The sequence below is a fragment of the Phalacrocorax carbo genome, chromosome 3 (genome assembly GCF_963921805.1).
Source record: "Phalacrocorax carbo chromosome 3, bPhaCar2.1, whole genome shotgun sequence".
Taxonomy (NCBI): domain Eukaryota; kingdom Metazoa; phylum Chordata; class Aves; order Suliformes; family Phalacrocoracidae; genus Phalacrocorax; species Phalacrocorax carbo.
The window spans coordinates 125,086,526-125,620,552 of record NC_087515.1 but is presented as its reverse complement, the minus strand read 5'-3'; the positions used below and the strand labels follow the sequence as shown (position 1 = coordinate 125,620,552).

The following is a 534,027-nucleotide window of genomic DNA, read 5'->3' as shown; positions in this document are numbered from 1 at the left end:
GCAGCGGTGATCCTCCACCTCCTCCACTGGTAACTCTGCTTGATTCTGGACAGGCACCCTCACCACATTGCCTTCATACACTTCTTTTCATTAATCTCAAGTCTAATGAGTATTCTGCTTTCATTAACTCCTTCCTTCTCATTACTCCAGTTAGTGTGTCCAGTCTGTACATCTCCTGCAGAACCAAGGGTTGCTTGCAGGGCTTGCAGGAGGGAACTTAGTTTGCTGACCTCCAAGAGGAGTGAACATTTGGTGAAATACAGTAGGTTGAAAGTGAATAATTCGTGGGTCTGTATTGGTACCAGAGTAACCTGCGTGGTGTTGTACAGGCCTGGAATACAATATTTCAATGCAGTAAAGCCAATATTAAAAAAAGATACAACACCAAAAATCTATAGATACCCAGAGTATTTCAGTTGAAAGGGAGTCCAGGAGTTTCTGGTCTGAATCCATGCTCAAAGGTCAGGTTGCTTAGAGGTATATGCATTGAAATTTTTAATACCTCTAAGGATGCAGTTTTCACTTTCTTTTTCATTCAAGTCCATCGAATTTTATAAGATTTTGCCTTTGGTCTCTCAGGGCATGTTTTAAGCAGCTCCTCGTCTCCCAGTCAGGAGGAGGCCCTCCGTCCAGTGTCTTTTGGTCTTGTGGTCTCTGCTCATTACAGGTAAGGAATTCGCACCCCAGCTGTGGCCATGAGGATCCTTTACCTGCTCCTGGTTGTCCTTTTCATGATGCTTCAAGGGGCTGCAGGTAAGGTGTGAAGGGGATAGAGAGAGGAATTAGAGGAGAGAGAGAGAGCTTTTGCTCACTTCCATGGTAAATGACTATTCTCTTTCCACTGTGCAGGTCAGGCCATCATTCCTAGGCAAATGCATATTTGCAGATTCCATAATGGGCGCTGCTTCCCTGGGCCGTGTCCTCCACAGTATTTCTTCATTGGATTATGTGGTACAGGATCTTCTTGCTGCAGAAGGTATGTAGAAGTGCAAGGATCACTGTGGCAATGACTGATATCCTCCTTATCTTTTCTCCAGAGCAACATCTTAGAGGCACAGCTCCTGACACCGTCCTGTCTCACTTCTCCAATGCCAAACCTGATGCCCTAGAGGGTCCTTAGGGGGTGTTTGTATCCCATGGCAGTGTCTGCTCTGGTGCCATGAAACAAAGAGAGCATCACTGCAGAAAACCTACTGGTGGGTAACCTGAGACTCTCTTTTCTTCTCCATGCAGGTGGTGAAAGGGCTGAAGCCTCCCTGGATTGTGCTTGGAAACCCTTTCTGCTTCTCCTGAATGGCTTCTGAATCACCCCAATCCCATTGCTGCTGGTGGAGCCAGTTCCTGCCGCAACAAAAAGCTCTCAAAATCTGCCTTTGCAGTGACGCGAACATCAGCATCTGCAAAAACAGAAATATGAGCCAGGCAACATCCTGGAAATCCTTTCTTTCCCCCCTTAATAAAATCAGTTATGATGGCATTCATAAGGTTGTGTGCTTTTATAGGGAAGAAGGGGATATTTCGTAGAACTGCTCACACCACAGGCAGTAATGCACAGGTGGGCTGGTGGCTTTTAGATCTAGACATCTCTCTACTTGCACCCTACTGCATGCCCCAGGGAAAAGGTAGGTCATTTCATCCCCCGCTTCCCAGCGGCTGTATTCCTGGAACACTCCTGCAGTGACCATGGTATCTTTGTCAGGGATAAAACCTAGCTACTCTCTGATGATTTCATGGGTGCTTGTGTCCAGCACGTACACATTCTGGTAGCTTCCAGGCTGCTTTTGAAGGTATTATGGTATTTTTTGACTGAGATGTCAAAGACAGAATCTGTGCTTTCTGTCTCAATTTTCCCTGCCATCACGGCCTCGCAGTGTAGAAAATGCCAGGATATTTCCAGATGCTTCCTTCAGAGGACCTGGAGGCATCTGAGAAATTTCACTTCTGGGGGACCTCGTGCAAGAGAAAACCAGGAACATTTTGGATAACATCAGACCCTTCCAGAAGCTTCTCAGCTCTCAGAGCTGCTCTCAGAACTGCTCTCAGAAGCAGTTGCTGAATGTGCACAGAACAATGGCCAATCAAATACACCACCAGACTGAGATGGTTTTGACTCCTAATGGCTTGCTGGGTGGGATTGGAGAGGTGCTTACACATGTAAAACAACCCTGTGAAGGGGAAATGCTGGCTTTGTTAGAGACACAGCTCCCATTTGCACTGTTCCGCAGAATGAGTGATTACGGCTCCTCAGCTAGCAGGAGGCATTGTAGCACAATATCTCATAATGCAACATATCTGGGTTTCTTGTATTTCCTGTTACTTCCGCGTTTATTCTAGCACTCTTGTTATGAATGTTAGCACTCCAGTTAAGAATCTTTAAAACAATTTATTTCCATTAACTATAAAGGAAGAGCAGTGAAAATAGCTTGGGCTTTGATCATAGAATCATAGAATCTCACAACGGTTTGCGTTGGAAGGGACCTTTAGAGGCCATCAAGTCCAACACCCCCTGCAGTGAGCAGGGACATCTTCAACCAGAGCAGGTTGCTCAGAGCCCCGTCCAGCCTGACCTTGGGTGTTCCCAGGGATGGGGCATCGACCACCTCTCGGGGCAGCCTGGGCCAGGGTCTCACCACCCTCAGTGTAAAAATCTTTTCCTTATATCTACCCTGAACCTACCGTCTTTTAGTTTAAAACCATCACCCCCTGTCCTGTCACAACAGGCCTTGCTAAAGAGGCTGCCCCCACCCTTCCTACAGCCCCCCTTCAAGCCCTGAGAGGCCGCAATAAGGTCTCCCCGCAGCCTCCCCTTCCCCGGCTGCACAACCCCAGCTCTCCCAGCCCGGCCTCGCAGCAGGGGGGCTCCAGCCCCCGGAGCATTTCTGTGCCCCCTCTGGCCCCGCTCCCACAGCCCCGTGTCTGTCCCATGCTGAGGAGCCCCGAGCTGGAGGCGGCGCTGCAGGGGGGTCTCACAGAGCGGGGCAGAGGGGCAGAGCCCCCTCCCTGGCCCGGCTGCCCGCGCTGCTGGGGATGCAGCCCCGGGCACGGCTGGGGGTCTGGGCTGCGAGCGCACATTGCCGGCTCCTGTCCAGCCTTTCACCCCCAGCACCCCCAAGCCCTTCTGGGCAGGGCTGCTCCCCATCCCTCCACCCCCCAGCCTGTGCTGATCCCGGGGGCTGCCCCAACCCCTGCACTTGGCCTTGTTGACCCTCCTGAGGTTCTCCCAGGCCCACCCCTCCAGCTTGTCCAGGTCTCTCCGGATGTCATCCCGTCCTTCTGGTGTGTCGACTGCACCACCCAGCTTGGTGTCACCTGCAGGCTTGCTGAGGGTGCCCTCGATCCCACTGACTGTGTCACTGATGAAGGTATTAAACAGTACCAGTCCCAGTATGGACCCCTGGGGGACACCACTCATCACTGGTCTACATCTGGACATTAAGCCACTGACCACTACCCTCTGGATGTTACCATCCAGCCAATTCGTTATCCACCGAACAGTCCACCCATCAAATCCATATCTCTCCAGTTTAGGGAGGATGCTGTGGGGGACCGTGTCAAAGGCCTTACAGAAGTCCAAAGAGGTGACATCCATAGCTCTTCCCTTGTCCACTGATGCAGTCACTCCATTGTAGAAGGCCACTAGGTTGGTGAGGAAGGACTTGCCCTTAGTGAAGCCATGCTGGCTGTCTTGGATCACCATCCTGTCCTCCATGTGCTTTAGCATAGCTTCTAGGAGGATCTGCTCCATGATCTGCCCGGGCACAGAGCTGAGGCTGACGGGGCAGTAGTTCCCTGGGCCCTCCTTTCTACCCTTTTTAAAGGTGGGCACAATGTTTCCCTTTTTCCAGTCCCCAGGGACTTCACCTGACTGCCATGACTTCTCAAATATCATGGAGAGTGGCTTAGCGACTACATCAGCCAGTTCCCTCAGGACGCTGGGATGATGTTTACCTTCAGAACATCTAAATTTTGATAAGATCACTCCTGCCATTTGTCTCTAGAAAATATGATTCTGTTTACAGAGATTCTTTGGTTTTTAGAAACTTTAGGCTATATGGCCTTTGCCAAAGAGGTTCAAACACACACCGCACACCTGCCAGTCACAGTGTGGTCCTTAAACCAACAGATTGGACTCTGCACTGGTACCCTGATACCTTCAATTAGCTGTCAAGTCAGAAATACGATGGAGGGCAGATTTGTTCATAGAAATGTTAATCTCATAATTTCTCCCTGGTTACTCAAGTCGTTAAAGACTTGAGCTTCATTAAATACTTTTTGTGTACTGTTTGACGTTTATGACTGTATCCTTCTGTTATTGATTCAGGTGATCTATACTTGGGTCAAAACTTTATCTGCTAACTATAATGTAGTACATGTCTTGTAAATTCACTTACAACCGCAGAACAATGTCTAAGTACCGGTTATCCTCCTTTTGGTGGGCCTACTTTGGCAGTGCAACTACTGCTAACAGCTTTTGCAGCTAATCTAGAGGAGTCTGAATTTCTATACTATACACTCCACAGTGGCATCAAAATACCTTGATCTTCTGTGGATCAATTATGCCTTTTGTTGGTCTTGACGTTCTAGCTATGCCTGCATACTATTACTTCCAGATGCCTGGACCCTTCAGGGCCATGAACAAATGGTCCTCTGGAAGTGAGGGATGGAACAGCAAACAGGTATTTTGTGTAGTAGCATTTTAAATATGGGTGAAAGTACTGAAAGACGTCCCTAATATTTGCTGCTTTTTTTCACCAGAAGACTATTAGGAACAGAGTTTGAGTTCTCCCTTTTGCTCCTAATGTCCTCATCTGCTGTGCTAGATATAGACTTCTAAGATGGAGGTGAGATCCTCCCTCCTCTGTGGCAAGTGATCTTAGCACAATTACCCACACATCTTGATTTGAAAAGGGTGAAAGCTATTTCTCTTCATGACACTCTGCAGCCTCATTGTGAAGACGTGTCCCTTAATAGCGTATCCCACCTGCATCAGGCAGAGCAGTGCTTCAGCCTCCATCTATCAGTTCTTGTGCCAGGGCTCTAAACAACTATTTTATTACATAAAATGTTGACGTCATCATAATATCTCTCTTTCTCCAAAGAGGAATGGGCGAGCTGGACCTGAAATAGGTGGGGGAGTGCGGCATCATTGGTGAACTCCAACCTGAAGAAGTTGAAGACTTGCCTTGAAGATAGAAAGAAACATAACTTGATCACCTTCTGAACTTTGATGAAGCAAGAAAACAACAGAAATGTTATTTAAGCAGAAGAAAACTCTACATGAAGACTCCCTTTCCCTCTGCACTGAAAATAGTGAGAAAGTAGTTGGTGTTTTGGATAGAGAGGATTACCTACCTAATGTCAAGAGCCAAATGATTGTGAGGTGCTGCCCAGCTCAGCTGGGCTGGATCCCATGCAGCTTCCTACCCAGGTACCCTGGGTGAAGGAACGTGTAGTTGGTGCTACTGTGATCCTAGTGTAAGTCAGGCCTACCAGCAAAAGGCACTGGAGAAAAACACTGAGGCTGTGAAGGACAAAACACCAATATATCCCTCCCAATGTACAAAAATGACAGGCTGCCTCCTGCTCATAAGGACAGGAGCTGCAGGCAGGGATGGAAAGGTTTTCCACCCTGAGAGCCGCAAACTGAAATCTCAATAAGGCCTGCTTCACTGCTATGAGCTTTGGACAACTAAAGGGGCTCCATCCCTCCTCCTCTTCTCTCTTACCCATCTCCAGAGAGAGATATTTTCCTGGTAATGATGGGAGCGACCACTTAGAATTTATAATTATCAGTGTCAAGAATACTCAGCGTTAAATCCAAGTCCTTGACGTTACTTGCACATAGAACCTCGGATATGGTAAAAATTAACGATGTATCTTTGTTTCCTTGAGGAATCAGGTTGAGTAACAATAACAGTTGGTAGGCAAGCTAACCTCAAACCCTTGGCAAGTTGTGAAGTAACTGCAACTTTTGTAACTTTATTCCCTCCATTTTCTGCTTTATGGCCAGATGTTCATAGGCAAACCAGAAATTCAACTATCTTTTTTTCCTACTGCAGAAGATTGTTCACTTATAAAAATATGTAGGAAATTAAAACCTATCTCAATTATCAGGGCATGCAGTTAAAGGAGAATCTGTAGGCATGTTTTTCACACGCATATATCTCTATGTGTGTCTGTGCATGTATTCACATTGTACACTTCTGTATACTTAAGAAATTAATATCAAAGGAAGGAAAAAATCACATCACTAGTAACTGAACTGAGGAGCCAATAAGCAATTAAAATATTTCAAATATTTCGGTTTAGTTCTGATGTTAAAGGGTCTGTAAGTCATGGTGTCATTTGCAGATATCATGGTCAGTTAGGAACACTAGTCATTCAAAATAGCAGATGTATGGTAATCTATTATAACGTACTTCAGGTGTCAATATTGCATGAAAAATGTCTGTTAACTGAAGCGAGGTGTAAGATGAAATATGATCTGAAAAAGTATTTAGTATTGGTGTCTTTGGATAGTTATTGGGTACGTCAGCAAGCGACTTGGTGCAATGCAAGATCAGTAGGTAGCAAAGGATCACTAGATCCTTAGAGATCATACTGAGGCTCTTCAGATCTTCATTATATGAATTCATGAACTCAGTTTGACTTGGATTTTGGATTTATTGAATCAACCACACCACAAATTGATTTATTGAATATATCACAAAGCAATGTAAGTCTGAATGGGTGTTTGGAGACCATCTGGTTTCAAAGATAGACCATGTTGCTTAGAGCTTTTTCTAGTTGAGTTTGAATATCTATATGGGGATCAAGATTCCATAAATTCTCTGGGCTCCCTTTCCAGTGCTTGATGGCCCTCATTGTGAGAGGGTTTGTTCCTTATACCTAATTAGAATTTCTCTTGTAGTTTGTGTCTCTTACCTCCCATCCTTCTCCTGTGCACCTCTGAGAAGAGTGTGGCTCCATCTTCTCTATAGCTACCATTAAGTAGTTGTGAACAGCAATTAGATGACCCTTAGCCATGTCTTCTCCAAGCTGAACAAAGATCAGTCCTTTAGCCTCCCCTCAAATGTCTGATCCCCTAGTCCAAACTCTCTGGGTTTCCAAAAGAAAGAAATATTATGTACACTTTACAGGACCTTGAGGTGGCGTAGCCCACCATTGTTTCAGGCCCCACTAGGCATGGGAGTACCTTCAGAGTCCCTTTGGGGTACCTTCAAAGCAAAACTTCTGGTTCACTTTCCTCCTAGAGAATCTAGTTTGCACACATGAAAATTCCTGTGGAAATCAGACCAGCATGAAGTCACAGGGGACCATCTAGCTGGTACTTCAAGACTGCACTAATGCAATTGTAGACTTCACTTGGATGCCACTCTAGAAATATCAGTGTTCACCTGTGGACAAAAAGGCAAGACAAATGTTAGGAATTGAGGGGGGAAAAGGAGCTGAAAACAAAAGAATAAGTATGACTAGGCACTATACAAATCCAAGATGCATTTTGGACATCGCATGCAATTTTAGCCAACCTATTCCCAAAAGGGTAATAGAACTGAAAAGTAAGACACATGTACAACAGGAATAATCCACTAAAATAGCTGGATCCATCTGAAGACTTACTTGACAGCTGTGGTTGACAGAATCCTTCTTTTCATTCTGGGAAAATAAACAGACAAGGGGGAGTGTAAGAAAAGACCACAGTATCAGTAGTGATGTACAGAGGTGAAAATGAAACATTTATTTGCTGCTTTCCATGACAGGAAAAGCAGAAGTGATCAGCTGGCAGACTGAGGAGCAGAAAAACAAAAAAATGAATGCTCATCTAAGGCATAATATGTTTTGGGGTTTTTTTTGTATTATCAACTGAAGGTCCTGTGAAGCCCAGGAGTACAAGATCAGCCAGTCATGGAAAAATGCTCAGTCATGAGGAGCTCTGCTGCCTGAGGGTCCAGAGACAGCCTCTGGCACTGAATTTCCCTAATCAGTTTATTTTCCATCAGCTTTATGTATTTTCCATCAGCTGGAAGGGTGTACAGGGACATAACCACGACGCACTCACCCTATTTCTGTACATTTTTTGCTCTTAGGCATCCTTGGTGGCCACTGGCCACTAAGCCAAAGGACATTTGTTTTAGCTTCGTATGTCCATTCTGTGTTCGTATAATCTGTATTTATAAAACAGAAAATAAACTAATCAGGGTGCGGAGAAGCATGTAGATGTTTTGTATTGCAATATTGCAATGGAATATTTTGCTCCTAAGCAGGAAGAGCTCAACGTATGTCCCAAGATGTTTGACACATACCACAGCGGCTTAACGTATCTTACACAAACTGGAGTGTCACAAGAGGTATTGCATGAATAACCAGGGATTTTCCAGAAGAAAAGCTTCAACAGGTTCAGAGAGAAACCCTGCTTTTTTTCACTGGGGAATGAAAAGCAACTTGATTCTCATTGGATTAGAAGTCACCAAAAAAATGGGTAATTTTTTGATTGGCTCAATGTGCACTTGCTGAGAAGAGAAAGCAGTTCTCCCTCCCCTTAGGAAACATGTTATAAAAAAGGCTCTCAGCCCCACAGCCGAAGCCTCTGGAAGGAAGGGACCAAGAGCAAGTCTTTGGCTTCTGGGCTCACCTGATACCTGGTAACTTCTCAGTTCTTTTCAGTCTTTCTTTCAATGTCTGCTGTTGTCTTTTCCTCAAAAAAAACAAACAAGCAATCAAAAACCCCAAACCTCTGTATATTAACCTAAATTTATATGTTACTCAAAAAGTTTAATCTAAGTTTTCCAGAAATTAAACAGGTTGAATAAGTAGTTCAAATATGTGCTAATACCTAGAACTTTGGTAAAAATACTCTGCTTACTAACTCCAAGGAATAAATCTGGCTGGGTCAGGTTCCTTTAGAGAGGTCTGTGGTCCAGAGAAATCGGTGATCTCTTAGATGGAAACCAGTGCATATTTTTTATCTATGTCTCTATGTTAAGAACTTTATTTCGTTTTCAGAACTGTTAACTTTGCCTACTTGTTTCTCCTGATATTTTCAAATATATAGAAATTTGTGTAAACTTCTCATACTAATTTCAAAGCTGTTTTGGGCCACCCTTTACCATTCCATTTGCAGAAATACATTTCAGCACAACCTCTTTTCCCTTCCTTGCTTAAAAGAACATAACTTGTGACAGATCAGAAGATTCTCTAATGCCAAGATATATGACACTAACTTCCTCTTATTTATTCATAAGACCCCCTTCTAGGCTATCTTACCCCATTTTGCTGATATTATTCAATTATTAACTCTTTCAGTGAAGAGAACACATGTTTGCTTTTCAAATTTCATTTGTCAAATGGGAACTGATTTGGTTGTGTATTTCCATTCTAGAGCTGCTGCCTGCAGACTAAGACTGGAGATTTTGAGCAAGTTGATTTTAGCTGTTATTTCTTGATAAGTTTTAGCATTCCAAAATGAACATTTTTTTCCTGAAGTTTGTAAGCTTGACTGTGTAATCACCTCACTTTGCATATTGTTGTTCATTCATTAGATAAAACATTTAACTAAAAATAAAGTCATGATTGCCTTTTGGCTAAGGACTATTTGCAAAATGTGAAAGAAATCCAGGCAATTGAACTATTAAAATAACTTAATGATCACATATCCTGAAAAGATGTTGCCCCATAATATTTACTTGTCCCAGAAATCCTTGCACAGCAGTCGTGATGTCATATGGATCTTACTGGTTATTTTTGAAAGTTTGAAGCAAAAGGCAATATAAATGCCATTTTAATTAATACAGTATTTGTTCAGTTCAGAAGACTGTCATACATCTTTCTTGGTCCTTTTCCCTACAGTGACACAACAAATCCGCAGTCATGAAGATCCTTTACCTGCTCTTTTCTCTCCTCTTCTTGGCACTCCAGGTTTCTCCAGGTAAGATGGAAAAGAGATTCTAGAAGGGGATCTTTGTGCACCTGATGTAAACTTCCCAGGGCATTTTAATCACTACTGGTTAAAATTGCTAGAAACTGAGCAGGACTTTGCCAAATATCTCAGTGCCTGCGGTCCCCTGTGAAAACTCTTTCAAAGGTGGAGAAATTATGACTTCTGAAGAAAAGTGATTTTCTACTTCTGGTGTCTTCCTAAAAAGATTGTGCTAAACACTCTGGTGTTAGGCACCTGAGATGGTGTCTGTGGTGGCCATGAACTTCGGATAACAGCACACTCAGCAGTGCATATGCAGGTGAAAATGAAGCCTGGCCAACTATTTTCGGATAGGAGCCAGTATTAAAGCCCCAGGACCCATGACCCTTTTCCATAAGGTAAAGGACAATGAGTCAGGAGATCTGTATCATTCTCCACTCGGACTTATGGCCATGCATTTAGATGCATTGTAAGCTAAGGATCCCACCTCTGCAAGGTGTAGACCTGCTTTGTAATCTCACCTCTTACATGGCCTTTCAACAACGGCCGAATCTGGGCAACAGTCCTCAAGGCAAGTTGGTGGTGAAGGCAGCTCAACAAATGGGAAACCCCGCTGGCATTGCGACTGCACTGCCCTGCCCTGCAGAACCAGAGGGAAGGAAATTTTTTGTTATTGTTGCAGGTTTGTCTTCACCCCGGCGGGACATGTTTCTCTGTAGAAGAGGGTCCTGTCACTTTGGAAGATGTCCGTTCCACCTGGTTAAAGTTGGAAGTTGCTTGGGGTTCCGGTCCTGCTGCAAATCGTGAGTTTGACATTGACCAAGGCTTATCTGCAGTAGGAGCAGGCAAACCTATTTTGCTTGTGTCCTTAAACCCAAGGTGCTATTGAATGTTTAGATCGGATATAAGCAAAAAATCTATTACGCCATGAGGACAGTCAGGTTGAAGTAGATTGAGCACCACGGTGCTCTTCTTCCTGAGATATGCCCCATGATCAGCCTCAGCAAGAAGGATGAAGTATGGCTGGAGATGTCAGCCTTGTGCTGTCCCAGCTCTGACATCTTTACAGCTCCTGTGCCAGAGCAAAATATCAGGGTTTGGTATTTGCAGAACTGGGCTGCCGTGCTGCATGGGGAACAGAGCGGAATTCAGTTGTGCCGCAGGGTGGACACAGATCTCCAAGTGCCATCAAATGTGTGCAAAAAGGGCAACGGTGTTGTAAAAAGGAATTATCATATGAAAGGCAGCCTTCTATATTCACTCAGGAATGAATGCATTCACCCCAATATCAAGGAATATCAATTTAATTCCATGCTTTTCCTGAAGCAATAGGAAACACTCTTCTTACTCACAGGTATGAGCGCACAGGTCTGTCCCAGCATGATTACACGTGACATTCGGTATTTTGGAAATTATTTATACCCAAGAGGAAAATATGTATGGACTGAGAGTAAGTAGGGAAGGGATACAATCAGAAAGAGGATCTGAATATATTCTTTTTTATTTTGTGCAGGCCATGGCAAATATAAAAACTTCATAGGCTGACCATTCAAGAGCGAAGAAAATTTCTTCTAAACCTCAGAATTTGATTGGAATCCCCTTACTGCTAAAACCACCAGATCCTGCTACAAAGCCTCATGCACCTTTCAGTTTTGATGCAAAAAGCTTTATGATGTAGAGTAAATCCAAACTTATTCTCTATTGCTTTCCCTCCTTTTGAATAAATTGTTGTTGCTTAGCATTCACATCACTGAAACAAGGGTGTCTGTTGCATGTGCTGAGGATGATAATCCTTGCTGCGTTTTGACACACAACCCCAGAGGCCAACAAGTTACAGTGCCAATTGCTCCTTAATTTGAGCTTTTCTGAGACACACAGCTGTCCAGGGCTAGACAGACATGGACTGAAGACCTCACCCTCCAGTACCAAGAGATAGGCTGGCTGGAAGACTTCAGCTTCCCTTTGCAGGAATGTGTTCAGATGCCAAAACCTTTTATTTCTTACTATGCAGAAATCTTTTCTTGGGAAAAAGAAAATAGCTCAAAACCTAGACACACACCTTCCATTGAAATGTCAGGATGTAAAACTCAATATTCTGGCTTCTGGAAGACGCCTGTGAGCATCCCTGGGAAGATGTAGGCCTATTTTCTTTCTTTTTTTTTTTTTTTTTTAATAGTGCAACAATTTATGCCAGTTCTTTTATCTCCAGAAGTTATTTGTCCTGTAATTTCACAGCAATGGATGTAAGTTTTGCTTTTCTTTTCCACCTGTTTGTCTAAAAGGATGCATAAAAGATAATAGATGGAGAACGGCTTATACTGGCCTCTCTCCATGTGCTTCTCTCCCCCTCCCTCCACCATATGGCAAACTCCGTCCTATTCTCTGCTGGGATACACACATTTCTGAAATGTTGTTCTGGAGGGGATTTTGCTTGCCTGCCAAAATTACAGCATTTATCTGTCCTGTGGCTATTTCTTCGCACCTCTTAGCAGGGAACAAACTTATCCTCAGGTGTCCCACCCAACTTTTAATCCTCTGTGGCATGATTTTCTATACTCAAGTCATGGTGATAGTTTGCGTAGCTCAAAGTCTTTGGAAAATGGGTGTTTGGAGGAATGCCTGCCTGGGCGAGTTGTAGACCCTCTGCCTGGTGCTAGCTGACAGTCTGGTCCTGTCGTGCAGTGAGGCCGTTGGCAGGGCTTGCTCACATGTCAAAGGGGGTGCTGAGGGGGTACTGCTGTCCCCCAGAGGGAGCGTATCTAGAGGAGGCATCCAACACGCAACATGGCCATGCATTCAGGCGAAATCTCATGCTTCAGGCCTCTTCTCAGTGCATTTACAGCAGCTAGATTATGTCCACCCCCAAAAAACAGTTCAAAACTGATTGGGCAGGTTTTAGAAAAATGCCTCTGAGGGTTTATTTAATTTTTTTTCCCCTTTGGTGTAGGCTGTAGACTTGCTCTGTATCCGAAACTGTTAAGAGAAAAGCAGGGAATGCATCGGAGCCTGTTGTGGTTTAGCCCCAGCCAGCAACTACACACCAGGCAGCCACTTGCTCACTCCCCCCGACCCCCGTGGGATCGGGGAGAGAACTGGAAGAGCAAAAGCAAGAAAACTGGTGGGTTGAGATAAGAACAGTTTAATAATTAAAATTAAACTGTAATGATAATAATAATGGTTATGATAATAATAATAACAACTATAATATAATGAAAAGGAAAATAATGAGAGTGAGAAATGAAGCCTGGGGAAAAAAAAAAATAAAAAGAAAAACCACAGGCACAGGTGACGCAACCGCTCACCACCTGCCGACCGACGCTGCCGGTCCCCGAGCCGCGATCGCTGCCTGCCCCACCCGGCCAGCTGCCCCCAGTTAATATACCGGGCATGATGCCGTATGATACGGAATATCCCTTTGCCCGGTTTGGATCAGCTCTCTTGGCTGTGCCCCCTCCCCTCCCGGCTCCTTGTGCACCCGGCAGAGCCTGGGAGGCTGGAAAAGTCCTTGAGTAGCACAAGCACTGCCCAGCAACAGCCAAAACGTCTCAGTGTTATCAACATTATTCTCATACTAAATCCAAAGCACAGCACTGCACCAGCTGCAGTGAAGAAAATTAACTCTGTCCCAGCCAAAACCATGACAAGCCTTATGGTTGAAAGCAAGTCCAGCACTCTGTATTAAGAAGGGGAAAAACAACACCAGAACAGAGACAAAGCAGTGAAAATCTCTGCCTAGAAAACATCAGGGTTCTTTTATTTGTCATCATGACAGAAATCATAAGTTTTGCTGAGAAATGTGAGTGTAGGAAGGAAATACCTTATGAAGAACACAGTCGTCGACTATTCTTTAACCAGCAGATAAGCAGGATAATTAAATTATATTCAATTTTAGCCCAAATATATTATGGAAATGTAACACCTAGCCTGCTGTTCCTTGTAGGATTCCCTATGCTAAAGACTGCTCAAGGGTGTTAATGAACTATACAGAGAAGGTCCTTAGAAGATCTGAGCTATGACATTTTAATTTTTATAGTCCTGTAATAGACAAGACTTGCAAGAGGTCTTCTCTGTCCCACAACAGCACATGGAGACCAGGCAGAATATCACACTGCACTAGAAGTGGCACTACTGCTAACGTTCAAGCAACTGAAGCCGTCCTTACCGGGCTGCAGGTTCTCCTGACATGGTTGACTGCAATGGGATTCTAGCCACCACTGCGTCTGTAGTCACCCAAATTAAGTCAGAGGAACTGAATCCCCCTAAATGTGTTTTATGTGGTCTATACTGTGGGAGATAGGTACTTCACAGGTCACATAATATTTGGTACTGAAATATTTCTTCTTGTGTCAGCCCCTCTCTTACCTCCTGCAGTTCTGCCTGAACTTGTCCAAATGCTTAATATTCCATCGAGTGGCACCGCTTTTACGGTTATGTCTGGGAATGAAGTGCACACCGTGGAAGTGAAGGACAGGAAACATCATTATTTCTCCACACAGCAGGAGTCAATGGGTAGCTGGCCACCAACTGTTGAGGTTTCTCTACAATTCAAGAGCTGAAATTTCTTGTTGATGCTTTACAAGACTTGACCGTTACCCTGACAAAAATTCTGGCCTCATTAGACAGGCTATTGATTGCTATGAATGGCCAGAAGTCAATCCTGTCCCAGTCCTTGTCCCTGGCAGGCACAGGCACCAGGCGCAGCAGGTAATTATGGAGGCCTGTGCTGGGGAATGTGCCCCTTGGGTAGGCACTACCAACCCTGGAGGCTCCAGGCTTCTCCTCAACTTGCTCTAGCATGCAGTAACCCTCCATTTTGGAGGCCCTGCTGGGAGCTGTGTTGCTCCATGCCCCATCCCACCACGCAGCAGAGAGGGATCTCCCTTGCCCTCATCAGCACTTGGGCTGATCCCATGGGCAACCCCCAAGGAGATCTTTGCAGACCTTAAAGGGAATGAGATCTCCCAGGCTGGCTGTCCAGCTCCCCTCAAGGTGAAGGGGTCCCATGAATCAGATGGGTAGTCCTGCAGAGAGTGATCAGGGTATCTTCTCCACTCCACCCATCTGGAGACAACCTGAGGCTAGACTGGCTCCTCTCTACAAAAACGGTTACCTCACTCTTTCTACAAAATACCTCCATGATTGGGGTCCACCTCTGGATAAATATGTATGTGTATCCATGAACATGTGTATTCATAAGAAGTGACTCTGGCTGTCCTGGTGCATAAGAAGTGACTCTGGCTGTCCTGGTGAAGATTTCTCTTTCCATGGAGGCCACCCTCAGCCATCATGAACTTTCCAGCTGTGTAGGCAGCACTTGGCAGGGATGCTAGGCTTCTGCTTGTTGGCATTTGCTTCCATCATGTTTCACTGGGCAACTTAATCCAGCTCTCACTTGCTATGAAGATGGCTTTATGCTGACTATTTAGTTTTCCAAAATGCACCATATTAAAAAAAAGTGTTTGCAATTTTGTCTTCAGGGAGATCACTTGGTAGGAAAACTCTACCCAGTGATGGATTTGTGGAGCAGAAGGCTCAGAAGAGGTTTTCATTTTCTGCCTTACTCAAAAAGCAGACTCATACATACCACCAAGAAGTACAGCACAGAGATGCAGTTACTTCCCACCTTGACAAAGCTGAACATGCCTCCTAGGGAAAGCCCCAGGCCATGGCACCCCCGAGTCCAGGGGCCATCTCTAAGGAGACATAGAGGAAATGTCCTGTGCTCACACCCCTGTCGGAGGTTTATTTGTCTGTTTTCAAAACCAGGATCCAGATGGAGCTGCTACGTGGCCTTGAGTCACAGTGCTGCAGAAGAAAGAGCTGTGGTAAACAGGACTCTCCCAAATAACACTTGAGAGCTGCTTTTAAGTTCAATTTCTTTTCCCTGGCCCTTGCTTTAGCAATTTGCCAGCTTCGGTCCTGGCTGTACATCTTGCTGACCCACCTTCTTAGAATCATAGAATCATTAAGGTTGGAAAAGACCTCTAGGATAATCCAGTCCAACCATCAACCCAACACTACCATGTCTCCTAAACCATGTCCCGAAGGGCCACGTCTACAAGTTTTTTGAACCCCCCCAGGGACGGTGACTCCCCCACCTCTCTGGGCAGCCTGTGCCAGGGCCCGACCGCTCTGGCAGGGAAGGCATTTTCCCTCACATCCAACCTAACCCTCCCCTGACGCAGCCTGGGGCCGGTTCCTCTCGTCCTGTCACTGGTGACTTGGGAGCAGAGTAACCTGGAGCTGCCTCATTGCTGTGAAGCCAGACTTCCCTGGCGGAACTGCCTGCCCTCGCTGCTCCCTGACAAGTATTTAGGTCACACGCAGGCCCAGGCACAGACAAACATACATGTTCACCTGCAGGTGCAGCACAGCTTTGTGTGCTGTTGTGTAGAAGGGCTGAGGTTAGTGCCTGATAGCAGAGAGCAGCAGGGCTGGTCTCCTATGGTCTCCAGATGGGAAAAGAGAAGGATGCATCCTGTTTCTTCCTTAGAAATTGGGAAACTTTAAGATGCAGGTTACCCTCAGCAAGCTTGCAGATGACATTAAACTGGGAGGAGTGGCTGACACACCTGGGGGTTTTGTTGCCACCCAGCAGGACCTCAACAGGCTTGGGAAATGGGCTGACAGGAACCTCATGAAGTTCAACATGGAGAAGTGCAATGTCCTGCACCTGTGGCGGAACAACCCCATGCACCAGTATATGCTGGGGGACAACCACCTGAAAAGTAGCTTTGCAGGAAAGGACCCAGGGGTCCTAGTGAACATCAGGTTGAATGTAAGCCAGCAATGGGCCCTTGCAGCAAAGGCGGCTATCCTGAAGGTACTCTGGGCTGCGTTAGACCAAGTATTGCCAGCAGGTCAAGGGAGGTGGTCCTTCCCCTCTACTCAGCACTTGTGAGGCTACACTGAGAGTACTGTGTCCAGTTCTGGGCTCCCAGTCTAAAACAGGCATGGACATACTGGAGAGAGTCCAAGGAAGGGCCCCAGGATGATGAAGGGACAGGATCATCTCTGCTATGAGGAAAGGCTGAGAGAGCTGTGGCTGTTCAGCCTGGAGAAAAGAAGGCTCAGGGGGGATCTTATTAATGTGTATAAATACCTGAAGGGATAGTGCAATGAGGATAGAGCCAGGCTCCTTTCAGTGGTGACCAGTGCCAGGACCAGAGGCTGTGGGCACACAGTGAAACCCAGGAGGCTCCCTCTGAACATCAGGAAACACTTTTTTACTGTGAGGGTGACCGAGCACTGCCACAGGTTGTCCAGGGAAATTGTGGAGTCTCCATCCTTGGAGAAATTTAAGAGCCATCTGGACATGGTCCTGGGCAATCAGCTCTAGGTGGCCCTGCTTGAGCAGGGGGGTTACACCAGATGACCTCCAGAGGTTCCTTCCAACCTCAACCATTCTGTGATTCTGTCATTCTGTGAAACTACATGTCTTTATTGAAGCCGGGAAAAGCAGCCTCTGCCTAAAAAACACCAGGCCAGTGACAGGATGTCTCCAGCCCATGAGGCCCCAGGAGGAGCAAGGCTTCCAATCCTGCTGTCACACCACCTGGGGACAGCAGAAGCAGGGAGGGGACAGGACATCAGGAGCTGGTTCCAGGAGCCAGAAGTGAGGGGGACATCCTGCTTGGAAAGTCCAGGGATTCACCACTATTTCCTGCATAAATAAAGCACAATATGTGGTCACTGATATTTATTTCTTATGTTCCTTCCCTGTCTTCCTCCAGCCTTTCTGCCACTTCTCCTATTATAAGGACCTTTAGGGAATTACTGGACAACCCCTCCTCAAATAAATCCCAGTCCTTATTGCAGATGACTTAGACCTGTGTTTTCCTTAGTGGTTTCAGCCTTGAACCCAAGGTTCTTCAGAAACCTCAAGGAGATGGTCCTGTGCCCCACAATACACAAAGATCAAGCTTCAGTTTCCAACAGCATGAAATCCTCCAGTATGGTCTCATGGGCTGAGGGGGACTGGGAAAATGCAATTTTGAATTTTGGCTTCTTTGGCCCCACACAGGGCAGGTTCAGGCACCTTTACCGAGGGACTTTAACCCTCCTTCCCTGGCCTCTGCCTCTCAACATGAATGCAGAAGGGTGTTATCCAGCACAGTGAATGTAAAGAGAACAGCAGATCTATTTTCGTCAAGAAAACAGGGGGCCAATTCCTGAATGTTTGACTTTAGAACTTACTTTTTGCAGCAAACCATAAATGTTGAACACCTTCCAAAGATCTGATAAGGGTGATAGCATGTCAAAAAACCACACAACCCTCCTTCTTTCTTACATTGACCTTCATTTCCTGGAACCAGAGATGCACCTGTACAGAGAAACAATTGAAAGGAAAAGATAATTTGGGAAAATACTCTGTAATTCTAGAAGGGCTGGCACTCCACTAGGATTTCAACCCGCTTTGTGGGCCAAGTATTAAAATTACCATAACTGCACATTCGATAGCCAGTTAACTACCTAGAAGGACTATCAGCTAAAGCCCTGAGGCACAGGTATCCCTGGCTGTTTTTGGTACAAAAGGGTATCTTCCATCCTCCCACTGTCTCCCCTAAAGCTTTGGCTAGCTCATCTAGCCTAGGGTAGAGGTCTTCGCTATCTCAGAATCACATGCATCTAGGGGTCCTCAAAGGTGCTAAGTATCTGTGATTGGACAACAGACTTCCCCATCCATTTTTTGGATGAACAGGGTAGGCTGCATAGGCTGAGATTTCAGAGGTTGCAATGGGAGCTCATCCAGAAACACCCCCATAGAGCAGCAGCTAAATGTCCCCTGGGGTGATGCCCAGAGCTTAATCCCTTCCTAACCCACAGAGGAGCCAAGCTCTTACTCTTGGATGGCTCTGTCCACAGCAGCCCCTCTAATCTCACAGGAAGGGGTGTTGTGAGAGCGTATCCCATTGCATGACTTTTCATGCTGGAGCAAAGCCACAAAAACATTCCCTCCTTTGAGCATCTTTAAAAAATATGGTCACTCCCTGGGACATGGAGGACCTCCACTGATGGGGGTTCACACCTCACCCATCTCCCCTCTCCCCTTCTCACCTGCAGCACCCTGGACCAACAGGAGGAAGAAGGGGAAGAGCAGGAACAGGATCTTCATTGCTGATGCCCAGCCCAGGTCTTCACAGGGCTGCAGAGGGGAGACACCAAGGCAACAAGGGCATGGGGGACACTAGGTGGTGTAGAAGCCTGGGCACAGTGGTATGCCAAACTGCAGATGTGTTGTCCTGAACAAAAGAAGATGGTGTTGTCTGTATCATATTCAGAAGAACGACTGCCTATGCAACTTCATCAGCCTGGGAGTAGTTCAGGAAGTTTCAGGCAAGGCACATTTTTCGGTTATCTTCCTTATGCTTTCTCTCAAGCACACACTGCTGATCTTGTGTCTGGTGATTCATGCCATTTGAAGTAAAAAAAAAAAAAGCAGCTGGTGCTATTCAAAGAACGCAGTCAGAAAACTTACCTTTGGAAGTACCTAGTGCGCCTTACGCATGGCACACTTGTCTCTAAAACGGACCTAAATATGTTTCTAGGGAGACAGAATCAAAGGGATATACTAGATATGCTTTCAAGTATGCTCATCGGGGAAGGGTTATGCCTAGTGCCTGTTCTCTCTTGCTTCTGCATCTCCTTACCAAAGGCCAGAGGTTACATGCTTCAGAGCTGCTTGTGCCAATACTGAATGCAGAGGCAATAGTAAAGCTATGGTCACTAAATGATTCTGTGCAGCAGCTCCCCAGTTAGGGGAAAGAGGGGAGAGAAGTGTCTCAGTGGCCAAAGAGATCAGGAAAACATGAGCTTTCAGGTTAACTGAAGCCTGAAAGAATGGAAATTCTCTACTGCTGCATGTAAACTGGCTCCTCCCTTTAAGTTACAGAGCCCTATTTCTGCAGAACACAATATCCCGCTGTCCCTCTTCAAACACCACAGAAACTTTCCAATTTCTCCTGTGCTGGGGAAACCCTGGATCCAGCTTCAACAGATTCCTAGCTCTAATGGAAAGAATCCATATTTTTAATTTACTTTTTTCCCTAGAAAGCTCAGGTGATGTAATTGTGTGAACTGATATATCCCACAGTTTGTCACTTAGACGTTTCCACTATGATGGCAATTGAACAGAGAGATTAAATGGGTGGACAACCTGAAAGCGACCCCATAGTTACTTGCCTGGCAAGGGAAGGTCTTGGTCTTCAGGCAGCAACAAATGCACCAGGAATCACTTGTGTCCAGATGCCCTTGGGGTCAGGGAATGCTGCTTTGCCCCAAACACCCTGGTTTTATACCACTGCTGATGGGTGAGACATGCTTATTCCCATGAACACATCTCCCTCGGCCAATCAGAAAATGACCCATCTTCATGGGGGTGGCAGGTTTGCACCTCGTCCCTCCCTGCTGCAGCGGGAGAGGCTGAGGTGCCTCCTGGGGGCTGTTGCAACCTTCACCGTTAGCCTCGTGCAACACGTCTTGTGACATTCTGCCCTAGGGAGACCGCATTTGGAGTATGGTGTCCAGTTCTGGGCCCCCCAGTGCAAGAAGGGCAGGGAACTGCTGGAGCAAGGCTAGGGGGGAGCTGCCAAGGGGATCAGGGGCTGGAGCATCTCCCTCGTGAGGAAAGGCTGAGAGACCTGGGCTCGTTCAGCCTGGAGAAGAGAAGGCTGAGGGGGGATCTCATCAGTGCCTATAAATATCTGAAGGGTGGGTGTCAGGGGGATGGGGCCGGGCTCTTTTCAGTGGTGCCCAACGCCAGGCCAAGGGGCCACGGGCACAAGCTGGAACACGGGAAGCTCCCCCTGAACATGAGGACAAACCCCTTCCCTGTGCGGGTGCCAGAGCAGGGGCACAGGCTGCCCAGAGAGGCTGTGGGGTCCCTTCCCTGGAGACATTCACCCCCCGCCTGGACGCGGCCCTGTGCCCCTGCTCTGGGGGTGCCTGCTCATGCAGGGGGTGGGACGGGATGAGCTCCAGAGGGCCCTTCCAGCCCCCACCAGTCTGGGATTGTGTGATTCTGTGATCTCCAGTACACTGCTCCCATGTAAGCCATGTCATATCATGGTGAACAGAAAGTATCATTTATCCATTGATCTTTCTCCTTTTCTTGTTATTTCTCTTCTATCTCTACCATATTGTACTCATGGGTCACTTTCTACAACACCATCAGTCTTGTACAAGATGTTCTGGGCAAAAGGGCTCATTGGACAGTGAAACAGCTTCATGCTGCTGAGATAAATGGTATACATGGTGACTGCTAAACGCTCAGTTAAATGACATGTGAATGAAAGTGAAGGAAACGATCCTAGAAATTCAGTGGGAACCTGCTGTGCTGGATACAGGACCTGGACAGCAGGGTGGGATCTGCTGGTGGATGTAAGGAAAGACCCTAGCTGACGTAGACACAGCTTTTGGGGTTGTACAGATCCCCACTCACTCCTATAACCCACCCACATGAATTTATGATGCAGGAGACTGGGCTACTCTGAATCCAGCAGGGACCTTCAGCTGCAGGATGAGGGCAAAGATGTCCTGGAAGCAAATGCAGGCAACAGCCCTGTGGCTTTAGGATGGGTTGCACACCCAGTGGGGAAGCAGGAGATGGGGAAGTCAGGGAAGTGGTGCTGAGGGTGATCTGCCTCCTCGGAATGGAAAGGATTCAGTAAAACAGCCAGGATCACTAGCTGATGACATACTCACATCTGCGTAGACACACACACGTATTTAACTATACAGGGCTGAGGTCTGCACTTGCAGGAAGGTTGAAGTCACTGGCTGTTGACGGAGAACAGTGTTGCAATTCCAGTGTGTCTCAGGCAAGCAGAGAGGACAAGATACCCTGCTTTCTCCCTGCTGGACTACATTTCTGGACTTTTCCAGGTTGCGGTCCATGGGACCCATTGGAGGACAAGTTGAACAGCCAGCCTGGGACATCTACTTCCCTCCAAGGCCTGTAAAGGTCTCCTTGTGGGGGTGGCTGTGGGATCAGGCCCCTGCAGGAGGGATGTGGCAGGGACAGAGGCTGTGGGGCTGGTAGAGGGGTTGGTGCTGTGAGGCTGGCGGCAGGGAGGGAGCTGAGCAGGGACTGCTCTGCAACACTCAGCCCCACCGCAGAAAAGGGAGATGGAGGTCCCATCCCACTGTGTGGTGGGACCTCTGGAGCCTAGCTGTGGCTGTCAGGGACAAGGGACTCCCATGAGCAACGGGACCAGTACAGGGGTCCCACCTCCCAGGAGGGAGCATCCACAGAGCAGCTCCATCGCACCCACAGCAAACACCTAGCCCAGCAGGGACTGCCAGGCTCGGTGTCCCCATGTGGCTGCCAGGCAAGACCATACCCAGGAGCAGCCACAGTGGTGACCCCCAGCATCCCCAGATGCTTCTCCTGCCACCAACCCACTGCCACCCCCACAGCAAGCAGGCGTGGCACACCCTCTGTCACAAAAACATGGCCACACATCCCACCCACTGCAATTCCAAAATGCTCATCTTTATTCAAGTCGGGAAAAGCAGCCTCTGCCCAAACAACACCAGGCCCGTGACGGGATGTCTCCAGCTCACAAGTGCCTGGGCACCCAGCAGGACAAGAGCTTCCACTCCTGCTGTCACACCGCCTGGGGATGGTAGAGGCAGGGAGGGGAAAGGACAACAGGAGATGGTTCCAGGAGCCAGAAATGAGGAGGACATCCTGCTTGCAGGGTTCAGGGTCTCAAGCCCAGAATCTGTATGAAGAAAGCAGACAAGCACATCACCTGTTGTAACTAGCTCTTCTTCCCACTCTCTCCCACCTCCTTTCCTATGACAAGCAAGTGCAAGGAGGTAAGACTCAACCTCACAGAGGCAAAATCCAGTCATTTCAGTTGTCTTGGACCTGTGCTCTCCTTAGTGGTGGCAGCCTTGGCTCCAAGGCTCTCTAGAGACATCAGAAGGAGGACCCTGTGCCTCACACTACCCAAGGAACAGCCTTTCATTTGGACAACACAGCTCAGCTTTCTTTTTTGACAGTGGAAAAGCTTTATGGGGCTGAAGAAGAGTGGAGAGGCACTGGCTGACCTTCAGCCCCACAGCAGGCAGGTCCAAACACACAAGGACTTTACCCCTCTTTCCCTGGTTTTTGCCTCTGAGCATGAATGCATGAAGCTGTGAACCAGCAGCTGGCATGAAAGTCAATAATAACTATATAAACAAGAGCAAACTCATTCTAGAACTTACATTTTGCAGCAGTGCGAGAATCTTGTACAACTTCCCACATATTTATAGGGGAAACGGCAGCCCCCAAAAACGCAGAATCCCTTTCGTTTTATGCATTGGTCTGTATTTTCTGGTGCTATGGAAGATCATGCGCAGAGAGACAGTTAAAACAATAATCTAGGAGAGCAGCTTGTGGTTGCTGAAAGGACAACGCTCCCCATGCATTTCAGGCCAACATATGGGCTCACCTTCAACCTCTACCATAGACATGTCTTCAGCAGCAATGTGTCTCACCTAGAAGGACTCTTTCACACCAGTGTGGGTGCACACAAGAGCAGACATGGATAAGGACCAGCATGATGCTGAGGAAGAGTAATGCTGTCTCCCCAGCCGCATGTCCACACCAGCTGCATGTCCACCACTGTCTGAACCAGCAGGGCTGGCAAGCAGGGCACTCCTTGCTTCCCATGTCCCTGTCCTGGCTGCACCTTGCCTTTGAGTGAGCTCTGATGGAAAGCCCTTGCCCAGCCCTTGCAGGGGCTGTGGCTAGGGATGACAGTGCTTTGGGACACTCAGGTTCAGTGCTACTGGACAGCATGGCCAGTGTAGCCTGCAGAGGTCTAAGCTAAAGACCTGGTGTCCACCTGTCTCTGGCCACTGAGGTGCAGAAGGCTGTGCTGGGCCTCCAGCTGCCCTCTAAATTGTCCACCTCCACCAGAACATCTCAGCTAGGTCAGACAGTACTGGGATGGCTTGGAGGTCTAAGAGCCAGACATGTTGAAAGGTCCCCAAACATGCCATGGCCAGACAACTCTGCCTCAAAGTGTCCATGTTTTGGGCAACCAGGATGGTTTGTGTAGGCAGAGACCTGCCCCAGAGCAGCAGCAAATCACAGGGTTTGGAGCCCAGAGCTAAATCCCCTCCCCACCCTGCAGAAGCAGTCAAGCCCTTTCTTTGGGCCAGATTCTTCCACACCCAGTGCAAATGGTAACAGCCTTAAGCACACCCAGATGTATGCCGTTGTGTGGCTTTTCACACGGGAGCTCTGAGACAACTGCAAAACCATTCCCCTCTTAGTCACTGATAAAGGTGGTCACTTCCCAGGACATGGAGGACCCCACTGATGGGGGTTCACACCTCACCCATCTCCCCTCTTCCCCTCTCACCTGCAGCACCCAGGACCAACAGAAGGAAGAGGGAGAAGAGCAGGAACAGGATTCGCATGGTTGATGCTTGTCCCGGGTCTTCACAGGGCTGCAGAGGGGAGGGGAGACATCAAAACTCCTGGAGATGACAGCACACAGTAATATGCCAAATTGCAGAAGGGCTATGTCAAGTGACAGAGGACGATGTCTTCTGTGGCCTGTTCCCAAGGATGTCTGTCAGATATGCACCTCTTGGATATCCTGGGAGCAGCTGGGGAAGTATTGGCCCATTGGGCAATCCAGCTGATGTTTTTCCATCATCTTATTTCTCACTTTTCTCTTTTTTTTTTCTTAAAGGACACATGGCAGAAGTAAGGCTGGATTATTGCACTTTTAAGTAAAATAACATTCAAAGACATGTGAAAAACGAAAATAGAATACTTTCCCTTGGAAGCTGTACTCCCTCAGGCCTTATGCATTCAACACTTATCTCTCGAGGAGAACTAAATATGTTTCTGGAGAGACAGAGCCAAGGGTGAGACAAGATAGACTTTCAAATGTAGTTACTAGACCAGACGCACTGCTAGTGTCTTTGATCTCACACTTCTGCCTCTCCTTACCCAAGGGCCAAAGCAGAGAAGGACTGCATGTCAGGAGGTGCTCATGCCAACACTCAGTGCAATGGCCATAGTCAAACCGGGGTCAAGAACTAAGCCAGGTTCTGGTGCCGAGGGAAATGCATGTACCTAGAGATGCCCAGCACTTGGTGAGGGAGGCCCCTGGTGACCAGTACGGTTGATACAAAGCAACCTTCCAAGTTAGTTTAAGCATGAAACAATGGAAAAACTCTGTATTGCTGATTGAATAACATCTCCCTACCTTGTTCAGGACAGTCCCAATGTGCCCCAGAACATGAGGTCTCAGGGACCTTCCTCAATCCTCAAGACACATTTCCAGTCCCTCTTGCAGTCAGGAAAGCCATTTTCACTTTCAGCATATTCTGGGCTCTGATAATCTCTGACTCATACAGAAAATTAGTGCTCTTTCTTGGAAACCTTAGATGGCCTCATACGCATGGATATTTCCAACAGTTTGTCATTTAGAAAGTTTCAGGAGCTGAAGAGAAGGATGTAATGGACAGCTGTCAAGAAAGAGACCCGGCAGTTACCTACCCGAGGAAGGTCTTGGTCTTCAGGCAGCAACACACCCAGAAGGAATGACTCGCATCCAGATGCCCTTGGGGTCAGGGAATGCTGCTTTGCCCCAAACACCCTGGTTTTATACCACTGCTGATGGGTGAGACATGCTTATTCCCATGAACACACCTCCCTCGGCCAATCAGAAAATGACCCATCTTCATGGGGGTGGCAGGTTTGCACCTCGTCCCTCCCTGCTGCAGCGGGAGAGGCTGAGGTGCCTCCTGGGGGCTGTTGCAACCTTCACCGTTAGCCTCGTGCAACACGTCTTGTGAGACCCCCTGCACGGTGGGCACAAGGGCTGCAGTGGCTCAGCATGAACTGCCTGGGATGGACAAAGCAGACTGGTTGATGTAGACACCAGTAGCAACCAGTCCCAGGAAAGGATAAAATACTTGTGTCTTCCTTTTGCCTCAGTTTACTTAGTAAGCAGGTAGTGTGTGACATGCAGGATCATGCAAAATGTTTTAATTGTCTCCTCTTTTAACATTACAAGTACAGCTTTGTCCTTGCCAAGGTGATTTGCATTTGACATGCCAGGAAGTGACAAGCCTAAGGCTACCTTTCTGGTGGCTACTCAGATAAACAGTGAACAGAGGAAAAGCTATCAGGTAAGACTACAGCTCACCTAATTCTGCCTGAATTCACCGCTCCTAAAACTGTCATTCCTGGTACAAAAACTCACAAACGTTGTGTGACAGAAAAAAGTCTCTGTGTAAAGTTATGCAAACTAAGAGACACTATTGAATGGCGGTGAATCAGACTCATTAGGCCCTGGAGGTGTGGACTTCAGCAAGAGGGTTTGTGGATTTATAGGAGTTTTGTGATGCTTCAGAAAGGTAAAGATCAAGGCGGGACACAGAGGAACAGGTCACAAACAGAGAGAGGCAAGGGATGAAAGGGACCAAGCTCATGTAAGCAGGCTGCTGGTCAGTATGCTTCTCTGGCCATGCCCTACATCTGATCGCCATAATCTCTCCTATATTCCTACTAGGCTTTATTTCTGACTATATTTTTTTGGTGAACAATCTGTCTCTGGTGTGACTGCATGGTTGTACAGTCCTCTAGCAAACTTCAAGCCAGAGTACTGGGTATGGGAAAGAGTACCAAGAGTGCTGGTGTATTGTCCAGAGAGACCAAAGCTCTGGGAGCTGGATGCTGGAGAGAACGAAGGTGTTGAGGTTGGATACATCAGAGACAAAGGGTCTGGTGCCATCTATCAGAGAGACTCATGATGGGGATTTTCCCCAAGCAGCAATCCATAGAAGTAGGTTTGGGTCTCCATGGTGGTGCCTTTGTGAGTGTAAAGGTCCTGGGAGCATCCTCACTCCTGGAGTTTTGGTACCAGGCTCTGGATCAGACCAGGGCTAGCACAGCCAAGGTCTGCTGATTACGGTGTGGAGAGGGCTTCCAGCCCACGCTGCAGGGAGGCCATGGCTGGGGCCAAGCCCTGTCCAGGGGAGCTGCTTTGAGGTGGGGATCTTGTGCTGGAACCTACCACAGCTGCAGCTTGACCTTGCTGACCCAGACCTGGTCCTTGACCCACCGCTCACATCCCCACCTGGCCTTGACCCCTACCCATGGAGGTGCCCAGTGCCCCAGGCTGAGGCTGCTCCAAGCCCCCCTGGCCTGCCCTGCTCCCTGGCTGGGGGCAGCAGCATGACTCCTGCCCTGCCAGCCCCCATGGTGACTGCCCCATAGTGGTGCAGAGGCCACCCCCATGGCCCCCGTGAGCTGACAATCTGACCCACAGCCTGGCTCTGGGCTCTTTACTAGCCCCCCCCCCCAACCCAGCCCCAGGTCTTGAAACCCCACCACCACCCCAGCACTGACCCCTAACTCAATCCCAAGCCCCTGAGGGGGGCCCTGGCACAGCCAGGAGTCCCTGTTTCCTCAGGGGCAGAATGACTTACCTATCCCCTCCCCTCCCGTGCCAGCTACTCCTTGACACCACAACATCCCGCCAGTGCCACGCACCCAGACCCCACAGCTGGGGATGGACCCAAGGCCACCAGAGTGGCATGTCCTGTGAAACAGTTCCACAGGGACCCTTGACCCAGCTTGGGACCCAGTGGACAACTGGCAGGCCCCCACTGAAGTTAGGGGGTTTCATAGCTATGCCCTCATCCCTGACCCTGGATGAGCGGTGCGGGAATGCCCTTGCTGAGAGACAAGGCTGGTGTTGGGGTCCTTGTGGGTCATTGTCCCCTATTAGGAGGGGATGCTGCTGTGGCTTGGGGCCAAAATGGAGAGAGGACAGGTGAGAGGGAGAGGGCAGTGTGTTTATGGATACCTTCCCTACCACGTCTTCTCTGCCCTTCCCAAGCAGAGAAAAGAGATGCAAACCCACGCGTCGCTCCCGGAGGGCATATATACACACACTCCTCAACAGCGGGAATGCAAACCACCAGCTTGTATTGGGGATGCTGGGGTAAGGGATTCCCGCGGGACCGCGGTCCAGCTGTCCGGGGTTGCTGCTGCTCCCAGCGGTGCTTGGTGCCTCCGTGCAGCATCACGCCGACCACGCCGCAAGGGCACGGGCTGGTCTCAGAGGGCTGCTTGGAGATTCACACCACGGTACCAGGAGTCCCTCAGGGATACCATCGGCTGCAGAAGAAAAGGTCTGGCAGTGTCTGTCCCAGCCAGAGCAGCAGTGAGGGCTCAGGGGTGTCCCCGAGCCCTTGGGCTGCACATTGTCCCCTCTTTCTCCAACAGCCCCACCTCTAACCCCAACAGTCAGCAACCTCAGCCCTTTGGGCAGCCCTGAACCTACCTCCGACAGCACAAGTCTTGCTCAGAGCAGATGCCAACGCGACTGATCCCCAGCGGGCATGACCCCTGAGAGCAGAAGCCCCCACGGCGCACACAGTCCTGGGGCAATCCTGGAGGAAGAGACAGCCCTGCAGAGCGCAGAAAGAGACCTTTAGCGTGGCCCTGCCGAGATGCTGAGTGCAGCCCTGGTCCCTGCGTGGCCAGAGTTAACCCACCCCGACCAGCCCCTGCCATGAATGCCCGGGCAGGCGCCTGCAGCAGAAATCTGGGTGATGTTTATGGCACTTGGATGGGAGACACTCACTACCAATCCTCAGCAGCCTACAGGAGAGACTCTCCAACACATCTGCTGGCTCCCTTTTGGCACAAGGGAGGACACTGAGGGTGGAAGCAGGATCTGCCTTCCTCCCCCCACCCTCCTCTCCAGCAGGGCTGCTTTGCCCAGTGCTGTTGACTCAGAAAGGTAAGGGCCAGGAGGTACAGAGAAGGTAGAAAATCCTCATCTGTGGAGAGCAAGAGCTTTGTTACAAGGTCCCAGCTCTTTTCCCAGCTGCAGAACCTGCAGTAGAAGTCTTTTCTTAAAGGTATGGAGTGTGAGGGGCCCCAGGGGGAATGCCACAGCATCCAGAAGAAGTGACTCATGACTCATCTCAGCTGGCAAATCCTCCCTCCAAAATATTGACAAAGGATAAACCTTCCACACTCCCCATTTCTTACCTGCTGCTTCCTGGAGCATCAGGAGTAGAGCACAGAGGAGAGGCAGGATCCGCATGGCTGGGAGTTACCGGCAGGGCCACAGCTCTTAGGACAAGAGAAAGGAGGAACAGATGAAGGTCCCTTCCTACGTGTCATGTAGCACCTGCACAGGGATGGGGACTGAGGAGAGGGGACAGCCCATCTGGGAGGAGATGTGACCAGTCACCAGTGGTAGGAAGCGCTCGACAGCCTGGGGGTAGGAGCCTTCCACAGCCTCTCAGCTCTTGGCAGCAGCAGCAGTTTGGTCCCTGCCAGCTTGTCTCTCCACGTGGCGAAATGTTCCTTGGGATGGCTGACATTTCAAAACATCCAGCTCAAAAGCTCCTTTTCCTGCTTCTCCCCCTGCCAGAGAAAAAAAGGCATTGCTTTCCTCTTCTGACACCTCTGAAAACGATTCCCAGGCTTCCAGCCCTGGGTCTTGTGTCACCCCGCCTTGCGTAAGGGGTGTTCGGCACTGTGGTTTGCTGGACACGTCTTGGGACACACTGCATCCCTGTTCGTTAGACCTTGGCAAGCAATCTGCTTTTGCAACACAAAGGAGCTCTGTATTTGTCCCCCCAAGTGAAGCGTGCTCTCTATGCTTCACTTGAAAATAACTGGGAAGATGCCACATGGATGACATCTCTCCCCAGCTGTCAATCCCATGAATGACAAGCTTTAATTGTGACTTTGTTGTGTTGAGAGTTTGCTGTGTGTAACCCTTTATTGCTTCTCAATGTATTGATGGTGCCATCTTTGTATACCTTTTCAGCCTTGTTGCAGATTCATTAAACATATGTATATATATATGTAGATATATAAAAAACATATTCATAACATATATTTGCTGAGTGGTGACATGAATATACCTTTTATCCCAATGCCTCATCATACTTCACTGCTTCTTCCCATCTCTATTTGTCTCCCCAGCGAGGGAAATTGCACAAAATATTTGCAGGTCTCACTTTGGGGGGATCTCTTGGCAGCCAGCACTACTCTGCCATGGTGGTCGGGAGCAGGGCACTCAGGACACCTCCTCATTTCCTCCACCACCCCAAAATTAAGCTAGTGCATGCGTTGAAAAGCAACAGCACAGAGATGTAGTTAATTGTCACCGTAACAAAACTCTGTCGGGAGGCTGACCACCAGAAGTAGCTGCTTTCAGCCCAACTTCTTCTGTGGTTCTGATGCCATGACAGCTCGACAGACATAAAAAATATTTGGACCAAGGTCTTTCCCTTTTTTCTGGCTGTAGCTGTAGGATCAGCATGCCACCAGGACAAGTGACAGTCCTTGCCTGGCGGGAGGGGGCTGTGCTTCCTGCGAGTTTTGGGTTGCCTGTTGAGATGTTTGGAAGAGTACTCATGATTCTCCCAGCTACCAGGGGCTGCCTGCCGGGGATTTCAGCAGTGGATGTTGGCAGCTGGGCCTTTCCTTATCCCACCTTGTCAAAATGCCAAGTGCCTGTGTGATCCAGCCACTGCAAAAATGGTGGAAGACAGCCGCTGCACGTTTCGACAAAGCGGAAGACCCGTGGACCCAGTAGGTTGGTCTGGGAATTTGCTGGGAGACAGATGTCCTCTGGCAGGGACTCACCTGTGACACAAGGTTAGGATCTGTGGAGGGACCAGGAGGATGCCACTGGCCATTGCTCTTCCAGGGTACCATCCTGCTTAGCACAACAGCTTGCCAATGCCTGCTGTCGTGCGTAAGGGGACTGAGGTGACGCAGCAGAAACAAGAGCACTTGTCAACACATACCAGGGGCAGGGCTCAGCTGGCCACATGCAGATTTTTGCAGTGATGAAGCAGCTGGACTGAGCTCTTCACCTTCTGCTCTTCCACAGCAGACGGCGCACAAGTCACCTCATCCTCACGGCGATGTGCAAAACGGGCCTGGTGAATCCCACTTAAAAAAATTCCTGTTTCTCTGCCATGGTCTATAAAGGGAACTTAGCTTGAACAGTTCTGACACAGGTGTCTGTATCGTTGTCATCTAATGTTAAGTGCAGATGAAACTACCCAAGATGACAGTGGCTCCTCTGTGTAGACTTCCCATCTATTTGCCAGTCCCTCCTGAAACAAGAAAACTGCTAATTCCGCAGCCCATTTCTAAGGAAACGTTACTTCTGTGTACTGTGATTACAAGAAGGGCACTGAAAGCTGGTCACCTTCCATGATATCCTGAACTCTGCAAACCAACACTAAACCAGTCTGCTCCCGAGGCCAGCCATCTCAGCCTTACCGCTGGGAGTTGCACCCAAGCTGTTTACGGGGACTGGTCCTGCTCAATACACACCCAAGCCCTCCCTGAACCTTTGTGTGTGCTCACCTGGAGGTAAGCCTGAGCTCACAGCTCCACATCCTGCTCCACATTCATCATCTCTGTGATGATGGATGCCAGTCCACACCGAGCAGCTGTGACTGAGCAAAAATGCGATGGAAAAGAGGGACCCAGACAGTGCTGCTCGCACTGCTGTGCCTCCAGTGAGGTGCTGGGAGTGTCTGTCTTCTCCAGCAAAGCCAAAGCTTCATGTGCAAAGAGGGCTGCTGGGGCTATTCCTCATGCCTTTGTGCCATGAAATAATGTCTTCTCACAGCTGAGCAGGGAGAGCGGCTGTGCTAAAAGAGTGACAGCATTACCATAGGGGATGCGGTAGAGTCCTAGTGGCACAAACTCTGATTTTTGCATGACCAGCCATGCCATCGAGGGCTTGCTGTGTATCTGAAATGAGTTTTAGGTGCTGCACACCCTTGCATTTGGCCACGGCATGGCCAGTCGCACTCCACCAGTTCTTGTGCTATCTGTCTGGTATTTTCTGTTCCATCCTCGGCAGAATCTCTACCTCCTGGAAGAGCTGTGAGATTAATTCAAACATGTGCAGAGTGCTGTGGAGATGGAATTGGGGTAAGAAGCAGAGAGGAGGTGTGAAGCATGGATCCTAGGGGTTGAGGTTTCAGCCTGTGTTCCACCTTAAGCTAGCTCTTGAAGCCGTTCCCCTGCGATAAATGCAAGGGCAGCTATTTGTGGCAGTGAGCTAAAAGCGTGATGATACAGTATTCTGCGTGATGCTGGCTACAGACACTGGATCACCTCCAGAGTTGAATCTAAAATAACAAGGGCTGAACCCTCTCTGCAAAGTCCTCGGTCCTTGAGCAAAACATCTTGTGCTGTTTCAGTTTGTGAAAGAAACACTCACCTACTGTGGATTGTGCAAAACTTCTTAAGACATAAACTGTAAATTGCTGGTTTGGATCCACTTGCCAACTTCCTCAGGTCTCCATCCAGGGGAATCCCTGCGAGGTGGCCGTTGGCCCAGTTTCCTGCCCTTCACAAGGCTGTGGTTTCAATGGTGGCAGAGTCATTTGCAGAAGCATCTGCTTTGAAGGGAAGCCAGATGCTTCGCCACAAATGGCAAGCTCAGGGCTTTGAGTCAGTCATTTGCATATAGGCACTTGGGTTGGTTGTTTCCCTTAAAAGCCAGGTGCAAGGTCCTGCACCTGGGTCGGGGCAGCCCCCGGGATCAGCACAGGCTGGGGGGTGGAGGGGTGGGGAGCAGCCCTGCCCAGAAGGACTTGGGGGTGCTGGGGGTGAAAGGCTGGACAGGAGCCGGCAACGTGCGCTCGCAGCCCAGACCCCCAGCCGTGCCCCGGGCTGCATCCCCAGCAGCGCGGGCAGCCGGGCCAGGGAGGGGGCTCTGCCCCTCTGCCCCGCTCTGTGAGACCCCCCTGCAGCGCCGCCTCCAGCTCGGGGCTCCTCAGCACGGGACAGACACGGGGCTGTGGGAGCGGGGCCAGAGGGGGCACAGAAATGCTCCGAGGGCTGGAGCCCCCCTGCTGCGAGGCCGGGCTGGGAGAGCTGGGGTTGTGCAGCCGGGGAAGGGGAGGCTGCGGGGAGACCTTATTGCGGCCTCTCAGGGCTTGAAGGGGGGCTGTAGGAAGGGTGGGGGCAGCCTCTTTAGCAAGGCCTGTTGTGACAGGACAGGGGGTGATGGTTTTAAACTAAAGGAGGGCAGATTTAGACTGGATATAAGGAAAAACATTTTTCATAGTGAGGGTGGTGAGACCCTGTCCCAGGTTGCCCCGAGAGGTGGTCGATGCCCCATCCCTGGGAACACCCAAGGCCAGGCTGGACGGGGCTCTGAGCAACCTGCTCTGGTTGAAGATGCCCCTGCTCATGGTAGTGGGGGGTTGGCCTCTAAACGTCCCTTTCAACCCAAACTATTCTATGAGTCTATGATTAGTGCTCCTACCTTTGCTGGGCACCCGTGAGTGCTGTGCTTTGCACAGGCCATGGGAGAGCTGAGGTCATCTCCCACTGTATTTCAGAGGCACATGTATTCACCTTACCACCAAAGATAGCCCAGCCTGGCCATGTTTGCTGTTAAATTCCCTCTCCTTGTCGGAAAAGGTGGCTAAGTCCAGACTGATCTTTCAAAAGGTGCTTGGCCTGTGCTAAGCCCCAGGGTTATTCTGGCACAGCGCTCGTCGGCCTGGGCTCAGTCCCTGGCAGTAGCTGGGCAGGACTCTGGAGACAGTGTGAGCACAGAACGGTGGTGAACAGGCTGAGGCTGCCCTGCTTTGGAGGCTGGGTTTGGCTGTACATGCGTAAGTTCTGCCCTGCCAGCTGGTCTCAGGGCAGAAAACTACTGCCTTCAGGTACCGAGTGCTAGTTCGAAGGCTGACTTCTCTGCAGAATGATGCTCCTGACCATGCAAGAGCAGCTGTAGAGACAGGAGCCCTCTGAGCAACTTGCATCTTCTGAGTTTTCCGTTTGGGTTCAGGGAAGGACAGGAGAAACCTCTTGAAGATGAGTGATTGAAGTAGAAGGGGTATTGGCCTTCCATACATTTTGTTGAATTTCCTCCAGCGATATCATAGGCCTAACTCCGATCTCCCGATTTGCTGCTGCAGCTGATATGAATTTTGCAGATTTACTCCAAATTTATATCAGCCAAAATAACCAAGGGTAAAAAGAAGCTTCAAATCTTAAAATAGGGTCACCTGCCTCCTTTTGTTCTCCTCAGTGTCTCCTCCTTAGCTCCCATAACAAAACAGGATGCTGCTTCCAGGTTTGAAAGCTCTGGATTAGGAGGTAGGAACCCAAAATTTTCAAACCAGAGGTGCTATGAAGCATCAATTCTGTGATTCTGTGAAGACTTACATGCTCCCTGCGGAAACTGTGACTGACCCCAGCTTTGGCCATGGCAGAGGATTCCTAGCAGGTGTGGGTGGAGAACATGCCAGCACTCATTCAATCAGCAACCCAAGAAGGGAAAATTCTTTGGTAAACTCACATTCCTGGTAGGTTTAACCTGGTTTCAGAATTCTTGCTCAAATTTCTAAAAGGAAATAACACTTCTAGAGAAATGAATGACATCACCACACACACCAGCCATACAACCTCCCCAGATCTTGCATTTATTGAAAGAAGAATGAGAAATCCTTGATGTCTGGTACAACGGCTCCCTGATTCCAACAATGCGAGAAGTGATCATCCCCAGATCCCTGAAGATCCTGTGCAATTAGCCCCACTACAACCTACACAAAGGAAAGAATATATCAGGGTTTTCAGGCCTATGTTGATGGGGAAAATCACCCTACACAGGACTTAACTGAAAATTTGGAAAGTCATCATTGCCTCTGTTAAATCCTAAACTTACCATTTACAGCAAGCATGCCCCAAACGACACACCCCGAGATAAGCATTGCCACGAGGGCACGGCCCAGGGAAGCAGAAAGTCCCACGATATCCGCATCGAATAAAATGTCTTGGAGGTGTTGCAAAGCCTGTACCATTAAAAAAAAAAAAACAAACAAGGCAGGAAACAGACATTTCTGTCAGGGTTTGGCATTTTGCTAAATCGCTGTGTGCTGACACCATGCCACACCCATGCCCAAAGCCATGACCGTCCTAATGCAACCCTCAGAGGAGGAGGTTTACGGGCAGAAAAATCAAGCAAATGCTCTAATCCTTTCTTCAGATGTAAGAAATGTATCTCCAAGGCCAGGACTCCCTTAGGAACTCAGATTTCAGGGACGACACCAGAGACCTGATAGAAAACAGTAAATGGACACTTACCAGCTCTTAAAATTTTGTAGGTCATAGCTGAGGACACGAGCACTAGCTCAGCTGGGAGGTTGAGACTTCCAGAGGCAGAAAGATGAGGATTTCTGTGCATCTGGATTTGGCCTATTTCGCTCCCTATAAATTTCACCCATGTCTCAAAACAGGTTCTGGTGTCCAGCAGTCCATACAGATGGCCCCCACACGCAGATAAACTCAACAATGCATGCAGAATGACCCCTTCCATGCTAGTAAACACAACACACCAGGCATTGCCCTTGGGTCTGAGGCCAAGCAGTGTGGCATTGCTTTTATCCTCATGGATAAACTTTCTTCCTCATTAAAATAACATATCCATGTTCAAACTGCCTTTTGGGAATGGCCACCAGCCTGTGCTATTCCAGAATGGTGTCTGGGTTTTATCTGTGAAAGTGCTAGTTGTCAGGGGTCAAAATTACCCCGGGGAGTGGATTACCAATTAGGCAGCATGCGCCTTGGCCGTGTTTGGTTGATTAACAGAGATGTAGCCTGACAGGCTGATGTGTTCTGGATGCACCTGACTGACTGCACACGAACCAATTAATTCCAGTTTGACAGCTCATCCATGTAACCGCACTAAATCCAGCATATCCAGAAATCAGGGGGCTTGTTTCAGCAAACAGACCGTGAATATTACACATGTGCAGCAGATCCAGTGCATCCCTGGTGCGTTATGTTCATATCATGTGAGTTTTGTGGTGCGTGCACACACATCAGAACCCAGAAAACCCCAGGCAGCAATAAGGAAGTGCTGGGAAAGATGAATAAAACACTTCTGGTCCAAACTATCTGTCCGTGGGACATCGCAGAGATGATTGTGAGCCATCTCAGCTCTCAAAAACACTTTCTTCTACATACATTTCTTGCTTTACCATATCCAGATGATAGGTTCTACTGAAAACAGCCCAAATGTCCACCATGTGTATCTGTATGTTAAAAAAGGACATGAAACAACCATTCTGGTTCAGACCAAAGGAACACTTTGCCCAATGTCCTGCCTATGAGGACTGCCATAAATAGAGGCCCAGGTAAGAATAAGACAAGGCAAGTACATATGACACTTCTGCCATGGTCCTGGTCTTCTGCAATTCATCAGTCTTTTCCCATCCTTACTCCCCAGAGGGCACGTCCCATCATATTCTGACGGAGATCAACCTCAAACCTCCACTGGTTTGTGCACACAGTGCCCTGCACTGCAGTTGTGCCTTTTTCAGAGATGGTTTTTACACACAGTCACTTTTTCTGGACAATAAGGAGGGGTTTGGATTCCAGACTCCTTTGCAGCCCCCAAACAGGCACAGCCTTACACCACCACTTATGGTTGCACAGGTTTTTTCCACTGAGCAGAAGCTACAGGTAGCATTTCAATCTTAATTCATGATCTTCTGCCTCCCCACCCCAAGTACAAAGGTCCTGAAGCAAAGGATATTTGGAGAGCATGGGATCAGATCCCTTTGCTTTCTGTGTGGCTTAAGAATATTTGATTATGACTGGTTTGTTGTAGGGTAACCCAGAGACAAAGTGATTTTTCCCTGCTCACTGCAGGGGGGTTGGACTAGATGACCTCTAAAGGTCCCTTCCAACCTAAACCATTCTATGATTCTATGGTTTAAGTATAAGCATCTGCAAGCTTTAGTGGGGAAAATGCTTGCATTGAATGGTAATTTTGGGGTTGCCCCTAGTGCTTTCAACTCAGGCTGAACTTTCAGAGGAGTAGCAAAGGCACCAAACAGATGGTTGGAGTGTTTGCCCACTAATTTAATGTATCATCTGTAATCTGCCAACAAGTTTTGCTGATATGTGTGAAGATTCTTTGCAGGAGGAAGCTCAGCCACTTCCCAAAGGGGACAGGGGACGTTTACAAGACACTAGCACCTCCTTCTATGTGGCCCCCCATCTTCATTTACACCTTACCTGCAGCTCCATGAAATACCACCAAGAGGAGAGCAAAGAGAAAGAAAAGGATTTTCATGGCAGAAGGTGGACTGGGAACTCCCGTCACTACAGAGAAAGGAGACCAAGACATTAGTCAGAGGGTTGTCCCTCCATAACCATGGTGGGCTGAGAAGTGACATGCAGGTTCTTCAAGACCAAGCATTATCTGGAAGAAGTATTGAACACTTTCTTTATAATAATGTCTGTTGTCCTAAGAGTTCCCTGGAGCATACATAGGATCGTGGCACAGGAGGAAACTTCCGTGCAGGAAAATACAGGTTTGACTCCCCTTTTAATTAATGTATTAATTAACCAGGTATTTATCCTAGATTGTTTGATACTTTGCAATACATACCAACAAATTTGATTTGCCTTATGGAAGTTAAAGCTGTTAATTCAGAAAGAAAAATAAGACAGTTTTTGCTATATTTATACAACAAACCCCAATGTGTGTTCTCAAGCTTTTCTAACAAAAAAAAAAAAGAGCAGAAAAATTTCCATCACAGAAAAGTCAAAACCCAGCTTCTCCCTATTCTTGCTTAGAGGCTGTTGCTTTTCCTTCACCTCAAGAATTACATGATTTCCAGGATAAATTTCTGAGTATTTGTGTTTCCTCTCAGCTCTCTTCCTGCAGCCAACAAAATCTCTGCTCCCTTATCAATACTTGAAATCTCAAGAACTGACTCTTGGTAGACTGGAGTCACTGCACAGTTAAGGCTACAACAGTGAAATGCAGCTACACATGAAAGTTATAAAGTCTCCAGCCTGTTTAAGAAGGACAGAACATTTTACGAGAGGCTGAATAATGAGAAGATTTTGGTCATTACCAGGTAAGAGGAGGCTCTAGGTTGGAACAGTCCTTGGATCGGTGTCAGCCACCCAGATGCATTAAGATGAAGGAGCAGAGCTTGGCTTTATGATGTTTCTAGAGGGTGGTGAAGGTTGCTTCCTCTTCATGGCCTTCTGGTGGCCAATCAGACAATCCCCGCAGCTTTGGGGAGCATCAGGGAGGTCCAATGAATCCTCTCTGTTACCATCCTCCTATAAGGAACCGAGGTGTAGCTTTCAACATATTGCAGCATTGCTTCGGGAAATGTGCTGAGCTGCATGCAAACCGCCTCGGGCCACCTCTGTTTGTGCAACGTCTTCGGCCTCAGTAGCTCACTTAAGGTTTCTGTGCCATATATCCTGTGCTCGCCTGGTGAGGCTTGGTGGTAGTTACTCTTCAGCATGATAAAACCAGCCATACAGTCTGTCGTGCTCCTGGATGGTCATTCCGCACAGCTCGTTTGGAAGCCGATACTGTGTGATGGGATCCCTCGGGGAGACAGTACATAGTGGTAACTGGTGGCATTTACCCAGCAGATGTCCACAGAGCAGGTATCTTGCAAAGGCATGCCTCATATTCACAACTATTGGTCCCTGTGGCATGGAGGAAAATCATAAACCTGAAGCTATCTTGAAGCTGCTTGGTTAGGGTAGGCTTCATGGCTAGCACGAGCAGCGCCAGTTGTTGTTACTCAATCTAACTGTTCTTTGAGCATGGAAATATTTGCTACTTGATGCTCATACCTGTGCTATGGAGCTAACCTGCACCAGGTTTATCTCCAGGACAAAAGGCAGAGTCTAGCCATGTCCGTACCATTAAACTCAGCCTCCAGCATGTATTGGCTCCACCTAAACTGCCTGCTGGGAACCATCCCCAGCCTCTGCCAGCTTTTAGACTGCATCTGGAAATTGCAGGGAGAGCACAAAAGCCAAGCTTGTGCCAGGGGCAGGTCTATGGCTAAATTAAGGAAAGGTGTTGGGCCTAAGCTTGCCTTTGCTCTTGTAACTTGAACAGCAAAGAGAAGAAAAAAATAGCTTTTCATGTAATGTCATCTAGTCATTTGAGGCATATACAATAACTTCTGGCTCTAGGTATTAATTTTGCCTTCTGCAGCAGTGCGCTTCAGGTTTTGATGAGGGTAGTCATGTGCGTCTGAGTGTTATTAATGAACTAGCCAGTTATTTCATTTACCAAATAAATCCCAGCAGGAATTTCTCCTTAAATGCCCGCAGGTCTCTACTGGGGAAGCACTGTCTCCCTCCATTTTCACACAATTCGTATGAATTCCTTATACATGTGAAAAATATGTCACCATTAAAAATAATCATCAGCTGGAATTAGGTTAAAAAGGACTGCATGGAATGGGAAGTTAGTGCTTCTTTGGAAATTCAGAGAGGATTAATGAGCTGTCACTAGTATTACATCTTTTCTGCTATTGGAAGGGAAAATCTCGATAGCCCTCTTTGTTTTGATTAAGAATATGAAAAAGATCTGCAATAGGGAATGGTAGGGGAAAAGGTGAGAAAGTAAAACTGAAATCTAACAGTAACGAGTAAAACAGAAAAAAAGGTGGGTTTTTTTTAAACTTTTGCACCTAAAAAATTTCAGTACTAATTACTTGCACCGTATGCAAGACATTTTAAGCTGCATCTGTTTATGGAAATCACTACCAGAACACCTCAATAATGTGACGTTTTAAATCTTCTTTTTCATTTTCCCTCATGCTGGTTTTCCGGGGACCTTCTTCTTCGGTATAAGCCTTGGTCAGCTTGAACAAGAAACCGATGCTGGGTGAAGTCATCGGACATGGGCAGGAGTTTGCGTTTATTCTTCTGTAGCTTCTGCTGCTGTTCAGGGATATACTGGAGCAACAGTTCCTATCGTCCATATTTCAAGGACTAGGCGTAAGGACTGTCATGTTCTTGGATGCTCCCAATACCACACAACTGGAGGGGACCTGCAAGTCTCTGCCAGCTTTCCTCAATTAATTTGAAGGGTCAGACAATGCTGCTTATTATCTGTGCTTGAGCAGAGTGGTGTCACCAGGCTGAGGCACAGAGGGACAAAAGACAGGAAAGGCAGTTTTTGGATGCCTCGTGGGACCCCAAAGTGTGTCTCTGAGTCGGTGCTGTAAATGCACCTTCCCTGTTCTGCAGTGCCTGTAGGCAGAGCTTGGCTACAAGCTTAGGGGCATATATACAGGTTGTGCAATCCTTCATCAGAAGAGATGATAAGTTCGTCCCTGCTGTCTTACAGCACAGCCTCCTGGACCGCTGTGATATTGCCAGAGTCGAGGAGAAAGCAATCTCTGCCTTGACAAATCTGTGGCAGATGTTCCAGCTTGCCTCTCAGGTAGAAAAGAGGGGAATCACAGAATCCCAGACTGGTGGGGGTTGGAAGGGCCCTCTGGAGCTCATCCCGTCCCACCCCTGCTGGAGCAGGCACCCCCAGAGCAGGGGCACAGGACCGCGTCCAGGCGGGGGGTGAATGTCTCCAGGGAAGGGACCCCACAGCCTCTCTGGGCAGCCTGTGCCCCTGCTCTGGCACCCGCACAGGGAAGGGGTTTGTCCTCATGTTCAGGTGGAGCTTCCCGTGTTCCAGCTTGTGCCCGTGGCCCCTTGGCCTGGCGTTGGGCACCACTGAAAAGAGCCCGGCCCCATCCCCCTGACACCCGCCCTTCAGATATTTATAGGCACTGATGAGATCCCCCCTCAGCCTTCTCTTCTCCAGGCTGAACAGACCCAGGTCTCTCAGCCTTTCCTCACGAGGGAGATGCTCCAGCCCCTGATCCCCTTGGCAGCTCTGCCCTGGCCTTGCTCCAGCAGTTCCCTGCCCTTCTGGCACTGGGGGGCCCAGAACTGGCCGCAGCCCCGCAGCTGTGGCCTCTCTGGGGCAGAGCAGAGGGGGAGGAGAACCTCCCTCGCCCTGCTGCCCACACGCCTTTCCATGCCCCCCAGGACACCGCTGGCCCCCTTGGCCCCAAGGGCCCGGTGCTGGCTCAGGGAATGCCTCCTTCTGCCTGAAGTTTCTGGTGCCAGTAGGATTAGATCCTAGGACCTTTCAGCAATGGGCGATCAGGAAGAGGAAGGCTGGAAGATCACCCCTATTTCCTTTTGGTGACTTTTTCCGTGTTCAGCCATGGACGGATTTTGATCTTCATGATGTCAGAAGTTGGTGCAATGATTTTAGCAGAGCTTCTTCTGATTTACACCTCTCACATAGTGAGGAGCAGAATACAGTCTTAAACTGTAGAAGACATTGCTCTGGTTACATCTGCCATTTTAGCTTGAATATATTTGCTCCTGATCTCTCTGCAAATGCAGAGGTTGTTATAGACCTCAAGGCTAACCTAGTTGTGGTTAAAACTTTCTTCACTGCCCAGCCTGGGCTCGCTGCAGTTTCTGCACCTCCAAGAGCATAAAGCAGTAGCTGAAGTCTTGTGAGTGATGAGGCTGTCAACACTCAGGGGTCACAGCTGGCAAAACAGGGACTGAATCTTCCTGAGTTATGTGAAGAGATTTTTCCATGCCTGCCCCATGATATCCACGGCATGGCTATTCAGATTTCTGGGGTGTGGTGGACAGAAATCATGCTCTACACCAAAGGATCAATTGTCCAAAGTCGTAGGTCACAATTAAGAACGACTTCTCATGCTATTTTGTTAATGATGACTGCATTTATTTTCAAAGGGGATAAAAAATTTAGGCCATCAGAGCACAATTCCCAAGATCTCTCTCCTCCTCCTGGCTGTGGGTGATCAGGAGGCAATGGCCTTGCTGACAATTCCCCGTTCTGAGCCCCAGTTTCTTCGTCAGTGCAGCGTGAGTAGCAATCCCTGCATACTGAGTAAAGCACTTGATTTCCTAATTGCAATGATTATAGAAGCACTGAGGAGTCTCACTTATTATTCCTGAAAGCCAGCTCTGTGACAGTCCCTGCAACTATTTGGCATACCACCAAATGTCTGCTTTTTGCTATTATGGTTTCTTATTCCTGAACTAAAGGGGATAAAATTAATCCTGGGTTGAAGAGTGCGGCTTAATTACAACAGCAGGTACCTTCTGTTTGCTTGGGTACCTCCTACGGGTGGTGCAAGCCTCAGTTCGTGAGTACAAAGGACTTTCAAATTGCTAGATGGAAGGAGTGATTAAGGTTCGAATAGCACCTTTGGGCTTGGAAAGCTTGATTATTATTAATGATTTTTTTCTTTGTCGGTGGCAATGGGCTATGCAATAATGTCAGCTGCAGTGCCTTTGCAGGACTAGCTGTGCCTGGGGAAGTTGCTACGCCAAAAGCAGCACAGACATCTGATGAGATTTTTTTAAGCCATCTTCCTGGGCTGAACACATCTAGGCTCCCTGACTGTAGAGTTAATCAAACCTCCTCTTGACTTGGGCTTGGGTGGGAGCTAACCTAGAAAACTGTTCCCAGTTTTTGGAGATGCCTGCCAATGAAATGTGGCTGGATATAAGATCTAGAGGACCTGTGCCCTACACCTCAGAACCTGGAGGGATCAAACCACTCCTCACCAATGAATCGTTTAAAGCGCTTTGTGTTACTCTCACAGAATGACAGAATCCCACATTGGAAGGGACCTCAGGGATCATCTAGTCCAACCTTTCTGGGAAGAGCCCAGTCTAAACAAGATGGCCCAGCACCCTGTCCAGCCGACTCTTGGAAGTGTCCAATGTGGCCGAGTCAACCCCTTCCCTGGGGAGATTATTCCAGTAATACTACTCACGTTTTATTAGATGCTGACACAACTCACATAGTTGGCAAACAACAATGTCTTTGGACACAGCAAATATGTGTTAGAGGGGAGAAAAAGAGCACAGATCGTTTCAATACCGGAAGGCTGAGATATTTTGCAGGGCCTGCAAGAGAGCAGCAGAACAGCCCTGAAACTTTCTGTTTCCAGTCCTTGCTGCATCACGATAGAGGTCAAGTGAGAGTTGGCCAGACCTTCCCTCCAGAACAGGGTCTGAATCAGCCAGATGTCCTCTGAGAAGACAGGCAGATGGCTGAGCGGGGACAGCATCTTCTGAGGATACAGGATGAGAAAAGTGGAAGACAAAATACCTTCTCTTGAGATTATTATAAGGGAATATGGGAAATAAATAGTCTTATGGAAGAGAAAAGGGGTCCTACAGGGAAGATGGAAAAATAATGGTTATATTCCACATTTACCCATCTGTTCAGGAAAGACAGCCATTCTGCATGGAGAAGGTGGGCAAGTTAACAGACATTAACCAAGGTATTCTTCATATTAACCAGTATCTTCATCAATGACATATACAGTGGGATAGAGGCCACCCTCAGCAAGCCTGCAGATGACACCAAGCTGGGTGGTGCAGTTGACACACCTGAGGGATGGGATGACATCCAGAGAGACCTGGACAAACCCCACCTCGAGAATTGGGCCTGTGTGAACCTCATGAGGTTCAACAAGTCCAAGTGCAGGGTCCTGCACCTGGGTCGGGGCAGCCCCCGGGATCAGCACAGGCTGGGGGGTGGGGGGGTGGGGAGCAGCCCTGAGGACAAGAACTTGGGGGTGCTGGGGGGTGAAAGGCTGGACAGGAGCCGGCAACGTGCGCTCGCAGCCCAGACCCCCAGCCGTGCCCCGGGCTGCATCCCCAGCAGCGCGGGCAGCCGGGCGAGGGAGGGGGTCCTGCCCCTCTGCCCCGCTCTGTGAGACCCCCCTGCAGCGCCGCCTCCAGCTCGGGGCTCCTCAGCACGGGACAGACACGGGGCTGTGGGAGCGGGGCCAGAGGGGGCACAGAAATGCTCCGGGGGCTGGAGCCCCCCTGCTGCGAGGCCGGGCTGGGAGAGCTGGGGTTGTGCAGCCGGGGAAGGGGAGGCTGCGGGGAGACCTTATTGCGGCCTTTCAGGGCTTGAAGGGGGGCTGTAGGAAGGGTGGGGGCAGCCTCTTTAGCAAGGCCTGTTGTGACAGGACAGGGGGTGACGGTTTTAAACTAAAGGAGGGCAGATTTAGACTGGATATAAGGAAAAATATTTTTCATAGTGAGGGTGGTGAAACCCTGTCCCAGGTTGCCCCGAGAGGCCATCGATGCCCCCATCCCTGGGAACACTCAAGGCCAGGCTGGACGGGGCTCTGAGCAACCTGCTCTGGTTGAAGATGTCCCTGCTCATGGTAGTGGGGGTCAGACTTGATGACTTTTAAAGGTCCCTTTCAACCCAAACTATTCTATGAGTCTATGATTCTATGGTATTTCTAAATATTACATTGGCAGGAGCAACTCGGTGTCCCAGGGGAGAGAGAACGTCTGGCCAGAGGAGATGGGATCTAAACATAAAAATGCACATTGGTTGTATTTACACTTACCTGCAGCGGCCTGGGACACCACAAGGAGAAGCAAGAGCAGGAAGTGCATCTTCATGGCTTTGGCTGACATGGTGGAGTGTCACCACAAAGGTGCTGAGAGCAAGAGATGCTGCAAGAGGAAGAAATGAACCTGTATTTATAAGGCTTTGAGGAACGCGTTCTGCAGGGATTTAGCAATTGTATTTGGGTCCAAATAATATATTTAAAGGATGCACTTTGCAGCTTCTAATTACACACTCTTGTGTGGATAGATACCATGAAACATCCCCACCCAAAAGGAATTATCCTCTTAACACCAGCACCTGCTGGCTCCCATGTCCTGATCCAAAGCTCCACAAGCAGCATAGTTGGGCACATATTTCAGCAACCATTTAGCCAAAGCAATGACCATGCGAACAAGGCCCAGTTCACATCAAGCTATTTGCATACTCAAATCCTGATAAGATGCATCTTTGCCTCCAGAAATTCAGATATTACACAGAAAGGAATATTTTTTTTCCCATTTTAGACCCCAAAAAAAGATTGCCCAAAGCCACGCTGAGGCTGAATCCACAATCAGTCCCACCAAGATGTTACACCTCTCTGTGTTCACCTCCAGCAGCTGAGAATTCTCTGCAACTCCTTGTGCTCGCACTTCAGGAGGGGGTTAAAATATGAGAAGGTGCAGCAGGGAGTCCCAAAAAAATCACCTGAACGTTGGAGAAACAGATTTTCATGGGGGAGCTGGAGGACCCTCGTTTGCTAAGATCGCTAAATAAAATACGGAGAGGTGACTTTACCATCTTCTGGATGTAGCTTCACTGGAGACCTGAGGAGTTTTTTAGCAAGAGAGGCTCCTGGGTGCTGAAATCCAACCGGGAGAAGCGCAGCCAAACCAGTGGCTGGAAGGCAGCCAGGGCACCTGGGAGTTGGCAAACTGGGGAGGGTGGCTAGCTCTGGGAATGGCTTCTGGAAGGTTTTCTGGCTTATTCCTTCTCTGGTTAGCATTGCTTCGGGGTAGTAATGGCATGTCTCGTGTGGTGTGGGAATTTATTCCTGGCCTGGGACAAAGCCTTTGGGCAGGATTTTGTCACCGGTCACTTTGAGACTGAGAAAAGACAGCTGAGGCACCTCGGGGTGGCTCCTTCCTGGGGATGACGGCGATGGAGCTCTGCTTCGCCAGAGCTGGGCCCAACAGCTCAACACTGTTACTTAATGAAAACACGTTGCTGAATACGGACACGGCTACCCCTTCCACCTGTGGCTTTTTTAACCCACTGGCCACCAAATCCATACACCGGAGTTGAGCTGAGGCTGCAAAGATCCCAGAATCCCAGAATCCCAGGTTGGAAGGGACCTCAGGGATCATCCAGCCCAACCTTTCTAGAAAAAGCACAGTTCTTACATCTAGGAAGGCGCAATGTTCTTACATGCTCGGTAAGAAACCCATGCTGGAGACCAAGGAAAGACCCTTGTGGTGCTCCCTCGAGGAAGGAGGATCAGGCGATGACATCTCTGAGCAGTTTGGCTCCCCGGCCAGCAGCACATCCACAGCCCTGAGCACGCACAGGATATTTAGTCCATCGCTCACATGCAAATATCGAAAAGGGGTGTTACAGAGCACGGCAGGGACAGGCATAACGTACGGGGGATCTATGGAGAACCCTGGAAACTGAGCTTTCGTATTTCAAAAAGCCCCCTCTCTGGGACTCAGCTGAATGGGTGAGACATTTTCCTCCAGTTAAGCAACAGGAGGAACTGGGCTTAGTTCCCAGGGTTGCAAAAAAACCTCACTAAAATTCCAAAAAACACCAGTGAATGGGTGAAAGCCCCCAACCACCCCGACAGCCCGGCTGATACACAAACCCTTGGGAGCCTCCTGCATGATTTTGCAAAAACAATGACAAAACCTTAGCTGATATTTGGACTTATTAAATTATAATAGCCCGTTGTGGTCTTTCCTGAGGATTTATTTTCTAGAGAGCATGTGCTCCTGAGGGGATGGAGTCCGCTGGGCTGGAGATCGGGGGAAAAAAGCAGGTAGGAGACGTCTCTGCACGCACAAGGGCCCCTGCAACCAACGGTTGGGATCACGGTTCACCAAGGTTTCATTTCTGAGGCGGGGGTGGGGAAAACCAACTGAATTAATGTGCGGTTCCCTGCACATCACGTCCCCGCTGCCACCACCGCTCGTCCCTGCGGTGGACGCGCATCACTTGGGGACAGCGGGACGGGCTTCTGCGAGCGCGCATCAGCTCGGGGGATACCGGCCTTGTGCGAGTGCACGGTAATCCCGGGGGTCTCGGGGCAACCACCGCCGGCCTGTGCTGCCGCCACAACCCCGGGGCGGCCGCGTGACGCCAGCAACGTGACGTAAGACTGCCCGGCGGGGGAGAAGCGCGGCGGCGGGGCGCGGGGGAGGCGCTTGGGGAAGTGCCGGGTGGGGCATTCCCCTTCCTCCTCCTCCTCCTCCTCCCCTTCATTCTCCTCCTCCCTCTCCTCCCTCCTCCTCCTCCTCCTCCTCCTGCGCCGCGGTGCAGCCGCCGCGCAAGGGGCGCGCAGGATGCGCGGGGCCTTCCCGGGGCTCTGCTTGGCGCTGCTGGCGGCGGAGCGCGCAGCGGGTGAGGGTGCGCGCAGGGTGCGCGCAGGGTGCGCGGGGCTGCGCGCACGCGGAGGGGGGGGGGGGGCGCGGGGTCTTGGGTCACCCCCAGCTCCGGGGAGGGGGGGAGGGCGGGGGGGGGCCGCCCTTGCGCACCCGCGGAGGGTGCGGTACCCACGGACAGCAGCGCTCCAGGCGCGGGCTATCTGCATCCGTGAAGAACCCAGCCATTTTCTTTATTTTTAATCTGAAAAATTAAAATTTTTGAAAATTATTTTGGTTTTTTTCATTATTTATTTGGAGCCCTTCTCCCAGCGGTTTTATCAGAGCCCTTCATGTGGCGACGGCTGTGCCACAGCTGACAAGACACTGGCAGCCGGCAGCTGGAGATAAGCCGGGGACAAGGGCTGCAAACCCCCTCGGCGGCTGGGAGTTGAGTTTAGGGCGGGTTGTGGGCAGCACCTTTCAGTTGCTGGGTGCGTGTCGCCGTGGCATCCCTCAGCGGGGCGTCTTTGCCGTTCTCCAGGGCTCTGCGCTGTCATCCACTACCTTGTCCGCGGGCAGCTGGGCTGGTTCGGGCTGACCGTCGCCTGCGTGGTGCCCGGCTACGCAGCTCAGCTCCTCAGCATCCTCTGGTTCAGGGCCGACGGCCACCCGCCCGGCTGCTGGCTCCTGGTGCTCCACGTCCTGCAGCTGGGCCTCTGGAAGCGGTGAGAGATGCTCCCCGTGGTCCGTCCAGCCCCCACCCCACCCCAGGCGCAGTCCCTAACCTGATAAAACCAGGGTGGACATCCCGTCATGGTGACTCTTGCAGGTACTGGGACGTTTTGAGGACGGTGGCGAAGGCGGGTGGCAGTGCCCGCGCCAGGGAGGTGCTGGCGCAGCACGGGGACGTCTGCGTGCTGCGGCTCCTGGAAGCCCTGCTGCAGACCCTGCCTCACCTCCTGCTGCAGGCCTACATCGTCGTGGCAGTTGACCCAGCGGGCTTCGTCCCCGGTGAGCTGGGAATTCCCTGGAGGATGCTGCAAGTCGCAGAGGGGTGATGTATTTGGGTGGGGGGATGCACGTGCCCACCTGGCAGGGCGCGGGGCAGGCTCTGGATAGAGGAGCATGCTGCAAAGGGGCTGGGAAGCCCCAGTGCAAAGCAGCGGGGACAAATGTGGTTTAAAGATCTGCTGTGGTTGAACGTGGAAGTCTCTGAGCTATCCACGGCTTTTCCTGGCCTATATGATCATTCCCTATGGCGTATAGGGGACCTCCATGGCAGACAGTGCCTTGGCCAGGTTTGAACCCAACACGTGTTCCTACTGCTGGTCCAGCCCTAATTGCAGCGCAGTGCGGAGGATTTAGGGTTTTGGGGCTGCTTCGTAGAAAAGGTGAACTTCCCGCTGCATTTCGCAAAGGGAGAGGCTGGAGGCTGGAGTCTCACGTCAGTGCCAGTCCCTGGTCCGGTCGCAGCGACTGGAGATGGACGCGCCCTGCCGCTGCAGCGCTCTGCCCGTGGCAGAGAGCGGTCAGAGGATTTAAGCAGGGAGATGCCAAGCATGCAATGGAGCCCAGATTCAGCACAAATTGGTTAAAACACTCCAGTTGGCAGGAGAGGGGGGTGTCTGGCTCGTATCGGGATGCCGTGCTACCAACAGCTCTTTAGCGTTAGATATGGTCCTGCAACGCAGCCGGGTGTCCTTCAGAGCGCCTGACTGCTCCTGTCCCCGTGCAGGTGTCAGCGCGGGGCTGTCCCTGCTCTCCCTCGCTTGGGCTTTGGTCTCCTACAGCCGCTTCGCCTGCCTGCTGAAACCCGGTCACCTCTGCCCGCCGGCCGCGGCCATCCTCTGCCTGCTGCTCTGGAGGACGGGGATGCTGGGGACCAGGGTCCTGGCCCTGGTGCTCTTTGCCAGGCTGTATTCCTTTTGGGTTTTTGCTGTGGCAGGTAAGACCTGTGATCACCTTCCCCCCGTCCCATCCTGCTGTCAGCCACAGCTCCTGGTACTGGAGCGCTTTGCAGCCTCCCCCAGGAATGGCTTTGCCCTTTCGGTCCCTTCCCCTTGCAGGTGTCCACTGGTTGCTCATGTCCTTCTGGCTGGTGGCCCAGCAGACGAACATCGTGGCCCAGCCCTGCCGCTGGAGGCTGTTCAATTGCCTGGTGGGAGCCGTGTACATCTTCTGCTACGTTAATGTCCGGGCCGGTCCCTCCAAGCACAGGGTGGCCGTGTTTTATGCTGTAAGTACCCAGGATATTCTGTATTCCACATGGATACAGCTGCTGGGGAGAAGCAATAGCTTCAGACTCTTCTTACTCATCTCACACATCACCACTTGGTAAAATCCAGCATTTCCCACGTCCTGACAAAGCCACGTGGCCACCCAAGCTTGATGCATCTTCTGCCCTGGGGCTTTGTTTTCTTAGTAGCGGCCATACAACGTCTTAATAACACCAGAGAGGCTGTGCTGCTCTGCAGTTATTTTTCATGGTAAAAAACGGTTGAGACCTTGCATAAAGTTCAGTTCAGCAACGCTTATGTTTTAAGTGACAAGGAAGGTGCAAAATAAATGAGTAAAATCTAGAAACCGGGTGTTTTCTGTCATCGCAAGCCCATTTAAAGCCATCGGAAGGATAAAAGTGGCAACGCTCTTTGCTCTGCTCTGCAGATAATGCTGATGGAAAACACCCTCCTGCTGCTGCTGGCCACCCGGTTCCTGCAGGCAGAGCTGAGGACCAGCCTGTGCGTGACCGGGGCTGTCATGTCAGGGTCTGTAATAGGTAAGATCTACTGGTTTTTAGAGCCTGGATTGCCTGTTTAGAGATTAGCTTGAGTAAATGAGCATCATCAGTTATTTCAGTTGCATCAGACTATTTGCTTTATTTCTTCCAGCTTAAGCATCTGAATGAATTTGATAATAAGTAAATCCGCCTTGAGTTTCATTTCTTCATCATTTCGTAATAGCCCGTCCCTGAAGAGGGAGGCTTGCAGAAATGATCGAAACGTCACCAAATGGCTCAGGTGCCGCTGCCAAATACAATATATGCAATTTTGATGCGCATCTGTTTGTGCTTTCTGGGATCTTGGTGCTGGGTGATCGGTGCAGGCAGTGGTATAACACAGGGGATCGCTGCAGGGAAACGTTTTCATCTGAGCGTATACTGATGATTTATGAAGGTGGCTTGTGATTGATGAGGCGTCACTGGGTATGTTTTGGAAATATGCTGGTGTGGGACCACGCAGAACTGCAGCAGCTTTCTCCCACCCGGTTTGCTTTCAAAGACCAGTGCTGCTTCTGTAAATGGAAAAGCTTTTTGTGTTCGTGGGGAGGGCTTTTTGGTGCGTGACGGAGGAGGTACTCCAAACCTCACCCGTACCCTGCCTTACTCCATACCCTGCCCATAAAGCAGGCAGCAGCTATGCCCAGGTGGTGCATTTAATTCCCTAAAGCTTTAATGCACAACTCACTGAAGGAGGGGAGAGGTCGTACGATGCTTGCAAACCACCCATTGGCACCTCTATTTGCAAAACCAGCTCTGGGCAGGGATGGGAGTTGCTGTTTGCTGGGTGAGGTCCCCGCCAGTCTCATGCGCTCCCCATGGGATGGAGGCAGAGGGAAGCTGTGCCGCCCGCACGCTGGGCTTTGTGCATCTCCCCAGACCAGCTGCACGCAGATCTGGAAAAGGAGCGATTCCCCTGGCCTTGAGCGAGCTTAGGATAGAACTAGGAAGGTGCCTTAAAAACCTGCTGGCGCCTCATTTAATGGCTAGCGGATGGGAATGCTGTGAGATGGGGAGGATTCCTGCATCACACACCTCCTCCCTGCCCCGTGCCATGTCTGCTGGCCTCAGCGGCTGCCTCGCTGTGCACTTTCAGTCTGCAAATCAACCCAGATTAAATTCGGTCTTGAGAGCGTGCTCAGCACTCCCTTTCCTGAAAGCTGCTCAAGTAGGATTCTTGCATCACTAAAAACGCTTGAAGGGCGTCTGCTCGGACACTTGATGCCCAACAGCATCTCTGCAAAAGGTCTGATGATCTGGAGGTGTCAGCGAGGTCTGGTTTCTCCTCCACACCTCACCAAAACACTGCTGGGACTCATCCCTTGACACCTTTCTGCTCTCTTTCAGGTGCTGCAGCTCTGGTGGTTTATTACAGCCTGCTCCATCCCAAGTCCGCAGAGATCTGGCAGGGCTTCCTGGAGACGACCTGCAGTGCTGCAGCCGCCGGTGAAGATGAGTTTGCGGGAGATGGCTCCCAAGCAGGGCAGAGCTTGGGAATTTCAGGAGTCAGGCAGTCCTTGACAGGGGAAGGAACCACAGCAGATCCCAAAACTGGGAACAGCTCATCGCTCCTGCAATTCAGAGGGTGTTCGGAGGACAGCTGGACGAACCACCACCACTGGCTGCTGGTAAAGCTGGCCTTGAAGACAGGAGATATGTCCACAATCAACGCAGCTTTTGGAGATGGTGGTGTGGGAGAGGTTTACCCTGGAGGATGGATGATGGGGAAACTCAGTGGTGTTGAGCCTGGGGCAAACCTTTCACTCCCCACGAGGGAAATCGGTCCTCAGGGTGTTGAATCTGGTCTGACTGATGAGAAATTGCTGGCAGCGGGGAATGGAGGAGGCGGCAAACCCAGCACCGGCGCTGTGAGAATGGCACGGGAGGACGGAGCAGGGCAGGAGCCTGGTTTTCACCCGACCATGTCCTTTCCCAGCAGCTTCTCCCCAGATCCAGCCGAGGGCTCCTCTATATATTTCAGCGCGAGCGCGGGAGGCATCTCCTTGCCCGGCACGGGGACAGCCACAGCTACGTGCATGGCCCTGGTGCAAAGGGATGGTGAAGCCCACGCTCCTCCAAGCTGCCTGAGAGGAGGAAGAGGAAGGGATTTATCCTTTGAGATGGTGAGCATCAGCCCAATCCTGGGCACTGGTGCCCACAAGCATCTGCAGAGCAGCTCTTCCCTCGGCAGCACAGGCGGCTCTGGGGTGGCGGGTCCCCCCAAAGAAGGCTTGGAGCCCATGGGGCCAGAGGGTGCCCTCATGGCATCACATTGCTTTTGGGACACCCATGCTTGTGACACACAGGAGACTGTCATGAGGAACAAACTGAGGCCACCATGCTTCACCTCCACCCCCAAGGCTGACCCTAGATGCCCACTGGGAAGACTGGGGGAGCTGGGAGAGGGGACAGACCCGTCTGGGTTGCTGGAGTGATTCTGTAAATTGCTGCACCGTCACCATGGGTCAGCATTGGGGTGACCACCTCATCGACAGGGTATGGCAGGAGGTGGTAGGATATTAATGCTGGCCATGAAGACTGTCCCCATGGTGCCCCTGCCACCGGGCAGATGTGGTCCTTCATCACTGGGACATCACCTTCCCTCGCAGTGCATCTTCTATTTGCAGTTTTGGAGACCTTCAAAGGTCTTAAAAAGCCTTAAAATTCCAGGTTTAGGTATTTATTAAACTTATTTATGTAACAGTCCTGCTAGGCAGCTGGAGCATGCTGCCTTTGATGTATTTGTCACGATGTCTTGAATCATGTCCTTTAACGAGTGCCTATACAAGCTGCTGCCCTGTCCCAGCACGGAGATCTGGCTGCTGTCTCCAGGCGCTGCAATGCTGGCCAAAGCAGGAGTCTTCTCAGGACAAATAAGTGCCTAAACCAGAAAAATAATGAATTTTACTCTGAGGTGCCCTTCCTTTTGGGCAGAATAAGCCCTAAAGTAAGGCTTGGTGGTGCTTGATTTATTTTTTCCACACCACGTTCATCGTGAGAGCTTTACCAACTCCATTTTCTGGGGCCACATAGGAGCCCAGAGCCTCTTCATACTGCAAACCAAAACCTCAGGACTGTGAATTACAGACAAAAGCATGCCCTGCTTGCTTGTGTACTGTCCTGCTTCCACAAGTGGCCTTTTCTGCCCAGCCTCTTCCTTGCCCCCTTCCACCCAGCTGCAGATAATCCACATCTGGCTGGATGCTCCCTCCTAAATTTAGCCTCAAGCCAAATCTCAAAATAGATCTACATACTCCTGCCACTGTAAATTCCCCATTGCAGGCAGGGTTTATTTATATGGGGAACTAAAATCCTCAATACCGTGGTCTCAGAAATAGCTAATGCTTCCAGCCGGGCTGGGTGGACACGGGCTTGTGCCCAGGACGTGGTTTGATGTGTTGATTGAGGTCTGGTCAGCTGGGTGCCAGCTGGTGCACATCTGGCTGTGCCCTCCAGCTGTTGCCCTCCTGTGGACAGAACTCCAGCGGTGGCACAGGGCAGGAAAGGCAGCAGGAAGGGCAGGCACGCGATGAATTATTTAAAAAAGCTTCCCTGTAGCGTTCACTCCTCAGGACTGACCCAGCCAGGTGTTTCTTCAAGCTGATCTGGGCACTGAAAACCCAGTTGGTGCCGGTTTCGGAGCGAAGCTGCTTTCCAGCGTGGTGAAAGCTCCGTGTCTCCGTTCGGGCGCCAGCACCGCCGTGCTGTGGCTGTGCTCTGCAGGGAGGAAGCAGCCGCAGCGGCTTTTGCGGAGTCCTCCTCACTATGTGCATCACACAGAAGGCAGCAGAGCTGCCGTGCCATTATGGAAATTTTTTAGTTTGTTTTTCTACCTTTGATAATATATAATGATGATTTTAAAAGCAAACCAGCCTTTGCTGTGTCTGTGTCTCGTGTCAGGGGTGCACAGAAGCATGGAGAGGTCCTCTGTGGACCTTGCTGTAGGGGATGTTGGGCCTTGTTCTGCTGCGTTGCAAGCGAACTGCTGAGCAGCTTCCTGGCTGGATGTGACTTCACCTCCTCCCATCTCCTTTGCAACTGTTCTCCCATCAGATTTTCTACCCATTCTGCTTCTACCCACCCCAAATCATGCTTTTTGTTTAACTGAGCATGATTTTTCCCTTTCTCCAGCTGGAGGGTGTGCAAAGATAGGACACAGATATGAACAGGCACAGGACTCCACAGCTCTTCCTTTCTCTCTTCCCCATACTTTTCTCCTGCAGCCCCAGGTCAAGTTGCCTGTCAGGGCTTTGAAGAAGGGTTTGCATCCCAGCATCTTTCTAGCTGGGGCCACCTCAGTCTGTGGGACCTGGGCACTCCGATGTGGCACGCACATAGCAGTGGCTGGGGGGGTTTGGTTGCTGTGGGCAAGCAGCAGCTCAGGAGAAGCGGAGAAGGCAAGCTGGGACATTGGCAGCTCTTCGGGGTGGGGATGCAGATGTTTACTGGCCAAATTTCTGTGCCAGGTAGCGGATGCTGGGAGGAGGGATTGGTGATGTCTTCCCTGCCCCATTCCCTCTTGCCAGAGTGGGAACCCACGTTCACTGCGGGGGTGGCTGGTGGCAGCCGCCCCTGTCCCCCATCCCCCGATCCAGAGCAGGGTGGGTGATGCTGAACGAGGCAGTGGTACCTGCTCACCCTATCCCCAGCCAAGGTCAAACCAGGTCTAGCACAAGGAAGTCCTTTCCCTCCCTGAGCAGGACCATTCTCTTCCTAACCCAGAGCCTTCGCTTTAGGTTGGAGAAGCCCCACGAAAGGGGCTGTCCCTTGTGTAACTTGGACTGAGAGATCTGATTTTAGTGACCTTGAGGAGAAACACTAACATGACAAGAATCATTGAAACTATATGCTAAATTAAGACTGGTAATATTTGGGGTAGATTTTGAGCATTTGCTGCAGGTAGTAAGAGCATCCAACCCTAACATCTGAGGTTGGAAAACAAGCCACCAACCCAAGGATGACGGTGCATGGCGTTGTGCTTGGTGCGAATCTCTCCTCGGATGCTCTACTCAAGCCACAGCAGTGCTGACCTTGGCTCTACACCCTATGGCTGCAGTCCTACGTGCCCTAATTGTTTGCATTGACTACAAAAATCACATGCTTAGGAGGTCAAGTGATGACTATCCAAATTATGGGCTGCCCACAAACCTGTGCTGGGTATCACAAGACAAGGTCAGGCAGGAAAAAGCAAATGCATTAAGGGTTTGCTGTTCTGTCCAGGGCCTTGAGACACAGAAGGACTTACACCTTCCTTGCAGCACTTGTGAGTAATTTAAATGTTTTTCACCCAATAAATACAGGGTTGCTGCTGTTACCAGCAGACCATAGGCTTTGTGCTAAGTAAACTTGGGCTTACCAGGGACTGCCTTGAACAGCCATGGCTCTGTTTTAGCTGTAACTGCAAAAATTAATGAGGGTCATGAAACGGTTGGGAGAGCTACATCCTGCAGCTAAATGCTAGCTCTGTGGTGGCATGGGTTAACTGTACATGGTAAAGGTCCAACAGCACTGAGCAGCCACCGTGAAACTGTCCCATGGACCGGTCAGGAAAGAAAATACAGCCAAACTGACAATTTTAAGAAAGTAGAGAAATACTTTTGGGCACAGGAGACAGGCATGCCTGAGGATTTTTCACTTCTCAGAGCACATCCATGATGCAGGGAGGGCCTGGAGGTGCGCCGTGAGCTGACACCTCTGACCCTGGAGGAATCACAGAACCCCACGTTGGCAGGGACCTCAGGGATCACCTAGTCCAACCTTTCTAGGAAGAGCCAGCCTAGACAAGATGGCCCAGCACCCTGTGCAGGCGACTCTTGAAGGTGTCCAACGTGGCCGAGTCAACCCCTTCCCTGGGTTCCCTTCCCTTGTCCTTTCCATGGGACTCCATGTAAAAAGGGAGTCTCCATCTTCTTTGTAGCTGCCCCTTAAGTACTGGTACATGGTGATGAGATCTCCTCTGAGCCTCCTTTTCTCAAGGCTGAACAAACCCAGCTCTCCCAGCCTGTCCTCGTATGGCAGCTTCCCAGTCCTTTGATCATCTTGGTGGCCCTTCTCTGAACCCCTTCCAGCCTGGCCACATCCTTTTTGTACAGCGGGGACCAGAACTGTACACAGCACTCCAGGTGAGGCCTGACAAGCGCTGAGTAGAGCGGGATGATGACTTCTTTCTCTCTGCTGGTGATGCCCTTTTTGATGCAACCCAGCATCCCGTTGGCTGCCTTGGCCACAGCAGCCACCGTTCACTCATGTTGAGCTTCCTGCCCACCAGGACCCCCAGGTCCCTTCCCACAGAGCTGCTCTCCAGCCAGGTGGAGCCCAGTCTGTGCTGCACTCCCGGATTATGTTTTCCCACGTGCAGGACCTTACACTTGTCCTTGTTGAACTTCCTAAGGTTCTTGCTGACCCACTCCTCCAGCCTATCCAGATCTCCCTGCAGAGCAGCTCTCCCTTCTGGAGTGTCTGCTTCCCCACTCAACTTGGTGTCATCTGCAAACTTCATCAGGCTACACTTGATCCCGTTATCCAGATCACTTATGGAGGTGTTGAAGGAGGTGGTTGTGGAAATCCCAGGTGGATCGAGGAGTGGCCAAGAGAGGGGGGACTCTGGGGACAGCTCCGGAGGGAGCATGGCTGGGGTACGGATGGGGGTGTAGGTGTGGGGCCGTGTTCCCATGGCTTTGCTCCCTGATGATGGGAGATGATCACTGGTGAGATCCTGTTGTGCTTCCCCTCACCTTCTCCTTGGGAGCAAAGCGAAATCAGGTGAAATAATGTGGATTATCTGTCCTTAAAGTCTTCCAGCCTGCATGAGAGCCCTGTTGCACCCAGGGTCCAAGTCCTGTGTGCCGGGTACAATCCCAGTGCTGAACTACAGGTCTCCACCTATAGAAATGTCCTATATTTAGTTAAATCTAAAGCCCACTTTGGAGTAGGACTGTTCAGCTGCAAATCACAGCTCCAGATACCCCTCCCCAGCCTTCCCATCTCTGCGGGAGTGGGAAACTCGAGATGCCCCAGTGAGCTGACGCACATCCAGATTTTTCCCCAACGCTGCCAGACAGAAGTCACGCTGGGGAGGTGTTTCTCCCCGTAGCTCCTTGTTCCTTAGCCACCAGAGGGAGATGCTGCTCAAGGCCACAAAAGCAGACGCCTTGTTCCAGACCTTGCGTTCCCACCCAGCGCCTGGGTTATGGGAGAAGAGGGATGCGCAGGACTGATGCTGCTGTGGCATTGCAGATGGGGGCTGGCGGGAGCGAAACTGGGGGCTCTGGGATACTGAAGATGGCTGATACACTGCACAGTGAGTGCCTGGAGGAACACGGCCATGGTTGCAGGATGCTTCTTCCACCTCCCCAGGCATCACCAGGCCACGGGGAAAGCTTGGAGCCCCTGCCAAGGTCTCACTGAGGTAATATTCAGGGCCGGGAAGGGTGATATCCATCTGCAAATATCCCACGGTGACTTCAGGTCCAAAGGTGGTTGTGCAAGGGGAGCTGCCACCGACCACATTGGACGCAGCATGGGAACCTGCTGGTTTGGTAGAACCAGCTCCAGCTGTCGCCACCGCGGTGCTGAGACCTGATCTTCGGCGGCGTACCCATGGAGCAGCGCACGTGGGCCTGGGTGGGCGACGTGGTCGCTCCCCGCTCTGGTCTGTCTTCACATCAACCTCAGAGCGCAGAGGTCCCACAAGGCCCAGCTCCTTGCTCTCCCTGGAGCAACGCGGTCCTGGGCGAATCCAAACCCGGGGCGTGAAGCTGCACGAGAAACTGCAGCTGGGGGAAAGTGTGGCGGAGGGGCGACGAAGCAACTGCTCAAGGGAACCGGCTGCCTTTTCCTCCCTGTGTCCCAAATGCTTGAGGACACCAAAGCAGACCCTCTGCTACTTCTTCAGCATTTCCTAGGAAAGCTCTTTTCAGATGAGATACGTTATCCTGAGCTAGACCCGAGGATCTGCCCTGCCTTGGGGGATGCCCGTCACTAACGTTTGGGCTTCAGCCACTGCAGAAGGCCTGGAGTGGGGGGTGTCTCCAACCCATCACACTTGGCCAGATCATCCTGCGCTGTCACCTACCCTGGAATGGAAGATTTCTGCTCATTTGCCTCCTGTGAGCCTTTACTGTTTGGTTTGGTTTTTACAGAAACCCCCTGCAGCGCTTTAGAGAGGCGGAGACCCGCGCCCCAGCCCAGGAGAGCTCAGTGCTACCGATGAGAGGAGCTCTCATGGGCTGCGGAAGCGCAGCAAGGGAGCGGAGAGCAGGAATCGACGGTGAACTTTGACAATGCAGGGAGTGACCCGCAGGCCCTCGAGGAGAACTGGCTGTGCCGCTCACCGGTGATCTGGAAAAAGCAGCGAACAGGCAGGAACAGAGGCTACGTCCCTAATAAATTAAACAATACCTGGGTGAGCACCTGGGCTCGGGGCCGTGGCCGTCCAGCCCGCTGGCACTGCCCCCTTGGCTTGTTGTTTTGAATCGGTCACTCTCATCCCTCTTTCAAGGTGAAATAAAATAAAGTGCGTTGGAAAGGTACCGATGGGGCACAAGGGTTGGCAGCAGCCCTGCCCCAGCCCTGCTGGGATCTCTCCTTCCAGCAGCACCATTTTCTGCCTCCCTCTGCAGCCTGGTTTCCGAGCTCTGCCCGCGGGCGCCAGGTTTCGGGGTCAGTTTTGCTCGACGTGCGGTGAAAAACATTCTCTCCAGCTCCGAGATGATGTAAGCCTCCTCCTGAACCCAGGAAAGATTTACCCGGAAAAACATCTTTTCATTTCCAAATATATTGGAAGACAATGCTTGGGCATTACAGAAAATGCAAGTATTTGCCCTGGGGTTGCTATTTGCTTGGTTTTTGCCAAGCTGAAACTCTGAATATTTTTTTCCCCCTTATTAAACAGTTTTGATTTGCCTCCAATCCCTTTTTGGTGTCTTTACTATTCCGGTAAGTGGCTTTGCCCAGGCTGCATCTCGGTGCCCATCGCTCTAAGGCTAAACAATAACACGGGGGGGGGCGTAAACACGGCTAATCGGGACTTGCTTAATACAAACGACTGCTTAATGAGAACCCAGGGACTGTGCTTCCTGTGCTGGATTTGGCTGGAGGAAAACGCTCTGTGCTCTCAACACCAGGTTTGAGACGGCTCAGTTCCCTTGAACGCACTTGGAGCGGCTTTTCCCCCCTCCCGTGAATCCTCCCCCACGGCCACGGGATGGGATCTGCCACCACGAGGGATCTGTGGGGATCCAGGGATGCTGGAGGGGCCGGGCCGGATCCCGCGAGCTAAAGGAGCTGGTGCTTGTTTTGCTTGAAGGGACATTTTTAAAACAGAAGTCCTCTTTGTGCCTTGCATTCTCTAGGCAAAGCCGCCGAAGGGCCCTGCCCGCTCCCCGTAATGGCCTTCACGCTCCCTGGGGGGCTTTGGGGGGGCTTTTTAAGGGACTGGTTTCAATAAGTAACAGTGAACGTGGCACTGCTCTGCCCCGGGGACTCGGCTGAATCATCCCACCATCAGTGCTGCGAAGCGTCCGGTGGCCGCTGCATCCCAGCCCCAGCTGGCATGTGGGTTCGGGAAGGGGGTGGGATGGGGAGGGTGCCCCACGCCTCTGGCCTCTCCCCGGTTAATGGGGAAGGGGGGGAGATTTGGGGTTCGGTGCTGGGGCTGTGGGCTCGGGGACAGTGCGGGGGCAGGTGGGTGTCAGGGTGTGCGCAGGGAGGTGGGTGCTGGGCCACGGGTGGGTGCCGGGCGCTGTTGTGGCTGGGCGTGCGTGGGGAGGTGGGTGCAGTGTGGGCAGGTGCCCAGATGTGCACGTTGGGTGGGTGCAGACGCTGGTGGGCATCCAGCTGTGCACGGCGGGTGGGCACAGGTGTGGGCAGGTGCCCAGATGTGCACGTTGGGTGGGTGCAGACGCTGGTGGGCATCCAGCTGTGCACGGTGGGTGGGCACAGGTGTGGGCAGGTGCCCAGATGTGCACGTTGGGTGGGTGCAGACGCTGGTGGGCATCCAGCTGTGCACGGCAGGTGGGCACAGGTGTGGGCAGGTGTCCAGATGTGCACGGTAGGTGGGTGCAGATGTGCCTGGGCACCCAGACGTGTACATTAGGTGGGCATCCAGCTGTGCACAGTGGGTGGGCACAGGGGTGGGTGGGTGTCGAGACACGCACAGTAGGTGGGCGCAGATGTGCGTGGGTGTCCAGATGGGCACGTTGAGTGGGTGCAGACGCTGGTGGCCATCCAGCCGTACATGATGGGTGGGCACAGGGATGGGTGGGCACAGGGGTGGGTGGGTGGGTGCCTCGATGTGCACGGTAAGCGGGTGCAGGGGCGGGTGGGCGTCGAGACACGCACAGTAGGTGGGCGCAGATGCGAGTGGGCGTCCCAGACGTGCTCCATAGGTGGGTGCAGATGCGGCGGTGTGCGGACGGCAGGTGGGCGCCGAGCCCGGTGGGCGCCCCCAGCCCCCCCGCGGAGCCCCGGGGCCGCGCGTGGGGCTGCGGGGGCGGCCGCGGGTGGGCGGCGGTGGCGGCTGGGGAGGCGGGGGCCGGGGCGGGCGGCGGGGAGGGGTCAGGCGGCGGCGCCTGCGCGGGGCCGTGGCGGAGCTCCGCGAAGTTGCGTGGGGGCCCGGGGAAGTTTGCAGCGCTGGGCGGCGGCGGGGCGGCGGGGCGGCGGCTCCCGCTCCCGCACCCGCTCCCGCAGCGCTCCGCGCCCCTCCCGGCGCGGCCATGGCTTTCCGCCGGCGGGCCAAGAGCCACCCGCTCTTCAGCCAGGAGTTCCTCATCCACAACCACGCCGACATCGGCTTCTGCCTGGTGCTCATCGTCCTCATCGCCCTCATGTTCGAGGTGAGACACCCCCCTCCCCCTCCGCCTCCCCTTCCCCCTCCCCCCTCCAGACACCCTCCACCCCCACCGGGGTCAACCCCACCCGGGACCGGCTGTGTGCGTGACCCCCCCCCCCCCCCGCCGTGTGCACCCGGGGCGTCCAGGGTGCCCCCCGCTCTGTGCTGCAGGGGGTGTCGACGTCCCCCTCCCCCCGGCTCTGCCTCAGGGGGTGCCCGGGGTGCTGCACCCCTGCGAGGTGACCCTGTCCCACTTGGGGAGGGGGCTGTGGGGTGCGGGACCCCTCCGTCCCTCAGGCACCAAGTGCCACCCCATTCATTTCTCATCTCTCTCCCACCAGCAGAGAGGTGTCGTCCCCCCTCCAAAATCCCCGTGGGGACGCGGCCCGGTGCTGGTTTTCGGGGTGGCGCATCCTTCTGTCACCGCCAGCCCTGCCCGGGGTCCCCGGCTGCAGGCGGGGGAGCACGGGGGTGCCGAGCCCCCTTCTCCCGCAAACCCACCACTGCTGCTGGGGACGGTCCCTGCCCCGCGCTGCTTCCCGAGCACAGAGGGGTGCATCAGCCGCCCCACCTCACACCAGAAGTGAAGCCCTCACTGATCTTTCCAGCTATTGGAAATGGGGGTAACATTTTTTTTTTTGCCTTTTTTTTTAACATTAGCCCTTTTCCAGGTGTTTTCTCCACAGCCTGCTGACCCTACGCCGTGGGACGAGCACGGGGGCTCCTGGGCCTCGTGCAGACGCCAGCGGCTCCCCGGCCTTTCCCCATCCCGGCCATCCCGCTCCACCACAGGCCGTGAGAAGGCATCCCTGGCTGCTCCATGGGAAACCTTCGCCCAGCCAGGGCAGCCGGAGCCCCCCGGGAAGGCCGCTGCCCCGCTGCCGCCCCAGCACCGTGCGGAGCCATGCTGGGAATGCCGCGCTCCCCCTGCTCCGTCTCCTTCCCTCCCAGTTTGCTTTTTCCTTTCCTCTTTCGGGGAGGAGACAGGGGAGGGCTGGAGGCCACCACTGCCATGCAGCTTCGCTCCGCTCCGAGCACCCTCCACGGAGGCACCTCGGGTGGCTGCGAGCCGTGGTCAGCTCGGCCGGATCGGACCCCCCCCTGCTTCCCCCGCGCAAACCCTCCCCTTCAGCGCAGTGCCACGTTTCAAAGCAAATCCGGATGGGAAAGGGGTGGCCGGGGGGCCTGGCGGAGGAGGAAAGGCTCCTTCTGTAGCAAATCGCAGGAGGAGGAAATCCATTTCCTTAATACCCTCCTGGTGGCAGCCCCCTTCTTTTTTCAAACCTCCCCCCCCCCCCCCTTTTTTCCTACAAATGCATTGAATGAGTGAGTCGCTTCCAGTGCACAAAACCCTTTCCATGTGTTTGTCCACATATATATATACTTATATTTATTTAAGGGCCGGGGGGGGGTTCAAAACTAACCCGGGAGGGCCAGCTGTATTGTAAAACCACATGCAAATGCTGCAAAGTTGGGCTGCAAGTTTCGTAGTTGTACTTTAAAAAAAAAAAAAAAGGCACTGAGATTGCATCTCTGTCAGGGTTTCTCCCTGCAGCTGGTTTTTTCAGGGCGCTGGCGCCGGCGGTTACACGCTGGGTACCCCGTCCTGGTGAGGTGGTACCCGGGCTCTCTGCCACGAGGGCTTTTGGTTGATGTGATGCTCCGAGGGCAAGTTTTTGAAATGTGATGTGATGAAACCCCCCCGTGGAGGTGGTGGCAGGGAGGGTTTTGTGGCATTTCTGATTTTTTTTTTATATCTTTTGGTTAAAAGTCCCTTGGTTGTTGAGAGGCAGCAGTTTCCTGCTGGTGCTGCCGCTCTCCTGGCGGACCTCGGGGAGACGGTGCTCGCTGTGCCGGGGTGGCTTTCAGCACTCTTGCCTCTGCGCTGCCTGGCTGTGTCCTTGCTCAGCAGCTTCTGCCCTTGTCTTCCCCTCACCGTGGGGTTTGGGACAACTTTTCTGGTCCTTGTGGCTATTTTATTTTATGTTATTTATTCCTCCGCTTTCCTCTCCCCATGGAGGAGAAGTCAGGCTTTGCTCTTCCCCAGCCCTCCAAACCTTCCGTGCCCATTTGCACCACCTCTGCGGTGAGTTTTGGTTGTAGCTCAGATATTTCTGCCTTTTGATGTCTTTTCAGCGCCTCCTCTGCGATGGTGGGGAGGACATGTTGCCATCCCTTCTCCTCCTCCTCGCTGCCCTGCTTCCCATCCCGCCGCTGGGCTCCCACCTTCCCTGGTGCTGGTGGCCACGGCTGAGCTCTGGGGCTCAGCGGAAACGGCCGAATCCTGCTCACAATAGGCCGTTTCCTGCAGGGGAGGTTTCTTTGGGGAGGCACAAATGGTATTTTTAACCTTTTCCCAGGCAGCCCCTGCCAGTTGAGCGCTCGCGTGCTCCGGCGCCACGCTCGCAGCGACGCTCGAGGGCTGCCGCGGGTCCCCCCCGTCCCAAAGCGCGGCACGAGGTACGCCTTGAGCATCCTTTTGCACCGCCTCTTCCCCATCCGCATGGATCAATGGGCTCCACCAGCCCGGCAGTTCCTCCGCAGCGGGGAGCGGGTGCCAGTCGCGATGGAGATGCCACTCACATCTTGCTTGACGCCCGGTTTCGCTGCCGGCTGCGCCCTTAGCACCGTCCTGGCTCCGGGGAGGGGATTTGGGGGCGCAGAGGGTGCCGTGAGGCTGCTCGCCGGCATTACGGGTGTGTTGGACTTGATTATTTGAGTATTGTGTGCATTTTAGATGATCGTAGCGTTGCTCAGGGAGGGAAGCCCAGGGTTTGGAGGGGCTCCCCCCAAAAAGAGCTGTCCTGAGCTAGGCGCTGCGGGGTTTTCTGCCTTCCTAAGCCAGGCCTAAGCCTTCAGGGTGTGAAAACACAGTGCTGGAGAGGGATTTTGCTCTCTGTGTGTGGCTGCTTCATCCACGAGCAAGCTGGATCCCAGAAAGAAAAATCTCCCCTTTAGTCTTTTTTTTTTTTTTTTGGGGGGGGGGGGCAAAAACCATTTTAAGTGGCTGCGTATAGAAACACAAAGCAGGTGTTCTCCATCCTCGCGCAAAAGTCGCTTTGCATATCTTTTTCTACCCTGCTTTGCAGAAAAAATGAAGCCAAGGCCAGGCTGGGTTTAACCTGCAGCTGCCTGGTGACCTGTGTCCCAGCAGGGACGGCTCCAGTGCGTGGCGTCGGATCAATCAGCTTCCATGCGGGTGGAGTTTGGGGGAGACCTTGCTGCTTTGGGGGAGTTTCTATATTAAACAGGGGCTGCTGTCAGAGTCTTTGTAAGATGGCGAGACTAAGGCTCAATCTTATTTCTCCTTTATGCCCAGAACTGGCTGCTACGAGCTCAGGGACAAAGCAGAGGACAGGTCCTGATGCTGATGTATGGGATGATGGTAATAAAGTTATAAAACATTATATTACATGAGACGCCGTGCCCTTGCCAGGCATTCCCCCATGTGCAGAGCCACGGCAGTGAGTCACGGTCTCCCAAACACCGGGTTGTGACACTGTCAAACGAAGGCGGCTGACGAATAAGGTGCTATTTCCAGGCTTCCTGCTAAATATACTTTCCACTCCCCGGTCTGCTCCGTAGTACTCGGCAAAAAATTAAGGCCTTCCCGTCGTTAACAAGGGAAAACAAACCGTGTTTCTGCCTCCCCCGGTCTTTGCAAGATGTAGGAACTGAGGCACACGAGTCGCTTAAAGGCTGAGTAGTTGGGGGAGAGTGTGTGTGTGGAAACTGGGCAAAAAAAGCAGAATTTAGGTCTGCTTTTAAAAAGGGAATAAACAGGAGGGAGCGTGAGGCGATGGTAATTGTGTGGTGCTGGGGGACGAGCGTGTAGGTGCAAGCAGAGGGGCTGTGCCGCCCTCGGGGAGGGCTTTTTGTTTAAGCCGACTGTTTACTTTTAAAGGCTTTGGTCCAAAGTTTGGTCTTTAGTTTACATATAGGGCCCTGTGTCAATCCATACTGTGGATCAACAAGTTTTTCTTTCAATAAACACTCTGGCTAGTAGGGGAGAAAAAAAACCCCTGAAGTTGTGAGAAAAGCCTTTGGACAGCATTTTATCTTTAATTAGTTTGAGTTGTTTTTCAAGTCCTGGAAGTATTTTCCCGGCTCAGACTGCAGAAACTCCCCCAGCCTCCCCTGCCAGAGGTTTGGAGCTGCTTCCTTCCTCCAAAGCTGTTTTAACCCAAGCAGGACCGTGGGGAGGGCTGCGTGCCTGGGGGCTCCCGGCCGGGGTGAAGACAGCATAGATCCCACAAATCCTGCTGGCCTGAGGCTTTTGGGAAGGCAGCTGGATTTCAGAGGGTCACCTGGTACCTCTTGGCAAAAGATGCTCAAAAATTATCCCTTGCTCCTGAAAAATCTTAGGGCTTGAGAGTCGTAGCGGGCAGGTTTTGGGAGAGGTGCTCAGCTGCCTGAATGCGTACGCATAGATGTCTTTATTAAAAGCTGCTTGCACACCTGAAAAAGTGGAATTGGGATTTTTGGTTTGGACTCTTACAGCGTTTCGTGGCAGGGAAAACACAGCATCCTCTAAAAAGAGTGAGGAGAACTTTGCTGCTTTGTATTAAGCAGCAAACTCCAGGCTAGCGGGGGTGTGAATTTTTCTGGTCACTCACTGCGTTATCAGGGAATAGATGCGTAGCGGCGGATAGTAGATGCACAGTAACTGCGTAGTAGTGCTGGGATTGTTTGGGTTTATCCATCGCCCTGCCACCGAGGGCTGTGACGTGGATGTGCTGATTTGATGTCTGGCCACGTTGCTCCATGAGAAACAGCCCGAGCCCTGTCCCAGCTGCTCTGAGCATCGCGGGAAACTGTGGTCTTGGATGTGTCAGGTTTTGCCTCTTCCCTGTCCGGCTGCCCTTTGGTCCTCAGGTTAGTGGTGGTAATCGCCAGGAACCCCCGCGCTGCTGAAGATGCTGTTTGCTCTGCGTGGCTGTAGAGAGCCCCCCAGGACAACCACTTCCCAGATTTAGCTGGTTCAGGCACATCTCTCACGCCAGGCAGGATGAGGAGCATCTCCCTCACCCCCTTGGGCAGTGGTGGGTTGCATAGAGGTGCCCTTAATGCAGGGCAGGGAGTGAATGAGGGATAAACAGCCTGTCCTATGCGGTCCCTGCTCAGCTAGTCCCATGCAGACAAATCCCTCTTACACCCTCTAAAAATCCCTAGTCATGGTGATGCTCTGTAGGATTTGGACTTCTGACTGCCTTGAAAGAAGGGTGGAGATAAGAGGGGAAAACCAAGGAAGCAAGTTGAGATGGCCTCACAGTATGACCAAAAAAAATATAATAATACCTGGAAAGGCCCATCTCTGCCCCTGCCTGCAGGAGTTTTGCAGTGGCTCCAGCTCTGCTCGCTGCGCTGCAAGGCAGGAGCGTGCCTGGCGCTTCCTTTCCCATACCAGCATGTTGTTTCAGAGCAAACAGACAGCGTCTTGTGCCGCTGAATAATCCTCATGTTGCGCTTCCCCTTACAAACTTCTCCTTTCTCTGGCCGCCCGTGAAACACTTGATGCGAACTCTAAAGCTTTGCCATCCTCTGTGCTCGTCGCTCCTTCCTGAGCCAAGGAATCCTGGTTTCTGCCTTGCAGGGGAGCTGGAGGTCATGATTCAAGTGTTACCCGGTTTCCAGGAGGCTTAAGCTGCTCGGTGGTGTTTCTGTGTCTATATGCTACACACGACTGTATGGGTGCGCCGCAGGTGCTCCCAGTTGATATGGAGGAGGAGATGCTGTGGTGGATACGGCTACGGCATGTGATTCTGAAGCCTGATGTTCACTTGATGGAGCTCAGCTACGACCTCAATCAAGTCACCCGTCCCTCCATACCTGCTGGTAAAGGGCATGTTGTCAGCAATGGCAAAAAAGATGCGGGTCTCTCTGTGGACATGCAGGGTGTCCTTCACCATCAGGGATGGAGGGACGTCTGTCCTGCTCAGGGTGGTTGGTCCCATGCGTTTTGTGCTCAGTCTGCCTCGGCTGCTGGAAATCACAACTCTTTGCCTATCTGAACTGAGACGGTGGCAGGGAGGCGGAGCTGACGTGGCCAAGGGTGTGCAGTGTGATCAGGACCCTGCTGGCTTTGTGCGTGGTGGATCTCGGAGGACAGAGCTAAGCCAGACGAGAAGTTGTTGTTCGGGGTTTCTTGGCCGATTGCAGTGAGGAAAGTGTGAAGGTGTAAGCGCTCACAAAATGAGATGCAACCAGTCTTTTGAGCCTTTGGAAAGCCCAGGGACCCTCTGATAATGCTGCTTTGGCCATTAAAGTCCTGCTGGTGCCCACAGGGGAGCGTGTGCAGGGACTGTGGCAGGGCGAAGGGTGAAATCCTGCACGCGTTCAGATGTTTCCGTGGTCAGTGTGATCGCTTCCTGACTGGTTGCAGGAGAAAGGAAGGCCTTTGATGCTCAAGAGACCTTCCTTCCAAGTACAGTCTGCGAGATGTCCGGAGGTGGATGGGGAGGTTGGACAGCCAGAGGTTCAAATTTGTCCCCTGGAGCTGCCACTGTGGCCCTTGGTGAGTGGCTGCAGGTATGTGCCTTGGCTTTCCCATCCATCAGGTGGAGGAGGGAGGCAGTTCTCTGGAAATCAGTCTGTCGGGATGCCTGCCTACGTCCAGGAGGTTACACTGATCTTTGGCTGTAAAACACTTTATGTAGGCTTTAGAAAACAACCCACTCCCTGTCTGTAATGAAAGGTGGAGAGGTGAAGGGGTGCAGAGGTGGCCCCAAAGCTGCCAGTGGTCCTCTGGCCTTTGGGAAGCAAAGGCAGGTGTGGAGATGGGACAAAGCATTGATTGATTCTCATGTGGATGGAGGAAACCTTCCTACCAGCCCCTCCAGAAAAGAAGATTAGGAGAGTCCTTGCAAACTGTGTTTGGGCTGAGCACCATGCAGGCGTTGCTCCCCACCCTGGAGGTGCTCCAGGGTCCTTTTCTCAGACCCACAAGTCTGGCTTATGGCTGCTCTGGCAGATTAGGAGGCTTCATCTGGAGAGGATGCCTTGTTTGCAGCTGTTTACACCTCTGGATACCAGCCAGGTACTTGGGTAGGATGTAAAACCTTCAGTGCCTGCTGCCGTTGGCACATCCATGACGCAGCCACCCGTCCCTGTAGCATCACGGGCACCGCCAGCTTTGTACGTTTTTTTCATGCCCCGTGCCAGCTTGTGACAAGGTTTGGATGGAAAGTCCAGGTCCTGGTTGTGCTGTACCACTCCAGGATGAAGCAGCTTTGCTTCCCTAGCCAGCAAGATCCAGAAGTGTCTCCTTAAGCCAGCTTGAGGCCAGGCAACGTGTTTTTTCCATTACTACCCCAAACTCTACCCATGGTCTCCATCTCCTTCAGCAGAGAGCTTCTTGCATCTACTCCACCAGCAGAGCACAACATGTGGGATTTTTTTTTTTTTAAGTGGAAAAAAAATAAATAATCCCCAAACATCATGAAAACACACCGTTGGAGTTGGCTGTTCCCCAGCCGAGGCTGCAAGAGGACGGGCAGCGCTGTCTGTGCCGGCAGAGCGGAGCCGCCGGCCAGTTGCTCAATGCTCTTGGGGGCGGGACGGGAACACTTGGCAAGGCCCCCGTGTCCCCCCCTGCAGCTACGTCCCGCAAGATGTGAAGCAATATTTCCAGCCGGGTTTTTAATAGCCTGCAGCTCTTAAACGGTTGCAGCGACGTCTGTGTGAAATGCATCTCCGTCGGCATTCGACAGGCACGGGATTTTTTGGGGCTGGTTGTGTATGAGCTTGAGCGCTTGCAAAGCGTTGGAGGGGTGGCTGAGGAGCTGTTGAACAGGTAAAAATATCCGGTGACCTGCTGCCAGTGTGGGGTTGGACGGGATGAAGGCATGGATGGAGTTTGGCGTTGGATGTCTGTGTGCTGGGTTTTGCTGTGGACCCAGCTCAGGGGTTCGTCAGTCTCAGAGGTGCTGTTTTGGGGTGTCCTGCAGATGCACGGGGATGGGATGCTCTGCCGTTCCCCCTGAAGCCTCCTGCTTTACTGCTGGGGGGGGGATCGTTCCCGTGAATTAAAAGCAGTAAATGAAGAGCAGACAGCACAGCCCTGGTTTGCAGGGGGCCTGATGTATCACCCTAGGCTTTTTTTTTCCCTTTATAGGCCAGCCTGTGATGCTGGACATGCAGCTGGGATCTTGTGCATGGCCAGTGCAAGGTTCAGCTCTTTTGCCAAAGCTGCTTTTCCCCTGCCCCGTGGGACCCTCACGAGCACCTGCGTGGTCTCTAAAGGGGTCTGGCTTCACCTGTCGCATGGCTGCCGTTACTAGAGGAGTCTCTGCAAAGGTGCAGAGGCTAAATACATGCGTAGCCTATGGGGCTTTGATGCCAGTGAGCTCGCTCAGGTGCTGGATGTTGTCATTTTTATCAAGGCCAGGCTCCTGGTACGATGTGGGAATGAGGGATGGTTTTAATTAACACCAATGGCCCACTGGGCCGGGCTCCCAGTGTCCCCAAGCAGTGGGTCACACATGACGATGGTCCGTGCTGCTGGAGGGATGGTTATCCTTGAGGGCTTTTACAGCTGCATTGCTTCTCCAGCTTTCTCCCTCTCTTATCCACCCCTTCCTCCTTCTCAAATCCCAAGTGCCTGTTGGCAAACCTCTTCCCAAGCAAACCCCTTGCTGAAAGGCACTTGTGAGTGAAGCTGGTGCCTGCATATCTCCGGGTCGATTTACCTTACCCAGCATGGTAGAAAAGGGGAGTAAATGGTGGCAGATGAATGGATTTAACAACTGATTTGCTTTTTTTTTTCCTCTTTCCTTCTGTGTGTCTTTGACAGGTTACAGCCAAGACTGCCTTCCTCTTTATCTTACCTCAGTATAACGTTAGTGTGCCTACAGCAGGTAAGAGATGCTGCCACTGCGGATACCCCAAGGGGAGGGTCAAGCCATGGTCTGCCCCAAACCCTCACTGCCAGCTAGCCTGGGCTTACCCTCTACTGATGCACACTGCTTGGGCCCTTGTCTGATAGCAAAGGAGATGTTAAAAATAAGGTATGTGAGGGAAAATCAAAGTTTAAGTGGCTCAGAGCATGCTGGTCATGTCTGCCAGCCCTCGTGCTGCCGGGGTTAGGAAGAAATGCTTTCCAGGGGGTTTTAGGGCTTCCTCCCTACCCTGTTTCTGCCATGGTCAGGCTGCTCTGTGCACTCTGCAGGGTGAGGATCCTCCTCCCAGCCTGGTCAGGCAAGATCAAATTGCCTGATTGCATGCCCAGAGTAGCTCTGTGCCCTGCCCAGGAGCAAGTGGATTTAGCTCTAAAAGGGCTGCGCAGATAATTCCTGTCTCACTTTATTTATTGGGGGTTGTACAAGGTGAGGGTGCAGAGATGCCCGTGGTGTGCAGCATCCCTGCTCCAGGCGGCTTATGGTCCTGATGCACATGGAGAGTAATGCAAGGAGGCTCAAAGCTGGCACAGGTCCAAGCCTGATGGACCACAGCTCCCAGTCAGGAGGCAGCTGGAGGCTCGGACCCTGTTTGTATTTTGGCTGCTAGTAGCTACCTTCCTAGCTGAGAGCCTGGCCGGGGCTGGCAGCAATCTGGGCACCAGCACAGGGGCAGCAGGAGGTGGTTTGGGTAAAGCCCTGGGCTCAGGGTGAGCCAAACGCCTGGGGCACAGGGCCTGGCTTGGTGGCAGAAAGCTGCAGTTAATTGGAAGTGTTTGAGTAATCATCCGAGGGAAGAGCGGCGTTGTTGGGATTAGTGAAACTACGATGAGGCAAACACGCAGAAGATAAAAGATCTGCCCTTAAAATCTTTGAACATTATGGTTGAAGAAATCATCCAGCTTCCAGATTAAACTGGTCCGTGCTCCCCTGTGGCACAGTCCAGACAACTTCCACTGTCGTTGTGTTAAGGAATTTATTCTTTCCTGACACCAGAAATCTTGGAGGTGGCACAAAAACATCTTGCCAGGACCATGTATTGGGGTATCAATATAGGGCAGGAGCTCGCTGAGGCCATGGGGAAAGAGGCCTTGGTGCAGCAAGCTTGCTCGGAGGAAGGGTTATTGCTCACCTGGATTTTTCCACGGCTGTTTCACACCCCTCGCAACAAGGCTGCTGTTGCCTGTCTGTCGGCGGATCTCGCTCTCATCTCCTGTGCTCAGCGCACGCACGGCTCTGGCTAGAGCAGCTTCTGAAACACCCTGGAGAGAGGAGAGGAGGCAGAGCAGTCGCACACGTGCATAATGTTATTTTTTTTCAGTCTTGCAATTCTTTTGTCTTACACTTGGGTTATGAGCTCTGTGATGCAGGCAACGTTTTTATCTCTGGGTTTGCACAACGCCAGCCAGGGGGCTCCTAAGGACCAAGTGTTTTCACATCCTTATGCCAGGTGTTTTCATAAATCCCAGTCAAACCTTATTCATGCACTTCAAGTCTTAGAAATCTGGACTGAAGCTTTATTTGAGGGTAAACAGGGCTGGTGACAGACAAGTCGCTTCCCAGCATTGATACTGGGAGAGGATGGTCAGGTTGAGGGTAAGGGAGAGCAGGGAGAGCAGCTGGGGGTGGGCTGAGCTTTGCATCGCAATGCTTTCTGCAGGGTGCCACGAGGACACAGCTTTCCCGACTCTGCTTCTTCCCCGTAAGCTGCAAAGGGCTGCACATAGTTGCCTAAATGAAGATGTCTGGGGTATTTTGGTTGCTATTGGGTCTCCTGTTGCTCTGAAAGAGCAGGACCTCCCATGGGTCCTACTTCTCATCCGCCAGCCCCATGTCGCTGTCTCGGATCTCTTAATAGCACAAGGCGCCTGCATTTAGGCAGCTGAATCCTGCTCCAGCAGCTTTTGGGGGTGAGTGGGAGAGACTGGGTGTTGGATGATAACTGAGGGGGTGGAAAGGCCATCCTGAGCCCTGATGGTCCCAGTGGGGTGTCCATGAACCCGTCACCTGCTTCAGCACTGCCTCCATGTCTTCATCCCTCTGGGCCGATAAATTCCTGTCTCCACAGCTGGGCTGTCCCCAGCCCCTCACCTCTGGCAGGAGAAGCTTGAAGTGTCCTCAGTGTCACCTCCCATGAGGTGTGTAACTGCTAGAGGAGAAACCATCCACCCTCTGCTGATGAACTGACTCAGGATAGAGCCCTTTTCTCCAGCCCTGCAGCCACTGGCACAGTGATGATCTCTCTCTGCCTCTACCTCGCTGCGTGTTGGGAATGGCTCCCCCCCAGCCCACTAACCCTTAAGCCCTTACCTGGAAATCGTTTGGGTCTTGGGGATTTGACCCACCCTTTGGTCTCTTTGCAGATGGGGAGCTGGTCCAGTATCACTATGGGCTGAAGGATCTGGTCACCATCCTCTTCTACATCTTCATCGCCATCATCCTGCATGCGGTTGTGCAGGAGTACGCCCTGGACGTGAGTGCTGTTGCGCGTCTCAAGTCAGCAAAATATCTCAAGTACCCTGGGAGAACGTGGTCCCGCCGCAATTTAATGTGGCTCTTGGGGTGGTCGGGGGGCTGGGGTGGTGATGAGCGAGCCTTCAACTCTGGGGGCTGCTTGGGATGGGGAGGAGGAGGAGGGATTGTTGTTGACCCAGTGGCTCATGTTTTCTTGTTCTTTTTCTCTCCCTGTGCTCCTTCCCAGAAAATCAACAGGCGTCTCCATCTCTCCAAGGTCAAACACAGCAAGTTCAATGAATCAGGACAGCTGGTTGCCTTCCATCTCACCTCCGTGATTTGGTGCTTGTACGTCGTGGTGACGGTAAGGCATGGGGCTGGCCGGGCTTTGGGTTCCCTGGGTGGGATTTGGGGTTTCTGGAGTGCAAAACCCCGATGGCAGCGGAGAGTTCCCAGCCAGCCCCTGGGCCAAGATGGGCACATTTCAGCAAGTTTAGTTTTGAAGTGTGGTGGGTGTTTCCAGCCACCGAGTGAGGGCAGTTTGGAGAAATCCTTCTCCTGCTTTGTGCACAAGCAAATGGGCTGGGAAATATTTTTGGAGCTGCACCCTAGAAATCCTGCCTAGCCCTGTCATCTCTGTCTGAAGCTCTGGGACCTGCCGTCTTAGCCTTATTTTCCTCCTTCTTTGTGTTCACTGCCTTGGGGTTTTCAGATGCCCTTTACAGAGATGTGGGGTGAATGAGCAGATTTTTGTGATCCCTCTCTTGGTGAGCTGGTGGTGAGGGGAATGCTGAGAGCAGGGAAACCACGCCGTGCCTTGGGTTGCGTTGGGGATGTTTCAATCCATAACCACTGGGAGGAAAATTGGGAGTGGAAATGGTTCGTTTTCTGGATGAAGGGTGAGGGAAGAGCAGGCAGCGATGGAGAGATACAACTATTTTGGCAGCATAAAGTGATGATGATGCTTCACTACTGGTGGCCGTTGGGGTTCAGCTGTGGTCCCTGGCGGTGCTGGGAATGGGTGCTCAGGGGCAGGTCCCCTCCGTGCTGCTCGGTGGGTCCTGCCAGCCCTCCATAGAGGACTGGTACCCCCTCCAGGCCAGCACTTCTGGGTATCTGCTGGCACTGCTCCTGCCCCACAGGGCTGTGGGGGGTTGTGGAAGCTTTGGCAAAACAGTCAAGGCCACTGATTCTGGGCTGCCCTGACCCAGTGCCAGACCCATCCCTCACCACCTTTGGGGCTGCAGCCTCCTGCGCAAACCTGTGGTGTGCTCCCCAAACGCCCAGCATGTGCACAGCAGGTCACCCTTTGCAGAGCTTGCACCTCCCTCAGGTTCGCCCACCTGAAAAAAGGGCTTAGGGCAGACAGGGCATGGACAGTGGTGACAGATAGATCCTGGGCAAGATGAAATTTCCATGCCAACATTTCTTTGCAAAGCTCAATGCAGCAGCTGTGTGGCAGGAGCTGTGCAAGCGTGGAATGAGAATCTGCCCTGCCAGTGTAAGGCAAGAGTCCATAGGGGAATACAGACAGGTGGAAAATTAAGCTATGCAGTGCATTTTAAATTATTTTTTTTGTAGGTGTTTTCTGTTCCCCTTTCTCTTCAGAAGTACTTCTTTTTGCTGAAATGATACTCGGGTTGGAAATGCCGGTGGGGAAGAAGCCCCTCCCAGACCATGCACACGGTATCTTGCCCCCACGCCTCCAGAGCATCCCTCTTGCATTGCCCAAACTCCATCCTATCCTGAACTCGGGACCCTCTGTGCGACCGAGCAAGCAGCTTTCAACCCCCAAACATGGGAGCCTCCTGAAACTTGAGGAGGGTGCTAGAGACCTTGGCTTGTGCAGGGCAGACAGTTTTTACTGCAGGCTGAAAGGACTCGGGTGTCATCCCCGGTTCCTAGTTTTGCTGTAGCATCAGCCTGTGCCGTCGTAACTACGCTCTGCCTGTTTCTTTTGCTGAAGGCTTGCATCTCTTCTCTTTTTCAGGAAGGATACATATCAAACCCTCGGAGTTTGTGGGAAAACTACCCGCATGTTTATCTTCCGTAAGCACTTGCAAGGGCATTTTGTTCTTGGGCTGACCACTTCCTTCCTCAGTATGGTTTTCCCTACGGCTGGGAGCGGGGTGCTGACAGTGCAGTACCCTTTGTACACACGCTGCTGCAAGGATGCTGCAGTGAGATCCCAGGGGATGAGGGATATCTCGTTTGTGGCCCTAGGGAGGGTGTTTCAGGAGGGTTTCCTCCATGAGGAAGGTCCTCCAGGCTTGGTTACTCATCCTGGCTGCTACTGCCTGCAACACCTTAGGCAAGTCGCTTTGCTGTTCTGTTTTCATAGTAGAAACAAAGAAGTGGGGGATAATCTTCCCTTCTTGGGTTTTTGCAAAAGTGTGGTTTGCCGAGAGCATGGAGACCATGGCACGAGCTGCCAGATAAATTCCGGGCATGGCTAGCTCAGCGGAACATATAGTTTCAGCCCAGAAATTATGCCTCCTAAATCCTGTGGCACCAAGCATTGGAGGGATTGCCTGGTGCCGTGTGGCTGGGTACTTCCCCTGGTGCCCGGGTCCTTGGGGTCCTGCCGTGCCCTGGGCTGCCTCACACGGCTCATCCTTGCGTTTCAGGTTCCAGGTGAAGTTTTTCTACCTGTGCCAGCTGGCATACTGGCTGCACGCCCTGCCGGAGCTCTACTTCCAAAAAGTTCGCAAGGTGAGAGCCGGGTGGGTGCTCCCCTGTGCCCTGGGGATGCTTGAGGTGGTTTGCCCACGGGCTCTGGGGAAAGCAAGCTTTGGGAGAGGGCGGGCAAAGACGGGCGAGGGGTTAATGTGGCTTTCTGCCCTTGCCAGGAGGAGATCCCCCGCCAGCTGCGGTGCATCGCGCTCTACCTGGTGCACATCGCCGGCGCGTACCTCCTCAAGTGAGTCGGATGCCTCAGCATCTCATCCCACGCCGGGGGTGGGGCTGAGCAGGGTCCTCCTGCAGTGAGAGTCACCCGGGAAGCCTCGGCAGGATGGGGGGCTTAAAGGGAATAAAGTCGTGTGTTTAAAAAGCAGATGGTATTGAAGCTGACTTCCCGACTGTGGGCTGCTAGTCAGTTTTCACAGACAGACAGAGCTGGTTTTGAAGGAGTTCAGCAGTGTTACACAAGTGCAGTCTCTGCTCACAGGGTGTTGCAAGGCAAATTTTAACAAGGGACCCAAAACAGGCTGATGGGTGCATCTCCCCTGGGTGTGGGAAGCACCCTGGGGTGCTCTCCCAGGTCAGCACGGGCAGGCAAACTCTTATTCCTCCTCTGGGTGTGTGCACAGAGCAGCAATGCCAGGGCTTTGCGTCGGACCCATCCCAGCTCTGCTACTGGTTTGGGCCGCTTGGATGTTTTTGGGGTCAGGGATTTCCCCCATTGCAGTCCTAATCCCGCTGCTGCAGATTGGTCCGGCTTTGGGCTGGCGCTCGCTGCAGCACAGGGATGGCAGGGGAGATGCTGTCACTGGATACGGAGGACCAAGGTTGACCATCCCAGTGATGCTTTTTTCTTTCTCTTCCCCCCTAGCTTAACCCGCCTGGGGCTGATCCTCTTGCTGTTGCAGTACTTAGCTGAATTCTTCTTCCACATGGCCCGGCTGGTCTACTTCACAGATGAGAACAACGAGAAGCTGTAAGCAGGCGAGCTGGCCATGGCTTCCCTCCTCTGGTGCCCAGGAGAGCCATCGGTGTGATGGGGGGCTCGTTCTCACCTTCTGCTCAGCACCGGAGGCTGCTCCTGCCAACACCCCTGCTTGCTCTCCTGCAGGTTTAACGTCTGGGCTGTCGTGTTCGTGATCACCAGGCTCTTCACCCTCACCCTGTACATCCTGGTCATTGGCTTTGGGCTGCCCCGGGTGGAGAACCAGGCCCTCGACCCTGAGAGAGGGAACTTGTTCAGCTTTCTCTTCAACAATATCCTCTTCAGGTAGGAATGTCCCCTGCGGTATCTTCCTTGGTGGTGTTATCCCAAGGTGGTTTTCACTGAGTTTGGAAATGCCAGTGGGGATCTGATCTGGGTTCCCTTTAGGGAAGGTCCAAATGAGCTGGGAGGGTGTGGAAGGAGCAAGGAGGGGTTAAAGGCTGTGGAACCATGATGGAAGGGAAAAGCCAGCAAATAAATTGTTCGCTGAGTGCAGCACAAGCCTATCTTAGAGAAAGGCTTGCAGGCTTTCCCTTCTGTACCCGCAACTGTGTTTGCAGGGATGTGGTCAATGAAAAGGCGTTCTCCCTTCTGCTTGGACATGTTTTGCTGCCTGTTGGTGTGGGAAGCAGAGGATAGGATGGGTTCCTCGTGCTTTGCCATCTGTCTGTTAAAACTGGGAGCCTTTCTCACCCGTACAGCAGCTATAGGTTCAGTTCAGAAGTTGCTGGGACAGGTGCCTGGTCATTCACAAGTTTTTTTGAGCCATGGACTGCTGGCATGCCTGAGGATTTGGGGGACTTTCTTAGCTCCCTTCCAACCACATCCACCTTTTAGTTGTAGAGAGCAGCTGAGGATGTCTTACCTTGACCATGCAGACTGTGGTTTGGATACTACTGGTTGAGATGATCCTGTTCATCCATTCCTGCCCCAATGTCTTAAGAGTCAGCAATGCCCTGAGCACCTGAGAGCTTTGTGGTGGGGGTGGAAAGCTGTCCTGAGCTCAGGGAATAGCAGAAGGCAGAGATGGTGGCTGGAGGGACAGCGCCTGTCTCCGGCACTTGGTGCAGCTGCCCAGGGGGACCTTGGCCACCAGCCCTGGTGTGGGTGGAAGGCTAGGCTGGTGGTGGCCTCGCTCCTCAGTTCTCAGCCTGCCTCTTCTCCACCCCTACCAGAATGAGTGTGCTGCTGTTGGTGTGCCTCTTCCAGGCCTCGGTGATGTGGCGCTTCATCCACTTCCAGCTGCGGCGCTGGCGGGAGTACTGGAACGAGCAGAGCAGTCGGAAGCGAGCAGCCGCCGGCGCCAAGCAGCAAGCCAAGCCACTCAAGAGGGACTCGGGTGAGTGCCGGGGCTGGCGTGCTGTGGGGTGGCACTATGGGAGGCATCATAGAACTATAGAATGATTTGGGCTGGAAGGGACCGTTAGAGGCCATCTAGTCCAGCCCCTTGCAGTGAGGAGGGACATCTTCAACCAGATCAGGTTGCTCAGAGCCCTGTCCTGCCTGACCTTGAATGCCCCTAAGGATGGGGCATCAGCCCTGTGGTTCCGCATCCCCTCAGCAGGTTGCTGCCCGTGGAGGCAATGCTGCGGCGGTGCCTCCTGCTGCTCCGCGCTGAGCCTGGGGGTCCCCAGCAGGATTGTCCCACGGAGGTGGTTTTCTCCATATCTGTGGGCCAGCCCCAAGAGGGTTAAGGTTTTTCCCTGTGCAAGGGACAAAGTTTTCTCTCTCCACCCCCAGGTTACCATGAAAATGGAGTGGTGAAAGCGGAGAACGGCACCTCGCCACGAACCAAGAAGCTGAAATCACCGTAGAAGCAAAGGCTTGTCTCCTGTGGAGGAGGGCGAGATACCGGGACTAAGAAGCAGCCCCTCCTCCCAGTCCTCACAAGCATCGTCTGAACGGCTTGGAAACTGGTCATCTTCCCAAGGTGTCTCTCACTCTCCTCCCTTCCTTTTTTACTCTCTTGAACCATTTGCAATAAAACCAAAAAGGTCCCTTTCCCCTGCTCCCTTTCCCTCGTAGGAGCCTTTTCCAGCCCTCCTCGTTTTGCCTCCCTCTGTTTCATCGTAAATCAGTGTGCAATTTTTTTCTTTTCTATTTTAGTGTTTGGTTATTTTGGATTATTGTTAAAAATGCATCGTAGATGGTTCCAAACAATCCTTTTTTTCTTCTACAGCATGTTTCTCCCCTCTCTCTGTGGTGCTTCCCTGAACCCCGAGGTCAGCCTGACACGTGCCTGTTATGGGAACAGGCTCCTGGGGGAATGCGCTGGGGCTCTGTGACCCTGAGGCTCAGGAGTGCTCTCGGGCCAGGGTTCCTCTCCAGGGGCAAGTGCCACAGGATGGTGGTGCTGCAAATAAGAGACCAGGGTCCAAGAGAGGAACCTCAACCGGGTCTTGCCTCATGGTGGACCTCTGGTTAAGTGGGTTTTTTCTGTCCTCTGGTTTTGAGCTAATTTTGGAGAGCTGGGCAACAGAGAAGGGAGAGAATTTCCCTCTTCATAGAAGATCAGTCTCCTAGCCTTTCCTTGCCCCAGCTCTTCTGGTACAGCTGGGTCCCTCTTACCCTCTTGGCTGCAGGTGTGCTGTCCTTTAGTTGTTCTGGACCTCCCAGCCCCAAGAGCTGGGCTCGGGGCTCACTGTGCCTTGTCATGGGGCAGCAGCAACCTCAGGTCCACATGAAACCTTGAGTCCTGCCCCGCTCTGAGCGCTGGCCTGGCTCCTGTCAGCCCAGGCCCTTTGCCAGCTTGTGTGTCCCTCGTGGACCTGGTATTCTCATGGCTCATGGCCACGTCCAGATGACAAACTGGCTGCTGCAAAGGGGTTTTGCATCAATGGGACTATGCCCCTCATTGCTGTCACCTTAGCCTTCCTCATCCCTACCATACCAGTCCAGCCATGCCATCGGCAGCCACCAGCTTCACTCTTTTTTTTTCCAAAGGATACAGAGCTTGTATCCACACAAGGTGCTATCAAATGCAGGTTTTCTTTCAAAAAACCTACTCCCTTCATCCCTTTCTGAGCTGTGAATGAGATGACAGGGAAGGGGAAGGAAGCTGGGGCTGCAAGGAGCAGCTTGCATATTAGGAAAAGCCTGACCTGTGACGCATAGCTGTTGGCAGATGGAGTTGTCTCAAATCTACCTCAGAGGCCATCTGTTGCTGCAGACCCCTTTCGCCTCTCGCTCCTGCCCGCTGCCACCTGTACGTGGTGGCAGGAGATTCGTGGGAACCCCAGATCCCACCAGCTCAGTACCCTGCTGCCTCTTTGCTGGGGAGCAGCGTCTCCTGCCCGGGGTTTCGTGGGTCAGTGCCAGCTCACTGAGCTTCTTTGGGGTGCCATGCACCAGCCTAGGTTTGGTAGGCGCGCAGTGGATGGGCACCTCTCACCCCACAGCTCTCCTCCGGGGCAGTTTCCATAGCTGGGCTTTGCTGTTGGTGCCTCTTGTGCAGCGAAGCCGGCTGTAGCTTTCGTTCTCCTTCACCACGGCAGGAGCAGGCGAGTGGCGTGCTCCCTTGGCTGGGTGAGAAGAGGGGGCACAGGGTTGCGGGGAGCTTGGGTGCTCTTTGATACACAAGCCAGGATTGAGGTTCACCTTCCTTGTGGGTGAGGGAGGCATGTGGTCCTTGGTGTGCCTCTTGCTCTTTGAGTGCAATTTTAGCTTGAGGCTGGTGCAGTCGTCCTTTGCATCACTCGTGTTTTGGGGAACGTGTGACAGTTGATTTTCTGCCCCTCTTTGAGTTGAGTCGTATTCTTATCCTCCTTCTGTAGGTGTCTTTTCTCCCTTCCTCCCCCTCTTGTCGAGCCCCAGCTAATGCTGGGCACCGGAGGGAGAAAATGTGCAGAAACACAAGGACAGTTGGTCAAATTCCACTTATTCCACCATCCCCATGGCCTCTGAGTCCCAAATGAGATGTCAGGAGGACTCTGGGAGAGGGAAGCCCCCTTTTTCAGGGGAACTGAGGAAGGAGACTTTGGAGCAGAGCCCTTGGTGGTACCTTGCAATTGCTCCTCGTAGCCCTTGCCGGGTGGGTAATACAGGTTTTGGCTCAGAGGCAGCGACAGTACCTGCAGTGCAGTGTGATAAGACAGGGGGAAAAGAGAGTTAGGTTAGGGAGGACATAGAAAAGGTCTAGTGTGAGAGGTTTTTCCTTTCTCCTGCCTCTTGCCATCCCCGGCCATCCACTGCCACACGTCCTCCGAGAGCGACTGCTGGCCAGCATCTCTCCAGAGCCTCGGCCGGTCCTTTCTGCAAAGCCAGTGCCTCGCAGCAGCTGAGGTATTGACTCCGTTAACAGGCGACACATACAGTCCGCCAAAAAACTGGCTGCTGAATGATTCCTCCTCCTGCCTGCTTCGCTTCAGGCAGCTTTTCCACTTGCACAACGCTGCGTCTTCATACAGTAGCTAATTATGCTTTGCATCCCAAGTGCCTTACGTTGCCACGTAGTCTCTCGTACGCTTGATCTATGTACTATATCAGTAGCTGAACGCCCTCCCTCTTGACAGCGTATGTACGATGTATGCTACGTTTATGTGTATTTTTTGTTTTCTTTTCGATAGAGCTACCAGTAAAAGGGACAGCTTGTTTTGGAAGCATTTCCATGTGTTCTTTATTTTTATTTTTTTAAGCCTATAGATGATGGGGCTTTTTCTGCCCTCCCCTATCTTTAGTCCTCAGAAATCCCCATCCTCCTCCCGTTATGCCCAAATGTGGCAGGATCCCTGGGGTCCTTTTTTTTTTTTTTGAGCTGAGCCTTTGTTGTAAGGCAATAAGCGCTGTCATCCCAGAGGTCTGCGATCCGCTCTCCGTTGGAGGGGCTGCCACGGGCTGCTTCTGTCTCTGTCCTGTAGTGTGACGTTGCACCATCCCTCGGCTGCAAGCCTGCAGTCACTGCTTCTATGTCCGTGTCATTTCTCAGCAGACCGAGCCTTCTCTTCAGCCCAAAGACTTTCTTTCCCGAACGGAGTATTTTCATTGCAGGCCCTTAGTGGTCAGACTTGCCTTGACCGCTCTGCGTACAAAGATGCCGAGAGCCCACTTCCCTTGGGTGGGTGCTCTTCTGGTGCCCCATCTTGTCAAGCCCTGTGTCTTCTCCAAAGAAGACCCAACCCCAAACAGGAGCTCTTGTCCACCACAGTGCAGCAACCGTTAAGAGACTGTGTAAAAGTGCAAGTCCTTACTTTCAGTGTAACGCTAGTGCTTGCACCCTTCCTGTGGGCTTGAGGGTGCTTTTGTGGTCTGTGTCCATTATCCAGCCTAAGAAGGTCGGGGATTGAGTAGTCTATGATTTTTGGTGCGAAGCATAGTGTTTTCCCGCCCTAGCCTAGAAGAGCTGTGAAATACCAGCTGTAGCTCTCTGTTTTTGTCTTAGATAGTTGGGGAATGGGCTTGGGAAGAGAAAGGGGCAGAGGAAGAACAAATGTAGCATTCCACATATAATTTTTGAGTGACTCCTTTGTTATGGGGCATTACAGTTGTGGTTTTGGGATTTTTTTCCCCATTGTTTAGGATTCTTCCTCATCATGTTTGGGTTAGTAATAAAGACAACAAGTTCCAGTTCCCCTGTAGGTCCCCTTACCCTTAACTCACCATTTTGAAATGGATTTTTGGTAGGCTTCCCAGTTGGAGGGAAGAAGGACTACTCTAGGATGCCTCCCCCTTGCCTCCTCCAAGTGACCCTTGATGCCTGTAGCTACCCTGCCTTTACTGCAGCGCACGGGGCTTTACAGCAGCCTCAGTCTCTTGCCTTAGATGAAGTCTTGGTAGATGGATCCCAACTTGCATCAGCAGTAGATGGAGATTATGGGGTTTGATTTACAGCCTTATAGTAAACTTCACAAGAGTGTAATAGGTGGTTGAGCAGGCTTTATACTCAAACTGTGAAGTATGTTACATCGCCTTGGGGCTGCACGTGGGGTTTTGCTGGCAGCGGGGAAGAACGGCTGTTGTAAAAGCCAAGCAGAGGCATGTAGTTTTCTCTTTAAATATGTAGAACTCGACGGACCAAACTTCAGCAAAGGAACGCGAGAAAAATTTCTGTTCTTCCATATTTATGCTTTAGTGCAAATTTCCTAAATTTGGAGGGCGTGTGGGGAAGTAAGTGTCTCTGATATTTTATCCCGTTTGTTCCATTCTTCCTGTCACTTCAATTTTTATACAGGTTTGTTGTTGTTGTTGTTTGTTGTTAAATGACTTTTGTGATAAGCTCAACAAAAGTATTTTTCTGAAATAAATAAATAAAAGGCATAGATTCTTCCATTGCTACTGGCTGCTGATGCTTTATCACTCTGCCAAGATGTGTTTCCAAAGCAAGCTGCGATGGGTTGTACTTGTCTCTCTCCTGCCTTACCAGACTCGTCCGTTCCCTCTGGTGCAGCGTCTTGTGTCCTTATATTCCCCACAGCTGGCGTTCAGCTCACATTTCCCATGTCTACAGCATGGGCAGCTGCTTCTGAGTTAGTTATCTATGGCTGCCTTCATCGCTGGGAGTGGAGGATAAGGGCATTTGCAGGATATGATTTATCTGATGTGGTTTAGGTGCATACTTCACAGTGAGCTAAATTGTATACTTTCTGCAGCTGGTCCCGGGCGCTCTACATGATTAGCTGAGTATTAGGTTACAGTTTTCATAACGTGCAGAAAACAGTTTCTGACTTTCTTTTCCACAGCCTATGGCTCCAGTAATCTCACCTCTAAGTTGTTGGTCTCTGGAAAAGGTGATTAAGGTGGTCTTTACAAGTTAGCCTTTGTCAGCTGCTGCTTGGGAGGCACCTCATGCAATGCCAAGCCGTTCTTTGAAATCCAAGGTGGATCTGAGAGCGTGATTCTCGGTCGGAGTAAGCAGCAGCACAAAACGGGCCCAGAAGGGAAGAGCGGTGACCTTTCTGATGAGGCAGGAGGGGAGCTGTCATGCGGAGAGTCTCGGCTGTCTGAGGGGAAGTGGGAATTCACAGCACAAAAGCTCATTTAAATAAGGATTTTGTTCCAAAGAGCTTTGTTCCCTCCTGTGTGCACGAAAGCTGCCTTTCATATGTGCTCAATGGCGATACCTGGCAGGTGTCACTTGGGTTGAGAAGGTCCCTGCCATGTTTACCGTCATGGAGAGGAATGTGACTCGTAGGTGGAGCACAAGAGTCATAACTCTATTGCTATGCAAACTGCCAGTATTCCCTTTTCATTGGACCTGTCTGGTAAGGTGACAGGTTGCATAAGGTGGGTTTAGATAGTATCTCGGTCCTAAAACCATTCTCCCAACCTTTTGTTAAAAAATGCAAAGCTGCTGTCAGCAGATTTGTGTACAGACCCCTGCTATCTCCATAGCTATGTGAGAGCTAAAATCACCACTTCAAGTAAACCCAGAATCACAGCTTTGTGGGGTTTTTTTCCCCACGTTAATCCTTAGCTATTCCAGTCATGAGGTACTTTTATTTAAAGCAGATTTATTAACACTTTCATAGCAGCCTTGCATGACTTGGTTACATTCAGACTAGCAAGCGTGAGTTTATTGTGGTCCATAGCAGGGCCCTTAGATCTTCTTGCAATACAAATAACAATATAAACTGGCAATCTTACCTGCTTGAAGGTGAAGGGCCCCTTTTGACTCCATAAGAGAAATCTAGAGTAGTTATCATTCCAGGTTTTAGAGAGCTTTAGCTCTAGCAAGCCTTGCTGTACTGTATTAAAAAGTTGAGAAATCAACAGGAGAACCTGGCTTTGGTTCTCTGAAGTTCTTCCTTATGAGAGTTTCATTTCAATATCCAGCAGCTGTGAGACTGAATTTGGTGGTAGCTTAAAGGGCAGGGAGAGGTTTGGAAGGAAATAAAGTTAGCAAAGTGAGGGTGAAATTAATTGGCTCTGGTGTGAAGGGAAGGGGGACAGTGAGTGAAGCGAGGATGAAGACTAGAGCATGCTTTTTGAATTACAATGTCTTAAAGTTCACTCAGCTAAGAATTTTATTGCTGGTCTTGTTCTTCGGCTTCTGGGGGAAGATCAGGAGGGGAAGGCTCTAAGGAAGTCATGGTAGTTTATCTTGTCTTCTCCGCAAGAACACAGGTCAATCAGCTGGGGGGGAAAAACAAAACCAACAAACAACATAAAGAGTTGGAGGCTGCAAGTTTGGGGAATTTTTTTTAGGGGGAAGTGCTCAGAGGTACACCTTGTGTGACAGAGCAGATCTTATGCCCCTGTGCCGAAGAGCCTCCCACCTTAGTAGTCCTGAATCACAGGTAACCTTGAATGCTTATAGATGGCAGTAATCTATGCAAGGAGAAGAGTTAGCGTGTCTGAGTTTGATCCTGATTGCCTTCTAAGCATCACCACAGTAGCAACAGATCCAGAAAAATTAAAGTGTGGCCACAGACTGACATAGGCCACAGCAAATCTTTCAGAAACCCCATAGAAATCGTTGCCAAAGTGGGATGAGGGCAGCATATCTGAACAGTTCCTGTTCACCGGTGTCGCTTTGGTGTGCGCTGATGGCATAAAGTGGAGACACAGATAATTGAGCTCAGTGACAGTCCTACTAATGAGCCAGTTCTGGTACCTGGGCCTGACCCTGCATTTTGGTGCAGAGCTATAGCCTCTGTGTGCTTAAGGGGAAGAAAGGGGGCTTTTGTTTCTTTAATTGCATAACTAATCTTCTGACACCCAGGGAGATGGAAAAGGTCTAATATTACAGTTCCTTGAAAGGATTCTTCTTCCCCTTGTCGCCTGGAGACAGATTTACTAGGGTTGCTCTTGTGTGACTGACAGCTGTGCTCCCTTCCAATCCAGAGCGTAGTTAACTATCTGCCGTATGTTTAATTTATAGCACCGCCTCACTTCTGAGACCTTTGGGCATATTCTTATTAAGATTTCAAGAGACAAGAGGGCTACTTTCAGTGCATAGGTCCTAGATGGAGATTCAAACATGGGGGTTAAGCCTCGGTTGTCACAGGTTCCCCTCACACTCTTGGGCATGTCACTTCATCTCCCATTCTCAGAGTGGAAGCAGGAAGGACTGTCACCACATTGTAAATTCCTCAGGGCAGAGTGGTCTCTGATGAACTCTTTCTTTAAACTCTGAGTCTGCCTTTATTGGCCACTAATCTACTGCTTATCACATTATGCTAGGAAAGTATCCTTGCCAGTCATATTCCTGAAAGGATCCTCCATCCCCACTGGATGACTTTTTCTCTTCAGTATCCTCACATTTTCTGCTCTGCAGACGGTGACCTCTGTGTGCGGTTGCTCATAGTGCCCAGTGAGCCTATGTTTTAGTTGTATTAAGCAAGTGGTTATGATTCTAATTTCTTTTCTGGGGTGTTGGGGGTTTTTTTTTGGTACAATACTTAGTTCTCAACTCTTCAATACACTTAAATCCAAAACTCAGCTAAGCTTTCCTAAGGCTCATTCTCTAAGCACCTCAGTGTCATCTCTACTCAAGCCCAGGTGTGCTTAAGTCATGACACAGACTCAGTAGCTCTGCAGTAGCCTAGGCCTGACCTCTATCATGCTATACCTCTCCTGCTCATCTCTGAGACCTAAGTCACCAGGCATTTTCAGGCTTCACATAACAGTGCAGCCAAACATTAGGCTGCTCCTCTGGGGGCAACCTGGGTAACATTTCTCCTCCTTACTTAGAGGACAACAATTATTATCTCCTCCATGAAGAGACAGGCTCAGTATAACAGCTCAGAGGCCCTTCTGAACTGGGACTCTCTTTCCCTCTTCTTGAAGCTGTTCCCCTTTGTAGGGTAGAGCAGCTGTTGGTCTCGCCTGGCTAGGGTTGGTTTGGAGAAGAGCTCTTTTGAAGAGCTGTAGGAGAGGAATTCAATATGCACAGCACCCCTTCCTTCTGACCTTGTTAACCAGAAAGGCGTTGGTCGGCACACTCAAGCTGTCGCAAAGGGCTAAAAATTTTGCTTTGTCCAGGACGCCAGAGCCATCCTTGTCGCACTGAAGAAACGCTTCCTGAATGTTCTTCTTGTTCAAGTACTTATGGAGCTTCAGCTCTTCCTGAACCTGCACAATTAATTCATCCAGTTCCTGCTTGCTGGTCCCAAGTGTGGGGATGTCACTGTAGAAGAAAGGAAGAACAGGACTTCATGTAAAAGCTACTTCTGGCAGCCTCACTGTGACACTTGTGTGCTGGCTGCCCACCATGGCTGGCCACACTGTATTTCTGAATACACAGAAGGCTCCTGGAGTTCTTGGGTTTTATGGCAAGTTCATCTCAGCTTGGACTTGGAGACAAAGCTCAGTCTTGCTCTCAGAGCATTAGGTAAGCTATTTTCCCTTTGCAGGACATTTCCCCCATGCACCTTTTGTCTGCAAGTGCTCTGGGACAAGGAGTGTTTCCGTGTGCGCTCCCCACGGTCCCAGGAACGGCATGCAACTCTAGTTTCAACCAGAGCCCCTGAACTACCACACACTCCAAAGTGTGTTGTGAAGTAATAGGGTTATTATGGGGTCACCCGAAATGGGTCCAGACAGCTGAAAAAGAGGATGTGGGCTAAGTTCTGATAGGCTGATAAGCACACTCAGAGCAAATGAAAAAAAAAAACCCACCAACTCTCTGCTGAGCCTGCAACCATCTAGTAGCTCATGCAGATACTGTTTGCAGCATCTGTTACAGTTAACTGCCGTCTTTTGGGAAAAGGTGACTGTGTCCATTTAGCTGAAAGTATCTCTGCTGCTAAGCCAGAGCTGGCCCACAAGCTTTTTGGGTCAGCAGCAGCTGCAACATCATATTGTACACACTTGAACCCCTCTTGAACCAGACACAGACTATTGGAGCTGAATAATCAGCTGAGAAGCCATTAGACAGCAGGCTGGAAATGCCCTCAGCTGTCAACCCTGAGTCTTATTTAGCTCCACAACACCATCCTTTGAAGCCTACCTGTTGGCAGGCTCCTTTACCACCTGCCGTGGACGAAAGTGATCCCTCAGAGACTGCAGTGTTGCCGCAGGGAAACTCTCTGCGTTGCTCTCCATATAATTAAGCACGTATTCATCAGCATCAGTGATTACAAACCTGTGGCCAAACACTGGGGAGGAGGCATTAAAGAAAGCAGCGTTACTTGCCTTTCAGCATGGGTAAGTCACTTTATCATCCAGGAGAGAGCACGGTTTCTCTCTTGTGGCTGGGCTCAGGTTTGAGCGAGCTCTGCTGTTTGTTTCAGTCCTTGAAGGGAGAATAGTTTCTCTGACTCAAAGGGAGTTTCACTACAGGAAAAGCAGCTGCTGAGAGCAAAGGCCCCATGCCTGTGCTTACAACGACTCCCCCCATTAGCAGAAGGTGTGCTTCTGATATTCCAGTATTTCACTTATTTTCCTTACAGGATAGATATTCCTTACAGGATAGGCCTTCACTACTTGAAGTCATCTGTCATAGCTTTAACCCTGTGAATCCTGGCAGGTCCCAAAATGTAAACTGAACACATACTATGAAGAATGTAGCTCTTTTCCTAATTATGTCAAAGGTCCAAACATTGACAATAACAGAGTAATATCAACGTACACCAGCTGGTGATCTGGAAACTCAAATGTGATGAAAGCCAGGAGGAACGGATCTTTCAAGAGAAGAAAGGTGTATGCACTGTCTGTGCAATAAATGACATACCAGAGCAGGCACTGAAAACCAATGCTCAGACAGTGTTATCGATCCAGGCTGAATTTTACCTTCAATTGTAGAACCGATGGTGAGGTCAGAGGGCTCATAATACATGGCATTCTCTGTAGTAGAGCCTGGTTTGGCGACTCGGGTCTTTCCTAAGTATTTGCCTCCAATGATGCCAGAGTTACGGACTGGGGGTTCATAGATGCTGATCATGTCATTGGAGAGGAAATAAGAGAGGATGAAACGACGCTTTCTGTCCTCAGGGTTTGGTGATTCCTACAGGAAAGGTAGTGGCTTTGGAAAAGAACATTTGAACCAGGTTTTTCTTTCCTGGCATGCTTAGGAGTACCTAGTAGCCCACTCATAAGAACACAGATCTCATAGCTGGTTTTTTTTTATAGCTGACTAAACAAGGCACTTAATGTAGGCCAAAAGCTACAGATATGCTGACATAGTGTAACGAAGCCCTAGACAGCATCAGGTGTCTGAATTTCAGAGGTTACTTGCTGTAGTCAGGCCAACAGAAGCAGAATCTGGGCTGCAGTGACCAAGTATATTCAGTGTTTCCACAGACGAGTAATCCAAGACAAGGAATACCCTTTATGGAATTATTCGTCACAGAGAGACTGGCTGTAAAAGTCAGTATGAAAGTTATATTTTTCATTATAGTAAGTGCCTGAGAGAGGCTGGTGCTGCTTCCAGCTCTTAGTCACAGGAAGACATTTCCTGACACACCAGTAGGTTTACTTGCTTAGTTTAAAATTAAGTGGATCTGAACCCGTCAGCTGTGACCTTTAGCAACTGCTGCACAATAGGAAAAAGAAATCAGCCCTTATTGACCCTGAGTGTTTGGAGAGGGCAGGCACCAGGCAGCACAGGAAATGCCATTGCTGCTGCTGGATGTGCCAGAGGCTCCTTGCATAAACCAACCGTAAAGCTGGCACAAAGGCCAGGGCCTGAATGTTGTCGTGGGTGGACAGCACTGTCCCCGTGGACTCCCCGGCTTCTGCACTGGCACTTGGCTACTCTGCTAGCACAGCCCCTCGCTGGCTGCTGCGGGCAGGACTAGCCTGGAGAAGGCCAGGTGCTGGGAGCCAGCAGCCGAGAGACAGCAAGCTCACACTTGTGGCAGCGGTTGAAGGCAGGCAGAGGCACAGTGCCCAGTTGCAATGCTGTTTCAGTTAGGGCCATCTGTCACGTGCTGATGTCAGTGGGAGTTTTTCCATAAATGGCTGTGGTTTTGTAGCGTGTCTGTTTTGTACTTTCTGGCCTTGTTTTTTTTTCTACCTTTGCGTGCTACTAGTTGTCACAGCGAGTACACAATAACCCAACGGCATCCCCTGAGGGCCACTCGTGTTGGCTTGGGGAACTTTTTTTTCCCACCAGCACAGAGGAGAAATTGCTAACAGCCTTCTCTGAGCAGGCTGTGGCTCCCATCCTTCTGACTCTACAACATAAGCTGGCACTATACCATCAGGGAAAGCACTTACCAGGGCCAACTGGTATCGCAGCACCTTGTGGTCATTCTCTAGCATCTTAATTACATCTTTCCGGGGAGGCTTTGGAAGCAGAGAAGAGCAGTTCTGAAGAGAGTCTTCAAGGATGCCAAAACCATTATAGGGAGGAATTACCTGCATCCAGAGGAGACATCAAACATAACCGGCTGAAACTGCCAACAAGACAGTGTTTGCAAGAGAGTTTATCAGAAACTATCTGTTTGGAAAGAAATCTTCTGTCACCAGGTAGCAATAGCTGTGACATCCTGTCCAGTAGAGACACTTTAGCCTGGCCATATGTTGCAGCCCTACTTACAGAAAATATTTAAGAGAATTAAGAAAATCTGAAATTCAGAAAGCCAGGTAATTTCTCTGAATAAACAGACTATGACTATAGTAATAATTAAACCTTCCCGTGCACAGGAACTCAATCATCTGCATGTTTACACTGTTAACCTAATCCCCATCAAGTTTGTGGTCTAGGCCAGCTAGCACTCCAGACCGTTCCTAGGCTCAGTTTAGGAGGTAACAAGGGCTGTGACCACCCCCGGTAAGCAGTTTGGACTTAGCAACCCTGTTTTGGAGGGTGAGGGAGAGTTTAGTAATATGAGTACAGCCATACTGTGCCAGTTGGCTTCCCAGCCAAAACCAAACCTTGACACTGTTTGATTTTCTAGTATAGACATAACCAGAGTTCTTTCTATCACTATTAGCAAGTGCTTTGTCCTTTACAGTATTAGAATACAACAGTTTCAGAGGACTTTCATTTTTATATTATGACCATTCTTGCCTTGTCTTTTCCAAGTTACTTGCTCTTTTCTTTAAGCTGAACTTGTTTACTATAGGTTCTCACTAAGCTGAACCTATATTTTACTATAAGAGCTTATACCGACTGCTTCCTTCCCTCCCTTCCTTTAAGAAATTGTTTGCAGTACCTGTGGAACTTCCTCAAGTGGTTTCTTCTTTATTTCCACGGGCTGGAAGTCTGTGATACCAAATTTGTCACGATAGAAATTTCGTGTGAACTCATCGCAATCATAGATGAAGAAGGTGCGCCCAAGGAGGGTGGTAGATTTGCCGACAGCAAAATCTTTCGCTGTGTACCACTCAAGTACCTCCTGATCAGAGATCTCCAGCACACAGCTTGGGAAGGTCTCTAAGCACAAGGCAGACAAAAGGAAAAATCAATCAGGTAGATGTTAACATTTCCTTGTGAAAAAGGATGCAAAAGCGAGCTGTATAAATAGCTTCGGGGAGCTGTTGGTGCTGCGGTCCTGCCACGGTTTCCCAAAAGATAAAGAATTTAGTGATCATTTAAAGACCTTTTCTTTGGCCAAAAATTGATGACGCTTGGAGTTCTCAGCAAAAATTCTCCAGACTCGGTGTACCTCTGACACAGCCACCACATATGTATCTACCCACCAAGGCACTTCAGCACAGACGGATGTGCTGGCCAATCTAGACTTACTTTTCTTGTCCACAAAGGTTTTGGGCAAGCGTTGGCGTTTTATCAGTACTGGGAATGGGTCTCTACCATCATTTTGCTTGTAGACTTCCCGAACCTCCACTGTGTCATCTGCCAAGTAGTAGTGGATGATGTAAGGCCGAGTCTCACCAAACATGCTGTCAGTGTCATCCCACATGGCGTAGAAGCGAAGGACCTGGGGGTGGAGAAAAAAGAGGCAGAGAAGACAAATATGGCTTAGGATCACTGATGCTTTGTCCAAATGAAGTGGGTTGAAATGGGTTGGGTGATTGGAGGCATCTCACCAGTCTTTTCTGCCAGGTATAGAAGAATCAAGCCCTTGTACTGTGGGTACTGGGATGAATGGGCTGCTGAGGCAGCAGTGAGAAGGGCAGCAGGGGCTTGGAGAGCTCGACAGGCCTGGCTTACCTTGACAGAAGCAAGTGAGAGAGAGCAGTCTATGCTAAGACAATAAATTTAGTTCAGGAAGCATGAGGAAAAATGGGGGGGGAGTGATTAAAAAGCCGCGGAAAATAATTGCCCAGGAATGAGTACGGAAGTAGTCTTAAGGGAAGTGATTTTTATAATGAAATTTAATACAGCAAGACAGAATCTTGTTTTGACTCTTAAACCTCTTAGAGGTTGCATGGCAATCCTTTATTACTCTAATGCTGAAGAAGGCAGAGGGGAAGGCACTCAGCAGTCCTGAGGAGGCTGCATTCACTGCAGATCCCATCTTATTTCTGCCTAGTGGAAATATCTTCTTTTAATGCTACAGAAATCAAACTCTTCACTCTTCACACTGTGATGCTCAAGGGTTCCCCAAGGTACAGCTCCCAAACAGGCAGCCCAATAGCTGTTGCAGGCAGTTGGCCCAGCGTAGACCGGAGTCACTAAGGCTATAAACTGGCAGTAAAAGGGCAGGTATGGCCCAGCTTGCATCCACACAGCAAAACTGCCTGCTCCCCTCAAAACAGTGTGACCATATCCAAAATGGCAACTGGAAATGATCCTGGCCTGTGCTAACTAACACCTAGCTGATGGCCAGGAAATGTTTGATTGATAGCTGTCCAGGGACAATATGCAGAACTCAGGTCGTGTCCTGACCCTGGTTTATTTTCCAGTATAGATGTAGTCTATAGTGTTTCTTACATTGTTGTTAGATGAAAAGCAGATTCAGAGGAGCAGGGAGGAGAGTGTTAGTCAACTGTGTGCACAGGGATAACTCAGTGAAAGCAAGTGGCATTTGTGTTTGCCTGAAATTGTCCACTCTGGCACCTGGCATCAATGTTTTGGAGGAAGAGAGGAGTGGATGCAACATGCCCGTTCATATTGGAACTGCATCTGGCCCTATCTGCTAACTTCCCGAAGCAGGTGGCTTATCTCACCCCAACAGAAAGTGAGATGGAGGATCTACAGCACAGGCTCTGCAATCCAAAGAGAAGCTGTTCACAAGGCACAAAGCCCAGTAAAAAGAAAAAAGATTTCTTTCTTACTAAAGCCAAGACGGGAGCAAAACTGGAGTCTGTTCAGTGGACTGAGATTTTTTAGAATGAGTAAGGTTGTAGACACTCACAAAACTCATGTTTCAATAACAGATACCGTCTGTAACATGCGTAATCGCTATCAGCTCTCTCACCTGCTTGTCGTAAGTCAGAAACTGCTTGAGTTGGTCGAAATCTGATGGTGTGATGTACGTGGGCATAGGCATCCGGCGCAGTTCTGTGTAAGGATCAAAAGCCATATCCTCTGGAGGGTTCAGTTCAATTCCTTGGCTCTCCAGGAACACCTAGGAAGGTCATCTAAGGTATTAATGCTGCCGTGAGTTCTGAAGGTAAAGGAGGTTACTAGAGATTACAGATGGGCGGAAAAGAGTGTTGTCAGAACACTGCAAGTTCATTCCTCACAGACCACCAGGCTGCAGCAGTATTAGTTCTACTGCAATAACAAGCACAATAGAGGATGACCAGGATGTTTCTGTTTAAGCTGCTTCTAAGCTTTGCTTCCCCTTTAATTACTCAGGGCAGTCCTGTCCTAAACAACTTAACTCAGATTTTACTTGACCAGTTTTCCCTGCCCTTAGGGCTTTAAATGGAGAATAACTGTCAGTTGATCCCTTTTACATAAATGAAAAAAATTAAATTAGTGCATAATCACAGATGTAGTCAGTCAGAATTTGCAACAGACCTAGGGCTCCCCAGTGTGTCAGACAGTGGAAGTTAGTGTTACCCACACTAGGCCCACGAGGATATGTGCCACAGTGGCAGCTTCAGACCATGTTTCAGGAGTACTTTTGCCACAGAAAGAGGACAATCTGTTTGTTTATAAACAGATTTTTTCCTTAGCTTGGATGTGTCAACAAACTCCAGGGTATTACTTGTGTAGGGTATTACTTGTGTACTCACATCAGTCACCCAAAACAGCCTCTAAACTCAATGGACTTCCCTTTTTGGCCTGGGGAAGTGGCCCATGAAAACATTCAGCTCAGGAAGCACCTATGCAAACATCTCCAACCGGCATGTGAGATCACCCTGAAGACTCACAAAGCAGGTTCACACTTTCAGACTCACTGTTTTCTGGTCTGGAGGATGTCAGTTAATGATAAATAGACTAGTGACCTTGAGATGTAGACCCCCGTAGCTCATTTCATGTTTTCCATCAACCAACCAACATTCACATGAGAACCAGCTCTTTATCTGATGCAAACTGACTTTAACAGTCATCCAGTTCCAGCAGAGCTGGCCCCACATGTTCTCAACAGCCATGTATATACCAACATATTATACGTGCTTGGGAACATTCCTGGGCACTGAGGCCAACAGGCAAGGAACAGCCTGCATCTGAACTCTCTCAGCCTCCAGGACAGGTTGGCTGCACGTAACTCACCTATTGGGAATGGTTCCTGGAGCATTCTGACTCCTGGACTGCTCCTGGGAATTGCTTGGAAGAAGAGTGGTTGACTAGGGCTGAGATTATACTGGGGACAATCTAACAGGATACCATTTTACTGGTATTTGTTATTATTTTTCGTTGGACTGTTATTATTTCATTTACTGGTACAGAAAAAGCCAGAAATAGAAAAGCAATGAGTAAGCTCTCTTAGAAAGGTCAGTTCCTACCATGATTCTCAACCCACGGATCACAACCACTCTTCTGCCTTGGCTGTAGATGGGCGCAGCGTACTGAATGCATTCCCTTCCCCTATTCTTAACAGAAGAGTATTAAGTCAGAAAAGAGTTAGGATCAGGAGTTTTCATCTTCATCTGGACTCTAAGCAGTTAAACTGTTGTACACACAGAAATGAACTTAGAATTTGTATTGTAAGGAGAAGCCCTGAGGACAAAGGATGGACTCCCTGCAGGCCTGGGGCAAATACACTGAGCAAGTAGTATGCCCTCAGCAAATATCATACCTTGAACTCAGCACTGATCTGCAGAAAGAAGTCTTCACAAAAAGCAAAATGGAAGATTGCAAGCAACCTTACTCTGAAAGCTACAGATGCAGACTCCTGGACTCTAACAGGTCTGGCCACCTGTAATTTCTGGGATGCTCTGTGTCAGTGTTCTCGGTACAAGCGACCCACCTGCGTGAATGGGTCGCAGTCAACTATGCGGTACGTCCTGCCATACATGGTGATGCTCATGCCCCGATTCAGATCTTTCCAGTGGTAATGATCCCCACGGTCATTCTTGGGCACCTGGTGGCGTCTGATAAGTTTGCCTTGAGGAAGACCAGAGTTCTGCACAACGGGCTCTATGACGGACATGGTGTCATCTTCCAAATAGTAATAGATACCCACTTGGCGGATCCGGTAACACTCTTGTGCTGAGAGAGGAACATCTTCCTGGAAATAGGCATCAAACTTCAAAATCTGCCAAAGGAGCCAAATCCCAAAGGGAGAATGAGAGAAACAATTTGAACACCATGATTAATCTATTAAGACAAATAATTTATTTGTAGTGTGCTTTAGCAGCCTACATCAGCCTACAGGCCTAGGTAATTAAGCGATGATAAAGCCAGCAAGTCCCTACTAGACAGCAAAAGTGCTTCAAAAGGGACCGCGACTTCCCCAAGCAGCACTGGGAGCCCCACTGCTACTCTGGCTTGAATGAAGGGGCAGAGAAGTATCTGACAGATTAAACGGTAACATCTATATTACTCTGAAGGAACAGCCTCAGTAATTAACACAGCACATCTGTTCCCCAGACTGTCTCACAGATGGGCTGAGGGTTGGCTGCGGACTGCCTTTCCAGGCCTGCCTGGCAGCGTGCAAACCCGGGCACGCGCTCAGGTCTGCTGAGCCTTCACGCTCTGCAGCAACTGCTCTGTCCGTAGCTGCGGCTGCACTCGCCAGCTTGCAGTCTGTGCCACCGGCACATTTAAAATCAAGAGTCAGCTCAGGAGTGCCAAGCAGACACATAGCCACCTCCTAGTCTGCTAGGAACACCAAGATATAACGCAGGAAGTACTACTGGGGCAGTACAGGCTGTAACACTCTCTGGTGACAAACCCAAGCATAATTAGATGGACCACAGTTAAACAGTCTAACAGGTCCCCACTGCAGACTGCCCTTTACAGTTTAAGCTCATTTACAATCTCAGCATAGTTTTGGAAACACAGAAGGCCAGGCTGTGGTTTACAGGGTAGTCGTTATAAACTGAAGCTTTTCAGTGTTAATCAAACTTCTTTTCCAATGCCTGCTAGAAATGCTGTAGCGTAACTTGTGGGGAATGTCTTACATCGTTTACGTATTATAATCCTCCTCCCGAGCAAAGAAAGCCTCTTTCAGTCTGAGGTTCAGCTGTCTCTGACTAAGGGCTATGGCATCTGAAAACTGCTGTACACTGTCCCATGAACCCTGGAGCTGACTGTTTATGTCTCCGGACTTGGCCAGCGATATTCCTGGAATAAGCTTCTTTATACCTTTTTGTCAAAAGCCACGTGTGCTGGAACAAAGCCTGAAGGTGGAGCCTGCTTGGCTTGCCCATAGATCAGTGTGGGTCTCTGGCTGGATAATTCCTCTAGTTCAGCTTGAGAAAGCTGATTCACATATAGTCGCTCCCCACCGATCCCCACTGTTGGCAGCCGGGAAAAGGCAAATCCATTTTTGTAGCCCAGTGTCTGGGACCGATGAAAAGATGTTTTCTGTGGAAGGAAATCCAGCTGTAAAAAGACTACATTTACTAAGTAGATATGGCTACTGAAAGCAGAGAAAAAAAGTAGGAGTGTGTAATATCCAGAATGCCCCCCCCCCCCGCATTTTATTAAAACCTGCTGCAGCAGTTATTTATAATCAGATTTTACACTTAGATCAAGAAGGCTGAAAAAACAGTAAGTGGTTGGAGGAACAAAGCGTTGGAGTGAACTCAAATCCTAGCACTGGCACAGATTCCCGTAGAGCTTAATTTCCCTATTGCCACTATTCTCAGTGCCTAGAATGAGGTGACAGCATTTTCTCTGCCCTAGTATTTCTCTCGCAGACTCTTCGTTCCCTGATCTGTTATGGCAGTAGAGAGCACCATGGGACCTCACTCTGTTAGTGCTTTACGGTGCTCCCTTGACTATTACACCTTGTGCACCCTCTGTGCTTTCCATCACTATTTATTTTATCACCCCCTTCCTGGGGATGATATTCACTGAATTTTTCTTCGCTGGGCTAAATCAAGGTGTGTTATGCTCACAGAACTGCAATTATGAAACCTACCAAAGCACATTAGCTGTTTCACCACTTCTCTCCACAGTCCATGCAAGGGTCACACATTAAATAACCACAACCCTGGTGTAAGACCCTATAGCAGATTAATGAGAAGCCTGATAAGACAAGAATTCTATCTTTGTGAGCATTGTATAATGTTGGCTCTGGGATTTGCCTGTTATTTTTGCTTTGTTGGTTTAATCTTGGTTTTGAGCTTCTTGGAGCCTTTCACCTGTCTTTGCTATCTGCCTCACGCCAGCTTTCCATTCTTCAAACTAAATAATTATCCAGATGGCACAGGAACATCCCTGCTTTGATTAAGGACACGCAACAAGAAAATGTCAGAGCTGTGAATAGGACCTGATCTCTGTCAGCCCAGTCCTGTTCTTCACTACTGAAGGCTGGGATCGGACTTGAGTGACACCAAGCTACTTGACTTGCTGTACCGCCCACCACACCTGGTACCTCACCTGCAATCCTGAAAGCATTTGAAATAACACGTGCCTGCATGGTCCCACCGAGCTTTCAATGCTTAATGCTCCAGAGAAAACAGGAGAAATTGTGAGTCCCTGATAATAAAATCCCTGACTTTACCTTGACTTCTGCCAAATAAAACAGAGTTGTACGCATTTCTAGCGCTGAAGGAACAAACTTCAGCTCCTTTTCCAGACTTGCAATCTGCCCAACCTCAGGCATGTGAACCGCTGCTTCTCCACCCCCCTCCCACACCCCTCATGGTTAAGCCTCTAATCTTATTTATACCTTCAAGGCCCCACTTGAATTTCACATAATTGCCTGTTTTCTCTTTACACTGGTACTACGGACTTTGCAATACTGTGGACAGAGCAGTTAGGAAAACAGGTTCAGGTGAAAACAAAAGAGCTTACTGAACGACATGTTAGCAGAATGTGTTATAAACATTAGCCCTGCCACAGAACTGCCATTTCCTTCTTTTAAATAAATACCAAGGGAAAGCTGTGGAAAAAATATTCAAGTGTATTGGGTTTGCGTGGCAAGGTTTTGATAGCGGGGGGAGCTACAGGGGTGGCTTCTGTGAGAAGCTGCCAGAAGCCTCCCCCATGTCTGATAGAGCCAGTGCCAGCCGGCTCTGAGACAGACCCACTGCTGGCCAAGGCCAAGCTCATCAGTGATGGTGGTAGCGCCTCTGGGATAACATACTTAAGGGGGAAAAAATAAAGCCAAACTGCGCAATTGCAGCTGGAGAGAGGAGCAAGAATATGTGAAACAACTCTGCAGACACGAAGGTCAGTTAAGAAGGAGGGGGAGGAGGTGCTGCAGGCACTGGAGCAGAGATTCCCCTGCAGCCCGTGCTGAAGACCATGGTGAGGCAGGCTGTGCCCCTGCAGCCCGTGTAGGTTAATTGTGGAGCAGATATCCACCTGCAGCCCGGGGAGGTGCATGGTGGAGCAGATATCCACCTGCAGCCCGGGGAGGTGCATGGTGGAGCGGATATCCACCTGCAGCCCGGGGAGGTGCATGGTGGAGCGGATATCCACCTGCAGCCCGGGGAGGTGCATGGTGGAGCGGATATCCACCTGCAGCCCGGGGAGGTGCATGGTGGAGCGGATATCCACCTGCAGCCCGGGGAGGTGCATGGTGGAGCGGATAGCCACCTGCAGCCCGGGGAGGTGCATGGTGGAGCGGATAGCCACCTGCAGCCCGGGGAGGTGCATGGTGGAGCAGATAGCCACCTGCAGCCCAGGGAGGGCCCCATGCCGGAGCAGGTGGATGCCTGAAGGAGGCTGTGATGCCATGGGAAGCCCATGCTGGAGCAGGCTCCTGGCAGGACCTGTGGACCCGTGGAGACAGGACCCCATGCTGGAGCAGGTTTGCTGGCAGGACTTGTGACCCCGTGGGGGACCCACATGGGAGCAGTCTGTTCCTGAAGGGCTGCACCCCGTTGAATGGACTCACACTGGAGTGGTTCATTAAGAACTGCAGCCCGTGGGAAGGACCCACGCTGGAGAAGTTCATGGAGGACTGTCTCCCATGGGAGGGACCCCTCACTGGAGCAGGGGAAGAGTGTGAGGAGTCCTCCCCCTGAGGAGGAAGGAGCGGCAGAGATAACATGTGATGGACTGACCCCAAGACCCATTCCCCGTCCCCCTGCACCGCTGGAGGGGAGAAGGTGGGGAAACCAGGAGTGAAGCTGATCTCAGGAAGAAGGGAGGAGTGGGGGGGAAGGGATTTTAAGAGTTGGTTTTATTTCTCATTACCCTACTCCGATCTGATTGGTAATAAATTAAACTAGTTTCCCCAAGTTGAGTCTGTTTTGCCCATGACGGTAATTGGTGAGTGATCTCTCCCTGTCCTTATCTCGACCCATGAGTCTTTCATGATAATTCCTCTCCCCTGTCCAGCTGAGGAGGGGAACGATAGAGCAGCTTTGGCGGGCACCTGGCATCCAGCCAGGGTCAACCTACCATATCAAGGAAAAACATGAAGTTTGTCTATAAATTGGGCAATATCAGTGTTTGTCAGAAGTGCACAGGCTTTTAAGGGCCCACAGTTGCCTAAAGAAAACACCTCATAAATTCATAAGACTCCCAAAGCCGACAGGCTCTCCCAAGTGAGCATGGATGCCAGATAACATCTCACAGTATCAGGTGACTAATGTAAATTTAAAAGGGAAAGCCCAGAAGGTAAACTCCTAATCTCAGTTGCTGCCACTCCATATCTGAAGAAATTCTATTGAATTAAGTCCTTCTTTTTGCCAAGTGTATAACGCTTCATACAAACGCCATTTCCCCTCCCAGCGTCTCTGTTCCTCTGTCACATGAGCACTAAGCAATAACAATACTATCTTATTTGAACACAGAGGTTTTTTTCAGCACTTCTCAGCATTCGCTTGGAAAACAAGTATCGCAATGCCCATTTTATAGACTGGAAAATTGAGGCAAAGTGAGTTGATAGCACTCGCTAGGGCTCATCCTGAGGAACAAAAGCCATTTCTGCAAAGCCATTTCTGGAGTCCAGATCTCCTTAAAACGTTACCAATACTTCAAGTTACTCTAAAATAACAATCTGCTCTGCTAAGTCCCGTGGGTGTTTCTTACATACACACAGCACTGCTAAAGTCAAGTAGAAGCATTCACATGACTAAAGCAGGCAGGATTTTACTGATAGAGGAAATAACATTTTGCTAGGGGCAGCAATTTGCATTGCAGATTTCCAAGACGTTATAAATGATATTGAGGAAATAATATTATTAAGCTGAGAATAATTCTGAGATAACCTTTATTACTGCATGATTAAGAGTATTTGTTATGAGTAAATTACTCCACTTACTGTTGAAGAACTGAATCGTCACTGACTTAGAAAATAGTTTGACTGTTCATGCCAGAAGGCACCACTAAGACTGGTACAGTGACAATTTATCCTTGGGTAATCCTAATCCACACACAAGCAGAATAAAGAAAAGAGAGGGTCCTACTTAGGAAAACAGAGAAAAATGGGTTCTCACAAAAGCATCCAGAATGATCTGGAGTGGGTTTACCAAAGCCCGTCGTGACACAGTCCTTGTCACGAGCACATTATTTCAAGAGCACATCTGTCAAACAAGTGACAATACCACCACTGGTCTAAGAAACATAGGACAGTATCTTCCTAAGGGAGCACTAAATCAGTGTGGTTAAGATCCTTTAGAGGTTCCTTCCCACCCCATCTGAGGAGCAATCCAGAGTTACAGAGATTTCTGTCACAAGGATACTTAGGAAATAGCATCAGCTACATTAGAAATATCAGGAGCACTGTGGTGGCAGGAGATGGAAGGGAAGCTTTTCTCTTTTGGAAGAATTAGCATTTCCATTGGAAGATAAAATAAGCATGAGGTCTGCGTCCAGGGAAGTAAAGAGGCTCTGTGAGTGATAGGGAAGGGCAGAGTGGGCTGACATGGGCTCACCATCACTTGAGAAGATTTGTCAAAGGGTAGACTGGATTGGTAAGAGGTTCTCTTCCACAGAGAAGAGTCTAGCGGATATACCAGGAAGGCATGGAAGTGCTTGTTCTGGAGGTGTCAGTTTTCAATGGGAATATCAAGGACAAGGAGCACTGTCCCAAGGTGTGGCTCTTTTTTTTTTTTGAGTACAGCATGTCCCATGTCAAATGTTCACACGCAAGTACATGAGGTGCCTTATCTTGGAATACCTGAGCACATCAGATCCCTCTTCTCCTGCTGACCTGGCAACCTGGATGTATTGGGAAGGAGCAGGAGGAAGAAGGGGTCTCACTCAGAATACTGAGGTTTATGGGAACGGAGGAGCCTGATCTTAAGGCCATTAAGCTCCAGGGAAATGTAAGGCATGCCCTCATCCATCTGTTCCCTACAAAAGTCTGGGAGCATTGATTCTGAGGGAATCAGTCAGGATACTGGTTTCTCAGACTGACACTAGCAGCACTGAGTTGAAGCTGAACAATGGTCTCAAGACTCAAGGTGTTAGTTCCCCAGGGAGAAGGAAGAGCAGAGCTGTCAGCTGCCCTGAAACAGTACTGGAAGGAACTCAGGAAGTATCTGTGGTACTGCTTCTTCAAGAGGATATTGGGAGGATTTCTTATCAGATCTTCAGTGCGTGGGAATGGGGAAAAGGAGAGGCTGCTTCCTCATTTAGGTATAAAGTGTGGAGGATGAGGATGACACTACATCTTCCAAGGAACCTGGGAGCAGCTGTCAGGGCCTCACTTCCTTGGCAGGATCCTGGAGGCTGTGGTGGAATCAGTTCTGTGGAGGGACACCAGTTCCCTGAAGACTATCAGGTTCTCAGGTTCCAGACCATTAGCTCCCTAAGGACTATCAAGGATTCAGTTCTCCAGGTGATAACGGGAGAGCATTTGTGGAAGTACCAGAGCTTTGGAGGAGGGGGTATCAGGAAAGTATCAGTTGCCCAGGAGATTGGTGACTTCGGGGTGTATCTGTCCCTCTAAGGGTGGTGGGTGGGTCCAGGACATACCGGTTTCCCTAGGTGTACAGGGATTGTTTTGAGGATTAATTCTTAGTGGAGAACTGCTTGGGTGTAGGCAGTGTTGGTTCTCCTGGGTATAGCAAGTCAGTGGAGGGGGTATCAGGTGTGTTTAAGGGTCCTGGTACACAGCAGTATCAGAATGAGTAGCAGGTTCAGAACAAATTAGTTTGGGAAAACTGAGATGGTTCAGAGAAACAGGAGTTTCCCTGGAGAATCAGGTTTCAAGAATGTGAAGTGAATATGGGGATACTCCTTCCCTTGGAGAATCACATGAACTGTTGGGTGAAGTACTGATGGATTCAGGGGTACTGGATCTCCTTGGGGTGAGTTTGCAGATAGTGGTTCTGCAGTTACAGAGAAAGCTTTTGGGGTCTCATATGAGGCTGAGAGAACCTACCTCTCCAAAGCTATCAGGATAATTTCAGGGGTTATCACATGGGTGTAAGATACAAGGAGTTCCTTGGGGAGAAAAGTACCAAGTCCCCTGGAGGGTGGGCTCAGGGACACCTGGTGCTCTGGGAACAGACTTTAAATTACATTGGGAGAACTTAGGGAGTAGCAGGTCTGCTGTGGGTGGGCTCAGGGGATACCAGGTGAGTTCAGGTCCCCCAGAAGTGACTTCAGTTGATATTTGTTGGTTTTGGGAAGCCCTGGGGGAGAGTTCTATGGGTATTAGGTCTGCCGGGGAGCATTAAATGAGTTTACAGGGTACCAGGTCCCCTGAAGGGTGTCTGGTGAGTTTGAGGTATCCCTGTATTGCAGCTGGTCGAGGGAGAGGATTGTCCTGCTCTGCTCTGCATTGGTGCAGCCTCACCTCGAGTGCTGGGTGCAGTTTTGGGCACCACAGTACATTAATGATATAATGCTACTGGAGAGTGTCCCAAGGAGGGCCATGGAGTTGGTGAAGGGTTTAGAGGAAAAACCATACAAGGAGCAGCTGAAGTCCCTTGGTTTGTTCAGCCTGGAGCAGAGGAGGCCGAGGGCAGCCCTCATGGCGCTCTGCAGCTCCCTCCCAAGGGGAGGAAGGGGGGCAGGCGCCGGTCTCTTCCCTCTGGTGACCAACACCAGGACCCGAGGGAATGGCAGGGAGATTTGCCAGGGGAGGCTTAGGTTGGGTATTAGGAAAAGGTTCTTCCCCCAGAGGGTCGTGGAGCCCTGGAACAGGCTCCCCAGGGAGGCATCACGGCACCAGCCTGGCGATATTCAAGAATCACTTGGACAAGGCCCTCAGAGACATGGTGTGAATTTGGGGTGTCCTGTGCAGGGACAGGAGCTGGACTTAATGATCCTTGTGGGTCCCTCCCAGCTCAGGGCATTCTATGGTTCTGTGATTCCTATGACATGGGTTCACAGGACACCAAGTCCTCTCAGGGATATTAGGTGAATTCGAGAGGTACCAGGCCTCTTGGGAGAACTAGAGGGAGGTCTGAGGGAACAGGAGGTGAGTTCAGGGGGTAACATGTCCCCTACGGGACATATTAGGTGAGTTTAGGGGTACGGGGTCTCCTGGGGAGTTAGACGAGGGTCTGAGGAAGCACCAGTTCCCCAGCGGGCGCCTTCAGGGGGTCCCGGGTGAGCCGGACAGGGTGCAGTTCACTGACGAGTCCCTGGGGGGGCGGGGGAGGGGGGGGGCCTAAAGGCCTGGTCTCACGGAGGCTCTCAGGGGCGCACGGGCCAGGCCGGGCTTGGGGGCGCCCCGGGGGAACGGGGGCAGGTGTTCCCGGGAGGCAGGGCACGCCGGAGGGCCGCGCTCACCGTGGGGTCCCTGAAGGCGCAGCCCGGGAGGAAGGGGAGACCCGGCCCCGGTTCCGAGCTCATGGCGGCGGGGGCGCTCCCTGCCCGCGCTCCAGGGACGCCGTCTCCACGGCAACCTCCGGCTCGCCCTAGTGCGCATGACTCACCGGAGGGGTCGCGCATGCGCACTGAGCCGGGCGGAGTTCTGTGCCTGCGCGGCGAGCGACGGGGTGCCATTGCCGTGGCAACGGGAGGGCGGGAGCGCGGCTGGCGGGGCTCGACCGACACCGGCGGGGGCCGGAGCCCCTTCCCGGGGCTGAGAATGGGGTGGCTTCGTCCCCGCAGAGTGGAAAAACAGCAGTCCTGGGAGCTGTGGAAAGCATTAATCCTGTTTTCTTAGGGATTTGAGCGCCCTTCGGCCTACCCCGACACAGGCTGCCGCCATGTTGTTCCTCCCCCTCACGCCCAGCCGAGGCCTTTCAGCATCCCACAGCGCAAGCTCGGTCTTGTCTCTGCCAGGCCCTCACCCCCACGGCACAGCTGGGCTGTGTCCCTGCTGTTAAATTCTCTTGGTCTCCGTAAACGGGTGGTGGCATCCAGGCTGTGTTTTCAGGAGTTGTCCCAGTGTCATACACAAGCTGCCCAGAGAGGCTGTGGGGTCCCTTCCCTGGAGACATTCACACCCCGCCTGGACGCGGCCCTGTGCCCCTGCTCTGGGGGTGCCTGCTCAAGCAGGGGGTGGGACGGGGTGAGCTCCAGAGGGCCCTGCCAACCCCTGCCTCCTGTGATTCTGCCTGGGCAGAGGAGTAGCCGTGGAGGTTCGAATCCAAACCTGGAGTGCTCAAAACATTTTAACAGGAGAATTGGTTGTGCTGGTTTATTATATAGTAGTATATTAGCTTTTCAATAGTGGGGTTTGTAATTTGTAGCACCAGCATAGCTCCTTTCTTTTAAACACAATTTTTCTCTCTCCCTGAAGGAAGCAGCAAAAAGAAACAGTGGGGGGCCATCAACGAAAAGGTGGTTGTGCCAAAGTCACTCCCAAACGTTAGGAGAGAAAAGAAAGCAAAGTCAATCACCACAGAGAAAAGAGTGTTTTGTATGTCTTTCTCTTGGTCTCTTTATCAGTGGTACACAAGACAGGCCAGGCTGCGATTCAAGGGCAGACAGCAGAATCTGAGAGTTTTGTAAGCATAAGTCAAGCAGAGAGAAATGCAGCCAGACCGTCTGTCTGAGCGTGGTGTGGGAGAGAGAAGAAAGCGAGCCGATGGGAGATAAAAAAATGAGTCTGATGAGCTTAGAAAGGAAAATAATAGATTGAAGGCCAAGCAAGGCTGAAAGAGCTGGATTTGAAAGACAGCAAGCTGCTAATGTGACTGCTGACTCAGATGCAGGTGCTGGGTCTGAAGCTCTCTCTCTGATTTCCCCTGCTGTGATATCCAAGCACCGTTTAGCAGGTTTCCTGAACTTAGCAAGCACCAGGGCCTTCCTCAGAGAAGGAAACTTGCTTCTGTGGGCCACGGGTCATCCTCTAGGAGAGCGACAGAAACTTTCTAACAAGGCTGTGTGGCAGAGTGCCCCTTGCACAGCTTGCAGTGGGGCAGGAGTGCTGCTATCCCGCTCTTTGCATGGGTGGGGAACTAGGGCCAGGGGATTTATCCAAGACCACGAAGTAGGATCTTAGGCTCTGAACACGAGCAGGGACAGGAGCAGAAGACTGTGGTCCCAGTACATTCCTCCTGGGTATTTTAGGGAGATGGGAATAAAAAAATGAAGATTAAGGAAAGCCATAGCAGAAACTGGTATTTTCTTAGGAACAGTGACCACAAAGCAGGAGAGAGGAGAAATGGGGAATAAGGAATTAAAGTGGAACTCAGAAGATCTGGATTCAGCATCGTCTGACATCAGCTTCTGTACAGGCAAGTCTGACTTGCCAAGGTTAAAACAAGCCTCTTTAGCCTCTTACAACCCTACTCTCTATTCACGGAAGGGGAAAGGAAGTCTTTATCAAGATTGGCTATCTCTTGTCTGTTTAAAGCTTATGTATTTTGGAGGAAAGATTGGGCTATTATGTGCATATACACTAATGTAATACATGCCAATAAAAAAAGCCTGACTGGTGAATCCCCTTGCAAGAAGAGCAGATGATGTTTCAGTGTGCCCCATCTGTGCTCTGAGGGATCCAAGGATTACTTCTTACAGGTCTTTTAAAAAACACTCAGAAGCACGGGCTTGTTGGCAGTAGGATGAAATTTGCTACCCAAGAATCCACACATCTAGTGAGATAGGCAGGATTTGGAGATCAGACCGCTCTCCCTCACCACTTTGTTATTGTATCCAGCATTTGCCCAACTGACCAAGAGACATGCTGATGAAGCAATACAAGCTTGGCTTTTTTTCCTTTTTCACCCCATCTATTGGCTCCCAAGGGCCAAAGATTTGATACAGGTGTGTTAGAAAGGATACTGCTAGGGAATGAGTTTAGTGCTCTTCACTTCATAGCAAGAGGAAAACAGGGATTGAGAGTAGGTCTTACCTTCAGCTAGAACAAAGCAAAGAACTACAGGATAAAAGATAAGCCATCACTGGGAACAGCTGCAGAACCTAAGACACAGCAGGTAGCTTAATGCCTTAAACTTCGGGCATGTTCATTTCTTTTCTTCCAGGGCTGCTAAGGCTTCACTTCTTCCTCTGAAGTCAACAGGAACAGCAGGCAACTTTGGGGAGCATTCTTCCCCTGACCTGGTTGTTGAGACCATCTTCAACAGCTGCTTAACAGAACAAAGAAGGAAACATCTCGCTTACAGGTGTTTGCTAAAGCTCTGCCTCTTAGCCTGTGCTATCAGAGAGCTGCAAGGGTCAGACCAGACAGATACTGCCATTGGGTAAATGAACCTCTTCTGAGTCAACTTGCTGCTGCCATATCTGGTGCTTGAAGTAAAAATCGTTACCTTCACTCACATTCTCTGCTCTGTGGCTGGTGACATATGAAATGACCGAAACAAAATGCCCTGTTCCCCTGACTTGGAAGCTCTTTCACTTTTTGCATTTGGCTTCGTGAGCTTTGGATAAGCCAGTTCCCTCCTTTGCTAATAACCATCTCTGGCTTTTCACACATCAGGGATGTGTGTGTGTGTAATATTGGATAATGGCAGGCACATAGTAAATATGTTCCCTAAAACAGTATCACCAAGCAGTTCCTTCTCAGCATACCACAAGTCTCTATTTTTGTTTCTAGTTAAGAAAGCTAATAGTTCTGTTTTTCTTTTAGCATTTTTTCCCATTCCTCTCCAGTTTTTACTTCATGGAAACTTTAAACTTCGGCCTAACTTGTCTGGTGAAATCCCTGTCACTTACGCAGAGGGCGAGACATCCCTTGCTCAGAAATGCATCTCTCTGCAGAGTTGGCTACAAGCCTGCTTGAATGAATTTTTTCCTAAGCCTGTCTGGAGAGCTTGTGCTGAAGGCTCTGCTTTCGTGGCAGTGGAGGCCTCCCTGCAGCCACAGCTGAAGACATCTCGCCCTCTGGTGGGTAAAAACACAACAGTATGGAAGCCTTGGTCTGGATGTTCTATTAAGAAAGCATAATTAAAATCATTAGTGTGGTGGTAATAGAAGGGAAAAGAGCACATTTTTTAGAGGACTGAAATTCACACCGAGTGTATGTCCTGGGGGATGGGGTATGTATATGATCACACTTGATCCTCCTGGTAAACAGGGTTTAAACTAGCGATGACGGGAGAGAGAGAATTACCAGCAGCCCTGACACAGAGTGATGGTCAAGGCTGATGAGCAGAGCACTGGGAGTGACGTATCAGAAAAGGATCACAAAATCAGCAAAACAGAGTTTAAGTGGGGTCACCTCCAGACTCGCATGTAAGCAAGGAAGTGCCTACAAGGCACAATTACAGAGAAATCCTCCAAACCCTTTCTGGGAAATCACACTCACCAACAAGGGCTCATTGACCTCATGAAGGTCAAAGACAGCCTTGGCTACAGTGACCATGAGCTGGTGGAGTTCAGGATCCTAAGGGGAGGGAGGGAGGAGGGTAAAAAGCAAGCTCACAACCCTGGACTTCAGGAGAGCGGACTTTGGCCTCTTCAGAGACCTCTACCTGCTTGGTAGAGTCCCATGGGATAAGGCCTGGGAAGGAGTGGGGCCCAAGAAAGCTGCCTGATATTCAAGGATCACCTCCTCCAAGCGCAAGAGTGGTCCATCCCAATGAGCAGAAGTTGGGCAAAAATGCCAGCAGGCCTGTGTGGATAAACAAGGAGCTCCCAGCAAAACTCAAACACAGAAGCATACAGAGGGTAAAAGGAAGGACAGACAGGGAGGAATGCAGAGACATTATCCGAGCGTGCAGGGATGAGGTTAGGAAAGCCAAAGCCCAAATGGAATTGAATCTGGCCAGGGATGTCAAAGACAACAAGAAGGGCTTCTATGGGTACACAGGTGACGAAAGGAAGTCTAGGGGAAATGTGGGCCCGTTGCTCAGCAAGACGTGGGAGCTGGTTACATAGAACATGGAAGAGGCTGAGGTACTGGACACCTTCTTTGCCTCAGTCTTTATTAGCAAGACCAGGCTTCAGGAATCCCAGGTCCCTGAGACTGGGGAGAAAGGTGGCAGCAAGGAGGCTGTACCTTGGTTGAAGAGGATCAGGTCAGGGAATATTTCAGCATGGCATGCACCCACGAGTGCTGAAGGAATGAACTGATGTCACTGTCAACGATATGAATGATCATGGGCAACTGGGAGAAGTGCATGAGGACTGGAGGAAAGCAAATGCCACTGCTGTCTTTAAAAAAGCAAGAAGGAAGGCCCCTGGAACTACAGGCCTGTCAGCCTTACCTTGATCCCTGGGGCGGCGATGAAGCAGCTAATCATGAGAACCATTTCCAGCCACATGAAGGACAAGAAAGCCATCAGGAGTAGTGAGCATGGCTTCACCAAGGGGAAGGTATGCTTGACCAACTTGATAACCTTCTATAATAAAATGACTGGCTTGGTAGATGAGAGGAGAGCAATAGATATGGTCTACCTTGACTTCAGTAAGGCTTTTGGCACCGTCTCCCGTAAGATCCTCAAAGACAAGCTGTTGGTGAGACAGTGAGGTCAATTAAAAACTAACTGGGGGCCACCTGGCTGGAGAGACGCTCTGCAGAAAAGACTTGGGTGTCCTGAGGGATGCCAGGTTGAACATGAGCCAGCAGTGGGCCCTTGCAGCAAAGATGGCAAACGGTAGCCTGGGCTACATTAGGCAAAGTATTGCCAGCAGGTCAAGGGAGGTGATCCTTCCCCTCTACTCAGCACCTGGAGAGTTGTGTCCAGCTCTGGGCTCCCCAGTACAAAAGAGATATGGACATACTGGAGAGAGTCCAATGAAGGACCACTGAGATGATGAAGGGACTGGAGAATCTCTCCTGTGAGGAAAGGCTGAAGGAGCTAGGACTGTTCAGCCTGGGCCTGTTCAGCCTGGAGAAGAGAAGGCTTGAGGCCAGATCTTATTCATGTATATAGATACCTCAAGGGAGGGAGCAACAAGGACAGAGCCAGGACGAGAGGCCATGGACACACACTGAAACCCAGGAGGCTCCCTTGGAACATCAGGAAACACTTTTTACTGTGAGGGTGACTGAGCACTGGCACAGGTTGCCCAGGGAGTTTGTGGAGTCTCCATCCTTAGTGATCTTCAAAAGCCATCTGAACATGGTCCTGGGCAACTCTAGGTGGCCCTGCTTGAGCAGGGGGCTTGGACCAGATGACCTCCAGAGGTCCCTTCCAACCTCAAACATTCAGTGATTCTGCACAGCTACCAGCAAGAAGAACAGAAGTTCTAGCCTTATTTCACGTCTAGCTGACTGAAAACCTTCTGACCATCAATGGTTATGTCTCTTGGCTTAATTTTAAGCATGCACTGAAATATTTTGCTTGAACAGGCACTTGATTTCACAGCTTGGCCACTGCAGCTGCACTGCTTTGTTGCCAGGCCTCCAAATTACTAGATACTCGCCTCTGATAGAAATTAAGGAAAACTGGACACCCAAATATTTTTGTGGATGAACTTAAATGCCTCTGATCAGTGTCAGGGCAGCCATTTTGCACCTCCCTTGTGAAAAGGGAATGAAAATCACAGTTACTGTGAAACCCGGAAAGTGCTTTGAGATCCGCAGATAAAACCACACCCTATTGTTCATTATTGTTACAATTATTAAGCACTCTAATATTCCCACTCTATAATTATTATCCACTTTTCTTCCTACTGACTCAAAGCCTTCTGTAGCTGTGCATTTGGGAATTTCACACCACACCAATCATTTTGCTTTTAGAAATTTCTTTTTTTTTTTTTTTCACTCCGGTTTTTAAATAATGATCAGTACAGTACAAAGCTTAAAATATTGTCAATGTTTTCAACAATACAAAGTCAGTAGATGGGATCTGGGGAAGGGAGGGCTAGTATGTAACACTCATACCCTCCCGTTTCCCAAGGACAAAATACAAACTCTATCGTACTTATGTTTAGTAACAAACAGTGCTTAAAAATAATCTTGTCAGTAAAAGATGTAAATTGCAAGGCACATGAGGAACCCGTCCTTGCCTTGTTACGCAAATCATTAGGCATAAATACACGTTTAAGGCACCTCTCTCCATCCTCCCCTTCTGCTCCGTACGCCAAGCAAATCCTGTGAGTGGGTATCAGCTGTTAAGGGCAACCATGGACTGGCAGACAGCAAAGAGGCTGCCCCTGAGCCTCAGGTTCCTTCAGGATGAATCCCAAAAAGGAATAGCATAAGGCACGTTGGGATGAATTCTCAGGAGTTGTCCTGTGCAGATCCAGGTTGCAAGATTTGCAAAAATACTACGTCAGGACCAGATATTCCTGGGGGAGAGGGTTAGGACCTCTGTCCTTTCAGCATCTTGGATGTGCTCAACCTTTGGTGGTCAGCTCTTCACCAATCCCTGCCACTGGTACACCCCTCCCAAGCCGTGCCTCCTTAGAGGAATGCTAGGATGGAAGGAGGCGTGCTCCAAGCAGTGAGCCCAAGGAGAAGGCCCTGAGAGGCCCTCGGACACGCTGAGCATTTATCACAGTGGCACTTTTACTGTCAGGACCCAGCCCTGGTCTCCCCTAGATCAAAGGCAGGGCTTTCAGGAGGGCATTGGCAGCCACTTCCCAGTCCCGGCCTGGCTGAGGTGCAGCAGACTGCATAGTATGTGGAGTCTGCCCAGGTAGGCAGCCAGATGCATAAGGCACAAGGATGAAGTGCAGGGATGAGGGAAAGAAATCAGCTGGTTGGAGGAAGAGGAGGAGGATGGAGTCAGGAATGAAGGAATCTCCAGTGTTGTTGAGCCCCTTGTGACACAAGGGTGCATCCTCACAGCAGCAGCAATCTGTATTGAATTTCCCTGCTAAATCAACCCATCATAATAACCAGGAGGTCAGCTCCAGGTCTGAGTGCAGGGCCACATGGGGACATGAGCAGCTTCACCTGAGGGGTAACATGAGAATATGGAAAAACACCACCACTGTCACACAATTGCTCCAGAAGGAGAAGTTTCACTTCTGCTGGACCAGGGAGGAGAGCACATATGACCAGAAATACCTCGAAGAGCCATGTGGGCACCTCCTGTCCCTGTCCCTGGACTAGACAGCATTACTGTACTCATCCTCCTTTGACAAGGAAAGGACATGTAATCTATTTTCAAACCCTTAAAGAAGGAAATGCCTGGGTGATCCCTTCCTTTGGTACCAGTATAACTGTGGGTAGCAGCAGAGCACGGTTTGCTATTAGCAGCAATGCCCACTCCCTCTCAGTTTTAGCCCAGAAGGGAGCTCTGGACCAGCCTGGTTTACGCCCCATCCTGCACAGGCGCCCATTAATACTGTCCAGCCAGATCCACACTCAGTGGCTTATTCTGCTTTACCTACCACAAAAGCAAGGCAAATTAAGCTGTGAGAAAACAACTGCTCTCACTGGAAGTCCTTCCCCAAACTGGGATGAGACCCACAAGCAAAGCCACAGAGACCGTGGAGGGAGCAGCTAAGTTAGTTGAGCAACCAGCTGCTGTGCAAGGAGGAACTGCTGCTGGCCTCTGCTCCGGCCCTTCCCTGCAGGCAGCAGGTGAAATGCCTGAGAGTTAAAACCAGCAGGTAATTACTGACATTTTTTTTCAGTAGGACTGGTTTTCTGCTGGTCCATTCCCAGCACTGGCTTGCTCTGTGGTCAGATGAAGTTCTGTGCAAGGGAAGGGAAATGTTGAGGTGTGAGTGGGACCATCCCCACTTGCCATTCCCCCGAGGCAAATTTACTGTTAGGTCAGCATGGCTGTACTGTCAAAATACACCATAGGAAATGAAGTAATTAATTTCTAAGCTGGACTGGATGTAAACCAGGAGGGCTAGAGCAATGGGAAAGGGTGGACTAGATGACCTCCTGAAAGCTTTTCTATGGTTTCTTCTCCTGCATTCAAAACTTACTCCCTCCCACTTTGTATTTAATTTGTTGATAGCGCCATGAGCTTCAAATTTGTCCACAAAACATAGGACACAGCAAAGCACCTATTAAAAGATCTGTTTTCAGAGACACTGTTGCCTGGCCCAGCTTGCTCCTTTATCAGCATAGCACAGCACTATCATTTAGGCTAATCTTGACCCAACTAGGAGGCTCTGCAGATATAAAAGCCAAAGGCAAGGCCTTTCTGGATAATAAATCATGCACGCACACACATACACAAACGCACACACATCTCAATAGTTAAAAACACATCAAGTGCAGAAATCAGTGCTTCTCATGACAAATCATATCCCAACCCTAAACCCTGCCTGCTCAGAACCAGCAATCATAATTCATTTGCCTGCCCTTGGATTCAGTGAGACAAATCTGTGGCTGGAATAAATCCCATGGCTTCCTTGCTTTCAGCAAAGACTCGCACCCCCTAGGATGCCTTGCCAGATACCAAGGCATTTGAGGTGGCAGGTCTTGCATAGTGTATAGCTGGGAGGAGCCATGCCAGGGTTTACTATGGAAAGCAAGTGGGTCAAGTGGAATGTGTCTAGGCTGCATGGGACCGCAGCTCTGCATCGGCTCTGAGCGTCCTGTCCTGCAGGTGCTGCCAACTTCAGTGCAGCAGTGTGGCTCCCTATCTGATATTCCCCCCTAAGCAAGCACAGAAGAGACTCATCTAGTGGGGGACACAGTAAACCAACCGTTTCTACACCTTGGATAGGACTGACCCATGGACATTAAGTGTCCCTGACCACTATCTTTGCTATTCCACACAGGAATCACCAAGTCTCAAGGACAAACCTGCCCCAAGGTTGCACAGGACCCTAACACTGTCACCCTGCTCCTGCCTTTTGCTGTTCTACCTTCATCTAGTGCCAATAAAAACATGCCAGATTCACAACCCCATTGGTCAGAGAAAAGCAACCCTGCAGCTTCGAGGTCAGCTTTCCCACAAGGCCCACCAAGGACTGCCCGGTGTTCTGAAACACACCATTAAGAGGGGAATAATGACCACTTCACTCTCATACCCTTTTGGCCATGACCACAGTAGGGCTGTTGGAGGCCTAGGGCACAGAGCCCTGTCAGACAGGTCACACCCAAGTTACTCTACACTGCATGGACAGCGTTGCAGCTCAGTCAGACTCCCTAGACAGGTGACAGAGTCTATGGAGGAATGCATGAACCTGTCACAGAGGCAGCCAAAATGATGTGCCCAGCATCAAAAGCATCTCCCCTCCGGGGGCTGACACCCTGAATGCTGATGGCCTTAGGGGTGTTGAACCTCTGCCACTGCTACTGAGGAAGACTCAAAACCATCTCCAACCTGACCCAGGCCCAGCTGCTCAAAGGCAACTAAGCACTTAAAATGGAAGTAAGGAGCCTTTGAAGACCTGTCTTGTAGGCCACCAAACAGCCATCAGCACTGCCACTACCTTAAGTCAAATTCTAACTGCTAAGAAAGACCCCATGTCCTGATAGTAATCCTTGGGACAGCTTAACTCCTTGTTTTTTATAAGCAGCTCCCCTGCAGATGGTGCAGTCATACAGAAAGAGAAGATGGAGTTGACCTGACATCTCCACCTGTGCTGGACCCACACTAGTCACCGGCAGACACTGGGCTCAGATTCAGACCCAGTTCGTCCTAGAGGACCCCCAGGTCAAGCCTAAGCCTCCAAACATGCTTTGCCAAAGCCACCTCAGCAACCTGGCATTGAGACAAGGGGACCTTAGAGAGAATCTGACTTAGCCCAGCTGGAGCAGGAAAAGGATTATACCAGCCACTGTACCACACATGTCCTTGCAGCTGATCCCTAGAAATGTAGACTCCTCCTGACACCGTGCTACTGCCTTTGCTAGCGGCAGGTCTCCCACAGGTAGCAGAGATGGCAAAACCCAGAGAGGTCATCACATCCAGCCGTGGTCCTCACAGTGTGTTCTCCGCTGTGTGGTGAGCCCTGGCAGACCCTTCTACAGTCTCACAGCCTTCAGGCTGCCCTCCCTGACATTCAGCAAGATATCGCCCACAGGTTTACCAGAATGAACAAGAAACCTCTGCCTGTTCCAGCATCCTTGGTTAAATGACTTGTTCTGGCTTAAAACACCCCACGTCCCCCTGGATGGCAGAAGGCAGTCCCTGCTGTGAAAATGCATCCAGCATGAAGTCTCCAGCCCTCCACCTGAGTCCAGGGTCCCAGTTAGTCACAGCATGTTAGGCAAATAAGCCAGTTATGTCTCTAATATGTTATGCCCCTTTTCTTGATTTTTCACCACCCTGGTGACATCATGCCCGTCATGTTCATGACTTTCAGGAGTCCTTTTTAGCCAGGCTGGCCTTGATCCTGCATCGCAGGATGTAAGCTGTGATGGCGCTACAAGCCACAAGGCCAAAAAAGGAGATGCAGGAGAGATACATGGAGAGAGGCCCATGTCTCTTCAGGAAAATCTCCTGCCTGTTCTTGTAATCCAGTAAAATGGCCTCCAGCTGTGACAGGGTGCAGATGGCCAGGAAGGTATGGAAGATCTGGTGGGCATGGCCAATGATATCACAGGAGCCTGGGAAGTACTTCTCAGGGACCGGGCAGGAGAAGAAATAAGCGCTGATGAGGAAAAACAGTATCTGGTACGTGTGGTACCAAGCAGCATCTTCCTCGCAGCCCCCCAGGTGACACACAACCACCCGGTGAGCGACGGGACTGATATCCAAGATGAATGCTAGCCCAGCTGGGATTACCTGGCACATCTTCCTCATGATGGGGTAAGGCCGTCGGTACCGATACTTCGCGTAGCAGCAGCCGGCACAAGACAGCCAGCCACAGAAAGCAGCTGCCGGCAGGAAGAAAAGCCAGAACTTGTCATACCAGGCTTGGTCGGAGCTGTAGTAGAAATGGGCCAGGGCGCTACCATACTGGTAGATGCTGACTCCGACGTAGTCCACGAAGTAGAAAGTGTAGTGGTACAGCTCCGATTTGGACTGCAGGAGGTGGGCCAAGAGGCTGCAGGTCAGGTAGGTGACAGAGGAGAGGACAAAGATGAGCAAAGGCAAGGACCACGCGTCCACGGGTAACTGCTCAGCCTCCACAAACGTCTTGAATCTCAGCAGCACAGCCAGCGCTGCCAGGAGGTGAGTCCACACGTTGACCACCTCGTTGTGCTTCTGGAAGAGGCTAAGGAAGTAGTACCGCCAGTCCTGGCCGGTGGGACGGTACCCGGTATGGATATACGGCTCACGGAAGAGCTGCGGCACCTCACACTCTTTGACGGTGCAAGGCATCTGGGGGAAGCCATCCTCCAGCAGCCTGGGGAGACGGCTGAGATGCTGCCTGCTGAGGGACAGCGTGCTGATCCGCTCCAGGATGGCTGTCATCTCACTGCGCGCGGCGGCTGCGAGCCGGGCTCTGGGGAACGTCCTCTTTGTGCCCTGCAGGGAGGGGAGAAGGAAGAAATGTTAACGGCGATGCATCGGAGAGAAGAGCGTGCTGCCACTCCTGGGTGGGATGAGACGCTGGCCCTGCTCTTGGGGGAAAGGGGCTTTTCTTGACCCGGCAGACCTAAATTCAGCATGGAGAAGGATGGCACAGCCCTGCCCCTGCAGTTCAGCCTATGTCAGATGGGCACAGCAATGTCAAAAGCCTGCCTTTCTTCCCCACTTCCTCGGACACTCAGCTTGGAGCATGTTTAGGAGTAGCCAGGAGCTACCAATAACGGGGTGCAAAAAGCAGTTAGATGTCAAGAAAGCACCTGATGATTTGCAGAGGGGATTTTTCACCCCTTTCCCCAGAATAAACTGCTCAGGGACAAAACTGGGGTGTAATTACTCATCAAAGGGATAACCTGCCTTTCTGTGCACCTAAGTGAAGAGGGTCCCAACCGAACTGTGGAGGTTGCAAATAAGCCCGGCTTCCCTGCCACACCGCTTGCACCTGGGTTGCACGCCTGGGGCTGCTGCAGGGTATGGCAGAGGGAGAAGGGGAGAAGTCCCGAACCTGCAGGCCTCGTCCCTCCACACGTAAGAAGCAGCAGGACTGGGAGGTAATGGAGAAATGAGGGGCCCCACATCAGAGCTGGCTACAGTTTGGGTATAGCATCGAAGCCTTGGGAGCATCCACGGAGCCATGCTGAGGGGCTGCCAGCCAAGACGTGCCTTGATGCTCAGAGCAGCCAAACCCCAGCACTGGGCACTCCTCTGCTCTGCTCCTTGGCAACCTGCAGAGTTGCTAAGCTCTGGCTGGAAAGATTCAGATTCAGGGCACAGCAGGATCCTAATGTCTGGAGACTACCTCACAGCAATGAATGAACTCCCAATACCCTCTGTTTCCCTTCCACCCTCGATATTTCTCTTCCCTGCTGGTGTTTATGCCCCACAAAAAAAGGAACTCATCGCACAGGTGCCCATGCTTGAACTGAAATCGATGCTGATGGAGCCCCACCAGGGCTGTGGTTACCCCTGTGCCACCAACACACATATCTGCAGGAGCGGAGCCTGCCTCCAAAGTTTATATGCACCCAACCAGAGCTGCAGAGCATGGAGATAATAATAAAATAAGTAAATGCAAATGAGTATTTTGCCTGAGTGTGAGAAACCGCTATTTTTATTCTGTTGTATCAGATACCAGCTGCTGCCAGAGGTGAGACAGAGGAATAGTGTGCATGGGCACATGACAGGAGACCCACGCTAGGCTGGAGATGCAGAGGATGTGAAGGTGTTAAACACGGAGGGAGAGTGAGAGCAGAGAGATGGGACATGTCACAGTCCCAGGGCAAGACAGCACAGAGAGCAAAGTGAGAGCAGACTCTGAACCAGACTGCAAGTCCCACTTCCTCTCACAACCCAAAGCCTCTGATCACAGACAAAATATTTTCACGCTGCTTCCGTATTCTAGCAGATGGGAGGTGTCAAAATGAAGTTATGTTTTCCAGCCAATTCTCTCTCTCCCTGCGCTTTCCAGGCTTTCTTAGCACCTCGCAGGGCTGGGTTTTTTTCTTCCCCTTGTTTGCCAAAGGGGAATCTGGCTGCTGAGTTTGATGGGGCTGCCTTAGCCACACAAGGCAGAAGGGAACACGGTCCCTGCAAATGGTATTTGAGTTTCACAGATGCGTAAGACCGAAGATAGCACCCTTGCTGGGGGAGTTTGATGTTGTGCAGTTCACAAAGACTCTGTTTCTCTCCTAAGGGTCTGCGGGGTCCAGATCTGTGATGGGGACAGACAGTTCATTCAGCAGCTTGTGTATTCCTATGGGGACATATGCCAAAATTCAAGGAGGCAAGGCAAATTTTGATTCTAGGGCACTCCTATGAGGGGATGGTGTGAAAAAGGGACAACACTTCCTCTGCCCAATTCTAGTGTACAGCCAGTCCATTCTGGCTCCTTGTAGGTGATAGAGAAAGAAAGGCTCATTCATCCGATTTACTCGAGACCTCAAGCTTCAGGATAAGGCAAAGTCCAAGCAAAAAGAGCATCCATGACTATGCAGCACTGTAGTCCTCACCCTCTATTGCCCTATACCTCCTTTGGATGAGCTGGCCAGAACTTGGCTGGAGCCTGAGCACGTTGGGGTGGGAAAGAGAAGGAGGTCTTATGGATGTGCCTGCACTACGGCAGTGTTTGATTTCCTGGTCTAGATGCACAGACAAGAGCTCCCTCCCCACACTGGCTGCGTCTCCTTCATTGCTGCACCAAGACATCTGCTGTCTCCAGCTGATGATCTCCAGGCCTCAGGCAAAGGTTTTGCCCTCTGCAGAGGTGTAAGTACAGACTCTGAAGCGCTCTGTGTGTCCTAAGAGCCCCTGCCCTGTCCATTACCCTGCCATAATGTGTTTTACGCCTCTCCCAGCATTTGCTCTGAAACAACCCAAGCAAGAGTGCTTGGATCCATGCTCACCATCTCCCAGCTTCCCTTTAACTAAGTGTGGTCCAGGATTTGGGCCCACTACAGCAGGCTGAATCTTCGTCCCAATTCATCCCAGCAGGATGCTGGAAAACCTTCCAAAAAGCTATTTAGGCACTGACGTTAGAGACGAGGAGCACGGTGGCAAGGTACGAGGAGAAAGGGCGTGCTGAAGCTCCCCACCTCTCGGAGGACACAGACTAATGCTAGTGTGAACCCCAGGACATCGGGAACTGAAAACCAGCTCAGACACGGCACAGACCGGGCAGGTGAGCTGCACAGGAGCAGGGTCGGAAGCGCTCATCTCCTGCGGAGAGGCAGCAACATGGTGAAACCTGCCCGTATAGAGCAAAGACACCGAGAAGATGCACAGGAAGACGGCAACAAGGCCTGGGCGTACGGATGCATGCCAATGTGAGGGGCACATCGCCCCTTCCACCGTCCGTGGCCTGCCTGCTTTGCATGCTGACAAGGATACGAGAAACAGGCAGCTTCTGTACCAGGCACAGGCTGGCTCCGGCTTGCACGGTGCGTGCTGGAGCCAGGATTTTGCCACGGTCTCTCATCCTGAGAGCTCAGCGTACACAGCAAGCACTGCCTTTGCGCAGAGCTAGGGAGAGGTTAGACGCTGCAGATCCCCCTGACAGCAGCAGACAGAAGAGATTCTTCCAGGCAGGGTTTCGTAGCTGGAAAATGCCAGTTTTTAATGGGCTGAGGGAGGGTCAGAGATTTTCAAAATAATAGCCAAAAAATCACAAGAAACATATCTGATATTCAGATAAAAAGTGCTAAATCAGGAACCTGGTAGACCGCTTATTTTAAATCAAACTTGTGACATTAACGAGTGAGAACAAGTTGGCAATTTCCAGCAATCATGTGATGGACAAAACGATGAGGAATTAATGTTAGGAAAGAGAGAGAAAGGGGAAAAAAAAAAAACCAGCCAACCCACCCAACCCAGAAACCCAAGGTCAGCACTGGCTGTTTCACTTTCACAGAGCCCCTATTCTTTTCCCTTCACGGGGGCGTACGAGCGGCTGAAAGCCACATTCATTGGCAGGGCATCTCGTTGAGATTCTGTCCTCACCCCCCATCTCCGGGGGATTCAGTTATTTTGGCTGCTCCCAATTAACGGCAACCAAGTATCGTTTGTTCGGGGAGGGAGCTGCAAGGCGAGGAGGAGGGAGTGGATGATGGCCAGGCTGTATCATTACAGCACAATAAGAACCGCGGCACAGGAGGAGAATGATCCCGTTCCCATTTTCCTCTCCCTTTTGAAGAGAGTAATTGGAAACCCGAGCTTTTCCCAGCTCTTTTGCTCTATGGTCACAGTCTGATGGAGGGGTTTGAATGAGAAAATTTCCTACAGAGTACGGCTGATTTTCCCACCGGTCTGGCCTCAGCGTCAACTGTCTGGGACTGAGCCTGTACCAATGTGATATATTTGCTTGCAGAATAGTATTCAGGCACCAGAGGTTAACACAGGCTTCCAGAAAGGCAGTAATTCCTGGTAAACAAAGCAGAGAGGACTGGGGAACTCAACTGTGGGGAAGTCTTTAGTAAATGCATTGCATTTAAAAAGTGATTGTGGATATCATGAAAATAACAGCAGTGATCGTGCAGCAGTGGGTCACAGGCCAGTTTTGAGAGCTGCAGGTGATTAATTTCTGAATTCCTTCTTTTCTGGGAGCTGAGCAAAAGTCCCTGGAGGGACTACATATCATTTTGAAGCCTGGGGTTTTATTCTGACCCCTTCCTACATGGGGTTAACTTTGGTGTCACAGCTCTTACAGCACCAGGATGGCAGATACCAGCTCAGCTGGACTCTCCAGGGCTGGGAGAGGTTGCACCAAGGCTGTACCCAGCTCGGATGCGGTGGGTAAGCCCCATCCCACAGCCTGCTGCCTGCAAGCTGGTCCCACCTGAGCACAAACATCTCATCCTATAACTAAAGCACTTGCAGAGGGCTTGGGGCAAACTTTGAGAGACCATCCTGGGAGCGTGGTGTCAGCTCCTCCATCCCATTCTGCCTGGTGTTTTGGAAAGGCTCCACCAGAGATGAGAAACTAAGAGACCACGGACCAGCTCATAGCAGCAATTCCTGCAAGCTCTTGGCATTGTCTGCTTCCTTCTCCTGCCATACAGTTCGGCGCTAGCCTTCCTCCTAACTGTGACAGACGCACATCCCCTCTGCAGGGAGCTACTGGGACTTACATGGGTGTCACAGAGGCCAGAAAATGGAAGAGGTGGCATTTGGTGGTTTGTGCCAGGGACAAGCCCTGCCCGAGCAGGCAGCAGGGTATGAAAGACTGATCTACACTCCAGCATCGGAGAAGAGGAAATCCCCACAACCAGAGAGGGGCCAGGTGCTCGGGACTTCTGTAAGCTAGGCTTACACCTCCCCAGCTATTAAATGGGGATACCAATCCTCATCTGCCCGATGAGGACTAGATATTGTGCTCTTAATGCACTGCTGGAAGGCACCAGGGAGTGCTGGGACTACTTAACAGTGCATCGCACGGAATATTTTATTTCCCTCAGCACACTTACGTACCTGGTTACATCTACATCAGCCCAATGTGTGTATTACAAGTGCTCATCCAGCAGGGACTCTGCATGGGTTAGGATGCTCTGGAAGGTAAAAAGTGATGTGGTTTACTGGAGACCTTGAAGGCCAAGCCTGGAAATAACCTAAGGAAAAGGGTCAAAGCAACCTTGTGAAAAATTTCAGGTAAGAGGAAATGGCTCAAGTTCTACCTTTCTGAACACACATATACACACACAGAGCGCGTAGCTGAAGCAGGGTTTGTCCAAGCATGTATTAATCAGGAAACGAACGTCTTGTGATGCTGGGAGATCAGCCATTAGAGCTGGCAGGAGATGGCAGGATCCCCCACGGAAGCCATGGCAGTGTCAGCTCCCCCACGATTTCTGGCCTGGAAGCAAGCCGGGCCCGCAGCCAGCTCAGCCGTGCTGAGCAGCAAGTGCCTCTTGACATGGGTTCGGCGTTGCCTGCGCGTTGGGACGGGTCCAGGGGATGAGAGCAGTGGAGCCAGCGTGATGAACGCCGTGCTTGGAGGGGACAGAGCAAAACAAAGCTGCTGGCAAATACCATGCCCCTGAAGCAAAGCTGAGGGGGTCCACGGCATCCCCCCAAGGAGGGGGAGCCCCCGAGTTCCTGCGGTGTTTTGGGAGAGCAAAGCGGGGCAGTGGATTCAGACTTTGGATTCAAAGTTAGGAAATAGAACACTTGATGAGGTTGTTGGCTTCACTGCGATAGTCCAAACCTTGAGCCAGGCATCGTGTGCGGCAGGTCTGATTTTCACCGCGCTGAGTCCTCGGTTCCGCGATCAGCCAGGCTGGCTTGGCCGCTGCCGTGCTGCTACACCCTTGAAACGGGTGGCCACACATAAACTGTCCACCGTGCTAACTCCCAAACCACGCCAGGGAACGGTGTGGGTCACCACGGCACATTTCTGGTTTGCTGTGATAAACACAGCTGCAGTTTCTTCATGCCTAACCAGGGTTAAAGCTTGGTGATGCTACTGATAACACAGCCGATACGCTCTATGTGTGAAAAAAAGAAACCCATCTACCGCACTAGGTAGATGCAAAAATGTTAATATTTGTTATTTCTACTCATAGACTTGGCTGAGAGTTATCTCCTCTGGCAAATCCATCCCCCCCTTTGAAAAATTGCTCAAAATTGAAGTAATATTCTGCAGCTTTTCTTCCTGATCTCACTAAACCTTTGCTGTTTGCTCGTTCCAGATAGGCTCACCACCTTCTCTTCCCGCACACAATTAACACAGCCCCCATGCTTTGGGGCTCAGTTCCAGGTGGGTGTGAGACCCCTGGGCGGAGCACCCATGCTTACAGGCTTTGAGGACACCAGCAGTCAAACGAGACCAGAGCACGGTCCCCATCAGTGACCCGACACCGCCCAGTTGCTGAAGTGTTAGCGCATTCCTGGGCACGGTTTTGGTCCCGGTCACCCACACCGGTCCCCACCTGCTATACCCAGTCCTGCAGGGACCCCCGACAGTGTGGGACGACTAACCCGTTTCAGATGCCAATGCTGGAACTGTGCCAGAGAAATGCCTGGGACTTTCCCCCCCGCCACTGACCCAAAAACGAGCCTGGATTTGCTGCTGCTGCGTTCCGCTTTCACCTCCTACATTTCCTCTTGCAAGGTCTGTGGGATACAGCATCCTTCCCTTCCATCCCCGAGCAGCTGCGTGCCCACCCTGCGAGCATTTCTGCAGCTAGTTGCCTACATAAGAGGTCGCTGCCATGAGCCTCTCCTAAAGCCACAGGGCCACAACGCACCAATGGGACAAATCTTGGAGACGGGAACTCCTGCGAGCACAGGGAGAGCTCAACAAGCCAGCAAATCCCTCCCTGCTCAGATCTGTCGGCTGGTGGGACAACCCAGGAATCGTGTGCCTACGGGCAGAGCAACCAAACCAAACTGCCCTGCGCTGTTTGGGAATCCGGACCGTTGCCAAAAGATCTCGCAGAGCCTACGGGTTGAGGCTGCTTAGCTTTGCTGTTGTCCACAAAAGCCTGTTGCACAAAACCTTTTTTTTTTTTTTTTAAGGTTGCGGATTTTAGAGTCATTAGAAAAAAATGTATATAAATCATGCACACCACTGCTGCTGCGGGCAGAGAGCAGGCTGCTAGGGAGAGGCTGCAGCTCTGTGCCAACCCCCTGGAGCTGCTCAGCTCTCCTCTTCCCTACATTAAAAGTCTTTGTCCCCACCCGGAATCTCCTCCTATTTAACCCCGTGGCCTCTCCCAGAGAGCTTTGAGGTTTGCAGTGACCGCAGTGCTGCCCTTCCAGGGGGTTATGAAGCTCCAAGCAAGGACCAGGAGGACCCGATGACAGATTCCCCCCCAAAGAAGGGATGTGGGCTGTGCTGTAACCACATGCTTACATCCCTACTTGATCCCAAGGATCCACTGGGGAATAAAAAAAGCAACTGGGAGCAAGATTCCACTTGCTTACGCCTGAAGGCTGGAGGATATAAGGTATGGCCACATATGTACAGCCACAGACCAAACGTGCAGCCTCCAGGAGCCTTCCTGGGAATATATTCCTCTGGAGGAACTTCTATAGCATAAATGGATCCCGCAATTAAAAGGCCGATGGCCTGACCTCAGGAGTGGGGGTTATCACGTCCGCTAGCAGCTAAAAATTAAGCTGGTGCATGACTCAAGACGTGAAAGTAGCTGCAAGCACACGCACATGACCCGACGACGGCAGCTCCCCTGTCCTCAGCCTCTGCCAGCACGTTGCTCCTGCGTCCGGAGAGACGCGACCCTCTTCTTGGCCAGAGGCTCCGGCCGCACCTTCAGCGTAAATAAATAAAAGCAACACTGCCCGGAGAGGAGAAAATCCTGCAGCGAGCAGGGCTGTTAGCACATACCTCTACCAGCTGAGCGGGAGGATATGGGTAACGGCTTGTGGTTTGGCCCAACAAGCCCCTGGGCTTCTAGGAATTGTTTGCTACATGAATTGCCCCCTGACACGAAGGCAGGAGCACGGTCTGCTGGTATAATTCACAGCTGTCCATCCCCTCCCTGCCCCAGCAGAGAGCAAAAGGAGACTTCAGATCTGCTGGATTTCACTCCGGTGGAGCATTGTGTACGTGCTTCACTCTTTTTCATCACTTTTCATGACTTTACTCTTTTCCAACCACCTCTGCCAGGGTGGCATCGCAGCCATCCTCATCCTAACGCCCCACCCCGCCAATCCCCCCAACCACCCCCACCTCAAGCACACCGGAGCATTTCCCAGCTCTGAAGCGACGATCGCGCAGCATCCGACAACAAACGCTCGTCTTCATCCCGCGGTAAAAATCCCACGTGCTCCAGCCACAGCAGCCTGGGGATGAACCGGCGGAGCGGCGCAATCAAACGAGCATCAGGTGTGAGACCGCCGGGCCTGCGTACCCACCGCCGGTGGCATTTCCCACCCCAGCGCGGCTACCGGGAGGCTCCGTACCCAGTCCTGCTCATTCCAGAGACGAGTCAGTTTGAGCAGACGACTGTTAGATGTTCACCCAACCATATATATATATATATATAAAAATTTTAGCCGATGAAAAGACTGTCTGCAATTTCCCCACACACATACTAAAAAAAGTGAGATTCTCGTGGTGTTTTCAGGAAAAATCTACATGGGAAATTGGGGGAATACGACTAACAACCCCCGAAGCATCCTGGAGAAGACAAGCAAGGAATAACCAACCCTTCATCGACCCTTTCGAGGCACGTCAAGTGCAACAGGGCAGGTGGCAGCTCCAAAGCAAACACCAGGAGCTGGTTCTTCACCCACCTCACGGCTAAACTATGCGTCTCCTTGTCGCGGCCTCCGGAACGCCCCGGGGGTCAAAGTCACGCAAAGACAATCCACCCACGGCTATTAAACACGCAGGAAAACCGATGCCCACCTCTCTCCTCCACGCAGCCGCTAAGATACAGGTCGCGGGGGGAGATTTATGGCGAAAGTAGGTTTGTTCCCACGCACTCCCCCCCTCCTCCGGCTCTCCCGCAGCGCCCACGGGGCCGCAGGACCGACCCCGGCTGTGCGTGGGAGGGCGGGAAAATCCCGCATCCCCCTGCTCCTCCGTATCCACGCGTGTTTTACCCGTGCGGGGGACCCTCCCGGAGGGTGGCCTCAAGCGCTGGGGTGTTCCCCGGTCCAGCGGCCCCGGCGTGCCCCAGCTCCCCCCCCCCCCCCCCCGCGGGGAAGGATGCTGGGGATGCGGCGGGGCGGGCGCGGCGCAGGGACCTGCCGTACCCACGCGGGGACGCCGGAGCTTCACCGGGGGATGATCAGCCCTTCCCGGGACCCGCGGCGGGGTGTCCCCGCGGGAGAGGGGGTGCCCACGGGGAGGGGACCGGCGGCCGCGGCCGCACTCACCGCCCGCGATCTCCCGCCGCCGCCGCCGAGTCCCGCCGCCGCCTCCGGCAGCGCCGCCGCCGCCGGGCGCCCCCGCGCATGCGCGCCCCGCCCCGGGGTGGCCCCGCGGCCTGAGCCGAGCCGAGCTGAGCCGAGCCTAGGCGAGCCGAGCCTCAGCTGGGTTTAGGGAAAAAGCGGGGTTTAAACTCGCGGGCGCGCCCACGCTCTGTCACTCCGGGTGGTGGCTGAGGAGCAGCTGAGGGGGAGCGAGGAGCTCAAGGGGAGACACCGGGGGAGGGAGAGAAAGTCACGGTTGGGTGGGACGGGACCTCCAGAGGTGACCTGGGCCACCCCCACCCCCACTCAGACAGGGCCACCCAGAGCCAGTTGCCCAGGAGCATGCTCAAATGGGTTTTGAAGATCTCCAAGGACAGAGATCTCAAGGACGGAGATTATACCTTCAAACTGGAAAAGAGAGAACCAGAGGTCGTGGGCACACACTGAAACACAGGAGGTTCCTCAGAACATCAGGAAACACTTTTTACTGTGAGGGTGACCGAGCACTGGCACAGGTTGCTCAGGGAAGTTGTGGAGTCTCCATCCTTGGTGATCTTCAAAAGCCATCTGGACGTGGTCCTGGGCAGCCAGCTCTCAGTGGTCCTGCTTGAGCAGGGGGCTTGGACCAGATGACCTCCAGAGGTCCCTTCCAGCCCCTACACTGTGCGATTCTGAGCCGAGGAGTTGCCCGATGCAGCAGAGAGGCCAGGGAGGGCTGTGCACAGCGGTGGGTGCTGAGTGCCGGAGCTCAATGTTGCCAGCTGTGACTGTTAGGACAGTGGTATCAAAAAAATTCCTAGTCCTGAGAGCTGTTTCTATGCTGTCCCCAAGTTGGCCATAGGAGAGGTAAAAATGAGGGAAATAGGAGGAAAAATAAAAGTGCTGCTGCTGACTGCCCAGTTCCTGGGCTCCCATTTGGGGCAAAATGCCTGATTTTGTTGCTGCAGACGTGCAAGCATGGAGGAAAGGATGATTTTCCCTAGGATTTGCAGCCTAAAGACAGTATGGCCTTGAGCCAACCACCGGGGCAGCGAGGTTTAGACCGTAAAAACAGCACCAAAATCTTTGGGCTCCAGAAAAGATAAATTTGTACCCAAATGGCTGTTCAGGAGCCGTCTCTGGGCCCTTGAACTAAGCCTGGGAAATGCCTGGGAAAAGCTTATACAGCCTAGTCCAAACTGCGCCCAAACCATGGCAATTGGTTCAGCCATAAAGCCCCAGGAGTGGGTTAATTTATGAGTGTGGAGTACCCGTTTCCCCTCTCCCATCTCTGCGTCAGCTTGTTTATGCGTGTTTCGCTTCTCCAGCCTGTCAGCACTGTTACTTTTTCATGGGTTTATGAGGGAAGCAGAAGGACCGCTCGTTCTGCAGGGAGAGGATCGCAGGAGAGGCAGGCCAGGAATGGGACTTTCTGGCCCCGATAAGATCACTCCAGCCTGGGTGAAGCCCCGGCACATCCCAGCACCCACCCGCCAGCACGCAGGACAGCCAGCGCTCCCGCAGCGGGGACCTGTACATCGGGAAACCTCCGGGGTGAAGAAGCTGGGCATGGGACCTCCATTTTCCCCTGTTATCTCGCTCAGGGATGTGGATGGGATATGATCAGCTCCCAACCCCCTGAGTGACATCTTGCACTCCTTTTCCACCCCTCTGAGACATCTCCCCCTGTAAAACCCATAGTACTGCTTCCTCACCCTCCTCCATGCCTCAGGTCCTCAGGGATGCTCGGTGGCTGGGAGATGGAGGTCAGGGCATGGCTTTTCCTCTTCCACCCATCTTCCCATCATTGCTTTTGTGGGAGAAGTGGGAACACTCAGCTGAGTGCTAGTGATGGCCACGGCAAGGCTGGCGGCGAGGTGGGAAAGACAAATACAACCCAAGTAGAAGGGGATGGTGGGGAGGGACATCCCTGCTGCAACGCGCACATTGCAGCACTGCTGGGTCGCCTGCCCTTCTGGTTTGCTCTGAAGAGAGGTTTTTCCTGCATTTATCTTCATGGCATGCCCCGGAACAGACTTGAGAAAGGCAAAGGGCAGCTCTGTGCGGGGTAACTCCTCTCCTGGGTGGGTGCTGACGGGTTGTTTCGCATGCCAAGCTTAGTGGATGCTGCACAGTGACACCTTTTTGATTGCTGACTCCTGCTCTCAGGTGAGCTGTACCTGCCAAGCCATGCTCTGTACTTCATTTCAGAGTCACCGTGCTGTGCTGCAGTCCCTGTTACTCCCTATCTTTGACACTTTACACCCTGAAATGAATCACCCAGTTCCGTTCAAGGCGTGACCCAGGTGTGGTTGGGTTTGCCCAGGAGATTGTTCCCAGCAGGCAGTTAACACTAGGTTGTACCAGGTTCCCTACCCTTTACAGTCACCTCATACAATGAAGCAGGCTGTGCGCCCTCAAACATATCTTGCACAGCTTAATTCCGCACCTAAATATACATTAGAGTGTCACAGAATCACAGAATGGTTTGGGTTGGAAGGGACCTTTAGAGGGCATCCAGTCCAACCCCCTGCCATGAGCAGGGTCACCTTCAACTAGATCAGGTTGCTCAGAGCCCTGTCCAGCCTGACCTTGAATGTTCCCAGGGATGTGGCATCGACCACCTCTCGGGGCAACCTGGGCCAGGGTCTCACCACCCTCACCATGAAAAATATTTTTCCTTATATCCAGTCTAAATCTGCCCTCCTTTAGTTTAAAACCGTCACCCCCTGTCCTGTCACAACAGGCCTTGCTAAAGAGGCTGCCCCCACCCTTCCTACAGCCCCCCTTCAAGCCCCGAAAGGCCGCAATAAGGTCTCCCCGCAGCCTCCCCTTCCCCGGCTGCACAACCCCAGCTCTCCCAGCCCGGCCTCGCAGCAGGGGGGCTCCAGCCCCCGGAGCATTTCTGTGCCCCCTCTGGCCCCGCTCCCACAGCCCCGTGTCTGTCCCGTGCTGAGGAGCCCCGAGCTGGAGGCGGCGCTGCAGGGGGGTCTCACAGAGCGGGGCAGGGGGGCAGAGCCCCCTCCCTCGCCCGGCTGGCCACACACACTCTCCCTGTCACGCAACACAGACCTTATTCCTGCAGGCTTCAAATGGGTCGTTCTGTTATTTTGGGTGCTTTGAATTATCACCGTAAAGAGGAACTTGTTTTGGGGATTGGGGCCACTCTTCACCAAGATGCATCCCAACACACCACGTTCACGCTGTGCTGCTCGGGAGGAAGGTCGCAGCTTTGCTCCAGAGACAACTGTGATATTCAAACCACCAAACAGGATACAGAAAGCAGGATGAGTTACCTTTTCCCTGTATTTGCCTCTAATAAGGAACACTGACCTGTTGTTATCGTAACTGGGTAAAAGAGGCATTTTCTGCACTCCTTTCCACTGGAGAGGATGCTCACAGGTTGGCAGGACTTAGACAAGATTGTGCAGATGCGTAATACTAAGGATGGCAAAAAATTTGATAGTTTTGGAGAGGATAGAAACCTTCTGGCTTCGAAACAAAATCTCCAGTTAACAGGGCTCAGGAGGGAAATTTCTTTGTGATCCACAACTCCTATATGGGGGTTTCTTTTATCTTCCGCTGTAATAACACGCGCTGGCAAGTCGCAGGGTGATGGTTACATGGATTCCTTGCGAGTGTTTTGAATTCTGCTTATACGCTTTCTTTAACTAATAATTCAGAAAAAAAACCCAACCCTAAAAGCCCTGGCTTACCAAGTCTGGCCGCTGCAGAGGGAAGCACTCGATACGGTTAATTTTGCCACCTTCAGCTGCTCCCCCCGTCTTGCACAAGGGGTATGTGGCAATTTGGGGTCAGGACTTTCCTGCCTCTTTGTGGTTTGCACGGAGCAGAGAGCCCATCGTGGCAGTCAGATGACGATTGCTAATGTGGCTTACACAAATTGCTGCAGCTTCCCACCTTCCGAAGCTGGACATCACTTGCTCAAGCAAACAGTGGATTGATGCAGAGATGACGATGCTTTCCACGCAGAGGGGTGACTTCCAGGCTTGGGGGTGGAGAAAATTGGGGGGGGGGGGGGGAAGGAACCAGCTGTCACTGCCTTTAGCAACGGCCAGAACTCATGAGAGCAGATGAGCAGACCGAAATAGCAACTCAGGCCAACTATATCTGGGCCCTTCAGACTTCCCTGGAAACGTGGTCGAGTTGCCACATTACGCAGACACGCTCTTGGCCTTGCTCTCCGCAGCTTTGTTGATTCAACCGCTCCTCCAGTTTCATTTACCGGGGGAATTCATTTTTCATTGTGCCTGGAGGCACAGCCCCGCGTGCGTTTGTTTTGGTTTATTAATTGCTGTATTTTTCTTCCGCACGGTAGGAGAAGAGAATAAATCACCCACGGGATCTGGGGTAGCTGTGCATCAGAAGCAGGGCCGCAGCAAGACTTTGTGCTCCCGGCGCCGTGCTACCTGCTTCTAGGAGGGAAAGCAGCTCCGTGTGAGCCAGGCTCCTGCTCTGGGAAGCGAGAAGGGGGCGACGATCCATCCCAACATGCTGAAGGGCAGAGTCTTAACTTCTTACCCACTTTGCTGTCCTCTCCTGGTGAAATACCTGCAGCTCCCCATGCATTTAAGTGAAGAAATTCCATTGATATTCACTGATAGTTGTTTGCCATGTTTTTCTTGCCCGGGACTAGCAAAAAAAAAAAGAGCTAGATCAGTTTAAAGATTTACTAGAGTGCGTGGGAATAGCAAATACTTCAAGAAAATGACGTCAGAAATGCCCGAGTTGGGTGCAGATGCGATCAGGCAAAATTGTCCAGCCTCTGTTAGGGAAAAGGTCAGATTAGAGGATTAAGAATGGTTCCTTCAGCATGAAATGATGTGTCTTCCGCAGGTGGTCCTGAAGCGGTGGGAGTCAGGACGACGCTCCTGGCGGGCGGGTGAATTCTCTGGTTGGGGTTCAGCTCCTGCAGGCGCAGCTGCAGGAGTCACCAGCGAGGACAAACCCCTCTTATCCCTTGGAAAACTTAAAATTTACCCTCACAAAACCATCGTGTAGGTGGTCTCCCTTCTCCACGTTGTTTAGATTATAAAAAGTGAATTTTTTCATTCAAAACGTTTAATTCCGTGTGATTACCCTTCCATTTTATTACAAATGTATTTGAAACCTCAACTCCAATGTGTTGCTTGATTATGAAGTGACGCTCCGTCGAATTTGGGGTACTCCCCCACCTTTTTTTGGAGCTGTGAATGAGCCACCAGCCTCTCCTCTGCCCTCCATGGGGGAGACAAGGTTGCTCAGCGTACAGGAAAGCTCAGAGATGGCAACTTGAGAATTGAGTTGTGGCTTGAAAATTGACTTTTAGCTGAACTAAGGGGGAAAAAAAATAAACCCAGAGCCTGGGAGGGATCTCAGAAACCGAGAGCACGTGCGGACGCCGAAGCAGAGAGATGTGAGGAAGGGAGGAGAAAATGCACCCTGCTGTTGTGGCCAGCGCCCCTCGTGTGCAACTCACCCGAGGAAATTACTCCTGCACCCACCTGCGATTCTTCCATTCCTCTGCGAGCTCCGCGGCCCCGGCCCTCCCCGTGTTTAGGTGCTTAATTCCTGTTTTTTTCCAGTGGTTAGGAGGTACCAAACACCTCTGTGAGCCTGTGCTGCACCCTCCGCCCGTAACCGCTGGGATGTGGCAGGGAAGTGAATCCCTGGAGATCCTGGGCATCCTCCGAGGGAGCCCCAAAAGGCAGGGAAGGCGTCCGCCTCGCCTCTCTTATCCCGGCATTCTCCATCTCTCTCCATCCCCTCGCCCTCCCTGGCCTGACCTGCTCCAATTAATTATTCAGGCAAGAGCCTCAGCATGGCAGCGGTTGCTATAGGGCACTGGCACAAATAACAACGGGCAGCTATTTTTATCCCTAGCTCTCGTTACCTTGCGGTCAGGAGCGACGGGTCCCTGCCATCTTTCTTCACGCAGAACTCGCTGTCTTCGGCAGGAGGAGCACGGCAGTGATTTACAGCGCCTGGATGGGCTGGGGTTCATCCTGACCACCTAAATGTAGGCGAGATCTGTGTGTGATCTAGATACACGTGTCTGAATTCCACCCTGTGCACTGCCAGCTGTCCTCACGGGCTGCTTTGCATCCATATTTTATTTTTTCCATCTATATTTTACCTGCAGTAAAGCATGGAGACTGTGTTCGATGCTGGATTTAATAGTCTGTCTACTGCAGAGGGAGAAAAACTGTCTCAGAGGTAAAATTTCCTGTTGGGTTCTAACATCTGATATAGGATATAGAATCATAGAATCACAGAATGGTTTGGGTTGGAAAGGACCTTTAGAGGCCATCTAGTCCAACCCCCTGCCATGAGCAGGGACACCTTCAACCAGAGCAGGTTGCTCAGAGCCCCGTCCAGCCTGACCTTGAGTGTTCCCAGGGATGGGGCATCGACCACCTCTCGGGGCAACCTGGGCCAGGGTCTCACCACCCTCAGCGTGAACAATTCCTTCCTTCTCTCTAGGCTGAATCTGCCCTCCTTTAGTTTAAAACCGTCACCCCCTGTCCTGTCACAACAGGCCTTGCTAAAGAGGCTGCCCCCACCCTTCCTACAGCCCCCCTTCAAGCCCTGAGAGGCCGCAATAAGGTCTCCCCGCAGCCTCCCCTTCCCCGGCTGCACAACCCCAGCTCTCCCAGCCCGGCCTCGCAGCAGGGGGGCTCCAGCCCTCGGAGCATTTCTGTGCCCCCTCTGGCCCCGCTCCCACAGCCCCGTGTCTGTCCCGTGCTGAGGAGCCCCGAGCTGGAGGCGGCGCTGCAGGGGGGTCTCACAGAGCGGGGCAGGGGGGCAGAGCCCCCTCCCTGGCCCGGCTGCCCGCGCTGCTGGGGATGCAGCCCGGGGCACGGCTGGGGGTCTGGGCTGCGAGCGCACGTTGCCGGCTCCTGTCCAGCCTTTCACCCCCCAGTGCCCCCAAGTCCTTCTGGGCAGGGCTGCTCCCCATCCCTCCACCCCCCAGCCTGTGCTGATCCCGGGGGCTGCCCCAACCCAGGTGCAGGACCCTGCACTTGGCCTTGTTGACCCTCCTGAGGTGCTCCCAGGCCCACCCCTCCAGCTTGTCCAGGTCTCTCTGGATGTCATCCCGTCCTTCTGGTGTGTCGACTGCACCACCCAGCTTGGTGTCACCTGCAGGCTTGCTGAGGGTGCCCTCGATCCCACTGACTGTGTCACTGATGAAGGTATTAAATAATACCAGTATATTATATTTCCTTCGGGGACTTACGCAGACTGATGCCTCCAGCCAGTTTATACCCTCAGAGCTGACATCCCTGCCTAAATACCTCGCAGTGCCCCAGTGAGCGTGGCAGGGGCACACCAAAGGTTCCTCCATTCGCTTCTCCTCCTGCTGCCCCCCCACTCCAGCCAGCTGCGAGGAAAACGAGAAATCTTTAAAAAAAAATCAGGTGAAGGGGGTGGGTTTGAGAAGCATGTGAAGGGAAGTGGGGGCTGCTGAGTGTGTGCGTGGAGGCAGGGAGGGTGTTGTGAGTGTGGAGGGCAGCTCTGGAGCTAGCAGAACTACCTAGGAGATGGCAAAAAGGAAAAAAAATGCAAACAAAAACAAAGAAGGGGAGATAAAAAGAAAGGGGAAATAAAAAGAAAGTTGGGGGGAAAGGAAGCTGGGGAAAAGGAAGGGGGGAAGAAGGAAGGGGGGAAAAAGGAAGGGGGGGAAGGAAGGGGGGAAAGGAAGCTGGGGAAAAAGGAAGGGGGAAAAAGAAAGGGGGGAAAAAGGAAGGGGGGAAAAGGAAGGGGGGAAAAGGAAGGGGGGAAAAGGAAGGGGGGAAAAACGAAGAGGGGAAAAAGGAAGAGGGGAAAAAGGAAGGGGGGAAAATGAAGAGGGGAGAAAGGAAGGGGGAAAAAGAAAGGGGGGAAAAAGGAAGGGGGGAAAAATGGGGGGAAGAAAAAAGAAGGGGGGAAAAAAGAAAAGATAAAACCCCGAAAAATAACAAAACGAAAGGAGAGCACGCAGCGCCCAGGCACCCGGTCCTTCACCGCCGCCACCCGCCGCACGCAGCAGCGCATCGGGGCGGCAAATCTCGGCTCCGACTTCGGCGCCGGGCAGCGAGAGCCGGGGCAGAGGCGCGGGGCTGCGCCGCCCCCGCGCGTCCCGCAGCGCCTCCCCGCCGCTGCCGCGGGCGGGGGGCGGAGCCGGGGGCGGAGCCGGGGGCGGAGCCGGGGGCGGAGCCGGGGCAGGGGCTGGGCCCGGCTCGCGCCCAGCCGCGTGCCCGCGCGCCGGCGGGACCTCGGCCGGGGGCGCGCGCTGGGTGACGGGCTGCAGCTGCGGCAGCGCCCGGGGCGCGCCCGGGCCTCCCGAGGGCACCGGCTTTGCCCAGCCGGGCGGTTTTCCCGTGTTTCTTTTTGAAATGCAATTTTTTAAATTTAAAATTTTGATTTTTAACGTTTAACAATTTAAATTTTAAAATAAAAAAAGTATTTTTAATATTTTAATGTTAAAAACAAATTTTGTCTAGCTTTTTATTTTTCTATTTTTATTTTCGACATGCAATTTTTAATTTAAAATTTTGATTTTTAATGTTTAAAATTTCAAATTTTAAAATGAAAAAGATTAGTTTAAATATTTTAATGTTAAAATTTTTCTCTAGCTTTTTCTATTTTTATGCTTGAAATGCAATTATTTAATTTAAAATTTTGATTTTTAACGTTTAAAAAATTAAATTTTAAAATGAAAAAATTAGTTTTACTATTTTAATGTTAAAAACAAATTTTTGTCTAGCTTTTTATTTTTCTATTTTTATTTTTGAAATGTGATTTTTAAATTTAAAATTTTAATTTTAATGTTTAATGCTTAAAAATGTAAATTTTAAAATTTAAAAATTAGTTTTAATTTTTTAAATTTAAAAACCAAGTTTTTGTCTAGCTTTTTATTTTTAAGATGTAAGTTTTAAATTTTAAATTTTAATGTTAAATATTAAAAATCAATTATTTTATTTTTAAAAATTAAAAAACCGCAATTATTTGGCCTAGCTTTTAATGGTTTTTTATGTTTCTATTTTTCTTTTTAAAATTTATTTTTAATGTATAAGTTTAATTTTCAATTTCCATTTTAAAAAATAAAACTTAATTCTATTTTTTAAATTTTAAAAACAATTTTTTTCTCGTTTTTATTATTTTTGCTGTTTTGAAACAGAATTTAGAGAAAGATTTTTCAGGACGAGGAACATATTTTTAAGGGGGAGCGGCACGCTCCGCTTTCCGCCTGCCGCACCTCTCGGAAGACACATCCAAAATCATCCTTTTTATTGCAAAAACCGCGGGATGCCGCTTCTGCGCCTTCAGCCCCCGCGTCCTGGGCTGGGGCCGGGCCGGGAGGGCTTCACCCGCCGTCTGAAAGGGAAAAGGACTCCCGGCCTGGTTGTTCTGGGGAAAAAACACCCGGAAACGGGAGTTCACCAAAATGCAAGTGAAAAATAAAAAGTGGGTTTGGTTTTTTGTGGTTTCCAGGAGCGCCGGGGTTGGGAGGGGGGCCGGGACCGCCCCCCGCCCCGCCTCCGCCCCGCCCCTCCGCCCTCTGATAGGCTGCAACTCCTGCGCGTCACTCCCGCGAACTCTCTCTCTGGCCCATTGGCTGGCGCGGGGCGGTGCCGACCAATGAGAAGCGCCGCGGGGCGGGGGGGAAGGCGGGACTCCGGCCGCGTGGCGGGAAAGGCGTCCGGTTTTGGCGCCAAGCGGCAGCTCCGGGCGGGGCGGGGGAAGGGTCGGATCGCGGCGGGCCGGGGCCGATCGCAGGCGCTGCCGGGGCCGATCGCAGGCGCTGCCGGGGCCGATCGCAGGCGCTGCCGGGGCCGGGCCGGTCTCCCGCGGCTCCCCCCGCCTTTCCCCTCGCAGCCGCGCCGGGATCCGCGCGCCCCCCCGCCTACCCCAGCCGCCGGCAGCATGGCGGCCCCGGCGGCCGGGCTGGAGGACGCGGAGCTGCGGGAGGCGCAGCGCGACTACCTCGATTTCTTGGACGATGAGGTGAGACCGGGAGCGGGGCTGCTCTGGGGGACGCGGTTGGTGCACCCACCCACCCCCACCCCCATGCACCCGGGGGTGGGGGCGCGCCTTGTCCCCCTCCCCCCGCGCTTGGTCGGTGGGGCTACAGGGAGCCGAGCTCTGCGGGGATCAGCTCCCGGGCTGGGGGGTGTCTCAGAGAGGCGATCGGGCAAAGCGAGTTGTTTATTTGATTTGTTTTTTGGTCGTACCCCCCCTCCCCTCCCCTCCTTTCTTTCAGGAGGATCAAGGGATTTACCACAGCAAGGTCCGGGACATGATCAGCGACAACCAGTACCGCCTCCTCGTCAGCATCAACGACCTGCGGCGGAAGAACGAGAAGAGAGCCAACCGGTTGGTGCGGGGCGGCAGGGCTTCGCCTTCGGCACCGTGCCCCAGGCGGGATTTCAGAGGTTTTGTACGTCCTTTGTGGCAAGGAAGGGCCAAACCTTGTCCCCAGTGTAGAAGGGGGACCTATTCTCTCCCTCCGTGACACCCATCCCTTCCAAGCTTGCATAGCTGTGATTTGGCAAAAACCTGTTGCAGGAAGCTGGGACTGATCACACGATATAAATCACAGAATCCCAGACTGGTGGGGGCTGGAAGGGGCCTCTGGAGCTCATCCCGTCCCACCCCCTGCTGGAGCAGGCACCCCCAGAGCAGGGGCACAGGGCCGCGTCCAGGCGGGGGGTGAATGTCTCCAGGGAAGGGACCCCACAGCCTCTCTGGGCAGCCTGTGCCCCTGCTCTGGCACCCGCACAGCAAAGGGGTTTCTCCTCATGTTCAGGGGGAGCTTCCCGTGTTCCAGCTTGTGCCCGTGGCCCCTTGGCCTGGCGTTGGGCACCACTGAAAAGAGCCCGGCCCCATCCCCCTGACACCCACCCTTCAGATATTTATAGGCACTGATGAGATCCCCCCTCAGCCTTCTCTTCTCCAGGCTGAACAGACCCAGGTCTCTCAGCCTTCCCTCACGAGGGAGATGCTCCAGCCCCTGATCCCCTTGGCAGCTCCCCCCTGGCCTTGCTCCAGCAGTTCCCTGCCCTTCTTGCACTGGGGGGCCCAGAACTGGCCGCAGCCCTGCAGCTGTGGCCTCACTGGGGCAGAGCAGAGGGGGAGGAGAACCTCCCTCGCCCTGCTGGCCACGCTCCTTTTCATGCACCCCCAAAAATCATCTTTTTTAGGATGCTTGGGGGTATTTTGGACCAGGCTTGCCAATCTACTCTGGGACGCGTGAGGCTTTCCAGATGCCGTTGGGTTCGTTCGGCTCCTGGCTGTTGGTGGCAGTGGACCTGACAGACCTATGATGGGCTTCGGGGTTTTTTTGCCTCTTGCTCCTAGTAAACTCGCGGAGCACATGGAGGCATGGGTGGGTGTTGAGGAGGAAGGCAGAAGGGGCCACTGATCGGCCTGCATCATCACGTCCCACACCTGCAGGCTTTTGAGCAACGCCTTTGAGGAGCTGATCGCCTTCCAGCGCGCCCTGAAGGATTTTGTCGCTTCCGTCGATGCCGTCTATGCCAAGCAGTACGAGGACTTCTACATCGGCCTGGAGGGCAGCTTCGGCTCCAAGCACGTCTCGCCGCGGACGCTGACAGCCTGTTTCCTCAGCTGCATTGTCTGTGTGGAGGGCATCGTGACGAAATGTGAGACTGGGGGAAGGCTTCAGGGGTGGTGGGTCCAGGTGTTTGCTGCGGAGGGGCTGGAGTCCGCCAGGAGCTGTGGTACGTCCTGGCAACCTGGGCAGAGGGGACAAGGAGCTTGGCAGAAGGTCTTGAGCGTTGGGATGGTCTTTGAGCTCAGCGAAACCTGGCCACGGCTGACAGTGGGTTGTGTCCCACGCGGCGCACTGTAGCGGTGGAGATCCTGTTGGGGATGGTCTGCTGATGGTTGGGTGGGTGGGATGCCCCTGCCCCTAACTCCTGTTTCTTCCAACCCCAGGCTCTCTGGTTCGTCCAAAGATCGTCCGGAGTGTCCATTATTGCCCAGCTACCAAGAAGACTATTGAGCGCCGATACACGGACATGACCTCCCTGGATGCTTTCCCGTCCAGCTCTGTCTACCCTACAAAGGTGAGGTGAAGCGGCCTTGGGGGAAGCATCAGCAGGTTCCTCTGGGAAGGATGTGCCAGCTCTGAGCCCAGGGTCTCAAATCCCTGTGCATCCCTTCTCCCTCTGCCAGCATAGCCCATGGGGTGGAGAGGGGACACATGGCACGTGTGACAGCCCTGGAGAGCTACTAGGAACATGTGAAGAAAATCTCTGTTGGACATGAGGCTGCCAGACCTGCCAGTTCAGATGTTAGTTATCATCTTGGTTCTGCTGTGGGGTTGTCAGCCAGTCTTGTTGCTCTTGGGACCCAGGTCAGGGTGGCCGTGCCCGTGCTGTCCTGGAGGGTGTATGCATCCTTGGGTAGAGGGTTTGCCCTGTATTTGGGAATGCAGGAAGGTTGACCTGAGCTTTGTCCCCGTTGGGCACACCACCTGCTGCATGGGCGGTGTGTCACCACCGCCTGGCGTAGGGACAGGGCTTGGAGAGACCTGATGTACCAGCGGTGGTGGGTGTTGGTAGCTTTAGACTTGGGGGGGGTTGTGGAGCTGATGAACCCCAGCCTCTGGCAGCCCTGATAAAGCAACTCTTTCTGTCAGTCTTGTGTATGTTGGGTGATGCAGCCTGTCTTCCCGCTGCTCAGCTGACTCACCTCTTCTCCCTGTGTTCCTGAAAAAAGGTGCTAGTGTTCTTTTTGGGGTTCCTCCTCTAGGATGAAGAGAATAACCCCCTGGAGACAGAGTTTGGCCTCTCTGTCTACAAGGACCATCAGACCATCACCATCCAGGAGATGCCCGAGAAGGCGCCGGCGGGGCAGCTGCCACGTTCGGTGGATGTCGTTCTGGATGATGATCTGGTGGACAAGGTGAAGCCTGGGGACCGCATCCAGGTGGTGGGGACATACCGCTGCCTGCCAGGAAAGAAAGGGGGTTACACTTCAGGGACTTTCAGGTGAGCCTTCTTTTGTCTTGACTTCAGTCCTCCCACCTTTTTTAAGTCAGGTCACATATTTGGAAGATGAGATCTAGGGCAGGCAGGTGGCCATCACAGAGCTGGGTCAAATGTTGGCTTAAATCCCTTGGAAGTGGTTTGCACCTTGCTCCTTAGCATCAGTGCGTGGCTGGAAGCTCCAGCTGTGCACAGAGGGGGTTGGATGCTCTTAAAGATGCTCCACTGGTGTCCCAGGGCGGTCAGATGGAGGAGGCTACAGCTCTTGAAGCTTTCCAGCCTCCTCTGGGACTTCCTAGAGCAAATGATGACCCTGTGCACGTTTCTGCTGCGTTCTTGCTGCGACCCATAGGCTCTGTGGGGTTCGGAGACCTGATCACGGCTCTGTCCCTTCTCCAGGACTATCCTCATTGCCTGCCACGTGAAGCAGATGAGCAAAGACGTCCGGCCTCTCTACTCTGCTGCTGATGTGGCCAAGATCAAGAGATTCAGCAAGAGTCGCTCCAAGGTATTTAAGTATTTTTTAATATATTTTTTTTCTTAAAAATTAATTTAATAAATTAGTTTTAATAAATTAAATTAATTAAGAAAGCAGCTTGTGTCTGAGTGTGAGGCTTCAGCTAGAGCCTTTAAGGCATGTGGCTAAGGAAGTGTCTTGTTGGGTTGCAAGTAACTTTTCAACCCTTTTGGCAACACTGCTGGATTGTCCACTCACTTTCTTTGAGTTTTCTGCTTAGGTTTTGATCAGGTCCTGGGTTTTTTGTTGCTGCTTCTGTACTGCTAGCAGATACTCTGCTGCCTACCTGCTGGCAGCTCTGCTGTGCATAGCTGTCACGACAGAGATCTGTCCGTGTCGTATGTGTCCTCACCCTGCCAGCTGGTTGCCAGAGAACTTCCTCTGCAGGAGAAACACCTCCCTCTTTCCTCTTGAAACCCCAAACCTGAATGAGATACAGAAGTCTGCCCCAGCCTGGCCTTGCTCAGACCTTTGCTTCATAGCGTGGAGAGGAGAAAGCCTTGCTCTCCCAGGGGCTGCTGCTTCCAGTGCTTGCTTGGGTGCCCATGACAGTCAGGATGGTCTAGAACTTCAGAACCCCGTTGAAAGAAAACTCTGGCAAATGGTCTTTTCCTCCCTAAATAATTTTCATCCGTGTGGTTCTGTGATAGGAATAAGCTCCTTTTCTGTGCGGAAATGGACTTGTGGAGTATTGCTCCGTGTTCTTATTTGCTGCAGTCCATCTGACAGGCTGTGCTTTACCTCTTCTGCCTTAGGATATCTTTGACCAGCTGGCAAGATCCCTGGCTCCCAGCATCCATGGGCACGAGTACATCAAGAAGGCCCTTCTCTGCATGCTGCTCGGAGGGGTGGAGAAGGTCCTGGAGAACGGGAGCCGCATCCGAGGAGACATCAACATCTTGCTGATAGGTGTGGAAAGACTGGGCAGAGGCACCTTTGATTGGTGGTGTCAGGGGAGTGAGATGAAGGACTATTTTCCTGGACTTAATTTCCCAGAGTAATTGAGGTTAGACGGGACCTCTGGATGCCTCTGGCCCAAGCTTGTGCGCAGGGCTGAGCCAGTGTCACTGGTAGGTCAGGTTGCTTTGAGACTTGTCCAGTTGGTTTTGAACATCTCCAAGGAAGGGATCACCCAACCTCTGTGGGCCTCTATTCCAGTTTTTGACCACCCTCAAGGATATTTCTTCTACTATCCAATTGGAATTTCCTGTGTTCCAAATTGTCCCCATTGCCTCTGGTCTTGTCACCATCCACCCTCTCAAAACTCTTGACTCCATCTTCTCTGTTTCTTCCCACTGGGTTGTTGAGGAAGGCAAGGAGATCATCTGATCACCTGCTTTTCTGAAGGCTCAACAAACCCACCCTTCTTTCCCCACTGAGGAGCCTCAAACTGGACACGTTATCCAGGTGATGCATGATTACTAAATGCAGTCTTCTCTGCTTCAGGAGACCCTTCAGTCGCCAAATCTCAGCTGCTGCGGTACGTGCTCAGCACCGCACCCCGCGCCATCCCCACCACCGGCAGAGGCTCCTCTGGTGTTGGCCTGACTGCCGCTGTCACCACGGACCAAGAAACTGGTGAGGAGTGGGGTGGTTCCCAGTGGGAGCTGAAAGAGGGATGCTTGTTAACACCTGGGAGGGACTCTGCAAGACCCAGGGCTGCTGTTCGTTCTGCAGTGACGCTTGCAGGACTTGCTCCATCCAGATGCTTTATGGCAACGATGGTGTTTAGGGGTATTTTCTCTTCTCCTCTTCTACATGGTACACCCCGTGTGAGGGCTAACAGCAGCCTGGATCTTGTCTTCCTCATGGGCTTGCTCTTCATCCTAAGTGTCTTCCTGCTGTCAAGTTGGGTAGGAGATGGGCAGCCCCGAAGGTTGCTGCTGCTCTTTGAAGCTTAGGCTAGTCCCAGGGATGGTGCTGTGGTGGACCGGGACAGCAGGGAGGGAGATGCATGGGGCTGCTGAATTGTGGTTCACCCTCTTCTATTCTCCCACCCCGTCGCAGGTGAACGGCGCCTGGAAGCAGGGGCCATGGTGTTGGCCGACCGAGGGGTGGTATGCATTGACGAGTTCGACAAGATGTCTGATATTGACCGCACGGCCATCCACGAGGTGATGGAGCAGGGCCGCGTCACCATCGCCAAGGCAGGCATCCATGCCCGCCTCAACTCCCGCTGCAGCGTCCTGGCGGCGGCCAACCCCGTCTACGGCCGGGTGAGTGCCGGTGTTTGCCTGTCCCCTCCGTAGGGAGGGATGCTAGGAGCTGTCTTGGTGGAGGAGGCAGCTGGTAAAACCCAAAAGGTCCCCCCAAACCAGTGACTGGGTTCTTGCTGGGACTAGGATCTATGGGGCAGTGAAGACCGGGTTGTTTTGGTCTCTGTTGATGCTTATGGCCCTCCTGGAGGAGAGAGGGGCTCGTGGCGTTCTCACCCTGGCTTGGTTCTGCCTGGGTGTCTTGAGGCAGACCAGTGGACCCTCATGCTGGTAACGAGCCTCAGCCTTGGTGTCTGATCTGGGATTGCAAAAAAATACATGTTTTCCTTGCAAATGAGAGCTACACCCACCTTCCAGGATGGGCAAAAGAGGCCTTACTGCTGCAGTGGGCTGGGTTTAGTGTGGTGTCCAGCTGCCTGGGCATCAGTCCTCTAAGGCCTGGCCTGAGGAGGTCCTCACAGCCTTCCTGGCAGGCAAGACTGGCCCATGAGGGTCTTCTGTAACCCCTTATCTCATCTTCTTGCAGTACGACCAGTACAAGACGCCCATGGAGAACATCGGCCTGCAGGACTCCTTGCTTTCCCGCTTCGACCTGCTCTTCATTGTGCTGGACCAGATGGATCCTGAGCAGGACAGGGATATCTCGGACCACGTTCTGCGCATGCACCGCTACCGCAACCCCAACGAGCAGGATGGGGACGGTAAGCTGCTTGTAATTGTGCCCTGTTGCTCGGTCCTGTCCTTCCTTGGTGGGGTGTCACCTCTTGGTGACAGCTCATTGGGTTCAGCATCCCTAGCTTTGAGAGCTGCTGTTGGAAGTCGCTCCAGCAATGCTGCAAAAAGCTAAAAGCCTGTTCTCTGTGACCCTCCCTTCTCCAGCCATGCCCCTGGGCAGTGCCGTGGAGATCCTGGCTACAGAGGACCCTGACTTTGTGCAGGAGGAGGAACAGGAGCTCCAAGTGTATGAGAAACATGATGACCTCCTGCATGGGCCCAACCGCCGCAAGTGAGTCCCCCATTCCATGTCCCCTGGAGCTCTCTGGGGGTTTCAAACCCTGGGAGTTGATGGGTTTGGCTTGAGTATCCAGGCGGTGGCTGATCACTGGTGCCAGCGTTGCTCCAGGTGATCCATGATGAGGTATGTGGGCAGGATGCCAAGGGAGCCTCGCTCTGGGCTTGATCTATTATGCTGGGCAGGTGGGGAGCATCTCCTGAAGCTGAATTCCCCACGTGCCTGGACACCCGTGAAGGGTAAAAAGTGGGAAGCCCACTTCTGCAAACAGCCTTTGCCCGTCCCCACCTTGGAGGACACGGGTGTGTACGTATGCCCCGCAGGGAGAAGATCGTCAGCATGGAGTTTATGAAGAAGTACATCCACGTAGCAAAGATGATTAAGCCTGTCTTGACCCAGGAGTCAGCAAGCTACATAGCAGAGGAGTACTCCCGCCTGCGCAGCCAGAGCCAGATGAACTCGGACATCGCCAGGGTGAGCCCTGGGAGCAGCTCCCTCTCAGGCCAGGAGGAGGGAAACTGAGGCACAGGCTCCCCTCCCCCTTACAAGTGTTTTCCACCCTTGGGGGGATGCTGTGGTGGGGGTCAGCCTCACAGAGACACCTCTCCTTGTTCCCCACCAGACCTCCCCAGTCACGGCCCGTACGCTGGAGACCCTGATCCGCCTCTCCACGGCCCACGCCAAGGCCAGGATGAACAAGACAGTTGATCTGCAGGACGCCGAGGCGGCTTTGGAGCTGGTGCAGTTTGCCTACTTCAAAAAGGTGGGGAGAAGGTGTCCCTCAGTGCTCGGGAGTTCTTAAAATAGTCATCAAAGGGGGTGGGTTTGGTGCAGGCTTGAGCACCCCTGGGCTGCTGGTGGGGTCCTTTCCTGGTGACACTGTGGGGATGGGGCAGCAGTGGGATCTTGGGTCCCTCAGTGTTGGCCCCTGAAAAGCAGCTTGAGTGGAAAAAGGACCTGAGTGCATCCTGTCTTGCCACCCAGGTGCTGGAGAAGAAGAAGCGCAGAAAGCAGGCAGAGGATGACTCAGAGACCGAGAAGGAGGAGGATGAGGAGTCGCAGCCCCAGGAGGAGCGCAAGACGAGGAGGTAGGAGCCGGAGCAATGGAGGGGGCCGATGTCGTGCAAGGGGCACCAGCCTTTTCTGAGGCTGTGGTAGGCAGTGCTGGCCTTGGGGAAATACTCCACGTTTTGCTGAACTTAGCAGATCGACCCCCCCCCGATTTGTAATAGAGGGACATCGTTATTTCATGGGTAAGGAGCTGGCTGGATAGCCACATCCAAAGAGCTGCAGTCAACGGCTCGGTGTCCACATGGAGATCAGTAATGAGTGGTGTCCCTCAGGGATCTGTGCTGTGACCAATAGTATTTAATACCTGTGCAAACCTTGTGAAGTTCAACAAAGCCAAGTGCAAGGTCCATCGCCTGTGTCAGAGCGATCCCCAGTATCGGCACAGACTGGGGGATGAGTGGGTTGAGCAGCCCTCTGGAGAAGGACTTGGGGAATACTGGGGGGATGAAAAACTGGATTTGAGCTGGCAATGTGTGCTCGCAGCCCAGAAAGCTAATTGTATCCTGGGCTGCATCAAAAGAAGCGTGGCCAGCAGGTTGAGGGAGGTGATTCTGCCCCTCTACTCTGCTCTGGTGAGACCCGACCTGGACGGTAGGTTTAGATTGGATGTAAGGGAAGTGGGACACTGGAATTGGTTACCCAGGGAAGTGGTAGATGCCCTGTCATTGGAAGCGTTTAAGGTCAGGTTGGACGGGTCTTTGAGCAATCTGGTCTAGCAAAAAATGACCCTGCCCATGGCAGGGGTGTTGAACTAGATGATTCAACCCAAACCCTTCTGGGATCCTTTGACAACCTTCAGGGCTGGTGCTGGCTTGGGTCCTGTGCCATGGGCAGGGGTTTGTGGCTGGAGGGTGGCTCACCTGTGAGCTGCAGGTACCCTGCATGGTCTTGGCCAGATGTTCCCAGGAGCCTAGGGTCTGGGGGGTGGTCTGGAGGTCTGTGGTTCGGCTGGAGCAAGGGGGACCTCTTCTTCCCTCACCCAGGAGAAAGAAGGCACGCACAGGAGGCGAGGGTGATTCCTACGACCCGTATGACTTCAGTGATGCTGAGGAGGAGATGCCGGAGGGTGAGTCCCTGGGGTTTTGGTGGCACCTGGCTCCTGAGGGTGCTGCTGCCTTCTTCCCTGGTGGGTCTGCACACCCTGGGGAGCAGTGATGCCTTGGGGTCACTTGGGATCCCTGGTGTGGTGTGGCACCAACCAGCCCCACAAATCAAGATGAATATTTTATTTTTAAGCCCTCTGTTGGGCTGTGTGGGACAGGAGAGTTGGTATTGCTGGTTGGTTTTGGGGTTTTGTTTTTTTTCCTGTCCACTTCCAAGCTGTTGCAGAAGTCACAAGGTTGGGACGCCGTTTGGCATTTCCCACCCCATCCTAAGGCCAAGTGCTTTTGCTCTGGGTGCGTGGGCACCAGGTAGGTTGAAGGTAACTCTTCCTTCTTCTCCAGTCCAGGCACACACTCCAAAGACTTCCGAGACCTCAGCCGCTGGCGAAGCGAAGAAGCTGGAGTTGGCTGAGCCAAGGTGAGTGGGGGCTGGAGGAGGTGTCTGTTCCTGCGTGTCTCACCCCAGCCTGGGGGGTCCAAGCTGTTGTCTGATGCTGGAGACACACCTGTGGTGCGTCCTTTCAGCTCTGGTTTCAGCTTTCCTGCTGGGTGCCACTTCTGAAATGGGGAAGGGCTAAGAGATCTTGGGCTGGGAAGGAAGGGGAAGGACTTGTCTGTGTGGTTGCCAAGGGTGAGAGATTTCTTGTCCTCCCTGACCAGGTTGAAAGTGTTCAAGGCTGCTCTTCTGGAGGTCTTCAAAGCTTCCCATGCCCAGTCTGTGGGTCTGAAGAATGTGATGGAGTCCATCAACCGTGACAACCCTGAGCCCTTCTCGCTGGCTGAAGTGAAGGTGGCGCTGGCCCACATGCAAGATGACAACCAGATTATGGTGTCCGATGACATTATCTTCTTAATCTGAGCCTCTGGGCAGAAGAGCCCAAGTTCTGGTGGACTCTCAGTCTGGAGGTTGTTCGTATTTGCCTTCAACTCTGTCCTGGCTGAGCTGAACTTTGAGGAGCTCAAGTCTGTGCACTTTACAGTTCTTCCTCGCTGTGCATTGCTGGCACCAAAAAAGCCAGGAGCTCTGGAAGCTCTCTTACTGTTGCTGCCTCCAAACTAGAGTATTCAGGAAGAGGGGTTTGTTTCTGCAAGGAGCTGAAAGGAAAAAATTATGTGCAAATTATCAATGTTCTTAATGCATTGTTTTTAGTTTTGGTGGTAATAGTTCCAGCCTTGGAATAAAAAAATCTGCATTTTAGGAATCCAACATTCACTAGCAGTGGTGGTAAGAAGCAGTATGGGAGCTCTACTGTTAGTAGTGAAGCTTTTATTCCCCCTCCCCCCTTTTTTTTTCTCCTTTTTTCCTAATTCTGTAGCCCAAATTTGCTTGTCTCATGCGTAATGCCTGTCCTGTTGGCTGTGACCAGCCTCTTTTTTTCCTGCCCACCTTGTGCAGGACAATTTCTGGTGATGCAGGCACAAGCATAGTCCGACCTGCTCCATCACCCATGGGTCAGCTTGATTTCTAGATTTCACAGCCCTGCTGGGAGTTGTGGCCCCAGGTGGGTGGGGAAGGACCTGGGATGCTCAGAGGAGTTGCCCAGGGGACATGTCCCTGGTGCAGGTGGGTTTGGTCTCCAGCTGCTTCTGCCTTCAGTCTGGGGTTGTGCTTGTCTGAACATGACAGGGCCACCACAAACAGGAGGAAACCTTCTGTAGCAAAAAAAGGTGAAAGCTATGGGGAGTTGGAATCCTGCATCCCCTGTATGTCCTGCTGGCTGAGCTGCTGCAGATCTTCCTGTGGAAGGTAACCACAAGCTACCGCAACCGTAAAAACCTTCCCTTGCTCTGGGGGGATTTGTTGAACCGTCTCGCTTTCTGGGAACACATAGGTGACCACTTCTTGGAGAAAGGCTGACCCTAGAAACCAGCAAGCTCCCATGGGCTGGGAGAAAAGTTGAATGTGCCGTCACACCAGTCTCAGCTGCCTGTGATCCTGGAGCTGCTGAAGCTTTGGGATTTGTTTTTAATTGGGTTTGGGTTTGGTTTGTTTGTGGGTTTTGGGTTGTGTTGTTTTTTTTTTTCTGGTGTTGGCATGTTTGAGGTTAAGCTTTGGAGAAGACCCTGATTTGCACAGGCTGCTGTTGTCCCTGCCCATCTCCAGGCACCTGTACAGTTCATGTGCGCTTGTTTATGGATACCATAAATATTGATTTTAACAATAAAAATGTCTAGATGTTGTTTCCCCCATGACTTGCTGCTTACTTTGATTTAAACTGTTCCCAATTCTGGGGATGCAGCTCTTCAGTCTTCTGGGGACCAGGGCTGCTATGGAAAGCATTCAGGTTTGTCCACTCCTTTGGGCTCAGGGAAGGTGTTGGACACGTCCTTCCCTTTGCCTCGGTGGACAAGGCACTTGCAGAAATGTCCCTGGACTAGGCTGGTAATAACTGTGGGCAGCTCCTGCCTCTCCCACTGCAGCTGTGTGGCCTCTGTCCACCTGGAGCAACACATCCTGGTGGCTAAGACCTGGTAGCATCTCATTGCCCAGGGAAGGAGCGGGGGGGAATGCCCATTTTCCTTCTGTAAACAGACCTGTTGAATTATAAAAGCCTGATTTCTGAGCTGCCCTTCTCCAACACAGATGTGACATCAGATTTTTCAGTTTTGGAGGGGATTTTGCATGTTCGCACCCTCCTAAAGGTCTCTGGTTGGTTGTATAGCACTTGTCCAGAGTGACCTCAGGCCAGCGTCTGGCTCATAAAACTGCAAAGACTGGTGAAGGTGAGCTAAACACACAGATGGTCAGAGTTGTTCTGTCTCAGTGGTTTTATTACGCAGGTCTGGTCCTGAGCTTTGTGGGGCTGGAAGGGAAGCTGAGCCAGCATGCTCTGCTCCTGCATAGCCACCACGTTGGTGGCTCTGTGCTGCAAAGCCCCTGGGCAGCAGCGATGATGTACCTATCTGCCTTTTTCAAGATGTAGGTGGTGTTTCCTTACCAACTCATTCCTGGGCAAAGGAAACAACCTTTTTCTTCTGGCAATGTGCCTGGGTGCTTACCAAAAGATCCCTGCTAATTTCTGTAGCTCGGACATCGCCTTGCTGGAGGATTGGGGATACTGTCATCTCCTTCCTCTCTCCACACCTCTCTTTGACTTTTGGAGGCTGTTCCTCTTCACAGGTCACAGCAGGGAGCAGTGAGGGCATTTGGTGAGACTTGCTTTTTGGAGCCATCTCCCTTTTTTCCTATCTGCTGAGGCCTTTGTGTTTTCCCTGTGCTTACAGCTGGGGAGTTGCTAATACTGTATTTTCCGTGACAAGACACCAGGAGGAGCTCCAGGGTAGGTAAAGCTCTAGTATATATTACTATCCTATAGCCTAGGATAGTAGGATGTGAATGGAGTTGGTGAGCAGGGCTAAATTCAGTTGGTGGCTGGTCACAAGCAGGGTTCCCCAGGGCTCAGTGTTGGGGCCAGTCTTGTTTAATATCTTTATCAATGATCTGGATGAGGGGATCGAGTGCGCCCTCAGTAAGTCTGCAGAGGACACCAGGTTGGGTGGCAGTGTTGATCCGCTCAAGGGCAGGGAGGCTCTGCAGAGGGATCTGGACCGGCTGGATCGATGGGCCAAGGCCAGCTGTGTGAGGTTTAACAAGGCCAAGTGCTGGGTCCTGCCCTTGGGTCACACCAACCCCAGGCAACGCCCCAGGCCTGGGGCAGAGGGGCTGGGAAGTGCCCGGCGGAGAAGGCCCTGGGGGTGCTGGCTGACAGCCAGCTGGGCATGAGCCAGCAGTGCCCGGGTGGCCAAGGAGGCCACCAGCCCCCGGGCTTGTGCCAGCCCTGGTGTGGCCAGCAGGAGCCGGGCAGGGATGGGGCCCCTGTGCTCGGCCCTGGGGAGGCCCCACCTCGAATGCTGGGCTCAGGTTTGGGCCCCTCGGGACAAGAAGGGCCTGGAGGGGCTGGAGCGTGTCCAGAGAAGGGCAGCGGGGCTGGGGCAGGGTCTGGAGCACAAGTGTGCTGGGGGGCGGCTGAGGGGGCTGGGGGGGTTTAGCCTGGAGAAGAGGGGGCTGAGGGAAGCCCTTCTCGCTCTCTGCAGCTGCCTGAGAGGGGCTGGAGTGAGTGGGGGGTTGGACTCTGCTCCCACACATGAGCGATAGGATGAGAGGAAATGGGCTCAAGCTGAACCAGGGGAGGTTTAGATTGGATATTAGGGAAAATGTCTTTACTGACAGAGTGGTCAGGCATTGGAAGAGGCTGCCCAGAGAGGTGGGGGTGTCACCATCTCTGGAGGTGTTAAAAAAATGTGTAAACATGGCACTTGGGGACATGGTTTAGGAGACATGGTAGTGTTGGGTTGATGGTTAGACTTGATGAAGCTAGAGGTCTTTTCCAACCTTAATGATTCTATGATGTAGCTATCTATCTCCCCCGTGTGCTGGTGGCCACCTCAGTATATCCTTTGCAATTGCTCAGACCCTTGGGAAAGTGGTCTTTGCTGACAAGGGACAAGCATATCCCTGACACTTGGAGAGAAGCTGACTTGGCTGGTGGGTCTGTGGATCGTCCATAGCTTGTGGGACGGTTAGTATGGGAACTGTGGATGGTGAGTAGGGCAGCTGGCTGTCAGCCACCAGGTCCTCCAGCATCCAGTTCAGGTCCCCCTGAATGCAAGTGCAAATCCCTGTTGTGCGAGGGGGCAGGGACAGGTCTGTGCAAATAGAGCTTGTAACTTAGTGGCTTAGGAAATTGGAGGCAGTGGATGGAGGTTTGTGAGGCAGAAGCACCACAAAGGCTGGGAATGCCTAGGAAAGCAACTCTTAGTTTAGCTGCTCTTTGGCCGGTATGGGCTGTGCTCAGACCAAAGAAATGTACCCTTGAATGCCATGGTTTTAGCTGGGATAGAGTTAATTTTCTTCACTGTAGCTGGTGCAGTGCTTGGATTTAGTATGAAACTGATGTTGATAACACACTGATGTTTTAGTTGTTGCTGGGTAGTGCTTGTACTAGCCAAGGACTTTTCCAGCTTCTCAGGCTCTGCCGGGTGCACAAGGAGATGGGAGGGGAGGGGGCACAGCCAAGAGAGCTGATCCAAACTGGCCAAAGGGATATTCCATACCATATGACGTCATGCCCAGTATATTGAGTGTGGGAGCTGGCCAGGGGAAGCAGTGGTCGCAGCTTGGGGAGCAGCAACGTTGGTCAGTGGGTGGTGAGCTGTTGCATCACTTGTTTGTTTGTCTGGGATTCCCCCCCACCTTGTTATTTTCCTTTTCAATGTATTATTTTTACTATTAGCATTTTATTTTAATTATTAAATTGTTCTTATCTCAACCCATGAGTTTTCTTACTTTTGCCCTTCCAATTCTCTCCCCATCCTGCTGGGGTGGGGAAGTGACCGAGTGGCTGCGTGATGCTTCGTTCCTGACTGGGGCTAAACCACGACAGTTCTTTTTGGTGCCCAACGTGGGGCAGGAAGTGTCTGAGATAATAACAGTTGCTGGTCACAGCACTGACTCATCTGCTCTCAATATTAGTTTATCTGATCTGCACCATGCTCTTGTTTTTGCTGTCCATGTTAAAGATTGCTGTCGGGTTTTGTAGTTTGCTGTGCTCTGCAGTGATTAGTGATGTTTTGCTGGGGACATCTGCTAATAAAACACTGGCCTTGAGCTCTGTTGGGTGTTTGGGTTTTGCATAGAGACTGTTCCTGTACTTCGGGTACCACCTCATGGAGACAACTAGGAGTTATACCTCCTCCTCTGAGACGTTTCTTATGCAGAAGTACAGAATGGCACCTTAGCTACCTTCTTCTGTGATGCCTCCTTCATTACAGCAACTTTTCAGTGTCTTGAACATCCTTGGGTAGTTAAGAAATACTACTGGTATTTCTTGGGCATATTGTGTTGGTTTTAGCTGAGGTTAATAAGCAATTTAAGAATATCATCCAGAGATCTGTGCCAAGCTTGATAGCTATGGATGGCAGGGTATGTGGGATAGTATGGGCAAATGCCTAGGCTGGTGGGCACCTCCAGAGTTTTGGGACTTCACCCCTGAACAAGTGCAGAATCCTGAAAAACTAGGAGAGTATTTGGAGGAAGTATGTTGTCACCCTGGCAATTCCAGAGAGACAGAAATCACTGCAACGTCCTGGGGCCTGGCCCATGCCTACTGAGCCCTGTTCTACAGTATTCAGTACCCCCAAGGGGAAGAGAATGGCTCTGGATCTAAAAAGACAAAGAAAAAGAAAGCAACAAGCACTGTGGCCACTCAGCCCCCGACGACAGGCACTGCAGCTGAATCAGAGAATCAGCCCGTGCTAGTATTGGTCATCCCTGAACGCAAGAAGAAATCTTGGAAGGGAAAATCAACTCGTTTAGAAAGGGATGATGCAAAAGTGGAGCCATCACAGGGAGAGGAGGAGGAAGAGAAAGAACTCATAAACAAGGTGGAAACTACCCAACCCCTATCCCTGAGTAAGTTGTGAGATATGAGAAAAGATTTTTGCCATTGTCTAGGTGAGCACATTGTCGCCTCTTTGCTCTGATGCTGGGATAATGGGGCCAGTAGCCTGGAATTAGAGGGGAGGAAGCCAAACAACTGGGACCCCTTCCTAGAGAATGGGTCATTGACAAAGCAATTGGAAAAGGGACACAAGCTCCCAGCCTCTGGAGGCGACTTCTGTCCGATGTGAGAGAGAGGTATCCTTTCAAGGAAGATGTTATGTATCCCCTAGGAATATGGGCCACCATGGAGAAAAGTATCCAATACCTGAGGGAACTAGCCATGCCTGAGGTATTTTATAGTGACCTAGACAATCAACAGTCACCCAGAGATCCAGATGAAGGCCAGTGCACACGACCCATGTAGCAGAAGTTTGTACGGAGCGCACCATCGATGCATGGAAACTCTTTGGCAGTAATGTCCTGGAAAGACGATGAGGCACCAGTGGTGGGGTATGTAAGCGATAAACTCTGTGATTATGAAGCAAATACCTCTTCTTCCCTTGTCTTGATTCTGGAGAAACTGTCCTGGAAGGTTCAGCAGCTCGAAGAGGTCCTACTCCCCACCTCTACGGACCAGTATCTCAACCATTAGGAATAAGCACCCTTTTGCTCAAGAGAGAGGATACACACCACGGCCACCCTATGGTTTCACCTGCATGACCACGGAGAGGACATGAGGAAGTAAGATGGAAAATCTACCTCGACCCTAGATGTACGGGTATGTGAGTTGCAAGGAAAAACAATGACTGAAGGGGGTTCTTCCAGGAAAGCTGCTGCTCCAGTTTCCAGTAAAGGGTTCCCCAGACAGAGAAGCAGAAGTGCTGATTTTATTTCTGAGCTTAATAGAGAGACTCTTGACTCGCATTCACAAGAAGTGAGTAACGAATACTATGATCAGGACTAGAGAGGCCCTGCCTCCAGCCAGGTGGAGGAATAGGACAACCAGGTTTACTGGACTGTGTGGATCCGATGGCCTGGCACGTCCGACCCAAGGGAGTATAAAGCTTTAGCGGGCACTGGCGCACAGTGCACCTTAATGCCATCAAACTATATAGGGGCAGAACCCATCAGCATTGCTGGAGTGACGGGGGATCCCAAGAGCTAACTGTATTGGAGGCCAAAGTGAGCCTCACTGGGAATGAGTGGCAAAAGCACCCCATTGTGACCATCCCAGAGGCTCCGTGCATCCTTGGCATAGACTACCTCAGGAGAGGGTATTTCAAGGACCCAAAAGGGTACAAGTGGGCTTTTGGTGTAGCTGTCTTGGAGATGGAGAGGATTAAATAGCTGTCTACCTTGCCTGGCCTCTCGAAGGACCCTTCTGTTGTGGGGTTGCTGAGGGTCAAAGAACAACAGGTGCCAATCGCCACCACAACAGTGCACCGGCGGCAATATCGCACCAACAGAGACTCTCTGATCCCCATCCATGGGCTCATCCACCAACTGAGGAGCCAAGGAGTCATCAGTAAGACCCACTCACCCTTTAACAGTCCCATGGCCAGTGCGGGAGTCTAATGGAGAGTGGAGGCTAACAGTAGACTATTGTGGCCTGAATGAAGTCACTCCACTGTTGAGTGCTGCTGTGCCAGACATGCAGGAACTTCAATATGAACTGGAGTCAAAGGCACAATTGATATCTCTAATGCATTCTTCTCAATCCCTCTGGCAGCAGAGTGCAGGCCACAGTTTGCTTTCACTTGGAGGGGTGTCCAGTACACCTGGAATCGACTGCTCCAGGGGTGGAAACACAGCCCTACCATTTGCCATGGACTGATCTATACTGCACCGGAACAGGGTGAAGCTCTGGAACAGCTTCAATATATTGATGACATCATCATGTGGGGCAACACAGCAGAAGATGTTTTTGAGAAAGGGAAGAAAACAGTCCAAATCCTTCTGAAAGCTGGTTTTGCCTTAAAACAAAGTAAGTCAAGGGGCCCGCACAAGGAGATCCACTTTTGAGGAATCAAATGGCAAGATGGACTTAGTCAGATTCCAATGGATGTGGTCAACAAAATAGCAGCCATGTCTCCACCAACTAGCAAAAAGGAAACACAAGCTTTCTTGGGCGTTGTGGGTTTTTGGAGAATGCATATTCCAAATTACAGTCTGATCGTAAGCCCTCTCTGTCAAGTGACCTGGAAGAAGAATGATTTCAAATGGGGCCCTGAGCAACGACAAGCGTTTGAACAAATTAAACAGGAGATAGTTCATGCAGTAGCTCTTGGGCCAGTCTGGGCAGGACAAGATGTAAAGAATGTGGTCTACACCGCAGCCGGGGAGAATGGCCCTACCTGGAGCCTCTGGCAGAAAGCACCAGGGGAGACCCGGGGTCGACCCCTAGGGTTTTGGAGTCGGGGATACGGAGGGTCCGAAGCCCGCTATACTCCAACTGAAAAAGAGATATTGGCAGCATATGAAGGGGTCCGAGCTGCTTCAGAAGTGGTTGGTATGAGGCACAGTTGCTCCTGGCACCCCGACTGCCAGTGCTGGGCTGGATGTTCAAAGGAAACGTCCCCTCTACACACCATGCAACTGATGCTACGTGGAGTAAATGGGTTGCACTGATCACCCAGCGGGCTCGAGTGGGAAACCCCAGTCGCCCAGGAATCTTGGAAGTGATTATGGACTGGCCAGAAGGGAAAGATTTTGGATTATCACCAGAGGAGGAGGTGACACGTGCTGAAGAAGCCCCACTGTATAACAAACTGCCAGAAGATGAGAAGCAGTATGCCCTGTTCACTGATGGGTCCTGTCACCTTGTGGGGAAGCACCGGAGATGGAAGGCTGCTGTATGGAGTCCTACACGACAAGTAGCAGAAACTGCTGAAGGAGAAGGAGAATCGAGCCAGTTTGCAGAGGTAAAGGCCACCCAGCTGGCCTTAGACATCGCTGAACGGGAAAAGTGGCCAGTGCTCTATCTCTATACTGACTCCTGGATGGTGGCAAATGCCTTGTGGGGGTGGTTACAGCAGTGGAAGCAAAGCAACTGGCAGCACAGAGGCAAACCCATCTGGGCCATCACATTGTGGCAAGATATTGCTGCCCGGGTAGAGAACCTGGTTGCAAAGGCACGGCATGTGCATGCTCACGTCCCCAAGAGTCGGGCCCCTAAAGGACACCAAAACAACCAGCAGGTGGATCAGGCTGCCAAGGTTGAAGTGGCCCAGGTGGATCTGGACTGGCAACATAAGGGTGAACTATTTCTAGCTCGATGGGCCCATGACACCTCAGGCCATCAAGGGAGAGATGCAACATAGAGGTGGGCTTGTGATCGAGGGGTGGACTTGACCATGGATGTTATTGCACAGGTTATCCATGAACGTGAAACATGTGCTGCAATCAAGCAAGTGAAGCCGGTGAAGCCTCTGTGGTGTGGGGGACGATGGCTGAAGTATAAATATGGGGGAGGCCTGGCAGACTGATTACATCACTCTCCCACAAACCTACCAAGGCAAGCACCATGTGCTCACCAAACACTGGCTGGCTGGAAACATACCCCGTGCCCCGCGCCACTGCCCTGAACACTGTCCTGGGCCTGGAAAAACAAGTCCTGTGGGGACATGGCACCCCAGAGAGAACTGAGTCAGACAACGGGACTCATTTCCGAAATAACCTCATAGACACCTGGGCCAAAGAGCAGGCATTGAGTGGGTGTATCACGTCCCCTGTCACGCACCAGCCTCTGGGAAAATCAATGGACTGTTAAAGACTACACTGAGAGCAATAGGGGGTGGGACATTTAAACACCGGGATGGACATTTAAACACTGGGGTACACATTTAGCAGAAGCCACCTGGTTAGTCAACGCTCGGGGATCTGCCAGTCGAGCTGGCCCTGCCCAATCAGAACTATCACGTAGTGTGGAAGGGGATAAACTCCCTGCAGTGCACGTAAAAAATTATGCTGGGGAGAACAGTCTGGGTTATTCCTGCCTCAGGCAGAGGCAAACCCATTTGTGGAGTTGCTTTTGCTCGAGGGCCTGGGTGCACGTGGTGGGTGGTGCAGGAGGATGGAGGTGTCTGATGTGTGCCTCAAGAGGAATTGATTTTGGGTGAAAATAGCCAATGAACTAAATGGTTTGATGCTGATTGCTATATAATATTGTATGTCATCACTCCTATGGCTGCTTATCCCATATCTATGGTATCATAGTAGGAATTTCCCAAATTAATGAAGAAAGAACTTTGATGAAAGCGAGCAAAGTGCAGCAATGATGGAACAAGGACTGACTTCAGCATGCAACAATCCAACACCACAGACAGCACCTCTCCTGCCCTGAAAGATGGTTACAACAGATGGAGGCCAAAGTCATCGACTAAATGAACTCAGTGGGCATTTCTGGATATTTTACAGACAGTTTACAAGGGTGGTCCATAGACTAAAGAATGATAAATGAAATCATTCTTTGGTATTATCAAAGGATGGGAAGTGGGGTGGTAGTTATTGAGGTTGTATTGGATAGTGTGGGGCCTGAGCATGATGTAAATGGTGTGGAATAAGGGATGGATACTGTCAGAGTTTTGGCTGGGATAGAGTTAATTTTCTTCACTGTAGCTGGTACAGTGCTGTGCTTTGGGCTTAGTATGAAAATTATGTTGATAACACAACGATGTTTTAGTTGTTGCTGGGTAGTGCTTGTACTAGTCAAGGACTTTTCCAGCTTCCCATGCACTGCAGGTGCACAAGGAGCTGGGAGGGGAGGGGGCACAGCCAAGAGCGCTGATCCACACCTGGCAAAGGGATATTCCGTACCATATGATGCCATGCCCAGCATACTGAGTGCGGGGAGCTGGCAGGGGGAAGCAGCAATTGCAGCTCGGGGACTGGCAGCATTGGTCAGTGGGTGGTGAGCTGTTGCATCACTTGTTTGTTTGGGATTTCCCCCTTTCTGAGGTTTTGCCCCCCCCATTATTTTCATTTTCAGTATATTATTATCGTTATTGCTATTACAATTTTATTTTAATTATTAAACTGTTCTTATCTCAACCCATAAGTTTTCTTACTTTTGCCCTTCCAATTTTCTCCCCGTCCTACTGAGGTGGGGGGAGCGAGCAAGCGGCCGCGTGGTGCTTCATTGCTAAACCCTGACATCCCCACAGAGCTTTGCTTTGAAAAAACAAGCATTTGGCTTCCTCATCCCTGCCAAAGGAATTCAGGTAAGAGGTGCCATGCAGGGCTGGTGGGAGAGAGGTAGAAAAGAGTAGGATGCAAAGGTGCAACACCAGCTTGCTGTCAACGCTAAGAATATTGTTTTGGCAATGAGTGGTTGAGTAACCCTATGGATGGAAGATCTGGACCTATACATCTTAAAGGGAGAGAAGTTTGTGGGGATCAGCTGAATCTGACCAACAGCATGAATCTGTGATGTTACCACAGAGGTCACCCAGCTCTTGGATGCTCATCCACATGGATGCTGAAGGTATATCTGCTCTTATAAAATAAACAGTGCCAGGGCCCAGACTTGGGCACTGCACTTCAGCTAGCTCTGTTATTGGATTGGTCCTTGGCACAGTTCTGATGGGCTCAGCTAGCCGCCTCCCAAATGACTTTTGGCCATGATTCAGGTGTGTGCATGTGCTGAGAAGCAGTTGTGCTGTAACCACCTTGTTTTCGAGGCTGGGAGCTTTTAATATGACAACATGGCTGGACTGTGCTAATTGGTTTCAGTTCTAGAAAACATTCTCTGCCACCGTTCAATTTACTAATATTTGCTAATATTCACATAATATTACTTGCTATTGAAATTCATTTCTAGGCTTTGGTCTTGCTGATGGAAAAGAACTAATTGAAAATTCCAGAGTGGATAAAAGTGATGACGGAATTTGTGATACTTAGAAAAAAGGAAGGCAACCATAGAATAAAGCTTGCAAGTCTCAAGAAACCTGGCCTGGGGCTTGACAGGGAAGATCCTATGGGAAGACAACCTGGAAAAGGATTTCTGTAACTTGAAGAAATAATATTAAATGCAAACTGGGTGAAACAAATTTTGGAATCACTGATTCATCTGATACAGATGGGAGTAAGTCTGAGCATCTGCAGGAGTTAGGATTAATTGGGATTAAGATTAATGAATATTAACTGTGGTCTAAATGTGCCTGTTGCTCTCTGATGAGTCTAAAGCAAACCTGAATTGAAAAGCTCAGCTCAAGGTATCCTGGTTTTAGAGGACTGAGGCCAGTTGAACTGAGCCAGTAGATTGGATTCTTTCTGGGAAATCTCAGAGAACAGGTGAAGAACACTGGAAAGAGAGGAAAAAATAGGTGGGAGAAAGAAAAGGAGAAACCAGGGAAAGCCATAGTTTCCAGAAAGCTGAGGGGACAGATAATCAAGCAAAAGTTGTATCACAACAAAGCAATAGCACAACTACAAGGCAAATCATGCCAAGCCAAACTAATGCTGTTCTTTGACAAGTAACGGGGTTTGTGATTAGGAAATGAACTGTAGGTGTGTTTTATCTTAAGTTATTAAGACTTTTGATACAGCTGCACATAACTAACTGCATGCTAAAACAAGGGATCTAGAAATGCAATTATGAGGTGGTGGGTGAATACTTGCTTGGAAAAGCCCTACTTAGAGAGTAGTTGTGAGCTGGGGAGGATGAACAGAGCAGGATTTCCACACGGGTTTGTCCTTGGTCCAGCACTGGTCACCCCTTTGATTAGCAGGCTGGGTAAGGGAACCGAATGTCTTCCTACTAATATTGGCAGGTGATGGCCAATGGAGGAGGGCCATGAGCAACCAGAAGATTAAGCTGGAATTGAGGAAATAAACAGTATCCAGTTCAATCAAGATGTGTACAAATCTTTGAACTAAAGGACGGCAAATAATCTGCCTAAATCAGAGACTGGAGACTGATGGGAAGAGAATAGTTCTTTAGGAAGAGAAGTGTCGTTGAGCAAGTGGATCTCAAGCTAAACATGAGCCAATAAGTGTCATGTTGGTGTCAAGAACCAGATCTATTGGGATGTATAAAATGCTGTAGAGTCTAAAAGACATGCTAGTTTCAAAGGAGAAAGAAATAAGCTTTTTTTCCTTGGCCACAGAAGAGAATAATGAGCTTAATTTTAACACGCATATCTTCAGGAACAGGTTAGGCAATCACCAATGATGAATGATTCCAACAGAGGTGCTGCTATGCTGGGGCTTAACAAGAGGCCATGGATGCACTAAGCTCCTTTCCAAGATCCCTTCCAGCCCAGTTTCCTGTAATACATGGGAGAAATAGTGCACAGGGTACAAAAGTATGTGAAGTTTCTGTAACCTTCTAGTTAGGCTATGGGATGCCATTCCAAAACATAATATGCTAAGAGGGCTTGGACCCAGGGGCTCTGAAAGCAAAAAAGGCCAGCTACCTCTATGTCTTTGTGCCCTGACCTGTGGAAGACCTACCAGGCTGGAGTGTACAGAGTGCAAATGCAATCTACATCATCTAAGGAAGAGCCTGTATGTGAGCAAGAGGTAGCTGGGCTTCCCCAGAATGTGCTGACTAAAACTTATCTTGGTAGGAAAGAATCAGATAACAAAAGGTCATGTCAACATGACCAAGACCAGCACTGGACTTTTTAGATGAATCCTGCAAAATAGGTGAGAGCATAAACTTCAGCTCCTACTGGGAAATGGGGAGTTTGCAGCCTCTGTTGAGGGATATCATGCTCATTTTGAGATTAAAGATCACACGTAATAAAAATAATAACTCAGGGAATCCATCTTGGGCAACCAAAGCATGTAGTCTCATACATTCCCTGTTGTCTCCTCTCAAGACGTGGTCCTAATAATTTACCTGGTCTCATTCCTTCTACATGGGAGCGAGAACAGGAGCCCCAGTTCTGGCAGTTTGGGCTAGGGTGGCCAGATACAGAGCCTGCGCAGTGATGCCCTTGTGCTCACCCATCACCCAACCCATCTGTGCTGCCACCAGGGCTTGGTCATGCACCAGGGGTGTGAATGTGGTGTTGGGTCATGCACCCAGGCGGTTCCCTGGTGCCTTATTTAACACACTGCATCTTAGTATTATATTTCTTAAGCCCTTAGTCTCCCCATTCTCTGCAGGACAATTGATGCTAGAAATTAAATGTCCTATTTAACTGCCTGCTGTGGGATGGGTGAGGATCCAGGCTGCAGGCACTAGGGGTGAAATCCCCAACCCAGCACCATCTACATCAACTAATCCCTGCCTCTCACTCAACCCACAGCTCTGGCCAAAGTGTGAAGCCGAGACAGGAGTAGCAGCCTGTCGCGGTTTAGCCTCTGTTAACAACTAAGCACCACCCAGCCACTTGCTCGCTCGCTCGCTACCCCCCACCTCAGTGGGATAAGGGAGAGAATCAGAAGAGCAAACGTAAGAAAACTTGTGGGTTGAGATAAGAACAGTTTAATAATTGAAATAAAATTGTAATAATAATAATAACGATAATAATATAATGAAAAGGAAAATAATGAGAGAGAGAGGCAAAACCCGGGGGGGGAAAAACCAAGCAAAAACCAAGTGTTGCAACCGCTTACCATCCAGTGACCGATGCCACCAGTCCCTGAGCCACGATCACCGCTTACTTTGGCCAGCTCTCCCCAGTTAATATTCTGGGCATGATGTCATATGATATGGAATATCCCTTTGACAGGTTTGGATCAGCTGCCTCGGCTGTGCCCCCTCCCCTCCCGGCTCCTTGTGCACCCGGCAGAGCCTGGGAAGCTGGAAAAACCCTTGACTAGCGTAAACGCTTCTTAGCAACAACTAAAACATCAGTGTGCTATCAACATTATTCTCCTATTAAATCCAGAACTTAGCCCCATACTAGCTACTATGAAGAAAAATAACTCTATCCCAGCCAAAACCATGACACAGCCAAAGATGAGGTTTGCTCATCGCCTGTAGAGGGGGCACGGAGGTGCCGCTGGTCGCCTCCGAGGGCCACCAGCAGTGACACATTGCTGCCATCGCCGTCGTGCTGGAGCAGCGCATGCCGACAGCCCCGTACAGAGGTTTCTGCTGCCGTTATTTGTGGCATGATCAGACAGCCATGTTTCCCCTCAAAATTTGGTCTTTCCAGTTCACATCTCTCGGCTGCGGTCTGCAACTTGGTCATGAGCCTTGTCAGCATGATAAAGAGTCATCAGCAAACCCCACTGAGGGTAAGCATGGATGCATATAGTCAGCTCTCTAAATCAGAAGGTAGGTGATTTTATGGTGTCACACGTCATGAAGGGAAAAACCTGGGGTGGTCAGAGGCAGGAGTAAGCTGCTGGAGGTATGAGCCCTGCCCTGTGCTTGTGTTTCAGCTGACCTGCTGAGCTCAGCTCTGAAACGTTTATTCAGCCCTAGCATCTGGAGATTTTCAGGGTTGTGATTTCAGCCCCATTGTCTCCTTTTCTGCTGCAGGCTATGGAACGTCCTCCGATGTTCTTCCGCTGAGCTGGCTGAGACACCTGCATCCAGAATTGTGCCTACTCTTATAGCAGAAATCATGGTGGCTTACAGGGATGCAGACACCAATACTGGGGCCAGTGGACCTCATCCATGGGACAGTGTGGTGGTGGGGCAGAGGGTGCTAGAGAAATGTTACTTCCGGATAAGTTCTACTAACTTATTAGGATTCCAGCCATATCTAGTCTCATTAGTCCCTCCCCCATGGCAGGGCACCTGCTTCCAAAGCAGAAAATGGTCATGTCATGGAATCATAGAATCATAGAATGGTTTGTGTTGGAAGGGACCTTAGAGCCAACTAGTCTAGTCCCCCTGGATTTAGTCTATGGAGACATATAGATAATAAGAACCACAAATGGAGTGAAAGAATTAATATTTGAAAAGTTTTAATGACTAATACCAAACTAGAATCTAAGCACACTTTTCAGTTTCATAAACATCCTAAGACGAATCTGTGTATTATTTTTACTTTCCATCTCCAAGCTGTAATAGCAGGTTTGGCTGTGCAGGCTAGGTGTATATTTATTTGGACATAGTTCCTTGGCACAGAATTGAAATATCAGTTTCACCCATCTGTATCTACCCCACAGGTAGAAAAAAATTATGAATGTATCATCTGCCGACTAAAGAGCTTTTTCACATAATTATAGACTAGAATCAGAGAATGGTTTGGATTGGAAGGGACCTTCAAAGCTCATCTAGTCCAACACCCCCTGCAGTGAGCAGGGACATCTTCAACCAGAGCAGGTTGCTCAGAGCCCCGTCCTGCCTGGCCTTGAGTGTTCCCAGGGATGGGGCATCGACCACCTCTCGGGGCAGCCTGGGCCAGGCTTTCACCACCCTCACTATGAAAAATATTTTTCCTTATATCCAGTCTAAATCTGTCCTCCTTTAGTTTAAAACCATCACCCCCTGTCCTGTCACAACAGGCCTTGCTAAAGAGGCTGCCCCCACCCTTCCTACAGCCCCCCTTCAAGCCCTGAGAGGCCGCAATAAGGTCTCCCCGCAGCCTCCCCTTCCCCGGCTGCACAACCCCAGCTCTCCCAGCCCGGCCTCGCAGCAGGGGGGCTCCAGCCCTCGGAGCATTTCTGTGCCCCCTCTGGCCCCGCTCCCACAGGTCCATGTGCTTCTTGTGTTCAGGGCTCCAGAGCTGGACGCAGCACTCCTGGGAAACATGGCTACCAGCTATGAATATTTGCAGACGCGCAGCTGAGGAACAGCGCTTGCTTTGCGTAGTAGAGAAGTCGGTGAAATGCAGGTTATGGTTCAGTGCTTGGCATTTGTTCCTCCACGTTCAAAGACATTTGAGTAGTTTTGGTTTCTGTCTGTTTAATGAGTGCTGCAGCGCGAAGGGTGGTTTTCCTTGTAGTAACTCAAGTGTAGAAGGATTCTTGGTGCAATTGAAACTTCTCTTTGATTTCCAAGTCCCCCATCTGTGCTCCAAGCACTTGAAACATAGGAGTGAAAGTTTTTTGAGTTAAAGAGTACTTTTTCCTTCCTTATCAGTATTCATATTAGGTGACCTCTTTTATATCAAATTTTCAGCAAAAAGATCAACTCAAGACAAGTTCAGTTGTAGGAAATTTCAGGTTAAAGTGGGAATTCTTGCTGAAGTTATAAGCTGCTGAAGGCAGCAGATGTGAGTGGAAAGTGGTGATCGTGGCTAATAACCCAGTATTTGGCGTGGTGACATCATTGCTTCATGTAACAATTTCCACTTAGCCCTGTACCTGCAAAATCCAACCCATTTTCATGGCAATGCCTTTTTCCTTTGTCTGTGGGCGCTTAGGGGAAAAAAAAAGGGGGTTGGTTTCTGTGCTAGAAAGCAGATTTCTGGTAATTCTACCCTGTTTTGATCTTCCACACTCCGTGTCTCAGTAGATGCATTCGTGGATATATAGATGTGAGCAGTCAGAATAGGAACATGTGTCACAAAATTGGTATTACCTGAGGTGAATTTAGTAACCTGAAATATGAAAAATTTACTTGAGATGAGTTGCTGGTCTCTGAGCTGTCAGTTGAATCAGACCACAAAATCACGACAACATCCTGCAGTGACATAAAGCATCAGTCGATGGAGGTTTTTTCTGCTGGTGTTATTCAAGAGAGGTGATAGAGCAGGGACCGGATTAGTCACTTTTCATTTGAAAATGCCATGAATCTGTACAAGGCTCCTGATTTACTGGAGAACTGAAAATGCCATGAATCTGTTGATTTTCTGAAGATGAATTTGTTTCAAGAGCCCTGTGCTTCAGTCCTCCTCTTCCAGCTTGGCTACATGGCTTTGGGAGAGGCTTCTCTTGGTGCTTTTCTCTACAGAGAAGCTGATCAGACTGGTTACATGGTCTTTTACTGCAATAAAAATAGTTTTTACTCCCAAAGAAAACTGCTGCTGCTTCTGGGGAAACAACATGTGCACTGGGCTGGACCTTGATGCTCCTGCTTCCCCTTTTATTTTCATGCCCCTCTCCCCTAATTATAAAATGGGGATTATTAGCTTGTGTGATTGAGAGACATTATCTTCCACAAACACAAAGGATCAGAGGAGCTGTACGAGGTGGAGGAACCCAAATAATGTAGTGCCAATGGAGCCCCTGACCCATCTTGTTCAGGGCTTTCCAAGGAGGCTGGTCAACCCAAGTCCAGATATAAAAGCCACCAGACAAGTCAGTGGGGGAGGCTTTCCCCACGTCATCTTGCTGGCTACAGGGGTATGGGACTCATTATATAGTATAATTATATTATATATATAATTATATTGTATATTGTGCTGGGAAGAACATTTTGGATTTGTGCAGGACATTATGGAATGTTTAGGGGAAGGGGCAAAGTTGGGGAAAGGAAAGGATCAGGGTGGATCAGTGAGGATCAAACATGAAATGAGAGGAGGAATGATAGGGGCTGATCACACATAAGTGGGACGGTGGTCAGTCCGCTTGTCTGGCTGAGTTCTGTGCCTGATCACCCCAGTGTGCCCTGCCTTCTTATTAAATCCTTTTCATAGCTTTTTTCTTTCTTTTTTTTTTTTTTAAGTGTAATTTCACTCTCTATCCTAAATGCAAGTGCTGCAAGGTCTAAGGGCCAGCAGCTGGGGTTTCCGATCTGGTGTGTGTGCTGTGTGAGTATGTATGTCAGGGTGGAAATGCTAAAGACATCAAGCTGGACTAACTCCAGGAACTGGAGCGGCCCTAAGTCTGGAGACTTAGGAGAGACTTAGAGAGACTGCTGGAGAGACTAGAGGGTCTGAAAATTGGCTACTGGGGCTACTGGGAGGTCTAGACCAGCTACTGGAGAGATTGTGGGGTCTCGGGGTAGGCTACTGGTAAGATCATAAGTCTGGCGCAGCTGCTGGGGAGACCCACTGGTGTGTGTTTGTCTCAGTGCATGAAGCAATGGGGAGACCGGGGGATCCAGGGGCAGCTACTGGAGAGATGGTCTAAGGCCAACAACTGGAGATATCTATCATGTATGTGTGTGTGTATTTATATATATATATATGTACCTATTTTGCACTATCAGACTTTCATCCTGATCAGCCAGAGAGAGGAACAAGATGAGGCCATTGATCCTGTTTGTATTTGCTTGAGTGGTGTTTTTTGCCCATGTTGATCCATGTGGCTGGACATCTGCATATGTATTTATGTTATACACGTGTTGCATATGTGTATGCGTGTCTATTGGTAATCCATACTCAGCTGCGTTACTGGAGGGACTATAGCAGCCTCACCTCAGCAACTCTGAACAAGGACAGCATTACCTTCTCATTGCTCTAAGGGCTTCAATGTGTGTTTTACTGAACAGGTGTGATACACTGACACAGCAGAGGAAAAAGCATGTTGGGAAAAGCATTAAGGAGCAATTAATCCCATCCAGACTTTAGCTGCTAAATTCTGCCAAGCCCCATACGTTGTGCTTGCTGAAGCTTTATAAACATTTGTGATATAATCAAGTTTGGTGGGATTTTCACAGGATCAGCAAAAGACACTCCCAGTTGCTTGCCAGGACACTGACTCCCTGTGAGTTTGCTCCAGTGCTACCACAGTGGGTCCTATACTCCCAGCTGCCCTGACACCATAAAACACTGCTGTGCCATCACCTTCTAAAGCCACTGCACTGGTGGTGGTAATACAGCCCTTTCAGGCACTTTAAAGTGAGAAAAAAACCCTGTTTAACAATACTTTATATTTTCTTCAGCCCACCTGGCACTCAGAGGAGACCTAGGCAAAATGCAGTGCAGCATGGCCATGGCGATAGTCTACCACATATGTCCAAGGAGTCTATCCCGGAGAAATGTTACACCAAGGCCCATCCAGCAGTCAAGGCCAGAGAAGGGGCAGGAAACCAGCAGTCTACAACGTAGCTCAGGAAGGGAGTGGGGACCCAAAGCTGAACTGGAATGGGGCTCCTGGTGATGGGCTGTGGAGGGAAACCCATGGTGATGCTGGTCAAGGCCAGTAAGGCCAATTAGTGCCCTCAGGGCCCTTACAGCGCATGCATGAGTCTTTTAAAGAGCTCTCCAGAACATGTTTGAATGGGACCTTGGCAATGAGTGGAGAAGGCATCCCAGCTCCTGGTGCCCCGAGGTCCCCCAGGAGGACATGCCCATGGCATCACTCTTCCCCTGCCCAGCCGCTGCAGGACACAGGGATCCCTGAGATGAGGTGGGGGTGGATTGCGCAACTGAAGCAAAGAGAGGTTGAACTGTGAAGTTCCATGTCCTGTCCTCATTTTGAAACCCTGTTGGGTGCCTGAGTTTGCAGCTTGCTGATTTCTGCTGTTTGGTTTGTGTGAGGCACATGGAAGTGAATTCACAGATGTGTTGGTGATGAGAGAACATTAATATTAGAAAGAGGGGGTGGGAAGGGGAAAAAATAGCTACCTCTAGAAATTGGTTTCTTCTTTTCTTCCCTTATCTCTTTATCTGCCTGAATAAACTGTATTGGCAGATCTGGGATTCTGATCACAGAGTATATGCCCTCCCCTTTCTGGAGGAAGACGGAAGGAAGTGGGCTAGAAAATACCAGTTTCTAACCTCGGGTCAGGTAAGCCAGCTGCAATGGAAAGGGTGATAGCGGTTGAACTTTGCTATAAAGAAGGGACCAAAATCAGCTTGAGACACACTCAGTGGAAGAGGTCTCGGAAGAGTCTTGTGCTCTGTCACCGTGTGCATCCGCCTAAAGCAGCAGAGACATTGCCATGGCTTTTGCCAGCTCCTCAGTGGTGGTAAATACTTATTTTCATATAAGCGTTAAGATATATTTACTGCAAGAGAAAAGCAGAATGCAGGTTAATGCTGTTATCTATGAGCAACCCTTCTTGGGCTTTTTATGGTGAAAGTGGGAGCTGAATGGGATGCTAAGTCTGTCTGATACAGCTTTCTGATCTGAGCTTTTGTAAGTGGGTTTGGTGTTTGAGTCACAGGAAGGCAATGGACTATACATTATTTATCTGGAAGGGCAGCACCACTGATGTGGGACTGGGAGAGACAGTCCTTTTCTTGGACCACGTGCTATCAAAATTGCTGAAATTTTGCTGTGAAGTGAATGTCCGTGCATTTAAATTTCAGCCTGGGTAGTATTTGCAATGCTGTCAACTCTTGTGATTTTATGACAAGCTTTGCATTTATCTGCCTTCATTTTCTAAAACTGTAGCTCCTGGAAATGGCCCAAGAATCTCAAACTTCATTGATAAAAGGGTTATTTCCACTAAATGGCTGCTGTGCGGCCAACCTTTCCTGTCCTGAGAAAATATATGGCTTACTAAGTTTCTAAGCTTAGGCATGGGGTCAACTGAGTCCTTACCTCACCTTGTAGATCATAAGACATTGCTGTTTGACTGTGGAAGATGACCTTTCACAACTTGTTGGGGAGATGCTCTTCTTGGTGCAGAACCAAGTACAAATCAGAATTCGAATTAGTTTAACATCTAATGTGATGACTATTATTAATATCATCTAGCCCAAATATGAGTATGAAGATCAGCCACTGCCCAGTGCTGATTCACAGCAATGAAGGAATTCAGGGTAGGACTTGTGTTCTGCATCCTTCTCCTCTTACTAGTTATATGGTGCATTGATGGACCAGTCAAGACTTGGCTCTGTGCTCTCTCTCTCTCTTGACTGAACTGAGCCAATGACACCTTTCTCTCTCCCAGTTCAGGTCACTGCTTTTGGTGCTGATTCTAGCACTCACTGTAAGGAGCTTACCCCATAGAAGGGTAGTTCATTCTCAGCCCAGCAAGGTCAATGGTTCTGCGAGGCTTCATGAAGATTGCCTGAACCAAAAGGATCTCAAATTCCCTACAACGATGAACGTTGACATTCGTATCAGCAGTTCAGATCATGCCTTTAGGATGGTCCATGATGTCAGAAACCGGTCTCTCGCTCCTTGGGATTACAGGTAACTGTTTAGTTGTTACCTAAATTTCAATGGCTGTGATACACAGATGTTTTTTTATGGTGAATGATGGTTGATTCTCAGCATATGCCTGGGGTCCTGTGAATATTGCAAACACTTCTTGACATCCACACTTTCATTTTGATGTCAGGTGAGATTTCTCCAACAGAAACTGTTTGCAGTGCAAGGAGACATCATTGGAATGGTTTCTAATCCTCTTGTCAATCTTTGCTAAATAATCATTCCTCTAGCAAAAGTAAAATGTCAGTATGTTGTAATTTTATGTTTTCCTAACCGAAAGAAATTTTTGAATGCTGAAATTAAAACAAAACTAATCAGAAATTAATAGTCCACTTGCGAACAGTTCTGTATTTCACCCAGCTCCACTCCATTCATCAACTCCTAAAGAATGATATGGCAGTACTACCCTCCCAAAATGGATTAGATTTCTAGGAAACCATTTTAAAAATATTGAGGATAAAGAAATCCTTTGGCCTTGTCTCATAATGAGGATACACAAGTAAATAGCATGGGCCTTTCATGGAGATAAACAAGAAGATCCTGCCAAACTGTGTCGTGCAAGTACATAAAACCCTTTTGTGTCCCCACCCCCAGGCTTGACGAGGATCCCAACCGCTTCCCCCAGGTGATCGCTGAAGCCAAGTGCCGCCTCTCCGGCTGCGTGAACTCACTGGGGCAGGAGGACCACAGCCTCAACTCCGTCCCCATCCAGCAGGAGATCCTCGTCCTCCGGCGGGAGCAGAAGGGCTGCCTGCCCACCTTCCACCTGGAGAAGAAAATCATCACTGTGGGCTGCACATGTGCCGCTCCAGTCGTCCACCACCAGTCCTAGGAGGAATTAGTAGTGGGGGCAACCCTGGGAAGAAGAAATGACTCCCACAGACATCCCTCTGGAGAAATCCCACAGTCACCCACCTTGCATCCCAGGAATTCAACATGACATTTCCTTTCCAAATCTTAGCAAATTACCTCATTATAGTACTGATTCTTGCTGTTCATTCATGGATTTTAGAATGGGGATTACCCATAGCTGGTGATGGAGGGGAGAGAGAGGGATGGAGGATAAGTTTTGTCTGTGACTCCAAGCAGGGAGGGGTAAAGCAGTGCTCTTTTCCTTTTTTCCTTTTTTTTTTTTTTCATTGCGGCTTATATCAGTTTGGTGAATCAAGCGAATTATAATTTCTAAAGTTGTCCTTGTCAGTAAATTGCCGTAATATATACATGTCAACCAGCACTGCCACAAAAAATACCTACTCCTGCACCTTCTCCCTCCCTTCTTCATCCCTAACCCCTTTTCCTTCTCTGGCCATCCTTGCTCACTAGCGTATTTCTAGTGTAAATCTGGCCTGATTCTCATTGCACTCTGGGTTTGTGTCACTGTGGCTCGATGGGGAGCAGCGGCCAACTTATTCCAGAGCATTTTGGGAGAAAATTGAGACCACTTGCATTGAATGTTAAAATGGAAAAGAACTAATGAATGTTTATATTTCTATTTATAACTTCTATTTATTACAGTATTTATGGCTTTGTATGTGCTCAGAGTATCAAAAAATGGTAAATGATTACCTGTATTTATTCAATAACTTATCCACCTAATAAAAAACATATTTTATTTAAAAAAGTGTTCGTTTATGGTAGCTCAAAATGAAAGCAGATGATGGGTTTATGCTGCAATAGCACTGAGAGATTTCAATAAAGATCAGTCTTTTTCCGGTGCAGTGATATGAGTAAGAGGGAGCACAAGAGAACTTGCAGCCTAAATAGATTAAAAGATGCAAAAAAGGGTTGAAGGTGGTGAACTGAGGGTATAGAGGCAGTGCTGGGGCAGTTGGCAATGGAGCCAGGTTCTCTAGACTTTGGGGATGGTCTCTAGGGATGGTGGGAAAAGAGGCGGGAGACATTGCATTGCATGGCTCAAGCTGAAATTTGGGATGGGGGTCTGGCCTTGTTCATGTGAGCTGGAAAAGGCCTGTCCTATCCTCTTCCAGACAAGATGTCATCCTTATAAGCAGCCTTCTCCTCCACCAGCTGGAAGGTTAGCTGAGCAGGAATGCAGGGAAATGTGCAAAGATGGCGTCATCTCACCATTCTTTAACCAGCCAAATATTAGGTGTTGGGCTTAAAGTGGTGGATGAGGATCCCTCCACATCGAGGGAACAAGGAATATATACCTCCAGAACAGGATTGCCTGCTGAGCTGAGGTTTCCTAACTTGGGAAAGGAGGAATTGCCCTTTCTGTCCCTTAGCTACACAAGGAGCACAGTGTAGAAAGAGTCAATATTTATTATTTTGACAGATGGCTGCAGTGGGGTTTTTTTTGACATTATTCATCTTTCATCCATTGCTGAGCCAGATTCTCAGACCTCTGACTTTGGTTTCCGCTGGTGGAGGTTTTAAGCCTGTATTTCCTTGTTGACCTGCATTTAAACCAAGGTAATCCTGTGTGCAAGCATTCTTATATTTAATTTTGGCTGTGCAGAAGCTACTTTAAATTCGATAGACCTGGTGCAGGTAGACCCTGGGTTTCCTCCCCCAGGTAGGTCAGAGAAGTCGTTGGGTCCACATGACTCCTTTGGTGCTTGTTTGTCGAGTTGAGTGTATTCCCTGCCCTGTGGGTCACTGGGAGACAGTTCAACAAGGCATGGGTCTCATTCAGTTACAAGCACTTGTACTCATTTGTGGCAGCAGTTGTTTCATTATGACCGCCAAGCTCTTCATGTGGTGGGGTGCAAACCCATGGAGGCATCTTCTGCATGCTCATGTGTAATACCAGCTCTCCTCTTACAGTAACCACTAACCAGGAAATCGCACACTGCACACCCTGGTTCTTACTCTTGACCTATTTCTCTCCCTCTCGATAAACGTAGCCTCCAGGGCTGTCCTCACTAGTTTTGCAGGGAGAAAACTAGCCTGCATTTCTCTCTTCAGACATAATTACTTTGCCATTGGGTTCATGGCAATTAAACAGGTGTAAGTTCCTGTGCCGATGCTCTTAAACACCCATTAGCTTAGCTTAAGGGTTGTTCTAACTGGATGAATTATGAAGTAGCTAGTTAAGAAAATGCAAAGGTAGGTAATTAAGGAAGTCTCGTACATGGGTCATGAGGTTTTACAGCCAGTGCTATCAAGTGCAAAACCACATACCTCTCAGTAAGGCATGTGCTTGTATGTGGAGATTGTTTCTAAATAAAACGAGCAAGAAGGGTTATTTCCTTCTAATGGCATCATTCTTAGAGTGCACATTGTTGTAAATAAGAGCCTGGTTATTTTTCAGGTGCTGGCTTTTGTGATGAGGTAGGTGGTTGAGTTTCATTCCCAGCAATCTAAGAATATGACAAACAAGTTTATGCTTCTTGTAAACAGCACAGTCATATCGCCACCAAAGGTAGGCACAGTTCACAGCTGAGGCCCAGACTTTGTGCAAGGCTTTTCATATTTTTGTTCCCCTTGCAGCAACGGACACAGCCCTTGGCCGTCCAGCTGGGCATCTCTGGCTCTGAAATGTAGCTTAAAGAAGCCTACAGGGACTAGGTTGTTCACCAGGAGGAGATGACACAGCTGTAGGTGTAGTAGTAGCCCTGAAGTGTCTTCTTGTAACCTGCTGTGCTAAGCAACTTACAGTCACAGGTTGGTATCTGAACTTCGTGGCCTTTCCTATTTCTTTCCTCTTCTGCTTGCCGCTCACTAACCTCCTTTCCCTGTCCTCTTGCTCACGCCTCCCCTTGGCTCTGACTCTTCTGGCAGCTCAAGCAGGGATCCTGTTGTGTAGCAGCTCTCGTGGGATGTTGGAGGGAGCACGCGCCAGAGACCCCTGCATTAGCACAGCAGTGATGTGAGCCTGGGTAGGTGCCTCCTCCTGGAGCTGTGCTGTAGCCTGTGGATGTATTGGCCTGCAGGTGTGAGTCAGGATTCTCTGGACCTGTGACAACAAGGAGATACTCCTGGGGGTGTTCAAAGGCACTACAGACCGGGTCAGCCTGTTCCACAAAACCATTGCTTTCAAAAGTGCACAGAAATTAAATATATAAAGAATGCAAAAGTTGCAACCTAAAAGGTTGAAACAAGCCAAGATCTGTTTGTGTTTGGTAAGCCAGAGAAGCAATGGCTTGAAAACCCAGAAGATGACATGTCTTGTTGAGAGTTAGACCTAACTGACAAAATTTTGGGGGGATAAGCGTTTTGCTGGTCAGTCCATTGGGGGTCTATGGTTTCATGCTGACATGATGGGTATAGACAATGAGGTGAGTTTCCATATCAGCTGTGAGTTCTTGCTGTCCTGGGACATGGCCTGACAGATCAAACTGGAAACCTGTCACCATCATGGGGTAAAATGTGAGACTTGCCTTCATCTTCACCTCTCTCCTTCCTCTTCTCTTTTTTGCTCTCTGATATTATTTCTAACCTCGTGCTTACAGTCTAAGTGTGTGGGCCAAATCTGCCTCTTCTACAGCACTGTTACAAGGCAGTGACGAGAAAAACAAAAACCTGCTTAAAATGTCTGAATGCCCGATACTACCTGAATCTAGGCAAACATACTACTAAACGCTTCTGCAGGAATACGTATAACGGCCAAACAGCTTGCAGAGGTGAGCGTGAAGTTGGCAGAAGGCCAAGGAGACAAAAAAAGAGTTGTGTCCTAGGGCACAGATTTCATCGGCTTGGTAAATGGTCCAAGGGAGGCTGACGCTGCTGGAGGGGGGACTGGAGTATCTTTGCAGCCTGTCAGGAGAAAGCTGTCAGCGTTTTGGTACTGTCCTTGTTTCAGCTGGGATAGGGTTAATTTTCTGCGTAGTAGCTAGTACGGGGCTGTGTTTTGGATTTGTGCTAAAACCAGTGCTGATAATGTGGAGATGTTTTAGTTGTTGCTGAGCAGTGCTTACACTAGTCAAGGACTTTTTCAGCTCCCCGTGCTCTGCCGGGTGCACAAGGAGCTGGGAGGGGACACAGCCGGGACAGCTGACCCCAACTGACCAAAGGTATGTCCCACCCCAGGTGACCTTATGCTTGGCATATAGAGATGGGGGAAGAAGGAGGAAGGGGGCGTTCGGAGTGATGGCGTTTGGTTTCCCAAGTCACGGTTAAGCACGATGGAGCCCTGCTTTCCTGGGGATGGCTGAGCACCCGCCTGCCGATGGGATGGAGTGAACAAATTCCTTGTTCTGCTGTGCTTGTGCGCACAGCTTTTGCTTTACCTGTTAAACTGTCTTTATCTCAACCCATGAGTTTCTCATTCTTACTCTTCTGATTCTCTCCTCCTTCCCACGGGGGGGAGCGAACGAGCGGCTGTGTGGGGCTCGGTTGCTGACTGGGGCTAAACGACAGGTACTCCAGCTGCGTCATCTCTCGCTGACCTAGTTCTGACTTTTTCCACGCGGTAGCTCTGTCTCAGCATTGCTAACTAGGCTCCATTACTCGTGTGCCAACTCCAGCTAACCGCACAGGGCTACCTGCACATGTACAGCTACTGCACAGGTAATAAAGGGTGGGACTTACTGTAATTTTAACTGTTAGAAGTTACTTGGGCTGCTGCAGACAATTTATGGAAGCTCCTTCTATAGCAAGTAGTAGGACGTTGAGAGACTATCTAATGGACAAGGCAGTCAGCTCTATTTCAATGTGAGCTCTACTCGATACGGTTGGACTTGATGATCCTAGAGGTCTTTTCTAACAATGATTTTATGATTCTATGATCTTCCTGGACTGATATTTATTTAAAACCTTGAAAACCTCAAAGGATGGGTGTTCCTCGATGTTGTTTTTGGCAGTCTGTTCCCATGATTAATATTCTTGGGACAGCCAGCTGGGTGAACTTCAGGACCTGCAGGACACCTTAAGGAGGCCTAGTTGGAGACAAGGTAGGAAACAAACTAAGTTAGGACCACATCCACTGCTAGATACCTACATACGGGCAAAGCTACATCACTGTTTGTAGGTAACTAAAGGAGTCGACAGGAGTTCACTGTTGTGATTGCAGATACTGTGATTGCTCAGAGTTAATTAATGTTTCCTTGGACCAGGGTATATTGGCTAGGTCAAGGGGTGGTATGAAACCTGTGGCTGTGCTGTGAGTTTAGGTTACAGGATGATCTACCTGATTTTGTGTGGAGTAGATTAGGGAGAGTTTAGGCTCACTGGCACAGCCGGACGGAATAACCCATAGCAGCAGAAGCTGGGGTGATCACATCTCTAGTTAGCACAGCTGGACCTGGAGAAGATGCTTTCACCTGAGAGGCCCTTGCCTCACATTAGGGACTTGCATCCCTGACCTCTGCCTCTCTAGAAATTCTGTATTTGCCGTTGCATTTGCCGATGGCATTTTGCCAGTTCCTGTGAAGGCTCACACCTCCCTGAGAGGGCAGCAAACAGAACATCCGCGCCTGCACAAAGCAGCCCGCCTTTTGAAACACGGAACATTTTCATCTGAGCACTTTTAACCCAGGCGAGCTTTAAATAAACCCACCTGCAGTGTTAAACATCCACCTACGCAAGTCCCATCGCAACTGTGGTAGAAATGCTGTGTCAGTGTGCTCTACATTGGAACCACTAACTGCGGGCAGCGAACGTATTGGAAGGACACGAGCATGGAGAAAATAACGATTGCAGTTAGTAATTGCTTCAGTTATCCACCCGACCCACTCTTGCGCTTTTCCTCGTGTGGCTGGGTAGTGACCGTGCTCCGCAGAAAATGTGTTGAAATGGGTTCTTAATAACTTTAAGAGAACCTTAGGTTTTAGCATCATGAAAACTTCTTATGTGGTCATAACCAAATTAAGTGATTTCTTGCCTTATCAAAAAGGCTTCTTTAGAAAGAAAGGAAAATACCGCAGACTTATGTACTATTTTTTTTATTACACAAAATAAATTAACAGATGCATTATCACTAGCTTTCCCACCAACATAAATAGAATTACATAAATAAAACATTTCAAAGTGTAAACTAAAGATGTGTAAAGAATTCCGATTACTTTTTCAGCCCGATACATGAAGGTGTCTGGATTCTCAATTTATAGAGTTCAAGATTTTGGGGGAAAATGCATTTTTTTAAAAAAACCTGGGACTTCTTCATTTTTATTACATTCTGAAAAATTATAGCTAACCACTATATCTTGATTCAGTTTTGCAGAGACTGAATCAGGCCCCTTCATTTCATTCCTGTTAGGCAAGAAAGCTCTCCTCCGTGGCTCCCTGCTTTGACACTACTGGCTTCCCTTAAGCCTGGAGTCGGATCAAGGGGGTGACACATGTGCAACCCACAGTGATTATTTTCTTCTCCAACCGGTATGACTGGTGGCAGCCCTTCTGCTCCCTCCGGAGGACGAGGATCTCCTGTTTGATGGGGACGGAGTTGACGCTGTGGTCCAGCTGCCCGTCCAAATTCACACACCTGGAGTGGCGGCACTTGGCGTCAGCAATCACTTGAGGGAAACGGTTGTGGTCCTCATCGATCCTGTAATTTGACACAAAAGGAAGTATTTGAAATGGAAATGCTGCTGCGTCACTGGAGTCATGATGGTATGGATCCCTATGGGCTCCCAGCTCAGGAACCTGCACCTCCTAGGAGTCTGCCTATTAAGGGGCTGTAAAACTTCTGCTACTGTAGGTTTTTAAGTGTAAATAACATGTATGTAAGTAAATAGTGCAGATTTTTAAGTGTAAGACAAGCATGCCTGTGCAAATAACTTGCTTCAGGTAGGCACTGACTTTGAAAGACACATTAGAAATTATTTGAGCTTCCCCACATATCAGACTGACTAATGGACCCAGAGACCTTCAGCTCCCCTCCAAAATATGAAATGTGCTTAGGGCCTGATGCTGATGGTATTAAACCACCATCGAGTTTGGTGCAAGGTTAGCCCTCCAAGGTCTTTTTGATGATCTCTTAGGCAAAGAATGTTTTCGAAGATAAAGCTTGCCCCAATATACAAACAAATTAATTAAATTACGAAAGTAATTTGCTTTGCCTGCTGTATGTTGACCTAGACCATGCTTTTGCTCTGTGCTCCTTTTTGTGTTGATTTCAAAAAGGATTATATGGACTGTGGATACCCTCATATTTCCAAAATCTCACAACAGTGAAACACAGATAATAAAGATGTGGGCATAGCCTCCGCATTATCCTTGACCATTGCAGCCATTGTATTTCTAGACCATAAGGACAGAGATTATACCTGTAATCCCACGGAGCCAGAGAGCGGCTGCTGACATCAAGAGTATTTTTGGTGTCCTGGTTCATGTTGCTGATGCTTATGTTGACTCTCACAGTTTGAGGGAATTTTGAATCTTTTTGGGTCAGGCATCCAGCATACGCTTGCTTGAAGAGGCTCTCCGGCTTGAGTCCAGGCTGTATCACCTTCCCATAGGCAAAACTGCTGGCTGACAGCATGGCCAGCAGCATTAAGAGCAGTGATCTGAACTGAAGACAATTGATGCAATAAGGACACAAGGCAGGTACAGCTGCTGTAACACAGCACACCTAACAACCCTTCTGTGCAGCTGGGAAATTCATCCACAGTCAGCCTAGCTGGTAGTTAAAGGCTATTATGCAAAAATGTGCCATATATCACATCAGTCTTGCTTTCATTAAGTAATTCTTACAGTGCTGACAGTTATGGTATACACTCAGTTGTAATTTGGTGATAGAAAAATTTCAGTTATACAAAATAATATAACACAGGAAAGAGCAGGAAGGATATAACAACAAAAAGACACTCTAAGGTTGAGTTTTCAATGTATTTCTTGACTTTAGAGTATGTTGCTATTGCCCCGTCCCCTAATATATTGCTAATATATAGTAGTCCCATTCCCTAATCCTGCTGCCCCGTGCTGATGCTATTTAGCCATCGCCTGTTTTAGTAATTGTCAAATATTAATCATTTAAACAAGCATTTTAAATGTGGGTCCTGACAGTCATCTATTAGAATTCAAATAATGCTCTGTCAATTGGAGGAAAAAAAACCCCACAAAAGAAGTTCTTACCAGAGAAGCGCAAAGGATCAGAGACATCGTCCTTCTCTTACTGCGGCCGATACCTGTGCTGGGTTCTGCCGAAATGAAGGTGTCTGGGCACATTTGCTGCTGGACGTTTTATAAGGGCTTCTGTGCTGTCCTAGTTAATGTGGAGTAGGTGGTTTTCCCCAAGCTTAACTGTGGTTTGTAACCATAACTTAAATTAAAAAGTGTATGTGTATATATTCCATTAACGCAGGTGGAAGACTTTTTCTTAGCTCTGTAGATGATGTCATTCTTTTAGCCATGTCGCTCAGGTAGTGACAAAACCCAAAGATGATATTAAAAAATGCCATAGTGTTAGCTGGGACAGAGTTAATTTTCATCACTGTAGCTGGTGCAGTGCTGTGGTTTGGATTTCGTATGAAATTGATGTTGATAACACAATGATGTTTTAGTTGTTGCTGGGCAGTGCTTGTACTAGTCAAGGACTTTTCCAGCTTCCCAGGCTCTGCCGGGTGCACAAGGAGCTGGGAGGGGAGGGGGCACAGCCAAGAGAGCTGATCCAAACTGGCCAAAGGGATATTCCATACCGTATGACGTCATGCCCAGAATGTTAACTGGGGGGAGCTGGCTAGGGGGAGCAGCCATCATGGCTCGGCGACTGGCGGCATTGGTGGGTGCGTGGTGAGCAGTTGCATCACTTGTGTCCCCCCTGCCATGTTTCACTTCTCTCTCTTCTTGTTATTTTCCTTTTCATTATATTATTATTATTATTATAATTACCATTATTACTATTAGCATTTTATTTTAATTATTAAACTTCTTATCTCAACCCATGAGTTTTCTTACTTTTGCCCTTCCAATTCTCTCCCCATCCTACTGGGGTGGGGAAGTGACCGAGTGGCTGCGTGATGCTTCGTTCCTGACTGGGGCTAAACCATGACAGTCCTTTTTGGTGCCCAACGTGGGGCAGGAAGTGTCTGAGATAATAACAGTTGCTGGTCACAGCACTGACTCATCTGCTCTCAATATTAGTTTATCTGATCTGCACCATGCTCTTGTTTTTGCTGTCCATGTTAAAGATTGCTGTCGGGTTTTGTAGTTTGCTGTGCTCTGCAGTGATTAGTGATGTTTTGCTGGGGACATCTGCTAATAAAACACTGGCCTTGAGCTCTGTTGGGTGTTTGGGTTTTGCATAGAGACTGTTCCTGTACTTCGGGTACCACCTCATGGAGACAACTAGGAGTTATACCTCCTCCTCTGAGACGTTTCTTATGCAGAAGTACAGAATGGCACCTTAGCTACCTTCTTCTGTGATGCCTCCTTCATTACAGCAACTTTTCAGTGTCTTGAACATCCTTGGGTAGTTAAGAAATACTGTTGGTATTTCTTGGGCATATTGTGTTGGTTTTAGCTGAGGTTAATAAGCAATTTAAGAATATCATCCAGAGATCTGTGCCAAGCTTGATATCTATGGATGGCAGGGTATGTGGGATAGTATGGGCAAATGCCTAGGCTAGTCAAGAGAGCTGATCCAGACTAGGCAAAGGGATATTCCATATCATAAGATGTCATGCCCAGTATGATAAGTGGGGGGATCTGGCCAGGGGGAGCAGCAATCGCTGCTCAGGGACTGGTGGATTGTTGGTCGGTGGGTGGTGAGCAGTTGCATCACTTGTTGTTTTTATTTCCCTCCTGGGTTTCACTTCTGTCTCTCTTATTATTTTCCTTTTCATTATATTATTATTATCATCACCATCATCATCATCATCTTAATCATCATTACCATTAGTACTATTACTATTTTATTTTAAGTATTAAACTGTTCTTATCTCAACCCACAAGCTTGCTTGCTTTGGCTCTTCTGGTTTTCTCCCCCACCCCACTTTGGTAGGGGAGTGAGCAAGCGGCTGTGTGGTGCTTAATTGCTGCCTGGGGCTAAACCACGACAGCAAACCACCAAAACATTGGCACGCACTGCAGTCAACAGGTGCAAAGTGTGCCATTTTAAATTGGGACTAGATTCATCATGTAGTCAAACATAAGTTGATGCACTTCACGGTCTTGACTTGGGATGCTGTAGGTGGCTAATGTCACTGACACTTTCAGATTGTATCTGTTTGCTGTTAGGTCAAGCTGGTGTCTTTTCACCCCGAACTGGGCAGCTAATGGACAGCTGCCCCTATCCAGTTTGTCTCCATTCTTGCCATGAGCTGTCACTTGCCTTGGTGTCTAGGGATCCAGATTCCTTCTCAAGGTCCTATTTTTTTCTCAAATTTCCTAGTCTGGGTCAGGCTGTTTTTATTCATGTCTACACGTCAGGTGCGATATGGCTTTTTTGATCAGAATGCGTTGTGACAGTAAGCTCCCAAATTCAGTCATTCTCCATCTGGGAAAAAAGCCCCCATGAACACTGGTTTTGAGCTTGCCACCTTTTCATTTCATTCCAGACTCTTGTGCTACAAGACAGGGTTTTGATCCTAAGGAAAGGGCTCTGGGAAGTGTGATGGATGTAGTTAAACCTTCAGTTCTTAGGTTAGGGAGAGGACAGAGGGGTTCAAGAGAAATCTTGTGAAGGCTGTGAGATGCAAAATGCCTCCTCCTGTAGGCAGGAAAACTAGAAGGAACTGCAGGCACCTCCTCCATGATATATGGGTGAGAGCATGCTACACTTGAAGATATTAGGAGCTAAAATACCTTGCACAGTGTAGCCCCAAGGCTTTATGACTCCCTGTGTCCCAGTCCTGTGTGCTGGGTGACAGTGATCAATGATCCCATGTGGCTCCCAATCCCACCCTGCTGTCTCTCCATCCTTGTAAGTCCAATATACTGCAGCTGTGATGTACCCTGCCATGTTAATATTTAAACATGCAATATTTAAGTCCACATGTTCAGGTGGACAGACTCCATTTGACATGGTGTCATGGTTTTGGCTGGGATTCTTGAAGAAGGGGCTTATGTTTTAGAAAGGAGGGGGTGAGTGTTGAATCAATCCTTCATTTTAACATGTCTTTCTTAGAAAATTACTCCTGCCGCTTTGCTCTGACAGGGGTCACAAGTAGCTAGGCTGCACACCCTTAAAGTAACACTCAGTGTAACAAACTTGATCTGCTGACGTGTGCCTTTTCTTAGGTCTAATTTTGATGATGTTTTCAGATGAAACGATGCAAATAAGGTGTGTTTTAACATTTGCTTAATATTTAGATGTTAGTCCAAATTTTACTCACCTTGTCCCATCCAAAGGAGGGTGTAAATAAGGGTAGAATTTAGTTTGCGGTTTCTAGGATAGCTATGACCTATATCAGACTGTTTAAAAGATGCTGATGCTTGAAAAGTTAAATGTATAATCCAGTTTCCCTCTTAGAGTTAGAAAGGTACAGGTTAAAGGAAATGGTTCCCTCAGAAGGGGTTTTCTCTAATGCCATTTACTGAAATATCCATTCAAAGTGGGTCAGTTAAATTTCCAGTTTTAGAAGCAAAAAAGATTTCAAAAGCCTGCAGAAGGTCAGGTTCAACCAGTCTGGCCCTAAATCCAGGCTTGTCTACTCTAAATGTGTCAGTACTTTTGGTTACCTCAGTTCTTGAAAGGTAAATAGTTAAGCATTCAAACATGGCTAATGTAACACAACATTGCAATGACGAAAAAACCCCACAACTTTCCATGGTTCATTTTGAGCCATGAATGCATTCATTTGCAATTGTCACAGGCAAGACGAGAGGGTCTCAGGAGAAAATATACCTCTTGAAATGCTTCTAACAGGTCTGAATTATGCAAAAAAACCTTTCATATTTCTGATTCCAAGATTTTTCCAAGTTCCAAATACTTATTTTTCAAATTTCCCTGGTCTGAAGTCAAAACAAAAATTGAACATGACTTTTTCCATGAGATCAGAATTTATCCCATGGCATTTGTTTTATTCTGACACTTAGCTGTCTCTTATCAAGCAGTTTCATTTCTATAAGCAAAAATGACTATATCTCATGCTTTTCCTATTTTCATGTGTAAGGACAGGAAAACCCACTGGTTTTAAGTTCTATTTTTCCTCCCCAGCAGCTGCAGTAGAAATTATCATATCCTATGACATGCCTAAATTTTCCAACCACACCTAAATCAATATCAGTTATCCATCAGCTGTGGTTGCTGGCAGTGGTTGACACGTTTGTTGCACGACTAATACCTAATAGATACTCAATAACTGGGAAGCCAATGTAAAGGAAGTAGACCACTCAATTCATCCTTTTGATTGCTTTTTGGAGAGACAGGGATAAAAGAGGGCTTCCAGAGAGGTGAGTTGTGCTTACTGAGAAGCAGCAATTAGAAGTCTGCTCTGTAGTAATTAATAGATAATTAATACGTAACTGTAATGTAGTCCAGGTAAGTGGAGAGGGGCCTTCTTCGGCCAGGAACTGGGTGCAGGATATGACTGCTCAGATTACAGCTGGACCCTGTGTTACTGCAGTGCCCAAGGGTTCATTGTAAAGCTGGGCCAAATTAGCACCTAACACCTAATGAAAGGAACAATAACTTCTGGCCAGCACAAGGTATTTGCACGTAAAGGAAAGTTTGAGAAGTGGACTGGCTGATGAGAGGGGATCGAGGCTGAAACCAGATCATCAAAGATGGTAAAGATCTTCCTTGAGCACAGATTATTTAATGTGTCTTGTCATTTATTTGTTTTTGTGACTATCAATGAAGTTAATGACCTAATAGTTTTGCTATCAGTTAAAGATCTCTCGGTCAATGCTTTGTTTTCATGTCTTCAAAGACACCTTGTGGCAACACATTTCCTAGCCAGTTATAAACCGTACAAAAAGACACTCTTCATGCATAAAATTGTCTTATACTCAAGCTGGTAGAATGGTTTATACAAACAATTAACTCATTTTGAAATTCTCTTTTTGCTGTGTTATCTGCTCGCATCCTGTGTCTCACCCACACCGTGGCCCCAGCAAATGGCAGGAAGCAGGGGGAGAAGGACTTGGCGTCCCTGCTGCTGCCCTGCACCCAGCAGCTCCTGCCTGCAACACTTTCCAAATGTCCATCTGAAATTTCACTTCCTGCAGGATGAGACATTTATTTCCCATCCCAAGTGGGTACAAGGAGAAGTTGTTCCTGTCTTCCTTCCCTCTTGTGTCAGGCTTTCAAGACCTTTGCTCATTTTTTTTCCCTGGCTTTGTTTGGGAGGATCTCCACTTGACCCACCCATCCCTTGCGGAGTGCTCCTCCAAGCTCAAGACAAATGGTCTGCATAATGCTTCAACGTCCTGATGCTCACAGATCCTCCGAGGTGCAGGGAGCTGGTACATGGCACCTTTTCTCAATGCAGCACTGAGAAACTCACCTGTTTGCACAAAATTGGGTCAGATTTCCAGGCAATCTATGTCCTACCCTTTGGAAAATCTTTATCCTTTTTTTTTGGGACCACTGTAATAAATATTTCTCTGAAACAAAGTAAATTCTGAAGATTGTCAGGGAGTCCTTGGCATATTTGTCCTCATCTCAAAAACAGCTGCCAGCTCCAGATTTGTCAAACTTTTTTACTGCCAGCTACAGATACTTTTCTGCCTTTCTGCAGTAAACTAGGAGGATTTACAAAACTGATAATCTATGGCAAACAGGGAGGCAAACACGTCACAGACTTGACTGGAGAACATTTGAGAGTCAGTTCTTTGCAGCATCCACTGGAAAAAAAGAAAATATACAATCTTCTTGTGTAGTTTTATCAGTTCCAGCTGTTAAAATTTACAAATACATGGTCACAGCTTGTGATTTTGCATTTGTATATCAACCTTGACTTCAACAGGGCAACAAAACAAAGAAGAGAACTGTAGAATCATTAAGGTTGGAAAAGACCTCTAGGGTCATCAAGTCCAACCATCAACTCAGCACCACAACGATGTCCCAAAGTGCAACATCTACACTTTTTTTGAACACCTCCAGGGATGGTGACTCCACCACCTCTCTGGGCAGCCTCTTCCAATGCCTGAACTCTCTCAAAATAAAGAAAATTTTCCTAATATCCAATCTAAACCTCCCCTGGTTCAGCTTGAGCCCATTTCCTCTCATCCTATCGCTCGTGTGTGGGAGCAGAGTCCAACCCCCCCCTCACTCCAGCCCCTCTCAGGCAGCTGCAGAGAGCGAGAAGGGCTCCCCTCAGCCCCCTCTTCTCCAGGCTAAACCCCCCCAGCCCCCTCAGCCGCCCCCCAGCACACTTGTGCTCCAGACCCTGCCCCAGCCCCGCTGCCCTTCTCTGGACACGCTCCAGCCCCTCCAGGCCCTGCTTGTCCCGAGGGGCCCAAACCTGAGCCCAGCATTCGAGGTGGGGCCTCCCCAGGGCCGAGCACAGGGGCCCCATCCCTGCCCGGCTCCTGCTGGCCACCCCAGTGCTGACACAAGCCCGGGGGCTGGTGGCCTCCTTGGCCACCCGGGCACTGCTGGCTCATGCCCAGCCGGCTGTCAGCCAGCACCCCCAGGGCCTTCTCCGCCGGGCACTTCCCAGCCCCTCTGCCCCAGGCCTGGGGCGTTGCCTGGGGTTGGTGTGACCCAAGGGCAGGACCCAGCACTTGGCCTTGTTGAACCTCACACAACTGGCCTCGGCCCATCGATCCAGCCTGTGCTGGTCCCTCTGCAGAGCCCTCCTGCCCTTGAGCGGATCAACACTCCTGCCCAACCTGGTGTCATCTGCAAACTTACTGAGGGCGCACTCGATCCCCTCATCCAGATATTAAAGACTGACCCTAAAACCAAGCCCTGGGGAACACTGGTTGTTGCCAGCACCAACTGCATTTAACTCTGTTCACCATGCAGCAGTGCACAAGGTTATCTGTTCTGTTGCATAGACTCTTCTGGCTGATGCAGGAGAGGTACCAGAATATGGGATTCTGAAATTCCTCACTTCCTACTCTCATATGCCTCATGAGGATGAAACATAGCTGTGTAGCTTGGTCCCCAGTGTGAAGGAGCTTACTTTTTTGAGAAGGCTTACAGAAAGCACGGTACAAATGAGAATCTGGCCCTGAAATCTTCAGCTGTGTCTTGATGAGGACTGAAGCGGAGGGAAGATGAGGCAGCACTGTTATATGTAATCAGTCTCCCTGCAATCACAGTTCTCATCTGCAAGAAGCACTCCCTGCAGCTCTAGGCTGCGATGGTGCCCGCAAGGTTTGGGATCTCCCTTCTCAAGCCACTCAGCGGAGGCGGAGGCAGCCCTTGCTGTGCAGGACACCACGCAGCCTCCGTGAAACCAGCTTGTGGTTTTGGTAGCGATACAAGGTGACGTTGTAGGAAAGGGGCTCATGTGGAGCATTGAGAGGTCAGCACTACGTGCCAAAATGCCAGCCCTTAGCTGGCAGCTGCCCAGCCACCAGCTTGTGCTCCACTGCTCACTGCTTTAAAATCAAACTAGGTTCAGAAAACTAATTTTAACACCAATACACTCAATGTACATATATCCCAGGGCTGCCAAGCAGGTTTGATAAGGTAAGCTGCAGCAATAAAGTAATTTCCACTATGGCCATTTGCCTGCTAGTGGGTAAAATCTGAAAAACTTGGTCATTCATCATGTTATTTTAAGAACTCAAGCTTCATCATTTTTTCTCACAGAGAAATGACTCCTGCCTACGACCTTTTGTGTGCAAGAAAGTGTCAGAATTCAAAAGTATTAGAGAATAAGTGACTCAGAGTGGTTTTGCTGAGAGCTGCAAATGTGCAGTGGGAATCCCAATTTTTGAGCCCTTTCACCTAGCTGGGGTTTGAGTCGACTCTTTTGTTTTAAATAAGAAAAGGAAATTAATCATTTTTCCAAACATAGGCTAATTCTGACCACAGTGCAATGCAGTTTCCAGAACTATCCCAGGCAGAGATTTCAGAGAATAACCACTGCTGAAGGCCTTCTCCTCCGAGACATGCGACCTTGCAGTGGTGGGGTGGGGGCAATGGGTGGGCAACAAAAGCCTGCTGTCTTATTTTCCAGTGCTCATTTCCAGGCCTTACTGTCTTAGTTTTCCACTGCAAAGAGTAGCAAAGGAATGACAGCCAAAATGTTAGCCCCAAAATGGATACAGGGATGAGAAGGGTATCTCATTGACTAGTCATTCTCAAGGGTACTCACTGAATGAGTATCAAAGCTCAGCAAACCGTAAGGCTCAGGGGCTTTTCTTTCCTTGGTCCCCATTGAGGCCAAAGTAGATGGGACCATAAGAACATGCATCATCCCAGACCAGAATAAAGAAGCAAAGGTCTGCAGGAGTGAAGAGTCTGTGGTTCCCAGGATATAACTAATGGCCAGGTCATAAAATAATAGAATCATTTAGGTTGGAAAAGGCTGTATGAGGTGAATGGGGCTTGTTCCTGACCTCATATAATTGGTCTCGGCCCACTGATCCAGGACACTACATCCTGAGTGAGAGTGAGGATGTTTTTGTGAAGACAACAGTACTGCAGTTGACCTTCTGACTTTGAGAGCATGGTCAACCTCGTTTGTACATTCCAGTCCCTTAACACAGCCCCATATCCACTAGGCATCTGTGTCTCATGCTCCCGCCTACTGCAGGACATGAACACGTCACAGGATCCCATAGTGACAGTAGCACACATCACATGAAAGAGTCAGATCTTTGACACTTGTGGTTCTTTTAATATTTCTGTGGCCAAACTCTCTCACATCCTGTAAGGGAGAAGTGGGCATTAAGCAAACATTATCTATACCATATCAACATGAGAGCATATGGACCAAACCTTAACTTGTTCATACAAACCATGTTCATGGCAGATAGTCACAAAAGAGCAAATTAGGATGCAAATTATTTGTCTGCAAATGAATAGATCAGATAACTTACTTGTTTCATCAGATAATATAGTTGCAAAAGATGTTTCAAGCAGCTCTGCCAGAGTAGAGTTTTATTTGTAGTTGCAGCTCATAAGCCTCCCAGCCAACTGTGCGGCCACAGTTCTCATGAATGTTGTTTATAAACCCTTCTTGTTGCTAATGGGCCAGAGGTTATAAAGCAGTGCACGGACAGAGGTCTCACATGGACCACAGAGGGACTGCAGTAACCATATTTTGGACCTTGCTTCCCTGTTGCTTCTCTGGGAATTGAGAAATGTCTAGTTTCTCCACCAGAGAAGATTTGGGTATGGATTATAGGCAATGGCAGAAATATTTGGGCAGGAGAGCACATGAGGGCCTCTCATGGGACACCATGAACTCATGAGGGAGTAGATGCTCCCTTGTGGTTCCAGGCTGCAGGTACCGATACAAAGCACATAGAGGCTTTTCTTTGATTTTGACTCCTGTGTTTCCAAACAATTTTTCCCTCATGTGTCCAGATCCTAGATGTTCACACAGGAGTCTGTTCTCCATCTCAGAAGGAACAGAAACAGTCTGGTTTGAAACTGATTTTCAAGAGAATTACTTGCATAATTTTCAGTTTTGAACTGCTGTCTTTTTTAATATCGATTGAATTCTTCTTGTTAAATATACTTAAGAGCTTAAGGGAAATTGGATTACTGATTTTACAAAATACTTTCGCAATACCAAGTGAGAATTTTGGATATAGTCTATAGAGACATATAGATAATAAGAACCACAAATGGAGTGAAAGAATTAATATTTGAAAAGTTTTAATGACTAATACCAAACTAGAATCTAAGCACACTTTTCAGTTTCATAAACATCCTAAGACGAATCTGTGTATTATTTTTACTCTCCATCTCCAAGCCGTAATAGCAGGTTTGGCTGTGCAGGCTAGGTGTATATTTATTTGGACATAGTTCCTTGGCACAGAATTGAAATATCAGTTTCACCCATCTGTATCTACCCCACAGGTAGAAAAAAATTATGAATGTATCATCTGCCGACTAAAGAGCTTTTTCACATAATTATAGACTAGAATCAGAGAATGGTTTGGATTGGAAGGGACCTTCAAAGCTCATCTAGTCCAACATCCCCTGCAGTGAGCAGGGACATCTTCAGCCAGAGCAGGTTGCTCAGAGCCCCGTCCAGCCTGGCCTTGAGTGTTCCCAGGGATGGGGCATCGACCACCTCTCGGGGCAACCTGGGCCAGGCTTTCACCACCCTCACCACGAAAAATATTTTCTCCTTATATCCAGGCTAAATCTGCCCTCCTTTAGTTTAAAACCGTCACCCCCTGTCCTGTCACAACAGGCCTTGCTAAAGAGGCTGCCCCCACCCTTCCTACAGCCCCCCTTCAAGCCCTGAGAGGCCGCAATAAGGTCTCCCCGCAGCCTCCCCTTCCCCGGCTGCACAACCCCAGCTCTCCCAGCCCGGCCTCGCAGCAGGGGGGCTCCAGCCCCCGGAGCATTTCTGTGCCCCCTCTGGCCCCGATCCCACAGCCCCGTGTCTGTCCCGTGCTGAGGAGCCCCGAGCTGGAGGCGGCGCTGCAGGGGGGTCTCACAGAGCGGGGCAGGGGGGCAGGACCCCCTCCCTGGCCCGGCTGCCCGCGCTGCTGGGGATGCAGCCCCGGGCACGGCTGGGGGTCTGGGCTGCGAGTGCACGTTGCCGGCTCCTGCCCAGCCTTTCACCCCCCAGTGCCCCCAAGTCCTTCTGGGCAGGGCTGCTCTCAGTCCCCCCACCCCCCAGCCTGTGTTGATATCATGACATGATTATCTTGGTAATAGTCCAGAAACTATCATTTTTGTGCCCAACTTTCACCTCAGAAGATCTGTACCCTTTTAAAGTGCCACGAGTTTTAAGCCTCTTTAGACACACCAAACCTTGAAATAAGACACACACACTGAGGAGCAAAGACAGCTGTTGCATTAGAGAGAGCAACTGAATAGGGTAGGAGCAACGAGCTTTTGGGGGAGAGGAAAAAAATAAGTTTTGGATGATTAAAGGTGGATTTTCTGATTGCTCCTCCTATTACCTGTATAAACCATACTGCATGGAGCAATGAGAAAGTTGTATAAATATGCAGGAATTGCATGCTCAGCTGTAAGGAAAATCTGTTTTCTCTTAACATGATAAATTAAGGATTTGCTCAAAGCCCTTCCAAAATACTAGCTGAATTTACTCTCCTTTTTTTCATCTCTCCTTTTGTTTTTCCTGCAGAGGCACATCCTGACACACAACCCCAGCCTTTATCTCTGCTGATGATTGGGGGTTTCTCTGGGTCAGCTCAGGAAATGGGATTTAGCTCTCAGAGCAGCGGTGTGGGAGATGCCAGATATCACAAGACTTCTGTGGTGCACAAAAGCTGCTGACTGATAAGCCACTTACACAAGACAAGCGGAAGGAGACAAGCAGGCAAAGTACCCAAATGTCTCATCATCCCAGCCTGAAGTTTATTGCAAAGGATTCAAGCACAGTTTTACCATATAAAGTTAGTTGCATCAGGCAAAGTAAAATGTTAATCAGGTGGTGGGGAGATTTCTTGTCTGTCTACTTTTCTTTTATTCTTTTTAGCAAAAGGGGGATTGGCAGAGGTTTTCTGCATGTGTGAAGGTGACATTTGTTCCCTCAGGGCAGAGAAAAGGATGTTTTTAAACTGGATTAAATGGTCTCATGCCCTGGCAGAACCTGCACGTGTCTAAGAGAATAGCAGATAAATGGTAGTTGGTCAAGATGTGAATCTTGATTCTTTGCCTCATGAGACAATGATGAGGAGAAAGGGGAGAACAGTGATGATTTTCCCCTTGGAAAGCAAGCACCCACAGTGGGCCTCCTTGACAAAGATGCTCAAAAGCTTTTGGGTCGCAATAGTCTGGTTTTGCACTAGACACAGGTTTTGGCTTCTGCTTGTCAGAAAAATCAACATGAAAAAGGGTTCAGAGGATATTCTGTAAAAATGGATTATTGTTGCTTTTCGCATGCCTGAGAAACCTGAGTAAGGGTGTAGGGGGGTAAGTGTTCCTCTTGGTTGGGAACAGAGTTCCATACAGGGGTCCTACAAGAAGGACCATGAGAAAGGAGCTACAAAGGTACAAGGTCATGCTTCCCCTCCATCCACAGGTAACGGAGTCACTGAGCAGTGGAGAGCCCATCTCTGATGCCCATGTCTTCTGTAGCCTTGCAGGAGCTGCTCAGCTCCAGGAGAGCTCAGATGAGAAGAGGTCACATTTTCAGCAGTGAAGGAAGCCCTGGCTGAAAGACCTTCTACAGGAAGTTCAGAGGTGTTCAGGAAGAATTTGGGAGGAAGACGTTGAGCAGAGATGGGCTCAGCCTGAGGATGCTTCATCCCAAACACAGAGGTTTCCAGCACCCACCACCCAGCAGGCTGCAGCGGGTGCCCCTGGAGGAACAGCTCCTGCTGTGATGTGAGTGGATGAGCATCGATAGCCCAGGGGAACACATGTCACCCCAGCACCATGAGGGACTGCGCTCACCATAGCACGGACCTCTCAGTGCCTCTGAGCAGGGATCAAGCTGTGCCTGTGCGGATGGTCAGCCCCAGGACTGGCCAAAACTGCTGTCACCTGGGTTAATCCCAACCCGACTCGCGTTGGTGTAAGAGAGGCTGAACATGGGCAGATGTAATGTAGGGATGTGCTGGGACGAGCCGTGCCATACCCTGAGGTAGCACTGGGCTGGCAATGGCATTGCAGGGGAAAGTGTTCAAACCCATGCTATGGCACACAAAAAAGTCTCAGCTAAGGGAAAATCACTTAATTTAATTTACTACCAACAAATAACCCCTCCCACACAAACTTTTAACTACTGATTTGTGTTTTGAGAAGCAAAGGCAAAACATTAAGCTGACACAGGGGAAAACCTTCTTCCCTTTCTCCAGGCTCTGCTTCAGCCTTCCCTTTCCTCATCTCCAGTCCCCTTGTTGTCACCGCAGTGACAGTCTTCCCAGTCCCTTTGGTGAGTCCTTGAGGGGTCCCTGCCCCAGAGAAGGTTGTCCATGGCTGCTATTTTATTTTTATTATTATTTTGCAATTTTCAAGTGATTTGGCTGTTTTTCTTCATTTGCGGCAGTGTGGTGTGGATCGGAAGATTCAGACCATACCTTGCACAAAGAAGTATGAAGTGACGTCTGTGTTGTGAGCTAAGTGGCTACGGGATAACTGATATGTTGTTTCCTGTGGGTCACAAACCTTTATCCTGTACATTATGGTTGCTTATAGCTCCTTTTCTCATTGAATAAATAAGAAATGACACATGGACACAGTGCACTATCAAGGATGTGCTACCCTTGTTGCTTATGATTTTTAAGTGTTAAATAGAAATTACTCGGACCAGCACTGCTCAGCAAAAGGTGGGGGGGGTGAATGCATGTTTGGTAGGGAAGGGAAATAAAGAAAGTTGTATGCTGGGCCCTGTGGATCCTCGATGAGTTAGAAATCTGCTGTATGTTGCAAAGCCAGCAAGCCCTGCATGTGATGTGTTGGGCCTGCAGTAACGCTGAAGCAGGCATGCATACGTGCCCTTGCAGAGGCAAGCAACCTTGCAGTGATGCTTATTAAGACCAAAAACCTATCCCAAACCTTTTCAGGTGGCTTATCCCCAGATGCACCTCTGGAGATGTTCAGAGGGGTAGCAGATCCATCCAGGAGGAAGGGCTGGCGGGGTCGAGCTGAGGTGGAGGGAGGCTCACCTTCCCGGCTTGATGTTTTCAACACTGCTATAGCTGGTTGAAGGGGACCAAACCTCTGAGGAAGATGGGCTTGGTTCCGTTTGACCAGCCAGAGCAGAGCATAGCTCCTGACCACGTAAACTCACTTGGCTTCATTCACTGTGCCTTACCTGCAAGGGGAATTAGATTGATTAGACAGGAGCACTGGCCGCTGACCACTGCTTAAAGGGAGAGAAGGATGGTACGGCACTTTGGACACCAGCTTAGGAGACCTCACCACTTTCCAGCTTAGATGATTTCTGGTACATCCATTTTGGGTGCGAGCTGGTCCCTGCACAGCATCCGTGTGATTCCCCAGTTCCTGTGTGGTTGTCTGGACTAGGGTGAATTTCTCACTAATGCGTAAGTCAAAAGTATTTAAGGGTGGGGATAAGCCTCAGGAGATAATTCTGGGCCTCTGTCTAGAAGTTTCATAGGGCCTGGTCTTGTTTTAGAATCTAGTCTCAGCTCATGAGCCCGGACATAGGTAATGAGGAAAGCCTTTTGAAGCTTGGAGTGTTGGCATTTGTCCATCTTGAGCCACAGCAACATGTGTCTGAAGATTTCTCGTCATACAGCTCTTTTCTTCCTGCTGTTTTCTCTCTCCTGAATTTTCTTCTTTCCTTTTCATTTAAAAAAAAAATAAAAAAAAAAAGGAAAAGTGAGAGGGAGGGAGGAAAGAAAGACGCGTCCTTTGTCAATTGAAGGGAAGTCACCTGCCAGTTGTCAGTCAGGCATCACTTTTCAGAGAGCCGCCCCGAGCCCTCCAGCTGTACCTGGGAGTCTCAGTGAGGAGACAGCTGCCGGAGACCACGAGCAGCGGGGCACGGGGCAGCTTCCAAACAGGACAAAAGCAGCATTTTTCCAACCCTGTGCATAGGCCCCTTTCCATGTGCATGTGGTTTTTCAGGGACCTGGTACATTTTTCTCTGAAGAACATTTTCATTAGGAGGGATTTTTTTTCTTCTTTATTTTTTTTTCTCCCCTTGCTCTCTCTGTGGTCAGCGTTGGGAGGAATATTAATTCGAGTATCCTCAGGAATCCTCTGCTTCCTTCATAGTTTCTCTTTGCTTCTTTAGGGCTATTCATTAGCAAGGAAAGCATCAGCAGCATAAACTCTATATTCCCTATGGAGACATCCACCTTGCTGCCCAAAGAACAGCTCAGGCAAGCCTTCAGCTACAACGCTCCTTTCATGAACTTTCCCATCAGCACTAGGCTGTGGCACCCTTGATGGAAGTGAGGAAAAATCAGACCTGTCCTTGACCTATTTGATAATTTTACCTTCAGCCAGGGTCAGAATGGTCCAACCACAGGGAGGAGCAGAGTTAAAACAGTGGCCTTGACCCCCAGCCAGGCTATAAATTTTCCTAAACCTTAGCCCTGTGTCTGCATGACTAGTCTGCATTATTTCTTCTCATATGTCCTTACAAGTGTGGGCCTGTAACATAATCCTGGCCCATGCTGTGCTGCAAGAGTCAATGCCGATTGCAGGCTCCAGTGGAACAGGCGTATGCAGGCTGGAGACAGCTGCGGAAAGTAAATGAGGGATGGGATTCCCCTCCAGATTTAAACCCCAAATTTATACAGTCGGTCAAGACGAGGGACAGGTTCAGCTGACCAGCCAGAAGGGTTGGCTTCCTTTGTCAACACATAAGCATATGCCACCATCCGAGGAGCCATAGGGTGTCTGAGACACCCACTTGTGACACGTAGGTATGGCATAGGACATGCCACGTAGCACAGGACATACCTGAGGAGCAACCAGAAGCCAGCGGGCTATTCTCAGGGTATCTCCAAATTTACTAGGAGCATGTTAATAAGGAGCAGCTAAATAAAGTCCAGATCTCCACAGACTATGTATTCTTCAAAGTTTTAGACATGAAGAGGACACCAGGTGCAGAGAGGAGATGTGTTTGTGACATGGGCAACGGGTTGATCAGCAAAGCCAGGGAGAGAACAGAGGTCAGGATTCACACCCGTCTGTTCTTTCCATTGGGTCCCCCTTTATCTTGTGCAGTTTTAATGATTAAATAGAAAAGAATAATTTTCCTCTACTCTGTTTATCCTCTGCATTAGTCTTTATAACCTAAGAGTTAAATCTGTAGAATAAGAACAGGAGGAAACAATGTTTGACAAGCATCATCTTGAATTACATCTAGGAGACCACAGGGCTTGGGTCAGATGCAGAAGCCTTGGTTTTGATTCAGACCGAAATTTTGCAAACATATCTTGGTGTCTGAGGAACATTAAATGTCATTGGTTTCAAGGTCTCTATTGGTATATTAATTAGTGCTGAGGTACAAGCACAGGAACTCGGTGGTTTCTGCTGTGTTTAGCACAGTCGCTGGCACAGTTTTGACCTGTGCCTACTAGCACTGACCCTAACATTTCCCAGGCTCAGCTTGGGAATTAGGGCAGATCAAGGACCACTCCCAGTAGGGAGTTTGAAGGTGACCATCTACTTAAGAAAGTGAAAGAGCTGAACAGTCATATTTTTCCCCCATTGGTTCAAGAACACAAACACTATTTAGTGAACTAAGAGTGGCGTGGACAGTGAAACTTGGACTCCTAGGTGCCAAAGCCTCTTTGGAGTATGAAGCCAAGGAATACCAGCTACTGTGATAAAAGCCAGCTGGCTCCAGTATTGCCTACAGCAGCGTGCGGCCAGCCTGAACTACACAACCGGTCTGGAGGTTGGACGAGAACATGGGTATGGATTTGCTGAATTATGGCATCTACCTGCTAGCAGTGCCTCTCGTAGCTAGGCTGAAATTAAGTTGTGAGCGTTAATCATTGCAGCATAGGCTTGTCCTTATGCTTCTAACTAGATCAGGTTTGTTGAGGCTATTTTGGGGTGGAATTCCTGCAACTTCCCATGGGAAATGAGCATCTGAAAACCTTTCAAAACCTAGGCCACAATGCTAGTAACTGTCCCTGTAACTGCAGAGCTTCAAAAGATTTCCTAAAGAGTTTCTTAAAATAAATTAATACTGATTAAAAACTGCTTAAAGTTTTGAATATTTGGTCTGTAGTGGAAGAAGGAAATGTATGAGAAATGGTTTGAGCTCTTCAGCTCTGTGGAACAGGATATTCAGGATGTCATGGAGTTATCCAGGATATCTCCAGGCAGCCCTAGGTAGGTGAGAAGCAACTGGTCCACTGTCTTGCAGTCTGCAAAAAATTATGCTGCACTCATTGCTACACGGTGTTATTAGAGCAAATAATTAAGCAGTGCCCAGAAGAGGAAGGGACATTTGTGTACATGGCAAGAATATCCTGAGTTATGATAATACAGGTTTAGGAAAAAAAGCCCGTCATTTTTGAAAAGGCTGTGTGCCTTCTTTGCTCCACAGTGTCACATGAAACAGGAGGCAACTTTACCCACTACAGAAATTCCCATATCTATAACATTCTTTTTAGTCCCATTAAAGAAGATCTTGTTATGAATTACTAGGAGTAAAGAGGAGAGTTTTGTAAATGATGTGAGATCTAGATCATATTCGGTCTCTCTCCTTGCAAGTCATTCCTACCCAGCGCTGTTTAATTCTTTCTCCCTGTCACTAAATCCAAAGCATTTTCCACCAGCTGAGAATGGATGACCATTATTGAGGCTATCGGGGATGTAGTGATTTTCAGAATTCCCTTGAAAAGCATTTTCAGGACAGAGTAAATATTATTTTGTTTAGGTGGAACCTATAGCCACATGGGTGATTTTTCCAGAGGAAGATGTGCAGAATACATCTTTGTTATCAAATTTGCATGGATTCAGGAGTTTGCAACCTCTTTAGATTTGTGGATCCCTATGTGCTTTCCATGGGCACTGAGGGCACTGTAGAGTGAATAAACTGCCTGTCTATATTTGGCAAAGTCATATTCAAATAAAATGCAATTACAGAAAAGTATTTGACTCCTTGCGGTAGCTGGAAGCAGAGGACACTGGCGATGTCTCCCTGAAACCACACACTTCCTTACATTCCATAGCAGCCTAATCCATATGGGGATATAAAGAAGCATGTCATCTCATAAGAGAAGTCTGGACTGTGACCTCTGGACAGCAGGACAGCCTGTCCATCCTCCACTCCCGAAGAGGTAGTGTTGCTCCTCAGTCGTGTTTCAGAGCTGGTGGTCTGCATCCTCCTAGGAAAAGCAGTGGCAGCACAAAAACCTGTAATTTGGCTGGTGCCTTTGGCCAGTTTGGGTTGTTTTGGAGGTATATTTTCAGGTGGTTCAGATTTTCTAGTGCCTGTCACTTGCAAGCACTCCCGTGTGTGCCATTGCACAGTGCCAAAGGCTGGAATCTTGTGCGTGTGTGGAAATGCATGTTGGGGCATGTCTTGGGTTTGTTTCGATAGCACTGAAATCCTGGAAAACTAGGGTTTGCTGTAAAAAAACAAGTCACAAGAGTGAGAGGTGATAGATAGTGTTCTTTCCTTTCACTTTATTATTATTATTATTATTATTTTTATTATTATTATTGGTATTGAGGCAGGGCCCTGAGGACCTGGCTGAGAACAGAGGCTGCTCATACACGCACAGGGAGATAGTCCCTGCTCTGCAGAGCTGCCTGGCCAAGTAGGGAACGCGTTCAAAACCAGACAGCAGCTCACTGGAGTCTGGCCTGGTTTTAGGTTGTAGAGTCATGCAGTCATTTAGGTCAGAAGGGATGTCTGGAGGTTTCTTGTGCATCTCCTGGCTCAAAGCAGGGCCAGCTTAGGTCAGGTTGCTCAGCATCACGCACGCCTAGCTGAGTTTGAGTCTCTCCAAAGATGGAGATGCCTTGAAGCTTTGAAGGAAATACAAGGGCTCTTTGAAGGCAACACAAGGGCTCTTTGAAGGCAGATCCTAGTAAGAGGATGCTGGCCAGGCACAGACTCCTGACAGCAGAGCAGCGCTACATGTGCTCCTCAGAGGCTGCAGGTCTCCCTGGAGGATGGAGGCCGCTCCCCAGCTTTGCTGTCACTCTCGAGGCATTTTATTGTGTGTTTAAGATGTCAGGTCAGGGTTGCTCTCCATGCCTACAGCGTTCTCCATCCTCCCCTGCGGCAGAGGTGTTCCCCAGCATGATATTAGTTCAGAAAAATGTGTCTTTTGCAACTTCACCCCCATGTTTCTCACATGCAAACACCTAGCTTTTTCTGCCCCTACTTCTCCCTGTGAGCTACTCAGTAAATCTGTTTTCTTATACGATGTAAGTCTACAAAAGGGTTTAGGATGGAAGCCCATCCCATGGTGTTGTTCATCATAACAGTCAGTCAGGGCTGAACTGGTCAGTAAACCTACATTTTTACTTACAGCCAAACTTGAAGGACTAAATATTTTGTGGCTATGACAAGGCATGGAAAGGGATTTATGTGCTTTTCATGCGTTGGTAGAAAAAAAATGTACGTGGAAGCTCACAACAGAAAAGAGAGTCATATTTTTCTTCTGAACCTCTGCTTGGACTCTGCTTCTGTATCTGTCAACAGTGGAGAAGCAATCAGAGCAGTTACAGATATGGGTAATAGAAATTATTTTTGCTGGCATGTTGCTCATGGAACATTTCAAGCCTCAGTTATCGCCACATTTGTCAGGGAATATCCTGGGACAGGTAATAGCTGCATCCTTTAAGTAGCAGCAGTCCAGCAGAACTGGGAAAACTTGTGGCATCTGCAAATATAAACTTGTAATTCATACGTCATGAGTAGCTTTTCTTTTCCATGGATTTAGAGGCTGTTGAGTCTAGGAATGGCTCAAATTTATTTTCACTGAAACCCTTTGTAATTCTGATATTATAAATGCTGCTCTAAGTAATTTTGGTCACATTAAAAACTGCAGTGACCAGGTGGGTGGTTTTTGGGGGGAGTTTCTTTTTCTGTTTTAAAGTAATATAAAGACCTTCCCTTGTGATTTCTAGAAAAATTCATGGCAGGGAATTTCAGGTCCTCAGTCATTATTTCATTAACGTCACTAACTGATAAATGAATGCAAGTTTTAAAGAAAGATGACACACAGAGTGACCCAGTAAATGATATTGCTTAGAAGTCCACAGGATGAGGAATGGTGTCTGCTGTTGTGTTACACAGAGATTTTTACACCAAGGGCAACACAGGTGTGACAAGCAAACATTCCTGTTCTTTATTTTTTTTCAAATGTAAGGCAGACCAGTATTATAGGAGCATTTAATGCATTTTGATTTAAGATTAAGAACTTAATGTAATATTTAAGTCCCAGTTACATGAAGGCTTTTCACTCAGAAGAGGTGATTTCAGTAGAGCCATGACTCAGTCTGTGGGTTCCTACTCTTTTGGTGATAGAAATCTGTTCATATGAGTTATCGGTAATAACGAATGGATATATGTTTTTCTCAGGCTAGTCAGCTCTCATGTGAATCTGCACGATTTTTATTAATCATGATTATAACCACTTAATCGGGTAAATAGGACCAACCCCGTTTCATCTGTTTCATCTCTGTGCTACATTTAGGGCCACGAACAAGACTGGAATAGGGGCTACTGCAACAGCCGTATATTGTAAGAGCTTTTCTCCATTAAGGAAAAAAGATACCTTTGCCAATGAAATTTAATTTAGGGTTGGAAAGCGAACCCCCCCTCCAAGGTTTTGACCCCAAATTTCTTGCTTCTCATTCCAGTTGCACCAAAGTTTTTGGTTGTAATCCTGTCCCAGTAGGTATCAGGCAGGGAAACTGAGGCACAGCAGAGGGAAATGGACAGAGGGGGCCAGTGCCAGGTCTCCAGAATCCCCACCCTGTTTGCTACCAAGTATGTTACTGCACCTTCATACAAGTGGCTATTAAGCATGACAGAGGAGTGCAAGGCGGTGAGAATCACCTCACCTGGTGTTGGACACAGAGGAGTTGTACATCCAACCTCACTAGGGGCTGGGCTGGTGGCAGCTTTGACAGGGACACGTACCATCACAGACTGGCAGTGGGAAGCCAGAAACTTAACCCAGCTGAGACTGAGGGCAGGAGAGAGAAGTCCCATTCCTCCAATAGGAAAAATAGAAATTTGCTATCTAGAAAATAGGGAAGGAAATAACAGCATCAACAAAATTCATGGGTTTAATAAAAAATTCTGCCTAAAGGTGGGAGGACTGGAAAAAAAGGATTAAAAAAAAGGTTTAAAGATAAGGTAGGGAAATTCTCATTCAGACATGAGCAGCAGTCCTGTTTAGCAAGCCTTTCATTTTGGTTCCTGACTTTTGCTAAGCTGTCTAAACTCCTATGTCCTTATAAGTACGACTAACAGCCTTTGTCCAAGGTGACTCCTTTCTGGAGGTTTTCCCTTTTTCCTTGTTTCTGAAATAAGCTGAAGAGTTCTAGGGCAAAGAAGTTTTGCACAGATGCACTTTCTAGGTTCGTTTAATATAAATGGAAGAGATATTGTCCTTCAGCAATGTTGGGAGGTTTATAGCCTCTTACTGGCAGCGCGTTCTTAAATTTCTCATAGGCCTGTATCAAAGTATCATACAAATTCTGGGACCAGATAGTGGGTTCAGAGTGATTAGTGATGAAACAGAGTTATCATTTGGAAGATCCTTGATCCCAAACACATAGGTAGGCAAATATTCCTTATTTATGTACATTATTCTAGTACTATTTGTGGGCTGGGATTTTAAAATCTTATGTAGGTATAAATGGGAATTTATTGATGATGCTAAAACCTAACTTGAGCAAGATTGGTATTAAATTCAATGACATGAATGAACTGGGACTGCTGCAGTAAAGGCTCACTAGGTTGGCTTTCCAGACCACACTGTTCCAAGATTTAGAAAACCCAGAACAGGTAGAATGAAGAAACATGGATTGGGAAATTATAGCTAAGTTACTAGAAGCTTAGGAGCTGAACGCGACACATGCTTGAGTGTAAAAGATTGACAAGAATGGCAATAAAAGACTGCAATGAAGGAAGCCAATAGGGTATAAAGGCATCCATTTAGAGCCATTATCTTTCTTTTTAACTACCCAAGAATATTATATTCATTGAGAACAGCAGCTATGCAAACTAAGAGCCAACAGATCATGCTTTTTTGAGCCACTGAGAGTAACCCAATCATCTGAGGCATACCCAGAGCCACATCTGTCCCTGCCTAGCATGAGGAAGAGAAGGAGGAAAGAATGGGGCAGCTGTCCTCCAAGGGTCGCTGTGATCTGAATGGTTTGCACTGAGGACGAGAGGGGAGGTGATACTCCCAAAACAGGCTCTCTAATACGCCTGGCATTCAGGCACTCACTCATCTGGGCTCTTTGTCAAGTTTCTTTTTCCACCCTGCATTGCAGGATGAATGCTTTCCCAGGAGCAGTTGTTACTGGGATAGAGGCTGCTTAGCTGTTCATTTGCCCGTCTACATGCACATGCATACTGAGGTGCATTGATGTGACAGCAGATGGGTAAAGAAGAGCCATCCCATTGACTTAAAAGGAGGAAACCCCCCAGCCTGGGAGCTAAAAGGTGTTGCGGTTTCTCTCCCTAATCCTTTCAAATACTCTGCCCCTCTCCACAGGAAGGATTTGAGCCCAGACCTTTGCATGGTTGGAATTTACCACCTCATTGTTCCCCTGCCTACATGAAAAGGCACCTTGCATGAGGCAAAAAATCATGTAGGGCCTTTTCTTGCTTGTCTTGCAAATTTTCTGTGTGACAGTGGGTAAATCGGTTCGGTTAACATTTTAGCCTTGGTACCCAAATTAGTTTTCTGAGGGTATATTTGTGCAGCAGGGCTAATTAGTTTCATCTAAACACTGTCCTAACCACAGCTTCCAGGAAGCTTAAAGCTCAGCAAAGCAAGTTTGCAACTGTCTGCAAAATATAGCCTATGTCTAGCGAGAGACTATATTTAGGCACTTGTGTTTTGGAGGTGTTTTGTATGCCTGGGTTTTTTAAACTCTGGTGGGGCTTCATGAGGGTGTCTCAGACCTTACTGAGTTTGGTCCATAAACTATGGTAATGAGGTCTCCATCTGAAGTCAGTGGGAATAAGACCTCAATGAGCACCAATGAAACACCCAGTCCTAGTGTGCCGATATTTAATGTCTTGAAAAAGGGCGGCACTAAGCAGAGTACAAAGCTGGAGAAAATAAGTGAGTTGCCCAAGGTTATTTGGAAACGCTCTCAGAATCACCATCAGTCCTGTCAAAATGACTGTCCTCCTACTAGTCTCCTTGTTTAATTTTCTACCACTTTTACTTCAATATAAAATGATATTCGCATTATGACTCTTTAAGTTATATTGTCTGCTTTACCTAGTCTAATACATGGTGCTTTTAAACTGACATCTTTGCTCTGGTTTAGCCCCATCATATTTTATTTAGCCAGTCTGTTCCTTTGCACCAGAGCAGAATAACTGCTCTTGAGCAAAGCCTGCTCACCAGTATTCCCAGATTATGGGTGGGGAAACTGAGGCACAGGGGTGAAACTGTTTGCCTGCAGCAAACTGGAGAGCCTGTTCCAATGCCCTTACAGGACTTCCTTGCCCCTTATATTTCCCTTTTTTTTTCCCATATCTTGAATGCATGTGAAGTTGAAGAATAGTGCAATTTAGGACAACCATCCCTTGAGAAGCTGGTAGGATTTTTGTCACTGGCTTGAAAAGGTGGGGAATCTCCCCTGTCTTCTTTCTGCATCTAAGACTGTTTATCTGGAGATTTTTGGATTGCCTCATACCATGAATGCTTCCCCAGTTCAGAGCTTTCTCCTGGAGGCCAGGAGGCCTAATGGTATGCTCTGAGAGTGGGTGCAAAGGGCACAGCCTTGGCGAAGAGGACAGTGCCCTTTTCCTCCAGTTTATTTTTTTTGTTATTTCCTCCCCATGTGGTCCAAGAGCAGGGATTTGGGGGGATGTGCTGAGAGAGGAAGAGAATAAACCCATGCTGGGCTCTTGACAGCTTCAGTCGTGCATTCCCAATTAAAATAAGCAATACTGCTAACAGACTGGAAATACAAGGAACAGTTACCGATGGAGGGCAAGGACTTCAGGACACCCAGGAGTGTGTCAAGAGGGGCCACCTCTCTCTGTTGACTCCAGAAGGAGCCAGGGTTGATTGTGCTCTTCACTTAGACTCCTTACTTAAGGGCCTAAGGGTAATGGGGATGAATCTGGACCTATGAGTGTCTGTACTCCTGCTTTCCATCTGTGAAATGGTGAAAGCACTTTGTTGTCTAATAAGGATTCTGGAGTGAAAAATATATCAAAGAGTGTGGAGAAGACACAGTCTAACAGCTGGCTTTGGTGGGCAGGGAGACACTAGTGGAAACTTGCTGGTGACCACTTATTTCAAGGTTAGAATTAAAATCAGAAGGTCACTTCCCCTGGAAGGTGTTAATCACATCTGGGCACCCTTTGCAGTCAAAGGAGGCTCCTCAGGAGCAATCTGACTGCAGAGCTTCCCAGGAGATGACACTGCCCCTCCAGCCTATGCTGGCCAGCTGACATCCTACAGTCTTTCCTCAATGGCCCCGTACTGCCCGGGTCACTGAACCTTTGCCTTGTGAGCTGAGAGATCTGGCCAACAGGGCACCTCACACCAACTCTTCTACCCTTGTGAACCAAACCCTTTTTCTGAAGATGGTCCTGAACATCAAACACATCCCTTGGTTTTGTCTCTCCATAGCTATGAGCCTGAACACATGCACTTTGAAGGGATGCTTCAAAGCCATGGTCACAGGCTGCATCCAGGCAGTGTGGTCTGGTCCCTAAGAACCTGGGAGTGGGTCTGGGGTCCTGTTTGGACCATGAGGGCACCACCCTACCACTCTTCTCTTTTCCATCCTCGGCACCTCTTGCCCTGCCCAGAGTTCCTTACATTCCCTTACGATACTTTGCACAACCCTGAATGTGTGACACCGGCTCTTGCCTGTGCTCTCTAGGTTTGGCCATAAATACCAGCAATTCTCATGCTGCAGGAGATATTGCATTTAAAAAAAATAAATCTCAGACACTACCTTCAGCAAAGAAGCAGCTGGTCTCTTCATCCTCCTTTCCTGGGTCCTTTGTTGCTTCATAGCACCCCAGGGGTGTTATCAGGGCTGACATCTTCAGTAAGGGATGTTTTCCTCCTCTTTAAGGTTTCCCCAAGGAAGCAGGAGCTGGCGTGGTCAGAAATGCTGTCCAGCAAGCAGCCTATGCCTCGAGGTGCCGAGGAGTCTTTTAGCGAAGGCTGAGACTAAAAAAGCACTTGAAGCACCTTATACTACTGACCCCTCTGTGTGCTTGAGTGTGCATATCGGGGAGTGGGCAACTCCCCCTCTCCCACTCTCCTCTGTACCACTGCCTCTGTTTTTCCCTTCTCCCTAGTGACAACCATCACTCTCCCCTCACTCAGTTTTCTGTCGTCTGGGCTCATTTCCCCCAACTTGCAGTAGCATCCTCTTAACTCCCTTGCTAGGTCTATTGCTAAGTGCTTGCCACCAGTATTTCTGTCTCATCCTGCTCAGGGCAGACATCGGGTTGCCTGTTGGCTTTTCACACACATCCTCATCTCTCTTCCCCTCCCTGCCTTGCTCTACCCCTAAGATGCTCGCCTGCCATCCCCGCTCGGTCCCTGCCCTGGCAGGCTGTCACAGTCCCTTTTGTATCGCCTAACCCCCGGCCCAGCCCACCCCATCGCCCCGTCGTCCCACCTGCCTGTGTCCTTTACAGCCTGTGCCCATTCCCGTCCCTCCTGTCCACCTCAATCACCCCGCTGACAGCAGCACGTTGAGTGACTCCACTTCAGCTGTCCTATGCCGGGAGGGCACGTCTTCATTTCATCCTTTTTTCCAATGCCGCAGCTTGGTCCCGTCAAAAAAAAAAACCAAAGGAACCCACCAAAGATTTCTGAGAATAGAGGCATTTATTGCAAGTACATCAGTTTAATATTTTAACAGCCAGAGGGCTGCTGCAGGAGGAGGAGGAGCACGGAGCTGGAGCTGGTCTGAAATCCTGGTGGGGCTCTTTGGTTAGCAGAAGTGGTCAGGCAGGACAGGAGGAGCTGGGCTTTTGCAAGCGTTGGGGGCAGACAACATAGGCTGAGCCCAACCAGCTCCACTGGTCACACTGGTACAGCCAGGAATACGGACCATGCCCCGGGACCTCCCCGCCCCGGTGTCTAGAAATCACCATTAGCTATAATTGCCTTTTCTTCTTTTCTCCATCAGAGCTGTCCAAAAAACAGCATCTCTGGGATACTAGAAATGAATCCGTTTGTATGGGTGGATGTTTGCAGAGAGGTGTGACCAATCTCCTGTCTGGCAGATAGTATTAACGGGGTGTGTGAGTGCCCCAGAATGCCTCTCAGGTCCTCATCTCACCCTGGGAGAGGGAAGCACTACTGAAATTTTGCTTTATGGCTGGGAAGCTGAGGCACGGGGTGACATGTCCAAGTTCTTGGAAGGGGTATATGGCACAGGAAGTACTTAAAAAAATCACACCCTTTATGCTACATCTAAATTAGCAAATTAAATATGACTGGCAGAATTCCCTGGCCCTGATGCCAAATGGCCCACATGGATATTTTTAAGGCCTTTTAACCTCCAAAACAGGGTTGCTGCATCCACCTGCCTGCTGGGACATGCCTTATCCCATGCAAACTCCTGAACTGTGCCTGGAAAATGCTGGGAGAGAGTAACCATCTCAGCCAAAACCAGGCCGAGGGTGTTCCTGAAGTAAGGATGGTCAAGTTCCTGCACCCAGGAGCATTGCCTGGTCCTGTTTCCTTTACTTTAGGAGACTGCTCGCTCAGACAGTCTGTTTTTCACCATAGAGCCTGCTCCCTGGTGAGCATCCTGCCCCATCCTTCTACTTCTTTTATCCTAGGTGAGTGTTCAAACCTCTGGAAGTGACTGCAGGGTTATGCGGTCGCTCTGCTTTTAACATGAAAACAATTCTCTGCCAAAGAAAGCTGAATGCACTTCAGAAGTATTTTTCCCCCCAGAATTAAAATGTTGTGGCAGAAAAAAGGGGTGTGGGGGGTGGAGTGGAAATTACATATACTTTTAAAGGGTAATTTGGTTTAGGTCTTGTAGGAGTCTGGTAAGGAGCAGAGTGATGGGTTTACTTTCCAATTTGCTTCTTTAACTCAAATCAAGTTGAGGATGTTTCCAAATTCCAGCTTAAGGCAAAAATAAAAAACAAAAAGAAAAAGAAAATAGGGGGAAAAAGTGTGAAACTAAGATAAATCACTTAGGGAGATGCATTGTACTGGTCCTGTCATTTCTGGTATAACCCTGGTCCCTTGCTCCATGGTAAACAACAGTAATATTAATTAAAATAAAGGCCATAGCCTGTTTTTTGCTGAATTCACAATCATGCAAACCTACGCAACGTGACAAAAATAATTTTTTCTTTAAACATTTTTAGAGTGCTCAAATTTTTTTTGATAGGAAAGAAAAATGTTTATTTGATCAGCACTGTGAAAGAAAATAGACTGGGAAGGAGCATTCCTCCCCCTCCCCAACCAAGCAGTATGAATAAATTACTAAAACCCCAAAACCTTCTGCCATTCAGCGCAATGTGTTCCTGCTGTTGCTTGTCCGTGATGTTACATGACTCATGCTCAGGGTGCTTTCCTACGGGCATTTGCTCCTCTGAAGCAGAGTTCAAGCCTGAGAGGGCGCAGTGCGCAGGTGGGGGGCTGTATAACCCCCCCAGAACAGCTTTCATAGCTGACGTGCTTTGCAGAACAGGTGGGTTCCCTCGTGGCGTGAGCCAGGGAGACGAGGACGTCACCCTCTGCCTTGGAGACTCTGCAAAAGCCGTCTGTGGTCAATGGGGGCAGAATGAAAAGAAATGGAAGAACAAACCTGAGCACCTCATCTTTGCAGCATAACCGAGCCCCCAGCTTTGGCTTTCACATCGACTCAGCATCCTGGGCTGCATCCCCGGCAGCGCGGGCAGCCGGGCGAGGGAGGGGGTCCTGCCCCTCTGCTCCGCTCTGTGAGTTGTGACAGGACAGGGGGTGATGGTTTTAAACTAAAAGACAGTATGTTCAGAGTAGATATAAGGAAGAAATTTTTCCCAGTGAGGGTGGTGAGACCCTGGCCCAGGCTGCCCCGAGAGGTGGTCGATGCCCCATCTCTGGAATCATTCCAGGTCAAGCAGGACAGGGCTCTGAGCAACCTGATCTGGTTGAAGATGTCCCTGCTCATGGCAGGGGGTTGGACTGGATGACCAAAGGTCCCTTTAAAAAGTTCCCTTCCGACCCAAACCATTCTACAAGTCTATGATTCTATTCTATGACCTTTCCACTCCACCATTTGAAACATATCTGTAGTGGTGGTAGTGCCACATCATAGACAGCTTGCTCCTGGGAAGCACAGCTGGAAAAGCATGACGGTCTTACCAGGGTGCTGAGATAACACCGCTCTGCCCTCCCTTTCTCTGAAAGCTGTAGCTGAATCAGGTTGATGGGAGCACGGGCGCAAGACCACCGTGGAAAGGAAGGAAAAGGGACAACAACACATCTTGTTCATGCCAGCAATGTGAGGTTGAAGGGCAGAGGATGTGACAGGGTGAGGAGACCCTCATGCCTCGGTTTACCCACCTGCAAAAAAGGGAGAATAAGACTGTTGACTTTCCATTGCCTGACTGTAGTTTGTCCAGGCTCCGCATTAATCTTGCCGTGGAAATATTCCGTTTGGGCAGCTGGGGGCTGACGATCTCCTCTAACACCCTGGGTAGATGCCTGGCAGATTTTGGACATGGCAAGCTGAGCCTGGGAGCAGGGTTTGGTGTCGCTGGAGCCTGCCTGTGCTCAGAGGCAGTGCTGGGTTTCATGAGGATGCAGGGGTGGCAGCTGGGCGCAGGTTGGGCATTTGACTTCTTCTGAGGCCACGTGGAAGCTGTAAAAGGTGGATGTTTCTTATTTAGAGCTACTGATACGCCTTGCAGTGATACTGAGAGCAGCAGTTTAGCTCAGGGCCCTCACATGGTCCCATGTGGTCATGAGATTAACCCTGGCTGGCCTGAATTTCCTATAAGGTTATCAGCTCATTCCTTATGGAAAGAAAGGTGTTTTTCCCTCTAAACCCACTATCTTGGTCCATTGCACACACTTGCAATCTGAAAATTTCACTGCAAAATGGATGGTCTTCGGATGGTCGTCTTTTTTGTCTTTTTTTTTTTGTTAAAATCCCATTTGTTTGAAAGAAAAATGTTGAATGCGCTGAATATTTTTGAGTCCTAGGTAATAATCTATAGGGCATAAACTGCCCAAACTATGTTCACTTCATTTTTTATTTTATCTTTATTCGACTTTAAAGAATCATTGGATTCTGGGTAAAACCAGTCCTCCACAGTGCTCCATGCTGATTACCATTCATGAGATAATTGCTAAGATGGATAACTATAAACTTGCCAGGCAACTGTTTCTCTTGTAGCATTTAAACCACTGTAATGTTAACCAAGAAGAGACTAATTTCTGTGTGAGGTGACTGGCCTCATTTGGAATGACAAAATTGTAACCATCACTAGAGAAACGTGTTTTGTATAATTAATGCAAAAGAGCTACGGAAACCTTATTTATGGCGATTGCACATAGATTGTTTCTTTAATGGCCAAACACCTCTTCCCTGGAGTTCTCAGTGGGCACTTGTCTCATATGTCCTTCCACTGTAGGACGTTGATTTGGTAATAGATGGTTGATGTGCAAATACAGTCAGTAAAAGGGTTTATAAATACTGGAGCATTTCACAAGTGTTCAGATGGAGGAACTGGGTGGGGAAGGCAAGTACAGGCTATGTGAGATGAAAAGTTGCAGTGATGTCAACTTCTGCTGTGGCAGGTAAATGAACAGATGCTTACACCCAGAGTGACAGTGTTCTGCGATGTGGCTGTGTTTGATCTGATAAACCGAGCAGAGTTTAGGGGCTTTCAGGGTACTTTCTCAGGGGGAAGCACATGGGGCTTTCTCCTGCATTGGACATCCCTGAGGTGACAGCATCCCTGCTGCTGGAGGCTGGGTGAGGGGACTGGGGAAGGGGCTCAGCCTGATCCTCTCTGTGATGATGATGGATATCTAAAACCTGGATCTCCTGGCGATTTTGTATGGTAGTTCTGGTATTCCTGGCTGATGTTAATAGGGTAATTTTGCTTCGCCACTTTGTTTTCTTTGCCATTTTAACCCTGTAATACCTACCTTCACCTGATAGCTTTGTTGGTTGGTGGAAAGCAACCAGCAATGGTTGGTTTTTTCATGAGTAGTGAAAAACTTGGGGTTTTTTTTCCATCTTGGTCTTCACTAGCAACTGTTATTCTTCAGGATCCTTTCATTGAGGGTCCTTTTAGTGTGAGAATGATACAGGTGCCATTTATTTTGAACAGTATTTTGTAGCTTTGCTGTCCTAAGTAACAGATGCTCCAGACACTGCTTTGTAGCTCTGTGCTGCAGTGCACCAAGAGCCATGGACTTTTCTCATTTTCATCATTGGTGTGAAGTCCCTGTTAGAGTGAGGTAAAGACAAATTATATTCAGACACACAAGATTAATCTTTTCTGGGTTTGCTTCAATGGTGGCGAAGCGATTGATTTTTGTTTCTGTACGTTCCCCAGAGGGATGCGAAGAGGATGGAGGGGAACAGATCATCTGCCCTTCTGGCTGTGCCTTCTTTCACACTGCCTGGGTAAAAGCGGTGAGGAACAAGGAAGGTTGTGGTGCCTCACACCTGCTTGCATATTTGTGGGGGTGGAAAAGAGCAGATGTCCAGAGCTGCCAATTCTGGGAGTCCTGCAGGAATGCAGGGCCTGTGACAGCTGATAGAGCTGGAGAGGGTTTGGGTGGGGGAGCATGCCTGCATGCTGCCTGAGAGAGTAGGTGATGGGGAAGGGAGGTGGAAATTTGGCGAAGAATCCAGAATGAAAAAGGCTGTTTGAACCTGGAACGCTCATAGCCTGGTGCAGAAATTAAGCCCTTTACCCTTGGAAGATACCCAGTCTTAGAGTCTCTGCTCGAATTTGAGTGTGCTTTCTGGGTTAGGCAATGGGAAGATCAGGTTGCTGACCTCTTCAGACTTGGCCTGATACAGCGACTGCCAACAGATATGATCAGTCCAATTCCAGCCATCAGAGCTTCAACTCCAACAGTCCCTTGCACCTTTACTAAGGGACAGCAGGCATGGGAGGAGACAATAATCCCCAGGAAAAGGCCAAGAAGTAGCCTGGCTTGTACCCAATATTCAATGAAGCTCCTAACGAAGTCTCCTGAAGTTTGGCGTTTCCTGAACTGGCTGTTGTGGAGTTTGGTTTGAAAGTATCTCAGTAGGGCTCCAGTGAGTGGGTTTGAATAGAGCAGAGGTTGCAGAGGCCCCCAGCTCCTCCCGGCAATGCCAATGACTCCTGTGGCAACTTCTCCATGTTTCCTCCAGTGTAAGGGATCTGACGTACTCTTCCCTGCTTTATCAGGTTGATATTCCATCACGATGACTTTTGGCCCACTTAGCTCTTGTGAAATCAAGGTTCAGCCATATGAAGACTACAACGAGTTACGCAACCAGTATAGTGCTGTCCAGCTGTGGGCACAGATGTGGTAAAGGAACATGGTGAAATTAATAACACTGTAGAGCACAACAAAGATATCTGCTTTTGGTGTTGGACTAATGAGAGGAAAATGGCTAATGAGACATTTATTATCTTCACAAACTCATTGTCTGACATTCAAAGATGTCATTAATGTCATATTATTCCTGCTGTTATCCTTATTGACAGATAAGCCTGAAGACCTTAAGTGAATTACCCAGGGTCTCCTGTAAGTCTGGGATGGGTCTGGCAAGTGAACCTGGGCTCCACCTTTTAGGACATCCAGTCTCAGTTATGGAGTTGGCACTTTAGATCTCCAGATACTTTCTGAAAGCTAGGAAGAAAGGGGAGAGATTACTGAGGCCATCCAGTAGTAAATGTGGATAAGACCTCTGGGAAGGCAACAGTCTTAATTTCTTTGGTCCTTTTACCCGATGAAAGTCAGGAGCATCAAGGACGCTGCCCTGATGCATGGCCAAGGACTCATTGCAGCAGCAGGATTGCTTTTTCTGGCCATTGCTCAAGCCAAAAAGCTGCTGTCCCACTGACCTGTTGAGTTTGTTGATAATGTTGATAAATTGACCTATGTCAATTTATCAGCATTAGAATCAGTGGATTCCTGCCACTTCTCCTCTGCAGGGATGTCTTTCCAGGCAGAACAGCTCCCTCTGCCTTCAAGGCAGGAAAAAGGATCCTGGAGGAGCATTGTTGAGTTCTGGCACGTATTTTTAAAAAGTGATGCCTTAGGGTAGTGTTTCATTCTCATCCCACTGGTGTTTTTACAATTAAGCAGGTTAAGGAGGATCTCATTAAGGCCCAGTTCTGTGTCAGGCTTTTGGAAAATAGCCTGCAGACAGGCAGGCACATGCACTGGTTGCATCAACCTGTGCATCTTTGTCTTCTGAAGTCAGGGTGTGAAATTTACTGCCTCTGACTGCCAGAGGATGGAAAAATCCTTTCTGCAAGTTCCAGGTAATTTCAGGGCTTCATCCAGTGCTCAAGAGGAAGGTTTATCTCACCCTTTTCTCCCCTCCCCATCTCTGCATCTACAAAGAACAAGCAGCCAGGGCTCCTCAGGAACCCCTTGGGGTCGCAGCACAGCTGAGCAGATCCTGAAGCCCAAAACCCCAACTCAGAGTCCCTCAGGGCAGGCAATTACCAAATTAGCACCTTGTGGCAAGGACACCTCTTGAGAGCTAACTGAGCTGGATTTATGGACAAGGGCTTTAAGTGGGGCTAGCGCCAAACTTTGTGCGACTTAAATAAATAGAGTCCCCACCGTCAGGCCAGTGATTTGGAGCCCTTGCAGATGCCCTTTGCTGTACCTCCACCCAGGAGCTGGAGGCATCGTCCCCAGTCCCCAGCTGTTGTCCTTGAGGTTTACACAGCTGCCGCGGGGAGTGGGGGAGCAAGCAGTGGGGGGTGCAGCCTCGCAAGTGCCTTGGTCCCACAGTGGGGTCAGGGGTGGACACGTTTGGGCTAAAAGAGGAACAGGTGGGTAAAGGGCTGACAGGGGGAACACTGGTACTTTTATTTTTAATAGCCCTCCCTCCTTTACACGCACATACAGTGCTGGAAAAGGCAAGACGGGACTGTCCAAAAAGCATCTGGCTGGACTGAATGAGTCCCCCTCCCTAAAAATAAGGGGATCGTCTTGCTTTTGGGGGTTGAATATTCATTCAATTTGCATTTTAACCCATGCAAAACTTCTAAACTAAAACATTAACACATGCATTTAAACAAGCAGGCTGTGATCAAGTCTTCCTTCGTCATCCCACCTGTGTGCTTTTGTCGTCTCTTTCTATTTTTTGCTTCATTATTGGGTCAATGGGCCTGTGCAGCAGCAGGCACAAGTATATAATGATTAGAGCTGTGTGAATAACCAGTTTTTCAGGTCTCTGGCAGTACTGAAAAGCTGGGAGGGAAAGATCTTGCTGTGGTTTAACAGAAGTCGATTTTTAAGACTGGGTAGGAGACAGGTTATTGCTGGATTCAGGCAGTTTATGAAGACCGTATCAACAGAAGGAGAAAAACAGAAGGAAATGTGAAAAAAGTTGTTTTGAGTGGGAAAGCAAATTAAGGTTAGTAGTACTAATTGCAGGTGTGCTGGGCCCGTCAGGGGGTGAGAACTGAACCCTGAAACATCACTGACACTTTCATTTGAGAGACAAGCAATACGCAGTTACCAAATCTGTCCCATAGGGGTACCGATGGTCAGGACACTTGTGCCAACAGTCAAGGCATTTTTTCTTCTGTGTCTCTTCCACCCAGGCATGTTATTGTCCCAGCTGGGTGGGACGGAAACTTTCCTTCCACTTTCAGGGACCTGTATTTCTGCCTGAAGGTGGTTATGGGAATGGCCAAGCTGATACATAAACAGACTTCATTGTGTGTGTAAGCACCTGAAATACTTAAGAAAAAGGTTTTGCTTTTGCTGGATGGAGTGTAAAACTGTTTGCTTATAGTGTAACTACCATTGCTGAGCTAATGTGGGGGCTCTGTGGCTTTCAGCAGCCAGACATAGCTGAGAGCAGTGGAAATACTGCTTCTCTCTGCTGGTATTAGGGCAGGCGATCAGTGTGTCCATAAAAAACAAGCAAAACCAAGCCTATGGTGAAACCCATTTTTTTGACCTTGGCAATACAGAGCAGACTTAAAGTTTTTAAGGCACCTCTATTGCTTTTGCATGGTGTCACATGTTTGTTGTTCATCCATGTGACTTCCATGGTTTGCGGTTTTTATTCCTGAGAGAAGGACAGTATCCCTGAGACGCAGCTCACTGACCAGCGGCTAAACATGAGTTCACCTTAGCGGGGTCCATCTGGGAGTTTGTTGTGTTTGACATTGGATTAATAGATTTAGGACTAAGAGAGACCATTAATGCTTGGCTTGAACTTGCTGTGTGATGACAGGCTGTGGAGCTTCACACAAGGTGAATGAAAGAGACCAAATCCTGCCCCTAAGATCTGATGACAGAAAAAGATCTCATTTTCTATTAACTTGCTGGCTTTACACGTTTCCTTACACAATGGGGATCATTGTAAGTTGTTCTTTTTTTCTTGTTTTCTTTTTCTTTTTTTTTTTTTTTTATTGGGGCTGCAGCACATCTTACATAGAAGCCAGTTTGAGCAAATAATAATAATAAAGAAAGTGTCACTTGATTCCAGCCCTGAGGAATACAGTGGCAAGCCTTCCCCTTGCCTGGAGGTGAAGCAAAGCCCAGGAGCAGCCTGCTGCAGGCTCTTTTCTTTCATGTGACTAATACCCACAAATCCCCAGTCCCAGGGGGCTGGGGGATCGCTGACAGCAGTGGCAGGCTGTGAGAAAGGGGTGAAGGGAGAGAAACTGTGCTCTCTTTTCATTCACCAGGGTCAGCTGTCCCACCTGTTCCCCCTGCTTAGACATGGGTAGCAGGGACAGAGGGGATGGGGCGGTGGCAGCCTTTAAGTGAAAACTCATCGAACAGAAGGAATTTTGTATTAAAATGAGCAACAAGTGGGCATTTGCCTTGCCACAAGGGTAGGGAAGGGCAGAAGAATAGAGACTGCTGGACACAGTGGCGGTTTGGTATTTGCCTGAATCACTCCTCTGAGAATTGGGGACCAGGCCAAGAACAAGTTTCCTAATGAAAGACTAATGACGGATGAAGCTCAGTAGGTGCTGGGTTGCAGTTTGATTCGGAAACCTAATCTGCTACCAGCTGTTTATTTAAGCAAATGCCATGGCTTCAGCCTGCAGTAGTGCCTGCCTAGACTTCCCTGGGAGGTGTCTTCCATCAAAGCAACCCCTCTTGATTTTAACAGGGAATGCTGCCTCTGGGGTCTGCAATCCAGCCCGTGCCGTTCTCTTGTGGGGATGTTATCACAGAGCTTGCATGGTCTGTAACACACACCTTCTCCCACAGCCATATGAGATTGTGTTTCTTTGCCTCTATTTAAAGTGAAGGCTTTTTTTAGGCTAGATGCTCTCTGGTATTGTGTGATTACGGAGCATCCAGCACCGTGGAGCTGTAGCCTTTCTTGGATACTGTGGTCAGTATGATAAAAAGAGATTGAGGTTGTGCTGGTCCATCACACTGAAACAAAGCCCTGCTTGATGGGAAGTGTGAATGGGATGGTGCTTATGAGCAGCCCAGAAGAAGATCTCTGGGAAGACCTCAATACCAGGAGGTTTTTCACAGTAGAGAGGCAGCTAGTGCTTTGTTTGAAGATGCATTTTTTTTTCTCCTTGCAGCTGTGTTTTTCTATTTAGGAGGATTTCTATGCCATGATAGGCCTAGGAACCAGCCTTGACCTTGGTTTTCCCTGGCCATCCCAGGTGCTTTGCAGATCCCACAGGAGCAGGGGAGCATCCTCTGTATTCCAGTGAGAAAGCCAAAGCTGCAGCAGACAAATCCCTGCAAGGTGCTGGTTTCTCCTTATCCAGTTGCCTTGTGCATCCCCAGGTTCCAGCATCTGCCACGGGCAGGCAGCCGGGCGACTCACATCCCCTCCATGATCTGACCCATGCAACCACAGGGGACGTGAGCAGAACACACTCAACCTTGAAACCAAAGAAGCCTGAAACCTGTCATTAAAGCAGCTGCACTGGCAATAAATTTAGTATTTAAAGAAGTTCATTGCCTGTTTAAAATGCAGTGAGAGTAGCTATGGGAACAGCTTCAACAGAGTTGAATGCTGAAAAGTGACCCTGTAAAGACGTGCAGAGAGGCTCCTGGAAGTGCCAATATTTCTCCTCTTACAGGAATTCAAATTGTTTCAAATTGGCCAGAAAAATGAACCAGACAAATCAGGCAGCTCAGTTACAGGCTGCAAATGTAATTAGAAGTAGTGCTAATAAAAGGTTTTCGAATCTGAAAAAGGTAAGAATATGAATGTTAAGATTTTCAGGAAACAAAATGGTTTTTTTTTAGTGCAAAGGAGCAGGAATAAAGGGAAATTTGAAGATATTGGTACTGCCTGATAAATACAAAAGGTACTTTTTGCTTTTCACCTTAATTGACTTTCACAGAGTCACAGAATGGTGGGGGTTGGAAGGGACCCCTGGAGATCATCCCGCCCCACCCCCTGCTTGAGCAGGCACCCCCAGAGCAGGGGCACAGGGCCGCGTCCAGGCGGGGGGTGAATGTCTCCAGGGAAGGGACCCCACAGCCTCTCTGGGCAGCCTGTGCCCCTGCTCTGGCACCCTCACCTTTCAATCCTCTTTTGTAAAATTCTTATCTTCTCCAGATCAGCTCATGAGGCATTCATGTTAATATTCTCTGCCTTCACCACACCACCTTGTGTAAATCATGGCAGGCAAGGGAGGAGCTTAATTAAGGAACTTAATTAAGGAACTTAATTTCCTTCTATGACAAGGTTACCCACCTTGTCGCCCAAGCAAAGCCAGTCAATGTGATCTTTTTGGATCTCAGTAAAGCTTTTGCTACTGTCTCTCACAGCACCCTCCTGGACAAAATGTCCAGCACGCAGCTGGATAAACACCTAATGCAGTGGGTGAGCAATGGGCTGATGGGTCGGGCTCAAAGGGTCACAGTGAAAGGGGTTACGTCGGGCTGGTGGCCAGTCACTAGTGGGGTTCCACAGGGATCCATCTTGCAGACCTGTCCAGGCTACCGTAGGGCTGGTACCCTTTAATGTCGTCATAAATGACTTGGATGCAGGACTGGAAGGAATACTAATGAAGTTTGCTAACGAGAGAAAACTGGGAGGAGCTGTTGGTGCTCCCGAGGGCGGCGAGGCCCTGCAGAGGGGTCTGGACCCACCGCAGAGCCGGGCAATCACCAGCCCTATGGAGTTTAACAAGGGCAAGCGCCGGGTTTTGCCCCTGGGGCAGGGCAGCCCCGGCTGTACAGACGCCTGGGGAGCGAGGGGCTGGGGAGCAGCTCCCCAGGGAGGGACCGGGGGGGCTCTGGCCGACGGCAGGTTGAACACGAGCCCCCAGCGTGCCCTGGCAGCCAAGGGGGCAGCCGTGCCCTGGGGGGCACCGAGCCCTGCATCGCAGCCGGGCGAGGGGGGGGATTGTCCCGCTCTGCCCCGCGCTGGGGCGGCCTCACCTCGACTGCTGTGGGCAGCGTTGGGCGCCGCAGGACATTGGGGGTATAAAGGTACTGGAGAGTGTCCCGAGGGGGCCGCGGGGCTGGGGAAGGGTTTAGAGGGGAAACCGTACGAGGAGCGGCTGGAGTCCCTTGGGTTGTTCAGCTGGAGCAGAGGGGGCCGAGGGCAGCCTCATGGCGCTCGGCAGCTCCCTCCCGAGGGCAGGAGGAGGGGCAGGGCTGGTCTCTGCTCTCTGGTGACCAACGCCAGGCCCCGAGGGAATGGCAGGGAGATGTGCCAGGGGAGGGTGAGGCTGGGCATTAGGAGAAGGTCCTTCCCCCCGAGGGTGGTGGAGCCCTGGCACAGGCTCCCCAGGGAGGCATCACGGCACCAGCCTGGCGATATTCAAGCAGCGCTTGGCCAAGGCCCTCAGAGACACGGTGTGAATTTGGGGTGTCCTGTGCAGGGACAGGAGCTGGGCTCGATGGTCCTTGTGGGTCCCCTCCAGCTCAGGGCATTCTGTGATTCTGTGAGCTCAGCTGGGGAGATTATGGCCTGGTGCCTAAAACATCAGAGTAAAGATAAGGATATCTGAGTGCCTTGACCTACCAGGGGCTCTTTCTTCTGATTTGGGAAATGTTAATGAACTAGCTATATTGGCTTTCTCATTACTCAGATTTCTGTGCTAAGGTGTTTAATAGTCATATCTCTGGCTGACTATTCTTCATTCTCTACCTGTGAGCATCCAGAAATAAGTGATTCATGACTTAAGTACATTGAAATTTAGAAGGAAAGATGGGACTTTTCTATGTGATATTTTAAAATACAAGATGCACCTAATATCTCAAGCCAGCTTATCTCAGCCCTAGTCTTGTGGCTAGGACCATGATGGAAGGGGCATGGTTCTCACCGCAGTTGGAAGCTGCGCCTGTTCCAGCAAACCTAGGACTAAACACAGTGGCTTAGTGAGGGCAGACATTTAAGGCTGTGATGCTGGTCCCATCTGAAGGATGTTCAGGGCTGTAGAAAGTGGGGAGGCAGTAGGTGCAGTCCACCCTGCACGATGGGACTCAACAGCAATAAGAGGTATTTATCTGGACTATGGACACCATTGGATCCTAATTACAAATAAGGAAACCCAACCCCTGTGGACCCCAGGGGACAACTTTCAGCACAGCTGATAGATGCCAGATCCTTGCTTAACATTACTGCACTGTCTCTACTCACCTTCCCATAGGTAGCTTCACCCAGCTGGATGCTGTGGGCCAGAATCAGGAAGGCTGGGATTTAGAGAGGGAAATTTAATCAGAGCGAGGTGTCCAAATCCCCTAGGTTCACTTGGAAGTCCCAGCTCAGCACCCTGCCTGCTGGTGTCTAACAAGCCTCTCAAGGAAAAAGACATAAAACCCCAGGATTTATTATTAATCAGTCCAGCTTCTTAGCACCTTCTCTTGTGACCTTGGTTGCTAGGAAGTTTGTGTCAATACACAAAAAGTGAAGTATTAATAGAAAGAAGGAGCAGCTGATGGGAGCTCTGCACAGAGACGCATGGCCAGTGCAGGGGCTGCCCTTGCAGGACTGCCTACAAGGGCTGACCTTGTAGACTTCTAGGCTACATCTCTATGAGTAAGGCAACCTTGCAGGGCCCCTTTCCAGCTCCTGCAGCCATACCTATGCTATTAAATTCAAAAAGAGCCTCAAAAACTCAGTGACTGTGTCCATACTGCTCAGGGGGAGCAGGCGCTGGCCTTGCTGACTCCTGAACCATCCCTGGGAATTGTTTCAGCTAACGTGAGCTGGTCTGAGTCAAAACCATGCAGGAGACCGTGTTTGCAATTTGTGATCTATGGAGATGCAATGCCCAAGCCCCTGATGCTTTTGTTTATCTCACAGAGGTATTCACAAAGTTTGACGCACAGGTTGGCCTGTCGGAAGTGCTGAAATCTTCTTCAGAGACTTTTCAAGCCTGGGAGCTTTGCTTCAAGTCCTCAGTATTTACAGAAGTCGTGATTTCATTTTGGCAGGAGGCTGGAGGTGAGGGGATAACCCATCTCCTCTTGGGCACACACAGTTTGCAGGTTCCTTGGGGAGATGACAAATGTGCTAGGTAAGGACTGGAAGAAGACACTAACTACCGACAATGCCAAGCTGGAAAGAACAGACCTTCCTCCAAGACCTGTGCCTGGACTGAGTACCTAAGTTCAAGCAGTTTCATGTTGTTTTTCCCCACTATATGGCCTGTACACGTGTCCAGCACGGCACAACTTGTGTTGGAGGATGACTGCTTGCAACATCCATGTCCAAGAGAAACATGGTGCTACCGGACCAAGCATAAGCCCTATTAGGCTTGCTTTCCTCTGGCTTGTTTTATGCTCGGTTTACAGGTGTGGATGCAGGGATGTTGCGTGCAGGAGGCATTCCCACATTGTTCCCTCATGCTGGTGTCTGGCTTTGGTGAGGGCCAGGCAGGAAAGGCTGGTGCCCTTGGCGTGGGGTGGTGCGTACACCAGCAGGGCAGGGAGGGAGCAGGGGGGCTTCTGAGCGGTTGCAGACAAAATTGCTAAACCTCGCCTTATCCTACATTATCCTCCCCTCAGCTGTTCAGCTGGGTGATGCCATGTGGTGTTCAACAACTGCCGCATTCCTCTCGCGAGGTGGCCGCCATGCGATGGCTGGGGGGAGCGTGAGGGGAGCCCTTGCCTGGCTCCTGCAGAGCTCTTCCATCCCAGAAATACTGCAAGTCCTGGGGAAACTTAGTGTCTCCCATGCTGCTACCCTTGGAGAGCACCTGTCCTGCAAAAGGCCTCATGGGCAGTGCACCGCTGTCCCCATTTTACATGCAGGGGACTTGAAGATGAAGCTATTTGGCCCAAATATTATGTTAGTGAGTGAAAGAGCTGGGAATAAGTCCCACATCTCCTTTTCCTGTGCTCTGTCTGCTGGATCATGGTCTTTCCCTCAAGCGCAGGGGGGTTAACAGAAACCTGTCCTGGATGTGTGTCAGAAAGAGCAGTGACAGCTTGGCTGGCCTTCGTTTGTGTTTAAAGTGGTAGTAAGACCTTCAACGGCTCCATACTTCCACCTAGTGACGAAGAGGTACTGCTCACTCCTGCTTTTCTCTACATCCTTTCTGGTTGCAACACGGGAATGTTTCTCAGATTCCCCATGCTAAGCCTGTCCATAAGACTCTTTCTATCATGCCTAAAATCTCCAACCTCCAAATAAATAACGACAAACGAACAAAACCAAAGGCCTGGAGTGATGTTTTTGAGCAGAATTTTTCTTCAGAGGAAAAAAAATTGCTTGCACACATACACAAACGTGCACTTATCAAACTCTACTGCTTTCCTCTTTGGTGGGCAATCATACCTAAACATGGTCATTAGCTTGTAGTGGGACAGTATTTACACTTCACATAACAAGACCCCTGTGTGACTCGACCATTCCTCTCCTGGTCTGAGTTATGGGTCTCTCTTTCTGATAATTAAGGGCAATGTCCTTCACCAGCTTCCCTCTTTCTTTTCAGATTTCATCTCCTTTAGAGGATGATTCCCTATGCAACGTCTTATGTAATCTGCAACTTTTTGCAAAGAATAAACTCCTCATCGCAGTCAAATCCTTTGGCTCTGCAAACATAGGATATTTTGTCGAGAATTTCCTATATAAAGCATTTCCTTAGGATTTTATCACAAAATGTCATACAGAATAACAGACGTGATGACTCATTTTTTTGCTCACTATGATCTAGAGAGTTTGAGTGACTGAGCATGTCAGGAGCAGACATGTCAGGGCCCTGAGGGTGGTAATAAGCCTTGATGGCCCTGATAAGACTCACCTGGGACACCCATCCACACCCTGACCATGGGTCAGGAGCCCCATTTAACTTTAGGCTTGGGCCTGCAGTCCCTCTCTGAGATACTTTGTAGGAATACTGGTCTTCAGTCCCATCTCAAGTCTTGCCTTCTAGCTGGATCATGAGCCCATGTTGTAGTTAAGCCACCAGCTGTGTCCCCTCTTGCTCCTGAGGGAGCTCCCCTGAGGGACCCCAGACCTGGTCCATCCCCTCATTTGGGGATGTCAGTGGACCCTGTTACCAACATCTGGCTCTCTCTGCTGTGTTCAAGTTATCGTCTTTGAACTGTCACTTTTTTGGCAATACTTTTTAGGGGTTTTTTTGATAATTCCCTCAAGTTTGCCCTTCTGACCATGTTTCTAATATAATTCCGGCTAGTAAGTAAACTGGATGTAGATTACTGAGCAGGATGGGGTTAACTTTCATTGAGTTCCTGTAATCATTGGCTATATGCAGCTGAGACATTGGGGCTTGGCCTAAGAATAAACCAAACACAACTGGTTCCACTGCTGGGCAGAGCTCCAGAACTTCCCTGAGGGCTGATCGCCGTGACTTTGTGCCACTGTGCCTCTGAATTGAGGCTGAGGCAAAATAAGTAAGCCTGTTTTATCCCCGCTTTGGGGATGAGGTAAGAGCATGCATACATACAGCTGCTGTTTGGCTGGTGCGTGGTAATTCATTAAACTATTGTTGACCTGCGGTGTCTGAGAGCTTCCTCTGAATTTCAGTGGAAACTTCCATGAAGGCATCCATACCAGTGCAGGGAAGGGCTCAGCAACCCATCATGTTTCTGATGGCTCCATCAGAAACCATCTGGTCTTCCAATAGATGGGTGCAGAGGTGGGGATAGGGGTGGTGTTCACACAGCTATTCAGCGCCTTGTGTATGCTGAGCTGGGGCTTCCCTGCAGCCTGCGGAGGGACATGGTTCTCCACAGGGTAAATGATAATACTGTGTAAGTCCAATGCACTCTTCCACCACTGACTGTGTAAGGACCTGCAGGGGTGTAAGTACTTGAAATGTGGTAGGGGGTCTGAATATCCGTTGGGCAGAATTCCTGCCAAATGCAGACACTGTTGGGAATACCATAGAAAAATTGAATTAAGAGTATATATGGAAATCTTGAAGTCTACTTACTATGAAAGTCACTCCTAGATTGGATATCAGCATATGAAGAAACAATTCAATTAGTTTTTCTGTCATGTTGTAGGGGAAAAGGAAGATGAAATGGACTCATTATCCTCTTGTTGGAGGATCTAGTCATATACCAATGGAAGAACAATTCCAGGTTGCTCCCATTATGGTCATTAAAGACTTGGAACAAAACAGTTAATAGCAGCAAGTAGCTTAAGTTAATAATTAAGCATGCCCAATGGACAGCTCTGACCTGTCTGTGACAGGCATTGAGCCTTTTGAGAAACTAGTCTGGTGGGTTTCAGCACACTGTGACTCTGTTACCCATGCAGGGACTGAACTGAGTGCCTAGCATGACCTCAGGCTGAAAACTGCGATAGAACTGGTGTCAAAGGGATGGAACAGTTATGCTGGTAGCAAAGCCTCCACACCTCGCTCGTCAGAGGAATGGAAGAAGAACAAATCGAATAAGGTAAGTAATACTAGGAAAAGTCCTAATAAGAATAGTAAAAGTAAACCTAAATGATCTTTTACGTACCTGCTTTGAAATGCAACGTTCACGTGCATCAGGGCTCTCGACTTGGACCCGTGCAAATTGCAGTTCCGTTAAAATGTGCAAGAAATATAGTGAGAGTAGTTACAGTAGGTCTGTGGTACAAAAAACAACAGAAGCTTAGAAGTTGGCTTTATGGGGACAGCGTGTTTGCTGCAGTTACAGGGTAACTAAAGCCTCTGCCCAACTCTCGCCTCTGAGAGTGTCACTCTCCGGTACCCTTGGGCACAAGCCGACCACGTCTTCTAATCAGGTTCAGGTACACTTTGTGCCTATAGACTGCAGATCGTTTCTCTGTGTGCATTAGTCCTTTTAAAACTGACTTAAAGCATCAGGTATTCTGAACCACTGTAGCAGTACCATACAAAGAACCAGCCATTCTTTTTCCCTTTGAACAGTGTTGTTTTCTTTAATGTAGCTGTTAATCAACTCAATGGGCTTCATTTTGATGGGTCTTAAGGACATCTACAGAAGCCAGCAAAGCAGATAGGGCTATGGACAGTTGTTTAGGCTTTCTCAGGTGATCTGACAGGTATATCACAAATATAGAAGAGTGCTTGACTCAATGCAGTGTATGCAGTGAATGGACCAAAGCCACTACATAGAAGACCGCATGGTACCATCATCCTGCAGAGGAACTGGTCCTTAAGAGAGTTGAGGTCTCTTCTTGTCCTTTTTTCACTGACTGGTGGAGCAGGACAGTGAAAGGCTGTCTCTTTGCATCATTTTGTTCTTCGGTGTGGGGACATGGATTCTCCCTTTGAGAATTACTGATTATACAGTTCCTCATACAATGACTGTGATTTTTGCCCTTTGGATCCTACCGTAAAAACAGTCTAGAATCCTGTATTTTCTTCTTGCCATTTGATTTTATCTTTATGTCAGGGGCTTTTGTGGTCTGATTTGAGTTCTAACAACCAAGGGCTGTTCTGGATAGGGTGTCCCAGTCTCTGTGCTTGCTGGTAAGATTTTCGGCTTCTTCCTCATTTAAAATGTGGCTAAATTAATTGACCCATGGTTGTCCATACTATTACAAAAGCCAGGGTGAAGGCAGTAAAGTTGATGGTCTACCTTTTTAAATGTTAGAACAGTTGCTGGCATGGACTTTGCAAAACAAATGTGTGATATGACTGCCTACGATAGCAAGTAAGACCAAGGAACTTCCCAGGATACGGGCACTCAAATGTTTATATTCTTAGACCAGTTCCCAGCACCACTGTGATCAAGGCTACCAGTGCTCTTCCAAGCAATTCCTAAGCACATCTGCAGAAGTCTGCATGGACCGTTACTGGTTTGGAGCTACCTGTGGAGGGCTAGAAAGCTTATTGGCATAGTCAAGTCATTTGCTTTCAGAGCTGGAGAATGACCATGGCATGATTAGTTTAATGTGATAGATGTAACAGTTTTGCACAAAGCAGCACAGAGCTGGGAGAGTTTAACCCCATTGGCTCTAAATCCTGTAATTGGTTTCATTAATTCACCTGTGTCTCCTACTTAATCAGAGTCAGTCTTATTAAACATGGCCCCAGTGGGGGAAAGCTCATCCTGAGCTTGGCTGGAAAGTCATCTGCTCAAAGGAGAATATGTTCTATGTAGGTATGTTGGGTGGGAGGAAAAAGAGTATGGTTTGCAATATATTGATCCTTTATACTGCGTGAGAGACGAATCAGTGTTTTCTCTGTGATTTCACATCGCAGTCCATCTTGTCTGCTGTAACACAGACTGTTGCTCCCACAGGTCTCCAATGTGAAGAAAGAATACAGACGGGGTTTGTTTTAAAGTTACAGGGAAGGTGCTCAGGCCCCAAGCCATGATCCCAGAGCCAGTCTCTTGTGAAATCCCCATCCAAAGTCCAAGATGAACCTTTGGGGACCATCCTTTCTGAGTGCTGAGCTGATATTCTTTGCAGGTGGGTGATAGAGAAGTGTTGTCTCCAACCACACTGGTCATACACCACCAGCAAAAGCCAGTGCCACTGGGTTGGATACAGACTGGCCCTGAGTGAGAGAGATGGAGAAGCATCCCAAAAGGTGTTGAATGTTATGGGATATTGACTGCAGCACACAGGACATTGTCCACCCTTATCAGTGGCCTTTCATGGCATTATTTCCACAGCCATGGAGATTTCTGGATTCATTGTTAATTTTCCTTGTTCTACCTGGGCTTTTCTCGTGCCTGTTGGTTTTCATTCACTTGATGATAGTCATATCACTGTTTGCATGTTGATACTAGGGGTTCATGATGCAAGTATGTCCAATATTTGGCTTCAGTGATCAATACTGGTGTTCGGTGAGATTGCATTCACATGCAGCTAAGAAGTTGCAAATCTCCTGAAATGCTAAACAGGAAACTGGTTCTCACTGTAAAAGGACTTCTGGAAAATTCTGATACTTGGCTACAAAAAAAGAAGCTAGCCACTGGTTCATCTCTATTAGCTTCAGAGGATGAGGGTCCCCAAAAGAAATCCTAAATTTTCTTAAGAATTTGATGCCTTTATGAAAGACATTGTATAGCAAGCTACAGGTGACTTAATTTAATGAAGCAAGAGTTCCTTTCCAGGTCTGTGTTTCTTTCTTAAGGACTTTGTCAAGAAAGAGCTGACAGGCTGTCCTGGAGCCAGAAAAGGATATACTTTGTAGGCAGCCCTAAGTTTGGGAGAGTGTATAGAAGTTAGCAAACATGTTTCTTTTAGAGCTGGAGGAATAAACATGAGGTTTATTGTCTTGATTTTAATTCTTGAAGAAGACAGGAGGCTTGGACTGTAGCTTGGTTCACCAAGTCCTAAAGGCATCAAAACCCATCCTGAGGGGAAGCAGGACTATTACTTTTTCCCCCAAATGTCTACCCTATGTATGAGCAATATGATGAATTTCGATGCCTGAGAAGGAGAAAAAAGATGAAGGGCGGGATCACAGGGGGACAGCTGTCACACTACTACCTCTTATCCTGAATTAGATGTCTTAGATGTTTCCACTGTACTTCAGCCTGACATAGCTGGGTTGTTTTCACAGTGACAGCCACGGGATTGCTCATTAAACCCCGAGAGGGCAGTGTTGCTGGAGGAACGTGGATTACTATTACCCTGGATGGTGAGTTTTAAGCTCTTATAAAGCATATGTCAAAGTCACAGAGAATCACTTCCATTCTGAGATTTGTGGTTGGAGTGACAAACCCTCAGCAATAGGTATATGGACTGTGGCACCCTTCACATGAAATTGGCTTGAAATTATTACTTCATAACCTTTTGGTGATGGTTGCTTGTTTTTAAGTTATTTCTAAGCAAAAGAAGTCCTAAACCTAGGGCTAGAAATTTCCTCCCTGCTACCTTGTTTTTTTGAAGGAAAGCTGAGAGTCTCCTCTATTCATAGGTCCTCTGATGCTGGAGCTTTAAAAACGCTAATGATAAGCATGAGATACCAGTAAAATAATCACAGAAATTGACATGCCATGCTCATTTGGGCCCAAAACCAACTGTATAAAGCTAGGCCTGATTTTCAGTAGTACTGAATGTTGATTTATTGGGAAGAGAATTTGTTTCCAGGAGAGGTGTATATTTGGTTTAGCTGCTCATGTTCTGACATTGTCATTTATAACTATGATGAATGGTATCAGTCTTATTTGTCTGAATATTGTGCACTCCCACAGAGATGATGAAATAGAGGGGGAAAAAAAGACAGCTTATGTCTTCCAGGGAGATATTTCCCCAACGGCACTGTGTGGCAGGCAGAGACTGTCACAGCTGGGAACTCACAGTTCAAGCAGAGTGTCTTTTTTTGGTGGGGAGAAGCAGACAGCCAGGCCTTGGGCGAAGGGGAAAAACCTTCCTGGGACCAGGAGGAAACATGGCAACTTGAGAAACCACTGATGTCATTTAAAGTGAGTCTGTGGACTGGGAACCACCTGTGAAGATCGTGAGCAAGGGAGAGTTGTTTGGAAGCCTTCTTCATTTCTGGTTGTATTTGGTTACACTACAAAAGTTAAGCATGCTTATGTTTATGTTCAGATAAAGCTTGACTTTCTGAAGATTTTGGAAGTCTTTAATTCTTTGGACAGCTTACTTTACAGAAATAGGCTAAGGAGGCCCACCTCACAGCAGAGGCCAACCTGAGGTCCTGTCAGCAAAACCGTGCAAGACATCAGCAACTGTGTGTGTCAAAGGGTATTAACTTCCCAGGTGCTTTAAGTATCTGTGGGCATATGTTTTTCCAGTGTAGATGTCTGAGGTAATTCAAACATCCAACAACTGTCAATCTCTGCAGTAGAATACCTGTGGGAGAGACCAAATACTGCATTAGAGGCAAAAAGAAAAAGCCATGCAGCTGCATGGTGGGATGAACTTGGTCTTAATATGTGTACTGGTTTTGGCTAAAGGGAGGGTTAAATTTCTTCATAGAGGCTTGTATGGTGCCATGTTTTGGATTAGTGCTGAAAACTGTTGATAACACACAGTTGTTTTAGTTATTGCTGAGCAGTGCTTACAGAGTCAAGGCCTTTTCTGCTTCTCATACCACCCCACAGGCAAGTAGGCTGGGGATGCACAAGGAGTTGGGATGGCTGAGACAGCTGACCCCAAATGACCGAAGGGATATTCCATACCATATGACATCATGCTCAGGCATAGGACTAGAGGGGAGGTTGCAGGGGGGGCTGCTGCTCGGGGACTGGCTGGGCATCGGCTGGTTGGTGGCGTGCAATTGTTTTCATTTGCATCACTTGTCCTTCTTGGGTTTTATTTTCCTCTCTTGTTTTTATTTTTTCTTCTTCCTCTTAATTATTAGTATTTCTTTCTGATTCTTAAACTGTTTCTATGTCAACCCACAAGTTTTCTCACTTCTACTCTTCTGATTCTCTTTCCCCATCCCACCAGGGAGGGAGGGAGTGGCTGTGCGGTGAAATTGCACAAACAGGATTTTAAAAAGCTTGATTAAGCACTCTAAGCATTGCTTCTAAAGAGAAGCTGAGTTACACATTCAAAAATGTTTGTTCATGTGTGAGTGAGCCTGTCCTCACAGAGCTCTTCTGGTTGAATTTGATTACCTAGGCTCAACATCCCACCAGCTAGAGCATGTCTCTTCAGCCAGCACCTCGCAGCTGGAGGTGTCCCTGGTGAATCCAGACCTGCCCAGGTTGCCGTGTGATGTCTCGCCTCTGTATTTTGACTTACACGCTATAAGATGCAGAACAAGGTATGATCCGTGAGTGTGGTATGGGTGAGGCCTTGCCGTTTGTCTGGTAGGATCCTCGTATTCTTTCACTGTGTGTACAGTTTGGGAGTTTAAGGAATTCCTGTGGCTGCACCTGAGCACCTCCTAAGCTGTGTTGCATTTGTCCTTGCTTCAACTTAATGAAGCACTGGGTTACGTAGCATAAGAGCCAGAGTGAGGCTTCTTGGAAAACCTAGACTGAGATCCTCAAAGGTTTGTAGATATATAATTCTTAGATGCAAAACTCCTAAGAAAAACTGGGTGTTGTTTGTTTGTTTGGTTGTTTTTTTGTTAACCAGTTTCTGGTGTCTTTGACCTGACCTGTCCAAAATCATAGAGAGACGTTATGGGTAGAGTGAGAAACAAATATGGTTTCAAGCACCAGCTGGGAAATGTAAGCTCCCTCTATCCCAACCTGTCATAACTTTAAAGATTGTTTGACTGGAAGACTTGGGGTGACTCACGAGGCTGTAAGAGTGATCCTAATGGGGCTTTTCCATCTCTTGCTGCTAGGATTTATTTGAGAGTTAATTCTGCTGAATATTGTGCTGAGAAACTGTGTGCCTTAAGGATGCAGCATTAATTTGCAAACCAGGATCAAGATGCCCTGTAAATCCAGGCAGCCCTGGGTTACTTTCATGTTAATGAATAACAACTATTCATTAGCATTAATGAGCCCTAATGAGCATGTCTGTGTTCTGCACTAACATACAATTTGGACAGAGTTCTGGTGTAGTCCTATCATCTTCTGCACTTAACTGTAATATCTTGCTGTGCCTCCACATTTATTTTAAATTGTAGTCTTAGAGTTTGGGTTCATATGTGTAAAGTTTGGGTTCACAATGTCATTTTTTTTGCTCAGTGGACCTGCTAAGAATGGAGAGCCTGTGAAGGACCTGGCATTTCCTAAAAATAAACCAAATCTCTTAAAAATAATATAACCCTTTTCCTTCCACCTAGGTCTTCCCCCCAGGAAGGTTTCTACTACGTGGAGGTGATATTTAAAGGACATGTAATTAACAACCTCACTGGGGTGGAGAAAGAAAACTATACTTTCAAGGTAACCACTAAGCAAGGATAGAAGTGATGATAAAGAATTCACGGTATCAAAGGGAGTCAAACTTTAGACTTAGTATCACAGAGAATATGCTCAAATATTTTCTCTCACACTGTATGTCTGATCGCATGTCAGGACAAGAAGTTAGGATGCCCCTTCTGTCCCTTAGGTCTAATGAGGTACTCATTAGTCTGGCACTGGAAGGAAGAGGTCTTTCTGAATCAAAAATCTGGGTCCAAGTTAACCTGTCTCTGCACTTAAGCCACAGAGTCAGAAGACCCTGCGTTGTCGTCTTCTGATGTTACCTTTCAAGCTGAAGGGTGGAAGCTAACAGTCCACACTGAGAGGTAACCATGGGCAAGAACACCTCCCATGGGCACAGCTGGTTCCAGGAAAGGACATCTCTCCAGGGCTAGGACAGCTCTCCACACCTAAGATGAGCAAGATTTGGAAAGCTCAGACGTCAGCTGTGATTTCATATCTGTTGCTCTGTTATTATGAGAGCTTGCTACTCCCCCGCCAGACCAGCATTTTCCCTTTGGCTCTCAAAGCCAAAGCACGTTGACTCAGGAGGTTGTGGGGTATGGTGGTACTAGACCAGTTAACGATGATGATGTCAGGATCTCTTGCAAAGCAGAATCCTTAACTGTGGCTGTGTGCTTTGGGATGAGGCCTGGTGTGTTCAGAAGTCACATCCCACCTCTGTGATAACTTCGAGTATGGAGCAAGAAAGCTCAGCATTTTCAGTGAATTGCTCGTTATAGCCAAAGAGTCGTTGGGTGGTTCAGCTAGCTTAAAGAGTTGATGAAAAATCACCAGGGGATGCTGTTAATGAGGCACATTCCAAGCTAAATAAAACACAATGTGTCTCTTTGTTTTGGGACTGGGACCTGGGAGCTATGAGTATTAAAAATTAATTTTGCCTCTGCAGTAGACTGAAAAAGCCTGCTGCAGGCAGCAACAAGTCTGAACAGCTCGGAAGACTGGTGTCGGCTAGTGGCTCTAGCTTTCGTGCTGTTTTTGGCTTCCTTGTCTGCATTGGCTCCAGCCCAGGGTATGGCATGATGTTGCCTTTGTTTCTCAGAAGTGTCCATCACTGGAGGGAGTTTGTGGCTACTCATTAATTTTTAACATGACCATGAAGGAGAGGGAAGGCAAGAACTGAGCTTTGAAAGGGAATGGGGTTCAAGGAAAGCTTGGAAAAAACCATATGCAATCATGTCCTTGATTTGGTTATGTAGATGAGTTTTTTTTATGCTATCTACAGGGCCGACAGCAGCACCTGTAAGTGCAAGCGAGGACATAAGAGGGCTTGAAGGTGGGGAGGATGGAGATGTGTGGAGAAGGCTTTGAGAAATGGGTGATTTGGGGAATGGGGACACATGGGAAATGTACTTTTTCTGTAAGGTTAATGAAATTGAGCAGCTAATGACTTAGATGGAAACAGGATTTAGCCAGCTAGCAGACTGCAGGCCAGATTTATAGAGGTATTTGTAGCTCCTAAGAAAGTAGAGAGACAAATCAGTTTTGAAAATCTGAACAAGCCAGGTGCCTTTATACATCATCTTAAGCCCAAGACCCCTAAATGCCTTGATGGATCTGACCCTTGGTTTCCACATAATGATTTTCATTTCTACAGTGCAGAATGCTGCACTGGGGAAAGACAATGACAATACTCTTATATTTTGAAGCAAATATCTGAGGAATAAAGAACTGATGAGGTTTTAGCAAGGTCTCTCTGTAAAATGCCAGGCTGTGCCTGTATTCGTTAGCAAGGCAGGGTGAGGATGTGGTCTCCAGCACTGCCTGGGATCACCTAGCTGCTGCTCAATAGTGTGGTATTTTCTGCTTTGGGTGATGGAAAGTCTGCTCCCGTTAGCGGGTATTAGGCCACCTTCTTTTTGGTGTAAGGGGAGAGTTTCCCTACATGGATATAAGCCATGCTATTCCCTGGGCCAAAGAACAGATTCCAAGTTATTTTATTTACTCATATAGCTGAAGTCCAAAAGCCCACCTTCTCTTCCCATAACTATCCTCGAGGCTTTCCCAAGATATCCAGCTCTTTTTCATTGCCTGTCCAGGCACTTTCCCACTGACACTGTCTCAGCCTGTTACAAGGTAATGTTCAGCTAACCCAGCACTGGATAATACCAGTGTTCTGAGGACAACTCCTTATCCGGAGCAGGAATTTTCTGAACACATCCAAAGAGTTTCGGCTGCCTTTTTATTTCCTTTAGTACTGGGGCCCAGGTGCTCAATTTGGACATAAGGCACTTGTGCTGAAGACTGCTGAAACCATTCATTTATTTGTCCTATCCAGTTTGCCATCTTCTAGGCAGGGACAGGGGACGTTTACAGAAAATACTGATTCCATGTGAGCTAACAGCATGTGGAGGACCACGTGTACCTCTGGCCACTCGATGAGTAGTGCTCCCACACACCACACCATTTGAATAGGAATGGTGTCAACCTGGGCAAAAAAATTTCTAGAGTAATTTTGGTTAGAAGAAGTCTCACAGATCTTAAAGTAAATTAGAGAAAAAGGGCAACAGGGCTGCTCTACTTGTTGAAAATGCAACCAAAGGATGTGCCAGGTCAGGTATCCACATCTCTCAACTACTTTGGGAGGCTGATGATGACTGTCCACCATTTGGAAAGGGTCCCTGTGTGTTCCCCATCTTCTGAGAAGCTTGCCTTAAAGCACAGTCTCCCTGCTCCTCCTTGGACTCAAAGTAAAAAACCATAGCAGATTTCCAGTATTTACTTGTTTAATCAGGGGGCAAGGGAGTGCTTTCCCAAAGACACCACTGGTGTATTATACTGCGCTAAGATGGACCAATACAAGCATTTTCTTTGCTACACTGCTTTAGGGTACTCAAGCTTGCTAAAGGATAGCTGAACTCTATCACTTCTGTGATGTAGAAATAATTTTAAAGAGTATATTATTGGGAAGAAAAATAGTGCCATAATGTTAGATAAAATGGAGGTCTCGACTTCAGATAAAGCACGGCTTAGAAATTTTACAGTGTATTAAGGCATATTTTCTGGAATTGACTCAAGCCAGGGTGGACAATTTGGGCACAAAGATGATGCAAAAATAACAGTAAGCCATACTCTGAATGCAGAGGGGGCAAGAAGGGGGCAGTGTACTTACTCCCTTCGCAGAGCAGGACTGCCCTTCAAAGAACAAATCCTAAAGTGTGAGTCTGTGAAATGTAGTTGCCATCCATGTCGTAAGCAATGTGTAATCAGATCTTGTTGGGCTGCTGCGAAAACGACTGCCATTTAACTACAAATTTCTCTTTGCAGTTCTCTGCTGCGCAGACACCTGTGGTTCATCAAATTAGTCCACCATCTGGCATCCCAGGTATGGGACCTTTCCTTAAGCTGAAGCCCCCTTTAATTATTATTTGATGTTCCATACTGTGTTTCTCCTTATGAGGGATCTGTCTTGCTGGGGATTAAAATGGGCACCTCCAGAACTTAATGTCCAAGCTCATGCTGAACAGGAAAATGGGTTTGCACAAGGGGAGAGAGTTACAAGAGAAGTGGGTAATGCATGGTGACCAGGTTATTTGGTACTTAGCTTCTGCAGCCCAACTCTGCCTGAATAGAGAGCTGTTCAGGAGACATGAATCCATGGTCCCCAATGGGATGCACCACAAGTGCTGAGGCAGCTGGTGGATGCTCTTGCTAAGCCACTCTCCATCATGTTTGAAAGGTCGTGGAGAACAGGAAAAGTGACTGAAGACTGGAGGACAGAAAACGTCACTCCAATCTTCAAAAAGGGCAAGATGGAGGACCTGAGAAACTATAGGCCAGTCAGCTTCACCTCCACCCCGGAAAGGTGATGGAACAGTTCATCCTAGAGGTCATCTCCAGGCATGTAGAGGAAAAGAGGGTTATCAGAAGTAGTCAACATGGATTCATCAAGGGGAGATTGTGCTTGACCAACCTAATAGCCTTCTTTGATGGTGTGACTGACTGGGTAGATGAAGGGAGAGCAGTGGATGTTGTTTACCTTGACTTCAGCAAGGCTTTTGACACTGTCTCCCATAACATCCTTATGGACAAGCTTAGGAAGTGTGGGTTGGATGAGTGGAGAGTGAGGTGAACAGAGAACTGGCTCAACAACAGAACTCAGAGGGTTGTGATCAGTGGAGCAGAGTCTGGATGGGGGCCTGTCACTACTGGTGTTCCCCATGGTCTGTGCTGGGTCCTGTCCTTCAATATAGTCATCAATGACCTGGACGATGGGACAGAGCGTAACCTCAGCAAGTTCACTGACGATCCCAAGCTGGGAGGGGCGGCTGATGCACCAGAGGCTGTGCTGGCATCCAGCGAGAGCTGGCCAGGCTGGAGAGCTGGGCCCGGGGGAACCTCAGGGAATTCAACCAGAGCCAGTGCAAGGCCCTGCCCCGGGGGAGGAACAGCCCCCCGCACCAGCACAGGCTGGGGGGGACCTGCTGGAGAGCGGCTCTGCTGGGAAGGCCCTGGGGGTGCTGGGGGGCAGCGAGGTGACCCTGTGCCCTTGTGGGCAAGAAGGCCAACAGCATGGAGGTTTCTATGTGTTAGCTGGATGTTTGACCTCCCAGTGTAGTCACTGAGGAACATAAGAGTAACACTAATTGTCTAGTGCTATTTGAGATGTCCTGGAGCATGAAGGAGCTGCATGGAGCTGGTAGATATGACACAAGACAAGGAAGACTCATTCCCTTCTGGAGCCGCTGTGGGTGGCTTAAATCAAATTATTTAAGACACTTGTGTGCAGGCAACTGAACCAAGCTGTCACCCAATACGGTCAAGGGACTGTTGGGAGTGATTCAGCTGGCCGCATATATGCTGAGGTCCTTCAGATCCTGATCATGTCTAGTATAGAGATGATGTCATTTTGGTTGCCTCGTGAGGTTCTGCAGTGGAATTTGGTTAGAATCTGGGGTTTAGTTAACAAAAGAGTTGAGGAAAATGTCTTCTCAGTACAAATGATTCTATGAAATACTAGAGATCTGCTCAAAAATCAGGAATTGACTTCGTTGTGGGAAACAGATGTGTGTTCTGGGAAAAGTTAATTAAGCACAAAGTCACCTTGAACTATGGTAGAAGCTGAGAGTAGACACCAGCGTAGCCAGTTGGGCACCTCTCTGCAAAATTTGCAAAGACCAAGAGTTTCTTTTGTTCATCCTACAAAAACTGCAAATGCAAATTCTCTGTTTTTAGAAGACTCTCTTCAATTTCTATTTTCTTTTAAACAGGAAATTTAATAGAGATCTATGGGAAGACAATAGCTGGAAGATATGAGACTTTGGACTTCAATGTGGATTATATTGATGGGTAATAATATAGGCTGTTATCTGACCCCATCCCTATAAATTGATGTTTCTTCCATCACCCTCCTTGACAGCAATAAATTGCAACCAGTTGGCCCAGAATTGCTATTTGCTTCCTTTGTGGTTTATTGCAGCTCATGAGTTGGGCTCCAGCAAACTTTGTTAATCTAATTGCAACTGGTCCATTAAGCTAGTTGGTTTGTTTACTGGCAGCACAGTCAATCACCGCTCAGTGTGAATTGTATTGTAATTGTGTCTGGTTGCTGTAGATCTTATTTTGGCTAGCAAAGTAAAATTTAACTAATTAAAATAATGTCAGAATCTAAAAGTTAAATAAATTTTCCCTTCCATTTGCATTTTTAGAAAAACTATTAGTTCGAAGCAGATGCTTTAGTGAGTCAGAAGACAAAGCAGAAGTATTTTGAGACAAAAGGCTTTGTTGTTCACTGCTTTAAACCCTCTCTGGTCACTCCCTTGTTCTCAAGGAAGGTTTAATTTTTATTTTCTGCTGCTTCTATGGTTACATGCAACAGAGCAAAGCAGGTAGATTTTTAAAATTTACTCCAGGACAGCAGCACTTCAAGCACAGTGAATCCAAAACAAGCGTGAAGGCTGACCTGCTGTCTGTCACATGTATTTCCATATGTATGGAAGTGTTCTCGGATACTACTGCGTTATGATTTCCTTGCACTTGTGTCAATGGCAGTGAAGAACTAAGCCCAGGTGACTATTTTAAAGATAAACTATTAATGTACAGCTGCTGTGCTGGAATTGTAAGGATCATATCAGGAGGCAGGGAAGGTGTATATTGTCAGTAGTTAAAAATTTTACTTGCAGCAGCAGATATTTGACCAGTAGATGTTTTTTAGCTGCTTCTCAGTCTGAATGGAAAGTTCCCTCGCTAAGTAACTGAATTATCTGCTAGCATGAACGAAAGTCCAGTGCAGATTCCTGCCATACCAGCTGCACCCGTTTATCAGCCCTACATTTTTGCTCACTGGGTGCACATTAGCATCCTTTGTTCAATATTAATTATTAGTTTACCTGCCTCTAGTGGAACTGTGAAACCTTTGATCAGTGGGAAGAAAGGCTCGTCTGTCTGACTGCAGGTTGGACGTGCCTGCATGCTCCCTTGCTACATTACCCATTAACAGCTTAACCTCACAGTGGCCAAAAAGGAAATGGCCTCAAAATCCTAGCATACCAGGCAGGTTCACGTCATAGCTTCAAACAATACTTTGCCCAGCTTTGGTGTGTTAGTAAATATGTACCAGGTGGGAACTTGGACGTGACCAGAGCAGTCTGTCACTCGGTCGCACTGATGCAGGATTTGGAGCAAAAGACAACAATCCTCTTTATATTTCCAAGTGTGTTCTGCACCCTTTTCTATGCTTTGCATGGGATACAATGGTCCGGTGATGCTGAAACCAACATTTTGCAGCACTGATTTTCTTCCTATTTATCCTTACAAGGAAAGCTGTCTCAATATCAGCAAGCTGTATTAATAGAAACAAAGTCTTTTCTTAAAACCTCATAAAACCACACTCTGAAGCATGGGACAGCAAAGTGTTTGCGTTACAGGTTTTAATTACGTATTTTCCTTAATTGCCTGTTAATTCTCAAAGAATCATTGCCACCCTTTGCTTATTATGCTAATTACTGTCAATTTATTGCGTCCACCTGATTTCTCATCTCTTAAGGAAGTTGCCTCTTGCCATATTGGTTCTTTAAGGTGGGGACACTTGGATTTGCTATTAGGAGCTTGGGTGATTTCTCTCAGAGGTTGTTTGTAGTGTTTTCCCTCAGTGAATTAAAGCAATGCCTGGGCTGCATCCTGATCCTGGAGCACATGGCTGTACAAGCATGATGCTGTACTTGTGCTGCCTGCTGCTTCTGGAAGGCAAGGGTGAGTATAGTCCTCCTGGGGCTCAGGCTACCAACCCTTCAGTACAGGGAGGAGACATCAGGTTGTTCAGACCTAGCTGTCTCAAAGGTGATCCTGCCATAGTATTTACAGAGGTGCAATTACTGCAGTATTTGGGGAATATACTTTGCAGGATAAGATATGAGACATTCGGGTTTGCCCAGTTTTCTAGGAGGCTAATAAATGCTAGATACAAGTGAGGGGAACTTCCTGTCCCACTTGAAAATGTTGGCTGCTGATTTTTACCAGGATCAGGATTTCATTTGCGAAACTTTGTTGTATCGTATCTCATATTTCTTGGTTTTGTTTTTTGCCTAGACCAGCTATCCTTGTGGCAGAAGGAGATGGATGGACCAGTCTCTGCTCTTTTGCTGACAGGCGAGCTGGAAGCATGTCAGTCTTGACTTGCCTTTGGTTCATGTTGGTGCAAGAGTTCAGCATAGCTTGTGCGCAAAAATCTTCCTGGCTTTTGAAAAAGATTTTCTGCTTTGGCTTAAGATAGAAGAGGACCATGGGGGGTTGGCCATATGGTCTGCGACAGGGGTGGGTGACAGCTGCTGGCTCTCTGTTGCTCTAGCCATAACAGGCAGGGCCAGGGGCTGTTCTCTGGCCCAGAAATGATATATTATGCCCTGGTCACATCTGTTCTGTTCAACTCTTAAGACTCTAAAACAGGGTAGCCATTTCCAAGCTGCCTATTGACCCTGGTCAATACATTGTCTTCGGTCATATAGAAACTGATTTGAAAGATGAATTAGCTGACCGGAGCCTAGACTGGGCAAGTAGAGCTCTAAAAATTTAACAGCATAGGCAGACAGGTTCTGGTGCCTGGGCACTGTTTATTTATGGGTATTAATGTATCCTTGTCTCCTGTAAGTTGCAGGAGACCCCTTAGACTTCTGGCTCTTGCACCCTGCTGAATTACAGGAAAAGCCATGGGTTCTGCCAGCGGCTTTTCTACTAGGAATGATGCGCTTCTCACAGTGCCTGTGAGCCCCGCAAAAAGGAGGCTGCTTTTACAGGGAACCAGGGGGAAAAACAGCTCCTGCAGAAGTCAGTGCTAGGACTCCCAGGGTCCTCAGCAGACCCTCTTACTGCACAGTAAAGTTCCTCCTGGCTCCAAGGAGAGGGACCTAAATGCAAATGTGAGTTGGTGATGGAACGTGCATCATTCCATGGCTCCAGGAGATGGACGTATGGCAGCATATCTGGTTTAATAGCTGCCTGCTCCTACTTACATTTAGGGACACACAGAGGAGCAAGTAGAGGGAAAACACTTTTGTCCTCCTACTCACCCTCATCATGTGCCCAGGCTTGTCTCCCCTCAGCTTTTATTTCAAATGGGGGTTCTGAAGGTCACCAATATGATCAGCTCTGGAAACAAGGGTAAGGGGGCCAAGCTGGAGCACTGTGCTTTGCTGGGAGGCATCTCCCTAAGCTGTTGAACTCTTGATCATCAGTGGGGAGATGAGTTGTTCCTCTCCCATCTCACCTGTTTCTCTCCCTTGTTTCTAAAGGGAACCAAGCGTGATTAGCTTAGATGTATAAATCCACATCTTTTGGTTAGATGGCTCTGACTGTATTTTGCTCGTTTTGTTCCCAATGCTCAGCAAACTCCTTTGTCTCTCCACAGCTACCCTATTCAGGCAGAAGATGGACTGGGGACCCTGCAGTGTCGGGTGGAAGGGAACCATATAGGTTGGTGAAAAGGAGTAAACACCATGGGTTTTTTTATTCCTGCAGCTCTAGAGGGCTTAGGGGAGGTGTCAAGCATATGTTCCTGCTCTATCTCTAAAGTTAGGAATGTGGCTCAAGGCTGAGTCCACAAAACCTGCTTCAGATCAAGGCTTACCAGTGCTCAAAATACCCACTGCCATGATTTGCTGTCCCCTCTGCACAGCTTTGGAGAAAATGCAATGCAGTGCTTGAGTGAAACCATGACATGATGTGGACATTGCTGACAGCAAAAATGTGATTTGGGGTCTTTGCTCAGTTTACTACTTTTACTTTAATCCTTCTTGGATGTGATGGACCTTCCCTCTACTGGTTTATCAGAGGAATAAATTGGGTGGTCACCTCTATTCTCAGTCTCTCTGATAGCAGGTTGGATCCTTTTCATTTTTTCTTGCTTCCAGGCAATCTGAAGAAGCTTCTGATTTATTTTGGAGGCTTTGAGCAGCAAGCTTCCTGCTTGGGAGAGATTATCTTAGTTAAATATATAAAATAAAGACCAATATGTGGCTCTCATGTAGACACTGATGGCACAATAATTGTATTGCCTGAATTTTTAGGTATCTTGGTGTATCTAGGAGCTCTCCGGTGTGGTGTCTGATAATGGAGGTCTTGAAGGAGGTCTGCAGCTTCCTAGCATGGCAAGTGAGGTCAGATAGGATCCACAGGGTCTAAGATGACACAAGGTGCTTATGCTTAGGCAATCAAATCCTGTTGCTAAGATTCAGCTTGTAGGGTCAGATATGTAACTGTACGTACCCACAGTATAGTGTCCACCTATGATCAAAAGGCTCTAAGCTCCTTAAGCTCATATTCAGTTCAGTTCCTGCACACACTCTCTGCTGAAATCAACACAGTTATACTGTTGTAAGGAAAGTATAAGGAAGAGGAGACTCAGGCCCAGGACAACTGGACAAGGTTTGGTAGGATGCACTCTTCATGGAGCCTTCTATGCATCTGCCATAAAGCATATTACTTTTCTCTCCTCCAGGGTCCCACAACGTGAGCTTCTCGGTGTTTAACAAAGGAAAGTGAGTAAAAAAATTTTTTTCTCTCTCTTTTTTTTTTTTTCCCTGTTGCTTTGCATGGAGACGCAGCTGCATTTGTGTCCAGGATAATTGCATGACATTTTTACTGAATCTGGTGTTTTATTGCTTAGAAATGAGGTTTTCCTATCTTGAGAAGACTATCATGAGATTGGGAGTGAAAAGGGAGAATGTTCCTCTCCCAAAGCATCTCTGCTTTGGGGTTTTAATACTTCAGCTTCAGTGCCCAAAACATAAATCATCTTTTAAGCCTAGCTGAATAAAATCCTTTCACCTCGCTTTTAAATCTTCATCCAAATGGGAAAGATTTTAACCATAAAAGGAGGTGAAAATGGGTTTTGAAAAGTGTCACAACCATCTTTTACAATAGGCTGGTACTTCCAATAAAGAGTTGCAGCCATGTAATGGAGTTTCTTGAATCAATACCTCGATGTGCTGGTGAAAGGTGTTGTTGGTCCTTGTAGAAATGTTCCTGGGGAGAACGAGTGTCCAGCTCTGCCAGTAGAAGGTCTAATTTAACTTAAATGGCCAAGGATCTCTCGGGCATTTTCTCTCTTTCAGGTCCGCAGTACACAAAGGTGCTTGGCTCATCAGTGCCAAACAGGAGCTTTTCTTGTATCAAACGCATTCAGGTATTGCACTGATCCACCTCACTGTCTGCACTGTCCCTTCACAGTCCCAGCATGGCCTAAGGAAAGACCTACCGCTGTTGCTCTTCCCAAGGACATAATCCCATTATGTTCTCAGTCTGGGTGTGCCACTCCCCTGGTATGGGTTGGACTAAACAAAAAGCTGCAGATCAAATATTTCAGGAAGACCAGATCTTTGTGCTAAAGCTGGGAGTGCTGCCATGGGCTGTATCATAGATCCCCAGTGAGTTAGCTTTCCTCTCAGACAGGGATACATTTATACTCTGTTTTGGATGGCCTAGCCTGAGACAAACAGCCACAGAACAGAAATATGGCAGGATTTGGGATGACGTTGCTTTATTACTGTTCTCTGTCTTGTCCGATCAGCAGTAGTCTTGAGGTGTTGCATTTAGAGAAGCTTTACATCACCTTTCTCCCTTAAATCATGCTGTATTTGATAAGACTAAAAGTTTAGAAATGCAGTCCTTAGGATGAGATAGATCCCACATCAGCTACAAGGAGGAGATGTTGTTCAGCCACTCCAAGAATTCAGTTCTGGATAAGTGCTGAATGGCAGGTTACGGCACCATTAGTTTAAAATATGCAGATTAAGGCACACTAATGTGTGTAACCTCCACAACACAGCTATGTTGTAAGCAGCAGACAATGAAATCCTGAACACTCACTTAAGATTATGGACACGGTCAAATGGACATGGACAAATTGTGTCCAAGATTCAGCAAAGTCGTATGCCAAACAGCCAAAGCAGAAGTAGGGGATCAGGGATTGTAGGGCACTGCGCAGCCTGTGACCTTAGTCAGAGATTGCATAAAGCTGAAAGACCACTTGGTTCACCTGTGGAGGTCCCCAGCAGGATCCCATCAAGTTTTGTTGTTAAGTTTTGACCTTTCAAGAGGCTTAGATTAATGGAATGAATGCTGAGAAACTTGATTCAAGAGAAAACGAAAGCATTATTTTTAGAACATAGCCAATACATGAATGATTTTGTGTATTGTTTATAGCATGTAGCTTCTTTCAACTATAATTTAAAATCATTTTGTAAAGGAGGGTAATTTTATGTCCTTATTTACTAATTGAGGCACAGTAAAATGAAATAACCCTGAAAGGAGTTGGGTGTTGGCAGAGAACCAACAGAAACAAGATCTTTCAGATCTATCCAGTAGACCGTACTGTGCTGGCCAGCAGTCAATATTGTAAAAGTAAAGTTTAAATACTGGATAAATTAACAAAAAAAATAAATGCAGATACAGACCAATGTCCCTCATCTTTTTTTATTAGTCCCTTTTTTCAGAACTGTACAAGTACAACTGCGTGGTTAAACTTGGATGTCTGAGTGCAAAGTGAGTAAATGTCATCAAAGAGAAAAATAGGTTTCTGGTGTAGAAGTACATGACTATAACAGAGATAAAACCCCAAAAGATTCTTGTGGTCGTGATGTAGACACTCAGATGTCAGATGTTCAGCTCTCTCCATTTGTCCCTGAAGCCTAAGGGATGACTGGAAAGTGTGGTAACATCTAAACCTATTGGCTAAATTAAGAAGTGAGTCAGACAAGGCCAAAAGGATTAAAACAGTTTTAATTCCACTTCCCCCTGCCCCCCCCCACCAGAGCTCCTCGATAGCACAGACGATACTGGTTTGCAATCTCAGTATGACAGATGCAGCCACTGCTAAGTAACAGCGCAAGCATGACAGCATTTCTCCTGTCATGCGGCCAAGCTATCCATGTTGTTCATTCCTGGTGTAATCCCAGCGGCTGCCAAAAAACCCTGTGAAGGATCAGTGAGATGCCTGTTTCATTCACAGGAGCCTGCTCTGGCTGGAAACCGTGCAAGTGCCTGCTGGCTTTAACAGAAATAGGGCTGGAATTAACCTTTCCGATGCCGGTTTTCAGATTCCCCTTTTCCTTCCTCTGCAGAGATTGCCTCAGTCTTTCCAGCTGGTGGGAGTCTCGGAGGAGGCACTGATCTCACTCTCACGGGGGATTTCTTTGAGGAGCCGATGCAGGTCACTGCTGCAGGTGAGAGGAAAACTGTGTGAAATTTTTCCATACAGTGGTCATGGTCCTGACCACAAAACCCAACTGATATTCATGGATACTAGTGCAGGAGCTGTAGCACTCAACATCAAGAAGGTCCAGTTTTTCTGACTGTAGGCAAGAACCATTTTGCTTGTTTGATAGTACAAGCCCAGGCTTTTAGCAAAGTGTTGACCCCTTTTGGAAGCAAGATGGGTTTATGCTGCAGCTCAGTTGTGTTTCCAGGTCTCACACAGCACATTTGTCTCGTTTTCCTGCTGCCAGGTGTCCCTTGTAAAGTCAAGCACGTCTCTCCCCAGCAAATCAGATGCACCACTGAGCCTATTGGCAAGGGCAGGAGGCTTGGTGGCCCTCAGCCAGGTACGGTATTCAAATAACTGAAGGTCCAAATGAGGAAACATGCATGGATATAAGGGAAGAAATTGTTTGGTGATTAATCTAATCAAGAAACAGGGCTTGCCAAAATGCTGTCTGCTTCAACATCAAGCCAGTTTCTCCTAGGTTTGATAGGGAGGAGGGCCTCAAAAGTGATCAGAAGGATGGAACACCTCTGCTATGAGGCCAGGCTGGTGAGAGGGTTGGGGTTGTTTGGCCTGCAGAAGGGAAGGCTGTGGGGAGACCTTATGGAGGCCTTTCAGTACTTAAAATGTGCTTATATGAAAGATGGGGACAGAGTCTTTAATAGCTCCTGTAGTGATAGAACAAGGGCTAATGGTTTTAAACTAAAAAAGGGGAGATTCAGACTAGATATAAGGAAGAAATTTTTATGATGAGGGTGGTGAGACCCTGGCCCAGGTTGCCCAGAGGGGTGGAAGATGTCCCATCCCTAGGGGCATTCCAGGTCAGTTGGACGGGGCTCTGAGCAACCTGATCTGGTTGAAGATGTCCCTGCTCACTGCAGGGGGGTTGGAGTAGATGACCTCTAAAGGTCCCTTCCAACCCAAACCATTCTGTTATTCTATTGCAAGGAAAGGCAAGGTGGAGAGCTCAGCCCATGACTTATGGATGGGTGATGGTGGGAGGAAGGTCAGCCTGTGTGTAGGGATGTGGAAAATGAAGGGAAAAAAGTGTGGATAATACTTAGAGGAAGGATAGCTGAACTAGAGCTACTGCAGAGGCTTCTGGGGACACTGCTTGACAGGAGCGTTGCTGTAGGAAATTATTGGGTGTAAAATAAGGCTTAGCTCATTTTGACGGTGGGTCACCTCAGCACCTTTCCTGCAAGAGCAGATATGTGAGCTTGTTTGGATGCTCTGCTCTCTGCAGGTTTTTGTTCTTTCTGGTGGAGGATTTCAAGGTATAACAAATTCCCTAAAGTGAGATCTGTGTTCTGCCTTGGACTGCAAAAAAGACCCTCAAACGGAGCCAATTTATTATTAAAATTTTCTCTTCTGGCCTACACCACTGATTCTAGCATGTGCTCTGGGGTTTTTGTTGGCTGCTACTGAGAAAGACTTTATTTTAACTTCCTAGGAAACAGAGGGCTTCTCTTTGAAGTCTGGGATGATGCCTCCGATCTGACAGAAGCAGGTCCTGGATATAGATGGCAGTTTGTACCTAATGCCAGCTCCCCAGTACGATTTCTGTCTGGGGCAAAGTCGTCCTTCAGGTACTCAGTAATCTTAAAAAGAAATGAAGCCATGGCAATCACCTTTAGCAGTGTAAAGTGTAGCAATAACACCTGACAGCTCTTTATAGCAGTGCCTTACTGCATAGCTCCTATAAATCAAAGCAAACCCTCTGCTCTGAGGTCCTTTTGAAGCTCAAAATATGCAGGGAAGTGTTTTATTTTTCCTCCTTTTGCTTTCACTCAGTATTTCTGCTCTACCTGGCCTAGATGTGCTGAAATACCACAAAAGAAATTGATGTGGAGGTAGAAGGAGCTCCAGTTAGAGGCTGTCTTGGGCTGGAGCTCTGGCCAGATGTGGAGGGCCAGATCCTCAGCTGATGCTGGCAGCTGCAGCAGAGGTGGAATTAGTGGAAATAAAATGATTTGCCCCAAGCTGCAAAAATATCTGGACTGTGTTGGTGCCCATTGCCTCTCCAGATACACCCTTGAAAAGCTGTGCAATATGCATGAATGTTTTAACTTTTTGTAATTTCTCTGTTTTTCTTAGTTGATCTTGTGTGCGATTTTGAGCCTTTTCCTGCCTGTTCAGGGTTAAGACTTTGCTTGAGAAGAAATGCACAAAAAAGTGACCAGTGACAAAACCACACTTATTTTCATGGAGCTGTTTTTTGTTTCCCTTTTGGAAGCTTCTGTAAAGCACAAACTACATGTAATGTGTAAATGGGTCATTCTGAGGTTCCTTCAGTTTTAAAATATTTTTTTTTGTTATAACTTGGTCTCAGAGTCATTGCTTATTACTTGGTGTACGTGTGAAGGTGAGGTGTGGGGCAGGGTTTCTTTTTTTTTTGCAGTAACTCTTGTATATTATGGGTATTCTGCTTTTGCTTAGCTCCAGGCTTCGTGGATTTTTTGTGGCTCCTCAGACCAACAATTACACCTTCTGGATTCAGGCAGATGGTCAGGCGTCTCTCTACTTAAGTTTGTCCCAAGATCCAGAACATAAGGTATTATTTTTGGCAGAGAAAAAATGAGATCAGGATAAAAGATTATTTTAATTAAGGTCATAACAAGTGGGAACTTCCCCAGCATGAATTGGCTTATTGGCCCTTATTATGGATCTATAGCAGGGTGAAATCTGTATATTTGATGTTTTACATTGGCCTTAACAGCCTCTCAGCTCATGAAAAACTCACTCTTGCAACCAGAATATTTGAATGCCTTTTTCCAGAAGACACTTTTGTTAGTTCAGCACATCACCGTCACTAACAGTCCGTGCAAGGGGACCTGGAGGATTGCTGTCTGACCTCCTTAGTTCACCTCCCTTTTTGCCTGTTGAAATTTTGCCCCTGAAAACATTGGTCCGTCCTTTTGTAAAGCTAAGAGAATGCTATAAATGAAGGTGATCTATTTCTCTGGGCTGTTCTTAAGCCTAGTAAATAAACAGGGCTAGAAGAAATACAAAGGACTTATCTATGGAAAAAAAAAAAAGTAGCATTACTGGTCTTACTGATGGTAACATACTACATCTCAGAAGACTGTAGACATCATTATTTCCTTTTCATTTGGAGGACATGAGATGAAGAACTGAACTTTCCTCCATGAAAAGTTGCACGGGGAACTGTTATTAGGGCAAGGGTCAGCCATAAAAATGATGATCTTTATGGTATTGAACCCTAAACCAAAGATCTTTGAGATGATGGCTTTTTCTTGTATAATAGGAAGGAATGTGTTAACCATCAACCCACTGCTACCAGCTATAAACACAAGAACACATCTGGTTTTTTTGGAGCTGTGGTATTGGACAAAGGGTCTTCTGGGGCCTGGAGAAGTGTCTCTAACGGATTTGTTTGGTCTGGACACAGGTGAGAATAGCTTCTCTCCCTGCCGGCAATTCAGAGTGGTCTGAGAACTGGGTGAAGAGCTGGAGTGAGCATTGGCAGCCAAAATCCCAGAAATTTGAGCTAACTGCTGGTTCAAGATACTACCTGGAAGCACTGCATCATGGAAAGGCACCCAGCAACGGGATGAGAGTTGGAGTCCAGATACATAACACCTGGCTGAATCCCCACGTGGTGAACAACTACTACATCGAGAGACATGAAATTAGGGCTCATGCCTTGCATCTTCCAGAAGTGCAGGTCAGTGTTGTGTACTTGAACCTGGGAGCTGGACTAGCCCCAGTTCAGTTGACATAGATGACAGCAAATTGTAATTGCAAAGGCCTTGTCAGTGCTAGACATGAATGCGTGTTCCCACCTTGTTTTTAACTGGCTGAGAATAGCATCATGAGCTGAAGGTGTTCGTGGATTTTAGACACATCAGTGGGAATATGTAAACCCTATGGTTGCATTATAATCTGCTCACGTGTTAAAGTGTAAGCAATGCTGACTCCCCTCAGGTTTTATCTCACTCATTAATGCCTCACCTTGTTAATTAATGCTAATCAGTACAAGTTTGGGATAGTTTTTATTTCACCTCCTTAGCGACAGCACACTCAGTGTGTGTTGTCTGGTCAACGTGATATTGCAATCAGATGATAGAAACTTTCAGCTTGATGAAGTCCTCAGCAATGAAGGAAGTGTTTTCCTGGTGGTTAAACCCCACAGCTGCAGGTCAGGAGCTTTAGGGACCATTTGTGGCTGTCAGCATGTCTGCACCCGTTGTGCTCCCGTTAATCTAAGAACAGGAGCCCAAGGCAGGTGTCAGGAGAGACCATGGAGGACAAGAGCAGTTTAACAGTAACTTTTCATTTACAGAGTCTTACAAAGTCAAAATGCTGGCTGTAAAATCCTCTGCCGTTGAAGATACCAGATCTGAAGTCTGTGCATCTCATGCAGCTGCTTATATCTCTTTTCATTTATTTCTTTTGCTGCTTTGCTTACCAGATGTTGACTGTGTCTGGTACAGGGTGGTTCAGTATCTCCTGGAATAATGAACTGCGTAGAATGATCCCCACAAATGCTACGGCTCGCCAGGTAGGCATCATTAAACACAGACAACCAGTCCTCTGCTGGCGTGTAATTGATGGAGCTCTGGAACTTGACAGCAGTTAGGCATCTGGCCCAAAAGCTGAGATAAATTTTACATGATGTAGTGGTGATTTTTGTTACTGGGAGTGTCTAGCGGTGGGATTTTTTGGAGTGGCTGGCTCCCAGGTATATTCTAGGCATATCGCAGTATCTGATCTTGGCCTGTCAAGTCTGCAGTGAATTATGTGGTAACTTCAGATAGCAGACCCTTGGACTTCTCCTGTAAGACCAGATGTGTAGTGTATGGCTCTTGCTTCAGACAGGCGCTCCAGTCTGGCTTCTTCAAAATCCCATAGTCTCCTGATGCGGTAGTTGGTCACTGTTAAAACTACCCCAGGGGGTAGCTCCGTGATAGTCATTAGATATCTACTCAACACAGCTGGTGGGGCCTGCAGATGCCCAGGCCGTGGTACAGCTCATGTAAGAAATCTGCACCTTTCTGAGGAGGCTGGTGGACACCTAAAGGGTGTCTCACACCCCTGAAGGGTATCGGAGGTGGAAGTTTGCATTCGTTGTTGAGCTGAATTTTATTCTTTGCCATTTGGCTCCTTACTTTTTCAAAGCTGCCTTGTGACTGGTCCCTAGCTGATGAAAAATGTAGCGATGACGTGTGTGGCAAAGCTCTCTGCTGAAACGATCCAGACCCTGTTGTACTGACTGCTTTTCACTTTCTTATTTTTTTTTTACAGGTGCAAACAGCAATAGAGGAACTCCTTTCAATAGAATGTGAAACTGAGCCAACTTCTGCTAAAATCCTTTTTCGTGATAGTTTTGAGAAAAAAGGTAGGGATCTTCTGTGACAAATAAGCAGTATTTACTGTGAAAGTTGACTTCCTTTTATGAAACAAATGTACTTAAAGCTTTTAATGATAATAAATTTACACTTTTAATTGGTTTAAGTACATACATTTGTGTTTCTCAACTTTTTGTTATTTGTACGTATTCTAATGGGGGAGTTTATGGATCTAACATTAAAAACAACACAATTAATATAATAATGAGAGATTCTTTCTGTAATACATTGTATGACTCAGTCATATTGCAGCACCCTTATTAAATCAAGCGATAAGTTTTTGTTGTTAGAAATGTTAGGAGTAGAGACAAAAAAATGCAGGTTCTGGGGCATGTGAAGTCATTCATGTTTCGATACATCTGCTGGGGAAGCAAATCTGGTGTAGCCCATAGCTACAGCTTGGGCTGAGGAAATGGCTGATTCTGGCTCTGGAGGCCTTCGCTTTGTGTTTCTTGGTGACTTGAAAGTGAAACAGTGCAAATATCTGTGGTGTATCTGACTGGTCAGGCAAGGAGTAAAACATCAATAGCTTTTGTGAAAAAAAAATAAATAAATTGATAACAGTTTTTTAATATGAAGTTATTGTGCACATCAGAAAGTTACTCTATTTTATATATCTGACAGCAATAATAGTATATTAATCCTATGCCAAGGAGTAGATGATTGCTTAGAGACCTCGTATCATGTCCTCGTATTCGGTATGGACAAAGAACAGGCCCCAACCAGTAATATGTGTACTTGGTGACTGATTCCTCCAAATGGAGGAAAACAATTAATTAAGGTAATTGTGGAGGGAGGGAAGCTTTAGGCAAAAAATGGAAATAACAATTGGACATTCTCAATGTAATTATGTGATCCCAAATCTACAATTCCGCCAACGAAAAAGAAAAACTTGAGCTAAAAGCCAATGATGGTTCAACAGTACAGTGGGAATAAAAGTCTGATACATAACAAATAGAACAAATGAGGATTTGAATTTTCATCGATGACTGTAAAATGTAGAAAATACTAAAAGACAATGGAAAAATGGTGAAATTGTGGTGAATGGATGCCAGAAAAGTAAAAGCACAGACATATACATTCAGACCTAGGGTCCATCTAGCTTAGTGTCCCCTCCTCAGGAGAAACCAAAATGGATGCCTCGGGAAAAGTAAAAATTGGGTGACAATGTATAATAATCATCATCATTCCTTCTCTCCAAATATGAAGTATTTTCAGCTCAATTAATTTCCTGAGTGATATGGGTTTTTAAATTTAATTACCTTCAGTAGCTCCCCCTTTCCTGTACTGACGTAGTCACCCCCTGAACACAGCTAAACCTCTACATTCATAGTTTCTTCCCGTGCAGGTTGCACCAGGTCCAACGCCTGCTTTGCAAAGAACCACAACTACCTCCTTTTGACCTCTCCCCACTCCCTCCCCCCTGCCAAACTCTGTTATTAACTTCCTTTGGCAGGCTATATTTCTCTTACTGGAAGAAAAGTCTAATTGTCAGTACTTCCTGATGGAAGAAAGTCTCTTTTGTGCTGGAAACAGAAGAAATCCTAGGTGATTCTCAGCAGCACGGTTGACAGACCAATGGAACAAACATCCCAAAGGGAAAAAGGTGTATTCACCGTTGCTTTATACATAATCTTCCAGCTTTGTCTGAGTGTTTTCTGGAAAGAAATGGTAGATCTGGTAAAAAATATTCTATCTGACTAAAGACAGTGTTATTTTCCATGAGGTTTCATGGTCAGAACAGTAATCTCATGGTCCCTCCTGCCTTTCAACACCCTTAAACTAGTGAACAGTTGCCCTGCAGATGTTCACCGTTTATCTGGGTAGGTGAGTACTTAAGAGTAGGACCTTTTGACAAGTTTTGGATACCTACTTCCTGTATTTTCATGAATCTCTTGACCTTACTGGTGTCTTCTGCATTATTTTCAAGCCTGTCATCCCCTGTTGTGTTTTTTCACCTGTCAGATATGCAGGACTCCAGTACCACCCAACACGTTGTCAGCGGTACAGAGCCTTTCTGTGGGAGGTTCAGCGTTCACAGACCAAGCCAGCTGGTGAAAGCTTCCCCACCAACTCTTCCAAGATATGATCTTACTGAATACACACATGTAAGTGGCTGCTCTTGATGAGTAGGTTGCACTGGGGAGTGAATACTCAGAGCCAAATCAGCGTTATAAAATCAGCTGCTGTCTAGACTTCTAGATTCACAAAGATTCATGTCTTTAGACTATGCTTGTGGAAAGAGCAGAGTGTCTTTGACTGGGTGGATGGTTTGAGATCCCTGAGGCACGGATAGTGTTTAATACCTCTGGCTGCTGTCTGTTCCTGGGGATGCAACCCCTGCTGATGGACAGGGAAAGGTGGGATGGTGTTGGAAAAAGATTGAAGGTGCAGAAATGCTTGACATAAGCAAAAAAACCTTGTTATTTGGGGGTCAGGGTAAATAAACCCTGTCACTTTTTCTTTGTTACCTGGAGAAAGGCAAGTATTTGAGCATGGAAAGAAAGGAAGAGGGAGGGAGAGACCATCCCCAAAGACTCCTGCAGTCCTTCCAGACTCCTTCCAGTTCCCCTTTACAGACGTCTTCCACTTAACACCTATCCCAAACCTTGTACCTTGCAAATCTCACAAACTCCTCCGCTCTCCTCTCCTCCATCTCAGACACTTGAAATGGATGTTGGTGCTTCCCAGCTATGTTTTGCCCCACCTCACTGAAGCCTAAGGGATCAGTCTGAGGCTATGCAGTAGCACACAGGTCACCTGGATGCTAGTGCACCGTCTCCTCTAGGTATTATTCAAGGCAATTTGACCTTAAGGGGTGGGCTTTATTGCTGAGCTTGAGCAAAATTTTTCCCTAATGATGTTAAACAGAATAGAATATCTTCTACAGATATTACTCATAAATTACCTGTTTTGATTTGTGGAAGTTTTTTTTTTCCCCATTTTTGCAGGTTTGTTTTGCACATAAAGGCCATATGAGCAATATCCTTCATATCTCGGTGTCCTACACCAATGTCTCTTTATGCTCAGTGAAGAGGAACCTCACCTGCCTGTGGGATTTCAATCAAACTGACTCTAAAAGGTATCCAGACACTTAGAATTGCCAGAGATAACACTTTCCATAGTAAGAAGGTGGACTAGGAAAACTGGGAGAAGCAAGTTCGTATTTATATAGGAGCAAATTATCAGTTGGTGTAAGCTGACGTATCCTCCGTCCCTGCAAAGGCATTCCTGCAACATGCTTCCATTATTTTTGAGGACTTACTGAGTAAATCTGTGTGTTTATTGCTATATCCTACCACAGTAATGCTCAGATGGAGAGTTTGTTCTGTCTCTGGTAGGCACACCAGAAGGCTTTCCGAGGACATTAATTTCTTGGTTTCTTTGTCAACAGTCAGTGGATATTCTGCAGTGAGAGAGAGATGAACTGAATTTTCTTTTTTTTCCAGGAAACTTGTGAGAACATTGGTACACAAAGTTTTGAAAGTTGGTGTAGTCTTTGGTTTTCTTTATTTTACTAAGAGTACGTATCTGGAAAACATTTGATGTTAGAAGTAAAGTTAGGGGCAGGCAGTCTTAAAAAATCAGGAGTCTCTGAAGAACTTCAGGAAATGAAGTTGGCAGCTTGCGTGTCTGTAAGGTGGTGTGAGGGGTGTGTGTGGATTCCTGGGAAGAAAAGAAGGGGTTGGGATTAAATTACTACACGGTGGAGAGAGGTGGGAGCCTTGAGAAATCACCTGATATTCCCAAGGGGCCTGAACTCTGGAATGAGCCCATCTGAGGTCACAGGCGCTGCCGTAGTGTTTTGCCAAAAATGGAGCAGCAGTAGTCGTTCCCACATTGCACCCTTGTGATGCAGAGGAGGACACCTAAGCAGAGATCTAAAGCTTTGTTTCTCACTATGGGGAGCCCAGCAGAGACATGTAGAGAGTGATCACAAGCCGCTGAAAAAATGTCTTGTGTATGAGTATATAACAGTAGTAATAACAGCAGTGCCTGATGCTACCTGGCAGCTTCACAAATCACCTCAGAAGTCAGTTATTGCCACTACCTGACAACAAAACAGAGCTTGCACAACCTTGGTGTCTTCCAGCTGGACATTTACCTGCACTGACCTCTGGAAGGGGTGTGTGAATCTCTCCACGATTCTCCTGGACCTCCCGGCCAACTGCCCTGTGTTTGTGCATCAGATAGACTTGCTGAGTCCTGCGCTGCAGAAGGAAACATCTGGGTCATTTTACCTTGATGAAGTCGTCGTTGCAGACAGAGCTGTGGCTGGTAAAGGAATCTGTTTTTTTTCTTTTCTGTTAATGTAGCAGTCTTTCCTGTATACTCCATTAAAATCTTTAATGATAGGGCTGGTTGAAACTTTTTCAAAGGGGAAGGGTATTTCACAACCGGCACAAAAATAATTTTGTTTTCATAAATTATGTATTTTTGTTGCCAATATTCAATATTCTTGGTTTATTTGAAAATGTATTTCTACAAATGTAACTCTTGAATCGTACTGCCCAGGCAAAAACAAACAGAAAACCCCCGAGCAGATGTGTTTCCAGCTTTGAAATGAAAATCACCTAGGCATTGCAACAGCTGTTCTCCTTGATCTAATGAATGCTTGTGCTCCTTTTCTTTCAGTTTCTCGGAGAGATCCCAAACCACCTCAGCCGGGTGGGAGGATAGTTGAAGCAGTATCTGTGGTGGGGTCTTCTCCCACTTACAATGTGTCCTGGAAGGTGTCTGGCTGTGGTGAAAGCCTGCCCCTTCTCTCTCCAAGGTAGGGACAGTGAGTAGATTCTATCAATACCCTGTAATACCTCTTGCAGTTCCCCCTGACATGTCTGGAGCTGGTTGTCGCCTAAGGCAAGACGTGAGAGGCAGTGGAGGATAAGGCTGCAGCTTGGCAATCCCTGTGCTTTCGCTGGAGCCTTCTCCTCTAGGTGTTTCAAATGGCCCATGTTCAGACTGTTGAGACTACTGAATCCTGCACAGATGGCTGTACTCAGTAGATGGGCAGCAGTTCTAAATGAAGATAACTAATTTCACTCACAGCACAAGTGCTTTGTGCTTTGCTCACCGTATAGGATCTTGAACATATATTTGCAGACATCTTAGTGAAGGTATCTGATTCTGGTACTGAAGTTCCGTTGGATGAGTGGGATTCAGTTGCTGCACCAGAGGTGCTTAAGAAGTTTCAGCTAACCTAGGGTATGTCAGATACACATGGGACACCAAGGTATGATGTAGGACTAGAAGGAGATCTAAGCCCTTCTGGAAGACTGGAGGGAGATCAGCCAGAGATGCTCCCAAACACTTTTAGTGGCATCAATTACCATGCTAGGCAATGGAAGTCCACCTTATGTGTCCTTGTTTATTGATATATTTTCTGTTCTGGAATGCCCAACAATGAAAGAGGAGGCTGACCGGATCAGAGAACATGCCATTAAAGGGCTGTACTGGCAGAGAATAAGTCCTGCAAAAGTTGAATTGTACCCAGTTGAGTCAGCAATGACCTGATGGGAATAGAGCCAGGCAAGGGAGAAGCTGGAACGATGCAGCCTCTTCTCATCTGCAGCCACCAGCTGTTAGTGTGGCTCAGTTACTTCACCCAAAGCGACCTGCTCAGGTGTCCACAGGAAACCTCCTTTCAGAATAAGGTGAACCTCGCTGTAACTTAATTTGGTTTCTTACCTTGTGGTGTTTCCTCTTTCAAGCAAATGCAAAGAAATGTGTCATTAATTTTGAGTTTAAGAGTTGCCTAAGATTTGAAGAAAATTAGGTCTGGTTCCCACAGCAGTCAAGCCCAGCCTTGGGTGGGCTGATCACTGTCTTTGGATATTACAGGAATAAAAATAATACAGGAATATTAGCTAAAATCTGATGTACCGGCTGTCCATCAGACGAGAAGTCTCCGCGGCCCCTTTGGTTTTGTACTCTTTAGCTGTTATCTAGACATTTAACCACACGGTGGCATCATTGTACCACAGAGAGTCTCCCTTTCCTTTGAAAAAGGAGAATTTTAGAGGGAAGAGAGAAAATGTTTTAAGTTTCAGAAATTGGGCTTTGGGTGAACTCTAACACGAAATATCGCTGTAATTCAGGGGAGTTAAGATTTTGATGGACTTTAGGAGACTACAGGATGAAGCAGGAAAGCTTGTTACTTTGACGTTGTAGCTGCTGTCCAGGCTGCAATGAGGTGGTCCTTTAATAACACCAGTACTGAGGCAGGACTTGCTTGTGCTCGGTGCTGTATGAACTATTTCTTCTAACATAATTAAAAAAGGTGGTTTTGCATCCTTTTTCTGTTGTGTGCATTGCCAAAGTTGTGTTGGTATAAGTTGGGAGTATTCAACTCCTTTTGAGCTCTGAACGTGTTCTCCTTAGGTCCTTCAGGAGTGTTGTTCATGCTGGTGACGTGGGGGAGTCAGGAGCAGGGGTCTTGACTACTAATGCCTTCATGTGAACCCTCTCTGTCACACAGGGGTGCTTTGCTTGCCGAAGGCTCTAAGGAGTATGGCCACCTTTATGTCTCCACGGAGGATGTGAGAGTCAGCCTCACCATTCAGAGAGTGCAAAAGTCATCTCCACCTATTGGAGGGACCTTCCGCATCCGCTTGGGCAATACAGTGATATCAGGTAAGAGAAGATGCAAGTACAGGCCCTGGATTTCTTTTGCAGGAAGCCAAGTGAAGAATAGGCAATATTGAACCTTTAAAATTCTCAGGGTACAGGCTGGCAGGTTAAACTGGTTGTGATAGTTGCTAGATCTTTTAATCTGATGTCCTTCAAGACAGGAGTTAAGGATTATAGGCAAGGCAGTACTTCTAGATGTTAGGTATGGGGTGTTCCAAAATGCATACAGCCACTACAAAATAGTTGCCTTAATGTTAAAGAACTTTGGATGAGACCCTGAACTGGGATTTTGCATCCCAAGCTTTCACTATGCATATATTTCTCCAGCATATATACATCTGGTCGTCTTGTATGATAAGACCTGTCCCGGTTACCAGAAATTAATCCTCTTTTAGAATTACCAGGGTTGGTAATTGGAGTGCAGATGCCAGAAAGCTTTTGTGCATAGAATTGCTTGACTTGAATCAGTCACCCTGTAGATGTGCTAGCTTTCCTTGTGTCAGGCTTAAATATCCAAAGACGTTTAGAGTGAAAGTGAGCAGGTTAATATGAGCAAGATCAAAGATAAAGTTCTTGACTGAGGAACTGGTGACTCAGTTATAAAGTCAAATCATAAAATAGGAAAATGTAATGTTAGAATATTAATGAAATAACTCTTTCCTCCACGTTGTCACTTAAGATTTTTCTGCAACAGCTGAAGGCTGTCTCAATAGTGCCCTGCTTTGAACATAATCTTTTAAAAACATACTCCATTTCTCTTGCCCTGTTCCCAGATCTTGTGCTTTCTCCTCCTTCTTACGAATCGGTTTAGAGACATTTATTGTGTCTTTAGCTTTGGCTATGGGTATTTATGTCAAAAGAAATAGGACATAATTTGCATTTATTTTGACTGAAGTCTACAAAGTCTTCACAGACTGACTCCCCTCACCCCCCCCACACCCACCCTTCTCACCTAGGAAGTTTCCAAACTTTCTATTTTGAAGGAATGACTTGCACACTGAAATTTCATGTTTCCTAAAAATGTAGGTTGCATGTAATGAAAAGTATTACTTAGACAAAATACCTGATGGCCCCAACTGGAAAGAAGTTTCTAGGTTTTCTTAGCTATTGAATAGTGCAGATCATCCGGCATTTGGGAACCAGAAAATTTCTCTCTGCTGCTTTTTGGCAGTTGCAGAGATTTGAACCACACCAACCTCACACTAATAATGAAACGTCTTTCTTTTCTAGGAGCAGGTAGATGTGCTCTCCTAGGGATGAGGACATCCACTGCTTTCTAATGTCTCTTGCAGATGTTTCAGTGCACATCTCCTCCCACCACCTCCGCAAGCTTTTTCAAGAAAACGTAGATAATTCTACAGCCCCGTACTTCAACACCAGTGACTTCATCGTGATCAAAGACTCAAACTCTTGTTATGAAAGCATCTGGACACTGACTTGGAAAACAAAAACTGGAGACTTGCCCAATGTTATCAGTGTACAGTAATTTCTGTTACTAACACCCACTTTGAACCCCATTCAATTTCTTTGGCCTTGGCTGAGTCATTCTCCCAATGTTTGTTTTTATGAAAACACCTGTGGGATCTTAGGCAACCTATCTTCCTATTAGGAACTGCAGCTTAAGCAAAATCCAGATTAGATGATTAAAAAAAGACAATTGCAGTTCCAGGAGAAGAAATTACATCTTCAGAACCTGTCTTCAAAATGAGGCCGCTAGAAAGTAATTTCTGTGCTTTTTGCAGTTCTGCACAATAAAGGGACTGCTATACTGAAATGAAAGCCATTATAATCACATTACTATTTCAGGATAGTAACTGAAGCTCAGTACAGGTTTGTGGTACCACTTATGGGCTAAGAAGGTCTCTTTCTGAGAACTATTCCTTCCAGGTTCATATCTGGTTCTCCTAAGTCTTGGATGAAGGTTCAGTTCACACCGTCCCATCTTAAGATCTATTCTTCAAGTTTTGCTTCAAGTAAAAGTGTCTTCTTTTGAATAAGGACCCAGAGCGAGCTGCTTCCTTCCTCAAAAAGAAAAAATATTTATTTGTATATCCAGCTTCTAAAAGTGTAAAATTATCTTAAATGAAGCAATGAATTCTCATGCTCAAGAAGTTGGCTTGGATAGTGAAAAAAGAACTTAAGCTGCATCTTCAGCTGTAGCACAGGCCCTTGTTTCATCCAAAGTCATGTTTTTGAGTAGCAGATGTTCCAGGCTATTTCCATGCCTAATACCAAATGATATTACTGAGTATTGGGAGTTTATTTGCAAATATGGTTCCTTTTTTTTTTTTTTTTTGCCAGTTTCTTGCCTGCAAGGTGAGGATGGGAGCAGGGAGGTGTTGTGAAGTTTTGGATAATGAAGCTTTAGACCTGGAGATAGGATTCATGGAAGAAGCTTGAGAAGAGGTTTCCAGGAGTTATTTGCTGCCTTGTAATGACTCTGTGTGAACTCTGGGGGAACAGTTTTAATTTAAAATTATGGGGCGGAAAGAGGTGAGAAACTTAAATTCTTTGTTCTTTACCAGGTCTCTGCTGAAAACCTCACTGGTCTGAAGCCAACTGTTTCTAGTCGTGTGATTTATGATGGGGGCGTGTTTATTGGGCCAATATTTGGGGACATGCTTGCCACCTTCAATAACAAAACACAGGTCAGTGGATGTGCTGTTACACTTCCTATTGATTCACCTGGGTCGTGTAGATCCTGGAGTCTCACAGGTGCTCAAGTACCTACCTTGCCACTAAATACTTTCAGAAATCTTCTGTTCTATGCTTTGCTATAAATCAGTCTTATTCATCTCCCTGGTTTGTGCAGCAGGGCTTACCTCCAAGAGCTATTGCATCATGGGGAATGGAGAATGGGCATCATGGGGGATGGAAGACAATCTATTTCTTTTGAGGCAGTGGCAAAGGGCTGATGTCATCTCTGGGCTCCTGCCCTTGCTGGCCCCTATGGTGCCGGCCACTAAACTTGGGAATGCCACTGTTCATCTGGAGCATTCCAGCTGCTATACTGATGGGCAAAATAAATGAGATGGTGGCCGTGGTACTAGTCTGTGAATTAGGCGAGTCCCTCAGCCTGTGTGGATCTCAATTATTCATGTGTGAAAAGGGAGTAAGGAGGGCTTCCTAGCTGAATGAGTCTGCTGGATGGCCAAACACGTTGCAAACTCAGAGGTAGCAGAGCAGTGCATATTGCTGGCTTTGCTTCCAGGAAAGGCTCCTGGGCAGAGTAGTGATTACAGGGTGTCATGGTTTGGCCCCACATAGCCACTCACTCACTCCCCCCTGGGTGGGATGGGGGAGAGAATCAGAAGGGTAAAAGTGAGAAAGCCTGTGGGTTGAGATAAAGACAGTTTGATAGGTAAAGTAAAACAGCAATAGTAATAATAATAATTATATAAAGAAAAGGAAAAACCAAAAGCTGCGTGCACAAGCAAAGCAAAACAAGGAATTCATTCACCCCTTCCTGTGGGCAGGCGGGTGTTCGGCCATCCCCAGGACAGCAGGGCTCCATCACGTGTGACTTGGGAAGACAGACACCATAGCCCCGAATGTCTCCCCCTCCCTTCTTCTTCCCCCAGCTCTATATGCAGAGCAAGATGTCATATGGTATGGAATATCCCTTTGGCCAGATTGGATCAGCTGCCTTGGCTGTGCACCCGGCAGAGCAAGGGAAGCTGGAAAACTCATAAGCTAGTATAGGCACTACTTAGCAACACTTGGCCACTACTTAACAGCACCTAAAACATCATGTGCCATCAGCACTATTCTCATACCAAATTCAAAACACACTATACCAGCTACAGTGAAGAAAATTAACTCTGTCCCAGCCAAAAACAGCACACAGGGTGACATTGGATCTGCTCAAAGCTCAGCTGTGTGGCGTTTGGGGCTAGATCATCCTGCTTTTTTGGAGAGCCAGTTCCCAGATATGAGGACTGCCATGCTTCCAGTGGCTCAACCACCCTCAATATCTCTGCCATCTGTGGTGCAGACATACCCTCAAACAGACCAAATGAAGCAAGAACAGCAGCAGCAATCAGGTCTCCTCTTTGTTTTTGAAACTTTATTCTGGCTTGCTGCTAGGAACAAGTGTAAAAATGTCCCTCCAGTTACTGTGTCTCTATACAGAGTACTTTGCAACTCTGTGCTCCTTGCATATCTTGGAGACAGTCTGCTTTTGCAGGAGTTGGTGTACTCTCCTCACACACCCGTAATACCTGGGAGAGAGATGAAAAGGGCCTCTCCTGTGCCCTGTGCTTTGCCAGTTGACTCTTCTGAGATATCAAGATCTCAGAAGAGATATCTCTTGTTAGATAATCAAGGTGGCAGCCTAGCTTTCTTGTTCCAGGATGAGCAAGGGAGGAAAAAAAAAATCAAAGTCTGCATGTTGAAAACACACATTCTGGGATTCATTCTAATTAGTCTTACATGGTGTTTTAAGCATAATAAACTTGCTCCCAAGGTGGGGTGGGAAGAATGGCAAGCGGGGTCTTCAGCAGATGACTAGAAGAATAGTTGGGAGGAGCTGTGGGTCCCAGCAAGTTGGGAGATAGGATCCTGCAGACACTGAGAAAGGCCTGTGATACAGCTTCCACAGCTATGCTCTCTTTTGCCTAGGACCGAGCCCTAGGAAGCCTTGCAATTAAATTTGTAATGAGAGTGCTGCAGGATAAACCGCTGTCTGACGGTGCTCAGTGCTGGCACAGTCAGAGTGCTCTCGGTAGCTCAGTGTGGCCACCAGCATGGCTCTGCAGGTCTACCAGATAAATGTGGCTCTAGAAAACACCTCTGTTCCCTTCCCAGCTTTAGGGTAACCTTATTCTCTGTCTCCAGGTGGTGGTGGTCGTGAATGATGTCCTTGCAAACTGTTCTGGTTCGTGCTCCTTCCAGTTCAGCCAGGAACTGACACCCTTAGTCAGTGATGTGGAGTATTCGTCAGGTAACGGGGCTTTGTGTCTGAACAAAACGGCAAAAACACTGTCCTGGAAAAAGATCTGCCAGATGCTGATGATTTTGTGTGCTTGTGTATTGCTTTGGAAATGTCTGATTTTATGAAAACTGCACTTTCTAGTGGGGCGCTTCTGATCAGCTCCAGTCTTAATGTACGTAGCACAGACATGGTTTTACAGCAACATGAAGATGGTAGAGATATTAACGGGAGAGAAACAGTGGTATGCTCGGTGCTTGAGGTGCAAGGTGGCTCTTGGCTCAAGTTATTTTTAATAAAAATTTAAGGAAAACAGTAATAGCTGGACGGGAACAAGCAGAAGCAGGCATTATGGGGGAAAATGAGTGATCATTGGTGGTGTAGTTTTTAGGATGTTCTGATGAAGATGGTAAAAACTTTTCACTTTGGTTGAAAGTAAATCCTGGGCATTGCTTATTCAAAATTTATGAGGCATTTTGTTGATTATGTTCCTTCAGATGACGGGTCCCAGGCCACAGTAGTTATCAGGGGAGCTGGCTTCACTGAGGAGAAGCCATCCCTGCAGGTGGAGGTGAACAACACAACCTGCCATGTCATAACATTGAACCAAACCGAAGTGGTTTGCCAGATGGAGAGGCTACCAGTTGGAGTCTACCAGTTGGCACTACTGGTGAGACCTTATGGCTTCGCACTCAATGCCAGCACAGGAGAAGGCATCTTCCTCAGAGTTGAGCCAAAGCTGGTAGCTATCGAACCTCCTAGAGCTTCAGAGATTGGTAGGTCTGAATGCCAGACTAGCTCTAAGGGGATGCCTGCTTTCTGCTTCTCGCTTTTCCTGGCGTGTTTTGGTTTTTCTTTACTTTCATTACCAAGGCCTTCATCTGACAAAAAAAAGAAGACAATATGGCTGGACACACTGTATGTACTCCAAAGCATCAGGGCAAGTTTTTTAGAGTGACAGACTTTCCTTGGTTCTTTGGGAAGACAACCAGTTTCTCCACTAGTTTTGTTTGGGAATAGTAAGTTCAAGTGCAGGTATATTTATTCCAGAAAACCGGAAGGCTAATAGCGTTACACGGCTCATCTTTCCATTTCCATTTGACACATAGCTTTGTAGTATTTGAATTAATCTGGCCCAATTGTGAAATGGCTAAACTTTGGTCCAACCCCTGCCCGATTGAAATGAATTAATATTCTGAGTGATAAATGGAAAGCTCATCTGTGTTTAGATATAAGACTGAGAAACCTAGAGAAGCTTGAACTAAACTGAGGCTCTTTCCGTTCCATCACCCCTCCTTTCCTTGAAACAGAAGAGGAAATAGTGATATATTCCATCCTTGAAGACAAGAGCTTGGAAGCTTTTCCACAGGACTCTGGGGCCAGAGGACCATTCCGACTCTCTCATCTGCCCTGTACGTGACACAGATAAGACCACTTTACCTGGAAGCTCCAGCAAGGTGCCGAGCCAACTGTAGCTAAGCCAAACCAAATGCTGTAAAAAATCCACCATTTCTTTTTTTGGCAGAGGGAAGAGTCCCCCCAACCCAATGAGAAACGTGGAGAACGCTCCTGGCACACCTGGGTTGTGCAGTAAGGACCAATGGTCTCAGTGTATGAACTTGTGTTCAAGCAGCTGGGATTGCACCTAGAAACAACACAACCCAGGTCTACCCTGACAATAAAAGTTATCCAGCTTTTGTCTGGAAGCCTCCTAGTTTGGTTATTGAGGTGCTTTGAATTCATGGTAACAACCCTCACTGAGAGCAGGAGCACTGGCCTAGGTGCAGCATGAAGCTAGCTCAGCTGTGCGGCTTGGAGAACTGATTATGCCATGCTTGGCCACCTTGGAGCAGGCAGAGGAAGGGAACGATGGTCTGTGGACTTCTATGTGGATGAGCCATGGGATGGTCTTGGGAGAATGTAGGGTTCCTAGGATGAAATCCAAGAACTTATAGCCACCTCTTTTCTTTATGTTTTGTTAGTGTGTATGGTAAGAAAGATATTCTAGCCCTTTTATTTTCTCCTCTCCAGTGGGAGGGTCATATAGTACATAAAGTTGATACTACTTTAATGCATTAAAAAAAAAAAACAAACCCTAAATGAAAAAAGCCAACAATGGCAAATTTTAGTGCTTGGGTCTTGCTTCTCATTTCCTTCGCTGACAATCCAGTTCTTCTCCCAATTACAGTGATCTGTCACTCATTAAGAAGAAAGCAAGTATAATGCTATCTTACATTACATATGCCTTGAACATTTATAATTGGAAAGAATTACAGCTTCCATCTGTGTTTTTAATTTCTTCCATTTAAAATACCTCTCTTCAATCTTATCGTAAAGTGCACATATGCAGTATTTCATTGCATATGGATATAAGTGTAGATACCAAAACTTAAGAGCATCAGTCTTTACACAACACACATGGGTTTTGTACTCTAAATCTGAGGCTCCTTATCTGACAACCATCACAACAGACAAGTGGCTTCAGTTTTGAGTTCTTGCTGTTTCTGGCTCTGCAAAATTAACATTACAGGAGGGGAAGCCAAGGAAGCATCTTGTACTTTGCTGCACCAGGTCCCTCTTGTCAAAATATCACTGGTCTCAATGGTGCTGTGCTGGGAGTTCCCCGTGACCTGCCTCTATAAGTGTGGGATGCCTTTCTAAAGGCACTACCATGTTGCAGTGGATGGAAGGAGCTTGCTGTTAACATATCTGTTTGCTCTTTTTCTGGTTTTGCTGCCAGTCAGACAAAACCTAGAAGAGTAAATGTCTACATTTCTCTGGTGGATTGAAGAATTGGCAGGAAACAATGCTTTGAGAAAAAGGTACAAGGTACTCTGCCATCAATATATGATCACTTTACCAGAGAAGTTTACTCACTTCACACGTGAAAATTGTCATAAAAGCTCAGCTGGGCTGTAATATTGCCATGATGACATAGCACATGCAGATAAACACTGCAGTAATAAAAATTGTGTCTGAGCAGCCTGTCCAGCCATACCCCTAAAACCTTGCAGTACTGATAACTAGAGCAAACAGCTGTAAGTTTCAAGGAAGATTAATTTCTTTTTATTTATGTTTGTTGTGGTTTTGTTTTTAGTTTGTCTCTGAGCTACATCAAAGAACAAAGTCCAGGTTAGAACTACCATTAATGCCCATTCCTTTTCTCTTTTCTGTTTCTCTTTGAAATGTCCCTGAGTCTCTCAGTCACTTGAAAAAGCGGAGGGGCACCTTGGCTATTTACATTGGATCTGGGCGCTGCAGAAAGACCAAGTGCAAGTCTGACTTGTGTTGGTATGATCCTGCGTGTGACTGAAGAGGCTCAGCCCTGGCTGGCACAAAGGAGAGCTGGGGCTGCTCAGTGCTTGGCAGAATCAAGCCCTCCATGACTTTCCTCACAGCTCTGCTAAGTCTCAAGCCCTGCCAAGTTCCCTTTCTAACCTAAGTTTCCTAGACACATGCTACAGGCTTTTTTGACAGCAGGGTGCTTGGCAGCTATTTGAACTGTGAAAGCACCTGCTGTGTTAAGCTCATTTTCCATTCTTAGTGCTTCTTCCTGCCTTCCTTATTCCATTCTTGGGCTGGGGATCTTTCTAAGGTTAAGATCACAGGCCAGACCTTGCCGGCTTAAATAAGTATGTCATTAAAAAATAAACTAAGAAACAAATCCAGTTCTCCTGTATTGTGGACAAGAATTTAAATAAGAAGCAGGAAGGATCTCTGGTGAAAGAGAGGAAGCTAGACACAGCGAGGCAGAAGCAGATCATCATCAGATCAACTGAGAGACAGTGCTCCCGTTTGCAGTCACCTATTAATAAAGATTCCTTTGCATATAAAAATATTGTTCCGTATCCTGAATGTAATGGAATAATTGGTTTTGTAGGAGGACTGAGTGTGGCTCTCAGGGGCACCAATCTGGAAGGGCTAAACCTGGTGTTGTTTGGATCTCAGCCTTGCCCAATTTTGAAGGATGGCCAAAATTCAACAAGAATTGAATGTAAAGTTCCCTCTCAGGTAAGAAACCACATTTTTGGGGGAATGTTCAGAAGCCTACAGATATTTCTATGTTTTCCTGGCCTGAGCTACTATGGGAATAGGGCAAAAAGTAGCCCATCAGCCAGGTCTTGGCTGTGGGGCAATTTAACATGGACTCCACCTACTGTTTAGACCAGCTTAATTAACAATAGATTGATAGATGATTTATGAAAACCAGTGAAACAGTCAGCAAAAACTCCAGACTGCATCATCATTATCTGAGCCTCACATAAACAAAACTGGGGCTTTGAACTCCAGTAAAATTGCATGTCTCTGCTTTGAGCTCGGTGTCTACTAATAGATTAAACATGCCTGGGACAATTGCTGTTGCTTACACTGTTGAACTCTCTTCAGCTCCCTGTCTTCTACTTTACATCCAGGCCTCGTCTGGGCACTATCGGTGTGTCATGCAGAAACATGCCTAGGGATTTTTAGCAGCAGTGATCTTTGCTGCATGGCAAAATTATACCCAGGACAATGCTAATAGTTTAAGTGTAGGATTAACTGTCTATGCCTATGACTTACCACTGTTTAATTTACTAGTATGGACATAGCAAATGAAAATCAGTGTAGTCTGAGACTGTTACAAGGTTTATAACTCTCCATAGATGTCCCTTTAAAGACAATGTAATTGTACATATTTAAGTAAAGTCCAGCATATATACAGATTTTATCAGTGCCCACGTGCCTGACTTATGAAGTATGGGAGATGCAGAAATATAGGGAATGTTTTTTTTTTATAAGTGCATTCTTATCACTGACATTTTCTTAAATTTTGTTTCTAGGGGACAGGAGAGGCTGCTGTCCGCGTGACACTAATTTCTGGGTACCAGTCAACAACAGTAGCCAACTTGTTCCAGTACGACCCTTCTTTAAACCCTGCTGTTGTATCACTGAGCAGAAACAGAAGCGGCATAGGAGGTGAAAAGGCTGCAGACATGTACTGGGCATCATCTGTAGAAGCGTTATTATTGCTGACGGTGATGGGGCAGAGGGAATTTAGGTCTATGGAGTTTAGTGAATCAACACTGGTTTTTTGTTATTTTCTTTTAACTTGTTGCCCGCATGTGTCCTGCTAGTCCTGATTGGTTCTGGTTGTTTTATGTTGGTTTTACTCTAGCATACATTAGATAATGAGTTGCTCGCCCAAGGCTGGTATGGATGATGTCCACAGGATGTCAGGTGTGGTATAGTGCTCCTTCTGTGTCATGTTTCTCTACCACTGCTCTGAAATTATCCCACTCGTTCATTCTTGGTAATAGGTTCAGCCATGACGAGAGAAATGAGGTCTAGAGAGTGTCTTTCTCCAGGAACCCAAAGGGCTGGTCATAAAGCGTTGGGTTGCTGAAAGCAGGAGAGAGGCAACGTCTGTCTTGCTAGTTCCAATTTCCAAGCCAAACTGTTTCTTCCATTTTGACCTTGTGATCTATTACTTTAGAATATGATCATAGACTTCATGGATTTGTGGGGGCAAAATCCCAAGCAGATCTCATGGACCATTTAGCATTTCTCTCTTTTGAAAGTCTCTATTAGGGGTCAGGTTTTTTTTTCTCATTTCCCTTTTTTTTATTTTTTCTTCTTTTTTTTTCTTCTTTTCCCCCGAAGGTTTTGGCTGGACATGGGGAATAGAAGGCATTAATGGTGAATGGTGGCCACTTACAGACAAGCCTTTTAAGAAGAAGGTTTACTACACTTCTGTGTGGCAACCGGGCACCAGTTTCCTAGTACCTGAGGGAGAGAGGAAGGAAGATAGGAGAAAGAATGAAGCATTCCTGCTGTCCTACCCACCTCACCCCCATTCCTCTGGGGATGCAATCATCTGATTCCACCCCCATCCCCCTTTTCGTAACCTCTCGAGTGCACACCTTAATAAAGCTTCCCCCAGCTCAGCAGTTTGGCTGGACTTGATGGGGATGCAAGGAGTTAGCTGACTGCCAGCGACGAGATGCGCGTCTTGCTGCACACCCAGCATCTCTATTCCTTTTCCCAAATGCCCTTGTCATTTTCTATTACTCCGGAATGCATAAATAAGAGAAAACGTCCTTTATCATCTGAATATTATTCAGATACCATAGCACCAAGGGGAGATTTTTCTAGCCGCGGGCAGCCCAGGTGCAAGGAATTCCTTAATGTTATAGCGTCTCGTGAACGGTGGCGTGGTTGAGTTCAATCTTCTATTCAGAACCTCCACGGCTTTGGCTTTTAATATCATTTTCCTCCTATATAATAAAAAGAATAAATAAATTACACCAATGCCTTCCAGGCATCTAGGATTAAGCTGACAATTGACCAAGAGTCCAAAGAGTTCATGTTATTAATATATTCAACTTCACAGCCTTTCAAACTTTCAAACTTTATTTGACTCTACGCATGTGGAATCGAAAAGTACTGGCTTCAAGACCTGCTTAGAGGAGCTGGTAGATGAGGGGAGCTTTGCACACACTCCTCCTGCCTCGTGAAAGGGAGAGACTTCTCCAAAAGCAGAGGCTGCAGTGCTGAATGCTAATGGGGACCGTACCTGCTGCAGAGGTGATGCTAAAGCCAAGCGACCCTGGCCTCTGCTTGGGGAGCAAAATTGCTACTCAGATCTGAATCTCTAGTAAGGATGGGCTAATCCATAAAAATTCATTTTGATTAAGACAAGATGAGAGTGTAAAGCAGATGAGCTGCTCTTGACTACTGTCCTGAGCGGCTGGGATAACGGTGCCACATGCAGCATGGCTTCTAAAATAGAGTGAGCTCAGTGAAGAACAGGAATGGGCAAAAATGAAGCTGCTCTCAGACAGCTGATCTTCACCAGCTGTTCTCAAGCAACTTTGTGGATAAGCATGTGTTTCAGGCTGGCTGTCTCAAGAGGATGGTAAAGAGATATTAATGCCTTTTGCTTGATGAATTTAGGAAAGGGATTTATGAAACATAGTGGTCTATGACAGCAGGGAGTTGGACTTGAAGATCCCTTCTAGTCCCATTTATTCTTGCTTCTGTGCAATTGAACCCACACCCTTCAGAGGAGACAGGAGGATGAGATTCACCTCCTAAACATGTCTCTGTGCTTTTTGCCTAGAAGTCTTGCAAAGTCACTGAAGAGAATTGGGCGGTTCCATGGTGGGATTTGCCACAGCTCTTTTGGATGTCTTCCTTACAATAAGATGAATCATGCCATGAAGGTTCTGTTTCTCTTCACTGGCTACAGATATAGCGCTCTCAGTAAAAATACCGTTATTTGGACTGATGCATACCATCCTCATTTTTTAAGCTATGTCAGGAGGAATTTAGGTTATGAAAGTCCCTTCTCTACTGCCCTTGATCTTTTCTTTTACTGCAGTATGCATGAATAAAGGAAAGTATCCTCTATCACCTAAATATAATTTGGATCACATCAGAGCTTAAATGGGAGAGAGCACCATGTTTCCTGAAAACAAGGTGCTTTGGAGCATGCATGGGCATCTGAATTTAGGTAACCAAGGAAATCCTCATTTAGCTTTGGGAGGCTCCTGTTAAAGTTAGATAGCTCTACAGTGCTGAAAAGTGTGATCGGGATCATTGCCAGGGATTTAGGAAAAATCCCAGAACTCCTCAGCTCCAGTATATGTGAGCTTTAGAAAGACTTGGCTTTTGTCAGCTGCAGATATTTATAGGACAGGCATTTATGGTACGGGGGCATGGATCCTATCCTGAGTGTGTATCAGCAGGCTGAGAGTGGCTGTAGGTGGTCATTGCCAACTTCACAATATGGATGTCTCAAGACAACCCTTATCAGGGAGGCCAAGGGGCTGAGTCGGATACAGAAGCACTGCGGTCTGTAATTTTTTGTTTTGGGCTGAGGGACATGGCCGGACCTGTTCTGGCATGATGGGACACCATGCTCTTCCTCAGGCAATGGTTACACGTGATAAAATAACTATCGCCAGAAACACTGAAATAGTTTCATCTATTATTCTCCCCGCAGGGGGTCAGGAGCTTCAGATTGGAATATCCCAGTTTGCCAGCTACCGAGATTCAGATATCAAGGTGCAAATTGGGAGCTCGTGGGCACAGATCCAGGCGCAGACGGACCGTGGCGTCAATGTGACGCTTCCAGCCTTGGCTGCGGGATGGTACAATGTTTCTGTCATCATCAATGGTATTGCTCTCGCTTCAAACAGGTGTGTGAGTGCATGTACTTTCCTAAAGATCTAAATGTCATTCTCCTTCCTATTTGGTATTTTAGGGTTAATCTGAAAAGAAAAGTAAGAGTTTTCACAAACTCTGCACCTAACAGTGAAATCTGCAGTGTGGTATAAAATTATGAATAATTATCAAGGCATTTATTGATCTGTGGAACCCAAGTCAGCAAACTGCTAATGCTAGTCGATTAACTCCCCTTGGATCAGTAGGAGGCAGGAGAGAAACACTGCAGAAAAAACAGTTGATTTGATGAAAAATGCATATTCAGGCAATCAAAGGTATTCACAGATTCAGGTCAAATGCAGATAAATCCTGCTGTAGGAAAACAGCACAAGAAAAGGAACACTTTCCATGAGAAAAACAAAAGCTAGTTTGAGAAATGAAAAAATGCTTTGTTTGGAGAATTTTAAAATGATGCTATTTCCATCTTTTAAGGTGACACTTCAAGTTCATGCTTAGTTAAATGTAGTATAAATGAATTAAAATGTGGGGGAAAACTGACCTGAAAGTGGGATACAACAATGCATTCACAAGCAACACAGTTTTGCTTTTCAGCCACATAACTCTCATCCATGGAAGCTGCTAGGAATGATCCTGAAACAATGATAATGGATAGAAGGGAGCTGCTTTTACTGCTCACAAGCCACCCAAAGCTGCTTGTTGCATTAATGAACTTCAGCAGGAGAAAGCCTGTGGTCGGTGGGATGAAACGCAGGGATTCTTCCCATCTGGTACTGGAGTCTGTTAGCAGCACCACCACTTTGTCTCCAGAGAGTGGAGGGGGATGGGTCATCCCAGGAGACAGCTCTGATCTCTGGTGGGCTGGACTGCAGGCTTGGGAAGGTCTACTTCTAGAATGTGTTTTTTTAGGGCAGAGGGTGTTTTTGAAAGGAGGGTGATGATGAAGAAAAATAGATGTAGGTGGGATGGAAGCAGAGCTACACCCTTACCTGAGTGGGCTTCAGGTTATGTCTGGCTTTCCTCTTGCCGCAGTTACCTCTGCTGTCTGGTGGGAGGATGTAAGGCTGGAAGGCCGCTCGGATGTCTCTTCAATTCAGTTGCATCTCCTGTCTGTGGGCATAGCTACGCTGGGATCTTTTTGGCAAAAAAACCCCTCATTCTTGCATCTTTTTATGGGCAATTCTGTTGTACCTTATGGACTAAATTTGTCCCACAGGTTGCCGCTTGATAAGATAGTGTTTGTAACAGAAGTACCTCAAACCACATGGAACAATTTGGGGTGTGGTGTGGTCCTGGTGATGTGGCATTGAACAAAGGGGATGTGCCAGGTGGATGTTTGGCTTTCCAACCTAGAGGAGCTGTAAGAAAGAATAACACTGCAGCAGGAGAAAAAAATGTTAAAAAAACAAAACAAAACAAAACAAAAAGATCCCCAAAATTCCTTTCTCTGTTACTTTTGCAGGGTTGAGCCGCTAATCCAGTACCTCTCAGAGATCTTCAGCATAGAGCCGTGTTGTGGCTCCTTTCTGGGTAAACAGCGTCATTACATCTGCAGCCACTTATGGAGGTTAAAGGGATCAAGGGCACCGTTTTCCTGCAGGAATGGAAAGGGCATCCCATTTCACATCAGTTTAAATGAGGGTGTTTTAAATCTGTGACCCTTTATTATGCAGACGTCAATTGGCAGACAGCAGCAGTCTGGAAATGTGGGATTGTAGTGAGCATCCCTCAATCTGGTTGGCTGGCTCAGGGCTCCCTGTGCTTTGAATTTGATTTCCCCAAGTGTTTGCTCATGTATCCTTGCATGTTCCCATTGGGAAAGCACAGCACGCCCACACCTGACTCATGTGTGCTGTTTCTTTCAGTCATTACGCCTCCATCTTTCAAAGCTTTCTGTGTGAAAGTTAGGTGGAAAGCAGGGTACACTTGTGGTTTGAAGCAAACAATAATTTCAAGTGATCCTAAAGGGGACATTCATTTTTGTTAAGTTGAAAAGACAAAAAAACCCCCCTTTTTCAATGTTAATTTTAATCAAAAGTGAAATATTTATTAATCCCATTCCAAGCTCTCCAACACTGAAAATACTTTAAGTGTGTTTCAGAGCAAAACATCACTGAACTAAAAACAAAAGTTTTACTTTAAATCTTAAAAAGCGGATTTGGGGTGATTAATTTATTTTGTCATTTGGCTGGGGATGAGGGAGAGTTGAATCCCTGTAGTGAATTCTACATGAATTCTTAGAAATGCTTTTACAGAAGACAGAGAAATTCTTGTGATGCAATTCAGGTCCTCCACAGATTGCTCTTCCAGGCTCACAACACATCTGAAGATGCAAAAACTCAGAGACTTTGTGGTATGTGATTAGTTCAATAGTTTGTGAAGAGCCCAGGCCTTGAAAGATGAGAGTGTGGATAGAGCCTGGATAGCAAAGGCTATCAGTCCTGAAGGTTAAACTATACTAAAAAATATGTATAGGTATATTGCACCTTTTCATAGTTTAGGTTAAACTGAAATTTAAGCAAGAGCTGATTAACTCTTTGGCTGTAGTTTTATGAATGGCTTAAGCTGATTTAGAATCTCATCACTGCAAAAAGCACCAATCCTTTTCCTCCTTATCTCTGATCTTTTGTGTCTCTAACACTTCTGTAGCCATCTGGATTAAGGATTTGAGCTCTCTCAGAAGGAACCCTATTAAAAATGAATTTATTTTTCATCCAGATCATGGGAAAAGGAAGGGCACAAGCTTAGTGGATAAAGAGGGTGAAGCAAGGCAGGGCACTGGGTGTGCCAGTACTGCAAACTGAAGGAAGGTGGAGGAAAGAGGCTTCAGCTGGCTTTAAAGGTGGCAGCTCTGGGCTTGGAAGCATGGGATTAGGCTGGGAATGCCAGAGGGTTTGCATATTTGTCCTTATCACATCTCAAAATCCAGACTGCTCTTATTCTCAGCACCCTAGAGAGGCAGCTGCTCTGCAAAGTTGTGTCAAGATATCTGGATTCATGCTTATTCCAGATAATTAGCACCTACTTTTAGTGGCAAGGGTGGTAGCAGAGCCTCCCAAGGCTCCTTCTCCTGTCAGTGTGGAGAGGAAGACTCCACTGCCATGTCGTAGAACAACTGTGCTGGATCAGACCAAAGATATCCTGTCTCCCAGAGTGACCCAAATATAGGGTGACTTAGGAAGATTATGAGTGCAGCAGTGTATGGTGCTACTTATTTACAACATTCTTCCAGCTTCCAACACCAACACAAGGACAGCCTCAGCTGGAGGTCATAACTTTGTGTGTAACCCTTCCTGAATTGCTTCTCCATGTGAATGACCCTCCCAGTTCACACCAAGAGTCTGTTTATCCATTTGCTGTCTTCCTCTGTGGCCTTAATGCCTAGGGAACAAAAACTCCCAGGCAACCACAGGGGAAAGCAGACAGCCTGCCTTCCTCCAGCCCATGCATGGGAAGCCCTGGTCGGAGTTGCTTTTGGCAGCGGAGGGGGAACTGCTCTTCTCTTCCCCTTCCCGTTCTGTCCATCTCAAATGGTGCAGACCGGGAGCATATAAGTAGGGGAGGGCCTGAAGCTGGAAGCATTCATCAATGTATCAGCTTTTCTGGTCAGTGAACTCCTCAAGGGCAAATGATCATCAGTGCATGGCAAATCTGGCACTCTGCCCGAGTGGCCAGGCAGAACTGAAGGTTGAAGGAAGGTCCATGATTTTGGTTTTTTTTGTTTGTTTGTTTGAAAGTATTCATACTGCATCCTGCTTCCCTGCATGCAGCAGGACCAAACCACCTCTACCATCTCCCCACATGCCTGCATAGGCAGGCCCATTCCCCGAAGAGTTCAGTGTCTGTTTACTCTCGGGGATCCTCTCACAACAGCTTCCTCCAGTTCTGTGGTGGCTTTCTACTGTCACTTGCTGCCACAATGGCCCCTGGCTATCTGATGCCTTAGCCTCCTGTCCACATAGGATTATCCCCACACATGACTGCCTGGTGTCTTGTTCCAAAAATGGACTTAATTTCTTCTGCCATTTGACCTGGCTAAGACTATCTGCCATGCTTATCAGTTTTAGCATGGTTTGTGATCGTTCACTGACAGTCATTGAGTCATTTCAGTCTCTTCTCCCTAGTAACAAGCAATAGGATGAGAGAAAATGGCCTCAAGCTGTGCCAGGGGAAGTTTAGGTTGGATATTAGGAAAAATGTCTTCACCAAAAGGGTTGTCAGGCATTGGAAGAGGCTGCCCAGGGAGGTGGTTGAGTCTCCATCCCTGGAGGTATTTAAAAGAAGGGTAGATGTGGTGCTTGAGGACATGGTTTAGTGGTGGGCTTGGCAGTGATAGGTTAGTGGTTGGACTTGATGATCTTAAGGGTCTTTTCCAACCTTAACAATTCTATGATTCTATGATTTCCTGCATATAACGTCATCCTCCCTTGTTTTGTTTTACTCCTAGGTGGAACACTGCTCACAATCTCTGGGGTGGGCTTTGGCCAAAATCCTGCCCTGGTTTCTGTTTCAATGAACAGGCAAACCTGCATGGTTACTCACTTGGCAGAAGAGACAGTTTGGTGCCTGACCCCGCCAGCTGCTAAGTTGTCTAATGAAGAGCCACAAGACGTCTCTGTCAGAGTAAACGTAGCCATCAGTAGTAGGTCACTTCAACATAATCTTCTTGAAAAAAGGACCACCACCTTTAATTACCAAAGAGATTTGACTCCTCTGATCGCTGTTGTTGAAACGGAAATCACAGATAGCAGCCTGCTTTTGAGCATCCAGGGGATAAACATCACTGGATCTGTGGCTAAGCTTGGACACAGTGAATGTGAACTTGAGTTTCAACATGGCAACAAGTCTGCAATGTTTTATCAGTGTTCTTTGCCACTCAACAGCCTGGAACCTGGGACTTTCCCCATCCAGGTTATCCAGAGGCAGCTAGGATACGCTCGTGTGACAGCAAGGCTGCAGGCCCTTACAATAACTCCACGGATAACCTCCATATTCCCATCACAAGGATCAATCTGTGGTGGGATGTTACTCACTATATCTGGTATTGCTTTAAAATCCAGGAGGGATTTGGTACAAGTCAGCCTGGGGGGTAATTATTCCTGTGAGATCCAGAACTCTGATAACGATGCCATTAATTGTATTGTCCTTCCAGAGGCTCATCCTTTGCATTACCAGTGGCTGGCTGAGGTGTCTTGGGCTCTCAATGTCATGGTGACTGTCAATGGGATCAGCAGTGTCTGCCTTGGAGACTGTACGCTCCGCCTTGACGAGCAGTGGAGCCCCCTTGTAGATTTGGTGGCCTGGGAGACCAATGGGACATTCACCTCTGTGAAGATCGAAGGACAGAGGTTGGCATGGCCAAGTGACAGCCCCGTGGTACACGTGAACAACCAGGCTGTCTGCGAGGTAACTTTTTGGAATGAGACCAGCATCAAGTGCCAGACAGACTGCATTGCCCCAGGGGAGCACAACATTTCTATATCCAACAGGAAAAGTGGGCAAGCTTGCTTCAGAAAAGCATCCAGTGTTCTCACCATCTGGCCTCAGGTGTACAGGTTTTACCCACAGAACTTCAGCACCAATGGTGGAGGTCTGCTCACCTTAGAAGGCTCAGCACTGAAAGGAAAGAGAACGACTTCTGTTCTCATTGATTATCACCCTTGCCATGTTCTCAGTGTCACCTGTGTAGCTATCCAGTGCAAGGTGCCTCCGGGTAATGGGACTAGGGCTTTGAGTCTGAAAGTAGATGGCAACTCCTATTGCCTTGGAACAATAAGTTACAACAAGGAGTTTACCCCAGCTTTCCTTTCGCTTTCTGCAACTGGTCTCCTTTTAACGCTGACCGTATCGCGGGTCACAGAGATGGACACCATCTACGTGTTTGTTGGAGACCTTGCTTGTAGTGGTGTCACCATCAGTCGCACTACCTTGCAGTGCTCAGCTCCTCTGCTCCCTGTTGGCAAGTACCATGTGCTGGGCCTGGATGTCCCCAGGGGCTGGGCTTCCTCCAACCTGACGTTCATCTCTCAGCTGATGGTGACAGCTGTGCATCGCAACTGGGGTAAGTGATGAAGACTTATTGTAGCTCCTCCATGGGGTGCAGTGTGAGGAACTGCGGAGGCTGGATTTCTTTTTTGTCATGAAAGAAACAATTACAAATTAAAAAAAATACCCTTGTTGACAGGTGGCTGTCAGGCTCTGTCTTAAATATCATTTTCTGTTCTTTTCCAAGGTGGCTTGAATGGAGGAGCAGTTTACCTCCGTGGGACTGGGTTTTCCCCAGGGAAGACTTTGGTCACAGTCTGTGGCACCCCCTGTGAAATGTTGGATAACACGACAGTGACTGACCTGAGCTGCCTTGCCCCACGCTTACACGGTCAGTTAAAACACAAAACCTAGCACTGTGTTAAAAATACCCCCTAAAAACCTGTATTGACCCAAAAGTTGGGGGTCTCATTCCAGGGGATCAGAGAGCAGCAGCAGCCCTGGAGAAAGGAGAGTCGCTAACACAGCATTGACCTGCTTTTTGAGCTCAGTCCAAAGACAATTGCTGTCAGGGGGAGTTTTTGCATCAGTGGTCATGGGCTTTGGACTAGATCCACCACGTGCCTGTAGCCAGAGCTGCCACACATGCTTGGTGGGTGTATAAGAAATGTGCAACAGCAGTTCCTTATGGCAACTATTCGTTGGGAAACCTGTGTCATACAAAATGTGAATGAAAGCTGGAGGCTTGGGAACCCAAGCACCTCTTGGCCTTCATGGCTGGCCTAGTGAGTTGAGCTTCCTTAAATGTCTTTTTTTCTGTGGACTTATACATTCTGTGTTTTGGCTGCATGGTGGGACAGCTTCTGTGGGAGGAAAAGTTTGTATGACTGGGAGGGTGAATGAATGACATACTTTAGCCAGTTCATACCTTTGGGAAGCTAGAGATGAGAATTTGAATTCCTTGAAAGGAAGATGATATCATCTCACAGCCAGAGCATCCTCCTTAACTGGAGAGAGGCAGCACAACAGGGAAAGCAGCTGTGATCTCCAGCTGTCTCAGAGAGAAATAACTCTGCCCAAGTTTTGGAGGAAACTCTTACAAAATGGATATTTGCTGGGACAAGACACATTTCCTCTCTTCTCTACTGGCAGCACAGAATTAGGCTCCTCAGATCTGCAAAAGGCAGGAGTAGGCTTTTAAATCTCACCCTGAGACATACGCCATTCTGCAAACGCTAAGCACAGTGCGCCTACCTTGGTGCTGCAGCATCACAACACTTGGCACCGCAACACTTTAGCCCCTTCATAGCTCTGCTGCTAGGAGAACGCCCTGAGATCTACAGAAATATTTGCCATTCTGTGGCCGTCCAAAGATCCATTGTCCAGGTGATCAAGGATCCATGGCCTCTTCTCCTTTGTGGACCTGGAGGAAAGGTGGCAGTGAGAGTGTCCATCACAGTAAATTGCCAGGGTTTTGCTCAACGGTGCGTGGAATCTCCATCCTCCAAAACAGTCAGAAGTTGATGAGATTCGTTGCTGAGAAGCTAATCCAGAGTGAAATTTAACATTTCTTTGGACAAGGGTTGGGATGAGAGGAATCCAGGGGTCCCCTCCAGCCTCAGTTACTCCAAAAGTCCGAATTTGCTCTTGTCATTTTGAATGGTTCCTTTCCTCATCCATAAGGAATACTAAGAAAAATAGGGTGTGGGGTGGGGTAAAGGGCTTTAAAACCCAACCCCAAGCACCCAAAAGGAGACACTGAGAGGTTGTAAGGGCTCAGTTTTATTTGTTTTAAACAGGATCTAGGGACAGTCCACAGAACTACTTATTATGATTTTTTTTTAAAACAGGAAAAATGTATGGTGCTGGAGTGCTGAAAAAAAAACATCAAAGCACAAAACAGGGAAGTCTGGTTATCACAGGAAGAATAGCAGAATAAAACGTAACCAAACTAATCCAAACTGTGAAAACCTTAACAACTGTGTTCAAAATCCACAGACTGGTAGGTGGTAGAGGGAGCCTGGGGAAAACCTTCTTACAGGCAGGACCACAATGCTTATTACTGACACTAGATGTCAGCAAGTGAATGCTGATTGCTGCCCGCCTGCTGGTTGTGTTTCTGGAGAGGAGATACAAAGGCTGCGTTGCCTCACTAACCAGAGGGACACAGGCACTATTGCTTTGAGGCCAGTTACAAGACAACCCCTTTCTTCCCTGCTGTGGATTTTGCAGTGTGCAGCCTTGCAAATCTCACCAGTCAAGTTGCAAAAATTTTTCTCTGTCAGTTAAGTGTTTCTAAGAAAATGTGGGTTTGGGTTTTTGTTTTTTTTTTAAATTAAAAAAAAAAAATCCACTGCAGGCTGGTTAAATCTGTGAGTGTTTGCCGGGCTATTTGTACTCCTTGAGAGGGGCATAGTCAGCCTGTGCACATCTACATGTGGCATAGGTGAATCTGTATTTAGAGCAAGATGCTTTCCAGATGGCTTCCCCCTAATTTAGGGGATTGCACACCCCCACAATTTAGGGCATCAGTGGATTTATTAAGTGCAGTTAGTCCAGTCTCACCTCGTGGTTTACATGCTGCTGTTTGCCTGGGGAAGTTTGCCACTTGGCACTCGCACATCCAGCGCTCAGACCTTTCTTTCACAGCCTCGTCCATGTGGGAGAGGTGGCGAAGTGACTTCGGGGATGCAGGACCATGAGCTGTGAAGGAGATGGGAGGGAATAGGTCTGTGGTGCCCCAGGGCCCCTTCGGCGCAGAGGCTGGTGCAGCCAGGTTGGATGCTTGTCTGACATTTCCCAGCGTTGCTCATGGACGAGGTGATGAGAAGTGAAGAGTTCAAGCTGCATTTCTTCTGTTACTGCACGCCGTGAAGCAGAAACACCTCCCCTCCGGCACTGAGGGATGTCAGGTGGCAGCTTGCCACCTGGGGTTTCAGCACTAGGTCATGTTGTGTCTGGCCTGCTTAAGATTAGAGATGTTCACGTGGGAATCCCCAACTGGTCCATCTAGCTTACTCATGTGATCAAATCCATAGGGCAAGGCTCTGCAGGTAGGAAATGTGACTTCTTTCCCATTTTACAGGCGGTTTTCTGAGACACAAGGAACCGCTGGTCTCAGCAGGATCCACCCATAAGCCTACCCCATGGGGTCTTCCTTAGGAACCGGTGTTGAGCAGGGTTGAGCAAGGTTTTCGGTTTGATCGCTGAAAAGAGCTGGGCATGCTAAGTACCGAAACGTGCTCAGTCCAGAGCACAAGGAACAGGAATGCAAGCCTCGGCTCTTTTATGAAAGTGTTGTCTTTTGCAAGCTGCAGAAAAATCAAATCGGAAGAGAGTTAAAATTTGAGTTTAACCCTTAAAGCTTAAGAAAATGAACAAAATCAAATAAAATTAATAAAACCAACTCTCTTCAAGGAAAAAACAAAACCAAAACATAAAACCCCAAACAAACCCACAGATCTTTCAAGGTCTGGTAAAGAGATAACTGGCTTGATCCCAGGAGCTCTCCCCTTCTCATGTTCTTGCTTTGTTACTTGTGTCGCAGCGCTGTTGATTAGTGCAAATACAGCTGCGGATTCTGTTCAGCTCAGGTTAAATTTACAGAACACATGGTTAATGTCTGTGGGATTGAACTGTGCTCCTGTGAAAGATGGGAAGACTGGCAGGAAGCTTGAGGCAGGTGAGAAAATAGCTGAATATTCCTATTCGCTGATATTAGGGTAGGTACCATACATAAATTTTGCAGCAAGTCAGTACCCAAGATTGTACGTTTGACATTGGTGTTAAGAGTAAAGAAGGCACCTTTAAAAGGAGGTGAAATGACAAGAAGATCCATCAGGGAAAAAGCTGAGTCTGATTTGCCTGTTTGCATCAGTGTGCTTGAAATAACAGGTCTGGCTTTAGGGCTTCGATGAAACAGCTCTTGGGATCTCTGTCAGTGAGTCCTGGACCTACTGTTAGCCAGATTACATTGGTAGAAGTGGATATTTAGGGAAGAGGATTTAGATTAAAGGCTAGAAATGAAATGAGGTTGGTTTAAAAGGAAGAGAGTCCTGGCTTGTTGGAGCATTTTGTATGGGACGAGCGGAGAGAGAGGAATGAGTTCCCGTTGCAGATTTACCAAGGAGGTGTACTGAGCTGGGACTAAGGGAGACTATAGCCAGGGAACTGGGGTGATTTGTATGAGTAAATGCAGAAGATATGAAGAGGACGTGTTGTGGCAATTGAAACCTGAGTAGAAGTGAGGGCCTCTGATTGTGGAGATCAAAGTAAAGGATCCAAATGGTCCCTTCTGTCCTTCAAATCCGGAAATGAAATTAAGAAAGAGGAAAAAAAGAATGCATATTGATTACACGGCAGGAACGTTCTGACAGTGAGATCTATCAGGCCGTGGAATAGATGCTTGCAAAGTTACCTCTTGGGACTTCTGAAACTCGGCTGTGCGAAATGAATGTCTCCTAGGGAGCAATTCTTCATAGGCAGAGGTTGGACTTGATGACCTTAACAGGTCTCTTTTTTAACTCTCCCTTTCCTTTCTTTTTTTTTTTTTTAACCTTTGTTTTCCCTGCTAAGCACATGTTAATGTTATGCTCTGCAGCTCATTTTGTGAGCGATGGATAACCGGGGATGTAAGGTTTGGCACTGGGACTCCTTGGGCAGTTGTTCAATCAATCTGCAGCTGCCCTTGGAACTCCTGTAGGTTTTAGCCTCATCACATGTCCGGCACTTGTTATTAAACGGTGACCCAGAACAAAGCCCTTGTGCTGAGCATCCCAGGATCCTGGCTTAAGCCAGAGTATCCCTCAAAGACAGGGTTGGGGGCAGTCGGTCCCTAACCTATTACCACCATGCAGAGATTTGGCTGCCATTGTGTCTGATCTCAAAAGAGAAGCTGTAATGGGATGAATGCATTCATCTCAGTGATGGGATTGTATTACATGTGATTAGCAGGTTTTGTCTTTGTAGGGAATATAAAGCATAAAGAAGCTTCCTTCTGGGGTTTGAACACTAACCAGTTAGGTAGGGAGAAGAATTGTGGCCCAGAATGGAGAAACTATCCTTTTAGGACATACTACGTGTGTTGTGATCTTTAGTTAATATTATTTGTTACTGTTGTGGCAGCAGATAATGGCACCAATAATACCAAAAGAAGTTTATGTTTAATGGTCAGAGGAAGGGAGATGAAAGGCCAAGACTTCCTCCTAACTGAGAAAAGCATTAAATCCTCTGGGAGCAGGGGAATAGGAGGACCCCAAAGGAGGAGTCAGAACTGGACATGTCCTCGAAGAGTGGTATCTCCATCAAATGGATAGGAGCTGTAGGGTGGTCCTAGGTTTGATTCCAGGTTACACAGAATAAGCAGAGTTTTCTTGGATTTTGCTTCCACTGATCTCTTTACAACCCTTTGCAACCATGTTCTTTAGCTTAGATTTTATAAATGAGTACATCTGTGTACCTGGTTTGAGATAAAAATGATTTCAGAATTTGGCAGGATTCAAGGCCTTGTGTTCCTACAGGCATGATAACATTGAGATGAGGGCACAGGAGCATGTCAGCAATGCCCAATTTCCACATAACATTTCAGCTGTATCTAAAGAGCGATGGGCTGTTCTTCTGCTGAGCTCTAAGGTCTGTGCAGGAAGTATCTTCTGGTGACCTATGTTAGCCAGACAAGTTCTTTGACAGCAGCAAGGTATCGAGGAAAATATTCACATCCTGAGATTGTGTGGGTCATTTCTAATATTCATCCTAAAACAGGCTTCAGCTGTTTTTCTGCCTAGGAAAACTCTGCCATGTTCTTTTCAAGACCACAAAAGAAAACCAAAGCCTCTTTTGATTAGCTCAGCAACCTCTGAATGTGAATTTAATCTGCCTTTGACCACCTACCTTCAGAGGGTGATCAAACACTGGAACAGGCTTCCTAGAGAAGTGGTTGATGCCCAAAGCCTATCAGTGTTTGAAAGGCATTTGGACAATGCCCTGAATAATACGCTTCAACATTTGGTGAGCCCTGAAGTGGTGAGGCAGTTGGACTAGATTATCGTGGCAGGTCCTGTCCGACCTATTCTATTCTATTCTATTCTATTCTATTCTATTCTATTCTATTCTATTCTATTCTATTCTATTCTATTCTATTCTATTCTATTCTATTCTATTCTATTCTATTCTATTCTATTCTGTTCTGATGTGCTAATATTGCTCTAGCTGGTTGTTCATCTAAGGCAGCTATACATTCTTCATTAACACACCTGAGCTTACCACAGCCTTTTGTCTCACCAGCAGAATAGAATAGTAAAGCAGAAAGAGCTGCTATACCCTATTACAAAACGGGAACGAATTCTTCTGGCCACAGGAAAGTTGTGGGTTTGTGGAGGAAGGAAAGGGCAGTTCCATCACTGCTTGGATGTCCTTCATCTTTGCTGGTTTTGAGAAGTTCTTAGCCTCCCACTGGCTGGAAAAAAAAGCATACATGACATTTCTTTTGGAGAAATTCCTGTAATGAATTGGTTCTGCTGCATGTTGTTTCAAAGGCAAGTTCTTGGTAGTATTTAATCCTCTTGGCTGGTATTCTTTTGCCAAACCACAGATATTTTAGTGCCACTTAAAATGCCCTTGGTATGGCAGCCTGGCCTCCAGGAAGACACAAGGCTTCTATTGGAACTATAGGACATAATTTCTGGACAATAAAAGCAAAATATAGTCGTGGCACCATCATTCCTTTAGGCTTCCCTATTACTTGTCTGTCTCACCTTTATATGTAGGTCTTTGAGGTGGGGATTGTGTTTGGCTGTGTTTGGATGCCAAGCAGGAGAACTGTCACTGGCTATGGGGAAGGAAAGAGACTAAGCATATTGCAAAATGTGTGAAGATGTGGGTAACTTTTTTCTTATTCTAAATCAGAGAAGAAAAATACAGAAAAATAGTGAACTCTCTCTCTGAAGTTCAGAGCAGATGAAATGCTAGGCTTTAATATTTCAAAAAACACCTTAAACATTAAACAGCTATAAACTTTTCAAAAATACTCCATATGAAATAATAATTTTTAGTAAAAAACACTAAATCTTTTAACATAAGAAATATAGCATTTTCATATTTTTACCATTTCAAAAACCATTTTCAAAACTGCTTAGGAGCCAGGGCATTCACTGATAATGGCACTTTTCCAGCAAACAGGATACTTTTTGAACAAACTGCAATTTAAAAAAGCAAAGAAACAAACAAAAATCCTTTCTTGATAAATTCCCATTGATTGCACCTCTTATACTTGAGGAACACTCTTGGATGCTACAGTGCAGAGGGAAATACTCTCCACAGACCTTTTCAGTTCATTACAACTATTTTATTAGTTCAGGATTAATGAAAATTCTCCAAAAGTCTTTACATGCTCAGGGTTTTGAGGGACACAGTTATGATCTTTGGCATGGTTTAATGCTTACAGTATACTTTTTTCTGAAAATTATTAAAACCAAACTTTTCACCTAATCTAAACTTCAGTGACAGTTCATATTTTTTTAAAACATTTTTTTTTGGGGGGGTTTAGAATAAGAAAACTTAATTTCTGTTCACACCGTTTGTTTCTTAAACACATCTCAAAGCAAAGCAGCTGCTCCCATTATACTTCTTATCGCATCCATGGAGTGAAACTCAGACCAAGTCTCCAGTGAGACTGAGGTACAAAGCAAGGTGAACGGGGAGATCCCAGTTCACACCAGTTTGCTAGAAGCCCTCCAAGCTGTGACAATGCTTTCACTAAACCTATTTCTGGATTACAAAGCTGTATAGACCTTAAGTTGTCGTATGTCCTTGGTAAAAGACTCGTGCCTTCCTCCTGATCTGTAAACCATGGTCTGTCTTCCACAGAAGAAATGTCCATGCTCTTATTTAATCACTTACATCACCTCCTCCTGGACGGAGCAATTTGATCATAAAGACAATCCTGATGCACAAAGGAGGTTGTATGCTTGCTCACATAAAGGAAAAGGGGCTGAAGAAGTTGCATGGAAACCTACTCATCCTCAAAAAGGATGCATGAAAAGGAGGTTGGGTCATGCACATCAGGAACCCACACGGACAACTGTCAGTTGCTAAAAATCTGCTTAACATCGGTGGTGTGTAGGCTGCTTTGGGTTATCTTCCCCCCCCTCTTGTCTTTGCAGTGACTTTGGCCACTCTCTGTGGCCTGACACATTCTTCTGTTGACTGCCGAGAAGACAGAGCCACCTTCATTGAATGTGATGTCCAAGTCATGGTGGATTCCTATCACCAGAGAGGATCTGTGTCTTACCTGTATGTCTGCGAGGACAGTCCGCCTCAGTGGCACCAGAGGGATATCAACCCACCCCAGAGGCATTTTGTTGGACTCTTTGCCAGGTTAGTGCTGCTCCTCTCCAACAGCTGAGTGGGCCCATCCGTGAGCAACATCCTGCAGAGGGTATTCCACCTTGTGCAGAACTGTCCCCTGTCAAATGATGGACTGAAGGAGCAAATTCCTAATTCTTAGGTCGATGACAACAGAGCAATTTAGCTCGAGACCACTAGAGAGCTCCGCTGGGTTGTGAAAGTCATTCCTTGTGTCTATCAAAGCATCTCTAGTGGCCCCTCCTTCCCTCCCATCTTTTTAAGTGTTTGAGAGACATCAGAAAATCCGTCTCGTAAACAGACTGCTTTGTTCCTTCTTAGGTTTTAATATTTATCTTCTGATCCAAAGCAACATCTGGTGGATGCCAATGGGGAAAAAGATTAGGCATTATGAAAAGCAGAAGGTTTTTTTTTTTCTTCTTTTTTTTTTTTTTTTTTTCCCTCTTCCTCTCTCCAAGCAGTTTCATGAGTAAAAAGTCACAGAGAAAATTCAGCAGGCTGTGCAATATTTACTCAGCAAGGGTGTTCAGGCACTTACTCAAGGCTCAGGCTTTGCAAATCCAAGGCCAAGTTGCCCAGGAGTTTAAACTGGTACCATTGCCTTTAATGGAGCTGTGGGGATTTATACCTGCAGAGCATTTACTTCTAGGAGTAAGAGTGAGGCCTGAATTAAGGAATAAACAGACAAACAAAACTTTCCACAAGACACTAAACATGCAGAGCATTAGAATGTCACTGAAGTGCATTGGCCAGGATTTGCTGTACATGCTGAACCTGTTCCTGGCTAGTGCATGATGCTACCGTCCAGGTATTTCAATGGAGGTGCAGAGATTTCGTCCTCATTCTTATCTGGTCCTTATCTCACAGCTGGTGTTGTGACTCACCAGAGGGAGTTCCGGTTGTCCTGTGTTGTGGGGAGAAAACCAGCTGTCATTTGCTGAACAAAGACAGCAAGACATGAGTTGCACAATTGTTTTAACTTGTTTAAAATAAAAAATAAAAATAAAAGTGAAAAAAAAATATGGTTTACACAGTTACGGCATCTGCCTGTCAGCCTGTCATTTCCTCCCCACCAGCTTCTGAGCTCTGATTAATTTGACCTGGGTTTCATAAGGGATGGATGTCTTAAGAATTATGAAATTCTTGTCAGTTTTGAGAAAATATGTGTTCGGCAGGAAGAAATTATTTTCGTGATGAGGGAGAGGAGGGCAGAACTCTGCCCATACCTGTTGTTTGTCAGCAAACCGCAGGCCAGACGCCAGATAGGTACAGCTGGCCAACTGGCGTGTCCAAAGTCACACTGTGCATTGGTAATGTCTTATGACACCCTAGGAGATGGGGAGGACAGTTTTGTTGGGGTAGACTAGAGTAGGGAGACTTAGAGAGGGGAAAAAAATAATCCTGTAATTAAACTAATTTCAGTCTGATTGCTCCCAGAATGACTTGTTTTAAAACAAGAAACTCCAGGAGCCTTGCCTTGTCTAGCTGAACTTTGCTTTCCTTTTGCTCACACCAGCGTAACCCCAAACCAGGTAGCCGACAAACTTGAGAGCAACAGGGCAACCCAACATCTCTCTCTTTGGATCTTTGCTTCCTCTTCCCTGGATAGCAAACTCACGCTCAGCTCTTTACTGATAAAAATGCATCTGCAATGAGTTTAATCCTATTATTGTTTTTCTTTTTGCTCCTTTTCTTGGTTTGGGCTGTTTGTTAGAATTCTGCTGCTGTAGCTTCTCCAGCCTGGTCTCAGCAGGGTGAGCAGAGCGGGAGGTCTGCGTCTGTGCTTATCCCGTGGAAGGAAAAGTCATGCAGTCCATTTGCCGACTCCTTCCTTGTTGTTTTTCACTGTATTTTTGTCCAATTTAATTGTGAAGGTCCCAGAGACAGGGTTTATTATTCCTTCAAGGAATACTATCAAGGAGATATTTCTAAATCAAATCAATTAACTTTTTTCTTACCTGTTATTTTCCTATTCATTCCACTTCTTCAACCTTTTTGTTATTGTCATTAACTTTTCCCCCTATTGCGCCCATGCTCGTCTAGCAGTTAGAAATTAAAACTTGGGCTCCTGAGGAATGTTCCAGAGTACTGAGGTTGTTTCTGGTGGATCTATTTCTAAATTGGGTCTTGCTGAACAGGAGCTTGGGCAAAGAAGATTGTTTGATTTCAAGTATATTTCCTGATCTGAAAAATCTGGGGAGAAGTAGGGGAAGAGAGAGTTTAAAGTCATCCAAATGACCTGTTTCAGAGCTTTTTAAAATATTTTTTTCAAATTTCAGTTCAGAAAAATGTTTAATTTCAAAATACTAATGGAATTTGTAGCAAGGTGTTAGAAAATTAAAATGTTCAAATTAGAAAAGAACTATTTTGGGAATTCCTGAAATAATACGCATTGATTGCTTAATTAATAATAACAAGTAATAATAACAGTAATTAAAAATATATGGATTTGAGTTCTGTACAAATGTTCAAGGCTTAAGATGTTTGTCCCGGAATGGGGAGAACACTACTGAAACCGTTCCTGGCTTAACTGTGAATTAAATCTCTCCTGCTCTTTCTTGCTAGTTTTACAGTGGTTTGAATAAAGCTTCTCCTAATCTAGTCTGTACTATAGCCTATATATTACAAACACATAATGGCAAATGCATATTCCTTAGAAGAGGTGCAAGTCTTACCAGTAACAGCACTGGTACTGAGATACATCCCTGAATTCACTTTAACAAGTCACCCCTTCTTTTCTGGCGTTTCCTTTAAACGCTGCAATTTGTTAACAGTTTTCCAGCATCAAGATTTTTGGATGCAGTTACAAGAGGACAGGGAGGAACTGGTTCTTTTTTTACAAGGAAAGCTCATTAACTTTCCTTAAAGAGACATAAACAACCACTCAGAGGTCCTTGTATTGACTCCAGCGCCCAGCAAATTTGGCCCACGCCCTGCATCTAGCCAACAACCACCCCCTTCTGCCTTTAAAACAGGTGGTGATTTAAAAGACGCAGCTTTTCCTTGTAGCATTAAAAGGAAGTACTATGCTGTCTTGAAAGATAACCCAGTCCATTGAATCGTTGTACAGGACAAGAGCAGTGCTCAAAGTGTTGCTATCAAAAGCAAGTGTAGTTCCCTACGGCTGGCTTTTGATTATTGATACAGCAGAGGGAAAGGTTCATTTAAATATAGAAATAAAAATTCACTGTTAAAAAGGTTCAGCTACTTGCAGAAGGCTTTTTTTCTTTTTTTTTTGGTTTCTAACGTGGCTGCTTCCTTTACCACTTTAGCCCTGAAAAAGGGCAACAAAACAAATACCCCTTAAATGCACTGTCAGAACAGCTCTTTGTTTGTACACTGAGCTTCCACATCCAGCATGTTTTGAAAACTTCAGGTTCATCAAATCATCCTGATCATCATGCTCCTGAGAAAGCTCTGAGTACTGGCTTTCCGATTGGGTCGATTTTGGCAGAACTTATGCTGCTAACTTTGGCACTTTAGGAAATCCTGTTAGATGGGGCTTTCAGGAACCTGAAGATCTCTGAAAATCCTGGTCCTACCTATTTGATCCTCAATTTTGTGCACGCTGTCCTTAGCTATTCAGAAAAGTGGTATAATTTCCGAGCCACGTTGCTGTTGCTGTAACTTATCTCCTTTCTGCTCTGTTTCCTAAAGTTGCAGGTGTGTATTTGAAGGTGGGGTAGGGAGGGGAGGAAGAAGCAGCAATGTCTGGGGAAGGAATGGAAAGTGACTTTGGGTTATCCTGGCCTGATCCAAAGCCTGTGGAAGTAAATTGGGAAGTTTTCCCCTCATTCTGGGGGATGTTGGGTCCTAAAGTTCCCTGTAACGAAATGCCACCAAAGTCAGCAGCTGTCAGCAGCAAGACCATGGAGAAAACATGCTTCTTCCCCACCTCCTTTCCTGTTATTCCTTCCCCCTATGCAAGGGGAGGCTTTAGAGCAAGTGTCTGTTAGTATAACCGGCACATATATCGAATCTGCTTAGTCTGGGCTGTTAAGTAAGTTTAATTAATTTACTAAGTTAATGTTCCAAGGCTAGCAACAAAGCATCATTGCAATCAGCTGGGTAGCGGGAATTGGAACCCCTAAATGAGCTCATTTTTTCACAGTTGGAATTAGGGACCAGTTAGCCAGTTGTGTGGTTTTTCCAATTTCTCCACTTGCCCTAGGGGAGTTGCAAGTTATTCATTCCCTATTGCTAAGTGTGAGTAAGATGGGGAGGGGGGAGACACGAACAAACCCTACTCCGTGTAGGACTCCATCTTTGATCCTAACACTGCTGATTCCCTAGCTGTTGTCTGCACTTATCTTCCTGCCTTGGTCCTAGAATGGCATTCGCCACTATTTGTAATAGTTTAGGGAAGCGGAAAGGCATCACTGAGAGATTTTTACTGCATGTATTTTCATCCTGAGTGTGTGCAGATAAAGGGGGGAAAAACAAATAAACAATAAAAGAATGGAAACAAAATTACAGAAATTTGCAAAGTTTGACAAATGGTGGCCAGGAGTTGCCACAAGCTAATGGCTTGCAATGATTAATAAGAGTAAAAATAATTGCATTTCATTAAGATTGATGACACCCCATTTAACCTCCCTTCTCGTTTCAGCCCTAAAGTGGAAAGAGATGAAGTTCTCATCTATAATAGCTCCTGTAACATTACCATGGAAACTGAGGCAGAGATGGAGTGTGAGGGAGCTAATCAGCCAATTACCGCCAAGATTACTGAGATATGGAAAAACTGGGGCCAGAACACTCAGGTATAATCAAATTTTTTTTACAGACTGATTCAAACAGCTTAAAATTAAATTTGTAATATTGTGTACATTTAAAAGGGGCAAAAAAAAAAAAACAATTTAGGCCGAGCAGCAGCAATATATAATATTAAATGCTTTCCAACTTTGAATAGCAGTTCTAATGCAGTGCAGCTGAATTAATGGTTAACTATGGTTAATCATGTATTTTATGAGACATAAATGAGCTTTGCCTTATTTTCTGGGCAATGTGTGTCCTTTTTAACAGTCTCCTTTTTTAACATAAATTCAAAGTCTGTTCTAAAATGTCATTTTCTGTTACTTGGGCAGAAATCTTAGCCATAAGATAGAGTTTCAGCTCTCTGGCAGAGACTTAGCATTCGGCATTTGTGCAGCTCTGGTTATATCTGGGTTTTGCTCCTCTTCAGTACCTGAAATAAAATGGGAGAGTCTTCCCCGTGCTCTGTGTGGGTATAACAAGAAGACAGACATCTGCAAAGCATTCGTTACAAAAAAACTCTGACTCTGAACTAACATCCTTGTAAGGCTCTATGTCTAAAAACGTTCATTGCAAACCTAAAATGTCCTTTCAGGGTCCTTGGGGTGTTGCAGAGTTTTTGGGGGTGTTGAGCTGAAATACTGGGTTGTGCCACCTGTAAGAAGGAATTCAGAGGGGCTGGATATTTGGTGAGCATCAAATATCATGTCGTCACCATCCTTTCCTAACTGAGCAGCTCCTGAGAAGTGGTGGAGACCTACCACGTACCGGACAGTGCAGGTGGGAAGAGTGACACACCTGACTTACCAGAACAATGGCCGTTTTTTATTTAAACCAAATTATCATGCAGTCATCTTAGTCTGGTTGAGACCTAGGAAACTGAAGTTTGTTTGCTCAGGATTGGTATTAAAGCTACCACGGTAATTTTTAACTCTGCTATCAGCAATGAAACCTCCACCACCCCAGCCCAGAAGTAGCTGCAGTGTCCTGGCAGAGTACTTTTGGTGTGTTTCTAGCATCAGATTCTAGATCTTTTACCAAGCCAAGAGTTTCTGAATACTCACTCTGCAAACCTCTTTTACATGTATGTTACTACCGCAGCTTTCCTTCATTCTGTTGTTTTAAGTCTGTCCTTGGTCTGTGGAGGAATGTAGCCTTTTACCGATTAGTCTTCGTTTGCTAGTCAGCCTTGTTAGTTATGCTACCAGAAACATGCTTAGCTAAGGAGAAAACCAAGCCAAAATAAATATAAATTGCTAGTTGGCAACGGCAGGAGGCCAGCAAAGGGAGTGCTCGGGCAAATAGCAGATCAAATAGTACCTATTTATTCATATTTTCCTTTCCAAATGTGATAAGGGTAGCTCTACAGCCCTAAAGCCTGGGCTGCAGCGTACAGGAGCTATTACCTACTGTTGGCTGTATCTGAACAGCTCAGCTGTGTCACGGGGCCTGTAGTCCCAGTAATGAGATGATGACAGCTTGTCTTTTGACTCAGGTGGGAGCAAGAATAGGAGGAAGTAGCGAGGTTTGTCCCTGCTTCGGTTTTTCTGCTCTGAGTGGGGAAAATCGAGGAAGTCCTAAGTGTCCTGAATGAACAAATTCGTTCAGGGAGAGCAGGACAAAACCAGCGCGCTTTTGGATCTGGGATTTGCTGCAGCTTAATGAACCCGGCGGGCATTTGGAATCATTTTATCCCTCTTCCCAAAACTGGCCTGGGTGAGCTGAGGTGGATGGGTGGGGAGTTCAGATAAATGGTTTCAATTTTGGTCCCTTTCTAGCTGACAGCATCCTGTTAAGATTTATGACCTGGTGCAGCATATGCATGCTTCACTGTAGAGGTTTAAATCATGTCATGTGAACTGGCCTTACCTTTCCAGTGGAAATAATGGTCCCCAGGTTCAGCACCAAGCAGTGAAATGCATTAATAGCACCACGTGCCTTAGGATAATGGTGCTATTAGCAGGCAGCACAACTCTGTGTACAAGTAATGGGACTGCGTCTCTTTATAATAACATCTGGCACTTCTATTGCACTCTCATGCAAGGATCTCAAAGCACTTCATAAGAAATGGGCCTGATCCCTAGCTGTTCTCAGCTTAGCTACTCTGCTCAGTGTTTTGTTTTCTGCTTACTCTTCTGCCAGCCAAACGATGCCCAGGCAGCCTGACAACTCATCAGTGTCTTAGCACAGCTGGGCTTTGTGGGAGGGTTGGGCAGAGATGACTAGATGATGATGGAGCAGGATTAGCTCCAGGATGGCAAAGGAAGTGCAAAGAGGCATGGCAGAAAGGCTGACAGAGGCTTGTATTGTCAAGAGCGTGGAATGAATGGGCATTGGCAAGAAGAGAGAACAACTTTGGTTCACAGCAGAAGATAAATAAATTTAAAAAAAGTGCAAGGTTGGTTCTGGGAACTTGAGTCTAAGGGGTACAAGCTTTAGTGTGAAGCAAATTTTTCTTCAGCCTTTTTAAGAGACATAATAGGACCTGTCCATAATTCCCAAAATAATAAGGAAGAGATTAATGTGATTAGCTGGGATTTAGTAGGTTGGAAATGAGGCAAACATAGACTGTGAATGTGATAAGTTTTTCAGCGATCTCCAGGTGGGGCAGTGCTGGGCAGAAGGCTCCAGAGATGCCTGAGGAGGAGTGTGGTGGGCGTATGAGAGAAGCCAGGTGACATGATATCCCCAGTAGCAGAGAACTGAACTCCAGTGAGATGGTGATCTCTTCCAGGTCTGAGTTTCTATGATGTTTTTAGCAGGCCTGTTACAAATAGCTCACAGACGACCTGGCAACCTTGGAGAGAAACCGTGCATAAGGATTCTGGTGTACAGCGAGTGGCAGGGGCATGTCCATCAGCTTGATCTGCCTTCTATCTCCAGCAGGAGCCTTGTACTGGAAATGGTCCATTTGTCACTTGCCTGGCTCTGCAGAACAGTATCCAGACAGTGATTTCACTCTGGATCTGTGTGTCAGCTTTACTAAAAATTGCGTGAAATGGCTACTGTAACTCATCCAGGAATCAGACCTTAGCCATGCTCGTTGGGTTTTGAATAGCAACGTGTCGCCAGACCCATTCCTCCATTTTTCTGGTCACATCAAAGGTATATTCTGATGCTGTTTCCCCGCTGTGTTTGAATTGCAAGTGCATATGTACACCAAGGAGACCAAAATTTTCTGAAGAGTTTAGCGAACACCACAAATGTTCTTCCTCAGTGAGTTAATGAGGTGGTTGTCATTTGAACTGCTTTTATTGTCTTAGATATACAGAAACTCCAAGTACTAGAGGATCATTGTACCTAGATACAAACTCTTCATAGCTTCACTTTTTCCCCCATTTCTTTAATTCCCTTTCTCCCCTGGTAAATGCATATAAAGATCTATTTTAATAAAAATTAAGAGCTTAGCTCTAGATACCTTATTTTTTGGATGGTCTGCATGAGGTAGCTAAGCTTAATTCTGCAGGAAAGAGAGCTCTTCCACCTCTGATTTCAACATAACTGCTTGAAAATTGGGATGTAGCTATCACTGAAAATTAGAAGGCTATTTTTTGAAAATGCTGGCTGTCCTATTCATGCTACACATGTTGCTCCCTTGAGTCAGTCATCTGAATTTATGGTCCAGGTTGAACCCTCCTGAAAACTTTTGGGCAGGACGCTCAGCCAGGGAAAACAGCTGTATTTCTGGGAGGTGATGTCCTTAAGTGATCCATCACTTAAGTTTTGTCCTTTCAAATCTGGTCTCCAAGACGTTGTTTGTGTGGTTGCAGTCCCAGAGGGTCTCAGCTTTGAATCTAAAGGACTCCTGATATTGCTGGGAGATTCAGGTTGCTGGATGGAGATCTGTGAGTTGCATGACTTCATGAAATTGGAGTTCACCAACTTGGCCTTTTCCTGGCATCTGCTCTGTGCCCCACCATCCCCAAGAGAATAGCTTTTATGGATTTCATAAGAAACTGACTTAGGCCCTTGCCTCACTTTGTGTTTGAAGTATTTGCCCCTGTATGACTTAATTAGGTCATGCAAAGTAAGCAGCAAGCCTCTGCCCCACTGTTGCATTCGGCACCATTAGTGTTTGCAACTCGCTCCATTATTATCCAAGGAAGAGTCACAGAATTATTTTTATATCTGTATATAATGCAATTTAGCCTACAGAAAGGAGAGGGGGAATAAAAGAGAAAAAAAATATCCAGCACTGATTGTATATCCCACAGGACTTAATTAGTTCACAGTTTCATGATACACTGGATAATGGGAAGATATGAATTAAATAATAAAAGGGAGAAGAAAGTTCCAGTGCTCGTTCAGTACCTGTCCACTTCCACCTTGGCTGCATAATGAGACATCAGCTACTGTGACACTGATAAGACATGCAAAACACACTGATAACACACGTAAAGGATGCTCATGGGAAGGTTTGACCAGACTTGGATGTCTCCAAACCCATTATGCTTAGTGAGCCTTCAAATTATTATTCCGGATCACTGGACCAGACCTAATCATCATGCAAGCATGCTGTTTGAGCAGTGCTTCCCTGCTTTTACTCCCCCCCCTCCTCTGGCCCAGATGGGTGATATAATGTTCATCGGAGGGCAGATGCCACGTGTATTAAGTCAGTTGTAGGGAAGCTGAACTGGTATACTAGTGAATTCTCTACTACCCAACCCTAGAGGGGTCTCTATTAAGAAATAGGAGGCTAATAAAAAATAACTTGCTAGATAAAAATGCCATCCCGGATTATTATGGCTCTGCCTGGGTATGCTGTGCTGCCTTTAGTTTGTTTTTAAATAGGGCATTAAGGGAAGGTCTTGAGATTTAAGAAGTAGCATAGAGTATTGAGGATCTGTGAATTCTTAGCTTGGTGACTGATACCAGGATAACGGCTTTGTTCACTTCTCAGCAAAAAATAAAAATAAAAAAGAAAGAAAGTAAGGAAAAAACTCCACGAAGGCTGTGTCTTAGATATGCACAGTCACCTAAGAGACCTTTGTTATTCAGCTTCCACTTAATGTAATCAGCGCTAGCTCTCCAAATCCCTTGGAATCCTCTGCAGATCTTAGAATCACTCCTTTCCTTCTTTTTTGCCCTTATTTTTCTCATTTACCATCTCTCCGGATGTCACAGTATTTGGAGGAGAGGAAGGAGATGAGATAATTTTGCCTGTTGGAGATATTTGGTACTTTATATAGGTGGCAAATCCTAGGCAGCTTTGTGGGGAGCATAACAGGCTCTCTGGAAGCACAGAGCACTCTGGACAAAGGGCTGTTACTTTGTTTTTCACAGCCAAACCGATGTCGAATCTCTCGACCACGCTGTCCGTCTGCGAGGGTTACAAGAGATGGGAGATGACTCTCCCTTGCAGGGCCAGCAGGGTCTTTGCGCTCTGCGTGGTAGAGGTGCGATGCTCTTGGTTTAGTGCCATCCTCATGTTGTGTGGATGTTTGATGGGTGCGTTTTTGAGGATGAAGTGCTCATAGTTGGTTGCCCCTGCTTGTAGACATGGCTGGGCTTCCACTTTATGGTCAGATATTTCTATAAGTATTTTCTGTTAAAAAAAAATATTAAAAAAATCCAGTAACCTCAGTAAAGCACCAGTGCCTAAGGGTGAACGAAGGTGTTATCTTTCAAGCTTTTTTTCCCTTTGCCTTCTGAGATAGGTACAGTCCTGGCATACACTCATTCCTACGGTCTGTCCCTTTGGCATCCTTTGGCATCCTTTGGCTACCCACCTCCACCTGCCCTCCTTCTCCTATACTGTCCATTTTTTCTTGAAGCAGCAAAAGGTGTCAGAAAGGGCAAACAATCCTCCCTCTGCCTTCTCCAGTGCTCCCCTTTCCTGCAGTGCCCAAGAGGAAAACCACTACAGCAATTTGGGGCTGGTTAAGCAGGGTGTGGATGAAACGTGCTGCCTGGGGGGATGGACACGGTCTGGTCTGAGCTCTGTGTCCCAGTAGAGATGGGGCCACCAGGGTTCCTCCCCCTTGGGGAAGGGAAGCAGGGCCACCTGCCCTGTGTCACCGTACTGGGGAGATGGATGCTAAAGGGTGCTTCAGAGCAGCGTTTCCTCCTCACCCGCCTTACCTAGGTGCAGAAAATTTTACAGGGGAAGCGACAGGGAGGATTCCAGCCTGATGTGTAGCTTGTTTGTAGGGATTAATAAAACAGCTCCCCTCCTCTCAACTTGAGGGACAATTATATTAAAACATGATATTTCAGTTCTCTGTACCCCTTTAGAGACTGTAAAACCCCACATCCCTTTATCTGGCCATTGTGATCACATCTGGCAGAGACCAGGGAACAGTTTGCTTTGACTACAGCTGATTAGGGAGCATCCTGACAGCACCTGACATTACGGTGTCTTGAGTTTTGAGTAGGGCTCCTGGGTGCTTTGGCAGTGCAAATAGCCAAAAATAACCACGTCACACAGGACGGGATGCCAGGAGTAGGACTAGATATACTTTTCTAAATTATTGTGTGTGTATTTTTCATAAATATGCACTTTTAACAGCCCGGCAGGACCATCCTTGCGTATCCATGTTCCCTTTTTCTTAACCTGCTAGCTTGGCCACAGTATTATTTTCAGAAGGGAGTGGGGAACGCAACAAAACCAACTAAGATTTGCAAGCCTCACAGAAAGGAAGTGGAGGAGTCCAGAATAATCTAATAAAAATAAAAGCACAAAGACAGTCTTGGGGTGCGGATGCTATCAGGGCAGAGAGAGGTACCATCTGCAAGGTTGTTAAGATGTAGAGAACCAAGATGGCCTCCACAGTAACCACAGGCAATGTGAAGAGATAAATGGTTGACCCGAGCCCGTGTCAGGCTAGGATTGATGCCACTATCAGCCCTAGTGCCTTTGCAATGGTTTTTTAAAAAATCTCTGATAGAGTGTGTTATCTAGTTACTGGCACGAGGGCAATGGCCTGGAGGCAGCGAGGAGGAGGGGGAAGGAAGAAGGAGAGTTGGAGAGAGAGAAAGAAAAAAAGGTCATTCCAGGAGGACAATCTCCGTTGGACTAAATGAGAAAATAAGGGCCTTGCTCTGAAAGGGGGAGGTAAATAAATAAATAATAATAAAGAAACGTGGCTGCTAGGTGTCTGTGAAAAGGATAAGCAAAATTATTTCTTTCTTCCTGTTTTTCATTTTTCTTTCATTCTTTCTTGCTTCTTCTTCTTTTTTTTTTTTTTTTTTTTTTTTTTTTTTAATGGGATCAGCCTTGGGCTGCTTTGGGAAATTTAGGAGATGTGCTTTTGGTATGTTTTTTTTTTTCCTTTTCCTTTAACTTTTTGCTTCCTGATTTGAGGTTTAACTCTTTCCTCTCCTGCTGTCGGATCAAAAATCAAGGCCTGAAGTGTAGCTTTCTTTTTTTTCCCCCATTTTGAAGAGTTTCTTGTTTTTATTCAATCCCACCATCTTTACAGTGTCTCTGAGGAGATAACTTGCTAAATTGCACGTGCCTTTTAAGGGAGCCTTCCTCTCCCCATCACTCGCACTGCTGCACTGGAAGCCTGTTGGAGGTTACCCTCGGGATGGGATGCCATTACCCCTACGATGGGATGCCAGTCCCATGTAACCACAACACATCAAAGTCTTTCCACTCCCTTTTAAACACACCCGTGTGAAATCGGAACTGAGTGTGGCTCAGTTTGACGAGAACCGTTTCCCTTCTCCCCCCTCCATTTATTCCTGCTCCCCACCCTTAAGAGAAACACAGATTCAGAATGAAAAGTGTCATTTCAGAGGCGCTCCTCCAGGGAACAGAAAGCAAATCTTTCCCTTCCCTCACAAAGGGAAGGCTCGAATTAAGGTCAGGAGGGTGCGGGGAAGCCTTCCTGGGGGACTGCAGGCACATTTTCTCTCTTCTTGCTCCCAGGCTTTTGCGCAGAGTCTTGCTGCCACTTTCCTTTTTAATTATGACAGAGACTCTAATTGACTCATTTGGCTTTTAAGGAGTTTTAGATGTGGAAGGGTTGCCTGTGGTTGAAAGCGTGGCTCTGGTTCTCTGTCTATGGGACTCACCCTTGATTTGGGGAAAGGAGCTAGGGGTGCTTGATGCTGGGTCAGTGCTGGGGTACATGGCATTGGGCTCTGGGTGAAGTCAGAGGGAAGCCTTCCCCATCTCCCCATCTTGAACTGAGTTGGAAAAGGGCTGAGCTCCTTGGAGACACATAGCCCAGACATCTTGTTCTTCTTCACTGGAGCATGGCTTAACATATGTGAGGATTTTGCCTCTCCTCAGCTGTGATGTGGGCTGAAGATGCTTGCAGGAACTTGTGTCACTAACATAGGACTCTGCATCACCATCTGACTTTGTGTCCTCTCCCCAGTCCCAAACAGAGCAATACTGTGGACTTGGTGCTCTACACAGAAGGTTTCTGTGTAGCAGAGGCAAGGACTGACATACAACCATTTCCCAAATGTTTCTGCAGCTTGGTTCAGCACTGAACAAGGGCCAGACATGTGGTCAACTCTTCTGAAAGCTGGAAGTTTAGTAGTGTGGACATGGCCAGAGTAGGACCATTGGAGGGGACCTAAATGTAGTTGGATCACGGATGGAGGTGCTGTCTCCATACTGTTCAAGCAACACCAAAAGCCTGGGGCCAGGCCTGAGAGCTGGGTTTGACCATGGCGTTGGAGACAGCCCCTGCTCTGAAGCACTGAAATGCCAGATCTCGGGGGTAGAGCATGTTTCCCTTTAGACTTAAGCAATAATCAGAGCTTTTATTTTATTTTACTTTATTTTTATGTTTTCTTGGGTTTTATTTTTAGGGATCTAAATCCATACTAAGGCCCTGATTGACATGTGAATGCCTAGTTCCGAACAAATTTTAAACCTTCTCCTCGATGACCTTCTTCCCTCATCCACATCAAAACTGATTGGATTTAATCTTGCAAAACGCTGAGCCTACACGTGAGTGTTGGTACGAGTCAGGTGCCGTGGTGGCTCCATGTTCCTGCAAGTCACTCCTAAATCCTGACGGTTTATTCACAGACATTTCTACAGGAGAAAAAACTTGCTGCATTTATACAAATCCACTGACATCTCAGGAACACTTATTCATTTGGATAAGCACTGGCAGGATATGGGCCAGTGGCTCAGGTGGGCTGGTTATCGTTAGCCATGGATTGCAGGGGAGCTGGATCTCTTTCTGTCTCTACAATGTTTCTGCTAGGTTGTAAGCTGTAACTGAACCCAGTGTAATGCCTCTGTCATTTGTGGCATTTGGTGTGAAGTGGGTGCTGGATTTACACCACTTCTATAGGGATGTAGCTCTGAAGTGCCGAGTTTGCTACCTGGCCTGGCCCCAAGCCATGCGTGCAGGACCAGGCTTCCCGTCCTGTCCACAAGAAGTGAGAAGAAGCCTTGGATAGAGTGTATGGGTGGGGGACACAGCTGGGGTTTCTTCTTGTAGCAAAAAAGTGGGTAAATCTGAGGATAACAGAAACACGGGAAGTTTGGTCTTGAAGTAATAATCGTCTTATATCATGATTTCTTCTGTGTACAGGCTTTAGAGTAAGGAGTAGATTAAGGATGAGCAGTGTTTGTTGTCTTGGTTTTTTTTAAAAGTTCCGTTTTTTTCAGGTTTTGTAACTGTTGGTGCTATCACAAGGGTTTTCATAGCCTAAACAATGTGAACTAGGTGTGCAGTTAGAGGACAAATGAATTGCTGTACGATTTCAGTTCAGAAAACGTTTATTAAAAAAAATTTTAAAATAATTTCTGCAGCAGGAGGAGAACCCATCATGTTCAAGTGCTCTGCCACAATTACTCTACTAGAAGTTGGATCTGTCTTTAAGGAAAGGGTTAATTTTATGTGATTGCCCGTAAAAAGAAACTGTTTTCATGATGAGTCTGTAACAGCCGGATGATAGACTGACTTAACAACTGCTTGCTAAATGCTGGGTACCTCTCCCTGATTGGCAGCTCCATAAGTGGAAGCCCCTCGTGTCCAATCTGTCCCTGTGAATAGCTGCAGAGCAAAGGACTTCATTAAGGGATCGTAAGGCTACCTCATAAAAACTAGCAAATAATTACGACAGCGATGGGAAGGAGCAGAGGGGACTGGGCGCCCTGTGGTCACCGTGAAGAAAAACAGACATCCCAGGGCAGGGAAGCATCAGGTGAAGTGGATGTTATAAACACTTTCCCGTGAATGCTGCATCTTCTCAATAAAGCAGCAGTTTAGCCCGTCTACGGCTTTAACAAAATATTCCCAGTTAACTTCATGGGTGGTGCAGGGCTGGGAGCTGTTAGCTCATATTTAGTTAAATTTCAAATGTCAGAGCTCATTAGTGGTGATTTTAGCCAAAGACAGTTTGCGAGGAGCTCGGTAAATTTGACTTCCTCAAATAAAATTGAGGAACGAGATTGCCGTTTTGCTTATTGATTTATTTTCCTGCTTTCACACATCTTTGGGTCTCTGATTCTGATCAAGGGTCAGGTTCAGCTTCACCCAGTTAGGGATTACGGTTCTGCCTCTTTCACACACGCACTCCCTCACTTTTTCACTCTCTAATTCTCATATATTTGCCTTTTTTCCTCCTGCCTTAACCTGTGATTGGTGAGTGGAAGATGCAGTTTTTGCTTCAGTGTTGAGGAGAGCTTTCCCCTGAGCTCGCCAGCAAGCCCACGTGGGCATGGCAGGGTGACACGGCTTTAGGCGTTCGGACTGAACTCTACAAGGCTGGGTACAGAGGTATGAAACAATTCTGTATTGATTGTAGAGATGACTCAGCCAAGGTCTGTCTATATGTTCCTGTTCCTGGGACTTAGCTCCTCATTTTTTTGAATGCCTCTTTGCCAAATCAACTGGTTCAGAAGAGTCGCCGGGCAGTCGGTGTTGTTCTGCAGTGCCTTTATGGGGGCCCTACTAGGGTCAGCACAGGGGTGAGTCGGGGATAGAACCACTGGAGGTAAAAACGTGGCTCCAAAGCTGAGGTGGCCCAGGCAGTGCTGCAGAAATTGAGATTTCCCATGCAGGAAGGACTGCAGTTGCTGGTCACTCGAATGGCCCCAGGCCAGTGTTGATATTCAGCTCTGGGAGAGGTGGTTGCTGGATTGCCAGGTTCCTGAGGGACTTGAAGGCAGGTACCATGGGGTAACAGTTTTGGATAAGTATCTCCAGGTGGTGATAGCTGGCAGTGTATAGGTTGTTTTGGGTTTGGACCGAGGTATTTCCACCACCAGTATATACATCCTCGTTTGGGTATATACCCTAGTACAGTCCCCATCTCTCCCTGAAAACAAATCTACCTTTGGAAAATGTTACTAGATACCCATCTGCATCCTTAAGTACTTGAATATGTTCAGATACTGGGGTAAGGATGTGCCAGCAAGGGCACTTGGGAAGGGGACCCTGGATTTTATGTCCTGCCAAATGATTCACAGGCAGACAAATGTGTGTGTGGGAGGGCAGATAGTGAAAGCCATGGAGTGTACGTTATTTCAAGGGATCTGCATTCCCAACAAAGATGAGCTGTTACAGCCCTGCAAGACAGAGAGATGGCTTTATAGCTCAAACAGCAGCAGTTTGTGCTTTCAACTCAAAGGCCTCTCAGTTCAGAAGGCTGTGTGTTGGTCGAGCGATTCTCTCTCACGCTAGCCTCTCATCTTGTTGCCTGATTAAAGTGAAGCTTGGGCTAGAATCTCTTGAAATGACAAGAGTGGTTACTGTCCCATAACGTGTGTGATGCTGCTCTTCCGCAGAGGCGTAGTCGTTCATGGCGTAGCGGTTCAGTACAAAGTGCACTAAATTAACTTCAGCTGCCTTCTGGCTTCTGTTGCGGCACTGTCTGCACCCCTGCTGAAACTGCCTGTCGTGTGCCACTGTGAGCTCAAACTACTAAAAAAAAAAGAATTAAATAGATGGAAGCACTGTTCGTTTGAGAATCAGTCCTAATTTTAGCTATATAAAATAAATGTATTAAAGTATACATGTCTGCTGTAGACATGTCCTCATTTGGAAGGCGTCTTGTGTCAAGAACGTCCTCTCATGTTTGTGCAGCTCCTTCCACAGTAGGATCTGAGGGTTTATCTGGATTTATTGCAAATTACATAGACACCCTCAACTGCAGGGAAATAGCATGGGTGTTCCCAGTCTTCTAAATGCCACTTAATGCTCAGATTCCCATTAGGACTTGGCAAATTCAGCTCAAAGTGACAGTGCAAAGGTAGCTTTTAAAAGGCATGACTTCTTCCCAGCCGTCATAACCCTCCGCTACCCTATTGCTTATGTGACCTTTTCTGCAGGAGTCCCATCTTCACCTTTTTACCTTTCTGGGAGATAAGTGTTTTTGATGATGACAATAAAGATACCGCAAAGCACTTTTATTCTTGGTTGCCCCATCTGGGCTGTGCGTTTGATCCGAACGGCCAGCGTTCCAGTCAGATTGCACTATCAGATGGAGCTGGCTCTATTTCCTGCATTATTCTTCCTGGCTGTACCGCATTATGCAATTATGTTTGCATTTAAACCTGAGCACTTACCTGTAATGATGCTGTAGTTCAGTACATGATACATTACGGCAGTAGATAATGCATACAGATAGGCTAAGAAAGCATGTTGTTGATGTGCTAAAACTAAACAGGACATTGCATTTGAAAGTGGACTCTGAAAGCTCGCAGATTAGGCTGAGTCGTTTAAAAAGCTTGCATTACTGAAATAAGTCAGTGCAGGGTGAAACCCTCTCCCTGCTGGGCAGGTACAGGATTGAAAGGGCGGTGCAGGCTTCCCCGGTGCTGCCCTTCAGTCTCCATCGCAGAAGTCTGCCACCGGCACTGCCGGTTGCTGCCACCCACTTGTGCAGGAGCAGGATGGTCTCACCGCCTGCTGGGAGCCCCAAATCCAGCGCTCCTACAGCGCAACGTAAGTGCGGGACAACGATGCAGCTCAGAGAACAGCCTGAGTCCCCGCTGCTGGCCCAGCCCCTTACACCTGCGTTACACCTGCTCTTATCCCCGCAGTGCAGGCGCAGCCTCAGGGAACAGATTCTGACCAGCTGGTTTGCATTACTGTGCTGTTACAAACACACCCTACTACACAGTTTTAGTGGGTAGCTGGGTTGTTTTAGGTGGCGCTCAGTAGATAGACAGCAGACCCTGGCTCCCAGTGTTGGGGGTGACGGTTATTACTAAAGGGTACCAAGGTAGTTAATCTCCAACCTCCTTTAGGACTTCACTTCTGACAGGTAAAGTGAAGACTCTAGTAACTTCCCTACCACTATGCAGGGTACTGCACTGGAGCAAGGGTGCAGATTTCAGAGGGTATTAACTTTCAACGCTGCTGGTCTGTTCCAGATCCTAGCCTGTGGGGGGAGAAAAGCTGTACAACCTCAAGAAATTTATTTGTGCCCATTCAGGTCCTCCCTCTCACATGTGGATCTTACTTTAAAAATGCACTTTAAATAGGTGAAAATGATCAGGGAAAAATGTTTTGATGGAGCTGTGATTCAGCAGAAAGCGGACCTCGTGCAGTCAGGTGTGAATTTTCCTGGTGGGGTAATGAAGCAACGTCCTCCTGCTACACAAGGTATCAGCAAGCATGCCAGTTTTCCCTTCAACAGGGATGGCAACCTATAGATTTCCTGGCACGTCACTCCTTCCATCATATTCTGTGGGTCTGTGGATGGAAGGAGCTATGGCTGGGTGAGTATCATCCTATTTGTTTGAGAGACGATATATGATCGATAAGACAACAGTAGCACTTACAAAGCCTCTTACCTTTCAGTTGGGTGCTACTTCAAATGTTCTCAGTGGTGACAGAATTTTCAGTGGAGCAATACTGTGATGATAATCAAGTACTGTTCAAGATATGACTGAACCTTTTCATGAAATAGTGACAGAAAAAAAATGTAGAAGAAGAATAGAAGAAACGTGGCCAGTTACAGACACTTCAATGGCTCTGCTGCTTTGGCTGAGGAGGTGTGGATGCATAGATGGCAGTATCAGGGTTTGCCCTTGGATTGTGTGGTTTTGCTGCCTGTATGCTTTATTTTATGCATAAGATATATCAAGTTGTAGCCTACATGCAGCATTTCCTAATCACTACAGACCCCCTGTATTCACAGTGTACCCACAGGAGCTGTGTGAAAGTCAGGGGATGGATCCCACACCAGTGCTCTGACCTCCAGCCTGCCCTCGCAGCTGATTTAGGACTCTCACAAGGGTTTTTTTTTCTTGCCTGATGCAAACCCTCCATCATCATCAGACCTCAGCTGACACTGTTGCAGTGGGCCAGCCTCAGTCCTCCCACCCTACTTACTGTAGCGCACATTTGGAAGTCCTTCTTGCTGACACGTGGCCACATAATTTGATTTCTTTTCCTGCAAGTGTTTGGAAAATTGTTAAGCTAATCTTTGTATTTGCAGTATTTGCTTTCAGATTAGCTAAAGTAAGTCAAGATCATTCAGTGGTGAGACAATATTTGCACAGTGCGTACTGCAAAGTCCAGCGCAGCCACCAGGCTTGGTTATTCCGCTTGTGTAAACAACTTGATGTTGCAATTTTCTTATTACCATTAAATTGCCATTTTTAATTTGTCTCAGAAGCCTTCACCCTTTGAGAAATCACTGGTTTAGAGAGATGTGTAAATTGTGTGTGCCCTTTAACTGTGCTCTGGAAAGGGAAAACCACTCATGTTGTATCTAAACTGGAAGATTGCACTGAATTCCCTGGTGTGTTTACATGCACAAGATTTTCGTGCAAGTCGGCCTTGAGATTAAAATACTGCACTGGGATAGCTTCCACTGAAATAAACTCTTTCTGAATATCAGGCCATAAATGAAAACTAGGAAGATTCTTGTGAATTAGCAGTGAGTTACTGTAGAGAAAAAATCCATTTTGCGAAGCAGGGCTCTTCATGCACTCCAAGACATTTCCTCTGCTTCCAGGGTGTTTTCCTTCATGTCTGAAGTTGAGATTTCTGATTCGAGGATCAACCTCCTACCATAGCCCTCAAAAGACCCCGAGATACCCAAGAACAACACTTTAGGACTCACAAGTGTGTGGTAAAAAGACCTGGACCTTCCCATGGGTCTAATGGTTTTTTAATTATGGAGTGGCTTAATACTGCTGATATCCCCCTGTTACTTGCTATTTTGCCTTGTGTTCTGGTGAGCTTTGTTGCCTGTGTATAGGAAGTTGACTAGTGCTATATATGGGACATGCAGCCCCCGCCAACAGCAATGTCTTTTCAGCGCCCTCCCTATGAAAGCACCATTAGATCTAACTAAATACTCCATGTCCTTAATTAAATACCTCTGGTGCAAAAAGCCTTACCTTCTGTGCTTGGAAATTGCAGTGATTACTCCCCTGCTGGAAAAGTCTTTTTTTGGTGGTTGTTTTTTGAGCGGTTTCACTGGTTTAGTTGTTTGGGATTTTTTTTTAACAGGAATTAAGCTGTTTCTCATGTCATTGTCCAGTTGCAAATTGGCCTGAGACTGACTTGTGCCATGGGCTCTGACCTCCAAAACTGCCCACTCATTTTTTTTCTGAACTAATCAGCCAGATGAACTATTTACAGTTGGCTTTTGGGTCTTCTCACTGCTTTTGCTGCTGCCCCTGTCTGAGTAATTAATGACAGCGTGGCTTGTTTATGGTCTTGGCTTACTAATGCTGTTGGCTGCAAATGCATTTTTACCTCTGGGACGTGCCAGTTTCCTGGTTCTAGTCCCACCTCACCAGCCCAGGTCAATTTTTTGTGTGTAAACAGATTTATCCTGTAATAGTTGGAGAGAGACTAGGGTCATTCATCAGTCCTATAGAGAACATGCCCAGCCAGATTCTTCCCTTCTTATGCTTGTACAACTCAGCAGAAGTCAGAATGATTCCTGCAGGACAGCTAAAATTAAAAAAAAAAAAAAATAAAGAAGGAAAAGTAATCCTTTCTTTTTAATTCAGGGTACAGGCAGTCTCAGGTAGAAAGGTATTGGGCAGTGCACCTTATGTCCAGGCACGTGTCCAGCCCTGATTTTTTTTTATTTTTATCAATGCTTATGGGAGTCATTAATGAAGGAACTACTGTGTGGCTCTCCTAGGTAGGATAACACCACCTACATTTTATAGACTGAGTAAAGGGTAAAAAGAAGTTACACTGCAACAGATGATGCAGATAGTCATAAAAATATCATCTTATGGCTTTGGAAAGAGTTTGTTGGGTTATGTTCCAGGCCTATTCTTGGCAATCATGCCAAGTGTGCCAACTCATAGGGGAAAAACCAGTTTGGTCTCCAGCTCCCTCTGGAAACCTCTTACAGACTCTCAATGCCTGGATACTCACAAGCATTCTGCTAATTTCCAGCCTTAGTTTATTCATAGCTAGTGTACTTCCAGTCTTCTTGGGGATAACGTTGTCTTTTGGCATAAATGATTCATTTTTTCCCACTGTATAGTTCTCTAGATATCTTTCCCTTCTGTTTCTTAATGGGTGTAAGGCTACTTCCTTAGTGATTTGGGACTCGAGCACAGCCATTCCTGCCACTTTTTTGTATAATTTATTTCAGAAACTGGAAGAAAATGGTCCCATTATTTATCTACCTTTGTTGCCCAGTTTGGTTACCAGTGTCTGCTCAGTTGGGTTAAACGTAGGTGGTCTCTGCCATGACATGATTTGGAAAGGAATTTCCTTTCATGCCTCTGGATCATTAGTAAAATTCTTCACTGTTTTTCCAAGGCAGTTGTACCAATGTCTGAAAACTACCACCCTATTACTCATTGCTAAACTGGTGTCAGGGGCTGTCTCTACACTGGCACTCAGAGAAGGACCTCAGTGGTCAAATCATGTTATTTTCAGGATCATCATCACATAGAACTGAAATGGGTGAGATATTTCTCAAGGTCTGAAGCAGATGAACTCCTAGGAGTCAAGAGGCTGTATTTTCTTTGAGGGGACACTGGGAGAAATTAGAGAAGTTGAAATACCTTCCCCATTTTGCCTTGTTCTTCTTTCAAAGGACTTTCCAAATGGAACCAGATTAAATAGAAAGGATAGAGGTGAATGTGGTGCTTTTATTAAGAGGATGGAAGTAGACTGTCCATTGCAAATGTCTGCAGAGGTTCTCTTTTCATTACTTTCTACTCCTTCACATCCAGCTTAGAAGGCTCCTTGGAAGTGCCTCAAACAATAGCAAAGTTGGAGTACTGTAATGAAGTGTGCGTGAATGAAAGTTGTTTAAGGGGCTGCCAATTACACTGTGAGATCCACTAAACTGCTTTGGCACTTTGATTTCCAAAGAAATTCAATCCAGGCTACTTCACTGTTTGAAGGCAGCTTCCCTGAAACTGCTGCATGGGCAAGAGAAACCCTGCAAAAACTGGTAACTCTTAATCTCTGTCTTGTTTGGTTTTCCTTAAAGAAAATTGGCCTTTTTGGAATGGGAGGGAAATTCCCTAGGGTAGAGAAAGATTCACAGCGTGCTGGTTCGCAGCTCTTCCCTGCCGGTTGGTCTTTGTGTGCTGTGCTCCTGTAACGAGCACTAGATGGTACCCTCTGTACTGAGGCTGCGTGGAGAAGCCTTGGGAACTTCTGTGTTCATTGTTAGCCTTGACCAGCTTCAGCCTGGCCATTCCTTGATTTCATAGCCCAGCCAACTAAATTCTACTTATTTCTGTGTGAAAGTCTAAATCCATATATCTGTCCACAAAACAAGGTGTTGCACTGTGCTGTTGGTAGAGAGAATATTTTTCTTTCTGCTTACACTGGTTTTGCACAATGTAAGGTATTTTTTGTCCTCTCTAGGACAACCCTATTCTGCTTTCCCCATGAAGCTGTATATATGCGTTCATTCTCTCTGTTAACAAAATAGTTTTATGTTGCCAGGAATGAAAAGATGATTGCAAAAGTCCTCTTTCAGATTTGGTTTATACACAAAAAAGGACATTCTTTTTTACATGAGTGATGATGTGCGTGCAGGATGCTGTTCTTATAACAGCAGGGTGAAAGAGTGCCCTATCCCGCTTGTCTGAGGGATGCTGGTTAAACAGAGGAACACCTATCCATGCCAATTGAAATTCTATAACTTTATAGTTGTGGTGAGCATTTTTCAGTTAATTTGGCAAAGGGTTAGAGGCCCTACAAGCAGGAGAGGCAGGGAATGATGGCAAGAGACAGGTTCAGCTTCTTTGGGCGCTGGGCAGCATTTTGCATGTTAACTCCACTGACTGTGGCAAATAACATGCATTTGCATCCCTTTCAAGTATGTGTAAGAGGGAGGAGCCTGCACCAATTTGTCTGTTTTAATTATAGATGTTCTACCTACCTTCCTAATTGCTCCTTCATTAAGAAGTAGCTTGTTGTTTCTTTTTTTTTTTCCCTAGGAGCTAAAAATAATCAACTTTTGTTTGTTTCTGTAATTTTTTTTTTTTCCCCCTTGAGGAGATAATTATTTCTATTGTTGCATGAACATGGTGGCCAATACAGGAGGAATAATTAGAGCAGATGGCTGAAAATACTTTCCTTGTAAAAGACATCAAGTGTAATAAAATACCTCCCCTCCTCTTTTGTCTCCTCCAAATATACGTTTTAATTTCCTTCAGGTGGATGGGGGTTGGGTGGAGGTGTAAATCTTTTCCTGCTGTATTAAACTGAGGAGCTGTCAAGAGTTCACAGCCTGGAAAGTGAGCTCCCAGTATCCATCACTGAAATTAAAGTGTTTTCAAATGTGGCATGGAGTCCTGGGTCTACGGCATGGGGAAATACACATTGTACTCCATCACTTAAAATGTTAACCTTGTCTCTCCGTGGTGACTGAGGACAGGAACACTTGCTCTCTGTACCAGCTGGTTAAATGGCAATCTGTCAGCACCAAGGAAAAGGCTACCTTGTGGGTGTCAATCTCTGCTGTGTCTGTGACGTTTGAAAGCTTTGCTTGTTCGTGGCCGTGCACGCCAGGAGGGGTGCACCTTCGTCCTGCAGATTGTAGGATGCAACCGGAACAGTTTCTTGCACGTGCAATCAGTTTGCTGTTGTCCAGGAGCAGTATTGTGCTCCGTGCCTTAGTGGATGTGTCTGGGGGAAAGGATGAAGCTGGCTACCGGTGGTGGAGTTGGTGGGAAAACCCTCCTGACTTCAGGTTTTTCTCCATGGCCATGTCGCAGATAACTCTTAGCTGAAACCCACAGCCCAGAAGAAGAGGGGGTGTTGAGCACAGCAACAAACAGAGTCTGTGTTTAACTACACCACTTGTTCTTGGTTTGGTTTTAAAATTTCTGTCTTTTTCTGATCAGAGGATGAGGGCTTTTGCCTCTGTGTCTGTAACAACTGTTGCAGTCCTCTTCTCCGCGACTAGACTCTAAAAAACCCCTACCTAACCAAACAAATTTTAAAATTGCCACAAAGTGAGATCAAATGATCTAGACTGTGCCTAAACAGGAGTTTCTCAAACCTTTAAAACCCGAAAATGACTTTACGTTTTGGGGAAGAGGGAGTTAAAAATCACCAGATAAACACGTGTTTTGTTGGCAGGATGATTAGAAAAATTTAGATGAAACATTGAAGGAGTGGTCACTTAAAACCCCTTTGCTTTGTGACTTGTTGGCCAGCCTGTGCAGGAATGCAAGTGTATGACTGTTATTTATTCATCTGTTGCAGTTGCTGCTGCTGTTTTTGAGCCCTGGTAGTCGCCGGCACAAGCTGAGAAACTGGTACTGAGAGATCGTGTCCCCAAAGGCTGACATAAAGGCAACCCCAGGCTGGCTGACAACAGCAGCAGCTAAAAACATAAAATGGAAAGAAATCTGCCTGAAAATGGGAAAAGAAAGTGCAGCAGGGAGGAAGGGGATAATGTGCTGAATTACTAGGAGCTTGTGCATCTTTTATTGTATGCTATTAAAATATTATTTTATCTTTACATAATTCATTCATGGTTTTGGAGCTCTAATGGGGAGGGAGTTGATAACACCCCAAAATTGACCTGTGTCATACTCAAGCTATGGGCCTGGTACATAAGGTGTGGGCTGGAAATGACTTGTGCATGGCACACACAAAGTGGGTGTCAGAGTTGGGAAGGGATTGCAGGACTCTGCTCATTGAGTTTTCATGTCAGCTTCCCCCATCTGGTCCTCGTGCTCTTTGGTACCCCAGGAAGAACAGCTGGCTCCTTAGGGTTTCCCAGTGCTTGTGATTTCCCCCGCTCCTGAGGGTTCTGCCCATATTTTGCAGGCTTGGTTTCCTACTGAGATAGTGGCACCTGCTGTACTGGATTCAAAACATGAAATGTTGCCAGGCTGGGTTTCCTATGGATGTCTGATGTGAGGGCACATCCTGCAAAAGTTTGGGTGCCCATTTTAAGTGTTCAGTTCATGCTATACTTGCATCCTTGGGGAAAACACTAGAAGAGTCTCTTACCTCAATCTAACTACTGGTTTTCACAGAATCAGAATCCCAGACTGGCAGGGGTTGGAAGTGACCTCTGGAGATCATCTCCTCCAACCCCCTGCTTGAGCAGGCACACCCAGAGCAGGGGGCACAGGACCGCGTCCAGGCAGTTATTTCCTGAGCCTTGCAGAAATACATCTCTCTGAGGTCTCACTTCTTCTGTTAGACCTAGTTGAAGTTGGTCACGTTCAAGTGTAAGCACTGACAGCAGCACAGGTGCAGAGGTGTTGTGGTCTCATACACTCTGTTTCCCCCTAATCATCTTTCCAACTACCTGCTGGAGCCAGTGTGAAGGTACCACCTTGCTGGTGCAGCCAGCCAGCTCCAGCTTCAACATTCAGGGATCATTTTATGCCAGCTTTTCTTTCCCCCACCCTGACTTTCGAGCTCCCTGCCATTTGTTGTGCCCCTTGCTGAAGCTGGAAAAAGCATAGGAGGAATATGCCCGCTGCCAGCCACTGATGAGCAGCTCTCCTTGGCTCTGCAGGTTCCTCCTGGTTCATTCAACAAGCGTGCACGGGATGGGCACTCAGCCATGACCCTGGCGCTTGCAGCTGCTGCTGCCTTCAGTCTTACTGAGAAGTGTTTAAATTAAACACTATAGGTCAAATGCTGGGTGTCAAGAAGGGGAAAAAAAAGGGAAAGAGTTTTGCTTCTATGAAAAGCCACTGAAGGGTTCTTATGCTGCTTAACTGCAGGCAGGGGGAGGGGAGAGAGAGTCTCTGCATGATGAAGACCATACAGCCCTTCAAGAGATAAGATGGCTGTCTCACTGTTTTCCTTTGGAGTCTCAAGTGAGTCAGTTCAGCCTGCAGAGCAGCAAAGTCCCCCATGCCACCCTTGGTGGTGGTTGGAGTCTGTAGGGTCAGCATGGGCTGCAGCCTGTCCCATATTGATAACAGGGCAGCTAGACAAGGCCATTGCGATAACCAAGGAGGTTCCCCAAGATCACGCGGAGGGAAATTAGCAGGACCAGATGAGAGCGTGGATTTCTAGAGCTGTAAGTCTGTCACCCACCCTGCTTGACGAGGAATGCGCAATTAGTTTATGTGCGTATCGGTCTGTGATATTTTACTGTGGGCTGCTTAATAGGAACTGGACATAACCACCGCCATTCAGCAGACGACTTAATGAGTCCATTATAGTTGGAGACTGCACTGTGATTTCCGCCCAGAAAACAAAGAGAGGGTAATCATATGGGGTTCACAAGGTCCAGGGGAACGGTACTTGTGATTCAGGGCAGTTGGCCATTTCACGAGCCTTGCACTAGACCACAAATTCTTCTTTCAAAGATCTCATGGACATGTGCCCTTTCATCTTAGGGAAGGATGTAGGACTGCAAGAGAACGTTCACGAAATAAAATCTTCTACTGTCTTCTTACCTTCCATCAGTTCAACGTCTTTCCTCAATTACTACAGAGCTGCTTTCCCTCTAACCCCCTATACATTCTTCTGTGCTGCGGTAATTTAAAGTGGTTTCCTTGAGCAGAATCTCTTTTCTCTCTTCAGATAGATTCTTTAGATCTAGTCTCTCCGTGATAAAGCAAAGATGGTACAAGTGATTATAAATATCTCTTGGTCCTGTGTCATTAGTTGAAGTTCATCTGCTTGCTTTTATTTAAAAGAAGAAAAAGAAAAAAGAAAACAAATTAGAAATCACTTGAAAGGTGCATGTGCAGGTGGTGCACATGGCAGCAGACTAAGCCAGGCATCTTCTCACTGGAAACTGGGTGAAATGACAGAGATTTTATGACCTTGGCCAAACTGTTTTCTGCCTCTGTGTAATCATTCTTGGGTAGTAAACCTTCTTTTGAGCAATAAAGTCTCTCTGTCTTTGTTTAGGTTGATGGTGGAGGGACTGCCTCTTACTGTGGGCACATGTATCATCTAAATAACAGAGCACTTGGTTTCAGTATATTTATATCTTTTCTGAGTTACATTAAGATGGTTGAAAATTCTTAATAGTTAGTTTCCCAGGTGCTTTCAGCCATTTCTTGTGCCTTGAGATCATTGGCTTTTATGCCAGAGGGTATTGGTAGAACTCAATGGGTATGGAGTCTTCTAGTGGTTCTAGGTTTCTGACAGCAGAAACCTAGCACGAATAACTTAAACACCAATGTTATATAAAGAGAACCTTAAATGAAGAAATGGGTGTTTCTAGTTAGAAAGGGGAACCATCTTAAAAAAAAAAAAAGTCAAATTCAGAAGGGGAGTTTATTTTTCTTAACCCTTATAAGACTTACACCAACAGCCTACTAAATTTTTGGTGACACCAAAAAGAACAGCCTGGTGTTTTCCTTATGCCCTTGGTTTCCCAGTAGAGTTAACTGGAGGCTTCTAAGTGACTTCAGAGGGTTAGACTGTCATCAAAGTGACTTCTAGCTGTTTAACAAGTCTTTTTAACAAAATGTTCTGGTGGACCCCGGCCATCTCACAACTGTATCACACAGTGCTTTGCTAGCAGCATTGGTTGAGGTTGTGCCGGGAAGGAATTTATGGAATATGCAATTTTGTGCCACAGGTGGCTTGATAAGCAGTGTACCTGGGAAATGTGTGCCTTCCCATGAACTGCACCCTCCCCTGTCCCCTGCTTGGAGATAAAACCAAGTTTAATTAGCTCCTTTTTCAGTGGCTTTATTGTATACCCTTGTATATTGTGTATAATCTGGTTCAAAGCACTATCAGGGAAGAGTAATTCACAACCTCTCTGGAAAGACAATGGGTAAAGTTATTTACCCTTTTAGCTGGAATTTTGTCCGAAATCTCTGTAATATATAAATATATGTTTGCAAGTAATGAAGATGAAACTTGCCTTATTACACTTAGCAACCGTAGAGAAATTTTTCTCTGTTAACAGTTGGGTACAGATGTGAAGGTTTATCTGTACTTCTGTAATGATGAAGTGTTTCACTCCCCCGATGTCGAGGACTTGGTTCCCCAGATGTTTCCATTGCATGTGCATTAATTCAGTCCCAGGCTTCACTCCAGATTGAACCAAGTAATTTCCTTTGTATGGAAATCATAGAAAGGGACAGGGGATAGAAAATACCAGCAGCCATACCCTACAGACAGGATGGGCATGAACCAGTTGTATCATTTAGCCTGTGGACCAACACCCATTCCCTGGTGCAAATAATGAGGGCAGTAGTCACCACACAGTAGTTATCTGACCGCTCTAGGTACTATGAGAAATGTATAAAACATCAAGCACATAAAGCTGAAAATGACAATAGCACAGTCAAAAGAATAACTACCATAACACCACCAGTATTGATTCACCTAAACCGCAGCTCTGGAGCAAAAGCTTTAATGCACATGATGTGCTCTGACTGAAAATGGAGTAACTGTATTTTGCTTTTGTATTGAGGTTATTCTTTCCACTGCTGTTTCAGATTAGCACAACCCAGTGACGACCATAAATATTTCCATGTCTGCTTCCCCCCCCCCCCCCCCACCTCAGATGAGTTGAAGTTGGTTTTGCTAATTCACGTGTGAGCCCAAGGAATATGTTTCGGATGCCTATGTCCACGCCTGTGGACACACATCCATGCAAAAATATGCACACATTCCTTAAGAAATCAGTCAAACCTTCACCCATGCTTAAAGTTTAGAGGTAAGGAGGAACCATGACTTGAAACAGGCAGGCACCACTTTGCCATCGCTCATCATGAGACCATCTATTTGCTGTTTTCAAGTCAATCAGTGCTTTGTTTGGAACTGATGTGCAAGCCATGAAAGGAGAGGCGATAATAATGCTGCATAAGATGAGAGAGCTAAAAAGGTATTTGAAAGGAGGAATGTCTCTCTAAATGTGGACTAGTGGCAGGAAAGCCTTTGAAAAATCCTGCAAAGCAAACTGTTGCCCATCTAGCTGGATATTTTAATTCTAAACTCGTCATGGTCTTTTTATGACATTGCTAGGGATTAATGTGCAGTTCTGCTTTTCGGGAGGCAGCGAGAGACACACGCCAGGAAACCTGCGGACTTTCCGCAGCCAGACCTGCAACACACCCTTGTTACCTAGAGCAGAACAAGCCAGAGGCAGTCCCCAAATTACAACAGGCATTTCCGAAAGCCAAGAACCTCTCCAACCCCAATGTCCCTCCATCCCTTTGCGCTATGCGGGGTCGCATGGAGAAGGTAGCCAGCATGGTGTTGGCATCTCCTACGCCACGCTCTCAGCAAGGTGGCTTCCTGAAGGGTGGGAAGGGGTGAGTTTTGAACCTCTCTGGGTCTTCTTTCCAGCTTGCCCTCCAGTTTTGCGGCCGATGGGACGAGGACTCCAGCTGGCCTACTGGCCACCAGCCGCGAGGTGGCGATAACGTCACGATAGAAGAAGGTCGGACCCTGCTGCTGGGGACCATCACCACCAACCTCAACCTGCTGCATCTCAAAGGTCTGCAGAAGAGGGGTTTAGGGCTCTTGTTCCTCCAGGGCTGGAGTTTTTCATGGTCGTGATCTCCCCTTCCCTTGCCCAGCTCCTACATCGAAGGAGGCACCTGGTCAGGCAGGCTGAGTCTGCTCTCGGTAGATACAACAGGAAGGCAATGGGGGAGAGGGGAAGCATTTAATTATTATATATGCAAAAGGCATCGTTTATGCTGTTTGAGGCATAATGACAACACGAGTAGGAAGGCTTTTTTTTTTTTTTTTCTTTTTCTTTCCCCCAGCTAGTGAAAGCGCCGCTATCCTGAGTGGCGTTCAGTGATAACGGCAGTGCTGATAACAATAATCAACTTCGTTTTGTTTGGCATCTTTGAGGCAAGCGTGTTGCAAGAGCCTTTACAAAATTAATGATGTTATAGAATTACAGGCCGCAGCCACCAAATGTAATAAATAATCCAAGCTGCTAGAGCATGGCTGGTGGAGAGTAAATAACCGAGCACAATTATGGGGGGAAACACTGGGTTTGCAGGGTTCACGTACCCTGGGGTAAGCTCACAGTAAGTATCAGGAGGTATATCTCTGTGGATATCAAAGTAAGAACTAAAATTACTTGTAATTCAGTGCCAGAAATATTCTTCCCTGGAAATTAGGCCCTGGTTGTGAAAACTGTTGTGCACATGCTTAATATTAACTGAATGAATCGTTCTGGTGAAATTTCTTGCTCCAAGTTAAGTTTATGTGTAAGCGTCTGCTGACATGGAACTCAAAAAAATGGAAAAATGAGTTTTTATATGTGTAAGGATCTGGATCTTCTTTGCTGGTAAAATGATTTTATATTAAAAGGATGTTAGAAGTACTAGTTTTTCATTGAGATGATGATGAAAAACTTGCATTTGACAATTATATTTTAATCCAACTTTGAAAGATCATTCTATAAAGAAAAAACTTTGCAAGTTTATCCTTATTGTGAGAACATTTGCAAAAAAAAGATTGACTTTCCTCGGTCTAGGTTCAGAGACTTTCAAGAATTGCTATATCAGGCATAATTTCTGTTTAAAAGAAAAAGAAAGGAAGAATTTGAGATTAAAAAAAAGTGAAATGTTTTAGTACAATTTTCTTCCCTCTCTTCCCAAGAAAAATCCTAAATCTGGGTGATGCAAGATTCTTCTTAACCTGGGGTCATTATGGCATATAGTAGAGGAAATAGGTCAGAGCCCCAGACTTTTGGCTGCAAATCTGGATGAGGATTTTGGGGCTCGGTCTCTGACTTTGTGAAGAATTGGGGTACAATATCACAGCACAAACCCTTTGAACTTTGGGTCTACTTAAAGGCACATTTGATCTATGAGTCAACACTCATGAACCAAACGGAGGTCTGACTGAATTTAACAAAGTCTGGAGCAGTATCTTTCTGGCTTCGGCTCACCTGACATTCAAATAGTTTCTCCCCTTTACCACATTTTCCAAGAAGTTTGGTTTATAATTTAGATTCAGTTAGGAAAGCAGTATTAAAATATTTGAGATGCTATTATTTTCTACATTGCAACATGCCAAACATAGGGACTAAATATTTTAGAAGTAGAAACCTACACCATAACTGTTTATCTGAGCTTCATCTTTGCTGAGGCTTCCTTGTTGCATCCACCCCACTTACATGGGTGCTGCTAGCTGCGTAGGCTTGGATGTGGGGTCAAGACATGCTGAGATCTGCTCCGATCTGAGTCTGGGTTGGATTCATCTTTCCTAGCCTTACCTTTCTTTAAGTCGTCCAGTGCAGTGGAGTTGTTTAGGCTCCTGTATTGATAGAGAGAAACACACACCACCAAAGACTTGTTCATCTTAGGTATTATAGGTACCCATCTTAAGATGAATCACAGCTAGGTGATCCCCTTAGACTAGCAGCTACATGATTCTGTGAGCATTTCAAATAATTGCCAAGCTTACCCAACTGCAAGATGGGCATGACAATGAGCCCCTAACCTGTAGGTGGGTGTAGGTACGTGCCTCAACTGAAGCATCCCATTCCTATTCTAGCTGGAGAGTTTTTCTTATTTGGAGCTGGAGGATGGGATTAAACTGTAGTTCTGCTCCCTTTGGCTTTCATGACTCAGCATCAAGCTGTCCTGTGCACTCACAAACTGAAAATATAACAGATTTTATAGATGAAAATACCTGTAATGCTGCTGAGTGCACTCTGCAAAGACACTTCATTGCCTGTCTTCTGGTGCTGTATCCAGCAAATCCAACACACGTTTACACGCCCCTTTCTTGATATTCCCCTTTTTTAGAACACCACGAGGATTTTGAATACCTCCTCTGTGGTGGCTCCTTATGATGATTTCAACATTGTAGAAATTGTTTAAAGACTATTATAGCAAGGACATCAGCTCCATGTGCAGCCTTCAAGTGATCCTGCTTTGGCTGTATTAACATATAGCCAAATGCATATAGTGGTTCTGGTAGTGACCAGACTGTCTGGACAGAAGATCTGGAGGCCAAAGCAATAGTGAAATAAGATTAGGCATCTGGGTTCTGCTCACTGCCATGAGGGCTCAGCAGCTTCTACTTCCCCCTCAGCAAGCAGAGCATGAACACGTGGTTATCGGCAGTGGAAAGTTTAATAGCCAGAATGTGAAACTGCTCAGACAATACTGATTGGGGAAGAGATATAAGATAGGCAGATTGTAGATAACTCTGTAAATTCAGCAGATTGCAGTTATTTTTGTAATCCCAACATCACAAGTATGGAAATGTTTATGATAACCCAGGACAGATGGAAATTTCCTTCGCGCAGAGCATACACTGGAGTAACTCTTTTGTGTGTGATGGGCTGATACCTCAGACATGTGCTGTTGCCTTTGTCTGAATTTATAGTGCTCTAGGGAGGTCTGGAGACCACAAAAAGGCTGTCTGGTGTTTCAGGAGTACCTTGGGGGTGGAATTTTGTGGTGACACTGCCGGTATACCCTGTGGGGTTGAAAATCCCCGGTTACCTTTGCAATAGCAACTTTGGGATGGCCATCCTTGCAGGCATAAGGGAGAAGATTGCTTTGGCCCCTACTCTAGAAAAGCCTCAATATCAGTTGTCACAGCTTGTCCTCTCACTTGCAGGCATTGCTGCATCTTGGCAGTCCTGCTGAAACCAGCTTGCCGGTTCCCTCTTCCATGGTCAGACTCCAGGCTGAGGTATTGAAAAGGTCTGACCCACTTCATCTGCCTCTAAAAACTGTGCACCCAGTTTCCAAAATACCGCAGCTAATATAGTTATTTTTTGGTTTTTGTTTTGGTTTTTTTTCCCCCAAACTGTGAGATCCCAGGAAAAAAAAAACAACCCAGAGAACTGGCAAACCCCAGAGATACTCATGACATTGTCAGTTATTATCTGATTTTGAACCCATGTCCAAAAAGCAATGCTTGTCCATTGATATTTTGGATTACATGTTGTAATCCACACTCAGATCAGGCTGTGGCTGGAATGGATCCTATGAGTACCTCTGGGGAGGAGAGAAATCTAAATATTGATTTTGCTTGACTTTTTCCTACGCTTTCATGCTATTGACAAAAAGCATCAAATATTAGCTGATACACCTGCATAAGTAGTTGTCAAATAACTGGTGCTCCAGTCATTGCTGATAAAGACAAGGTCTGAATTCACCAAAAGAAGGACAAAGCTTTTGCCTCTGTTTTCCTCTCTATGGAATCAACTGGTCCTTAAACCCAGTTTAAAATCCCTTGTCAGTAGGCACGGTTGGAAACTGCTTATGTTGTGGTGTTTTCTATGCCATTTTGCTCAATCCATTTGGGATGTGCATTGTGATACTTTTTGCAGGCAGTTTCTAGTTCATATTTTCTTTTTTTAATCAGGCAGAGACATTACAATTAAAATACCGTAAAAGCGATTCCGGCAGTATTGCAATAAGCATGTTTTTTAATTAAAGAAAGAACATGGGATGTACAAATAGTACCAGCTAATGGGAAATTTCATCCAATGTATTTTTTAATTGAGATTTAAAAGGAAGAAAAGTCAGCCCTATTTCTCCCTGTCACTATGTGATATTTTCCTACGTTGTTACAGTGAGGTGTACCAAGTCTGCAATAATTACAGTCTCAGAGCCTTAAAGTCCCGGCTGTTTTCATGGAAAAAAAATGAAAGGCATCAGTTCTTTAATTTGTTAGTGTAATTTTTTACAGGAATTCAGTGTTATTCAGTAGAATGCAATTCACAGAGCTGGATGTTCCTGAAGGAAGGGTTTTAAGGCCCCGAATCTATAGCAATTTGACATTTTTTTCAGCTCTTCCCCCAGCTGTAAACCCTGGTTCATATTTAGGTACAGGCTGCAGGTTTCTCTTTCCCATCCTGTTTCAGATGGGTTTACAGCAAGTGCATTAGACTCCTAGGCCTCTCACTTGCCAAGGAAATTGATTTTATGCAACTTTGACAGCTCTTGAGACCCCTCTGGGGTGTTGCAGGATGAGCAGATCAGTGGAAGCTAATCCCAGCTGAGAAACCGCACACAGCTCCCGCAGAGACCGGGCTGAAACCCAAGGCAGCACCATCCTTTTCCTCCACTTGCTGGCATGGGAGAAGGGGACATAACCCTTTTGGGGAAGAAGATGCTGCCTCTAACCATTGGATGGAAAGACCTGCTGAGTCTGTCTTCACCTGTCCTGGACACTAATCAAGTCCTCATTACCTCATTACTGTAGCAGCTTTGTACAGCTGGTAGATCTGTCCTCACACAGTTTTACGCGGTACAGAAATACAGCCGTTGTAACCTGTGTAGGCTGGGAACAGAGTCCAGGTCTTCTTAAGGTTTTTAAATGCAAATAAATACCTTCAAAGGCATGAATTTGTGTCATGAGCCCAGAACAATAGAGGAAGTGTACTGTATAGCAGGATTGCACTTAGGTTTCTTAAGTTTTGAAGCATCCCCTCTTCCTGTGACGGCTTGACAGACTGTGCATTATGAGAGTTTTGTTGTGGGAACAGGCTGTCCCTGAGGCCAAGGTCCAACCCACTGTGCTAGACACTAGGAGAGAAACCCAATCTGTAATATCTTTAATTTCAATGCTGGAAATCAGCTTGAAATGAGAAAACTGTGGATGGAGAGTCATAGCAAGTAGAAACACTCTGGTCTAATGGTCACCCAGGCAGGCTCTAGGTGAGCAGAAACATAACCCTGCTCCCCAGAACAGCGCTCCGGTGCCTTCCCCAGTGCTCTTTCCCTTCCTGAGGGTGAAGCACTTAACATGTGTCCATCACCTGTAGACTTGAAATAATAGCCCAAGGACCTACTTTTTCAGCATACCTCTATGTCTGACGCTTACCCTGATGCCTTCACGAGGCTCCCTGGAAGCTTCCTTCATTAGATCCCAGATGATGGGCCATGATAAGTGCTGTTAAAGCCATCTGGGAGTGTCCATACCTCTACCCCACCAGGTTAGTTCTCCTCTTGCAGGTGCATCAAAGGTGTTGCTAAATGCCTTGGAGGCTACCTAAGAGCTGAAGCAGTAGGACTTCTTTGAAGGAGACATAGCTATGGCAGCATCTTCCAGGCTGCCGATCTGAACTGCCTTTGCCTGGCTGCTGTGCTCTAAGGGAGGAGCCCAACCAGCTTACAAGGGAGCACATGCCACTTGAACAGATGGCTGTGAGAGCAGCAAGCCAGAAAACACAGGCTTGTCAGGCTTGGGAGACAGTTTCTGTCTGAGAGTATTCAGGCAGCTGCCGGTTCCTTGCCCATGGATGGATTAAGGACTCCATCCAACAAAATGCTGGAATACAAGCTTAACTTTTTAGCATGTTAGTGACATCCTGGTGGAAATACACAGGCATTTGAATTAACAGCCAGTTTGGGATATGTACCTACACATTATGAACGTGGAGGCACATACGCAGGGAGGTTGAGAATGAGTTTTAGATTCTTGGTTCAGGCAGCCTTTGGGATGGCACCAATATAACAAACTCCTTTTCTCCTTTGCATCTTGCTCGGCAGTGGTCCAGCCTGCAATCAACTTTTATGGCTCATCCAGAAGTCATGTGAGCATGTCAACAGGGTGCAGGAGACAGGTCCATGAAATAACCGATTGTTCTTATTTAAGGCTCCTAAACTCTATATTCCTCTTCCCATACACAGGAGGACTTTTGTGGTTTTTTTTTTCCTGCTTGGAGGCCCCACTAGGCACACCCTTGGAGCCAGAGAATGAGCAATAAGTGGTCTGCCAGCACACTGCAGCCTTGTTGTGCAGGATCGGTTGTTTCAGTAAAGATATTCCAGCTCCAGCAGTTGCCTGTTGCTGTTTGCCACTCAGGGATGCTTGCCAGGAATATAACTTCTGAGCTTAAGCCCGTCTCATGGGGGATTCTGTGGCTTTGTCATGTGAAACACCAAGGGAGAGGAACTGATAAGAGCACGCTGAAGGCTGTGGGAATATTAGTTTTACATGGCTGTGCCTACAGCCCAACCAGAGCAGATCTTCCCTGCAGAGTGGTGGGAAAGACCAGTCCAGCTGAGGAGATGACCTTTCAATCTGCAAATCCCCTTCCATGCAGAGGCTGTTTTCTGTTTGTTAAGGGGTGTGACACGGTAGTGATATAAAAGACAATTCTGTCAGTACCTTCCTAACACATTTGATTATTGATTATAAAACAAAACATCTCTTGAGACCATCCAGAACCTTTCTTGTAGTTTGCTTTCTTTAACACTCCATTCAACTTTACATAATGAAGTAGAATTAAATCTGGCAATAGTAATTTTTATCCTATCTCCCTAATGAGGCGTTCACTAGAAAAAAATGTCTTGTATTAACACTGAATGCAATGTGTGGCCTCAAAAGATTATAATAAAAAGGTCCTCCATGAAAAGGTGTACTTCAGAATAGGGGCTTTGCTTCCCTCAGAGTCTGAGAAACCTCTAGAGCACTCTAAATCACAACTTAAATGAAAAATATCAATGTGGTTGACCCTGCTGGACATCAGGTGCTCACCAAAGCCACTCTATCGCTCCCCTCCTCAGCTGGACAGGGGAGAGAAAATATAAGGAAGGGCTCATGGGTTGAGATAAGGACAGGGAGAGATCACTCACCATTAACTGCCATGGGCAAAACAGACTCAACTAGAGAAAAATTAATTTATTACCAATCAAAACAGAGTAGGGTAATGAGAAATAAAAACTAAATCTTAAAATCCCTTCCCCCCCACTCCTCCCTTCTTCCTGAGATCAGCTTCACTCCTGGTTTCCCCATCTTCTCCCTCCCAGTGGCTCAGGGGGATGGGGAATGGGGCCTGGGGTCAGTCCATCACATGTTGTCTCTGCCGCTCCTTCCTCCTCAGGGGGAGGACTCCTCACACTCTTCCCCTGCTCCAGTGAGGGGTCCCACCCATGGGAGACAGTCCTCCATGAACTTCTCCAGCGTGGGTCCTTCCCACGGGCTGCAGTTCTTAATGAACCACTCCAGTGTGAGTCCATTCAACGGGGTGCAGCCCTTCAGGTACAGACTGCTTCATCACAGGATCCCGTGGTGTCACAGCCTCCTTCAGGCATCCACCTGCTCCGGCATGGGGCCCTCCCTAGGCTGCAGGTGGCTATCCGCTCCACCATGCACCTCCCCGGGCTGCAGGTGGCTATCTGCTCCACCATGCACCTCCCCGGGCTGCAGGGGGATATCTGCTCCACTGCTACCCTCCATGGGCTGCAGGGGCACAGCCTGCCTCACCATGGTCTTCAGCACCGGCTGCAGGGGAATCTCTGCTCCAGTGCCTGCAGCACCTCCTCCCCCTCCTTCTTCACTGACCTTCATGTCTGCAGGGCTGTTTATCTCACATATTCTCCCTCCTCTCTCCTCTGGCTGTCATTTGTTGTGCAGCAATTCTTTTCCCACATGTTAACTATGTTATCCCAGAGGCGCTACCACCATCACTGATGAGCTTGGCCTTGGCCAGCAGTGGGTCTGTCTCAGAGCCGGCTGGCACTGGCTCTATCAGACATGGGGGAGGCTTCTGGCAGCTTCTCACAGAAGCCACCCCTGTAGCCCACCCCCCCCACCCCCAAATCTTGCCACACAAACCCAATACAATCAACACCTCTTTTATACATTCTGAGAACATCTATGTTAGAAGGATTTTTTAAAAATGAGTTTTTTGAGAAGGGATATAATCTGCCATGTCTGAAAGCATCAATCTTCATGACAGAGGCAAGAGGAAACTTTCCACAGCAGTCCTCTCAATCCTCTACTCCATTGTTACTTGTTCCTTTTTTTCAGGAGTGAATGATGCAGCCTCTTTCCGTAGTGAATGTTCTGGGTACCTGTGGCATCCAATGGCTGTGGCATTGCATGAGCCAGTCCAGGATGCCTGACAAAGTGAAGAGTTAATACATTACTTTTCCAGTTCCTTTCATTTTGAGTGCACCCTCCACCATTTCCCAAGGACTTCAGAAGATAACTCTCTTTTCACAGAACCAGTTCTGCCAATGGTGTGATGGTGCTGTAGGTATTCACACAGCAGATTACAACCCCCATCTTATTATCAGGTTTGTTTTCCTTAATATACCCTTTTTAATTATTTTTTGGTCTGGCTGTTTCTCCCCTCCTCCACCAGTTTAGTTTTTCTCTCTTTTCCTTTTTTTTTTTCTTTTTAGTAACAACAGATAAAGGAAGATTTCTTTTCCTGGCAGTGAGGTGGAGGCTAATTGCAGGGTTAATTGAGAAGAATGGTGCTTCTGATGTTCTCACAAAGTATCAAATAGCCTTAACATATTTCTCCCCCCTCTCCCTCACTCCACCTAAAGAGACCCATTGAATTTGCACATTACTGTACAGAAGTGATTATAGGTTTAATTGTATTTATTTTGCTCGGTGGGGAGGCTATCATAACAGTAGTTGATTGATTTTTATAAAATCACCCTCAAGGTCATATGTAGGACTTTGCTTTCCTGTGCAGCCATAACAAACAAATTGAGGGTCACAGCCAAAGGCTCAGTTGAGCAATATTCTTGCTTTCTGCTTTCAGAGAAGAGGTCAAGTGCAATAAAAGAAGGAAGCATAACTTTTATTTTATTTTTAAAAAAGTGGAAGACATTCTTGTAAAGCAGGAGCTGTATATTTTTTCTGACCCAATGAAAAGCACAGAAATACAGGGAGCTGAGGGTTAGAGGGACAATATGCAAATTTTTGGCATAAGTACTTGTAAGTTTGACTAGAGTTTGTTTTACACTCAGACTTGGTAAGTGACTACATGAATGGTCGCTAATGCTTTCTTTTCTTTCCTGTGATGCTGCTTTTTTTTAGCTCCAGCAGTTGAACTTTTCTTTTTACACTTTCTTTTTTTCCTGAAGACTGAGTGCCTTTTGGCTTTGTTCTGGGAGGAGTTCAGAAGATTTGCAAATAGCCGGGGGTAATGGCATTACAATGTGACTGTGGAGTAGCTGATATATCTATTTACTATGATCACATGTTGGATTTGACTGCTGCTTCTAAGGGAAAGCCAAGGCATCCGTACAGCTAATGCTTTCTGGTGGTCTTGATCTTGCAAGTCCATTGCCAAATGTGCTTGGGTTGCCATTGCATCTAGGGACAGAGAAACCCAAAAGCCAGGCAACAAACACACCTTGAAGACCAATTATTATCCCTACACATCCAAATCTTCACCCAAACCTTGCTTCTTTGTAGGATTTCCCCCAGGAAGGGTCAAACCTGCAGGCCAAGCATGGCACAGCTGGTGCCTGCACACCTGATGCTACTGAAACATGTTGGGACCATTGCTCATATGTGCATCCAGTGCAGAGCAGTCACCAGCACCCAAGCTTATCAGACCCCCAGAAGACCACAAAATGTGGCTGAAACTTTGGAAAACTTTTTGGGAGGTTGAGGCAGAATTATGATTTTGCAATCAAAAGATAGGACAACTTTGGCTACCAGCATTCCTGGTTCAGTGGTACAGCATGGCAGCAGTTCAAATACCCATTAAAAATTGTATGAAGAGAAGTGGAAATAGAACTTACTATATTTCAGCGGGAACAGAGCATAGGAAGTCAATAAAGACCTTGGGGAATATGTCTTCTTTATGTTAGGAATAAAATAAATCACAGTGATTTACAGTTCCGTTTCTAGATTGTGGTGATAAAATTATTAACACTGCTGCTATAAGGCAAATGTATTTAATAAATATTTCTATTCTCAGTATGGGAAGGAACAGGATGGTAAATTGCATCACAAGAGGAAGATGGACCAGCAGTCTATTTATTACTATAGAATTTTAATATAATGAAGATGGTAAATAATATCTTTCAAGAAAACACATTCTTAAACCAACAGGTCCGCTTTCATTTAAAAGCTTTAAAACTGCTGGTAGAGGAATTCTGTGGCCCAAAAATATTAATATCGGAGAACACGGGAAATTGCAGAGGGCTGTAGAAGTTTTCATCTTGTGTCAGGATCCAGGCAGGTAAGGGAAAAAGTATTTGTTGCTTAGTCTGATATCAACCACAGGTCAAAAGAGGAAACTGTATGAAGATAAATGCTACAGAAGATTGAATCCATAAATTACTAACCATAGGAATATACTGAATGACAGGATAGAAATTTTATGGAAGAAAAGACAGAAAACTTTAGTTCATTTTTGAAGAAAATTACAAGTTTTTTCAATAAAGTTAATTCTGTAAAACATGTGATAGAGTGATGTCTAACTGAGGATCACCTGCCAGGATCTCACGGCAGCTTGCAGACATGAAATGTACTGACTCAGAAAGTAAATTGTTAGTGGGGATCTGTTTTCATGCCTACTTGGATACCGTTACATATCATCGATCTGAAAGTAAATGGAGAACCATCACTGATCATATTTTGTGAACGCCATTCAAACCAAACACAGACTTACACAGCTGAGAAGAGAGCTGGGCAGGGAGCAATTAGAAATGAAAGTCGTGGTTACACAATGAGGGACTTTTTGTCAGATAAAGCCATGATCATGAAAAGGATCTGAAGCCAGTGTGGCCCGAGGATGCCCACCCGATCTCTCAGGTAATGAAGAGGCAAAAGGAAGTAGTATAGATTTGTACTGTGGAAAGCAATAGGCAGAGCGTGGGGATAGGCCAGGTTTGCCTCTACTGCCAGCATCAGGAACGATAAAGGAGCAGAGGAATAGGGAGGTCTGGCTTTCCAACTTCAGAGGGAGCACAGGGCTGTGGAAGAGGATGCACTGCTCTATTAATTGGAGAAGATTCCTTGCAGGGAGAGTCTTAAAAACCTCATCAACCAGTCGGAATGAGGACTGAGATTTGATTTTACCTGTAAGTACTTTCAGAGAAAATGCCGTTTCCTTCACGTGTATGCAGTGCAATGCAGGAGGGTACAAAGAAAACCACTGTCTGGAAGCTCATCCTTGACAAGTTAAGACTGGAAATAAAGCAGAAATTGTGAACAGTAAGAGAAATTAGCTGTTGGAAAAGATGATCATAGAAAATTATAGAGCGATGTCCCCGTCACTTAATTGATTGTCTGCCTTTCTGGAGGGTATGCAGCAGTCAAACACAGGCGACTTGACTTCCTCCAGTTTTTCAATAACATGATGTGCACAGACCACCAGGCAATATGGTCTAATGGTCCCTTCAGTCTCCAAATTAATGCCATTTCAAGTATTATCCCAGTTTCAGCATAATACATTTTGCATTAAGAACATTTCTTTTTTCTAGAAGCGTTAGATGTATCTCAGAATAAGAGTCAGATTTATTCTGCTGTTTTGCATGAAACAAGCTGAAACAACAAGCTCTTTTATTACAGAGTTTTCAGGATAATTTGTAAAAACATTGTATAGGAAGTTTAACAGAAATACCTTTGTATACAGCAAAGTATGTGTAGGGAAAGAGGCAATTTACGTGTAGGGGACTTGGTGTTTGTGGGAGCAATCCCATGGTTCCCAGTGGTTATAAGCAAGAAAATGTAAGATTTACCTCTTTCATCTATTAAACATAGTCTGTAAAATCTTATCTGGAATCTACTGAAATCTACAAAGAAGGTATTTAATGGGTAGTCCTTATTCAAATACTAACTTCGTTGTAAGACTAAAAAATTAGAACTAAGTTATAAGACTTTGTTATAAGACTAAGAAATCAATGAAACAATGAAAGCCCCTCAATGCAAGAATAAATAAGGAGATCAGGACAGGCAGGATGTGTTCAGCAGCAGTGGATGCAACTGTGTGGGAAAGGCACACAAGTGCTATGCGTCTCCTTTATCACTGATAGCAGCAGGACCTGATCATCAGGCAAGCAACAATCAAGGTAGTTTTTAATATGATTTTTATATTAAAACTTCTTCCCTCCTTTTTTGTCTCATTACTGAAACTAAAGCAGAGGTCTGATCATCCTTATCCTTCGTGCTAAGAATTGGTAGTATCTTGTGGGGAAGGAAAGCCAAATTTTTGGCAGGTATAGGGCTCACCATTAAAAACTGCTAACACCAGTAGAAAGCTGGCCATGGTATGAGATGGCACAGTCGTTAGCTACTTCACATAAAGGGAAATACCGGGAGGGTGATAGACCCTTTTTAAGGCGGCCTGAGGTTGCCAGGCTTTGAATTATCCCCTACTAGCACCCGGAAAGCATGGCTTGACCTAGGAAGACATATCCCACGTGAAGAATTACTAGATTTCTGAGTCCACTCTGTCCAAACACATTGTAAAGATAGCTACAATGTCCTTCACAGGGAGAAAATATGAAAGGAAGTAAAAGAGTAAACGATGCTGAGATGATAGTCTGGGATTACCAACTCACACAAGGCAAGGAGGCATTTGACAAAACTGAAGAGACTGAGTCAAAACCAAGGGGTGGAAATGCATTTTCATGCACTGTGTACTTAGACCACAGAATTAATTGCTTCAAGAAGTCATTGAGACTAAATGTTAGAAAGATTTGAAGGTTCAGATCTATATTATTGACAAAACTTATCCAGTTATACTAATAGATGGTAAAAGGAAAATGTTGGCAGGGAGATGAAACCTGATGCTTTGGGCAAAGCTAACCTCTAATTAGGGATTAAAATGAGGCTTTCATGGGATGGGGAGATCATCTCATATCCAGCTAACAGGGAGAATTTTCTTACACTGTATTTGGAAGCATCTGGTTTTGAACAGCATCTGAAAGAGTATGTAGGATTAATTCTACCGCTGATCTAAACTAGTTGCCAGTTCTTATGTTCCAAAGCTATTTTCTCCTCTCCCTGCCACGAGTAATTTGTAATCTGAAAAGTAACATACGATTTAAATAGTAATATCGCTTCTTAACATTTAGAGAGCATGTAGGTTAAGACTGGGATTTTCCAGACAACTGCCTTGCACTGGAATTGGAGAGACTTCAATGACTGTCCAGGCTTGCTCAAGTCTATAAAGGCATCCTGTGGCAGAAGTGAAAAATGGACTGAATTAGTAAGGGTCTGTAAAAAGCTCATAAATCTATAGGGAGAAGTACAAGGCAAGGTGGAAATTTTGCAGGGTGCAATAATATTTTACCCTTAATCTTGTAATTTTATTGCAAAACCATGTTTACTCAACTCTTACAGCTGCTTTGACTGTGAGATAATGACTGGCTATTAGATCCATGGTTGCATTTTACTATTCTGTTGTCTTCAGGTGGCAAACTCTTGTTCACTGGTCCAGGACCTGTAGAACTGCATGCTCATTACATTCTGATATCTGATGGAGGAGAGCTCCAGGTGGGATCCCCCAAGGACCCTTTCCGCCCCAAAGCACACATCTATCTCTATGGAAGCCTCCATTCTCCACCATTATTTCCATATGGAGTCAAGTTCCTGGCAGTGAGGAATGGGACCCTTTCTATTCATGGTGAGCATGTTTTTTTCTTGTCTTCAAAAGCAAAGCACAAATGAACAAGAGAAAACAAAACAAAGGAAAAAAATTTTGGAGGGGAAAAAAAAACCAAAAGCCAACAACTTTGGTGATATACTTGGATTTCTAATTACAGTTAAGTCTTTCCTGAAACCTGGTTCTGGGGCTAAAATTTCTTATTTTTGCATTCTCCCTCAGACTCGTATTTCTACAGTATATTATGCATGAAAGCTCAATGCTGTATCTCCATAAAAGCTCCCATACTAGGGCCTGAGTAATTTTGAAAATCTGGACCCTAAGAAGATAGGTTGTTTCAAGTAGTTATGAAACCCTGGCAGTCGTTCAGGTGCCTAGAAGATGTTTGAATTTGTGCATGTCTGTCCACAAATGAAAGCCTCTGTCTCTTGGAAAGGGCACCTCAGATCTTTATTGTGGATCCTCTGGGTTTGCTCTGCCACTATAAAGGGGTATCCTTCTCCCCTCACCTCTCTCCGTAACAACTGGCAAATTTCCTCCCCAAAGAGGGTATGACTTTTGGGGTTTCCAAGAGGCGGTGGTCTTCCAGGTAGGTCCCATGGTGAGGCCAGTGCCAAACTGCTGTTAACAGCCTGTGCCAGTGGAGTGGGGACGATACCTCCGTTGAAAGCAGAAGCAAAGTGTTCCTGGCAGTGTGTTTTCCCTTTCCTCTCCATCCCTCCATGCTGCGTTGGCAGCCCAGCACCAGTGGTCTCTCTCTAAAATGAGGAGCACAGCTGGCATCTCTCTGTTTTCCTGGTGGCCCACACAGTTGCGCCTGCTCAGCACAGGTCGCTGTCACAAATGACAAGTCTGGGGCTATGCAGAAAAACTGTAAATGCCAAGAATTTCAAGCCTAAATGCCTGGTCCTCTGCTCTCATCACTGGATTTTCTCTCAAATGAAGCCCTGCAATGCCAGAGCTCTATGTTCCTACCAAGTAGGAGAGACAAGGGACTGAAAGGGCAGAAAATGGATGTCGGTTTGCAGATGTTGTGGGGTAGAAGAATTTAGATACAGAGACTTTTTTTTGAAGTCTATGAAATGCAGGTATAAAACGGCCATTTCTTGGTACAGTGGATTGTATGTGGAATTCAGGTCCAAGCGGAGCATGAATCAGAATATTAGTGCAATGTACACATGTCAAGCTCTTAACTAATGGGCTGTTTTTAACGGCAGCATGTGTCATAGAGGAGAAAACAAAAATGCCGAAGCATCTGAATGCCTCATCACCCTCCCTTATGTTATTGTGTGTCAACCTTCATGTTGGTAGGCATTCGTATCCTCCAGCAGGGCTTGAACTTACACCCTCCTGGCCTACAGGCAGAAATGTTGCTATCTGAGCATCGCTGACATGTATGGCTCTCAGTCAAAAATGATGTCAGACACCGAGGGGTACAATCTGAGCACAGACAGGGAGCGAGCTGTACCGCTGTGTGGTAATCCTGTCAGTTCACAGGAGCCGAGCAAGGTCAGGCGAGGTCGGTTGTTGGAGGGGAGTCGGTGAACAGATGCTTTTCTGAGTCAGGAGGGATCAGCAGAGGCTGGGCAAGGCGCTCCTGGCAGTGGCAAGGGAGGTGGGCTGCACTACTCCTGAAAGCCACGTCAGATGCTCTTGACCACTTTGTCGAGACACAGCGAGGCTAAATTATTTAGTGCTTGCAGAAAGCTTTAATAATTTCAGTAAGCTGGCTTTGCAGGAGGGCAGCGCGTTTCTATGCCGTTTGCTGGAGGGGCTCTGTGAAGAGGTGCTGTTAGATCATCTGGGCTGAACTGACTGTCCGTTCCTGGCCATTGAGTTTCACACAGTTATCCCAGCCTTGAGTTCAGTAACTCACGTTAGATTAAAGCATGCCTTCCAGAAAGGCTTGGTCTTTGAGGACATCAAGGGAAACGGAAGCCAGCATTTTCTGAAGAAGCTTGTTCCAGGGGATTAATTTGGTTAATCATCCATTTATTTTTTTCTTTTAAGAAAAGTATTAAAATGCCTGATTTGAATTTGCCTGATAACAGCTTTTCTCTTTTGCATTCGCTATCTTCTCCTGCCATTTTAAAGTATCCTTCCATTCTCAGTTTGACCCTTGCAAGCCAGGATTTTGACCTTAAATTCTCAGAGCTTTTTAACAAGAACCTTGTCCTCTTCGTGCTGCTATGATGGCCAGCAATGTAGGAAAAACTGGTAGAATCTCCGTGCAGCTGTGCCTCCTGTGCTGCTTCTTGCTTCCCTTCTGATCCTGTATCATTACTAGCTTGTTGACCCACCCTCCACCCTCACAGGCAACCCATGGAATTACAGAGGCAAGCAGGGCAGAAGTACTTTTTACAGTGCCACCTTGGCAATATGAGGGAGGGAAGTAAACCCAAGCGTCCGTGTCAGTACCCTCAAGGCATTTCGCGCTGGTATTTCGGTTATACATATATTCGGTTATATATATATTATATACGGTTTATTCAGTGCCAAAATTCCCAGTGATTCTTCACTCTGGAGGAAACCAAAAAAGGTCTGCAACCCAGGTATTGCCTGGATGGAGATATGTGGAGCCAAAGGTGGCTTGGCCCATTAGTAGAAACAGCTCTTGGTTTCAATTTCTAATCAATCCTTATTCAAGAATTCTTATCAATTTCTTGTTCAAGAAATCCAGACCAGCTACGAAGTCACTTTTACGCTCCGTACTACATACAGTCCCAGTGTGGACTGTTGGATGCAATTAAGGTTCATTCAAACCATGTAATCCGCAACTTAGCATTGAAGCAGTAGAAGCCTGCTAGAAAACGAGGCCAAAAGGAGTGTGTTCTTTTGCTAGGTTCATATTGCTTACATGAAACAGAAATATGCCGTTCTGTCTCCAATTTAGTACCAGTCTGGCCTGTGGTATAGAACAAATTGTTGAGCATGACATCGTCTTTCATATACATATATATGTGACATGCGGCAATATATGTTTGTGAGGTATTTATACACACATATGTATGTTATCGCAGATCAAAATCATTAAATAAGCAGGCTTGCAAATTCTTAGCTGTCTTGGTGAAGACAGGACTGAGCGCATTTTAATTTCTTTCCTCTTTCTGACTGGGAAGTTTGGGGGATGCTCTGCAGCCATGGTTGAGTTCAGATTGTTTAGTAAGCGCTGTCAATTCCTCACTTTGATATGTTAATATGACTAAGGGTTTCCCACAATTCCCTCGTGAGTGGCAGTCCTTTGCTCCGGTGGTTGTAGCAGACTGGGAAATTTCACTGTTGCCTTTGGCTTTAGCCAACTCCCCTGCCAGTCAGAGCGTGCCACCCATAAACTGCCTGTCAATCACACGTCAGTTTTAAAGGGGGTTTCAGTCAGCCAGGGCAACTCGACTTTTTGACAATGTAATTATGGCCCTTGCATCCGCAGTAGGGGCCTGAGCAGGGCTGAGAGAATTTTATTGATTGTTCAGAAGGGAAATTTATCACTGTCTCCAGCTCCATTCGCGCTTTATTCCCTGAGAAACTCTCCTGACAAGCTTCGGGAGAGAAGTTTAGCATGGTGGCCTTGGCTGTTCTTGCGCCTTTGTCCTTCCCAGGGAAACTGGACCAGAGACATCGGTGAATGCTGAGCAGAGGGCAGGGACTGGGTGCAGAGGCAGCGTAAGTGGAGACTCTGCATCCATAGCTGAGGACACCTACTTTTGTGACAGCCTGATTTCATGGTCCCAACATTCTTATTACCATGGATGGAAAAATTTTAAAGGCCTTTTCCATTCTGTTCCATTTATAGCAGTCCTGTGTAGATGAGGTCATTATTACATTGTGTCACTCTTGAAACAGATTGTGACTCTTCCAAAAGAAAGCCAGTGCTTTTGCTGTGTGTTTAGCTGAAACTTTGTCAGTGCCAACACTGTGCTGACATGGGGTGTGAACATATAAGCCTGTTCCCTGCATTTTGACTAATAACGTATACCTGTCCAACTAGATGGAAGAGGTTTAATAACAGGTTTAATAATTCAGGTTTAATAACACGCTACATTCACTTTGTCCAGATGGTGAAAGCTGTGTGGTAAAGAAAAAAACCAATGTCCAGAGAGTTTTGGTTTAATACCGTACCTATTTTATTATCAGCATAATTGAAACAGAAATGTCAGCGGTCATTTCAGTCCCCCATGGATGTCCATGCAACTTGGATAGTCCTGCTGCAAAGAGTGCCCCTGCACTCGCAAAGGATGTTGACAGTGGAAGATCACAGAATCCCAGACTGGTGGGGGCTGGAAGGGACCTCTGGAGATCATCTCCTCCAAACCCCTGCTTGAGCAGGCACCCCCAGAGCAGGGGCACAGGCGGGGGGTGAATGTCTCCAGGGAAGGGACCCCACAGCCTCTCTGGGCAGCCTGTGCCCCTGCTCTGGCACCCGCACAGGGAAGGGGCTTGTCCTCATGTTCAGGTGGAGCTTCCCGTGTTCCAGCTTGTGCCCGTGGCCCCTTGGCCTGGCGTTGGGCACCACTGAAAAGAGCCCGGCCCCATCCCCCTGACACCCACCCTTCAGATATTTATAGGCACTGATGAGATCCCCCCTCAGCCTTCTCTTCTCCAGGCTGAACAGACCCAGGTCTCTCAGCCTTTCCTCACAAGGGAGATGCTCCAGCCCCTGATCCCCTTGGCAGCTCCCCCCTGGCCTTGCTCCAGCAGTTCCCTGCCCTTCTTGCACTGGGGGGCCCAGAACTGGCCGCAGCCCCGCAGCTGTGGCCTCACTGGGGCAGAGCAGAGGGGGAGGAATGACATTATAGAGGCAATGCCTCACTTCTAATATCCCAGAATTCCCTGCAACCAATACAATCTTATACATTGTCAGTATTGGCTCAGGAAAAACAGTAATTTTTATCAGTTGAACTAATTATTAATTTTAATCACTTTTAATCAATAATAAAACAGAAAAATATTTGTGAGCTGTGCACTGTGCTTTACAGAGCCTGTGCATTCCTCAAGAGATCAAACATTTAATCAAATGCTTCTTGCTTTTCCTCCATTAAGCAGTTATGTATCTGTGCTGAGTTTGAGATTAAGAGATCATAGACAACATGAGAGAATTTGTTCTGCTTTACTCACATATTAAAAATGAAAGCTTCCCAGGGGAAAAACAAAAATAATAAAAAAATATTCCATACCAGGGGGATTCAAGATAGGGTGAAGAGATCTGCTAGAGATAAGATGTGCTTTTTTACCTTACTGAAATGTTCATCCATTCAATACATGTAATTTCCCACTAACTGCAGCCATTGGTTTGTGCACCTCTTACACGGTGAGTTCAGATCCTTTTTCCCTTTCTGGGGTCACTTCCATAGGCTGGTTTTCCTTAGATGCTAGTTATTCTGTGTGGTGGTTGCAGGAGGCTCTTTGCCTTCTGTGACAGCTTTTTTCCTTTCAAGACCTTGACTTTAACATGATGCATTAAAGCAGATGGCTCTTGAACAGAAGGCTAAGCTGCCTTGAATCCCCTTGCGTTCACTGGGGGTAAGAAACTGCACTTAGGCACTTCCCATGGAGTAACTAATGTACAATGACTTGTTCCTTCACTTTCTTATTCACAAGTATAAGATGACCATTAGATTTTAAAGACCTAGCAGATGGGGGATAAAAAAAAATGGAGAGCTGGATTCGGGGAAAGCTGTTGTGACTTTCATAGCTCGCCGTTCTTTCTAACAGAAATGCATTCATTATCTTTGGTTTAAACTTAAATCAGTTGCTTTGTATTTGGGTGCTGATCTTAATGAGGAAAACGTGATGTAAAGGGGACTGAGAGGTGGATGCTAATGCATGCATTATATATATATATACTATAGCTAATATACTAGCTCATCTTTCTTGACAGGGCAGACTACAAATATGGAGGCTTTTGTGGGGGGAAATAGTCACTTCTTTTAAACCTTTGAATATAACATTGAAATACCTTTTCCAATTCTGGCCTCAACTACCACCGGAGATTGGCTGGATGAAGAGAAGCAACCAACAACAAAATCTGGGTGAATTTCCACCCCAGAGGGCAGAAAGCCTGCAAAGTTTTGTGAGCTAAGGAGCTTGGACCCAGCTCCGGATTTCCACAGGCCTGCAGGCTGTGCCAGGCAGGGACCATCCGTTTGGACTCATTTTCGCTTTTCCCGCGTGTCTAATTCTCTTTCATCACGTGCTGGGGATGTAGCGAAGTGATCTTCGCATTTAGACGGTCGTGCCGCCCCACGTACCCGCTCCTGCGGGCAGACATTTCCCGTCTCGTTCGGCAGCGGCGTGGGAGATTAACTGGCAGTAATGCAAAATGTTAACAGCTGTGTGCAGCTCGCGACGGGACCGCGCATCAGTTGGAGGCCGCATTCGAAGCTGTTTGTTCCTGGTGTCCGTTTAAAGAGGTTTTGCTCCGTGGCACCTTTGGTTGTGAACTATTTTCAGGATCGGAGTGTGGGTTTTTGTGTCAGGCTTGCTGGTTTGTGCAAAGGCATTGAAGGAGCTGGGAAAATCTTTCCCTTTCCTTTCTGGATGATGTAACTTGACAAAGTGACTGGATAACCTCTGATTAAAGCAAATGTTTGGAAATTGTTCCCTGTACTTCTGCAGTGTAATGCAGCAGGAAAGAGCAACAATGAGAGTTTCCATAGACCTGTTTGGTCTCATAGCCCTTCCCATCCTCAGTAGGACACTCCTTGCTTTCTTGAGGGTGCCATTCAAAAATAGTAAGGTGGAAATGCTTTAAGGTGAAAATTGTTGTTTCATAAAAGGGAGACATTCAGCAGGACTAGGTCATTTTCAAGGATATCTCCTACTGGAGAAAATCAAAATGATTCACTTTGTCCTCTTGTTCAAATGATGTCAGGTTTTTTTTTTCCCCACTGGGAGAAAGAAAAGGTGTTTAATTCTATTATTTTTCTTTCACCTGGGCTTTCATAGTATTATTTTTAATGTTATATCTGTTTCATATCAACTTTTCTACACTAGTGAAATGCAATATTTTTACAGAATGAAAATCAGAACCTATAACCCCCCTAAGTAACATTAATATAAAGAGAAAAAAAGTTTAATGGTTCCAAAATATGTGTTTTTTTGGTGGAATTTTTATCCTGTGGAAGATGCTGAAGGCTTGGCTTCATTTGAATTTGGAGTGAAATCACATCTGGGTATCCATAGACTTATATTTCATCCTCCAGAACTGACTTGTAACAGGGAAACATTCCCACTATTTTACCTGAGAGGAGGAAGAAACCAGAGAGGTGCTGAAGCTGTGTCTGCACTGGGCCTTGGATGAGTGGGTGACCAAACAGGTTAAAAGCTGATGTTAAAAAGCTGACCCGTGGCTCATCTCTGTGCAGTCACAGTGCTCAGAGAGAAAATATCTGCTCGAAAATGATGCATGTCCTCATATTGCAGTGGCAACCTCAGCCCAAAGCAGCACCCCAATCCCCTGCCCTGGTGGAATGCAGCATCAGAGCCAAGCACAGGATAGTGCCACAAGAAGATGGCACATGATGGCTTTGTGGTAGGGACCTACTAAGGTTCACGTGAGGGGAACACGGAGGCCCAAATTTCCTGCCTCAGTCTGTCCATTGCTTGCACAAAGCTTGTGCCTGATCCTGGCCTTGGTCCCACACAATGGGGACCTCACATGAGCTATGGGTTGAGCTCATGCTCAAATCCAGTCTAAAATACCCAGGGTGATCCTGAGCATCCAGCATGGAGGCTGCTGCAGGCTGCCTGTGCAGCAGTCAAAAAGCTGATAAACTCCTGGGTGTCCCAAGGGTTAATGAGCAGCTATAAATTAGAAAGGACCTCTTATTTTACTTTGGGGCATGAATGAAAAGCTTTCTGCACTGGCTGTGTTGGGAAGTAGCAGAAAAGCTGTCTGCATCTCCCCAGGAGCTGCCCACACACGGCAGTTTGTCCTGCAGGACTGTATGGGGGTGGAGAGACATCTCCCACTTTCAGAGCAGAGACATCCCTGCCTTTCAAAGATGCATAGCAGGAAAAAACTAGGCTCCTCTCATTGCAAAACAAGCTAGAAATGTTGTGCAAATGCTTAGGGAATACACCTGGGACTGGAATTAACAGAGAGCAAAAGTAAGCTGGAAACCTTCAAGTCCAGAGGGCTGAGGGCTCATGGTTCAGGCAGGTGGTTTTAAACACATATGAAAAGGTAGGGAAGCAGCTCTCATTCTTCCTTTCCTAATTCCTTACACTCTATGGCCAGTGACTGGATTAGTCACTGCAAAAGCTGAGGTAGCTGGGTCATTTTTTAAAAAAATTCTTCATAAAATCCAAGTCTGTGAAAGAATTTCTCCAGGTCCTTAATTAAGGGTCTGGGACTTTAAGGTCCATTTGACCTTAGCAAGCTGTAGCAGCGCAGCAGTGTGCTATCCTGACTGGGGAGGCTTTCTGGAAAAGATTTTCTATTCTTTTTCACTTAAGGAACTTTATACTTCTCTTTTTGTTTTGTTTCGTTTTATTCACTGAAGCAGCAGCAGCAAAAAGTCACTGTCCTCGATCTGAAAAGATATTAAAAAAAATTTTTCTCTTTTCTGAATCCGTTTCCAATGGACGTATTGCCACTTATCATTTTGACAATTGGAAATTTTAGGAATGATCAAGCTAAGTCTGAGTAGGCAGGGCAATTTGGGTAGGGAAAAGGGAATATTAAAGGATTATGACGGTGGAGAGGAAGCAGGATTCCTTAGGCAGTCTGACACCTGAAATGCCTCAGTAAATTGTTTTGTGTTTTATTACCGGAGACTTTTGTACTGGTGGTGAGGTTTTCTTTCTATTTTTTTTAATCATAGATATAATCCATTGAATTACATTTTTAACTCTGTCTCTTGCAAAATGCTTTTCTTTTTTTGGGAACGTAAATTACTGGTTTCTTTTCACTTTGTTCATGGGAGTTGAAAGATCTTATTCTCATTTACACTAAAGATTTACAACATAGCTGCAACCGATTGACAGATTATCTGCAGTATAACTTGTATAGTCACCGTAAGTAGATTGTGTGTCTGAGCCCTGCAGTTCTTGTAAATTCCTTTTGTGGTATAAAGGGATCTCATTACCTCAACTTTAAAGCACCAATAAACTGTCAAAAGGTGTAAAAGTGCTTTATAGTTTGTCAGCACTACAAACAGTGTGTTCGTAGCTGCGTTAAGAGTGAAGAGGAGGTGCAGCGGGATCCTGGCCCTGTGTACTCAGAGCAGGGATCGAACTCTGCTGTCCCATGCCAGAGGAGGAAGATTGTTTAAAACATATAAACAACTTTGGGGAGAAACACCAACAGTCCCATGGCAGGCTTAGGGCTGGAACCAGTCCTCCTAAAACCCCTTTAAGGGGTCTAGTTTCTAGCCATGCTCCCGTGCATAATCCATGTTCTCCAGCTCTGCCTAACTCGGGATGTTCCTCACACCAGTTGCTGTTAGGCTTGATTAGGAGGTTCCCTGGGTATCTAAAATTAGGTGAAAACATGTACTCCAAAAAGTCTTAGTTTCAGGGTGAGGGCATCTGTTTTCCATCTAAGTAACATGTCATCTAGTCACTGAAATTCTTAGACCTGGAGCATTCCATGGGTTTAAGGTGGAATTCATCTAACTAAATAGAAATGTGTGGGCGGCAAGAGCTCCTTTCAGAGCAACCTGGTGGTTATGGAAATCATTAAGCAGTGAGATCTGGGGTTTCAAACACCTTGTGGTTGCCACTGGAATAAGAACACAAACATATCGTCTGTGGTTGCAGACTGTGAGAGGACAAATCAGACACAGAAGAGTGACTGTGCTGGATATGCTCCAGAGAAGAGCTGCTGTATCTTGAAGCAGCATGTTCTGGAAAGAAAAAAAGTTGAAAGATTATGGCCAGTAACTGAAAATGCTGGAAAAAATCAACAGCACCACAGGACAGACATGAAAGAAGCTGAGCTGTAGAGTGAGAAGACCTAAAGGCTTTCTCTAAAAGGCTTCTCACTGGATTTGTGTGTTGCAGATATGCAAGAAGCTGGTGATCACAAATGCTTTAGAAGAGGTGAGCACAAGTTTTGTTCAAATACAGACTGACCCCAAGACTGCCTGTGGGTTGGAAAGAGAGCAGAGGTGGAAACTGAGAAAGTCACGGGAGAAATTGAAGGTGCATTTGACCAGATGACTGAACATCAGTCTTGGAACACCACGCCCAAAGTACAGCTTGACTGGAAGAAAGAAGAGGTATCACTGGCCTTGGCTGACGCTGGAGAGGAGAATCAAGGAGTCCAAAGGAATGTTCTTCAGGAGGAAAAGAATAGAGAGAAAAAAGATAGATTGAGGGAAAGCTTGGAAGAAGGCAGACCATGAAGCGGGACCTATGCAGCAGAACCTGACAGAAAGACCTAGAAGCATAAAAAGAGACATGGAGGCTGAATTTCTGAATTAAAAAATTGAGAGCTTGGGCAAACAGGCTGAAAAAACTAGGCTGCCTAATGTTGCCTTCTCAAGCCACAAGCCTTCAAAAATTAACTGGACAACTGGTTGATCAGTCAGTTTTATCTGCCCATGCCCCATACACTCCTGAAGCTATGGGAGGAAGAGAGGTAGGAGTCTGGGAGATGTGGCATCAGACTGAGACACAGAAAGGAGGAAGGCAACAGGTTTGAAGGAACAACAGGAGAAAGGGCAAGGCTGTGAGATTTATGCATTAATTGGAATCATCCTCTGGGAAAGATTGGGACAGGTGAAGATCAGGAGCTATAAGAAGCTGAAGAGAAAGAAGCAGTGGATAAAAAGGAAGAGAATTGTGCAGGCAGAGGCTGCTGGAGGCTGAAAAAAGGCTGGAATTTAATGGGACATTCTTAGTTCAAAGGAGGGTTGTTGTCTGGAAAGTTATCCCCTGGAGAATGGGAGATAAGTAACACAAGGTAACTGCAGTATTAACAACTCAAGGTGTCCTGGCAAAGAGCTGGGGTGACTTAGGGGGATCTGACCACCTTTTTTGGTTTTGATCTGCTTCTTGGACCAAGGCAAACTAGCTGCTTTTCAGCTTTTGAATGACTCAGTTTCCCTTTTTCAGAAAATGGGACAAGACATTCATATAGATGCAATTCAGCCACCTGCCTCTGGAGCTAATATATGAACAGCGAGTAGTAATTGAAAATGCTAACAGGAGTCACAGAATCACAGAATGGCAGGGGTTGGAAGGGACCTCTGGAGATCATCAGATCGAAGGAGGTTATCCTCCCTGTCTACTCAGTCCTAGTGAGACCACTTTTGGAGTACTGTGTCCAGTTCTGGGCCCCCCAGTGCAAGAAGGACAGGGAACCGCTGGAGCAAGGCCAGCGGAGACATTCACCCCCCGCCTGGACGCGGCCCTGTGCCCCTGCTCTGGCTGTGCCTGCTCACGCAGGGGTGGGATGGGATGAGCTCCAGAGGGCCCTTCCAAGACCCACCAGCCTGGGATTCTGTGATCTGGAGAAGCCTTTCTCAGCTGAGATCAATAACACTGCCTTTTTTTTTTTCCCCTCTTCTCCTCTCTCTTCTTCTGCTCCCTAATGTTGGGAGTCTGCAGAAAAAGTGGATATGTGTTTAGGGTTTTAAACCAGAGGAGGGAATCAATGATCAGGAGAGGACAGGTCTGTGTGTCCCTTCAGGCTCAAGGAAACTTGTAGTTTTGTGGGATCAGCCACTAATCAGGGCAGCTGGATTTTCTAAGGCTCCTCGACCACTGAAGAACTTCTGAGTCACTTTGGGGCAATCCTCTTGCCTAAAGTAGGAGACATCTCTCCTGCACCTGTACTGGGACAGAAAAGCTCCTCCAGAAGGTGATTCAGAGTGTGTAGGCTCCTCAGGAGCCTATTTTCCCATTGACTATAGGACTTTTCTCCTAATTAATTAGCTTACAGCTGCCTCTCCCTACCCCATAGTAATTTTTTTTCCAAAACTCTCTATTTCAGTGTTTTCAGTTGTAACATCTTCTGCTTTCAAAGCTGTGTGATCAGAGATTTAAATTTTCAACACCCACCCAGGCAGCTGATATACACCTGGAAGAGGAAATAATATTAATGTCTCTTGTAATCAGAGGATTGCAAATAATGACCTAATTTATCTAAATGTATGACACAGTACAATCCACACTTTGCCTACTGTAGACAGACTTTTTTTGTAACCCTGGAGATAAGTAAGCTGAGTTGGCTGGATTTTGATGTGATTCTGAGACGTTTCTGTCAAGGTCAAATTTTCATCTCTGGTTGAACCACTTAGGACTAGATGAAATCATTTAGTGATATCATATAACATTCTACATAGCTTTATATTATATTTTGTGGTAGGGGCTGTAATAAATTCAATTTATGCTATTTTTCTTCTTCTCTACTTGACATGGAAAAGAGAATGGCATTGTACACATCAGATTTGCCTTGGTCTTAATAATTTTGCCAGGTCTATGTAAGACTGCATCTTCATGTCATGCTTCCAATAGGAAGCATAAACCAGGGTCCTGGTGCCAAGATGTTCCTTATGCTATGATTTGTGATTAATTCACTTTGGAATTTGCTTTCAAGTCCTTTGCATTTCTGGGCTGCCGTTTCACAACATGGTTCTGCTCTGCTCAGTATTTAAGGGTGATTCTGTCAAGTCATTTAGTAAAATGTTCAATTCTTATTTTGTCTGCAACAGCATTTCAAGTCTAAAGGCTTTGTCCTGTCCCTTTAACAGGAAGGCACTTCTACTTTAGATCTCAAGATGTGGGGTTTTTTTTTTCCAATCTGAGCTTAGTTAATTATTAAAAATGAGTTCAATAATTAAGGAGTTATACAGATTCATCTATTTTTCAGTACTTTTGAGTGTTTCTGCTTGCAGTACTTTTTGGGGGAAGAAATAATTTAAATATACTGCAGCTGTTGGTCTTTTAAACATTCTACTCTCAAACAAGTAATTTACTTACCTGTTGCACAGTCCCCATCACTGAAGGTTGTTTTATGAACCCTGCATGTTTCATCTGAAATAATAGATTTATTTTTCCAAGGGGAAAGAAGAACAAGGGCTTTGGGCCTCCAAAGGGCAGTCCTGCAGATAGACTGTAGAGGTAGGGGTCCTTGTTCCAGGTAACCCCCTTTAGGTACTCATGATCTTTATAGAGAACCCACTGGTTCTTTGAAGGAGAGAAGCTGGGAAATGAAGGTTGTCCCCCAGATGAAGATCATTCCCTCCTGAGTTGCTCATCAGCACATTTCACTTCCCCATTTAGAAGCTGGGTGTAGGAATACCCTACCCAACCAGCCTACCCTTGGTAGGTGAGCAGAGGCCTGGAAACTTCTTCAAGAAGCAGGAGCAAATTGATTTAGCTGTCTGCCAGATGTTTGGGGGTTCATTTACCTGAGTGTTACTATAAAGGACTGTTTCAGGCACCCTATACTATCCAAGGTATCTACGTGGGTATGGAAGACAGGACATGGGACATAACGTCAGACCAATGCCTTTCTGGAACAGCAGCTAGAGGCCAATCATACTTACAAAATGGCATGTTTAGGCACCTGAAACCCATCCACAGTCTCCAAACTAAGTTAAGTGGACTACAGACACCTCTGGTGAGAGTGAGTAAGGGGCTTGGTGGGTTTTGTGCTCTTTTTCAAGCTGTCTTCATTCAAACCAGTTGGATACTGAAGTAGGAGAACATGGGGTTGTATGTTTTCCTATAACTGGAACTATGTGAGATATAGGTTACAACATTATACTTAATTAAAAATAAAAAGTTAAATTTTAGGTCTGCCAGCTGTAAATTTGTCTTAGAAAGGAGGATGGGTGATCTTAAAAAGCAATGGATGGTGACTGCTTGAGGAACAATATGCCCTACATTTCTGTGTGGGTGTATGACAGGCTTCCATCAAAACCATAGAGCTAGGAATATGTTATATTTAAGGCATAGAACACTCAGTTATGGCCTCTCCTTGGTGAATTGACCAGAAAATTGTCACTGGCCAAATCCTGTGTGTCACTCATGCTGCTTAGGGTAGAGAAGAATCTAATCTGCAGGTGGTGTTGTACATGGGAATATAAATGGGAAGCAAGGAAAGAAGAATCTGCTAGAAATTTTTGTTTTTCTAATTAAAATAAACTAAAAATATTGGAAACTGGAAGTAGATCTTACACATACAAAGAAATACCCCACCTAAATCATCAAGAAAAAGGTAAAACAAACTGTGGAATGGGGAGAAGGAGTCAAAAAAGAAAAAGGAGAAAAAAAAAAAAGGCGGGGGATGTTTGGTTACCTTGAATACTCTTCTTTTAGAAGAAAAAATACTTGGGAAGGTAGTCCTTAAAATTTTTTGGTTTAGAGCTTGGAGGTGGAAAAAAGCCTGAAACAAACCTTTTCCATTAGAGCACATTTTGAATGCAGAACGGTGGTTTGCACCTTTTAATGACAAGAGTTGTTGCCCAGCAGTGTTCTTCTAATGGTTACTGTAGTATGTGTGTGACAGATGTACACAATGGGAGGTAGTTGTGTGTCTGGCCACAGATGCACTCAAACACGCACACGAACACATGCACACAAATCAGTACTATAAACAAAACGTCCAGAGCTGGAGAAAAATTGTATGCTGCTCAACATGCAGATGGCTGCTGTCAGTTGTTCGCTTTTATGCAAGTCCTAAAAATTCACGAGGTTCACACAATGAAAGAAGGTAAATGAATAAAGATGATGAGACTGCTGCTAGTAAAAGAATGAATGAAGGCTGATATCAAGAGGGTTTTTTTGAGCTGGCTAAAACTGTGTTGAGGATGAGGTCTCATGGGGAAAATCTTTGATGGCTGTGCTCATGAATGGTGCAAGGTGGGCTTTGGCTACCTCTGCATTAGAAAACAGTGTGGCCCAGTAAAAGCAGATCTGTAGAGTGAATGATGTAGGTGCTGAAGATGCAGGGTCCACACTATATGGTTTTTTGGAGCTAGTATAGAGTCATTCTAGTCTGGTTCCATTGGCATCTAAAGTATACTATACGTCCTACTGGATTACAGCATCTACATTGGTTTAATCTAAAGCAAATTCATTTGATACACTCCAAAATAGTTCCAAGATATGAACTGAGGCACATTAAATGATGTCTGGGACATTTGCTTAGCTTAGCTTAGCTGTCAGTTGAGAAATTTCAGTTCCAAATTAAGAAAAAAGATAAGATAATAAACTGGAAGTATCTCAGCTAGGTTTAGATGCCCATCAACTCATTGACACACTGAGCGGGTGCTCAAATATACTTCAAGATGACAGAGTATAGAGACTTGATTCTTCTTTAATTCTGCTGTGAATTAATTGACTTGGAGGTGCTACTCCTTATTTCTGTCTTCATTAAGGAAAGAACTGGGACACTAGAGTATACCCAACAAGAAAGTGAAACAGGAGATGGAGAGAGAGAAGCTTGCTTAAAATAATTTGAAAATGATTTATTGGATGCAACCTCTACCCTCAGTGATTTCTGGTGTTATTACTTTTCTATAGTACAACCAGGGAGGACAGTAACTTGCTGTGGGCTAAAGGTAAATTATGATCTATTGCAAAGGAAGGAAGGAAAAATACACTAAATGTGGGTGTGGGAAGCACATGCTCCCCCCTGATGGTGTTCAGTGTGTTGGATCTCACCGGATCAATCTGTTCCAAAACCTGCTAGGAAAAAAGAAATCTCAAGAGTTAAAGCAAACATCATGAAGTGAAGAAGGGAGGGTGAAAAGGCAAGATGTTTAATTGCTGGGGCTTGTTGCGCACAGACTTGGTAGTATGTCGACTGAAGAGAAGGAGGGGATTTGGGAATCTGCAGCTCCAGCCTTGCCGCTGCCTTCCAGTGGTGGCCTGAGATTGCTGACGCGGGGGCACATCCTGAAGTTTTGATGACCTGTGTATTCACACTGCTGTAACCCATCCCCATCCATAGGGCTGTTAAGTGACCTTCAACTCAACGGAACATGAACATCAAAGATATGTTTCCGGGTCTAGCCGGACTAAGGCCTCACCAGGAATATGTTTCAGCAGTGTGTTCTGAGATTCAAGTTTTCTGGAAAATAAATCCTCAAAGTTACAACATTTAAAATATTAAATGATGTTATTTCTGCTTTTGGATTTAAAAGGCTGATGCAAATTCTTTTAATATGTAATGTTTAAGCCACTTAACCCAAGATTTCACAAAATGACCCCTCATTTTGGAGCCTCCATTGGAAAAACTTTAAAGATGACCTCGTGTTTCTAGCTGGGCAAGCTAAACTAGACTGTAGTCACTCAGTTTTTCAAACTGGTGATATTTGTCCTTCCACATGACACTGAAATGTTACGAACAGAAGCATTTTTTTTGTGTGAATGCAAGTTCCTTGTGGGCCTAGGTGCGCTGCGTGTTGTTTTGGACACTTGGCTGGGGAATCTGATAATTCAAAGTGCTTTTTGCACTCAGAGAAGGACGAGGGTCCCTGCAGAGAGTGATCTTCTCTGTTGGTTATAAAGGGTGCTTAAGAAGATGGTGTTTATCACACAGGGAAGTCAGTTTGGGGGAATGAAACTGAACATCAGCTCCCACTGCCTGTTGAACAAGCTGCTTTACAGCATTTTTTTTTCAGATTTTTGGGGCAAGTAAAGACAAAAGATATGAAATGAAGATGTTTGCAAAGCACTACATTTCTGATCCAAGCAGATGTGCACAAATCCTTTCTTGTGGCATTAATCCCGTCTCTCCTACACAGCATTAAAAACAAATGAATGACTGTGGGATGGTCCAAGTGAGGCGGTGTTTTCTAAGCATGCTGCTCCTGTTTTCATAATGTTGTTTGCCTTGGATTTTTAAAATTATTTTTCCTTTCAGGCTGGATGCCCAAAGTAGCTTTCACACACTTGAAATCATCAGCTTATGCTAACGACACACGATTACTGCTCCAGCAGCCTGTTGACTGGCAACCCGGTGATGAAATCATGGTGGGAAGAACAGGCCTTGGAGATGCACAACAGCAAGAAGAAATGGTTGTTATTAAGTCTGTGAACAACACGGAGCTGTACCTTAGATCACCGCTCAGGTATCCTTTCAAGGGCCAAGGGATTTCTATAGCAGAGAGATAAAATGGGAAAATTTGGTCAAGGTGAAGATTTGCAGTTTCCTGTGGGACATAATAACCATATAAATCCCTTTCACAAAGGTGGTGAGAGATATTTCAGTTCCTTGCTCCCCCAAAAGCCAGTAGATGTTCAGTCCTGAATGTTTCTGGTTATGTTTAAATTCTGTATCATAACCATGAACTCAGAAACCTTTGAAGCAGAAAACACTGATGGCCAGTACAGTCCAGTGGCCTCAGCACAGGGGTGACACAGAATTTTCCTGCACAGTTTATTTCCTGTGAAAGTGCTTTTTTTTTTTTATTCCCCCACAAAAAGTGTCTGACTTCTGTAAAACAAAAAATAAAAATCTTCCCTTCTAGACTGATTTACTTAGGCTGATTAACAACACACTCAGAATGAATTACTTCACTCTAAATACTGATTCTGTGTTTTCAGTGAACGGTAGTTTCACTGCCTTACGCTCTCTTTGTCCTCTGTGTGTGGAGATCTTGGACACACTGTACTTCTTATCATCATAACCTGGAGCCCCAGTGTTGAAACATCTATTTGGAAGGCAACCCAACTCCAATGCCCAGGAAGCCTTGTGGTATCTTTTTCAGAAATAGTTGGGACTTGAGGAAGAAAGTACTGAAGGTTTTCACCAAAATATGTTTTGGGAAGGTGAAGGAAATTCAAAGGCTGAAATATTTTGGTGTAAGCATACATAATCTAAGGAAAATTTGTGAGCTTGGGAGGCAAAGAGATGGAAACAAACTTCAAGCCAAGGAAAAATATATCTAGCCCTTATACACAGAGGCATTAGATATGCCACTGTGCATGGTGAGAGAAGAATGAAACAAGCTTTGAATTTGGGCAGTTGGAGTCATAAGCTTAGTGTAAACATCATTCTTGCCATCTGGCAGGTGCAGATACTTTAGTACCTTTTTGTGTCTTTCCCTAGGTACTCCCACAATGTTGGAGAAGGATGGGTGAATGGCCAAAGCTTGCCTTTGAGTGCCGTGGTGGCACTGATCAGCAGAAGGGTTGTTGTTCAAGGAAATGTCACGATGGAGAGGATGTCACACCTCAGACAGTGTGTGAAAGCAGGTGCTACAAGAGGTGAGGAGTTCTTTTCTCACAGAAAAATACCAAGGAGGAAAATTGCTCCATTAAAATCATGTTGTCGTACCACTGTGTATTAGAAATCTTTCTTAATAGGATAACTTTGAGACATACCAGCACCAGGAAAGTGAGTTTATCTTTCCAAACATTGTTTGACATTGAAGTGTGAAGTCTCGGGACTTGAACTGCATTTCACTGTAATGTCTCAGATGTATTACTTTCCCATTGTTGTTTCAAGCCATCTTGAGAAAGACCCTTTAGTTTTGCCTGAGCCTAAGGGTATAGAAAAGAAAGTATCTTCTGAAAACATATTTCAGTGTACATAATATATTAAATTTTTAATTGTATTTACTTTTTAGTCACTTTAAGAAGAAGGAAAAACAAAACAGCCCAATGCTGTTTGTACCCTTCAGTGTAAAATATTGAGACGTTGATTAGGTTTTAGGTATACCAAGAAAAAAGGCAGGTGATGGTTCCTTGTAGCATATAGTAACACTGGTGAAAAAATGCTAGGTTCTCCTTTAGTTTTACCTGTGTGAAACAACATGAAATTCTGACAGGTGGCTTCCTGTTTTTCACCAGCTGATGTGGAAGCAGAATCAGACACAGTGATTATAATTTGAGGAGAGTTAGGTTATCTGGCAACACAGTGCTAAGGTTTCCTTTAAAAATAAAATGCCTTGGGCTTTTAGACTGTGACACAAAACTTCATTTCATATCCAGCAGCCAACTGCTTATATTACTCATAGATTTATGGTCCATTTTCTGTGGAACTCATAAATAAAGTCTCTGAAATGTGTTAACTGTCTGAGGTTTTTATTTGAGTTACAGGATAGGAGGATTTCTCAGAGGAGTCACCAGAAGATGAGTGGGCAGTGTTTTTTGTGGTTAATTTACCTTGTTTAAAAGAAAAATGAGCATTACTGAGCCTAAACAGGCAGTGCTGGAATTTGAAATCCCCTATGAACCTCCACTGAACAAGCACAAGTTGCACATTTGCAACCTGAATCCTTTCGTACCAAAATATCCTAAACATAGACCTATGGAAGGATGCCTTTCAGGAATGTTGATTCTTTCCCCAGCCCTACGATTTACTGTCCTTGTCTTCAGACTTGGGTAGTAACAGTTTCTCACCCATCCGTAGGGACATTGGGGAGAGCAAGAGTTTTAAAGAAATTTCAAAATGCTCTCATTTCAGTTTAGTTCAGTACATCCGTGCCCAATCCCCTTTCCAAGAACCTCACCCAAGGTAAATCAATGTCATATCCATCTTCCTCATGCATAGGACTATTTGAAATTGAACACAAGGAACTTTCCAAGGCATTAAACTACCACAGCTTCCTGCTGGTTTTAATATATGTTCCTCTAAAACTGTCCAGACTCTTAGGGAAGGATCCATGAGAGTATTTAGAGGGAGTATAAAATATGCTTGCCTGTGGCTATTTGTCTTTGGGCCCATGTTTAAGATCGCTGCTGGAGATAGAGTGTCTCTGTGTCAATGTGGTGGGTCTCATGATGTTGCTTGGGGCACTCTGCACATCCCATGGTCACCATGGGGAAGTAACACTGAGAGCTGCAACTGGCTTGTATTCTAGGTGGCTCCAGGTGTCTGTACAAGCGAAGCGAGAGGCAGCTGGGGGCTCGGGACCTGGGGGCCATCATAATTGTGGAGGCCTTCCAGGGAGAGGCGAATCGGGTCCAGGTGGAGGGGGTCCAGTTCCGCCACGTGGGTCAAACGTTTCGGCAACACTTCAGTGCCCTGACTCTTGCTGGCAACGCGTGGATGGCAGGTGAGATGGCTGTGCTGGAGGTGGGCCCTAATGATCTCAGATGTTCACCTTTTTCTGCTCAAAGCTGGGGCAGATGTCCTCAAAAGCCTGCTCAGTTCTCGGGCCAGTTGACAAATTGGATTGGTAAATGTAAGACAACCTCACCCGTAGTTAGCCCAAGTAAAACTTGATGGAGCACTTTAAACTGCTTTGGTTCTTTTGCATCTCTGGACAGCTTCTTCCTAAAACAATATTTCATTTTTATGCCACACCTCTGAGTTGGCGTGTGACTTCTAGCTCTGGAAATGAATGCACTAACATACTCTGAGGGAGCTCAGAGGTGGCTCTGGGGTAGCATAGGCCAAAATCTAATTCTGTCACCTGAAGGTTAAGGAACACGTTAAGTTCTTTTGACTTTGTCACTGATAAGTGCAAAATTCATCTATGTGGAAGTGTCAATGAGGGATCTGAAGACTGGTGGTGATAGGAGCAAGTTAGGTGGACCTGAATAATGTTTTAAGGGTACTGGATGGGACATTCCCCTCCAGCTAACCCACACTTATGCCTTTCCTATGCCATCTTCGTCACTGAGTGAGGATCTAGGCTTCCTGGTGATAGAAGGCAGCACTGGCGATATTTCTGGAGTATAGTGGGCAGGTCACCGTGCCTGGCTAGACAAGGTGTACAAGATACCTGCCCTGTCCCCACTGCCCTTTTGAAACATTTCTCCTCTCCTTCAATCCCACTTCAATCACCCAACTAACTGAGCTCATAACACACTTCATGCTTGGGATCTCACCCTGTCCTCTCACTGGATCTCCTCCTCCTTCCTCACAATAGGGGACCACCTCCGTTAACCCATTTCTGCTCTCAGGGCCCCTCTTCTTTACTGTGCCCATCTCAGCAATGCCCGCCTGTTGACAAAGATCTGCCAGGTGAGTAAGCGTGGGCAGCTGCAACCAAGCAGTCTCACGGGAGCACAGGATTAATGGCATAGCAGCAAAGTATGAGGAGCTAATGTAAAACTCTCCCAAACTTCAAGATGCAGTGTGCTTTTTGCTCACAGCACTCATTTCTTTCCAGGCTCTTACATACGTGGCTGCTGTGTTCTGGACTCCTTTGGCCAAGGACTCCGTCTGGCCGGGATCTCAAACCTTAGTGTGGAGAGTAACGTTTTCTACAACATTTCAGGCCATGGACTTCTACTGGGTAAGTGAAGCAGGAAAATATCTGTCCTACATGTAACAGTAACATGTGCTGATCGTCGTTTGCATGAAAATGCCTTTGGAGGAAAGAATGGCAGATCCTTAACTGCACCCTGAGAACTTTAGTCACATCTTAGACATTTTCTGGTATCAGTGAATCTGGAATAAAGCTCCCAAGATTCCCCATGCAACTCCTAGCAGCTATTTCCGTTTGACCACACATTCTCAATTTTATCACTTGATCTGGGTCTATTTTCTTTCAGTGTGCAAATGGAAGAAGAAATTTTTAGGGAATTGATTTATCTGTCTTTGGAAGAGCACTATTATGCAATATTTAAGACCCCAGTTCAGCGAGGCATTTAAAAGCATACTTACCTTTAACTTCAGTCATTTGACATTGAAGATAATGGAGTGAAAGCATATGTTAAAAGTTAAGCAGAGGATTTAGCACTTAAATAAATTGGAGCTTGGAGCAACAAAAATGTTAAACAACAAAATATTTCTCCTAACTAACCATCAGGAGACTGACTTGCAGCATCTTCTGCTGGGATCTCATGTTGCCTGAATACCTAAAGATATAGCTCAATTTTTCTTTTCCATCAGAGATGGGATAAAAATGACCATTTTTAAGATAAAATTAGGGGAGGGGAAAAGCCTTCAGTCCTGATCCTGCAGTTCCACACCCACAGCGAGTCCCTGTGCCAGGTGCTGTATATAAACATAATGAGAAGTGATAGATGACAATTTAAACAGAGGAGACCTTTAAAAGGAGAGTGATTGTGTACGTCTTGCAGAGAAAGAGAGCTGGCTCAGAGAGATGCAACAACTCACCCAAGGTAATGCGCAGAGCCCTTGCGGCCACAGGGAAGCAGAACAAGATCTCCATCCTGCCAGCACGCCTTGGCTCACTCATGCTAGGACATGTGTCTGTGTTAAAGGACTCTGGGCTGTGCTGAATGTTTCTGCTGAAGTCTCAGCCTGCATACACCTTATCCCCACGATGTCTTTAATGGTTTCACTGTCAGCAGCTCCAGAGGGTCTGATGGATGAATTTATATATCATTTTGTTGCCTGTGAAGGAATATTTATTATAGCTGGCTATTTGCAACTCCAGAATTGGACTCCCTCAGTGATTTCATCTAAACCCCTTATTTTCAGGGGGTTTGCAAGACAGTCATAAAAATTTGCTCTGGGCTTAAAATTAATTGACACACCAAGACCTTTTAGGCCACCTCGAAATCCTATATGGCTGTCAAAGGAACTGCTTTAGGACCCTGTTCACGCTCTGGTGGTGGCACGGTAGTACATACAGCCTGGAAAGGAAATATTTCCTAAATGGATCAAAGGATCAAATATTTCCTAAAAGGCTCAAAAGACTGAGAGGAAGGTTAAAAATAATTGCTGACATCCCCAAAACCAAAGCACATAGGTTTTCCTGGCAAGTAGGGTAGTGATGATTGGGGAAAGGATCTGTATTTGGAATAGAACTTGAGCAGATATAGTTGAAGATAATAAATTATGTCTGACAAACGCAACTAAATAGATTTGATTTGCTCCTGACGTGGGCCAAGCAGAGATGATCCACTTTGTATTCTGCTTCCAAAACGCCAGAGCTGGGGAACATATGCTCATGCGTCCTTATTTGGGCTTGACCTGCATGCAGCTATCTGCTTTTTGCCATTGGGTGGCACATTTCTTTGTGGTGTAGTTTAAAAGGATATTTCTTCTTTTTTTTTTTGTTCCTACTTCAATACCGTTACTAGATCTGGGGCACCCCATGACTCTTGAGTTGTGTGATCAATTTCTTGATTGATTTTTCCTTTTTCTTCTCATACTTCATGCTTAGGGGGTCAAACCCCCCACTTTTGTGCACAGTTGCACCAGGTGTTTTTAATTCTATTTAGAAATTTCTTACATGTAGGTAGGGCAGTGGATGGAGACACAGGAGATAGATAGGACTTTGAATTCCAGTACTGCCAGAAGCATGCCTGTGTGTGCATAGGTGAGCCACTTCCCCACTCTGAATCTCTTTTTTTCCAACTGTAAATGTGCTTCATATTTCCTTTATTCATCTTCTCCATAAACCTAGGATACAGTGTGGCTGCTGTTGTATTCATATATAACTCCTGGCAACGGGTCTTGTGCATATTGAACTGCAGAACCGTGGTCTCTATTGCCTCTCTGTAGAATATGTATTGTAGTATTCCTTTCCTTGATTGTTTTTATCTCATTACAGTGTAAGCTCTTTGTGGCAGAAATTGGTGTTTTACCATATTTACAATCTTGATCAGACCTTGCTTGTGGCCTCCTGACATTTCTGAAGCACACAGCCTTCCCCTTTCCATGCTGTGCACCGCTGTGTTGAGCAGTCAGGGCAGTCATCGACCACCTCACAGCCATCTTCTGCCATGTGTTAAACCCAGGCTTCTCAGTTCTTTTCAAACAGTGATTTACCCTGGGACAGTTAGACGAGAAAGATAATCCCCAGGTGGGCCGTGCAAGCAAAGCAGGCAGGGCAAAACCCTGTGACTTGCATAATAGAGGGTTTCAAGCTGTATGTACATTTCTATTTCTTTTTATTCCCCTTATTCCCCTCCTTTTTCATGTCTTTCTAAATTTTTTTTTAAGTTTTTTTTCTTTTTTTCCTTTGCTTTCTTGTCCTTTTTTTTATTATTTGTTTGTTTGTTTTTTTAAAGGAGAGGGACTGGAAGAGGGGAACAGAATCAGTAACAACATAGTGACTGGCCTTTCTGGAACAGATGGTTTATCCAACATTGAGACACTGTCACCAGCAGGGATCTACATCAGGGCTCCTGCCAACCACATTAAGGTAAGAAATTCAGGTATAAAGAGAACCATGTCCTTTCTAATAAAAAATATCAGAAAGATACGGAACTTCATTTATCTGGGAGATCATATACACAACATTTGCTTCCTGGCTGAGCTGTCAGAAACTGTGCTTGTGATGGGATATTAAAACAAGCACATATTACAAAATAAATTACATTCATGGGCAAATTTGTTGTTACTGAAAATTTTACTGCACTTGAGTGGAACGAAATATTGCAGTGAGATCCTTCATCACGGGATACTTTAAAAAGTTGTTTTATTTCTTAATATTCATGAATTCATAAAAACTGAAAAATGTTTAGGCTCAGGTTCTCTCGAATTTTTTCCTACTTCTGTCATTATGAAAAAAAGTCTCAATTTTAATGGGCAAACATGCTAAAATTTAGTAATATCATATGTACCTCTGTCTTCATTTAAAATGACAACTTATGTACAGACCAAGATTTGCATTCCAGGGAGGGAAGGAGAATGCATTCCCTGTTCTATGAAAATGACAATGATATGACAAGAAACCAAGCTTCTCTATTCTAAATAGTGATAAAACATAGAACTCTCAAAAAGCTAACAGACTAATAACCCTCACATCAAAAAGTTGAGCTCAGTAACAATCTTTTTATTCACTAATTCCCTGATGCTCTCTTTTATTTCATACATTTTTTTGTCTATTCAGGTTACTTACATTTCAGAATAGAGTCACTATTAAATGTTTCATGGAAAGAAAACTATTTTCAGCAATTAAGTTGAAAAAAAATTTCAAACTATTTTTCCTTCCCAACTATTTTAAGTCTGGAATTTCATCGAAACAGACCTTTCTCACCAAAGTTTCAGTTGTGACAAATGCGCATTTTCAATAAGAAAAAAAAATACAGTCCTGACCTGTTCTATCGCTAACCCACAGAAACCAAACCAATTATTAAGTGTATGTGAAGACCTAATTGCTCCCTGGGCTTGAGTTACAAGAGGAAAGAATTGTACCTAAATTTGAAGGTGAAAAAGAGACCATCACATTTCCTATGTTAGTATGAAGACAGTAGTACTTAGGAAGAAGGAGATGACTTTCCTGCAGTTCCCTCAAGGGCATATTTATCATCTTAAAACCCATCAAATATGGTTAAAAAATACAACAATTGGGCAGAACCACATGAATTTCAGCTCCAGTAAACACAGAGTTTTGTACTATCATGCACTGACTTACCCTGGAGCTGTCCACTTGATCGCCAGTGGCTCAGCTTTAGAAAAGTTTTGCCGCAATTATCTCTACAGGTACGTGTGAACTGACTGTGGTTGGTTTCCAGCACATTTGTTTAGCTCTCTCGGTTCACATATCTCTGTAGATACACCCAAAACTGCGTCTGTGGCTGTGTACCTGAACATCAGGGTTAAGTCTGCTCTCCAGAGATGTGTTACTCAAGGCAGAATAGCTGATGGCCCTTGAAGGGTTGCTGATAAACCTCGTTGTCGGCAGTCCCTCGGAGTGGGTTATTTGAGGCATTGCAGCAGCAAAAGGAAAATATGAAGAAGTTGCCTGGCTTAAAATTATTATTAACTGCACTTGCTGTTCTACAGAACCAAGCAGTGTTCAGCAGAAGACATGAAAGGACATGGATGTTAAGAGAAAAAGGTCACACTTTTCCAAGCAAAACATTTGTGTCCTGTGGAATTTTTCTTAGTATAGTAATAATCGTTAAATGCAAGGGATGTTGCTCCAGCACCAGCATCATGGTGCTACAGCTTCAACATCTTTTATCTGACCAAATGGCTCAAGAACTGGATATTGGTTTTTAGGTATTTATAATCTTAATTTAATAGGGAGGTTTGAAGAGTGTAATGGGAAAGACTCATCTTCCCACTGCCTGTTTTCCAGGAATAGAAACTTCCCTCTCCAGATTTTAATGTTAGGTGGTTGTCAGGTTTTGTGTTTGATTTTTTGTTTCCAGATTGCCATCTTTCAATTACCAGTTTTAAACTTACAGGCTGCAATCTTTAAGGCAAGGATTACAGCTAAGATAGGCAGCTGTAGGTCCATACTGTGTTACATGGGTTAAGCTTTCCTCAGTGAGTACTGCAGTAATATTTTCATAACTACTCAATTTACTTGGAGCCTAAATTTGCATCGGTGACCGAAAAGCTTAAATTTCCTTGAAAATCAGTGGTCTCCTAAACGGTGTTGAAATTGGGACACAGCAGTCACTCAAACCTGAGCCTACAAAGACATTCAGAGAACCAATTCCCACTGGTTTCCACTTGACTTAAGCTCTTAAGTGCATTTGTGAATCAAGGTGTTAGATAAAATTTTATACTCATACAGTATAAGTGCAAAATTCTTATTACAAGGTTAGTTTTTGGGTTTTTTTAAAGAAAGTATGATAGCCTTGGTTATCACTTTTAGTGTCATAAGATGATTTCATTGTCTTATAATTTAATTTTAATTTAAGTAATTTAATAAATAAATAAGTCAAAAGGCTGGTTTCTTGCTTTTTAAATGCTATCAGCATGAGGAACTGAAGATGCCTTTCTTTGATATTGGCTCTTTGGTCACTGAAGCGCATGCCCTGTGTCCCTGGTTTTATTTTTGTGTGCAGGGAAAAAAAAAAAATAGGTATTTTGTCTTCTTCTCTTGGTTCTCTTGGTCCCAGTGGGTCTTGGACCTTTTGTAGTAACTTCCTATTCATACACATTGAATGCCCTTAAATCCCAGAGCCAGCACACGGTGCTCATGCATAACATCGTACAGACTGGGTTTAAGAAATTCATCAAGCATCCTCCCTTTCCTTTCCTGGCATGGCGTCGAGGACTGGCAAACAGCTTAAATGAGGGATCGGGGTGGACATCAGTCTGTGTTTCCATGTCAGAGGAGTGACTGATGGTCACACTCTTGATGAATGCATTTGTTTCCCAGTATCACCCAACCCAGCCATTCTCCGCAGCACCAAAGAGGTGAGGTCGCATCTGTTTGGCATCAACTGTTTCTCACCATTTCATCCCCACCAAGATCTTTTCTAAAACCTTCTGCAAGGTGAGCGCGCGTTGAAGCGAGCCCGTTGGGGGTACTCCTTGCATCCTGCCAGGTTCTGAAACTGGGGGAGCGGTGCTGGGCACACTCTCCAGAGCTTTAATGTCATCTTTAAGGTCAACAGTTTGAGCCCCAGCTATCTAAGAGACATTCATGAAATATTTACGTTAGCAGTGTGGTACGGTTAAGAGACGCTTAAAACGTCAACCACTTTATTTTACTGACTTGCGATGCATACCTCCAGGTATTTGGCATGCTCAGGGAGGTAATTTCTCTCTGGAATTTTGGTTGCACGGACATTCGTAATATACTGACTTCCACAAAGAATTGATTTCCACACGAAATTCCCTGCTTGCCTAAACCCTCTGCCCTCCAGCCACAAGCTGGCTGAATAAATATGCAGGTTTTTTTCCTTATGAATCATCTGTAGAACGCACGATTGGAGTCGCAAGTAAAAGTTCCTGGAAATAATGTGACTGGACTGCAGAAGTATTTTGTTAAAGGAAAAGGGTCTGCGGCTGCACTTTCAGAAAAAGCAGAAGTTTTACCAGGGCACAGAGAAAACAGTGCTTTGGGTGTTGATACTTCTGTGTTGCTTGACAGATGTCAGAGATCACGTCTGCAGGGAACACACTTGCATGGGTCAGAAGAAAGTAATTGGTGTATGGAGGCCTTCACCTCTAGGTCACCAGGCTTGGCTTTGATTTGGACCATCAGGGACCAAAAAGTTGTTAGTGTTTTAACACTGTCCGGTGACCTATGAATGGAAGTGGTAGGTGTCAGTCCCGATCTTAGAGACCAAGCTCTTCTTATAGTGCAAGAAGGCTCATCTTAGACTCCCCTTAGAGAACTAGATACCTCCAGAGAGCAATTAATCTTATCTAAGGATAGACCAGATTTGCCCTCTGCACATGCCCATGCCTTATTTTTTCTGGAAAGGGAGCCTAGGTGTACCAGCCTGGACTTCGGCATCAAATTTTTACACATCTGAGATAGGTGAGAGGCGTCATGCTCAGATGTGCACATGAAAACCTTGCTGTATGGACACCGTCCAAAACCATCTATGTTTGGCTGCTGTCTAAATGAAGCAGGTAAGAGCAGTTTTTTCCTCTGGAGTAGAAAAGCTCCTAACTCACCATATATAACCCACATAACCTACTTGCTACAGACTCTGTAAGTAGCAAACTCCTAATTTAAGACCAGGCAAACCTTATGTTCACTTACTTTTCACCTCTTGCAATAATACGAAGAATGCAGCTCCAGAATTTCTTCGTTAAGAGATATTAAGTGGCAACAACCGACAGCACATCTTCCCGTAGTTATTCACTTATCCTGTTAAAAAGAACCCAAAACAAGTAATTTACCACAGGTCTGAGTAAGTTTAGTTATTCAGCCACTGACATATCCTGAAGATATAGTTCTCTCTTTTCTCTTAACTTTTAGGGGGTCTCACTTTTTCATGCCAATGTTGTTTCTTTTTGCTGTATTTGATTTGGGAGATAAAAGACAGATTGAGAAGCAAATCAATAAACTGAGTAGTTCATGATTTACTTTTCTTTCATCACATCACCTTCCTACTTAGAAAGGATTTTAAAGGGGTGAGAAGCTTTCCACACACTTTTTTTTTCCCTTACCCACTTCTTGAAGAATTATGGCAATGCCATTTTTCTGTCATTTTTTTCTATTGCTTGGCCAACTCTTGCTGCCTGGCTTGAGAACAGGTTTTTTGACTGACCCAAGGTCAGAGCAAAAACAGGGCAAGGCTGAGGACACAGAAACAAGGTACCAGCTTCCACAGGCCAGACTTAACAGAATTTGAATGGACCTCAGCTGGGATTTTAATTTGGGTTTTTCTTAAGTTTATTTTAATTTCCAGAAGTCTGTATTAATCTTTTTTCACAGTCGTATATGCTTCTCTACAGGGTAACACAGTGTTTGCTGCTGGGTATGGCTATTTCTTTCATCTCTTCCCTGAGGGACCATCCAAAACGCCTCTCCTGTCCTTCAGCGAGAATGTAGCTCATTCCTGCACAAGGTACTTGGGGATTTTTGGTTAAAGAGATTTTCCTTCAGTTCATGGTAGTGCTAACTCTAATTACAGTGGTGAGCAGAAAATGCTTTGCCCCTCCTTTCAGGATATTTTTTTCCCAGTTTTGACCCTTTTAGGGCTTCCTCTCTCGTAAGCAGAGCTCTCCATAGCAGAACAGAAGTAGCGTTTGACAGCAACGTGTTTGGGGCTGTTTTTCAGGGCCTGACTGCAAATTGTTTCCTTAGTAGTTTCAATACGGTCATTTCTTCTTTGTTCACAAGCCCAATTTGTTAAGTCGCCGCATTTCCCAGTGCTGTTAACAAGCTCCTCCACTTTATGCCCTTGTTTAAATGATCCTGATGTAGTTTAAGGTGCCACATTTAACACATTTCTTCATCAACCATTTAACAACAAAGCACTGAAGCAAGTGCTTATGTGTTGAACTGAAAGCTCATTTCTAATTATACCAGGCATTTTGAGCAGAAGAGGGTGTCGTGCAGGAGAACAGATAGACTGGTTCTTTCTTACACTCTAATATCTCCTGCAGGCCACCATTATAGACTTGGCACTGGCTTACACAACCTGGAGTGGCATTTCTTACCTCCAGATGCTTTATATCATAGCAGCACGAACACTCAACTACCAGAATTTGGCCTTTGATTAAGTAGATTGAAGAGACTAATCACTTTGCAGTCCAATGAGATAAAAGGTGTATGTCAGACATTACATACAACAGTTGTTCCTGTAGCATCCAGGAACAGCTATTCACTGCAGCTTTTGCCTGTATTCCCTAAACAGAAATGATAGTAAAAAATGACATTGTACGAAAAGTCAGTGGGCAGAGTCACCTGAATTTTGATGAAATCTGGACATTAATCTGGATTTAAAATCTCTGAGAAGGTCAAACTGCATTCAGGAACCTGTACATTTGGAATGTGCTCCAAGCTGGATGAATCCAAGATATAGAAAAGCCTTATCTGTTCAGATTCATGTCAGGCTTATCTGAAGATGATGCTGGTTTAAAGCTCATGAGCATGGTTGGGGGCGTTTTATAGCGAGCCCCCGTCAGTGGTATTGTGCACTGGTTGTTAGCCCTGATGAGGCTAATTCTGAAAATATTTTGAAATAAATTTTAAGTATGCTCCCTGGCATGATTAGAAGTCTAAAAGAAATATTGCTATCCACCAGTTTTTGATTTTGGATTAAATGATAAGGTCTGATGCAGAGGACTGTTACAGATTTAAGATTTTAGGTATCACAGTGATGAACAGGAAAATCTGCTCGTGAATACGTGTGCTGTAAAGAAACAGTCTCCTTTGCTTGCTTTCCTAAACAGGTACGGGTTGCTGGTGTACCCAGAATATTTGCCGGACAGCCCAAACAGACCTGTTCAGTTCAACAACTTCACAGCTTGGAGCAGCCAAGGTGGAGCACAGGTACGTTTGTCCTGACTGTCCTCTGTGATGCTCAGGATCTTTACAGGTATATCACCTCGACACTAACTTCATCTTTTAAAGCTAAAACCAGGCCACAGTTATAGTAAAGCTCTTGTACCTGTACATCCATGTTCCTCAGCTGGAGGCTCCTGTTTCGGTGATAAAGCCAGAAACACAATTTGTGTAAGCTCTTCTGCAGAATCAGTGTTACCTTTATCAATAGCCGGTCTCCTCTGTAATCATCCAGCATCTGTCTGCTACTATAACCATAGGATCATAGAATGGTTTGAGTTGGAAGAGACCTTAAAGACCATCTTATTCCAACCCCCTGCCATGGGCAGGGACACCTTCCACTAGATTATGCAGCCAAAAAAGTCCTCCCAGTGGATCTGAGCTATCAGTAAACACTGCAGTTGGTAGAGGATCCGTTACCTTCATAGGGTTAATGTTTTCCATGGAAATTTTTTCATTCTTGTTAAAAATGTGCACCTTTTTTTCTGTTTGAATTTATCTAGCTTCACTTTCCAGCTATTGCAGCTCACTATTACTTAACTGATTAAAAGCCCCGCACCACCCTTTATTATCAGAAAATTTGTTCCCATACTGGCTCTTAGAGGCTGTGATCCTCTTAACCCGCCAGCTGATGACCTGGACAGATTGTATGTGCTTCTCTATAAGGCATGTTTTCTCGTCTAACCCATCCTATGGCTCTTCCTTTGAAGGTGCCCAGTTTTTCAGTGTGGGGTTTTTTTGTTCAGACTGGTGCATCCTCTTTCTGGAAAAGCTTATTTCTATGAAAATAAATGAAACAAAATGATGTTTTACAATTTTGTTTTTGTGGTTTTCTCTGCTTAACTTGTAATTTCTTTGTATGTTATTGACGTAGCATACATGAATAACTAGGTTTATTCTGCTTCTTTCCATGGGCTCCCTCTGGAAACAGTCTTCTTGCTTTAGGTGACTGTAAGCAACACCTCCGGTTATTTTCAAGGCATCTTTCTGCTACAAACATTAACTTCTTTTATCCAGAAATAAACCCCAAAATATCTACGGCACTTACAGCCTATTACTGAGTCTCAGTTCTGATTTTATTTCATACAGTTCTTTTTTCTTTTAACATGAAAATAAGTTGGCAGTATTTTTGTATTAATTAAAAGCAGAAATAAGAAATTAAGGGGAGTTGCTCAAATACAAAATACACATTCAACATTTTTATGTGTTTCTGCACTTCCCCTGTCTATTGTAAGTAAAGCAGAGTTACAAATCACAATCTTTTTTTTTTTTGTTTAATTATTATTCCTTTATTATGCTTTTATATAGATTTTTAGTAGCAGCAACCTTGAACTCCAACATTTCTGGATTTATGCTTGCAAAGACTTCGGCATTGACGTTGTAGAAAGCCTGGGAAACACTTCTGTAGCTGATAGCGTTTTAATTGGACATGTTGGGCAAAAGGTAAGCACTGCAGGAATTATTTCAATGTCTCTTGAGCTGCACAGCAACCCTACAAACAGGAGTTTGGAGAAATAAGAAAACAACCTGAAAGCAGCCCCTGTTCCATGACAGCTTGGGTAAAGCTTGGATTTTAAATAGACTGTATGTAAGGATAAACACTTAAGCCCAGCTTCAGGATGAGGTTTGGGCACTGGTCTGTTTACTTAGCCCTCTAGCTCTCTTCCACCCCTTGGAAAGATGATGCCTTCAGCTGCAGCACCTGCAAGGGACATTGATCTGGTGATGAAGCAGAGAAACTTGGAGCACCAGTACTGCTCTCCCAGTCTACTGGAACCAAGGATTTTGTTCCTTCTGCTGGCAGCAGCAGAAAGGAAATAACATTTGATCAGCATAATTTTTCAGGGTCTCCATTCATGCCAGCTGATGGTAGAGCTCAATAACTATCCACTGTTGAGAAACCAGAGATCGCGTTCTGCAGGAAAATTCAGCATTTTGTCCAAACGTCTTTTTGTTTCAGTATGGAAGTTCTGAAGATTTTTTTTTTAAAAAACAAATTTGAAACAAGGACACTGAATTTTCTATTTGAGTTTGGAACTATTAAAAGATTTTATATTATAATGTATATTCATGTATATTCCTTATAAAACAATGATCAAGAATAAAAACAAAATCACACCTCTATTCAATATAGGAGCTGAAGGATTTTAGTGTTAATTTTTCCCTATTCATGTTTTTTCCACAACTGACATGGCCTCAGAAAAAACTTGGAATTTCACAATACCTGAATTTTTGAGAGAAATAAGAATTTTTGTTTAAACAAGCTTTTCTAACATACATTCCTATATACCTTTTACTTTAATAAACAGACACCATTTAGCCATACACGATCAGGTCTAGTTTAGTGATCTGAGAATAATGAGGAGGAACAACAGGTTTGGTTTCTACCCTAGTTAACACTTTGTTTCCATGCTCTCTGATAGCAGCATTGGTTCACCTGGAACACAGAGTGCTACTTTTTTAAGTGAGAATGAACAATGCTGTCAAAATGTAACATTTTTATTTATGCAGTAAATATGTTTTTCTTCCATTATTTCTTTAGGCAGCTGCACAAAGTCCTTTGGGTGTTAAAAGGTTGTTAACAGATTAATAACATGGATAACAACGGAATTTTAGTTACAACTGGCCACAGTTCCTTGTTCATGATTTTGAGGTCTTTTTTACCGTGCTCAGTTTTCTACTGTTGTTTATGAAATTAATTTTCTCTCTGACTGGCAGAAAAAGAGTTTTAATTGAGTTTTCTTTAGAAGAAAACCTCTGTAGTAGGTCTACTGAAAGTATGTGGCTCAGATAAAACGCTGGCTTCACCAGTCCAACCTTGCAGCATCCCAGTGATGCAACAAATTTCTCTCAGACACCAAAGGGTGGATGTCTTTGTTTTTGCTTTGCAGGATCCATGGAAGGACTCCAATGTTGTACTTGTTCAGAGATTTAGAGGCGCTCAGCTGTGCCTTGTTTCTTACAGTACCCCCGGGGGGGTGATTATCTTTGATTATCTCACGATAAGAGCCTCCTTGTCATAATTTACATCTTAATTTATGTAATTCTCCCTTTAATAATGATGTCTCTTTAATATCAATTAAAACTTTATGACATTAATTTAATGGGAACCTTGGATATTCCTCTCTTCTAGGCTTTCCAATTCTTGAAAGAAGTGTTTTAAAACAAGATCGATTTCTGGAAATATCAGGACATTTAAAAACTGGGGCTTTGATCAATTGAAACATTAATGGCAAGGCTTAATCCAGGGCCCATAAAAGCCAAGGCAAAGACTTTTGATAGCTTCCTAGACATTCAGCCAGCTTCCTCCATGCTTTCATAAAGCAACACATTGGCCTTGTGGAGCCATTTAAGAAGCATTTCTTCCTGAAAAAGCAGGTCTGAGATAGGTGACACACACTGGGAGGAATTATCATCTCTCACCCTTCTTCTATTTATTTATTTTAATAAAATAAATTAACTAAAAAAAAAAAAGATAGAAAGGGTGGTGGGATGGAAGAACAGGAAAGTGTAAGCAAAAAAACAATAGAGTGTTTCTGACCAATTTGTTACCAGAAACCAGGGATTTCTGGTTAGCAGTGACTTGGAAGGTGGCCCAGGGACCAGGGCCATCACCCCAGATGTTTTGGCCTCAGACTAAAAACAGTGATGAGCTACTGTCTCTTAATGAGCCTGAAGGTAGCACCATCTCTTTGAAGTAATAATCTATTTATAAATGTCCGTTTCATTCTACATTTTCAATTAGAGAGGGTGTTTTCACAGAAGGTGGATTTCTCGATTGATTCTCTACTATGGCTTTTGAGAGTTGTTCTACAAAAGTGTTTATTGTCCTCAGAAATAGTATTGCACATTCCTGCCAGCCCTTCTTCCTCCAGGCTACCCACTAGCTCTGAGTACATCCTCCTTCCCAGCCTGTCTCCAAGATGATTTGGCAGAGAGACGTACGCTTCCCCTGCGTCATGGCCTACAGTCACCACAAAATCTAGGTTGTCCATTGTGTTTCCCAACACTGGTGGGTTTTGCTCTTCCTCCCCGTTTGTTGCTGTGATGGACCCTGAAGTCAACTAGAGCTTTGAAGAAAGCCTAGCTTAAATGCTTTCCCCCATCCCCAATCACAAAAAAAGGGGCTTTGAATCTCAGCAGTCAGGTTTTCTTTAGAAGAGAAATTAGAATGATTAGCATTGTAGAGGAGGGAAACTTCCTGCCTCCTGGACAAGACAACGTAAAGTAAAAGGGACTGTAAACAAATCTGCTCACTGTGCCTTCCAGGTGGATTCTTTCTTCCCAGGGAATGTGCAATTTCCTTTCCCTCCAAATGTCCAACCTTAACTACTATTCAGCAACGCAGACAAAGCAAACAAGGCAATGGCTGCCCTGAGTGTCAGGCTATCATATACCGCAAATGGTGAATTAAACAGATGTTACTTGCCGGAATTTGCAAAGCAATAGCTTAGATCTCTCATTCAAACAGCGTAAGTTGCCCCACAACCACGGGCTTGAGTGCAACTACATCCTTGCGTACCAGCTGCTGCATCCTGGACTCATTAGACTTGGAGATTCACTTAGTGATGTGTTTCCCAGCCCTCTTCATTCCTTTACTGCAGGATAGGACCTGTATGTCAGCCGGACTAAAGACTCCCAAAAGATACCAGCTATTCATCTCCAACACAGCTTTCAGGAACTTTGATGTGAACACTTGCACAGCGATAAGGACTTGTTCGTTCTGTTACAAAGGGCAAGGTGAGTCTGATTTGCACTTATTTAGCAGGGTTTCCACAGTCTGTTGCTTCCTTCTGTTTCAGGTTCGGATGTTTAGAAGTTCTTAGTTTCCACAGAAAAGCATTGATAGATATCTCAGCTGAATCCCACCAAAAGCACTGTATAATGATGAGGAGTACTGGCCCAGTTTCTCTTCTGTAATCTTGTCACTATATTTGCTATAGATGAATTATCAAGAGCTAGGTTTTGATGTATTTGCACACCCGCTTTCCTTGGGTTTCACTGCATTAACAGTTTTCAAAACTGTCACTCTCTGTTTCACTTCCCCAGCTGGACAGATGGATAACAGCTCTTCCCCATTCACAGGGAGGTGGGGCATGAGATGATGATAAGTAGATACAAGATAAATGCTGTGCTTGGTGAGTGGCTCAGATGAACTGAGAAAATCCCTTAGCTGGGACTGTAGAGGTACAGATAATGACCAGTCCTCAGCGACGCTCATGCTCTTTAGTGTGTGCATTTTGCTGACATTGCTGGTGGGCTGAGCCAGACCCTTTAGCTGCTCTGCCTTGCACAGGCTGAGGTTGCAGGTTCCCTGCAATCTCCCTTGGAAATAGCTTCATCACTAAGTTGAAGCCACATATCGCATATATTTTTACAACAAACGTAGCCTTATTTTTGAACTGATTTCATTTTCTCAGTGGAAGAGGTTTTTATACACTGACTTGTTTCTGTTTCTTCATCCTGGGAGGTAAAATTTCAAGAGCAATGATTTCTTTAATAACTATGACACAACCTCGCAGAATTTCACCAAGCTCCTACCTCAGGCCAGCCTAAATCTTAGGTAAATTTTCCTAAGATAACATGTAAACTAAGCATTCTTTTGAGCTTTGAAGAGGTACCCAAAGGCTCTTTGAAGAATGTTCCAACCACAATTACCTCTTAAATATATTTATATATATAAATAAATACTGCCCTATAATAATATAACAGAGAAAAAGACTTCAGGAGGTGAGATCAAAGGACAGGAGGAATAGTAAAATCCAACTCAGAGAGGCTACGACTGAGAATAAGATAGTTGAATAGTAACCAATGTGCTGCATGAACGCTCATGCCAAATCTGACTTGTGGTCTATGGGGCAATGATTTTCTGACATTTCTGGAATATTAATATGTTCAAAACCTTCCTGTGCTTTAGCCCGCATGAATATTCCTCCTTTTTGTAGCTAATTGCATTACAGTAATGAAAAGATCCTCCAGCTACCCTTTCCAGCTAAGGCTTTACTGTGCCAGGTGCTGTGCGTATGCACACAAGTATGTTTTTACTCACATAAACTGTCCTTATCTCTAAAGAATTTGTCTTATAAACAAGGCAGAAAGGATCTATAAGAATCACTCTTTTGGGGACTGTAATGTTTGGCAGTGGGACTTGCGAAGAATGTTTGGAGTCATTGAGGAGATGCTGGTAGGGCCAGGAGCAGCACCTGGATCAGAGAAGTCTGTAACCACAAGTCCCGCCACAACAGGGCGCTGGACAGGTTGGACCTGGCCCTAACATGGCAATGGCGAGTCCTACAACCATCTCCATTTATTTATTTATTTATGTATTTCCCTGAATCTCCCCTTCTTGTTGACTCAGCAGATACCTCCAAAGCGATAGTGAAATGAAGCTAGTCCCTTTTTCTCCAGAGATGTCTTCAGGCATTTCCTTGAAGAGGTCAGTATCTGATTCTAAAATGCTGCTTGTTCCCCCCAGGAGGGTTTACAGTGAGAGCTGAACGTCTGACCTTCATCAACTCACCTTTCCAAGTGTCCTTCCCCTTTCCTCACTCTGCCATCCTTGAGGATCTTGACGGCTCTGTCACGGGGCAGACAGGAAGCTATCTCCTCCCTTCCACAGATATCCTTGCGGTATCTTGCACAGCCAGTGCCAACTTCAGCCAAGCTTCTGGTGGCAGTGTTTGTGGCAGCGACCTTGTTTTCCATCGTATGTCTCTTCATTTGTAAGTAACCACTCCAATTCTGAAAAATCAGCATGGCTGTTGCTTGCTATGTTTTATACTGAGAGACCTTCTGGGTCTGAACACAGTCCCGAGACTCCTGCCTCTCTGCTGGGGCCTAAACTAGGTCAAAGGCCTGAGTGCTGGCATACATTAGTCCATGTTGCTGTCCACGTGGTCTCTGGCACTAGTTCTGCTCTGGCTGCTTGTTATGTCCCTGATAGTTCTCAGGCATGGTTGAAGAGACAGCAGAAGGACCATTCCCAGCTGGCAGTTTGGATGTAGTCATTATGTTTCTGAACGGGAGAACTCAGCTATATGGACAGCTGTGAGAATTGTGCATACCAGTTGGCCTCCAGGCCAGAGGACAGCCTCTGGTTTATTTTATTTACTAATTTAGATGTGGCCTGCCCGGGTTCAATTTTTTTCTGATGCAAGCTGCTTATCCTTCTTACCCTGGTATCCTACCTATAGTCTTGATTCCTGTCCAGAGGCAATTCTGGTGGTGTTATGTGGGCCTTTAAGTGGAGGCTGTGGGGTATTGCTATTTTGTCATTCTTCAGATTACCAGAGGGATATAAACTGGCCTTTGGAGAAATAGGAATCCAGTTCAAGATGGACACTGATGTTCAAAGTGAGATTGATGGCCAAGCCCCAGACAGTCAGAGATTTAGTAGGCAAACTGCAAACTTTGCCACGATTTTCTGAGGGCTGACCTATAAAATACTTCCAGATCGTGAAACACCAGAGTTGATAAATAAGATGCAGTCTTTTTTTTAAAAAAAAAAAGAGTTCAAATTTAGTCTGATTTTAAGTCAAGTTCTGAGAATGTTTCCTTTTATGTTTATTGTGAGAGATTTCCCCAAATGCTTCCAAAAAATAAGTGATCATGAATGGGGTATATTTTCTTGTCTTAAGGAAGAAATCTTTGCCATCTGATTTCACTGCTATGTTAGTTTTATAAATTATCAGATTCATATATTATGTTTCCTACTAAAACTGGATTCAACATTTTATGATTTCATGGGCCCAACTCATGCAATGAACAGCCGTATCGTATAGAAGATGTAATAATTTAATTATGTATTTAATGAAAAGAAAACTTTCCAGTAGATATGTTTCTGCCACTCTGATGGAGCCATGCCTTTCTTACCCACCTCATCAGGACTTTCCTCCTTGCTGGTATCTCTTCACATTCACAGTAAATCATGTCTACTGTAAGATTGCAACAGAATGCCACTTTTGATTTTTTTAAAATTTTGTTTTAGAGGGATAGAAAATGGTCTTTTCCAACCTTAATGATTCTGATTCTATTCTATGGTTTTGGAGAATTCAGCCTCCTACTCTCACTGCCTCATGTCCCACCTTTGTAATATGTCAGTCCTGGGATACAGCCAGGTATTTCCCATCAGAATTGATGGTGATACAGATCCCAGATGCTGTCCCAGCTCACTTCTGCTGTCACATGTGCCTCCCCAAACTGGACTTGTTCCTGCCTTTGAGCAGCTGGCAGCTAAAGGGATCCAGTGGAGAAATATTTCTCAGCCAAATACTACCACCAATTCTGCTACCCAGGGAGGACACCTGTGAATTCTTTGCATAAAAAGAAGGGGAGTGGAAAAGGCTTTTAGTGATCGAAACACCACCAGTGCTTTTCTTCCCCTCCCAGTGCCCTGCTCAACATTTCACTTTCTTTTTGAAGAGCGAGCCTGAACCGTTATCCATTTTTTTGCTGTTTCAGGTTAGTAGTACACAGGCAGAAGTCCTGAAGTGCTCTGTCAGAGGGCTGTTAATAATTCACATCTGTCTTATAATTCATGTTTTAGAAGAAGGAAATAAAAACCCCCTAACTGTTCCCAAACAGGAAAAAAAGATAAACACATATTCCATTGAAGGGGAAAACTACAAGACTTCCAGCTACCTACAGGCTTTGCATGTGATTACCATTTCTCATAATAAAAACAAAAGTTTGAAATAAATTAAGAGTTGGGAATTATTCTGATTTAACAAACAGGGTACTGGGTACAAGGCAAAATACAACTGTGCTAGATGTCTTTCTGTAGCAGTTAACGATGAAGTCTTGCAAATCAATTCCCTTTCTAGTCTGTATTTACCTTGATTATATGGACTGCCACCTCTTTGGGTTGATGCCGTGCAGGTGGATGGGCAACACTGCCTATAGTTTGAGTTCTTTTGGACACTACCACAATATAAATGTTAATAATTCATGATAGCTGATGTATTCAGTACACCTCCCGACTCCTTGCATCAAAAAGTGGTTAAGGAGTGAGTACAAATAGGAGTTCATCTGCACCATGGTTGTTGAACTCTGGAAAAGTTTGAGCCCTGACCTAAACCTTGTCTTCCCCAGTAACTTGCTTCAGGGTTTTAGACTGGTCATGTCAACGACCAGGCACTTCTCAATCAACCTTTTCTTTCAAGCAAATCATCTTTCTTTCCCTTCTTTATTCTTCATTGTCACGAGCTGGGCATCAACTTACATCAAAGACACTTGGCAGCCTGAGTAACAGAGGTCATCTGTTATACTGTCCTCTTGAGGACTATGTATTTAACAGAGTAGCCTGAGAGACTGAGAACATCCTCTTGTGCTGCTTCCAGAACCTCTCTCCTGAGTAGTTAGACCAGCCAAATCACCGTGATGTTAAGTTGAAAGATTGTCAGCATGCAGCCAATTAAAACAGTGAGTCAGGGAGGCTTCGGTCACGCCAACAGCGCTCCAAAATGGACCTGGTGGAGGAGTAGGGTGGGGAATGAAAGGAGCTGGAGGGGATTAAGGATGAAGTCAATTAATAAAATATCCATTGCATGACCAGAGGATGAGGGGGTGGGAGAAGAAGAAAGGGTGATTTTTGACCAGATGTATTTGAAGAGGGTTCACAATAAAAAGAGAACAGTTTAGGATTAATACAACAAAATATTACTAGAAGCCATTGGCAGAGGGTGAGCAGAGAGAAGAAAGATAGGTCGGTGACAGGAAGAATTTCCTAACAGTGCAGTCTCTTGGATTCTTCTACTGTCAGTAAAAAGATGAAAGTACTGTTGCTTGGCTTTCTTCAGTTTCTGATGAGCAAAGAATTACTCTGTAAGAAATCCTTCTGTTGTGCTTTACCAGGCCCTGGAGTACATGACCAGATCTGCAACTTGCTAGTTCCTAGTTGTATTTACCACTCCTGGTAAGTCCCTGTAGTCAGTAAGACAGAGGTGCTGTCAAAACCGAGGTGAAAAATGGATAACAAGCCTCTGAGCCCAAGCCTTAAGCACCAAACCCACATTTGCTGAGCATCAGGCCAAAGCAATAGCACAAAAGCATCCTAATTTTGACATGAAGTCACACTGTACAAGGAGGTTTCTTACAACAACAGTAAAATAGTCTCATCTCCTGTGCTCAGTAGCTCTCTCTTGATCTAGGGCACTGCATTCTCTGTGCTCTTCAATAAATAGTACGAGGAGTTTAAGGTGGTGGGTTTTTGTTTCCCCTGAGTTTCAGGGATGGACTCCAACACCAAAAATCTTAAGGGCTGAGGCAAGTCACAGATCTTGAGAGGGGAGTCCTAGTATGGCAACCTCCGTCCCAGCATCCTCAGGCTCATTCCCTGACCCTGAGGGCAACTGGCAAGGCTTGGCCACGGCCGTGTTATTAACCTATATTAACCTGCTTAGTCTCCAAAACGTCAGGGAAGATGCATTTGTGCTGCCTTTTAGGAAAGATCCCCTGCCTGGGAATTGTCTGGGATAGGGATTGTTGGCACAAGCTAAAAGCACGTCTGGGACTATTTTAATTATTCAACAGTTACAATGTGGGCAACTGAACGCAAGCGGTTGTCGCTTCATCTTTGTGCTATTTAATTTACCCGAGTACGTGTAGTGTATTGGCACTTTTTTCCCCCCCAAATGTATGTTTGGAAAAAAATGGGGGGTTTGTTAGGGGAAAACCCTAGGAACCCTTTTTTTAGAGAAAACAAGTACACTGAGCATTTCTTGACTCTGTCCCAAACTGTTTCACCCAACAGCTTCCAGAGCAATGAGGATCCATTTCCAAGCTTGCACTGCTGTAACAAAAGCCTTCTTCATGAAGTCCAGTTGAAAGTTAAACTAATGTGTCACTTAAGCACCCTTTAAAGAGGATTTTTATGTCTTTTAAAAATGTAATTGAAGCTTATAAAAGTCTTTATAAATTTATATGCGAGAAAGTTATTGAGTAGTCTGAAGAACAGCTTATGCCATGGCACAGCACAGCATGGCTGCAGGCTAGATACGGCTGCTCCAAATGCCACTGCTACCCATATTATCATGAAAATATGAGTCTCTATTAATATTAAAACAAATTTTCATTAAAAAATTGTCGTAACATGATTAAGTGACTTTAAAAGTTTCTTCACATTATGCATAATTTTTACAGGAGGAGAGCATTAGAATAATCGGCAGCCAGGCAGCACCTTGCGGCAAAGGGGACTCCAAACACTTTGCAGCTACGCGCGCCAGAAGGAAGTTTGCCTCTTGTTCCCTTTCATTTGCTTTCCCCGTCTCCCTGCAGAAACCTGGGACTTGCTCAGCACCAGTTTTGTAGTTCAAGCCTTTTATTGCTTCCCTCTTCTTAGTCTGCTGCAGAGGAAAAGATTAACTTTCTTCTTTATAGCCTTAATTCTTAAATCTGGTCTAATATCCTCTCCTGTAGTGCATGCATTCAGTTGCTGCAAACCCAGCCGCTGCTGATGGGTTAGTGTGAAAAGAATAGCATACCCCCTACCTCCATGTCTTTGACTCTTGAGGAGAGTTCAAATGGTTACTCTAGTTTTGCTTTTCCTTTGATATTTACTTACTGTGGTGCCTTCAGATGAACACCCACCTGCTGTGAAACACCCTTACAGTCACACTTCTTCTCTCAATGTGTACATGCTCAGTTGTTCCCTGGTCGCGTATCCTCCCTGTGTACATGACTGTATTCACACACAGGGCAGCTCACACGCTCGCTTGGCCTCATAACCCAGCCCTCTCAGGGCTCCCGTGGCATAACGTGGAAAGCAAATATTAAATCACTGGCTGTTGACTGGTCAATTAGCCAACACATCAGCTAAGCCTCAGAGGTTCAACACTTACTGCACTGTATTTCTGGCATCTGAAGCATCCCACCAAAGCAGCCAAGAGAAATTTGGTTCCCAGTGTAGGACCCCTTTCCATTTACGTTGCAGTATTGGCGGCAAAGCCAGATGATGCGCAGGCTTATAAGTATGCAAGAGAAGATGTTTCCCCAGGCCTACACCCTCAGCTTGATCATTGTCTGGGATGTTTCTAGGTGCAGGAAGATATATTTAGCATGGAGACAGCATTTGCTAGCCTTACACTTTCTTTGCTTGCAATTAAAAGCCTGACAATCCGGTTGGATGCTTCTTGAGGGCTGGGTAGCTCCAAGCCATATATGCCAGCTGGGACTCACTGTCATAACCAACATACTATTAATTGAATTAATTTGTAGAAGACTGCAAGTGGGCAATGGAGGTGCAGTAAAACCATGCCCAGAGTACCTGTGTCCAGATTTGCAGATCCGCTGTGGATGCTTTAGAGCTCTGCCTGACATGGGATAAGTGGAGTGACAAAGTGGTCCTCTGCAGACCTTTGCTATGCTTACATTGCAGAGATGTTTGAACTGCTTGCTTACCAGCCACTTTCCAGCTCAGAATTTGATTCTGACTTTAGTTTTCCTTAAAATATCACCCTGTAAACTATAGGAGCTGGGGAAATGTTTTAAGAATAGAGAGGAGTTAGGAAGCCAGGAGTAGCAAACTGAAAAGATACTTTGAATGAAGACATCTTAGCTTGTCACTCACGACCTTCTCTGCTCCCAGGAGATCATCTCAATTCTTCTTTTACTTCAGACTCAGAAGGCCTATTGCATAGTGGCTACTCAGGATCAGGGACAAAGATCTAGTTATTTTCAAAAGACCTGTGCATACAAAAACAGTGTGGTAAGGGTTCATAATATAAGGCAGATTTGGATCATATCCTTGGTCTCTCAACAAAGATACACATATTTATTTTAAACAGCTGCAAATTCTTAATTCTTGACAATTAAAATAAAATGAACTGGTTTGGCATCCAGCATCAAACCTGTAAAGTGTTTGGTATGGTCATAATTTGGAATTAGCCTCCATTTGGCCAACAGTAAATTGGACTGTTGATATAAACATTTGGTGCCCCATTTGAAGTTCAATGTTATATTGTTTCCTGTTTTGAAGATGGATAATCATAATGGATTATTACACAAATATATCAAACAGAAAGCATTTAGAGCTAAACACAGCCTCTGTCTTCATACGCAAAGATATGGACCCTTAGGATAAGTAAGTTAATGGTAAACATAAACAGGAGAGTTAATATTTGTTCGACTTGATGTTGCTGATTGGTTTAACAAATCCTTTGTGGCCCATCTATGTTGAGCAGTTCTGCACAATGCACTTGAGCTAAATTACATAACAGTTTATACAATCACAATTGGTAAATTGTGGCTCAGACTGTAAAGCCCTATCCAGTCATCCTGCCATATTTCTAAAGCAAATTGCTCCTTAATTGAAACCTGCTTCAATATAAAAATACAGCCTTTTCAATGAGTCATCCTTTTTTTCCCCCTTACACTTTGTAAAGGCTTCCAGCAGTTTAAAGTGAGGGTTAATTTTGCATTAAGACCATTGCCTCCTAGTTTCTTTCAAATAAAGCCAGGGGAAGTTCAGGGGAAGGCTCTTTCCTCTGATAATGAAGCTCTCCATGTTAATGATGCATGCAGGCTCCCTCGGATCCTCTGAATTAGAAATACTTGTGTGTGTGCGCCGCTACTCTGCTTCATTAACATTAAGGAGAGGTAGATTGGTGGCTATTTAGGGCACAGTGAAATCGCTGGCTATTTAGGGCAAATGGAAATTGTGGCTGGTAATTTCATTAGTAGGGTACTTCCATTTTGGTGTCTGTTTGGCATATAGGTGAAAAAAACAAGCCCACTGACATCGTTTCAAGGGGAACATAGTCTCAGGCTCATTGGTGTCTTGTACCAGTTAACGTCCATGCGGACCTGCAAAGTTTCTCAGGCACCCCAGATTTTTGTTTTGGTGTGCTGCCACTCTATCAGAGGTAGGGTATGTGTCTGTGGGTGGCAAGACCTCGAGCAAGGTATGTAAAAGGCAAGGACACAGCATTCCAGGTCAAGGAAACCCCAGAGATTTCAGGCCGTAAGATCAATTTGCTCCCTTTCCTTCCTGGGTCATGAACAAATGTCCAGGTGAAGGTCAGCAAATCCAGACTATCCTGGTATGAAACCACACCAAGCCTTCTTCCTCAAAAAGGCTTTCCGGCATTAAAAAATGTCATTTTCGAAACAAAGATTCTCCAGTGATGGCTCCCTGTCTCTCTGTCTCAAAGACTGAGGGCAATTAACTGAAACAGAAAGTTGATAGTGTCTGAAGCAGTCAAAATTCTATCCTAGATTTGAAGTCTGGGGAGAGAGGACTTGTCTGTGATAAGCAGGCTTGCTGGGAAAGATGTATTTCACTTAACTGTAACTATCTGGAAGTTAGCTGTCTGGTTTAAGATATATATTTGGGGTGCCTTTATAAACCTCTTGTCAAGATTGGTGTCCAACAGAGTTGGATTCACACTTAATTCACTAGTTAGTGAATTCACATTCATATTCACTAGCAAGTGAATCTGCACGGCTAGTGTGGAACTGCCACCTAACTTGCTGACAGATCAATTGGGTGACATGTGTCCCCCTCTATATCCCAGTAGGATTGCCCCTTCCAGACCTTCTTCTCTGTCTTTAAACCTTCTTGGAAGTACCAAGGAGAAGTCCCTGAGAAAAGTGATTCAAGCTGTCTCATCAGACTTCTCCAGCGATGAAGAGTAAAATGAGTTAAGAGCAAAACCACACAGATTTACATTGCACAGAGGATGGGTCTGAGTCCCTGTTACTTGCTGTGCCATTGTGCATCTCTGTAACTCAATAAGGCGATTTTTGGCGTGCAGGAGAGTTTAATGTTGCACCACGTTATATGTGGTGTGCTTCTGCTGCTAGGAATGATTTCCTAGATACCTGTGCAGGTGCTGATAACTGTGGCAATAATGTGCTTGTTGTCATTTACTTGCTTAATTAGCAGCCTAATATCCTGGTCCAGCTAATGCCTACAAGAGGAGGTTTATTAGTAGTACGAAAGCTGTTTAAGCCTTATAAACTCCTTCCAGTCAGTTTCATTGGTCTGCCAATATCTTCTGGTTGAGTGATTCTTTGTTGATTCACACTTCTCCTATTCCCCACTACTGTTTATCAGCTGAATGTTTCTGGTAACCAGAAAGTCCATTGCCAAAGCAAAGCCACCAAAACAGCAACAACAACAAAACCCAGAACTGATTTTAAAAGAGAAAAAAATAATCTGCAGGCAACCCCCCTCCAAGATGACTGCTATTGTAATTATGGATTGTCTCCAAAGCAGCAAGGGGAAAAAAACTAATGCAAATACAAACAGGCAAACTGCAGAATGACAGGAGCTTTAGCACTATCTTGGGTAAGTAAACCGTATCCAGTCTGGAGGGTTGGGTTAATATGCTGAGATGTCTAGTTGTAGGGTAATGCTCCAATATTTAGAAATACCATTTTAGATATGCTTAAAAATGGGGGTTTTTTTAAGCTTAATGCCAACTCAAGTGCCAAAACTGACTAAGTGGACTAAAGGAGAAACTGCCAGCTTGCCTTGATCCTGCAGCAGCACTTGATTCATGTATAAATCTGCTGCATTCAGCTTTATGGCAGAATCATGGCCCCAGGGTACCTTGGCAAGCCAGCAAGACTTGTCTTCAGCTGAGAATGAGATCTGCAGTCATGGGACATGCATCCCTAGCAATTCCTCATGCATAATGTAAAGAATGCAAGAAGCAGGAAAAAACTTGTTAGTTGCAGTTGTGCAGCTGCAACCCCAAATTTTTACAGGCATGCCTAGTGTTGTCAGGGCCAGGGATAGGAGATGCTGGTGGTGATGGGGTAAGACCTTTGCTAGAATTTTGGATGCTTCCATCAGAGCTCCTCCTGCACCTTTAGTGACATAGCCAGCCCTGCACCAATCCCTCTGCAAGCCAACTGGGACTGTGCTCAGGGTGGAAAATAATCTCTGCTCGTTGCTACAGAGAGTGTCACAATATGATGCACCGAATTCTGAGACTAGCTTAGGCAATCTGTGCGTGTGCGTGCAGTAAGGGGACAGGGAGGAGATTCTTAGGCTAGGATTTATTCTTCCTGAGATTTGACATCAAAATGAAATTTTTATTATGGAAGTCTTGTCACCCAAATTCATTCAGGGTCACTTCAGCTCCAGAGAACATTTTAGATCACCTTGCACCTGGCATCCTCTGGAGGAGCTTGATGCTCCTTGTTGACTCTAGAAGGAGAGGAGACCTCCCCAGTCTTGTTCCAGATGTGAAGCAGTAACACAGTGTAGCTGATCAGAGCATAGTTTCAGCCACAGTTTCCATCCGTTTCCAGAGCTGTTGTTGGAATACAAGGTGCTGACAACTGGAGGTACAATATTGTTTTGAAGAAGCGGCTTATGATGAGGTGTTCCTGATCAATCAGACATGGGGAGACAACGGATGTTCAAAGTTTGAACATTGGAAGGGTTAGCTGCTCTTCAGCGTTATTGTTTCCTTCATGTAGTTTGTTGCCTTCAGTAAAACAATTCCTGACAGCAGTGTTCGTTATCTCTGGACTTCTCCATATGCAGCCTTCCATCTTGGGGAAACTGGCAAACACAGCAGTAACAGGTTATCCTGGCCAGACGCCCAAATAATCAAGACCATTTTAGCATAATTTGAAAAAAGTCAATGTGCAGGAAAAAGACAGCCCGTGGAGAGGAAGTCAAGGTGGGTGGTTATATCCATCCCAGCTTCATGGTGTTATTTCTCATTTTTAGTAGAGAAAGGTCTCAAGAGGCCTTACACCTAAAGGGTTTATGCCCACTTATGATGTCATTCCTACTGTTCATTTGTTCAGTGAGGTTTCTTTCTCTGACTAGATTGGACAGAAATTAGGAGTGCAAAGTTCTACTGAAAAAAGGGTTTGAGTTCTCATTTGGAGGTTGAGAAGAACTGCTGTACTAAAAGTTCACCCATTTTGTGAAGGCTTTCATCAGTCTGCAGCAGCCCCAGCTTCCTACTGCATGATGACCGGGGTAGAGCAGCTTCCTGAACTACACTGGATTGTTGCACCTTCAGCCTCAATGAAATTTTTGACCGCTCAAATGAGAGTGGGTAATCAGAAAACTCCATCACATTTCAAGAAGAACAAGATCCTAAAATTTGAATCTGAGGCTCATGAGTCTGGTGGAAAAGGAAATACCCTGGCAGTGTAGGAGCTGGTATCCTGGCTGTTGCTGTTGCTCTGCTTTGGCCAAGCTTTTCTCCTCTGTGATTTTATTCCTCCACCCCTTGTCTCTCTTTCTCTTTTTACGGCACTTCAGGCAGAGATCATTTCTTACCATATTTGTAAAGAACTACACAAATGAAGTCACATTCTGAGAAAGAGCCAGCATATACTAGTGTAATTCAAATAAAAACAGAACTGTAAAGGTTGCAAAATGACAGAGTTCAGTGAAAAAATGTGATTATATTTTTTTCCTCCAGAAAAGAGGCTCCAGACATTCCCTATAATTTAACTGTGACTGACAGTAGGAATAAGACAACCACAGTCAATTATGTCCCTGATACTTTATCAAACCTGTATGGCTGGATGGTTCTGCTCTTGGATAAAGAGACTTATCTGCTGACATTTGACAACCCTTTGGTCAGCAAACAGCTCCAGGTAACATGGGAATTTTTTATAATTTCAAAATTATATTTGGAAGAGATAATCATGCTTTCATCTTTTTGGGTGAGCAGAGAGAGGAAAAAATGTGTTAAGTGCACTGAGAAAATCTCTATATATTTATAGGCAGGGCTTAGATATGATGACCTAGTCCCTGAAGCTTTCAGGAGTAACTTAGAGCAGGAAGATGATTTTGGACACCTTAAATGAAAGTTTATTGTGGTGCTTAGGAATCAAGAAAATCTGTACTACCTTAAGACATACTGAAGCACGGTTTTCAGAAGACATTGTTCCTCTGCACCTTCTAGAGGTGATATGGGGAGTTGATTTCGTCTGCATTCACCATCGCCTTCAGCTTAATTTTACTTCTCTCTTCCATGTTTCCAGTACACCATTTTCAAACGAATATGCTGCCTGTGAGAAGCACCATCCCCTTTACCCCTTTAGACTGCACTCTGTGGAGTTCTACTCACAAATTTATTTTGGTTCCCTCTTCTCTAGTATTCAGTGACATTTAGCAACTTCACAACTGGGAATTACTTACTGGTGGAACACAAGGATCTTCCTGTCCATCCTGAGGTTGTGGTGTCCTGTGGGACAGGGACGGGACAGCCACTCCAATCGCTGCCTTCATATGGACGTCATAGGAGCTGTGACTGGTATCTTGACAGCAGACTGAGGAAGCTAACCTATTTGGGTAAGTGCAATATGAGCGATCCAATTTACTTTTTTGTTTAAGAGTGGTGACCGGCTGATGTCTTTTTAATTTAAACCACGAAACTACAAAAGACCTTAGACACAAGGCCATCTTTCAATGGCCTTTCAATAAGTGAGAGGTCCTTCAAAAAGATCAATCAAATAGGTAAATGCATGCACATCAGGTCCATCTCTATCTGATCTATCTGATGCCTGGTCTATCAACAAAAGGAATGTATCATAAACAGTGGGTGATGTGACATCAGTTGAATTCGGATTGGTGTATTGGAGAGGAAAAGGCATTAAATTCCACTAATGATCTCTGTTGTCAGCTGGTCCCATATCACATGTATCATTAATAAATCATGTGCAGTCTACCTAGGCTGAGCACACTGAAGGCAATAGGATTACTGGGTGAGATTTTTTCCTATAACTGTAAATTTCCAAAGACGTCCTAGACATTTACACTTGAATACGTTGGCTTTGTACAATAGATCATGAAACTAGGTGGTAATTTTTAAAAAGGAATTCAGGTATTTACTGATATTTATTCAAGTGTCTCTCATCTTTTGAATTTGGGACATTTCCTGCATTTCCCGTCCTCAAGCAATGCTTTTATTAGGGTCTAAGTTCTACATGTAAAGGGAAAGTAATGATTGTTGCCATTAGTAATAGTAGTAGAACCAGGAACCAAAAAAACATTTCAGTGCCTTTGAGAACCATAGCTTATCCTTCATGACTGTCATGCAGGGAAGCTAAAGTATAAAGATGCTGATTTTCACAGTAACAGGAAATTTTGTCACAGATCTAATCTGTTAGTTTTAATGAATTTCTCGTGGTTTGCACTGATGACATGGCATGCAAATGGCTTTCTCGTGTAGGATCTGCTTAGGAATGAGCAACTAGAACAATCAGTGGGACTGTGGGGAGGAAAACATGGCTGGAATGAGGTCAGGCAATCCACTGAGTTTAGTCTGACAGCAATGAAAATCATCCAGTGTACATTTGAGGAGAAATCAGGAAGCCCATACCTTAACCTTAGCCCGAAGACCATGCTTGCTGCATCCATCTCTGGTCCTGTGTCCAGCTGGCATTGCACAGCTTGTGTCCGTATTCTTTAACATTTTATCTCTTAAAACAGGCTGGATGCACCCAGGCTTCAAATTAGGAAGGATCCTTGTCCTGCGCTAACTCCCAAACCGCAATGGTCACCACATGGGAAAGTCCACTGGTCTGGGCCAAAGCTGTGCCAGGAACTTGGCTAGCAATGTAGCCATGTAGATTATTGTGTAGCCATGTAGATTATTGGGGTCCAGCTCTTAGTTCCTGGCCCTGTTTAGATATAGATTGGCTAGTATAACCTAGCTGTTGAGTCTAAGTCTCGCCTAAGATCATGCCAGGTATCTACTGAAAGAAGAAATAAGTTTTTATTATTTCAGTTTAATAACAATGTAAGTTTGTTCTTTCAGATATAAAAGTCAACTGGTTTTGCATTTGCATATCCTGAATTGCACTTTCATAGGTAGGACAACGTGGGAAAGCTCAGAAGATGACACCTATATTTTAGCCTCTTACTACTGTTGAAAATAACAGAGATGACAGTTTTGGAAAGAGTGGAACAAAATGATCTGGCCAGCATACGCCACTTTTGCATCATAGATACTTTCTTGTCCTTCTTTTATCTTCCTTTCATCTTGATTTTTATCATATGAAAAGCTTGTTGTTGTTTCTCATTTTAATACAGAGAGAAACAATCATTCAGTGTACACAAGAGGAAATTTATGAAAACACCTAACATGTAGAGTTAATGCTGTGAACATTTTCAGCAAGGACTTTTATAGCAGTAAGATCAGTAATTCAGTGTTGGGTATCTAATATCTAATGTTGTTGGTAGGGTAAAAGTCTGAAAAAAAGCGAGTGGATTCCTAGTCCTGGTGTGCCATTTAATTTCGCTCCTAATCTCCACTGTGCGGGATGAGAGGGTGAGGATAATTAGCCATCAGAGCACACTCATGGCATGTGGTGGACTTTCCATCACTCAGGGTCCTTAGATGATGCTTGGCTGTCTTTTCAGAGAAATATGCTCCAGCTCTACAAGAAGCTATTAGAAACTTCATGAGGCGAGATTCACGCTCTGTAGGAGGTCAGAGAAGGCTGCTACAATAGTCCCTTCTGGCCTTAAAAACCCACCAATTCACACACTGATCCAGAGAGGACAACGCTTGAAGGTCTGGCCTTCAGAACATGTTCCCGCCTAACTCTGCAAGCTGTTTCTTCTTCTTATTATTATTATTTTTATTTACATTTAACTATATGAAATAATTAGCCAACTAATTAATCCCGTTTACAAGCTTTGTCGGATTCTTCAGCTGTCAGTCATGCCCGAGCCCCGGGCCGGCGTCGAGCCTCAGCTCCCTCCTTCATCTGACTTGGTCTCCATGGCTACAGGCTGCATCTGCTGACACCCCACTCTATTTACTGCTTAATTAAGAATTTCACGCTCAGCCCTTATCTGCTGCTAAGAACAAGAACACACTGTTAAGAAACTCCAAATTTAGGCTGCTGCACAAGGAAAGCCTTTCTTGTCTTCCTGACTGCGTGGAGCCTCTTTAACTACCCTCTTGGCAACTGCGCTGCCACCCTTCAATCAAAAATCATTAAATGGGGCAGAGATAATGAGCATGTAGCATATCAAAAGGAGGATGTTTGCTCGGGCTAAGGAGGAAAAGCTGTAAGGGCCTATAAGCAGCCGCCACTTCAAAGGGAGAAGGGGCTGATAAAGAGTCATTTGTTCCTGTTTGACTTATGTAAAAGGTCTGGTATGTTGGAGTCCCGTCTCCCAGACGCGGGTCCCCCCTCTCGGTACTCGTGTGTCAGCAGTCAGGCAGCTGGGCGCAAACAGCATCAGCCCAAGCATATAATCACTTGACTCCATGCAGACAATGGGCACTTGTAGGGGGTGGCGGAGGGAGGGCTGGGGGACAATGGGAAGACAATTATTGCAGCTGCTCGGGAGGGCCATAATTCTTCCTGCAGAAAGTAGCCGGCTCTTGCAGGGCGGAGGGGAGAGCTCGAGCGTATTAGTCATCCTCCGACTTTTGGAAGCACTTCGCCGCGCCGGTGGGGTTTCGACAGCTGCTGGTGTACCGCCTCTTTCCAATAATTGTACATTCTGGCAGGGGTCAACTTACTTTTGACCCTCTGCCTTTGTGCCCATCAGAAAGCCTTTTAGGGCAAACGGTGGGGAAGTGGCAGGGGTGCATTACATCCAAAATTAACGTCAGTAAATACATATCAGATGCCAGCTCATTCACAAGCAGGCTTCTGAATTCACACAGCCTTTTGCTCAGGCCTGCATGGTGGGGGGAAAGGGGAGAGAAGGGGAGGGAAGACCCCATGACTGAGAAGCTATTGTTATTCAAACGAAGCAGGCAGCTGAATGAAGCCACCTTGGCCAGCAGTTTGCGTCAGGTTCAGGCTTTCTCCTTGCCCCCCCTGCTTCCATCAGAAATTGCCCAGTGTCATGAGCAAATGTTTGTTTATCTTTGGGGGAGAAAGAGAGGTCTGTCTAACACAGAAGGCAAGAAAATATACCGTATGGAGGGGATTAAAGGAGTTAAGTTGCCCTGACGCTTTGCACACTCACAGTTTTGTAAATTAGACCTTGGCACGTGACAGTGCAGGGGACGCTGAATGGGGAGAAATAATTGTAATGGAGAGCTTTTCTTCAATGTGGGCTACCTAGGCAATGATCCTGTTAATGAAGGTACTCACTGCTACCTGCATACATCAACCCTGTTAACTAACCCATGAGTCCCTTTGAAAATAATCTTTTCAGACCATTTTAAAGGAATCAGCACTGAAGTATAGATAATCCCATGTCCTTGCTGGATGCCGGGTGAGGGGGAGGCGAGGAAGCTCGGGGCATCCTGTGCCAGTCATTTCTACATTGGCAGCTTTGCTCTGACATTATTCATCTTCATAGCATCATCCTGATTTTCTCTGGGGCACCCCATGTTTTGAGAGAAGTGTTCCTCAAAGGTCACTGATGGGCACTGAAATGGGCACTGAATTGCTGAGACATTGATGGGTTGTGGCTCAGCCGCGTTTCAGGAGAGTGGACCTAACATGACGTGACCATGTTGAATCAGAAAAACTTACTGTTACAAGGGAGGTGGAAAAAAGTCACACTGGGACATCTGGGATATTTTTAGGAGAAATATCCTGTGTAAATTACAATAATAACATCATGAGCTTTTAAAGTCTGTTACAAATACGAGCATATGGTGCCACAGTGTGGTACTGCTCCTTGGTTAAGGTCTCTGGGTAATACTGGAACTGGCTGAAAACCAGAGGTGGTGTTTCCTTTTTGTTCACTTTTCAAGCGTTTAAACCATTTTCTTTTGTAATGAAACAAAGTGTTGGCTTGCTCCATCTCCAGATTTCTCCTGTCTTTCTTCTCAGATTGAAGCGCTTGACACAAACATAGAAAACATCACTGAAAGGATTATCAAACTTTTTATTTACCCCAAATACATTTTTCAGTAGACATAACTTCTATGGAGATAGGTCATCCTGCTGACTTAGCTTAAGCTACTCATGTGTGAGTTGTTAAGAGGGCCTGAGGCCCAACCTCGCATTACTGCTGTGTCAGAAGCAGGTTTACAGTTTCCATAGCTCTTCAAAAAAATAATTTAATTATACTTATTGTCTTTTCTAAATTCCTAAAGAATGATTTCACTTCCATTACACTCTGTGGGTTTTTGTAATTGCTTTGCATAGGAGAAAAAACAGGCCCTTAAGAATATTTGTTTCTAATATTAAAATACAGAAAATAAATAAACAAAGATATTTTCTGCAGCCTTATTGCTCAGGGGTAGAGGAGGATCCTAGGTGAAAGACCTAAAGAATGGAGTTAATTTGTTACAGAGGACTAGCTGTTCAGGCATGAGTCTTCCAGCTAGATAATACTCACCCTTTATCAGTTGTTTCAGAAGGTCAGTTGACCAGATGTGGGCTCCTCAGTGGCCTCTGTGAAATTAAATGTCAGTTCTTAGCAAAGAGGTGCCCTTTGTAATGGGCACAAAGAGAAAAATCAGCCTTCTGGTGGATGAGCTCCCGTTCTTCTGACCTGGCATGGCAGCAGAGAGACCAGGGAATGTAGCAGTTACAGAAGATGATTAAATGCCTTTATAATCCTATCAGGTATGGTCTGGTCAAGGACTCTGCAATCTCTGCAGGAGGAATTTCATGCCTTCACCACTGCCTCCGTAAATATTAATCTGCCATAAGCAAGAATCTGTGTCCATTAGCCCGAATCATTTTTTTCCCCCGTATCTCTCCTCACTGCAGTGTCCCCATGAAACCGTACTTTTGGATACCTCTTGCAATAGAACCTGGTAGGGGATGACAAAATATCCTATCCCAGGTTCTCCTGTTTCTAGAGGTGTGTCTCGCTGTGTTGTTGATTGTGCTGTCTAAAAGTTTTGATTTTCCTGTGATGTATGTTAGCCCAATTGATGTTAAATAGCATGGAGTTGCTTGTTATTTGTAAGTCAGGCTATTGGAGCCATTTATCCTAGTTTCAGCCTTCCTAATATCCACAGGCAAAATTCCCCACCACTGCAAAGCTGATAAAAGACTAAGTTGCTCCTCCTTCATGTTCACTCAAGGAGCCCTGAACCAGAAGAAAGTTACAGGGAGTATCGTCAAGAAGGCCTATATTTATGATTCACAGCCCAAACATCCAGGAAGAACTGTAATAAGACAGAAAATTGATGAGCCTTATAAAGGTTTTATACAACTAAACCCCGGAGCCTTATAACTACATTTTGTGAAGAGTCACCTTAATTCAATGTTTACTAATGACGTCTTTTGTCTGCATTGCCTATATCTCTTCCTGTCCTGGACAAAAACAACGATAACATACTCGGCAGCAAAACAAAGCAGCCAGAAGGACTATGTCACTGTAGTCTTGATAATTCCTAAGGCCTGTATCTCTCCTGTTTTCATCAGTTTTTAGGAGTATTTGTGGGAAATGGCAACAAAAATACTACTGATTCACAACCATTGCACTTTACACCCCATCAGCATAAACAATTCTGCGAGTTGCAGGGCTGTGGAGAGTTCAGCCCGCGATTCCTGCACGCATATGGAGGGTATAAATGACTTATAGTGGTTTGAATTGTCATGCTCTGTGGTTGGATGACACTTCAAATATGAGAAGCTTTTATCTTTGCCGTGACTCTGGACATGACTGTACTGCATCAAGTCTTGATGGTTCTTTCCTTCACAGCGTAAGGGGATTGAACCCCTTTATGAGGTCTATATAGCATATTGATCAAGTTTTATGTCCCCGGGGGATTTAATTAGAACAGCTTTTCTCTGAACAGTACAAACACCCTTAATTACATGATTGCACTGTAGTGCCTGTAAAATTAAGCAAAAATACCCCAACAAATCTGACAAAACACATTTATTGAAAAAAAGTATAGTGTCAGGGCTTGGTCCTCTCACTTTTCCTAAGGCTAATGTAACACCTTTAACTCCTGATTTGCCCTGCTGCAAGTGAGAAGAGAAGAAAGGTGACCATAACCATAAAAATACTCATAGAAGACTCTAAAAGCCACATGAACTCATAAAGTCAAAGACTTTAAATGAGCATCTTCATGTCATTCTTCTCCTCAAAGGTTCACCTTGTGGCCACCCAAAGACATGACACTGTTCAGTTTGAGCTCTGTGTGATGATTTAGGGCAGGTTGGCTTGACTGATATGTGGATCAGATCACAGTTACCATTGGGAGAGGAGGTGTCACTGAAGAACAGGGCTGAGGCACCTGATTACTAATTAATCAGACATGAGAAAAACCTCATGGAATCAGTTTCTATTTAATTATGGAAGCCTCATTTGGCATAGGAGCATATGCTGCTAACTCAATCGAGCGCTTTCAACTGACATCAAATAGTAATTATCAGAAAGAATCAAGTTTTTTGATTATTCATACTAATTTATTGAACACTTAAAATTAATGAACCTCAGTTATTTTAAATTTGCTCAGTTGCACTGGGAGAAAAGGAGGGAGGTAGGGAAGGACGGTTTTCACAATTTAAAAGTACAGAGACTTGTTTAAAGATAAAATAAGTAAATTACAATATGGCATGAAATCCCATCGGTGGGTTTATACGCACGTAGGAAAGTTCCTGGTGTGTTCTGGAACTGAGGAAAGTTCTGACAATGGCTTCATTTATACAATTCTTCTACACCCAAAAAAATCTTCCAATGACATTTTAGGGTCACCATAAGGGGTTGAGCAGTGGACAGGAGATTTATCTGTTTGTCAGAGTGTTTCTATTTTAACCTGTGGTTGTTCCAGTCTGGTGACTGAAAGGAAGTGCCTTTATATGCTGCTGGAGGTGAAACGGAGGAAGCCTTTTCGCTGGGTCTGAAGCAGTTTTCTCCTGCTCCTCTTAGTTTGATTTGCATTATCCTGGCCCTTCTCCTGCTGACAATATACTGGCACAAAGGTTACAACTGTGATAATTGCTTCTGACCTCTTTTCACAGTAGAGAACACAGGGTCCCTGTCTTCAGTCTATAAAGTCTGACTAATTAAAGCATCTCTTTCAGATACCAGATTTTGGGGGGAAAAAGAAATCAAAACCAAACTACAAAACAAAAGCTGTAATTCGCTGTTTGAGCCAGTTAATACATTATGCATTCAATGGTGTAATATCGCTTGTGTTAGTGGAACTGCTGTGGATTTATAGTGGGATAAATGAGATTTGTGTTCCAGCCTAGAATTTCTGATTGTTGAATGTTTTCTTTTAGCTGTTTCTAATGAGTCGTCTTGAGACCCTCCATATCTGTAAATTAAAATGTGTTTCTTTAATCCTTTCTCAAAGTACAAAAAAGACAAAAATGTTTAGAAAGCATGTCTAGTCCCTATAGTTCTTTAAAAAAAAAAATCTGTTTGTTAGAAATGCAAAATGTCAGAAAATCACGTGTCGCAATAGATTTATTATTATACTTTTTTGTGTTAATTTGTAAGGCCTTGCTGTAACTCCCTAAAATTCTGTGTTCAGTCACAGGAGCTGACTTGATTCAGGTCACACTGAAAGAGAAGGAAGGAGTGGATTTACCTACCTCAGGTGCGTGACAGTCTGTGTCTGAAAGGCTTGGTCTGGGAGTCACACCATTTCTTTTTTACTACTTTTTCAGAAATAGATTGCTATTTTTCACTTCAATATTTTGCACATCTATCAACCCAACAGGGGTTCTTGGCATTCATTTAAGCATTTCATTGAATCATATCTACCATTGCTGATGATAAATGTGTGATTCCACAGCATAAAAGACTATAAACTTTTGTTAAGAAATACCACAGCAGATCAGAAAGGTCATGCAGAATGTAAGAATATAGTGTATTTTAGTGCTCCATAGTGATCTTAGTGTAATAGTCTGACATTACTGCACAGTTACATGTTGAATCAGACAAAAATATACACCAGAGACAAGAGAGACCTCCAAAGTATGGTCTTACTTCCATAACTGCCTTGCTGCGTATTAACAAGGATCATTTGAGTGGCAATAGGGTTTAAAGACATTTTTCAGAGTGTTTCCCCTGAACAAACAAGTAATGGAAAGACAGGCCCAGCCTTAAGGAGCCCCACCTGGGTTTAATTTCTCTGTGTTCCCCTGTGCTGGCAACAGAGGGTTTTTCTACTCCACAATGTTAGCGAGTGGGATCTAGCCCCCCACAATTAGGCATGAGCTTGCCCCTCTATTTTCAATACCTAATGAAACCCTCCTCAGGGTAAAAAAAAAAAGAGCCAGAATTTCCTTTGCAGTGGTAGGACAGAGGTAGGTGCTTGTAGAGGCCTCCAGAGGGAGGCCCTGCCTGCGTTAGTTTAGGGTTTACTAAACTTAGTGTACAGGATTTCCCCCTGGAGGCTTTCCTTCCTCTCTTGATGGCAGAGCAAACTTAGGCAATTAATTTATGAAGACTGGCTCATTACCTGCCTAAAATACACATGCAAGTTAAACACCTACATTTTGTGAACTAAATTTCTCCCAGTATTTTCCTGATGCTGAGGCTCAGAAGCTTCCTTTTGGACTGAGCTGAAAACTAAATCTTTGGGGAATGAGCAGCAGTTGCCATGTGTCTCAGTCAAACTGTTTTTCCAAGGCAGGTCTTCATTACCCCTTGCAATGGGAAGACTCCTGTTTTTCTGAGGGCTAACAAGCTTCTGAGAGTTGATCACTTATTTTTTAAAATCTTTCATACTTTGGGAACTTGTGGAAATTCCCATACACTGGGAATTCAATCTGCTTTCTACAGCACTGGGGGAGAAAAAATACATGAGAAGAGTTAGGACTTTCTGGTGGGGTTAGTCACCATTTTGATCCAAGCACAGATGACTGGCTTTTATTTTCACTTGTTCATCTGACTTTTGTGTTCAAAGTGCTCAGAGCTTTGCATGGCATAAATAAAAATAATGAAGCAGTTGTTTGTGAAGCATATTCACAAGGTATATCATAAGCTAAGTATAACAAACCTCAAGATTTGCTTTGCTTTTGATGGGTCCCAAAGAATTTGAATCTGTTTTTTCCAGTTATCTCCCTGCCCTTTAACTTTGAAAACGTGGTCCTGGGAGAGATCTTTTTTCCCATTGGGCAGCTTCCTTTCAGCACGGAAGATAACAAAGAGCAGATAGTGTTGCTTCATCAGTGACAAGAGGAGGATCTTAATGCCACAGATGCTTGGCTATCAAAGAAATGATAATTCTCCCAGCTACTGAAAATGATAATTCTGCCTTTGTATGTCCTATTTTGTAGTTCCTTCTGAACCTGTCTTGAAATGGTCACACCCAGAGACGTGGAACGATGTGGAAGAAGGCTGGGGTGGATCCAACCACAGCATCCCAGGCCCTGGGGAGGACGTTATCATCTTACCTAGTAAGGAAGGAATGAAAGGTGTTTAATTCCTGTCGGGGTGCTGGGGTCTATTTACATAAGGATAAGTATTTGTGTTGCAACATGGGCCCCTTGGCACTAGTGTCCATTCTAGTGTGCGCAGGACACCAAATTTGTTCCTCGTTACACTGATATCTTAGCTACAGTACAAAAGTGTGATTTTTGGCACAGAATAGTCATTCTTTTCCATTTACACATACACACAAACACACATACTTAGTTACTCATACTGATATCCAAGCTTAATTATATGCAGGGACATTATTGCCAGAGCACAAAATTTGCAAGACCCAAAACTGCAGCTCACAGAGCGCTCATGCCTTGACCCACCTCTCTGTGTTTTGTGCAGGGACCATATTTTGCATTTCCACAATTATACCACCTTCCATTTTATTTTCCTGTTGCGATTCCTACTATCAGTGATACTCTCTCAAAACATTTGCTGTGGGTGCCTCCTAGATGTTTTAGCCTATGCCTGTTTGAGTCTCAGACTTGAGTTACATTTAAATCCCAGCTCAGTTTACAACCTTATTGCATGAACAACCTTCTGAATTCTAGCAAAAATATTAGTCAACTTGCAATGAACTCTGGAGGAGAAAACTTGTGATAACCTTTTTACCTAATAGCTGCTCCTGCTCTGATGAGGAGGTTGGACTAGGTAATCTCCTGAGGTCCCTTCCAGAAGTAATTATTGTATGATCCTATGAATACTGTGTGGTATGTATCTGAAATACTCTGGGACCTGGTGCTGGCTCCTCTTCATTTGTTTGAAGCCAGGTAAGTCTCTCTGCCTACTGCAGCTCCGCTTCTGGAAGTTGAGATAACTCTGCTCCATATCTCTTCCTCTTCCACCTGGTTTTGGTTTTGTGGAAGGAAGTTTCTGATGCTTTGTGTTGGCATTTGGGTGTGGAGCCTCAGTCATGGTTAGGACTTCTCTTTGCTCTGTCATTAAAAGTAATATATATACAATTTCAGATTAAATTAAGAATTATGTTCAGACTTCTATGAATATTTGGTTTAATCTTCAGTTTTCTGACAAATGTTAAAAAACCCCCATGTTGTTTGAAATAATGCTTTTCTTCACTTACTTTAAACTGAAGAGTAGATAATTTCCACTTTCTGATTAGGTCCCTATTTCTTACCAAACAAGCACAATGGTTTTTTTTTCAGTTTTGTCATATCACTACCTATAATGCATAAATATGTTTAAGTGTAAGCTCAGAGGCCAGAGAAGGCACAGAAATGTCCCCCCAGGGGTTTGTTCGCTTCCTGTAGGTCCTGTGTCCTATGTGCATCTAAGGTAACAGTAAGCGCTTGTGTTTAGCCATCTTAACCTCTTCCTCGTCATTACAGTTAGCAGAGCTGGAAGAATTACTGAGCTGACCAAATGTGGGTATCTAACATGAACTGAGTTGTTCTTCACTGATGGTATTACATGTAGAGCTCCAGGGCTCAAGTCACTTGCTTGTATGAAGATCTCTAGTGTTGTTTGAAGAACTCCAGGACTCCTGCCTAGCCAGGTGAAACCCCAGATGGTCACAGGCATCCCCTATGTCGTGTCTGGCAGTCCTGTGTGAGGTGTCAAATACCCAAGGGCATTTCAGATAGTATTAAAAGCCTAAATCAATTTACTATGGTGGGACCTTAGACACCTAGCTCCCATCAGACAGCTCAGTTCAGGTGCCATAAATTGAGGCCTGAATCTCATTTTTTCAGAGCCTGTTCAGCAGCACATGAGATATGAACCCAGCCTGCAGTTAATACATGTTCTCTGAACCATGATGTGAAGGTCTTAATCTATTTCCCTTGACAGTATAAGCAATGCTAACATCCATGGAAAGGTCCTGCAAGTGGGAAGATGTACCAGAACAAGGGATTGACCCTGAATCTCCAAGTCCAAATGCAGCACCCAAAATACTGGATTTGTCTTGTATCAGCACTGGTGTGGCCAGCAGGAGCAGGGCCGTGATGGTGCCTCTGTGCTCGGCACTGGTGAGGCCCCACCTCAAGTAGTGTGTTCAGTTTTGGGCCCGTCACTACAAGAAGGACCTTGAGGTGCTGGAGTGTGCCCAAAGAAGGGCAATGAAGTTGGTGAAGGGTCTGGAGAACAAGTCTTATGAGGAGTGGCTGAGGGAGCTGGTGGGGTTTAGCCTGGAGAAGAGGAGGCTGAGGGGAGACCTTATTGCTCTCTACAACTACCTGAAAGGAGGTTGTAGTGAGGCAGGAGTTGGTCTCTTCTCCCAAGTCACTAGTGATAGGACAAGAGGAAATGGCCTTAAGCTGCGCCAGGGGAAGGTTAGGTTGGCTATTAGGAAAAACTTCTTCACCGAGAGGGTAATCAAACAATGGAACAGGCTGCCCAGGGAGGTGGGAGACTCCATCCCTGTAGGTATTTAAAAGAAGGGTAGATGTGGTGCTTGAGGACATGGTTTAGTGGTGGACTTGGCAGTGATAGGTTAGCGGTTGGACTCAATGATCTTAAGGGTCTTTTCCAACCTTAACGATTCTATGATTCTATGACTCTATGATTCTCTTCCAACAACATTACTCCAGCCATACCACTGGTACTTCATGTTGAACATGTTCCTGCTTCACATTCAGAAATGCAGAAAATGTCCTTTCTGTCCTCCGCTCCCCGTTTCCTACTTCACTCTCACCTCCTTATGCAGGCATTAAACAGTGGCCATTTCTCATAGAATCATAGAGTCATTAAGGTTGGAAAAGACCTCTAGGATCATCAAGCCAACTGTCAACCCAACACTACCATGTCTCCTAAACCATGCCCTGAAGTGCCACGTCTACACGTCTTTTAAATACCCCCAGGGATGGTGACTCCCCCACCTCTCTGGGCAGCTTGTGCCAATGCCTGACCACTCTGGCAGTAAAGAAATTTTCTCTAATATCCAATCTAAGCCTCCCCTGATGCAGCTTGAAGCTGTTTCCTCTTGTCGTATCACTAGTAACTTAGCAGAAGATGTGCTTTGCTCTCTTTTAGATCCTCTTGCCATTGCTGGATTTTGCATGCCATTGTGTATTTTGTCCTTCATAGCTCTCCAAGAGCAAGGCCAGAGACAACACCAGATCATCTCTTTCAGTTTCTTGTGTATCACATCATAACCATTTCACCTATATCAGCCCATAATTGTCAAAAGACTAAATAATTTCAGTCTTCAAAGACATATGTCAGATATAGAGATGAAGAGGCACAGAGGCACTTAACTAAGTAGCTAAGGCCTCTGCACTGACAGTTAATTACACATGGTGTGCTCAGCTGGTCACTGGAGGTAAATCACAATCTCCACAGAAAAGGAAAGTAAGAAATAAATTTTAAAAAAAAGAAGGTGTGGCTAAGGATTTGGAGTCTGTTGTCTAGATCAAGGGAGTGGAAGCTGGATGCTGAGGTTGCGATGCTCCTTTGCTGCACTGCAAACTCACCTATGAATAAAGCTCCTCTGTGCTTCCTGCAAAGGTGAGTGTAAAACTCTAGATAAAAACAACTCATTTTAGCTGCCACGCGAGATATTGACCATGGCCTTTGTCACATACCACAAGGCCCTTCATGACTAAGCTGTGCCTGAAGCATTGCACATTGCTACCCACAGCCCAGCCCAGCTGATCTAGTTCTAGGACTGGAAACAATACCGCTGCATCAGCATGCTGGTATACTAGAACTAATTAGCTCTCCTGAGAGGCAAAGCTCATTAGCTCAGGCCTGGCGCTGTGCAGCATGACCGCACAGCCTTTGGGGTCAGAACTCATGTCTCCCGAATTTAGAGCAGTGAAGGTTTGGTCAGTTTAACTGGGGAATGTCTGCACTGTGCTGAAGGGTGTGGTATAGGGATTCTCTCTAGTGTACTGGTGCTTGCTGGTTGGGAGGCAGCACGATGAAGGTTGGACTATTAGATATAATCTGTTTTTACTGTGGACAAGAATGTTCCCTGCCTATGAGAAACTGAGGGGCCAGGACAATAAAGGTTGCCCAAAACCAGAATGCAAGTTGTTGCCTGAGCAGAATGAGACCTGGGAGTTCCCAGTTCTGAATCACTGTGTTCAGCTGCTTAGAGCAGGGTCATCCACAGTGTACGATAAAACTGTCCTGCTCTTCAAACTTTGCTTTGCTGGACAGCAAAACCACAGCAAAATACTTAACGGTTAAAATGTAAAGAGGCAAATGATATGTGAAAATGCACTATCTGCTTTGACCACCGGAGAGCCTTGGACTGGTGCAGAGTCATGCATAACCTATCAGCAATAAAAATCTCTTAGCTCCTATCACTAGAATAGATATCTGTGTTCGGTTGGTGAAGACGAAACTATTCTCCTCTTCAGTGCCTTTCTGGAATTATCCTTCAGTTAAAAGGAGTGTGGCCAGCAGGGTGAGGGAGGTTATCCTCCTCCTCTACTCTGCCGTAGTCTGGCCACACTGGAATACTGCGGCCAGTTCTGGGCCCCCCAGTGCAAGAAGGGCAGGGAACTGCTGGAGCAAGGCCAGGGGGGAGCTGCCAAGGGTATCAGGGGCTGGAGCATCTCCCTCGTGAGGAAAGGCTGAGAGACCTGGGTCTGTTCAGCCTGGAGAAGAGAAGGCTGAGGGGGAATCTCATCAGTGCTTATAAATATCTGAAGGGTGGGTGTCAGGAGGATGGGGCCGGGCTCTTTTCAGTGGTGCCCAATGCCAGGCCAAGGGGCCACGGGCACAAGCTGGAACATGGGAAGCTCCACCTGAACATGAGGACAAACCCCTTCCCTGTGCGGGTGCCAGAGCAGGGGCACAGGCTGCCCAGAGAGGCTGTGGGGTCCCTTCCCTGGAGACATTCACCCCCCGCCTGGACGCGGCCCTGTGCCCCTGCTCTGGCTGTGCCTGCTCAAGCAGGGGGTGGGACGGGATGAGCTCCAGAGGGCCCTTCCAAACCCCACCATTCTGTGATTCTGTAATTTTAGCCCAAGAACATAAACATAAACACAAACTGCCTATCACCCAATCTATTTTGAGAGAGAACAGCTCCGTTGCATGCCTGTCTTTTCTGATCATACTCCCTCTACTTTCTTTTTACTCTCCCTCTTCATCCTTGCTGGCCTGGAGGTGTTGAAACATTTATTGGAAATGGGAGTTAACAGAGTGCAGGGTCTTAAACTGGAGTCATAGTCATCATTGGTTTGATAAGGGCACTGGATGTGTTGCTCAGACGAAGGCACCTAAGACAGTTGGGCAAGATGAATTTTCAGCCCATTTGTCATACCTTGCTTTGCTGCCACAAGTGTGTATATGAGTTTCCAGGTGCAAGAAAGTCAACCCCTTGCTTGGGTCCAAAAACTAAAATGAAATCAACAGTTTTAAAATTTATGTTTAATTGTGGCTTTTTATGGATGTTTCCCTTTCCATTTCCACTGGCTTGTGCATATTCTGCTAAACTCAGAATGACTCCAGATAGTTACAGAAAAGGAGTTTGTTCTCATGAGAACAAGTGTTCTGCAAACCACCCAAACTTTGTGCTGCTGTACACACACAAAAACAAGAAATTGTGATTCACTCCTGGCAAGATGTAGCTGTGTCTCTCTCTCCGCTGTCTTTTAGTTACTTAAAATTCTCTTCTGGGAGCCATCCATAATGATTTTTACGTTGAAAGCCAAGCCATGGGCCTACTTCTGGTATACTGTTCATTACTGGATAAGTCCTTTCAGCCCCCAAAGAACAGTTTTAGAGTCTATAAAACAAATAATATTGCTTATTTCTAGTGTGAAGAAGTGCAGGGGAAGACTTTGGCCTGGGCCTGACACTGCTGAAATCTCAGACTGAACATGGATTCCCAGGGTTCACTGAAGAGCTAGGGCACTGCCTAAACTTAGCTAGTGAAGGCTTCAATTTTCCTATTTCAAAAAACAAGCAAAATTGCATCACTAGGGCTGCCTCATGGACTGGACTCAGGAAAGTTTGAAAAGCTAGAAAACACGTGTTAGCAAAATATTAATATAAAAACCCAAGTCTTTGTGTCGCTGCTGGGTGTCTGCCTCGCATTTAGAATGTGCTTTTTGGAGGGCTTGGAAACTGGGGGTGTGTACTAAGTTATTCAATTTTTTTTGCCCTGTTTTGAAAGCGTTGCTGAGACTTCAGGAGTTCATAGACTTCTTTGTAGGAGGATGAATTTCACTTCAACAGAGGTGGGTCCCTCATGTTAAAGTTAATTTTAGTGTTGGTGTGTTACAAGTATCCTCAACGTCTGAGTCCCTGGAGGATGCAAGCCTCTTCCACCACCAGCTGGAAAGCTTTAGCTCAGGCTGCAACTATTTGTTTGCTGGAGGTTCATCCTCTAGAGCCGCAGCCATCCCACAAGGACCTCTCACATGCATCAGACTTCAGTAGTCCCACCACCTTGAAAAACAAGCTGGGTGAGTTTAGTCATGCCATTTTGGCAGCCAGCAGTGGCATTAGCTTCTCAAGCCCTTGGATTTTCGAGGCTTTGGTTTATGGTTTTCAGTGTGACACACTCCTGATGCAGCACGCTATGGGTGGAAGGAGAACATATTATAATTCCAGGCAATGGAATGCTGTTTTGAAGGGTATTGATATGATATCATGTAGCCTCTGGCAATTTTTCTTTTTTTTTCTTTTTTTCTTTTTTTTTTTTTTCTCACTGGTGGAATTCACTCTGTTATTCATTTTCTGATTTTGATTTTCTTTGAACTGTTTCTGTTTGAAGAGATGAATGCTGGAGTACTGTATCTCATATAATAGCTCTTCTGTTGTGCCTGATTTCCATTCAATGGTATGCTATGGTGTTTTATATAGCGATGCGGTTGATCAAAGGCATTTTGTGTCATTGCTGGAGTCATTAGCGACTTCTCACTATTGTACGTCTGAACATTAAGACTGTGGCATACCTGTGAGCTTTTGTCTAAAGGAAGTATATGTGTAACGAAACATAGCCCTGTTTTCAGGCTCAAACTATGGTTTGCTGGAAGTCGATGCTTGCTGTTATGTGAATATCTTGGAGAAAACCAACTGCAGTTTATATTTCTCTGACGGAAAATCCCTTGAGCTCAGTGACCTAAAGTTTATGATTTTAACCCCTTAGTCATCATCTCCCTCTGCTACTTAAATTAATGTATTCTGTAAGGTCCATTGAAGGAGCTCTCCTTTGAATCTGTTTGCTTTTCTCCTCAAGCGTAGAAGGACTTTTTCCCTTGAAGGAGTGTTCTGTTGTTTCTACAGAGCAACACTTCACCCTCCGAGGACTTCACACTCTAGGCATCACACCACAGAGTGTTGATTTTTTAAACTGAGGAAACTATAAGTTTGCAGAGATATCTCTGAATGGGAGAATTTCTTACTCCTGTGTTTCAAGGCTCACATATATGATGCTACCGTTACAGAGCAGTCAGCATTTCCTTTATAAAACCTTTTTTAGAAAGATGTGCAACTCAGCAAAAATATCTGTTCTAGACTGAGACTTGACATATAAATGGTATGCCTAGGAGCACTTCTTCTTTTCCTTGTAAAAATGTTTCAGTCTGTGTTTGATGAATATACTTATGGCCTTTGTCAACTGCAGCTTTTTGCCACATTCCTGAGCCGTGATTTCACAAACTAGATTCCCCTACTGTCTGAGATATCATTTTAACAACATCTTCCCCCTTATTCTCTTCTCTCTGTTTCATATCCTCACATACTGTGCTTTCACTTCTCAGCTCTGCAGGGCATAGGACTATACCTGTCCTGTAAAGAGATTATAGGCAGGAGTTTCTTCATGCCTGTAAAAATGTATCAGGTACTAACAGTATGAGATTTTTGGGGAAAAAAAAGATTATACTTGCTCTGTAGAGACTTATTACATCTGAATGCTGTGAAAATTTTGCATGCTTGAAAGATCCTTCAGCCCAAGGTTGCAGGGAATTTCTTTTGAGATAGAGTGTTCAGAGTAACAATGGTTGTTGCACTACTTGGCATAGTCTTTGAGAACAGAAATCCTGGGCTTTCAGGGTGTCCTTTGCTGATGTCCAGAGAGAAAGAAGGAAAAAAAAATGGGAAAGGAAGAGGTGGGAAGATTGAGGTAAAGGGATAGAGTAGGAACATTTATGTAAGAGACAAGCAAATCTGCAAGCAGACCCAGAACCCCAGACCATGCAGAAGTTTTTTATCCCTTGAAGCTCTGAACCTTCAAGGCTGCAAAACCAAAGAATCCAAAGCTATGAAATGCTATAATTAAAGACAGCCTACCCATATTTTTTTTTTTTCAGTCTGCTTCTGAGTGTGCTTTGTGTAAGTTTTGATTATGTTTCCTGCAAACCGGACTTGGAAAAATTCTTCAACCTGTGTGCTAAATGGCCTGAGTCAGCCCCTAATAACATTTTTTTGGGGAAGGAACTTTCTCTGTGCTGCCTGTTACGTGGTCATTTGGGTCTTCATCCAAAGCAGGGGCTAATGGCTATAAGCAGAAGAAAACCTGTGAAGAAGTTGATCAACTTCCCAAAACACTGTATGGCTCTTCCTATGTTACACACCAAAACTGTTTCAAGTGGCCCATTCTCACTGTTCTGTCAAAATCCACTGGAAGATATGTGTATTCCTTAATCTTTCCTGTTTTATATATCTATGCCTTCCAATAAATGCATATGAGAGCAATGAAAGTCATAGCAAATCTCTGGGCAGGATTTGACCTTTGCCATTATGTTGAAGATTCTTATTTTCTGTAAGTTTTTTAATGAAAGTCACAATCAGATCATCTCATTGAACCCTAAATCATCTCATTGAACACTTTGTTAAGGAAATACCTTGCTTTTCCTTCTTCCAGGGACTTCTACTGACTAGGAGATGCACTGTACCAGGAAACTCTTATTCTTGTCAGTGTGGAAAGGAGGGAGGTGGAAACCACAATTTAAGGACCTGAGCTGGTTTCCAGTGCAATTAGCTGAAAAGCTCCCAGTGACATCAAAGAGCAGTCGATGTGTCCTGAGGGTCAAATTCACCTCTGTGTGGTGGGCTACCTCTAAATGATGCACCATTTACATCTGTCCTCGTGTCCTATTTGGAAAGCTTAAGTGGTATTTAAAAGGTTCACAGGCTGTCGACTTGCAGCGTTAGGAGGCAGCAGTGATGTTGTCATTTTGCTCAATCAACAACAGTCCCCACTCTGTTCTGCAATATGAAAAATATGTTCCTTGTTTTGTCCTTAAGGATAAAATCATAGAATAGAATCACAGAATGGTTTGCATTGGAAGGGACCTTTAGAGGGCATCCAGTCCAACCCCCTGCCATGAGCAGGGACACCTTCAACCAGAGCAGGTTGCTCAGAGCCCCGTCCAGCCTGACATGGGATGTTCCCAGGGACGGGGCATCGACCACCTCTTGGGGCAACCTGGGCCAGGGTTTCACCACCCTCACAGTAAAAAATGTGTTCCTTATATCCAGTCTAAATCTGCCCTCCTTTAGTTTAAAACCGTCACCCCCTGTCCTGTCACAACAGGCCTTGCTAAAGAGGCTGCCCCCACCCTTCCTACAGCCCCCCTTCAAGCCCTGAGAGGCCGCAATAAGGTCTCCCCGCAGCCTCCCCTTCCCCGGCTGCACAACCCCAGCTCTCCCAGCCCGGCCTCGCAGCAGGGGGGCTCCAGCCCCCGGAGCATTTCTGTGCCCCCTCTGGCCCCGCTCCCACAGCCCCGTGTCTGTCCCGTGCTGAGGAGCCCCGAGCTGGAGGCGGCGCTGCAGGGGGGTCTCACAGAGCGGAGCAGAGGGGCAGGACCCCCTCCCTGGCCCGGCTGCCCACGCTGCTGGGGATGCAGCCCGGGGCACGGCTGGGGGTCTGGGCTGAGAGCGCACGTTGCCGGCTCGTGTCCAGCCTTTCACCCCCAGCACCCCCAAGTCCTTCTGGGCAGGGCTGCTCCCCACCCCTCCACCCCCCAGCCTGTGCTGATCCGGGGGGCTGCCCCAACCCAGGTGCAGGACCCTGCACTTGGCCTTGTTGACCCTCCTGAGGTGCTCCCAGGCCCACCCCTCCAGCTTGTCCAGGTCTCTCTGGATGTCATCCCGTCCTTCTGGTGTGTCGACTGCACCACCCAGCTTGGTGTCACCTGCAGGCTTGCTGAGGGTGCCCTCAATCCCACTCTCCGTCGGATCTGATGAAACAGTGCTTCCCCTGGTCACTGTTAACAAAACTATTATTAGGGAATGAGTAGTTCTGTGAATAAAGAATTGGAGAATCATAGAATCATTTAGGTTGGAAAAGACCCTTAAGATCATCGAGTCCAACCACAAATCTAACATTGCCAAATCCACCACTAAATCCTGTCCCTAAGCGCTACATCTACACATCTTGTAAATACCTCCAGGGATGGAGACTCAATCACTTCCCTGGGCAGCCTGTTCCAATGCTTGACAATCCTTTTGGTAAAGAATTTTTTCCTAATATCCAATCTAAACCTCCCCTGACACAACCTGAGGCCATTTCCTCTTGTCCTATCACTTGTTACTTGGGGTAAGAGAGTGACACACACCTTGTTACAGCCTCCTTTCAGGTAGTTGCAGAGAGTGTCCTTTTCTCCAGGCTTAACAACCCCTGTTCTGTTACCTGCTCCTCATCAGACTTGAGCTCTAGATCCTTCTCCAGGTTTGTTGCCCTTCTCTGGACACGCTCCAGCCCCTCCAGGCCCTTCTTGTCCCGAGGGGCCCAAACCTGAGCCCAGCATTCGAGGTGGGGCCTCCCCAGGGCCGAGCACAGGGGCCCCATCCCTGCCCGGCTCCTGCTGGCCACACCAGGGCTGACACAAGCCCGGGGGCTGGTAGCCTCCTTGGCCACCCAGGCACTGCTGGCTCATGCCCAGCCGGCTGTCAGCCAGCACCCCCAGGGCCTTCTCCGCCGGGCACTTCCCAGCCCCTCTGCCCCAGGCCTGGGGCGTTGCCTGGGGTTGGTGTGACCCAAGGGCAGGACCCAACACTTGGCCTTGTTACACCTCATACAGCTGGCCTCCTCAGCCCATTGATGCAGCCTGTGCAGGTCCCTCTGCAGAGCCTCCCTGCCCTCCAGCAGATCAACACTCCCACCCAGCTTGGTGTCATCTGCAGACTTACTGAGGGTGCACTCGATCCCCTCATCCAGATCATTGATAAAGATATTAAACAGAACCGGCCCCAACACTGAGCCCTGGGGAACATAATTTGTTAAGTCTGGGTTCCTGCAGATTGTGTTGATGTAAGCAAAGCTTTCCTCTTGGTTGGAGTGGAAGAGGTGGGCTTTTACACACAAAACCCAAGGGACCAAAGCCAGACTGCAGAGATGTAGAGGCAGGAGCAGGGTGTCACTGGAGGTGGGTTGTAGTGTGTGGCTTCAGCTTGTCACTCTCATCACTGTTGTTAACACAGTGGGGACTTTCAGGCTCTCTGGGTCATGAAGCACCTATTTGATACTGTTGGGGTTTTTCACTTCTATCAATATTTTTCTCTTCAGTGCCATGAGGTAAAAATGATGTCTTGGTACAGCTTAACTTACTTCTGTTTCTCTGCATTGGGTGATCAACATTTAATTTCATAAACAGAGCCAGATTCACCTAGCAAGACTAACATGTCTTTACTTTGTGGACCTTCACATGCATTCTTAGAGGTTCAAGCAACATTTGATGACACTTAAGCATGCAACAATATCATTATACATATGACGTTATTAATCATTTATCAGATTGCAGCCACACCATGGACCCTCAGCTGTAGATGAGGCTCTGGTTGTGGATGCTGCACAAACACACAAGCCCTGCTCCAGTGGTTCTAAGAAATAATCTAAATAAAGCAAAACGCAAGCAAAACTAACATTTTTCACCTCTATGCCACACTTTTTGGCAAGTAGTGTTGGTAGGATGCCATCATTCTGAACAACCCTCTGCTTTGTTTTTCAGACCGGACCATCCTGGTGGATACAGCTCTTCCCCCTCTGAGAGGTCTGTACATCCTGGGCACCCTCGAGTTCCCCAGCAACTCCAGCAATGTCCTGAGTGCAGCCTGTATCGTGGTGGTGGGGGGTATCCTGAAAGTGGGTAAGTGAGTACCCTCTCTTCTGGATGCCTGGGGTTTATTTTTGCTCTTGATGGACAGAGAAAGTGGGAAGAAAGACTGTATAGTGTTACTGTAAACATGATGGCCACCCTAATGCCACATAGCTATCTGGACATCTGCAATGTGAACACCCAGAATCCATGTTAAGCACAATGATTATCTACTGGAGCTAATTACCTGTTCATTTTGTAGCAACGTATTACATATACTGCTATCTTCACCCCACTGAAGCTAACGGCAATACTCCTGATTTAATTATGGCTGAGATTTTATCTGATATGTATAAAAGTCCTCCCTACTTCATGTGGGGTTGCTTGATGAGACAACAATTCCTTAGGGCAGGATCTACCTAAATGTTCAGGCAGTGCCTGGCATCTGTGGGCATTAGTAAGACACTTTCTAGTGACACAGAAATATTTAAAGCCAACATAAACAGAGTCACAGAGAATCTCCAGAGTGCCTGGAAATCCCGCTGTGGCATGAAACTGGCACAGCTGGATTCAGCACAGTTGTTCCTCTCATCCCTCTGTACAGAGGAGCACCAGGACTTCAGGGAGGTACCACCTTGCCCCTACTTCTAGCGGTTTCAGAGTCCCCAATGTCACTGGGGCTGTTCCAGATTATTTGCAACGGACAGGATCAGTGTTTTTCCACACAGAAGTAATTACTCACATAATTCCCTTTAAATATTGAGGTTCCTAAAGCCAGGCATTGTATTTTCTTACAGGAATCCTTAAGACACTGGGATCACATTGTTGATCACTGCTTGACCTTTCTCAAGATTGGTTTCATGAACTTTAAAAAAAGAATTTGTTTGTGTAATCACCTCCTGAGGAAGTCTGCTCTGATATTTGTTTGTTGTTAATCTCAGGGGACTGTTTAGTTAATATAGTACTGGCCAGAAGAGTTATTTCACTGCCTTGTGTTTTTCTTTGGAAAAAGGGATTTGAAAGCCTAATCTGGGAGGTTAATATATATATATATACTTAAAAGAGTCTCAGTCATTTCTTACTTACACTCTTTTGTAGTTTAAATGTGGTTTCATATTGGTTTTAAGAAAAAGCATGTGTTCATTGCTAAAAACACTTATTAAAAAACATTGAGTCACTTCTTTGCTGCACAAACTCCCCTCCAGCACATCTGTGAGTAGTAATGATATTAAAAGCCAAACAGGTATTTGCAGCTGTTAAATCGTAGTCCAGCGTCTTCTGGAGAGGTATCCTTGCTCTGGTTTCAACTGTGAGATGATAGGCGGGTAGAGACTCTGCAAGTTTCCCACATCTTACAGTGGCTTCTACGTTTGCTTGTAAAACTGGGAGTGCATGCTTTTTTTCCCTTCCTCTGTCTCTTCCCATGTGTGCGAGGCCTAAAGGTAACTTCTTGGAGCCCATCTGTCCAATCCTGACTGTTCCATGCCCAAAGGAAGGTTTAGAAGCCCATCTGTCCAAATCTACCACACCCTAAAGAAATCCTGACACAAAATAGATAATGAGACAGTTTAGTAAACAGATTTAATAGATGTGGACATCAGCATTGCCTGAGCAGGATCCGAGGTTGATATCATGTGAGCCAAATCCCTAGGTCCTCCTGTTGTGTAACATCTCCATGCCCTGTTTTCAGCACAGAAATCTTTGGTCACATGCTGTTGCTTCTAATTCAGACTTTCTGATAGAGCCCATGTATTTTGTTCACTTCAACTGACAGAGAATAATGACAAGTTCTACAAGCAAAACTTGGACTTTGGTGCCCTTCACAGCACTTGGAATCTTTTCTGCAGGGAAAAAAGTCAGATGGTAAAACATGACTATAAGTGATGATAAGAAATATATAAAAAAGGGGAAAAATCAGTGTAAAATTGGAGTTTATGAAACATCAACAAGAATGTAATTAATTTTATTAAAATGGTAATTTGCAGGGAAATGGGAATGAGAAAATACAGTGATAGTTGGGAGATCAGAATTCTTGGGACACCTTTGTTCTTGGAGGGTTTGTCATCACTTTCGTCTTCAATGTATGATCACAATCTAGTGTGAATTTTGATCAGCAAAATCACTGGGAAACGTGAAATGATGAAAGCTCTGTAAAGGGCTTCAAGAAGTCTGTCAGAGCCCTCAGACAACCCAGAAGTAAAATGTGTGGATCTATCCCCACAGTAATTTCTCAGGGTTCTTCTAGCCCTTTTGTGTTGTTGGACCCAGGGAGACTTTCTGATTGCTTTTTCTCCAGTAGTCCGAGCTCCCAGATAAAGAGCTTCTCTCTTTCTCTTAAACTTTCAAAGTCTCTTCTTTGATGGTGATATTTGCAATAGCATTTCAGAAACACCATTTATTTCTAGCTCCCTGTGTTGTCATGCTGTAAGAAAATAGCTGGTTTTGCAGTTTATAGAAGGAGAGTTTGAGGTTCAGAGAGATTAAGTGATTTGCTAAATACCATTAGCACACCTGTGTCAGAATGAGAAAGGAAATGTTGAGCTCAACATCTCATAGGTTTTTTTCTGGTTCTCCGCTAAGGTGGTTCCATTCATTTTAACCCATAAGTCAGCATTAAGGTACAGCTGATATGTGCAGAAAGTGCCCTGTTCCACTGCTGAACCAAGCCCTCAGCTCCTGATAAAGCTGCAGAAAATGCTGAAGGTCATTTTGCACAAATTGATCCATTGGTCTTATCCTGAACTCCACTGTACTCAGCTGCTCTTTGCTGGCAGGCTATTTTTGCTTTTTATAGTAGAACTCACCAAGTAATTATCCAGATAGGATTTCTCTTTTTAGTCTCAACTCGTCACATTCTTTTTTTTTGCATATCTCGTGATGGCTGCTTGTCAGTCATGTCACTCATTTGAGGCAAGAAGCCTAAGGTCATCATTAGCTCATGGCTTGATTGTCTGGAGATGAAACCCCAGACATTTCTGATGTCTCTTATCTTGCTTGTGGTAAGAGAGCTCTAATACGTTCATTCCCCTCCTTTTCAGTACCAGTAAGAATACCCATGTTGACTTCCCAAAGGGTAAGTGACTGTACTTTATGAAATGGCCATGTGTTAGTAATGGTTAATATTAAGCCTTATAATGGCAATTATAACACAAGTGAGATTCACCAACTGACTATCTTTTCCATCTCCAGCACCTCTAATGTGTGGGTCCCATCTTATTTAGCTGTGATCCAAGGCCCACCCTGCAGTCACATAGCATCCCTGGACAGCTATTCAACTTGTGTGAGATGGAGTGCTATGGATGTATTAAGATAAATTTTTCATCCATGATCACAGAAAAAGCAGTTTGAAAAGTTCATTGCCCCATCTGCATCCCCTTCAATTCATCTGTCAGCCTCCGTCTGTTTGGTCATTATCCTTTTCAAACCACTTGGTTTCTTTTGACTGATCTTATCGTCTAGGGAAGGGATTTGGTTCACCTGTTTAAGATACCCAAATTTAGGTGTAACATGTGGACATCAGTCTGTGAGCTGGCTGTTTCAGTAGCCAATCTAATCAATGGAGCCAATGCAGTCAGTCAAACTCACCAGTACAGGTATCTAGAGCAAATTACAGTCTACACTGTATTGTCTGATTTTTGTCAGCTCAGGCAACCAGAAAACATGGAAATATCTGCATTAAGGAACTTAAGTGGAGGTATATGAATCTCCCTGGAAACGTGGTTCAGTTGCCTAACTATAAGGATTTTGTGTCACTTTGGGCACCCTCAGGTGTCCCACCTGGCCTCCAGCTTCTGCTTAGAAAGCCACCGTTCTGTCATTGATCCCTGTCTTGAATCTGCCAACAGCTCACAAAGTGGATTTGGAGGCTGCTAGGACTCTCAGGCAGCATTAGACATCTATATTTAGGCATCTGAATCCTATGCTACGTGTCTCATTTCTTATTCCTTGGACTTTCATCTCATTTCTGACCGCTGGTTCCTACTCCACAGCTGTCTTCTCTCATCTCTTCTGTTTATTTGGCAGAACCACCTGTAAGAGGCATGTGATGTCTCCTTTACAGCTGCTTTCACAGGCTTCTTTGCAGAGCACAGTCTGAGCACCTGAAGGAATAGCTCAGGAAGGAGAGCCAACACTAGATGACTATCCAGCTGTGCATTGACCATGAATAAAAACTCCTCAGACTTCCTGGTGACAATATACCACTGTTTTCAAAATATCTGTGTATGTAGAGTCCAAGAAGATTTGAATTCAGGAAACACAGTGGCTTATACTGAAGATGGTCACAGCAACCTACTTAGCAAAGTCTAGCTGCCAATGGAAAGGAGGGGATCTTATCTCAGAGATTTCCTTGCTCTTATATACAACAGCTGTTGCAGAGTGCTATGTTGTAAAGAAAGGAAAGGTTAGAAGGGAAGAAACACCCACTATTCTGGGAAAGAAATGAATGGGTGTTGCTATGGGAAAAAAATACACAAAAAAAAACCTGTCAGGAAGAACATCTGGAATAAAACTGAAATATGAAAACAATGGAAAATGCTTTTGAAACTTAACAGCAAACTAGATGCAGGCTGCAGCCCAGAACAAGTGAAAATCTGGGTAGAAAAAACACACCTCTCTCTCTGTTCTCCCCATTCTTTTTTTCTACTTTTGTATCGTGGGTTTTATCCTAGCTAGAGCTTAGACCTGATGGAGGATCTGTGTTGCAAACTAGGCATCCAGGCCTCAAACTTCTTCAGGAAAGTATAGAATCACAAAGCCATAGAATGCCCTGAGCTGGAGGGGACCCACAAGGATCATCAAGTCCAACTCCTGTCCCTGCACAGGACACCCCAAATTCACACCATGTCTCTGAGGGCCATGTCCAAGCGCTTCTTGAATATCGCCAGGCTGGTGCCGTGATGCCTCCCTGGGGAGCCTGTGCCAGGGCTCCACCACCCTCTGGGGGAAGGACCTTCCCCTAATGCCCAGCCTCACCCTCCCCTGGCACATCTCCCTGCCATTCCCTCGGGTCCTGGCGTTGGTCACCAGAGAGCAGAGACCAGCCCTGCCCCTCCTCCTGCCCTCGGGAGGGAGCTGCCGAGCGCCATGAGGCTGCCCTCGGCCTCCTCTGCTCCAGCTGAACAACCCAAGGGACTCCAGCCGCTCCTCGTACGGTTTCCCCTCTAAACCCTTCCCCAACTCCGCGGCCCAAGTATTTAACCAGAGGTGACTTTATTAGCAGCATAGGTTGTTTCTCATACATAGGATTATCATATATGGGTTTCTTTTGCACTGTGTAGTGCACATGTTGTGGTGCCTGCACTCCCTGGAAGAACAACAGCTTTAGATACCCCTTGTGGAAGGCCATACACCTGCAGTGAGGTCATCTGATGTGACATCAATCATCAGAGAGACAATGAAGGCACAAACCTTCTGTGCAGTGCCTGTGCTGAAAGCACAGCTCATACAAAGTAGCACGCTTGCTGCCTGCTCACAAACAGATTGACCTGTGTCTGCACTGAAGAAATGTCTGAGATATCAAGAGTGGACAAACCACTGCTCAGGAGCACTGCTCAGGCTGGCAGATACATTTCAAATCTGGACAGATGAGTAAATCCTTCAAATTCCAGATAAAATTTCCAGTTGGAAGAAGATATTCTTGAGGAAGCCCTGCCTATTTTCTATATATGCTGTCACTAGTCCCTCCTGACCTTTTCTGCACATCTCACCAAACACTTATAGCAGCTTCTGATAGTGATTCCCTTTTTTCTAGTTCTCTGCCAGCAGTGTCTTATAATCTCACCTTATGATCGTCCAGGTTGCTAATCAAATTGATAAGCCTTCCTGTTGTAGTAGGAGTATGAAGTGGGATCCATTTCTGCATGTCTCATGTGCAGGATGGGTAATTTGACAATTTGATGTGATCTTATGCAGGATTTGTTCACCGCAATAAAGGGGGGCAAGCAACCTGAAATTTTCACTTCCAGAGTTCAAAGACAGGTAGTAAATCCCAGATCGTTCACATATCTGTTGCAGTAATTATGTCTCCAGTGTTGACGGCACCTTGGTAATTTTAACAAAACTACTTAGAGCTGTGATTTCATATGCCAGTTACTTCATAAGGTGATGAAACTTATCCAGCCCCAGTGAGTTGTGTGCATTAACTATTTTGGATTTCCCTGTGAGTAAGCTGAGGTAGCTTCTGTTTCCATATCCTCATTTTCATGAGCCATTCTGTAGAGTTGTATTTAGACTAAACCACAGCACATATCTCAGACCTTACTCAGCTTTTTCCTAGGTTTTCTTTTGTTCTCCTTCCATTCACACAGAGAGCATGGCCTTTTAAAGATCTGTTTTATTATAATTTGAACATTCTTCACATTTTTTCCCTATTCTTCATTTCCAAATTATTGCTGTCTTTGCTGGCCCATCTCTCTGATTTTCTTTTTTTGCCCATTTTGTCAGCTTATCTGCTTACTTTCAGCATCTTCATACTCCTTCAGGTCATTGATAAAATGTTGCATACCACAGGGCTTGCAAGACCAGAGCAGAAACAAACCTGCTTAAGTCAACGTCCCCATTCCAGTCAGCCTGTAAATTAATGTGTGCCATGTTCATGTTGTGCCAGCGTAGTTTGTTAATCAGAAAGTTTTGTGCTACTAAGTCAAATGCCTTGGAGAAGCCAATTATATTATATCAAAGCTATTATCTTTATCTGCTAAACCTGTAATCTCATTAGAAGATGATAACAAGGAAGTTTCACAGGACCTTTTTTCTATAAAACCAGGTTGATTGGCATTAATTATATCATCCACCTTTAATGATTTATTAATTGTGTTGAGAGTTGGACATTCCATTTTTATTTATTTTTCCCCTAGAATCAGTGTCAAGCTGACAGGCCTGTAATTACCTGGGGCTCTTACTTTTATCTTTGTTTGAAATATTGGCACAATATTAGCTTTCTTCAAGTGCTCTGAGACATCATGAATGATCCCAAACTTACTGAAAAGTCCACCTTAGTAATCCAACCAGTTTCTGGGCACACTCTTCTGTATCATTTGCATTCAAGTTACTGAAATCCATTAATTTAACACCATGGAACTATTAATGGAAATAAGCAAGTATTGAGGTTATTTTGTTCTAAATATACCTAAAAGGAATCTGACATTTCTACTCATACATACCTCCTGTGTTCTTTTGTGTCATATACCATGTACAGCTTCCAGCCACTGAAGCATTTCTGTGAACATTATCTTCCCATTTTTTTATTTCTTTTATAAGGATTTAATATGGTGATGAGTTATCATGAATAGTTTTATTATACCTTCTTTTTTTCTCACTCTGATTATATTTTTGTTTTGTGTGAGTTTCTTTTCTTTAACAAGGGTAATATTCCTTAACCCATTGTCATGCTTTTTAGGATTAAAAATAAAAAATTTTAGATAAATGTCGATCTAATTCTTTTAAAGGAGTGTAAACTTCAAATTCAAGCCTTTAGAATTCACATTTCCAAGCATTTGTCTGTGATTGTTAAGCCTGGAAGCCTACTTAAAAAATCGTTTTAAAACTGAACTGAGATTTGGGTATATCACATAGCTATTTTTAACTGACTTAACCAGCAGAAATAGTAAATGCTTTGTAACCAGCAGTAAAATAATAACACCGGCAGTAACACCAACTGCCATTCATAATAATAAATAGTAATAATCCCCAACTTTAAGGGGACATCATCATGATTAGGAAATGGTAATTGTGGATAACATTGTAAGATCAATATAAAGGTCTCCAAACATTTTTGTTGAGTCTTTATTTGGTTTTCAGTGTAGCCAATAACTTCATCCCAGGGGGCAAGGTTGACCTGAGCATTGGGAAAGGTATGTCCAGACTGAGTATTTTAAATCACAACTTGCTGTGAGGGTGAAGCAGGAAAACAATCACTCTGTGTACAAAAATAGACACAAATATCTACGCAACTCTTCTGCTGCTGTAGCTGGACATTTGTTTGATCTAGTGCATCAGTGGTGAAAGCCCTTATCACTACTTTTGCTTTTGAAAGTAGTGTTTGGTTACAGCCCAATTCCCAGTGTCTCCTGTTCAAACCACAGTTATGGGAGTTTAAGCACCAAGTCAAGGATGGGTTGGATGGACAATGGGTGTTGAAAGACTGAATTCCCTACATGTCCCCAGAGAAGATACAAGCTCTCTGCTGTGAGATATATTACAGGAGGAGCATGCAAGTCTTGTACTGTTTGTCTTTTACACATTTAAAACATGTACAGAGAATTTAAATATCTGCAGGTTCAGTCAGAGGCTGGTGGAGAACAGTGAATTTATTTATTGATTTCACTGAAGTAAAAAATACTCCTCTTTAGAGGAACATTTCTTTAGGATACAAAATAATCTCTCTTTTCCAAACTAGTAATTTTTAAATATTAAAAGAACATGACAGGCCAGCTAATTTTGTACAGATATGTATATATATTTTTTAGTTCTACATCTGCTGCAGTTTTCTGTTGCATAATTGATTTAATCTCTAATTTTAAAGGAATGCTGAACTCTCTTACTGGACTCCGCATACATTTCTCCAGGGCAAAAACTGTCCTACTTTTTCCTCCTTAGTATCTGTTTAGTGCTGGGCCATTTTCTTCTGAAACTGTAAACTACCCTCGGTGAAATAAATGAAGTCACAGTTGGAATACAGTTTACTGTACAGACTTATCACCACAAGATACGAGCACCATCGCACAAACGAAGACTTCCTGGGCATTTTCTTTTCCCCTGCTCTTTTCCCTCAATCTTTCCATTGGTCTGAAAGACCACTCTACCCATCCTGGCTGCAGAACTCATGGTTACCTGGGAACTGGTGAAATTGTAAAGGAGCAGAAAAGCAAAACTGGGCTGAGGAGGGAAATGCTATTTCAGTCATTTGGAGCTTTAAATTTGGATTCATGCACCCCAGTTCTGCCCCCTCCCCCCCCATTTCAGCATTACACAACCCATTGATACCATTTTTGGTGGCTTGTTGCTGTTTTGTCTTTATTGCAGGTTCTTTTCAACAACCCCTAGAAAGAGATTTAAAGCTGCTGATCCTTCTTCGGGCATCTGAAGGGATTTACTGTGATCGCCTGGAGGAAATAAATGTCCACCCAGGGAGTATTGGTATGAGAGATGAGATCACCTTTTTATAGGAAACCAGTCTTAGGCAAAAGCCAAATCTACCACTGTTGAGCATGTTACTATGTCATATAGGAAAAAAAAAAACTAACAGAAGTACCTACATTCTTTGAGCTAAAATTGTTAACTTTCACCAGGTCAATTCCTGGATTTTCTGTGGATTTTGTTTAGGCAAAAATTGACAAAAGTAATCGAACAGGTGTCAAATCCTGAGGTCTTTATATTGGAAACTGGAGAGGACTTAAAAGGACTTACACACGCGTACAAGGACTTGGTCTTGGTTCTAGATTTGAGATTTGTAAAAGGTAATTGTCAAAGTTGAGAGTATTCAAACCAAGATGACCTTGTTGAGTGGAGAGAAATGCATATTGCCATAGGGTGTTTTGTCTCACTTATCTTCGGATGAAACAAATTGCCCTCAAGTTTCCAGGCTAGGATGATGAACTCAAACTCATATTGTTGTTTTTAGATGTCTGACTTAAGTGAGATGAATTACATCCAAGAGCTACTGGATAGATCCAAATACACACATTTAAATATTTCCGAACATTTGGACTCATAGGAAGATTGAAAAAAGAAGGTTTATGCTAACTTACATCTCCTCATATAACTACGGTTAAAGAAATGTTAACTTTTCTGTTTTCCATGTTTTAAAACATGCTTTAAAAAATACTTGAGTATTGTAAGACTTCATTCATTGATGAACTTCTGTAAAGACGGCAGAAATTCAAACTGCTATCAAGAGAAATTGCCTCGATCAAGATTTGTAGAATATTAGAGAAATTTAGAGAAAAACAAATGAACAAACAAACAAAACCCCCAATTTGTTTCTGATAGTGACACTGAGAAATTATTGCGCACATTGATCAAGCAATTACAAACTTCTAACAAATAGCTAAGTGGAATATTTGGAAGGCAATACAGAAACCTAATTGATTCTGGGTTCTGAGGGGAATTTAAGTGTAAATTACTTAGAAGTTGACATATAACAGGAGCTAGCAGTTTGACTTCCTATGATTTTAAGGGCTAGAAAAGAAGATAGATATGTTGCTGTGGTTTAGCACACTGCCACGGATCAAGTAAGACTTCACAACTGTCCATGCTATCCTCTTAAACCACCGCAAATGCAAGATCATGGAATTTATTTTGAATGTCTGTCTTGGTGGGATAATCAGGGTTGCATTACCAAGATTTGCCGCAGTCTTCTTTCGGACTATAGTGATATAATATGTCATGGGAAAAGTTGTCCATGGAGGAGATTAACCCAAGCAGTAAAATGGGTTCACTACATGCTTCAAGCACAACCCCTCTGAAGCAATGTGCCACTATTAGAGATGCAGAACAAATGTTGAACTGACTCAAATTGAAAGATTTCAGATCAGGTCAACAAATTGAAACAAAACATTTCAATGTAGGAAATCAGAAATTTTTCATACATTACACTGAAATTTTTCAGTGTAATCTTCTTGGAACATGTAATCTATATGAAGAGCTTCTATATTTTGTGGGTTTTTGCCATGGTTTTGGATCCCCTTTCAAGAAAAAAAATAGTGAATTTTTCACAGATCAGAAATATAAATAATAGCTGAGTGATTGTTGTCTGTCTTTCATTCCTGGATTTTTTTACTTATTTTGTTTACTTACGTAGATACTTATTTTTAAGGTAGATACCTTTGCCTGCAATTCCAGTTTGAGTTAATGAGTTTTCTATGGCACAATCCCCTTTCTTGCCTTTACATGGGATGGTTGTTTTACTTTATTAATGATTTATTTCTAGTTCACCTTGTAATTCAAGTGGAGGCTATGTGCTGTTCTTACACTTTATATAAAATATAGAAACATATTTTAATAAATATAAAGACTTCCATGTATTTAGTTATTCATTCAGTTCTTCTCAAGTCACTCTTTCTGCTAACTTTTGATCTCCTGCTTCTGTTTTTTCCAGGGGTTTATGGAAAGGTACAAATTTATAGTGCTTATCCTAATACATCTTGGACACGTCTGGGAACTAACATTGCTCCTGGCAATGAAAGGTGGTATTTTGCCCAAATATGCCTCCAAATATTAAGTCTGGGCTCCTGTTCCTATGACTTCTATTAGTATTACTCTTCTCATTTATGATAATGTCGAAACTATGTCTAGGTAGAAGAAAAACAATGATGCTACCCTTTGCAAGAAAACTATACTATTTTTAGATTCATTTTAGTACTAAAGAACAACGAAGCTGAGATTTTCTTCTTTCCTTCTGTCCTTCCTTCTTTGTCCTTCTTTGTTTGCTTATGCCTTTTTCTCCTTCCTTCCTTCCTTCCTTCCTTCCTTCCTTCCTTCCTTCCTTCCTTCCTTCCTTCCTTCCTTCCTTCCTTCCTTCCTTCCTTCCTTCCTTCCTTCCTTCCTTCCTTCCTTCCTTCCTTCCTTCCTTCCTTCCTTCCTTCCTTCCTTCCTTCCTTCCTTCCTTCCTTCCTTCCTTCCTTCCTTCCTTCCTTCCTTCCTTCCTTCCTTCCTTCCTTCCTTCCTTCCTTCCTTCCTTCCTTCCTTCCTTCCTTCCTTCCTTCCTTCCTTCCTTCCTTCCTTCCTTCCTTCCTTCCTTCCTTCCTTCCTTCCTTCCTTCCTTCCTTCCTTCCTTCCTTCCTTCCTTCCTTCCTCTGTCTCTCCCTCTGCTTTTCTCTTTCTTTTTAGAAGGAAGAGATGTACTCCAAAATGGCATATATCTTGCTGATTAGGATGTTAATTTTGGTTTGAGAGACCTACATTAAAATCTCGTCTCTGACTTAAGCAAAACTGGGATATGAACCATGTTCTTCAAGATCTTAGATCAGTGCTTTACAAAGCAGCTTCTGGAGTGAACATCTTAATTTCTCCTATTAGAGTCAATCTTTTTTTGTATGTCTAATTAATCTCAATGGGCTTAAAGACTTCAAGGACTCCTCTATAGTCTGAAGGGTAAGGTTTCTGTCTGGAATGTGAGGTTTCCAAGGTATAGACACATTTTCACTTAACCTTGGCAAAAATATCTTTGAAATGCTACCTTCTATCTCCCCTGTTGCTGCCCATCCATAAGCCCCTGCAGCAGACTCATCTTCATGCTCACTTACCCACGATTTCAGTCTGAAGGCTTAGCCACAACTATCACCTAAGGCAGGTTAGGAGGACTTGCCACAGATTAAGTGAATAGGTGTCTATGGCCTGAAGTTCAAACCTTTCACCTGAACCAGAGAGCTTGTTTGCATAAGGAAGTCATCTGTAAGTGAGATCCTTAGTGCCCCACCATTAGTCAGTGTGGGACGGGCACCTGCTGGCTCTCTCTGGAACTCTCATTCTAGACTCTGCCTTGCACAAAATTTTCATCACTTTTTTCTGTAATTCTTCCAAGTGCTTAATTTTAAACCGAAATACAAGTATTCAAAGAAAAAAAATCTATTAGGCTTAAAAAAAAGTAATTGGAAGAGCTCTCATCTGAGTAGAGGTAAAATATCAGCATTTAGGGAAGGAATTATTATTTGTAAACTCATTGTAGAGATGTGCATTGGAGGCACAAGAGCCGCACAAGTAGGATTCATTTGTTGTTATCTCTCACAAAGTTGAGTGTCTAGTGTAGATTAATTGTTTAGGATTGTTGTATAGTCAGTGGGGAGACAGATACTTCCAGATGTTGATTCAAACCATGCAACATTAGTTTCATCCTCTGGAAACTTTTCTTTTTCCCTGATTATGATGGCAGTTCAGAATAAGCAGATTCTTGACTGAAGCATGCCAGTTAAATACTTGGATGAAGTGGAACCAGGCTAGTATTGGTCTGCTGCCCAGATGTTTCATATGAAACATCATGAGGTGCTAAGATACAAGTATTTGGAGATCATTCATCCACCTTAAATATGGCACAAACAGTTGTTTCCATTGTTAAAAGAAAAGAAAAGAAAAGAAAAATAAAAGGTATTTATCATTAAAAGTTTACTAATGTCCAGCTAAGAGTTAATGTGGTTAGGTACAGGAAATAGGCAAGTCAGTGCTAGAATATGAAAGCTGAAGGAAGTGGCATTTTTATTGACTGAGAGAAACTGCTGTATATATTTTCCAGCATGAATCAGAACATGAGTTAGGGAAGGACTTATGCTTTCAAAAAGAAAGATTTTTTTAAAAAGGAATTGTTTATTTACTTACAGCGAAAACCTAAATTAGTATTTCAACAGATTGACATCTTAGATGCTCTCTTCTATTTACTGATTCCTCTCATTAGACTTTGAAATGCAAGAGTCAAAAGAGTTATATTTGGGTCCACAAGATGTGAATTATTATTGGTTTGTATGCCTGGAAGCGGACTTAAGATTCAACTTAAGTTTAACCTAGTATGGGTTGCATGTGAACTGTCAAAAATCCCAAACACATGCCACAATTATTCTTACTCTGTGTGGTTCTGCTTCCTCTTTGCCAGTGCATTTATCCTTGAACAATACAAAGTTCTCAGTCGCATTAACACTTTCCTGCTGTTTCAGAAGCTGCCCAGTGCTTCCTCTAAGAAAAAAAAAAAAAAAAAAAAAAGTTTTGATAAACTTCTCTACTGAGTGTTCACGGGTGCTGAGGCAGGAAGTACTCATCTTAAGGCTACTCATCTTTGAAAAATACTGTGAGAAGAGACACTAGGAAAACTTGGTGGCGTAGCTTGCCAGTTCCATCCCTTTAGGACTTCCCTTCCTTCATTTCTGTCACATTTGAGTGCATGGTGAGGCATTCTCTGAATCCATTCAATGGTCTCTTGCCTCAACAATTGCCTGAGGAGTGTAGAGCATGCCGTGGCCAGCACCAGTCACCCTTTGGGTGTTTATCAAATATATATAAACACTGATGATTATTAATTTTTGTTTTATTAAATGCTTTTATTTGCTGTATATAAAGCTAAAAAATTCCTGAGCTACAAATATAGCTTTGAATGCAAAGGGACTTCTTCAGTTCAAGATTAAAACAGACAAATGTAGGGGTCTGTGTGAAATGTTAAAAAAGGTGATCAAGCTCCCATTCAAGCCAGTGGAGTTGTAGGTGCTGGAGCCGAGAGGGCTATTCAGCTTCCAAGGAGAGGGTCCAGGTACCTAACCAGAGTTTTTGGGCTCAGCTGAGGTGCCTTTAGGCTCATCTGAGATGTCTTTGAATCCCCTCCATGGCTTATACCTCTGTCTCCAGGCACTCTCCATGACCAAGTCCTATCGTATCTACCAGCAGATGTCTTAGATATCCTGGGACATCTCAAACAGCAACAGGTGCTCACGTTTAGGCAATCAAATCCTGCTCCACATGCCCAATTCAGGGAGACATGAATTGTCTTCCACACACTACTGACTGTACCAATCGACTATACTGGAAGCTTAAATGCCAAGTGTGCACAGACATACTCCTACACGTGGACACCTACATTTTGGTGTCTAAGCCCAAAGCTGACTTTCAGCTATGTAGGATATTTCTGGCACCAGAAATGGTCTGACGCATCTTTGGTAGGAAACTTACTTGAGCCCTGCAACTCTGTACTGGAACTCTACAGCTTGTTAATCTCTGTTTTTGAGAAAGCCCTAAAGGGGCTTTTCCTAGAGCTTTGCCAGCGGATTCTTTCTGAGGTCTGCCTAGGCAAGACTGCCATTCATTTTTTAGGAAATCTATGAGTATAACTTCTGTAAATTTAATGACATTGACTTAATATCTTGGCGTTACAGGATTTTTGTGGAGGATGAAGTGGATTGGAATCATGGTGGAGGTATTGTGATTAGCTCTTCCTCTTATGAAGCCCACCAAGCTGAAGTAGTTACACTTAAAGAAGTCAATGGTCATAGCATAAGAATTCATGAACGCCTTCTGCACAGGCATATTGGTAAGGAATTTGTCTTTCCATTTGAGGGTTTTCATCTGAAGCATTGACTTTTCATTTCAGATCGCACCAACATCAATTCTACTTTATTGAGGTATCTTTATTTCTTTCTCCATATGCTTTTTTCCTCATTATTTTGATACTGCAAATGTGATGTTCAGAATTACACAGAATAGCTGATTCTAACATGAATTTCTGGGAATAGAATTAATGAAGTGCTGAAAATTTAGGAAAACGTCCTGGTGTTTCATGTTTGAAGTAGAACTGGTTAATAGAGAGAGAAGTTACTGAAATTTTAAAGGGAAAAAATAACTGCAGTGTTTTTTAGGTCGTTTACACAATTTCTGTGGTGGGTCAAAACCTGAAAAATTTAAAAATCCATTTTGCAAAACAATTAGGCTCACTGAGTTTCAAGTGCAAAATTTTATCACCTCCATAGCATAAAACTAAGGTATTTATAATCGAATATGTAACTAAACATAAACTCTGTATATAGCTGTGTTTCCTATGTAGATTACATGGGATTTGTCTTTAACTGGAAAAAGAGATGCACTTTTGATAATTAATTTAATTTTATTTCAGCCTATAAAGTAAATTTATTATAATCTCTTTAACAAAAATAAAATAATTGTTATTAACAGGTCAAGTTCTGAAGCTCCAAAATGGGGATTTTTCCTATGCATAGCAATATTTTTTAAATGCACTTTATTCAAGCTAGTAGGCACAGATGTTGGTATGACGGTTAAAAAGGTTCACAAATACTGTGTGTTTTAAATGGCTATACCTGTGCTAGTAAACACAGCTTCACTTGGAGCTGAGCCCTGTTCGCAGTTACTCATAGTGTTAATCGATAGTAGCCTCCATGGCACAATTTTGTACGACAATTGCATTTTAAAAAATATGCAGTTCAAAGGACAGAACGTCTAGACCCCATTTCCAGTAGTTTACTCATGGCCTTTCTTTTTTGTGAGGGAAGGAAGAAACCTGCCAGTCAGTCGCAGGGCCAGAGAACAGTTCTTAACCTATTTTCTTAGCTAATGTAGATATAGTAAATGTATCCTGAGACAAAATGATTACATACACATTGAGAACTGCAGCAGTTGTTAGATATAGCTGGGGAAAAGAAAAAGAAAAGATCTGATGGGAGAATTAAGAGCTACGTAAATAATGGGATTCACCTGGGCAAATGTAGGTATCTGCAGTAAATGTTCACACAAGAGCTAGTCACTCTCAGTTCCCTTGATAATCGAAGCAGAAAAATACATACTGCTCACTTGTATTTCATCTCCCCCTAAAGCAGATTTATAAAATAGATAACAAATTGCACTTGAGAATTGCCTATTGCTCTCCACTGTACAGAAAAACAGCTGGGATAACTAAATCATATTTGTAGATATCTAAAGTCACCTGAAATTTATTCCAAGCTAGAAATCTGCATAAACTCTCTCCAAAGCCTCATTTAGAATGACTTTGTTTAGAAAACACACACAACCAAGACTCTGTAGAAAACTGTTTTTTAACATTGTCATTGGTCTGAGCCTAACAAGACTTCACGGAGACCAGCTCTGCAGTGTACTGAAGAATAACTCCAGCTCATGTAGTTTAGAAAAAATGAAGTGTGAATTGGTTCATTGATTTGGCATTTGCACACCACAGGGAAAATATTTAGCACCTTCTTTTTCTAAAAGCGAAATATGTTGGTTAAATATAAGCGCATGGTGAATATTTGATGGGCAGGTGGCCTTTCTGATTTGGTGTTGATGCATATAGATTGTGCTGGAGGAAAAACACACCTGAATGTCAGTGCAGATTTTGTAGAGAAACTGTGCATAAGCTGTCAGGCTTTATGTCCCTCAAAGCACTGGTTTATAGGTATGATGGACACTTATCACATTTTCCTTCTTGAAACTCCCCAGGGCATTTCCATGACACAGAAGATGGTAGACACATCCCTTTGGCTGCAGAGGTTGGACTCCTAACACGGAATGTACAGATCAAGTCTGATGTGGCTTGCACTGGGAGGATGCTGGTGGGACATTTTACAGACTCCAGCGGGACAGAGTTTGAAGGTAGTTGAGATTCACCTGTCCTCATCAACCAGACCAGATCTGAGCAAGAAAGCACTGTCTAACAACAGATGTATCCATTCACATGTGCTATGCAATTCTAATCAAACTGCGACTGCGCGCCATGTATGAAACATGAGCACTAATGGAATATATTTTAGGAGGGGCTGTTCTGTGGTTAGTTGGGTTTTACTATAACTTTATATATATTGGTGAACAAATACCCATTACTGTCAATACACTGACAAAGATTGCCTGCTATTACATGCCTGAGCACTGTGTAAATGGGTGTTATTCTTATCAGTTCTTAGGTAATTTTGTAAGCTTTTATTTTACTTCAGTTATCTCATTGCAGGTGTCCTTCAACTCTTAAATACTGAATTTTTGAACTTTGGGCCTCCTCAGCTTTCTGCCATTGAATTCAGGAATATATCCCAACAGTCCTCGGTGGTGTCCTCCAGCATTAATGGTAGTTGTGGAGTTGGCATTAAAGCAGTCATGAGCAACTGGATCTTGTTGCGTGATAACATGGTGTTCAACACAGTTGGACATGGCATTGATTTGGAAGGGCAAAATAATTCTCTCAACAGGAACCTTGTTATTCTGAGCAGGCAACCAGAAGGCTTATTAAACTGGGTTGCTGGCATCAAGGTGAACCTTGCCATTGGTGTCTCCCTCTGTGGCAATGCTGTGGCAGGATCTGAGCGAATTGGCTTCCATATCAGGGGCCAAGAGTGTTTGCCAGATGGAGAGTATTGCAGTGAAAACGTGGCCCATTCAAGTCTCCATGGTATTCATCTGTACCAGGGAGATGGATTTCAGACCTGCACTAGAATCACAGGTTTTCTGTCCTATAAGAATTATGATTATGGTGTCATGTTCCACCTTGGAAGCAGCGTCGTCATGGACAATGTGGTGCTGGTGGACAACACTGTGGGTCTCATGCCAGTAGTGTACTGTCTCCGTGACAAACAACGCCACACAGGGAAAAGATTCATAGAACTTAGAAATTCTGCCATTGTCGCAACAAGTTCAACTTTTGACTGCATCAGAGATAGGATCAAGCCTCACTCAGCTGATCTAACAGCCAAGGATCGACCACCATACTACCCTCTAAGAGGCCGCATTGGGATTTTATGGCCTACGTTTACCACTGCTCCAAACCAAAGGCCAGATAACCCATGGCACAAAACCGGGCATTGTTCAAAAGTCCTGGGACTCATGAAGCTGAAAGGTCAGTCTTCCATGTCCTCTGGCCAGACTATTCTGTCACTGTTTTTTCTTGACTAATGATGTTTTTTTCAGTTGAAGCTGCAGCCTTCCACACCCACAAATGGATGTGGTGGGGAAATCCAAGCCTCCGTGGGATTAATAACAGAAAACTTCTTCAGTTCAATGCAGTTTAATTAAAAAAATGTATTTGGTATTTTCCACTTTCTGAATTATATAATTATGTCGTGTCCTAATATATATATTTTACCCCAAACATGCCTGATCTTTGTGCTATCTATTTTTCTACTTGATTCATCTCTCTGATTTACGGTTAGCTCTAGCTAAATAAAGATACCAACTTCGAGAAGTTAATAGCACACTTTGCATAGAAATGTAAAAAACACAGAATTTACGCAGAACATAATGACTACAGCTGGACAGAAACAGTGATGGCTTTTACTGTTATAAGGGATTGCACAGAGATATAAAAGTCAGTTATGTATCCCATGTCTTTGGTTCAAATGTATTTTACAGTCCCCAGAGTAATATTTGCATACATCAGAACTTAGCTGGTTGCCATGGTGGGATCTAAATACTTCACAGTTTTTCATCTCTTTATCCCTCAGTGCTATCTACTTCTGTAAGAAAATACATTATCTTCTTTTTTACTGAAGAATAAGGGAGACAGAGAAAGACAAATACACTTGCCCAGGGTGTCACAGAAAATTTGTGGCACTTTGTAGGGACTTTGTAGATCCACAAGGGTTCAGTGCCACAGCCAAGCATGTGTCACCAGGCACAGCTCATCCTATATTAACCATCCAAGTCAGGTTGTCATTAAACTGGTTCTTACTGATTCAAATGAAAACTTATTAATCACTCCTGCTTTTGTTTCTTGCTCACTATTTCCTTTTATTTCGTTTCCTATGGATATGACTTGGTTTGCGTCAACTTAAGATAGAATGGCTATGGAATATTTTAAAGCCAACTGAAGATCTACGATCAATGCTATTAGTCTGATTTAAAAATTATTTGTGTGTGTATATATATATATAGGGGAGCAATTTAACATTGAAAATGTCATAGAACAGAGCCTTTCCCTCTCTAGTTCTGACACTCCTCTAACCACTTCTCCTCGCTTGATCTCTTAATCCCTGGCAGAAGTCATCTTTACTGGTTTTACAAAGAGCTGCTACAGTGAAGACAGGGATGTCTGCATCATGTCAAATGCTGACCATTTAGGCATCACGCCTCTTATCACAGCGGAGAGATCAAGGATGTTACATGTCAATGAGAACGACAAGTTCTACTTTCATCCAACAAGGTAATATGTTTCATTTTGCACTCTCTTTTTTAATGGTTTGTGCAAAAATATATAAAAGCACCTACATTTTTAGGACTATCCTCACCTCTTTATCTGCTGTCTTTTCGTATTGCCTTGTATTGTACTGTCAAAGAGTTTAAGCAATTGGATTAGACTGGATGTCTAGCTGCACAGCAGTCCCATTCTTTGTCTCTGTCTCTGCTCTTGTACTGCTCCTGTCTGGCAAAAATGAACAAGCTCAGACATCAAACAAACACACACAAAACAACCTCAAATCCAGAAAAAAAGAAAAAAAGGAAAGAAAAAAACCCAAATCCCAAACTTAGTTTAGGGTAATTTTTTAAAATTTGAGGTTCAGATTCCATCAAGGTACATCTCCAGACCAAACCTCTTGGATTTCCCTTTTTACTGACATTTGTATAACAAAACAAGGCTCACATATCCCATTTCTTAAAACTCCATCCTGAGCATCTCAGACTTCTCAGCCCCAGGCTTCAGAAAATGTCAGGGCTTCCAGCAAAAAACCCTGAGACAGGGAATGTCCTTTTGGTCGGAGAAGCGGAGCTTGATTTTTGCCTGCGAGATCACATCAGAAACGTTGATCAGTACCAGGCAGGCTGTGAGATGTCAGATGATTGCCAGAACTGCTGCTGCTGCCCAGGGAGAATATCATCTATGTGTGGGGGAACATGGAGGAGGGAGGGGAGGGCTTCATCTGTAACCTTAAGTCACTACTGGTTTCAGTAGTTTAAACATACCACCTCCAATGGAAACCACATGCCTATTTATTTATTATAACCAGTGAACACAATACAGAGGCTATGTCAGGAAAGCCTTGAAGTAGCAAAAAAATCCAGCATGGACTCCACTTGCCAGTCAAAAATAATTGGATGTGTCCCACACTGCTATGTTTAGAGCCCCTCCAGCCTTCTGCCAGAATTTTTATTTTATTCTACATTTTTGCTTTTTGCTCTGGGCATTAGTTTGTGTGTAGATTTCTGAGACCTGTCCAGATTGTCAGCTCACATTATGTTTCACTCTCGTATCCATCCCACAATATTATGCTATTAGTGAGCTGCTGAACACACGGTCCACTGCAAGAGCTGGTGATTTTCAAGCATGATGAATGCACTTGGATTCCTGAATGCTTTCTTAGTAGTCTAGTAAACCTCTGAGAGAGGTTACTTCTCTCAGCGCTCCTTGTGCATTATCTGCGTGCATATATTTAATCCACCTTTGCAACTGCTGAGCTTGATCCAGGCTGTAGCTGCATTGTTCTGCTTCAGCATCCTGAAGGGATATCTTGATGGATATGTCCTGTCAGAGAGAAGGTGAGCATTGCCTTAGAGCAAGAGAGGAGAAACATCAGGGAATATGGCAAGACTTTGCTTATACCACTGGTAGACCTAACCAGCCAAAATGCTGGATCTTCTGAGAGATGTTCAAGAATTCAATTAGACATCAGGATCAGAGGAGGTATCTTTGTTCTCCACGTCTTTTGAGTTGTGTTGGCTGGGGGCATTGGGCCATTTGTTTTTCTGCCCTTATTGTAAATCTCTGCCTATATCTGTTTGCTGCCTTCAAAATGTCAATAATTGGGTTTTTCCAACACGAGCCCAAGAAATTCTTAGTTTTCTCCAAGAATTAATGTATATCCATGTAGCAATCTGTAGATATTTCCATGGACTTGGCTGAATTACAAGTAATTATATCTCATTATATTTTGTAATAGGAGTGATATGGCCCGTTGGCTAGTTCCTTTAAGATTTGTTAAACCTTTAGTCAAAATGCGGTTAAAAGTACTTAAGATCCTCAACATTAGATTCAGCTCACTACACTTCAGTTATCCAGAAATTAGACATGTAATCTAAAGAAGACACTAAACTCAATCTTTAGTCAATAGAGACCCTTGCCTAGGAAATGATTCATCTCAACTGTCCTATGTAACTCTCAAGTGAGGTGAGTTCCCCTCCAACAAACCTGCCCTGCTGCAGGTGGAAGCCAGCCTTTAATGATCTACGTATAATTTTGTAGGTTTTTCTGGCTGTTTCAACTTAAAATTTCCTCCTGCGAGTATACTGATGATAAAATTGGGTAAATGTATTTGAAAGTTATAGGTATTTTGCTGAGGTACATTATCATGCCATTCAAAAAGAGCTTTGTTCTATTTTGGACTAACGCTCTGTAACTCTCTTCCCTTACTAGTCTTATTTTCAAAGTATGGTTTAATTCTATTTTTAGGATCTGAACCTGTCATTAGAAAGAGAGAAATAGCTATTCATTGTCTGGGAGACAGTACTGGTTGAGTAATAACTTACTACTAGTTATTTGTGATTGGGTGATGAAACCCTAGCTCAGGCGTAGCTTTGAGGTGAGATCCATGTATACTTCACTTTAAGCCCATCAAAACCACCAAAATTACATTGAATCTCCAAACCCAGGTTTTTTTATTAGAACAGAAATTAGGACAATAATCTTTTTAGATCCAGTTCCAAACACCTGCATATGAAAGCAAAAAAACTAACAAACAAAAGAGGTTTATAAACACATTAATCCTTTTGCGCTGTGTCCTATTAGAATGGGTTTTGCTTTCAAGTTTGCTTCTACTCTAGCAATGTTAAGTGGCTCCTTGACCAGCAACAAACTTCTCTGAATTCCTATCAGAACTTTCTCTGTTTAAAATGTGTGCTCCCTACTGGCTCCCTCTCTCATACTTTCCACCACTTCACCTTCCTTCATGCTTTCTCCTGCATAAGCTTGGTTGCCCGTGGGAAGGTGCAATTTTCTGACCCTTCGGAGGGCTCCCCCATTCCAGAGTGCAATGGTCAGGACAAGGCAAACAGGTACTGCTGGGCAGCCAGTGCTTTTTAACAAAATACTATGTAAACCACACACCAATCTGTAAGCAAAAAATAACTAGTCCATCACCCGGTAGATATGAAGAGCAATGTCTTCACCATATCATCACTGCATACTGCAGCAGAGATATTCCTGGTCGCTTGGTGTGATAGCAGTCAGTACACATTTCCCTTTCACTCAGCAGCTACAGGCTTCATCTGTCATTGGTCAAAAATTAATGGCATATGGATACTGATAGTTGCATCACTGCAGTTCCTCAAATCAGGAAATCCAAGAGGGAACCAGAGGTATTCAGCTGCAACTTTATAGCTGGCTCTAAGGACCAAGACTGGTCCACGTAAATCCCAGGGAGAAGGAGATTTGGGGATAGAAGTTATTCTGGAAATAAGATTATTTTCTCTGTCCAAACCCAGCCAACATTTGGAGAGGGAGGATGCTGATTTGTCTTTTTTGGCAGTTTGGATGCAAACATGCCACAATGTAAAAATTGCTACAGAATTTTTTTACAGACTATTCCAAACCTTGACTGATATGCTTAGGTTCCATTTATTTTTGCTTATTTTACATTTTTTTCTTTTCTTGGCCATGTAAATTCACATAGTAAATACCAAGACATTATATGTATGTGCAGAAGTGTTTGTTGCTGGTGTAAATAAATTGCAAACTACAGCACAGTATTTTTCTTTTGCTCTCTTCTTCACCATAACTTTGCCTCTCCTGCCTGTCAGTGTACTGACCTCTGAAGACACCATGTTCTCTGAAAAGAAATGCAAAGGCTCAAGAAAGGCCCTTTTCAAGGATTTGGATGGAGGTATCCTGGACCTAGAACCACCTGTTTCTGTTTTCCCAAAGTCAGAATTTGAATGGACACAGTTCTATTTGCAAGCCGGTAAGTACCTCTGCTCTCTGGAGTGTTTGCAAAGTCATGCATACATTTGACCTATGAGATGGGGGGTTACACCAGGCTTTCATTGAGACCAACACCTGAGGTTGAGATGGTGGTGGTCCCAGATTGTATGATACCTTTCCAGGATGGATGTAGTGGATTACAGTGTAGAAGTCTGGGAGGCCTCATTGTACATTTCTGTGTCCCCCAGTGCCTCTCCGCCTTCTTACATAATCAAGTCACCTGGCATCCTTAGCCCCTTTAGGGTTTAAATCATTAATTTTAAGACCAGAGCAGAACTTACCTCCTCTGAGATCATTAAGTAAGACATACCATGTAAGTGCTATTTAAGTGCAAAATAATAACAATAATTGGCCCGGAGAGGATTTTCATCCATATCCCACTGAGGAGATAATCAAGCTGAAAACCCACTCCAGAAGTTTAAAGACCCCTCTCTCTGGTTTAAAAAGGCCCATTCTGCTCGGTAACCACTTTCTGAAGGTTCACACAGCAAGGCTCCATTCTCATCCTGATTAAAACTCTGCTCTCTGATTCCAAATAAACTCTTTAATTACAATTAGCGTTTCCTGTGCCTGCTGCTGATGGCGGCCATTTTGCTGAAAAGGCGCATCATTTGTGACTCCAGCGGTATGGGAGACTGATGGAAGGGACTGTAATTAATCCTGTTTTCCATCCCACTCTAAAACAGATTAAACACGAGAAGAACTTTAATCTTTAAACAAAATGCCTAATGTGTATCCAGTAAAGGCTTTTCCTCTAAGGATCCCGCTCTAACCGGCTGCTTACAAGGCTGATTAATGTGTTGTCTAGATGCAAACACACTGATTTTTACTCTACCTTTTCTGCCCTGATTATGAATCACATGCAAGTGCTAATACCTTAGCAGTATTACCACTTAGCACCTGCATATTAATCTATACATACTTTTGCATACAGAACCTGGATTTTATTTCGATTCGCATCTTTTTTAGCACACCCTGGCACAGTCATACACATGCCAAGAATCCCCACCATCTAAACTGCACTGGCAGTGCAACCTACACTCCACAGGGTTTATCTCCTTGAGTAATGGAGGCGACAGCATATGGTAAATGCTGCCTGCCTCTGAGGCTATAACAAAATTGCTCTGTTTTCTTCTTGCTGCCCAAATATGAACGAGGATTTTTCCCCCTCCCTTCACAACTGTGTTTTTAATTCCTCTGTATTTCTCATTGTGACCTGCAGTTCCTTTCATCTTGAGGTTGACATTTGGAAAGGCACAGCTTGATGCTAAGGTGAATTCATGGTCGTCATCTTCCCTTCTCTCCCCCCTCCTTCTCCCTCTTGAAAGTTGTAGCACTGAACATTTTGCACAGTGCAATGCAGGCTCCGATGCTAGAAAATAGGAGAAAATGCTCACCTTTCCCACTGCCATAAAGCTGTGGGGCCACACTTCCCCTTGGCGTGCAAGTGCTTCCAGGCCAGTGAAGATGGTGGTGTTATGATGCTGTTGAGCAGAATTGGGCCCTTGGAGTTCTACCTTTCTGAATCCATATGAGCATTTGGTACCTATGTTATCTGGGTGGTCAAAACCCACCTGCTAATCCTCTCATCTGCACATCCACCTGGTACCCTGTTAAACCTGAGTAATTCTGACCACCTCCAGCAGCTTTATCAAAGCACTGCAACACCGTGGTTAGTGCTGCTAGCCTGACTAAGCACAGAAACAGGAGATAGATAGTCTTTTCAGGTAGCTACACAACATCCTTGCCTCTTCCACAGTTCAGCGACACGTTGATTTGAGACTCAAAAGCTCTGTCTTCCCACATCCTTTTAATTGTACCTTCATCCATATGCATGTATATTCTCACTTTAAGCTTCCCACTTGGACAGTCAGCTTGAAGTTATTGGCCCTCAGCCATTTCTAGATATTCTGATTACTCCAGGGGGAGGAAAACAAAACACTCAATGTACATCAGGGACACGAAAGCCAAGAAGTTTTTCCAGAAGAATACTGTAGGGAAGAGCCTGTGAGAGCCATAACTGGGGCACAGTGGATCATTCAGTAAGATATTAATATTTCTGAATTTATATGATATCTTTTATTGAAGGTGCCATCAATAGAGAATACTTATATTACTTGTTTATATGTGTGTGCATGTACGCAATAGGCAAGGCTGGACCGATTAACTTACTGAGTCCTGCCCACTGCAGATGGGCAGTAGCAAGCCATGCAATGTATATTTAATAATGTACCCACTTATTTTTTCTCTTGTCTTCCTGTGTGCCTGATCTTTCACCTCCTGTGTTAGCACTTTGGGTCATAGACTAGGTCATTTTATTGTGGCTTTCTGTAGAAGCAGAGTTGTTCACGTAAAACTGAAGTTTTAGTTTTCCAGATAAACCATAGAATTCAGAAAAAAAAACCGAAGAGGCAACAGAGCCAAGATTTTTGTTATGATTATTATTCTAAGAAAAGAAAAAGGAGCAACAATAAAAGTAGTTTTGAGTCAAACAAAGCATAATCATTTTTTATTCTAAGAGAACTTTTTTAATTTTAAATATAATACCACACAAGTTTAGAATGAAATGTTTTCCAAACCCTCCCCCCAAATAATTTATGAGAAATTTTCACAATATCATTTTTCAAATTATCCAAAACAATTTAATGAGTTTAACATGAATTTGTAATTATTTTAATCTCTTTGAGCTGCCATTTTTGGATGACAAAATGTTTTTCTCCCAAAACTCATCTCTATATGAAACCTCTTAGAAAAGAGCTTGAGGCCAGGCCTGGAGCACTAAATGGTATCACGATACAGGAAATATGAGAATCACAAGTTGTACAGCAGAATTAGCTATAAACATGAGTGTGCCTAGCTGAGGAATGAAGGATAAGTGAACAGTCTGTGCACTCAGCTGATTTCTGTGTCCAGGTTAAAACCCCTATTCCATGAAGGAGCCGTTTGCTGGCTATCTGCAATACTTACAGGACTCTGTTATCATACTGCCTCATGACAATGTCTGCAACCCAACCATAGCCAGCTCCCAGAGATGCCTAAGTTTGTTTTCTTCCCTTGGTGGAAACTTTTCCAACTCTCATGTTTCTTATTTTTCATATGCTCATAAAACAACTGTTCATATGCTCACAAAACTGCTGACTCGTATTCAACTTGTTGTCCACCAGGACCCCAGGCCCTTTTTAGCAAGGCTTCTCCCTGGCCACACAGATCATAGAGTTATGGAATAATAGAATGGCCTGAGCTGGGAGGGACCCACAAGGATCATTAAGTCCAACTCCTGTCCCTGCACAGGACACCCCAAATTCACACCGTGTCTCTGAGGGCCTTGGCCAAGTGCTGCTTGAATATCGCCAGGCTGGTGCCGTGATGCCTCCCTGGGGAGCCTGTGCCAGGGCTCCACCACCCTCTGGGGGAAGGACCTTCCCCTAATGCCCAGCCTCACCCTCCCCTGGCACATCTCCCTGCCGTTCCCTCGGGGCCTGGCGTTGGGCACCAGAGAGCAGAGACCAGCCCTGCCCCTCCTCCTGCCCTCGGGAGGGAGCTGCCGAGCGCCATGAGGCTGCCCTCGGCCTCCTCTGCTCCAGCTGAACAACCCAAGGGACTCCAGCTGCTCCTCGTACGGTTTCCCCTCTAAACCCTTCCCCAGCCCCACGGCCCCCTCGGGACACCCTCCAGTACCTTTATACCCGCAATGTCCTGCGGCGCCCAACGCTGCCCACAGCGCTCGGGGTGAGGCCGCCCCAGCGCGGGGCAGAGCAGGACAATCCCCCCCCCTCGCCCGGCTGCGATGCAGGGCTCGGTGCCCCCCAGGGCACGGCTGCCCCCTTGGCTGCCAGGGCATGCTGGTGGCTCGTGTTCAACCTGCCGTCGGCCAGAGCCCCCCGGTCCCTCCCTGGGGAGCTGCTCCCCAGCCCCTCGCTCCCCAGGCGTCTGTACAGCCGGGGCTGCCCTGCCCCAGGGGCAAAACCCGGCGCTTGCCCTTGTTAAACTCCATAGGGCTGGTGATTGCCCAGCTCTGCGGTGGGTCCAGACCCCTCTGCAGGGCCTCGCCACCCTCGGGAGCACCAACAGCTCCTCCCAGTTTTCTCTCGTTAGTAAACTTGATTAGTATTCCTTCCAGTCCTGCATCCAAGTCATTTATGACGACATTAAAGGGTACCAGCCCTACGGTAGCCTGGACAGGTCTGCAAGATGGATCCCTGTGGAACCCCACTAGTGACTGGCCACCAGCCCGACGTAACCCCTTTCACTGTGACCCTTTGAGCCCGACCCATCAGCCCATTGCTCACCCACTGCATTAGGTGTTTATCCAGCTGTGTGCTGGACATTTTGTCCAGGAGGGTGCTGTGAGAGACAGTACCAAAAGCTTTACTGAGATCGTCACCTGTACTGGGCTCTTTGGTTAGAGGTGCAGGACTTTGTACTTGTCTTTGCTAAACTTCATACTGTTCTTGCTAGCCCACTCTTCCAGCCTGTCCAGGTCTCTCTGTAAGACGGGCAGGCCTCCCTTCAGATGTGTCCATCTGACCGCCCAGTTTAGTGTCATTGGCAAACTTGGCGAGTGTGCTTTCAGTCCCATCATCCAGGTCGTTTATGAGGATGTGGAACAGCATGGGGCCCAGTATTCGTCCTTGGGGGACAAATAAGTTAACCTGAATATTAGATAGTTACCAGGGTCAGTGACCCAACTTAGTGTAAAAGTGACTAAGAAAAGCAGAAACAAGTAGATATTTGCTTGTCTCTGTGCAGCCAGATACTGAGCATCAGTAACTTAACAAGCCGTTTTCTTTTTTCCTGCCTCATAAGAGAAGGGTTATGATGGAACTATAGCTGGAGCCATGGAAATGTGGGGAGGGAAATGAAGAAAGGAAATGGTCATCAGGAAAACTGTCTGCCAGTATCTATACTTGCAGAAGAGTTTTTTCCCTTGTTAGAGGGGAGAATATGACTCTCACTTCCCAAGTTAACCCAAAGATTGCAACTTGCTATATGGGTCTTTAATCTCAGCTGATATTTATAGTTAAACATAAAACTATGAGGATTCCAGATGTTAGGATATTACAACATGAAAGCAGGTTGGCATCCCAGGCAATATTGGATTCTTCAGGACAGGTGCCTTTGTGTTCACAGTCGTGCAGGCAGGGATCCACCCTCCAGTGATCTTGTGCAAATCCTAAAGTGAGTCTTTCTCATTTTTTTTCTTCCCCTTTAGCATGGCTTCAAGGTTGGCCAGAAGAATAACCATTCTGTGTCTCATGAAATCCTTAATTATAATTCAGAGTTCCCAATATGACTTCCATGCTGGTGTCTAAAGAGACACAAAAAGATCTTAAGCTTGCATGAAAGAAATGTCTTTGTGTATCCTATTTTATGTCAGCGTAACTGGTGGAGTCCCTGTTCTGCTTACTTTTACTCAGTGGTGTAATTCTGATGTACCGAAGGGTTAGGAAGTTTCACGCTGTAGGGTTTAGCTATCATGCAACCTTTTCTTCCTGTTTTTAATACATTCTCCTTTTATTTACTGAGGATAATTGCATTTATTTTCTACCTTACACAAACCTGACACCTCCTTGTAAGTTCTCTGGATACAGTAGAAGCATCAGTGAAATTTAGGTCTGTAATACCCCTGTGGGACTGGCATATATTTTGACACCAGCTTCCCAGACAGAGGACAGAATTTGTGGCTTGCCCAAGGTCAGTCATTGAATTAATGCATATCATTCCAAACCCCTGACAGCCAGACTATTAATCTAAAAGCACCCCACCCTGCTTAGACAGGTTGAAAAGTATGATTGCATTAACTAGAATCAGCCAAAAATGTATTTTACATTCTACTTTTTTATTAAAAACATGCCTGGGGCATTTTTTAGAACTTTACTGAAAACTGTGGTTTTAAACAAAAAAAAAAATAATCCCAAACTTCTTCTTTATTAGCATTTAAAAAGCTGGAGAAGTGTTTTATAGGGAATCTATTGGTGAGAAGATTAGTGTGTTGTGGAGAGCTGATGTTTTTATCTGACCAACACATCACTGAGATTACATTTTCCTACACTGATTTCAGTCTAGACAAATCTAAAGCTGCGAAATTCCTCCAGTAGTCTTGCTTGCTCTCTAGAGGTAATCAGTACATTTTCTGGATCATAAAAGCATAGGTATTACATATGTAAATGCTTATGTGATGCAACTTGCACAGACATTTAAACACTCAATTTTGTCAACTGCTATTGTAAAAAACTCTCCAAAAGATTGCAGAGCACTGAGATTATCTGTCATATATGAATATGCAGAGGTTTGCTAGGTTTCATCAGATATAAGATAAAATGTCAGATCTAGATGTAAACAGCACAAAATTCCCAGGGATGTGGATTGAGAATTTTTGTACAATCTTCTTTCTTCTGGTAATTTTAACTATTGAATAAAATTCTCAAGTAATAATTGAGGAAGTGTATCATTTTGGCACACAGGCTGCAAGTATAATCTAGGGCTAAAGCTGTGTGAAAATGTTGTGCCATATATATTTAATATTCCAAGGACTATGATTAGCTACACCTGCTATGCATAATCATGTGTAGTAATTAAAGATATTTGAGAAGAGAATACAGGTTTGGTAGATTTGCAAGAAATGAAACAGATGCAATATTGGCCTGAAACATTTATTGTTTTCCTCTGAAGCTTTTTTTTTGTTTTGTTCACAGATAGAAATTTACTTTTTCTGCAATAAATGGCCCATGCAAAATGGATTGAAAGTGGCAATGGAGGACATTAAAAGAGCTGTTACCAAGTTATTGTTTTATAAAACCCAAACCTAATATGATCAGAAAATGCCTGTAACTTTTACTTAATTCTCCTGAAAACACATCCCTTGTAAAAATTTCAGCAGACCTTAATTGAGACCAAAGTTGAGAACAAAGCCAGGAGGATTTTTTGATGCTCATGGGAGAAGATGTTTTAAAGTAAGCCAAAGGGAAAATAAGTTATTTTTGTATCTTTGATACCCATGTGGTGGCTCATCAGGTGTGAGATGGCTGAACCTGCTGACCTAAAGAGTCAGCTCTGCTAACTGAGGGCATCATGGCAGAGTGAGGGACATCTGTGGGTGGTGAATCTGCCGGCTGGGAAGGAAGGCCCACTGTTCATCTGGATGTCACCATGAGACTGTGCCCTAGATGACAGCCTTGCCAAGGCAAAACACTCCTCTGCATAATTTGTTTTGGTAAATCATGGAGGAATAGACCGGAGTTGGAGATTTAGCAAACTAGGTCAGGATTGGGGCTGAAGTGGCCATATGATTTTTCCATTTTGAAATACTAGAAATTACTTCCCCTCAAACTGATCTGTATCTCAACCTCTAATAAACAGCTATTTTCCTTTTTCAGGGATGTTATTTCCTTAATTCTGAAGCCAGGCTATAAGATAAATGGCATTGTTCATTGTCAGTATGATCAGTATAGAGAAATGCATATATATACATGTATATTTATATGTACAAATGTATAAGCCTATCAAACTTTATCTTCTTGTTCCTATGAAGAGCATCAAATGCTTTTCTCATGATGAATCCAAGGAACCTTGCCCGTTTCGCACGTTCGTTGTTGTAAATGGAGTGTACCTTTTTGTACCACCCTTTCTACTTCTTCTCTACATTCTTCAGGTACTTTTAAACAGGCGTGCACCAGTGTTTAGCTGCATAAAACGTAAAAGATGTGTACATATGTATTAGGAATAGTGACATTTGGAAAACGTGGTTGCAAAGTCAGGTCCCTGACTATAGGAGATAACGTCGGCCCTTAGGACAGCAATCCTTTGTGAGGACGTGTCAGCAAATAGTTTGTGTCTGCAATTGTTATCTGAAATTCTTGGCTTCTCCTTTTAGCCTTAATCTCTGAGGATAAAACACCAGGTTTGTCATTTTCAAAACCGAACTCCTGTATTTAAGAAGGCATTTAGAAAAATGGCACCATTTTTAGAATTTGTGAAATCTTGGAGAGCCCATTTGTTTCCTTATGAGATAAAAAATAGCTCAGTGCTCCCAAAACACCACACCGCCTTCATTTAAGAGTCTAGTTCTGGATTTGACACCCACCTCTCTACCTTTCTGCCTTAAGATGTTGCCTGTGACCTGAGCATAAGCTTTTTTATCATTGGCATGATGCAGCTACATTTCAGGGTAGTGGTTCTTGTGATTTATAAAGCATTGGTGGTCCAGGAAGCCTGAGTAACTGATGCACACATCACCCATGGATTAATTTTGGAGCCTGTCAGTTGAAGGTGAAAAGAATTTGGAAACAGAAGGTATGAAGAATGGCTGGCAAAGTTGGGTGTCTTTGTCTTGAGGAGAAGAGATGGATGAGAGATTTAAGAACTGCCTTCAAAAACATAGAAGACTCCTGTGGAGCTGAAAGACATAAATTGCTCCCCAAGTCTATCAATTCAGAAATAATGGGCTGAAATTTCATCAAGGATAATTTTAGATGTTGGCAGGAAATGTTAAAATAAAGACAGTGAAACATTACAGTAGCGTGCCTGAGTGGGTTGTGGAGTCCTGTGGAAGTTATGCAAACATCCTTAGCTGATCCCGATAGAGATGATCTTTTCCTGAGGAGGCGGGGGGAGGGAGGATGCACCAAATAACTTCAGAAGGCCCTTTCAGGACCTATTTTCAAAATTCTGTAAAGATGCTCAGTGGTCTGCAGGAACTTTTGAGGTCTGACAGTGATTTATGGGTCCAAAGGCCAGGGTGTTGTAGTGGGAAGATCTGGTAATTAGGACTTTCTAAATACTGCTGGTGAAGACAAAGAGTGACTACTAGGGAGGAAATTAGTTCAGAGAGATTCTCTGCCAACCCATGTACTTGGTCGCTCTCAGCCAGTCTGCCTGTTCTTGTAGAATACTAATGCGCGTGAAAGGTTGTGCAATATGTAAGTGTAGAGGTTAGTCCCACAGAAAATGGTGTAGAGGGTCTAAGCTGAGCTTGTGGCACCAGGGAACCGAAACTGAGTCAGGTTCCTTATCTGGGACCTCTCCTCAAAGCCCAGTAGCTCAGACATCACACCTTTTCTCCCAAGGCACTTCTGTACTCTTATTTATCATTCCTACTTTGGTGATGCCCACAGATCTGAGTCGGTCGCTGGGTTTTATTACTACTAGATACCATCCAGAAATTTTCTGTTACTTTCTGGAAGAAGCTGCTGGTATTAATAGTCAACCCAGGCTTCAGGAGTGACAGAGGAAAGCGGAGAAGTGAGTTGATCTGGAGTGAATCAGGGACAGAGCTGAGGACAGCAGCCTACGTTGTACAGCCTCTCTAGGCTTGATGGCTGTTACCTTTAAGGAGACTAGATGCCTGTGTTTATGCAATTAAAAAAAAAAAAGAAATGTGAATTGCATCCTGCAAGTATAACTATATTATTTTCCTTAGATCTTAGAGGCATATCTATAATCCAACCAAACTGCTGAGTGTTAGTTTGCAGAGCTTTACAGGGGAAGCACTGCATTTTGCAACAATTAATTTTGCAGAGGAAGCAGCCTGTTTAAAGACGCCTGCAGCAGTCACTAAAATATGTGTTGTTTTTCAAGGCCACCAGACACGCAGTTGGCTAGGTTGGCTAATAAACAAAACAACAATGCAAAAACCCAGCCTCGTGGGGTTTGCAGGAAGAAGGGATGAGAAATAAAATGAATAATGCTTACCTGTTAGGGGTGGATGAAGACTATAATTGTTTAGCCCCCAGCAGATCCCTGCAAGGGTTAAAACTGACAAAGATATTAGTTGGTGACTGCTAAGATTGTTGGTTTGAAGCTCTGGGCAAAACACAGACTGTTATTTACCGGACTTGGTCGATTTACTTCTTAATGCAATAATGACCTGTGAAATGAAACGTGAGCTAGACAATTGTTCCTCATTGTTTCCAGTAAAACATCCTTTCATACCCCATTAAACCACCATTAATTCCATTTGAAAGAGAAGCAGGCACAAACACCCAGGGATATCTCTCTCCTTTCCTCTTTTCCTCTCTTTGTGGGACTGATCAAGGCCTGTGGATAGCAAAGCAGCTTTCTTATCCATTTTAGGGGGCGTTGGGCAGCCTGTGGGGCCATATTTCTGAATAAGCACCACAGAGACCTACTGGATTGGCACCCAGTGGATCACATTCCTGAGTTTTGCAGAAGAGCATATCAGCTAACCTGGCAGGAGGTCAATTTATTGACGTTAATACACCATGTTTCTCTCTCTTTTTTAGGCTGGCTTCCTTTAAGCGTGAAATTTATGTGATCATGCAGTGTATGTTCATATGTATGTGTGTCATCTCCCACCCAGTAGTTTTTAACCCATTTTCAATTTCAATCAAAAATAGTAGATGGATAACTTCTCAAAGATATTAGACTCCTACAGGTTAATAAATATTTAGGTCTGGGAAGAAAACCACTATCAGTGAACCCTTCTGTCACCCCAAAGGAGGCTACACCTTGGTATCCATTTTCTGGATACCAAGAAATGTTCTTTGGAGAGAAACTCCAGTTCTGTGTCCCAACTAAAGGAAAAACTTTTGCACATTGGGAGTTGCCAGGGAATCCAGCCACAGCTCTGTAATAAAGCACTGGTTCCTTTTCTCATGCAACTGGTTTCTTTAACTCCTGACTCTCCTCTGCTGTGGCATATTATTGAGTAAGTATAAGAAAAAATAGAAATATAAAACTGGAACTTTTGAGATGTTCAGATTTTATCCAATGATGCCCAATCAAAAAACAAAAACCCAAGATTTTTTTTTCCCCTTAATCAGAGCTCTAACATGAGGGAGAAGCCATCTGAATTATGAGATACAAATGCTTCTTCTCTTCTGGAAAACATTGGTGAATAAAAGCAGACAGAAACTGTTTTCCTACTGAAGTTTCCTGAGATTATTTTTCTTCCATTAAAAAAAAACCCAAAAAACGTTTAATGCTTAAAATATTTCAGCCAAAATAATTTTTGTTTTCCTCCATATATTCAAGAGGTGGGGGTGGGGCACATGACCTGATTTTAGTTAAAACCCAGGGTTTTTTCAATAATAACATAGAAACCCAACTTCCAGACTACATTTTCAGTTAGCTTTAATCATTGTGAAATATTTAGGACAAATTGTCCCTCAGTTATACTGACATAAATCTGGTAGTCCTCGAGTCTCACTAAAGTTATAAAACTGGGATTATAACAATTTCCATTCATGCATGGGATGTTGTTACTGGGCAGACAATATTTCTAAATATGAGAAATTGATTGATTTATAATCCCCAGTATAAGGAAAAGAGGAGACACTTGGGTGGGATGTCGTGTTGGAGATGTCTGTTGCTGAATGGGCTTTGGTAATGCTTGTTTCAGATAACACACTGGTAAAGTCTCCTTAAATCCAGCACATCTGCATGCTGAGTGGTGTGCACAAAAGGAGGGGAGAACTGGAGGAGGTAGAAGGGGGGACAGTTCTGATGCAACCCAAGGTCTAGCATAAGAAAGTAAAAATCTCCTGACACTAGGTTAGGCTTCACATCATCAATGGCCCCCAGTGCCCCCAACCTCAACTCCCTTTTCTGCTCTTTCATTCTGGCTGACCTGTCCAAGATCCCCAACCTCAACACACATGTCTACCTCCGCAAGCCATGACGCCTTACCTCCTCTGTCTCACAGGACCCCCAAGATCCATCTGCCTCCAAAGAAAACTCTGACTCTGTCACTTCTTCCTTCCTTTCTGCTATGATTTACCACATCCTCCACAAATCAGTGGTCTAATGCCAAACCTCTTAACCTCCAAAGCCTTCCCAATCACCAGCCAAACTGCCTTCTTCCTGCCTTATAGCCGTACCTGAAACCTTACCTTAGACCATGGAATTTAATCAGTCCTTGGCAGGCATTGTCCAGGTAAAAGGAGGTTGCCATAGGTCAATGGCTTTTACCCAAGAGCACCACAGAATTTCATGCAATCACAGTTTGACAGCCCTTATTGTAACATGTTCTGTCATCACCTCTGTTTTTAAGTTGCTTCTACTTTTATATTTTGTTTTATTTTTTAATACTATATACTTTTATGGTTTTTGCTACACTTGATGCCTTTCTTTTCCCATGCTAGATTTATACCTGGGGTAAGATTTTGTCTGCAAGTTTGCTCAGAAATGGTTCACCTGCAAAATGAAGCTTTTGTTTTTGTTTTTGTTTATGTTAGGAAAAAAGTCTCTAAACTCTAGAACCTATGGGTTTGCAGTAAAGGATTGAAGGTTAGCAGGGAAACAGATCTGAGGTCAGTGAAATGTTTTCTATACACTGTCCCTACAAAAAAACTGTGTCCAGAACTATCTATGAAAATAGACTGCAGAGATTTATTATCTTCTGATGTGCCGTGAAAGATCTAAGCTTTGACTATTGTTTGTGAAAATTTCAGTTCCTGCTCTGCTGCGTTATTTGAAGCACAGACATCAAACGCTCTCCTTCTTTCAGCCGTCTCCAAAATCCTGAGTATTTGGAGCCTTAAATCCCATGTTCTAATTCCCTTGCATTGTATCTGCTCATTAACAAGAGAATTCTGGGCACTTCATGGCCCTTGCTGCTGTCCAAGGCACTGTGTCCCTAGGAGGCAAACATGTGTTATGTCCTAACTTTACAGATGCCATGCTCTTTGGCCCAGGTGTCTATGAGGTAGTTTCAGAAATGAGTCCCGTTGTCTGACTCAATTCTCTCCGGGGTGCCATGTCACCACAGGACTTATTTTTCCAGGCCCAGGACAGTGTTCCGGGCAGTGGCGCGGGGCACGGGGTATGTTTCCAGCCAGCCAGTGGTTGCTTCCACCGTGGTGAGCACATGGTGCTTGCCTTGGTAGGTTTGTGGGAGAGTGATGTCATCAGTCTGCCAGGCCTCCCCATATTTATACTTCAGCCATCGTCCCCCATACCACAGGGGCTTTACCCGCTTGGCTTGCTTGATTGCAGTGCATGTTCCACATTCGTGGATAACCTGTGCAATAGCGTCCGTGGTCAAGTCCACTGTTATTTTGCATCTCTCCCTTGATGGCCTGAGGTGTCATGGGCCCACTGAGCTAGAAACCCTTATGTTGCCAGTCCAGATCCACCTGGGCCACTTCAGTCTTAGCAGCCTGATCCACCTGCTGGTTGTTTTGGTGTCCTTTAGGGGCCCGACTCTTGGGGACGTGAGCATCCACATGCCGTACCTTTACAACCAGGTTCTCTACCCGGGCAGCAATATCTTGCCACAATGTGATGGCCCAGATGGGTTTGCCTCTGCGCTGCCAGTTGCTTTGCTTCCACTACTGCAGCCAGCCCCACAGGGCATTTGCCACCATCCAGGAGTCAGTATAGAGATAGAGCACTGGCCACTTTTCCCATTCAGCAATGTCTAAGGCCAGCTGGGTGGCCTTTACCTCTGCAAACTGGCTTGATTCTCCTTCTCCTTCAGCAGTTTCTGCTACTTGTCATGGAGGACTCCATACAGCAGCCTTCCATCTCCGGTGCTTCCCCACAAGGCGACAGGACCCATCAGTGAACAGGGCATACTGCTTCTCATCTTCTGGCAGTTTGTTATACAGTGGGGCTTCTTCAGCACGTGTCACCTCCTCCTCTGGTGATAATCCAAAATCCAAAATCTTTCCCTTCTGGCCAGTCCATAATCACTTCCAAGATTCCTGGGCGACTGGGGTTTCCTACTTGAGCCCGCTGGGTGATCAGTACAACCCATTTACTCCACGTAGCATCAGTTGCATGGTGTGTAGAGGGGACGTTTCCTTTGAACATCCAGCCCAGCACTGGCAGTCGGGGTGCCAGGAGCAACTGTGCTTCAGTACCAACCACTTCTGAAGCAGCTCGGACCCCTTCATATGCTGCCAATATCTCTTTTTCAGTTGGAGTATAGTGGGCTTCGGACCCTCCGTATCCCCGACTCCAAAACCCTAGGGGTCGACCTCGGGTCTCCCCTGGCACTTTCTGCCAGAGGCTCCAGGTAGGGCCATTCTCCCTGGCTGTGGTGTAGAGCACATTTTTTACATCTTGTCCTGCCCGAACTGGCCCAAGAGCTACTGCATGAACTATCTCCTGTTTAGTTTGTTCAAACGCTTGTAATTTCTCAGGGCCCCATTTGAAATCATCCTCACTTGACAGAGAGGGCTTACGATCATACTGTAATTTGGAATATGCATTCTCCAAAAACCCACAACGCCAAGAAAGCTTGTGTTTTCTTTTTGCTAGTTGATGAAGACATGGCTGCTATTTTGTTGACCACATCCATTGGGAACTGACAATGTCCATCTTGCTTTTTATTCCTAAAAATTGGATCTCCTTGTGCGGGTCCCTTGACCTTACTTTGTTTTATGGCAAAACTGGTTTTCAGGAGGATTTGGACTGTTTTCTTCCCTTTCTCAAAAACATCTTCTGCTGTGTTGCCCCACATGATGATGTCATCAATATATTGAAGCTGTTCCAGAGCTTCACCCTGTTCCGGTGCAGTATAGATCAGTCCATGGCAAATGGTAGGGCTGTGTTTCCACCCCTGGGGCAGTCGATTCCAGGTGTACTGGACACCCCTCCAAGTGAAAGCAAACTGTGGCCCGCACTCTGCTGCCAGAGGGATTGAAAATAATGCATTAGAGATATCAATTGTGCCTTTGACTCCAGTTCATATTGAAGTTCCTGCATGTCTGGCACAGCAGCACTCAACGGTGGAGTGACTTCATTCAGGCCACAATAGTCTACTGTTAGCCTCCACTCTCCATTAGACTCCCGCACTGGCCATATGGGACTGTTAAAGGGTGAGTGGGTCTTGCTGATGACTCCTTGGCTCCTCAGTTGGTGAATGAGCCCATGGACGGGAATCAGGGGGTCTCTGTTGGTGTGATATTGCCGCCGGTGCACTGTTGTGGTGGCGATTGGCACCTGTTTTTCTTTGACGTTCAGCAACCCCACAACAGAAGGGTCCTTCGAGAGGCCAGGCAAGATAGACAGCTGTTTAATTCTCTCCGTCTCCAAAACAGCTACACCAGAAGCCCACTTGTACCCTTTTGGGTCCTTGAAATACGCTCTCCTGAGGTAGTCTATGCCAAGGATGCACGGAGCCTCTGGGACGGTCACAATGGGGTGCTTTTGCCACTCATTCCCAGTGAGGCTCACTTTGGCCTCCAATACAGTCAGCTCTTGGGATCCTCCTGTCACTCCAGCAATGCTGATGGGTTCTGCCCCTTTATAGCTTGATGGCATTAAGGTGCACTGTGCGCCGGTGTCCGCTAAAGCTTTATACTCCTGTGGGTTGGACATGCCAGGCCATCAGAGCCACACAGTCCAGTAAATCCAGTTGTCCCATTCCTCCTCTTGGCTGGAGGCAGGGCCCCTCTAGTCCTATCACAGTATTCATTATTCATTTCTTGTAAATACAAATCAGAAATCCCTTTATTAAGATCTGAATTAGGATCATCTCTTCTACTCTGTCTGGGGAACAGCCTACTGGAAACTGGAGCAGCAGCTTTCCTGGAAGAACCCCCTTTGCAATTGTTTTTCTTTGTAACACACACACTTGCCTCTAGGCTCAAGGTAGGTTTTCCATCCCACTTCTTCATGTCCCCTCCATGGTCATGCATGTAAAACCACAGGGCGGCCTGTGATGTGTATGCACTATATCCTCTCTCTTGAGCAGAGGGGGCATATCCTTTTTGAGTTGCTGGAACTACCGGGACAGTTTCTCCACAGCTGAGACTCAGGTCATAGGGAGGAAAAGAGACTTTCTTCATATTCCCAGAGTTGGCCAGCCAATTCATCCACTGTTTGTCCCGCTCCATCTTTCCCTGCCAGTACTGCCAATTAGCTGGCATATGATGAAGGTCTGCTTTTTACAATCTTCCGCCACATGGGTCAGATGCACTCGGCTTCATCTGGATCTTTGAATAACTGCTTGTTGTCCAGGTCATCATAAATCACCTCCAGCATGGCTAATTCCCTCAGGTACTGGATACCTCTCCCCATGGTGGTCCACTTGACTGGGTGACATATAACACATTCCTTGAAGAGTTACCTTTCTTTCACACCTGATGGGAGTCTCCTCCAGCGGCTGAGGGCTTGTCTTCCCTAGAAAGGGATCCCAGCTGGGTAGCTTCCTTACCATCTAATTCCAGGCTACTGGCCCCGTTATCCCAGCATTGGAGCAGCCAGGTGACACTGTGCTTGACTGGCTGATGGCTGAAATCCTTTTGCATATCTTGCAGCTCACTCAGGGATAGAGATTGGGTCATTACCACCTCATTTGTGAGTTCTGCCTCTTCCTCCTCCTCTTTTCTGATGGCCCTGTTTCTGGGTAGCCTCCTTCATCCACTTCCTCCTCCTTCCCCTTCCTAGTAGGAGTTTCTAGTAGGAGGTTCTTCCCTGAATAAACAAGCTGACTTTTGCATCCAAGATTTCTTCCTGTGCATAGGGGTGACTGGTACTGGCACAGGTAGGTTCTCTGCTTCAGCTGCAGTGCCTGTCGCTGGGGTTGGAGTAGCCACAGTGCCTGTTGCAGGGGCTGGAGTAGCCACATATCCAGAGATCTTCTCTTCCCCTTGAGGGCACTGAATAGTGTTGAACAGGCCTCAGTAGGCATGAGCCAGGCCCCAGCAGATTGCAGTGAATTGTGTCTCTCTGGAATTGCCAGGGTGACAGCATAATTTTACAAATATTTTACTAATTTTTCAGGATTCTGCACTTGTTCAGGGGTGAAGTTTGAAAACATTGGAGGCACCCACTGTCCTAGGTACTTGCCCATACTATCCCACACACCATGCCACTCATAACTATCCAGCCTTGGAGCAGATCTCTGGGTAGTAATCTTAAATAGTTGTTTAACCTTAAACAAGACTTGAAACACATTCAGGAGACATAACAATAGAAACATGCTGGTTTGAACATCTGAAGCATATTCGAAATTCTCAAGAGCTGTTGTAACTAGCCCAGAAGAGAAGGGGAAGGTGAAGGAGCAGGGGAAAGTGTCCTCCTTTGTCTCCCCCATAAATTGGCTCTCCAAGGAGAAAATGTAAAGAGTGTAATTATTAATAGTTTCCAAGAGATAGCTCCCAAAGTATGGAGATTTTGGCAATGCTGAGTACAGATATCAGACTAGTCTTACAACCAGTAATTTTATCATATGATAAGCCAGTGTTACACACTACAGCAAGAAGATAACCCAGAGACAATAAACAGCTCAACAGAGAACATATACAACAAGTTAGGTATCCATAACACGACTCTCAGAACAATCACAACACTGAGAGCAAACAAATCAACATCGCAACCAGTGCTGCTGATGAATGCATATAACCGATTTGTTTTAACATGCTCTGGTCAGATCTGTTGTTATCTCAACCCTTCAAGCCCCACGTTGGGCACAAAAAAAGACTGTCATGGTTTAACCCAGCAGGCAGCTAAACACCACGCTGCCATTTGCTCACCCTCCGAAGTGGGATGAGGGAGAAAATCGGAAAAAAGGTAGAACTCGTGGGTTGAGATAAAAGCAATTTAGTAGGACAGAAAAGGAAGGCAAAATAATAATACTAATAATGAATAAAGAATATACAAAACAAGTGATGCACAATGCAATTGCTTACCACCTGCCGACAAATGCCCAGCCAGTCTCCAGGCAGCGGTCTCGCCCCCACAGCCAGCTCCCCCCAGGTTTTTGTTCAGCATGATGTTATAGGGTATGGAATATCCCTTTGGCCAGTTGGGGTCAGCTGTACTGGTTGTGTCCCCTCCCAGCTTCTTGTGCACCTCCAGCCTCCTCGCTGGCAGGGCAGCATGAGAAGCTGAAAAGCCCTTGGCTTTGTGTAAGCACTGCTCAGCAACAATTAAAGCGTTAGTGGGTTATCAACATTATTATCAGCCTAAATCCAAAACACAGCACTATACCAGCTACTAGGAAGAAAATTAACCCTATCCCAGCCAAAACTAGGACACATACTCGGTCAGTTAGAAGCCAAGGCATTAAACAGGGTCATCTGTGGTGGAAGGAAGAAGAGACCTCAAAATTTAGCAATCAGGTAGTATGCCATCAACTGGGAACACGCTGGTGAGATTTTGGTTAACCAGCCTTATTATTAAGGCACTGAGCACAATTTACTTTGTAAAGGATTGAGATTTTTATATATACATGCCTCTATATGTCTCAGTGACTCTTTACTTTTAAGATGGAGCCTTGTTTAAAAAAAAAAAAACCCAAAAGGATCCTTACAGAAGGATTCACTTGCAGTTCTGAAAAGAGATGGAGAATGAGAAGCGCGAAAGCCCTTGCCATGCATATGAAGAGCAGGGGCCTGGGAAAATAAGTCCTTTTTTTTCACTTCCCCTGTAATTCTTCCTACATAGCAGTATTCTGAATCAGAGAGAATCATGACTGTATGGTTGTGTGCATGCAAGTGTGTGTGTTTATACACACACATGCAGGCACTGTCCTCACAACTGCACTTGGAAACATTTCATCATTTTTTCCCTCTTATCTTCCAAATATTAGCATTTAATGAAATACACATTTCCTTCATTTATTTTGAACCCACTCCAAGGCCAGCAAATACCAGAACCTCAAATGTTATGACAGGATAGATTCTTTATTGGTTTGTTTTCTTTTCATTCTTTCTGTTTTCACTGTGATTTTTTTTTTTTTAAAGATTATAGACCCTTATGTTCTAACTCAAGGAGACTGGTTTCCAACTGAGGTAGACAAATATGTCCAAAAAAATGTCCCTGAGACCCATCCAATGCAGACAGCTGTGCAGCAAACAGGAAATTGAGGAAGTCAGGTTCATCAGAGACACAGGATTTCCTTCGTGGATGTTTCAGATAAAGCATCTTTAATTTTTCCACTCTGGTTCAGTGCTGTAAAAGAACCATGAGAAAAGCAGAAAAAAAAATCACCTTGTGGCTTGAAGAGAGTGTCGTGAAAGCAGAACCAAAAGACAAGTTCTTGTGGGGACCATCGCACCCTGGTCATGACGACATCACCTTTTTTAAGCAAACTCACACTTGTCTGTGGTCCGGACTGAGAGGACATGAGCCAGCTCTGAACCAGAAGCTGTGTCACACAGACACAGAAGGGTAGGACTGGCTAGAATGGGCACATTTCCATGCCAGTGTGGTTACACAGCTTCCACTTCAAGTTGGGCATGGTCCTTCTAGTTTGAACTGTAGGCAGAGCAATCTCAGGTCTACCTCTAAAGCGCAATTTCAGTATCCTAGCTTACAACATGCTGTGCTAGAGGTTTCACTGCTGGAAGACTTGCGTCACAGGAGCCAGCAGGTTCAGCCATCAGCATGCGAGGAATGATTTATTGTGAGAGTGACAGGGAAACACAGGCTGCTGCTGCAGAATCACTCAGCAGGTCTGAGTTCATTGCAGAACTCTGCTAAAACCTTCTCCTGTGACTTTGAAGAAGTCACTTGATTATTCTGTAAAATAAGTTTCCTTCTTTTTTTTTCCTCCACCCATTGGTTTGTGATGGCTCTTGACATTTCATTGCTGGGACTGAAGAAGTGTCTACGTAGCATCTGGTATGTGATTCCAATCTAGTTTGAGGCTCCTATGAAACACTGGGAAAAATATATAGAGTAATTAACAGTGTCCATGTGGCATTACTAAAGCAGGCAAACACTTAGATGTCTGCCTGTATGACCTTAGTTTGCCTTGCTCTCCTATTTGTGCTTTTAGGTTTTGACACAGTCTTGCATTACATGATCACAGTAACAAGCAAGCAGTTTTGACTCATTTCATCCCAAATGTGATTGTTCTGGAGATGGCTCAGGGCTGTGTAGTACCACATGTTTGTACACAAGAGCTCTCTCTGCCTTATCTCCTGGAGAAACTGAAACATGTGGGATGAATAAGGACCAGTGGAGAAGAAAGGAAGATCTCACAGCACAGGTGGTTACTGAAACCCATCTGAGTAATAGAGCAACTTTAAACAAGTCTTTTAAACCAAACCATCTGCCCATGACCTTGTCCACATCCCGATAGCATTTCACCTCTTGCTGAGATCCAACCATGCCTGAGCATGGTGCTGGAGGGTGCTAGTTGCAGGGACCAAAACTGCTCTGGGGAATGTCGTAATGGTTAAAGTGTGTGGGTGATCATGAGCCAAAGCGTGAGATTGCATGCTAACTTTATCTGGTTTACTAGTGTAGATGTGGTCTGACACACCAAAAAAAAAGCAGTTAGTACAGAAAACATCCATCTCAGATTCAGCCATAGTACACCAGGACAGGGACTCAATAGGGCATTTTAGCTGATGAAACTGCAAACATTGACTAAGCTTGGACCAAGACGTTGGTACACCTGAAAAGCAACTTTTCACATTATAATTACTGAGACAAAGCATGCAAGATCTTCATTTGTAAGGCATATCTTTGACTGGATGTCATCCCTCTCCCAAGGTGAAAGCACATGTGATTGTCACAATGAACACCTTGGGGTGCTCAGGATATGTGGCATCAGTATTAATATAATTATTAGTTAAGGTAATTAGTTGAAAAGAACGAATTAATTTCCTAATGTTTTTGGAGAAATAGATCAGTGTTTTGGAAAAATAGTCAATTCACTGGCACTGTGTTTAAGAACTGAAAAAAAAATGTATTTGCATCTTGGCTAATTACATTGAATACTCAGTCTAAGAACATGCCAAGAACATAGTTATTAACTTGCCATATAAAACTTTACATATATTTTAATATACACATACATAAATACATGATTATAAAATCATCTTACATTCTCCAGGCACTGGGAAAAGTGACACACAGTGAGACAGCTATCACACTGAAGCATAAACTGGTCTAGTACATCTATTCTTTTCAAAAAATAGGTGTTCTTTTCTTTTTTCTCCCACATTGTAAATTGACAACAGTACCTCAACCTGTCTTAGAAAAGAGGTTGTCCAGATGGGGTAACTTTGCAATGGTAATCTACCCCAGAGTGGGGGTCATGGACCTGAGTCAGATATTGGCCCTGCTCGGGACTTCTGTGTCTTTGGTGGTTTTTTTTTTTGTCTTTTCTATTCTTTTTTACAGTTCTGGGTAACTACCCACTAATTTCAGTTTCAAGAGGCCCTATTTTCTGGTTGCTTGGATAAGGCAAGTTGAATTAAAACATTGGCATAGACCTTACTTGAGAGACCAGTAGAGAATTTAACTTCTGTGCTTGACAGGCTAATTGGCCAAGGTTTAAAACCATCAGTTATGCAATAAAACTGCATGCAATTAATTAAAGGGAGCTGATTATTTTCAGTCAGGCTCTGTTCCTGAAACATCCTCCTACTCACTAATAAACTTTGTTCCTGCAGTGGTTTCTCTGAAATTAATAAACACATTGCAAAATAGAGTAAGTCTGCCTCATTGTTTTCTTCCCATGCTCACTAGGACGCAACTGTTATTGGACTGAAAATGAAGTTTCATCCCTATAAGGCCCATCTTGCAATCACGCTATTTTTTCCCCCTGTGGGACTGATAGGAGATTGTAGCATTAGCTGATCAAAGGCACTAACTGGGTTCAAGGTTGTACCAAAAATAAATATGAATGAAGTAGAGGGTACAGCTCTATTGGATAAATATTCTGTTGAAGAAGATACTTGGTAAAAACAATTTCCCTAACAGCGAAGGAGGGTCCTTGGCTCTTCTTGGACCTCTGTTACTGATTTGGTGCACCTAATGACAAAATACTTAAACTAACTGTGACTAAAGTAAAAGCATACCTCACATTGGAGCAGGGCTGGGCTGTGATGGCTGTGGTCTTTGTGCCTTAGGACATGGGCACAACTGCCTTCTTTCCATCTCTGGAAGAGGGAGCTAAGAAACAAAGCAATAGCAGGGCCTGTCAGGAATGAAACCTGGTAGAGCACAACTTGTTGTGGGGCAGAGGAATACGCTGTGTCACTTGTTGAGGACTTTTCTAGCCCTCTAAATGTTATATGTTATCATTATAAATGACTAGAGGTGTAAGTAGAGCCAATAAAAGTCATTTTTTCATTGTGGCAAAATTATATGATGTCTCCCTTACTTCTTGAAACCACAGTGTAAGACAGCTAAGTCAGCTTTAGAGAAACTATTTTGTCCAGCTTGCTGTGCATCCTGCTTCAGGTGGCTGGCTTGGACCTTTGTGCAGTGACAGAAACCTGCTTTCTTCTCCTTTGCCTCTCTAGGGTTCAAGGAGGCAAACTTCCTCAGTCACTCAAATTTGTGTCTGAAGTAAGAAGGAAGCCCAGTGGAAGTCACTGGCCACCCATAACTAAAAACACCCCACGTTCTTGGAAAACCTGCAGCTCTCTGGAGAAAAGGTCTGGCTCTGTGTATGCCTGTACTCCAGAGAACCCCAAACTGGCCTGAGCCCAAGTACAAGTGCAGTGCTCTCCACAACAGTGTCGTGCAGACAGGAGTCAAATCCACAACTCCAACACTGGCTTAAAAATGAGGGTCAAGGTTTAGCATTTTTCTAGCGTCTTGTTGAAGGCGGTGGTTGCTTTGGGAAGAATATTAAGCGTTTGTAGACTGACTTTTTTTTCTCATAGCCATGCCTTCCAAAGCAGTCATTCAAGGACAGTTTGACCTGAAAGTAGATCTAATTCCTGTGCTGTTTGTTGATGTAACTTGTCTCATCCACTCTTTTAGCCATTCTAACCTCCAGTGACAAGGCGTCCCAGAATCTGTGTGACTGACAACTTCTGGGCACAAGGTCATCCTTAGGAATTATTATTAATAGCGAACAATGCCTCCACATTATGGCAGACTAAACAAGTCATTCTTGTTCTCTAACATATTCATGTATCAATGTTGATGTTTGCAGGGTTTTTTTTACTCCTCTCTGTGAAGTGAGTGTGGGGCCTGATTCAGTAGAAGGCAGTATAGAAGGTAACTTTTTTACTTTGGCTGATTTTACTTATAGATTATGTTTCCAAAGAAGCCCTTTGTAACTAAGAACTCTTCACTGAAACCCTGAAGGGCTCACAAGTTAGGGGATGGTGGATTATGGAAGAGGGTGGGTGGGAAAAAGTCAATAATAATACCAATAAAAAAGCCATCTTTCTGATCAAAGCAGAAAATGCTTGAATAAAGATTATATTAAAAAAGAAAAATGTAGAGGTCTTGTTAAAACCTCTGGGTTACTGTCCAGTTATGTGGATTTTCCCTCTAGTGCTTATTCTGGCATTCATTAAACCCTGATAAGTTACATAGAAACACTTGAAAGAATGATTAGAAATGCTATGTGTGAGTAATAGAATTGCTTAAAGGGAAATGGAAATTCTTAAAGGGAAATGCATACTGACATGGAAAGTGAACTTGTGTAATTTTCTCATTGTCTAGGGTTATTATCTTATTCCTCTTTTTTGTGGGTGTTGAATTTGTGTGCTTTTATATTCACAGTTTGGGGGCTGCTTAGGAAAATAATATTGCCTTTCGCTTGGCTCTAGTGGGAGGCAGATGTGCTGAAGGTCTTTCAAAAAGCATAGTCTCTTTTTTCAGGTGCATTTCTTTGAAAGGGTTAGGCTAGAGTTTGGGGGTGGGGGGGAAGTAAAGAATAAAAAAACCAAAACAAGCCAGCATCCCTTACTCAAAACCAACCCAGATCCTTCCTCAAAGTTGTCTGTGTGACCCACTGGAAGGAGAACGTGGTGGCCTTGCCTGTGCTCCCAGTGTGCAGTGAGCATGGAGCCACATGTCCTTGGCTGTTTCATGTCTTTACCTCCATGTGACCTATTCACAAGGCCTAAGTGCCAGCCTAAGCTCTGCTGCTTCAGTTGTGATCATCTAGAATTGAAGTCAGAGTGACGTTAGGACTGTGGTGAAAAACTCTATGAACATTCCCGGGGAAAGGATATGTCTAAACCTTAAATAACTTTGTTAGGAGTTGGACACCAGGCACCAATTCCCTGTGTCACTCTGTAAATCTCAGTCTGTGACTTGAAGTGTCTGGGGAAGGTAAATTCTTCCCACCAGTTAGTTGCGTCCAAGAACTAGAACGTATTAGCAGAGGTGTGATGGAGGACCTAGGAGAAAAAGAAGTTGGAAGCGAGAAATGAAAGCAGATTGTACCACCAGCTGAGCAACCTTGATGTTGGGTTGCTTGAACTGCAAGAGCAAAAGTCCAGCATGCAACTCCTTTTACGCTACTCCTCAGCAGCGCCTCAGTCTCTGTGTGTTTGCCGTTGTTTAAGAGCTATCGTACTATAGCATATGGGAGTGGAGACTGGGAGTGAAGACCCTAGGCACCATCTTACAGCCAGAGATTATCCTGCTGTAAGGAATTTACAGCTTTAAAATGAGAAAAGAGGCAGGAGGTGGAAACTGAGGCACAGCCAGGTCTGTGGGTTTCGAGCAAGTGCATGGCAGAGCCAGAAGCCTTACCGTGGCTGGTCTGGTCTTGGACACAGTTTCCCCTGCATCCACCAGTGCTGTTAGGGTAATTCAGCTTCAGACCCCTTTTCACAGACTAGCTGTTTCATGGTTAACAGGTCTATAGGGTCCATTTTGGCATGGAAAGGGCATAACCCTATCTTGTCAACAGGACTGATGAAGGAACGCTTTGTGTTGCAGGAAAGAATGCAGCCAGCACCTTTGGGAAGCTTTTTGCTTGAGTAAAGGTTTATTGCTTGCTTACTTGGTGTTTCTCTTTAAACAACCACAGTGTTTAGTGCCTGCAATGTCAAGCACTGGAAGGTTAAATCAAAATTAACTTGTTGCTGCAAGAGCAAGTTATATTCCTTTTCTTTACTCTTCCTGTTACAGAAATAATTTATTAGCACTGCAAGGGCTCAGGTAGAGGGGAACAGAGCTGATCCTGTGGCTGAATTATGAAGTCAAGCTATAAAAGCCCTGATCTAAACTGTGGGATAATGAGATGTGAGAGGATTTTCTGAGGTCTGCTGCTGATACATCATGTTTGTTTAGTAAGATGGGAGTGTTTTCACTGAGATAAAAGCATAGATTTAATTGAGAGGTTTCAAAAACAACCTTCAATACTTCAAGCCACAGTGATTTAATGGGACATGGACAAGTATCTTTTAAGCCATTCTGAGGTTTTTACTCTACCTAAGATTTATGTGAGTATAATATTGACATGTCTTTCTTTGCCAATGTTATCTACTGGAATTTGAGGAGCGTTTTTCCCTTGTATTTTCTTTTTCAACAGTATGGTCAAAAAAATCTCTAATTCAGAGGATGAAACCCTGCACCTCTGAACTAAATGTCTGTGTTGACACAACTCTCAAAGAGGGATTTGTGGAGAAACTCAGGGCTTGGTGAGCTTCCAGATCCATCCACCAATTACCCCCACAAAGACCACACAGGTAGATGGTGGCAGTGTAGAAACACCTGCAGCCTCCCACAGACAGCCAGTCCAGGTGTGCCTCGCCATCTACGAAGGTTTCAGGCAGACAGAGGCTCACTGCATCATGTGTGCTCTTAAAGTTGGTTTTCCCTTTTTTCTGGGACCTGTAGTTGCCAGTTTCTTGTTGCTCTGGGTGGTGGGTCAGGTCTTGAGGGAGACATTGTGGTGCGCTAAGGAGAACGCGTAGATGTATCCTGAATGTCATGGTTAGTGTTAGAATAACTTGCTTTTTCAAAAAGATATTCAAGTTCTACTCAAAAGATTCATCTTGCCTAACTGAAATAATTTATCTCACCCTAAAGCTGGTGTCTGAGATGCATAAAATTCCCCTGCAAGGTGTTGATTTCTCTCAGCTGAAAGAGCCAAGCTCAGATGTAGAAGCTCATGACTAAAAATTTGAACATGTAAGCTAGATAAGAAGCCAGACCTACGGGACTTTCAGAAAGAAAAAAATGCATGGAGACTATTTCCCACATTGTCAATGGAGATGTTCTCTGAACTAGTTTTGTATGACTCCATTGTTCTTTGGTTGATGGAAATATAGTAATGCAAAACCATGGTGCTCTGAGGATGGCACTAGGCATCAAGGTGGGGTTTTCCAGTGAGCTCTAGAAGAGACATTCCCCCCCTCTGACTGAAATTTCCTGACAGTGGGTACCTATCATCGAAAACTTGCCAGACTCACTGTTAGATCTATAATCTAGTGGTGGATGTGAAAGAAAAAATATATATGGGCAGTACAGCAGTGGTTCTGATCCTTTGCCTCAGTCATTATGTGGCCTCTATGTTTTGTGTGTTGTCAATACCTAGATTTGTTCAATTTTACTCTTGGGGTTTTTATAACTCTTTTTCAAGCTTCCAAGATAAAATTTTAATTTTTCCAGTTTTATCTAGAAAAGTCAATCTATTTTAATTTCACATGCAAATTGAGTTTTCATTTTTGTGTGTAAAGGAACATTTTCAACTTTCTTGGTTTCTTTTGTTTATCTTTTTTTTTTCACTATACGTAATAGTAAAAGGAATATAAAGCTAACAGTCCCACAAATATTATTTGAAATTAGATAAAACTGATGATTTTAAAATTCTTATTCTGTTAAAAAATCAGAAAATTGAATATTGATGTGAAAGTTTTGAGTTGTCTAAACTAAGAGATGGTCCTGTGAGCATGAAAACTTGGGAACTGCCATTCCCTAAGTTTTCGACTTTTGTGACTGATTGATGTTGAAGAAATTGAAAGCTCTGAAGAAATCTTTCCCTTCAGTTTAAAAACTTGAGGATGAAAGTAGTTTTGCTATTGAAAGGTGTTTCTAAGATATCTCCTCTATCTCCTTTAAGTGAAGATGGTGAGTGAACTAAAAAATGTTAGAATACATGAAGGCAGAGGTAGAGGAACACGTCCATAGTGTGACTGCATAAGTCTTCCTTCCATGAGAAATCCAGTACAAAACTAAGTTTCAACTAAAAGAAAAAAAAAGGATTTAAATGAAAAATACCCTAAGACTCTCACTACCTATTTAAAAATAACAAAGCTCTTCATATCCTAACGTGTAAATGTGCCTGTGTTTCTGAAGGACTGATGTGTCATCCCTGACCTACATGTGCTCTTGACCCCAGCACTGTCTTTCCTCCTCTCTTACAAAGCTGAAATTATGTGTTGTGTTAGAACCCAGGTATGACTACACCCCAAAATGAGGTGACTCTTCATCTGAGGAAGCCTCAGAAGACCTGTTTTTCAACCTGTTCCCAGTCACAGGGAGACGAGCAGACCTAGCCATATGTCTATCTTGACCCCAGGGATGTCAGAGGGAAACCTCACAGTGGGTTAAAGACATGCAGGTTCACTTATGTCTTCCTGAAGCTCCCGAACAGAAACCATCTGTACCAGGGAGTGTGGATACGTCCTGCAGCCAAAGGGAGTGGAGGTTCCTTCATGCAAGTCTTTATTTTATTCACCCAGTGTCTTTTTACTCTCTTCAGCTTGCATTGAGGCTGTTAACTAGTTTCCTTACCATCACTGAAATAGGCTAATTGAAATCAAATTTTAAATAGATTGGGTTATTGCAAAAATGCATTGAGTTCATTGGTGGAACTGCAGAAAGCTCCTTCTGTTGCATTCATATTTACACAAAAGTTGAGGAGCATTAAACAATTCTATTCTCCATTTTGTAAACAGATACCATTATTAGTTTTGATGTAAAATATTGCCAAAACTACCTTAAGCATGTATTTTAACTGAATCTACACATGACGTGTCATGTGTTTGTAATACCTGAAATAAAGTATGCATGCATATATATATATATACACACACACATTGCAAGCTAATAGCTGGTAGATGAATAATGGGATTCTGCTGTCTTTGGTATATAGACCACTGGAATAGTGAAGCCATCTCTTCCTTTACTCCTACTGCCCCAATCCCTTTGGTCACCATCACCCCCCTGCAATCCAGTGATCTAAAAAACATGGAATGGCAGTGACAAAGCATCAGAGGGAGGCTAAAATCCGTGTGGCATGTGACATAGAGAAAAGGTCACATTGCCCTGCATCAGCCCTCTCTTAAGTCAAGTTAATTAATGGTTCTTTTTTTCTCTTAATTCAGCTGGATGGGCCTCCAGGCAAAGTGCTATTTGTAACGGCACCACATTCTGGAGTCACCCAGCCTGACACTGGCTACGCCCCTGCATGTCCCCATGTCTTCAGGCCAGAAGGCATCAGCTCAGCCCTCCACTCACTTTTCAGGTGTGCGTACTGCTCCCAGGTCACTTGGCAAAGGGTGATAATACGCCTGATCTAGGTGGCTTTCCATAGAAAATCTGAATGCTAGCATGAGCACCATGGAGCAAAGCAGGCAGGAGATGTAAAGAAAATATCAAATGAGGGGCCACAATCATTTCAGTCTTCATGTTAAGATGCATAGTGGAGCATCTAAAGAGGGAGGGAGACTGAAACACATGGCCAAGATGGTCCATGGTCCCTGTGAGGGCAGCTCTCAGCCTGGGCAGCTGTACCTGCCTCTCTCACCAGCTCTGCCTCCCCTAGGCTGGATGATGTGCTCCTGCCCCGTCCCTTGTGTTCTTCTGCACAAATGTATGTTGGCTGAGGTGGTGGGTGGTGTTTATGACACTGGATCTGCTTGGAGTCCTGCTATTCTCGCTCTCTACAAGAACACAGCCTCGGCCCATGGTTCTGACTCCTGCCAGCATTGATGTCTGCTGTGGATCAGCCCTGTCTGTCTCTGAGACTGTGCTCAGAGTAAACGTTTCTGTGCACCCCATGCTGTACGGTTAAAAGAAACAGCTCGAGGTTTTACTGAGGTTCACAGCTCTCAGCCAAGGCAAAATTGGACAACAGACTGTTCTCTCCAAAAACCACTGGTGGCAGAGTCCTGGTGGTGTAGCCAGTCCTCATCTTATCCCACTCTTGCTCCTGTATTTGCTCAGTGTGTCTGTAAGAAGGATTTCCACAGCTAGTTTGTTTTTGCGAGGCTTTGTGCACACAGATTTCACCTGCTGTTTCTCAGAGCATTTTGATTAGAGGGATGTCCATGCATAGTGAGTTGAGGAGGGAGCTTGCTTGATGGCATCAAGCATCAGACTATTTCACAGTTACATGAGGCCATAACCTCACTGAACTCAAAGGTTATGACTGACTATTGAAGACCAGAGCTGGGTCCAAATGCATCAACCTAGAGAGACACTAGCTGAGTATAGACAGGAAAATATTCCCAGGTTTGCTCCTGTGGTGACTACAATCCTCCCAAACTCATTCTCCCTGTATTAATTAAGGTGCAGTGGGTGTGCATGTCTCTCTTCAGCTGCTGTCAATCTATTGCTTGCTTCCAGCAGGGAGGTAACAGCTAGGAGATGACTAGAATGTCCCTTCCCTCTCTTCTACTGAAGTTTTAAGCCTGTTCCTGTGACAAACAGAAGGCACATAGCAGCAAGTTTGCTTCCTGCCTCACTAATAACAACTTTTATAGTCACCTCAAATTGTTTTTCTGCACTTAAAATATTTTTCTAGTGCAAGAAAACAACAGCCTCAGCCTTGTGAACTGCTGAGTGAACAGTCATAGTTTGTTTGCAACAAGTATACAACAAGTTAGAAAGATCTAAGTGTGAAAAAATCCAGCAACCTCCAACAATGCCAGGAGAAGGCCTAATATTTCAAACAGCGTCTGCTTGGTCTTTGCCTCTGGGTGTGAACTGTTGTCTTGAAGGGGCCCAGAATTAATACTGGCTATACGTTTCCCTGTTCATTTCCTTCGGTTCGAGACACCTCTCTAACCAACGTGGCCTGTGCCCTCTGTTAAATTTTGCAGGTAATTTTGTGGTCACAGCAGCACTCTCCAGGGGCAGACGTTAACACGGATAGGGGCTATGCCCATGCTAAAATAAATAAAGCAGTGCCAGGCCACAGACATGGAAACACAATCCTCTGCCTCTGCAGAAACGGTTACAGCAGCCCCTGGCATGCTTCTGTCCTGGTCCAATTAATGATCTCCCAAACGATTCCTGGGTGCAGTTTGGGAGTTAACATGTGCCAAGGAACATTCCCAGTTGGTCTGTTGGATGAATCCATCTTGTTTTGAAAGCTGAGAGAGTTTAATAGATGAATGTAGCCAGACCATGTCAGTTGGCCTCAGTGTCTGGGAATACTCCTGGGCACATTTAATTTACTAGTAGAGATGTAGCCAGAATGTCTCTTCAGGACCATTCATTACTTATATATCTGTGTTGAAGTCGGTGTTTTTTGCACTAGTCTGATTCTATCCCACTGCCTCTGGTTTTAAAGCTCTTATTTTTTCTCTTGGCTGCTGTAGCTGATCTGGGACGTGATCTGCTGTCTTCATAAATCTGCCCTGTGTCGGTTTACTCAGTCGTCAAAGATGCTCAGATTCCAAGAGCTGCTGGTTGTTGTTTTTTTTTTCCACTCTGATGTGATTAAGCAATCCCGATTACAGTCATTTAAAAGGCATCCTTTCTCTTTTACAGATTATGTGTTAAATTTTTTGAACAGTTTTTTGTTCTTTTCCACCTTTTAGTTTCTCTCTCTTATGTTTAGATAGTCAGCGCAGTCATTGCTGACTCCGTATGGGTATGGATAGTCTTCATTTTTAACTCTACCAGCGCCTCCCATGCTCCCATGCTCCTGAGCTGCTTGGAGTGGAATATTTCTCATAAGAACAGTGGGGAGCATGGTGGTACTGCTCTGCACAGAGTGTGGCTGCAAAGATCTCAAACCTGACTACCTTTGTGCTTGTAAACTACAAAGTACCAAAGCCAACATTATGCCCCTAGGGTCAATTTTCAGTGTGGCCACACGTATAATTATTAAACCTCTTTTTATCCTCCAGACCAGAGTAGCTGCATCCAAACTGGAATGGTCGCAGACTACGTTAACCCTCAGACAGCTCTTAGACACTGTTTTGGTCAGTGTTAGTTGAACTAGGCAAAAAAATACCACGCCAAGCATTGTTCTAGGAAAGTAAAATATGTGTGACTGAGTACCAGGGTGAAGGCATAAAACTTCACAAGTGAAGACTTAGCCTCAGTGTGCCTCTTTTTAAGGCTGATGGAAACCTTCTCTGTCCCACTGTGTCCCAGGAGGTAGAGTTGAAACTGGAAAATGTATAGTTAAAGCTTTTGAGATTTTTCAGCATGGGCAGCATGTCTAGCACGCCATCCCGAGCCTAACTCCACGTGAAGAAACATCTCTGTGGCAGTTCAGACATTTATTCTGTTTGTATTTTCCTGTCCTCTGGGAGAGAAAGAAATCCAGCCCACCAGAATCTCAGATGTTGTTGTTCCTGGATGCAGTGTTCATAGGTGGGTTCTGAGATGTTTTGCGTTCTGAGTCCCCACTGGCATCACTTAAGCTGAGAGTGATTCCCCCAATCCTAAGGCACAGGTTTGGTGTCTGGGAGTAGGAGGACTCTGAAAGGTTACAGTTTCCCTCAAATCCTTCCTACTGATTTCTCAGATATGGAATAAAAGCAAGAGCATTAACTAAAAAAAACACCTAAGGAAACAAAGGAAAGGGCTGGATGATGCCTTCTTTTTCTTACAGTGATTTCTTTTGGTTAGGGAAGATAGGAGACAGATTTGGGGAGTACAGGAGATTCTTGGACAGTCTTCAAAATAGCAGTTTTCACTGATGCTACTTGCTCAAAGGCAGAACCAGCACTATTCTGTTTCACAATGTATTCTATGCAGAGACTTCTTGCATAAAGTGGAGTGTCTTGTAAACCTCTTTTCACTAGTTATTAAGTGGACAGAATTGGTATATCAGTCCTGGTGTTTATTCCCAAACTTACTGTGTATGGTTTGGGATTACCTGAGAAAATATTAACCATCTGGGCTTGAATTATGTGAAGAATTTGATTCTTGCACCAGACTGTAGCTGTCAGGTCCTAGGAAAATTTTGTTCACTGCAGTGAGAGAGGGTGAAGCATCAGGCTGGATTTGAAGGCTGGACCTGGTGTAGATGCGCCTGCAGGTCCCCGTAGGCCTCAGTTCCTAAACTGCAAAGCTGTCTTTCTTTTCCTACTCTCTTTCAACTCTAAGCTGTCTGAGGAGTGTCTCACTGTCAGCTTTTCTGGAACATATCAAAGGGAATTCCTATCTCCACAGATCCCTGGCCATACGCCTTTCCAGGCAGATAATCTTAATCCATTCTTGCTCCAGTCCAGCACTGTCAGTTTGCACAGATCAACAGAATGATCACTAAATGGTCATGTAAGCACTGTTATGGTTAACCATGGTGTACTGATCTCCCCTGATCACCCTATTCGTACCCAGATGGCTGGTAAGGCCTGGAGTTAAAATGTGGTTGCGGTGCCTCAGAGATGCGCTGCAGGCTTTGAGGTACAGGTCCGATCAACACCCATATGCCCCTTAGATGCCTGCTGGATGCTTGCGCAAAGGTCAGGTGTCTTTAGCGCTCTCCCAGAAGGTTTTTAATGGAGTGAGCTGCTAGCTTTTATCTTTCCTTATAATTTTATGAGGCAGAATCCCCCCTCCCCCAGGCAAGCAGCCAGCCTGCCACTAGCTATTCGCTTTTAAATTATGATGAAGCTTGAAATAAAACACAACTGTGGACTGAACCCACTAACCCTCAGTCCAAAGGTATTAAGGCTGCTGGTTGATAGAGACAATATCTAGTTCTTGGAAATGTTTTGCTTCTAGCACCCTACATGATTAGGAAAAGAGGACTTGGCAAAAAAGATAATGATTCTGTATTTGCTGTGGAAATGGCAAGTGCAATTAGAATTGCCAACTGAGTTGTGATCAAAATTCTGATTAATTACTTACTGCTATTTCACAGAGAAGAAATTAGTGCGTATCTAATTGGTGTTACTGAAATGTATTCTGTGCCTCACTTGCATAAATTAAATGTAAAGAACAAATCTACCGCGCGTGTATGAGAGAGAGAGAAAGAGAGAAGCAAAAGAGAATGTATGATACTGGGCAAGATCCTCAGGTGGTGTAAATCGGGACTGCTCTGATGAAGTCCCTGGATGGTGAGGCTCAGACCTGGGATTCTACAAGAAGTACTTTGATTTGGGTGTTTACTGAGGGTCTGTGCTATATAAAAAGAGGTCAGACTAGAGGAACACAGCAGCCTTTCTTCTAGTCTTATCGAATCTCACTCTATCAAAATCAGTCACAGCAGTACCAAATCCTATTTTCAGCTTGTGATGCCACAGCACCAACCCCCACCATACCATCAGAGACTTCCTATCATATGATTTTGTTTGCTTATTTATTTCAATTTCAGCTCTGCACATGCTCTAGGCACATATACAATAATGGCAATTACACATTGTACAAAGCACATCAATAATTTTAGTATGAAAGGGAAGGAAAATGCAGAGCTATGATCCCAATGCTTTAATCGGCAGGACCATATTATGTCAATGAAGTGGGGACACGGAGGACTGATTAGATAAATTTCCCCTTGCAGTTCCAACACCCGGCACTGAAGTGCCCACCATGTTCTGAAAATGAAATGTATGCATTAAAAATGTATCTGCATTTATTTTCCCTCTGGTGTCTTTCTGGTTTTTCTAACAGACAGAATCTTATGGAAAAGAAAAGAAAAAACATCCCTAGATGGGTGTTTTGGCAGTGCGCTTGCTCTATAAAGAAGTCAACTTGGTACTTTGGCAGAGAGGGCTCTCAATGTCAGTGGGGATTAGACGAGCCTCCTCCTCCCTACTGCCCCTCAATTAACTTTTATTCTCCAAGCAGAAATGGGAGAAAGGTTGCAGAAGTGGTGAAGCAAACAAACTCTCTCATTTTGCTAACCTGGGGAATTTATTGTTACCTTGAAAGAGGTTATTTTCCTAAGCAGGGGCCTAATTCTGCTTGCATATTGTAGGTGTAGCTGTATTGAATTTAAAGGGTCCCTCTAATACCCCCCAAAACTGCAACGAAATCAAGCAGCTATATTAATTGCCTTGCAGCACCTTGCTATTATCCTTGCCTTTTACCTACCCTCATTACAGTGGCATGGAAGTATATGTTCTAACCATAAAATATTATTTTTTCTTTCTTAGTCTTTTCACAATGAACTGGCGGCCCACCCTTTAAAAAAATATTTCCCTTCTGCCCACTTGAGTCTGAAAGGGCACAGCCATCACCAGTCAGCTGTAATGTTCTTTATTTTCCTCTCTTCCTATCTCTGCCTCTCTTATCTCCATGATCTTCTTTTCTCTGTCTCCATCCCCCTCCAGACAGCTTTATTAAATTCAGATCTCCACTTCTGAGGCCTCTGTGTCTGAGCTCCCATTCCATGTGAGCCACCAAGAGCAAAAGGAAAAAAAAAAGTCAAGATTCCCTTATGTTCCTTCTCCTCTCAATATCCTTGGTAGCACTGGGGTCCTTTCCACAACAGCACATCCTTCTGGTTGGGTATTCAGGTTACAGACTGCAGTGCTGCCAGAATTATTAACCTTTTTTGGACCTGCAAGAAAATGTGAATTCGTTTTTGGACAACCGACAACACGTGCTTGACACAATGTACCATCCTTTTGGGCAGGATTTGGGTTGGAAAGTGATCCCTGCTGAAAGCTCATCCCCAGGGAAGTCATACATAAACAGAATTCCTGTGGCTTTCATGGAGAGTGGTTATAGCCCAGATGTCTTGATAAGGCAATGCAAATTTAGAACTGGGCTGGACCAATTTTCCACCTGCTGCATTAGTCTTACTACTTCGTACTCGGTACTTAGTGTACTCTGACTCTGGAACGAGCCTTTCCATACTAGCGAGATACAAACACGACCTACAAGGCTTCAGCCGGGTGTCCCCTGCAACTGCCAGGTGAGGATGTGAAAACTGAGCAAACCCGGCCAGATGAACCCTTTGTAGGCTCTTCAAACTGGCTTGGCTCTTCATGGCACTCTGGGAGCTGAGAGGTGCTCTCTGATGGCCCAAACCAGCAGAAAGGTCCACGCAGGTTCCTGCTGAGAGCCTGTCACCTAAGCTTTTCTATTGGTATGCCCAGAAAATAAAACATATTCTGATATTGTTGATGCCATGGAATAAACAAGTGAAAGCTATGCTTGTGCTCATCTTATGTATCTGTCTGGCAAAGAGACACAAAATTGTCCATACTGGCAATTCTTTTCATAAAAGTTAAATAATATAGACTATTATGCGTGAAGGGCATCCTTTAAATACCGGCAGGATGCCTGAGCTAAGTGGCCTTTGGGAATCTATATTGCTCTGCCTATCTTAACTCTGTTTCAGTGCTCTTTTCTTCACCAGTGCTAAAATACTAAAAAGTCTCAGAGAAACAAAAGTACTTAGCTCACTGTCTGGTTTCCTGCGCACAGTTAGTGTATTCCCACATGATAGCTTTGAATGAAATTTTGCAGCAATTGAATATTTGTATGCTTAACCACATATTCAGGGCAATGATAAATAAATACATAGTAACCCAACACTAAGAGTCTTAAAAGCTGTTATTGACTGTTATGTTTTAGGGCTTGAGCGTAAGGTAAGCACCCTCAATAACAATTTTTGTTTTTCACTGCAATTTAGAGGGTGAAATCGTTGCCCCATGTAGGAATGCAGCTTTATAATTTGTCTCAGAGAGGGTCAAAACATCAGCTGTTTTATATTGGCCTAAGCATCAAGCTGTCATCAAATAGACCACCTGAGGAAGTGGCCTGCTGGGAATGCATTTTAACCATCTAAACAGACACATCTAAACCTTTGCACACTCACCATCAGAAATTACAGGGAAAAGCATAGAACAAATGGGCTTTGCTTTTAGTCCCTTCAAGCAGCATACGATGGGCCGTTACTTCTCTTTTCTGTTTCCCATTGCAGGCTGGGATGTTTTCAGACTAAACAATTCCCTGTAACCTGAAACCCAATCATCATTTATGGAAGTACCCTGTGCAGCATGGTTAATAAATAAAAAGTTAAGAAAAATAAAAAGACAACCTTTCCACTATTAACAAAAGACTCTTCAAAGCTATTCTTTTGCTCTGGGCTTTTAAAATAATAAGCTGAAAAAATACATTAGAGAACAGACTCCTTTCTAGCCACTTCATATTTCATTTCGCCTCTCACTTGTCTATTTATTTTCACGTCTTTCCTGATTACTTCTCAATTGTAGAGAGACAACATTAGGCACAATGAGTTTTAAATATACTCCCTGGCCAAAATAACTCCAAGGGCTGTCTGAAATTTCAAACTGTTCACTAGTAAGTCTGGAATAAAATGCAAAGGGAGCGATGCCTACTGGTTAGAGCAGGAGAGTCGGCACTGCGTGCGTGCATGCAGCGCTCCACCAACGTAGTTATTCTTTTCCTCCATGGGCGCCATACCACGCAACCAGCATCAGTGTGGCTCTGAGTTCATTCATGTGTGTACGAAGGTGAAGAACACTCTCTGTTAAAGGACAAGAGCTACTCCAGCTCCAAACCTACTCTTTCCCTGTTGGAGCTGTCCAGAAGACTTTCATGGGACAAGGAACAGGACTTGGACTACCTAACCAGGCATACCAGAGTATAACAAGTATTTGCAGAAGTAAGCTTCAAAGCTTCTTCAAACCATTTTGCATGTGTATGAACTTAGGTATGAGAGTGTTTTTTTTAAACCAAAGGAGGGCAGATTTAGACTGGATATAAGGAGAAAATTTCTTACAATGAGGGTGATGAAACCCTGGCCCAGGTTGCCCTGAGAGGTGGTCGATGCCCCATCCCTGGAGACATTGAAGGTCAGGCTGGACGGGGTCTGAGCAACCTGCTCTGGTTGAAGATGTCCCTGCTCATGGCAGGGGGTTGGGCTCAATGGCCCCTAAAGGCCCCTTCCCACCCAAACCATTCTACAAGTCTATGATCTTCTTCAAGTAATTTTCAACCCTGGCAGCTTCTCTGGACATACTCTAAACTGCAAGTTTTGTCCTAGTAAACATATAGAGCCTAAAATGTAGATATATTATGATTTGTGATAAAGCCCTCAGAAGCCTGATCTAACATTGTAGTTAGCCTTGCTTTGAGCAGGAGTTTGAAATAAATGACATCCAGAAATCTCTCCTGACCTATTTTTTCCTAAGATTTGTTGTAGGCATGGTATTTTAGGACTATGCCTACAGACACATTTGATTTTCTTGTAAGTGGTGTTTGAAACCAGACTCCTTCTAGCATTGCACCCGTGTTGGTTCCAGAGGTTAGAAATTAGATTTACAGGCTCTCGTTGTGTTTGCTTAGATATCTCTTTTGCAACAAATTGTCTGTTTCTCTGCTTTCCAAGGTATTTTGTTCCGTGCCCCCTCTGTGTCCTGTGTGAGCTGTACTGCTCAGGAGCAGAGCGCGCCGTCGGCTGCAGGCTACTGGTGCTGCTGTGCAGCGGGAGTATTTGGATCCAGAGAATTAGCCATTAGAGTAACAAAAGTCAAATGCAGAGTTTGCTTGTTTTCAGGGTTTTTAAAAAAAAAATTGTTTGCATCCTGTTTAACTCTTTGTGAGGGACAGGAGTGTTTTCTTTATTGCTTTCTAGATTAACATGGTAGTGGCTTCATCTTCCTTCTTACTGCCTTTTCCCTTGTTGACAACTGGAGGAGATGGTTACTTTAGAGGTGTGTACAGAGCTATCTTTTCCCACTTATTTCAGAATAAGAACAGCTATTAATCTAGCTGTTCTTTAAGCCTCGTTAGCTACATCATTAGGAGTTGGACTCATTTCACCTAACTTTAGCGGTCCAAACACAGGCCTTCAGTCCAAACTAGTTGCCTAGGTTTCCCATATAGCCAGTGAAACAGATACCTCCAGAAATTATACAATCCATCCAAGGGAAAGCAGGAATGAATGACCCTCTAAAAGTCTCTTTCTCTCTTGTCTAATGATTATTGTCTAAATGAACACCTTAGACTAGACAATTAGCTTAGACTAGATGCTTAACATTTAGGCAGCTAAAATTAATGTCATGAATCCCATTCTATGTGCTCAGATAATGACTTTAGCCTTTGTATCTCAAATTTTAGCTCTTCAATATGTTTTCATAGGTGTTCAGATTCTGCGCTGTGCTTTCAGATTAATTTCAATTTCTAAGGCTTAAAATACTTGCCTCCCATTACTGTTCATTGTCATAAATATGTCATGGCATAATATAGCTATCTGTACCTGTAATGAAATCCTTCTGCTTTAAGATTCAACTCCATAGCCCATACAGGACTAATATTGCTGAAAATCACCCTAATAATGTTACTCTTGTGCTTGCGAACATTTCTGTGATGAGCACAGGCTCTAGGACTGTGTCTTCAGCCAAGGCAGGTGCAAATAAGACTGTAACATTTTTGTAGCTTATCTGGGCAAAGAGAGGGAGAGAGAGGGAAAGAGAGAGGGAAAGAGAGAGGGAAAGAGAGAAGGAAAGGGAGAGAGAAAGGGAGAGGAAGGAAAGGAAGGAAGGAAAGGAAGGAAAGGAAGGAAGGAGTGGAAGGAAGGAAGGAAGGAAGGAAGGAAGGAAGGAAGGAAGGAAGGAAGGAAGGAAGGAAGGAAGGAAGGAAGGAAGGAAGGAAGGAAGGAAGGAAGGAAGGAAGGAAGGAAGGAAGGAAGGAAGGAAGGAAGGAAGGAAGGAAGGAAGGAAGGAAGGAAGGAAGGAAGGAAGGAAGGAAGGAAGGAAGGAAGGAAGGAAGGAAGGAAGGAAGGAAGGAAGGAAGGAAGGAAGGAAGGAAGGAAAGGAAGGAAAGGAAGGAAGAGAAAGAAATTAGAGACAAGGCTGCTGATAAAAAGATATTGGAGGCATTGGGCAGGATGGGGAGAGAGCTCAAGAAATCACCTCACCCATGCGTTTGCTCCAAAGAGGTATCTATACTTACACTGCTCCCAAAAGAAAGTAATATAACCTGCTAGAAACCTCTTCAGTCATGTTAATTTCACCAGGTTCCTAATCACTTGGTTTCAAGGTGTTGTTTTTTATTATTTTTTTACTAGAAAGATGTTTTTCTAATTTTTAACATAGATCTTCTTGGTTAAAATATTGATACCTTTTATTTTTTGGTCTCTCCACATGGAATGTGCCAATCTTCTTTTATTCCTCATCATTTTTATGAAGCTTCTATAAATTAATTATACTCCTTCAATATACAACTGAAATATCTGCAGCCTTTCTGGCTTAAACTTGAGATATTTGAAATTTGTTTGTTTAAACGGTATATTTGGGAAAAAAAGGTTTTTTATTAAAAGAGTTTTACAGAAAATGATTACATGGTTCAAAAATATAATTTCTCAGGTAAAGCTGAAAACTCAGTAAAATTTTTCTATCTAGTAGAAAATTTTGACATGTTAATGAACAGAAAAAGGGAAAACAATTTTAGGGCAAATAGAATCATAGAATCATAGAATTGTTTAGGTTGGAAAAGGCATTTAAGATCATCAAGTCCAACTGTTAATGTAGCACTGCCAAGCCCACCACTGAACCGTGTCCCTGAGAACCACTTCTACATGTCTTTTAAACACCTCCAGCGATGGGGACTCAGCCGCTTCCCTGGTGTCCCTGTTGTTTAGCCCCTGTCAGCAACTAAGCCCCACATGGCCACTCGCTCACTCCCCCCCACTGGGATGGGGGAGAGAATCAGAAGAGTAAAAATGAGAAAAGTCATGGGTTGAGATAAATACAGTTCATCAGGTAAAGCGAAAGCCGGGCACACAAGCAAAGCAAAATAAGGAATTAATTCACTCCTTCCCATGGGCAGGTGGGTGTTCAGCCATCTCCGGGAAAGCAGGGCTCCATTACATGTGACTTGGGAACACAAACGCCATCACTTCAAATGCCCCCTTCCTTCTTCTTCCCCCATCTCTATGTGCTGAGCATAAGGTCACCTGGGGTGGGACATACCTTTGGTCAGTTGGGGTCAGCTGTCCCGGCTGTGTCCCCTCCCAGCTCCTTGTGCACCCGGCAGAGCACGGGGAGCTGAAACAGTCCTTGACTAGTGTAAGCACTGCTCAGCAACAACTAAAACATCTCCGCATTATCAACACTGGTTTTAGCACAAATCCAAAACACAGCCCCGTACTAGCTACTATGAAGAAAATTAACTCTACTGCAGCCAAAACCATCACACCAAAACCACTGGGCAGTGTTTGCCAATGCTTGTTACCCTTTAGGTGAATAAATTTTTCCTAATATCCAATCTAAACCTCACCTGATGCAGCTTGAGGCTGTTTGCTCTCATCATGTCACTAGTAACTTGGGAGAAGAGACTGACCCCCCAACTCACTACAACCTCCTTTCAGGCAGCTGCAGAGAGCGAGAAGGGGTCCCCTCAGCCTCCTTTTCTCCAGGCTAAACCCCCCCAGCTCCCTCAGCCACTCTTCATAAGACTTGTTCGCTAGACACTGAGCTCTCTGCTCTGTCCTCTACTTCACCTATGTCTTATAAAAATAATTATAATTTTTAGGCTTAATTCTAAGCCCAATACTTCCAAAATCTGCAGGTATTTGATGTCTTCTTTCTTGCCCACTTCTAATGGAAAATTGTTCCGTCTCTGCAAGTCTGTTCCCAGGACTGAAGAACTGTTCTCATTGGGAAGAAATGATAATAATAATAATAGCAAAGTGGAGTTCCTTGCAAATTTTATTTTGAGGCCGTTCATTTTATCCCCCAACTTTATTTTTGCAGAAGAAAAGGATGATTTGTCTTTGCAGTGACTGCAGACCAAGGAGGGAAAGAGAAGCTGAGAACCTTCCCGTCCATAACAAAACCTGGCAGCAATGGTCTTAATAGAGTTCAAGTTTATTTGACTAATTCTTTCACCACTTGTCAGAGAACATACTTTTGTTTGCAGTAACAAACCGAGCTCCTTCCTCCCCCATTTCTCCAGTGAGTAGCACAAGCACTTGTGTGGAGCACACATTACCGCTAACCGTTATGATGTTTGCTGTCAAACTCATTTATTTATGCAACTGCTGTGGAAAGGCCTGGGGCCCATAAGCAGCCCCGAAAGATTTCAGAGCCCTGGTGTGGGGTCATGAAAGGGAAAGTGAGGGGGAGGGCAAAGCCTCCACTGGTTATGAGAAAGGAACTGACACAGGAAATGGTCACATATGGCACAGATTTATTGTGTCCGGGACTTCCCATTCAAAACTCATTATATCCACAGCTCAGAGCAGTGCATGGCACGGCCACATTCATTTTTAGGTCTGGCATCTGATGAAATTGCTGTTCTGCTTTCGGGTGGCGGTGGTAGTTTTATCATTCCTTGGCCGGAGAGGCGGTGACTGGAACGCGTCAGCAAAGGCTCTGCCGTTCGTTGCCCCTCACCTTTATGTCAAGCCCTGGGTATCAATTTGACTAAAGCTTTGGTCAATGGGGTTGCTGGTTGGGAGGAGAGAAAAATCCTTCTGGGCTTTAAATACACCTAAAGGAACCCAGGCATATCTTAATAGTAAATATAAGGAGTAAAGCTTTGGTGGTGATATAAGAAACAAATTGACACTTGCAGAAGAACCTGTTTTTTCAAAGGTGAAATAATTCACACCAAAAGATGGTTCTCTTCACTTTTTTATCTTTTAATCATCTTTCCTGGGACACAGAATCCCTCTCACACCCAGATAATGGCTCTTTGAACAATGGTTAGTGAATTCTCTGCTTCATGAGAACATCTAATAGCTCTACTCAGCCACTGGGTCCTATTTTCTAGTCGCTGTACAAAATACCAGTATTTCCACTTCTTAGCTGGGTCTTGACGGATCCTCCAAGTGCTCAGGAAGGCTGTGGAGACCCAAATCACCTCTCCCATGCTGTCCTGTGAGGGCTCACTCTGTCTTGTTCACTCTAGTCCCATGCCACACTTTTGATTGCATTACAGTAGGGTATAAGGTAATGTCTCCTGCAATGCCTTTTTCTCCCTCATTCAGGTTTATAAATTAAGGCTGCTTGATTGGCAGAACTTTTGGGGACTCTCTGAAAATGCACAGGATAATGAAGTATAGATCAATTATGCTCTTTAATCCTTTTTGTCTCTGTGCACAGAATAACATCAGGTAATGCTTCTTTTGTCACCATATTGGTTTTATTCCCTAAATATGCATTTTGGGAAACTTTGTGTTGTCAGGATGGCTAAAATGACTAAAGTTACTGTTAATTAATGGTAACGTGGACAAAAATCCTCCCTAATTTTGTCTTTCTGATTAAGTTTAATAAAAAGATCGACAAGCTGCTCTGAGCCCGTGCTGACAATAGCAGGAATGGACCCAATGTCTACGGAGCCAAGCTATGCTGGGGTGTGGGCACTGGAGACGCCCAGTTACTCCTGCCACATCAGCAGAACAGCTCCAAGCCCAATTTGGTCCCAGGCAACCCAGCAGTGTCCAAGACAATTCCTGGGCGCTTTCCAGAAATTGGCACAAGTCAGGAGCCAGTCCAAAAGGGCAGTTTGGAGGTGACCACCATCTTTTGGAGGGTCAATGACTTTGATACTATGGGAATGTATTGCCAGCTGGCCTCAGAGACAAGGAACTGGCCTTGGCACTGGTTATTTTATGAATTTTGATGCATGCAATGCTATAGCTGCTCAGTTCCTGTTCTGGTCGGTCAGTTCTGGCACAGACAGCCAAGGTATTTCCAGGTGTGGTCACCTTGCGGTGGCAGCAGAGCATTTGAGCAGTTCTCTGGCACTGTAATTGACATCCCTTAAGTCAACCATGACACAAGGCTGGGGATGGGCAACTGACCCACCTCCTCTGGGAGGCCTCAAGATATATTCTCCTGGCTAGGCTATTCTCCGCCCCAGATTTTTTCAGTTTTGTGAGACAGGTTTGTTATTTTCTCTCAAACCCAAAGGCCAAAGATAGTCTCTCTGACTCAAGAGGTTCATGACCTGTAAGTCCCTGAAAGCCTGGGGATCATTTTGGGCAAACATCTGCATGCATTGCTCCCATGGTCTTTCTAGATGATTCATTTGATCACTGTTGGAGAGCATCCTAGCCTAGATGGGCTTCTAGTCTCTCTTCTTAAGACTTGACTTGTGTAATGCTTTAAGGCCAAGAAAGAGCTATTGCTATAGTCTCTGGGAACTGGAAATTTTGCAAATTTTTGTTCATAACTTTTTAAAAAATACTATCGTCTGTAACATATGCTCCTTAGACCTTAGGCATGGAGAAGGTTTGAAGGGTTGGTGCTAGCATAAAAATACATAACCACATGAAAGATGCAAATAATGCTTGATTTCACTGTGAATAAATACTAGCAATGTGTGTGGCCATACCAAGGCATGCAATGTATGTGAAAAGGAAGGGCCAATGCGGATCCTGTGGTGTGTAACGAGGGTGAGCTTACAATACAGTTTTCCCTTTCAGCGGGAGCACTAATAACTTTCACCTTCTTTTACAAAACTTGTAGGAACATAGTATCTTTGAGTCCACAAATGTGACTGAAATTGGCCAGGGGGTTCAAAGTTTTTTATGGAGGAACGATAAACAGGAGAGCATAAAAACCCACACAGTGTGATCTTATGAGACTCATTTCCTTCTAAAATAATTTTCTTCAAAAGAAAGAATTAACACCCTAAAGCAATCACTCCATTTTTATTTACACAGTCCCTGCTATGAGTATATATTTATGTGTGTGTCTCATACACATACATACACAAATACACGGGCAAGCACACATACCACCAGGCATTCCTATGCGTGTGCTCCCAACACACACCTTGCAAGAAATCTACCACAAATAAGTTACTTGGCATCACCTATCTGTGTGTTTATTCCCCACGGGAACACTGGTAAACTCAGTTGAGTGATATCCCTAACTTAAAGTCAGTGGGATTTCTAAAAATTATGGGGGGGTGCCTTATCTCAGCATCCGCTGAAGTTGCCAGGTTTGTTTTCGCTCACCTACAAAAAAATTTGCAAGAGCAGTGTCTGTAGAGCCGTCGCTTTCAAAGGATGAGTGCGTAGGCATGAGGACCTGTGCCAGGGATCAGACAGGAGAATCGGGGCCAAAATTTTTTACAGGGAACACCTGAACTCAAGAAACAGAAAACTTTTTGTATAGCAAAAATGACTGACCTCAGAATAATTTACCTTTTCTAGATTTCTAAGGTCCTCTTGCTGGGCCTTTTTTTTTTTTAATTTTATTTCACATTTGAATGTCAGCAGGTCAAAAGGAACAGTTAATGCTGATGACTATTTCCCCCTCAGCAGATATGTGCTGGCCAGCCCAAGGCCAATGAATTGCAATTTCTAAACAGTGTCCCATTTATCTCTCCCCTCCCCCTTCCTCCCTTACTCGCTTTTATATTTTTGTAACTATAATTGTAGTTAAATTAGAAATAACTGACGGGCAAATCCAGTCAGATGGAAAGAAAATTGCAGGAGATTTATTTTATTTTGATAAAAAACTGACGTCGCCTTTTGTTTTTGTCAAAAGAACGACTATATTTTTCCTTGTACCATGAATTGTGAAATCTATCATGAAACGGGTAAAAATTATTGAAGGAAATGGTGGTGTTAACCTGAAGGGGAAAATCATTAATGCTGATGTGTTTCATTCAATTTTAAATGTAGAATTTATTTTATTTTATTTTATTTATTTGATGTTGGGGAACTAGGGAAAAGGCAGGAGACTTGCAAAGGACTCTGTGTGCCTTTAAGTCAAAACATCTATTTTAAAAATACTCTTCCCTCCTTTCCTCCTGCTCCATTTTTCTAAATAAAGGATATGAGATGTTGTTGTTGGTGGTGGTTTTTTTCCTAAGCAAAGAGGACCCCCTCGGCGCATTTTTCTTTTCAAATGTGAAATGAGGTGGAAAATCCTCATTTCACGACAGGAAGGACAAATATTGACACAAAGTTAATATTTGTCAGGAGCCCTAGAAGCAACCTGAGTGCTAAAATCTCATATAGATATATATGTTTGTGTGTCTACGTGTGAGTGTGCATGTATATAATTAAATAATAAACTTGACTTGATGATAGGGGAATCTCCAGAAAGCAAAGTCTGCTCTCTAAGGCTGAGGAAACAGCTGGAGAGGGTGGACACACGCCCTCCACATAGTATTTCTCTCTCTTTCTTGCACTGAGTGGGGCGCACACACAACACACGTGCCCGTGCAAGCACCCAACACACCCCCCTCTTCCCCTGCTCGGGTGCACGCAGCTCCTGGTGTGGTGTTCAGCCTCATCCGTGCGCACATTGCTACCGATATTGACATCTTCTCCATCTTTCCCACCGATTTGTAGGGTCTCTGGTTGACTTGCAATCACCAGGATTCTCTTTCTTTTTTCCCCTCTCTCACAGACACACGCGTGCAAACACACACACACACACGTACAGATATAACCTGTTTAATCTAATTTCACCCATTGCAGAGGGATGCTTCTGGAATTTATCACTGTTATTGTTCATCGCCAATGTAAATAGCACATGTCAGCTCAATATTCAGTGGTCACTCAGTATTTATTAAGTCCTGTCCACTCTGGCCTTTTTTAGAGGAAAGCCCCGGGGCAGATTAGCTGCTGGCCCTGACACGCCACGTCACTTATCTATTCGCATTGATTATGAGAGTCAGCTGTGGCCAGGACTCACTTTTTCCTTCTCCTCTCAGACCCCGCTTACAAGCACCCCTGCTTGGATTTTCATGAGGAAATAATCAGATTAGGGCTTCAGCGGTGAGTTCATATGGAGTTCTCTTTCTCCAATGTGCTACTAACTAAATAAACGTGTTTTGTGGTAAATTGTAAATGACATTATGATTACTAAGGCCAGCATGGGTTTCATTTAAAAGTGATCGAAATTGCAGGCTGCAGAAATTGTGACTGGCAGATAAGGCCATTTGGAAGGAGACAAGCAATGATGCATGTGCGTGCATGGGCGCGCGCGCGTGTGTGTACAGGAAACCAAGCAAACCCACTTTGCAAGGCAGGCAGGGCAAAGGAAAGTCCTGGGAAATCACAAAATATCAGCAAATCCCATTTGTAGACAAGAGAAATGTCACCGGGGGGAGATGGGGGGTTTCCGGGAGAGCAGACGATGAGATCTGTCAGCCTTTGTGGGCTGGCTGCCTGCTGCAGGGCGCATCCTCCCGGCACTCCAGGGCAGTGTGTGCCCCCAGCACACACCGATAGCAAAATACTTACATAGATAAAGACAAAAAAAAAAAAAAAAAAAAAAGGAAAGGCAAGAAAAAGGGAAAGAAAATGGTAAGCTGGTGTCTAAAAATAGGGGCTTTTGCACTGATCCTATCTGACTTGGACGTCCTCCCTGAACAAAGCTTGACATTTATGTAATTTCATTGCTTTCCCTGGCGACGCGCAGAGCGAGAGCTCATTCTGGGAAACGCTTGCAGACCAGGGTAGCGGTCTGCACATGAGGAATCCCCTTGAAATAAATCATAGGTAAGTGTCCACAAGATCCAGACATTGAGATGCAGCTACAGGCAGAGCCCAGACTGATTTCTTATTGTTCATTTCCAAGAGTCTGGTGTTCTAGCAGTGAGTTTCAAAGTTACAGTGTTTCCTTGTTAAGGAAAATACCCTTTTATTCATCCAAAACTTAGTGACTCTCAAGGATGTTGCTGTCCCTTTCTTTTTATCATTAACACCGATCATGGCTGATCTGCATGCGCGTCCCCAAAGCGGCTGAATGAGGAATGCAGAGTTAGTTTAGCCATTGGCCGTGCCTTGCCTAACACATTCATGGGTACAGCTAACTAGGGAAGGAGCAGACTCAGGGAGGGAAGAAGGATTATAGCTGGCTACAGCAGCAAATTCCTCCTTTGATTTTATTTTGAAGAGAGGAAGGGAAAACAGAAACACACATCTTTTCCTAAGATGCTTCAGGCAGAAATGTTTATGTTTTTGGTGCCCATATCTGAACTCATTTACTTTTATTCTGTCTTTATAATCAGTGATTATCTCACCATTACAGCCTGAGGCACAATTTCTCTCATCTTAAAGCAGAGACCTATATTTGGTCAGATGGAGCGTACCCTAACTTAGAAGACTGTATGGACTACATCTCTTCTGTATAGATCCTGTCGTAAAAGGATCCTCTTGAGTGTCTCCACAGACACTTGGGATGGGATTCAGAGGCAATTCTGACATACATGGAAGTGTCTTAGCTCCTGTTATATTCAGTGAAAGAATATCTAAAATATTACCTAAAGTAGCTTTTGTACTCCCACAGATCATGTGTTACATCTACAGATGTTGTAGCTACCCAAAGGAGTCCAGGTGGCATTATGCAGTTGTGTTTGTGACAGGATCCTACCTGTGTCAGGGAACTGTAAAGGGCAATTCAGCTGACAAAACAGAATTATTTTAGGGTGAACATCATTGTTTTCTAAACTGCTTTGTCTGTATTGATGGCTGGGGAATTGGGAGTGTTTCAGTTACCATAAATGCATGTCTAGTGTAATTTCAAGTTCTGTGGGGTGTCCCACCAGGCCTCCAGCTGCCACCTTTGAAGCACATAGGTCTTCTGTAGACCCTGTGTCACATGCCTCAGATACCCCAGGGCATCCCATGGGATACTAGATGCCTGCTTGTGGGCAAACCATTTATACTGCAGATCTCCACTGACTGCAGTGGTAACTTAGACACCTGGAGCACATGTAAGGGTCTCCGTTGTTGGTAGGTGTATGCATCTGGTGCTTTGTTCTAGCTCTAAAATTCATTGAGGCACTTCACTGCTGGAGGAGACTAATGATGTTCTGGTCCTTTCTAGTGTTTTTGTTTGAGATACAATCCCTGTGAGTGGGAGGAGAGGGCTTTGTGTAGAGTTAAATTTCCTTTCCCAAGAATTTCAGTCATGCCCTGATCTGTTACCTTGCTACAGGTTTAGAACCAGGAGAATGTAGAAGACATAAGGACATAGGGACATAACAGTGGGTCAGACGAAAGGTCCATCTAACATGCCTGCTCCTTCAACAGTGGCCATTATTTGGTATCTAGAAGGAACAAGGCAAGTGTTTATGGTACTTCTCTGTCATTCATTAGCAGTCTTCAACCATTTTCAGCTAAAGGACGTCTTGAGGTAGATGTGGTTTCTACCTATTTAATAACCCTTAGTCCAGGCTTCTCTTAAAAACTATGTAAAATTCTAGCACCAACAAAAGTGACTTTGAGCACTGAATGGGAAAATAAGCAGCTATACCACAAACTGTTGAGATGATGTCTGTAACAATTCATATTATTTTTCTCTCCCCACCTCCCTTTATCGTCTTCCAGGAATTTACAGAGATGACAGCAAGTGTATCTTCAAGCCCTCAGTACAAGGCTACTTCTGCAAAGAGGCAGATCATGCACTTGTCATCCTAGAAAACCTGGACCCCAGTATGGTCAGCCAGAGACTGTTTCCAGTGGTAGCAATGACTGGCAGCTTTATGGACACCTTCAGTGATGCGATGCTGCATGCATCGTGCTATCCTGCAGAGCATCACTCTACTTTGTTTTCTGTATTGCCATCCACCAAACTTACTACAATTTGCTTCCCAGATCTAGCACCTCTGACCTTCAGACTCTACCTCCTCAGTGGCCAAAACGCAACCAGACTGCCCCTTGCTATATTCTACAATGAACCACTCAGCCTTCGTGTTTTCATTCAAGGCAAATATGTCTCTCCAACCCCATCTTCTTTCTCACTGAATGAAAGGGCAGGAGCCAATTATTTTAGCTATGAGGACAATCTTCTCTACGTTCTCCTGCATGAGCAGGAACCTGTAGAAATAGTTGCTGGCCTTTCCCTTCTTGTGGCTTTCACTGTAACTGAGGCTGTTGGGGAAGAGGGTCAAGCAAGTGCAATACACCGATTAGCTGATTTCTTGAAGGTTGGTCATGACCAAATCAGAGTAGTCCATCATGTGCTGGGAGGTGAAAGCATGCTGAAGGTAATCTCAGCCAATGACAGCAAAAAGAAATATCACTGCCCTAACATGGCATTTTGTACAGCCTTTCGTAGCAGGTCTAGCTCACAGAAAGTGGGGACAGGACCAAAGAGTGCCCGAACTCTGCAGCCATCTGATGCGTCTGGTCCATCAAAAGTGCTCATCATTGAATTTGGTGATCCACCAGGCCATCCAAGAAGTGATTTGACAAGTGACACCTTAAAGATTTTGGCCAGAACAATTATCAACACCCATCAGACTGGTGACCTTCAGAGAGCCCTTGGCTTGCCAGTTGATACCTTAATGGTGACTCAGCCTGCCTTACTGTTTCCAGCAGAAGCTAACAACAGGTAAGTATCAGGTGTGGAATTAGCACATACTGATTTAAATGTGGTGAGGCAATTTAACCACTTGATCTACTTATTAAGATAGGAGTAACTTCTCCATTGACTGAAATGTGATGAACCATGGTGAAACACATTATAAAGTCTCCATGACAGAGCTATGCCCGAGTACTAGCTGGACTCCCGAGTTGTGAATTACCATGTTGTTCTGCTGGTGCTCATACCTGTAGTGCAGAGGTGTCCATGATGCTTTAAACCAGGAACAGAGCTCCTGGATGTTTGCCTTGAAACTATAAAACATTGGGTACGGCCAATGTTTCTAAAGAAGTTCGGAGTTAAATTTCTCTTAAAATTTAAACAATAAAATCTACAAATGTTTATAAATTGGTGTAGCACCAGAAATGTGTTATGAAAGACGAGTTGTTGCCTTAGCTAACTTGTAGGTCTAAATCTTGATTCATATACTTTTAAACTTTAAGGCCAGAAAGGACTCTTTAATCTTCTTCTTCAATCTCCTGCATGACACAGGCACTGTTGTTCACTTCTATACCTCAGCAATGACCTTTCTTTTTGGCTAAAATACTTGTCCTAGTAAACCACCTGGTCTTGAAGATACAAAAGCTGAACGTATCTGATAGCACCTGTATGTGTGCCTAGATGCTGGATGCCGTCCCTGTTTTTTCTGTCACAAGTACTTGCCCACTTTCTGTTGCCAGCCTTTCTGCCCCCAGCTTCCCACGACAGCCTCTTGTTCTTTCCTTCCCTGTTACATCAGTGAGTTTCTGGGCATTGACTCTTCCTCCTCCTCCAGATACCTCCAGAGTAATCAAATCACTTAGCTGTCTGCTTTTTAATAAATTGAAAGGTTTGAGCTCTGGAGAGTGTTTCTTTCTTTCTCTGTCTCTGTTTTCTGAATCCTTTTTGAAGCGTGTATGTCTGAAGAGCCAACAGTTTTCCTCCGTATCAGTGCTGTATGCAAAGGTGGTACTAAATCCCATTTTCTACTGACAGAATTCAGTGATCCCATTAGCCCATTTTTCCACAGAAATAGGAAAGCTCATGATCCTCTGTTTGCTTACTGTATTTGCTAATTCCTTTTCAGTTCTACCTCTCCAGGACCAAATGCATCCAGTTTGTTCACCCAGATCCAGCACACCACATGGTCTAGGTGCCCATGATTCAGTGTTTCTTGATGTAGGTAAAGAATCAGGCCAGCAGCTGATTTTCACAGAACAATACGGGACACCCCTTTACTATACAACGATTTCCCAGTGAGAGCTGCCTTTTGAGCTCTGTCAGTTACCTAGTTCTTGCTCAGTTTTGTACATACTAATTTTTTATAGGTGTTCTGTACCAAGACTCAGTTTTTGAAAGTAATTTTTTCCTCTTCTCCACAGCAACAAGCAATCATTTCTGTCTGTCCTTCCTCTGTCCCCATCTTGCTCTTTTCAGCCTCTTGCAGCCACTATTTGCATGGCCCAGATGGCAGCCCTTATCTGCAGAGAAGGCTGTGAGGAGCAAGCCTGGGAAGGGAGCAGACAGCAGTGTATTTCAGCCTCAGATCCTGAATCTGTATTAAAAGCATATGGGAAATATGAAAAAGGTAATATCCCATCTGTTTTTAATAGGGGACATGGGATTTGATGTTTGGCAACCTTATTGTGTACTCTCTGGATATTGCATAATGTTATTTTTTGATGTTGTGCACTACTGAGCCTTACCCAAGTATAAGCATATTCCATCTATGCAAGAAAGAAATTGGATTTGTCTAAGACTTACTTTCTCTAATTAATACCATATCCTCTAGCATTTACTGCTGACCCCTGTACCATCCTGATGTCTGTTGGCTGCTAGTGTTCCAAACTACTACTCACAAACTACTATTCACATGTTTAACCTTTCTGCCAGGCACTGTGTGGCTTATGGTGGTGAAGCACCCACAGTGAGGACACTGGTCTGTGACCGTAGGAATCTTTGTTTTGGTGTTTGGTTTTGGTGTTCTGGGTTGGGTGTTTTGTGTGTATGTGTTTTTTTTATTTTAAGTGGTGTTCTATTATTTGCAAGATCAAATCTTAAGTCAGGGCCAAACTCTCAAGCTATAGAATATTTTTTCATTAGCAGAACTAACATCACTATTGTCAGTGGGGGTATTCGTGTTACAATGTAGAGTAGGACAAAATAGGACAGCCAAAAAATGTTGTAGGAAGTTTTACAGCCTGTGATAGGAAAAGTTACCCTGCCTTTACGCCACCCCAGTATACGCTGTAGCCTGCAGAGTGTGACAGGTATGGCACCCCTCATTCAGTGTGTCCTTTACTGCTGGTCAGAGCAAGAAGGGCAACAATAATAACACTGTGGGAAAGGATCAAGGTACAGATTTTTTTTTTTAGAGTAAGTTCACCAGAACCCTATTCAATGTTTATACGTTTCTGAGTGCATCAGTGTATCATGGCGGGGAAGCACAGAGCACCTAAAGGAAAAGAACACTCCTCTATGTGCCAGGAAGAAACCTTGTGGCTGCCTTTTTTTCAGGTACAAATAACACCTCCACACTCGGGACGGCTCTACTAGCTGGGGTTTGCCTTCCATCTGTGCGTGCTCTGTGAAACCAGTCCGAGAAGTGAGGATCAGGACAGGTGCCTAGGAAGAAGGCTGTTTTATTATAGGGACAAGAGCAGTGCTAGCTTGAAGTCAGTAGGGGAAGACCTGGGACACATATTCAAGAGAATACTAACATCACCATATCATAGGACCAGCTCAGAGCTCATCCACCCTTAGCTGTTTGGGCTCTTCTGCGGTGTTATTTATTGCTCCCCATCAGTCATAGCTTTTCTGGAATTACTCATGGTTGACATTTCTGATGCAATAAGGCCACAGATAACCTGTGAAATGAAATCAGGGTTTTCCTGTTGGGACATGTAGTATCCCCACTGTCTATCTGTCTCTCTTTAGGCAGTACATGTTAGCACAGGCAAGGATAATGGGGCTGGGATTACAAGTCAGGCTAAGTATTCCTGTGTATTTTTCTGTGGAAGGGAAAAAGAAATATTTTCACTCCTGAGTAGTGCAAAATCCAATCAGGCTGTCAGATATACACAGAACCTGCACTCCTGCCAGGCCAGTCTCCCTGCAGTTTCAGACTAGTGGCTCCTCTTACATCAAGACAACAAAAAGATCTTTGATCAGCAGAGACGGGGTGTTCATCTTTGCAGCCCAGGACAGTGAGGCTGAGGGGAGCCTCGGAAACCTTGCTGTGGTCGGGTAGCTAGGTAGTAAGTCTGTATATCACATTGCCAAGCCTTTAAAAAAATTACTCGCCTGTTATGATTTGAAATGCTTTTTTATGTGATTTTAATTTAAGTCCTTTGTTAGGGTCACTTCAAGCACGGTTCATTGGCTTGTCAGGGAAAGGGAGAGGTGATTGCTAGGACTGCTATAGTCTTGCGCAGCTGGAGAATTAGAGGGATGACTATCACATTGCTTTATCTTCCTGCAAATGTCTGTGTATTAATACATACTGCAATGCATTTACAGATAGAAATATTTGCTTTGCAAAGTTTGCCTAATATCAGTATAAATATAAAAGTGAAAGAACAAGAAAGCACAGCATCAAATGTATTGTGTGTGTTTGTGCGGGTGCATTTATACCAAATCAGAAATATAAAGCCAGACAGTCACCCAGAAGCCATTTAGTCCATATCCCCACAGTAGAGCAGGGTACTTTGCTCCTTCTCGATGGACCTTTAACCTGCTACAAACTGAAACTTGCAGGCGTTAGCCTGTCTTTATTAAGAGTTAGGTTTGGGGTAGCATGTGAAAAAAAGTGTGTGTGCAGGAGATAAGAGTGTTTGAGACTCACAGTGAACAATGAAAGTGAAGCAAATCATCAAAGAACTGCCCATTCAGACAGCAATACCCACGCAGAGGACTAAATGAGAAATTACCACTAATTCGCTATGTCACGCAACACATACACAGGCAGGGTTAGAAGTCCAAACTAGATTAATTCTGACACATCCTAACCCCAAAGTGCTTGGGTCTGATAACCTTTGTGCAGGTTTCAGGCAGGCTGCTCTGTGGAGATGCACAGGGTGTTCAAAAGGGAAACTACAACTTTTTTCCTGTGTAGGGATCTAACGTCTCCTCCAGTGGGTAGGCAAAGGCAGGATGCTGAAAATCGTGACCTTAGAGTTGCAGCTATTGCAGCGCTTGAGGCTCTGTCAAGGTTTTATCTACCACATACCCTTGAAGGAAAGATGTGGAAAAGGTGATACTCAGGAGCGTAAACCGTAAACTTAAAATCTCCTTAGAATTTAGGTTACATAATTTTAAGTCAGATGCTCATAGGGAGACTGTAGAGGGTATATTCTTGAGTAATATGTGCCACTCTGCTTGTTGGTGTACAAAAAAGACAAACTCAGTTCAAACAGATACAGGGTAGGACATTTAAGATGATAATGGAAATGGAGTTTATTTTAAGATGTAAGGAATGAAAGAGCTTAGATTGTTTAACTTGGCAAAGCAAGGCTGAGGGGAGACATCATCCTATCTGTGAAAATATGTTGATAAAGTAAATACCAGAGAGGAAGCTCTAGACACTAATGGACAATGACAGCACAGGAACAAATGGGTGTAAATTATCAAGAGATAAATTTGCATTTAAAAATAGAAGGTTCCTCCTCAGAGAATAAACTGGAGGAACCTGCCAATAGAACTGGAAGAAGATAATTTTTCCTGATTTTTCTTTCCCCACATGCAATATTCTGAACTTTTTATTTTTTGTTTTTAATAGTTTGGGAATAGCTGACCCATTTTTGGCCAACATCACATTTAGCAATCTAGTAAAACTGTGGGAAAATACGCATAAATAAATCCACAGTGAAACCTAGAAGGTTTCTAGTCAGAGGAATGGGATTCTATAATGGGCTATTTATAGGAGTGATGGGATAAGAAACTTCATCAGCATAAAGTGTAGGTTAATACATGTATAAACAATTTTACATCATATAAAACTGTGTGATCATATTTCACTTTGGGAATCAGGATGAATTTCACTATTTTGTTCTCAATTCATAATTCTTTTCAGACTGGGAAAGTGGGTAGTTTGTGAACTGTCAGCCAGAGGTAGATGGTCATCAGGAACTCAGAGACTCAGAGAGATCTTCCTGTATGGAAGATGGTGCCAACAGAGGCCTCTGTGTGAAAACAGTTTGAAGGAAGTCATTCTGGATCCCAGAGGTGAAACTTTTTCACCACAAAGCCTTTTGATAATTCTTTGCTTCTGGTGGCGATTTTAGCAGAAAATCCAGGAACTGAATGGGCATCAAAGCTGAACTATCAGGTCAGGCATTGGAACAGGCTGCCAGAGAGGTGATGGGGTCACCAACCCTAGAGGGGCTCAAAAAATATATAGCCGTGGCACTTCAGGGTATGGTTTAGGAGACAACGTAATGTTGGGTTGATGGTTGGACTTGATGATCCTGGAGGTCTTTTCCAACCTTAATGATTCTATGATTCTATGATCGCAAGTTGCTGATGTTAGGAAGGCACAGTCATACCGGTGATGTTGATGCCGCACAGGGTCTTTGACTATGCAGATGTTTGACCCCAGGTCTGCTATTTTAGCATTTTTCTTTGAATTGAATTCAGAGTGGGGAAATTGAGGAGATGCCTTGTGGGCTCCATCCACGGTCAGTAGAGGAACTGAAATGCAGCTTAAACAGAAATGTTTTTCATTCAGGGACTGTCCTAAATAAATACAAAGTATACCTTGCAGAGTAGGTATATGAGTCATTTGTGCAGGTTCAAGGTAGTGCCACAACAGAGATTACTGCTAATTGCAATGACGTCTGTCATAAGATTGAGTGTCTGTCTTTGGGGAGAGAAAAACACAAAACAGTCCTTTGTTTATGATCCTTGTGTGAAGCCAGTATTTCCCTTGCCAGTTTTCAAACAAAACTCCAAAATACCCTTCTAGACAACAGCCATGGAGCTTCACGTTGTCACTGCAAATCAGGTCATAGTTTTTCACCACTGTTCTCCTGGATGGAAACCCTTCTGGCAGTGTAGGAGTTAAAGGGTCTAATATTGACTACCAATCCCCCAAGCTACATTCCTCCTCTGAGCTTTATTTTTAAATTACAGTTCTGTTAGTATCTATTGTACATGGTAAACTTATCTAAAATCTTGCAAATCCCATGCAAAGGTCACTCTTATGAATTACAAGGTTCAGGCAATTAGAAGTCCTACCCTCACTGTAACTGTGGTGGAAACCACAGCTTGCTCTGGCAATAAGCTTCCAAAAACCACCCGGTTCCTCTGCAGGAAAGGAGCAGGAGGTAGGAAAGGTGAAAGGAGAGAAGAGAGGAGGAGGAAGATAAAGAGGGCAGGAGAGTCTTGGGAAAAGGAGTGCGGGACTTTGCAGGGCCCTGTGGGAAGAAGGAGGCATATATTGCCATATATTCCCCACACCAGTGTGGGTCTTTGAAATCGAGGGGTTTGTGTTATTAAATCTAAATCTCAGTTAAAAACAAAGGGCATCAGCTCAAGAGGAGCTTTTCGTAATTCCCCGCTGTTCCCCCAGAAGTTACGGATGTTCGGACACATGCCACAGAGCCAGGAGTGTCCCCATCATCTTTCTCGGGGACTGAAAAGATATCTGCTCCCATCTCTGGTACCCCAGTGCTGTCAAATAAAACCTGCCTTGCTCATGTCACATATGGACTCATTTTCCCCCTTAAAAATCAATGGGACCTGTGGTTGAAGTGATTATTTGCATAGTATGTGCATACGGCAGAGAGGAGCTGCCAGCCATGCCTCCGAGGGGTTTATCCTTTCCCCAATCTGCTTTATTTAACATGTGAGTGGTGTCACCTCTATCAGCAGATCTTGGCCGGAGTGACATTCGAGTGAGTGACGGCTGTGTCGGCTCCCAGGTCAGCCTGCTTTGCTGTCGCATCGCGCTCTTGACCTGCTGTGCTTCAGATGGGAGAGGGAGAAAAATTCTTCCACATGCTTTGTTAGCAGGAATCTGGCAAGCAAAGGGTTATATGCCTTTGGGTGCTGGGTCTTTGTGGGGATGTGTGCACATATATATATGTATACGTGTGTGTGTGTGTATATATATATATACACACCTTGGTTTGGTTGTAGGACCTCATGCCCGCAGGCCACAGTCACATTATCATCTGGAAATTGGATAACGACAGCACAATGACAAATCCAGGTTGCTTGCAATAAGGTGCTAATCCCTTTGCTTTAATATCGGAGCAGCGTGTAATGATGTTTGGACATCACTCCAGTTTACTGACGACCCCACTGGGGCCAGCAATAGAAGCGTACAACTGTCTAACAAGCCATCAGGTGACCGCCGTCGTCAAAGCAACGGAGGATGCAATCTAATCTTCCCTCCATCCCTTCCAGCTCCCAATAAGGACCAGATTATAGAAGTGGCCCATCAATGCTTGGTAACTCGAATCAATTAACGTTAATTCGCACAATGCTATGATGTATTGTGATCACTTTCATTTCGGAGAAGGGGGAAGAAATTGCTATAATTCACCTAAAATGAGGTTGTCTATGGTGCTGAGGTATTAATTGGGTGTCCATATTAAATGGAAAAGGAGCACGGTAGTGAAGGAAAAGTGGATGAGTGACTCTCTTGGCTGCTATTGACCTATCAGAAGAAGACAGTGCCCTTTTCCTTTGCTTTTATCTATTACAGTTTTCCCTATTGCGTGTCAAGTTGATGTATTATAAAAAATTCATTTGGTGACCTTTCACCCCCCTAGCAGATTAAACAATTTCACTGGGATGGCATCATTAACAGGGCCTTGCATTTAATGATGATTTCTCTAAAAGGCCACGGAGATTCGATTTTAAGCTAACAGATTTATTGCAGTATTATAACATATCGTAAAAAACTGTACCACCTACGGTCTGGTTTTAGGATAGAAACTGTTTAAGAGTTTATGTGGAGCTTAAAGTGGTATTACCTTGGGATACGCAGCAGCAGCAAGGCTCTGACCTCTGGCGGGATGCTGTTTACATTTAATAAAAGACGTTTCTCTGACAGTAAACTTCAGGAGTCTGTTACGGAGGAGGCCTGGCTTAGCTCCTTGCCACTAGCAGGCAGCTTTGTAAGTAGGGGTATTTCCACTCATCTACAGAAATTAATGGAAGTCACTAATGAATTTGGAAGGTGTTTCTGTCCTATCTGATGCATCGGCTCTGTCCCTCTCCTTCTAAAATCTACTGGTGATCCCACCTTACCCTTGAGTGGATCCATTAAGTCCCTCCAGTTTCCATTTTTAATTTTTTAAGGTGTCCTATCACTCCAGACCGCAATAATCTGGACTCTACCAGCTGCATCCACCAGGCAGCTGCCTGTCTTCAGCTTTTGGTGCCACTGGGATTGAAAAGTGCTAAACGAAGGTTGTCTGAGCAGCGGGGGAAGATTGACCTTATGGGGGAGACATGTCTGTGCATTCCTGGACAGCTGTGTTCATGATCTGTGACTATATTTACTGATTTGTACAATGGAGAAAAAAAAAATCCTGCAAGCTAGATTGGGTGCTGTTTGGAGCTTGGACAGTCTCTAGAAAATGGAGAAATGGAGATCCGATGGTGGTAGTGCCCCCAAAAGCTAATGTCAGAAGATGGTCAAAAAGACTAGGTATTTTAATACATACTCCAAGAAAGTATGCATTAGACCTCTTTTCAGAACCTTTCAATCTAACCAACTTCTCTGATGCTTTCAACAGCCACAAAATGTCCAGCTTCTAACTAAAGCATCTTTGCTTGATGAAAGAAAATACTCAAAATGATTAGATAAAGAAGCATAGTCCTCTTGTCCAACCTTCCCCACAGAGGCAATTCAGTTACTTGTTTCTTATCCCACTTCACCGTCAACCTAGGCCCCCTTGCTACTTCTCCACACTACTAGATCTTCTCTTATTAGCTTTCTGTCATCACAGCATCTGACCTCCAGGGCAGTAGACATATGGCTTCATTCAAAGCTCCCTGCTGGTGCTGGCTAGAATATTCATTTAGGTGCCTATTTTTTTGAATTTTGGTTTTATTGACTCAACCTACATCAAAGAAGGGAGTCGTCAGGACACCATGGGTCCTGTTCAGTCCATTAGTCTAGTTCTCATAAGGAGATATGATCAGTATTACATATTTATTGTTTCTTTGTTGTTAAGGAAAGCTGAAACCTGCTTTCCACTGGAGTTTATTTCCTCTAGCTTTGATTTCTCTCTATCCCATGGTAAAACATGGGCATCTGTGGAAATAGAAGTAATCCTTTGGATTGCTGTTTTGTTTAAAGTAGGAATGATCTCCAAATCCTCACCATCTTCCGGATGCTTGTGTCTCTCCCTGTCTCTATTACTTAATAATAAGGTCTGCAGGGGGAGACAAAGCTCTGAACAGTGCAGCTGAGAGGGCACAGGTACCTGGTGTCTGGCTAACCCTATCACCACATGACAGGAAAAGGCACTTCTCACCCAAAGACACTGAAATCCTGACAGTCCTTCTGGTGAATTTGCACCTACTTTGCCTACACAAGTCCTCAGCTTGCCTATCTCTTGTCTTCCCTACAGCATCTTTCTTGTAGCTTGTGTTCTCTTCCCCAGCAATCACCTCCTTTTCAATAACAACAACAAAAAATATCTCTTTGGCTTGATCATGCATTTTGATGTATTATTCATTCCTCAAATTCTTCCCAATCTCCTCCCCCTTCCAAGCATATACTAATGCCACAACACTAGCATTGCTGACATGCCTAGACAACTGTTCAGTTAGTTTCATTGTCTATGTTTATTAGGAAAGTAAATATCATAGAATCATATCATAGGATCATAGAATGGTTTGGGTTGGAAGGGACTTTAAAGATCATCTTGTTCCACCCCCCCTGCCATGGGCAGGGACACCTTCCGCTAGACCGGGCTGCTCAAAGCCCTGTCCAACCTGGCCTTTAACACTTCCGGGATGGGGCATCCACAACTTCTCTGGGCAACCTGTTCCAGTGTCTCACCACCTTCTTAGTGAATAATTTCTTCCTTATATCTAATGTAAATCTACCCATTTTCAGTTTAAAGCCATTACCCCTTGCCTGATCACTACATGCCTTTGTAAAAATTCCCTCTCCAGCTTTCTTGTAAGACCCCTTCAAGTATGGGAAGGCTGCTATAATGTGTCCCGGGAATCTCTTCTGCAGGCTGAACAACCCCAACTGTCTCAGCCTTCTTCATAAGAGAGATTCTCCAGCCCTCTCACCATTTTCATTACCCTCCTCTGGACTCACTCCAGCAGGTCCATGCCTTTTTTGTGTGGAGGGCCCCAGAGCTGGATGCAGGATTGCAGGTGGGATGTCACAAGAGCAGAGGGGAGAATCTACCCCCTCAACCTGCTGGTCACACTTCTTTTGACACAGCCTAGGATACAGTTGGCTTTCTGGGCTGCAAGCACACATTGCCGGATCAAGCTGAGCTTCTCATCAACCAACACCCCCAAGTCCTTCTCCTCAGGGCTGCTCTCAATCCATTCTCTGCCCAGCATATATTTGTGCTTGGGATTGCCCCGACCGAGGTGGAGGACTTGGCCTTGCTGAACTTCATGAGGTTCGCACCAGCCTACTTCTCAAGCCTGTCAGATATGCCAGGGACTGTTCTCTGGCACCAAGGCCACCTGATATGGATCAGCCTGTGATCCTATGAGAGAATTAAATTCTCTCACCCACAATTTCAGGGTGACATCATCCAAACTGCCAAGTGAGAATATTCTCTGACTGTATTAACTCCCAGACCATTTGAGAGTTGTCCTGGACTTTGCTATTGAGCCTGGACCACAGCTTGTGGTGGACTGTCAGTTAAACAATAGAGGTGATCAAGTTTCAGTGCCAAGGCTTGTTATTTCTAATATAGAACTATGTTTTCTAATATAGATGCATCCATTGACTTTAATGGACTCTTGACCCAGGCTTTACATCTGATCTATTTCCCCTTGAAGTCAACTGATAAAAATAGCTGTTATTATTGTTGTTATTGTTATTATAGTTGTTATTAGTATTATTATTTTAGTTATTATTGCAATTATAACATAAAATGACAAGGTCTCCTTGATTTCAGGGAGACTTCCTTCCCTCTGCACCAAATCTCTCCACCTAATTTCTCAGTCATGCCTTAATACCTGCAGCAGACCCTCTAATTTCCACGACCTCTAATTTCCTTGCTACTAAAGAGCAGACACTTGCTGTCCTGCAGAGTGTCGGCATGTTCTGCAGGCAGGGGTTGGCACTGATGGTGAATGGATCTGGGATCCTGACCCTGGTGTCCGTGCTGACTAAGGTATCACGAGCAGCGCCTGCTTGCCTGCTGTGCCCGTATTTAGAAGAGCTGCAAGGCACTGAGCAACTGAGCTGCTCCCCATTGAGTGCTGTCAGCAGGCAGTTGCAAACCAGCCTTCTCCTCCCTGGCATGAGACTTCTGGGTAGTGACACACCAGCGTGCTCTTCTTGCCCATCAGAAGGAAGGCAGGTCTCCTTGCTCCACCCCTTGCTAGGCTACAGGCATGCTTGTTTATCTGTCCCCATGTCCCAGCTGCAAAGCTATGCCAGGAAAGCCTATTTTCCTTCCAGCAGAAATCACCAGGGGAGCAGCAGGATGCTCCTCTCTCCCCCTCCTCCACACTGATACTCACTCGCAGGAACATAACTCGTCATGTGCAGAGTTGCACCCTAAGGCAGGGGCTCCCTCACAGTGAGAGTCAGGTTGGACCATGTGGGATATAAACACCATGTTCTGTGCTGTGTTAGCTGGATTCAAATTACCTGCAAACAGACATTAATTTTTAACCATGCATGTGTATTTCAGTTTTGTTTTGTTTTCTTTGCCATTACTCACCCTAGGGAGTGGGAACTACTTCCTACAACCACATTTTGCAGCAGCCTTCCTTTAAGCATGAGATGAGCACAGTTTTGCTGTGTAGGGCCTGGGGTGTGGAGTCAGGGCATTTCATGGCAACATTTTTCCTGTTTGTTGGCAGTTTTAAAGAAGCTGGAGAGAGAAAAGAAAATATTTTGGGCTTACAGAAGCTATGCCAAGACTCACCTATACTTGCCGAGACTCGGCTGGAGCAAGGGAGCTCACAGAGAGTGCAGATCTCTGCCATAAAAACAGGAGAGACTTGGTGTATTGTTCCTGCAGTGAGTTTCAGTCACAGTGCTGAATGCACATTTATGGAAGGAGGTGGATAAGAGCAGTGATGAATGCATTGGTGCCTTCGACATGAATTTTAAACATAAGACTGCCCTTCAGACCTTGCCACTCACAAAAAAGAACCAGGATAAGAATTGAAACATAAATCTTTGGGCTCACCCTTGACACTGCAGGTATCCTTAAACCCTTAGTTGACCTTCCCAGTGTCTACGGTTCAGACCAGTTTTTCCCATCAGCTTCAGTATAAACAGTTTCTGGTTTGCATAATAACACCCCCCAAAAAACCCTACCAAAACCCAAAAATAAAAAACTGAGTTAAACCAAAGGAAACTTACGCTCCATCTATTTTCTGTTTGTAAACACCTTTAAGCAAACACTAGAGATGAATGAACAGCTTTTCTACTTTCATATCAAGACTATACCAAACCCGCAGCCACTTCACTGCAATAGTAGATTACAGAGTTTTATATATATATATAAATTATATATATATATGAGATACTAAATGACACAAAGCACTGGGAGAGGGAATGAAACGATACAGGCTTAGAATAAAGTGTTGATTCTTTATTCAAATGCAAAAGCACTCTCCTGGGATGCTCTAATTTAAATTCCAGTCTTGGAAAAAACAATGCCTTTCAATGGGGTGTCTGCATACTGCTGTGTTTCACTATGCAGGCTTCGTAGATAATGAAGGTATGGCAGGTATGGCAGGATAAAGAAATGCAGTAAAGCCCTGTAAGTGCTGTGCTGGTGTAGAAGAACTGAAACTTTGGTTTTAGAGGAGCTCAAAGGTTTTCATTGGAAATCTTTCTGCTGGACAGGAAGCATTTGCAGCCTCCACTGTTGTCAGTGCAGTACAATGAAGACCTTGGGGCTAGGGCATTGGGTTTCTGAATCCATAAAATCCCTGTCTCTGCCACATGCTTCCAATGGGATACCAAGGAAATAACTTATTTTGTTAGTTCCTCACTTTTCCTTCTGTAAAATGGGGATTGAAACAAAAAGGTGGGGTTTTTTTCTTAGTTTGGTACCGCTGCCTGCTTGGAAGTGATGTCTGTTTAATATTTCCATACATGCTGCTCTCATCCAAGGAATCAAAGTCCCATGATAAGGTAGATTAGTAGCCATTTGGTATAGTGGCCCTTCCTATTCATAACAGACACTAAGTATCACCACCTGCATTAAAAAGGTAGAAAATCCTGTGAACAGAAAGTAACATGTCATTCATAAACATAGGCAAAGTGTGATTTACCTCTGGGACTAGCACTGGGTGTTTTCATAACATTAATTTTCTGATTACTTTTTGTTTGACTTCTTTTGTATGTGAAAGAAATGGAAGCAGACAACACCCAGGAACATGCTTGTATGTGCGACCCTATAACATCTCTGTTCAGGTGCAGCCCTCAGATGGAGAAATCGAGAAGCAGCTTCCTGTACAGCCAAAAATAATTTTCCTGGACAAGAAGGTAGGATATGACCCTCTGTTGATGGATGTTTCTATTAATTCTGTGCAATTGTGACATTTCCAAGCAATCCACAAGCTGAGACTGACCTAAATATGGCATAGGACAGCTTTATAAATAAGTATGGCAGAGGATAGCGCTATAAATAAGCAGTCATTGGCATTCTGACAGCATCTTCCAGGATTAACTCTGTTCATATTTTTCAGCTTTCTCCTGCAAGGGTTAGATTTGTGCTGTAGAATTGATTGTGTGCAGTTTTCTGATCTCTGATCCTAAAGTTTGGAGGATAGCATTGAGGAATTTGGGAACAGCAACACAGTCATGAAGGCTGGCAGTGTCCCGTATAATGGGGTTTCCTGGTCTGCCTAAGCAAGTCCACATCATGCAGAGCGGTGCTGTGCAGAGATCGCCGTGTTTAAAAGAAGCTTGGATGTCTCTGTGATGTGATTTAGTGCTGCCAGAGGTACTAACACAACTACTGGAAGCAGAAGACTAGGTCCAATGAGTCCTTAGATGTTGGTGCACTGTTGGACTAGATTCAGTCCCAAAGTCAGGGGAAATCTGCACAGCATGGCTTTCTGCTGTGTTTCTATTTCGTTCATATTTTCACGTCCTCTTCCCTGTTTTCCAATGTTTTTCTATTATGGAATAATTTCCATTTTCCTGGACAGGCAATAGTATAGCTGCAGAATAACTAGACCCAGGCACCTCAAATACTGTGTTCAGGTTTGGGGCCCTGACTACAAGAAGGACACTGAGGTGCTGGAGCATGTCCAGAGAAGGGCAATGGAGCTGAAGGGTCTAGAGCACAAGTCTTATGGGAGGCAGCTAATGGAACTGGGGATGTTTAGCCTGGAGAAGAGGAGGCTGAGGGGAGACCTTATCCTTCTCTGCAACTACCTGAAAGGAGGCAGTAGTGAGGTGGGTGTTGGTCTCTTCTCCCAAGTAGCAAGCAATAGGATGAGAGGAAATGGCTGCAAGTTGCACTATGGGAGGTTTAGATTGGATATTAGGAAACATTTCTTCACCAAAAAGATTGTCCAGCAGGCTGCCCAGAGAGGTGGTTGAGTCCCCATCCCTGGAGGTATTTACAACATGTAGATGTGGTGCTTGGGGACGTGGTTTAGTGGAGGACTTGGCGATGTTAAGTTTGTGATTGGACTCTTAAATGTCTTTTCCAAACTAAATGATTCCATGATTACAGTGGTGACCATGGAGCATGGTGTCAAATCCAAGCTTGGACAACTTTGTGGACATTATTTCTGGATGCAAAGTTGCTTTAGTCATGGGACTGATTTTATAACTGTGAGGCACAAAACTTTCAGCTTCTTTCGGTTGACTTTGGTTCCCTACACATAGTCATCTTGTGTTGTAGGCTGTAGAATACGCTATTTGGCCTCCAGCTCCTGTAGAAATGTAAGACCTTTCCACAAGCCAACTCTGTTGAATGTCGAACATTTTTTGCTACCTGAAATGACACAGAAAACCTATGTCTAGGCAGTTGAACCTTCCCTTGAGCTTCATACCATTCTTCAGACATGTTTCAGGGTGTCTAGTAGACTTGAGAACCAGTAGCTTCCTCAAAAAATAAAAAAAAAGAAAACACAAAGCTGATATTTTTATATACACATAAATTATAGGATCTAAATCCTACACACATTTATGGCTGGGTAACAGGTATCAGAATTGGTGTATTTCACTGAGTGTATGAGGAACTTGAATCTTCAACCTGACTAAATAGACTGAATCTATTCAGTTTCCTTGAACTTGTGGAGTCACTATCCTTGGAGATATTCAAAAGCTTTATAGACACAGTCCTGGGCAACTCCTTCTATGTGGCCCTGTTTCAGCAGAGGGCTTGGATCAAAGAACCTCCAGAGGTTCCTTCCAACCTCAGTCATGCTGTGAATCTGTGAAATTAGATGCCATAGAAGCCATAATGTCAAAATTACCTACTTCTCATAGATGATGTGAATGTGACCCTAGATACATCAAGTGAAGTAGCAAACCTGCCAGACTTTACTGAAACATATCTGAAGCTACCAGACCAGAACTGGTTCCTCTGAGCTTAAGTGCACCTTAAAGAGTTATTGTGAGCTTTGTGATGTTTGTAACATATAACATGTGGATGTAAACTGCCCTCCTGCTGCTCTTTAAAAAATTATTACAATTGTTAAAATCATCAAAACTTCTTTCTCTTGCTGAGGAGACAAGACTGTAATTTTTCTCTTCTTCTTCACAGGGTCAAAGAGTTGACAAACTGGGGCCTCCCTCAGAACCCTGGGTTGTAGCAGCTCACCTCAAGGGCTCCTCCGAGGCTGTGCTAAAAGGTTTGGATGTATTTTCATATAGCAAGGGTTATGGCAAAGCAGCTATGCAGAATAATGGTGACAAATTTAGGAGTTCTCCTCGGAAAGACTGGAATAGAAAGATACACTTTGGGCTGAAAAAAGAAAGTTGCAGTAGGAGTTTGGTGAACTGCCCAGTGATATGTTAGAGAAAGAGAAGTCGGTACAAAGTCTTTTCATGCTCTGGCAGATTAAAGGGAGTATATTCAGCAGTTTATCTTGAAAATACATGTCTTAGATAAAAAAAAAAAAAAAAGAAAAGAATGAAGAATTAGAAATCCTAATACTTGATTTTCAGCTAATGTTAATTGGGGCAATTTCCTTTGAGTCAAGGACAACCTGTTTGTCCCAGCAAAGGATCTGGCCAAGTACAGGCAGAAACAATGGGTTTAAGTGTTGATGGGTAAGAATCAGCAGGAAGGCCAGCAAGGCAGACATCATGGTAGGAGTCTGTTGTAGACCACCTAAACAGGGTGAAGAGGCAGATGAAATATTCTATAAGAAGCTGGGAGAAGGCTCTCAATCATTAGTCCTTGTTTTCGTGGTGGACTTCAACTTATCATGTCTGCTGGAAATACACTACAGCAGAGAGGAAACAATCCAGGAGGTTCCTGGAGTGTGTGGAAGGTAAATTCCGAACACAGCTGGTGAGTGAGCCAACTAGGGAAGGTGCCCACTGGACCTGTTGTTCACAAACAGATAAGGACTTGTGGGTGATGTGATGGTTGGAGGCCGTTTTGGGCATAACAATCACAAAATGATAGATTTTGATTCCTGGTGAAGAAGGGTAGGGGCCAGCAGAACTGCTACCTTGGGCTTCCAGAGGGCAGGCTTTGGCCTGTTTAGGAGACTGGTCGACAGAGTCCCTTGGGAGGGAGCCCTGAAGGGCAAAGGAGTCCAGGAGGGCTGGACATTCTTCAAGATGCAGGAGCAGGCCATCTCCGTGTGTTGAAAGAAAAGCCGGCAGGGAAGATCAGCCTGGCTGAACAGAGAGCTTTGGCTGGAACTCAGGAAAAAAAGGAGAGTTTATGACCTTTGGAAGAAGAGGCAGGCAACTCAGGAGGACTGCAAGGATATTGTGAGGTTATTCATGGAGAAAACTAGAAGGGCCAAAGCTCAGCTAGAACTTACTCTGGCTACTGCTGTGAAAGACAATAAAAGATGTTTCTATAAATACATTAGCAGCAAAAGGTGGGATAAGGAGACTCTCCATCCATTATTGGATGTGGAGGGAAACATGGTGGCAAAGGATGAGGAAAAGGCTGAGGTACATAAAGCCTTCTTTGCCTCAGTCTTTAATAGTAAGGTCACTTGTTTTCCAAATACCCAGCCCCCTGAGCTGGAAGACAGGGACCGGGAGCAGAATGGAGCCCCCATAATCCAAGGGGAAATGGTTAGTGAGCTGCTACACTACCTAGATACACGCAAGTCTGTTGGGCCAGATGGAACCCACCCAGGGGTAATGAGGGGGCTGATGGAAGTGCTCACCAAACCACTTTCCATCCTTTATCAGCTGTCCTGGCTAACCAGGGAGGTCCTGGATGAGTGGAGGTTAGCAAAAATGATGCCCATCTACAAGAAGGGCCAGAAGGAGGATCTGGGGAACTACAGGCCTGTCAGTCTAGCCTCAGTGTCAGGGAAGGTTATGGAGCAGTTCATCTTGAGTGCCATCACACATCATGTACAGGACAACCAGGTGATCAGGCCCAGTTAGCATGGCTTTATGCAGGTCCTGCTTGACTAACTTGATCTCATTCTATGTCCAGGTGACCTGCTTACTGGATGAGGGAAAGGCTGTGGACATTGTCTACTTGGTGTTCAGTAAAGCCTTTGACACCATTTCCCACAGCATTCTCCTGGTGAAACTGGCTGCTCATGGGTTGGACAGGCTAACACTTCATTGGTTAAAAAAAACCTGGCTGGGTGGCTGGGCCCAAAGAGGTGTGCTGTTAGTTAAATATATATTATTATATATAATTTATGTAATAAATAAGAATTTATTTTATATAATAAGTATATGTAAATTATAGGAGTTAGATCCAATTGGCAGCCAGTCACAAGCAGGGTTCCCCAGGGCTCAGTATTGGGGCCAGTCTTGTTTAGTATCTTTATCAATGATCTGGATTAAAAGATTGAGTACACACCTTCATTACGTTTGCAGATGACACCAAGTTGGGGAGGAGCGTCAATCTGCTCAATAGTAGGAAGCCTCTGCAGAGGGCTGCGTTGATGGGCCGAGGCCAACTGTATGAGGTCCAACAAGGCCAAGTGCCGGGTCCTGCCCTTGGGTCACACCAACCCCAGGCAACGCCCCAGGCCTGGGGCAGAGGGGCTGGGAAGTGCCCGGCGGAGAAGGCCCTGGGGGTGCTGGCTGACAGCCGGCTGGGCATGAGCCAGCAGTGCCCGGGTGGCCAAGGAGGCCACCAGCCCCCGGGCTTGTGTCAGCACTGGTGTGGCCAGCAGGAGCCGGGCAGGGATGGGGCCCCTGTGCTCGGCACTGGTGAGGCCCCACCTCGAATGCTGGGCTCAGGTTTGGGCCCCTCGGGACAAGAAGGGCCTGGAGGGGCTGGAGCGTGTCCAGAGAAGGGCAGCGGGGCTGGGGCAGGGTCTGGAGCACAAGTGTGCTGGGGGGTGGCTGAGGGGGCTGGGGGGGTTTAGCCTGGAGAAGGGGAGGCTGAGGGGAGCCCTTCTCACTCTCTGCAGCTGCCTGAGAGGGGCTGGAGTGAGGGGGGGTTGGTCTCTTCTCCCAAGTTGCTAGCAATAAGACGAGAGGAAATGGGCTCAAGCTGTGTCAGGGGAGGTTTAGATTGGATATTAGGAAAAATTTCTTCACCAAAAGGGTTGTCAAACATGAAAATAAGGTGCACAGAGAGGTGGTTGAGTCCCCATCTGTGGAGATATTTACAAGATGTGTAGGTGTGGTGCTTGGGGACATGGTTTAGTGGTGGACTTGGCAGTGCTGGGTTAGCGGTTGGAGTCAATGATCTTAAAGGTGTTTTCCAAACTAGATGGTTCTATGATTCTATGAACTGCCTAGTGTTTTTAATTAGCCTACTTCAATGTGAAAATATTTTTCACGAGGGATCTAAATGTTTCCCTTCTGGTCCTCATTTATCAAAAGACCTGAAGTCATGATTAACTCTAAGCATGTGAATATTACCCTTGAGGTTATTGAGGTTATGAACTTGATTAGATAGAGAACCTTTTTTAAGTACAGCACTGCACCAAAAATCTGTGGATGATCATATGCTTGGAAACTAGAAAGTGGAAATTATATTGGTTATAAAGCCCCTAATTTTCATTGCTAAAATCTTTAAATGTAAATGAACAGCTCATGTATTGAAAAGTGAGGTTTCCTGTTCTAGGTAAAGCATTTTGTTTGCAGTAAAGTGATTTGAGTGTCAGCTTTGAGTTGAAAAGTTCACATTTGGAGAAGAGTAGTGTCACTCATGCTGTAGATTAGAGCATCTCACCCTTTCAGTCCATGTTTCTGTTAGTTAGAAATTCTTCCTACCTCATCATTGTTCCAGGTTTAAAGTTTTGAAAAATTCTTTGGTCTTTTTTATTGTTTTTATGCCTTTTCAGGGAGGTCCACCTCACATTTAGGGTCTAGGTGAACCACAGATTACTGGATTCGCTACTGGCTACCAGTGGAAGAAAGAAAAGGCAGAAAGGAGAAAAGGGGGACAGGAGGCAAGAAGGAAGGGAAAATAAAGATTTAAAAAAAAAAAAAACAAAACCAAAAAACAAAAAGAAAGAAACCAAAGAGAAGCAGAAAGAAAGAGAAAAAAGATAGAAAGAAGGAAAACGAGAAAAAGGAAAAAAAAAAGTCACTGAAGAGAAATGCTCTTCACATTCTTTAAAAGATACATGCATCAAATTAATAGTCAATAAACTCCAGCAAAGAATGAACTGCATAGTACAGATGTTCTGCATGTAATAGTTTGCTGCAGTTTTTCCTTTGACAAACGTCCTTATTGCACTCGTCTTTTGAAGCATATGAAAGTAGCATTTAATCGAAATGGGTCCCGTCTAGCACACTGAGGCTGCTTCATCTGACAGCAGCCAAACTGCCTCATGGAAAGTAGTTTAGCTCCAAATTAGCTTGCTTCTACGTTAAATACCAGCTTGCCTGAGAGATCTTTGTGAAGACTCCCATATATATGTGTAATATTCTGAGCTTTGAAGCATATGTGCCCAAAAGCTGAAATAGTCTCTGTTGAGAAGTACAGTACAGTACTCCAGGCTTCATCATAGACTAGAAATGGCAATTATAAAGGATTTGAATGCAGCTGACAAGACCCTCTATAAAAGCAGTGTTACAGTGAGTAACAGAGCCAAGAAAAGTCTTGGTAGTCTGGCCAGATACTGTCATAAGGAGGATAATATGCATAGTACATAAATAGATGAGCCAGGATCAGGATGGAGCAATTAGAGAAATCTAGATTGCCACATCTCCACCAAGTCTATTCACAGTATAAATTACAGCTTATTTATCCATCACAGCTGGTCCTGGAGACTCACAATGAAATCGGGGTTTTGGTGTGCTAGATGTTGAATAAAAATAGAAAAATATATATGTAGTCAAAACTAATTGGGATATTAGTGGATTAAATAGTACTGGATCATGGAGAGAGGAAACATTATCACTTCTGCTAAATCATTAAAATGTAGCATGCTTTTGCCCAGGACCTTGTCCCAGGCAATTTCTGGCCATGGTTCAGAAGTCAACATAGCAATGAAGTAATCAAGTAGGCAGTCTGCATGCAACATCTCTGGGGGTTGTAAGAGTTTAAGAGGTTTGGCCAGGGCACGCCAGTTCTTCAGTGCCAAAGAACAGATCCTGGCACTGTTTAGCTTGTATCATATAGGTGTAGGCATGAGAAGTGGGATAAAAACAGAGAGAAATTGTCCTGCAGTATGGCCTACCATCAAAAGCCTTGTCTCTACCTGCTGAACACTCCTATACATTTGTGATTGCAAGAGGTCTCACAGAGAAGATTGCTACTTCACTGCTTTATTAAATGTTCTGGGCACAGGGATGGCAGAGCACAAATGCCTTCCTCACATTCAGACTTTAAGTACCTTCACCTGTGCTGCTTGATGGCAATAAAATATTAAACCACCTGCTTCATAAAGCAAATAGTTATTACATGTTGTCTTTGAACAGGCAAAAGTCTGTGTTTGTGATCACTGGAACAAGTCCAGCATCCTAAGGAAGTTCTAACTTCTCACCCCCACCTGAACCAACATTTTGAAATTTGTCAGTCATTAGGATTTTACCCCTCTGACTCCAAGAGCCTGAATGAAGCCCAGACCTGGTCAGCATTGCTCAAAGGCCAGGGCTTGGCTGGTGCTCAAAGATACACACAACAAAATGGAGATCCTTTTGCAAAGTAAATTATAACTCTAAAAAAGAGCCTACAGAAATAAAAACCATGGCAAATGTAAATGTTGGGTCAGAATGCATTCCCTGATAGCTTAGAACAGGAGGTAAAGTGGTGGAGAAACTGGCTGTCATGGGTTTCATTTTAATTCTTCCCATGGAGCCATCCCCTGCCAGGTTTCTATCTGAAAGTGTCTCCTGTATGATCACAGGGCAGTCACCGCAGACACTTTTCATGGCCAAATCCCTTTCAAAGCATCTGAGAGGGCTGGAGAGAAGTTCAAAACGATTTAACAGTAGGACAGGGCGTAATATACCCAAATGATGAGGTGAAACACCTACAAATCAGAAAAGGGTTGAAACAGTCAGTTCTTTCCCCTTAGCTGCAGTGGCTGGCTCCCTGAGACCATCCCTTTAGGACAGAAAATAATCAGTCTCTCAGTAATACTCTCCTAACCTTGGTGACATATCTAGTCACACAGGGATGAGTTAAATCAAAAAGATGAGCATCTGGAAATTTCTAGTGCATCTGTATAGCCCCTGATACCTTTGCTTGATCCCCTTGACATTTGTATTCATGTTACACCCCCACGATACAGATGTGTACAGTAAATGCCATCTCACAATGAGCAAGATTCAGCAGCTAAGGTCCTCCAATCCATCAGGAATTTGGTGTCCAAGGACCTCTGAAGACCTGACCCTACATGAAATTTCTGGGCTTAGACAAAATGTTTACAATCAGGAAGGACACTGAATTTAGGCTCTCTGAAGTCCCCTTAGAGTCACAAGGACTCTCTGAGGGGCTTAGGTAGGACTTAGCTGGATGCTGTTAATTACAACGCAATTTTTTGTTACACTGCAGGGCTCACCCAAGCGCAGGTCATAGGTGGGTGTGCAAGCTTTTCCAGCTTGGCTGTCTCCAGCTCAGGTACAAACTGGAAGCTTGAGTTCACTGTCGTGTCACCTCCAGGTAAGCTCCATTTTCTGCATATGTTTTGATTTGGTAACTGAACTCAAAACCCTACAGGTGGTCTGGATTTGTAAAACAGGAGTTAAGCTTTGTTTGAATGAGTGGAGCAATGCCAAACCTCTAATAGCCTGGCCCCTGTTACACATCCAAGCTGGCATTACCCAGGTAACAAGAGAGCTGGGTGATTCCTGAGCTATTCATGCAAGATCCCTACAGTCAAGATGAGTTAGTTCTGAGAAGTATTGCCAGAGGAAGGTACCTCTTTCTTCTTGGATTCCCTAGCTATGAATCTCTTGTAAGAATCAGGACCTTAAGGTCAGCTAAGGAGCCTGATCAAACTCTTCCTGATAAACTGAGTCCTCTCATTCCCTCTTATTTTTCCCATTTGTGTTCAGTAATTTTCCATCTATGATCCCAGTTATTTTCACAGTGCCTTTTACTGACCATTTGTCTGCACCTGATCATCTTTACGGGTGTGACAGGTTGCGCACACTCAGAGCATGCCCCCAGGACTGGGTCTGCTAGGGGCATCTCTGAGCAACCCAGTAATGGTGAAATGGCACGTGTACCTATGGTGAAATAGCATGTGTTCTTATGCCTCCCGAGAAATACCAGCTGAAGGGGATGTTGGCACCTTGGGGATAAGGCACCGCGAGAACTTTGGCTTGTAAAAGCCTCAGGGCATCTGCACAAAAGAAGCACTTATCCAACTCGTCGGGGCCTGAATTTACGTACAGATCTGGCTCTGAAGGTATATAGGAGTCAAAGTGCTGGTTCCTTGTCTCAGAATGACTGCTGAGGCAAGCCAATGGAGAAGCAGGAACACGCTCTTTGCAAGGTAGTCCAAAGACAGACTAAGGTTTAGGTGTTGTAAGACCATGTGTAAAATCTCTATTCTTGTATTACATATATACACACACACATATATGGATATATATCTAGAAAGATATAGATATAGATTTATAGATATACTTAGAGGTATCTCCATTTACATATGTTGTATAGGTATAGATATAGATATAATCTCCACATATATATATAACCTGAGACCCATCAGGTGAAAAGAAGCCTAGGAAGGACAGATAGAAATATTTCCAGGAGATGTAAAGTGGTGTCTGTGCCACTGCATAAAGCCCTGATGAGTATTTATTTGCTGTACTGAACATAATTTGTTTACCTATGTTCAGAGATGATGGAGTAGGTACAGACTGAGCTTTTTTAATGAGAAAACTCTAAGATAGCATGGCTTGTTCCAGCCAGAAAAAAACAGAGGGCAAATACAGCATACAGGCGAAGTGGCCAAGTAGAAGCGGGTGATGAAAAAATCTGAGCTAAAAAATTAGAAGAAAGTTACATTTAGATTGTATTTTTCTGAACAGTCTATCTTAATAGGTAGGAAAAATGAGAGCAGATCAGACTGCTTTTGGATGGACGTCAATAGACTTATGAATGATATTGTACAAGATGGTACACACGATAGTATGGAATAGGATTTATAATCCAATAAATACCATCCTATCCTGGGATTAAATTAAGATCCAGGCTTTTTTTTAATGAGAAACCTTTGTTCCTCCTAGTCCCAAGAGGCTAATCAACATTGAGTGTTGCCCACGGCTTTTCAAAGGGAGAATTTGGGTGCAGGGAGTACTTGGAGGTGGGCCTTTAAAGGGGAAAATATGTCTATTTTGAGGGTCTATGCTGCCGAACACCCGCAGCTCCCATTGCCTTCACTTCAGCGAGAGCAGATGGAAAGTCAGCACCTCACAGGATCTGACTCCTTATGGGGAAGTACAGCTTAATGAAATGTGTTTTTAAAGCTACTTCAGGGGAGTCACTAAATCTTCTTACCTCTGAAAAAAGGTCAAATGCAGATCACTTTCATGAAACATTTAGCCAGTCAGAGTGTTGCAAAGAGATGTTTACAGCTGGCAATGCAGACACCTGATGCATCTGTGTGGGTACCACCTGTGCAAACGAGAGCATGGTACACTTTTAATATGCATTGCAAAAGCACACATCAACCAAGTAACCCCCTTGCTTGTTTGTAACTGGGAACCGTGCTGGAGACAGAACAAAGGCTTCTATAGTGCCAGACTCTTTCTGAAGATATTTGCTTATTGGCTGAGATAAACGTGCAAAAATTAAACAGTCATAGCGTAGATGTTTTGGGATACTTTTTCATGACCAGGTTTCTGTGTGTACGGTGGCATAGTCTGCGATTTGGAGACAGCTCAGAAAATGCAGCTGATGTTGGATGCAATAATCTCAAGTGCTTTAGTGGCAATAATGAGTCAGGTAGTAAGACAGATAATGAGTTGATGCACTAAGCCACATCCTTCAAACTGGTCTATAGAGAGGACTAGGGCCAGTTTTGTTAAACTCCTGTCCTTCCCAGGCACATCTCCATTCAAAATGTGTTTTGTAGATGGCCCAGGGAAGCAAAACCTCTCTATATTTCTGAGTTTTAAGATGGCAGTGTTAGGCATCTTCCAGTCCTTGAAGCTCAGATGCTGAGACCCAATAGAACTCTTGACCACACAAACCATGAGCAGTGGCTGGCTTGATTCCAACTTCGCTTACAGAAAACTTTAAGATCTCTGGATGAAGAGAATTACCCAAAGTTTGTGTGTGCCAAGAGACTAAATATTTACCATGTTAACAACAAGGACACTGATTTATTTATTTTTATAATGCTCATTATCGGCATAGTGGAAAATATTAGGAAGTTCACTGGGAGCTTTCTGCACTTAAAATTAATGACAGTGAATGTTTCTAGGTTCCGCATATCTTACATTCATATGAATCAGGTACAGCCTGCAAAAACTGTGTATGACTTAGCACCTTGCTTGTTGCAATGAGCTGCTCTGTCTTGCTAGGCAAAATGTGTATGTTTTCTGTCTGCCCTGATCTGTTTGGCCTCTGAAATAGATACTTTTCTGGGTTTGGTAATCAGCTGGACACATTCATGGAAGACATATTAAGGTTTGTTAAATACAAAGAGGCGGTCTCTGTTTCAGGAAACACTGAAAGCTTGAAACTTATATTGGAGAAGTATTGTTACATATTTGGTTTGTCCTGGTACTCGGTCCTAAATAAATATTGTTGGCTAATGTTGGGTGTGGAGATAGACAGACTTATGGTCTGTTCCTACATGCATTTTTAACAACAGTATCACTGTTGAAAGGCTATAACCTGGTGTTTTAACTGTGAAACCCGTGTCCTTACTTTTGTAATAAACTCTGACTGCTTAAATTCTCAGGGGCTAAGTTTACTGTGCTGTCTCAGCCATTTACTGTCTTCCCTGTCCCCACGGGAGTGAAGGCCAGCATGATCCTTGTTGTCATACTGAGTTCAGCAGCATCTGCATTCATCCTCTCTCTTGCATTCTGCTGGTTCAAGAAGAGCAAAAGCAACAGTAAGTTGGAAATGCCCATGAAAATTTCTACTTGTAGACTCCCTGTTTTATTTAATAAATCTCCAGAGCGGCCGCAACAGAATTCAGACAATGGTGCTCAGAGAAAGCTCTGAGAAGTTCAGTAATTGTCAGTATATTTTGTAGTTTCAGGGTTATACAGTTTTGTACCTATAACTGATGCCTGAGTCTTGGCTGGAAAAAGTGTTAACTGTATGAGAAATGTGATGAAAATCAGATTTCCATAGTGTAGGCGAGGAGCTGAGAAAGAAAGGAAATATTTGCTATGATTTCAATGATTTGTTTGGCCACTACATTTTCCTGATGAAGGGTGACATAGCAAAATATCGCTGTGGTGAGGTTATGCAAGGCCTTGGTGCTGACCAAGGACCAGGCACAGCTGGAGCGTGAATGCCGCAGAGACAGCGGCACAGCCATGCTGACATCCCATATCACACTATCAGCATCATACGAGTCAAAGTGGTAATGGGAGTGCTACAGCTTCTCTGGAGTTCTCCTCCAAGCAAATCCACACCTCTACTGATTTACCTTAAGGTTGCTTTCTTTTTAGCACTGACCTTAAAACAAATATAGCTACTTCAGGGAGGGTTTCCCACTGCAGAAGGTATAAGACTATTTTCGTAAGAGAAGAACTGAAGATAAAAGGATGTGACTGTAACTGGTTACTTGACTGCCAAACAGCCACCTTAAGCTTCTGCCTATGTTGAAAGTTACCAATAACTTGGCCTTTCAGATATCCACTAGTGATAGGACAAGAGGAAATCAGCTCAAGCTGTGTCAGGGGAGGTTTAGGTTGGATATGAGGGAAAATGTCTTCACTGAAAGAGTGGTCAGGCCCTGGCACAGGCTGCCCAGAGAGGTGGGGGAGTCACCGTCCCTGGGGGTATTTAAAAGACATGTAGACGTGGCACTTCAGGGTATGGTTTAGGAGACATAGTAGTGTTGGGTTGATGGTTGGCTTGATGATCCTAGAGGTCTTTTCCAACCTTAATGATTCTGTGATTCTATATGCTAACTGAAGCTGGGACGTAGCCAAATATACAGGTAACCCATAGCAGAGGAGTAAATGTAAATCCCCATTAATAAGACATTTCCCACCAGTTTCAAGACCTTCTCACTAGTTTCTCTAAACTTTTGCTTTCAAGTAACTTTGCAAATAGAGGCTAAAGGGTCTTTCTCCTAAACTGCGCCATGAGCACTAACTGCAACAAGGTCTGAATTTCTAGTATTACTGAACACGGTGACCACATAAGAAAGGATTTTACTGAAGAGAACAGGTGGGATCCCTAATGGCAAAACACAATATGATAAGAACACAAACTGCTTCTGGGCAGAAAGAATACTTCTAGATCATTTGTTAATTCCCCACCAATATATTGTTGCTTGAATTAATAATTGCTGCTGAGCTGAGGATGGATAGAGAGTGATGCAACTGTATGCTTCATTACAGAAACGGGGACTGAACGGGCTGATGTGCCACAGGCCAGTATCAAGGGACCGCAGAAACAAGCACAACCTCATGCAGATCACATCCAGCCTTGCTACAATGGAGCAGAAAATGAGAGTGATGTGCCTGTAGCAGAAGGTGAGACTGCAGTTTGACAATAATTCAAATTCATTAACAGTCAAACATCAAAACAGTCAGTTTAGTTCTCAACAAACTACAGATTTGTATAGAATCAATGGCAGTTCTTCTTAGGACATCTATAGCTTTATTACCTCCTCCTTCTCCTTTCTAGTATATTTCTATTTATCGTTTTATCTCCTTTGTAAGTATTGTGTGAAATCCACTGAAGGCAGCAGCATAATCCCCCTTACGTTCATGAGTCCATGTTTTCACCCAATGTTTTTGGAGTAGGCAGGGACTGTCATTCCTGCAATGTCCCCAGCATGCCTGGAGAGACAGGGCTTCTCCCTGCCCAGGTCTCCAAGCGCTGCAGCAATAACTGCGCAGTGCTCAAAGAGCTCTGGACGAGTTTGCAGGCCTTGCAGGACAGCAGCGAGGTACATTAGAGGTAGGAAAAACCACTCAGGGCTCATTTGCACCGTCTCCACCACTCACTGGACCTCTATGCTGTGCTTTCTGAGCAGTGAGTCCAGGCCAACACCCCAAAGAAGCTCCATTCCCACCCACCCCGCTCCATGTCACCCTTTACTCTCTAGGGTCCCTACCACAAATGCCCCTTTTCCGCATACCTCCTCAAGACTTGTCTTTTCATCATCTGCTGATCAAACACGACTTCTTCTGAGGTCACGGAAAAGCAGACAGCCTCAGGGGCATGCGGTTGCCAGCATAAAGCACCGGCTTCCCTCTCTGCAAGTGTGAAATGTTCTTACAGTAGTTGGGTTTTTTTTTGTTTCACCTGCCAACAGTGCAGATCTAAGGGCGTTCAGATAACCCCCCCGAACCACCCATTTACTCTGTTTTGGGAATTTCTTTTTCCTCCTCCTTCCCAAAGTCTGTACATTACATAAGAGGCAGGAAGAGACGAGCTGGAGTTTTAACTCCTTTTAATTAGCATCTATCACAAAAGCAGAGGGAGAGGGGGAAGGAGAGAGGAAATTCTGCAGTTTATCTGTTTTGATATTTGCTGTACTCCTCCAAAACACAGCGTTCAGCTGTGTGCCTTAGGATACATATCTGCTATAAATTCATTTTTTATCTAATTTGTCTGAGATCTAAGCTTCCTGTGGAGGTCTGAGATCAAAGGATCTGATTCTGTCTGATGTCGGCTCTGACACATAATGCGTGCTGACTTAGTTCTGTCTATAAACTCGCAGTGGGAGGCTGCCATTCTCCCTTGGCACCTTTACATAGTGAACTTTCATTTTGGCTGGGGAGGCTGACAGGTATAGCATTGATTGGAGCCATCATGTAAATAATTCATGGTACGATTTTTTGTCAGAAAAAGGCAATCCAGCCACTTAAAGTCTTTTAGGAATAGTTGCAAGACAAAAAGATTCCCCGATATGTTCAAATCTAAACAAGGATAACAATATCTTAAGTGAATTTAATACATATGACTTGGAAATGTCTAATGTTTGATTTCCCCTTATTTAAAGTGCTATTGGTTTTGGAGAGAGAGAGGAGAAATCAAAGCTGCAGTCTTTTTGTTTCATTTCTGTTTTATAGCTGTTTCCCCCATAAGAAATCCCGCCTTTCAAATAAAATTAAGTGTTCGGAGCCTTTATTATTAATCACCACAGTAAGTCTTGAAAGGCAGAGTTTTTCTGTTTCCTAGGTGCTCATACAGTGTAAAGTCCAATGGAGGTAGGGGCCCTGGCTGTTGTCCCAGAACAAGTAGCTGAGGATGCAGATCAGGAAGAAAGCTGTATGCGTAGAGATGCAGTACTGCAGGGAAAAAGGGATCAAGATACTACCTCGTCTGACCTTGGTGTGACAAAAGTCTCCTCAGCTTCACATGATTATCCCACTCTAAATTAAATAACTTTTGACTGAGTAACACATGGTTAACAGAATGACATCTGGAGGCAGGGGAACATATTGGGGCTTTTTTCTTTTTGCAATTTATTCTGGTGGTTCATCGCTTTCACCATTGAAAAGCTGTGTCCTATAACAGCTTACATTTCCTAGCTTCAATTTCCAGTTATTTCAGGTATTGTACCTTATTGATCCTTACCTTGAACTCTTTGGCCACCGTTGCCCAGAAATCACTGTTGTGTTCCTGAAGAGGTTCTCCCGCTCTGCAGACAGGGCCTGCACCCCTTGCTCCTAGGTTGCTCAGATCAGCTCCTTCCTGTCTACCAGTTTGCCAGTTTTTTCACCTTTTAGAAAATTTCTTAGTTCTAATTCCAAATCACTGTTGGAAACACCGAATATCATCCATTTCAGTGGTAGTGTCTGGTACTGCTACACATCCCCACCTCTGAGAATTATTTCCCATATATAATTACTGCCTGAGCTCTGTCTGTTAGCTGGTACTTAATCCAGTTAATCGCATGCTTTATTGATATTGAATAGTTTGTATTTAATTAAAAAAATCTGGATATTTTAGATTACTATGTCATATAAATCTCAAGGCAGTATTTCATCTTTGAAACTTCTCATATTCAGAAAACTTTTAGCCTCCTCCATTAATTCAAACTCATTTGAAAAGACCTTTTTCCACAGTTGAAAATGGCACCTTTGAAGATGAAGAAGGCATCAGTACATATCAAGAAATAACATAAAGCTTTGGTATAGGGGATCATGACCTGATCATCTTGTTTATCTGTATAAAGAAGAAAATTGAAACTAGTGATTTACATAATTTGTACTTTAAAAGATCCAACTACCTAATGTTAAAGCAATCTTAAGAAAGAAAACTGTTACACACAGAAACGTGTGACCACTGAAAATTTACTGATAATTTTTCAGTGGATTTCCAAGAGGCACAATCCTGAAACTGAAAGCTATGTGTGTACAAATTGAAAAAAAGCAGCTCATCTTAACAGGAAAAGTGAGTGTAAGCATGAAGAAATAGGGAAATTGTAGAAAATAAATAAAGGCAGGGGAAAATTATTAATTCTGCTAAGGGTTACATTTCCAAGACAAGCATGAAAGATAAAGAGTTGTAACAGCACATTTCCTGGGATCATTTGTGGTGAGGACCTATAATATGTGCTGATGAACAGACCGCAAACGCCAGCGTCGGCCACTAACACATGAGATATGTGGACTAGAGCTACATCTGAATTTGGAACAAGTATAAAAGCTTTGGGCCTGAGCTGGTTTTACTTTATTTTCTGAGTGGGAAGGGAGAGGCTTGTAAGAATTTTACAAATGTTTTTAGCATCTAAATGAAGCAGGCTGCCAATCTTGCACTGAAGCGATAGCACACCCTGTCAACGCAGAAGCCATCTGCTGTAACACTACAAGTGATTCTGCCTCTGTGGTTGATCACTGTTTGATTTATTAAGTTGTAAACATTTTTCATTTCCACATGAAAAATGTATTGTATATATTTTGCTTTTTCTGCGTTTTTTAAACGGCACCGCAGGTTACAGGCTCTGATTTGAGTAGGATTCAAATGTTGGAAATAAGAAGTTCTACCTTATATTGCAGCCTGATTTAAAGGGTTGATGTATTTTATAGATGTGTAGTATTAAAATGATTACCAGTCTCAGCAATACATAGCTTATTAACCTGTATTTTATATACTTTATTATTAAGCTGTATTTATTATATAGCTGTATTTTATATACTTTATTATTAAGCACTTATTGAAATATTTGAAAACCACTGGAGGATGCTCTAGGAGCTGTTAGTGTATCAAACCAGCTGTTTTGGTTGATGTATATTTACTTGTGGAAACAGCTTATGGTTATTCAGTTTTAACAACTTTTTTCTCAATTTGTGGCCAATTAAACACAATTACTATGTGTCTTTAACACTTAGTAAAGGCACAGAAGGGTAAGGAAGAGGAAGGCAGGGCCTTACAATTGCTATAAAGCACAAACAAGTCTTGCTTTCACAGATACGGAAGGAACTGGGGCAGTGAAACATGCCACAGGACAACTGGAGGAGCTGCACCTGCAGCCCTGTGAAGCCAAGTCAGTGAGAAAGAAGAGCACTGTCCGTGTTAAGGCAGGTAACTTTTCTTCAACTAGGAATGGCAACAGTCACCAAAAGCCACATGAAGAAACAACTCCTGGTGACTCTCTGGAACTTCAGCAGACAAGGGTCCCAAGGTGTTCCAGCCAGAAGGATGTCCCCCAGCCTTCAGCTGGCTACAAGGAGGAAAGAGAGGAGTCTGAAAGGATGCCCAGACCTCAGAATGATGTTGGAGAGCATGTTGCTGTGGTAGCAGCAGAGGTGTAAGACAAGTGATGTGAGGTGGCAGACCATCGACAAAGCAAGCTTTGCCTGGCTTGCAGTCAATGCAAAGCTGAGTCTTTTGTCTCTGTGGTTAGAGAAAAAAATATACATATTAGCATGGGGAACCAGGCGGCACATGTACAAATGAACCTGTTACCTGGATCTGCAGCCAACTGGGAGACTCTGGTCACGTCTATGACGTTGAACTTTCTTAGCTTCCAACACAAGGTGGGTGCATCCAAAGTGCCTGTTGAGAAGAGTTCTTCTGACACCTCTAAAACTCTCCCCAAGAGTTGTTTGGGGGAGTTTTAGCTGGCTAGCGAGGTCAGCTTTGAGATTACATTCAAAAGCATTCAGGGATTAGCCTAACAATTCAACAGTGCAGATAATCGGATTCCTGACACTTTAATATACTAGCACTCATGTAGTCTTAGTGGCTAGAGCACTGCTGATTGGTATGTATGCATATATAAAAAAATATAGGGAATTTTGCTATTTCTTCCAATCATGCCTTTAGTTTCATTCAAAGAACCTCTGTATGTGCATAAATCTTTTCCCCTTTTCTGAGGAAAACCAAACATGTATTCAACTTCCACTGTAACTTGAGTAAATGCTTCCATTTCTCCCTAGTTAAATCTGTGGTTTGTTTTTTTTTAAATTAAAATATTCTGCTGAGCTAAATCTTCACCATGTCATTGTTTTCTAACACCCTTAAATAACTGGCTTGTTATGAACACTACTCTTTATGAATTATAATAATAATGCTGATGTTCTTCAGCTGCTCAGAGAATTCCTCTGTGTTTTGCTTTACTGAGCTGGAAGATGAGGGACTTTATTATGCCCTCTCTGTACCATAAAATTCTTGGTTGCAAAGTGGCCTGGTGGCCCAAGATAAAATTTATACTCCTCTGCAGAAAAAAATACTTAAGCAGGAAGATGAAGTTTCTGCCCAGAACAGCAGCGGAAGAGAAGGTAAGAAACCTCAATCTGAAAAAAAGGATTCCAAACAATCCATCAAAAGAAAAACCGGCAAAACAATTAACTTCAAGCTGAAGGATCTAACGTGCAGGTGCTGCTCAGTGAGCTACAATGTTCTCTAGGCACAAAAATAGATTGACCAGCATTAACTCCTGTACTATATTATATTTATAAGCATCATTTTCTGGTGAAATCAGACTGATTCCATGGTGAGCCAGGCTTCTGGCTGACTGCACAGGAGCTTTTCTGGCTTAAGGCATTTGAGAATGAGGTCCTTATATTGTTAAGGGCAATTGATCAGCCTTTCTGCCCTCTCCCATGTTATGGAAAAGCGATTTCTTACAGTACTTTCTGCAGAGACCAAAATATTCTTCTGTGTGAGTCAACATGGTAGATTCCTGCACCTCATGATTCTGGGTCCGAATAAGAAGATATACCTTGCAGAGGCATCCAGGTTGGTGAAATGATTTGGAGACCCTTCCTTTCCTCCACAGCTTGTACTCAGTTTTAGATGCTTTCACATGGTGGGAGATCCTTTCCCCTCTGCAGAGATACAATTCCTCCACCCCCTGAACTCCACTCCCCTTCAGTAGTTCTACTGCTAGTAAGTGACTCTATCATATCCAAGCAGTGTGAAAGCAAATAATATAGGATTACAAATGTGAGAATATATGCAAATAATATGCAAATAATATTGACTATAAATTACTTGCAGAAATTAGACAATGGAGCCTTCTTTTGGGGGAAAAATTCAGACATACTGGAAACAGTTAAGGGCTTTAATTAATCCTTTAATTAATAATCCTTGCATTTATCCACACTTCGTTTAGAGAAGAAATAATGTCTTCTACATCTAGACCTCTAATGAAATAAGCAGGACTAAAAAATCTTTCACTTCAGCATCCTCGGTCTTGATTTCCCACGCTGCTATGCATTAACTGAGTGAATGGTGGAGCATGGGAAAGAAGTGGGGAGAAAGTGAAATTAAACTTGATGAAAAATCAGTGCAAACATGAAGTAAATCCTGAAGATGTAAGAAATTTAGGGGATCTTGTGTTGTGTATCAAAAAAAAAAAAAAGTCAGTGTGGTGATCAGAAAGAAAGAAGATGTGACTGAGACTTAGTGGCTGAAGAACATGGTTAAACATCAGCTAGTATGTTTTCCAAAAATAACTGGTTTTAGACTGATTGCAACAGCACTAGAATGAAAATGGGATCCTACTGCTCTGTGGCTGATGCAGAGCCAGACTTATTATGGAAACTTTTCCATCTAGACAGGAAAAAACAGCCTCTCACTCTTATAGGGAATGCACAGTTAGATGAACAGATATACCCAAGCTGCCCCAGGATTTTCTGTGGAAGGCAAATAGAGAATACACATCTCATGTCCCAAGCCAAAAGCTTCGTTTTACAATAGTTTGAATACCAGCTTGGCCCATGGATTATCTGCCTGTCATTGCTGTCTTGCCATCAGTACTTTTGGTGATCCTGCTCAAGACTCTTAGTCTTTGTATTGGTGAGTTCTCCTTAATCCTTATGCTATAATTAGGACAACAGTGGTTTCCACCTTTGCATGGAAGTTTTATGGGTAAACTTGTGTGTTGAAATACTCATCGATGGGAAGATATACATTCTAAAAGCCAGGGTAGGGCAGGGTAAGGATGTAGTGGAAGGAGCCAGAGGAAAAAACCCAGTGTGGTATGTGGGTTACCCATGACGGAGGGGGTGCCTTGATTAACTTGAGATTATTGAAGACTTCTAGCCCAGCTGCAAGTGGTTCAGCTGAAGAGAGTTCACTGTTTTATACTGTCATAGTCCAGCTTCTGGGAGGACACATAAAAGACAGGGGCAGGATTTCAGCTCAGCTTCTCAAAGAAGCCTATAAGCATGTCGTGGCAGACTCATGCTTTAGCGCAGCCCACAAGCCAGCTCTGCGAGGGACACTAAGCCCCTTCAGCAAATCTACTTAGGCTTAGCGAAGTGCTAACCTCCCCACAGTGAACACCAAGGAAGCCTTCAAAGTGTCCTGGTTTCAGCTGCAATAGAGTTCAATTTCTTCATAGTAGCTAGTGTGGGGCTAAGTTCTGGATTTGTGCTGGAAACAGTGTTGATAATATGGAGACGTTTTAGTTGTTGCTAAGTAGCGCTTACACTGGCCAAGGCCTTTTTCAGCTCCCCGTGCTCTGCCGGGCGCACAAGGAGCTGGGAGGGGGCACAGCCGGGACAGCTGACCCCAACTGACCCAAGGGATATTCCATACCATGTGACGTCATGCTCAGTATATACAGCTGGGGGGAGAAGAAGGATGGGGGGGACATTCAGAGTGATGGCGTTTGTCTTCCCAAGTCACCATTACGCGTGATGGAGCCCTGCTTTCCTGGAGATGGCTGAGCACCTGCCTGCCCGTGGGAAGGAGTGAATGGATTCCTTGTTTTGCTTTGCTTGCACAGGCGGCTTTTGCTTTCCCTGTTAAACTGTCTTTATCTCAACCCATGAGTTGCCTCACTTTTCTGATTCTCTCCCCCCGTCTCACCGGGGGCGGGGGGGGAGGGGGGGAGTGAGCGAGCGGCTGCGAGGGGCTTGATTGCTAACTTGGGGCTAAACCATGACAACAAAATGAATGCAAAACTCTATATCTGCCTGTGCAAAACCATCCTCCAAGACCCAAAGTCTTTCTTGACAGTCATCTTAAATGCCAGTGAAATTTGACAAGTTTTGCTCCACTGCAGCCAATGGCAAAAAATTCATTAAGTTAGCAGGATTTGGGGTTTTCACCTGCTAATCATTTTCTGTAGTCCTGTCTCCAATAGCACTTGAGTTCCTTTATTAATATAAATAAGAGTGAAGGTGAAGGGATGCCTTATTTTTAACCAAGCTCTCCAGGCTTGTCTGAATTCCTAGACAATGCATGGTCAGAATTATCCCTCTCCCTTTTTTTCCCCCCATTTTGTAGAAATGGTATTTTTTTCCTCTTACGTCTGAAGTAGAGGAGTGCATTACAGAAAAATTTGCCTAAGGCTTTGGGCCAGAGTTGATGAGACTTCACAAAGATACAGGAACAGGCACATGGATAGAAAAAAAGAAAGCCTGTGAAAAATTAAAATGACAAGCCTGGTTAGGGAGCTGAGATAACTGGTGATGTAGTAAAATTAATTACAGGCTGGGTTGAAGGAATTGTGTGCCTAAGACAAAATTAAAAAAAAAAAAAAGAAAGAAAGAAAAACCAAATAACAGCAATGAGATTATAAACCCTTTCATCATCTCTATATGGTATAACTCCAAATCCCTATTTATTATGACATCTATTATAGCATTTATTTCTATAGGATGAGAGGTATAAATGGCAAATAAAGGAGGCAAGCGTCCAGTCAGAAGGTTTTTCTCTGAGCTTCTGATTCTGCAATGAATAGCCTTATTAAGAGTGAAATTACATTAAAAAATTCTTCAGTGGACTAGGAAACATGAGAGAAAACCTTCATTGGATCAGGAAGGCTGCACAACACAACACTCCAAGGCTTGTTATGGGCACTTGGAGATTATGCAGATTCACAGCTTTTTTAGATTTTGTTTTTTGTTAGTTTTGTTTTGTTTTGGTTTTTTTTGCCATCATTATGTGTTTGCCAAGACTTGAAGTTATTCCAGCTTTGTACCTTCTAAAATGTGCAAAATGTTGGGTGATGATTTGTTGATCAACATTATAAAGACAATTGCAAGAGCAAGAGCCAGATAAACCATAGGATAATTCCAAGATTTCAGAACGTGCCAGCAAAGGATATTTTCAGGGGGATTTTGCTGATATATAACAGGAGTGTGGTCTTGAGGGTGGGGACAGGAGGTAGATGCTGCCTGAGATACAAGATTTCACATAGCAGGTGACATGACAGGAGACAACCAGGGTGTGAGGTTGCAGTGGGGGACAGAGGAGTTCCTAGGAGCATGAGGTCAACCTAGGAAGCACCTTTGGCAGATACCACAGCTGCTCTTCACTGGCTCAAAGCTCTTTGTTTGTGTGTATGTGCAGAAGCTACCACCATGGTACTAAGGTACCAAGAAGCTACCACCAATCTGCTGCTCTCTCACCAAAGCATGTCAAAATTTTCAAATTTTCAAAGAAAAGGAAACTAGATTAATTGTTCCACTAGCAAATTTTCCAAAAAGGAAAATAAAAAGACATAGAGAATATTTTATTTCTGAAACTGGAAGCTGAAATCCCATTTGAAGGAGGGTCCGTTGGGGAGATATTTGCCCTGCCCTCTTCCCCCCCCCCCGCCCCCCATCCTCTTTATGTTCACATTCTGACCAGCAAAGAAGAGAAAAGGAATAGGGAAGATGGAAAGGAAAAAAGGACACAACACTTTTAAGTTAGTTAAAAAAATAAAATGTTATAAACTTCTCAGCTTGGCCTTAGCTTTATGCTCAAGGTGAGCGTTTTGGGGAAAAAATAAAAAACCACACACACAAAAAAAACCCAAACCTGGAAGACAGCGTGAAAGAAAAATCTTACTTTATGTGAGCTTCTGTTCCTCTCTCTCGGTCTCCTGCTCAGTGAAACATTTTCCCCGACAATACTCCCAGTATGCTGCCAACTTTGCCTTAGATGTTTCAACTCAAAGCTTTTTTCTCACATTACATGCTAAATGAAAAATATTCCCTGCTACTCATGAACCTGGCTCAATTTGCAGTTATGAATGAATGCCATGGCAGAAGATTGCACATAAGCTAGGTAAACCTCTGAAAGCTTCCATATTGTATTAGATCAGACCCTCATACTGAGGGCTGCTGGTGCTGGATACTAGGGTAAGAATATATGAAAAAGGCAAATCTGAAATGAGCCTTCCCTGGATTCAGCCTTAAGCAAGAAGAGGCTTCTGGGAATGGTGGTTGCTCCCAGTGGCCATTGGGTGGACCTACTGTCCCTGAACACTTTCTAAAAGTGTAGCATGAATGTCATGTTACATGGAACTACCTACATCCCATGTGAAAAAAGAAGTTATTTCTGCTTTTATTTTAAATGTTCTGTCTGATATTTTCCAGGTTTTGTTGCCTGATAAATAACGAGTAATGCTTATTCACCTTGCTTTTCTGGGTATCTTGCACATTCTTCATCACACTTAGCTGTTTTCCAGGTTCTGTGGGAGTCCTGTGGGATGCAGGGATCTGACTTAAAAATCAGCTGAAAAGATAAGGATAGTACCCCACAGGAACAGAAGAGGAGGAGAATCCACACTCAGTCTTCCTGCAAAAGCCCTCCCTCCCTCTCGACTTGTGCAGTTAAACCTTATGCACGTAGGTGCTCAAGTTAATAGCACGGTCACCCTGGGATCGCTCTCTGCTTGGCAGTGGGAGGTAACTGTTTCCAGAGAGGGATTCTGTTCTTTCTGGGAAAGACAATTTCTCTGAGACGCTGAGTGAAGAGTGAGACTAGGCTGACTAGGACCCTGATCTTGGGACCTCGATTAGAAACCTAAATTCAGGTGGAAATAAAATCAGGCATGAAAGGGTTTATTACTAAAGCCAGCCGCTTTAATTTGGGATCAGTAGGGAAAGAAGAACAGAAACAGGTGACACAGCCAAAACAATGGCATGGAAAAGGATCTCTGCAGCAGCACTGTGGAAGATGGACTCAAGCCAGATCAGACTGACTTTGTCAGAGATAGGAGCCACACGCAGGCTGAGCGTGGATCACGCGCTGACATGCTCTGCTGCTCTGGGTGTAGGTCATCTCATTCATTTCCTAGTAGGTCATTTGTCCATCCCCAGGGATGGGTTAGGTGTGGTTGGATTAATTTGTGCTTTCCCTCCTGATACACCTCTTTGTTCCAAAGTACATTAAAGATAATGCTGGTGCCCAAGACACGCCAAGTCTCGCAGCTGTCAAAGGGAATGATGCTAAAAATATCCCACCGTTGCTCTCCGTCCCCCCCTCGACCGTCTCTCCATGTCTAGGTGCTGACAAAACTTATTTGTCGTATTCCCTTCATTCGGTGAGTGACAGGAGACTGGTGTCAAGTGAGAAAATGAAATGTAAATTTTATTAAACACCTTCTCATCTCTGTGTATCAATCCAGATTCCAGCCTAACACAGCAAATCAAATCCTGTCTTCACCAGGCCTGAGGGCACACAAAGAATCATTTCTCCTTAATACCATTCCCTCCTAGTAAAATATTTTTCTGTTTAGTAAATGAAAATTTAAAATGCAAACCCTATTTTAATCCCAGAGAAAAGATGTGCATTGCAGGGAGAAGGATGCTACATTTCATTCTGTTATGCCTCATGCTTTCTTCTTGTTTTCAGACAGAGCAATGGTGATTAGCTGAAGCATAAATTGCAACTCCCTTTTAAGACTTGCCCATCGGGACTTTTTATCTTCATGTCCACCACTGGGCTTAGTAGCTTACTAGTCCAAAGATGATTCAGTATCCACTTGTTTAATCTAAAATTGCATGGTAAATTATATGATATACTGAAGTCTGAAACGCTATTCCCAAGTGAATGGCGTCAGAAGTTCGTTGCTGTGGGTCCTAACACCTCTATTTCTCTGAAGATGAGAGTCTCAGTCCACTGTGAGAGGTTAAATTGTCAGAAAAGGAAGCTTTTAATTCAAGGCTTCTTCTTGTTAAGCAAAATCATGGTTGTTTTGACTTTCCTGATATTCACAGTCAGAGCACAAAATAATTTGTTTCTTTTTCATAAAAGTGTGAAGACATTTATATGTGTTTATCCAGGCTGCGCAGAGGTTGAAATTAGGACAGAGACAATAAATGTATAAGATAAACCCTGAACACAAAATAAATTTTCCTTTACTCCCAAGAGGTGGCACTGGAGAATATTTTTGTCAGTCACTGATTAACCAACCCTCCATCTTAGTGTGTGATGCTGGAAGCACTGGACCATCACTCTCTGAGATGCTCAGTAGAGGAGCAAAACCAAGACCACCTACCTTTCATCTACTCTCATTACCCCTAACTATTAAAAGTTAGGTGTCTAGTCTAATCTAATTCTCCCTTGCGTGTGGTTATTATAGTCAGACATGCACTCAGGAGGGTGCTTCACTTCAGTTTTCGTACACAGCTATTGCAGGATGGGCTGAATCACTCTGTGGAAGTGCTTGTGTCTCTGCAGGTGTTCACTGAGCACCTTAGGTGAGACGGCTGACTTCTAGCCTTGTCAAGTGGGCATTTCAGCTTAATCTGGCTACACACCTACTTCCAGTGGGGTCTTTCACTGCTCAGTTCTCAACTCATCATGAGTCATTTTCTAATGGGTAAAGTACAGTGAAGTGCACAGGTACTGCACAAATAAATGTGACAATTTGTCCCTCTGAAAATAGTTTCCTACTCTGCAATTGCCCCTCTTTGCAGTGACTCATTCAGTACCAGCTTTTCTTAGAGGTGGGGAACCTGGGATTGCCTGGTTCCCCCACGTGAGGCAGCCCCAAAGAGGTTACAGGGATTCAGGGCTCCGGCCATCTCATGATCCTGGGACTTAACCACAAGGTCAGTCACGATTCTCATCCTGAAGGTCCTCCAAGAATTGCCCACAGGACTTCATTTCAAGGAGGCTGAGGGTCTATGCAGTCCCCAAAATCTGGAAAAATTTGTAATCATTCTAAAGAAAATATTTTCGTAATTAAAAAACAAATACTTGACATCTCTGGTATTCTTTTTTAAATTAATGTTTTCTCTTAAAAGAGAAATCGCAGACTCCTGCCAGCCCTAACCACGGCTTTTCCTAACCCCTTTTGGAGGGCAAGGTATGCCATCGTCCATGAATCAGGGATAGATGACACAAAGCAGGAAAGAGTTAAGCAACTCACTAAAGCTTGCACTACGAAGCTTGCACTAGGAAGTGGAAAAGAAATCAGCAAAGGCACCCATTTTCCTTGGCTATCTGTCCTCAGACAAATTCACTACACCATTTTTGTTATCTAAGCTTGTTTCAGAGAGGAAAATGGAGACAGGCAACACTGAAAAAGTAATGTAGGGCAAGACTTGCAGCTTATGCATTAGGCTGGATATCAGCTGTCCTCAGTTCAAGTCTGCATCCTGGCACCAATTCCCCTCTCCAACCTTAGGCCACTCATTTAATGTCTCTGCCCCTCAGCTCTTCACGTGCAAAATGAGAATGCTAATACAGCTTTTCTCCATACCTCAGTCCACTTTGCCCACTCAGGCTTCAGGGTCTTAAGCACTGAGGCTCTTTCTAATTAATTATTTTCCAAGCGCAGCTGAATCCTGCATCCCAGTTGCCATTGAAACCACCCTTGAAACAAAAAAGAAATAGTGATAATAGTACTAGTGATAGTAATGTTAATAGAGATAGAGATAGAAAGAAATAGAAATAGAAATAGAAATAGAAATAGAAATAGAAATAGAAATAGAAATAGAAATAGAAATAGAAATAGAAATAGAAATAGAAATAGAAATAGAAATAGAAATAGAAATAGAAATAGAAATAGAAATAGAAATAAATAGCAATAATAAGTGTATCTAGACTGGTTTCATTTGCAAGGTGCTGAGGGTTAAAGAAAAAAAGGAAAAGTGCAGTCCGTGCAGAAGAGCTGTCATGTCACACAAATTGTCAGCTTCCCTAATATCACCAATCCCTCCTCCGCCTCACCAACTTAAATTCTCCCATGCCTCAAGGTAGACGGCTGTTGGGACTCGGTGCTCTAGATACATCCACACCGGAGATCAGTCATTTCACACTGCCAGTGGGCTTCTTTACTATTCTAATACAGAACCGATTGCACACTATGACTAATAATGTTGGCTGTATGAAAGAATTATTTATATAGAGACTGAGAAAGGCCTCCTTGGATTTCTAGACAGGACAGTCTTGATTTGGAGAGAGCAAAGCATAAAATAACTTCAGGGCCATTTCAGGCTGCCGTAGTGTCCAGGAGACAAGCCGACAATTGGTGCTTGAATTTGAAACTGCAGATATATATATGCTGTGGCAAACCCTCTCCCCTCGTACCCTAGAGTCCCCCATCTTTAGAAATAAAGAAGGGACTTCTAGTGAATGCCAGTCAACAGAGGCTTACAGAAAATAAGTCCTGTCAAACTAAACTGGTAGATCTTTTTCTGATGAGATTACGAGTTCAGTCGATAGAGATAGCAGTATTCAAGCAATAGGTGTCTGCGAGAGATTTAACTTGGTACACCATGACATTTTGATTACAAAACTAAAAAACAATACACCACATTAACGTGGTGCATCTTAAGTGGATTAAAAATAGGCTGACTGCCTCAAAATGTGTTTATAGAAGTCACTGCTGAGCAGGTCTGTTTCTAGTCTGGTCACAGAGGGATCAGGTTTTGTCCTGATGCTATTTTAGCAATATTTTATCTATAAACACAAGGATAATCTAAAAGTTGGTATTCAGCCAATTGGCTAATGAAACGGAGATTCAGGGGATGATAAATAAAATAAACGGACAGATCCCTTATGTTGTGTGATCAGTTTATCAACCGTGTTCAGACAAATGAGGTACATTTTATTATAACACTAGAAAAATTATACTGAAGGATAGAGGCTGTATTTACGAGGCAGTTTCTCTTCTGACAGCTCGTGACTGAAAACAGCTTGTTGTCATGATAGATAATAACTAAAGATGATTTTTGTGAGGATAAAGGTCTTACAAAGGAGATAATGTTATTTTGCTGCATAGACACAAAGCTTCCAAACAAGAAGAGGGTGCTTTTATTGCAGGACTGATACTGCTTCTAGTTTTGACGTCTGCAGTTCAAGAAGTTGTTTATAATTTTGTTGAGGGTTCACAAAGGAGACGTAGGCTGGGAAAACACTTTGCATAGCAAAAAACCGAAGGAATATTCACCATTAAACCAGCTGAAAATTAAGTGTCCAGTGTAATTTGGTCATTTAAGCTTTCTTGGTAGCCAGTGATGAGTACCTGTGGAAGGTGCTTCACCTTGCATCTCCTAGTCCCTTGTTTTACAGTGGGATAATAGTCACAGTCTAAATATACCTGTAGGTGAAAGAGAACTTTGAAAATAAAGAGTTTTTGTATTGCATAGACAAAACACTGTGAGCAAGGCAAATTCAGAGTGGATGTTAAGAGTAAGGATATCAGCAAATAGTTTAGTAAGGGAGGGAGTGATTGTGGGAGATCTTTGCCACAGTTTTGACTAGAAGAGTAAATTTTTTGTTCAAATGCTTCCTCCCTGCTTTGGGCAAACTTCCCAAAGGTCTCTGCAGTCATCTCTGCACCCACCATCACCCTTGACAGCAGCCAAAAGTGAACAACATGATCCCTGAGAATTTCCTCTGGCTCCTGGACTGGCCCAGCAGAAAATGACCCATCCCACATCCCTCTTCATTGTCCCAAAGCTCTGGAAAGCCCAGGAGAGCACAAAGGATTGCTGGACAAAAGGAAGATACTTCTTGCAACATGGATGCTGGGGGAGATAGGAGGAGGAAAAAGGGAGAAGAGGTTATGTGGGACCTCATCCCTCATTCTGGGAGAAGTGTGCTGAGGGTGGCAATGCCATATCCAATGGCAGCAAGGGAAAGACAGGAGACAGTCCGGGAAAGGAAGGCGGGCAGCAAGGAACACTTCTGACACCTCATTCCAGTCTTTTTTATCCATCCAGAGCTGTTTCAATGCCCTGATATTAAGAAAAATTCCATACAGTTAAGTCTTTCCTGCCTGATTATGTTACGCTTTGGTAAGCAATCTTTGAAAGCTCTGGCTCCATTATTAGGAAGCTAAGACACATTTTTCTTACGAATCTCAGGTTCCACTCAATGGAAGAGATGTTTCCAGTGAAGTGCTAGATGTTGTCTCTGAAGAAATGGCAAGTAATGGGCACAGCAGCAGCCACCTTTGCCTCTTTTGAACTTGTTCCAATGTCCACCCAAGTCCATGAGTTCCAGCCTCTGGATGTGGAGCTGTAAATGAGGTCTAAATGGTAAATGTGGATAATTTCCTAATTACATTTATGCGGGGGGGGGTGGGGGGGGTGGGGGGGAGCAAAGAACAAACAACAACAAACCACAAAAAACCCCACCAAACCAAAAACAAACCAACCCAAATCATTGGCTATAACAAGCCCTCTTTCAGAGCCATCCACTAGGTTAGCTCTTTCCCAGATTTATGGAGTACAAAAGTACAAACAGTTGCGAAACAAACTGTGGTGCCAAACGCTTTCTCAACTCCACCAATGCAGCTTCGAATAACATACTTTTGTAAAGTTTATAAGAGCTATGCATTCTGCACTGAGCATTACAATGGGCAGACTGCAAAACCTGAGCTCAGACATAAACTTGCTTTTCGATTAGCTCTAGCCCATCTCTGTTCAAATGGACTGATAGTCAAAAATGGGACTTACATTAAGCCATCAAATTCCTCCTGCACTCTACCAAGATATGATATATATAAAGCACATTAATATTGCTTAATAAAATAGGCATATTACAAGAATGATTACAGATTAGAATCATATTCTTGTATTAAGAGTGCTGCAGAGGCTAAGTCAGTATTGCTCTGATCTTAATCACCATGGGTATTTCAGAGATAAAAGAAAACCAAGACTATCCTTTAAAACCTCTGCACATATACTCCCCACACCTCTCAGGATGTTTGGTTCAGTGAGGAGAATATCCTTCATCTCAAGGTTTATTTATTGGTTTATAATATTCCTGGGTTGCATAATAGAGAGATGTCTACTAATACTCTAGAGAAAGCAGGATTTCTCATGAATTCTACACACATAATTTCCTTTGGGAAGTGCTGAGTATGATACCTCCTGAAGGACTCTGTGGAAAATTCATGTAAATAAGGCAAAACAGATTCATGGCTCCAGCCTGCATTTATCTTGTGAACAGTGTTTTGTGAAATGAAAACACTGAGGTCTTAAAATGTGGACATTTTCTTTACACACAATGGGCGATGGTACATTGAAAGGACTTGCTGGTACCTGCTCATAAGGTACCTGATCAAGGTATTCACAGAGATAAAATTTTGCCTTTCTGGCACCACCTGAAAGACTCCTCTGCACTTTGCAATGGTGAATACAGATTCAGTTTGGACTGACAAGAGTCCCAAGGCCTTAGCCATGAAGGACTTCCTAATAGCACCACTATCTTGAGGATGGCATACTTTATATACCCTTATACCTTCTGATCTTGGGTTTGTGCTGTATGGTGTATAATTATATTGACTTTTGCAGTGATGCTTCTTGAACTTGCATCTCCATAAACTGACAATTTTGAAATTTCATCAGGAACAAGCCCCATTCACCCCATACAGCCAAAAACTCTGCTGCCTGTACCAAACTGCCGGTCAAGAACAACTTTAATGCTGCTCTGTGCAGTGTCTCAGCACTAACAATGCAACTCTGCTTTTCTCATGTGCTTTGCAAACAAGAATATCCACATTATCTCACAGCTAGAAATGAAGTCAGCCCCACGGTTTGGTGAGGGCACTGCAAGTAGAGATGAAGTCATCAGTTTGCTCATAGGCACACGATGACAGGCAGTTACGGGCTTCAGAGCATTAACCAGAATTTCAGTCTTTCTTCTTAGCAGCCACATTATTTAAACCTCCCTGTTGGAGAAAGGTTTGCAATGTTATATATCTGTCTATATAGATGGTGAAGGGTCTAGAGAGCAAGTCTTATGAGAAATGGCTGAGGGAGCTGGGGGTGTTTAGCCTGGAGAAAAGGAGGCTCAGGAGAGGCATTATCACTCTCTACAACCACCTGAAAGGAGGTTGCAGCAAGGTGTGTGTCAGTCTCCTCTTCCAATTAACAAAAGATAGGACAAGAGGAAATGGCCTCAGGTTGCACCAGGGGAGGTTTAGATTGGATATGAGCTAAAATTTCTTCACTGAAAGGATTGTCAAGCATTGGAACAAGCTAGGGGTTGTCCCAGGGCCAACTCCCAGGACAAGGCTGCCCTGAGGGGTGGCTGAGTCACCATCCCTGGAGGCATTTAGAAGATGTGTAGAAGTGACACTTGGGGCCATGGTTTAGCGGTGGACTTGGCAGTGTTAGGTTAAGAGTTGGACTTGACGATCTAAAGGGTTTTTTCCAACCTAAATGATTCTATGAGCCTTCCTTTCTGACTTTGTCCTGACAACCAGAATTATTATGGAAGAGACTGATGTTCCATGCTAGATCCCTAAGTGAAGATGACCAAAATTGTTAACTTTCTATTTTTAATGGAAAATTATATATTCAGCTAAATTTTAACAGTCTTACATGGACTGTCTGTCTTCCTTAAACATCTTTGTTTTAAAAATTTCTTTGCAAAATCAAATGTACCAAGCATTCAATGATTCTCTGAACACTGAAATTTTTGAGGATATTGACCAAATTTTCTGTTTTCCAACACGGTAAGATTTTGTCTGTAAGACTAAAATTCTTTCCTGGTGTTAGATAGCTTTCCACCCAAAAGGGTGGGCAGGTGAACCATGGACTATGAACTGTCTGGGACATGCACTCTTGGCCTGACTGGGAAAGGTGGGGGCATCTTTAATGAAAAGAGTAAGAAATTTGCTGTTATTGATACAAGTCTTCCCACTGACATCTTGTCTGCTGAATGCCGGTACAATTGCTTTCATCACTTAGTCTGAAGTTTGTGCATCCACTAGGTGCATGAAAAGAAACAGTTTTTTCTTTCTTCTTTACCCGTTGCATCTGTAGATACATGTCCGTCAACAGAAGTGGCTGAATTTCTGAACATTTCTGAATTTCTTGTCAGGCAGGATGTCTCAAATTATTGCTTGTTTCTCCCCATCTTCCCCAAATGGGAAAAATAAAAGAAAAAAAAAAAGACTGAATGGCATAGATTCAAAAGCAAGGGGCATACTGTGAATGGTACAGCGAATGTGTCAAAGGAGAATGTCTTTCAGGAGGAACCATATTCCTACTTTTTGCTAAAGATTCCTCCACTTTAAAAACACTAAAAACACAGATGGGTCTTCAGCTTCTGAAGCAGAGCAATACTACCATATCTGCTGGAAAAATAGCTAAAAATACAAGGAAAAACTCCTATAATTTTTATTTTATTTCAGGAAATATTTGAAAGACACCATGAAATTCAGAAGTGACAATTCCTGTTGAATTTTACACAGATATGTGATATTGCTGTATGGAAAAAAAGCCACAGTTCATACATTTTCAACAATTATTCTGAATGACAAGAGACTGGGAATTCTTGGGTTTAGGCCATGTAAAGATCCTGTATCCCTACATTTCATTTCCTGGTGGGCAAGCTGAGTTCAAAACTCAATTTTTGTCTCTAATAAGACCTCAGAATCTTCAAGGCAACAGATTCACCCTGAGTTTTGTTCCATCTAACAAAATTCCTTCTCACAGCCTAAATTCCTATTCTCAAAATACTGCCTGGAGAGCAACGCAGTGGAGAAAAATAAAATAAAATAATGTAGAAATCCATATTCAGGACAAATAAATGAATCCTCAGAGGGGGTAAGCAGGCACAGAGGAGCTCTTCTGATTTACACCAGCTGAGCATCTGATGCCAAGTATCACTAATGAAGTCACCAAGCCAAATAATGCACCCATCCTATTCCCTTATAATCATTCCAATGCCCCTTACAGCTGTTTCCAACTGTGCCTCTGATCTCCTTACTAAGACATTTAAATCTCCTGTTTCATTTGCATGGTTATCCAGTGAAATAGCTCCTAGTGTTTCTTTTCTTGTTTGCAAAACTGAAGAGAGGAGGGAGGAGGAAGGCGGGGAGCGGGTGGGGGGAGATGTAGAAATGTGAGGATTTAGCTACATGCAGGGAAATTATTCAAATCTGACAACTTACTTTTGTTCCACAAGAGACTAGCTTGGAGGCTTGGACTCTCACAGGGACAGATAGCCTTTTTTGTAAAGCCTTACCATAATTAGTATTTCATCCCATCTTGTTTGGCATCCAAGTGTTGCACTGCATTTCCTTACGATGGAGCTGGCTGCACTGGAAGGACCTTTGTGGTTTTGTTTTGTAAACAGTGGGGTTTTTCCTAACCCACAAATAGGTTCTCAGGTCAGCAGATCAAGAACGCTGCAGGAAAACTATCTGCAGGGCAGTTGGGCTGTGGAACAAAGAGTAAGACCCAGCAGAAAACTCAAAGAAACGTCTTGTGCTGGGGACATAAGAATAACTTGGCTGGTCCACATCAAAGATCCATTTCCCTAGTGACTAATAGTGGCCAGAGTGCCAAGGGAATAAGAGAACAAGCCGGACAGCAAAGTCTGATATTTCCCTGGGGTGTTGCCCTACTCCCCTGTGACTTGCAGCTCAGAGGAACCCCATTTCTATTTAACATTCCTTGATGATTTCTTGCCATTCATTTGTCCTACTGCTTTTTTAACCTGTGTAAGTTTTAAGCGTCATCTTTTCATTATACAGCAATAAACACCTCAGTTTACTAATACATTCTTTGAATAAATAGTCTTTTTTATTGTTTCAAACCTGTCTATTCCTAGTCCTTTTACTGGAGGAGAGAGTTAATGGTCATTCTCTGTCTACCTTGTTCCCTCTGCACATCCATTTCCAGGCTGAGTTGCTCTGCTCAAGTTGTAGCTCTGCATTGAAGAAAAGGGGACTATGCACTAGAAGCAGGACATTTTGTAGGACTTAAGACCCAAATTTTTAAAGGTGGTTCATTACCTGTAAGGATTGTGTATATATTGTTTAATATCAAGCCCTAAATCCTGAACTGGAATATTGTACTTTTATCTGTTGCACTCCATTTCACCTCTTTTCCATCCCACCTTTTTATCTTACTTTTGATTCCTTGGTTGCCTTCTCCTTCCACAACTCGCATTCCCCTTTTGTCCTGGAAAAATTACCTAGATTACCACTTTCTTGCTTTCCTCCTACAGCACCCATTGAAATACCATTTGAACAAGCCTCCAGTTCTCTCTGTACAGTGATGGCTGCATCTGACCATGTAAACTAAAATAAAATAAGTAAAATAAAACAAAATAAATCAGAAGATATAGAGAAGCAGTTGATTGTAAGCATCACCCCCGTATGCTCTGTTCACTCTCACACCATCTTCTAAATTCTTGCATTTCTGATGATTCTGACTTGTTATTTTACTCAGGCAGAAAGTTGAAATCCCATTTTTTTCAAAGCAATTGCAACTCATAGGGCACTGGTTTCTGTAAGCATTAAGGAGTCCAGTTCACGTGGTTCCTGAATCCCTTGTTCATATATAACGTAAGATGCTTGGGGTATAATTATGGCCGCATTTAGTTGGAAGAAATCTGCTAACAGTGTCCTTAGCAGACTTTATATCCTGCAGCATCCTAAATTCCTTTCACACTACACCCCAAGGTATGCAACATACATTCTCAGTGTGATGCAATAAAAACATCATTCCGGCCATTAGGCAGACTGCACACTGACAAAAATAAAAAAGAAAATAATATTCATGTCTTAGGGCCATGGAGGCATCTCATGGGATCCCGAGAAGTCGTAACTGTGATGTAGTGTGGATTAGATACTTTCATTTCAAGGAGGTTTGTCCTAAACTATGCAAAGACAAGCCATTTCTGGGCTACCTGATCTCAAAACCAGGGATCACTCCTTCACACTTTCTTATTTAACACTGTAAACATACTTTAGGAGGCTAAGATCAGAATAAGTCCTTATGTTTACCCCAGTGGTAGCTGATAGTTGTTTTGGAGTGGAAAAAATAAGTTTCCCTTATGGGTGTGCTGAAAGGTTGCAGTGGAGAAACTGCAGCCAGCCTTGGGCTGACGCATTGCTTTTCTTTTTATTTTGAAAGGCACAACATCATTGAGGATTTTCTGTAAATAAGCAGCAGCATGTCTCCAGCGTGCAAGGAAGAGAGGTGCTGTCAAAGCACGTGCCACAGCACATTGCTAACGGGGCTCTGGAAATTCCATTCTCTTCTCTTGCTTTTGTCTTCGGTGGCATTGCCTTTTTAAGAAGTAAGTGCTAATCAGACACACAATGATTACAAAAGGAGGTACTCCTTCAAGAAAAAGAAAAAGAAAAAAAAAGTCAAAGAAAGGGTTGTACAATATTTACTCCCTCAGCTACAAATCGGCATCGAATTGGAGTCTAAGAAGTGTATATTAACATTCAGCGGCTGTTACTGCGAGCCATAATAGACATGAGCATTGACTAGACCCAATATTAGTGATGGTACTGGGAAACCATCCTTGCTTTTGGCTGCCTGAAGGCAGTAGTGATCCCCTGCTTGTCCTATCTGTCAGTCTATTTGATCTCCAAATGAATTGCTTTTGATAACAGCTATATAAATGCAGAACTGTTCCGCTGGGCCTTCTTAAATGAGACTCCTCTCTTTCATCTCCCAGTCATTTCAAAAAGCAGATAGACTTGTTAGAGGTTTTTAATGCAATGATTTATGTTTTATCTTGCCTGGTTTGAGGCAGCATTTATTTAGCACTAAATTCTTCCCAAGCCTATATGTGAGGGAGAAATGCTTCAACGCAATATTTGGGACTTAAAATAGTGTGTCTATGTGCATGTGTGTGCGTGTGTGTGCTCTGCTTCATCAGAGAGAAATGTGTGGTGTACATTCTTTTTAGGAATTCAGTGCTCCAATGCACTTGGACCATTGCACCTCCAGACAAATTAAGAGAAACAGGAAGGAAACAATATTTGAAAATCACTTAACTAGTAGTGCTCAGTCTGGGGCAAATAACGAACACTTTGGAGAGGAAGAGAGTGAGAGAAATTATGTACCTTTATAAGGTTCAATAAAAAGAAAGCTCTGATTCTCCTTATTAGCAATTATATTAGCAAATATTAGCAGAGGTCCACTATAGGAGTGTGTTGTTTATCCTTTGCATTTTTCATTTTCTTCTTGTTGCTGAATGAGCATACGCAGCTATTTGGATCTAAAGATCAGGTGAAGAGTGGATTTTTAAGACTCTCATGTCTTTCATAAAGAAATAAGCAATACTCCTGCTGATGTCTGTATAATGGAAAGAATTGAGGTCCTTTGGTGGAATCCAGAAACATTCATCCAGACTCCCTGCGAAAGGATGAGATAAAATTTCAGGCCTGGGCTTTTTTTTTTTTTCCTTTGTTTTACTGTAATAATGGTTGCATTGGTGATACAGCTCAACATATTTATTCCAGTTGTGAAAGGTTACATTATTCTGGGACTTATACAATGGTTGGAAAGAAAGTTCTTTACAGAACCTTCTCAGTATACCCTATAGAAGAGGCCTAAATATCTTTGGGACAAGGAACTCATGCTCTAAGTAGACTAATTTTTGAAAGTAATGAAGCTGGCTGGCCTGTCTCTGTGTTATGTAGCATATCATTCTCTCTAATGAGAAATAACTGATACATTCAAAAACCTCCTTTCTGCCATGGAAATAAATAATACAATAAAAGGAGCTAAAGGGAAAAAGGAAAATATATGTAATTTAAATAATCTGTTTAAAATAAGGTAATATCTTTGATGCAACAAGGAACTGAGCAGTAATAGGAAAATTAGCCTATTTTTCTTTGAAATGACAAAGCTAATTTTTTGCCTTGAAAGGAAAAGGGAGATTTGAGTTAGCATCAGGCAGAGGAGAGACGGGATTCTTCTACATCTTAAATTGGGGTTGAAACATGAAGATGCCATACAGGAGGCCTCCAAGAGATTATTTATTCCACCAAGTTTAGACACATATTTTACTCTGGAGCTCAAGAGGCACCTATTTCTCTCCATTAGCTACAGAGGCAATTTAAGGATGTTAAACTTCTAAATGAGACTTCCTCCTTTCTTTTCTCCTCTGTGTGCTGCATCAGATATTTAAAAGAGCTAAATATTGTCTGGAACAAGGAGTGAAAAGTCCTGAATAGCCTGATGGTTTAGAGAGTATCCTGGCATCTGTCGGCTCCAGCTCAGTTAGCCCAGGTTCATTGAGATCATCGATGCCACTGCTTGGAGCATTTCTCCAGGTTATGGGGATCCTTCCCCAGCTTTGTGTCACAGCTGCAGTTTTGTCCTACTGAATTCTGGGTGAATGGTCTATTAGTAGTTTTCCTCCTTTTGCTTTTGTTTATGTTGTCTAAAACTCTGTATCTATTTTGGAAATAATAAACATAAAAATAATTTAAAAAATGAACTGTGCAATACTTTTCTCCCCTTTTTTAAGTGTTTGTAAGAATTTGCCAAATTTATCCTACATCCTCAGATAGTTTCCACTGTCTTGGATTTGTACTTCCTATAAAACAAAAAATTCAATGAAGCCCTATTGAATAGACCAATGAAGGTCTGTGAGGTTCATTTTGTTAGCAGGAAAAAAATAAATCAGTGTGATTCCACAAGTTCATGGAATAGCATATACCTTATATATTTCTCCAGATGTTTGGAGATATGTCCCTTAGCTTAGATGCCAAGAGTGCAAACACACTTGTGCTGGTACTGCCGGTCAGGTGGCTAGTGACCACCTTCCTCAGTGCTGCACAACAGGACCCCTGAGCTTGAATTATTAAGAGGGACTGCAGCTCCTGGATGCTGCAGCCTGATGGATCAAATACGCAATACATGCCCATCTTCCCAGCCTAACATTCTTCCAAACATGTAAAACAAATATGTAAAGAAACAGAAAAATATGTTTCTTTCGGTATCATAAATCTAGCGATTTGACATTAATATTAAAAAGTAGTTTCCTGCCAAAGGATACTTGAAAATGCTGTCAAAGCTTTATACGCCTAGACTGTATTTGTATTTATATTTATATTTACACATGTAGATGTTATTAAATAAAAAATCCAGAAAATTCAGAAGTCATTTTTTCCCCATTCCATTATGAATGGTAAGAATTGCCAAAAGATAAAAGTAATATGGGATGAAGGACCTTAGACATATATGCTTGTTCTCAGACAGCTCCTTCTTCCAAAATGATGTAAAGGACATTGATGAAAAAAATACCACAAACAAACAAACCCCAGAACAACCAAAAATTCATTAAGTTTAAGTGGCCTTATTCTGCTCTTATCAAAGTCAGAATAATATTTTGTTTACTTCAGAAGAAACAGCATTGATGGAGTCCATCGAATTAATTTCAATATAAATTTATATACACATATATGTATGCTGAATATTCTTCTGAGCTGAGTTTATGGAACAATCCAATCAACTGGCATTTGTTTCGTGAATGCAGAAATACCTCCATGTCAAATGCATCTATTGCAAGGACCATCTGTCCAGAAGTGGGCAGAATACTATCTGCTTCTCTTTTTACCTCAAGGGAGATCTATATTATTTTCATTCGGAAATGTTTTAAAAAAATAACTTTTCTAAACATTTTTGTTCTTAAGGAATAAAACTAAACTGATGATCATGCTTTAAAAAAAAGCTTATAATTAAAATAAATGGAATACTTTTATAGACAATTGTTCTGTTTGGGGTGTCCAGGTTTCCACTGGAAGAGATCTAAAATGTGTGTGGAAGAAAAATATAAAATCTGTAGAGAAAATAATCCAGTGGAGGGGAAAAAATGCCACTTATTTCAGTCCCTATAAAAAATGATCTCATTGCTACTCTTACTTATTTGTTGTATACAGTAGTTTAGGAACAGTTAGGGATAAAACTATTTTGTCTCCTGAATGTATCAGTGCTCTCCACGTTAGCAGCAAGTACAGCTTCTCAGCAGGTAGTGTGCGTCCATGAAAAGGATGCATTTGGTCCTGCAATCTTCTTTAGGATGTGAACAGCTACACTGTGTTTAGTTCCAGTGCTAGTTTTGGCGTCTCTTTGCCGCACATTGTACAAACTAGACTCACCTCTAGATGGAAGAAACTATTTAGCAGCAATTGGGTAGGTACGTCAGGGACTCTAGCCAGGCAACTGCACTGCACTGGCAATGGTGTCAGTTTCAAGGGGCACCTAAATAGACAAGCGAGGAAAGTGGTGGCCTGTGACGTCAAGCAAAAGCTCTCTAGACTTAACTTGTTTTAGGCATTTATCCCAGGTCTTTTGTGTTTTTCTAGTCTATTTAGATCAACACTAAATCTGTAACATAGGCAAATTTTAAAATTTCAGTTCAAGGAATGGACAAAAAGCCCAGGTTTTGAACTTTAGTTAAGGTTAATATGCAGATGTAATTTACAGAAGTTGAGCCAAAGTCTGTCCTCAGTGTCACTGATCTGAGTAACTCATGGCTCATGGCTTGGACGGGTGTACTCTTTGATGGATAAAAAAACAGCTGGATGACCAAGCCCAGAGAGTTGCGGTGATCAGACCAAAATCAGTTAGTGGCCGGTCACAAGCAGGGTTCCCCAGGGCTCAGTGCTGGGGACAGTTTTGCTTAATGTCTTTATCAAAGGTCTGGATGAGGGGGTCAAGTGCACCCTCAGTAAGTTTGCAGATGACACCAGGTTGGGTGGGAGTGTTGATCTGCTTGAGGGCAGGAAGGCTCTGCAGAGGGACCTGGACAGGCTGGATCGATGGGCTGAGGAGGCCAATGGTATGAGGTGTAATAAGGCCAAGTGTTGGGTCCTGCCCTTGGGTCACACCAACCCCAGGCAACGCCCCAGGCCTGGGGCAGAGGGGCTGGGAAGTGCCCGGCGGAGAAGGCCCTGGGGGTGCTGGCTGACAGCCGGCTGGGCATGAGCCAGCAGTGCCCAGGTGGCCAAGGAGGCCACCAGCCCCCGGGCTTGTGTCAGCACTGGTGTGGCCAGCAGGAGCCCGGCAGGGATGGGGCCCCTGTGCTCGGCCCTGGGGAGGCCCCACCTCAAATGCTGGGCTCAGGTTTGGGCCCCTCGGGACAAGAAGGGCCTTGAGGGGCTGGAGCGTGTCCAGAGAAGGGCAGTGGGGCTGGGGCAGGATCTGGAGCACAAGTGTGCTGGGGGGCGGCTGAGGGGGCTGGGGGGGTTTAGCCTGGAGAAGAGGAGGCTGAGGGGAGACCTTCTTGCTCTCTGCAGCTGCCTGAGAGGGGCTGGAGTGAGGGGGCGTTGGTCTCTTCTCCCAAGTCACTAGTGATAGGATGAGAGGAAACAGCCTTAAGCTGCATCAGGGGAGGTTTAGGTTGGATATTAGGGAAAATGTCTTCCCTGCCAGAGTGGTCAGGCACTGGCACAGGCTGCCCAGAGAGGTGAGGGAGTCACCATCCCTGGAGGTGTTCAAAAAACATGTAGACGTGGCACTTCATGTCATGGTTTAGGAGACATGGTGGTGTTGGGTTGACGGTTGGACTTGATGATCCTAGAGGTCTTTCCCAACCTTAATGATTCTATGATTCTATCATTCTAAGAACTCTTCCGATTGCCACTTTGGCTTGCACTGCCATGATTGAAGGCTAATGAAGCCGACTGCCTCCATAAGAACTTGATCCAAATATGGTTGAAATCAGAAAAAATACCCTCACAAATTTTGCTCATCTTTGGATCAGAGAAGACCAAGAAGCATAGGCTGTATGTGCTATAAAATGAGATACTTCCAGAAAACATATCCAAGCTTTGAAAGTCCGCTACTGTTAATAATATTTGTTAAGAGTGAGTGTGGCTTAGGAGAGATAACAATGATTCCTGGGCCTGGAATTATTTCCAACATGCATTTTGCATGGGGCCACACAGTGTTTTGGGGATCAAGAACTCTTATAATGGATGTGGCCAAACATTTTTGATTGGCTTCAGGCACAGTGAACAGTCAGGGTATATTTCATTTGCCTATGGTTATATCACCAAGATTGCTCCAGGAGCACAGCATGGGTGATCTAGATGCTTCCATTGGTCTTGTATTCTTTCAAATGAAAACATAAAGCTTAAAATCCCTACATCAGCTCTACAAAATATAAAGAAAGTGATATCAAGGCAGAACTTCTGCTTTTCAGGAAGTTTAGCATACAGAAGAGAAGACGGAGACTTTCAGAAAAGTTTAAAAATTTTTTAAGAGTAATGAAGTGGAATCATTATTAGTCACTCCTGACAGATGAGAAACTGCAGTACAGAGAGACTAAATCCAGGATTTAATATTTTATTTATGTATATGGAAATGTATATATATATATATAAATTTATATATGGGAGCTCCTGCTGCTATAGAGGACTCAATGTAACTGGGCAAGTTTCTAAAGAGCACAGTATGCTGAAAACATGGCCTCAAGCATCACAATAAAAGCTGAGTGCTGCTGCTGGCAGTAGAAAAACATGAAAATGTTCCATTTGAAATGTCTTCTTGTTGAAAAATGTTTCTTAAATCGGAGTTTTCTATAGGAAATGTTTCTTATGAGAAAAGTGGTTTGCATTTTTGGCAACTGAAAATTGGCCAGAATTCAATTTTTTTTTCAACTATTGGCTTTCTGACAAAATTTTAAATACTTTCCAAGGGAAGGCTATCTGAAAATGCAGAATTTCAAGTTTTTCTCTAAATGCTATTTTAGAATAAAACACCTTTTCTAGCTTCTGAATATTTGGCCTTTAGGAAGGCACCACGGAAGTTGATGAGTTTGTTTATTTTAAAACCTTATTGAAAAGGCAATGGGTGCATCAAGACTTATCCTTAAATTACAGGCCCGGGGTACCCAAGAAAACGGTGGCAAAACCATGGACCATGCTCAGCTTTCCTGAGCAGAAGGTCAACACCTTTCTCTTGGTAGGTACCATCTGCCTGTCCCTTAACACAGAAGTTCTCATGCAATTTCCCATGGATATTATGTGAATAGGAAACGAGGAATAACAATTCACATTCTTCTGTTGCCCAACACAGTAGCTCAGAGCGCCTTTGCAGGGGAATTTCCATACATGTCATCAGTCAATGGCCTTTTTTACCAACCAGGAGAGCAGACCCCATGCTGGCAGTGTTTATTTTTTGTTTTGCTTTCAGTCTGAAAGGGGTTCAGGCAGTTAATTTTGGGTTGGAGCAGGGAGAGAGCAAGAAGAAGAAGGGATGCAGCACTCCAATATTTTCCCCTGTATAGCATCACTTATTAAAATCCTGTTGTCCTGACCATTGTTGTTGCCATTGAAGTCTGGTTTATTTACTTGAAAATCTGATTTGTTTCATTTTATTACTGTGTTTGCGAAGTAACTGATATCAGATTCTGCAGGAAAAAGCTGCCATTTACCAGCAGGCTGTGATGGCTCTGACGCGGTCTGCAGGACCGGCTCCGAGGCTTGCTCTGCCCCGGGGGCTCTCGCAGAAATAAGATTACTGGCAATAACTGCTTCAACTGCTTTGAATAACAGACACAACTCAGAGAGCATAAAATTAGCATAAACACAGCATCAGTGTGTTCCCTCGGCGGATACGAGACAGGCAGGATATGGAAAATTGACTGAAATGGGGTCAGGCGCTGCTGAAATCGGAAAGGCAGGAAGCGCTGCGGAATGGAGAGGTGGTGTTGCTGCTAATAAATAAATAAATAAAATGATAGCCATGAAGTTTTAATGATAACACATTCAGAGGGGTGGATATTAAAAATGCAGTGCCGGTGTCGGAACACCCTAAATGTTGTTTTTCCAGGCAAATTACTCTTCACCATCCTTTGGCTTTTCACTTCTGACTGTGTGGAGGGAGGGAGAAGAAATAACAATAATAATAACAGCAATAACAGCAATTTCCTGTAACAAATTTCCTGGTTTTTTGGAGGGAGGAGATGGAAAGAGAAAAGGTGGAGGGAGGGCGCTCAGTGATAATTTGAGGAGGATGCCCTAGATTTGTTAATGAGTGGTAGGCGGTATTTTGCAGCACTCCTATCTCTTTATATTTATCAAATATTAAAATGGGAGATGCTTTCTGACACATTCAATAAAGAAGTACATTAAGAGAGGAAGGCACAGCAGCTCTGATTTTGCAGTTTTAATAATGAGATGTTGCAGATAACACTTGCAACAAATTTACCAATGGAGCTCTGGATACCCAAAACCTCAGACTTGTTTGTAAGAGAGACCTGGAACTAGCACATGCTTAAAATCAGAAGTTCCTCAGAAACCCAAACTACTGAAAAAGACCCATAGTGAGCATGTTTATCTCATAACCAGCGTGAGACCTGGGGTACTGTTTTCAAAGCAACCTCTCCTCCTTTGAAGAAGAGATGCCAGGCAAGGACAGTCCATGTTGATAGAGCATAGATTGTTTTCCTTCAAGAAAGAAAACATTTATGACTCTGCTCCTGATTTCCACTGTTGGGAGTTTGTCCTTCAGATGAAATGGGGACTCTCTCAAAGTCTCAGGAATAAACCTTTTTATCAAGCCAACTTACAAAGCAGAGCCTGTGACCCAATTAAAGCACTTTAAACCGTAGTTACTTCAGACTAATACAATTTCCATGTTTCAACCATCTTTAGCCAATGATGAAGAAAATAAAAAAAAAAATCCTAAAATGTGTCAAAGATGGCTTCGGAAGCTTGTTTATCTTCCTTTCTCTTTTTCTCCTTCTTTCCTTCACTTTCTCCCTTTTTCCACCCTTGCTCTTTCACTCCCTTTCTCATGCAGAAGGTTTTTCAAGGTCTTAGTAGGGAAAGATGGGGTGTCATCAGATATTAATCTTTGCTGAAAAATTATCTGTTGAAGGTCAGGAATGTTACCTGAGGTTTCCACTGCCACAAGTAATAGAGTAGATGAAGGGAAACACCCAGAAGTGGGTAACTTTAGCTAACCACCCTCAAGACAGTTAACTGGGCAAAAAAATGAAGAAGGAGCCTGGGTAAGAGCAAAGCATGGCATACAACCAGTTTTTGGCTGTGGTCTGCAGTCTGTTGTATGAGGAAGTGAGATCTAGAGAGAACTGTGGAGTGAGTTTTAACGTTATTGCCATTAATATTTTATATTTTTTTTAATTATTATTTTCATGACCTTTATAATTTCCTGTATTGAAATAAGGTCAGAAAAGACTGAGAGAAACAGTACTGATAGCCTAGCCAGCAGTTGCCTTAAAAAATAATTTAAAAAAGGCTCTTATTGTGAGATTTCAAGGCCAACAAAATTTATGAGGAAGTTTTGGATGTGGAATGAACCTCGTGACAGCGTGCCCTTATCTATAAAAATAAGCGCTAATGACCCTCTGTCCCTTGCTGGTAGATCCAGAGGAAAGGGCAAGTTTAAAAAGGCCCGGGAAACTAAACTACTTTTCAACCCTTAAAGGTGGTCCTTTCAGGTCAAGGGAAGAGACATGGTTCTGGAGCAGGGGTATAGCATGCCTGGGGACAACTAAAAGACTTTGATCTCCCCAAGGCATCAATCCAGCATCTCTCACCAGCACCACATTCGTTAAACAAATAAGCAAATGAATGTACCAGAAGAACATGAGAGGAAAAACAAATCAGACTTATAAAACGCCTTGGAGTCCAGCCATGATTTTCCTATGGAAAAAAAACTTAATTCCAGTCTCCTTCTCACAAAGGACCTTTTTCTCTCTTTCTCTTGCGGTTAACCAGCATTTAATTGATTTATTCAGAAATATAATTGATTCTGATGACAGTGGCAGGACTAAGCCCTCAAAGACTGTAGCTTACTGGCATGTAGGTTATCATGGTCCTCATTCATTTAGCTGCCGTTAAGCAGCTCCTGTGTTAGATGCATAGTTGCCCTAGGCTCCCTCCATAATCCGTGGAAAGAGATAGGCTTCTCCGGAGAGTGGCACACATCTAGCCTCGGCTAAATTGCTATCTGACGGCACTTTTCTCAGTGACTATAGCTGGAATATATGATGACTATGTGGGATACCAGTCAAGCACCTAAAGTTTAGTTTACTGGTAGAAATACAGCCTTAGTGGCCAAAACTGTCTCATTGTCTCTTGCTACTTCCCTGTCTCTGCTTGATACACTCTTGTACCAAACATGGATCAAAAGCTTTGAAAATCTTTTTTTGTTGTTTGGGTTTTTTTGGTGACTCATGGCTTCACATAATAGCATCCTGGTCAAATGCAGAGGCTTGCAAGTTTTACAATCATTCTCATCTTTATTGCATTGACTTCTCATGTGTATAAATCCAGATTTGAATGATTTGGCTGAAAATTAGACTGCAAGTGAAATGATTAAAAAGATGTTAAAAGTGGAATCACCCATTTTCAAAAATGAATTATCTAAACATGGAAGTTCTCCTCTATCTGTTTCCTTCTCCCTATCTTTCACCTGTGCTGGTCATTTTAACATACACTCTTTCCTTATTCTTAGAGAAAATAAATACACAGCTTAAAGGAGATTTTCATTTTTCACTGAAAGCTATATTTTAATGGACATATCACATAATAAACTTCAGTTCTCTGTTACCAAAGAGCTTCAAGTAAAGGCAACACTTGCTAGTCTTTAATCCTCTAAACATGATCTAATTTTGATTTGGGACCATACAAATAGGGTTAAGAAACAAAAGGAAATTTACTTTGAAAATCACTGAGCATATACATACATTGATATAAGAATTCCATAAACATTTTTAGAAGCTGTTAATGTCAGTACCTGAAATCCACTATATTTGAGTAAGAAACCAATTCTGATTCAGATAACACTGACTAACCATTCTTAGTTTTGGATAATTTATTTATACACTAAGATGCCTGTTCTAGAAAGACTCATTTGCATGCCTTTTCAGCTCCCTTGACCCAAGATATATACTGTTTGTGGCATTAAGGCCATATGCAAGTTTTTTTCCAAGGCTAGAAACACAATTTGCAGGTTTTTAATCCACACATTTCTGGGTGCTGAAATAAACAGGTGAGATTCGCAGGACAGTTTAAAAACTTTTCATTTAGATTTTATTTCTGGGAAAAAAAAAAAAAACAAAACCCAAGAAAAAAACCAAACAAACCACTTTGAATTGGATGAACACTGTGAGAAAAAGAAATACATTAGCTTATCAGGCTTCTGAATGTTGTCCTGGCTATGAATGAAGAAAATAAAATTATTTTCCTTGTTCACAGGAAGGCTGGGATGCTAAATACTGTCATTAACAAAAACAAAAATGACATCCTCACAAGCAAATTCTGGAAAGGAAACTTTCATCACTGTGTCTCAGCTGTATGTAATGTGTAATCTCCAGTTATCTAGTTAATTCCCTCAGATGTCTGCTAATCTTCCCGAATATAATTTTTCGTATTGAAAAAAACATCAGCCAATTGTTGGTAAGCAGCTTGGTACTAACTCAGTTATTAAAACAGGCTTGTTAAAAAAAGAGACCTCCTTATTATTCTTAGTCCTGCTGCTTTTGTGATAGTAGGGTCAAGCCCTTGATACTCCTACGTTTGGGAGAGATCAACAGCTTTGGATACACACTGCTATGCTGCCTACTCTTATTGGACTGATGGCTCGTATCAGGCAGGCAATGAGTCATGAGCCACCACAACCTTTCAATTTTTAATTTAGTCTTTAGAGCCAAAGACCATGGCAATAGAAGCTACCTATTCCATGTTTAGAAATCAAGAGTAAGTGGGGAGACGCATAAAATTCTGCTTAGAGACCTGCAGCACAGACAAAAATAAAAGAGTTATTGACATTATTTGAACAGTGTTGAATGAACACCAAAACAAGGACATCAACAAAACCAACAGGAACTGAACATAACCCAACATCATAAAGTGAAAAAAAAATTAGCATTAATCTATCCATTATTTACTGAACTTTTGTTTAATTGTACTGTACCAAATATGACCCATCCTCCCCAATATATATATAGATTAAGCCTCTTTTCCACACATCAATTGATAAATATGTCCCAGTGCAAATGTCCTGAAGTTCTCATTTCTGACACTTTTGATAACATCGTTGCTAACTTTTCCAGAAGGTTTAATAACCACCATTTACACGAATTTATTCAATTGCCTGTTCATTACAAACTTCTAGAAATGTTGGAACAGGGATGAAAACAGAGAGACATTGTGCTATGAGGATTACCAGACAACCTCAGGAGTTCTTACGGCATCATCTCTGAAGTTACTGTAATGGTGCCAAAAGCACCTTATTTAATGGCGTTTCTGATAAAGATCAAAATGGGTAACTATTAAAAATTTTTTAAAAAGCAATCAAAAAAATGGAGGTAGCTGGGACAGCAGAGGGAAACTTCATTTCTAAAGCTGTTTTTTTTCTTGAATTGTACTTTAATGGGTGCATCTTAGTCAGCGATCAAGATTCCTTCCAACTTCCTGTGGGCAACAGAAGACTGAACCCAAAGTCAACCTGAATTCACTCTCTTTTAGGGAGGTAGAAAGAAACAGTTAAGTCATAAACAGTACCATCAAGTGCAAGGTCCTGCCCCTGGGGAGGAACAACCCCCCGCACCAGCACAGGCTGGGGGGGGACCTGCTGGAGAGCGGCTCTGCTGAGAGGCCCTGGGGGTGCTGGGGGGCAGCGAGGTGACCCTGAGCCAGCACCGGGCCCTTGGGGCCAAGGGGGCCAGCGGTGCCCTGGGGGGCAGGAAAAGGAGTGTGGGCAGCAGGGCGAGGGAGGTTCTCCTCCCCCTCTGCTCTGCCCCACTGAGGCCACAGCTGCGGGGCTGCGGCCAGTTCTGGGCCCCCCAGTGCAAGAAGGGCAGGGAACTGCTGGAGCAAGGCCAGGGGGGAGCTGCCAAGGGGATCAGGGGCTGGAGCATCTCCCTCGTGAGGAAAGGCTGAGAGACCTGGGCTTGTTCAGCCTGGACAAGAGAAGGCTGAGGGGGGATCTCATCAGTGCCTATAAATATCTGAAGGGTGGGTGTCAGGGGGATGGGGCCGGGCTCTTTTCAGTGGTGCCCAACGCCAGGCCAAGGGGCCACGGGCACAAGCTGGAACACGGGAAGCTCCACCTGAACATGAGGACAAACCCCTTCCCTGTGCGGGTGCCAGAGCAGGGGCACAGGCTGCCCAGAGAGGCTGTGGGGTCCCTTCCCTGGAGACATTCACCCCCCGCCTGGACGCGGCCCTGTGCCCCTGCTCTGGGGGTGCCTGCTCACGCAGGGGGTGGGACAGGATGGTCTCCAGAGGGCCCTGCCAACCCCCACCAGTCTGGGATTCTGTGATTCTGTGATTCTGTGATATCCAACTGCCTTGAGAATCAATGGTGAGAAGGAAGAGCTTGCATTTCCTTATGTACTAAAGTACTTCTCAAATACATCAGGCGAACCACACTTATCTTTCTGCACTGAGCAAGAGGAGAGCCGTCGTTGCCCTGCTCAGCTGTAGCTGCCAGCAGAATAGAGTGACAGGCGGTGAATGCCACTGTTGTTTCAGATGTTAATGGGTTTTAAGTTGGAACCAATGCCTCAAGCATTAAAATCTTACTTCAGAACACTGTTCTCCTTCAATTCTGGACACACAGATTTCTTTACCTAATTTAAAACCAAATAATTGTGGTGTTTAATTTAGAATTTTAATCTTCGGGGTTTTCTTCTAAAATCAATAATGAGAAGTAAAGGTACTTGGAGAGGATGGCTGATCCCCTTTTAAAATATGTATCAAAGATACATTAGACAAATTGCTCTCAGAAAGTGCCTGTTTCTTTCCATTGAGCGTAAAGGGGTACTGGAGGAGAAATTTGATCTGACATCCTAATTTTAAACACAGACTAAAACTAGCCAAGTTTAATGCCATTGCTCACTTCAGTGGGGGCAATGTAGATCTGAATATCTTTAGTTCTTCTTCTACCATCACAGCAATGTTCTACCACTTACAAAAAAGCAAGAAATGAAGCCCGAGGCCACACACCCACCACTACTTGAGTGCTTTGAAATTGGAGGTTGTAACTGTCAGCATGTCCAGACATTGATCAAGTGAATAAAAATAAAAAGTTAAGTATGTTTTTGTTGTTCTTGTTGCCAACTTTATTGCTAAATTGCCTGGCTTTGTAGTGAGTTTGCTGAGATCTGAACTGGTTCTTTCTGTTTGCAAAGAGATTCACTCCTGCTGAGGCTCTTACATATTTTATTATTTATTTTCTAGTAATTAGTCTGAACCACTGACTCAAACAGAACTAGCCAAGTGAAAAAGAAAATATAACAAAGTCCCCCAATATGTCGTCCTTGCCTAGGGCAATAAGCAGCTGACGGCTAATGGGACAGATGATGCTCCTCTTCTCAGTTCATCCATTTAGCTGCTTGTTTAAGACACAAGAATGTCTATGTTCCTTGACCCACACTTTGGCATTTGACACTTTCATATGTGTTCTTGGTAAAGCTGGGCAGATATTTTTCCTGACCTTTGGAAAACACCAATTTTTCAGCAAAACTTGAAAATGGAAGTATTTTGCTTTTGCAAATGCAGACATGCTACCTTTCAAAATTAAGTTAGATGTCCCTTCCTCTCTTTCTCTGGCAAGTACAGGGCTAACTGCATCTCTGAATGCACTGCAATCTCCTCTCCTGGAAAAGCAAAGTGGCAAATGGCAGTCCATCATCAGCAAATGTTGTGAGAGATGCAGCACAGTGTTAGAGAGGGAGGAGAGAGCAATCTGAATCCTGTAAGGGATGATAACATGCATCAATGAGGCTATATAAAGTGAAATAGCTTGGGGGGAGGGGAGACAAAGAATAGCACCCTGCAACCAGATAATAGCAACTACAGTTGCTTCTGCTATCAAGTTTCCTCTCCTGAGACAGATGTCCTGAGACAGGTGACATAAATTGCCTACAGGAGAGACCCCTGTCCTCTTTGGGAACTAGCCTACATCAGATGCCTGAGTTTAAGACAGACAAAGTTTCATAACATTAATCTGAGTCTTAAGTTGTTAGTTCTGTCAAAGTTGGGTAATGATCTGTAATCGGGGGCCATAGGTGCCTAGCAATTCAACAGGGTGTAGTTAAAGCCTCTGAGTGAAAAATTGTGGATATTCCCTTGTGCTCTTGGTGTACTAAAGGCTTTACACACTGGAAGAAATTCCACTGCTATTGCTTATCTAAATAATAGCTAAGTATAGCTACTAGAAGGTGGTTTATATTAACAACTTCAAGGCACAGTGCTTCTTAAAAACACATCAGTTGTCCCCACTCCACAGGTCACATGTCCTACCTTTTTTTCCTACTCCCTGCCCTCTGGTACATGTTAGTGTTGTCCCTGAGGTCAAACAGAGTGAGAATCTGATGGCAGGAATCAACACTGATTTCCACATTGACTGTGTTTATTTCTACTCCTTCCCTTGGGGACTTTGAGGTTTGTCTGTTTTGTTTTCTTCTCATTTTCTTCCAAGGGACTTTACTGCTGCTTGTAAAGGAGACAATCCAGCATTGCTAGCTGGCAATGGGAGCTCAGGGGCTCCCTGAAAATGTTGGAAACGCTTTGCTTTTCAGAATGTTTGTTTAAGAAAAGTGAGTTTACACAGCTTGTGCTGAGTGCCTGCTACGCAAAGGGTTTTGCAACTCGCAGATACAAAATGCCTTCCCATTCTCTCTTCCAGAGCTCCAGTACTGTCCTCAGTGTACAAACTCTTACCCCTACAATGCAGAAACTGGCATTAGAAATCCTTTTAAAGACCTACAGGAAGTTTTCTCAGCAGTGCAATAAAGCATCAGGATCCACTCCTAATCCATAAAATTGTGTAGACTATCTCATCATTGTGCCCGCAGTACAAGATTCTCTGTTCCTCCATACTCCCTTTTTATCCATACTCCCTCCAGTCTCTCCATTGGACAGGAAAGTCCCATGCCTCAAAGAGGAGATGCTGATGAAACATCCTTTTATGCCAGAAAAATTTGTAATTGGACTGCTGTTCTCCTTTTGAGGCCAATAAAGCAAAAGGAAATGGTGAAATATCTGACTCTAAATTAGGAGGAGGGACACACAAAGACTAATTACTTCCTTTAAGACAAATTCTGTTATATCTATATTACCGATCACAGAATCATAGGTTCATAGGGTGGTTTGGTTTGGAAGAGACCTTTAAAGATCATTTAATCCAACCCCCCTGCAGTGAGCAGGGACATCTTCAGCTAGATCAGGTTGCTCAAAGCCCCATCCAGCCTGACCTTGAACATTTGCAGGGATGGGGTATCAACAGCTTCTATGGGCAACCTGTTCTCTCGTCTCACCACACTTCTCTTAAATAATTTCTTCCTTATGTCCAATCTAAACCTACCCTTTCTCAGTTTAAAACCATCACCCCTTGTCCTATCACTACAGGTACTGGTAGAATGTGTGTCTCCACCTCTCCATCATTTTCAGGAACTTCAATAGTTCCTTTCAGTGCAATAGCTGTATGCCCACCTCACTTAAAGACGCTGGATTCACAGAGTGGGTGTCCACAACAAATCCTGAAAAAGGCAGCCATTCTTAAGAGTGACCCCAGTTGGGCAGCTAAAACCAGAAACACCTGAAATCAACAGCAAAGTATGAAAAATTCTGCTTCTAGTCTAGCCCCACAATAAAATCAGATCTTTCAAGAAAAAGGGAAGGAGGAAAGAAAGTTTTACCTATACTATGTGAGTTCTTTTTTCTGCTTGAAGGAGAGCTAAAAAGGAGGAGAATTAATGGTTTGGTTCTGATTGGAAAACTGTACCGCTCTTCCTCAGGTGTCCCCGTCCTCCTCCAATCTCTTTTCCCTGTTCTCTTCCACTTCCTCCTCATGAGGCATACAACAAACAAGTGACTTAGAAAACATTGAGCTTTCAACAGTGAGCTCCTCCTTAACCACTAAACTCAGTGATCCATGTCCCCATCCCTGCCTCCCTCTTTTTCTCCCTCCGTAATTTCATTTCCCATCACTTTCTCCAGCCAAGCAGACCAGATCAAGCTCTTTGCCTTTTTTTTCCTCAGCTTTGCCAGCTCTTGCTCTCTCTCAAACATAGTCTCTTCTTGCAGTGTTCCTGTGCAGGGACCCAGAATTGGGTCTGGGTTTTTTTTCCACCTCTTTCCTTGTTTTCCTGGGTAAGCTGAACTGCTGAAGCCACAGCAAAGTCATCAGCTTTTGGGCCATCTGCACCCGAGATCACCTCTCTGCCTGTGAACGGCATGTTGGAGCTACCTGGCCAGATCAGGCTCTTACTTTTGCTGATGTATTCAATGTACTGTAACTGCTGCCACCAACAGGACGTTCTACAAAGATGAGACATTTTTCCACCCACTGCTTTAACAGCTAGGTCTCAAGAAGCGATAATGAATAGATAAGAAAGATTTACATTCTAATATCAGTTTATTTGCTGTAGCAAGCTCCTTTCTGCACAATCTCTCTCACAATTCTCCCTCCAAATGATCTAAGTGGAACATGCTGCTTTTTCTCATCCAGATTGCAAGAGGCATCTGAAACCCATATATTTTAAATATGACCATTTTATACAATGCACAAAGGAAAATAAAGGTGTTAGGAGAAAGGAGTAATGAAGAAAATGCAAGAAATACTTTCACTTGATTCATTGATCACTATGACCTAAAATCACTATTTTTAGTGAAGAAGTTCAGCAGTAAAATCTGTTTCCCAGTGGCAAAAAAGTCTGTTTTGTGCCTGCAAGTCCTTCTGCAAGAGGTACTGCATGATTATTGATTTTCTGAAACTGGCTGCCTCAAAGTAAGAATGCTATCATGAGTTCTCAAGTTGCAGTGCTGCGTTAGTACAAAATGCTGAATATTGTTGTTCACATGCTTTGGGATTTTTATAGGCCATTGTCTAAGTTTATTCCAAAAAGTTTTAATAGCTTAGTTTTCTCAAAAATAATCTATTTATTTATAACCTGAGAAAAATAAAGCCAAAACCTTTTTCCACTATAAAAATGAAACGCAAAAAGGCACAGAGTTTTCCAAAGTTCCTATTCATTATCTCTTAAAAAAAAGAAAAGGTAAAAAAATAGAAAAAAAAGTTTAAGAAATCAGGAAGAAATGTAATAGAAATAAAAACATGGACTTAACTGCATCTTTATATACAAAGAAAATGATACAGTCAATATACTACTTCTTTGAAGAATATATTCAAACTCTCACTGAAGTAATAAAAAAAAAGTATTGCAACTTTTAAAAGTTGGTTTGATTTCTTTTTTTTTTTTCTTTTAAACATATTGTCTCACTACATTTAGTTCAATGTAAGCTAAAATGAAGAGTTTCAGTTTGACTCCGATGGTTTGCAGGGTTCCAATTAGCCCCAGCTACACTGAAATTCAAAGCCCTTCAGAGTAGGGCGAAGGCATGTTTATTTTCGTTTTGGAAGGAATGCTTCCCATAAAAATAACTAGAACCAAAACTGCTGTTCCGTGTTGTCATTTAATTTTGTCAATGAGAATTTAGTATGGGATTTAGAAATCTCATGGTTCAATTCTCATGCAGTTGGGATTAAGGAAATTATTGTGAAGGAAGGCAGGATGAGGGCATAGAGCACAACAGATAATCTGAAATGATTGTCTATTTAATTCGGGAATAACAGTGCTCACACAAGGCACTATTGTGGAGTTGCCATTGGACTGGAGCCTATTTCGTTCAATTTCTATATACAGGGAAATTGCTCCCAACTCCCTCGGGCAGATTTGCAGATCTGCTCAGGGATACTGAGGAAAATTAATCTGAATTAATTTTTGAAGTGGATTAGTTCAACTAAATTAAAACACCGTGTGGACTCTCTCATTCAGAATTAAAGGGGCTTTAATTCAGTCTTGCTTCATTCAGTTTAACATTGGGTGAAGCAAGACAGAGTTTACGTTTCTTTATAATTATGTCCAACTTGAATGCAATTTAAATTCCCACCTTCAATTAATTTGGAGTTATTTTGCTGACAGTGCCTTCATAAACCATAATGTAATGCCCATGAAGGACAGAATATAGGATACAAAGATCTCTGTCCACAAATGGCACATGGGCAGTGTGGTGGATTCCTTTCCCACTTCAATTTCTCTGCTCAGGAGGAACCTGCAGGAAGGACATCTCAGCCCTGTTGTACATTCAGTCCTAGGCTCTTTTCTCAGCCTGGCTAACGAAAAGGTTATAAAATGTGAGAGTGTGAAATGAATTTTCCAAGCCATTTTTATTCAGTCAAAGGATAGTTACAGCTTCCAAGTCACTAGTGACGTGCACTGTATTTGGAGTGTTGGCTTTCTATCCCATTACAATTCTCCAGGGCCTTCTGCTCCTCTTACCTCTTCAAATTAATAATTATATTAAAAATTATGGACTATTTTAAGTACAGAAGGCAGCTACTCACCAGGAGTGGGAGGACCAAAGGAGAAAACCAAGACCCTTTCAAATACTTTGGGAATCTAAATGGACCTATTTTCTCATGGGCAAATTCTCCCCTTTCATAGATGTGAGAGACCATGTTCATGTTGATGGTGGAGTATTGCTGATACACATCAACAAGAAAATAGGGCATATCAACTAAAGAAAACCTGACTCACATTAAATCAATTAAAAGTATTCTCCATCTGGTTCTACCCAAGGGGTTTGTACTGATTTAACTAAATTGGTTTCTAAACTGATTTAGTTAAATTGGTACATAAACTGTGTGTAGAACAGCCAGAAGTAAGTACAAAAGAGTCTAAGTAAGTCAAACAAATCCAAGTGAGGATAAGAGGCACAGTGAAAGAGTTGGGGAAGAGATTAAGTGGCAGCATAACCTTTAGGGGTTATGTGTAGTGATTCTGAGCACAGATGTAGATCTGACAAAGATGTGAACTTCTGGCTCTGTCTACACTGACTGTTGGTCTCAAAGCACTGGGAAGTGTAGAACTAAGCCTGGAAATCTGAGGAACATGTTCAGAAAGGTCCAAAGTGGTGGTACTGAAGCTGGCTGCTGTACCTGGACCTTCATCCAGCCAGTGCTGACCTACAGAAAATGAACCAAGAGAGACTGGCAGAAGTGTATAAGTGTCTATATTTAGGAAGGGTGGTTAGGAGATGCAAAGTTGCAGATGTCAAGAGCAACAGAGAAGAGGTAAAGACAGGAGCCATGCAGGGTTGAACTTTGGTACAAGGAGATAGTCTCATGGCTAAATCTATCCCCAGACAAAGTTCAGATCCTAGAACTGCTGTTGATTCTTCTTATCTGGCAGTCAAGAAATCATCTCATCCACCTATCTCAAAGTGTCTGCAGTGGCCATCACCACGGAGGTACTAGAACTGCTGTCAGTGTAGCTTTGGCAAATGAACTGAACCCCTTCCTAATAAATTCCTGGACATTTTTTGGGAGTTACAATGAGCTGTGGACCATTCCCTGTGGACAGCTTGGGTGTGATCACCTTATTCTGGAGGCTGAGAGAGTTTAATTGCAGAGTCACAGCTACACAATGCCAGAGGGCTTCAGGGCAGTGTCCTGGGAATGTTTAATTCACTAGTACCGATATGGTCTTTGTGCCTCAGTTCTCCAGCTCCAAAAAGGAGGTTTTTTGTATGTATATATGTATGCATGTATATCTAAATTTTGTATGTGTTTTGTGTACATGTGTACAATTCAGTAAATAGGATGTGGGATAGTGAATTGGAGGAATTAGGGATGCCAAAGACCTATTACGTTAATTTTGGCTCCCTGTCCTCTCTTGCACCGAGAGAAGAACCAGTGGTTCTTCTTGCAATAAGTGCCAGCACACTCTCTTTCTTTTCATGTCTTTGTTAATTATAATCTCCCTGGGCACATGCCAGGGTTTTTCATATAATTTCTGGACAACACTGAGGACATTATCAGTGTATGCAATGATGGAAAAGAGAGGGATTATGCGCAGCATGAAACTTCCTCATGCTTCCTGATGTTTTGAGGTTGCATTCACATGACACATACTGTTTCTTTTTTGTTCAGGCTTCATAAATCCTCTGGTTGGCACATAGCAAATGCCCATGAACGTATTTGGGTCTTTCTGCTTCCCATGAAAATCAACTTCCTATCTGTCTGTCCTGGACACACACAGTGCTAAGACGATTCGAAAATGACCACAGATGAAAGCATTCACTGTCTGGACATACAGCTTCTTCCTACAGCTGGCAGGTAACCAGAGCTTCTCAGATGGTGTAATATGTGTCTGAGACATGCTCAGATACAAGGTGACTGAGAACACATATGGACCTATAGCAAATAGAACTGACATGAGTTTGTTACTCTCAGACAGAGAGGATAGGTTTTTAGCTGTACTGGTTTTGGCTGGGATAGAGTTCATTGTCTTCATAGTAGCTAATACGGTGCTATGTTTTTTATTTGTCACCAAAAGACTGTTGATAACACACTGATGTTTTAGTTGTTCCTGAGCTGATCTTACACGACACCAAGGCCTTTTCTGTTTCTCAGGCTGCCCCACCAGTGAGTAGACTAAGTGTGCAAAAGAAGTTGGAAGGATACACGGCTGGGACTGCTGACTCCAACTGACCAAAGAGATATTCCACACCATATGGCATCATGCTCACCAGTAAAAGCTGGGGGAAGAAGAAGGAAGGAGGGGACATTAGGAGTTATGGTTTTTGTCTTCCCAAGTAAGTGTTATGTGTGATGGAGCCCTGCTTTCCTGGAGCTGGCTGAACACCTGCCTGCCCATGGGAAGCGGTGGATGAACTCCTTATTTTTCCTTGCTTGTGACCACAGCCTTTGCTTTTGACTCTCTTTATCTCAACCCATGAGCTTTCTCACTTTTACCCATCCCACCGAGGGGGAGTGAGCGAGCAGCTGTGTGAGGCTTAGCTGCCTACTAGGGTTAAACCAAAACATTCACTCAAGCTGTTCAACTCCTCTGCTTAGCCATGCTAGATCCTAGTTCAACCCTCAGGCCATGAAGGCTTCATTAGGGGTTTACCACTGAGGTATGAGTTACTGTGGAATCCTCTTCAGTCTTTCTTACCTCTCCTTTGCAGCATCGGTAAAATATATAAGCAACTAAAAGAACAATTTGTAGAGGCCCCATGGACCTAGTGTTCTCCTCCTCTTGTCTTCTTCTTCAGAAATAACTCCCCTGAGTAGCCTTGAACATCCGACAATAACTAACAACTATAGTCAGCTGGTGAAAAGCATGCCTAAGAGATGTGCCAATTACCCTGCAAATACCTCAAATATCTCTTTCTTTTCTTTTTTTTTTTTGTTGGTTTTTTTTTGGGGGGGGAGGGGGGTGTAGTACTAAAGTTTCAGCAAAATTATTAAGCTGTGGAATTAGAGATCTCTTTAATAACCACTGAAGCACACAGAGCCAGACGTGTAGTTGAATGCTAACCTGCTCATATTCAGGTACATGGATTCTCACATGCTCTTGAATGTGACGTTGTACATACATGAATTGTCTCCAGATGCAACTTCAGCAGGATATGGACAAAATCTTCAGCCTTATTAAGTTTAGCTTAAACAAAAATTTCCTGTTATGTTTCTGCCTCCTCCTAAAGTAAGTACAATCAGGAGGCTCAGGAATAAAGAATATTGGCAACCATCTTCCTAAGAGAATAAAGGTTTGCCCTAGCTCATTTAGGGTTCATGGCTGGGAGTCAGGACATGTTGTTTTTAATCTCAGTTCTACTCCAGATTTATTAGGCATGATTCAGTTCCAGGTACACAAACCTAAGTGAAGGTATCCAAAATGAAAATATTGATAGGGCCACTGATGGACACAGTTGCCTAAATGTCTGTGTCATGTCTGCCAGGCTCATGAAGATAACCTCTGGACATTTTAAATGGGGCTAAGTATCTATATAAGTATCTACACAGGTAGCAGAATCCGTTTGTAATTTCCATTGACTAGCATGGGAGCTTCAACACACGGTTAACATCTATACACCTATGCAAGTGTATATGTATTTAAATGCAGGTGTTTGGACCTGGAGCTGAATCCCACTTCTCATATGATATTTGGAAAATCAATTAATCCCTCTGAATCTCTGTTGTCCATTAATAACATGGAGCTGATATCTCCACAAATGCACATATACACACTTTGTCAGGCATCAGCTCTGTTTCCTCAGAGCACTGCCCGATAAAGCCTTAGGCAACATGTCTGTTATTTCGATGTGCATTTTTTTACATGTTACTGTGAAAAAAACTAGTGGCCCAGTCCTGAAGCCCTGGCTCCATAGGAGCCTGTGCAGCTCATACATAGGCTAAGACTGGCTTATGTCCAACAGAGCTTAGGGGCAGAAAAGTAGGGGGCAGATATTGTCTGAAGGATGATCATAACGCACACATTCACTGTCAAGCCTCTTGGAGAGATGTGAAAGGGAATAATGCTTGGGAAAAATGTGTGTTCAGTTCCAGCACTGGTTTGTATCACTTTTCTATCTCCTCTGCAGGTTGTATAGTATATAAAGGTGATGATAGGCATCATCTATAGGCTAGTCCACTA

At 45.5% G+C, this 534,027-nt stretch overlaps 11 protein-coding genes and 1 long non-coding RNA gene across 24 annotated transcripts; 6 read left to right on the top strand and 6 right to left on the bottom strand.

Annotated features, from left to right (window-relative positions):
• The first annotated feature begins 8,583 nt into the window (after window positions 1-8,583).
• Window positions 8,584-11,656, top strand: LOC104046181 (antimicrobial peptide THP2). Its single transcript, XM_064448649.1, has 4 exons — window positions 8,584-8,642; window positions 9,847-9,925; window positions 10,599-10,719; window positions 11,430-11,656. The coding sequence occupies exons 2-4, from the start codon at window positions 9,868-9,870 to the stop codon at window positions 11,443-11,445; spliced, it is 195 nt and encodes a 64-aa protein (XP_064304719.1). The 5' UTR covers window positions 8,584-8,642; window positions 9,847-9,867; the 3' UTR covers window positions 11,446-11,656.
• Window positions 11,657-22,388: 10,732 nt separating this feature from the next.
• On the bottom strand, window positions 22,389-22,942 carry LOC135312905 (uncharacterized). Its single transcript, XR_010372526.1, has 2 exons — window positions 22,751-22,942; window positions 22,389-22,641 (listed from the first exon to the last, which is right to left on the bottom strand). It is a non-coding gene; the product is annotated as an uncharacterized LOC135312905 (long non-coding RNA).
• Window positions 22,943-23,127: 185 nt separating this feature from the next.
• Window positions 23,128-25,518, bottom strand: LOC135312796 (gallinacin-3-like). The gene is made up of 3 exons (XM_064448581.1): window positions 25,428-25,518; window positions 24,277-24,364; window positions 23,128-23,240 (listed from the first exon to the last, which is right to left on the bottom strand). Exons 2-3 carry the CDS (start codon window positions 24,332-24,334, stop codon window positions 23,128-23,130), a joined length of 171 nt encoding a protein of 56 aa, XP_064304651.1. The 5' UTR covers window positions 24,335-24,364; window positions 25,428-25,518.
• Window positions 25,519-28,042: 2,524 nt separating this feature from the next.
• Window positions 28,043-29,001, bottom strand: LOC135312795 (gallinacin-5-like). The gene is made up of 3 exons (XM_064448580.1): window positions 28,941-29,001; window positions 28,225-28,351; window positions 28,043-28,058 (listed from the first exon to the last, which is right to left on the bottom strand). The coding sequence occupies exons 1-3, from the start codon at window positions 28,993-28,995 to the stop codon at window positions 28,043-28,045; spliced, it is 198 nt and encodes a 65-aa protein (XP_064304650.1). The 5' UTR covers window positions 28,996-29,001.
• Window positions 29,002-46,628: 17,627 nt separating this feature from the next.
• Window positions 46,629-52,214, top strand: XKR5 (XK related 5). The gene is made up of 7 exons (XM_064448246.1): window positions 46,629-46,770; window positions 47,275-47,458; window positions 47,563-47,744; window positions 48,469-48,678; window positions 48,800-48,969; window positions 49,398-49,509; window positions 50,857-52,214. The coding sequence occupies exons 1-7, from the start codon at window positions 46,713-46,715 to the stop codon at window positions 51,942-51,944; spliced, it is 2,004 nt and encodes a 667-aa protein (XP_064304316.1). The 5' UTR covers window positions 46,629-46,712; the 3' UTR covers window positions 51,945-52,214.
• Window positions 52,215-60,073: 7,859 nt separating this feature from the next.
• TRAM2 (translocation associated membrane protein 2) lies at window positions 60,074-81,622 on the top strand. 3 transcript variants are annotated; one of them, XM_064448243.1, is made up of 12 exons: window positions 60,074-60,344; window positions 63,660-63,725; window positions 69,132-69,195; window positions 71,598-71,707; window positions 71,936-72,052; window positions 73,679-73,737; window positions 74,316-74,400; window positions 74,538-74,608; window positions 75,242-75,346; window positions 75,482-75,640; window positions 76,531-76,694; window positions 77,096-81,622. In XM_064448243.1, the coding sequence occupies exons 1-12, from the start codon at window positions 60,225-60,227 to the stop codon at window positions 77,167-77,169; spliced, it is 1,194 nt and encodes a 397-aa protein (XP_064304313.1). In that variant the 5' UTR covers window positions 60,074-60,224; the 3' UTR covers window positions 77,170-81,622. The 3 variants fall into 3 exon arrangements, with proteins under 3 accessions (XP_064304313.1, XP_064304314.1, XP_064304315.1); XM_064448245.1 differs by lacking the exon at window positions 60,074-60,344 and adding an exon at window positions 62,706-62,800; XM_064448244.1 differs by lacking the exon at window positions 63,660-63,725 and having other exon boundaries at window positions 60,076-60,344.
• Window positions 81,623-82,757: 1,135 nt separating this feature from the next.
• EFHC1 (EF-hand domain containing 1) lies at window positions 82,758-102,471 on the bottom strand. The gene is made up of 11 exons (XM_064448242.1): window positions 102,351-102,471; window positions 94,845-95,066; window positions 93,505-93,792; window positions 91,561-91,710; window positions 89,925-90,117; window positions 89,392-89,612; window positions 88,451-88,591; window positions 87,023-87,236; window positions 86,241-86,388; window positions 85,202-85,418; window positions 82,758-83,422 (listed from the first exon to the last, which is right to left on the bottom strand). The coding sequence occupies exons 1-11, from the start codon at window positions 102,411-102,413 to the stop codon at window positions 83,351-83,353; spliced, it is 1,929 nt and encodes a 642-aa protein (XP_064304312.1). The 5' UTR covers window positions 102,414-102,471; the 3' UTR covers window positions 82,758-83,350.
• A 6,243-nt stretch (window positions 102,472-108,714) lies between these two features.
• On the bottom strand, window positions 108,715-123,742 carry PAQR8 (progestin and adipoQ receptor family member 8). Of its 2 annotated transcripts, none has more exons than XM_064448241.1 (2): window positions 123,650-123,742; window positions 108,715-114,253 (listed from the first exon to the last, which is right to left on the bottom strand). In XM_064448241.1, exon 2 carries the CDS (start codon window positions 114,197-114,199, stop codon window positions 113,141-113,143), a length of 1,059 nt encoding a protein of 352 aa, XP_064304311.1. In that variant the 5' UTR covers window positions 114,200-114,253; window positions 123,650-123,742; the 3' UTR covers window positions 108,715-113,140. The 2 variants fall into 2 exon arrangements, with proteins under 2 accessions (XP_064304311.1, XP_064304310.1); XM_064448240.1 differs by having other exon boundaries at window positions 123,527-123,658.
• Window positions 123,743-133,334: 9,592 nt separating this feature from the next.
• Window positions 133,335-144,768, top strand: MCM3 (minichromosome maintenance complex component 3). 2 transcript variants are annotated; one of them, XM_064448239.1, is made up of 17 exons: window positions 133,344-133,651; window positions 133,908-134,020; window positions 135,101-135,309; window positions 135,605-135,735; window positions 136,424-136,662; window positions 137,059-137,167; window positions 137,932-138,085; window positions 138,623-138,754; window positions 139,184-139,392; window positions 139,919-140,093; window positions 140,272-140,398; window positions 140,728-140,878; window positions 141,027-141,167; window positions 141,389-141,492; window positions 142,459-142,541; window positions 142,921-142,996; window positions 143,239-144,768. In XM_064448239.1, exons 1-17 carry the CDS (start codon window positions 133,571-133,573, stop codon window positions 143,435-143,437), a joined length of 2,433 nt encoding a protein of 810 aa, XP_064304309.1. In that variant the 5' UTR covers window positions 133,344-133,570; the 3' UTR covers window positions 143,438-144,768. The 2 variants fall into 2 exon arrangements, with proteins under 2 accessions (XP_064304308.1, XP_064304309.1); XM_064448238.1 differs by lacking the exons at window positions 141,389-141,492; window positions 142,459-142,541; window positions 142,921-142,996; window positions 143,239-144,768 and having other exon boundaries at window positions 133,335-133,401; window positions 133,444-133,651; window positions 141,027-141,221.
• Window positions 144,769-163,640: 18,872 nt separating this feature from the next.
• On the top strand, window positions 163,641-166,421 carry LOC104049775 (interleukin-17F). The gene is made up of 3 exons (XM_009510527.2): window positions 163,641-163,667; window positions 164,598-164,842; window positions 165,455-166,421. The coding sequence occupies exons 1-3, from the start codon at window positions 163,641-163,643 to the stop codon at window positions 165,690-165,692; spliced, it is 510 nt and encodes a 169-aa protein (XP_009508822.1). The 3' UTR covers window positions 165,693-166,421.
• A 5,485-nt stretch (window positions 166,422-171,906) lies between these two features.
• Window positions 171,907-173,863, bottom strand: IL17A (interleukin 17A). The gene is made up of 3 exons (XM_009510525.2): window positions 173,837-173,863; window positions 173,029-173,273; window positions 171,907-172,307 (listed from the first exon to the last, which is right to left on the bottom strand). Exons 1-3 carry the CDS (start codon window positions 173,861-173,863, stop codon window positions 172,070-172,072), a joined length of 510 nt encoding a protein of 169 aa, XP_009508820.1. The 3' UTR covers window positions 171,907-172,069.
• Window positions 173,864-216,160: 42,297 nt separating this feature from the next.
• On the top strand, window positions 216,161-493,634 carry PKHD1 (PKHD1 ciliary IPT domain containing fibrocystin/polyductin). Of its 9 annotated transcripts, none has more exons than XM_064448230.1 (66): window positions 216,161-216,370; window positions 218,233-218,360; window positions 219,463-219,540; window positions 221,493-221,637; window positions 222,616-222,715; window positions 226,022-226,079; window positions 227,965-228,043; window positions 230,282-230,356; window positions 231,597-231,661; window positions 232,686-232,725; window positions 233,302-233,372; window positions 235,309-235,410; window positions 235,693-235,788; window positions 236,902-237,037; window positions 237,888-238,002; window positions 238,861-239,136; window positions 239,884-239,973; window positions 240,717-240,810; window positions 242,786-242,928; window positions 243,772-243,902; window positions 244,914-245,098; window positions 245,456-245,594; window positions 247,299-247,453; window positions 248,743-248,927; window positions 249,976-250,098; window positions 252,287-252,392; window positions 252,878-253,156; window positions 256,261-256,391; window positions 257,198-257,333; window positions 260,362-260,557; window positions 262,003-262,070; window positions 264,988-266,601; window positions 266,773-266,916; window positions 274,685-274,898; window positions 279,496-279,646; window positions 304,256-304,406; window positions 318,021-318,233; window positions 335,035-335,242; window positions 336,223-336,380; window positions 337,979-338,173; window positions 339,236-339,361; window positions 342,054-342,187; window positions 347,143-347,255; window positions 348,586-348,685; window positions 350,006-350,140; window positions 353,302-353,437; window positions 355,173-355,419; window positions 366,091-366,268; window positions 366,773-366,968; window positions 375,049-375,114; window positions 376,802-376,921; window positions 388,814-388,951; window positions 397,925-398,038; window positions 399,999-400,086; window positions 403,750-403,904; window positions 405,818-405,970; window positions 406,323-407,201; window positions 408,341-408,503; window positions 412,091-412,251; window positions 460,315-461,320; window positions 474,866-475,001; window positions 477,241-477,328; window positions 483,595-483,702; window positions 486,962-487,117; window positions 488,586-488,720; window positions 492,613-493,634. In XM_064448230.1, the coding sequence occupies exons 2-66, from the start codon at window positions 218,309-218,311 to the stop codon at window positions 492,954-492,956; spliced, it is 12,072 nt and encodes a 4,023-aa protein (XP_064304300.1). In that variant the 5' UTR covers window positions 216,161-216,370; window positions 218,233-218,308; the 3' UTR covers window positions 492,957-493,634. The 9 variants fall into 9 exon arrangements, with proteins under 9 accessions (XP_064304300.1, XP_064304302.1, XP_064304299.1 ...); XM_064448232.1 differs by having other exon boundaries at window positions 218,189-218,360; window positions 492,746-493,634; XM_064448229.1 differs by having other exon boundaries at window positions 218,189-218,360.
• Window positions 493,635-534,027: the final 40,393 nt, after the last annotated feature.

Bases quoted from the DNA above. Each gene is read 5' to 3' on its own strand.
- LOC104046181 (XM_064448649.1), top strand. From the start codon at position 9,868: ATGAAGATCCTTTACCTGCTCTTTTCTCTCCTCTTCTTGGCACTCCAG. The intron at 9,926-10,598 runs GTAAGATGGAAA...TTATTGTTGCAG, and splicing joins GGCACTCCAGGTTTCTCCAG to GTTTGTCTTCACCCCGGCGG.
- LOC135312795 (XM_064448580.1), bottom strand. From the start codon at position 28,995: ATGCGGATCCTGCCTCTCCTCTGTGCTCTACTCCTGATGCTCCAGGAA. The intron at 28,352-28,940 runs GTAAGAAATGGG...TGCGCTCTGCAG, and splicing joins GATGCTCCAGGAAGCAGCAG to GGCTGTCTCTTCCTCCAGGA.
- PAQR8 (XM_064448241.1), bottom strand. From the start codon at position 114,199: ATGACAGCCATCCTGGAGCGGATCAGCACGCTGTCCCTCAGCAGGCAG.
- LOC104049775 (XM_009510527.2), top strand. From the start codon at position 163,641: ATGGCTTTTGCCAGCTCCTCAGTGGTG. The intron at 163,668-164,597 runs GTAAATACTTAT...TCTCTCTCCCAG, and splicing joins TTGCCAGCTCCTCAGTGGTG to TTCAGGTCACTGCTTTTGGT. The intron at 164,843-165,454 runs GTAACTGTTTAG...CCCCACCCCCAG, and splicing joins CTCGCTCCTTGGGATTACAG to GCTTGACGAGGATCCCAACC.
- LOC135312796 (XM_064448581.1), bottom strand. From the start codon at position 24,334: ATGCGAATCCTGTTCCTGCTCTTCTCCCTCTTCCTTCTGTTGGTCCTG. The intron at 23,241-24,276 runs GTGAGAGGGGAA...CCATAGCACCAG, and splicing joins GTTGGTCCTGGGTGCTGCAG to AAAATACAGACCAATGCATA.
- MCM3 (XM_064448239.1), top strand. From the start codon at position 133,571: ATGGCGGCCCCGGCGGCCGGGCTGGAGGACGCGGAGCTGCGGGAGGCG. The intron at 133,652-133,907 runs GTGAGACCGGGA...CCTTTCTTTCAG, and splicing joins TCGATTTCTTGGACGATGAG to GAGGATCAAGGGATTTACCA. The intron at 142,997-143,238 runs GTGAGTGGGGGC...CTCCCTGACCAG, and splicing joins CTGGAGTTGGCTGAGCCAAG to GTTGAAAGTGTTCAAGGCTG.
- TRAM2 (XM_064448243.1), top strand. From the start codon at position 60,225: ATGGCTTTCCGCCGGCGGGCCAAGAGCCACCCGCTCTTCAGCCAGGAG. The intron at 63,726-69,131 runs GTAATAAAGTTA...TGTCTTTGACAG, and splicing joins TGCTGATGTATGGGATGATG to GTTACAGCCAAGACTGCCTT. The intron at 69,196-71,597 runs GTAAGAGATGCT...GTCTCTTTGCAG, and splicing joins CGTTAGTGTGCCTACAGCAG to ATGGGGAGCTGGTCCAGTAT.
- EFHC1 (XM_064448242.1), bottom strand. From the start codon at position 102,413: ATGAGCTCGGAACCGGGGCCGGGTCTCCCCTTCCTCCCGGGCTGCGCC. The intron at 89,613-89,924 runs GTAAGTCTAGAT...CCTTGTGCTTAG, and splicing joins AACCTTTGTGGACAAGAAAA to AGACCTTCCCAAGCTGTGTG. The intron at 88,592-89,391 runs GTACTGCAAACA...CTCTGGATGCAG, and splicing joins CACTTGAGGAAGTTCCACAG to GTAATTCCTCCCTATAATGG.
- IL17A (XM_009510525.2), bottom strand. From the start codon at position 173,863: ATGTCTCTGATCCTTTGCGCTTCTCTG. The intron at 173,274-173,836 runs GTAAGAACTTCT...AATTGTCTTCAG, and splicing joins TGATCCTTTGCGCTTCTCTG to TTCAGATCACTGCTCTTAAT. The intron at 172,308-173,028 runs GTATAATCTCTG...GTCAAATTACAG, and splicing joins CTGGCTCCGTGGGATTACAG to GATCGATGAGGACCACAACC.
- PKHD1 (XM_064448230.1), top strand. From the start codon at position 218,309: ATGAACCTTTGGGGACCATCCTTTCTGAGTGCTGAGCTGATATTCTTT. The intron at 253,157-256,260 runs GTAGGTCTGAAT...TTGGTTTTGTAG, and splicing joins TCCTAGAGCTTCAGAGATTG to GAGGACTGAGTGTGGCTCTC. The intron at 388,952-397,924 runs GTAAGTGAGTAC...TCTTTATTGCAG, and splicing joins GGGGGGTATCCTGAAAGTGG to GTTCTTTTCAACAACCCCTA.
- XKR5 (XM_064448246.1), top strand. From the start codon at position 46,713: ATGCGCGGGGCCTTCCCGGGGCTCTGCTTGGCGCTGCTGGCGGCGGAG. The intron at 46,771-47,274 runs GTGAGGGTGCGC...GCCGTTCTCCAG, and splicing joins GGCGGCGGAGCGCGCAGCGG to GGCTCTGCGCTGTCATCCAC. The intron at 49,510-50,856 runs GTAAGATCTACT...GCTCTCTTTCAG, and splicing joins CATGTCAGGGTCTGTAATAG to GTGCTGCAGCTCTGGTGGTT.